This window comes from Pongo pygmaeus, chromosome 23 (assembly GCF_028885625.2).
Source record: "Pongo pygmaeus isolate AG05252 chromosome 23, NHGRI_mPonPyg2-v2.0_pri, whole genome shotgun sequence".
NCBI classification, from domain to species: domain Eukaryota; kingdom Metazoa; phylum Chordata; class Mammalia; order Primates; family Hominidae; genus Pongo; species Pongo pygmaeus.
Window position 1 is genome coordinate 28,213,478 of NC_085931.1, and position 570,585 is coordinate 28,784,062.

General features: G+C 49.3%; 13 protein-coding genes, 1 long non-coding RNA gene and 2 pseudogenes across 34 annotated transcripts; 10 read left to right on the forward strand and 6 right to left on the reverse strand.

The window, feature by feature from the left end:
* The first annotated feature begins 590 nt into the window (after window positions 1-590).
* LOC129023215 (putative uncharacterized protein encoded by LINC00528) lies at window positions 591-4,330 on the forward strand. The gene has a single exon (XM_054469768.2). It carries the CDS (start codon window positions 1,094-1,096, stop codon window positions 2,102-2,104), a length of 1,011 nt encoding a protein of 336 aa, XP_054325743.2. The 5' UTR covers window positions 591-1,093; the 3' UTR covers window positions 2,105-4,330.
* Window positions 4,331-11,053: 6,723 nt separating this feature from the next.
* LOC129023675 (uncharacterized) lies at window positions 11,054-13,665 on the reverse strand (annotated as a pseudogene).
* MICAL3 (microtubule associated monooxygenase, calponin and LIM domain containing 3) lies at window positions 11,054-245,623 on the reverse strand. Of its 13 annotated transcripts, XM_063662751.1 has the most exons (36): window positions 222,615-222,910; window positions 128,853-129,190; window positions 126,941-127,148; window positions 124,936-125,052; window positions 124,182-124,283; window positions 123,143-123,298; window positions 121,746-121,846; window positions 119,020-119,277; window positions 118,548-118,663; window positions 117,570-117,696; window positions 116,099-116,195; window positions 113,752-113,899; window positions 111,302-111,498; window positions 109,589-109,701; window positions 109,436-109,498; window positions 108,148-108,321; window positions 106,548-106,631; window positions 94,576-94,762; window positions 88,704-88,792; window positions 87,706-87,793; window positions 64,424-64,619; window positions 54,644-54,891; window positions 50,393-50,530; window positions 49,202-49,264; window positions 45,657-45,770; window positions 44,681-44,821; window positions 44,078-44,160; window positions 40,085-41,903; window positions 39,458-39,552; window positions 35,470-35,520; window positions 33,672-33,782; window positions 31,841-31,934; window positions 26,845-26,895; window positions 14,618-14,717; window positions 14,414-14,487; window positions 11,054-14,332 (listed from the first exon to the last, which is right to left on the reverse strand). In XM_063662751.1, the coding sequence occupies exons 2-36, from the start codon at window positions 129,114-129,116 to the stop codon at window positions 14,148-14,150; spliced, it is 6,252 nt and encodes a 2,083-aa protein (XP_063518821.1). In that variant the 5' UTR covers window positions 129,117-129,190; window positions 222,615-222,910; the 3' UTR covers window positions 11,054-14,147. The 13 variants fall into 13 exon arrangements, with proteins under 13 accessions (XP_063518821.1, XP_063518824.1, XP_063518826.1 ...); XM_063662754.1 differs by lacking the exon at window positions 35,470-35,520 and having other exon boundaries at window positions 222,615-222,911; XM_063662756.1 differs by lacking the exon at window positions 50,393-50,530.
* On the forward strand, window positions 242,097-247,577 carry LOC134739251 (uncharacterized). Its single transcript, XR_010125863.1, has 2 exons — window positions 242,097-242,348; window positions 245,619-247,577. It is a non-coding gene; the product is annotated as an uncharacterized LOC134739251 (long non-coding RNA).
* Window positions 247,578-295,445: 47,868 nt separating this feature from the next.
* PEX26 (peroxisomal biogenesis factor 26) lies at window positions 295,446-319,871 on the forward strand. 4 transcript variants are annotated; one of them, XM_054470173.2, is made up of 6 exons: window positions 295,446-295,591; window positions 295,840-296,150; window positions 297,413-297,553; window positions 301,536-301,831; window positions 303,205-303,351; window positions 305,642-317,315. In XM_054470173.2, exons 2-6 carry the CDS (start codon window positions 295,921-295,923, stop codon window positions 305,743-305,745), a joined length of 918 nt encoding a protein of 305 aa, XP_054326148.1. In that variant the 5' UTR covers window positions 295,446-295,591; window positions 295,840-295,920; the 3' UTR covers window positions 305,746-317,315. The 4 variants fall into 4 exon arrangements, with proteins under 4 accessions (XP_054326148.1, XP_063518832.1, XP_063518833.1 ...); XM_063662762.1 differs by having other exon boundaries at window positions 295,531-295,671; XM_063662763.1 differs by having other exon boundaries at window positions 295,531-296,795.
* Window positions 319,872-326,814: 6,943 nt separating this feature from the next.
* TUBA8 (tubulin alpha 8) lies at window positions 326,815-348,406 on the forward strand. 2 transcript variants are annotated; one of them, XM_054470175.2, is made up of 5 exons: window positions 326,815-328,067; window positions 338,750-338,972; window positions 341,413-341,561; window positions 343,607-344,287; window positions 346,703-348,406. In XM_054470175.2, the coding sequence occupies exons 1-5, from the start codon at window positions 328,065-328,067 to the stop codon at window positions 347,066-347,068; spliced, it is 1,422 nt and encodes a 473-aa protein (XP_054326150.1). In that variant the 5' UTR covers window positions 326,815-328,064; the 3' UTR covers window positions 347,069-348,406. The 2 variants fall into 2 exon arrangements, with proteins under 2 accessions (XP_054326150.1, XP_054326151.1); XM_054470176.2 differs by having other exon boundaries at window positions 348,094-348,406.
* Window positions 348,407-367,029: 18,623 nt separating this feature from the next.
* USP18 (ubiquitin specific peptidase 18) lies at window positions 367,030-393,875 on the forward strand. Of its 5 annotated transcripts, XM_063662764.1 has the most exons (12): window positions 367,141-367,423; window positions 369,469-369,729; window positions 374,757-375,019; window positions 377,394-377,490; window positions 378,338-378,483; window positions 383,812-383,891; window positions 384,438-384,584; window positions 386,363-386,458; window positions 387,261-387,428; window positions 389,668-389,799; window positions 390,316-390,365; window positions 393,250-393,875. In XM_063662764.1, the coding sequence occupies exons 3-12, from the start codon at window positions 374,863-374,865 to the stop codon at window positions 393,293-393,295; spliced, it is 1,119 nt and encodes a 372-aa protein (XP_063518834.1). In that variant the 5' UTR covers window positions 367,141-367,423; window positions 369,469-369,729; window positions 374,757-374,862; the 3' UTR covers window positions 393,296-393,875. The 5 variants fall into 5 exon arrangements, with proteins under 5 accessions (XP_054326153.1, XP_063518835.1, XP_063518834.1 ...); XM_054470178.2 differs by lacking the exon at window positions 369,469-369,729 and having other exon boundaries at window positions 367,030-367,423; XM_054470181.2 differs by lacking the exons at window positions 367,141-367,423; window positions 369,469-369,729 and adding an exon at window positions 368,617-368,866.
* A 600-nt stretch (window positions 393,876-394,475) lies between these two features.
* LOC134739253 (uncharacterized) lies at window positions 394,476-433,259 on the reverse strand. The gene is made up of 3 exons (XM_063662766.1): window positions 429,810-433,259; window positions 399,453-403,290; window positions 394,476-394,914 (listed from the first exon to the last, which is right to left on the reverse strand). The coding sequence occupies exons 1-3, from the start codon at window positions 433,121-433,123 to the stop codon at window positions 394,879-394,881; spliced, it is 7,188 nt and encodes a 2,395-aa protein (XP_063518836.1). The 5' UTR covers window positions 433,124-433,259; the 3' UTR covers window positions 394,476-394,878.
* On the forward strand, window positions 407,335-424,049 carry LOC129023462 (ubl carboxyl-terminal hydrolase 18-like; the record flags this gene model as incomplete). Its single annotated transcript, XM_054470192.1, has 10 exons — window positions 407,335-407,458; window positions 407,581-407,677; window positions 408,519-408,664; window positions 413,995-414,074; window positions 414,618-414,764; window positions 416,543-416,638; window positions 417,441-417,608; window positions 419,848-419,979; window positions 420,496-420,545; window positions 423,428-424,049. Coding segments are annotated over 10 exons (1,086 nt in total), but the record flags the coding sequence as incomplete, so codon positions are not given.
* Window positions 433,260-436,562: 3,303 nt separating the features above from the next.
* Window positions 436,563-453,287, forward strand: LOC129022805 (ubl carboxyl-terminal hydrolase 18-like; the record flags this gene model as incomplete). The annotated part of the gene is made up of 10 exons (XM_054469053.2): window positions 436,563-436,686; window positions 436,809-436,905; window positions 437,747-437,892; window positions 443,223-443,302; window positions 443,850-443,996; window positions 445,775-445,870; window positions 446,673-446,840; window positions 449,085-449,216; window positions 449,733-449,782; window positions 452,666-453,287. Coding segments are annotated over 10 exons (1,086 nt in total), but the record flags the coding sequence as incomplete, so codon positions are not given.
* Window positions 453,288-453,957: 670 nt separating this feature from the next.
* LOC134739254 (uncharacterized) lies at window positions 453,958-494,400 on the reverse strand. The gene is made up of 3 exons (XM_063662767.1): window positions 488,290-494,400; window positions 458,865-461,757; window positions 453,958-454,241 (listed from the first exon to the last, which is right to left on the reverse strand). The coding sequence occupies exons 1-3, from the start codon at window positions 493,491-493,493 to the stop codon at window positions 454,182-454,184; spliced, it is 8,157 nt and encodes a 2,718-aa protein (XP_063518837.1). The 5' UTR covers window positions 493,494-494,400; the 3' UTR covers window positions 453,958-454,181.
* On the forward strand, window positions 465,804-482,532 carry LOC129023463 (ubl carboxyl-terminal hydrolase 18-like; the record flags this gene model as incomplete). Its single annotated transcript, XM_054470193.2, has 10 exons — window positions 465,804-465,927; window positions 466,050-466,146; window positions 466,989-467,134; window positions 472,465-472,544; window positions 473,091-473,237; window positions 475,016-475,111; window positions 475,914-476,081; window positions 478,326-478,457; window positions 478,974-479,023; window positions 481,907-482,532. Coding segments are annotated over 10 exons (1,086 nt in total), but the record flags the coding sequence as incomplete, so codon positions are not given.
* Window positions 494,401-496,933: 2,533 nt separating the features above from the next.
* Window positions 496,934-513,653, forward strand: LOC129023421 (ubl carboxyl-terminal hydrolase 18-like; the record flags this gene model as incomplete). The annotated part of the gene is made up of 10 exons (XM_054470119.2): window positions 496,934-497,057; window positions 497,180-497,276; window positions 498,118-498,263; window positions 503,594-503,673; window positions 504,219-504,365; window positions 506,144-506,239; window positions 507,042-507,209; window positions 509,451-509,582; window positions 510,099-510,148; window positions 513,032-513,653. Coding segments are annotated over 10 exons (1,086 nt in total), but the record flags the coding sequence as incomplete, so codon positions are not given.
* A 2,399-nt stretch (window positions 513,654-516,052) lies between these two features.
* On the reverse strand, window positions 516,053-524,570 carry LOC129023419 (putative POM121-like protein 1-like). Its single transcript, XM_054470117.2, has 2 exons — window positions 519,233-524,570; window positions 516,053-517,586 (listed from the first exon to the last, which is right to left on the reverse strand). Exons 1-2 carry the CDS (start codon window positions 523,673-523,675, stop codon window positions 517,566-517,568), a joined length of 4,464 nt encoding a protein of 1,487 aa, XP_054326092.1. The 5' UTR covers window positions 523,676-524,570; the 3' UTR covers window positions 516,053-517,565.
* A 3,851-nt stretch (window positions 524,571-528,421) lies between these two features.
* LOC134739367 (uncharacterized) lies at window positions 528,422-550,203 on the forward strand. The gene is made up of 3 exons (XM_063663364.1): window positions 528,422-528,736; window positions 546,711-546,864; window positions 549,259-550,203. The coding sequence occupies exons 1-3, from the start codon at window positions 528,422-528,424 to the stop codon at window positions 549,492-549,494; spliced, it is 705 nt and encodes a 234-aa protein (XP_063519434.1). The 3' UTR covers window positions 549,495-550,203.
* Window positions 550,204-550,495: 292 nt separating this feature from the next.
* Window positions 550,496-565,147, reverse strand: LOC129023679 (putative POM121-like protein 1-like; annotated as a pseudogene).
* Window positions 565,148-570,585: the final 5,438 nt, after the last annotated feature.

The window sequence follows — 570,585 nt, forward strand, 5'->3', positions numbered from 1 at the left end:
CTGCACGAAGAATGGTGAGTTTTACTATATGTAAAATTATACCTTAATTAACAAATGAAACAATATACACATACATGAGAGAATGATGACTTTATTTTTTTTGAAACAGGATCTAGCTCTGTCACCCATGCTGGAGTGCAGTGGTGCGATCACAGCTCACTGCAGCCTTGACCTCCCAGGCTCGAGTGATCCTCCTGCCTCAGCCTCCCAAGTATCTGGGACTACAGGCCTGCACCACCACACCTGGCTAATATATATATATTTTTTTTAGACGGAGTCTGGCTGTGTCACCTATGCTGGAGTGCAATGGTGTGATTTCCGCTCACTGCAACCTCTGCCTCCTGGGTTCAAGTGATTCTCCAGCCTCAGCCTCCCAAGTAGCTGGGACTACAGGCACCCACCACCATGACTGGCTGGCTAATTTTTGTATTTTTAGTAGAGACGGGGTTTCACCATGTTGGCCAGGCTGCTGTCGAACTCCTGACCTCAGGTGATCTGGCTGCCTCGGACTCCCAGAGTGCTGGGATTACAGGCATGAGCCACCGCAGCCAGCCTCTTTTTTTTTTTTTTTTTTTTTTTTTTTTGAGACAGGGTCTTGCTCTGTTCCCCAGGCTGGTCTTGAACTCCTGGGCTCAAGTGATCCTCCCACCTCGGCCTCCCAAAGTGCTGGGGTTACAGGCATAAACCACTGCACCCGGCCTGAATGATGTTTTTGGCAATGAAAATGAAACACAAAATCCAGCAAGGTTTGACAGGGAAGGCGAGCTGGCGACCACATAGTCACAGCCAGCCTTTGGTTCCGCTTTATGCTGCAGTTTCTCACTGTCACTTCCTGCCACTGGGCTCCTCTTCCTGTGAAAACTCAGCCCCTCTTCCTCAGTTACCCCTTTGCAACAGAACGAGGCTGGCATTTTCTAAAGCGTCCTTTAGGAGTCCAGTTCCTAAAAGATTATTTCAAAGTCCACTGTTGTGGGCTGACTTGAGTGCTCTGAAAATTCGTAAGTTGAAGCCCTGACCCCCAGGACCTCAGAACGTGACTGTGCTTGGACACAGGGACTTTCCGGAGGTGATTAAGGTTAAGTGAGGTCACTGGATGGCCCTACTCCTATCTGACTGGTGTCCTGATGGGGGCGCGGACACCCGCACAGGAACGGACCCGGGGAGAACAACACAATGGCTCTGCGCCAAGGAGAAAGGCGTCCGGGGAACCCAGCCCTGCCCACACATTTATCTCCGCCTTCCGGCTCAGAATTGTGAGGAAACCCGCTTCTGTTGTGCAAGTGCCCGGTCTGTGGTGCTCGGCCATGGCGCCCCCAGAACTGCATCCCCACCTTCTGCTCTGAGCCACCCATCCCCTCTGGAAGGGCTGAGCTTCTCTCCCTTTCCACCTTCTGCTCTGAGCCACCCGTCCCCTCCGGAAGGGCTGAGCTTCTCTCCCTTTCACTGCCTGTGCCCTGGGAAACTTTCAGAATCCCCAGGCTGTTTCTGGAATAGTCTGGGATGGTCATTCTCGGTCCTCACGGAACCAGGGGTTTGGAAAGTGGGTGAAGCCACATGGGTTGCAGAGAATCTGGCCCAGCCCCTCACTAGTCCCTGTGCTTGTTATTTATTCTTTAATTACTTGGATATCAACTCTGATTTAAAACATCAATTTAACATACAGATAATGCTGGGACTGCAGCTTTGCCAGGTGGCCTTCCTCTCCCGGTCTCAGGAGGCCTCACACCCATCTTGTCCCCCCAACGTCAAGCGAAAAGGGCAAAATTATCTTTTTTTTTTTTCTTTTTCAAAATTCAAACCTTTCCCTCCTTCCCAGGTCTGGGTCACTTGCGACCCTCCTCGCAAGCTGCTTCTGACAGGCCCAAGTCACAGCCAACTTCAGGGGAGTTGGATCCCTCCAAACTCCTGGAATGATGTGTCTGGCTCTGGCCCTGGGCCTCCAGGTCAGACTCAGCCCAGACCCTGGCTCACAGGGAAGCAGAGCCCAGGGCTGGCCTCCACCCGCTCAGACGCACGCACACAGGCCAGGGGAGGGGCTTGGGGGCAGCTCTGGGAGGGTCCCTGTTTGCGCTGTGGGTGTCCAAGGCTGAGTGTGCAGAGCTGAGGTTGCCGCACACTTGAGGGACTCTCGCGTGAGGACGGCGCAGGTCTGGAAGCTGGACCGCGAAGGTGAACGAGACAGCGCTGCTGGCTCCCTCCGCGCCGCGGACTGGCTCCTGTGCAGTCTCACGAGCAAGTGTGCTGTTGCTTGTGCATGTGTGTTTTAACTGAGATGTGAGCTGGCACGTTTTCTCCACCCAGCTCCATCTGCTGGGTCCCTCCACATTGCTGCACGTGTGGCTCCAGTGCCATGGGGTCCCCCACTGTGGGCAGCCCTGCATTTCGCCCATCTGCTTCCCAAAACATGGAACCCCAGTGACCTCCAACTTGCCGCCATGATGAGCCGCTCTCATTCATATCCTCAAACACGGCACTCTGAGCCCAAATGAGGGTTTCTTTAGAGAGATATCTGGGGACCGAACTGTAGGGACAGAGCTCCTGTCTAAGGCGGGCCTGTGGTGAGGTCTCCCCGGTGGTACACTTTAATCCCACAGCAGGGATGGCAGGCCGCCCTGCTCCATCCCCACCAACATTGGGCAGGATCTAGCCTCCAAACCTTTGCCAGTCTAATAGTACAAAATGATAGCTCGGTGCTATTTTGGTTTTGCATTTCCATGGTGAACAATGAGTTTGAGAGTTTTTGTTCAAAAGTCCTTTGGGAGTTCGAAACCAGACTGGGCCACCAGGAGTTCAAGACCAGCCCGGGCAACTCAGTGAGATGTTCATCCCTACAAAAAATAAGAAAGATAAAAAATTAGCCAGGCATGGTGGTGTGTGCCTGTGGTCCCAGCTCCTCAGGAGGCTGAGGTGGGAGGATGGCTTGACCCCGGGAGGTGGAGGCTGCAGTGAGTTGTGATCGTGTCAGTGCACGCCAGCCTGGGCAACAGAGTGAGACCCTGTTTCTAAAATAAAAATAAAAACAAAAAAGAAAAGTCCTTTGGGTTTCCTCTTGGTATTACTCAGCACAGGACAGAGGTGTCAGTTTCCATCCTCCGGCAAGCAGATGCTGAGACAAAGCTTGGTGGGAGGTGACACCCAAGAGGAAGGGGCGGGATTGGACAGGGACAGCCTTCAGATCACAGTGGGGATCGGACCCCTGGGAGGGGAGAGAGGGAGGAAGAGAAGTGGTTGGCTGTGAAGCAGATCTGATAGGGCCCTGCTGCCACACCAACAGCAGCTCGGGGCCAAGGATGCTGTTGCAGGAGCAAGGGACAGAGCCCCATACCACTGGAGTGCCTGGAGCACGTGCCCTCTGTGGCTCCAACCTGAGGCTGTCGGCTGAGGCACTCCACGCACCTGGAGAGCACGTTCTCTGTGGAAGGAGACTGCAGCATTCCCACGGCTCCAAAGCAGTAGTAGCGGCACCTGGAGAAAGAAGACGTCCACCACCTTCTTGATGGCCGACTCTTTCTGCAGGCTCGCTGCGGTAACAGACTGGGAGCTCCGGACCTGGTGTATTGCTAGGTCAGTCTGACGGGGTCCCGGCTTTCCTCTGAGGTTCTCCTCCCAAGAGTGCCGAGATTGATGCTGTCCCATCCAGCGTCTCTGCGGTCATCAGCTCTTCACATCCCTTGGTGAAGATGGGGAGACAGTGCGCGCAGTTTACTCCCAAGTGACTTGGGACGGAAGCCAGGACAGAGAACTCTACAAGGGACACTGGTGCACTGAAGAGCAGGGCGTGGTTCTGACCAGAAGCATCTGTGCATCTGGAGGGCAGAGGGAGCGTGGGCACGGGGGTCTGGGCAGGCTTCCCAGGGCGGAGGTCAAGAGGAGGGTGAGAGGCCTCTAGCTTGGTGCTTAAGAGCTCAGCCTTCAGAGTTCGTTTTCTCAGCTCTGGCCTTGACGCGCTTCGTGAGCCGTAACTGGCCAGGGACTGCCCCCAGAAAAGCTGGCCTCCAGCTCCCCGCATCCTGAGGCCCCAGATCAAGTTTCTTGGGCCCCGATTTCCTGTCATTAAAGAGATGAGAGTACATTCCTCAGAGGCGGGCTGTGAATACATGAAACGCAAGGTCTTAGGCACCCAGCACGCGCTCAGGAAGCGTGGCTTGTGATTACCTGGCAGTGCGGTGGGAGGCTCCTAGCAGCTCTGTGTGCTGTGAGTGGGGTGGCTGGGGTCCCTGTGGGAGGTGCTTCAGAGTGGGGGCTGGATGGCGGCTCCCGAGGGGCATGCGGAGAAAGACAGGAGCGGAGGGGCTGCCACGCACTGCCCTTTTCCTCTTCCACCCCAGCCCCCTTCTCAGTGCACCCTTGGAACTTCACCCCCTCCCTGCCAGCTGCCCCCACCACCTTCCCCTGCCCTGAAGCCCCTGTCCCTACCATCCGCCCCAGACACTTCCATGCTCTTCTTGAGGGTGGGCTGTCTCCAGGTGCTGCTCATTCCCCGGCCGGGCCGCTGTGCTCTCACTGAAGCTCAGGCGCTCTCAGAAGCAGAAGGAATGAGGGGTGGAGGGGCCAGTGTCTTCCTGGCCTGAGGACAGGGCTGGGAAGGCAGGGGCAGAGGTGGCCTGTCCCCTGCTGGCCAGGGCTGACACGCAGTAATGTCTATTACCAAGTGGGCCATTTCTCCCTCCTGCCTGCCCCTCCAGGCATCTCATCCCCCCACACTGCAGGAGGCGAGGTCTGCACAAGGCCTCTGCTCCCCTGGGAACAAGCCCACGCGTTCCATGGTGCCTCCTAAGCCCCTGAACTGGAGCCCACCCCAGTACTGGCGGGGGCCTGATTGCTGGAGTGAAGGCTTCCTCCATTCCCCTCATCTCTGGGACAGAAACCGACAATAAACGCCTGCCCGAGACCTGGGGTGGAAAAACAGTGAACGCACACCATCACATGGCAGAGAGGCCAGGTGCCTAGAGCCCTCCCTGCAGTTAGTACCCCAGGAACTGGGGCTGCAGGGACGGCCCAGGGCTCTCAGCCAACATCAAAGGGCCACAGTGCTGGGGCTGGTGGCTCCTGGCCAAGTCAGCACCGACCACAGGGCTCCCCTCTCTGCCTAGACTCAGGGCTCTGCCCTGACAGCCTAGAGAAGGGCCTGGCTGGTGGTGCCTGGCTGCGTGGCTCCCTGCCTAGGAGGTGGTGCTTTCCCCAGGCGCTGGGCCTTGAAGGGCCGGTGGGTTGTGAGGGCAAGAGTCTTGCTGGAGGAGAGGGGAGAGATGGCAAGATGCAGGACCAGAGCCTGGGGGGGTGAAAATTATGTTCACCCCCATGGTGAAATCACGGCCATGGTGAAGACCAGTCCCACCCACCGAGCGGAGGCAAGTAGACCCCGGGAATTCCCCAGCCCCGCTGCTGGGTGGGTGTGGCCCTGCAGAAGCTCTGGGAGGCTGGCATGACTCAGCTGTTGCAGAAAGACCAGTCTGGGGTTTCCCATATTGCTTCAAGCAGCCTTTTCCCTGGGACTGCTCTATCTAATGCCAACAACCCTCAGCTGCTAGTGAGCCCTCGCCACCAACTTTCAGAGGGCTAACTCCTAAGGCCCAAGGGCTGGAAAACTCCAAGCACAGCCCTCCCAGAGTCTGGCTGTGCCTCAGAATGGGTGCTGGGGCAGGGCGAGCAGGATTTCCCAGAGGGAGCTGGGCCCTCCGGCATCCGCCCCAGGGCTGGCCCAGCCCAGGGACCCCCTTGCTATCCTTCCTCTCACCCTGCCCTTTCTGAAGTGAACTCTTTGGATAATTGGCCAAATCACACCCAGCAGAGGGAAGGGAGTGGAGATCCCAGTGTGGGGGTCCCGGCGTGGGGTGGCTGTGTCCAGCTGGAATGTTTTGCATAGTGATTTGTTAGAGGGATATTGAGCAGAGGGCAAACCACCACTGTGTCTAGCATTCTGCTCAAAGATGCAGAAACCAAGACTGCCACGTGCAGAGTGAACGGCACAGGCTGTGGGCCCCCCGGGAGGGGCTGAGTCTCAGCACTGCAGCCTCATGCTGTGCGCAGTTCAGACCTGCAATAGCCGAGAGGCCAGGAGACACACGCCTCACCTTACGTGACGTTTCTGCCATCTTCACTCCTGTGTTCGCTTCTGTACCAAATCTCCCCCACACACGATCTGACCCCGTGGCATCCTTCCTTTCCTACAAACTGCACTGAGACCCAGGTGTCATCGTGAAGTTCATGCCAGCCAGAGGAGCCACTGTGGCGTTTCTGGCCATAGGCCTGGGCAGGAGCTGCTCCCAGGCGTGCGGTGGGCAGGGCTGGGTCAGCCTTCAGGCAATGGATGCCTGTATGGGACCAACTCAGGCAGCCACAGAGGGATGGCCCAGCACCCCACAAAACCCAAAGTGCTCAGCGTCTAGGATCTGTTTACGGGGCAGAGAAGTGGATGTTCTTTTCCTGGTCCAAAGGTAGAAACAGGCTTGGAGAGCCGCGTCCGGCATCAGCCAGCCAGGCAGACGCCTGGTCTAGCGCTTGGTTCTCACAGGCTTGTGGCCTCCAGTAAAAGATCTTTCTGGAGAGAGGGATGAAGGCTCTTGGGATCATCTTCAGAGGTGCCGATGGAGAAGGGAGGGGCTTCAGGTGGGTGCGTATCCCTTTATCTATTATGCCTGGGACCAGAGGTATTTCAATTTTTCAGATTTTGGAATCTTTGCCGACATGATGCTCAAAGCAAATCCTGCATTAGGGATTCTTAGCCTGTATCTCCACTGGTGTGGAGGAAAAGGACGGGAAAGTTTTGAATGGTGGATCCACCCAGGGGACTTCCCTGGGTGGGGCGCTGCCACCCCTGGGCCCTGTGTGGGAAAGCTTCAATACTGCACTGTGCCACTGGCTCCCAGCCCCAGCTGAGCTCACCGTCCAGCTCTCAAAGCCAAGGGCAATTCTTTGGCACCTGAAAATGCATCTAAAACTATGACGTTTATAGCTGCCTTAGCCCTACTTAATCTCTATTTCTCTACACCAAATCTACTTTCTACCGCATGTGCTTACGCCTACGTGCTCTGCTGCCATGGTGCCTTGCCAAGAGCGTGGCTGTGCTTTAGGTCTCCCCGGGGCCTTGGAGGACTCTCCAGCGAGGAGGAAAGGATGGTGCTAGGGGGAGGAGGCTGGGGGTGGACCTTGTTCTGATGCTCCTTGTCTCATGCATGAAGTTCTTCACCCTCCTCCGAACCTTGACCTGGTGGGAGCACAGACTACACCCTCCCTGGGGCCAGGAATAGGATGCTCGTGCCTGGGAAGGCCAGCAAGCCTTCCCCGCTTACTCAAGGCTCTGCAGGGTTCTGGGGGCCGGTGCTGTCTTTGGTGCCATCTGATTGCTTCTGCTTGTGGGCCTTGCCCTAGGTCTGTTCACCAAAGTCCTTCTTATCACAATCCTGGCTTGAAATAAGTGGGTTTCTAATTTTTCATCCGTGATCCTGCCTGGATCTTGATTCTGAGACTCCTCCCATCCCACCCTCTCCAACAGCAGAGACCCCTCCCATTAGCCGCACACCATTGCTCCGAGATAACAAAGCATTGGCAGATGCTGGTGGAGCAGGTCTGCCCTTGACGTGGGCAAGAAGCTTGGGGAAAAAGACAATTTCCTGCTTGTCTTTTCTTGTCAAAATACATGGCCACACCAGGGGAAGGACAAGAAGAATTCTCTTACCAGCCTGCAGCGGCAACTTAGCAGCTACAGACACAGAGGGCAGGGGATGGGCAGGAATGACTGGCCGTGGAGGAGCCGAGGGAGTCGGAACCTGCCGGAGCTGCCTGCCGAGGCGGTCTGGCTGGGCAGGTGGTCCCTGTGCTGGGGCCTCTGGGTGGAAGGCATCCCAGCCCCCCGAGGGAACAAGTTTGGTCCGAGATACATTTTTGAAAGGTATTTAATTCTCTAAAAACATTTTTAAAAGAAGTAAGACCCACTGGGGAAAGGGAGCTGCTGGCTGCCAGGTGCCTCTCTCTCCTTTTCTCCCAAGAAAGACCTGGCAGCCACTCTGCCGGGGAGACAACCGGGGGCTAGAGAGGTAGGCCCTGGGCCGGGCGCAGTGGCTCACGCCTGTAATCCCAGCACTCTGGGAGGCCAAGGTGGGCGGATCACCTGAGGTCGGGAGTTCGAGATCAGCCTGACCAACATGGAGAAACCGCATCTCTACTAAAAATCACAGCTACTGAGGAGGCTGAGGCAGGAGAATCACTTGAACTTGGGAGGCGGAGGTTGTGGTGAGCGAAGATCGTGCCATTGCACTCCAGCCTGGGCAACAAGAGCAAAACTCTGTCTCAAAAAAAAAAAAAAGAAAAAGAAAAGGCAGGCCCTGGACACTCATGGGGGCTGGCCACTGAGAGGCTCCTCTCGCCTGCTGGGCCTCGTGCTTGTGGGTTGAGCAGCCCCTCAACGCTGACACTCCTGCACTCATCTGGACAAATTCCTCATTTTTGACAATGGCCTTGTGAAGACCCAGGGACCTATGGCCTGTCCCTGGAGCTGCTGCTGGGACAGCAGCTCTGACCTGCTGCCTGGGTGGAGGGGTGACTGGGGGCAATGGGGCCAACTGAACGCTCTGGGAACACTGACTCCACAGGGGCCCAGCAAGTTTGTGAAACAGGCTGGCCTCGAGCTGCAGGGGGCTGCCTCCCGAGTCCTCCTAGGGTTCTCCCATCAGGAGGCATCTGTGCATCGACACCGGCCCGGACTCCGGAACCTCCGGCCTTCCCACGTGCTTCCCCATCCTAAGTTGGTCAGCAGTCCCAAGTTGGTGGGCGGGACGCGAGGCACCGGCCAGGTGAGTGCTGTGATCAGGGTGACGTCGGGGGAAGAGACAGGAACACATCCCGCCAGGACACTGAGCTGGTGCTCACCTAACTTGTGCTCCCTGCCGCCCTCTTATGGGTGGGCAGACACCAGCAGCTGCAGTCAGTCTCACAGCTGCGCGAGGTAGCTCCACACGCACCTACCGCGTCTGGAGGATGCTGTCCCTGGCTACTTTGGGGACCACTCAATACTGGCAGCCTCACCACGGTTCAGGTGTTGACTGTCCAGGGAGGCCCTCAGCCCCATCCACCTAGTCCTGAGCCACCCCACCCTGGCCCCACCCCGGGCCCCATGGCTGGAAACAGCCTGCTCCATTACTGGATGTCCACTCTGCAGCTCCGAGGCCACGCGGGCATGAAAAGGGGCTGTGTGCGCAGCACAGGGACTGTCTCCCTCCTCCGTCCTGGCAGCAGGTGTCTTCTCCGGCAGTGGCTGTGGCACATGTAGCCTACCCACAGCAACTGGACTCTGCCTTCCCCGGCAAAGCACCCCCTGCGGGAAGACCCTGGGGCAGGGGGCACACGAAGAGGCTGCTGAAAGAGCTCCTGGTGAAGCTGAGCAGCCACAGGCTGTCGGGAGGGCCGCGGGCCTGGTCTCACAGGCTCCTGTGCTGCGTGCGGCAGGAGGCTCCGGCCCCTGGCCAGTGTTTGGGTGGTATAGCCTCTCACCCTCCTCACTGGGCATCACTGGGGAGGTCATCCGAGCAGGGGACACGAAGGGGGGAGGGTCTAGTACATGGACCAGTGTGGCCAGCTTATAAAAAATGGAATAAAATGGCATGTCTTGTCCCTTCATCATTTTTGGCTGATTCTTAAGATGGGACTATGTGAGGATTCAGGGTTCAGGAGGGACTTTGGAGCTGTTAGATGTGGTGGTTCATGAAAGAAGAGCTTCTTGTTTTTTGTTTTAAAATAGTTTTTAAAATTTAAAAACGATAAAGCCTATACATTTTAGTTTATTTTTTTGTGACAGTCTCACTGTCGCCCAGGGTGCAGTGGTACGATCTTGGCTCACTGCAACCTCCACCTCCCAGGTTCAAGCAATTCTCTTGCCTCAGGCTCCCCAGCAGCTGGGATGACAGGTGTGTGCCACCATACCCAGCTAATTTTTGTATTTTTAATAGAGACGGGGTTTAGCCATATTGGCCAGGCTGGTCTTGAACTCCTGACCTCAGGTGATCCTCCTGCCTCGGTCTCCCAAAGTGCTGGGATTACAGGCGTGCGCCACGGCGTGTGGCCTTTTTGTGTGCTTCTGACAGTGGCAGTGGCCTGGCCCAGCAGCCTTCCTTTCTGGTGTCCTCCCTAAAGCAATACTCATCATTTCCTGCCACCTGAGGTGGCCATGAACTGCAGCCCAAGCCTGCCTGGTGCAGCTCTGACAAGCAAGCCCCTCTGAGGAACAAGAGCCTGGGGGTCAGGTGACTACCAAGCTCCATTTCCTTTCCCAACAGGCAAGTGACTCAGCTCTCCTTGTACGGGATGTCCTCTAGGGCCACAGGGTATGCACTTTGAGCTGCTCATCCATTTTTGTTCTCTGTTCTACCTGACACGCCCACATTTGTCCCAGCCAGGCCTTTCTTTGTTCTGGGCCGGGGTGCTTTCCCTCCCTGCATGGCGCCCCTGGATGGTCACGGGGTCAGCCATGCTCCCAACAATGCAACACACCAAGGGAGGGGTTAGAGAGAGAGCTGGAGCGTGCCTCGGAGGCGTCTTAGAACAAAGGAAGAGGAGCTGGCCAGGTCTATACCCTGTAATCTCCTGGGGACAATTTTCAGGCTAACAAGAAGTGACCCTATGCACTGAATGACCTCGAGATCATTGAAACATCTGAAAGGTTTAGGCGTGGGTGCTGCAGACCCCATGCCATGGGCTCCTGGGTCAGCTGTGCTGCAGGACAGAGCAGGGCAGGGCTGGAAGGAGGGCTGCCAGGACCACAGCATTGCCCTGACTCGAAATATCTCCAATTCAAAGAGCACACTTCCCTTCCAGAGGCTACTGGAGCTTCGTCTGAAGAGTGGCTGCTTCTCAAACTTGGCTGCCTAAGACATTTACTCAAGTGACAGCAGTTGGTGGCTGAGCCAGGATACTATGGAGGACTAAAAAAAGCACAAACTTAAAAAAAACCATGTATTCTTTAAACCGTCTTGCACACACGCACAAGCTAGATGCATAATACCTTGCACCTACACCATCCACCTGAAAAATACAGTAAAATGACTTAAGAAACACACTATTTATTTGAAAAACCTTTATTTCGCATAAAACAGACCCATTCCCTTTGTGGGTCAGATGTTACCACCTTTAAAAAAATGTTTTTTAACTCTCCTTCCTGTCCCACTGAAAAATTTCTTTTGAAAGGGTTAAGAAGAGTCTATCATTGCTGGTCAAAATCGGCCTGAGGATGGCTGCCAGGGGCAAAGGCCTGAAGGCATCATCTGGGCAGGCCTGGAAGCCCACGGGGTGCGGAATCCTCAAGCCCAGGGGCGGCAGCGCCTCCGGCCTGCCCTCCAGGGAAGCTGCATGTGGACCTCCATAGTATTCAGCCTCCAGTTTAGTCAGCCTTGAGTCTGGGCTGCTCCCGCGCCTGGTGTTTTATGCGTGTGATATATGTGTATCCAACCTGCTTCCCTGCCTTCACGGGAAGACTTAACTCTCCGAGAGAAAACCTGCCTGGAGCTGCGCACATTCTCACAGCTTGAGAACGCTTCACGCAGCAAGTCACCAGAGTACTCAAGTCAACTGCAAACTAGTGGTTACAAAATGGGAGCTTTAAAAAAAAGTGCTCTACTAGAACTGGGTGTCCTCACAGTCAGGAGAAGGCTGGGGCTGCTGTGCAGGGCTGCGGCTCTGTGGCACCTCTCTGCAAAGGCTCGGGTCCGCCTTCCAGACTGCAGGCCACCGTGTGTGCTGTGGAGGATGCCACAGTGTTAAGGCTGACCAGGACCAGAAGGTGACACTGGGCTCTCCTGCTACGTCCGGCCACTTATAGCAGATCCCTGGGCCACACTCCTTCCGAGCCACTTCGCAAACTGCTTCCCCGTTGTGGGGCCAGCAGGAGCTACAAGGGCCAAAGGCGGCTCTGCCGGGGCTGGACCGGTTTTGTGGCATTCGAGAGGAGAGGTCTGGGAAAGGCCACACGGGCAGTGAAGGTCTTTTCCCACTTCCAATTTTATGGGACGACTGGGGTTTGAAGACGGAATCTAGAAACCCTCCTCTCCCCTTTTTTAAGTAAAGAGAAAAGAAAAGGAGACCTTTGCCTCACGTGAGAACAGGTGGAGAATCAGAGCTGTGGCGGCCACTAGCAGTGTTATCTCCCGGATGTGCACAGGAGAGAGATGGCAGCTTCTGGACAGACAGGGATGACACAGGTTCTTTGCTCCTTTGCAGTTGGGATGAATGTTCAAGTTGAGGCACAGTGTGGTTCCCATGGAAAGCCAAAGGTCAGCACGGCCACTCAGCCTGCTCCGCTGTGGGACGCCTTGGAGGGGCCAGGCCTCTGCTCCCAGCTGGCCCCAGCCCACGGAGGCGGCAGGCGGCTGGAGCGCCCCTGGCAGGCGGGTCTGGTCCGGATGGCTCCTCGCTGGGCTATGTGCTAACTGCTTTGATGGACAAGCACCCCACCCCCTATTAGCTCAGTGGCTTGATGAGCTGTACACAGCCAGGCTGGTGCGGAACTGTGAGAAACGAACGGTTTGGCTATAGGAGCTAGTGATTCGGGGCTCGCCACCCTTTATGGCCCCATGAAGATCCTGCACAAGGCAGGTGCCCGTCGCCTTCGGAAGGAAGGGCAGGAGTCGCTGATCTGCTTGAGAGAGGCCAGCTTGCATCCCAGCACCCACTGCAGCACTTGCGTTTCCGTCTGGGTGAATCTTAGGCTGGGAGGAGGGAATTCTCACCAGCCACATGATTCCAGGGTCCCACCTTGCACCCTCTTGGCCAGTGTGGACGAGGGCCTATCCTTAAACCTTCTTTAACATACGTGCGGAGGAAGGTGATGCCCTGGCCCCCAAACTGAGACAAGGGCGAGTTCTGCAGAGCCGGAATTCTCATCGGGAGGGTGAGAGTGGCAGCTCTGCTGTTGGCTTGGCCCAAAACAGAACGGAAATGCACCCTCATCACATGAGCGGTCCAGATGGTCTAGCGCCAGGGTGAGGCAGGCACCGGGTGGAGGAGGGGACAGAAAGGTGTGAGCAGGACCCACACGGGGGTTCTGGGCAGCTCCCTGATGCCAGCCAGGCCAGTGATACGAAGAGAAAAGCTAATAAATAGATGCACGTGACGAGCGCCGGGCAGCCCCCGACCAGGTCGTGTAGGACGCACCAGATGCCGCTGTGGCTCCCGCACCCGGGTGCAGGTGATCAGTGTCTCTAGTAAAGATATACAAACGAAGTTACTTCTTTTCAAGTATTAAAAAAATAAGTTAATTGACAAAAAGGGTTTGAAGCGGCTGAGCATCTTGCCAGGTTGTCAGCTTCATTTCAATGTGCAAACACAGGAAAAACACCGAGGAAAAGGTCATCTCCTGCCCCGACATAAATGTGGAACAGGGACAATGCCTGTCTGCCAACTGGGGGCTTAGAATGTAGGGCCTCATCCTGTCCCCCAAAGTCAGCATTTTCCAGTGTCAAAGTGGTTGTGAACTACAAGCAAAATGCAGCAACTCACAAGCCTCAGGCCACAGCCAGCAAGCGGCCCAGGCATTTGGCCACTTAGGGTCCAGTGTGTGGTGTTGGGCCGGAGGGCAGACCCCTCCTGCGTCCTCCTAATTTGCATAATAATTCAGGAGCCTGCCCGCACCTCCACGTCTCCTGTGATGCTGGGGTGGGCATGACTGGACGCCCCCATCTTGGGTCTCGATCACACCCTGAGCCCTGACCCTGCTTTCGTGGGGTATTGTTTACGTTTCTTTGGTGGTGCTCCAGGGAGCATGACGAAGACAGTGCCCCTCGCACGGCGCACTGTGGTTCTGACGAGGAGCAGCTTCCCTCTCTTACCAAATGTGCCAGTGGAAGAAAGGCGCACAGCCAGCACATCCTCAGGGAGCGCGCGGGGTGGTCCCCTGCGTCATGCCATACACGCCGTGCTCCTCCTCTGAGCGGGAGGTCCAGGTGGGCCTCCTCCCAGGAGGTGGAGCCGTCTCAGATAACCACTGTCACCTGGGGCTCCCCACTGCAGGTGGGACTCGACCACTTTCCAAGCAGCACACGGGCATCTGAGCGTAAACTCCAAGGAGGTGCCAGGCCTCCTCAGATCGCGGCTCCAGGTGGTTTGGAGGCCACTGCCCGGCCAGGCGGATGCCAACAGAAAATGGGGCGTTGGGTGGGAGCTCAGGACCAGTTAAGGCTGAAGCCCTTGGACAGCATGGCAGCCTCCAGGTCCTTGTCCTCCTCTGTCTCCCGGAGCCGCTGCTCCTCTAGCAGCGCCACCAGTGAGTCTCTCTGCTCCACCACCTCCAGCATCTCATTGAGAATCTGCTTCTCTTCTGACAGCTCCTCCTCAGTCTTAAGGTGATCTTGAAGAAGAAGAAGGCATGAGGTGAGGGGCCTGGAGGTGTCACCCACCCTGGCCTCCATGGGTGCCTCACCCCACTCACCTTCCACTGCCATGCGTTCCCGGAGCTCCTGCTGCAGTCGGCTCTGCCGGTCTTCCAGCTCCAGCTCCCGGGCACTGAGGAGGCAGGGCAGGAGGGAGACAAGCCACAGTGATTGGGGACCACCCCTCACCCCCAAATCCGGAAGGACCTCCATGCCTGCTGTGACAAGCATGGCGCCGACGCCCCCTACCCAAGGCCACTCACAAGATCATCAGCTCCGACTCGTAGCGCACCATGGCGTTCTTCTCCTGCACTAGCTTGAACCACTCCTGCATCAGCTTGGGGTCATCCTTCTTGCCCATACCTGCCGAGAGAACGCTTGTGTCGGGTGCAGGGAGTGCCGCGCCCACCCTGGCCCGCAGGAACCACACGGGGCAAATGTGCAAAGAGGGCCAAGCAAGATGCTGCCGGAACTTCCACTCCCAAGCCAGGCCCAAGGTTTGCCTGCAGCCATGGGGCCCTGGCGTCCCCCTTCCCGGAGCCTGCGCTTTCCCGTGTCCTGCCATCCCTGTTCACCCCGTCAGCGACCTCGCCAGCGGGGACCTTGCCCTCCCCGGGGCTGGTTTCTACCCCTCCTGCTCTGTGTGCTCTCTTAGGATGACTTACGTTGCTTTCCCTCTTTTTTGCCACTCAATGTTTATTTGGCACTTGCTATGTACTAGGTCTCCTTGGAGGAAACCGTCTCGTAAACGAGGCAAATGTGAATTTGTAAACTGCATCCTGCCCTCAGGTCATGCTCATTTAACTCAGCTCTTTCTTGGGCTACTGCCCCTCTCCAGGGGCCACCAGAACAGATGCCTTGTCATTTGTTTATCTCCTGACCAGGGAGAGAAGACACCACCCCTTAACTTGTGGCCTGTCAAGCTTCCGGATGCTCTCCCGCTGGATCCCGCATCTCAGGATGGCCGCAGGGTTTCTCACCAAGAGCAGAGAAACACTAGCAGCCCCTGGGGATGGAAGGAGGTGGCCACGCCCTGTCCTGGTCCAGTCCAACAGAATGCCTGTGGCTGGTGGCTGCCTGCACCAACAGGTGCCGATACCAAACCTCCCCCAGGGACGGCCTGACCGCTGGGCTTCACTGTGGCAGGACAGAAGGAAGAAGTCTCCAAGGGACCAAGCCACCCAAGGAGAGAACAAGGTCCTCTTCCTTGGAGCACAGAGGTTCATGGCAAAAGTGTGGTCCTGCCTAAAATACATGCCGTGTCAGTGGCTCTTCAATATTTTTGGATTACAAACCACTCTGAGAATCTCGTAAAAGCTAGGGACTCTCTTCCTAGAAAAATGCTTATGTGTGCAGAGCAAACCATTTGATGCAGAGTTCCAAGCTGCTCCTGGGCTTCCTGCGGTCCATCCATGGGCCTCAGGTTAAGGGGCACTAGACGGGGACATCTTTCAGAGGCCCTTGCACTCTCTGCGTCCCTTGGCAGGGGGCGTTCTAAGCCGGTTAAGACAAGCCCAGGAGTGTGAAGAACACAGCCTCGGAAGGGCCAGCCACAGCCAGAGTCCTCCCTCAACTAGCTGCCTTTCTGGCACACGGTACACAGACACATCTCTTATGTGCAGTGGTGTCTGCTAGACAGTTAGTCTCTACCCAGTGGCCACACCAAAGGAGGCAGAAATGCACCATGTTCAACAAGCAGGGGTTGGTGTCTGTACTGTGCCCTAGTGCACATGCGGTTCTGCTCCCAAGGGGGTTCCTGCCCCTGAGCCTCCTCTGAAGGACGGAAGCCCCCCGGCCTGTCCAGCCTGTGACTGTGGAGTGCGTGCCTGAGGGTCAGGGGACCAGCGCTCTCCTCACCCAATCCAATAGGCTTGGGTCTTGGCTTTTAAGCCAGCCCCCACTCAGTTCCATGCATTGCTTTCGGAGCGTCTCTGCACAGTGTGCCCACATGGCCGTGGAGGAGGGGCCCGAGGCATGCAAGCTGTCCAGTGCGCCCGGCCACGGCGGCACCAGGGAGTCTCTCCCGCTGCCCACCTCCCCGCGAAGATACAGAAAATGCCACCGGAGACGTGCGGACAGCGCTCACTAGCTATGGAGAGCTCGCCCACGGCCGCCGGGCAGGGGCCGTGGCGTGTGGGCGAGAGTCGGGTGAGCGCTGTGGACGGCAGGTAAGAGTTAGCAGGGTTAGTCACGGCCACACCCCCCACATGCCTTTCAACGACAATCTTATCACCACAACAGACTTCAAATCAGACAAACTTAAAAAACACACACTCAGCAAGACACGAGGTAAGAGAGGTTTGCTTTCAGTGGTTGTTTGGAAAGGGGCCCGAGGGCACTGGTGTAGATCAGTCTTTGTAAGGACAGTATTCCTTGACTCTCCCATCCAAATCGCTGCACGCAGGCGGGAGGCTCCCCACCTGCATCCCTGCCCCTCTATCTGATGGATCTGAGACTTAAAGCCCCAGCCACGAAGGGCCAGCCAATGCTGTAGCCCTGAAGGACCCAGACCTGGAGGCTCTCTGGCTTCACTGTGCACCCTGGTCCTCCCCATAGACAGTCAAAGGGATACTGTACCTTTAGAAACTGCCACAGACTCATGACATTTTGTAACAGGACTATTGAAGGTCAGAGAGAAAGAGGGAGAGAGAGGTAGGTGGGTTCTGGCTCTGTGTTTGACTAGTGTTGCTACACCCCCTCCGAGGCAGTGGGGATGGGGTTGGCGAGGTTACGTTACCTTCCTGGACACAGCAAGGGCAGAAGGAGAGAGGTCTACGTCGTGGAGTCCCGCCACTGGGCTCAACTTCAAAAGGGACCAAGCAAGGAAGAGGAGGAGACGGAGAAAGACAAAAAAGGAAGAGGAGGAGAGGAGCAGGAATTTGGAAGTGGAGAGGGACAGGGAGAAGGTGGAATAAAAACAAGCAGAGGACAAAAAGCATAAAAAGTGAGAAAGGAACAACAGGAGGAAAAGAAAATAATACAAGAAATGGAGAAGCAGAAACAAGGGAAACAAAGTCTACAAATGAATTAAGTCCTTTTTTCAGCATGGAACTGAACAAGAGCAGACCCGGCTCCGGGCAGCATCACAGAGGGGCGTGGGGCCAGAGCCGCAGTGTGGATTCCTCCAAGAGGGACGACGTGTTCCCTACACGATGACGGCAGCACTCGGGCCACAGGGCCCTCCTGCCTCTACTCCTTATCAGGAGGGCGGTGGCATCTGGGTTGTCATACAGGGGCCTTTGGGGCCTTGGGCCCGCTCCTCAAAGCCCCTGGATAGGTCTGCCTGGCTCTGAGACAGACTGCATTCAATAAGTGGCCAACATGGCTTCCAGGCTTGCAGGTGACAACCTGGGGTCACCTCCCAGACCCACGTGGAATCCTCTAAGATGTCACCACAGGTATGTGCCTGAGGCAGAGCTGGCCTTGACAAGTGCAGGGCAAGGAGGGGCCTCTGAGTCTGTGGGGGCAGCACCCCATCCTGTGACGGGCCTCCAGGACGCTCACACCTGCGCTGCTTCCAATTCTGAGCCAGGACAATTTTAGGGAAATGTACAAGCACAGAGGTGACTTCCACCCGTCCGTGTCACTGTCCCCTCTCTCCTCTAGGCACGGGTAGAGCCAACCACCCCCTTTCCTTCTGGCCCTTCTATGGCTGTGCAGGGACCCCGTGCTGCAGCTGGGGGCTGTCACACTCTGGATTGTGAGACCAAAGGGGTGAGCTGACAGGACACGCCAAAACTTACAGGAACGATGCTGGGAGGAGTGCTGACGGGGCATCGAGAGACAGTGTGCAGAGAGACATCTCTAGATCTGGGGTCTGATGGCTACTCAAGGACGAGGGAGAGGAGTTTGGCAAGGGACCATCACAGAACCACATCACAGAGCACACACAGGGACAACAGAGCCCAGGAAGACATGGGGCCTCGGCCCACGGGGAGGGCAGTGTGTGGTTTACAGAGAGAACAGGGTTGAAGAAATGGCCTCGTTTTACTCAACAGAAGGCCAACAAGACAAACGGCTGGCTGAGAGGCCTCTCGGCAGTGCAGCTGCATGAATACAGGTGTTTTCTGTCTTTGAACCCTTCCAGCACGGTGCATAGTACCCTGGGCACACTGAATCTGCTATTGGGTACAACTTCAAAACCAAAGCCAGGCACAGCGTGCATGTGTGTGAAATGCTGACTGTACCCAGTGTGCTAAGCACACACGGCACAGCCGGCCGAATGCATGGGTATGAGGGAGGATTTCTTTCCTCAACAATACACTCTGCCTTACAGCCGACCTACAGTCAACCTCGGCTTCACAGTGTAGTCTGTGTTGAGGCTTGGAACACCTGGATGAATCCCGTCAAATACGTCAGTGAACAGTCCCTGCCACCTCCTGGGGCTGGTGTCACAGGTAGAATAGGCCACGTCGTGGAGCGGAACAGCGCCCATGTGATACACAACCAAAACACATCCAAAAGGAAGAGGCAGGCGCCTGCCTGGGTAATAATTACAACACCTGTTTCTGCTTTCCGGACAGCACAAAGTACAGCTTTCAGCTGTTTTTATGTAGGCCACATCCTCATATGCCCTTCCCAATACAGAGGACAATATAACAGAATACTGGGAACAGAATTAGGAAATGAAATTAGAAAAAGGGGCATCAGGTAAAGCAAGCATTTAAAGAAACCAAAAAGGCTTTCTCCTAGCAAGAGGCAGAAGCGCGTGAGCGGCCGGCGAGTCCTCACTGCGCTGCGGGGCCGCTACCTTCGGACTTCCCTGTATGCTCCACACTTCCACAACGGGCGAGGCTACTTTTATAATCAGAAAAAATGCCCAATCAATACAATTTTCAAAAGAAGAAGTGGAAGGGAAAAACCAATCAAACAAGGGGAGTTCCACCCGACTGGAACCTGACTGAGCGTGCACGGGGCGGGGGTGGGGGGTTTATAGTAAATGCTTTGCCTTTTAGGGGGATGTAAGAAATCGAAGATTTGGTTCACTGGTTCTAAGAACAAAGATGCTGTCAAGCTTTTGGCAAATGGAAGTTTTTTGGTTTTTCTCAACGTCAGGGTAACGGGTTTCCATCTGTTGCTAACAGGTGCTATAATTTACCACTTCTCAAAGCACTCCTGCGTGACCTGGGCGCCGGCCACCCCTCCTGAGCTCCCGAGCAGTGAACGGGTCCTGGCCAGAGGACCCCTCCTCCCTGGAGCACTCTGCTGCGTCCCCAACACTCGGGAGCACATCTGCTCCATCTTTCCCTCTGAGGCAGCACTTTCTTTGGACGCGTGACCCAGGGGTGGCTCTTTAGTGCCACTCGCTTGACATCTGGCGGGCAGGCAGTGCCTGTCACAGAATTTCAAAAAGCAACAGTACACCACCAGGGAGTGAGGCCTGTCCAGAGCAATGCGTGAGATGGGCACGGACGGCACTCTCCAGCTTCAGGGCGCCCTCGCATGCACCACCCACGTGATCCTCACACCGGCCAGGTGTGGCTGCCAGGATGGGCAAATTCAAATGAGGGTTCTGAGGCTCAAAGGAGTTGTGTGGCAGAGTCTGGAAAAGAAGCCAAATCTTCTTGCCCACTCTGAACTCAGAGCTTGCCCTCTTCAACACAGGCACTAGGCAAATCTAACAAATGCTGGCGTCTCAGGCAGCTCAAGGAAGAGCAGTCCCACAGACCCTGATCAGAATGTCACACCTGGAAGGGAGGCCCGATGTCCCTTCCTGCCTCGTCTTCTGAAGAGGCCCTGAGAGGGTAGAGTCTGTTTTGTCTGTGCCTGGGGAGACAGTGAAGGCAGGACCTGAATCCAGGCCTGGCCTTCCTAAGTCGGGGTACCCCCTACACTACCACCTGGCCCTTAGCGCACCCGAGCACCTTACTCCAGGCCCTGCCTCTCACGGGCCCAGGACCCAGTGTGGGGTAGAACGGCTGACGGGGTGGGGGAAAGAGTGGCCAGCTGTAGGGCAGGTCCCCTTCTCTGTACTTGTCCTTCTATATTCCCACCTTCTCTCCAACCAAGACTCTTCACCTTGGCACACTGCATCAAGAAGACACCCGGGCAGCTGGAAAAACAAACAAGCAGACGAGCCCACACACTGAACCTAGATGGTCATCTGGGAGGCAGGCAGGGCCTACCTTAGTCCTTCTGGTACTCAAAATCCAAGAGCCATAGCCCTGAGACCGGGAGGCAGAGGCTTGAGTGCCTTGCTCACAAGGATTAGTGAGGATACGGTCAGAAAGCTTGGAGCTACGGGGGCTCACACCTGTGATCCCAGCACTTCGGGAGGCCAGGGTGAGAGGACTGCTGAGCCCAGGAGTTCGAGACCAGCCTGGGCAATGCAGTGAGACCCCGTCTCTACAAAAAGTAGCTGGGTGTGGTAGCGTGAGTATGTATAGTCCCAGCTACTCAGGAGGCTACGGTGGGAGGGCTGCTTGAGCCCGGGAGGTCAAGGCTGCAGAGAGCCGTGACTGCACCACTGCACCAGCCTGGGTGAGTGAGACCCTATCTCTAAAAAATAAATAAATAAGTAATAATAGCCCAGAGGGGCCAAGACAAAGGCCCAACTCTGTTCATAGCCCGACAACCACCAGTGACAATCTGTGTGGTGGTGGGTGCTGGCTTGATGCTCTGCATTTCCGACTCAATCATTCAATTCTCCCTGGTTATATTTAACCCACTGGCTTCTACAATGATGCTGATATCAAAAACAGCAATATCATACATGAATCATGGCCTGTGGTAAGGACAATGCGGGAGATTAATAATTTATGCCAGAAATGTTTACCGAGCACCCCAAACGCACCAGCCACCAATGCTAGCCACGTGGCAGCCAGAGCAGAGGAAGCAGAGGTGAGCACAGCCACAGCGGGCAGACAAGTCGGTGGGCCGTTCTCCAAGGCAGCTGAACAACTGGCCCCAGGGACCTGCCTCATCTCGGTATCCATCTCTGCCCACTAGACAGGCTCCCAGCTCCCCCTGGTTGGACAAAGACACCATCACCACAGAGCTGGGGAGGTCCCTAAAGCAGTGTCCAGCAGACCAAAAGACGGCCAACTAGGGAGACTTCTAGAGCCTAGAGGCCCCAGCCTGGAATGTTGCGTTTCCCCAGGGAACACGGGTTAGGTCCTGGAGTGTCACCAGACTAGTACCACACACAGAGGTGTAATGAGGAAAATGGGCTTTTTATGAGCTGAGCCACCATTTACAACTGTATTTCCACGTGAAAATACAGAATTCCAAATAATCAGCTTGCAAGCGTTTTAGAACACCAGCCTTTCAAGAGGTGGAGGCTGGCCCCACACCCTCCCTTCTGATACGCTGTTGTGTGTTTCACACACAGAAACTCTGTAGAGCCCCAAGGTTAGTGTCTTCCCCTTTCAGCCACACTTTTGGAACATCCTGCATAGACAGAGATCATTTTTGGTTTTCAGTTCCCTTTAGTCTCTGAGGATCACACTCCAAGGTGTTGGGGACAGGAAAGAGGCTCGCTTATTCTCAGGCATATTTTGAGGCTCCACTTTCCTGCCTCTCTGGGCAGCCAAGTGCAGCCCTTAGCTTACCAGGGTGGACTCTCTGGACTCTCATTTCTCACACTTGTTTTGGCGGCGATGCCACTATATTTACTGCTAAATACAGTACCATTATAAATAATAACATAAATATTATAATGATAAATAGTGTTGGAGCAATGCCTTTTTTTTTGAGACGGAGGCTCGCTCTGTCGCCCAGGCTGGAGTGCAGTGGTGCAATCTTGGCTCACTGCAAGCTCCACCTCCCGGGTTCACGTCATTCTCCTGCCTCAGCCTCCCGAGTAGCTGGGACTACAGGCGCCCACCACCATACCCGGCTAATTTTTTGTGTTTTTAGTAGAGATGGGGTTTCACCATGTTAGCCAGGATGGTCTCAATCTCCCGACCTTGTGATCCACCCGCCTTGGCCTCCCAAAGTGCTGGGATTACAGGTGTGAGCCACCGCGCCCGGCCAGAGCAATGCCTTTTTATCGAACTCCTGTCAGAGACACCAAAGAGCTTTTGTCACCTTTTCCTGGGAAACACCAGGGGCATTACCTGTCATGGCTATGCCCAACTGACTGGATTAAACTTTCAGAAAGGAGCCAAGTGTGGTGGCTCACACCTGTAATCCCAGCATTTGGGATGCCGAGACAGGTGGATGACTTGAGGTCTGGAGTTCAAGACCAGGCTGGCCAACATGGTGAAACTCCGTCTCTACTAAAAACACAAAATTAGCTGGGTGTGGTGACGCACGCCTGTAGTCCCAGCTACTCAGGAGGCTGAGGCAGGAGAATTGCTTGAACCTAGGAGGTGGGGGTTGCAGTCAGTGGAGATGGCGCCACTGGGTGGGTTCCAGCCTGGGTGACAGAGCCAGACCCTGTCTCAAAAACTTTCACAAAGCAAAGTGCTCAGGGCTGGAATTCCTTGGCGGCTCAGGTTTATGGAGTGGGGCCACTGTAGATTTTCCACTCTGCCTTGCTCAGGTTATGCAGCCTGGGAAGTGTGAGGGAAGACTGACCAAATGTGTTGCTGACTAAGAAGGCACTCGGCTATTCTGAGTCCCCAACCCAGGAAGCCTATTTGGTGGGCACCACCAATGCCATGCTCCTGGCCTGGGGCAGCCTTGGCACTGCAAAGGTGAGGTCCAGTCTAAAACCTCAGGTGATGACAAACACCATGGCCCTGACAGGGGTCCCAGCTGGCTGGTGTGCAATACTGCAGACATGCAAGCAGCTGTCATGACAGGGTGAGGCTGGTCCGGCAGGCCCAGTCTAGCATACACATAGTGGGGCTGGGAGACACCTGGTGCTACACAGACTTAGTGCAGAGATAAAGCTCCAGGTTGGGAGGAAAAGTGAAGGCAAAAAACCAAACAAATGCATGTAAGAATTACAATCTAAAACACACCCACAAACATGTGCGTGTGCGCGCGCGTGCTGGGAAACCCTCGCTTTAACACACACACGCGCGTTGGGAAACCTTGCTCTAAAACACACACACACACACACACACACGCGCGCGTTGGGAAACCTCGCAGGTTCCAAAGTTCCTAAGCAAAGCAGAACCGAGCTGACGGTGGATTGGTCAGGCAAACCAAGAATCTATCAACATGAAACTCAGAGAAGCAGAGAGAACAGGAAGACGGCTGCTCAGAAGGGCAAGGGCCGGCATCCCTGCACAACAGCAAGAGGCCACCCTCCAGTCCTTCATGTTACATTTCTAAACCTTTCGTGTTCTTTAGATTTCCTTTGAGACATATAAATCAAGAGATGAGGTCCCCGAGAACTAGAAATTATGTGTGTGTATTTTCAATCAGTTTTAGAAGAAATGTGGTTTTCTTCTAGATTTCCAGTCATCTGTCTGTTCTAGTGCAATAAAGCAGGCTGGGCCGGGCCTGTTCAGGGTCCCAGGGAAGAAGAGAGAAGGGGAGTGGCCACCTGGGGACCCTTCCTCTCTGGCCCAAGGATTGTTTTGAGTCTTTTTAATGATTTCTTTGGAAATCACAAGGTCCAGCTATGTGAGGAAGGGAAATCTTCATTCTTTATACTCTGTGGCTGAAAAAAGAGACTTTCAGAGCCTTTAGGTAGCTCACTGAGAGCCACTGAAAGAGCCTGGAGCGTGACACATAGAGCACAGGGCAGGGGTAGGAGTCAGCCCCTCTGGGCAGGAGGTAGCATTCTCAACGCTCCGAGGGCTGCTTGGAGCTTTGCTCTGCCCATGGGAGAAATGAGACGGGTGCTATGGCACAGAAATGGGGCTTCGAGGTGGCCTTCTGGGGATGCAGGCACAGAGGGGCAATCAGGTTTTACATATGAGGCTCCAGATCTCAAAAGGGTGATTTTCCCTCCAATTAATGAATATTACCAAGTGCTCTAAGAATGACACAACAGCAGAAACAGAAACGAAACCTAATTCTGGCATTGCCGTCATCCTCATGGGCGTGGCGAGAACAGGACCTTAAGTCCACAAGAGATTCCCTGCAGAGGGGAATGTCCCCTTCGAGCAGCAGCCCCCACGTGGTGAGCAGAACCCGAGAAGTCTTGAATTTACGCAGCGTTAACGGTCTGGGAAAGGGGAAGTGATGAGCTGATGAGCCCACCTTCAAAGGGTTATGAGTGTCAGTGGTGGGGCACTGTGTGATTCACAAGGCATCCTGAGTTTCCTTTTTCTATTTATTTCATTTCCCCCTGGAACTTGCTGGAATTCTAAATCCAAAAAGCTAGTAGCTGGAGTCCAGGAACCCAGAGGAGAAACCAGCTCACTACGTCTTCTCACTCGAGCAAGGAGGGTAAAGAAAGCAGGAGATGCAGGCCGGGCGCGGTGGCTCACGCCTGGAATCCCAGCACATTGGGAGGCCGAGGCAGGCGGATCACCTGAGGTCAGGAGTTGGAGACCAGCCTGGCCAACATGGGCAAACCCCGTCTCTACTAAAAATACAAAAATTAGCCGGGTGGGGTGGTGGGCGCCCATAATCCCAGCTACTCGGGAGGCTGAGGCAGGAGAATCGCTTGAACCCGGGAGGTGGAGCTTGCAGTAAACCAAGATCGCGCCACTGCATTCCAGCCTGGGCGACAGAGCGAGACTCCATCTCAAACAAACAAACAAACGACAACAACAACAAAAAACAAAGAAAGCAGGAGATGCGATGGGTGTGTTAATGGCATCTTGAACTGGGAGGGAAGGGTGGATACAATCCTAAAGAAACGCGTTCTGACAGCCCCTTCCAGGAGACTCTGAACGTAAACAATTTTTTTTTTTTTTTTTTTTTTTTTTTTTTTTTTAAGAGACAGGGCTTTGCTTTGTTGCCCAGACTGGAGTGCAGTGGTGCGATCACAGCTCATTGCAGCCTCAAACTCCTGGGCTCATGTGATCCTCCCACCTTAGCCTCCCTAGTAGCTGGAACTACAGGCACGTGCCACCATGCCCAGCTAATTTTTAAAATTTCTTTATAGAGACGGGGTTTCACCATCTTGCCCAGGCTAGTTTCAAACTCCTGGGCTCAAATGATACACCTGCCTTGGCCTCCCAAATTGCTGGGATAACAGGTGTGAATTTTTTCGCTTAGCATGGACATGAACACTCCCGAGGTGGTGTTAGGAGGAGGCAAGAGGCATTAGATGGGAAAAGGGTCTGTTAATTGGAATGTAAGCACCGGCCCTTCTGCAGCACCAGTGGCCATTGAGTGCGGAGGTCCCTGAACACACCAGAAGCCCTGGGACACTGAGGGAGTCTCCGAGGGGGTGGGTCCGTGGGCGCGCGGGATTGGAGAACACAGGAAGCACAGACAGCAACAGTCTCTCTTCCCAGGGAGGTGACAGCCCCACCTTGGATGTGGCACTGTCTGATAGGTGGAATCACAGAACTATGACATTGGTTTTTAAATGAATGGGCCAAGAAGTGACCCTCTTAAAGGAATGGGGTCAGGGTAAAACATGAGACAATTATCTTTGCCATTCTTCTGTTTGAAGACCACCTCTAGGCATGGAGCCTCCACGGGGAGATGAAGTGGGTAGACTGCCAGATCAAGGACACAGGGACAGGGAGGAGGAGCCAGAGTCCCCAGGATTCCCCTCGACAGAATGGCAGCTGCCCAGGAGAAAAGCTTAGAAATGAGACACAGGGGTCAGCCATTCCTCTGAACTAATACAAATGGCAAGATGCCAAACATACTGCAACCTCTAAGCTAGTGGTTCTCCTGCTCTAGAGGGCATCAGAACCCACTGGAAGGTCTGTTACACCAGATAACCAGGCCTCACCCCAGAGTTTCTGATTCTGCAGGTCTGGGGCAGGGCCTGAGGCTGTGCCTTCCTAACAGGCTCCTAGGTGATGTTGCTGCTGGTCCAGGGACCACACTTTGAGAACCATGGCCTTGAGCTTTTCCTGTCTTCACTGAAAAGAAGTATAAAGTGAGCCCCAGGACAGAGCAAGGAGGGAGGGACGTTGTTATGGGCACCCGTCAACCTGGCTTTGAGTTTGGTGACTCCGGGCAGAAATCACTACAGAGAAGCCTTTCCCTCGCACTCAGCTCTTCTGGGAGAAATGAGAGCACGCCCCAGTGAAAACGGTCGGGCTGAGATCTTGGCATGTTTGCTTCTTTGCGTAAGTGTGGCAGGCAGTGAGCCCCCTAGCAGATATGATTCCTACAAGCAGTGAGGGATGAGATTCAGGGCAAAAGCTGTGTCGGAGTGTGTGTATTTAGGGGACCAGGACGCAGATGCAAGGCTGGTGGGGTCGGGTGGGCAAAGTTTTATTATAAAAAATTAAAACGACCCCAGGCAGCAAAAGCAAGCTCAGATCTTCCTCTGGAGCACATGTGGGCAGCAGGGAGATCAGCACGCTGCTCTGTTTTGAGCTGGAAAAGGGTCTGTGCTTTTGCCATTTGGTTATTGGGTTGATTTCTCCTTGTTTTTGTGAGCAGGGATTGGGAAGCGTGGGTGGAGAAAGGGTGTCAGCAGGGTTAGTGTCAGCACAGGCGCTGCCATACATACCACCCAGATGCAAGTCGATGAGGCCACTGTAATAAGACTCTCCCCAATAGTCTACAACAAGGAATCGGTGAAGACAGAGTTATTCCATCAGGTAGCCCTCCTGTCCCCCCACACCCAACCAATGATATGCAGCGTAAGAAATACAGACACAGCGAGGCGGCAGAGGAACGGCTGGAAAGCATGCGTGCCTAAGTGCATCACATACCGCATATCCACACACGCCGTATCTGCATACTGCGTGGCTGTGGGAGGAGGGCAGTCACTAAAACCCACCGCGGGGAGTCAACAGTCACTATCAACACGATCCCGTGTACGCCAGGGATCAGCCGGGACAGAGGCTTTGGCTTTGCTGGGAACTCCTGCCCCTGGGACTGAACCTTCTCTAACTAAGAGTTAATAGAGCGGGGCTGCCTGCGTGTCAGTTGCTGATACTGGACGCCCCAGGCTGAGGGGCTGGAGGCAGGAGGCAAACGCCCTACAGAAGCTCTGAAATCCTTAGGTTTCACGCAGTCAGTGCTCTCCCAGGAATTCCCACGACCCCACTGCTGACTATTAGATGCCTTGCAGACCCACTTTTGCCGAATGGGTTTGAGAGGAAGGGGATCCTGTTTCGAGGCTGAGGCCTCCAAATTCAGTCGGCCTTCTTAAAAACAGGAAACGAGCAGAGACTTATGCAGAATTCTTCCCCCAGGCACTCGGCCGAAGGCTCCTGGAGGTCTGCCGGCCCAGGGCACTCCTAGCCTGGTAGTTCCACAGCTGTCTGGCCAAGAGCGCTATGTAATTTCCACGCCTGAGATGCAGACTGGGCACTGCCGAGAGGCTGGGCTTGAGCGGGCGGTCCTCATCTCCCCAGAATCATAAAGACACACAGAGCACAGCACTCGGCCGCTACGGTGTTGCCCTCTCTCCAAACCCCACATTCTGAATGCAGATGCTCACAGCCTCCGGTCCCACCTGAGGGCCTCCCCGTGAGAGTGGCACAGCAGAGAGTAGTAGAGATGCGGTCCTGCCCCAGCTCTTCAACGCATGGTCAAGGCTGAGCCAGCGGTTTTGTAACAAAAAGGCTTCCCAGGTGCCCCAGGACTGGAAATTACCTAAGTCGTGGCCCGGCCTTAGGATCAAAGGTGCTGAAGCTAATCCTTGCAGCCTGGCCATACGTTGTCATACCTTAGACAAACGGAGAACGGGATGGCAGGTCCACGCCAGAGCCCTTCTCTGGAAAGGCAGCTTGGCTAACAAAGTCTGTCTGATGCCCTCAGACAGTGATGGAAGCTGGAGACCACCAAGTGAGATGATGGCAGGTTCCAGCCAGTTTACTACAGTCCCCACGGAAGGGCGGACTGCCGTGATGAGAAGACTCCAGATTATTATCATGCCCAGCTGCCACTGCCTTCTTCAGGGCTCAGCCAGGTGCCACAAGACTAAGGACAGGAACAGGAGCAGAAGCAGGAGAGAAAGCAGCAGCAGCACACACACCTGGGCTTCAGAGACGGCATCGGCCAAGGAGGGGCAGGGCCACGGGGAACTGTGACGAGAGACCAGCCTTGGAAGGGATATATTCACGTAAGAGAAGGAACATATTTGGAAATTCTTATATTCTTATGGTAGGAACCATAATTCCTGAAAATTCCGGAGAGTTTCTCAAATGCATCACAACGAAATATCCCAACAGAGCTACTAAGGCCCATCTTGAAAAACAGAATAGAAACATCTTTGGATAGAGATACCTGCTGAAGACTCATCTAAAGGAAGGAGTTTGTACTAGGACAGTGGTTTTTAAGCTTCTGTGGAACCCTAAGGTTCTTCCAAAGGCATTCCAAGGGGTCTCCCAAATACCTGATGTACAAATACTTGTAGCTCTTTTAAGAGCCCTTATTAAAATAAGACACACCACCTTCAAATGTTTTTGTTTTTGAGACAGAGTTTCGCTCTTGTTGCCCAGGTTGGACTGCAATGGTGTGATCTCGGCTCACTGCAACCTCCGCCTCCCGTGTTCAAGTGATTCTCCTGCCTCAGCCTCCTGAGTAGCTGGGATTACAGACATGTACCACCACGCCAGGCTAATTTTTTGTATTTTTAGTAGAGACGGGGTTTCTCCATGTTGGTCAGGCTGGTCTCAAACTCCCGGCCTCAGGTGATCTGCCCGCCTCGGCCTCCCAAAGTGTTGGGATTACAGGTGTGAGCCACCACGCCCAGCCCAAATGTTTTATATGCCAACTTTTCACCCACTGGAGACCATCAACCCAACAATTTGTGCTGCCAGGTGAGCTTGATTTTGTGGAGCCCTCAGGATCAAGTTTCTGCCTCTCTCTGTGTGTTAAGTGGCTGAACTCCCTGTAAATGTGTTAGTGAAGAGGACATTTTATTCATTTATTTATTTAAATTCTGGCCTGCTCACCTGCCACCGTTCAGGGTCTGTCCAGGAGAGCTACAGCTCAGTGACAGCATGCGCGCCTGTCAGCGAGTCCCTTTCTGTAGGTGGGTAACACGTTTTGCTGTGGTATTACAGCATAGCTGGGTTTTTGTTTACTTTGTTTGGGAGCCTCTTGTTTGAGACTTGTTTGTCATGAGGAATAGGAACTGCTGTTAGATTTGCTATGATCCAACTGTGAAAAAAAAAAAAAAAAAGCTCTTGCCTCATTTTAAACTTCTAGTGTCTACATCATTTAAACTGCAGATATCCTGAGATTTCCAAGTAAGCTGTTAAAAAAACCAAAAACCAACCAAACAAGAAAAACCCTGTTGTCACTTATAGCAACTACAGTTCTTGTGTGTACTGGCTGGATGCTGGGGCTCGGTCATGTCCACGACTCTCTGCTATAACCTGTGTTTTCAAATCTGTGTTAATTATTAACATTTTAGAGTAATTCTTTTTGATTTTAAACTTGAACTTATAATCTTGTAAAAAGGGTTCTGCTGCTAAAAAAACAAGTTTGAAAACCACTGACTTAGATGGCATTTGGGTTGTATATGTTTGAGGAAATGTGATTATCTAACAACTAGAAGAAATAATTCTGGCAAAATCCTACGCCAATCTTCAATGGTATATTATTTTCCGGCCCTTTGGCAGAAGCTTGAATAACAGGGCCTGTGACAGGGGCATCGAAGCACTGTTTTACACTCAGACTTCACGGAGGCCACGGGCGCCCAAGTGCTTTACGGAAACCACCAACGTTGATGGCACCACCACCTCAACCTCGTGAGTCAGGAAGGCAGGGCGCTGTCTTCTTCCTGAAGGGCTTAAACCACGAAATGTGGTTATTCTGTCTGTGTGTTGAGATCTATCCACTGCTTTCCATCTTGGCAGAAGTGATTTGTGGAGAAGGGCAAGAAGGAATGAAGATGAGCCTAGGCTCTCTCCTGATATCTTCTGCAAGAAGAGAAACGGCACGAGGGCAGGGCCCCATAGGCCCGGACGCAGTCGGGCACAGGTGGGCTGGGGCCAACTCCATCTGGGCTCAGGCTTAACTGAGGAGGCCAAATCAGAGCGAGCAGAGCAGGGCAGGGGGGCAGGGGCACCGCAGGTTCGCTGGGAAACCTTGGACCTTCTGAGGTGAACCCAAATCTCCTTGCTGTGCTTGTCTCACAGTAACACATCTCAGTCGTCTCAGCCTATCGGATGCTAAGTGCTTCAAGTTTTTGTATTTCTTTTGGTAGTCTGGACTTCATGCATTAACAGCATCAGGTGAGCCCAAATCAAGAACATCCACATCCTCACCTTTCTCCCCATCCCATCTCTTTGCCTGAAAGTCATCACTGAGTAGACCGATAAGCTTTAAAGGCCTGGGAAAGGAGACCTACTTCCATTCTGGACTCCCTCATTCCCCACACACAAACTTCAGTCCTACAGGCCACAGAAATTCATCTTGACACCAGGCACTTCCCATGAGCCCATGGGTCAGTCTTTGAGCAAGATCAGATGGCAGCAGCTGGCCCTGCTCCTGGCTACCTCCTCCCAGTTCTTCCATTTCACAGACAGCCTGCCTGTCGTCAGCAGAGGCACCTTGCTCCCCTCTGCCACACTAGAGTGAGGAAGTAAGAGGACACTCCTTTTCTTCATCCCCAGCTCACAATTTGAACGCTGAACCTGCAGGCTATAAAGAGACGGAAGTTTCCCCATCCAGAGACTAGACGAAGATTTGCGGATGTTTGAGAAGGCAGAGTGGCCACTGCACCCCCGGGGCTGGTCCTGCAGCTTCAAGGTCCTGAACCAGCAGGACTTCCTGGGCCGTGGGGCCAGACACGCCTCAGGCACTCCCTTGCATTCTCTGTGCCCAACTATGTTGAGCGCAGCCGCGCAGGTTCCCTGGGTGGAATGGCAGGAATCAGCGCACCACACTCTCCAGGGCTTCCCTGCCAGGAGCAGCAGTCACGAGCACAGGGCCCTGCCAGCCACTCCCCGGAGTCTGCTCCACGTCGGCTAGTCACATGCCCTGAGCCTCTCCAGCCCTGCCCTAAGTGAGCAGCCTTCAGCGCACACAGGGCCTGGGTGCCCTCTGGGAAATGTGTGTGTGCCGAGGGTGGCCACGTGCTCCCCCACCAGCGGTGTTGAGGGCTCTGTGGGCAGGAGGGTCCCAGGGAACTAACGACAGGAGGGGGTCTGTGGGGTGCAGGCTGGGGACCTGCTCAGTGCAGTTCTGTGATGGTTCCTTGCGGTTCAATCTCCCTCACTCTCAGTTATTCCCTCCTAGAGTAAACGGTGGGGTGGGAAGGAGGGGGAAGAGCCAGCGCTCGCCATCAGCATGCCGGGGACTGAGTTTCACTCTATGGGAAACGGCAGCCCAGAGGGGCTGCGGAGCAGGATGGGCCTGGGGCTGTCTCAGACGGGGATTTTCTTTTGCTTAACAGGAAGCCCCAAATCTCAGTGATGAAGGGCCCCAGAAAATCCTGCTGGAAAAGGAGCTGAATTCCAGGTGAGGTGAAGCAAAACTAGCCTACCACGGCGGGAGGGAGGGCTTCCTCCAGGAGCAGAGCTTAGGAGGGAGCCCGGCAGTACCTGCTTCGCCCCGGAGCGCCTTCTCCACAGCCACGCCCCTTTCCTCCAGCCGCCGCTGCCTCTCCTCCACCTGCTGCAGCTGCCGCTGGATGATCTATGACAGACAGCACAACCTGAGCACCCGGCTCTCCAGCCCTGCTTCCGGAGGACACACAACTCCACACCCACATGAGGGGAAACAAAGCAGTTGCTGCTCTGGAAAGGGCTCTAGTCTGTGGGCGGTGTGCTCAGGGTGTGGCGTGGAGACCACCTGCACCAGAACCACCTAGCTTGTGTAGACGCCAGGCTCCGGGCCTTGCTAGTCAGCATCAAAGCATGTGGACGTGACTCAAGTAGTGACCACCCTCCCAGGAGTGTTGCAGAGACAGGAAGTGGATGTAAACTGTGGCAGGAGGGGCCTGAGTACCAGAACCTCAGACTGTTCTCCCGGCAAGACTGCTACAGTGCTGGAGGGGGTTCCTGAAGAGTGCAGTGGAAATCCCATCTTTACGATAAAATTTAAAAGAGAAGGCCGCCCGGGCGCGCGGTGGCTCATCCCTGTAATCCCAACACTTTGGGAGGCCGAGGTGGGCAGATCACAAGGTCAAGAGATCGAGACCATCCTGGCTAACATGGTGAAACCCCGTCTCTACTAAAAATACAAAAATTAGCTGGGCGTGGTGGCACAGGCCTGTAATCCCAGCTACTCGGGAGGCTGAGGCAGGAGAATTGCTTGAACCAGGGAGGAAGAGGTTGCAGTGAGCTCAGCGTCACTGCGCGTCCAGCCTGGCCACAGAGTGAGACTCTGTCTCAAAAAAAAAAAAAGATATCTACAATGGTCTAGATTCAGGGTCTGTAGAGCCTGAAGACAAGCTGGAGAATGGGAGGAGAGCTCTGACCTCTGACCTCTTCCCACAAAAATCCCAGGCCTATCAGAGGCTGAGGGGCCACATATGGACTCCTGGTGACAGTCCTCACAATTGAATAAGGCGACTTACAATGATTATTCTACAATAAGGGATTCGGGAAACTCAATGCAGGGTTTTCCCTTTTTTTTTTTTTTTTTGTGAGATGGAGGCTCACCCTCTCGCCTAGGCTGGAGTGCAATGGTGCAATCTAGGCTCACTGAAATCTCCACCTCCCGGGTTCAAGCGATTCTCGTGCCTCAGCCTCCCAAGTAGCTGGGATTACAGGGGCCCGCCACCATGCCTGGCTAATTTTTTTTTTTTTTGAGACGGAGTCTCTCTGTGTCACCCAGGCTGGAGTGCAGTGGCACAATCTCGGCTCACTGCAAGCTCCACTTGCCAGGTTCACACCATTCTCCTGCCTCAGCCTCCCGAGTAGCTGGGACTACAGGCGCCTGCCACCACGTCCGGCTAATTTTTTGTATTTTTAGTAGAGATGGGGTTTCACTGTGTAAGCCAGGATGGTCTCGATCTCCTGACCTTGTGATCCGCCCGCCTTGGCCTCTCAAAGTGCTGGGATTATAGGCATGAGCCACCGCACCCGGCCAATTTTTGTTTTTTTAGTAGAGACGGGGTTTTGCCATGTGGGCCAGGCTGGTCTCGAACTCCTGACCTCAAGTGACCCACCTGCCTCAGCCTCCCAAAGTGCTGGGATTACAGGCATTGAGCCACTGTGCCCGGCCTGCTCTTCCCTTTTGACTGACAGCTCCACCAACGCAGGGCCTCTGTGGCTGCACCAGCCAAAGGTGACCTGGATAGCAGGGAAGCCCGTCTACCTCTTCTCTGCTCTGCACTGTGCTTGTGTGGCAGGGAGCAGCTGGGTGGATGGGGAGATGCTGCCCAACCCTCCCACGCATGCGCCCTGGGTCCATCCTCCCTGGTTTTACCTGGGCTCGATGCAGCCGCTTAAGCTCCTCCTGCTTGGCCTGTCTCCGAGCTGCCTTTTGCACACGCCGGGTCAGCTTGGCATTCAGTTCCTCCTCTGTGTAGGTTCTTGGCTGGAGAGAACAAGAGAAATTTCCTCAGTCAGGTGCACGGAGGCCTGGGACCGGGGTGGGCAGCAGGTCAGCAGGGGCCTGGAGAGGTCTGTCCCCCATGTCAGAGCTGGTACCCAGGCAGACAGGACAAGCTGTCCTCTGTAGAGTAGAGTGCTAGCAGGACGGGGTTGCTGATAGGCAGAAGGCATGAGGTCTGTAGAGTCCCCAGCCTGCAGCAGCCCTCAGTGCCACGGGTACACCTAAGATCCACAGAGTGAGACATTTCCCCACCTCTGCACAGGGACAGGAGGCTGAGTGGGGACCGACTGTTAAGCAGTTAATACAATAAAGGGACACACGCTCCTTTACCACTGAGATCACCTGTTTCCCAAATAAGGATGTCTGGTCTTTTTAAAACTTTGTGGGAGTAAAAACATTGGTAGGCTGTTTCACCAAGCCTCCTGCTTCTAGGAGGCTTACAGGGGAAGCAAGAGAGAAATCGGGATCCTTTTATTTTCCTGTTTGGTACCAAAGGCCACTTTCTTCAGAAGAGCAGTATCCATGAGAGTCTTCCAAGAAATGACACCCAAGTAGAGAGAACAGGGATGTTTCTCTTTTAAGTCAAGTACAGTCTGAAGAAGGAATTGTGGAGTTGAACCTGGACCGACTCTGGGGTCTGCAGAGGCAGCCACTGGCTGCTAGGAAGAAGAGAGGTTGTGGCCTGGCCAGGGCTGTTGTGCCTAGTGCCATGGAGAACAGAGGAGGCAATGGCCCAATCCAGTGCAAGTCCACAGATGGACAGCCACAGCCCCCTGCCTACGTGGGTGCCAAGGGCTCAAGGGAGCATCGGATGCTTTGAACAAACTGTGGGCAACCAGAGGGGCAAAGGTTAGGGATTTGCCTTTATTCATAAGACCTTCTTTATTGCCTCTAAGAAAATGAAACAAGGAGACTATATAAAAGATTTTTTTTGAGAGAGGGTCTCATTGTCACCCAGGCTGGGGTGCAGTGATGCGATCATGGCTCACTGCAGCTTCAAACTCTTGGACTCAAGTGATCCTCCTGCCTCCCGAGTAGTCAGGACTATAGGCATGTGCCACCTCACCCGGACAATTAAAACAATTTTTTTTTGTAGAGACAGGATCTCGTTGTATTGCCCAAGCTGGTCTTAAACTCCTGGGTTTAAGTGATTCTCCCACTTCAGCCTCCCGAAATGCTGGGATTACAGGTGTGAGCCACCATACCGGGCCAACAAGAAAACTTTTATAGACTTCAAAGAAGACAAACATGACTTGGGGTCTATACTCATAATCTTCACTTGAAGAGCTCAAATGACAGAGGGTCCCCTGAGCAGGCAGTCCCTAAGGGTCATCAGTGGTGTTTCAGAGCTGCACCTTGCTGATCAGAGCTGAGGGCTGCTGCACTGCCCCTCTCTGGGGTGCCCAGCCCCACAGCGGCGGCTCTGTCCCGACCCAAGGAACCTGGAGCAAAATGACCACATGCACTGCAGCCGGTGAGGAGCAGGTGTCTCATCGTCCTTCCTGCGCATGATGCGGCTAACGGAAGTACTGCTGCCAGTGTGTGCCACAGCCCCATGCACGCACAAACACAGTTAGTGAGGATGTGGCTGGAGGGCCAGGGCCGGCGCTGGGTGGTTAATCACAGACATGCATGCAACGGTGACCAGCTGACGGGAACGAGACACTACCTTTGATGCACATGATCTCCCGAATGCCAAGGCGTGTGGTACATAAATCGACTTTTAAGCGGATGGCATCAGAAAATGAAACAGAATAGTAATAATAATAATGATTAACAAATTAAAAATTAAGAACACAGAAATGGAGCAAAATAAGTTAGAAGTTGAAAACAAACACACAAGACTTAAAACACGAGATTATTTTTCACAAAGTCACACAGGACTGCCTAGGTAGGAATCTGGGTGTGAAGATCCCAGCGGCGGCATCTGAGTGGACCCGGTTTTGAATATGGCCGGGGTTCACTCTTTTACTGGGAAGAAACAGCTTCTTCCTCACCACCCCCAAAACTCGCCTCATCTCAATGTCCCTTGTGTAAAGTTAAAGCCATTAAAATATGTGATTCTAGATGCTTTTCTCCTTGAGTGACCATGTGCTTGTGGAAATTCAGCCCACTTCTTCCTGCTGAGTGCTCCGGGCGAGTGGAAGTAGGGGGCGGGAGGAAAGGGGGTCCTGCTCTCAGAGACAGACAGACGCAGCAAAACTGGAAGGGAAACTGACCATCTCTCCTGAAATGCCCTCCCTCCGCTGGCAGTGTTCCTGTGTGCCACCCAGCTGCCATTTCTTGATTGTGCCCGGTAAAGGGAATTGAACTAGCATCAGTAACTGCTGTTTACCAAAAGCACGTCAGGCAGCAGCAGGCGCCTCTTCTCATTCCATCACACCTTGCGCAGAGCTGCTCTGAGGGTCAAGGTGAGTCACATCTGCTCTTGTGGTCTCACCAGCCATATTAAACGGCTGAAAGGCACTAAGGAAACCAGGGTGTGTGGTGGTGCACAAGACAGGGAAGCCCTGAGAGTTCCAGGCCAGCTGCAACCCCAGCCGCACTCCCTGTATCCCATCTGTGGGCCGGCCTTGTGCGGAGCTGTGCTTCCCAAGCCTGTAGGCGAGGGAAGAATAAATTTGCCTCCTTCGACTTTGAGCACCTGTGTCCTGCCTGCTTCAAGTGGACCCACATCTTCCACAAATCAGAGCAAGAGAATGTCATTATGAGAACAAGCCGGTTCAGAAAAAGAGAGAGACAGATGATTTCCCGAAGCAGCTTGCAAAAAGCCCACGGGAACTATGGGCTACACCCTAAGGAACAGCACTAACATCTTCACCTATGGCTGATGTCAACAGTAATGGGGGGGCAGTGGCTGCCTTCCCACAATCTACCCGTTTTCCGGGCTGGGAGGGGCGAAGTCACCACCCATCCCTGTGTGCCTGAGGTGGCGGCCAGCCACAGGAGCTGACGTTCTGCTGTGAATCTGGATGTGGGGTGGCAGGGTGCCCAGGCCACACCCTGGTGGGCCGCCGGGCTCAAGAGGCAGCTGCGTTGCTTGTATTTAAAGTCAAATGGAAGCAATTAGAAAAGAGGTAAACGCGAGTTCTCTCTTGTAGATCGGGGCTACAGGTGACTTTTTAAAAGTCTGAATTATCCTAAATTTTCTATGATAAACATTTTAAATAAAAAATAAGTATTTTGACTGGTTTAAAAGTTTCTAACAAAACAAAACCCAGGCTCTTGTTTCACAGATGCTGTGAGGCGGGAGGAGGCGTCTGTGCTGCTGGAGTGGCCCCGGGATCGTGGCCTGGCAGAAGTGGCTTCCTCCTTCCGAGGCAGGTCAAACCCCATCCTCACTTTAGAGCCCCTGTTCCCCACACTTATTTTGAAAGATTTAAGCCCACAGGAAAGTTAAAAGAGGAAGACAATGAACACCCATATGCCTCTCACCTGTGTCTGCCAAAGGTTCCCATTTTGCCACACGCTTCATCTATATGTCATCTTTTATATGACCTTTTGTAATGAATCATTGGTTAGATACCACGACCCTTCGTCCCTAAACATTTTAGGATGGACTTCCTAAGAACTCAGACATTTTCCTATATAAATTTCCTACATAAAAGTACATTAACAGTGCCTTTATCACTTGCAAGGAACTTAACAATTTGATAATATTACACATTTATACTATCATCCAGTCCTCAGTTGAATTTCTTTAATTGTTCCCAAAATGTCCTTTATGGCTATTTTTGTTCGGTTTATTTTCCTCTTTAGCACCCATGTCTTGAAAAGGCACAGCACCCAGCTCTTGCTCAGGCTGACTCCACACCATGCGGAAGTCAGGTCAGCTGCCCGTGGCTCAGCTGTCTCCCATGTCATCTGTCTCCTAGGTTGGCCGTCCCCTAGCCTGGCCGTCCTGTAGGTCATCCATCCCCTAGGCTCAACTGTCCCCTAGGTCATCCATCCCCCAGCTCAACCGTCTCCTCGGTCCTCAGCCGTCCTCTAGGTCGGCCATCGGCTAGCCTGTCTGTCCCCCAGGCTTGGCTTTGGCTTTAGTAATCCGTATGTGACCTCTAGCAAATGGTTTTGCCTCTGTGGGTGCCCCTGTAGCGTGAGGCCTTAGAGGTCACCCTCTGGCTCTAGGGTTCCATGATTGGTGTCCATGGCTTGTTCCTGGGGTCCTGTTCCTGTTCCTCCCTTGCTCCTCATATCTGCTGGGCCCTGGGGAGGCTCACCAAGTATCAGCCTTGGCACAGCCAACCCAGGCAGTAGGTGCTTCATGGATGGAGAAGCAGTGGGCACACTGCCCACCACAGCAATGTGAGGGAGGTGGGTGGCCAAGCTGACACAATAGGTTGAATGTCCACACTGTCACCACTGAGGCAGTGAGCTTGGGACCACATTCTCCATTCTTTGCTGACCCCCTAAAGCAGCACCAGTCACCAGTATTGGGATGTGTTTAGGGACCCACATAGAAACCCAGGGGAATTCTCAGCTCAGCCCCAGTGCAACTGGGAAAGCCCGACAGGGAGGCTTGACGAAGGCACACTCTCCTGGTCCCTGAGAAGGCACAGATCCTAACCCTAACTCAGTTGCTGGCCTGGCTGGGGCACAAGGAAGCCTGGCTCTGTAGAGGGTGGAGCAGGAGGAGAGGCCTGGCTCTCTAGAGTCTTCTAGGAGAGGGGCCAAAGAGCTGGAAAGGCCAAGGGAGATGAATGTACCAAGGAGGGGATGAGAAATAAAGCGTCCGGTTTGCTGAGTTATTTAAAGGGAACTGGATCAGGCTGTAGGAGCCATCTTCACCGAACAGGCACGTGACGGGCTCAGGCGCACCGTGGCCCACCCTGACTGGGCTATTGGACGGCAGGGGAGGGCAGACTCAAGTCCAAGCCCCAGAAGCCTTGCAACGAAGGCATGCTACATTCTGGGGAAGCTTTTCACGCAAAAGGGAGGCAGGAAGCAGGAGACAGCCGGGCTGCCCCCAGCCAGGAGGAGGAGCACAGGCCCCACGGCTGGACAGTGGAGGTGGGGTGACGTGACGCTCCGCAGAGCTCCGCCCACCCTGTATGCTGACAGGTGCCTGTTAGAGTGTGCTCTGATTCCTCTCCCTCCACCTTCACTGGATCCACCCAAAGTCCTGGACTCTGGAAAGTGAGGGGCTGAGTCAGACCTAGCAGCCCTGCAGGTCAGTTCCCGGACCAGTCCTTTAAGACGACAAACCCTCCCTAACTATCAAACCCACCAAACGAGCAGGACCAGGCACAATGCTCAGTGCCTGAGGTCCCAGCTCCTGCCAGCAGCCCTGGACTGCGCAGTGTTCTCCAGGCCCTGGGGCTGGCGGGCTGCTCCCCGCGGGATCACCCATGAAGAAAGAGACAATGCCAAGCTGCCTCCTCCAGGGAAGGGGAGTGTGACACAGGAATGGCTATAGTCTTTTCTTCACAAAAAATCAGGAGCCCTTGCTGTAGACGCCAACGGCCCCAGCTCCCATGTGGAAAGCCCGGGGTGACTGCCTCAGTGCATTGGGCTGCGTCAGCAGTCAGCTGGCTATGCGCCACTAGCTGTCCATCCCTGGCTTCAGGTTTGCTCTCCCTCTCCTCTACCCCACCAAAGCCCAGCAGTGGACAGACAGGGCCCCAAGCCCTGTGAAGCCCCGCTGCCTGACTACCCACCTCTCGCCGGGACTTCTGTGAGGACTTCTCAAGGACATCGTCGCTGGAGAGGTCTGAGTCTTCGGAGAAGCTCAGCTGGCGCCGGAGCTGCAGCTCTGTGGAGAGAGAGAGGCCACGTGAGGACGGTGCCAGACAGCCGGCGCAGCTCTCTCCCGTTCCTACGCTCCCATGTGCAGCCGAGGAGGCCGGGTGGGGGGCTGGATTCATTTTAGTGAATTTTAGGGATCCATCCCCCATCCTGGGGAGCCAGGAGCTGGGACACCAACCTTTGCCTGGGCAGGGCAGAGCTGACGCCAAGCGGGTGGCACCTGGGCCTGCCCAGCCCCTCCTGGTAGCACTGCCCTCTGCCCTGTGCACGAGTGGGCCCCTCTGGGGTCGTCTGACTTTAGGAAGGGCACAAACCTCCACAGTCTTCCTGGTCCGGTTTCAAGCTGGCTTTGATAATTCTGTTACTAAGCTGGCTATGCCCTGTGAACCCATGGTTCGGTCCCTTCTCCAGGTCAGCACGGCTCCTGAGAACCCTCGGGGGGGGCAGCGCGTGAGTGTGGATCCTGAGAGCCCCAGTGACCCGAGCCCCTCCCGCATCCCTCCCGCTCCGCCTGCACGCGGACCCGGCTGCTGACGCACCTGCCCTTACGACGGGAAGCGCCCTGTGCTTGCCGGAGTCCACCGTGGCCCCGCTGGAGGGGGTGCTGGGGCAGGACTTGTCGTCGGCCTTCTTCTTCTTGTCCTTCTTGTACCCGGAGAAGACGGACTTCCACAGGGACTTGGGTTTGGCGGCGGCTTCCTCCAGGAGGTTGGGGCTGGGTTTCTCCGGTGGCCGGCCCTCGCCTTTGGACTTCTTCTCCTTCTTGTTTCTGCGGGGGGAGAAGAGTGACGACCTTTTCTTGCTCTTCCCACTGGAGCCCTCGGATGAAGTGAAAGAGCCATCTGGGCCCCCCGAGTCCGACGGCGGGGAGAGGACCTCCTCGCTGGTGGCTTCATGCTTCAGGGTGGGCTCATCGGAGCCCTTGAGAGTGGGGCGTGTGGGGGAGTCAGGCCGGCGCTCCTTGCCCTGGGAGGGTGCTGAGGACGCCTTGCGGGGCCTGGGGGCGCCTGAGGCCAGCTCCATCTGCTGCATCCTGCTCAGCTGCCTGGCCATGGCGTCCCGCAGCGCCTGGCTCTTCACGGACTTCTCCCTGGCTCGCATGCGCTCCTCGGCCAACTCCTTGGCTTCCGCGGAGACCAAGGGCAGCCCCCTCTTCTGCGGCTGCAGCGTCCCCTCCAGAGCAGGCAGCCTCCCATTCTCCTTGGCCAGGGGCGGGTGGGGAGGCTTCTCAGGGCGCGGCCAGCAGGACGGGGGCGTGAAGAATTTCTCCTGCAGGCTTGAGTCCTCAGTCTTGTCGTCATAGGTGTCCTCCACGTCGTCAGCGAAGGGGATCTCCTCCACGCTCTCCACAAAAGACTTCCGCACGTCCTCTCTGAGGGGCTGAGCAGGCTCCCGGGGGGGCCGCATCCAGGTGGCAGGCAAGGGCGGCGGGACAACCGAGGCGTTGGGCTCCGCCTCCCTGAGCTTCCTCCGCAAGGTGGCGGGCTCCTCGCCCGGGGGCGGTGGCGGGGGCGGGCTGGAGGGGGGCGTGAGCATGGCGGAGTCCGAGGTGTTGAAGCTCTGGCTGCCCAGTGTCTTCATGTTGGAGGAGCTCCCGTGCAGGCCGAGGCCAGAGCTGCTGGACAGCTCCCTGCGCTCCTCCTGGGCGCTGCGTAGCTCTCTGTCGGACGGGGACCGGGGGGTTGGCAGGGACAATGGCTCGCCCTCCGGCTTTGGCAGGCCCAGCCTTTTGGGGACGGACAGAGGCTTGAGAAGGTGGAGTCCCTCATCCTGGGGGGACTTTTCAACGGAATAGGATTTGAGGGACACTGGCCTGAAGGCAGGCGTGGGGAAGCTGGGCTCCGGCCCCTTGCTGCGGTCCACAGGTGTGAGCCCGAGGCTGCGGCGGATCTCCGCACTCTTCATCCAGAACTCCTCCACCAGGTCGCTCCGTCTGAGGGCCTCGTCCACAGCAAGGGGGCTGCCCAGCCTGTCCTTGGTGTCGCTTTGGCTTTGGACAGGGAGAGGGGCCAGTGGGGTGGATGTTTTGGCCGGGGCAGGCTGGAAGCGTATGGGGGACTGGGTAGGGGACGGGACAGTGGCCTCGGTGGAAGGCTGGGGCTGGGAGCAGATGGGGAGTGGGCTGGGTGGGGGCGTGGAGGCTGCCACGGGTGGCCGGGGCTGCGGGCTCCCTGGTGAGACAGGAGTCCTGGCTTCTGGCAGGGCCACTGGCTGCGATCGGATGGGAGAGTGCACAGCCTTCAGATCCGAGGGGGCATCAGCTTTGGGCTTCTCTTTGGGGAGCAAAGGCTCAGGGAAATGGCGCTCCTCGGGTGATTTCTCCTGGGTGGCGGCAGGGACAGGTGGGAGTTGGGGCCCCTACAGGGAAGGAAGACAGAAGCCGCTGAGAAGGTGTGGGCTTTCACGGCCAGCAGCATCCTCGGGGAGCCTTCTCACTCAAAGGGCCTGCACCTGCGCCCACTGCAGGACTTCCCCGTCCTTCCAGCTGTTATTAGAACAGCTCCAGGAGAACCCGTTCCACTTTCTGCTCCAGGTGTTCAGTGTTTAGAACCTTAGAACCACTTTGCTTAGACAAACTGGGTTTTCAGGATTTGGTTAATCTCAAATACATCCTATATTCTTTGTCCACTCACAGGAACACTGGCCAAAAGGACATGGATGAATGCAGTTCTCACTCTCCAGGAGGCCCCAGAGCGCCAAGATCCCTGACGTACATACAGAGGGGCCAGGACTGTAAGAAGACTTACCATAGCTATTTATCACAGTGCATTATGATCAAATTGTCCTCCCCAGGAAGCTCAAAGATGTGCAGAGATTCCTGCACCAGCCCTTATATCACCCCATCCAAGAGCCTCAAACAAAGCCTCCCCATTTCACGGACGGCTGAGCGCAGTGGCTCACGCCTGTAATCCCAGCACTTTGGGAGGCCGAAGCGGGCAGATCACGAGGTCAGGAGATCGAGACCATCCTGGCTAACACGGTGAAACCCTGTCTCTACTAAAAATACAAAAACAAAATTAGCCGGGTGTGGTGGTGGGTGCCTATAGTCCCAGCTACTCGGGAGGCTGAGGCAGAAGAATGGCATGAACCCAGGAGGTGGAGCTTGCAGTGAGCCAAGATCGCGCCACTGCATCCTAGCCTGGGCGAGAGTGCGAGACTCCATCTCAAAAAAAAAAAAAAAAAAAAAAAAAAAAAAATCCAATCAGTGAACAGGCTAGGCGCAGTGGCTCATGCTGTAATCCCAGCACTTTGGGAGGCTGAGGCAGGAGGATCGCTTGAGCCCAGGAGTTGGAGGCTGCAGTGAGCCATGATCATGCCACTGCACTGTTGCCCATGTCAGTCTGGGCAACAGAGTGAGACCCTGTCTCAAAAAAAAAAAAAATCACTGAATAGTTCCATGCTTCCTAGAATCCCAAAGACTATATCAAGCAGATGCAGGCCTTATATTCCAGCTTTCTCCCTGATCTGGCCTGCAGACAGTACTTCCCAAACCATGTTCCACAGGACCTGCTGTCACAGTTGGCTTCGTAGCATTCTCCATGTGGTTCACACACCACAGGCTGTCTGCATGGATTTTGTAAATTTCTTTTTTTTTGAGACGGAGTCTTGCTCTGTCGCCCAGGCTGGAGTGCAGTGGTGCGATCTCGGCTCACTGCAAGCTCCGCCTCCCGGGTTCATGCCATTCTCCTGCCTCAGCCTCCTGAGTAGCTGGGACTACAGGCGCCCACCACCACGCCCGGCCAATTTTTTTGTATTGTTAGTAGAGACGGGGTATCACTGTGTTAACCAGGATGGTCTCAATCTCCTGACCTTGTGATCTGCCCGCCTCGGCCTCCCAAAGTGCTGGGATTACAGGCTTGAGCCACCGCGCCTGGCCAGATGTTGTAAATTTCAATGGTTATACATTTATTTTAACATAATGTTAAAAATGCATTTGTCATATCAAACCAACCATCCCATCAATATTATTGCTTTAATTTAAACAAATTTATTTTTAATAAAATATCAAATGTTTTATACAATTTATCATAAAAAATTATATTTTAAATATATTATAAATTTATAAAAAATAAATTTGTTCTAATAAATTTTAATTATTTATAATTTATAAACATAATTTTAATACACCTATGTTTATTATACATTTATTAAATATAATAAATTATTTATTTTTAATAAATTTGTGTTTAAATTAAACATACGGTGTGTGGTATGTGGACCTAACACAGTGACACGTGGTAGATGACTCAGGTTTGGGATCAGAGTGGGGCAGAGTTAGTAGGTGCCACCCAGACGGCCTCATCCCTAAGAGTACTGAGCTGGAAGTCCAAGGCCACTCCTGTCATCAACAGCTCCACTTAGTACAAGGAGGATGATAGTTTTCAGTCTTCCTCAGAATGAGGAGGCCAGCAGGCTATGTTAGCCCCAGTCTTGGTGGGACCCACACCATGGGCCCTGAAACAGAGAAGTTAATATGTGTCCTTGGGGTCCCATTAGTTCTCTGTACCCCACAGTGAGCCCCAAACCCTTACCTCTGTTGAGGGGCTGTGGACTGGAGTGAACAGAAGAGCTGATTCCCGGGGAGACCGGATGGGGCTGGTGGCTTGGGAAGGACCTGAAAAGAACCAACACAGGGACTTACAAGAGGAAGCCCCGCCATGTGCCAGGAGGGCACCCCTATCAGCCAGCCCCAGAAGGTGGAGGGGAGGGTGGAGGGCAAGTTGCTGAGTCTGCTCCCAGTTCTTCTGGAAAGCACAGGTTCTCTCAGAGGCCAGGGTCCTGGCACCGTCTTCCCGGGGCTGCCCGGCAGTCTCTGCAGGTGCTCCTGTCAACACCAGGTCAGAGTGTGGGCTTCCTCCATGTGCAGGCTCTGCACACAGAGCTTCAGGACAAACCTTCTACCTTCTCCCAGACCCAAACTACGCAAGGAAAGGGCCTTTGGCCAAAGCAACTGCAGCAGCCTGTGGCACAGGGAGGGTGGACAGAGGAGGAAAAGGCAAGGAGCTGCCCGCACCTCGGAAGCCAGTGTGCACCGTGGCTCTGCTCTGAAGCGCCTGGCCCCTGAGCCACTCTTGCGTGCACATGGCCCTCACAGGAATTCTGAAAGTTGTTTCTCCCATCAACGACAGGCTCACCTCTCTCTTGGTGCTTCGGTGAGGCGGGCAGCTTCTCTTCATCTTCCGACACCCTCAGCTCCGGCTCTGCTTCCCCCTCAGCTGGGCGCAACAAATGCAGCTCTCTGTCAGCATCCGACGGGCTGTCAGACCAGTGCTGATCTGGCAGAGGGAAGGGGCAGAAGCGGGTGCACACCCTAAGCGGGTGCACACCCTAACTCCTTTTCCACCTGAGAGCAGCCGCGCCACTTGCTCATTTGCAACACAACTGCTCAGGTGCAGGCCTGGAGGCCCTTCTTATGCAGGGACAGACCTGCCTACCAGACCACCCCCGCTCCTGAGGCCCTTCTTACGCAGGGACAGACCTGCCTACCAGACCACCCCCGCTCCTGAGGGGCCCGGCCAAGAGCACCCTCCTGCTTTTGCAACGCCGGGCCGCATCAAAGCCTGTGGGGCTCTGTTTCTTTTAAAATACAGCAACAGTCACACATGATGGGCTACGACAGAGAAAGACAGGGTGTGCCTGTGGAGGGCAGGCCTGGCCTCACAGGCCCCCTTCTATGCACCTCCTCCTCTCAGTAGCCCTGACTGCCACCCCAACTCCACAGCTGAGGCCTGCGCCCCCTCACAAGCTTGGGTTCTTCTCATTCTTCCCAGCCTCGTCCCTGACCCCCTCAGCCCCCCACAACCAGACTACGATGCAGAACACATCTCCAGGTATCTAGCTTTGGGAGCCAGTTAGCAGAATTAAAGGCCTTGTGTAAAGCCACAGGGTGGCTCAGGCACCCAGCTGCAGCTGGACGACTGCAGGCCAAGTCACCTGGTGCTCGTGGGTAGGTGGTGATTGGGTGGAACGAGATGCATTCCAGCCATGGTGGAGCCAAGAAGGAACCAGGAGGCCCAATGGCGGCCTCACTGAGCTTGATTTTGCTGGAAAGCATATTGCCTTCATCTTCCCTGAGCTCCCACCACAGGGGCGGGGAGGGCGGACCCCTACCATCATCCAGCTCAGCACCAGTGTCCCCTGGGTCCCCATCCTCTGCTGCCTCCCCTTCTATCTCGGCTGGTTCCGAGTCCACATCTTCCTCTAGGTCATTCTCATCCAATGGGGCTGCAAAGCAGAAAGGTTCAAAGGAAGGAAGAAAAGGAGGACAGACAGGCTGCATCTTCACGGGGGCGAGAGGTACTGCCTTTCTCAGGGCGGTGCCATGCAGGCCCCAGGAGAGGGGAGATGCTGCCAGGCCTAGGGGGCTCTCCACACGCAGCATGGGTGTTGGGGGGGCCCGGGGTCCCCAAACACAGGAGGTGGGCAGCTCTCCACACGCAGCATGGGTGCTGGGGGCGCATTTCTCAACGGTAGGGGCCAAGTGGGAAGAGAAGAGCGGCTGAAGGTGGGGGCATTGTTCCTCTTCCCCCAAAGGTCGCTGTAGGAACCTCAGTTGGAGGAGGGTGGAAGGGGAAATGCTGCTTCTCTGGGCCTCGGCCCAGCAGCATCTGCCAAAGCCTGGCCGTGCGCTGACCGCCTCACACACCGTGGGTCACTCACCCCTCATAATGCAGGCTGAGCATCCTGAATCTGAAAATCCAAGATCCAAAATGCTCGAAAATCTGAAATTTTCTGAGCACTGACAAGAGGCCAAGTGGAAAATTCCACAGCTGACCTCATGTGGTGACAGTCACACCCAAAATTTTGTTTCATGCATAAAATTATTAAAAATATTATATAAAATTATCTTAAGGCTACGTGTACAAGGTGTATATGACACATAAATACATTTCGTGTTTAGACTTGTGTCCCATCCCCAAGATCTCTCATTATGTATATGCAGAGATTACAACATCTGAAAAAAATTCGAACTCCAAAACACTTCTGGTCTCAAGACATTTCAGGTAAGAAACACTCAGCCTGCAATATAATTAGAGGGACCGTTTCTTTAGCGAGAAAGTTGAGGTCCAGTCAGCTGAGGGGATTGTCCACAGCGCCGCGTGCAGGGGCACCAGATGAGCTTCCCTTACGATAATTTAGAGAAATACTAATACTGTGGGAGAGCACTGGGGGCTGAAGGTATGTAAAGTTCATCCTCTGGACTCCAAGTGGCCCTTCAGGGCTGCAAAATGAGGCAAAGCCCTCGACAACTTCCCCTCCCCAGGAGCCGGCCCCTAAGCACGCACACACCCTGTCCCCACCTCCCACACTCCGAACTTGCACCAGCAGGAAGAGGGCGGCACGCTCTGCTCTGAGGACACTGTGAGACCCGCGCCACCTGAGACCCACAGGACCACTGGCCAGGGGTCTGCGGGCTCTCCTAGGGTTCAAGCCCAGCCACCCTCAAATTACCCCTAAGGGTTTTAATTTCAGGAGAAAGGAGTCATGCTCTGATGTCCATATACAAGAGTCTGCACGGATCAAAGCCCCAGGCTGGGGAGCAGGGAACTGACGGCGCCCGGTTAGGGGGATTTCTTAAAAAGCTGTGTGGAAATGCGAGGGCGCAGCCTCGGAAGTAACGTCTTCTCTCCACAGGCCAGGCACTTAGAAGATGCTGGTAACGTTTTATCCCTTGACCGGGGTGGCAGTTATATGACTTTTTGTTTCTTTAATAATTCCTTAAGCTTATGTTTATCTTTTATGCACAGTTTGTAAGATGACGGTTCAACTCTAGTGTCTGAAGAACTGTATGAAACAGGTTTGGAAGGGAACAGACGGCCCACGTCACAGGGAGATGGGCGGGTTCTCAAGACTAGCTGACAGTTAGGGCCACGCACCTCCCTGAGATATCAGAGTGGCCCACGTTGCTGGCTGTGCCAAATGCTATCCTACAGCAATGGCACCTGCTGGGGAAAGCAGAGGGGAAATGCCTCAAGTATTTCTATCGGTTAAAACCTCGGTGTGAGAACACTGCTTTTGGCCACTCCAGGAAGACAGTTCATCAAACACAAGGGAGTGGGACTTCTGAGACAAAGACAAAAGAATTCATGGCTGCACTATACCGATTCTGAAAAGGAGGAACAAAAGCCCCATTTGGAACAGAATCTGGCCCATCCCATGGAGAGGGCCACTGTGCCTGACAGATTTGTTGGGGTGAATCTGGGTGGCCAGGGATCAAGATGGCAACTCTACACTCTTGCTGGCGAGGGAACCGGAGGCCAGCACCAAGGAGACCCACACAGGCCTCCCAGCCGGGTACAGCCCAGGGCACCCTGGGTTAGCCTGATCCCGCCCTGGTGACTTGGTCCTTCACGCGGCCCTCCTGTAGACTTTCTACTAAGAAATGCCTGTGGTAGAGTCAGGCGGGTGAGAAGTCTACACTCCTTGGCAGTACCTTGAAAGGAACAATCATCACATAGATAAAAAAAAATAAACAGGTGAGAAATCAATGCAGCAGCAGCAGTGTTGAAAGAGACACAGCTTGAGGGGTGGATCTGGGGGTGAAATTCAGGTTAAGACGGAGTGCAGGGTGCTAGAAGCTGCCACGCAGGTTGATGAGCCACGCGCTATGAAAGCCAGGAGCCACTGACCCACTCAGCTCTTGGTTTCCTTCAGCCGCCAGCTGGGAGGCTCTTGCCCCACCGCCCTAGGGACCCACACTATCTAGAAGAGGAGCCGGCCGTCTCTGCGCAAAGATCAGTGGCCCTCCCCTACGGCTGTGTGTGCCTGTTTCTCCCACTACCGGGAGGACACAGGGACAGGCTGCTGAAGCCCCACGAGCTCCCATGTTCGCATCCCAGAAGTGACCGCTAGGACAGTGGTGCTGTTGGGGGTAACACTGCCCTTCCTCTGGCAGTGTCTCACAACTCGTGGAGGGATTTATGGTGTCTTCATGGGTGGTGGAGGCTGCACGGACATTCCAAGGGCGGAGGACAAGAATGTTAAACCTTCTGTGAGAGAAAGAGCTGTCCTGCCCCAAATGCCAGTAGACCCTCAGTGAGAAACACACACTTCCAGAAACATGTAGGAAGGACAACTCAGGCTGCTCAACGATCTCTTGTACTTGAAGAGATGCCCGCAGCTCGGGTTGGATTTGGCTGGTGTCACCCCTGGCCACACCCAGCCTGTCCCCCACCTTCTGCTGAATAGCACCCACCCATCCTCTGCTCTTCCCTCTCCACCGTCATCCTCCCATAAACCCTGGTTTTGACAGCCTCCTTCTCCTACCACAAGCTTGATAGGCTTGTGGAATATCTTCTGATTCCTTCCCTTTCACACTCAATCGGTACCCACCTCATTCTCAACACACTTTAAAACTCTCAGTGCCAAAAACGTTCCTTTGGCTTTGGCCTTTTTACCCGACTCTATCAATAAAAACCTGCCTGTGTCTGTCCTGCCTGCCCTCACGTTTCCCTCTGAGCTGCCCTGAAGGAGGGGGTGTGCATCTGATCCATGCAAGGGCGGGCTGTCTGGCAAGGCATGCAGGTGCCCCCACCCGCCTCCGCCGCCCTGGCATGCACTTGCAACAGGCCCAGGAGTCTAGTGTTAAGGTACCAGCAGAGCCGCCTAGAGAGAGGTTACGGTGAGTGGGGAGAGAGTGAACATCACCAGACTACCTCCGGAGACCGTCTCCAGCCAGGCCTGCACCGCCGCGCGGCGTATGGAGGGAAGGTCGGGCACTGAATTTAAAACAGACGACAAATACGAAGTTACACAGCAATATGCATTCCCAACGAGGAGAGCCAAGGTCATCCTTAAAATCCCAAACAGAAAGAAACTGAGAAGGCGTTCAGGACAGAGGCCTGTCTGGCACCAACGAGGGGTGCGAGCGCTGTTGTTAGCCTGTGTGATGGAGAATCAGGATGAGACGAGAAGAGGGAAAACCCAAGGTAGGGCCGCCGCTGGCCCAGGGCTGCAGAGCGCTCCCCAGCTCACAGGCCAGCCCAGCGCTGTGGGTGCTCATGGTGCCGCCACAAGCCGCAAACGGAGGTTGATCTTGCCTATAGGTGAAGATTTGGGGCCAGGGAGGAACAAACGTCTTATTAGATGCTGTTTCAGGATGGCAGGAAATGCCCCTTTTGTATGCTCAGAGCCTGGCAGAGGGTGTGGCCCGTGACCGGCGCTGAATGAAAATGTGCACACACAGGAGTGACAGCAGAGGTGACACTGAGGGTGGGTATTTGGAAGACAGCACGCTGGGGAAGATGGCACAGCGGCCACCACGTCCCTCAGCAGTCTTCACAGTTCTTCTCTTATTGCTATTCCTTTATTTAAAAAAGCCAGAATAAGGTGCGTCTTCATCCTCCTGTGTGACACAGACCGTCCCACCTAAAGCCTGGGGCTGGAGACGATGCTACTGTGGAGGCCTCCTGGGCAGAAATCTCTTCCCAAGACTTCATTTCACTTCCAAACATGCCTCTCCCGCCCCCTTCCCGCCAACACACATTCACGTCCAGACACACTCTGAGGAAAGTACCAGAACGTTTTACAAAGTGAGGAAAGAGCAGTGGTGACCAGAAACATGAGAGAAAGACAGAAAATTCTTGGTTTACCAAAGATCAGGTTCATTTTACCATTTTGCATCAATGGAGAAAGAGTCCACAACCTCTTAATCCACAGAGAACTTTACATATCTTCAGATGAAAAGTACAGGTGTCACAACTGACAGCAGCAAAGCAGGATGCGCCTGGCTCCCGTGTGTGACCTCACGGGTGGCTCTGCCCTGACAGAAAGGCCCCCTGTGGCGACAGAGGCAGCAGGCGGGCGGTGCTCGGAGCACGCTGTGGTCTGGGGCTGGGAGTGTTTACCTCTGGAAGCAGAGGACTCAGAGGCCGGTGCCATCCTCTCTTCCTCCTCTCTCTCACGGATATGAGTCCAGTGCACGTCAGCCTGGATCTCCAGAGGATCCACCGCGTGCATGACCTGCTGGAACCTCTGGTTCCCGGCTAGTGTCCCAGGGTCAAGGGGTGGAGAAATGAGGTGAGGAAGGAGGGGATGAAATAGCATGGGAAAGGAAACAGAAAGAGAAGTTACAGCATTGGCTAGGATCAGTATGAATCAGAAAGAAGTAAAAATTAAGAACATGTATGCACATGTATACACACACACACAGACGCACGGACACACAGACACACACGCACAGTCCTTCTGCTCATTCAGTGTGACCTGGTCATTTCCAGCCGTATGTGTACCATTAAATTCAGTGAAGAGAATCACACGTTCCTTTCTGAGGCTCCTTTCACCCTAAGCTGCATTCAGGGGGCCCATGCACCAAGATGGAAAAAGAGCAGATTCCAGCCTGCTTCTGCAGGCCCAGCCCCCGGGGGTCACAAGGACCTGCTTTGTCCCTAGCACAGTGTGAGACCCCAGGAATGCACCATCCTGCCCCTCTGCTGGTCACACAGCAAGGTGCCCACCACCACTCGCCCAGCTGATGGCCGGGTGACGAGAGAGGTGGGAAGAGATTGTGTCATTCTGCCGCCAGCCGGCTAGCTCACACAGGACAGAGATAGACTTTGCTGGCACTTTGGTTTGCATCTTCTGCAGCTGGAGCTGCTGCTGGAGAGAAAAAGTCCCCATCCCTTAGTGGGTCTCATGCTGCATGCTGGGTCTGAGGCAAGGACACGGATCCCAGCGGAGGGTAGAGTCAGGGGAGGCGATGGCTGGGAGGGAAGCAGAGCTCTTTCATGTACATTTCCAAACCCTTGGAAGTTCACAGGCGAGAATGAGACCAACAGCTCTCTGAGGTCAAAGCCATCACCTGAGAACTTCATGTGGTGCCCTGCTTATCACCTCTGGAAACAAGGCCTGGTTTCTCAGCTACAGGGAAACTCACCAGCAGCCCCTCCGGATCCCTGCCCTGTGGGATCCCTGCCCTGTGGGATCCCTGTACTTAGTGCTTGGATCATGCCACACAGTTGGGTTAAGATAAAGGGACAGCTAGCAACTGGGAAGGGAAGGTGGCTGTTCAGGCAGTGAGAGCAGGTGCCACCTGATCTGAAGGATTCGTGTTCCTGCCAGGAGCCAGCTTCCATCTGGGAATGGGTGACATGCCTCCTCTGAGTCTAACCAGACAATCTGGCCTTGGCTTCAGTCACTATGACAGCCTCTTCAAGCAACAGGGAATGTGAAATGGGCAGAAAGGACCAGCAAGACCACTCAGTGTGATGCTGGCTCTGTGCTCTGCCGTATGTGGGGTATCAGCCCGTTGTTGGAGCTGCTAGTCTCTATAGATTGGTTGCTGGCCCTGCAAGTCGTATGTGGTGTATTAGCCCCTTGTTGGAGTTGCTGGTCTCTATAGATGTTGCTGGTCTCTATAGATTTGTGAACTTTTTCTGAGGTGAATTTGCCTTTTTTTTTTTTTTTTTTGAGACGAAGTGTCGCTCTTGTTGCCCAGGCTAGAGTGCAATGGCACGATCTCAGCTCACCGCAACCTCCGCCTCCCAGGTTCAAGCAATTCTCCTGCCTCAGCCTCCCAAGTAGCTGGGATTACAGGCATGTGCCACCACGCCTGACTAATTTTTTGTATTTTTTAGTAGAGACAGGGTTTCTCCATGTTGGTCAGACTGGTCTCAAACTCCCAATCTCAGGTGATCCACACGCCTCGGCCTCCCAAAGTGCTGGGATTACAGGCATGAGCCACCGCACCCGGCCGACAATTTGCCTTTCTTTATGGTGCTGGGTGGGACTGAGTCACAGCAGAGTCACCTAACAGCTTGGATGTCACAGGACTGAGGAAGGTAAGTCAAAGAGTGCAGGGCCTCTCTCTACCTTCTCAGCAACAAAGAGAAGAGAGGCATTCTTCTCTCAGAGTCCTGCTGTGCTTCCTGCTAATACATGCAGCCTTGGGGACTTATCAACAGCACAAGCCAGCATTTCCTCCTTTCTCAGAGAAACATTAAAGGCACCTGCGCTGGTGATAGGTTTCCTGCATCAGAGAAGCAGCCAAGTCTTGGCTGGAGATGAGCTTGCAGCAAAACATATGGGGCACAGATGGGGCCGCATTCCATAAGGCCACTTCTGGAGCCTTCTCCAACTTCCTCCAGAACCTCTTCTGACTCACATGCTACTTTGCGCCTGACTGTCTGGATAGGCTGCGATCAGGGAGAGTAGCCCAGAGAGATGTGTGCAGAGCCCGTCAGCACAGTTCCATAAAACACAGACCTTTGTCTGTGAGACATGCTCTTGGAGGCAAATTTTGGATGGCTGCCAGGGAGCTGGGGTAGAAGGTGGGCACGGGGCAAAGTGGGTACCTTTAAATGTCCTCAAATCTTCTTCCTGTGGGAGGTACCTGGAGCCACTGGCCTTGCAGGAGTTCTGTGCCGCAGGGGCAGTACTCCCCTTCTACGGCAGGGGGAGCCAGAAACCCACACAGCATCAGGAATCCCACAGGAGGATCAAGCAGGGAGGGAAGAGAAGGGAGCAGTGGTGCCCAGCCACTGCCTGCACAGGCAATGAGGTCGGCTGCCCAACAGACACACACCTGGGCTAGGGACACAGGCTCCGGTCCGGGACTCTCGGAGTTTGGCTGAATTTGTCAGTATGTGTTTGTGTAGTTAAAGCTCATTTCCTACACATTTGGTCTTGACGTTAGGACTAAGTCCAGGAAATTAAGTCTGCGTGAAGGAAAGCTGGGCTCAATTCTCCTGAATAGGGAACACGCTTCAACCCTAAGCTGTGCTGGGGCTCAAAGCTGCCGAGTGATCATCATCAGATGGAGACGACGATGTCTGGAACAGTGCAAACAAAACACCGTGTCCTGGACCAGCTGTGCATGCTCACTCCGCTGGCTAGCAGAGGCCACACCAGCACCTGGCTCCGCAGACACAGCGGCATGGAGGGAGAGCCCAGATTCACAGACCCCATTTCTCCTACGGCGGACTGGGTGTGGAGCGCGGGTCACTAAGGGCTGCCTGCGGGTCCTGCCCAGCCTCTGCCTCTGGAGGGAAGAGTAGAGAACTGGGAGAGCAGCTCCTTAGGGAGCCCGAGGAAGTCCCTGACCCCGACTGCTCAGGCGGACGCCCAAGGGTGTAGTTCCTTCTGGCCCAACCCACCTCACTGGGGCCAACATCCTGGAGCTGCACACCTCCCGGGGGACTGGATCAGGAACATGAGCCCTGTCAGGGAAGGGCTCAGGCCTGTGTGCCAGAGAAAACAGACCCCCAGATGGGACTGAGCAGCAAGCACACAGGTGCCAGGAGAAGCAGAGATGAGCACAGTGCCAGCTCTGCGGGGCCTGGGGTCACTGAGAACTCAACCGCTCCTCTGACCGCTGCAGGGAGTCACTGGTGCTCAGAAATTAAAGGTCATGTCCTTCCTGCTCACTCCACATCTATCTTTTGGGGACTCAGATCTCCACCTGCCCTGGCTCCGTCTTCACCACCCCTCAGACTTCTGCGCTGCTGGAGCAGAGAAAGAACGGCCTTCTCTTCTGCACGGGCCCAGCAAGTCCCTCCTCATCACTTGAGGCCACACACACAGCCAGAGATAGAGGCGGAATTGAAAAATCTCAAGTCCAAGGCAAGAGACTATTTCAGAACCAGCCAGAGCGGCTGGCCCCTGAGCCTGAGTCTCCCTTCAGGACACTGTCCCCAAAACGCTGCCCTGCGTGCCATCAACTGAGCCCCGTCCAGTGGGCACTAAGCTCATAGCCACCTCCGAAACCCTAGACTAGGATCAGGGAATCCTCTAGAAAGCTAAATTCCCTTTCTTTATTAAAATAATTTTTTCAACTGAAACTACAGGGCAAAAAGAGAAAACGAGGAGGAGACAAGAAGGCGTGGCCTAACTTGGATGAGTCCTTGGACTGGCTCTCTGCCTTCCACTTCCAATTTCTAAACCAACGTGCACAAGGGACATTATTTCCACTGCCAAACTGCCTGCTCAACGCTGCGGTGTCCTCCCCTCTGCCCCTATGTCTAAGGTTAGGAGGGGTGGTCCCTGGGCTGTGCAGGAGGCACGTCCGTGTGACGTCAGCCCCAGAAACCTCTTACACTCACGCATGAAACAGATCCCTTTGAGGGACAGGGCAGAGTTCGGAGCAGAGATTTTGTTCTGACCTTCACTGGACTCTTCCTCCTCCTCGTCATAGTCCTCCTCCTCCTCCTCTTCATATTCTTCCTCCTCCTCCTCCTCTTCATTCCCAGGCCCAAAGCTCTTTGAGGCCTCTAGCTCCTCTTCACTTTTCCCTTTCAGAAGGGCATGGATCCGCACGGCCTCCTTCCATGGAACACCACCCAGGTCAGATGGGGGCAGGCGAGGCTCCTCCTCCTCCTCTTCCTCCTCCTCCATCTCAGACTCGGAACTACTGTGAGGAAATAACCACATAGCCAGAGTGAGGGAATGAAGAAAAACTGAGAAGGGGAAGGGGAAGGGCCACCATCAGAAGCAATGCGTGTCAGGCAAAGCAGCTGCTGAGCAGGTGGAGAGACACAGGAGGGAGGAGAGAATGGCATCAGCGGGACAGGGTACCCGGGCGTGAGGAGCCACCTATCCAAGCCCGACTAAGGGGACAAAGGGAAGAATGCCTCCTGCTCACAGACCTTGCGCGCTTCTCCTCAGGTTGATGGGGTGGGGAGGGGACCACCGAGGGCTGCCTGTGGGTCTGGCCCAGCCTCTGCCTGCAGAGGGGAGTGTGCAGAACTGGGAGAGCAGCTCCTCAGGGAGCCCATGGAAGTTCCTGACCGCAGCCACTCGAACTCAAGCCACAGCTCCATCCCTCAGGGTGCTTTAAGCAGCAAACACCGAGATCGCTGGTTTACGTTTCACAGACGGCCTTGAGGGCATAAGCAGGGCAGTGGACTCGTTCTGATATAAACCCATGACCCTGGGAATCGAGAATGGAAAGTCTTCTCTCGTCCTGGCCCACTGTCTAGAGGAACTCAATTCTGCGTGACCGCGGCCTGTCAGAAGCCTCTCAGGAGAGCTGTGGGCGTGGTGGGGGGAAGGGGGACCCAGAAAGGCCTGGACTGAACCGGCTGATGATCAAGGTCTGTGTGCTGGGGTGGGGCGACAGATTCCATTTCCCGGCACTCCTTAGAACCCTACCACGTGCCAATCCCTGAGCAGGACACTGTGGGGCCACACAGGGAAATGACGGCAAAGGCACCGCTCACTGCAAAGCCACAGGACAGAGATGACGGGGAAAGGGTGGAGACAAACCTCCAACCCCAGGGCCGTCGCTCCTGCCGGCTGCTGCACTGCCAAGCACTCCCCTCGCAGCTGCAGGCAAGCGCGGCTGACGTAGGAAGCTGCACGCCTGTGAGAAGGCACACGCCACAACGGACACTACCCAAACCGTAGCTCCTCGCTCTGGCCACCCTCCTGCAGCAGTGTACCCCACTCCTGCCCTGTGGAGGGAGGCAGGACAGGAACAAAACCGGGTTCCCTGCAATCTGTGGGGCTCCAATACACGCCAAAACCCCAACATTGCTGCACAAATGGAGATGTTTCTGAGTGTTTCGTGGTCTGATAATTCCCAAAGCATCTTTTTCAGGAGAGGCCTTGCCTGCAGTGAGAGGCCAGGGGAAATCAGCTTTCACGTTACAGCCATGGCCCGACCTCTGGCCCAACAAAATCCAAGAAGCATCAGGCACGAGGGGGCATCTGCCCTGACCTCCCGCGAGGGTGTGTCCTCTCTCTGCCTAGGCAGGCTCTCCCCCAGCCCGCTTGTGTGTGAGAAGGCGAACAAGTGAATACACCACGATGAGCACTGAGGGGCACTGCCAGGGCGATCGCTGCCAGGTGAAGAATCTCGCCTTGTCCAAAGAGAGGACCCCAGCCCTTGTCCTTGGCTTCACGAAAGCAACCTAGACATGCCTGGGATGCCCTGCCTATGGGGCTGCCACTGTTTGCCGGAGGGCTCGGGTCATGGGTCATGTTGCATAGTCTAGTAATGTGATCAGGGTGAGGCTTTGGGTCACATGGTATCCAGTGACCTGGAGACTGAGATCAACCATGTGGACAATCCATCAATCAATCATTGCCTCTGTAATAAAAACTCCAAACACAGAGTCTCACTATTGCTCAGATGAGCAATACCCCTGGCGTATTGTCACACATCGATACCAAGAGAGTACGGCCGTCCTGGCCCCACAGTGAGCACAACGGAAGCTGAGTCAGCTGAGTCTGGCTCCTTCCTGGACTCACCCTATGTACTTCTTCCCTTGGCTCACTGACATCTGTACCCTTTCCCTGTAACGAACCATAACTATGAGTACAACAGCTTTCAGTGAGTTCTGCGAGCTCTAGCAAACTATCAAACCCATGGGTGATTCTGGGAGACTCTGGAATTCGCCACGGGGGTCAGAAGTGGGGCAGTCTTGTGGGCTGTATTCCCTCTTTTCAGCTGGCCATTTCCTCACTGTGCCACACCAGCTCTGCTACTGGCTGGCTGTGTGACTGTGAGTTGATTATTTGTGCTCTCTGAGTTTGCTCAATGACACGTTCATTCATTCACTCGGCGAACATTTCTGAGCACCTACAGCTCGCTCATCCAGTGGACACAGGAATATACTGCAAGGAGCTCAGGGTCGTGAATTGGCTTCACTCGTTCATTTACCTGAATAAAACTTACTCAGTTATCTTCCCCTTACAACGCACTTGCTAGACACTGTAGGGAACACAAAGGTGACACAGAAAAGACTCTTATGCTCAGCTGGGCCCGGTAGCTCACACCTGTGATCCCAGCACTGTGGGAGGCTGAAGCGGGTGGATCATTTGAGCCCAGGAGTTTGAGACCATCCTGGGCAACCATGGGGAGACCCCGTCTCTACAAAAAATGAAGATAAAAATAAAATAAAAATAACAAAAGCTCCTTATTCTCAAGGGGAGGAAATGTGTACGCAAATCATGCTAAAGCGCAGCAGAACACAAGCACGGTGGGCAGAGGGCCGGGAGGAGAGGTCGAAAGTGGGCAAACCTAAGAATCTGGGCCACGGAAAACTTGGCATCTGGATTTTGATTATTTTTCAGCACTGCCTTTACTGGTATTCTTTTTGCCTTATGCTTGTGTTTTCATTAATTTACTTTCTTATTAATGAACAACAATACATAACCTAGTGCATGTCATTTAACACTGTTTGAACATAAAATAAGGCTAAGGATGCATCTGTGCTCATCTTAAATCTTCACTGGGCCAAGGGAAGGCCCCCTGGTTCCTCCTTCCCAGCTGAGCAGCCGGGGCCTGTGCAAGGCTGCCCAGCAGTTGGCAGCAGGGCAGGACTGCACTGCAGTTCACTGGGAGGGGGCCTCAGCACAGGCCTGTCCTCACCCTGCGCCATGTCGTGAGGACAGCTGCACAGGCACAATGTGGGCACTGAATAGATGCCCCGAGATGAGACCAGTGAGGCCAGCCCACAGCCGTGTCGCATCAGCTGGTTTCACAACAGCTCAAGGACCACGGGAGCACAGAAGACAGCAGAAAGCAACCCTCACCTCCGTGCATCAGCTGCAAACCCAGCCCACCTCCCAGAGACCTTGGCGCTTGCTTCTGCAGCTCCCAGACAGGCCACCTCTCTTCGTGAAGGACACAGAGGAACCCAGCAGGGGTTTCCAACTCCTTTCCAGTCCATCATTTTTCAAAGGACTGGGGCAGTCTCTGGGTTGGCCCAGGTCCTGTGTGTCACACACAAGATTCGCAGTGTGAATTCAGTACCTCGAGGCTCCGAGCACCTGCATCTCTGGAGGAAGGGTGCAGAGGAGGGAGGAACCTGCAGTGTGGCTGACCCTTTGGACCTTAGCCTGGAGACTTCTTAAGCACACAGGATCACTATACCAGAAACAGATGCAACACAGACAACTTCTCCCTCCCTCTGGGGAGGCTGACTTTTCAGAATTGCCTCCCAGGAAGGACGGGGCCAGAAGATCTAGTCATCAGGATCACCTTGCCCTCCTCACAGGATCTGTTTTGGCACTGGTGACAACGCACTGTCCTGTGAGATTGCTTCATTTGGGTCTGCCTCCCCCAGGGTCACACTCTCTCCAACGGCAGGTGCCGGGTCACCACTGTGCTCCTCACAGGGCCAAGCGTGGCCAGGACAGCAAGAATGTGCCAGGGGCTGAAGTGAAAGCCAGGGCAGGCTTACGCTACTTTCAGAGGTGTCAGAGGTTGCACCCCGACTGTCCCCCGGTAAAGCCTCCATCAGTTTTACCGTTCCAGTTAGAAGAGTGTCCAGCAAAATCCCTCCCTGCCTCAGTTTATACCCAGCTACTCAACTCAAAGCACCTGCTCTGAATTTCCCCCCAGCTGTCTTCTCACTGAGACACTGGCAGACCTAGCATGGGAAAGAAATCCAATGGGCACATGCACTTGATTCTAAACAGACAAGGTTTGCTCCACTTGATGTGCTCTGCAGTCCTCTGCTGTGTCAAGAAGGGCAGATCCAAGGATGACAGTGATTGACGGAGGGCAGCCCTGACCGCGTGCCCGCAGCACAAGGTACTTCCCGTGGGTAGCTCATTTAATCGCACAGATGCTGTAGGTCACGGGGCTGCCCTGCTTTTATAAATGAGAAGACCGAAGCCTAAGGAAGTTGGGTCATTTGCATAAGGAGAAGTCGGGATTCCCACCAGGGTCCACATGGAGTCATGCTGTGCGTTCCTGGGTGGTTCTCCCAGAACCCAAGAGTTCCCAGCCAGTAGCCTCTGTCAGGGTGGCAAGACCAGGAAGAAGGTCTTGATCAAACTCCTGGCTGCCTGGATGCAACCTGAGAAGTGCAGACCAGGAAATTCAAGCAGACCCTACCATGAAAGAGCAGGCTGCTGCCAGGAACCACTTGAAGTTCCTGGGTGGTTTTTTTTTTTTTTGAGATGGAGTCTTGCTCTGTCGCCCAGGCTGCAGTGCAGTGGCGCGATCTAGGCTCACTGCAAGCTCCGCCTCCCGGGTTCACGCCATTCTCCTGCCTCAGCCTTCCGAGTAGCTGGGACTACAGGCACCCGCCACCAAGCCCGGCTAATTTTTTGTATTTTTTTAGTAGAGACGGGGTTTCACTGCGTTAGCCAGGATGGTCTCGATCTCCTGACCTCGTGATCCGCCCGCCTCAGCCTCCAAAAGTGCTGGGATTACAGGCATGGGCCACTGCGCCCGGCCCCTGGGTGGCTTTTAAAGGGCAATGGGGAACCATGGTTTTCACTTTTAAATTAACCCACTTGTAATCGGAGGGACTCTGAAATCCTCTGTCCTGTTGGGCCGTGCCCCTAGGTTCCCTTCCCTGACAGCTGTGCAAACACTCTCCTGCTGAGGAGGCGGCTGGAGAAGATGCACATCATGCAGCAGGCCTTACATGGTGGGAATGTAACCCATGCTGAAACTAGCATCCTGCTCAGCAATGGCTCAGGAGCTGCCTATGCCGGAAAAGGGGGTGAGGTGGGAGGGAGAGAACAGGCAGAAATCCCCACTTATTCATGGCCAGCCCTGAGGGAGCGGCCTTCTCTCACTTGCGTGTTATTCTGACAGACAGCAACGCCTGCCATCCACTTTTCTGTGACCTCGCCTGTCCCATCAGAAAACATACCTGTGTGTGCTAGCCCTCCTGACTTCTCTCTAGAGCCAAGAATGTGGAAATGCTAAAGAACTTCAGCACGTGGGCACGGCACCAGCTGCCTTTGCTGCCTGGGGTACATTCTTCCAGAAAGGAAGGCAGTCAGGGAAAACAACACAAACATCACAAAGCCAGCCCTCCCTTTGCTTTGGCCAACTGGCCTTTCCAGTGAAAACAAAGCTGCTATTTCCAGGGTCTCCTCCAGGAGACAGGCTAAACCAGGAATTGATTATGAGACTCACCCGGAGGGGTCTGTTGGACACTGACATTCCTGGCCTCCACCCCAAACCCACTGAATTAGATACTCCAGGGAGGGCCTAGAAATTACTTTTTTTTTGTTTTGTTTTGTTTTTGAGCCAGGGTTTCACTCTGTCACCCAGGCAGTGAACTCCTGGGCACAAGCGATCCTCTTGCTTTAGCCTCCTGAGGAGTTTGGACCACAGGAGCCATACCACCACGCTGGCTAATTTGTAGAGACTGGATCTTGCTCTGTTGCAGAGTCTGATCTTTAACTCCTAGACACGAGCAATCCTCCTGCCTTGGCCTCCCAAAGTGCCGGGATTACGGGTGTGAGCCACCATGCCTGGCTGCAATTATATTTTTAACCAAGCATCCCAGGTGATGTTTATCATCAGAGAAATTTAGAAACATTAAAGTGGTGTTTCTCAAATTGTGGTCTTTGGACCACAGCATCACCTGGGAACTTTTGAGAACTAAAAATTCTGGGGCTTTGCCCCAGAGGCACTGAATCAAAAACTCAGCCCAACGTGTTGTGCTTTCATCACAAGCCCTGGGTGACTCTGGCATGGCAAAGCTTGGTTACCAACATTCTCGGACAGGGTGAGCTTGAGCCAAACCCAAGTCCCGGCATTAAACCCCTGTTTAAGGAAACCAATACAAGGCTGCCTGGCCCTGCCCCCGGCCCCGCCCCCGGCCCTGAGGTGAGGGAGACCTGTGCCGCACCAGAAGAGTTAACATGAGCAGTAACTCCGGGCATCAGGCTTTGTCTGTGCTTTACACGACTTAATCCTCAAGACAAACCTATGAAGTGCGGCACCTTTGTGGATGAGGAAACTGAGGCAGGGAGAGGTTAAGTAAATTGCCAACAGCTAGCAGGTGGCAGAACTGGGCTTCAAATCCAGGCTTTGTTTGACTCCAAAGTCAGGTTCGGAAACATCACGCTGCTGTCCCCTGCAGCAGAGGCCAAAGTTAAGAGTTCACTGAACTTGTGAAATGAGAGTTCCTTGGCTGGAATGGTTAATGCCTTAAAACAATGCCATTTCTCATCTTCCAGTCTAACATCTCAGCAAGGAAGGACCGGGGGCTGGAAAGGCACCCAACTCTGTGCTTGGTGCTGTAGGGAAGACAGAGAAAAACACCACGCACTTCCTGTCCTGTGTCCTACAGCCACCCAGGGAAGTAAGACAACATTTATAGCTCCTTCCCCTGGATGCTTTTTTTTTTTTGAGACAGGGTCTTGCTCTGTCTCACAGGCTGGACTGCAATAGCATGATCCTGGCTCACTGTAACTTCTGCCCCCCTGGTTCAAGTGATTCTCCCGCCTCAGCCTCCTGAGTAGTTGCCATTACAGGCAGGTCCGGATAATTTTCATATTTTTTGTAGAGACAGGGTTTCATCATGCTACGGCTGGTCTCAAACTTCTGGGCTCAGGTGATCTGCCTGCTTCGGCCTCCCAGAGTACTGGGATTACAGGCATGAGCCACCGCACCAGGCCGGGCTCTTCACTTTTTTTTTTTTTTTTTTTGAAACGGAGTCTCCTTCTGTTGCCCAGGCTGGAGTGCAGTGGCACAATCTTGGCTGACTGCAACCTCTGCCTCCTGGGTTCAAGCGATTCTCCTGCCTCATCCTCCCAAGTAGCTGGGATTACAGGTGCGTGCCACCACACCTGGCAAGTTTTTGTATTTTTAGTAGAGACAGGGTTTCACCATGTTGGCCAGGCTGGTCTTAAACTCCTGACTTCAAGTGATCTGCCTTCCCCAGCCTCCCAAAGTGCTGGGATTACAGGCGTGAGCCACCACACCTGGCTGGGCTCTTCACTTTTTTTTTTTTTTTTTTTTCAAGATGCAGTTTCGCTCTTGTTACCTAGGCTGGAGTTTGATGGCACAATCTCGGCTCACTGCAACCTCTGCCTTCTGGATTCCAGTGATTCTCCTGCCTCAGCCTCCTGAGTAACTGGGATTACAGGCGAGTGCCACCATGCCCGGCTAATTTTTGTATTTTTAGTAAAGACGGGGTTTCACCATGTTGGCCAGGCTGGTCTTGCACTTTTGGCCTCAAGTGATCCGCCCACCTCAGCCTCCCAAATTGCTGGGATTACAGGTGTGAGCCACTGCACCCGGTTCTTCACTTTTAGGAGACTGTTTTTCATTCTGTATAGCACTGAATGCTAATTTTAATTATCTTTTTTTTTTCTTTTTGAGACGGTGTCTCACCATCTCCCAGGCTGGAGTGCATTGGTGTGATCTCAGATCACTGCAACCTCCGCCTCCAGGGTTCAAGTGATTCTCTTGTGTGAGCCACCGTGCCTGGCCTTTACTTTATTTTTTAATTTTAATTTTTTGAGATGGAGTCTCACTCTGTCACACAGGCTGGAGTGCAGTGGTGCAGTGGCATGATCTCGGCTCACTGCAACCTCTGCCTCCCAGGTTCAAGCAATTTTCATGCCTTACCCTCCCAAGTATCTGGGATTACAGGTGTGCACCACCATGCCCAGCTGATTTTTGTATTTTTAGTAGAGACAGGGTTTCATTATGTTGGCCAGGCTGGTCTTGAACTCCTGGCCTCAAGTGATGTGCCCACCTTGGCCTCCCAAAGTGCTGGGATTACAGGCATGAGCCACTGCACCCAGCATGAATGCTAGTTTTAAAATCTTTTTTTAACTTCAATCTGAGTAAGATGAGGCATGTATTGCATTGCGTAGATGCTGACTGATTTCATGTTTTCTGTGCTGCCCTCCTGTCATACCTGCCATAAATGCCAGGGGTTAGCCTTCCTGGAATGTCCTTGCTACATTACATGAACTTGCTGCCCCCACTGCCTCTCACAATTTATAAATTACAGTGGAGAAAATGGTGCTGACCCACACTCCGCCCAAGGTCAAGCCAGTAGCTCTGCTCAAGGGTTTGTAAATGCGTTTTGACACACAGCATCTCTCACCCTCACTGCAGGGTCAGTGTAGAGAGAGAGTGGGCTCCCCCTCATCTGGGGACAGTGGGGAGAGTGGGGCCTCCATGGGTGCTCTGGATAGGGAAGCAGAGTTCTGGATGAGGATGCGCCACCAGTGACAGCTTTGGAACTGCAGACACCAAGGCAGAGGCTGCCCCTGGCACGCACAGAGGAGCGGTCTGTGAGGCAGCCCAAGAATGAATCTAGGCAGAGGGTGTCTGACACAAGGGCTGAGGTGGCGGGTGCAGCTGAAAGCAGCTCGGCCCAGCAAACACCTTCTGGAAAGCGTTCTTGGACCTTAAAAAAAACTGCTCTGCTTTCCTTATCCCCACATGTTCCCTTCATCATGGCTAAATCAAGGCGCCTGGTGTGTGATTCAAATGCTCTCCAAGGCCACTCGAGGCCTCTGCCCCTCGGGGTTGCAGCCTGTGTTCCTGTCCTGAAGCCCTGCAGGACACCGGCCACCCTTTTGATTCTTGGCTCTCTTGATCATCTGTAATCGGCTGAGCACTTTGAAGCCTCCGCTGATACTGGAAGCCCTGGGGTGCAGGGCAGCAGATATAGGGAGTCCTGGGATTATAGCATGCACATCCCCAAAGGTGTCACCCAGCTGGATGTGATTACAGCTCCGGAACTGCCTAAGCATGCTGCATGTGGCCCCTGGGGCACAGATTTTCAGTCCCTTTCTTTACCTACAGGAGAAAAAAAGATGCCTGGGGAGATGGACTGGGCCTCCCCCAAGATGGCCCGGTGCACTGGTGGCTGAATCACCCAGAGTCCCTCCCCGTGTGCCCGTCCTTCCCTCTGCTGAATCCATGAATAACCCGCGGGCAGAGCCTGCCACTTTCCTTCCCAATGACAAGCTTGGAGCTGGGGACATGTCAGGTCCTCAAGGAATAAATACTTCCTGAATCTCTGAATTGAGTCTGGTGGAGGAGTCCTCACTGACTAGAAGATGAGGCTAAGAACCTAAAAGGGACTGGGGAGAATGGACTGTGGGCAGCAGGAAGGACAGGAGGCCTCCCTTCACCGAGAAGAAACCGAGACACACAGAGGTGAGGAGGCTCTTAGGGCTGTGTGGCAGGTGGGTGCCCTGCAGCCCTGCGTGCTGACCTGCTGGCGACGTCCTCCTCGGCGCCTGTGTCCAGCACGCTGCTCAGGTTGTGCTCGGCCTGAGTCTCCTCCGGTACCTCCTGCAGCGCCTCAGCCTGCCTCAGGGACAGGCGGTAGTTCTCCAGCTCGATCCGCTCTGGGGTGCCCCTCAGCCGCTTGGCGATGCTGGGCTCCTCCAGGCCGTTCACGCCTGAACCTGCGGGACAAGCACAGAAGCACCGCACTGAGGTCCAACCACAGACGGGGTGTGGGGGTGGGGGCTGACACCCAGGCTGCAGGCCCTCCTGCCAGAACACGGGGCAGCACAAAGGTCAGAGCATTCGCAGAGTTGCCAGAGGCCAGAGAAGGACCCTGGCATGAGATTGGGAATTTCACTCTGCAGGAGAAAGGAAGGTGGCCCTGTCTGCCCTCCAGGTCAGAGCGTTCTCTCTCCTTCATCACCCTGAACCCGGCCCCCAGAGGGGAGACATAGTCTCCCTGCAAGAGTGACTGGTGGTGAGGGGTGTGGGCCATACCACAGGCAGCCAGGAGCCAGGTGCCCCTGAAGCAGCCTTGCCTGAGAAGGGCATCCCCGGTGCAGTCTGCCCCAGGGATCCAGGCCCCCACCAGGTGCATCCCCCACTGCCTGTCCTGGGATCCAAGTCCCCACCAGGCATGTGCCCCACCACTGAGAGGGCCTGGCCAGCTGCCTGAAGAACGTCTCATGCTGTGGATCTGTCTCCTCACAGTTAGATAAGGCACTTTCGGTTTCATAAGGCCACGTCACGTGGGCGATGCTGCCCCTACCACGGCACCACTCCTCAGAGGAAGGACACCAGGCCCGACCGCTCACAGAGGTGGCGCCCAGGCCTCTCCGCAATGCACAGGCACACTGCCCCATCAGTCCTCCGTGGGCTTCCGAAGCCACGGGGTGCCCTGCCTGCGTCCTTTCACCCTGTGGTTTCGGCATCATTGGCAACCTTGGCCTGAGTCCTTTGTGTGCACAGGGTGTCACACCAGGTGATTTTAAAATCCCATTACTCTGGCTGGGTGCAGTGGCTCACGCCTGTAATCCCAGCACTTTGGGAGGCCGAGGCAGGCGGATCACAAGGTCAGCAGATCAAGACCATCCTGGCTAACAACAGTGAGACCCCGTCTCTACTAAAAATACAAAAAATTAACCCGGTGTGGTGGCGGGCGCCTGTAGTCCCAGCTACTCGGGAGGCTGAAGCAGGAGAATAGCGTGAACCCGGGAGGTGGAGCTTGCAGTGAGCCGAGATCGCGCCACCGCACTCCAGCCTGGGTGACAGAGCGAGACTCCGTCTCAAAAAAAAATCCCATCACTCCTCCTCCACTACCATTCTTTGGTAAAGAAGCACTTTTCCCATTTTTAACTTTATACTTTCAAGTACTGCTATGGACTCGGATTTTTGAAAATGTGTTTCACAACTGTGCTTTGGTTTCCTTTAACGTGGAACAGTTCCACTGCCTCCCTTATCACCACCACTATTCTCTGTTGATGTCCCTTGTCCTCCTGATCCTGGTCAGAGGAGGCCGTCATGAGTCTTCTGGTGTGTCCCCTGTAATATGAGCAGCACCAGGTCCAGGTAGAGGCGGGCAACCCCAGGTCGGATTTCCTCATCTTCCAGATGCCTGGCTCCACCAGTAGTTGGCTGAAGGGTCTTAGAAAATTTACAGAACTCCTCAGAGCTCGTTTCCTGATAGATAAATGATGGCAACACCCACCTCCCAGAGCTGTCATGGACACCGAGTGACACAACCCACACATACACATGTGGGGGTGTGTGTTGACCCTGCACCCCACACACACGGTCACCTTCCTCTTCCACTTAACGCCTGCCACCTGGGGAGTGCCCAGGAAACATGAGTGAAGCAGCAGGTCTGGTGTCCAGTAATATTTCCCCACCACTGTGTGCATACTCCTGGAAAGCTGCATCCACAGGCTCTGGAGAGCGAACAGTCGTTACTGAGGAACAGGGCTGAGGCACAGTGCCACGTGGTAGCAGCCTGGTGTTACCAGATTTTTTTTTTTTTTTTTTTTGAGACGGAGTCTCGCTCTGTCGCCCAGGCTGGAGTGCAGTGGCACGATCTTGGCTCACTGCAAGCTCCGCCTCCCAGGTTCACGCCATTCTCCTGCCTCAGCCTCCCAAGTAGCTGGGACTACAGGCGCCCGCCACCACACCCGGCTAGATTTTTATATTTTTAGTAGAGACAGGGTTTCACCGTGTTAGCCAGGATGGTCTCGACCTCCTGACCTCGTGATCCGCCCACCTCAGCCTCCCAAAGTGCTGGGATTACAGGCGGGAGCCACCATGCCCGGCTGTGTTACCAGACCTTTAAGGAGGCAGAGAAGGGCAGAGGTGCTGGAGGGAGCAGGTCATGACTGGGCTGGCACCCTGGCTGGGCAGGTCACCGATTCCTGCAACATTCTAAGCTCTAGGAGCCAACGCTGGGCTTTGGTATGCCACATCATACAAGCCAGTGTTGAGAGACAGGCCGTCCATCAGGCAAAACCTGGCTAAAGGAAAGTGGCGTGTGATTTAGCAATTTTTGTGGCATGACAGGTTGTGCAAAAAGTGTTTTCTGAAGGCCTGCACTTCTGTTGTGTGCAGTGTTTGAACGTCTTTGTGGCGGCTTCAGAAAGAGCTTTTAATGAACCCTGGTAGTCACAGGTTAAGGTCTTGGCACATCTGTTGGAATTACTGACATCCTCCACCAAATAGCATCTTTCAAATTTACTAGAGAATCTTTACTAAAAAAGCAAGATCCAGCGGCGTATTCATATACAAATTCAGGTAATGGCGTGATGAAGGGGCAAAACACGAATACTTGGGTTCACTTGTGCCCTGTACACGTGCCCACCTGTTTTAGCCTTTGCATCCTTGGTGGGGACCTTTTTAAACATCACTGCTCCATTCTTCAACACCGAGCTCAGGGCACAAAAAGAATATGCTATGATGCTGCGCTAGGGCATCTGGAAGATGAGGAAATGTGGACTACAGGTAATGGCAGAAAAGAGGCAGAGAGCAATCCTGATAGATCCGGCCTCAAGTTTCTCCAGAACTGCCCTCCCAGGCCTGGGAGAGCAAAGGCCCTAACTGCACTAGCTCATCATTCCCAAATACCAGTCTTCCCATCACTTGCTTCTCCTCATCAAAATCCACGGCGGCCACCCCATAATGAACAGGGGAGGGCTGAGGATACCCTGTCTGCGGCGCCATTTGATTCTTTCCATCATTTATTTTTGACAACTGCCGTTCAATAGAAAGCAGATGAGAAAGGGAGATAAAGTCAAGCAACTACCCAAGAATCAGCTTTCTGGGAATTCCATAAATACGGAACAAAAAGGGGTATTTCTTTTAGATGGGAGAAGAAAAATAGGCTAAGAACTATCACTTCAGGGAAACGAACAACTAACAGCCATCAATTCAGATGGAAGCGATTTTACAGTAGAGTGAACAAACACTCGGGAAGGAAAACATCCAAGAGGTGTCTGTTTGACGTGGGTAATGTGGGGAACGCATACTGTCTGGCAAGAATTCTACTAGGACCATGGGAAACAAAGCAGATTAAAACACTCTCTACTCTAAAAGAGCTTCAGTAGCACCTGGGAGAGGGCCCTGCAGGAATCCTTTCAGTACGATGTGTCAAGTACCATGAGGCATGTATGCACTCATGGGAGAACATAGAGAGAGTCAGCACACCTGGCAGTCAAGAAAGGTGTTCTGGAGGCATATGGAGTTAGCCGGTTGCAAAAAAAAAAAAAAAAAACATTCTGTGAGGTAGGCACTATCATTTGCAAATGAAGTAACTGAAGTTCAGGTCACACAGCTAGAGAGCCCTGGAGCCAAGATCTGAACATGAGGAGGAAAGGCATCACTCAGGAGATCATTGTGCTGCCCCTAGACTTACAACGAGAAGAAAAACTAGGCACATGTTCGCAACAGCCCTCCCTATCTGCCTTCCCTTTTGGGCATCTTCACCATTGTCTCCTCCCCACTGTAATTTTCTATGTGAGGGACACAGCACTTCACGAAAGCTTCTTGGAGCAGAGAGTCTGGCATCTGGAATGATAGACACTCAGTCTTCCCACTGTTATTGCCCTGGAGATTCTGCAAATCCCGCAGACTAATGGGTTGTCAGGCAACAGAACTTGGCAGTCCAAGCCCAGGGCCCGAGCTCTGGAAGGGGAAATGCTGATTTAATTTTGGGCTTGGCTACAACCAACAAAAAAGAAACCAGAAGCACTGGGAACTGTTCAGATCCTTCACACGCCAGTCCCTGGAGAAAGCCTACAGAAATGCTGCGCTGGGGACGGTGGAAAAGGGGAGCTGGGAGGCAGCAGTTGCCTCTCCTGTGCCAGACCCACCAGGCCATTAAGCCAGGTCCACACAGAGCTCCAGCTCACCCTGTGGCGAGACAAGGACACGGAGGCACACTGGCAGGCCATTCCCAGGGGTTCAGTGTTTCCAAAGGGAAGGTGGTGCTCAGAGGACAATGGGCAAGGACCCCAAACTCACCAACTGCCAAAATATGCTCCACATTCCCAGCCCTTCACCTCAAAGTGCCATGGGAAATTAAAAAAAAAACCACACGCACAGACAAATCAAAACAATCAGCATCCTTCATTCTCTGTCCTGAGCAAGGGGCTTTCTGTCAGATGAATCAGACGGTGATGAGAAACCAAGATAGTGAGAGCGGTAACAGCGGGGACCTGGGCAGCGAAGACAGCCCTGTGACCTCCTCCCTCATCAACTAATGGCAGAACCCAGGAGGAGAGAGCAGGAGTGCAGATGTAAACAAGCGCTTTGCAAGGTGCTGGATTGCAAAGCCGAAGTGCACCCCGCCTGTCAGGCTAGCTGGCCCTACCCCCCGCCCTCTACTTCACATGCCTTAGTGCAACAACAGCCCAACAGGGACTTTCCAGCTCAAAGCGGGATGAAAGATCTGCAATAATTTCCAAGGCCAAGTCTTCAGTAAGTCAGGACAGGCAGCTCTCAGGTCACGGGGAGGCCAATTACAGCCCCACACATACCACAAGGAAACAGCTCCCAGGATCTGGGCCACATCCTAAATAGGAAAAAGGCTCTGGGCCTCACCTCAGGTTCTGTTTTGGAATAGTCACTGCCTGCATGAGCTCCATACATCATTCTGGAAGAAACGTTTCTCCTAACAGGACAACCTGCTCTCGGCTGATGGGCAAGAGCTGGCAGGGGGCTTTATTTGCTTCCACCTGACTCCTGGAGAGGCATCAGCGGGTGCGGAGGATACTAAGAGGCGGGGTCTTTCCAGGGCCTCGGCAGGCAGCTCCTCTTCCTCCTCCCTACAGTGGTGGCAAAGTCCCCCTGTACTCGGCACAGCAGCTGCCGAGGACACTTCAGGGCTCTGGGCCACTGAGAAGGGTGTCGCATAGGAAATCAGGATGTCGAGGGCCTCTTCTGCCTCTTTCTGGCCTGTCCTCCCACTCCTTTTTCCTTTCCTTCTTTATGAGCTTGGGCAAGTTTGAATGGAATCCAAGTCTGACAAGGACTGAAGAAAAGGTGCTGTGTACACAGACTGATTCCCATCCTGTTTCCCATGTCTCTAAGTAGGATGGCTGCAGGGGTTCATTCATCCAATCACCGATTCAACAAATGTTTCACCACCTGCTTCCAGCCAGACACCCTGCAGGTGCTCAGGCACACCAGTGACACAGCAGACAAGATCTGTGCCCTGGAGCAGCCCACATTCTGATAGCCTATGGGTGTCACCCATCTGCTAAGACAGGCTGATGACCTCAGGGAGATAAAAGGGGCCGACTGTGACCACCTTCCGGTGTCACCTTCCGGCAAGAATGGCGCTGTGATTGAAATGACTCGTCCATTTGAGAAGTGTGCTCCTGCCGTTTTGGAATTCACAGATTCTCCTTAAGCTAGTCCCTCTCATTCCTGCTGCTTTTACCAGGCGGTACTGGGTATTTTCACTGTGACTCTGAAGAAAGATCAACTAACATCATTTCAGCTTGGTTATTTCTCTTATTTATGTTTTTGTAGGAACAGGGTCTCACTATGTTGCCCAGGCTGGTCTTGAACTCCTGGGCTCAAACGATCCTCCCAGCTCAGCCTCCCAAGTAGCTGAGATTATAGGCGTGAGCCACCACACCCAGCCCAGCTAACGTCATTTCAGCTGCCTTCCCCATATGTCCTCCCAAAGCCTTCCCTGCCCCGATCTTCTTGAACTAAAAGAAGCACCAAGCCATGAACCCATTCTGAACCGCAACGTCTCAGGGGAGATGTAAGGAAGAGAAACGTGAAGAAATGGCCAGGTTGACAGCATGAGCCTAAGTTTCCAGATCCGCAGCAAAATCAGTCACAGTGACGTTCGTGCTGCCTGATCCACCGCTCTCAGAAACTCACAAAATCACCCTGGGAAACTGGGATGCCCTCTTCACACAGAGCCCAGATCATGGACAGGGCTGTAAGTGGGATCCATGCCTCCATCTGTTTGATCCCGTTCAAGCTGGAAACAGTACAGTCCCTAGGTTCTCCCACACGTCCTCACATACTGGGAAACGGGGATGAAACCACGTGAAGTGTGGCTGTTCTGAAATGTTCGGAACCATGTCTGGCCCAGACATTTTCCAGTTTAGGGCCAGGCCTATGGAATGTATGAAGCTGCAGAGGGACCCCATTGCCTTGATCTGGGCTGGTCAAAATACAGTGAAGAATCAACTTGGATACTGGTTCACTCCTATCTTGCTTTGAGCTAAAGTTCCCACAGGAGATCCCATTGGCAACATGGCTGCCATCCTGACTTAGAAACCTAAAGTAGTGGGATGGGTCACTACCGGCCTCGGGGACTTCACCACAACTCTGGTCAAGCTGCACATCATCTGGTATCTGCGGAAGAAGGCCTCTAGCCTATTTTTAGGAGAAGTCACCCCTGGGGAGGAAAGATTCAGAGGGCTTATTAAAGGGCCCTGCAGTGTACAAAAGGTCTTCCTGCACTTATTCTCAGGCACCTGGTGCCACCAACTTGGGCTTTTCTCCTCTGCTGCCCCATTCACTTGCCTTAGAGGCTGCTTGATGGTGCTCACATTTTTATACCATTGACAGCTATGTTCTCATTCCAGGAGGGCAAGCCCCAGAGCTGTGTGTGGAAAGGAAGTTTCTAAGCCACTGCTATGGCAGAGTGGTTTCTATCCCCACACGCTGCCCTCCAACAAACTTCTTCTGTGGTTTCCTACTGGCAGGGAGTGTGTGTTCACAAGAGTTTTCCAAGATCACATGATATGAGGTGTTTCTTGCTTGTGAAGCGGGCAATGAGGGATAAGCAGCAGTGTTTGTTGAGCGACTACCTGTGCCGGGCACTATGACAGGCAGGCTCCACACACGGCCTTAAACATCACAAATCCCACAAGTCCCTGTGATTACATTGAGGGCTCTGAGTCAGTGATGTTGAATAACATGTCCAAAGACTCACATGAGCCAGAGCCAAGGCTAACCCTAGTCTCTAAGAGTCCTTCCAATCAATCATGCAGGAAAGAATTTGTTTGTTTGTTTTTGACACAGGGTCTCACTCTATTGTCCCAGCTAGAGTGCACCAGTGCAATCATGGCTCATTGCTGCCTCAAAATCTTGGGCTTAAGTGGTCCTCCCGTCTCAGTCTCCTGAGTAGCTAAGACTACACGTGTGCGCCATCACGCCTGGTTAATTTTTGAATTTTTTTTTAGAAACAGGCTCTTGCTATGTTGCCCAGGCTGGTCTCAAACTCCTGGCCTCAAGTGATCCTCCTGCCCTGGCTTCCCAAAGTGTTGGGATTACAGGCATCAGCCACTGTGCCTGGCCCAGAATGGAGTGTGTGTGTGTGTGTGTGTGTGTGTGTGTGTGTGTGTGTGTGTGTGTGTGTGTGTGTGTGTGTGTGTGTGTGTGTGTGTGTGTGTGTGTGTGTGTGTGTGTGTGTGTGTGTGTGTGTGTGTGTGTGTGTGTGTATTTTTCAGATGGAGTCTCACCCTGTCACCCAGACTGGAGTGCAGTGGTGCAATCTCGGCTCACTGCAACCTCCATCTACCAGGTACAAGCAATTCTCCTTCCTCAGCCACCCAAGTAGCTGGGATTACAGGCGCGCGCCATCAGGCTGGATACTTTTTGTATTTTTAGTAGAGACGGGTTTCACCATGTTGGCCAGGCTGATCTCAAACTCCTGACCTTGTGATCCGCCCGCCTTAGCCTCCCAAAGTGCTGGGATTACAGGTGTGAGCCACCGCGCCCAGCCCCAGGATGGAATTTTTAACTGCCCGCTACACATGAACTATTCTTCATTTGGAGTAACTTTATTTGTATGTGGGGGCACTGAGAATAGTGGGAAAGCAGGTGACATGGGCTCATTGGGAAATTCAGTTGCTTTGAAGATACTTAATTATCAGAAGAGTTGGGAAATTCTGAGTTAAATACAATATGCTAGAGAGGCCAAAGAGGAAAAAACCCAATAGGGAACAAACCAGTTCTGTACCAGGGAAAACCACCCAAATGGGAGGGGGGCCACCCCTCAGACCCAAACGCTGTTTCCCAAGCATGCTGAGGACACCCCTGCAGTGAGGACACCGCTAGGGGGGACGAGAGCTCCTCATCACCGCAGTCCTGTGCTCTCACTCTGTGTGACCCTGTGGAACTTTTGCTTTTGAATTAGTTTTTTTTTTTTTTTTTTTGAGATGGAGTCTCACTCTGTTACCCAGGCTGGAGTGTAGTGGTGTGATCTTGGCTCACTGCAAACCTCCGCCTCCCGGGTTCAAGTGATTCTCCTGCCTCAGCCTCCTGAGTAGCTGGGATTACAGGCGCCTGCCATCATGCCCGGCTAATTTTTGTATTTTTAGTAGAGATGAGGTTTTACCATGTTGGTCAAGATGGTCTCGATCTCCTGACCTCAGGTGATCTATCCTCCTCGGCCTCTCAAAGTGCAGGGATTACAAGGTATGAGCCACCGTGCCTGGCCGAGTTAGTTTTTTACTGTCAGGTTATTTTTACTGTTATGATTACATCACCTCCCAAGGTGCCTTTTTGGCAAATGGAAATCCTGGTACACATCAATGTATCTGGTCAAGGCAAGGAGGTTTCTTTTAAGCTATACACCCGACTCTCCAGTAACATACAACTCACCAGTGTGTCATGCAGCTCTCCTGAAAACGTATTTTTCACGTGTTATACCATCTCACAGGTAAACCTTGACTTGATTCGTATCAACTGGCCAGGCCATCTTCCTGATGGCTGCTTCTTGGCGTTGGGAGGCTGTGGACATGTCTAAAGCACTGGAATTCAGCTGGGTCTCCTCTTAAACTGCACGAGTGCTGCGCTCTAGCTGTCTACCTTCATTACCTGCCCACCTGGATGTAGCTGGGTAAGATCTCAGAAAGGGTAGCGGTTATGCGCTGGGGTTTGAAATATTTTAACTCTTTGGTTCAAATACGTGGCTCGTGAACCGGGAGGTTCCCTACAGTTACATAACAAGTAATCTGTCAAGTCAATAGTTGCAGGGCTGATCTCTCCAATCCTAAGGGGTAGGTGAAGGCAGGAAGGATGGCGTCCCCCCTACTTCTGCCGTCGTTACCCGATCCTGCTTCTGGCTCCACTTCGCACCCTCGAAGGGCCTTTATACACATCTTTATTAGGGCATCTCTCCCCTTCTGTTTAGGTCTGAATGGACTCTAAAACCAGAGGCTCTGCTGGGGAGAGGGATTATTCTCATCATCTTTGTGTTCCTGAAGCTATCAGTGCATCAGGGTAGACAGCCAATAAAGTGTTTCGAATAAATGATCAGGATAAAGAATTCTAATCCTGTGTCTGAGCTTTGCTCCACTATAATATTGAGCATATTCTGGCCTTGGTTTCCTCATCTTAACACAGAGACTTTATGACCACCAAGCCTGTCAGGTAGCTTGGTGCTATGCAGGGCCCCAAGAACAAATGGGAACGGCCGCCTCATGAAAAGGGCAAGTCTACCAAGACAGCAACAGTTCTCATAGCACTCAGGAGAGAAATTCTGATGAAGACGCCAATGGCACAGCGGACATCAAAGTTCTGAAAAGAGACTACCTCGAATGGCTTGATGTCCTGATACAAGCACTTCACTTCGCGGTAGAGGGGAGTTTGGTTCTGGGAAGCAGCTTGCTCACCAGAAAGGGGCCCAGTGTTGACACGTGGCGAGGGAAGGGCAGAGGAGGATGTGGATCAGCACGAGCAAGTCCAGGCTGACGTGCTTTCCCCAAGACTCCAGGCTCTATTCCAACCCTCCTGTCCTCCAGAGCAGAGTGCCCCTGGCACTCCCAGTCCAGAATGCATCCAAAGCCAGCTCTGATGTGACCCTCCTGTGAGCAGCCACACAGCCTCAGGCAGGCTAGGTCTACATCGGAGGACCCACAGAGACAAACCCACGTTCCAACAAAAGGCTTCTTTTAAATAGGTTCAGATGCCTTTCTTTTAAAGACACAAAATCACATATACATACTCCCTTGGCTAGCTGCAGATGTGTTTTTGGAAAGAAACTAAAGTTGCCTGCCGCAGTGCCCATGACTACCCTGTAAAACGTCAATCACAGTCACACTTCTGTTTTCACCTGTCGGAGGGCCACTGAGGCTGGCCTGGAAAAGAATCATTAGTGTCTAGGGATGGAGAGGCTCTAAACAAGCAGGCAGACACTAAGAACAAAGGCTGATGGTGCAGGAGTGCCACAGCCCAGGCTCGGGGCACCCTTTCTGCAGCATCAGCAGCAGCTGAGCAGCTGTGGGTCTATCATAAAACACCCATTCGTGCACTGATTCCAAGAGGAAATCAGGTACCCTCCTCTCCTCCAAAGGGGCCACAGGGTAACACCGAGGCTCCTGGGTCTAACCAGCAACCCCAGACAGGCCCTGGGACCACACATAAACCCTTGCTCTGCCTAAGAGAAAGCTACCTGGCTCCTACTCACATTTCCGACTTTCAGGTTAGGAGTTGAAAATTTAGCTTAATGAAGGCCAGGCTTGGTGACTCATGCCTGTAATCCCAGCACTTTGGGAGGCTGAGGCAGGAGGATCACCTGAGGTAAGGAGTTCGAGACCAGCCTAGCCAACATGGTGAAACCCAGTTTCTACTAAAAATATAAAAATTAGCTGGGCGTGATGGTATGTGACTGCAATCCCAGCTACTCAGGAGACTGGGGCAGGAGAATCGCTTGAACCTGGGAGATGGAGGCTGCAGTGAGCCAAGATCGCACCACTGCACTCCAGCCTAGGTGACACAGTGAGACTCCATCTCAAAAAAAAAAGGAATATTTAGCTTAATGTAAATCCTGTGTAGGACTGTTTGTGCTTTTGTTACTATAGTGAAGAGCCCCTAGGGTGTCATGGAATCAGTAGGTGACTTCACATCCCATTCATGCAGGCTGAGGGAAAAAGCAATGCCAAATTTAGCCAAGCAGCCACGGAGATTTAACCGTGCTTCTAAACAGTTGGCACGCAACGCAGGTCCACTCCCCCAGCCCACTCTGCTGCAGCCTGGAGACAGCCAAGCTCTCACCTCTTCTGCTTCCCCCAGTCTCTGCTGGCTGAAGATACATCTCAACGGGCTACCTTGTCCTAACCCCACAGCAGGCACAGGCCAGAGAGGGAGGCCCATTCACAGCCAGTAGAAATGATTCTAATTCACCCTCACTCTAATTCTTCCAGAACTTCCTGGAATCCCTGCCAATGACAATCACATTTGATATTCTTGTAATGCTTTTAAATAAACAAGTTTCATACATCTTAACTTATGCGCTTTTCACAAAAACTTTAGCAGACAGAGGAGCAGGTAGCATTTTTCTTCATTTAAAAATTTTACACATGGTAAAACTGAGGCTCACAGAGGTTATGACGGCAAGCATGACAGGTGGCAGAACTGAAACTCAAATTAACATCTTCTGTTTCAAGATCTGTGCTGATTCCATTGAGACCCAGCTCCACTCTCTGAGGCTGCGGCCACCCCCAAAGGGTGTGCACATCCACTGGGGTACAGAAACAACACAGGATCTCTGCTTTTATTTTGCAGGTCTGCCTTCTAAAATGATCTGCACCCGTCCATCCTACAGCATGCAGTCTTCATATGGGGTCCCAACGTGTGAGGAAGCACAGCCACTAGGAAGTGTGTTCACGGTTTTATGGGGGCTGACAGGTCTGGAGGCCTGGGCTGGGAGCTGGCAACACTGTTCAGGATCACTTTTCTGATTCTCACCGTCCTCTATCCTGATAGCCTCCTCTACCCCACCCCCACTCCTCCCACAATATAACTGAGGCTGACAGTCTGTCAATGTCATGTCCTTTCTTCTAACTTTAGTCTAGTTCTGTGGTTCTCAACTGGGGTGATTTTTCCCCTGGGTCACTTGGCAATGTCTGGAGACATTTTCTGTTGATACAGTTTGGGGAGGGGGTGCTACTGATGTCTGATGGGGAGAGGCCAGGGACACACCCGACACACCACAAGGCACAGGACAGCCCTCACAGCAAAGCAGGATCCAGCCCAAAACGTCCACAGTGCTGGGCTGGAGAAGCCCTGGCTTAGAAGTTATATCAAGTTATTTCTAATCTCTTACCAAACAGGCTGACCAACCAACTCTCCACATGCTCTGACGTGGTGAGCTCACGACCCTTCACCGTGGCTGCCAGGGTGCAATGCCTGACCAGCAGGAGTGCAGTACATGGAGGACCAACCGAGGACTGCCTGGTGAACAGGTAGCTCTGGGCTTGCCATCCACAGACAGGAAATCCACGAGGGAGGTGCATGCTGTGACAAACCTGGTCACTGCCACTCGCTGAGCACCTGCACTTTCCCTTGTCTCATGACACGACTCCACTGACGGAAGGTGACTCTGCTCCTCCTGGCAATGCCCCTGCAGGGCACCTGCACATCCCCTACCTCTCCGTCCACGTTCGTCGTGTGCATGAGGCCGCAGGAATTAAAGGAGACCACCAGAGATGAATCTGATGGGCTTCTCGCCTTTCACTCACTTTCTCCTGGCTGGATGCTAGAAGCCTCTGACAAACAGAACGTTCCACTTGGACATTACAGCAGGACGTCTCACTAAACCCAGGAAGAAAACTGACGGGAGAACATGGCATGGAAAAACACACCTACCTTTGTGCTGTGTTCTCAACTCTTCTTTTTCCCCATTTTCCAGAAACCTCCAACCTGAGAGCTCTGAGGGCCCCTGCCACAGTGTGCCTTGCCAAGGTCAGGCCAGGCCGCGCCACGGGTGCCCAGGAGGCTTCCTGAAAAGCTCTCTATGCTGAACCACGTTGCAGCTGGCAGGCACAACCAGGACTTCCCATGCACACTTAGCCCGAAGACTTACGAGTCAGTCACTTTACATGTGAGTTCAGTACAGAGTGGCCCAAGCCTGAGTAGATCAGAATGTCCATATTCAGCACGAAAAGAGGTACAAAATCATCCCTTCCTTCCCCTATCCCAAACCCCACACAGGCCCACGGCAGGCAATATCTTAAGAGGACTGTGTAATGGCAGCTGTGAAGCTCTAACACAATGGAATTGTCAGCTCCACCTTCACTCAGGCCTTTGAAACGTATCAGAAAATGAGGTGGTAGAGGAAAAGCCAACAGATTTATAAGCTAGAAGCAGTTACACCAGAACTTGAAGAAAAATCATCCCCCAAGCATGTTCCCCAATCCTCCACATCACTGGCAGGGTGGACGGATGGAGGAATGGCTTATTCTTCATAACAAAACCTCAGGCTCGATTCGAGAGGACCAAAACGAAGGATATAGAGAAAATGAAGAGAAAGTTCATTTCATGTTATTTACAGTCAATTCGGATGGTTGTCATTCTCTTCCTCCACTTCTTTTATGACTTCCCCCCTTGCACCTCAGTGAGAAATCCTTTGCCTTTATTTAATGTGCTGTCTTTCCAGAGGCACATTCCCAACTCTGGGATGGTTGTCAAATTGGGAGACCTGTATTTTCCAGGAATAATGAAATGGAAACCCACTGGCTTCTCCAGGGCATCTACACATAGGGCTCTTGACTCTTGCCCACGCTGCCGAGCCCAGGCTGCAGGGAATGATGAAGGGCAGCTCCTGTGTCCTCTGCACAGCTTCTGCCCAACTCTGAGTTTATTGGTTATGTGGCCTTGGCCAAGCCTGCCTAACTCCTGTGTGCCTGTTTCCCCATGTGCAACATGGGGCCTGCCTCCCTTATGGCTGCTGTGAGGATCCAAGGTCAGCTACACAAAGCATCTGCTTAGGGCCTGTGCACAGTGCGTGCTACATGTTAGCAACCGCTGCTGCCGCTACTGTGTCTCCCAGCATCGTCTTCTGTGAGTGAGCATGGCAAGGGTCCCCAGGGCTAACTGATAAACATCAGTCACACGTGGGGACAGTAAAGCTTGATGGCACTGCAAGCTTTACTGTCGATTTTTATTTGGGGAAGGTATTTCAGCAAAGAGGGCTTTCTTGGTTGCAAACACAGACAAGCACTAAGCACGGTCTTTTGAGCAGCATGAAGGATGGCTGCTGGCTCTTGGCAACACAGCAAGCCAGTGCGGACTGACTCTTACCTCCCTGGCCCTTCATTCTCCTCACTAAGCACCTAGTGCTTCCTGTTTCTCTGAGATCGCAGAGCCCTCTTCCCTGCACCCTCCACTGCAGCGTTCCTGTGCCTCTACCAACGCCAATACCCCGAGAAGGCTGAACTGGCCTAAAGGAAGGCAGCAGCTGGTTCACAGTAATTCACATTAGATGAAACTCTAGAAGAAAATGTTTACTTTTAAAAGAACCTACTGACCTAGTCTCTTGGTAGTAAAATGGTAGGAAAGAAATTTTATAGCTGGTCTCACTGTAACCTGGTCTTTTTAGTCTTAGTTCTGGGGAACAGGGCAACAATAAATAAATATGCTGCCATAATCCTGTTAATCGATACCAGCTCTTCCTTGGTCACCAGGTTGTACTTTGTCCATGAAAACTACTCCGGCAGGAGTTCCCACCCGCTGCGCTGTGGCCGGGGCTGGGTCATAGACCCAGGCCTGTCAGGAACCAGGCCACATAGCTGGAGGGGAGTGGCTGGCTAGTGAGTGTCGCAGCCTGAGCTCCGCCTCCTGTCAGATCAGCGGCGGCAGCACGAGATTCTCCCAGGAGCGGGAACCTATTGTGAAGCGAGCATGTGAGGGACCCACGCCGCATGCTCCTTATGAGAATCCGACTAAGGCCTGATGATCTGAGGTGGAAGAGTTTCATCCCAAAACCACTGCCCACCCCAGTCTGTGAAAAAACTGTCTTCCATGAAACCAGACCCTGGTGCCAGCAAGGTTGGGGAACACGGCCTGCAGCGTGGCTCTTCTCCCGCAGGTGCAGGAGAGTTGGCTCCTCATGCTTCTCACTTTTCAGGTTTGAGCTCTGGGCAGCGATCAAGTGCCCGGGCTACGCCCCTCTCTGGAGCTCTCTTACACAGTACTCCTGGCTTCATTAGCCCAGAAGAACATGAGAACAGCATGAAAACATACTCATTTAGGCCTCTGCCAGGAAAATGGCTCTGGTTTTGCCAGGTTTTTGTTGAGGAAAACCCAGACCCACAAAAGCCCTGAGTTCCAGTGCCCTTGGGACCTTGCCTGGTGTCGGTCTTCAGGAATTAATTCTACCTTAAGGAGCACCTGTCACCAGAACAACTCAGGGCCCGTGCCCTTCCACTGGTTCTCCTTTCCTGGGGAATTGGCAATGGCTGAGGCAGGGTAACACTGAGATGCAGGTGCAGGGACAATCCAACCTTGCAGAAGGCTCTGGAATCCCAGCGAGGCAGGAGGCACTGGGCTGAAACGCTTTGGGTTCTTCTGGGAACAGGGACTACTCAATGTAAAACAATTACTGAAGACCAACAGTTCCAAGCATGGACCTAAAAGAAATCAGGCTGCACTGACTATGAAATGAGAGTGATCAAATGGCAGTAACTCTGATGTTTCACAGAACACAGAATAAGGAAATCAGTCACTTAACAGTCAGACCTGGGCAGTCTCATGTGATTAATGTAGAAGCACAAAGAGCTGGGTAAGTACAGAAAGAAATAGAGATAAAGAAAACACAAGAGGCCAAGAGAAGTTCTGTAAGGATTTTTCTAGTAGCTGTCCCAGCATGGCCCCAAGAGTCTGCAGCAAGGCGGAGCTGGGGCCCTAGACTCCCTGTCTGTGGAAGGGTGTTCCAAAACTTCCCTTTCATGCCAGCAAGGGCCTTCTGAGGGGCGTGTGCCTTCTTCCCGTTTTAGGCACATTCTGCCTGTGCACGGCATACTTCTTATTGCTGGGAGGAAAAGTACATCAGTGACAAGGTTGGGCTTAGCTAGCCTGAGTTAGGGTGAAGATGCTGGCAGTGATTCAACCTCTTGCCCACTGTCCTTCTTGGAGACCCATTAAAGGGCCCCCAAAATATTCAGAAAGTGTTCATAAACTGCTTTTGCAAAGTGATGTGGAAGTTGGCCTACAGGAAGTAAAAGGGACCTGGTGTTCACGTGGCTGGTAGAACCCGGAAGTAATTGATGGAGAGTCCCATCTGCCTGGAGGCCTGCGTCCCCTCCCGGGCAATGAAACGTGTTTCTGCGCACAAGCCTACCACCTCCTCCCGCCAAGGTAAGCGGTGAGGAGACAAGGAGCAATTATAAAGAAAGAGGTGTTGGCAGCCAACAGGGTGCTGAGAATTCCGGACGGCAGTGAGAGGAGCCCACAGTGCCATGACCTGACCTGGGCAGGAGTGCCAATGGGCCTCACCGCCCCTTGTTTCATTATGACTAATCTACTTGCTGGCACTTGTGAGGCACTTGGCTGGGTGAGCTGCAAGGTAAGGGCTGGTTTTTGAGTCTCAAGGAGGTTTCAGGGCTTCGTGAAAGGGGCTGGAATTCGGAGAGACTCCTCCTGAAACCTCTGCCTGGCTACTGCCGTTCAGAGCTCCACATGGGTGTTTTTATCTCGGGGGGCACCTGTGGGACCTGGGTCCTATACGGCATCATCCTGCCCTATTTTTTAGCATGAAAATAAGCGTGGCCCATTTTCACAGCCTGCTCTCCTTCCATGTCTGTACCACGGCCTCCCTCTTAGGCAGTGTGTTAATTAGGAAAACTGACAGGGAGTTTATGAGAAAAAAGAACAGATTTCCGGAAGTTTCAGAAGGAAACTGAGATCCAAAGGGGATTTTCTGGGGTGTTGCCAATGGGCAGCACAGAATCACGATGGGTGTCCCCACCTTCCTGCTGGAAGCCTCAGGCATCGCTCTGAACAGCAGTGGTCCCCTCCCCTTTATTGCTGGGAGATGGGCAGGCAACATCAGCCAGGGGCTGAGATTTGAAAATTATGCACATGTATGTATCCATCCTTATTACTGACTCTCAGTTAATTTATTGTCACTTATGGCGCCCCCCACATCCCAATTCCTTCTCTCCCTTCTGCAGGCACCAGGATACTGACTGACTTATTTCAGAGAAAGGGGAGCAAGAGGCTACAGACCTGGGGGGCTGAGGGGAGGAAGGACATGAGCAGGCCAGGAGACACCGCCCAGACTCTCGGAACCATCAAGGCTCTGAGGAAAATGACGGTGTCACAGCAGAGCTGTGAGCTACTGGGGGGTGAGGCCCTCCCTGACCTGGACTCTGGTTGTCGAGAATGCCAAGCAGACCCCAAGGCCCTGCTGCTCTGATCTATGGGGAAGCCAAGACCTCTTCACGTTCCAAGAGAGCTGCTTCAGGGGGATGGAGGCCAGAGAGGGCTCTTTCATGTGAGAACACCCAAGTGCCTAGGGCCCGGCAGGTGCAGACTCGGGGCTGAGTGCTTTGACCACCACAGCACAGTGCCCTCTCTTGGGCCAATTGAGCATGAGGCTAGGCCTGTGCCCACTGCAGCTGGCAAAATGTGGGAACAGTGCCACAGCTGCTAATGCCAGCAGCAGTGTGTGTGAGAAGGGAATAGTCTGTTTTCAATACAGGCTACTCCCTCCAGGCTGGAGATGGGCCAAAAAGAATCAGATATCCCAGCTCAGTGTCCAGGTCACACCAAAGATGGCATGAGAGAGAAATCAGCTCAGGAAGAAAGAGCAAGAACTTTCAACCTTACCAGGAGCAAGGCTGCTGTGCCTGCGGGCATGCCTGGCAGAGCCTCCAGGTGGAAGACAGACACGCCCCTGGCCCCAGCTCCCTGCCACAGTTGGAGGCAGGAAGAAGGTGCCTGGCTCTATGTCCCTATGGTTGACCAGGCTCTGTATGGCATTTCTACCCCTCCATCCGCCCAGACTGCGGGCCCTCCTGCTGGTGGACTGCACCTGAGGCCCATGGGCACAGGTGGCATCCTTCTTGCTTTTCTCCACTTGCAGCTGCTGCAAAGCAAAACTTCGCACCACTCCAGCCCCTACACAGGAGTCCTCTGTTAAAGGGAAGCTATGTCAGGTATAAAAACCTATTTCCCCACTTTGCACCTCTGCTGTCTTGCTGACCCCCCGGAGTGGGAGTCCTGAGCCACAGTGGCCTCAAGCTCACTCCCAAGACCTGCCTGAGCTTCCCCCTTTCCCACCCTGTGGTCAAGAGAAAGGGAAGGAAAAGAAAAACTCAGAAACCCGAAGATTGTTTGGAATTTATTCTCTTAAATAAGAATGTAACATTTGTTAAAAAAAAAAAAATTAAAAGCACGACACCTTGGTTTCACAGTAAACGGCAAAAACAAAGTTACACAATTAAATAAAAACTCACAAAGAAACACACCAAGAACTCACAAGAGCACAGGTTAAAAACAAGTGCAAAAATAAAAGTTGAGAGAAGGCGGGCAGTAGACAGGCAGCAGTGGCGTGTTCCTTGGCACAGCTAATCCTCTCCGGTTGGGCTCTCGTACCGCCGCCGGGAAGCCGGCTGGCTGTCCGCCCCTCCCGCGTGCACCCCAAGCTGAATGGCTCAGGAGAAAAGTGAACCCCTTGGTGCCCTGCTTGGACCTTCAAGGCTATGGTGGAACCCCTTTTGGGACAGCCTAAGAATGTTCCAGTGTCCTGCAGAGAAGAGTTGAAGATGCACTAACCACCAAAAGACAGGAGTGGGCTCAAACGGCTAACTCAGTGGAGCCAGACAGGAGACATGTGAGGCGGGTGCTCGGCTCTCCACGGTGCCCTGGCAGCAGCAGCCCCCTGCGTTCCTAGTCTGCTCTTGGGACCCTTTCTTGGGGGTGTGCTGCTCATTTTCTGAGACACCCACCCACTCATCTCCTTAGAGACATGCTGCTCTTACGCTGCTGTGCATCCTCAAAGCCCTGACCTGGAGTACAGCTCCCCAGTGTGAGGCTCCCGTGGTTCTCGGAACCAGGAATAAGAAGCTTTAGAAACAGCTTCACTATTATTATAATTACTATAATTTAGGATGCAATATATAAATAAATATCTACCCATATATATGCAATTAGATCTATATACATACAAACATGTACCTATATATAAACATTCACACATTACCATCAGCTATGGCTCTTGGGGTAAGGTGGGAGGTAAGCTGGATTGCAGAATTCTTTTGCTCTACTAAAAGGCTTTCCATAAATGCCTAGAAGGGAAGGGGACATGGGAAGCAGTAAGACTTCCTAACTTCCCTCTGTCAGGTGGGAACCCTAGGGTTGAATGAAATTCTACTGCCTGGCTACCCTTCTAGCTGGTGTGGGAAAGGCCTGCATTTCCTAACGGCCCATTCAGGATCCGAACTATGGAACCTCATGGTTATCGGGCACCGAGTGTCTGGGGACAGGGGTCAGGCAACTGCCACTTGTGACCTTCATTTTTTAACTTCAGATCATCTTTTCCATAAGATGACAGGAAACTAACGTGCTTCTCCCCATCCATCTCTGCCCGGCAATGAACCCGGTGATGAGCACTCGGGAAAAAAGCTCTTCTGTTCCTTTCCGGCTATGCCTTCGGCTTCCCTGCTTCATTTTTGGTCATTGACCGTATCAGATAAAAAGAGGATTCCTCTGGACAAAAACGAATTCAAGAAACCTGTAACTAAACTTCTCATGTCCAAGGGGAAAATAATCCCTTTTGGGGATTTCCTTGCTCTGCCTATTGTTCAAGCTTTCTCTAAAGTCATGGTGGACAGTACGAGGCCAGCGTAAGAAAATCTGTGCCAGGACCACTAACACGCAGTAGTAAGTATAAGCTTGGAAACACAGCATTTATAGATTTAAGAACAAAAAAGAGGATTTCTATATTAAAAGCACATTACAAACAGAAATACTGTAAACAATGTCCCCAAACACTAAATTAGGCAGCAGGTACAGATTTGGTTACCAGAGAAAGACAACACTTTAAAGCCGACCTAGAGTGGGTTCTTTGAACTGCGGGTTGTAATTGGGTACGGGCATGTTTTTTTGTTTTTGTTTTGGCAACAGCAAGAATTTTGGCATAAAAAGAAAAAGAACATAAAGGAGAAGAGAGAAATGCCACAATATAAAGAGGAGGCACAGAGTAAAAGCACAGCTGGGTCAAACACTGCCCAGTCATAGCTTTACCAGCCCTGCCTCCTGGGGACGTGGGTCTAGGGACGATGGCTGAGTTACACACAAGAGAATCAAGTGCCGTCATCATCGCCTCTACTGGTTGAGTGCACAGTGGAGGCGGCCACCATGGGCCTGAGCTAATGACTGTTCTCTACAACATACATTCTGGGACCCTGAAACACCTGAGCTTTCCCTTTTCTTCTTCTTTTTTTTTTTAGATGGAGTCTTGCTCTGTCATCAGGCTGGAGTGCAGTGGTGTGATCTCGGCTCACTGCAACCTCTGCCTCCTGGGTTCACGCCATTCTCCTGCCTCAGCCTCCCGAGTAGCTGGGACTACAGGTGCCCGCCACCACACCACACCTGGCTAATTTTTTTGTATTTTTAGTAGAGACGGGGTTTCACTGTTAGCCATGATGGTCTCGATCTCCTGACCTCATGATCTGCCCGCCTCGGCCTCCCAAAGTGCTGGGATTACAGGCATGAGCCACCGTGCCTGGTCACACCTGAGCTTTTCTGAAACTTTTCAAAAGGAAGTCTAGTTAAGTCATCAAAGCTTCAGTTTCATATTTAAAGAAGGAAATCTCTATCAAAGGAGAAAAAGGTACCTATTTCATGCCAGCCATAAAATACTGCCCATAATCCTGTTCCTTTTCTACCGAGGCTAACAACAGAGTGAGCTCACCGGGAAGCAAGGTGCCCTGGATTCTGAGCTGCCGGACTAAGATGTTCTGGACTCTGAGCTGCCGGAGGGTAAGCCCCTCAGCCCTGAGCTCACTGGCCTTTGCCACCCAAGCTGGGGGACAGTGCCTGTCATTAACTGTAAGGGTCCACACTGTGACTCCTTTGGGACACCACATTTTGAACTCCTGTGCTATACCAAGTCACTTTCTGGCTCAGAATCAAGAACCACGTGGACAGAGACGTCCTGAGCGCTCTGACTCTTTCTTGGTGGTTTTGCTCTTTAACCACACTGCCAACTCTCATCCTCTCTCCCCACTATGTAGAACATTCTTCCTCTTCTTCTCTATGGAACCTGTAATTCTTCAGAACTCCTAAAAACCTGAAACCCATTATACTTTCAATTAGATGGCAAGAATGGCAACTTCAACCAGATGGGAAAGTCAGCAAACCTGGCGTCATTCAGGAATAACCTAAACTTCATTGTGTTTAATTCTTTTTAAAAAATGTTCTGTACTCCAAACCCAAATGGAAAGTTTAGTTTCTTTTGAGTTGTTCTACTGAGTAGTCAGGTTCCTCAGAAAATCCATCTCTGCTGAAATAGGGCCCAGACTAATAAGGTGGTGCTCTCTCCAACTGAATGTACATTCTATAGCATAAAGCCAAAGTCTCTGCCTAGACCCCTTTGGTTATTTTTCTCTACCAGTGATTCTGCCTGGGCTCTGAGAGTGTCAGCTGCAAAGGCCTGTGGGTACTTCACGAGAAAGATGGATTATAAAGATCTTCAAGATTGTAGAAGGTTTAAAAGTCATTAATGGTTGAAACATGGCTATAAAATGTTGGTCCCACCTGCAGGGTACTTAAAAAACTTGCTCAGATTATAGTAAGGGCACGTGCAGTAGCAGAAGCTGAGTTCACCTGGCTTGGCTGGGTTCTCACGGCTCCCAGGGCACACCGCCTAGCCTCTGGGCCCATTTTCCCTCTCCCAGAATGAGCACCACAAGGCCTACATGAACCAGCTCTTAGGGAAGGGAAAGGAAGCAACTCTGGGAACCCTCACTGAAGGCCAAATGGGTAATTCTCTTGTCCCACCACGGAAATTCTATGACCATCTTTAATTTCTATGAGTTTTGTATACAGCTGCTTGAGATACATGTGTTTTGAACAAGAGGAAAGTGTGACAGACAGAAACACAGCCCTGCCGGCCCCCTCTTGCCACAGTGACCCTGGGCCATGAACCACCTGGAGCCGCATGTGGGACATTCAGAACACCCGGCAGTTTGTGGAGCTCTGGACGCATCTCACAGGCAAGTTTTACAAGTTGCTGAGAGAGGCCATTTTAAGGAAAAAACCTACAAAATTCTTCCCAACAGGCCTGGTACCCACAAACCCTGCAAGTCCTGCCATGCTATGACAAGAATAAATGTGTTTGTAGAGGTAGAGATGGTAGTGTTCACCTCCCAACACAAGGAAGTGGTCATGAAAGTGGGACAGGTGAGGGCTTGGACCTCATGAGAAGCCCAGTGGCCAAGGGGTCAGGACAGGGCATGTCCCATCATGCTGCAGGGCAGACAAGAGAGCAGCCACAGCTCATCCACACAGAGTGACAGGGAACAGGACGCAGAATCTTAAGTGAAGGTGAACGCAAAGCCAGACCACGGGCTTAATCAACACAGCTCCAGGCCGTCAGAGGAGCTTGGAAGCAAACTGCATGAAGGCCGAGTGGCCTTGGCCTCACCAGGGCGGGTGACAGGAGCGCCTGCGAGCTCCTGTCTACCTACACGGGACCCGGGCCGCCCTCAGGTGTGACGGTGCGGGATGGGGCTGAGGGACAGCACTTCACGGCTCTGCTGCCCACCGGACGGCCCCATCACTGGGCCACAGCCTGCCAGTGGAACTCCCCTCCGATTTGCACCAGCACCTCCGACAGGCCATAGAGAAAGGGGACTCCGAACGCAAGCAGCTGGCACATGAAAAAGGAGTCCAGAGGGTTTTGGGCCACTTGATGCCCGAATGAAGAAATGTTGCTTTGGAGGTGCTGGCTCATGCCCTTGGCCTTGTCACAGAGGCCGACGGAGTGACGCGCCACCCAGCCAAACAAGGAAGTGAGGCTACCTGGGGTTCTCTCAGTGGAGCCGGCCGCGGCGCTGGCCCGTCCGTTTGCGTCTGTGGTGACACCATCCTGCAGGGGTCCTTTGGTCTCCTATGAAAGTTCATGAGAAAAAGAAGAGCGACTCCGACTGATGCACTCAAATCCTCAAATCCCTAGAGGCACTGACAATCTGACAGGCTGGTTTTAAATTTTATTTATTTATTTATTTAAGAGACAGGGCCTTGCTGGCGCCCAGGCTGCAGTACAGTGGCATCATCATAGCTCACTGCAGCCCCGACCTCCTGGGCTCAAGCAATCCTCCCACCTCAGCCTCCTGAGTCACTGGGAGTCAAAGTCTAGATCCACCCAGGTGCACCTCTTCCTGCCAGTCCCTCTGCAGGCAACAGAAGCCTTCAAGGGGGACTGACAGGCAGGCGTGCTGACAAGGTGGCAGCCATGCTGAAGAGACTGCTGGGTTCACCTCGACAAAGACAGGTGGAGAAGCCACCCTCATTAAAAAGATAAGGAAAGAAAAAATTCGCAGACAAATAACTCACAGAACCAGTGAAAGGCCCCGCAGGCAGGGCGCCCTTTGGGTGTGGGGAGTGAGGGTGGGGCCACCAAGGGATCCTCCCGACAGTCTCCTCTCCTACTCTGCCCTTCTGGAGGAGGCTCTAATCATGTGGAACATGAGGCGGCATCACCCCTGTGGCAGGGTGTCCTCTCAGAAAGGTGTGTGTTGACGAAGGCAGATGTCTACGCAGCTGAGATGGAGAGCTGCATCATCTCCTGGGTCCGACTCAGGCGGCAGGTGGAGCCTTTACCTTAGCGAGGCAACCTCAGATCATCCATGAAAAGATGGTTCCCTCCCCAGCCAGGACTGCCACTGCATCTCGGGCCCTCCCCGTTCCCAGGAGAGGCAAGGCCGCAGGGGCGTTTGCAGGTTGGCCGCCCCCGGCCCATAGCCACACTGCTGCAACACCCACTGCTTCTCCCCCACTTACAGGATGGTCACCATTACCTTTCCAGACAGGGGAGCCACCGCTGGTCTCTTCCTTTGTGCGTACCCAGAGAGTCGATAGCAGTAGTGTGGCTTACAGTAGAATTTACCTGCAGACAGCAAGAGGCAGGGACAGAGGCGATGAGCCAGGCACGGATCCTGAACGTGCCTCCCTGGTCTCAGCCACTCCTTTCCATCTCCTCCAGCCTCACGAGGCCATCAAGCCACCCAGCCTTCCCTGGGCCCAGCTTTCTTGTCCAGAGAAGCCAGTTCCTCCAGGTAAACTTTGATTCTAGCCCTCCTCTCGCTTGGCCTGAAGGGGGTCTTTTCCTTTGGGAATGTGAAGGCCATTAAGCCATCACCCAATCAGTGCCCAGAGCAAAGATGTGAGGCCTGTGTGGCAGGGCCAGGAAACAAAGTGGCAGTGTGTGAGGAACAAAGATGTGGTCACATGAAACGCTGGGAGTAGCATTGCTGGGGAAACCAAGAATGAATACAAGTGCGGGGTGGAGGCGTGGAGGCTGCAGGGGTGTGGCATCGCCTGGCATTGGCTCTGACAGGCCCATCTCTGCTGCTCCCCCTCCCGCACCCTATCCCTAACCCCCTCCCAGTCCCCTCAGAGGGTCAGGATCAGCAGGAAAGGACATTAGAAAACAAAAAATACTGCAATGGACTATGAGTAAGATGGAACGGAACAGCATAGAACAGCATAGAACAGAACAGAACAGAACAGAATAGAACAGAACAGAACAGAATAGAATAGAAACCAGAGTGTACTGTGGCATGATGAGAATAAAACGTTATTTCTTGGAACTTGCACCTGTGTCTGGGTCTCAATGTAGCGTGCATCCCCATGGCGGGTGTGGTCAGAAAAACCTGCACACCACTGAACTTGGCTTTTCCCGTGACTCTGGAAAAGACTCTGGAAAGTCTCTTTCCCGTGACTTTTCCCGTGACACAGTCATTTTTTTCTGACTCTTTTTTACTCTCACTTAAAGAGCGACCGACGACTTTTGAATCTCAAGTGATAAACCCTACTACAGAAACTGTTGAAATAGAAGTAATCCCATTTCATTTTCCTCATTTGTAGAGAGTGCTTCTTAGACAAATGAGCTTTCCTGATCTCAAAGCTACAATAAGAGGACCTAAAAAGTCAAAGAAAATAAAGGTAAGATGGCATTCTTCCCTTTCCCTTTCCCTGATGATCTGATTATATCTTTCTTCTTTTCCTTCAGAGAAACTGACTTGTTTTACCTGCACTCCCTATCCAATGCTGAATAAATCTATTAGAAAGACACAGATTTTAAATAATTTTCATAATGCCTAGTATACTTTCTCAGATAGAATGTTTCACTGGCTACTGGCACTTGGCCAGGATGCAGAGACTCTACAGTGGCAACACCTGACAGCCAAAAGCCCGCCAGTCTTACCGCTTGTTCCTCCACCAGGGGAGTAGAGCCACGGGTTGTTGCCTGGAGCTTGGCCACGACTTCCTTTTCCCATCTGAATAAGCCACTCAGCTTTTGTAAATGTTGGCCACCAATAATTATGATAAGATAAGATGTATGAGTGCTTGGATCATGTGCTACTTGTTTTGGTCTGTTTTCTATCTCGTTCTTTAAGAAATACCCCTCCCTCCTCCATGAGACTGACAGGGGCTGGCAACCACGTGGCCTGACCTTCCACCACCAGTAACGCATGACCCAGGCCACTCGGCAACTCACTCCCTCCACCCCACCCAGGACAGGGTGCTCTGGGGACTGGCATGTGGCTAAAGGCAGGCTCGCTGGAGACGTTATGGGGATGGTGAGGGAGGTGAGGGAAGGGGCAGCTCTTCCCTGGGGACTGCTATCTGGATGGAAGCTGTAAAGTTAAGGCTTCAACTGTCATCTGCATTGGGTTTCTATTACTTGTAACCAAGAGCCTTGCTTATTACAGTATCAGAAAACTAAAATGTTATCATGGCTTTCATTTCTTCCTTCTATTTTTTTCCTACATTAATTTGCTTGTTTTTGCAAAAGTGGAATCCCAGATCTTAAACTATAACTCAATTGAACTCAACTGAATCCTCATTGAACTCTGCTCTGGTATCCTAAACTAATAAAGAAAAGAGGTTGACATTTCAGAAACAAGTCCTCCAAGCCTAATCAAAAAGTTCCAGCAAACTGTGTTCTCTAGGAAGGCAGTACAGATGACGCGAGCAATGTGAGCGCTAAGCGTGATCTCCGTTCCAACTCTGTCTCAACTGCTCAGTAGCCGTGTGAACTCATCTGTCTTTTGGAAAATGTCTCCTCCCATGGACAAGAACACAGTACCCACCTCATAGGTGGAGATATTAAATGAGGTGGCACAAGTCACGTGTACGCATCTCCCCATATCCCTTCCCAAACTCAACACGATGGCACTTTTTGCTTTTTAAATTAAAAAAAAAAAAAAAAAAAAGCTAATTTTAATGTTAACATTTGCCAAGTGCCAGGCACTATTTTAACTGCTTTCCATCTATCAACTCATTTAACCCCCAACAAGCTGGTGAGGCAGGTGCCATTAGTACCCACCTCTTTCTCAGCGAGGCACAGGAGGCCGAGCGACCTGCCCAGCGTGTCCCACAGTCAGTGAACTGCAGAGGTGGATGTGGTCCAGGATGCTGGTGCTAGAGCCTGCACTACCGAGACACTACTATGCTTGCCTCAGTGGTAAACCCAGCCTTGCTATGTTTTTAATTAGCTACGAATTGTGGGTGATTCAGTCAAGTGACTGATTCTCAATGGTCCAAATTAAGGAATCCTGATAACTGAATATGGGAGTGACTGGAAAAGGGAAATGGAGAAAACAGATGGCCACAGGGCAAACCCAGGGTCAAGTGGGCTGTTCATTCATTCATTCACCCAGGCCTGAGTGCCACTGTATGACAGCTACTGATCTGAACACCGAGAGCCCCCAGGCAAGCAGACAGACGGTTCTCCATAGACGCATGGATGAGACAGTGCGAGCCCTGCATGGAGAATCACACGGGTGCACTGGTGCCTGGGCAGCTGCCCTCTATCAAAAGAGCCAGACCCCTCTCTGAGGAGAGCCACATGGAGATGTGGAACACAGGCAGCTCACCCTGTGGAGACCAGGGGGTGTACCCCAGGAGAGGATACAGCAGAGCCACATCCTAAGGGAGCAGTGGCTTCATCATGCTTATGGGATGGAAAGACACAGGAGCAAAGAGTGCAACACACTGGGGGGCAGCCGACGGCAGAGGCTGGAGTGGACACGCAATGCCCTTTCCACCTGGGACAAGGTTGTGGGCTCTGTCTGCACGGCAGTGGCTAGGACATTGGTGAGATCCAAGTCACACCTTTTAAAATCCCTCCGGTTGCTCTGTGGAAACAGACTGGGGTGTAACAGAGGCAAGGAGACCAGTGGTCCAAGCGGAAGATGCATGGCTGGCTTGGAGGCTGCTGCAGGGATGGAGACAGTCTCAGGCTCGTCACTGACGAGGGCCACCCTGCACACACCACCTGTGGAGGTAGTGTGTGTCTCTTCTCAAGATGACAGGGAAGGGCCTGACACTAATTTTGAGTCCTTGTCTTAAGAGCTGGCAGCGATCACAAATGAGCTAGTGCTTTGCAAAAAAAGAAAGAGCAGCTCTGTGTTTGAGCAGACGGCATCCTCCAGAAAGAGCTGAAGACAGAACAAATAGCACCACAAGTAAAACACGGGGACATCTTCAAATATGATTCTGAATTTACTAGTATGGAGTTGGCAGCACGCCTGGAGTCACAATCCCTGAATATCTGACCTGGAATGAATCTCAGGTGTCATTTGGTGCAAGTGAGCTATTACTAGTTGTGTCAATTTGGACAAACAACATACAAGTTCTCTGAACTCAGCTTCCTGACTTCTAATTACAGTAATAAAAAGAGTTACCTAATGGGGTTGTTGTGAGGACAAAGGGCGTGATGTGTTGGGGCCCAGCACAAGGCCTCGGTTACTTCCTCCTGCCACAACCTCCCCAGCTTATTCTTTGTTCTCTGAGCCTCTTCAGTTAGATTTCTGAGACACCTGGCAACTTGGATAAAAAACAGGCTAAAACTTCAGTTCCTTCCTGGCTCTAGTCCATCTGTCCTCTGACAGATGAGGGGGAGGACTGTGGAGGGGCTAAGCTGATGAACATTTTATCTGGGTTAAAATTTGGGGAGCTGGTTTACAACGGCTGTCTTCTCTGCTCCAGTGTTAAGAATACTGCACTCAACCAGGCTGGCCTCATCCTCTCTCGGCCTCTCACTGCCACCCAAGCTCCCGCCAGGTGCGCACCTCTGCCCTCTACTCAGCCACCATACCCTTCTCTCTCAAAGTCTAGCCAAGGGTCAGGGAGGTCATTCCAATATGCTCTTGAACTTCACAGATTTCCTCCTCCCCTGCGCTGCTACAAAGCAACAACCTAGGCTGTGTAACCGAGCCTTTCGCTGCACACAATCGTGTCGCCTGCTACTCTTCATGGGTCTCATCCCCATAGGACAGGGAGCTCCTGGAGGCACACATTACACTTCTGCATCTTTCACAGAATGCAGCAAAGATGCGTGCACACCCATGGGCAAAAGTACCCATAGATCAATCAGCTGCACCTTGCGACATCTTTCCGGGCAGACTCCACAGTCAGAGGCTAACTAGAACACCCTGAGCATCAGGGACAGCTGAGCGAGGTTGGGTGGCTCCCCCTGTCAGGCTCCATCCTTGAGATCAAATGAGCTATCCAGAGAGCAGGTGTGTGGGAGAGGTGGCACAGAAGACTTGACAGCAAACAATCTGCCTGCCTTATCTAAACAGCGTCCTGATTCTTCCATCCTTCCCCGACTTGGGAGTGCTTTTCACCAACATAGTAGAAGGGCCAGGCACCATGACGGGAGTCAGCCTTTCTCGGCTCACCTCTCTGGGCTCCTTCCTTGCTCCTTCTAACAGAGGTGCCTGTTTGTTCACCCTCAGGACAGCTGAAGTGACTAGGTCCTAACTGCATGGTATCCCTCTGCTATATGACCTCACTTTATAATCTCACAGTCACGCAATCTTCTATCAATGTCAGGGTCTTTATGCCACCTTGCAAAGATTACTGCCTCTCCTATTAATCTAGGCCCCCTCATTACTCTGGAATCTATAAGACTGCCTCCCACGAAGTCCCTCCAGCATCCTATAGGAATGGGGCTGGGGGTCATCAATGCAGGGTCCTCAGATGGCGGCCAGCCTGCCTCTGCCCATCACGATGGCTGTATCGTCTGTGTGCGGAATTCTCTACTGTTACCTTATCGAGGTCTTTTCACTGTAAAAACTGGCAGCACATGTTGCCAAAGACCAGGCCTTGAACACCACAGTAAATCAGATTCAGGCCCTGTGCAATGGTTCACAATCCACCAGAGAGAGATCAGACAGATGCCAGAGAGGTGTTAACATGGGCCACCCTGCAGACATCTCCAAGAGCAAAGGTCTGAGAACCCAGGGGCCTGAGACCCAGCTTCAACTTGCTGTCATCATCAACCTTAGGCAAAATATGTGACTTCTATGGACGTGCAAGTCCCCTTCTGTAAAGACAAATAACCTGATTTTTATTGTGTTCCTTTTATCTCAAGTTCCCACCCTGAGGTCAGAAAGCAAGTAAGTGTTCCTGAAGTCAGGGAAATGACTTAGGTAAATGCATGCCATTCTCATCAGCCTGGTGACGCTGCGAAATATTGGTAAGTAAGAGTCTTAGAGAAAGAGCGATGGAGGGAGAGGGGCAAGAAAGGCTGGGAGAGGCATGATGGAAAAGACGCACATGGAATAAGGCAGGAAGGGGCCCGAAGGCGCCCAGCTCAGATGGAAACACTGTCCAAACACAGTTTCTCAGTGGGGCCGGAGGCGCGGCGTGTCTCACCATCCTCGATGTCGTAGGCGTAGGCTGAAAGGCGCAGGGTGGTGGCGCAGTACTCGCACTTGAAGCAGCTCCGGTGGAAGAACTTGCCCTCGGCACTCAGCCTCTCCATCACGTAGACCCGCTTCTGGCAGAAGTAGCACGTGTCGCTGCCTCCCAGGTTCTGTGGGAACTCCTTCTTCATGGAGCCCTGCAGGAGGTGGCGGGCGGGAGGAAGGGGAGCACCTCAGGGAGTGCCACACAGGCCCTCCTAGAGGCACAGCCTGGCGAGAGCAAAGCCAACCCTCACTAAGGGGTCTGCTTTGAGACAGATTACTAACTGGCTACGGTCAACTGTGCTCTTGGCTCTGCCACAGAGTGACGGCACCACCACAGTCACTGCCTCCAGGCGCTGACAGAGAACACTTGGCACAACCGCGAAAGCCCGGGCCAGCCTGCCGCTGACGAGGGAGCCAGCATCACAGTGTTTCACACCAGACTTGAGTAATGCTATGATACAGCCTGGCGACGCTGGGAAATATTGACAAGAAAGAGTCTTAGAGAAACAGCAATGGAGGGAGAGGGGCGAGAAGGGATGGGAGGGGCACGATGGAAAAGACGCACATGGAAGAAGGCAGGAAGGGGCCCGAGGGTCCCCAGCTCAAATGGAAGCGCTGGCAGAATTCTGTTCTGAGGGTAGCTGTATCTGTATCTATTCCGTGTTGACACAGTTCACATGAATATATGTGGGTCCCTGGACTCACACAACTGCTGCAGTCTTATGAATTTGGTTATCAAAACCCAGACAACCTCAAAAGCAATTACCGCATAGCATACACGGGCTACACAAGCTATAAGTGACTCAGCACACAGGTGTGTTTCCCATAGCTGTGCTGGGTCTAGCTACACAGTGCCTGGAGGCATCTCTTACCAGTTCCTTCTTGTCTAGAAGGGCTTTGGGTTGTTCTTTCCTTTGAAGCTGATTGGCTATCTGCTCAGCCAATGAGCTCACTCCGCCCGTGTACATCTTTATATACTTCTATCGGTTGAAGATTACAAAATGACCAGAATGAAGGGAAATGAGAAGGAAAAAAAGACATAAATTAAGAAGACACGGGAAAAAAAGAAATCTTTGGGAAGTGCAATTTGAATACAAGGTGCAGCAGCAAACCATGCCAACACAGTGCTCACAGGCAGGGAAACCGGGTGGAAGAAAAACATCGCGTCAGTGTCCACACAGGGGTACCGGCACAGGCAGGACGGCTGCAGGGAAAGTGTCTTCCTCGGGAAGAACTGGGTCTCCCCCATCTCTGTGGAATGCACAGTTCCAGGGAATGGTGGTAGAAGGCAGGGCGAACGCGCACAGAGACGGGCAGGCAGGGCCTGGGTCCTGCAGAGCTGGGCTGTGTTCACAGAACTCGAGGAGCACCCCCATGCACGCAGCGGTGCCCAGGCTGACCCCGCCTTTCATGGTCCAGGAGGCCATCTCCTCACTCAGAAGGAACCATGCTCACTCCTGCACAGGCCACCTCTGTGTGGGTAGCGCACATCGCCATCTCTTCCTGCTTCCTGATGCTTGACCCTACAATGCCTGCCACAGGCAGTGAACGCTCCCAGGCTGTTTTGGAAGAAGCCTCTCAGCCCTTTCTCCCTGTTGATGTTATTGGGGGTCTGAGGGCAGCATGATGAGGCCCGTGTGGCCCATCCAGGTGCTGAGGCCAAAGCCTTCTACACTGGGCTGGGCATGTTGGCCACGAGGTGTGGCCATGCAGCCAAGCTGCTCCACCAGCCCAGGGAGATGGGAATGTGTTCTAGGCCAGGAGGGATTATTTTAGAGGTAGAAGAAAGGTAAGAGAAAAAAACCCAACCAACTCAAGCCTCTTTCTGGCAACACTGAAGAAACCATAGGAGAAACTTCCACGTCTCCATCGTGAGCCGCCCTGCTCACACCTAAGCTGGGTGCCCAGGCAGCCCCGCCTTGACCTGTCCCAAGAGGAAATCCTCTAGAGACTCCCACGATCAAGTCACCCTTCCACGTGGAGATGGCCACGCCACCATGTGGGTGATGCTCCTCTCATGAACTTCATGGAGTAAGGGGGCTCCCTGCCCCCTGGGGGAACCTGACCCTAATTCTGACTCAGAAACTCACCATGAGCCATTATCCTGGGGATGCCAACAGCCCCCTTAGGACATGGCCTGAACGGACAGACGCATAAGGCCTCATGTGAGGAAGAATCACAGAAGCACCGGGCAGGGGGAAGCAGGTGCTCGAGGGGCTCACAGATACACACATGACGAAGCCGTTCTTGTGGCTCAGCTCAAGGCTCAGCTGAACTGAAGAAGCAACTACAGATTTTAATTCAAAAATAAGATTCCCAAGGATTGGTGCCATTTGCCCATTAACTTCACAGATTATACCTATTAGTGGTCAAGACAAACACATGGCTCTCAGATCTAAACCTTCTTTAGGGACACTAAAGAAACTGAGGCTTGGGACAGACAGACACCAGGCAGAGCTGAGCAGATAACTTAACAGCTGACACTGAGGGAGCAGAAAATGGCATTTCTCTCATTCTGCAGCAGACACAGGGGAGTGTGGACCAGATGCCAAGTATGAGGCCAGGACACCAAGCCAGCCCTGGACCCTCACTGCTCAGCCAGGACCCTTCTCTCCTGAACTAAACCATCTGCGTTTAGTTGAACTAAACCTGGGGCTGCCCACGCAAAGGCATCTGCCACATTCAGTTCTCAGCAAGTCGGCAACACTGACAAGCTTCCCTGCAAGAGAGGTGAAGACTCAAGTTCTATTTGTTTCTGGCATGAAAAGCGATGCTTTCCTTCTCATCACTCATAAAAAATAGCAGAAATGTGGCAATTGCGGGATTGATCCCACTGCCCACCATACGTGTGCATATGCTACCACGCACATAGGCATCAACCCAGGCACGGGAAATACCAGTAGGAGCGGCAAAGAGACCTTCCAATCTCTCTAGAAACTCGCTACAACTGGACCAGCACTACTTCAGGTGACAGCTGCGTTCATTCCTCAAATGATGACAACAGGCAGCCAGAATACCGCATCGTCACCCCTCCACTGAGGTGATTTAATTACACTGTGGTTCCTACTTTGTAACACATATTATTTTGGAAGACATGTGAAGTTAAAAAAGCCAATGGCTGAAAAACATTTATCATTATTTGATATAGTTGAAATAGGATCAAAGCGGGTTCACATGAACAGACCTGGATGTGTCAGATACAGATGGATGAAAGCCAGCAGCCACTTTAGCTGAGGAGTGTGCCACAGACCTCACACACGAGATCGACACAGGCAGACAGCAACACATGCAGCCGGCTCCCTACAGGAGACGGGCCCAAGTGAGGAACACTGCAGCCTCCTGGGGTACGTGACACTTGCGAAAGTGACATGAGTGGAGGCTGCGGAGGGCAGAGCTTTAGTGAGTCCTAGGCCATGCTACCTGTCGGAGGGAGTCGGAGGAGGGAGAGGCGGGGCGGGCAGAGGAGCGGAGACTAAGAGAAAGCTCCCACTGGTCGACAAAAAATCGACGAGGAGGTTCAGGCTCTGGCTATAAAATACAAGATGGAGAAAAACAAAAGTAAAGGAAAGGTTAAATTAAGTCACACACTGACCTCTGAACATAAGATGGTTGGCAGTTGTAGAGTCTTTTACTCTAGACCTTTATCTAAATACCATGTGTAGTAAAAAAAAAAAAAAAAAAAAAAGTAGCTCCAGAAGCATAAGTGGCCCATGCAAGGCTTCCGTTTTGCTTTTAACTGTCCTTCGCTCATGCTTGCAGCAGCGCACGCCCTGGAACGCGGTCCCGCAGCTGTGGGCCGCCCGGCACAGCCCCGGTCTCCCTCTGAGCGCGTAAGGCAGCCAGCAGGAGGGGCAGGGGGGTGGCTTGTCGACTCACATGCTCTGTGCTCTGCCGAGAGCAACCTCCAGCCTGAGCTGGGATTTCTCCAGGGCAAAAAGATTCTCCTGCCACCCTATCACTCCATTGGCCTTAGAAGTAGCAGGCAGCGGAGACAGCAAATCTAGAGTGAAGCTCACTCCTTCTACAGAAGGGCCAGGAATGCAGCATCTCTTCCTTCCGCTTAGTGCTCAGAGGCTCCGCTTGCCAAAGAGCCAGCTGAATCCCAAGCAAAGATGAGGAGAAAAGACTTGAGCCCAAGTCCTCTGCAGACTGCACATAGCACACGTAACAAAACTGGGCAAGGGTCTCCCTTAGCCGTGGGCCCATGCAGCTAGGAACTCAGTCCCCAGAGAGTGAGGCAGTGACTAAAAGCTTTGGCAACCAATAACTGCTTCGTTTCCCACCAGGTTCAGAATGAACTATTTACAGGTGGGAAGGACAGCATTAAGTCATGGTGCTAGGAAGCCCTCTGCTCCTCCAACTCCAAGCCAGATTGGTCACACTCCCTACCTCAGCCACGTGCACTTCATAGCTCCGTGGGGTGGCGACATAGAGTGGCAGTTACCTGGTACTTCAACAGCCTCTGCTTGAGACACTCAGCCAGCTCCTTGGCCCTGGGCTCAGCAACACAGGCCCCAGAGGGAGCTGGAGAAGATGGCTGTAAGCACCGCCCCCCAGAAGGAAGCAAGAGGGAGACTCAGTAGCCCCCTGGGGGGCAGAGCAGTCAGAGCCAAGGGGAGGAGTGGGGGACTGGGTAGAGGTGGGGCAGAGAGGGCGAGTACACGTGCAGGATTATGGAGGTTAGGGAGGTTATGGAGGTTAGGGAGGTTATGGAGGTTAGGGAGGTTATGGAGGTTAGGAAGGTTATGGAGGTTAGGGAGGTTATGGAAGTTATGGAGGTTAGGGAGGTTAGGGAGGTTATGGAGGTTAGGGAGGTTATGGAGGTTAGGAAGGTTATGGAGGTTAGGGAGGTTATGGAGGTTAGGGAGGTTATGGAAGTTATGGAGGTTATGGAGGTTAGGGAGGTTAGGGAGGCTAGGGAGGTTATGGAGGTTTTGGAGGTTATGGAGGTTAGGGAGGTTATGGAAGTTATGGAGGTTAGGGAGGTTAGGGAGGCTAGGGAGGTTATGGAGGTTTTGGAGGTTATGGAGGTTATGGAGGTTAGGGAGGTTATGGAAGTTATGGAGGTTAGGGAGGCTAGGGAGGTTATGGAGGTTTTGGAGGTTATGGAGGTTAGGGAGGTTATGGAGGTTAGGGAGGTTATGGAGGTTAGGGAGGTTATGGAAGTTATGGAGGTTATGGAGGTTAGGGAGGTTATGGAGGTTAGGGACGTTATGGAGGTTAGGGAGGTTATGGAGGTTAGGGAGAATGGCAGCAGAGTCCAAGAAAAGAACTTAAGTAGTATCCTCAAAAGTATCCAGCCTGGAGCCCTGCAGCGAGGAGTGCAGAAACCAGCTCAGAGGGAAAAAGAGAGAAACATCTCTGCAAGCCTTATTGCCTCCTGAGCTCAAAACCCTAACTCATCCTCTCTCTGCACCACAGCCCTAAACTTCAAATTGTTTCTCACTGCCAATCTCTCCTATTCAACATGCTCCCCTCCCTTCTTCTTTTTTTTGAGACGGAGTCTGATTCCGTCGCCCCGGCTCTGTCGCCCAGGCTGGCGTGCAGTGGTGCGATCTGGGCTCACTGCAAGCTCTGCCTCCTGGGTTGATGCCATTCTCCTGCCTCAGCCTCCCGAGTGGCTGGGACTACAGGCACCCGCCACCATGCCTGGCTAATTTTTTTGTATTAGTAGAGACGGGGTTTCACTGTGTTAGCCAGGATGGTCTCGATCTCCTGACCTCGTGATCCGCCTGCCTCGGCCTCCCAAAGTGCTAGGATTACAGGCCTGAGCCACCATGCCTGACCTTCCCCTCCTTTCTTCTTTTAAGCACTGTTTCATTAAACATTATCAGCATCTCATTAAATATGCAATCCCCAAAATGGAGGGCACTGCCCTGCTCAATGAAAAGGGCTGCTTTTCTTTTTGAGGGGACACAGCCTGGGAAGAAGGGAGAAAGAGGCTGGGCACACAGCGCTGTGGGAGAGCAGCCCCAGAAAGGGTGAGCACAGTGGGGTGAGGCCATGAAAGGGGGTGGGAAAGACCCCCACCTCCAGCCCAGTCTCCTCTCCCCGACCCAGCACCAGGTTCAGGCAGCACACACACTGCGCACTGCCAGCCTGGTGAGAGGGCGCAGGAAGATGGCACTATGATTAGCTCCTATCGGGTCCGAGGGGTAACCTAATTTACTGCTTGGCCATAACTGCATTTCTCAGAGAGCAAAGGCAGAAGGGAGTTAGAAACCAAAATGGCTTTTGTGAGATTAACAACTAGAGATGATTCTTCCCGCTAGCTGCAGAGCTATACCCACTTGGAGATCTTTAAGGGTAGGAATAACAAGAACAAAAGTTTCATAAAGTAAGCCAGCTTCTTTAACTGGGCATCTCAGCTATCCCTCACATTATACGATGGCCAGCTGCAATCAGTAATTTCTCCCCTCAGTTTTTCAGAAAAGACTAAAGCTTTCCACGGGTACAGCCCCATTTTGCCATCACCTACCTTTCTCCCCCTCATTCTCATCCCACTGGAAAAATCCTCACGCTGGTAAGAGCTTTGGCTCTCTTAGGATTTCCACTTCAAGATCCGTGACTGTTGAATGCCCCTTGAATACTGATCTAGACCTTCTCCCTAAGAAGTTGTATCCGACAGTCCAATGCTACACCACTCTACCACTGGCACATAGTTTGGGGGTGGAAATAGTATGGTCTTGGAAGGGGAACAGTGGGCAGAAATGGGAAGTCGTTAAGGCCCTTTACAAGAACACACACATTTAGGATCAGCATCCCATCTGAATGCCAGATGGGTGACTGCTTTACAGTGAATGCTATATGCATTGGTCAACACTGCTAGCAAAAAGAATTCTGGCTCTTGGCTGGGTGACAAGAGCGTGCAAAAAGCAAGGGGAGGGGGCTGTCCCCCACAACCCTTCCCGCTGCCCCACCACCACAGCGTGCCCCGTGTGCTTGGCTCTCAGCATCCCATGCCACGGGTTCATGCTCTTTTACCCTCTCATGGTGGGAGCTCTGCTTGCCACGGTTGTCAGCATCAAGATCCCTGTATGTCTGTTGGCAACAAAGTAGAAACTTAAGCTCCATGCATATCGCTCTATTTGGACCTACTAAACGACAGTGGGAAATTCAGGGGCAGAAATGCAGAGTTCAACACATATCCCCTTCCCCTACTAATCCCATCCCCAGGTAACCATAATCCCATCTGTATCAAATCCCATGACACAAGGCCGACTTTCTGCACAGCCATTCCGCCCCCCACCGGCCTCCGATGAGGCCAGCTACACGGATCAATAAAGAACTATGGTTAGTACAACGGTGGAACAAGCATATTTCTTTCACACAGTGGCATAAGATCAGAGGCATCAAATGGAAGGTTTAGAAGGAGAGGCAGGTTAAAAGGGTGACACATTCCACAATGAGACATTTTAGAAAGCAAAGGTGGGGAGGTGGAAATTGGCTAAAATAAATGACTAAGACAGCAGTCCAGAGGAAACTCCAGAGTGGGGAGTGGTTCCTGAATAGGAGCATCGGGCCAAAGCATAATTTATTAAAGGGAGAAGTGAATGTGTTTTTGGCGAATGGACGGGAAGGTATATGTGAAAGGGTAGAGACCTGCAGGTAGGGACACGGCCTTGCTCATCCGAGGAGCCAGAAGCAGCAATCACAGGACCAGGGAAGGCTGCTCGCATTACTCTTTGGCTGGCTAAGGGTTCACCTTACAGCCACGTGCGGGTGGAAAAACAGCCCCAAGGCCTCTGACGTGGCTGCTCCTATCTAGCACCCGTGAGCATAATGTCTCTGTGGGCAGAGGGAGGCCGGAGCGTAGCCCCGGTCCCACAAGCCAGATTCGAGTCTGGCTGCATTGCTTACTATGTGGCTCAGACACGTGACACGCCCTCTCCGCCCTATGCTTCAGTCTCCTCCCTGGTAAAACGGAGCCAGTAACAGCACCTGCCTCACAGCGTTATTGTGAGAACTGACGGAGACACAGCTTGAGAAGAACTGAGCACGCTTCCCAGGCGACAGCAGACGCTGAGGACGGCTAGCTCTCGTGTAGATGAAGGCACCCAGCTGCTGCAACGGCTCAGCTCTGGGAACCATGGACACAGGTGGGGCCTTTAAAATCAGTCACGTTACTACGGTCACACTTTAAATAGGCCACCTTAGGTGGGAAAATGCCTTTCCATAGATCCTGCTGTTGAAACTCACATTTTATAGAAACATATCATGAAGGTCAACAATGCCATCCTACAAACATGCTGCAGACACACGCCTGCTGTCCTCACTGGCCTGCTGTCCTCACTGGCCTGCTGTCCTCACTGGCCTGCTGTCCTCACTGGCCACAGCTGCGGCTGGCTATGGGGCCGCTCCCGAATGCTGTGCCTGGCGTGCGAGTGCAGGGGGGAGGAGTGTTTGTTGGAAGATGCCAAACGGGCAAGAGGCAGAGCTCCCAGAATCAGAAGGAACGAAACTCACGTGGAGAAGCCCTGCGGCAGCGCCCAAAGGCCTTACCCCACCTCACTGTGCAGCGAGAGAAAAGGGCTGCCTTCAGTGGGGTTTTAGAAAAACAGGCTGCTCTCAGGCTCCTGGGCCTCGGATGCGTGACAAACATCAATTACAGCTGAACTTCTAGTTCATGGTGGGACAGTCGTGTTTCCATGATGTGGGTGGGACTGACCAGGGTCAGGTATGAATGTAGGATGCACCATCCTGAGGGCCATAAAAGTTGCTTCCACCACAAACGGTTTCTACGCATGGTCTTTCTTCTTGACAGTTATTGCTGGTAAGAGGGAAAGTGACTTGGTCTCTGCACTAGTCACCTACACAGACAGGCAGGCAGACAGAGACAGGAACACGGAGCATGCAGAGAGGATCACCTGCTGGCCGCCATGTGCCCGACAGGGAGGTGGAGTAGGGGGAGGAGACAGGGTGATCACTTTTTTGGGGCAGGTCCGAGAATACTCCTTTTCCCGTTGCTTTTACACCAACAGACAACAAACAGAGAGAACATTATTCAAACAGTGGCCATGTGGAAGCTGGTTCTGGGAGGACTGAAGGGTGTTTGTCAGAAGCACCCCAGGAGGCCTTTCCTTGCCCCTCCATCCTCAGAGGGCAGCCCAGTGGTCTCCCGTGGGCCCCCACGTGGGACGTGCACCTTCTGATAGGCACAGCCACAGGGGTGATCTGCGGGACTGGGGAGAACCAGCGGTGCAGCACTTTCCAGGTGCCAGGGAGCAACAGTTTTCTCAGGGAAGTTGGGGATACAAGAAATAGGCTTGTTGATGAGTAGAGAGGGCAAACAGGCCAACCACTAAGAGGGGACACAGAGACCCCCTCTCAAGGGCTTGGTCACGTGCATCCAATGCAGCGAAGCAGCAGCCCCTTCAGGGAGCAGCTGTGATAGTGGCTGGCACTGCTGCCCTCCTCTCAGTCCCTGCACTCACGGAGGCTCAAAGGGCTCCAGGAAACTAACAAGGAAATGCAAGAAAGGCAGGAGCATGACGTCAAAATTAAACGTGTCTCACTAACATTTGAATGCCATATACACGTCCCTGGCTTTTCCCTCATTTCTGCCCCCTCCACCATATTCCCTTCGAGAGTCTGTCTACAATTTACAAAGCCGCTGGTATTTGAGAAACAATCACACATTCCCAGGCCTCTCTGATACCTGCCAGGGAAAGTCTCATCTCCCTGTGCCCAGGTGACCCACGGGGCAGCATGCAGGGAGCGGGGGAGCAGGGAAGCCACAAGGCCTGGGGAAACAGCCCCGTACTCGCTCAGAGCTCCCATGACAATCTACTTCCAAACTAGGGCTGGTTAACGCACAGAGCTTGCCTTCAGGATGTGTTTCTGAGATCAAAAGGCAAAAGGGTGGGGAAGGGAAGAGCCACAGTGTTTCCAAAGCAAGGAAATAAAGAGAAGCCACTGGCAGGCTGAGCTGCTATTATTTTCCCTCTTCCATACGATGACCTAGGCTGAAGCGGGCCCTTCTGTCAACTCAGCTATCACTGTCCCGCCAGGCAATGCCCTCCTGCCTCTGAACCACCTCCAGAGAAGCACCATGAGTCACAATGGCGTGCTGCCAGTCAGCCCTGCTTCCTGAAGGGAGATGCGGAGGGCCAGACATGGGAGGCATCAGACGCAGGGCCTGGGTACCACTGGAGTTCCTCTGTCCCAGGCTTCTGCAAGTATCTGGCACTGCAACTCCAACTCTCTTTCAGGAGATAAATTTAGAAGGCCCAAATGCATGATTTAGAGCTGAGAAAGTTCTATGTGAATACTATACATTTCACATGGACATAAGAACTGTGAGTTCTGGTTCACAGTGCTACCTCCCTGTCACCTGGTAAATTCGCAAATCCCTACTGGATATCCCCTGTACCAAAGAACCTAACGGGGTTCTCACCGCTAACGATTTCTCACCAATCAAGTCTCATTTACACATTTGCCCAGCTACTGTCTCCAACTGTAATCTCCGGTGCCCATCCCACAGAACCTGCGTTTGACTTTCATGGTTCTATTCTACTGCCCATACAGCCTGCCAGTCTCCTACCCCACCACGACCATACTGACTCAGGTGACAAGCTGCGCTGGCAGGGACTACCAACTTTCTCCAGGGAGAGTGCTTCCGGCGGCCCCTCAGTGCCATTCCAGCCACAGCCACCTGTTCCCCCACTCGCCTATGTCACTCCTGACCTCCCTCTCCCTCGGCTCCTCCCACTTCAGGCCCCCGTCCTGAATACTGTAAGAAGTTTTGGAATCCAATTTAGAGTTCACTTTCCCCTGCAACAGATCCTCAACTAAGCATCATCTTTCAAATCATATCTTCCACCTAGACATCAAGGCAAAGGTTAAGAAAATAAAATGCAAGTAAACTTCCAATTAGATTTTTCAGACCTCCCTCATGCACAGAGAAAGAGTGAATTCGCCTTCTGTTGTGAGTTTGGACACAGCTCCCAAAATTCCATCTCAGCCTTTTGGGCCCTGCCTTTAATGTGCTATGTTATCAAAGAATGGTTAGAAAAGAACATTTTTGCCCGAATGTAAGTAATTTAAATAAAACCCAACTCACCACTCCTCAGTATCTCCTAACAATAAACTCACTTTACAGCACAGGAGGCTGCGGAGACCAACTACGGAAGGCACTGACGGCATCCAGGGCCAGCTCATGGCCCTCTCGGCATCTCAGCAGACCTAAATGATATCGGACGATGAGGCAGCCAACCCTGGCTCCACTCGAGAGCAGGGACTTGCTCAGCTGTGACATGGAGGAAACGCAGCTGGGGTTCCCAATTCCTCTGCTGGGTTTTCTCTTAGAAAGCACATGCCATCACCTGCCCTATTCTGTACTACTGAGGATAAGCAGTTTTCCAGGAGATCCTGCCAAGGTTTTGGTGAAAATTTCCAAAAACATTAATTTAAATGTAGAGAAAACACCAAGAAAATGTCCAGGAATACCTTCATCCAGGATTTAAAACAAACACAAACTCATAGTTCCAGACTATTTTCCTGGATAACATTCTCCTATTTAATGTAAAAGGCTCTACACCCCAACTCTCAGGCCTGACATACTCAGAATTCCCTCTCCCAAGGTCACGAGGAAACATGCTAGAAAAAAGTCAACTTGAGACAAATGTGACAATAGCAAACCCAAGAGCGCGGGTACCCTTGGGTGAGCCACCTACCACACAGCTTCAGCGAGTTTCAAACCAAATCAACAGTCTCCCTTTTAACTCTTTCTCAAATCCCCAGGAGTTACATAAATCATGCAATCAATCAGCACTGCCTGTTCAATGTTTTCCCAGAGCTACTACTCGAATGAGCAGAGATTTCCTGCCCTCATGAGCTAGGATTCCAGAGCACAGGCCTGAACTCTGGCTGGCTCAGGAGGAGGGGGAGGAAGGCCTGGAGAGACAGCACCCATCCTGGCCCTGGCAGTTCCTTTACCTGTTTCCACGGGGGGGTGGGGGCAGGGCGAACCTGCCCAGGCAGGCAGCAGGACGGCTGGCTGGCCCCACGCTCTTGTGTCAGCTGGGACACACAGGTCAAGTGTGGGTGGGGACAGGACATGGAGACAAAACAAAATAAAAATACATTAAGGTGGGAAAAGAACAGAAAGAACTCACAGGCAACAGCCCCATATCCGTGAACTGTGGGGAAGAGGGGGATTCTTTCTTAGAAAGTTACACTTCTAAAGCAAAGCTAACAGCCTCCCCCAAACCAAAAGCAAATGTAAAAGAACAGAAAAAGGAAAACAGAAGCTGTAATACGCATCATCTCTTTTCCAAGCTACATGTTCTCTGAGTCTAAACCACTAATTCTGATTTGGAAAACTAATATTCCCATCCAAAATGAGGAAAGCAACCTTCTCTTAGAGGCAACCTTCCTCTAATGGACAGCATTCCAGCCTTCCCAAGGCAGGGGCACCTGGGGCTGCCAGAGCCTCCAGACAACCACAACTGTTTATCAATGAATATCATCACCTTTTCAGCCACAGCATGAAAAGACTGGCATGCAAAGACTAGATGTGGGAGGTAGTTAATTATGGCCAGACTCCAAGCAAAGCTGCTCCCACCCATCTGGTCCATAGGAAGAATGGCTGATGGGCATGGAAAAGATGGAGAGAGAGAAGGGACATTCAGAGAAGCAGCCCTGCCCTCCGGCTGCTCTCTCCAGTTATCATGGAGACTTATGAGACACTTTCAGTGCGAATCTCCAAAATCCCAGCCCCGCCTCTTGTAAGAAGTCAGAGCGACTTTTAGACAAGCAAGGGGAGAGACACACCCTAACCAAGACACCCCAAGCCACAAGCTGCTGCCATGCACTCGCATGCATGGCGTGTGGGAGTGCTGCTTAGCACTCAATGCTCATATTCCTAGGAAAATATCCCGAGAGACAGCTGCAACACACAAAAGAAGCTTTATCATAAGAACGTTTATCCAAAGATGAGAAACAACTTGAACATCCAACGCTAGAGCAACAGCTAAGAGAAGCCTGATGCCCACACATTCCAGAAGGTGCTTGTAAAGAGTCAGGAACAACATGGGAATGCCTATGGTTAAATGAAAAAAGGAGAATCGAAAAGTATATGTTAAGAATGACCTCATCTACAAAAACAAGAATACACTGAAAAAAACACCAGAAAGAAGGGCAGGAAAATATTAATTAATAGAATTACAGGTGGCTTAATTACCTTTACTGTACTTTTCAGCATTTTCCTCAGTAAGTGTGTACTTCTCTAGAATTTAAATATGTCTGCAAACGTGTACAGATGTACACAGGTATATGAATACAGATTTTTTTAGATCCCTCTGCTGATTCTTGTCAGTGGACACCTCAGGCCTGAACGCTGAGGACGGAGCAACCCTCAGAGCCTGAAGCAAGCATATACAGGGCTCTTCTTTGCCGCAGTCAGGCAAGGGAAAGCCAGATGCCAGCCCATGAACCCCGGGGTCTGTGACACAGCCCATCTCAATGGACGGAAAAGATCCTCCCTTCTTGTGTGACCTGACCAGATCGGTGTGGGCAGGGCACAGGTTGGGTTTACCTGTCTCCGTATGCCGATGGACTGTGCGGGCGCATTCTCTTCAAATTTGGCCAGCAGCTGGGTCGCCATGTACTTCACTTTGTTCTGGTTCCCAACGGCAACATCCATCCTCCTGTCTGTCAGAGTGCTCACCAGGGTCGCTCTTTCTCCTCTGTGGCCCCGAGGAGCTTCCTCCTGGTCAATGCCAACCCCAAAGAGCCCAGCGCTGTGACAGGAGGCTCTCCCCATGCCCCTCCCTCACAGAAGTGCACCCGGGACCTGGCATGGGGGCTGGTGGTCTGGCTCAGCTCTCAAGGTTCCCGTGTCCACATGGAGACAGCAAGCCTGGAGCTAGGGCCGTATAAAGAGTACTGGGACCTGTGCTGGTACTGCCACATTCCAGGAAGCCACTGCCCTCGAACACATGTGTGATCCAAAGAAACAAGGAGGCCCCGGTGCACATGTGTGCATCCCTGGTGTGCTCTGGAAAATTAAACAAAGGCAAACATCCACAGAAAAAACCAGAGAGGCCAGGCATGGTGGCTCACACCTGTAATCCCAGGACTTTGGGAGGCCAAGATGGGTGGATCGCTTGAAGCCAGGAGTTTGAAACCAGCCTGGACAACACGGTAAAACCCCATCTCTACTAAAAAATTAGAACAATTTGGCTGGGTGTGGTGGCTCATGCCTATAATCCCAGCACTTTGGGAGGCCAAGGTGGGCGGATCACTTGAGGTCAGGAGTTCGAGACCAGCCTGGCCAGCATGGTGAAACTCCGTCTCTACTAAAAATACAAAAATTAGCAGGACATGGTGATGCACACCTGTAATCCCAGCTACTTGGGAGGCTGAGGCATGAGAATCGCTTGAACCCTGGAGGTGGAGGTTGCAGTGAGCCGAGATTGCACTACTGCACTCAGGCTCAGCCTGGGTAACAGAGCCAGACTCTGTCTCAAAAAAAAAAAAAAAAAAAAAAATTACAAAAATTAGCTGGGTGTGGTGGCACATGCCTGTAATCCCAGCTACTTGGAAGGCCTAGGCAGGAGAATTGCTTGAACCCAAATCCAGGAAGCGGAGGTTGCAGTGAGCCCAGATCGCACCACTATACTCCAGCCTGGGCAATGGAGCAAGACTCTGTCTCAAAAAAAAAATAAAAAGAAAAGAAAAACAAGAAAAGAAAAAGCCCAACAGAAATCCTCATAAAGGATGAATATGAAAAGACCTAGCAATACCAATGTGGAAATGAAGAATTTTAACCAAAAAGGGCTATTCCACATGACCATTCTAGCAATTCCCCAAGTGAATCTCACCTCCTCTGATTGACTGGTCTTTCTCCTCTTCCCAGCACCATCCAGGTCCTTTTCCTTTTTATCCTGTACCAAGGGAGGAGGGAAACTGCATTATTCTAGCCACACATACCTTGCCATTAGCTTTGCAGCCAATCAAGAGACTCTTCCACATACCTTGGGAGAACGCTTCCGAGAGATGGTCTGGCCAAGTTTGCTTAGAAAGGAGATAGGGGATCTGGTGCTGGCTATCAGGACTGCTTTCTCCTCGGCATTTAGGTCCAAGGTGTCTGGGAACAGAAACCAGTGATGTTCAAGCACAGCCCTTGAGGGCGCCGCAAAATCCTGACCAAAACCACTCTCCCTCATGGATGGTTCGCAGAGCCTCAGAAGGCTCTAAAGGTTCACCAGCTTCATGACAAGCATGTGGTCTCAGTAGGAAACGCCACGGAGGAAATGCATACTTGGGTATGGACACTGAGCCTTCTTTTGTTCATCCACATAAACAAAAATGACTCTTCTTCCCAATCTACTTCAGTTACCAAAACCTGCACTTTTGCTTTTCAAAAGTTGGAAGCTGGCTGTGATTGTTAGTTACAGCAGAGTGCTGAAGGCTCGTTTTTGTGATAAAAATTTCAGGACAGAGACAGAGGGAGGGAGAGAGAAAAGCAGAGAGGCGATGAACTCAGGGTTCCTGGTTTTAGTGTATGCAGATGTCACGCTCTGAGCTGCACACAGATAGGGGTGGCACTGAATGGGTATGTCGGTGTTAGAGCTGTGGCTTTCTGTTGTAAGAATGGCATGGCTAACCAGGAAAAGCCACAGATCCTTACAAGAATATATGGGCTAGAAAGCACTGGAGAGTGGTAACACAAGCTTTTTGGATTTCAATGTTTCATTAGTAACAACAGCAATTTTTAAAATAGTCATTAATTCATAGTAAATCACTAACATTTATTAAGTACTTCCACTGGCCAAACATCCTTCTTGGCACATCACAATGTAATTATACATATTATCCCCATTTTACACCCGTTACCCCGTTTTACAAGATAGGTTGACGGAAAGTGAGACACAGGAAAATTCAGTAACTTGCCTAAGGCCAAGTGGAAGCCCGGGATACTGTAAATCCAGGTCAGACCCCACAGCCAACACTCTAGCCTCATACTACACTTACTCTAAGGGACAACTAATGACAACAGGAATATTTTTTGTAGCAGTATGAGAGCCTGAGGCAGCAAGCTGAGAGCCAAGCAAAGATTTTTGGGAAGTGCTAAGAAGTAGGAGTAGAAAGAAGCCAGAGAAGGTACAGTGACAGGAGAAAGAAGGGGGACAAGAGTGTTTCAGGATCACAGACATGGAGGAGACAAAAGAATTCCAAGAAAAGGGACATCGTTCTCTGGCGCTCAACAATGCAGAAAAGCAAGTGCATGAGAGATGGGAACTGAGAAAAGAGTATGAGGTGGGAATCCTCCTCACTGGGGAACAGCCGCAGTAGCGCGGTACGAACAGAAGCCGGATTATAACCTGCTACAAAGTTTGGGCCGTGCAGAAGCAGAGGCCACAAGCATAAACCACTTCTTCAAAAAGGCTGGCTCTGAGAGCACGAGCACCAGAAGGTGGTGGTCACGGAAAAAGACTTGGTACAGGAACGATTTCTGCATTTTTATAAATGCAGTGAGAAAGAAAGGAGGGGTTGAGAACATACTACTAGAGAAGGGAGAAATAATGAAGCAAAGCTCCAGAGATTTCCCTGACAGCTAACTGGTAAAAACACAGAGTAACTTTGTGTTTGGTGGCACTGCTGCGGGACAGTTGGGAGGAAGGAAGGAACAGCCGGGCCACAGCACAGCAGCAGGGGGCTGCAAAGCAGCTCCTCCCAGGCCTTACCGCTAGAGGGGAGGGAGTCCTTAAACATCTCGTAGAACTGAGTCAGGTACATCACCATGGACAGCTTATCAGGCTCCCCCACGGAGGCCATTTCTTTGCCTGTCATGATGGGGGAAATGCCCAATTCCTTCTCAGCAATGTCAAAGGCCAGCTGGTTATTCTTCTCCACATTTTGCTCATCCAAAGAATCAAAATCTCTGAGAAACAGGACAAGGAAAATGTATCAAGATAGGTTGACTGTCCTTAAACAGAAACACAGTATCCTGGAGTCATCGTCCTTTCTCCGTTTTCAACTAAAATCCAGGGTGCTGTGCATCGCTGACATCTGAGAGCAAACCTGTCTTATCTCATCTCTTGTTCTTTTTCTTTTTACTGAGCAAAGGCAAAGCAACCTCAGGAAGTGATTAAAGGTCTACCCACCAAAGAAAAAAAAAGAGGGAAAGTCAAAAAATTACTCTCATTTTTCTAGTAACACAAATGTACTACTAAAATGTGAGCTCGAGAATAGGGACTGGCTGGGCACAGTGGTTCACACCTGTGATCCCAACACTTTGGAAGGGTGAGGCAGGAGAATTGCTTGAGCCCATGAGTTCAATTTAAATTAAAAATTTAATTCAAATTAAAAATTAGCTAGGCATGGCGGCATATGCCTACAGTCCTAGCTACTTGGGAGGCTGAGGCAGGAGAATCAGTTGAGCCCACAAGTTCAAGGTTGCAATGAACTATGACTGTGCCACTGCCCTGTATCCTGGGAAATAGGGCAGGACCTGTCTCTAAAAATAAAAATAGAAAATAATAGGAACTGTCTTTAATATATCTTGATCCTTGTGTATGGCCCATCCACATTAAACTAATGTCAAAACATAATACATCTCCTATTTGGATCAGATTGCTCCTACAGGCCAGGGACTATCACGCACCATGGCCCTTAGACCTGACGAGCTGTTAAGGTACTAAATCAGCTCTGATCAACCTTAGCCTTCTCCTGGAGGGGAAATTCCAAAATCCTCCTCAAAAAATTTTTCCATTGCTAAGTTTCCTATTTAGATTAATGGTCATTTCCTACTGGGTTTAAGCCTCTTGCTTTTCAGAAGACCGACCGCATTCTTCTTTACATGACTTCAGGTTAACCCAGCAGCCCTTATTCTGCATTAACCTAGGACCCCACAGCATTTTCCATTTTCTCAAACTCCTCCTCACCGTAGGTTCAGCCTCTGAACTATGACCTCACTGCTGCTGAACGGTGCTGCACTATCCCTGTGCTGCTTTGCCTTCCTAGAAGACGGTCCCCTAACCTTCTCCAGGTGCCCCTCAACCCCCACCCGCTAGGCTCCCTCAACCACTTCTGCCTGTTCCCTCTGGAACAGAGCTGACTCACCCGCCCGTCCTCTGACACTGATCACTATCTTTCCCAAGCTGCTCTTCCTTGCCCCACCCACTTTCTTTGGCAGGAGTGAATAAGCCCTATTTTAACTTACTTGCTATCAACTTCTGGGTGAGCTAAGTGACAGGAGCACCAGAGGTCACTTACCTCCATCCAAGCACACCAGAAATCCCCATTTGTAATCCACACTGCACAAGGCTATTTTTACCAGCTCTTGCCTCGTCAGTTTATAACCATCATATAAATAGCAACTATATCTTGTAGGATTCCTTAAGCAATCATTAAACAAAACAAACAGAAATTGGCCCCTTAAGTGGACCTAATGATGAAAAGGACGGGAAACCAAAATAACGCAACATGCTCTGCTTCTGAATCCTTCTGTTTGGCTTCCGTGGTAACAAATGCCGATGGGGGAACCTGGGTGTGCTGGTCCCCGTAGCTGACCTGGGGTCACCCTAGAGCTCTGATTCTGTAGACAGGTGAGTGGAGAATGGCCAAAGGAGATGTCACTGGGATAGGTGGGTAGGACAACAGAGTATGTCTGTAAAAAATGCAGTCTTTAACACAGAGAAAATACCAATGAACCATCATAAATTGGTCAAGTGTTCATGATGTTTTGCTTTGTTAGTAGTGACACATTTGCCTTGAGCTGGCCAAATGTTCTAGCCAGGTTTCCCTTGTGACCCATAAAATTTGAGAGATAGCTGGCCGAAATGAAGAGTTCAATTGGCGCCAATAAACAGTTTTCCTTTGTGGGAAGCTAACAGGCCCAGGTGGGTGTCAAAACCAGTTTTTGACTTATGAGTGTTATGATTTTTAAAACTCAGCTATAGGAGCACAAAAAAAAATTGGAAAAAAATAAAAATAAAAATCATTCCTGGGTTGAACTATATAATACATGACATACAGAGTTTCAAATACAGTGAAATCAAAATCACTGCCTTTTAGAGAAAGTATCTTACTATGTACCTCATTCTTGGAAAAAGGACAAAATGTTACTTGATAGCAGAGTGGTCTGAGATCCTTGGGGAATATAAAAAAAACACAAAGTTTGATCACAACTTACATCAGGTCAGGGCGGTATCTATGGATAATTGCACAAAGGGCCAAGCCACTTTTCCAGGACATGGTGAGATCTGTCACGTTTACGCCTGCATAGCCATCTGTCTGCCTCTGGCACCAACCCAGCAGTTTGCTTGAACGAGCTACAGACTCTAAAACAACAAAACACATTATTATTGGAGGTGTGGTCACCTGGTAACGCTGACAGAGAATCCTCTTTGCAGGAGACATTTCCACTTTGAAAAATTACTGAGGGCAGGGACAAAACAGTCAACACTAGTTTCCATGCAAAGAAAACAGTGAGGAATAAGGTTATGCAAATGGTATCACGACAGTGAATTCTAAGAAAAGAAACTACTAGTTTATCCAGACTCTAAGGTCAACGTCCACCCCCCAGCACCCTGAGGGACCACAGCCTGACAGCCACAACCCGCTGTCCCCACGGCACTGAGGTGGAGGAGCGCCACCTACTGTGTGGCCAGCCTGGCTTACAGCAGCTCTGAGTTCCCAGACAGTAGCTGGCACCTGGCTGAGGAAGCTTTCCCCCTCCAAAGTAACACTGGGAAAAGGAGAGGAGAAAAGGCTCCATTCTATAGGGTGGCACGTTCAACCCAAAGCACCCAGGCCTTGCCCTTGCACTTCCAAGGCACTGCATAACTTGCCAAGAGAAGAAGCCCTGCAGGGCTCCGCTGACAATGCTGGGGCCCCAGACCAGACAGTCCCCGAACAGAGCTTGGAACCTTGTACTATGAATTCTCAACCCTGAAAAACTGAATAGGCAAACACATGTGCTGGGATGCTTTTTACAGTTCACTGAAACGTCTTCTAAAACCTGAACAGCCTCTTTAAAAATCCTATTATTAATCACATCAGAAGAGCTCTGATATAGGCCATTCAAGAGAATCTATGAACTATTTATATCCAAGAAAGTCTGTTCCCTTACCAAGGGCAACTGAAGTTTGTACTAAGTCATTTAGTAATTTGTGAACATAAGCTAAAAACCAAGCAAGTATCATGAAAATCCTGTTTCATTTAGGTTTTTCACTGTGAAAATGTATTCTGCGATAACACATAAAACCACTTTCTGATGCCATCTCTTGGCTCAGAAATGAGCTTTTACTCAGATCTGTCTCCTATGTGTATATCCAACCATCCAATATGTAATAGGCAACTTCAATATTCCATGCTCTAAAATAAAAACAGTGAATAAAGATACACTCTCTGCTTTCAAAGAGAAGATGCTCCAGTGGAGAAAAATGCAAATGTTTCCGACTGCCTGATGGTCCTCACATCCACCCTGGCATCCCAATGGCATGTCAAATTCACAATGTCCAAATGACTCAAACCTCTCAACCCTCTCAGCCCTCCCTCTGCCTTGCCTACACTGATGTAGCACCATCTACAAACACCTACCTCTTGCCCCACAAGGCGAACAACTGCCCCTGCCCATCGACTTCACCTCCTTACCATTCTCTCTCACATAACCAACAATGGCAATGACCATCCACTGCAGGCCCAGCACTCATGATCACAATATGAGGTAGACACTGCTGCCCCCACTTCACAGACAAGGAAACCGAAGTTCAGAGCTATTCAATCACCTCTTCGAGGCCGCACAATTCACCAGTGGCAAAGCTTGGCCTGGGACGCAGTTGCACCTGGCCCAAAGTCTGAGGTCTCCTCCACTGCCTCCTCCCTTCTTCATCCCCAGCATCAGGCCCAGATCTGGGCCTCCACCACCTTCAGCCTGACTATGGCGAGGTCTTTCTACCTGGTCTCCCTGCCTCTGGTACTTCCCTCCTCCATCCCCTCTCATGTGTGGCTGACCAGGTGTGCTCATGTCATTCTCTTTCAAAAAAGTCTTCAGGGCCTTCAATACATACAAAATCTGGAGTGGTCCTCACCTGTCACTGAATCCTGGCAACGTTGCAGGACCCAGCCAAAGACTTCTTCCACAAAGTCTTCTCCCAAAACTTTAGCTCTCACACTCTCTCCCTCTCTACCCTCTGCCCAGCGTCTGTATCTGGTTTCTCTCCGTGCTCTCATAACACCTCAGGCCAAGGTAATTCTGTGTGGTAGAGACCTGTCTTGTGCATTGCAGGATGTTTAGCAGCATCCCTGGCTCCTGCCCACTCAAGGCCAGGAGTACCCACTCCCAATCATGACAATCAAAAATGTCCCCAGAGAACTACCAAGTATCCCCTGGAGGGCAAAATCACCCCGGGTTGAGAGCCACAGTCTCAGACAGTACTTCAGCCACTGCCTCAGACCACACCTTATGGCTCGGTGAATGAGTACAGACTTCTCTGAAGGGGCTGCCTGCATTTTAAAAAGCCACCACCAGAACTCACCATTGCGAGTCAATTTGGGGGTGGTTCGGGAATTCACCAGGCTCTCCATTTCCAGGTGAATATCTTTTGTTTCGCCAGTATCATATAAATGGCGCACCTGGCAGAAATTTACAAAGTCAAACAGAAAGAAAATCAAATATCAAGTAACAAATTCCTACCTAAGAGTAGAATGGCTGAAAGGAAAGTCTGGGATAGAAGGCTGGGCAAAGTTCAGACAGAAGTTAGGATGATGACCTTTAAATCTTTTATGAAATAAGGTGGGGTTAGAGAAAAACAAACACATTTTAACTGTGGGACTTTGTGCTAGAAATTAGCTACACAGGGCCGGGTGCGGTGGCTCACACCTATAATCTCTATACTTCGGGAGGCCGAGGCCAGCAGATCGCTTAAGGCCAGGAGTTTGAGACCAGTCTGGGACACATAGGGAGGCCTCGTCTCTACAAAAAATTTAAAAATTAGCTGTAGTCCCAGCTACTTGGGAGGCTGAAGTGGGAGGATCCCTTGAGACCAGGAGTCAAAGCTTCAGTGAGCTGAGATAGTGCCACCACACCCCAGAGAGCCTGGGCAACAAAGCAAGACTCTGTCTCAAAAAAAAAAAAAAGAAAAAAGAGAAAAAATTAGTTACTCGGCCGTGGAGGTCCCTCTAAGAGTCTCGGTTGGACTACTAATAATGCTGCCTCTTAACAGAAGGCCTAAAGGTATAAACTTCAAGTAGAGGTGAACAGAAAATTACACTAGGGGCCGGGCACGGTGGGCAGATCACGAGGTCAGGAGTTCAAGACCAGCCTGACCAACACAGTGAAACCCCATCTCTACTAAAAATACAAAAATTAGCCAGGCATGGTGGTGGGTGCCTGTAATCCCAGCTACTTGGGAGGCTGAGGCAGGAGAATCGCTTGAACCCAGGAAGTGGAGGCTGCAGTGAGCCAAGATCGTGCCACTGCACTCCAGCCTGGGTGACAAGAGCGAGATTCCATCTCAAAAAAAAAAAAAAAAAAAAAAATTGCACTAGAACAAATTCTTTCAAGTGAACAATCTCTTTTGTCCTCACAATCATCCTGTGAGTAGTCAGGGATTATTACTCCCATTTTTCAGGTAAAGAAATTGAGGTTCAGACAATGTAAGTCATACATGACTGGCAGCGACAACACAGACGGAAGTTACCTCTCCTCACTAAGGGGCAAGTGCTCTTACCTACAATAAGAATTTGAATTAGGAGACGTGGCATAAAGGCCTGGATTCTTATCACGTTTGATTTTCTCTAAGTCATTTAACAACTCTATGCCTTAGCTCTCAATCTGTTGATGGAAAATAGTATCTACTTCTACCAATTCAGAGAGACATCTACCTGGATGACTAAAAAAGTATCCTTGTATGTGTGGTATTAATAGGTGCACGCATCTCAACAGATCAGAATTCTCATCAGTCCTGCAGATGGGCCCAGATGTAAATACTGACAAGAAGGTCTTACCTGGCTTGGCCGGAGGAAGTTGACATTGATATTGGGATACCGAGTGACGGGGTCGATACTGTACTGGCTGAAGTTCTTACTCACATTCTCAGGGGTGGTCTGAGGCAGCAACCTGTAAATACTTTCCCTGCAATAACACAACAATATACTCAAGAGTCAGGACCAGCACCGTGAATATTTCCCTCTCGTTTCATGATTGTTCTGACAGCCCAGCAAGTCACCTGACATGCCTGACAAATCCTCATCCTTGACCAGTCTTCTTGAGTCCTATATCAGCCCCTGCTCCCCACACCCACTCGCGGTGATCCCACGGGAACCGACTGGGTAAGAGCCGAAGACAGAGAGCAGGCACAAAACCATGAGCACCCACAGATGCTGCCTCCAACTCAAAAGGCCACACATTTACTCTTTTATTTTTTCAAGCAACCCAATATTTACTTCAATTTTAAAGAAAATTGAATAGTGAAATTGAATAGTGAAAAAGAATTATCACTATATTTAGTCAGAATACCTTAAATAAGAGACAAAATAAAATGATATCAACTCCCAATTTCATCTGGGAAATCTTGTCCCTCTAATTCTTCTGGTCAAGGCATTAGTTCTTTATCAGAAAGCAAATCACAGGATTTTTATTGCATTTGCAAAAATCTGCTTCAAAATATCCCATTTAGGGGTTTGAGAAACATTTATAAGCAGTTTGGCGTTTTCCTCTGAATTCAAAGCTACTTTTAATTTCTTCTCTGTCAGTAAGAAATTTATCTTGGAAAGGAGTAAGAGAAGACTTAGTCCAGGAGACTCATCTTTAGGTTTCTATGATTTTATGAAATCCTATCTTGCCTTTCCTCTTTTCCACATGAAAACATCTTTAATTAAGAAGGCAGAGAGAGAAGAAGGAAGAACTTGCACTCTGCCTGAAGAGTAAACCACTCCTTCTTCCCAGTTTTTTCATGAAAGGAACCCCGGGTTACTTCCCATTACCTTTCTGCCAGCACTTCCAAAGGGCTTGTTCCTAGAGACCAACTTCGGACCATCCAGGCAGAGTCCATAGCAGCTAGAAAGCCCCGGGCTATTCCTGTTCCCATTGGCCAGAAAGGCTGTAAATAAGATATAAAACAAATAATTAAAATACCTTTCAAAATGGGAAAAATAAACTAAGGAACAAAGAGTTTGCTGTTGACAGTAGTGTTTGGCAACTGTTTCAATAACAAACTGCTCTGCTTCCCAGATTGGCAAGGAGCAAGTCAAAAAAGGGGCAGAATTTCCATTCATACTTAATAGGCCTGGGCTCCCAGCAGCCTGTAGCCCTCCCCTACTTCCTGGTGTGACTCCTGCAGGGAGTTTACCTGTGCTGTACAACACTGCAGACGCTCATTCCAAGACCCAGGATGCCCAGATTCACTCCTAATTATTCCTGTCCCTACCACAGAGCGCTGCCATGCTTAGCACTCACCTCTAGGAGGCTGTCCCCGACCAGAGCCACTAGTAACTGGTGTCCGTTCTGCTCCCGCACCAAGGCGGCATTCTCGGAGGCATACATACAAGTGAAGTCAAACATGGCCACATCGGGCTGCCCATAGTGATTGATGGCAAAATCCAGAGATGGCAGCTGCTGCTGGGTAGAGAAGTCTGCCGCCTCCCTGGCATAGCTGAGCAGAGCCTCCTGGTCCACGTTTTCTCGGGAAAGCAGGAGCTCTGTGTCGGCATAGTCCTGTCTCCAGAGAAAGAGGAGGGTAGGGATGGAGAAGCCCTGGCACTCGGCCAGAACCATGTTACACAATCCAGGGCCACAGCTTCTCCTTCCCCCTAAAGTGACTCCACTTTCCAAAACCAAAACTATTATACCATTAAAATGGGCGGGGGGAAAGGCAGCCAGGCACAATGGCCCACACCTGTAATCCCAGCACTTTCGGAGGCTGAGGTGGGCAGATCACTTGAGGACATGACTTCGAGACCAGCCTGGTCAACATGGTGAAACCCCATCTCTACTAAAAATACAAAAATCAGCCAGCCATGGTGGCGTGTGCCAGTAACCCCAGCTACTCGGGAAGCTGAGGCAGGAGAATTGCTTGAGCCCAGGAGGCAGAGGTTGCAGTGAGCCGAGATAGCACCACTGCACTCCAGCCTAGGTGACAGAGTGAGACTCCGTCTCAAAAAAAAAAAAAAAAAAAGAGGGGTTTGGGGGGTGGATTATTCCCGAGAGAACACAGACCTTGCTGCCTAAACACACAGTCATGGCTTTTCCATTTGCTTGGAACAATGACTACTTCTTTGATCTTATCCAGTGTGCCTCAGGGTTGTTCTGAGTATCACATACATGACAGTACTTTGTGAACTGAAAGGGCATTTCATTATCTTCTGGGTAGTAAATGGCTTTTGTCAAATAGGACCACATGAAACACTCAGCCTCGCGTAACTCGTGACACCCAAAGGAAGAACCCAAAAAAGCCTGAGTGCCAAAAAGACATGGAGGTGGGAGCAACGGTAGTCCAGGAGGCTGGGAAGGAACATGTTGAAAATGGAGCAGAGGTTTTCAAAATAGTAAGTAAGACTCGAAAGCCTCCATAGAAACCCACAAAGAAGAACAAAGGACTGAAAAACTCCTTTTCTGTTTTGGAGATTCCTGGCACACTGAGCCAAGTCTTTATTCTCTGAAAGTGGGGCCTACGGTTTCTAAGTGGCCGTGATGGTCCTTTCAGCCACCACTACAAGATGTTAAAGCCAAAACACAAACACTCAGGTTGGTCCTAGAAAGACTGTTTGCTCAACACTGAGTAGCCACATGGGTTTACTATTTAACAGCATACACTGAAGGCATGGCCCCTGCCCTCTTAAAAAAAAAAAAAAAAAAAAAATGAAGGCAAAGTAAACCAGGTCTCTTGGCATTCTAGACTGCTCCTATCAAATTTTGACTGACAACCACAGTTCTGCCTGCGTGGCAGATTTAAATCTTCACCTTGTCCCAAGGCGTACGAACTGCTTCACTGGCTATTTCTTACTGACGGCAATGTAACCCTGATGTAGTCCCAGATAACTAGCAAGGCAATTTTAGAAAGCACCTAACCAGATACATCTTGCTTATGCTTTTGGGAAAGCAGGCTGTATAAACAGCTTTGTCCTGGTTCTCCCTGAAAGCACACAGGATGGCTGTGCTGAGAAACACACGCAAGGTTCCTGGGTAGAAAGAGGGGGCTCTCTGCTACCGGCACATGCTCGTCAGCTCACTCCCCTCTCTGCTGTCAGATAAGGTAGTACTGTAGCTCAGACTAAAGTGACTGCATTCACATCACCCTGCAAAGACAAAGGACTCCCTGAAATTCAGCTGTGAGTCTCTTGTGGGAACTGCACAGGCCTGAATCAGCACAACTGGTGTCTCTGCTTCTGTTTTTCTCATCGCATGGGGACAGTGATTCTCACGTTGAGAACAATGAGACCAGCCAAGACTTAAAAACCTCTCCCTCAGGGACCAGCCACGTGGTGGTCTTCTGACTTCATATTTCAGGCCATCATCTCAGGACACACCATGCAGTCACCTAGAAACAGGCTGAACTGGACCTGGCTAGGATGGAGCTCAGACCTGTTCTGTGGTCATATAGAGGCCTAAGTGTAGCCTGATCCTGTTAGTGCTGCCTGGACCTCTGAAAACCGTTATCTGCAGTGACACCAGAATCTTCATCAGGCTCCCATACACACTAATTATTGCTTCCTGGTCAAACTCCTTTCCCTCTATCACTCCCCCTCCCAAAAGATAACCTTCAACCAACCAATCATCAGTCAGATATGGAATTCACAATAACCACAAACCAAATCACCTAAAATTAAACTGAGTATTTATGCATGAAATGCTGTCTGAAACCTGCTTTGCAAGAATCCAGTGGTGAAAAAGGAGTGCACTGAAATAGTACTGACAGAACACTGGCCATGTGCTGAGAACTGTGAAAGCTAGACGGTAGGTATGTGAGGGTTCATTATACTATTCTCCCCCCATTTTTATTTACATTTGAAATTAGCCATAGTAAGAGTTGTTCACGCTAAACTGGAAAACATCAGGGGTTACCAGAAGATGCATCCAGTGCTCATTTTCATTCCCTTGCAGGAAAAACCCATCAGACAATTCTTTCTCTTGGTGATATTAACCACTTCAATAAGAAAGAGTTTTGAAGGAAATCCGTGGCTCACATGTAGTATCACTCCTTTGTCCAGCAAACTCTGCTTTTTGGCTGTCATAACGAAATAGTGTGTGTCATCTTTGTAGTAAACGATGTTCTCCAAGTCAATACCTGGGGCCAGAAGACAAACGTGTGCATGTAAGTTTGCTGAGATGAAGGTGCATCAGGGCAGGCTGAAAGGTTACACACGGGCCTACAGAGACAAGGGCCTGAGACTCCAGGCAGGGAAAGGTGTCTAAGCCCAGATTCTCACGTCCTGTATTATCAGTTCATGGAAATACAGGGAGCTTTGTTTCTCTGTATTCACTCACCCCAAACAATCCTAAAAACAATGACTGATAGTAAACACAACTGGAGGTACGGGAATAAAAACAAAACAAGCAAAAAAAAAAAAGAGGCTAACCTCTAAAGAGGGCTTGGATTAGTTATCGGGTTAAGCCTCTCGGGACAGTCATCAAGGAAGCTGGAGGAATCTCCTAGATTCTTAAGAACAGGATAGACAACTTGACGCCTGGAAGCAGAGAGTGAACTACTGACTTTTTAATTAATCTAAAAAATAGATGTAATGGAAAGAAATCAAGTTCTAGAAAACAAGAGAATGAAGGCACATTTAGCAAAATATCTAAGTTGATCTATTCAAAACCTACCATACAACAATCTCACTGCTATCTGACACATGGTTTGCCTTCAAGCCTGAGCTGGAACTCAGGAAGAAGACTACATACTTAAAAGGCCTAAAGTCAGCTTCCCAAGCAAACCAGGGAGCCACCGGCCAGCAGCTACACCATGCAGCATGCCTCAGCATCACAGCACAGGGCAGGCATTGGGAAGAACTAGTGGAGGCAGAATGAATGCTTTAAAACAAATAAACAAACAAACAAATAAAACCTCAGCCTGGGTGTGGTGGCTCACGCTTGTAATCCCAGCACTTTGGGAGGCTGAGGCAAGTGGAGCCCAGGAGTTTGGGAGCAGCCTGGGCAACATGGCAAAACTCCGTCTCTACAAATAATACGAAAAATTAGCCAGGCGTGGTGGTGCTTGCCTGTAGTCCCAGCTACTCAGGAGGCTGAGATGGGAGGATCACTTGAGCCCAGGAGTTCGAGGCTGCAGTGAGCCGAGATCACGCCACTGAACTCCAGCCTGGGCAACAGAGCGAGACCTTGTCTCAAACAAAAAACAAAACCCAGAGCGGCCCAGTCACTGTGAGGAGGTTAAGAATAAGAGAGGAGGCGACAAGTTCTGTAGGAAGCATTGCACTAGGAAGAAGGAACAGGAGTGAAAAGAGCAGGAGGGGCAGACAGTGCAGGAGGGACACCGACGGCCACTCACCCCACCAATCCCCCAAGAAAAAGCCACCAGGGACTATTTAAGTTTCTATCCTAGGGCTCCGGAGACATCAACACCAACCTGTGGCTTCCCTCAGTTCCTGGAAAAATTTTTGGTTGAATATAAAAGCCACACCACTGATCTCTTCCACTTTAGCTTCTGCTGTTGTATTTCGGTTGATAAAATTTGCTGTGATGGCGATGGCCAGTTTGCCACGGAATTCTTTCCGACGAAACCCTGGAGGGAAATAAATTTTCAGAGGTGATAATCATTGGCTAGAGAAGGAAGATCACTTCAAATGAAAGTGGGGGTGCTGATAAAGACATCAGGGAAAGTCGGGGATGAGAACTGATGGGAAAGTTAGGGCAGCTCTTCTGCAGATGAAAATAAGGCATTTACCTACCCAAGAATATGAAAATTCAGGAAAGAAGTCAAAGTCTCCATTAACAAACAATTTGAAATGTGACTGGTCAGAATATTACTCAGTACTAGAGATTCCTCTTTAAAAAAGGGATGCGTGGGGGGAGCACCTGCTTATTAATATGTAGATTAAGTCCTACAGGTGCCAGCCACTCAAGGTATGGCTGGTCTCCTAGTGCCCCAGCAAGAGTGCCCTGTAAGCAGCAGCCTGGGCCAGGTAAGGTGGTTCATGCCTGTAATCCCAACATCTTGGGAGGCCAAGGCAAGCGGAGTGCTTGAGCCAAGGAGTTCGAGACCAGCCTGTGCAACATGGTGAAAACCCAATCTACAAAAAATACAAAAACTAGCTGGGTATGGTGGCACACGCCTGTAGTACCAGCTACTCAGGAGGCTGAGATGGGAGGATCGCTTGAGACCAGGGAGATTGAGGCTGCAGTGAGTGTGATCATGATACTGCACTCCAGCCTGGGCAAAAGAACGAGACCCTGTCTCAAAAATAAAATAATTAAATAAAATAAAAGCAGCAGCCCAAGTGCTAGCTGGCTAGAGGACGGCGGGGCCTGCCATTCCATCAGGGCAGGAAGCATACATTCAGGCTCTCAAAAGGGTAGACGCTGGTCATGCACAGTCTCACCCCAGGGGTAGGATAGCATCAGCTTTCCCTCTGCTATGAGCCAGGCAGAGGAGCACAGACCAATACCTTCCAAGGTGTTCCTCCGACCATCCCCACCGATGATCACTTCAAATTCATACTCTGACACAGGATGAGTCTTGGGGTGCACCAGTGCCCGCCAGCCTATCCCTGTGGACCAAAACCAAATAAATGGGGGTCACCACCCAGACCACATTCACAGCCAGAACCATCTCTAGATACCCAGTCATGTGAACTGCACAAAACCCTAGGCCAAAAACACTATGTGCAGAAGCAGTGGAGACAGAGGCCGGGCACGGTGGCTCATGCCTCTAATCGCAGCACTATGGGAGGCAGAGGCTGGCAGACTACTTGAGGCCAGGAGTTCGAGACCACCCTGGCCAGCATGGTGAAACCCTGTCTCTACTAAAAATACAGAAATCAGCCAGGCATGGTGGCACATGCCTATAATCCCAGCTACTCTGGAGACCTAGGCAGGAGAATTGCTCAGAGGTCACAGTGAGCCAAGATTGAGCTACCGCACTCCAGGCTGGGCGACAGAGTGAGACTCTCGTCTAACAAAGAAAAAGCAGTGGGGACAAACCACAGAAGGAAAGAAGCCTTGCAGAGGGCTCACGAGGCTCTTCCCAACACATGTGCGCCTGCGACATCTAAGGCTGCATCCAGGCGAAGTCCCCAAAGGCACAGGCTTTGGCTAGCTCTGGAAGCAGCCCTCAGGGGCCTTTGGTTTGCTCCCTCAATCTCATCTTCCTCACCCATCAACAGCCTCTCACACCTTCTTCACTCCTCCAGTATAACTTACGTTCATTCTCTTGGTCCTCAGGAGGCTGTATAAGTCCTTGGAATTCCACATTGACATGGATCTCAATGCCTAGGATCAAGGCTACTTTCAAAAGTATTAGCTGGAGCTGACGGATACCTGGGAGAATACAGAGATGATGTTGGTGGGAACACATGGAGAAGGGGGTACCCATCCGTGCTGCAGCTCAGGCTCCCACCCCACCACCCACGCCCCCTTCATTCAGATTCCCAAAGCCTGCTGTAGGAGGAGACCTTCCAAAAGCCACGCTCTGTAACTTCTTCCTTTCTTAAAGGCAAATATAACCCAGTGGAAGAGTTGTTCTAGAGCAACACACACGACACTCCCACCTCTTGGGTTCAGTGTTTTAATCAATCAAAAGGTCGGAGACAACATGGGACTGTGGCCTACAGGAGATCCCTTTCCATCTTCCCAATTTGGGGCTGCCATATTGGCGGCATCTCCAATCCTGCTAAGAGGCAGATGTGCACCCACAGGGTGCAGCCCACGCTCAGATGCAGAGCTGCTGCATGACTTCCCCACCCACAGGCGTCTTTTTCAGCCCATTCCCTGGTTGATCATCACACATTCTTATAAGGCAAGGAAGGGAAATTGCAATCCAACCAGATCCTCCTACCATTCCCCCTCCCACTCCTGATCTATAGCTGTGGAAACTGAGGCCAGAATGACTGACAATCTTGCTTATTTTCATAGTGAGACTGATCGATTTATTGGACGTCCATGAGCACCTGCAGGCACCAGGCATGGTAGCGACTTAAGGTGCAGAGATAAAGATTTAGGCCCTGGTAGAAGACCCTCTCAACCCTAAGATGAATCTTGCCACAAATAAGGCAGACAAATCCACTGAGTTAATGACCCTTGGTCCTCTCTTAAGACCAAACTTAACTGGAGCCTGTGACTAATGTGCCAGGAGCAATGCAAATCCTCCTCACGTCCTCTTGGTAGTTCTCCCCAGTTTACCACAGCCACCACCCTTCTGAGTCCCATTCCCAAAGACTTGTTAAACTCTGCGCTAGCACAGTATTTTCGCAGAGAACTGTGGGTCCCAAGATGCTTTACAAACTATAGCCAGCAGATGGGCAGAGCGCTTCCTCTGCCAGTGGAATGTGGTCACTGCCAGCCAGCGTCTGATAAATTGGCACAGCCGCTGCAAACAGCAAAAGGTTCCATGACTGACTGTGTTTACAGGACACATCTGGAGAAGCTCAGAACAAAGGCTCTTTGATAAAGCTTTCCTGAAAGCATTAATGATAATCAATAAAAAGCTTTCAGTTTCATAACGCACACTGTCTGTTCTGAATTGCTTTTCTGGCCACTTACAGTCAAACACCGCTGATTGCATTAACTTGTATTCACACCCTGTAGGATCTCAGAAAAGCAAAGGCCCGGGCTGAGCTTAGAGGTGACAAAAGTATAGCAAGAGCTTGCAGACCGCACAAGAACCACCTAACCAGAGGAATGCCGTTATCCCCTTGCCATTAACGGCCAGGCCAGGGCTCTGCTCCTTCTGCAAGTGTGGCTTCCCCCAGGACTGTGTCCCCACAGCACTTTGTTCTTACATTAGTAGAGAATGTATCAGGTCACAGCACAGACAGCTGCATGCCTGTGTACTTCTGCCACTGCAAAAAGGACCACCAGAGGGTCTGGGCCCAAACTGGTCATCGTTTCCCCAGTGCCTGGCCCCAGTGCCCATCCCACAAACTGCAAGAGCTCAGTAAGAGTCCAAGACCTAACAGAAATCCTCAAGCCAAACCCCACATTTCACAGGTTATCGATACACTCACATTTAAGAGTTCTAAATTATAGAACCACCGCATAGCAGGTGTTTTTACTTCAAGATGAGCGCACTTACTACAAGAAAGACAGTAATGAGATAAGAAGAAATTGGGTGGCATATGAATTCCTCAGCTGATCTGCATGTCTGTTTCTATTGAACAAGCGTGCAAGGGGTAGGGTGGAATCTTACAGGAAAGCTAGTTTTACTTACTGATATGGTCGATGGCTCCGGCACAGAACTTGCCATAGAACTTCTTGGCACCCAGACCTCGTAGATCATGTATGGTGAATGGCCAGAGATGCAAGACGTTGTTGCGGGAGAAGGCATCTCGTTTCTCAATAACAACCACCTTGGCCCCCAGTAAGGATAAGTCGATGGCTGTACGGAGACCACAGGGGCCAGCCCCAATGATGAGACACTGAAAAACACAGCTGCTTTCAGGGCAGGTGGCACTTCCAACAAACAATTCTCAAGAAGTCTCATGATTGTATGATCATCACTCCCTAAAGCCCCGAAACAGGGCTATTCTCCCCACTGCCAAGAAACCTTCACAACTACGTGGGTCACAGCAGAGCACCTACCATGGCTTAAGAGAAGAGCTAGTGATCACCATGAATGGAGAAGACAGAACCATCAGTGCTAGACACAAGCTCGGCACCTGTTCACCTTGGACAGCCTGGAAGGCCCTTGATCTGCAGCATATTTAAGTGGCCATCATCTCAACAGACAATATGAAAATCAAATACAATCTTACATCAACAGCAGAGGACCATTTCGAACTTTTCTAGGTCAGGCAGATTTCTGTCCAAAGAGATACAGAGTACTACATACACACTCCAGGCAATCTCAAGCCTCCTGGAATGAGTCTACCACACACGATTCCCGGGAAGCAATTTTCAAGAGCCAAAGTTTTGTGTGCTGAAGAGAGTTCCAAAATTCCCATTTCTAGACTGAAAGTCCAGGAACATGATCTCGAAAATCCACATTCCAGAGAAGTACTGAGCAGGAGACTGGACACATATCTTAAGTAGTTTGCTCTGTGTGTGCAGAAGGAAAATGTGCAATGCTTTTGGCTTTGTTTTTGTTTTGTTCTTAGTAGAGGCCAGTACTCACTCATGAAAGTCATATCTTTACAGTTCTTGAATTTTGCTGATGAATATCTACCCAAATGCAAATCCACTGGGGGTGGGGCTCTAGGTATCCCCTATTGCACAAATTAAAGCTCATGAAAGAACATAACGTAGCCATGAAGTCATCTGCAAATTTGTGTCCCTGCTAGCTTGTTCCAAACTTCTCACATTAGGTGTTCTTCTAAGGAGGGAAGCAGGAAATGTACCCCTCCATATCCGCTTCCTTGCACCTACCCCGACAAAGGCAAGTGCATAACTCAGGTCTTTGCCTGGGCCTACCTGCTTCATGGAAACCCTATTTCTCCACATGGTGAAGAAAGCAATAGAAATACTTTGGTTCACAAAGTCCTTGCATATGAATCAAAACAGACCTTTGGAACATGGATGGGAAGAGGTTGGAAGCTTGTGGCAAATCCCAAGTTCACAAATAGTGTACCTTACCAGCTACTGAGTATGGAACTTTGGAAAGAGGACATGCCAAGAACCCCAAAGCCGTGTTCAGACAGGATACCAGCAGGGCTTGGCTACGTCCCTGCTAAGTGACCTGCCTCCTCCGAACCACATGAGGTTCAAAAGAGAGCTTCAGCAAAATAAAAAGTTCCCATGCCACTTGACTTTGGTTGTTCTTAAATACTTGAAACTTTGAATGTTCAACATGTAAATACATGAAATATGCTTAAAACAGGGTTTGGGTCATGCGAGTCAAACAAAAAGAGGTAAGACATCCACAAAATTTCAATGGGGTTGAAGCTTGATTTCCTATGCTAGGTTGCGGCTAGACTTTGCCTGGTTCTCACTCAGCCTACCTCTAACTCAATCCTCCTCTTTGGCACCTGGATATGGTTGATGGCTCCGGCACAGAACTTGCCATAGAACTTCTTGGCACCCAGACCTCGTAGATCATGTATGGTGAATGGCCAGAGATGCAAGACGTTGTTGCAGGAGAAGGCATCTCGTCAGTGACCCCAGGGCCCAAGAGGAGCAAAGCTTACCTTTGTGTTAGTGCACGCTTTTCCCTTTTTGTAGTCTTTGTGACTGCCCCGTTTGTCCAACTTTGCCCAGAGGGCTTTGGCTTTCCAGTAGTTAAGCTTGGACTTGAGCTTGTGATAGAAGGAGCGGTAGTCCTTTGGCTTTAGTTCCAGGTGGTCACAGAGCTCCTGGAAGGCCTTGAGGGTTCCCTTGCAGGTGGTGGCCTGGACAAACCGGTCAAAGAGGACATGAGCTGGGTTCATGGTCTCATGCTTCCTCTCCTCCATGCTACCTCACTCTCAGCACTCCCCAGAAGGGGAGGTGGGATGGCTGTGGGTCCACCTGACACTGTCACGTTAATCTGACAAAAAGAAAGAAAAAGATGGTCAGCATTTCTCTGTCTACAAACATTCTCCAGGAGACATACTCCTCTTCAAAGCAGAGTTCTCAAGTGTTGCAGTCATCCATCCACAAGCGTGGACTGCACACCTGCAACACTCCAGGCACTACAAGACACTGGGGCTGGAAAGGTGAGCAGGATGGTTCTTGCTCTCAAGGATCTGACAGTCTAGGAGACGAGGCACACACAGACACCGAATGAATGTCTCGATGGACCGTACCAAGTGCCACCAGAGAGGGAGACACAAGAGGATCTCGGAAACAGAGAAAGAAGATCTAAGTCACTATTGGTGGTGAAGGGGGGTGGTCCCCACTGAAGGCGAGCCTCTGAGAGGTGACAGCTGAGTCTCTCAGCATAAATGTTAGCCAGGCAGGGAAGAGGTGTAGGACATGGGAAAGTGACACAGGCAGGCCTGAGTGACTCGTACAGATCAAAGAGGCAAGGATAACTCCCAGGTTTCCAGCTTAGGCCTCGGATTAAACGGAGACATCAGGCCAGTGGATTAAAAATAGAAGCACTCCTTGGTGCCAGTGGAGCAGCGAGCCCCTTCCTCACCTGCACATGTGAGCTCCAAGTGGAGGTGCTCACTGGGCAGTCGGTATGAATGTGAAGTTCAGGGAGTGGCTGGGGATGCAGATCCAGATTTGGGAGTCGCTGGCACACGGGCAGTAGCTAAGCCTACAAAAGCAGGAAGATCACGAAAGGAGAGTGCACAGGGCAGAAGAGCCACAGGCTCTGGAAGAGATACAGGAGGCCCCACCTTCAAGAGGCTGGGAGAGAAAGATGAGCCCTCTTAAAAGATGAGGAACAGTAGGGAGAGGTCTGAAGAGAACCAACCAGCAGCGGCACAGAAGTCTAAGGAGCAGAAAGTTCGGGAGTGTCAAAGTTGGCAGGGATTAAAAGAACTGAAGAAGTCCTGCTACTGCGTAAGGTACAGGGTTGGGAGACTTCACAGTCATTCCATTTTCACCCCGAATCGAATTGAACAGCAGTAAATGATGATATCTATGCCTTCCACCTATGGAAATGTCCGCACACCTACATCCAGTGAGTCTGCTGGACACAGGCTGGGAGGTGGGAGATGGGAGATGGCACCGCGTGTACTCCTGCACCCACCGGCTCCTGTGAGTCTGCAGAATCGTTTTTGCGTCACAGCTGATGAATCCTCACCACTGGAACTGTATTGGAAGGTGGGAGGCAAAAGGACAAAGGACAAAACTAGAGAGTGGAGAGTGGGTCAGGGTGACGAGACGAGTGTGACCACAGGGCTGAGCCCACACAGCCAGACCCCGGCTGCACGACCCCGCTGCACAACTCTGGGTAAGCACTGTTGCACGAACCCTCAGTTTCCTTGTGTGTAAGACAAGGAGGTTAGACAACACCCCTAAGACTTTCTTTTTTTGAGACGGTGTCTTGCTCTGTCACCCAGGCTGGAATACAGTGGAGCGACCTCTGCTCACTGCAAGCTCTGCCTCCCGGGTTCACGCCATTCTCCTGCCTCAGCCTCCCGAGTAGCTGGGACTATAGGCACCCACCACCATGCCTGGCTAATTTTTTGTATTTTTAGTAGAGACGGGGTTTCATCGTGTTAGCCAGGATGGTCTCGATCTCCTGACCTCGTGATCTGCCCGCCTCGGCCTCCCAAAGTGCTGGGATTACAGGCATAAGCCTGGCCAAGACTTTCACTTCTGAAGTTCTCTGAGGCTACTGCTAAGAAATCCACATGCCCACAGCACTTGCTCCTGGTGCTCTCATCACAATGGCCCAGCACAGGCACATCACCAATTTACCACGAGGGTGACCAACACAACTGGACTGGACTTTGCTTTAAAGATGTACCCTTGGGGTTGGGTGCAGACAGAGGAAGGGAGTGGTTGATGCACTACGTTCAGCAGGCATGTAGAAGCAAGAAACTGCCCACTATTCAGCTGCAGGTGCTGCTGAAACCAACTCTTGGAAGACAGGCACCATGTTCCAGAATGATACAGAAGAGGCCCTGAAGCTCTTACTTTGGGTAAGCACACTGAGCAGCAGTGTGAAGTAGAAATGACATGCCACTTCTCTCTGCACCTCACCATGGTATCACAGGATTAAACCAAACCAAATGAGATGCATCTTAAGTTTCATGAGAGAAAGTTGTAACTAAATACAAGGAACCGCCCTCTCCGCCTTATGTTTTCTACGTCAACAGACACAACACTCGTCACATAATGTGGAGGATACATTGCAGATGGAACACATTGGCTGGGCTTTTCGCCTCAAATATATCACGTACTCAACAACCTCTCCTGGCTCTAGATATTAAAAACCACACTGCTGGCCCAGTGCGGTGGCTCATGCCTGTAATCCCAGCACTTTGGGAGGCCGAGGCGGGTGAATCACTTGACGTCAGGAGTTCAAGACCAGCCTGGCCAACATGATGAAACCCTATCTCTACCAAAAAATACAAAAATTAGCCAGGTGTGGTGGCACATGCCTGTAATCCCAGCCATTCAGGAGGCTGAGGCATGAGAATTGCTTGAATTCGGGAGGCGGAGGTTGCAGTGAACTGAGATTGTGCCACTGCACTCCAGCCTCGGCAACAGAGTGAGACCCTGTCTCAAAACAAAACAAAACAAAACAAAACAAAAACAATACACTGTTAACACACATAGCCTCTCCCAACAGCCACATGGCCAAGACACCAGCAAGAAATGGAGTTAACTGGAATTAACGTTCAGTTTCCCCAAAAAAGGAAGGTTTTACTCTAGGTAGCAGCAAGAGAAATACTTTACAGTTCCTAAAATACTTTACAGTTCTTACAAGCCAAGGCTTATCTTAGAAATGTTAGAAAGTCAAAAGATGGCTTGTAGGGCAGGAAAGAGCAGATGTGCTTATGTGAAGGCAGGAGAAACGGTGACAGCTGACAACCCATGACTAGAAACAAAGGTCCCACACCATTTTCTACATCAGGGACCCTCTTTGCCTCCTGACCTCTTTGTGGGACTTCTGAGGCTTCACGTGCTCTCTGACAAGCACACAGCATGGCACAATCCTGACCCTGTGTGCCCTGCCTGCATTCACAGTCAACCTCAACTCCACCAGAGTCACAGTGTTTGGTAAGCTTTGCATATACTGGGTCTGATCCACTGCTACCTCATGTCAAAGAAGAAAATGACTTTTGTTTGTTTCTAAACAGTAGCCACTTTCAACTCCTTGCCAGGATTCAGAGCACTCAGAACCATGACATTCTTGCTGAAGCCAATACATTACAGGTCCTGCAACCCATAACTCCAAAATCCTTCCCATCATAGCGCCTGCCTTGGCTTACACCTCCCCTGAAAGAGGGTCTTGGGCACTTATTTCCCAAGAAGAGTTCTTCCGTGTGAGCTAACAACCCCATGGCTGGTTGTAACCCACTCGGTTTGAAATTATTCACTTCCAAAGAGCTGCTAACCACCACAAAGAATTTCCAAATCAAACCCCACTACAGAGGAACGGCTTCACTAATAACTGTCCCCAATCCTTCTGCTAGTGAAAACACTTTTAAATTAACAGATGTCAGCCACAGCTCCCAGAGAGCTGCAGAGCCAACCAGCAGGCAAGTATTAATTCCCCGGCTGAAGAGATTTCGACCTGTAGGGCACTGGTGACAACGGATGAACAGAGGCAGGCTGGCTCCTGGAACAATGCGACCGGCACCCAAGGTAAGACGACACAAGATGAATTCCCTTGGGCTGCCTCACTTTTCCTGCTTTGCAGCTGAATGATGACTGCAGCGCAAAGACTCCTCCAGAGTGTGACAGCATTGCTCTGTGGCTCTGCTGGGCTGGGCCTGTCTCACTCTGCAAGGGGCTTACCCGGCATTCTCATTGGCTCTGACAACAGCCGGGAAGCACAGTAGAGCAGGGCTATTCCTGTTACCGCCCCCATTTCCCTCATTCCTTAAGGTCAAAGCCAGATCATGCTCCTCCTGGCCTGTCCTGCACCACCCTGTGTACAGTGCATAATCACAGGAACCTGGAGACCAGGAAACCTGGCAGGAAGGTGCCAGAAATCCCAGAAACTGAAAAGCCAAGGTGAGCAAGGAAGGGGTAGAGGAAGTGAGGAGCCGGGTTGGGGGGCTGGGGGGAGGAAGAGGAGGTGATGCCAGGTTTCCAGGCATCTGTGAGTCTCTGCCAGCTGACTCCAGCCCGCATGTTTTGTCCGCAGCAGCTGACTGCTGACTCAGAAGCCCCGCATGGGCCTTGGCTGTGGAGGACGGCACTGCAGAGACGGCCTCTGAAGCACACGCAGGACATGGTTATGTTTCTATTTACAACAATAGTTGAAGGTTGTCACTGACTTCTGGCTGGCTATGAGAATACTCAATCTCTAGCTCTTAGAAGAGGTAGCTGGATGTTTGTGGGGGAGTAGAAAGGAGAATCATGTTTAAAAATAGAAAAAAAGAAACAAAACAACAAAAAAGAATGACACTTCAAGAGCACGGCATCAGAGTGAAGCTTAGTTTTCTCCCTAGCCAATGCACCATGAACACACCAGCGAACTTGCAAATCTCTGAATCTTACACAGCAATCTATGAACTGCGCCTTCCCCTAGCCCATTCAGTCAGAGGTATGTCTCATCTAAATAGATCTTGAAAGTGGGTGGAAGGCCAGGTGAGGTGGCTCATGCCTGTAATCCCAGCACTTTAGGAGGCCAAGGTGGGAAGATCACTTGAGCCCAGGAGTTCAAGACCAGCCTGGGCAACACAGTGAGATCCTGTCTCTTCAAAAACAAAAAAATGAGCTGGGTGTGGTGGCATTCACCTGTGGTCCCACCTACATGGAAGGCTGAGGTGGGAGGACTGCTTGAGCCCAGGAGGTCGAGGCTGCAGTGAGCCATGATCACGCCACTGCACTCCAGCCTGGGAAACAGAGCAAGATCCTGTCTCAAAAACCAAAAAAAGAAAAAAGTAGGTGGAGAGGAACACTTGTTTTGGAATGCCATCAGGAGGAAGCTTAGATGAAAAATGCACTATGGATTACTGAGATTCCCTCATATTTTCCCTCAGAAACCAGGACCCAAATCGCCAACATGCCTCGGGCTCCTGATCTGTCTTCCTTCAACATATGCAACTTAGCATCATTATTTGAAAAGCCTGTCCTTTCCGTACTGAGTAGTCTTGGTATCCGTTTCAAAAATAATTTGACCATAAGTGAGGTGCATGAGGCTGAGGCAGGAGGATTATTTGATCCTCCCAGGAGCTTGACTCCAGCCTGAGCAACACAGCAAGACCCCATCTCTTAACAAAACATAGTTTGACCATATATGTTAGGGTATGTTTCTGGGCCCTTTATTGTATTCCATTGGTTTATATGTCTGTCTTTATGCCAGTACCACACTGTTTTGATTAGTATAGCTTTACAGTAAGTTTTGAAATCAGGAAGCGTGAGTCCTCCAGCTTTGGTCTCCTTTAGAAGGGCTGTTTTGGCTATTCAGGGTCCCTTGAGATTCCATGTAAATTTTAGGATGGGTTTTTCTATTTCTGTAAAAAAAAAAAAAAAAATCATTGGGATTTTGATAGGGATTACACTGAATGTGTATTGTTTGGGTAATTGCAACATCTTAACAATAGTAAGTCTTCCAACCCATAAGCATGAATTTGTTCTCATTATCTTTTAATTTACTCCAGTGATTTTTTTTTAGTTTTCACTGTACAAGGCTTTCACCTCCTTGCTAATTCCTAAGTGTTTCATTATTTTTGATACTACTGTAAACAGAATTATTTTCATCATTTCCTTTTCAGACTGTTCACTATTAGTATATAAAAATGTAACTGATTTTAACTTTGTATCCTGCTACTTTGTTGAATTTATGTACTAGCCTTGAACAGGTTTTTCTGGTGGAATCTGTAGGATTTTCTACACATAAGATCATATCATCTACAAATGGAGATAACGGTCTTCCTTTCCAATTTGGATGCCTTTTAATTTCTTTTTCTGGCCTAACTGCTCTGGATAGAACTTCAGTATTATGTTGGATAGAAGAGGCAAAAGTGGGCATCTTTGTCTTGTTCCTGATCATAAGAGGAAAAGCTTTCTGTCTCTCACTGTTGAATATAACACGTGCCGTGGTTTTTTGCATATGGCTTTTACTAGGTGAAGGTAATTTTCTTCTGTTCCTAGTCTGGTGAGTATTTCTATCATGAGAAGGTATTGAATCCACATGTATTGCATCCTGGGATCTATCCTGACTCTCCATCCTATTTATCATCAAGCTGACACTCAGCAGGATGGAGAGGAAACATGAAGCCAGCTCCTCCCCCCACCACTGTGCCCTTCCCCTCTCCTGCCTGTCACTCACCCGGCTGCACTCCTCATCTGCTCCTGCCACTCTGCAAGGAAATTATTTAAACGTCTCTCTCCTCCACTAACTGTGAACTTCCTTAGGGCAGGGTCTGGGTCTCTGTGCTATAACCCGACCTGGAGTAGAAACATGAAATAGGTCATGTTTCTGTGGAGGTGATGAGGCTGGGATGGAGCCCAGCAGCTCTGTACTTGAAGGATCGGTCCTGGGGAAAGCACTAGCCTGGCCTGCGTGGCTGCGGAAGGTGAAGGAGACCTGGACACATGTTAGAGAGAGACTTCCAATGTGCTACCAAAGCGTGGTATCCAGGAATGCAACAGTCAGCCTGGGTGGGCCGCGACAGTCTAACAGGAACCCTGCAAGAGTGTGGCACTTTTCTCATGACCCGCACTCTGCTTGGCTGGGTATGGATGACCTCTCTCTAGAGGCAGCTGAGAAGAGCCGGACCCAGATAGCCTCTGGGTTCTCTTCCAAGTCCCTAATCCTGCAGGACCGTAGTACGGTCCTAACCCTTATGTTGTATCTTTTCTAATTTTCATTTCTATTCTTTGCTAACAACCTATTTCTTCATGAAAACCAAGTTAAGAACATCCACGCAGCTGAGAAATGAAGTGAGTCAAAAGTGAGCTGACCTCTGCCTTGCAGCTCTGTCACCCCAAACACATTAAAATGTCTGAATCACAGCGAGGCACCCAATAACACAATCACCAATGATGATGTCAACTCACGTTCAAAGGAACCCCCAAAACAAGCAATCAAGAAGAATGCCTGAGGCTCACCATCCCACAGTCTCCTCATCTGTGAAACGAAAATCACAGGGTTTTGTAGGAAGTAAGGTAACGAATGTAAAATGTTTATCAGTGCCAGGAACAGAGCAAGGCCCAACCCACAGTAGCGCTGTTATCATCCAGCAGTTTATCAATAAACTCCAGCAATGAAAGCGCATACTCAGTCTAAATAAAAACGGAACAACAGGGTTCAGATGGTTTTGTTTTTTTGAAGGAAAGAAAAATGGTTTGGAACTTTCTCTGCTCCATTATCACTCTTCCCCTCTCCACTCCATCTGTTCTAGAAAGCGTGAGAATGGCATTGGGTGGAGGGGGGTGCTAAAGGAGTAAGATCTGTGTAAGTCCTGCCAAACTGTAGTGTTAAACAAGACAGATAGAAGATACTGAGTCGTTACTACTCGGTGCCACATCCACGCCTATGGCATCTTCACCACCGTCCCGTGAGGCAGGATGTATGACCTCCATTTTGCAGATGGGGACAGTGCAGCTTAAAAAAGTTTAAAGGTCACAAGGCAAGAAGGAGGCAGTGCAGGCATGTTTTGGGTCCAGACTTGTCCAACTGAGAGCCTAAGTCCTTAGCCATCATGAAAAACCACCTGAGAACACAGCTTGAGAAACGAAAGCTCATGAGAATGCATGCCCCTAGTCCCTAACCACCCGAGAGCAGGAACTTGCCTGCCAGGAAGATAGCTGCCCAGCTAGCAATGGATATGCAGTTTCAAGTAAATTTAGCAAGGACACACAATACAGGATTCTTTTTCTCCTCATGATTTATCACTGCATCTGCTCCTTTGAAATGGAGCCCTTTCCAAATGGCAGTGAGAGCAGTCTGGTTTCACAGTAATTCTTCTTACTGGCTGCCAGAAGGCTAAGCAACTGAAACAGTGCTAACACAGTACGTATCAGTCGGCATTCTGCGGCAGGCTCTGGCACCCCAGCCATCAGCAACGCCTATGAGGAGTCAATGACAAAACATTTTCCAATCACCTAATACTACTCCATCCATTGTAGGAGCTTGGGGAAGGACAGAAGGTGGACCTCAACCTGCCCACTGTCAACAGTACAGACCAAAAGACCCACACCTTCCTTACCCACTAATCCAAGAGCCCTGCCCTCGGTGGTGATGAAAGGCCTCTGGGTGGGGAGAAAGCCTCATTGAGGATGTGGGAAAACACAACCAAAGGAGAATCCCAAGAAAAAGCTGTTCTTCTCAAGGGCCGGAATCCAATCTATTAGGTCGGTGCAGAAGTCAGTGCGGTTACTTTTGCCATTACTTTTAATGGCAAAAACTGCACTGACTTTTGCACCAGCCCAATACTCTGCTTAGCACCATGTACCCAGTTTCAGGCATGCAGCAGGTGCTCAATAAGGTTCTGCTGATTAAAGGGCTACCCGGTCACCTACACATGTGCAGACCCAGGAAGCTGGCTGGTTGGTAGGCCGTACAGGGCAACCTCCAGGCCACTGCGCACAGGGGCTCAGAGAATGCCAAGGCTCCAGCAGTCCGAAGGGAGAGAAATACCTCACGAGATGACCGGAGAACTTGCGGAAAACATGCAAGGTCCTACCAAGGCACTCGGGTCAGGTCGCTTCCTACCTTTCGCAGGGGCAGAGCCTGCAGCTAAGGCTTTCTGACGCTGGCCCAAAACACAGCTGGCAGGAGACTAACCTGAACAGAATATGGGGTTTCTCAGGTGTCTCGCCTGCCTGTCATCACTGCCACAGAACCACAAAATACACTGCAGTCCAGGCTCAGCACCATCTGAAAGGTCATCTAGGCCCACCAGCCACCCCACACCTGCCTATCGATGACATGTCAAAGGCACCAAGCTCAGCAGCTTGCAATCAATGTTCCTTTCTCAAGGATTCGATTTTTGTGTAGAAGACCAAAATAGGCTGGGTGTGGCGGCTCATGACTGTAAACCCAGCCCTTTGGGAGGCTGAAGCAGGAGGACTGCTTCAGGAGGAGTTCAAAACCAGCCTGGGAAACACAGCAAGACCCTCATCTCTACAAAAAATTAAAAAATTAGCCGGGCATAGATGCACACCTGTCGTCCCAGCTGCCCAGGAGGTCGAGGCTGCAGTGAGCCATGGTTGCGCCACTGCATTCCAGCCTGGGGATGGAGCAAGATCCAGTCTCAAAACAAAACAAAACAAAACAAAAAATGAAAACACAATTTCTGTTCTGCCGTGGTTCTCAGTTTCTCCACCTTCTTGGCATTCTTCCACAAGTTTCTATTGGTAATCAACGTCTATGCCCATCTCATCTGCCTTTCCTCCAATGTCAGTGAGCAACATCTGCCACATGTCTCGCCGAAGTCAGCCCCTGCCTGTGCTTCTGATCCTGTCCCCGTTCTCACTCAAGCATGCTGCCTCCCACACCAGTCCCTTCCCTGCAGTGATCCTCCCTCACCCCACTAAACTGTCTTCAGCAAGCACACGTCTTTCAACACCCAGTCCTGGCCCCACCGGCTCCAACTAACTTACTCTGCTCCCCTTGACAGCAAAACTCGCTGAAAGAATTGTCAATGCTTTGTTCACAACTTTCTCTTCTCCCACTATCTTTAAACCTCCAACAAGTAGACCTTGTCCTCAGCCCTCCACAGAAACGCCTCATCAAGGTCATGAATGACTTCCATGCTGTCCAATCCAACGATCAGTTCTCAACCCTTGTTTTCCTCAACCTGTCTGCAGCACAAGTCACAGCTCACTACCGCCCGCCCCCCCACAACCCCACCGGCCTCCAGGACAAGGGGACACTACTCTCTGGGTTCTGCTGTGGCCTCATAGCCCCTCTCTGCGTCCTCTGCTGGTCCCAGACCCATCCCAAGCCTCTGCATGTTGAAATGGCCCCGGAATCAACTCAGTCTCTGATTTCTTTTGAAACTACATCTCCTTCTACATCAGTGCTTTTAAACTGTGATCTACAGTTAAAAAAAAAAAAAAAAAGTTTCTTACTGTGATCTAGGACACAGCGCTCTTTTTACATAAATTTAATTTTTTAAAAACGTTTCATAGGGCAAAATTCCCCATCAGTCGGTACAAAAGTAAACATTTTACAACAGCCCTTACTACTGAGATATTGTTTTCAATTCTATTTCGTTTTTTGAAAATTGCTGGTGCCCACTGTATGACTTCATGACGCACTGAGACACAAGCCACTGTGAAGGCTGCGCCCTGGAGGATCCTCCCTCCCGTAGCCTTATCTACACAGTATCAACAACCAATGGTGCTTTAATATTTATTTCCTCTCTCCTGAACTTGTGCGACCAATCGCTTGTATGACATTTCTATCTGGACGTTTGACAGACATCTCTAAATTAAAGCACTGGAGGTGACACTCTGATGCCGCTCACCAGAGCCTGTTCCTTCCCTAGTGTTCTGCATCTTGGTAAACAGCACCGCCAGCTACCTGGACACTCAACCCAAAACCTTGCCCCCGTTTGCATTTCTGTCACATCCCACAGTCCGTTCTTCAGAAAATTCTGTGTTCTACCTTCAAATACAGCCAAATCCAACCACTTCTCACCATGTCTTCTCTATCATCCTCATTGAGACACCACCAGCTCTCTCACTTGCTCATTCCATGAGCCTCCCCTACTTCCGCTCCTCCAAACCCACCCTCCAGAATATTCCACAAAGCAGCCAGAGCACCCACTTAAAACACCCATCAGACACGCTGACTGCCACATCCCAGCCCCAGGTCAGGTCCTGCCACTCTCCTCAACACCCTTAGGCCCAGCCAGACGGCCTCTCTCCTGCTCACCAAGGCCTCCCTGGGCGGGGCTGCCCTGGCCAGCCATGCAGAGTGCCCCTCGCTCTTCAGGTCTTGGCTCACCTTATCAGAGAGAGCTCTGCTGACCACACCCAGGGAAGAACGCCCTGCCCCTGCCCCTGGCCCGTCACTCTCGACCTGCCTCCTGTGGACACTGTGTACAAAGCATGCCCCTTCCCTCTATCTCCCCTGGCAGAGGTAAGCCCAGCTATGAGAAGGGAGTAGAGCATGAGCACACAGTGACTCCAGAGCCTTCTCCTGCTGAGGTGCCCGTCCACAGCATGCCGCCCGCCTGGATACACCTGCTTTGTCCTCAAGGACAATCAGGAATTGGTAAACTGTCTTCACTAAATTTCCTCAGCTGATTCAGCCATGACTTCCCATCTCAGCTAGCATAAAAGCAAATATAAAATAATGGCCTACAAGGCCCTATAAACGTGTCATAAACATTTAGGTCTCAGGACTCCTTTATACACTTCAAAGCTATGGAGGACCAGAGTTCGAGGCTGCAGTGAGCTATGATCATGCCACTGCACTCTAGCCTGGGAGACAGAACAAGACCGTCTCTTAAAAAAAAATATTGAGAACCCAAAGAGCTATCAATATTTACTATATGTAAAATTAAAACTAAGACAAAATTTCAACATTAATTCACTTTAAAATAACAATTAACATATCTTAAGAAAAAAAAATTACTGTCCAAGACAGAAATTTAGTGAGAAGAGTGACAGTGTTCTACATTTCTGCAAATCTCTTTAATGTGTGGCAGCCAGATTCTCCCGCCTGCTCTGTCTGCAGCAGCAGTACATATCACGTAGCCTCCAGAAAAGCCCACTGTACACACCTGGGCAAACGAGGGTGGGAAAAGCACATAATAGCACTCAGTATTATTACAAAACAGTTCTGACCTCATGGAGCCCCCACCAGACCTGCGCCCATACACACGCCTTCCCTCTGTTGCCTCCTTTCCTGCCGCCAGCCTCTCCATCCCCGCCGGCTGCAATGGCCTCCCCATGTTCCCCACCTACCAGACACCCTCTCACCTCAGCCTTCGCATCTGCAGCTTCTTTTGTCTAAAAATGCTCTTCCCTCCGATCCGTTCACTCAAGAAATATTACTGAGCATCTATTATGGGCCAAGCACTCCTCTACACTCCAGAAATAACGGCAGTGAACAGAGAAAACAAGCTCTGACTTCCAGGGCACGAGCCTTCTAATGCAGCTGACACACATATTCAAGTCCCAGCTTCTCAATGTGGACTTCCCTGGCCACACCGTTTAAACCTGCTCATCCTCTTTCCCTGGTTTTCTCCAAAGCACTTACCACAACTTGACATACTCCAAATGTTTTTGTTTTTTTGTGGGTTTTTTTTTTTTTTTTTTTTTTGAGACAGGCTCACTCTGTCACCCAGCCTGGAGTGCAGTGGCATAATCATAGCTCAGTGCAGCTTCCTGCCTCAGCCTCCTGAGTAGCTGGGACCACAGGCGCACACCACCAAGCACAGCTAATTGTTGTTTATTTGTAGAGATGGGGTCTATGTTGCCCAGGCTAGTCTCGAACTCCTGGGCTTCAAGCAATCCTCTTGCCTTGGCCTCCCACTGGGATTACAGGTGTGAGCCACCACACCCAGCCTCTAAATGTTATTTACTTACAATCCATCTTTCTGCTACAATGTAAGTTCCGGAAGGGTGAGGATTTTTGCCATTTCATCCACTGTTGCGTCCTTGCACCTGGAACAGTCCCTGGACCACAACAGGTGGTGCACAGTGAGGGCTACTTGATGAACAAATGGCTATGTATATGAACTTCTCCAGGCAGAACTGAGTTAGGATATGAGACAGAAGTAGTATCAAACGAAAATGAACTGTGTGCTTTCAGGCAGTGGCACCAGGCTGGGAGTCACAGAGACTGGGACCCCTACAAGGGGAGTCCAGATAGCTTCTGCCCAGCGGGGGAGGTGCTCCCCTGGAGACCTGCCCTTTTTCCATGACCACGACCGGCCCTGGACCTGGCTCACACAGGCTCTGCCCAGCAGGCCCCACACCCAGCTCAGGACCTATTCTTGCCAGCAGAAGAGAGCCTGTCAGGAGCCAGGACCTGGAGGCAGCTTTGTTTCCAATAGCCAAATAGTTTCAGTGTAACTGTCCCCTATAAAAAAAAACTGGTTTCTAGAAAAGAACTGCGGTATCAGTGTCAGCAAATGCTATGCAACAGCCCCAGCCCACTACCCCAGAGATGAGTGAAGGACCCATAACATTTCTGATTCCAAGTTACCTGTATGGCTAACATCTGCATGAGAAAGCCACGAAGCTGCCATAAGCCCAGTTGTCAGACAAGGCAACATTTCTTCATTTGAGGCAGGAGGACACAGGACTCAAAGGGTTACTGTGCATTTCATACTTGCTGGGCGGCGACGGAGGAGGCAAGTGAGAGGGAAAGCTGCACGCGTGAAACGCCAGCCTCGGGAGTGGAATGGGGGTAGGACAAAAGCATATTTTCTGCAAGTCCCCGCAGTGAGGACTGATGTGGCTGTACCTGCCCCGTCATCTCTACCCATAGGTGGGGCCCCAATACTGCCTTCTACAATACCCCCACTGGTTCCTCCAGCCTGGCGCCGTGTCTTGGGGCCCCCAGCCCGTCCTCATCCTCCTAATGACCCTCTTCCGGTCATCTTTTCACTCCCTCTCCAATCTGGCCTCTGTCTCCAACACTCCACTGAGGGTGACGGTGGCTTTCAAGTGAGACGGGCTCAGACGCGTTCCAGTCCTATCTGGCCAGCTCCCTGGCTGCAGCGCTTCCTGGAACCCGCCCTCCCCTGGCTGTGCTCTGTCTCCCGCTTCTGCCCACTCTCCACGCCGGCCTCCAGTCTCTCAGCTGCAATTCTTTCATCTGTCGCTCTTGAAAAATTGGATGGCCCTTGATTTTTATCACTCTGAACTTGCTCCGGAGATCCAAAGCTACTAAACGTCTCCATTTAGCCATCCACAGGTGCCTCCCACCAAGGAAGTCTACCCCACACGGAGTCAAACCTGCCACCCACCAAATGGAAATCTGGGGTCATCTCAGACCCTTCTCTGTTCTCCACTCCTCAACCCAATCTGCTGATTCTAACTTTAGAATGTTCATCTCCCTATCATGATCCTGGTGGAAGCCCGAGATTCCTAGTGTGAATGGAAAATAAATCTTGGGGCCCCAAACTCACTAAGCCAAAGGGAAAGGCCAAGCTGGGAAAGGGGTCATGCAAACCCACCTTCCATTCTGGTTCCTAAATAAGATGACTACAAAGATGACTCCCTCACATTTTGCCCACAAGGAAATTCCTTGTGGGCCCCAAGATCTTTACCCTAAAGCATTTCTGTTAAAATTCACCATGGCAATGTAAGTTGACAGCTTATCTTCACAGGTACGGGGACATAAGACAGAACTCAAAGTCATCTCTCTGCCCACCTGTGACAAAGGCATATCTGATTGTTTCCTCTGCTCTATTGTCTATGTTATCTCATGTAAAAAGGCAGATTCAGAGTCAAAGGCATGAATGACTATTTTTCCCTTCCCTCAACATGAAAACTGTGTATTTCGCAATATCCCACTCTTTCTCCCTTAAATACTGAAGCTCTCAAAATCATCTTCGGAGAAAGGCACAGACCTGTCTCCCGGGTATGCATCCTTAACTTTGGCAAACGAATCTCTTAAAATGACTAAGACTTGAGACTGGCCTTGGTCATTTTCCTTGATTGACACTAGCTTGGACTAGCACAGCTGCCTCTTAATCTTTTCTTTTGTGTGTGTGATGGAGTCTTGCTCTGTTGCCCAGGCTGGAGTGCAATGGTGCGATCTCAGCTCACTGCAACCTCCGCCTCCAGGGTTCAAGTGATTCTCCTGCCTCAGCCTCCCTAGTAGCTGGGATTACAGGCGTGTGCGACCACACCTGGATAATTTTCGTTTTTTTAGTAGGACGAGATTTCACCATGTTGGCCAGGCTGGTCTCAAACTCTTGGCCTCAAGTGATCCACCCACCTCGGCCTCCCAAAGTGCTAGGATTACAGGCATGAGCCACCGTGCCCGGCCAGCTGTCCCTTAATTGAAACTCGCTCCAATACATCCTCCACGAGTGCCAGAGGGGTCTTTTGTAAGAGCCAATGTGACCCGTTTCAGCCTCTGCTGACACTAGGAAACAATCCAAACCCTCAGCAAAGCCCAAAAAGCCGACTTCTCTCACTACTATTAATAGATGCAACCCATCCTCTCAGGTTCCCAGCATGCACGACACTCTTAGGTGTTCCTCACCTCCGCCGCCTCCTCACCTTTGCCTACAATGCCCCTCCTGCACTTGAGACTGCAGCTCAGCATTCCGGCCTCACAAAAGCGACCCCGCCCACCCCAGCCCCAGGCAGCCAATCACCTTTTCCCCTGTGTTCCCTCCCACCTGGGTGCGTGCCTCCCCTTCAACACTCCTCACTTGCTCTGGAATTAAGTCCAGGTCTGCCTACCCGTTTATGTTTGGGTCTGGCTAGGTAGAGGAATTCACGTTCATGCTTGCACGTAGTACAGATGCGGGCAGATGCCAAGAGAGAAGGAAAAAGATAAACAGAAGGCTCGCCTGGGCCATAACATCTAATGTCACAGAACTACACAAAAGGAGAAAGGGCATTTGCATGATGATTAACTTGTTACTAACTTGTTACAATTTAGGGGGGGTAAGAAGGACCAGGAAGCAGCCACAGTTGAGTTCCCTAAGGCATATTAGGAGTCTGAATGGCTCCTAATTATGAAAACAACAGGACCGTTGTTTTCCGTTCACATTCCAGGATGATCCTTACCTTTTTCAGACACTAAGTTACTGGTATTATGATGTTGAAGCTCCCAAGAGTTAGACTGGTTGAAGGGAAGACTCATGCCCACAGGCTTCTTAGAGATGCAAATGGCTCGGGAAGAAAGAAAACCAGGTTCAAGTGTACGCACCAGGGCGCAGGCATGGTACGCACCAGGGCGCAGGCATGGTACGCACCAGGGCGCAGGCATGGTGAGCACAGCCCTGTTCCAGGAGGGTCCTTATTCTCCAATAAGGTAGCTGTGCATGCTCAAACCCAAGCAGTGTGTCTTGGTTCCAAGCCACAGAAGGGAATGGGAAATGAGGGCTAGCTAGCTCCAGGGCCATGGTTTTCTTCAACTATTTTCATGGAGAAAATCTCAGTTGTTCTCTCCAAAGCAGAAATAAATCTAGACAACTGACCCTAAACCAGCTCAGTGGAATGTATTTTCCCTTGAAATTAGCTTAAAAGAGTATGGGACTTAAGCACAATTCATCAGTGGATCAAATGCTTCTCCAAGCCAAACCTCTCCCTCTGCTATTCCCGCTGACCTCTGAGATCACTCCCCCAGCTACACCCCTCACCACACCACCTCCATGGGAAGGAGATCCATTTGGCTGGAAACAAAACATTCAGAGAAAGTGAGTAACAAGCTTGCTTTCTTCTGCTCAAGGAATACTGCAAATTCCCCAAGCTACACTCAGGCAGGGTCTTCAAAGTCCACAGCCCATAACTTCTCCCCACTTATGCACCCCTTGCCCCAGGGGTGACCCTACCCTGTCCGGAGCATATTGAACTATAGCCAAAACTGTGGTTTCTTTTCTCCCAAAGACCAGTTACCAAAAACCAACTGCCATGACCTCTTTGGGCTCCAAAATTCCAACTGCTCTGGGCTCCAAGCCAGCAACCTACCACATTTTTTTTTTCTACAGAAGACTTATTAATCTTTACTCAATTCAGCACCAATAAGATTAGCCGGTGTAGAGCCAGAGGGGCTACCGGCTCCATTCCACATCTACCCTGGCCTAAGATGCCAGCACTTGATGGCCAAAAGGCCCAGGCCACCTTCTGGTACCTGCTGGGGCCCAGTGGGGCCCGGTGGCAGTCTCAGGTCCTGAGCCAGCTTTGCCCACCCCTTGGTTTTCTAAAGCACTTGTCTAGTTTGCTACAGGCACAGGACTACTGCTTATTGGCCTGCTGGCTCTGGGATACACATTCTTTGGCTTGCTCCAAGGACTGAAACCTAAAATCTGGGCAAACCCCAGTGTTCCCTAAGGGATATTAGAAAGTGTTACTGCTGTGACGCTCTCGCCAACTGTGGCTTACACGAGTCTAACTCCAGGAAGCTATCTGTATTAGTCCGTTCCCATGCTGCTGATAAAGACATATCTGAGACTGCGTAATTTATAAAGGAAAGAGGTTTAATTGACTCACAGTTCAGCATGGCTGGGGAGGACTCAAGGAACTTAGGATCATGGTGGAAGCGGAAGCAAACACATCCTTCTTCACATGGCAGCAACAAGGAGAAGTGCAGGGCGAAGAGGGAGAGAAGCCCCTTATAAAAGCATCAGATCTCATGAGAACTCACTATCAGAAGAAAAGCATGGAGGTAACCACCTCCATGATTCAATTACCTGCCACCAGGTCCCTCCCATGACATGTGGGGAATATGGGAGCTACAATTCAGTATGAGATTTGGGTGGGTACACAGCCAAACCATACCACCATCCTCATGGGAAGGCCACCAAAGGACACCGTCAGCCCTCTCACAAATCCTGGAGAGCTCTGTGTCTGCAGCCAAGCTCCACAGACTCCAACTCACCAGGGCACAGCCAGCAGATCAGGCACATCTCACCCCCTTGGACCAGTTCAAGTACAGACTAAATATACCACCTTGAGAAATACCACTCACTGGGGCAAGGAAAAGCCAATGTACTCTGTTCAACTTAAATAAATATTTTATATAGATAGAGGTTGGGCATCTCAAATCTGTAAATCCAAAATTGGAAATATTCCAAAATCTGAATGTTTTTGAGCATCAACAGGACACTCAAAGGAAACACTCAATGGGGCATTTCTGATGGCAGATTTTCCAATTAGGGATGCTCAATTGGTAGGTATAGTGTAAATATACTAAAACCTGAAAAAAATATGAAATCCAAAACACATCTGATCCCAAGCATTTCAGAAGAGATATTCAACCTGTGCTAAACACCATGGACATAAAGACTTTGTTAAAGGGCCTTAATTAAGCAACCCTGTATTTCAGAAGACCTCCAACCAGAAGCCCCAGAGCATCTCAAGCCACAGTGTGAGAACAGCAGGTATTTCATAAACATTGCTGCAGGATGACATAGTAACGTGCCCACAATAGCTCCAGTGCTCTGACCTTCCTTCCTCAGGGCAACTCAACCCACTGTTCACAGTAAGCTTCCATCCCTGCTGGCAACAGGTATTTCTTTATAACAACACAACAATGGGCTAACACACCCTGCAAACTGGGTGCCGACAGAGCAATGAAATTGACCAAACAGCAACGGGGGGAAAGAGTCATGGGATCCGAACAAGCCACAAACTGGATATTGGGCTCTGAATCCTGGAGAGCTACCCTCTGGCCAGAAACCAAAATGGGCTTGGCTCATTCCTGGCAAATATTCCAACCACGCTAGGTGCTGAGCACCTGAGAGAGCAAGGGGAGGGGAGCCAGGTGACAGCCACAAGCTGTACCGAGTTCCTGACGCCAGGACCTCTGGAGGCCTCGGCCAGGAAGCCAAAGGACTCAGAGCAGGGCTTCTGGCTCCCCAAAAAGCACCACCAGGCCGGAAAAACATACTGTTCTCAGGACTGGAGGGCATGTTTTTCTATACCACGTGATTGCGGTATAACTTACAGACAGTAAGAGTCACCCGTTTTCAGTGTACAATCGGTGATTTTTAGTAAATCTGCCAACTTGTGCGACCATCACCACAATCTAGTATCAGAACATCTCCATCACCCTGGAGGGGATATTTAATATCTCCCAAACCTGAAGACGATCATGGTTCAGTCAGTTTTACGAGGAATGTCAAAAAAGAAGTTGATATCTACTTGTTGCTGCCAATTCAGCAACACGAAGGGAGCTCAGAGCAGGCAGAAAGCTGAGGAGGTCACAGCTATCCTGCCTCTGCCTGAAAAGCATTCAACTGGGCTTGGCTGGAGGACCTGGAAACTTAAACAGTTTTTTTTTTTAAGTAACTCTTGTTGAGAATAGTGCTTCTCAAACTAAAATGAAGAACCCGTTCATCTGTCCATGTTTTCCTGGCACCCCTCCTTCCACAGTGTCGGAAGGGTACTACTGTACAAATCTCTCTTCACCATGACAGATCTCAGCACCACAGCCAACGAATCAAACACATTTCAGTTAAATCCTCAAACAGGCATTGTCCCTTCCTCCTGACAGCTGGGTGCTTTCAAAAATACTGTATAAAATGACAGGTTGTGAGTCCCAAATCCAAAAATTTTCTAAATCACTGATCAAAGAAATAAAATTTACGAAAAAAAAATGTTTTGACCTTGGAAAACATAAACGCACGGGCATTTTAATTGATGGTATCCATGGGACTGTAAGGTCTTACTGATGTCTTTCATCTTGACCTTGATGCTGGTCAAAGCTCTCAATTTTTCTTCATCAGTAGAACATGAGCAAAGATGCAATGAAAGGACAGTGGAATCAACAAAGCAGAAATGGTTAGAAGACTAAAGGTCTACAACTTCCCGATACACGATCCAACTTCCCTGAGTCCATTTCACCATCCTCAACCTTGGCATTCCAGGACGTCTGTGCCCTCCCAACAACAGCCTGGCTTGGAAAAGGAATATCCCAAGGGAGAAGCGTGAATCTGTAGAGTAACTAAAAAGCCAACCTGGCGGAGAACAAAGGATTCTACAGCTGAACTCTCCTGCCCCTCTGCCCATGCTCCTCCGGCTTTTTATGCCACTTTCTAAGTAGAGAGGGCACTCAGGGCTCTGTCCTTGGCCCTCTTTCTATTTCGTTCCAGCGCCATCTTTGTAACTGTCCCCTAGACATCTCCATCAGAATATGCCAGGGCGTATTCTGCTCCAACTCAGGTTACTCAAAACAGAACCCCATCTTCCTTCCCAACCTTATGTCTCTCCCTGAATAGCAATTCTAGTAAAACTGCCATCTACCTAAGTCAGAACTCCAGGTGTTGGCCTCCACACCGCTCCTACTTCCCACTGCAAAAGGCAGGGGCGTGGGCGTGCAGGCGGCTGCACCGTGCTAAGCATGGTGGGGAGGCAGCGCCGTGCAGGGTATATTCGCATTTGCTCTTCCCAAATTCCTGGCCCATTTATTCCTTCCTTTCTAACGTCACTGCATTGGACTTCATCATCTCTACCTGGACTCTTGCAATAGTCTCCTAAACGTAGACCCTTCTTCAAGGTAATTTTGGTTTATTTTCTTATTGTGTTAAGATGTATATAACATAAAAGTTGTTTTTAACCATTTTTAATTGTACAATTCGGTGGTATTAAAGCCATTCACAATGTTGCACAACCATCACCACTCTCTATCTCCAGAACTTTTTTGTCATCCCCAATAGAAACTCTGTACCCATTAAACACTGGCTCCCCATTTCCCCTTCCTCAGCCCATGGTTATCACCATTCTACTTGGGCTCTATGAATCTGTCTATTCCAGGTACCTCATATAAGTAGACATGTATTTGTCCCTCTGTGTCTGGCTTATTTCACTTAGTATAAGGGCTTCAAGGTTCATTCACATTGTAACATATACCATGACCTCATTCGTTTTTATGGCTGAATAACAATTCCATTGTAGTCCACACTGCATTTAGTTTCTCCATTCACACATCAATGGACAACTGGGCTGCTTCTACCTTCTGACTACTGTGCACAATGCTGCCATAAACATGGGGACACAAATACACCCTGCTCAAGTGTGCCATTCCCATACTATGTTTCTTCCAAAGTGATCTTTCTAAACAAATCTACTTAAGACGCCCCCTTGCTTACACTTTGAAAGACACCATTTCCCTGCCAGGCTAACCTTGGGGCTGCAGGTCCTGCTTCACCTCCACCCTCATCACCTTAACCTCCCAACACCCCTGTACTCAGCCCCCGACATCTATCTGCTGCTCCAGGAACACCCATGTTCTTTCCGGCACAGTTTGTTTTCACAGCCTAGAACACACTTTCCCCACCCGTGCACACACTTCTCTGAACCTCTGCTTGTCCTCTGAGCTGCTTCGGTCTTCTCTGAACTAAGGCAGATGACGAACATGAACCTACTCATCCATCAGGGCTTTAGGGCCACATCTCCAAGCCCCTCCCAGAAGAACTCTGCCCTTCCCTTCTTCCTACACACAGATCTTACCTCTGTTCTCCAAGCACCTCCCACCAGGTGCTGGGCTCCTAGAAGACAGCAAGTGGCTCTGCGTCTGGTTTCTATTCCCAGCATTTAGCAGCACTAGACCCACAACACACACTCAGATCTTTAGGGAGTGAATTAAAGGTTTGGCTTCTGACTGTATACTCTGAGCACTCGAGATAAATTGGGTTTTATTTACATGTGTCTTGCCATAGTTTACTATATGCAGCATAGCGTGGTGGACACATTCACCCACTGCAGGAACACTACCCGATGTGAGGAATAGTACTGTTAGAAACACCTGTCTGCGGGCCGGGTGCGGCAGCTCACGCCTGTAATCCCAGCACTGTGGGAGGCCGAGGCGGGTGGATCACAAGGTCAGGAGATCAAGACCATCCTGGCTAACACGGTGAAACCCCACCTCTACTAAAAATACAAAAAATTAGCCAGGTGTGGTGGCGGGCATCTGTAGTCCCAGCTACTCGGGAGGCTGAGGCAGGAGAATGGCGTGAACCCGGGAGGCGGAGCTTGCAGTGAGCCAAGATTGCACCACTGCACTCCAGCCTAGGCGAAACAGCGAGACTCTGTCTCAAAAAAAAAAAAAAAAAAAAGAAAAAAGAAAAGAGAGAAACACCTGTCTGCATGCGTCTTCGTGTAGTGTATGAGATATATCTAGTGTGGTGAACACATTCACTCACTGAAATAAGACTGTTGTGACTCACATGTGCAAGAACACTTAAGAAACATAAAGCCAACTTTACGTAATGCAGTACATGCACCACACTTTGGTGAACACATTCACTCCTTGAAATAACACTGCCCTGATACGATGAACAACCAGAACACTTCGACATTTTATACTGTGGCTTTATATATTGTGTTACATGTACCATAGGGGGGGTGACCACAATCACTGTAATGACACAACCCTGATGCGACAAATGACTGGCACCCTTAGAACTTTTTTTTTCTTAAGACGGGAGTCTCACTCTGTCACCCAGGCTGGAGTGCAGTGTCGCGATCTCTGCTCACTGCAAGCTCCACCTCCCGGGTTCACGCCTTTCTCCTGCCTCAGCCTCCCGAGTAGCTGGGACTACAGGCGCCCGCCACCACGCCTGGCTAATTTTTGTATTTTTAGTAGAGATGGGGTTTTACCGTGTTAGCCAGGATGGTCTCGAACTCCTGACCTTGTGATCCGCCTGCCTCGGCCTCCCAAAGTGCTGGGATTACAAGCATGAGCCACCGCACCCGGCCCTTTTTTTTTTTTTTTTTCTTTTTTAAAGAGAGTCTCCCTCTGTCTGCCAGGCTGGAGTGCAGCAATGCCATCATAGCTCACTGTAACCTCAAACAATCCCCCCTATCTCAGCCTCCCAAGTAGATGGAACTACAGATGTGCACCACCATGCCTGGCTAATTTTTTTTTTTTTTTTTTTTTTTTTTGTAGAGGGAAACTCTAGTTCTGTTGCACAGGCTGATCTCAAACTCCTGGCTTCAAGCAGTCCTCCTGTCCTGGTCTCTCCAAGTGCTGGGATTAACAGGCATGAGCCACCATGCCCCGCCTCCAATATTTTGTTTTTAAAACCATGTGTAAGTTGGGTTATTTAACTTCCAATTCCTGAAAAAAGACCGATAAGTAACAAGATTTTTTCCAAAGGCTTCCCTCTGTAAACAGGCCTGAAACCCATCTGTGCTCTATTTCATTTTTCTTTCTTTCTTTTCTTTTTTTTTTTTGACAGGGTCTTGCTCTGTTGCCCAGGCTGGAGTGCAATGGCGCTATCTCGGCTCACTGCTACCTCCGCCTCCCAGGTTCACGCCATTCTCCTGCCTCAGCCTCCTGAGTAGCTGGAACTACAGATGCCCGCCACCACGCCTGGCTAATTTTTTGTATTTTTAGTAGAGACAGGGTTTCACCTGATGCCCAGGCTGGTCTCGAACTCCTGACCTCAGGTGATCCACCCGCCTTGGCCTCCCAAAGTGCTGGGATTACAGGCGTGAGCCACTGCGTCCGGCCTCTATGCTGTATTTCAGAAGGAATACACCTCTTTAAACCAAAAGGGCTATGTGTAACCATGAAAACTCTCATATCTGGAATGTAGAAAAATTTTGTATAAACCAATACGGAAAAAAACAGACACCAAAGGAAAAACAGGCAGAAGATTTGATCAGGCATATCACAAAAGAGGACACTCAAATTACCAAGGCATGTGAACAGGTGTTCAACATATTAGTCACAGGAAGTCCATCAAAACCATAATGAGATCCTATTACCCATCAGAATAACTAAAATTAAAGACTGACAATGCCATGAGCAGGCAACGATAGGGAACAACTGGAACTCTCAGACAATGCACGTGTGAACTCGCACAACCACTATGGAAAATTGTTCAGCAGTGGTTCTTGAAGCTACATACACATCTACCCTAAAACTCAGCAATTCTGTTCTTGGGGATACATCCAACAGAGATGAATGTCTTATGTTAGCCAAAAGACAAGTAAGAGAATGTTCATTGCAGCTTTATTCATAATACTCAAAAATTGGAAACATTCAAATGACCAACAGCAGCAAAACGATAAGCTGCAGTTACAGTCACACAATGGAATACCACACAGCAGGAAAGAGGAATGAACTACTGCAACATCCAGCCACACCGACAAAACTCACAGATTAGTGCTAGGCAAAAGAGGGCAGACACAGGACAGAAAATACTGCACCACTCCATGCACACAAAGACAAGAACAAATAAAGTTTATGTCTATGGTGCAGAAGTCGGCTCAGACAGTGGCTACTTGGGCAGGGCTGGGACTTGGGACCCTGATCTGGACAGTGGTGCTGTGTCAACTTGGCTAGGCTGGGAACTGTTTCCCAGGGCCCCCAGTTAGAGTGTGCGCTATAATTGGTCACACCAGGAAGTTCCGTAAAGCTTGGAAGGTGAACTGAAGCAGCGGCCATGAGGTGAAGGACAGAGACATGGGCACCTGGAGGTTCCAGCCTGCCCCGCTCTCCACACTGCGGCCAGATCCTCTTCCTCACGCTGACCCTGCTGGCCAATCACAGGCCCCAGGCCTGCCACCGGTCACTGGGCCGGGGACCCAACTGGACAGCAGCTCCCCAGAGGCAGCGCCTCGCCACACACCCTCCTCCGGCAGCTCCACCTCCGCAATAGACCTGGTTCCAGGCAACCCTGTGAGCTCCGGCATGTCCAACCACACCAGTGCTTCAGGCGACCAGTGAGTGACTCCTCTCTGACCTCCCCACCATCTGGACCCCCACACCCCCTGGTCCCCCAACTTGTGGAGAGTCTAATTCCTGCAATAAGTCCCTTATCCCTAACTCCCCTGACTAAACCCTGCTGGGTACACACAGATGTTCACATATATAAAAATTCAAGTTGCACACTCAAGCTTTGTGCACTTTATAAAATGTATGTTATACCACCATTTGGAAAAACACTAAAAACAAAAGCCCCACAAGGGTATCGCATAAGTGGTCTGAGAAAACAGTGATGTAAGGGACCCAGCAGCCTGTGAATGGAATCTGCACCAGGCTTCACATACTAAGGAAGAACCACACACCACTGCTTGGCATCACATCTGGCAGACAGCTGGGAGCCCAACGGGGTGTGGCTTCTGACCAGGACCAGGGTTGTGTGCTATATAAATAGCCAACAAGACACATGCTCCCTGCCTGGCAAACTACCAGCAAGCTACTAACTCCATGGAACCAGGTCCAGAGTGATTTGTCCCTTCTGAAGGGACAGACTGACCCAATTCAATGTGCAACCTGAATGCAAGCTGAGTCTGGCATCCCCAAATGGGCAGAAAGGGACATGTGGAGGAAGGGCAGGGATGAGTCACAGATCCAGCCTGTGGCATTTAGAACCTGCACGAGCAGGGTTCTCAGATACCCTTCTCAGATGTGCATGCGGCTTTGCATGAGAAGATACCAATGAGGTGTGCACCTGAGCATCCCCACAGCAGCTGTGTGTCAGGCAGAGACCCACGTTTCTTGCCACCTTTCACCTCATTTGGCACATTATTTATTGAGTGCATAGTATATGTCAAGATCTATGCTTGCAACTAAACTTACAGTGGTGAATGGAAACACAGTGCCTGCCCTTGGGGAGCTTACCGTCTAGTGGAAAATACAGACAATAAACAAGTAAGCAAGGAAGCACATAATTACAACTTATGGGCGCTGGGAAGGACATGCACAGGTGATGGTGACTTAGAATAGTAGGAGAGGCTCAACATTCAAATTCAGGAAATACAGAGACCACCACAAAGATACTCCTCGAGAAGAGCAACCCCAAGACACACAATTACCAGATTCACCAAGGTTGAAATGAAGGAAAAAGTGTTAAGGGCAGCCAGAGAGAAAGGTCGAGTTACCCACAAAGGGAAGGCCATCAGACTAACAGCGGATCTCTGGGCAGAAACCCTACAAGCCAGAAGAGAGTAGGGGCCAATATTCAACATTCTTAAAGAAAAGAATTTTCAACCCAGAATTTCATATCTAGCCAAACTAAGCTTCATAAGTGAAGGAGAAATAAAATCCTTTACAGACAAGCAAATGCTCAGATTTTGTTACCACCAGGCCTGCCTTACAAGAGCTCCTGAAGGAAGCACTAAACATGGAAAAAAATAATCAGTACCAACCACTGCAAAAACATGCCAAATTGTAAAGCCCATTGATGCTATGAAGAAACTGCATCAATTAACGGGCAAAATAACCAGCAAACATCATAATGACAGGATCAAATTCACACATAACAATATTAACCTTAAATGTAAATGGGCTAAATGCTCCAATTAAAAGACACAGACTGGCAAATTGGATAAAGAGTCAAGACCCATCAGCGTGCTGTATTCAGGAGACTCATCTCATGTACAAAGATGCACATAGGCTGAAAATAAAGGGATGGAGGAAGATCTACCAAGCAAATGGAAAACAAAAAAAAGCAGGAGTTGCAATCCTAGTCTCTGATAAAACAGACTTTAAACCAACAAAGATCAAAAGAGACAAAGAAGGCCATTATATAATGGTAAAGGGATCAATTCAACAAGAAGAGTTAACTATCCTAAATACATATGCACCCAATACAGGAGCACCCAGATTCATAAAGCAAGTCCCTAGAGACCTACAAAGAGACTTAGACTCCCACACAATAATAATGGGAGACTTTAACACCCCACTGTCAATATTAGACAGATCAACGAGACAGAAGGTTAACAAAGATATCCAGGACTGGAACTCAGCTCTGCACCAAGCAGACCTAATAGACATCTACAGAACTCTCCACCCCAAATCAACAGAATATACATTCTTCTCAGCACCACATCACACTTATTCTAAAATTGACCACATAATTGGAAGTAAAGCACTCCTCAGCAAATGTAAAAGGACAGAAATCACAACAAACAGTCTCTCAGACCACAGTGCAATCAAATTAGAACTCAGGATTAAGAAACTCACTCAAAACCACACAACTACGTGGAAACTGAACAACCTGCTCCTGAATGACTACTGGCTACATAACAAAATGAAGGCAGAAATAAAGATGTTCTTTGAAATCAATGAGAACAAAGACACAATGTACCAGAATCTCTGGGACACATTTAAAGCAGTGCGTAGAGGGAAATTTATAGCACTAAATGCCCACAAGAGAAAGCAGGAAAGATCTAAAATCGACACCCTAACATCACAATTAAAAGAACTAGAGAAGCAAGAGCAAACACAGTCAAAAGCTAGCAGAAGGCAAGAAATAACTAAGATCAGGGCAGAACTGAAAGAGATACAGACACAAAGAAACCCTTCAAAAAAATCAATGAATCCAAGAACTGGTTTTTTGAAAAGATCAACAAAATTGACAGACTGCTAGCAAGACTAATAAAGAAGAAAAGAGAGAAGAATCAAGTAGACGCAATAAAAAATGATAAAGGGAATATCACCACCAATCCCACGGAAATACAAACTACCATCAGAGAATACTATAAACACTTCTACGCATAAATTCCTGGACACATACACTCTCTCAAGACTAAACCAGGAAGAAGTTGAATCTCTGAATAGACGAATAACAGTCTCTGAAATTCAGGCAGCAATTAATAGCCTAGCAACCAAAAACAGTCCAGGACCAGATGGATTCACAGCCAAATTCTACCAGAGGTACAAGGAGGAGCTGGTACCATTCCTTCTGAAACTATTCCCATCAATAGAAAAAGAGGGAATCCTCCCTAACTGATTTTATGAGGCCAGCATCATCCTGATACCAAAGCCTGGCAGAGACACAACAACAAAAAAAAGAATTTTAGACCAATATCCCTGATGAACATCAATGCAAAAATCCTCAATAAAATACTGGCCAACTGAATCCAGCAGCACATCAAAAAGCTTATCCACCACGATCAAGTCGGCTTCATCCCTAGGAGGCAAGGCTGGTTCAACATACGCAAATCAATAAGCATAATCCATCACATAAACAGAACCAAAGACAAAAACCACATGATTATCTCAATAGATGCAGGAAAGTCCTTTGACAAAATGCAACAGCCCTTCATGCTAAAAACTCTCAATAAACTAGGTATTGATGGAACGTATCTCAAAATAATAAGAGTTATTTATGACAAACCCACAGCCAATATCATACTAAATGGGCAAAAACTGAAAGCATTCACTTTGAAAACTGGCACAAGACAAGGATGCCCTCTCTCACCACTCCTATTCAACATAGTGTTGGAAGTTCTGGCCAGGGCAATCAGGCAAGAGAAAGAAATAAAGGGTATTCAATTAGGAAAAGAGGAAGTCAAATTGTCCCTGTTTGCAGATGACATGATTGTATATTTAGAAAACCCCATCATCTCAGCCCCACATCTCCTTAAGCTGACAAGCAACTTCAGCAAAGTCTCAGGATACAAAATCAATGTGCAAAAATCACAAGCATTCTTATACACCAATAACAGACAGACAGAGAGCCAAATCATGAGTGAATTCCCATTCACAATTGCTACCAAGAGAATAAAATACCTAGGAATCCAACTTACAAGGGACGTGAAGGACCTCTTCAAGGAGAACTACAAACCACTGCTCAACAAAATGAAAGAGGACACAAACAAATGGAAGAATATTCCATGTTCATGGATAGGAAGAATCAATATCGTGAAAATGGCCATACTGCCCAAAGCAATTTATAGATTCAATGCCATCCCCATCAAACTACCAATGACTTTCTTCACAGAATTGGAAAAAACTACTTTAAAGTTCATATGGAACCAAAAGAAAGCCCGCATTGCCAAGACAATCCTAAGGAAAAAGAACAAAGCTGGAGGGATCATGCTATCTGACTTCAAAGTATACTACAAGGCTACAGTAACCAACACAGCATGGTACTGGTACCAAAACAGAGATAGATATAGACCAATGGAACAGAAAAGAGGCCTCAGAAATAATGCCACACATCTACAACCATCTGATCTTTGACAAACCTGACAAAAACAAGAAATGGGGAAATGATTCCCTATTTAATAAATGGTGCTGGGAAAACTAGCTAGCCATATGTAGAAAGCTGAAACTAGATCCCTTCCTTACACCTTATACAAAAATTAATTCAAGATGGATTACAGACTTAAATGTTAGACCTAAAATCATAAAAACCCTAGAAGAAAACCTAGGCAATACCATTCAGGACATAGGCATGGGCAAGGACTTCATGAGTAAAACACCAAAAGCAATGGCAACAAAAGCCAAAATTGACAAATGGGATCTAATTAAACTAAAGAGCTTCTGCACAGGAAAAGAAACTACCATCAGAGTGAAAAGGCAACCTACAGAATGGGAGAAAATTTTTGCAGTCTACCCATCTGACAAAGGGCTAATATCCAGAATTTACAAAGAACTCAAACAAATTCACAAGAAAAAAATAACCCCATCAAAAAGTGGGCAAAGAATATGAACAGACACTTCTCAAAAGAAAACATCTATGCAGCCAACAGACACATGAAAAAATGCTCATCATCACTGGTTATCAGAGAAATGCAAATCAAAACCACAATAAGATACCATCTCATGCCAGTTAGAATGGCGATCATTAAAAAGTCAGGAAACAACAGATGCTGGAGAGGATGTGGAGAAATAGGAACACTTTTACACTGTTGGTGGGAGTGTAAATTGATTCAACCATTGTGGAAGACAGTGTGGCAATTCCTCAAGGATCTAGAGCTAGAATTACCATTTGACCCAGCAATCCCATTACTGGGTATATACCCAAAAGAGTATAAATCATGCTACTATAAAGACACATGCGCACATATGTTTATTGCGGCACTATTCACAATAGCAAAGACTTGGAACCAACCCAAATGTCCATCAATATAGACTGGATTAAGAAAACGTGGCACACATACACCATGGAATACTATGCAGCCATAAAAAAGGATGAATTCATGTCCTTTGCAGGGACATGGATGAAGCTGGAAACCATCATTCTCAGCAAACTATCACAAGGACAGAAAACCAAGCACTGCACATTCTCACTCATAGGTGGGAACTGAACAATGAAACCACTTGGACACAGGGCGGGGAACATCACACACCAGGGCCTGTCGTGGGGTAGGGGACTAGGGGAGGGATAGCATTAGAAGAAATACCTAATGTAAATGATGAGTTGACGGGTGCAGCAAACCAACATGGCACATGTATACCTATGTATCAAAACTGCACGTTGTGCACATGTACCCTAGAACTTAAAGTATAAAAAAAAACAAAAAAACTTTCTGAGATAACAGAAAGAGTTTATATCTTGATTATGGAGATTATGTGGATATATATTCATCTGTCAATGCCCACCTAAAGACTTAAAAAAATCTGTGGATTATTTTGCATGAAAATTATACCTCAATCAAAAAATTCTCTAGAATTGAAAGTCATTATTGTAAAAAGAAATTACCATTAAACCAATAAATTAACAATCAAAAACAAACAAACAAAAAATAGTAGGAGAGGCCGTAAGTCAGAGAAGCTTTTCTGAGTAACTTAAAGCAGAGGCGTGCAGGACAAGAGGGAACAGCACGTGCTCGGTCTTGACTCCTTTGGTAGGTCTCCTCTCTGATGCCACCTTCCTCTGCAAGAGCACAGTGGCGTCTACGCACGTGTCCCCAACCCCACCACGTATGTAGGTAGCACTTCATGCTTCTCCAAGTACTTCCATGCAGATTATCCCACTTACAACTCGTAGTTCCATGAGTCTGGAAGGCTGATGCTGATGTCTCTTCTTGACAGATGCAGAAACAGAAGTCAAGAGAGATGAAATAACATCCTGAGTCGCACAGCAAGCTACCAATGGCACTTGCTTAAATGGTAAATTACCTGCTTTATCTCTTTTTGCTTCTTTTCATCATTACTACTTTTAAGTATGCCAAAGAAATACTCCCTAACTGTTCTACCACAGGTCCTTCTGAGGACCCATCAATTCTCCAAGGACATTATTTCAAATTGGATAAGGCCAAAATCTAGCTTTTCCCCCAATCTACTTCAGTCCCATACTTATTTAACAAAAAAGATGGGCTGGGCGTGGTGGCTCATGCCTGTAATCCCGGCACTTTGGGAGGCCAAGGCGGGCAGATCACCTGAGGTCAGGAGTTTGAGACCAGCCTGAGCAACATGGAGAAACTCCATCTCTACTAAAAATACAAAATTAGCCAGGCATGGTGGCGCATCCCTGTAATCCCAGCTACTCAGGAGGCTGAGGCAGACAAATCGCTGGAATCCAGGAGGCAGAGGTTGTGGTGAGCCAAGATCACCCCATTGTACTCCAGCCTGGGAAAGAAGAGCGAAACTCCGTCTCAAAATAATAATTAATAACAATAAAAAAGATGGATTGCTATCAAAGACAGATTGCTAACTTCACCATACCTCAAACTAACCTCTATCATGACACCTGGAAAGTTTAATTATTCTCTCATAACCAGTTTATGAGATTGTCTCCCCAGATTCATGAGTTCCTGGGAGTGAGGACCATGTCTCATCTTATTTTCAGCATTAAAGCAGTCAACATATGAATAAAGCCAACAAATTACTTGCAAGAGTGCACATATTCTCTTCGCCTTCTGGCAAACAGTTATATTTCAAGGTCAGATGTCAAGCTCAGTATGAGACTTTACAAACATCCCTTTCTTGCAAGGAGGAGGCATGAGAGGTCTGTCAGCTGTGTCTTGCTGATTATAGTATCTATCTTCATTTATTAAATTTTTTAAAGTGTCAAGCATGGTATTGGGCACTTCACAGAAATATTTTCATTTCATCTTCACAACAATCCAGTAAGAACTCATGATTCTCACCGCACAGATGAGAAAACTCAGGATAACAGGGTAATTAAGTTGGCCAGCTAATAAGCAGAGGATGACAACATTCAAACTCAGGAGTGCCTCACTTTAAAGCCGTAATTATTCCACTTCCCCACAAAGAACTCACAGGTGTCAAGAATGAAATACAAACTAATACCTCCATGGGGGGACCAGAGCAACCAACCGGGAGGGAAGTAGGTTTGAACTCAGATCACTCAATAGCTGGACATACGGCCAAGCTCAGCAGGGTTCAGCCATGAACACAGCTCCACAGGTAATACGGATTTGGCAGGGGTGGGCTGCCTTTTCCCTATGCTGCTGTGTTACCAATGCTCCTCCTTACCAACGGAGGAGGCTGTATTAGGCCGCTGGGATTCCGTGCATTCCTGAGCTTAAACTTGGCAGACCACTCGCTGCACTCTGATACCAAGCACAATTCTGGACAACAGATTTGGGTGTTGAAATGAATGAGGAGTCCCTTGGTCTAAGCTGATGGCTTTGATACCCAGAGTCTAAAAGGACTAAATGGAAGCGTGGCAGAGGGTGAGGCCACTGCTTACTTGTGAAAGCAGCCCACCCTCCCAGTGCTCCTGGCTCAAGCTGACATCTCAAGGTCATTCAGCACGTGCAGCAAAAACCATCTGGGTAACACGTGGTGAAGGCGAAGCACACATCTACACAGGCATTAGAGCTCATGATCTGCGTGAGTCTCAGGCTCTTGCTCCCACCCCTGGCTACCATGTACAGTATACAAGCTCCCAGTAAAGCGGTGTTGTGGCTTGAATGTTTGTTCCTTTTGAAATTCATGTAGAAATTTCATCTCCAATGTGGCAGTACGGAGAGGTGGAGCCTTCAGGAAGTCATTGGGATTAATGACTAATCCATTCATGGATTAATGGGTTAGTGGATTAATGGGTTATCATGGGAGTGGGACTGGTGTCTTCAGAAGAGGAGAAAGTGACTTGAGTTGGCACATTCAGCTCCCTTGCCACGTGATCAGCCCTGCACTGCCTGCAGAGTCCCCACCAGCAAAAAGGCCCTCCCCTGACACCGCCCCTCAACCTTGGACTTCCCAGCCTCCATAACTGTTAAGAACAAATTTCACTTCTTTATAAATCACTCAGTTTCAGGCATTCTGTTACAAGCAACAGAAAACAGACTAAGACAAAGTGGGTCAGGGAACAGGGCCTGAGATTCAGCTGGTATCCAACTCAGCAAGTCACATACCAGCTGAGGACCAGTGCCACAAAGAAGGGCTGCACCTCCCGCCCTCTCACAAGGGTGCTACAGGGGCAAGTAGCAGCCACGTATCCCTGCCATCCCCCTAGGAGTTGCCAAACTCCAGAGGCAGGGCGGGAAGCCTGGGAGACTGGGCTGAATTCTGGATAGTGAATTTGGCCACATGAAGGGCTCTGACTCAACCCTCTATACCTTATGAAGAACAGACCTGCCTCTCTCTGCAGTTCTGTTAAGATGGCATCAATGATTTTCAAAGGAGCTAGACAAACACTTTTTTCCACATGTAGAAATGAAAAGCCCTCCCTAGCTGGAGAGATTGGAAAACCAGGCTCCTATCTTCCTATCTTTATATTAAATTACAGCAACTGCCCTCCTCTACAGCAAATAGTCTCAGTCACTTCTGCCTACCTAACGCCAGAAAGAGCTACTGTATGCAAGACACCATGAAAACTTGGATAACCAATTTAAAAGACTTCGGGACCAGCAACACTACTGCACACTAATGACCTAAGCCCTTTTCCGCAGGTATAGAAGTATGTACATACTGTATTTACTGAAGACACTAATAATCCCCTAGAGTCAAAGCACCACAGCCAGCAGTCCTGTACCACTCCTAGGCCAGAACATGCCTTCAGATCACCAGAGAAGGCCCCTGGACTTCATTCCTCTGAAGTTAAGGACAAAAGCGGAGGCAAGGAAATGCCACCATCTGATTATTTTCAATGTATCAATCGTCATTTTACTATCTGCCCTTTCAGAGCCAGCTGGATACAACTTCCAAAATAAGACTTCTTATGGTGAAAAGTATTTGTGAGTCAGCCTATAAAGAGGAGAACTGATCCTGCCAGGCGCAGTGGCATGCACCTGTAGCCCCAGCTATTCAGGGGGCTGAGGTGGGAGGATCACTTGAGCCCAGGGGATCAATGCTGCAGTGAGCTGTGATCGCACCATTGCACTCCAGCCTGGGTGACATAGTGTGACTCTGTCTGAAGAAGGAAGGAAGGAGGAGGAGGAAGAAGGAAAAAGAAGGAATAAGAAAACTGATTCTGATGAAGGCTGTTAAACCCATACATCACAACTTTACCAAACCAAACCCAAAGATGAAAGGGAACAGTGAAGGACTAGTTCCATGAAATAGTCAAGTCTAGTGGCAGAATACAGGGAAGAATATGACAACTTTGAGAGTAAAAGAATAAAACATAAGCTCATTACAAGGAAAGAGGCAAAGGTAGGGTAAATCCAAGAATATATCATAAAAACAAAAGCAATGGCAGCCAGAGAGAGGATCAGAAAGGGAAACCAGACAGAGGAGGCAGTCAAAATCAGGCAGAGAATACTCAAGCAGTTAAAGAACATTTTCCAGATCTGTGGACTAATTTCTCAAAGGAAAGGCTATAAGCCTTACCTCACAGGACAGGCCAGCATCAAATAGCTCAAGAGGCATTTAATCAGGGTACGATGACTTACACAAAACAAGCCAAATGCCGTGTAAACTCCTGTGATATCAGAGCCTTGGGCAGAATTATAAGCCCATTCACTCCTCCCCAACCTACCCACCAAAGAAAGCACGAGACGCCCAGTTATGCCTAGGCCATGGGATGAATGGGCCAAGCAGAGTACTGCTTCCACTCCGTATCAAACACAGCAGGTGCTTCATCCACACCAGCCGGACCCCACGGTTCACCTGCCCTCTTCGTCTCATAACAAGTCTTCACTCAGAACTGCTCCACGTCATTTTTCTCAGCCTGCATTTGCCCTAAGAGACTCAAAAGACTCCTGCCCAAAGAGATTCCATCATTAGAGAAGTGAACAATGTCAACACTGGCACCAATGTCAGCCAAGTTGAAAACTAGTCATTCTGGCATTCTGGGGTGGAGATGATGGCTGTCAATCAGTGGATAATGATGACGGCAGGTGTGGTCTTGAGCACATCCCCATTCTCAGCTTCTCTGGAAGAAAAGTGTCTGGGGCTTGGAGAGAGGCCAATGGATTATGAGGACCTGCAGGAGACCCTGCCACTGGGTTCTTCCCAGGAGACAAGGGGTCCCCTGCAAAGACGGAAGTCAAAAGACAGAAAGTAGAAACAGGTTGAGCTTCAAATGCTACACCAGAGCAAGAGCTGTCATTGTTCATAAAATTCAGGCAGTTCTCAATTTGAGAAGTAACTGCCACATGCTTTCCATATGTCACTCTTGGGATACAGGAACTGAGAAGCGAAGAAGAAAAATGTATTTTTACTATACTGTGAGGTTAGATGTTTGGTCGACCTTCACAGGGTATACATAAAGCTCATTAGAATCACCGACGAACTTTAAAACTACACCAATGTTCAGGCCCTGATCCAGACCCATCCAATCAGAATCTGTGACGGCCTGGGGCAGGCGTGGTCAATCGCTCCCTCCCATCCCCATTCTAAAGTGCCTCCAGGGCCCAGGAGGGGGAAAGCAGAAGGAAGGCCTGGGGCTGTAGCACAGGCAGCGGACAGGCAGAGGCAGCGGAACAGGCAGAGGTTCACCTACCTTCAAGCGGGCCTTCTCCCTTACCTGCACGTCAACCACCTGTGTGGCAAATTCCTCCGACCCCCAGCCTTAAGACAACAACAAGGAAAGGCGCCCAGCCACAGCACTCAAGGAAACGACTTGCCTAATCTCGGAGCGTGTCTGTTTTGTTCAGGAAAATGTGAACCAGCTGTAATGTTCTGTCTCTCCAGAGGTGCAGCCACACCGCAACATGGCTAAAGATAGCCCGGTGATTGTGTGCTTGCAGGGAGGCACACAATTAAGCACAGCCAAGCGGGCAAAGGAAGTCCATGCACCAAGTGACCGTGGCTGTCCAGCCAGCTGTAGAGTTTCCTCTCACCCAACAAATCAAAACCCAGGGTGCTCCAGAAGGTAAATGGAGCCCAGCCCCACCAAGAACAGCTCTGTGGGTTGGGAGGGAGGCTCATCCAGTCCTCTGCCCATACCGCCTCCTGTCAGACATGCCTCACCTCCTCCACTTAGCCGAGTGGTGTGGCTTTAACAGCCAAGCTTTCTAGAAACAGCTGTGAAGGTCTGTGCAGATCCATGGGCCCGAAGTGGCAATAATCATATGTAAAATCTAAGGAGAGTGGTTTTCAGATGCTCAGAGACCTCACCGAGTCTGAAGACAGTCGCCAGCAGATCCCTGATGAAAAGGGAGCTTCCTGTGGGGGACTGCTGTAGGGCCACTGCGGAAGCCCTCTGAGGGAACCTGGCCTCACACTAGGCTTCCAGAGTGTCTGAACAGCTATAGATGACAAGCACCTAGAGATGCCTGTGACGCTGCTGGGCAGCACTGGGTGAGCCAGGCCTGCAGTCTCAACCAGGGCAGTACCAGAGGGCTCCAGCTTGATGGGTGCTGCCCTAAGAGACTTGGGCCAGGCCTGCTCTGCCGAATTCCCAGCTGCACGACCGTCCTCTCTACAGCACAGCAGACCCAGCAAGGTCCAAGGTGAAAACAGATCTCATTGAGTAGCTTCTGCCTTCAGGCCCTTCAGAACACAGGCGATGCTGAACTCACACAACAGAGCCACTGCTACAGAACTACAGTTCACCTCTATGATGGACACATGCTGACGGCAGGAAGAATTCCCAAGCTCTGCAAGGAACCAAGTGACATTCTTCTGATTATTTTTTATTTCCCTGAAATCAACTCCTCTTCCTACTCTTTCTTGGGCCAGAAGAGATTTCTTTGAAATTGTATCTATCCTTCTTTTTTTTTTTTTTGGAATTGGAGTCTCGCTCCATCGCCCAGGCTTGAGTGCAATGGCGCGATCTCAGCTCACTGCAACCTCTGCCTCCAGGGTTCAAGCAATTCTCCTGACTCCGCCTCCCAAGTAGCTGGGATTACTGGCAACTGCCATCATGCCCCGGCTAATTTTTTGTATTTTTAGTAGAGACGGGGTTTCACCATGTTGGCCAGGCTGGCCTCAAACTCCTGACCTCAGGTGATCCACCCACCTCAGCCTCCCAAAGTGCTGGGATTACAGGCATGAGCCACCGCACCCTGAGCTGCATCTATCCTTCTCTTAACAGAGAAGATTAAAGCAGACAGGCAAAATATCTCCAGTGAAAAAAGTATTGTTGCTCTTGTGAAAAACAAAGGCTTTTTCCTGATGTGAGAAGCCCTCCTTACTCAAGGCGCCCGAGGCTGAGCTTTACGAACAGATCAGGCGATGTGCAGCCACGGCTCTGCTCCCACCTTTCCCATTTTGTTTGATAGCGTGAACTGGAGGAAACAAAAGAGCAATAACAGCTTTGCTGTCTGCTGTTTTGGGACCTGTCCCATGGAGAAAACAATCAGCTTGAGCTTTATGCCATGACATCATCAGCCACCAATCAGCACAGAGAAGGTGGAGCAGGTTTTGTCTGTGAAACCAACCACTGCAATTGTTAAATTGGAAAGGGCAGTGCAGGTGAGAGGTGGAGTTTTTCTTTTACCTTTTTCTACATCAAACTATAGAAGAGAGTGAGAAGCAGAGGACAAAAACCTTTCTATGGAAAAAAACAGGCACCCCAGGGATGCACCTGCACTCCTGCCCCTCTCCACCTCCCACCCCTGCCAACACTGACAGTGGAAGCCTCTGTCCCATCTGCCCAGTGCTCCCTGCCAAGGACAGAGTCAGGGCCTTAGGAAAGCTGTTTTTGTTACCTGAGTGCATGTGTGTGTGTGTTTTCAAACAGGGTTCCACTCCAGTGAAGAGAGAGGAAAAGACTTTGGTTGACATGGACATGAGTTAAAACCTCTATCCAGAAACTAACTAACCAGTGTTTACTTGCGCGTCATAGCTAGAGGTTCTTGGGACTTCATTATTTTCAGCCACTTTCCTCCCAGAAAACACTGGCCATCTCATGAATGAAGCTGTTTAGCCAAGGTTAGAATATGCAAGGAGAGAGGGGGTGGCAGTAGGAGAGGGCGCAGGGTTCCAGGAGAGCAGGGGGTGAAGGAGAACGCTCACAGAGAAAATATTGTTTACAACTGCAGAGCCAAGCTAATGTGATCTCCCGCCTGTTCAAGCATATGATTACATTAAGTCCCAAACAATGAAGTCGGAGGCAGGGAGAGCAGAGCCGACCCAGCCTCCGCTTTGCTAATGGCACAAGGGCAACATTCCATGCAAAGTTTCGGTGTGCAGGCCTCCTGAGAACCCAGCAGTGCCAGGCAGCAGGGAGCGCACGCACCCACCGACGACGGGACTGCAGGGACAGGCAGGTGTCAAGAGAAGGGCACTACACCCTTACACCTTTTCCAGGGGAAAAGAGGCGGGAGAAACTGCATTGTTAACTGAAAATAGGGTACAACTGAACATGTTAAGAGAAGCACAGGCTGCTGGGTCCTCCAACAGCCATCTGAAGTGGAGCAGGCCATGGCAGCAGATGGGAGAAGAGGCTGAGGCGGAGCAGGGTTCTCCCCACAGTTCCTGGGGACCGCTGTACTATTTACTTCCAGTAACATCACTGCATACCTCTGAGATCATCAAACTTACTAGAAATGATAAATATACTATCAAATGCCACTAAATATGAAGTTTGCACTCAGACACTGGGGGACCGTTTTTTTTTTTTTTTCAACAGTATGACCAGGTGTAAAATTAAGATTAAGCCAATAAATACAGGGTCTAATACCTCAGGCTGGACTCAGTCTATACCTATTAGGGCTGAGTGCTGTCAACTCCAACTCTCCCTGACTCCCAGGAAAAAAGCCTCAAGTCCTCTCTCACACGCCATTTCAGCCTTAATCTTTCCCCATAAGGAAGCGCCCAATCCCCATATTTCTTTCCCCATTTCAGCCTAGCCGGTGGTGGCGTAAGACGACTGCCAGCTGAGGGCCTGCATCTCCTTCACCCTCGCCCACTAATGCACATGAAAATCTAAATTAAGGGGGCACCTTGGGCGCTGGCCCAGACAGAAAGCAGGGTCCTTGGCCAGCTCCCCGCACACGCGCTGTCAACATCTGCTGTGGGCTCTGAGCACCCCTGCACAGGACCTGTGGGAGCAGGAGAGGCACCTCAAAGAAAAACAACCCAAAACAAAGGCACCAGCCAGGAAGACCTTCACGCATTCACACTCCCGGGTGTCCCCAAGTAAAACAGCAGGATTCACATGAGTTCCTCGGTTCTTCTCCCTGAGACGTAGAGAGCAAGGGGTAACACGCGCCCTACTGCCCAGGGAGAGGAGGGGCTCGGTAAAGGCAGCAGGCCCCTCTCCACACAGCCCCCGCACGCCCCAATTCCACCAGGCACCTCCCTCCCCCACCCAGGATGCCTTCCAGTCTAGCCTCCCACATCAAAGACCACAGCCAAAGCTCCTCTTCTGCCCAGAGAGCAGAGAAAGAAGGGATGAGGGAGAGAAGAGGCTGTATTTAGCAGGAAGACCGAGACAAAAGGGATGAGGTGGGTCACACAGGCCAAGCCCCACAGGAGCATGTTCACTCCGTGGCAGAAGGGCCACAGGAGCTGAAGGGCCCAGCTGCTCCCTCAGGTTACAGGGAGGGGCAGATACAGGCCCAGAGGGATCCGAAAGCAATCACCTTATCAAGTTATTCAAAATCCAGACTGAAAGTCAGGACAGGAAATCCTCGCTAGTAACAACAGGGTATTAAGTGGAGGAGAATGTGGCAAGCAGGTACAGATGACAAAGCAGGCGGCATCTCAAGTCCTTGGCTGGGTATTCCTGGGAGTCCCCTGTGGCTGTCCCAGTGAGCTGAGACAGGATGCTCTTGCCAGTTTTAACCGGAGCAGCTCTACCTGACCAGGAGGCCAGAGAAGACTGCACTTTCCCTGGCTTCGGGAGTGGCCAGGCACCCCTACTTCCTAAAAGAACAACAAGAGAACAAAAGCTGCCTCATAGCTTGTGGACCATATCAGAGCAGCCAGCACAGCTTGCATTGTCACACTCTGCCTGCAACCAGGACACCGCCCGTGTGAAACAACGACCCACATGTGTATTCACTGCACACACACGGCCCCGGAGAGTCCTTTCATTTGGTGTAGGGAACTAACTTATAAATGGGACACATCTTTGTATGTGCAAAAGATCCCTCAGGCGAGCCTCTGTGAGAACACCTACCTGCAGTCCCAGAATGTCTCAGCACATGCGACACCAAGTCATCTTAGCGCCACACACATGCAGACAGAGGCACTGCACACACATGTGGACACAACCCCAAAGTACCAGGGGACACAAATCCAAAACCACCAGGTGATTGGGGAAAGTTCCTCTTATGTGGAACATTGAGGAAAAGCCAATTGCTAGTGTGATGTTTAAGTGAGGGCTGATCTATTTTCCCCTTCTCTGCTCCAAAGCCATTCTACTCCAAGTGTGCGCATCACAGGAGGACCCCAGGGAGTGGTGGGCAGGTTCCTACAAGCTGCCTATTTTTAACCTCTGGTCTTTCCTGCCCTCTTCCCTGGGGAACACCCCTCCCTCTGTTCTCCAGCAAAGGGCCCAGCTGAACCACACGATACCCCTGCCAAGCCGGAAGATGGGTGGGGAGGGCCCTGGTATCGCCTCTCCATACTTCAGATTTCAAAGAGTGTGGACTGAGGAATTTGGACAAAAAGTGGGAGGGAAGAAATTGTTTAAATCACAAAGAAAGGAGGAGTGAGACTTCAGAAGAGAAACTCAGCACATCAAATGTCTGCTGTCCATCTAAGATCAGAGCCGGGCCGCAAGGCCGCACAGCTGGATTGGTCCCTTCTCCCCGCTTTGTTCTCCCAGGGCAGCCTACAGCCCCTGCACGCGTTCGTCTTGCAGCCTGGGCCCTGCCAGCAAGGCTGTGCCCGCCAAGACAGCCTCTACATACCCAGAGGACAGTGGGCCCCCCAGCATGGCCAAACTGCCAATGAGACAGTGTTTTCTCTTCATGAAGAGGTAACCGGGAGAAGGAAATCCCTTAAGGAAAGAGGCAAAGACCTGGGTGCCTGCTTTGCTCCAAACTCCAATTTGCAGTCCAGCTTTCTCTCACCTGCACAGTGTTCTGTGCACACTACTGAGATAGAATTACCAACATGAACTGAACAGTGAATTCTGCTCATTCTGGTTTTTCATCAACCTATCATTGTAAAATCAAAGTATGAAAAGATGCCTCAATCCCCTCAAGATCAAATTTTTATCTTATTTTTATTTGCTCTGTTGTCCAGGCTGGAGTGCAGTGGTGCCATCATAGCTCACTGTAACCTCCAACTTCTGAGCTCAAGCGATCCTCCCACGTCAGCCTCCCGAACAGCTGGGACCACAGGCGATGGTGTGCACCACCACACCCAGCTGATATTTTCTTAAATTTTTTATAGAGATGGAGTCTTGCTATGTCCCCCAGATGAAACTTCCTGGGCTCAAGTGATTCTCCCACTGTAGCCTCCCAATGTGCTGGGATTACAGGTAATGAGCTACTGTACCTGGCCTAACTTAATGATGCTCATCTTCAAACCACTTCAAATACAGTTATGAATTCATCCACACATACCATGTCTCCTACCAGACAGACATTATGTGTTTAATAGCAAAAGGTTAAAAAAAAAAAAAACCCCACAAAACTGCCAGTACAGATCCAGGACACCAACTCTAAGGTCCTGGGTTCTCAAGCCTCTGCTCCTGTAAAACAAGGCACGAGAGCTTGAAAGCTCCAGAGCTGATCTACCAGATGCCTGTGCCATCCACCTCCCTCCCATCCCTGCCACTGGAAAAGAAATCACACTGCAGTCTGGCAAGTCCCCACTCCCGCTGCCTGCCCTGCTCCGGCGTGGCCTTACTCCCTCCACAGTAATCTGCAAGTGCCCCCGCAGGAGGATGCGTAAGAGCTGGGGAGGATGTTTCCACAGTGCCGCCACAATCTTGCTGGCTCTCCAGCTGGAATCCCAAGAGCTCCCAGGATGGTTACTTTGGTGGACTCCACCTCTTGGTAGCTTGTTTTGTGCAGCATGGATACCCGGGGGCCATGATGGTGTCCCGAGGCGGGGTGTGCCAAGGTGGCAGTGCTCTCCCTGCCCAGCTCCTGCTCCTCCCCTCCCCCGTCCTCACATACCAGCCGCAGAGCATTTGACACCAGGCACCCACAAGACACAGACCCTGCTCCTCGGAATCTTGGGGCTCATCCTGGAAATTAAGGAACAATACAGGGGAAGACAGAATATGAGTCTCAGAAAGTTGTCTATTTTGTCCCTTTTAAAAACAAGATTTCTCATACCTGCAGTCCTAGCACTTTGGGAGGCTGAGGCTGGTGGATCTCAGAACCCAGGAGTTCCACATACCAGCCTGGGCAACATGGTGAGTAAGACCCCGTCTTCACAAAAAATACAAAAATGAGCTGTGCCCACATGGTGGCGTGTGCCTGTAGTCCCAGCTATTTGGGAGGCTTAGGTGGGAGGATAGCTTGAGCCCAGGAGGTGGCAGTTGTAGTGAGCCAAGATCGTGCCACTGCACTCCAGCCTGGGTGACAAAGTGAGATGCTGCCTCAAAAAAAAAAAAAAAAAAAAAAAAATTGGCCAGCACGGTGGATCATGCCTGTAATCACAGCCCTTTGTGAGGCCAAGGCGGATTGATCACTTGAGGTCTGAAGTTCGAGACCAACCTGCCCAACATGGTGAAACCCCATTTCTGCTAAAAATACAAAAATTAGTCATACATGGTGGCATGTGCCTATAGTCTCAGCTACTCAGGAGGCTGAGGTGGGAGGATGGCTTGAGTCCAGGAGGTGGCGGTTGTAGTGAGCCAAGATCGTGCCACTGCACTCAAGCCTGGGTGACAGAGTGAGAAATTATCTCAAAAATAAATAAATAAATAAATATAACAAGATTTCTCAAAGATTAACAAGAATCCAACTAACGTAACTGAACACTTAGCTCTGGGCTAAGTACATACACCCAGCTACCACTCACGGCCAAACACTGTGACATGATTCACCTGCATTATCTCATTTTATCTTCTGAGCAACATTATGAGTATAATGTTACCCCACTGTAGAAATCAGGCAACTAAATTAAGGTTCAGGAAGTTCACACACAGTGAGCGACGAAGCAGGGGGAACTGCTTTGCTAAGGGTGGGCTGCTTCCAACACCTATGCCCCCCCCGCCAAACAGTGCCTTACCCGGTGGATTCAAATGTATTAACTATGCCCTCTCTTACTTTTTCTTGCTCTCTCTGTCATAAACTTTTATAAGCGTGCATGCCACATCTCTCCTGCAATTCCCTATATGATCTGCCAAGTTTTCAAATAAATGGGGACTGTCAGTCAATCTAATACCGTAGTGCCTGCTCAATGCCAAGGATGCATCATGTGCTACAAAGGGGTCCAAACAAAAGATGGATCTGTAAAGCAGAGGACGAAACAGCCAGGCAGTGACCCCTAATAAAACGTGATAAGGACAACACACGATGCAGGGGCAGATACTCCCTGTGTGCACACAAAGCACCTGGGGAGCCTGGCACAATGTGAATCTGGGTCCAGCAGGCCTGGGTAGGGCCAGAGATGCTGTGCTTCTAACAAGTTCCTGGGCCAAGCCCATGCTGCTGACCAACAGCTAAAGTGCTTCCAGAGACTCCCTGGGGTGGTCTAGAAAGGGAGAGATGTGATCAGAAACAGCCTGGAGAGGACTAAGTAGAATCTGGAGAAGTGTGGGCATCAGGAAGAGAGGAAACAGTGTTTCAGAAGGAAGGAAAAACTCAGGCAAGGAAGAAGCACAAATGCACAGGTCATTCACAGGGTACAGCTGTCTTTTTTTTTTTTTTGGAGACAGAGTCTCACTCTGGGTAACTCTGTTACCCAGGCTGGAATGCAGTGGCGCTATCTTGGCTCACTGCAACCTCCACCTCCTAGGTTCAGGCGATTCTTGTACCTCGGCCTCTCAAGTAGCTGGGATTACAGGCACCTGCCACCACACCTGGCTTTTTTTTTTTTTTGAGACGAAGTTTCACTCTTGTTGCCCAGGCTGGAGTGCAATTGATCCTGGCTCACTGCAACCTCCGCCTCCTGGGTTCAAGCAATTCTCCAGCCTCAGCCTCCCAAGTAGCTGGGACTACAGGTGCCCACCACCACACCTGGCTAATTTTATTTTTAGTAGAGACAGGGTTTCACTATGTTGGCCAGGCTGGTGTTGAACTCCTGACCTCAAGTGATCCTCCCGCCTCGACCTCCCAAAGTGCTGGGATTATAGGCGTGAGCCACCACGCCCGGCCAGCTGTCCATTTTAAAACACATAACAGCATTCCTAAACTGCACCACTCGGTTGCCAGGACTTACAGGACAACTCCCTTTGAAGAGAGTCTTACTGACTGGCTTGAGAATGAGTTCGGGGGAGGGAACGACTGCTGTTGCTGATCTGAGGAAGAGTCACACTCACGACAGATGTCTTACGGAGGGCAGCCCCACCAACGCCGCTACTTGGAAAGGCTCAGAGGCCAAAGCCATGAACTCTGGCACACCACAGCCTCTCGCCAAAGAATGCTTCATAGACATTTTTAAATACCCACCATCCCATAAAGAACAGGAAAGGAAATCCCACTGTCAGCCCCACCCTGATCCCACTGTCAGCCCCACCCTGGGCCAGTCTCCTACCACGGGTCTTCTGGGAGAAGGGCCAAAGCACTGCTCTCTCCAAATGGGCATCTGGTGATGTGGCCCGGCTTCCTGGCTGGGCCACTTCCTCCACTGTCTCAAAGTGGCACTGCCCTTACTCAACAAGTTCCTCCACAGCCAGAAATGAATGCCCAGACTGTAAGGAAAGGTCACCCGCAACCCTGCAGTTGCCCACTGTGAATAGGCAGGGTGGTACAGCCAGCAGCACTGGATCAGGATCAGGAGACAGGGATCTGGACCTGAGGTCCGTCATTCAGTGAGCCACACAACCTCTCCACGGTACATCTTCATGCTTACAAAATGCAAACTATGACCCGAGCTCCATCTACCTTACTATTGTGGGTGAAATTCAGCAATGGAAAGTGCTTCACACACTGGCAAGTATCATAAAGGGTCTGAGAGATAAGAGCCCCTGTGTGACGCATGACACACTCTGCTGCTGTTCGGATCTAGTATTCATTATCCCTGCTTCGCCAAAGGAAAAACTCAGGGCACAGAGAACAAACATGACCTTGTTCAGGTCAAACACCAAATCCATGACTGCTGAGGAATAAAATGACTGCTCAGGGTTGCCATGAAATCAAACAGTCTTCCATTACGGAATAACTAGAGAATTATCTATTAACTACTTGCCTCTAGAAAACCAGTGTTTAAAATTTCTTTTTTTTTTTTTGAGACAGGGTCTTGCTCAGGCATCCAAGCTTGAGTGCAGTGGCGCGATCTTGGCTCACTGTAACTTCTGCCTCCCAGGCTCAAGCGATTCTCCTGCCTCGGCCTCCTGAGTAGCTGGGATTACAGGCGCCCGCCACCACACCCGGTTAATTTTTGTATTTTCAGTAGAGCGAGGGTTTCTCCGTGTTGGCCAGGCTGCTCTCGAACTCCTGGCCTCAAGTGATCCGCCCGCCTCGGCCTCCCAAAGTGCTGGGATTACAGGCGTGAGCCACCGTGCCCGGCGTAAAATTTCTTAAAAGTGCCCCACAAGAGCCAAATCACTTAGAACTCAAGGGCTGCTATGTGATGCATGAACACCCAGGGTGGAATGAACTGCAAGGATGGGAACGGGCCTGCAGCACTGGCTCCATGCTTACTGGACCACCCATCCTGGGAAAGGATTTGGTTTCCTTTTCTGTACAAAGACAGGACTGGACTAAGTGATTCAACCTTTTGTTAGCAGCCTATCCCTAACACCTAGAACAAGTAAGCACTGTTCTGAGTAGGGGCAGGTGCCCCCAACCTCCCCACCACCCCACTCTCCTCGCCAGACCCCTCCAACACAACTTTGTGTTTTCATTTCCTTGAGAAACCTCCAAGGAAATCCGCTGCATCCAGCCCACAGGCCGTGTGTGGCATCTCAGCAGCCTGGCTCCACCCCACCCCGCTCTCCCAGCCTCACCCTCCCTACAGGCCTGGAGTTGAGGAGGCCGAACTAAGTCAACCTGGGTCCACCGTGTGGGGAGAAGTGGAAACAGAAAGAGAGAAGAGGCTCCGGAAGCAGCCAATCACACACTATAAAACACAAAGCAGCCAACCAAAAGCTATACAACAAACACCAAGCAGCCAATCACACGCTATAAAATACCAAGCAGCCAATCACATGCCATAAAAGACCAAGCAGCCAATCACATGCCATAAAAGACCAAGCAGCCAATCACATGCCATCTGAGCTCCCATGGCCTGCTGCCAAGGCAGGGGGTAGGGAGGTCCACACAGGCGGGGCTTCAGAGAGGCCACTGAGTGCAGCCCAGGTGCCAGTTCTGCAGGATCTGCCTGATGAGGAAAAGACTGGTCTATGCATGAAGTACTGGAAAGAACACTGGGACTTGGAGCCTTGGTTCGATCCCAGCTCTGTCCATGTGGCTCTGGGGGAGTTCTTAACCTCTCTGTTTCCTTTTCGGGCAAAAGAAGACAACACCCACCTCAGAGCACGGTTGTAACATACGTAAAATGCCTTTTACCGTGCCTGACTCGAGCAGCTATCCAACAAAGGCTGGGGATGACCACAACAGCGACTCTGCCTCCCATCCCTGACATCGGGAAAGTGATGGCAACTTCAACCAAAATCCTCTCCCCAGCAGGGCTCAGGAGCATAAGGTGGGCACAGCCACTCCAGCCCTGCACACGCGGTTTGCAGCAGGAAGCACTCCCATATCCTTCCTCGATCAGAGTGAGGCATCTCTCTCCAGGTCCCTGAATCTGGTCTGAAAGCAGACAGTAACATTCAGCCAAGCTTCTCTTTACCTGTAGGGCCTGAGCCAGACTCCATAGGAAAAATAATAAATTACCCCACTAAAATAAATTGAACACAAGAACCTCTCTGAAACCAGTCCTAAGGTCAGCTCCCAGCTAAGGGATGATCGCACGCCCTTTACTCCTTCCCACCTCTGAAACAACTTCTGGGCAGTGGGGGTGGGCAATGCAATTTGATGTGAGCCAGGAGAACCCTTCCCTGGGAAGATGGGAGACGATCTGTCCAGAAAGGCCAGGTTAAGGCCTGGGGGAATGTCCAAGCCCCCTAGAAGGCACTCTACCTTGGCTGTCCTGCTGTCTGGACATGATCTCTCTGGGACATGGGGGCTATAGGGGACATCAGGGCGGGGGACATCAATACCCCAAAGTCCAACAGACAAGAAACTCCTTGCTCTAGTGTTTGAGAAAAGGAAGACTGGCCAGGTGTGGTGGCTCACGCCTGTAATCCCAGCACTTTGGGAGGCCTAGGTGGGCAGATCACCTGAGGTCAGGAGTTTGAGACCAGCCTGGCCAACAAGGTGAAACCCCGTCTTTACTAAAAATACAAAAATCAGCTGAACGCAGTGGTGCATACCTGTAATCCTAGCTACTTGAGAGGCTGAGGCAGGAGAACTGCCTGGACCTAGGAGGGGGAGGTTGCAGTGAGCCAAGATCACACCACTGCATTCCAGCCCAGGCGACAGAGTAAGACTCCATCTCAAAAAAAAAAAAAAAGAAAGAAAGAAAAAGAAAAAGGAAAGGAAGAGTTTATTTCAAGAAAAGAAACGGCATTCTGGGGAAGCAGTGTGACATTTATATGAAATATATGAGGTGAGAGAGATGTAATACGGGAAACTATGAAAGAAGGTGGGAAACTCCCCCTGCTAGAATAGAGGTTCCATGGGTATAGAAACTTTTATTGTCTGGCTTACTGTTATCATCCTTAGCACCTAGAACCTGTTAAAGAAAAAATTATTTGGTGCTACTTGTGAGAATACAGTCAGAAAGCACCACTATGATAGGTGCAGGGACCATCGCAATGGGGCCTTGCAGTGGGGGACAGAGATCAGATCAGGTTCAACTCCTAACACTGCATGGACAAGTGGGAATCCAGAGCCAAGGAGCAGGTGGGGTCGGTGCATGGAAAATCACCAAGAGGAACATCACGGGGAAAGAGATTCTGGCTCAGCCAACCTAACAGGATTCTTGCTGAAGACGGGCCAGGGTGATCAGACATCACCTGGGGCATGGGGAGGGGAGGGAATGGATCAGATATAGAAAATGAGGGTTTCTGGCTAAACCAACTCAGCAATGTTCTTTGCTAAAACTGGATTTTACAAGGAAGTACATAGATGGGCCTAGCAAAAGATCAAAAGGCTGGCTAATGTTTGGCCAAGCAAACGTTAAACCATGCCTGGAACACCATGGACACTCCAACACTTGATGAACAAATGAAACAGAGCAGCAGAATCTCAGTGTGGTTAAGGGCAGAGGCAAGTGAGTCAAACAAACTGGATTCAAGTCTTTTCCTTTTTTTTTTTTTTTTTGAGACGGAGTCTCACTCTGTTGCCCAGGCTGGAGTGTAGTGGCGCCATCTCAGCTCACAGCAACCTCTCCCTCCCGGGTTCAAGCAATTTCTGGGATTACAGGCGGACATCACCATGCCCAGCTAATTTTTGTATTTTTAGTAGAGACGGGGTTTCACCATGTTGGCTAGGCTGGTCTCAAACTCCTGACCTCAAGTGATCCTCCTGCCTCGGCCTCGCAAAATGCTGGGATTACAGACGTGAGCCACTGCACCCAGCTTCAAGTCTTTTTTTAACTACTTACTAGCTGTGTGACTTTAATCAAGTTATTCAGCCTCTCTGATACTTAATACCCACATAGTGGGATTCTTGTTAAGGGTTAAATGACAATGCATTTAGCCACTGAGAATGTCCAGCACACAGCAAGCTCTCAGTAAATGGTGGCTATTCACTGTGATCACCTCCTTTCTCCTGCTCCACTCCTTCAAAATCTCCCTGGTTTAGGGTAGAAGAGAAAAGCAGGCACCATAAAGAATCCAAGGATCTGTCCAGGAAAGACACTGCAGCCTGTTTCATCTTAACCCTCCACAACAGGTGTGTCTGCCCTGCCCCAACTCCCGCTCTTACCCATTTGTTCCAGTAAAATCCATGCTCCTCCATCCCACTCTCCACAGGGAACCTTCCTCATGTCCTCCCCCTCAGGAGGGGACGTAGCTATCAGTAGGCTGAGGAATGGGCCGTACTTAGCCAAGGCCTTGGAGGAAGCTGTATGTGGCAGGGGAAGCAGACTGCATCCGGAGAAGGCCCTGGCTGAGAACCACTGAAAAGCCAAGAGATGCCTACACTCACACACTTATTCCCACCTTCCAACATCCCATAATATCCTCATTTAATTCTTACAAATTAATACTTTCTCAAGCCGATCCTTAGAGCAGCATTTTCTAAGATGAACCCCACATTTCTTCTGACAGCTGCATTTGCTATGCACCTCAATATGTCAGTGACAATTTCCTGGACAACTTCCAGCCTAGAGTGGGAGGTGGAAATAGATCTCATGCCTGAAAAGCCTCAGCCAGCATCACAGAACTGCTGAGGATTGGACCGGGAAAAGATCTGAGAGATCTCTGACTCCTCACTCAGCTGCATGTTTGCTCCAGCTTTCCTAAGGACTTGAATCCACAGAGATTTTAGGAATTTCAGATTTTTATTCATAAACCAAAATCTTCGACCATTAAACGGTGTTTGTGAATGTTTATGAGCACAAGAGAAGAAAATGTTCAGGAAGAGGGGCTCCTGAGAGAGTGTCCTCTGAAATTCCTGGTCTTACAGGAGAGGCAGCTGCAGGAGGGAGCCGCAGAGGGCACACACATGCCTGTGTCAGCGTCTCATGCCGACATCCGCGCTGGCTGAATCCAACATGTTCAAGGGTGCCGCATGCTCATCCAGAGCCCACTCCTCCGGGGCCCCACAGTGCTAAGCCATGGGGTTAGGAGGGCCCCATGTCAAGATCACAACTTCCAAACAGAAACAGATTCAGAAAGGGGATGGGGAGAAGAACCCAGAAACACAGAGGCAGCAACCTCCCAGGTATGCCGAGCTTTGCACTGACACTGCTATGGTACCTACAGAAATCCACGCACTACTGGCCGGGCATGGTGGCTCACAGCTATAATCCCAGCACTTTGGGAGGCCGAGGCGGGCCTCCTGAGGTCAGGAGTTCGAGACCAGCCTGACAAACATGGAGAAACCCTGTCTCTACTAAAAATACAAAATTAGCCAGGTGTGGTGGTGCATGCCTGTAGTCCCAGCTACTTGGGAGGCTGAGGCAAGAGAATTGCTTGAACCTGGGAGGCAGAGGTTGCCGTGAGCCAAGACCGCGCCATTGCACTCCAGCCGGGGCACAACTGACTCCTGCACTGCGACTACGACTTAGCTCCGAGAAAAGAAGAGCAAAGGAGAGCCGCGAGGACAGCCAGCCTGTGTCTGGAGGGAGGACTGCTTACGTGCATACAATGCTCAGCCCCTCTTGATGTCCACAGGAGACAGGGCAGGAAGAAGTGGACTCACATGAAGCAGAAGGTGCTCAGAGACGAAGTCAGACACCAACTGGAGAAAGATTTCCTTCTTAGTAATAGTACCCCAATCTTACTAGAGCCAGTGATGCACTCACTTACAAAACCACATTTCTCAAACTTCCTTGAAGCTAGCTGTGACCACGTTTTCCAGGTTCTGGTTAATAAGATATAAGCAGAAGTGTGTGGGTCTTCCTGAAAGACTCCTTTAAAGGAGTCTCTCACATAGAAAAACATTTTGTCTTTCTTTACATTTCCTCCCTTTGGTGTTCTACCCAGAAAGAAAAGAAAGATGGCTGGAGCTCCAGCAGCCATGCTTTGTCATGAGGTAACCTTAAGGATGAGAAAGCTATGTGCCAGGGTAGTGGAGTTAGGTCAAATTCAACTCTTACCTGTCAATCCATAGAGTGGGCCACACAATCACCAGGCTTTAGCTGGCAAGTCCAGGTAGAAGGAACGAGACAAAATCCTGATGGCCATGCAGCTGGCTACACTGGCTCTGGGCTTCCCATCTCTAGGGTCCTTTTACATAAAAAGAAAATCTTCTTTCATGCTAAGCCACATTTTGCAATTTCCGACTGAAACTAATCTCAACTGATACAAAAATGTGAATAGAAAGCCTTCTTTACTGAGAGCCTGGGCTCGGTGGCTCACACCTATAATCCCAGCACTTTGGGAGGGAGGATCACTTGAGGCCAGGAATTCTAGACCAGTCTGGGCAACATGGCAAAATCCCGTCTCTACTAAAAATACAAAATATTAGCTGGGCATGGTGGCGTGCGCCTGTAATCCCAGCTACTCAGGAGGCTGAGGCAGGAGAATCGCTTGAACCAGGAAGCAGAGGTTGCAGTGAGCTCAGATCAAGCCACTGCACTCCAACCTGGGCGACAAGAGTGAAACTATGTCCAAAAAAAAAAGAGAGAAAGAAAACGAGAGAAAGAAAGAAAGAAACTAAGAAAGAAACTTTCTTTCTTTCTTTACTAAGAGAAGCTCTGAAGAAGATGAAATGGTACAGTCACAGGGAGCCTGGAGAGATCCCACCATGGCAGCCTGTCAAATGGTGCCTGCATATGGAAGACAGCTGTGGTGGCTGGAGTTTCTTAAGTGGTAAGCCCTGCTACTGAGAAAAGAGCAGAGCTTTCCTCGCGGAGTTAGACCAAGGAAGATTCATCCCAAAAAACCTAAAAATTCCACATTACCCATAACTGAAATCTTAGGAAAAACGGACCCAATGAGTTGGCATAACACGATCTCTTTAGTGGACCCCAGATGATATAAACCTGTAGATTTTCCTCAACAATTAAAATAACGTGGAACCCATTACAATTAACCTATGACACTTTTTGGATAGCTTATCTTCTACTACCTCCTGCAGAAAAACCCTCCCTATATAGAACTCAACAAATCTCCAATTCCTCTGTCCATTACCTCTTCGGCCAAGACTCACCCTTGCTGGGGTCACTTTGGGTCCTCAGGCCACGTTGTTAATTGTGTTCTGTTCCCTAAAAACCATCAGAGAGACTGAGTTGAAAGCACTGCACACACTGATGATGATGGCAGACGGCCAGAGGCAGTTACGGAACAAAGAAAAGACAGTGGGGTCACAGCTCAGCTCTGCCTTCCTGCTAAGGTGTCTCCTCCACCGGCCTTGGGCCTCAGCTGCACCCCATTCTCACCCTCATCCCCTGTTAAAGCTAGAAAACTGGCTCCCCTATCCCAAAAACCAGAGGGAGCCCTCAACAGGGCAAGCTGAATCATCCATCCATGGAGTGGACCATAGCACCACCGCACAGCAGCCAGCAGGGCCAGAACTGACCACAAGAAGTGGGCTAAAGCAGGGCAGCCTGGTCTCAGGGCCTGTTGTTTTTGAGTTTTTTGGGTTTTTTTCTTTTTTTTTTTGAGATGGAGTTTCGCTCTTGTTGCCCAGGCTGGAGTGCAATGGCGTGATCTCAGTTCACTGCAACCTCCACCTCCCGGGTTCAGGTGATTCACCTGCCTCAGCCTCCTGAGTAGCTGAGATTACAGGCGTCTGCCACCACACCCAGCTAATTTTTTTGTATTTTTAGTAAAGACAGGGTTTCACCATGTTGGCCAGGCTGGTCTTGAAGTCCTGACCTCAGGTGATCCGCTTGCCTCGGCCTCGCAAAGTGCTGGGATTACAGGCATAAGCCACTGAGCCCGGCCTGGGGTTTTTTTGAGACGGAGTCTCGCTCTGTTGCCCAGGCTGAAGTGCAGTGGCGCAATCTCGGCTCACTACAAGCTCCGCCTCCCGGGTTCACGCCATTCTCCTGCCTCAGCCTCCCAAGTAGCTGAGACTGCAGGCGCCTGCCACCACGCCTGGCTAATTTTTTTTGTATTTTTAGTAGAGACGGGTTTTCACCGTGTTAGCCAGGATGGTCTCGATCTCCTGACCTCGTGATCCACCCGCCTCGGCCTCCCGAAGTGCCGGGATTACAGGTGTGAGCCACTGCACCCGGCCATCGGCCTGGGTTTTTTTGAAACAGTCTCGCTCTGTCACCCAGGCTGGAGTACAGTGGCGCGATCTTGGTTCACTGCAACCTCTGCCCCACAGGTTCAAGCGATTCTCCTGCCTCAGCCTCCCGAGTAGCTGGGATTACAGGCACCTGCCACCAGGCCCGGCTAATTTTTGTATTTTTAGTAGAGACACGGTTTCACCATGTTGGTCAGGCTGGTCTCGAACTCCTGACCTCAGGTGATCTGCCTGCCTTAGCCTCCCAAAGTGCTGGGATTACAGGCATGAGCCACCACACCTCAGGGCCTGTTTTATATGGAGTATGTTCTAAACGCAGCCAGCACCAGTGGAGGTTTACAAAGATGACTGCCTACGTGTGGAAAACGGTGGGGTTGAGAGGGTCAGGACAGTTTTTGTTAGTAAAGAATTAAGTAGGTTAGGGAAACAGATAGCTCTCCCTGCCCATAAGAACAGAATCCTTCTGGGACAGAAAAATAAAGGTAAATAAAGGGGGGGAAAAACATGGAAAGGGTACAGAAAAAAAAAAATTAACTGGATGGAAGACAGACCTTATAAGGCAAGGCTGAAGGAACTGAACTCATTTGACATGAGACGAAAAGCTCATGATACCTTCCCTACCTTCAAGACTCAATGGTATCCCAATGCCTAGGAGTGGACTCTGTAAGCAAAGAGCACCTAACGTCTGTGGATAAACCGATGAGCAAAAGGAGGCTTCTCTCTCAGCCTCATGGGGACACAGGAGGAGAAGGTGTGCACAGAAAGCAGCACCACGGTTCCGGGAAGGCGTCCTCCCTCCAGGCTGAGCGCGGCTGTGGCTCCCTGCCCCAGCATGGCTAGCTCACTCCCATTCCCACAGTAGCTTCCGCGTCTCTTCACGGGTGCTGTTCTCACTACACTGTTGCTACGGGCTCCGCGCTAAGCAGTAAGCTCACTGGAGGTCAGCGATTCATGTCCTCTTCCCCTGTGTGTGTGTAGGCCTCTGTGTACATGCCTGTGCATGTGCCCTGAAGCCTGGTCCTAGGACATAATGGATGCAGAATAAATGAAGTCAGCAAATATTTACTGTTCACTCTATGTGCCAGGCACTGAAGGCAGAAGAGTGAACAAAACAAAAATTCCTGTCCTCATGGAGCTTCCTTATAGTGAGGGGATGGGTACCACACATGCGAACCCAGCATATGGGAAGGAAACACGCACCCTGGAACACCCTGCCCAGGAGTGTGTGTGGGAAGGAGACTCCAGGAGCTCTGCAAACTGTTCTGGACCTGGACCTGTTCAGGATTGGCGAGGGGCTCCGGGAGCAGATCCTGTGGGTGTGAGACTGTGTGCCCGTCCGCTTAGGGGAGGACCATGGGGGTGAGAGGGTGGGAGGAAGGAGGCAGATTTGGAAACAGACACCCGCCCCGGGGTCAGATTTGACCCAGGGGGGCCCGCAAAGTGGGGAAGGAGGAGAGGAAGTGCTAAGCTGTGCCAGGGAGATTCTGAGGCAAGCAGGAGCAGAGCAAGGACCGAAGGATCCAGCACGGGGTCACTGGGAGTCCTCCAGGCACGGAAAGAGCACGAGCTCAGCAGGAGGCGCTGGGTCACGAGGTGAGCAGGGCACCTAGACGGTGTGGGACCTGGTAGGCCAGGTGGCAGCTTTGGCTTTGACTGGGGTGCAAGGGGAACCACTGCAGGAGTCTGAGCAGGGAAGAATGACATCGCTACCGTGTTACCAGGGGCTCCTGGTTGCCAGCTGCCAGCACACCTAGGGACACCAGGATGGGCACAGGGAAGCCAATCTGGAAGTGCCTGCAAAACTCCAGAGGATGGCTGGCGGTGGCCTGGCCTAGGAGTCAGTGTAGGTTGTAATGAGAAGCCAAACATGAAGGCAGGGCTGACAGGACCTGCTAATGGATAAAACATGAGGTGTGAGAACCAGAAGGAAATGCAAAGATTTCTGGTCTGAGAACTGAAGAGATACTGAAAAACAAGCTAACAAAAGCACAAACATAAATCTCCTTCCCGCTGGGTCCTACTAGAGGCAGCAGAAAGGACTGAATAACCCGCGGCCATTCTCACTGGGGGAGCATCAGCCCCAGGCAACGGTCACCTAGTGGAGGCCCCCTTCCCCCTCAGATCTGACCAGGGGGGCATCAGTCTCCAAATCTGCCTCCTTCCCTAAGCAAAGGGGCACACAGTCTCACACCCATGGGATCTGCTCCGGGAGCCCCTTGCCAATCCTGAACAGGTCCAGAACAGCTCCGCAGAGCTCCTGGAGTCTGGGTGCCACTCCTGGGTGCCACTTCAGGAAGCAATCATATCTCCAACATGGCAGGAGGTGGCCCAGACTTGGGGTGTGGGTGGGAGAACAGGGCCTGCACCCCTAACCGACTCTGGGGCTGGGCCTGCCCTTAGCCATTCTAGAGTTAGCACCCCTCCCAAGGCAGGCCCACCCCACCCCAACCCTGCTGCTGCCACCAGCGCCACGGCCTGCCTGCCTCCAGTTGCTCCTCTTCACCACCACCTCACCTTCCAATGGGCAAGCGGCGGGGCTGTGCAGTACCACAAGATTAGCCTTTGAAAATATCTGTTTGGGGTTTCCTTTCCTAGGCAAATCCATACAACCTATTTCCTAAACATTCAAACTAAGACAGGCTATAGGACCCACAGAAAAATGGGTTCAACATGAGGCAAAGATAGGAAAGTGCTTCTTACAGATAATTTTCAAGGCCAGTGACTGGAGAGAGGGGTAGGTCTGTCAATCAAGCGCTTGCTGACCGCACATATCACATGGCGTGTGACGACTGCTGGGAGAGGAAAGCGAGACATCATTCCAACCCTCCAGAAGCTAAAGATCCTGGAACTCAAGGGGAAAACTAACGTAAGTGCGAAAGCGAACAAGCAAACATGTCCTCAACTGGGCAGCCAGGCTGTCGCGGTACAGGGTTGGGATCTGGGAAGGAACAGAGAGGGCCACTCAGGGAGAGGAAGCACAGTGCCACCGGAGGCGCGCACTCAGCAGGCACTCGCGGGCTGGGCAGAGGTAGAGAAGCAGCGCTGCACAGGCAGGCAGCTGACTCAGGGCTCTTCGAGCCGGGCAGGAGAGCTGGTGTGGGACCCGGGAGGAGGACAGGAGCCTTCAAAGCAGCACCGCCTGATTGCAGCCAGGAGGGTGGCATCAAGGAAGATGGAACTGTGGCCAGTCCACATCCAGGGGTGCTCGAGCACAAGAAAAAAGGGGACGGGTTAGAACTGTGGCAGTGGGAACCAGAATTTAAAAAGGGAAAATCATTCGACAAATTTGGAGCACTAACTATGGCAGGTGTAGTTTTAGGTGCTGGGAATAAGCAATTTCCAAAGACCCTTTGAACAGAAATGAAGCAAATGAGCTACACAGGGCGGCATAAAAACCAGCTGCTGGTGTTACTCACTTCTTATCTGTATCCTGTGAAGGGACAGGAAGGTGACAAACACTTGTTTTTCTGTAGGTGCCCAGGTTGGTTTTGAACTCCTGGCCTCAAGGGATCGCTCCTCCTGCCTTAGCCTCATGAGCACACCACCATGCCCAGCTAAATTAAAAAAAAAAAAATTTTAGAGACTGGGTCTCACTATGTTGCCCAGGCAGTCACGAACTCCTACCTTCAAGCAATCTTCCTGCCTCAGCCTCCCAAAGTGCTGGGATTAGAGGTGTGAGCCACCACACCTAGCCAGTGAGAAACACTTCTATTCCAATCAATAATTTAACTTCAGCTACAACCTTCCTAGACACAGATTTATTTATTTATTTTTGAAACAGGTCTCACTCTGTCGCCCAGACTGTAGTGCAGTGGGGTGATCTCAGCTCACTGCAGCCGCCGCCTCCCAGGCTCAAGTGGTCCTCCCACCTCAGCCTCCCAAGTAGCTGGGACTACACGCGTGTGTCATCAAGCCTGGCTAATTTTTGTATTTTTGTAGGGACAGGGTTTCAACATGTTGCCCAAGCTGGACACAGGATGTTTAAAGGAAGACTGTTAGGGACACCCATGGAGTGAGATGAAATGACAGCCATCTCCATTCTTTAATGACAATGATTTTGTTCCCCTTGCCTTCACATAAATGCGGGCGAAGGACCTGACAGTCCCTATCTCCCAAGCACTGACGCAGGAGAGCTGTGAACACGTGATGGGCCTCCATCACCGGTTCCTTACCCTGCCATGGCCAAGCGCCATCCTGCCTCCATGCAACCCCAAGGAGAGGAGGACAGTGACCATCTTTGACACCCCTTGGCACTGAGGTGAGACCCTTCCTGTGAGCCCGCACCCCCATCAACCTGCTCCATAAGCCATAGGAGTCACCACAAACTTCGAAAGTGGATAATAAAGTCAGGCTTCACTGAAGACATAGTCACCGGTGCTGATCCAGCCAGGACGGTTGCTTCTGCGTCTCCTCCTACTCCACACCCACATGAATCCCACAGGCCGATCATCGTGTTTCAAGGTAAGATGCCCTGGTGCAGACAAGGAGCCGCTTTACCCATCAGGCTACCAGCTGAGGGTCAAATAGGCACAAGGTCGTGGGGACATATTTTAAGGACGTGGTCCCTACTCTTGCTGCATTTATAATACACAGTACAATCTGAGACCCTCACAACTTTTGTAACACAATGGCAATAACAACCATTACTGGTTACCAACTAATTGGTACCATTAAGGTAATAACAGAGAGACTTCCTTCTGGGCCTTCCCCAAAGGCAGACAAAGGTTGGTTTGCTTCCTAATCCCAGTCTCCAGGACATTACAAACAAAGGATTCAAAATGGTGTTACTACTTGAGCTGGAATTCCGTGTTCTAACAAGAATGAAGAAAAGAGCCAATCAAGACCCAAAAAATCTGCCTCTCCTCAGCTCAAGGGGAAGAAGGCCAGCCTGCTGTTGCCCTCTGTCCCTGCATTCCACAGCACCAGGCTCTTCCCTCACATCCCTCTCCTCATATTCTTATCTTATATGGTTGAGGCCAAATACGCAAAGCCCAGTCTCCCAGCCATGTACACGGTAGCTGCTGGCTGAGGACGCTGCTGCCAAAGCCACAGGCCTCAGCGAAGAGCCCTGACTCTTATGTGATGATCTGCTTTTGGGTCCTGTCACTATGTCCACACACAGCACACATCCACACGTGTCACCGACCAACCCTAACCGGGCGAGGATGGGGATGTCAAGAGATTAGCTCCACAGGACTTTGACCCTATGCGAGATTAAACATTTAAAATCAAACTCGGGCATTTCTGCCATCTGCAACCCACCTCCACACTAGAACCCTCTGACAGAAAGTTTCTGTGGGTAGGGAAATCTGGTCCACAAATAAGCTGTCCCTTTAAAGATCTGCAGCAACTTAAAACCAGCTGGTTTCTGGTATGAGCCAGTCCTCAGAAAGTAACTCTCACTTCATCTACAAAGGATACGGTCCAATGATTTTGAGTTTTGTTTTAAAAAACAAAGCAAAACAAAAACCCTGAATTGCTCTACACAGACAAATGCTGGGACACTGGCTGGTTCAGGAGGGCTGGGGGTTTTCAGAAGCAGCAGCCGCACGGCACTGCCGACCGTAAGTGCACTGCTAAAGCGAAGCGTGGTGGAGGTCTGGGAAAAGGGGAAAGCAAACACTCTAAAACAGAAACGCCATCGCTGAAAGGGCACACAGCAGGTGCAGGCCTGCCCCCAGGTGTCTCCCACTCCCTGCGGTAGGAAGTCCTCTGACAGAGGGAGGAAACTGGGCCAAAGGAAATCCATGCATCCTCTGCTCTCCTTTCCCTCCTTCCCCTTCTATTTAAAAAGAAGGGAGTCTGAGACCAGCCTGGGCAACAGAGTGAGACCCTGTCTCTACAAAAAAAAAAAAAAAAAAAAAAAGAAGGGAATTATTTCTGTGCCTGAGAAAGGCTGTGCTTGCGACAGTCCTTCTGTATCAGAAAGCAATGACTGACTTTTTACAGGATTGCAATAATACCTGGAACCCCTAAAAGACCCTGGAACTGGCACAAGGGTGCCTATAATTTCAATGCTTAAGAGAGGCCCTGAAGGCATGTCACTAATACAATGATTAGAGACCATTTCTTACCACACATCAGAGAGTCTCCATGCTTTGGTCTCCCACCTTAGAGAAAGCACTGACTCCATTCATCCCAAGGACTGCGATAATGGTGCTGATAAAGATGAGGCTCCCAGGAATAACTGCAGCTATAATGTATTCATCACTTACTACTGAGATACTGATTCTCACTGTGAGTTGAGTATTTAATACAGTGATCAGCCTGATGTGATAGACAAGAAAAAGGAGACACAGAAAGGCTATGTAACTTGCCCCAAGTCACACAGTAAGAGCTGACACCTGCTCCCAGGAAGCCTGGAACCGTGAACACTAAGTAGCCTCTCTACTGATATCTGCTATCATCTTAATCCAGAAACCACCCTGTAAGTAGTTATAATTATCTGCAAGTTACAGATAAGGGGGAAAATAGAATTAAGAAAGGTCAGATCACTTGTCCAACTAGTAAGCTATAAAGCCAGGAGTCAAAAATCCAGGTCTCCAACCTCCACATTCTATGCCTTTTCACTACACCGCACTCCAGGGTGGTCTGACTAACCACCGTGGGACCAACCACCATGGGACTTCCATGTAGACAGCTGTTCCCAGGACCAGAAGAAATAATACTGGGCCACAGGGCACACAGGCAATGAAGAGTCAACACACATGAACTAGAGAGGGGTCGGAGGCAACTCCATGCCATGCAGGATCTGCCATCTGCTGCCAGCTTCATCATTCTCAGACAGAAACCTCATCCTGCCACATCCTGCTTGACAACGACACACGTTTCCTTATCATCCACTGCTGCATGCCTCCCATCGAATTTCCAGTCCCTGACTCTGGTCACCCAGCTTCATCCCACTTTCCCTGAGATAACTGCCCTCCAAGGAGGCCCCACGGCCTGTGGGCACATTCCACTCCCTCGGGCCTGGGTGTGGTTCCCCACACCTGAGCGCTCCTCCTCCCCTCTCCAGCCTTATTCCAGAACCCCGCAGAAGACTGCCTTCTTCACGAAATCTTCATCTCTTCTCGTCATTTCTGAGCCCCTCCACCTCCTCACTCCTCTGCAGTTCCAAACAATTCAATCCTTATTCATATCCAGACAGTATTGTTTGCGTTGTTTCTGTTTCTCCAATGGAAAATTCCTCAGGGGAAGAACCATGTCCAACCCTCAGGAGACGAGGGTAGCAGAGGGCTTCAGAGCACAGGCTTGGGAGTTGGACTGAGATTAATCCTGACTCTGCCACACACTTGGCTGTCCAATTCCTAGTTAACTCCCCTGCCAATGGTGATAAAGACAGCACCAACTGCCTAGGGTATTTCTAGGAAGTAAATGACAGAATGCATTTCTAAAGCACCTTCCATGATACCTGGCAAAAATGGTCCATGAGTAATTATTTCAATGATTACGTATCTGCCCCCAGTGTAGCCTGAGGCTTGCTAAATGTGCAGCTGGAGCTCAGGAAGCAGCTGCAATTAATTGACAGAAAATTATTGGAGATTAGGGGTTATCTGTAAAAACTAGACAAAGGAAGAAAAGTAAGGGAATTCAAGAAAGCGAAATAGCAGATGGGAATGGGTAGTGGAACAGGGGAAATAGGATCCAAGGACTAAGTCAAATCTGTAAGTACTTCCTGGCCACCCATGTGTGCATGCACTCCAAGGGACATCAAGGGTAGGTGAGACAGAGGTTCCATGGACAAGGGCCACCATCCAGCTAAGCAGTCAACCAACACGCGCTGAAAGAACAGAACACCTGTGGCACAGATGCAAATAAACAGGATGGCCAGCGTCCCTGGTCTATCTTGGCATAACGACTCCTTTTCACCATCAGTGATTTTGTTATCTTTATGTGATAGAGGCTATTCCACACAACCTATTGGCTGAAAATAATGCCTAACAATCAAAAAGCTACTAAGAATTCAACATTTTCCCATGCATTTGTATTCTGTTCATCACAACGGCATCTACATACCCTTCAAAAAAAGTAGAACACATATATTTGAGGCATTTACTCAAGCGACAATATTTGATGAATCTACCCTATGGATTCACAGTCTTGGCCACTGGGCAGTGTAGGTGCAAACACACACACACAGACACACACATTCATGCCTACAGCATGGGGATCCCACTGACAACAGCTCAGAAGAGAGGTAAAGGTTAAGGACAGGCTTCTAACAAATTCAGTTCAATAAACATTTAAGTACATATTATAATAAAAATCAGGACCAGGTGTGGTGGCTCACGCCTGTAATCCCAGCACTTTGGGAGGCCAAGATGGGAAGATCACTTGAGACCAGGAATTTGAGACCAGCCTGGGCAACACAGCAAAACCTCTTCTCTATTGTAAAAATGAGTAAAAACTGGCTGGGCGTGGTGGCTCACACCTGTAATCCCAGCACTTTGGGAGGCCGAGGTGGGCAGATCACAAGATCAGGAGTTCGAGACCAGCCTGACCAACATGGTGAAACCCTGTCTCTACTAAAAATACAAAATTAGCCAGGCGTGGTCACGCACACCTGTAATCCCAGCTACTCAGAAACCTGAGGCAGGAGAATTGCTTGAACCTGGGAGGCGGAGGTTGCAGTGAGCCAAGATTGCATCCTGTACTTCAGCCTGGACGACAGAGCAAGACTCTGTCTCAAAAAAAAAAAAAAAAAAAAAAAAAAAGTAAAAATTTAAAAATTAAATAAAAATAATTTTTAAATGATGCTTATAAAAGTAGGTAAATAGATCCTAGTTTCACAGAAGAAAGGGTGGATCTGAGGAGATCCTGAAGGATGAGACCAAGTTCAGCAGAGTGAAGAGGAAAGAAAGGAAACGGAGAGAATTCACATGAGCAAAGGGGGAATCAGATAGCATGCCCAGTGCCGAGTCCTGCCTCTGTGGAAGCATTGGGGGAGGGAGAAAAGGCTAGCAACCTTGCCAGAGCTCAGACCTGCCCTACTGAGGGGACACTCACAGGTGAGCAGGTGTTCACAGGTGAGGACACTCCACGGGGGAGCAGCACAGGAGCCGGGAGCTGCTCTGGGAAGAGCTGAGGCGCCAGAGCTCCACAGTCGCAGACTCAAACCCGAGACCTCACCAGACCCTGGCTCGGGCAAGCTTCCTCAGGCTACATTTCCCCACCACAAAACAAAGATATACTAGTAGGTGTCTCTTATAGATGTAATGATTTTGAGGTGAGGTTCAAATAAACAACCAACCTGAAATGCCTGGGAGAGTGTCCAAGTGAGAGCTGATACTCAAAGAGTAATATTATAATTACCACAACCACTGATGCCCCACTGAGCAGCTGAAAGAAAGGCCGGTTCCACCTTTAGCTCACCTTCCTCAAACAGATGTGACCACCAAACAGTTTGACATAAGATATATGGAAAGCATACTGCATACTAAAGGAGCTCGAGGGGAGTTAGGCGCTTTTAGATTAGCATGGGGCGACAAACTTTAAACATGCCTTGTGACCAAAAACTATGAATTCAACATTTTAAATAGATTTATATTTTATTAACTACAAATAAATGGTCTCATGGGTAAATTAACCAATGCAAAAAATGGTCAGTTTTTAAAGACTTTATAAACAAAATTATCCCCCAACACGCAAAGTCAAAAATATGTAAAATTCAATGACTTATTAAGAACATTCTTTAACTTTCTCCAGAAGACTTTTTTTTTCTTTTTGACATGGAGTCTCGCTCTGTCACCCAGGCTGGAGTGCAGTAGCGTGATCTCAGCTCACTGCAACCTCCGCCTTCCGGGTTCAAGCAATTCTTCTGCCTCAGCCTCCCGAGTAGCTGGGATTACAGGTGTCCGCCACCACACCCTTAGTAGAGACAGGGTTTCACTATATTGGCCAGGCTGGTCTCGAACTCCTGACCTCGTGATCCACCTGCCTTGGCCTCCCAAAGTGCTGGGATTACAGGCATGAGCCACTGCACCCGGCCAAATGAGGACTCTTGTAGAAATACATGTACTTTTCTCTAAGGGACGAGAAAGAAATGTAAAATGAGCAGTTTGTCCTGCAGATCAGGCTTCTTGGGTTGGTCTGGAGCCGACAGGTGTTGTGGCATGACAGTGTCCGTCTTGAGAATAAAATGAGAACTCCTTTGATCTAGGCAAGACACACGCTTTTTTTTTTCCTTCTTTCTTCCTTCTTCCCTGCTACCTTTATTCCTTTTTTGGTTTATCTTAGAAATGATTTAAGGCAACATGGGCCCTTGATCTGTGAGGAGGGTGAGGCAGGACTGTTATTCTGTTCTGTGGAATTCTAGAAACTTATTTTGGGACTTTGGAGGTATTCACTTTTTCCTAAGCTCTCAGAATCATTTTTGAGAAGCAGCCGATGCTCCTAGCCAGAACAGCTGTGAGAAGCGCAGCGTCTAGGATGGCCTCTTTGCCGACACCCTGGGATGGGTGCATGCTTCCTCATGTTTTAAAGAGGACTGAGGCTCTCAGCTCTCCCTGTCTGCTGGGATGCCGTCTGTGACTTGCCTGAGAAAATGCCTATGGAACGAGTGTGTGGGCCTCATGAGGTCACGTCCACAAAAGCACTGGGAGCTCGTCAGAGGAGAAGGGCGCTCTGAGGTCATATAGTCGGTAATCAGACTTCCCTTTGGTCCACATCTCTGCCCTGGCTGCCAGGATTCACAGTGTGCAGAGGGACTGGGCCATTGCTCCAGCCCCTCCAGCAGGTTAGCAGCCTCTGTGCCACTGTCCCCAGAGAAGTCTCCCTGAGTGGGGTCTGTGGGCTCTTCTCTCGGTCCCGCCTTCAACACCCACTTTTCTCAGCCCGGTGAGAAGGGAGGACAGATGACTTCTCCTCCACTGTCCCCCGCCCATGTTGTTGAATGGGATTTGAGAATGGACGCCAGGTTCTAAATCTGCCATTCTGTCTGTCCTTGAGTGAGCGGCTCACCAGCTGTAGGCCCATGCTTAGAGGATCTTCGTGGTCTGCCCCAGGGCCCACTGGTCCTTGAGTGAGCGGCTGACCAAGTGCAGGGCCATGATCAGAGGATCCTCGTAATCTGCCGCAGGGCCCACTGGTCGGAGGCCCCTCTGGGAGTCAGATAACAGAACTCTGCAGTCACGGCTGTGACCGACTCACTATGTGGCAGATGGGCTTCTGTGCTTTTTAGTTCTCACTTCCTGAGAAGTGTCAGGTTTCAGCATTAATATCATGTATACATTTAAAAAAATCCAAAATCAGAAGCAGAATTAATTCCCCACCACTTCCTGTCTGTGTTCCCTAACACCTGTAATATTCCTGGCACACAGTAGGTGCCTTAAATAGGTCCTTGAATTGGGGTTGGTGGGAAAAGGTGCTAAGTCTGTCTTTCCAAGCCATTTAATTGAGCAGGATTTTTTTTTAATGTGGAAATTTTTTTTATTTGTTATGTCTTTCCTATTCTATTTATCTCGTCCTTGATTTCAGCACCCCACCCGATTTGCAGGCAGTGCTTTCTAAACTGTGTCCTGTGAGCTGTTAAAAAGTCTTCTGGAGGCCGGGCACAGTGGCACACACCTGTGATCCCAGCATTTTGGGAGGTCTAAGTGGGCAGATTGCTTGAGCTCAGGAGTTCGAGACCAGCCTGGGCAACATGGCAAAACCCCGCCTCTGCCAAAAAAATTAGCTGGGCACAGTGGCATATGCCTGTAAGTCCCAGCTACTCAGGTGGCTGAGGTGAGAAGACCACTTGAGCCCCAGAGGCGGAGGTCGCAGTGAGCCGAGATTGCGCCACTGCACTCCAGCTTGGGCAACAGAGCGAGACCCCTTGTCAGAAAAAAGGGGGGGCTGGGCGCTCATGCCTTCAATCCTAGCACTTTGGGAGACTGAGGCAGGCAGATCACTTGAGGTCAGGAGTTTGAGACCGGCCTGGCCAACATGGTGAAACCCCATCTCTACTAAAATACAAAAAATTAGCTGGGCATGGTGTTGTGTGTCTGTAATCCCAGCTACTTGGGAGGCCTCAGCCTCCTCGGCCTCAGCAGGAGAATCGCTTGAACCCGGGAGGTGGAGGTTGCAGTGAGCTGAGATCGCGCCATTGCACTCCCGCCTGGGTGACAGTGCAAGACTCCATGTCAAAACAAACAAACAAAAAACCTCATCATTCATCTAGCATTGACTGAGTCGACCAGGCACCAGGCACTGTGTCGGGGCTAAGCACAGAATGTGAACAGAACTCCTATGTCTCCTGTGCCCCAGAGATGGAAGCACAGTGGTGGACACAGCCATCTGTGTAAAAACGTCAATACGTACATACATCCATACTTACACACTGTGAGAAAAAGAACAGCAGAATGTAAGAGAGAACATCGGAAGGGGCCCCCTGGCCCTTCAGGTGGTAATGAAGAGGTATCCAGCCCGACCTGGGAGGGAGGATTCCCAGGGAAAGGAGGAGCTTGCTCCAGGGGCAGAAGCAGCACACGTGCACAGGCAGGCGACAACGGACATGGCCTTCCAGGACCACCGGCCAGCGGGCTCAGGGCTCAGTGAGAGAGGAAGAGGAGGATGGCAAGGCAGGCAGGCCACTCCACACAAGGCCAGGCAAGGCCTCTTAACGAATCTGGATGCAAGGACCTCACTTTTTCCTACATCCTTCATTGTTCCCAAGCCCAGTGTGCTCCTCAAGGCAAACACTAAGAACACATGCTCAATTCAGCAAATCAGTTACAAACCAGTGGCTATTTAATAAGCAGGTACTGTTAAAATCTTGGCCCTCAAATTTTATAATTTGGTTTGTAGAAAAAAGGAACCAGACCATCTCATCTCAAACAAAAGAAAAAATCATGAGACAAGAAAATATATATCCTGAGGCAGTATCTGATTAAACACCAGATGAAATGTTCAAGTCACATGGTCCACTGGAAGGGGAAATAATTTCCCGGTAAGGTGGTGACAACGGGTTTCCCAAAGAGGGTGGGACTCCAAGTAGAAACTGAAATCTGGGGCGAACCAGGCTAAGCCACCTGGGAGGGTGGGCCAGACACACGGAACAGGTGAACGGATGTACGGGAGTAGGGACAGCAAGGCACATCGGGGAGGGGGAAGCACACAGAAAGGTTGAGCCTGCCTACAACACACAACAGCCCATCCCGGGCAGCTCACCCCCATCCTCAGGGCCTTGGAGGCAGAAGGAAGATTCCCACAGGTCAGGGCCCGGGGCTGGTCTCCTGGCAGGCACACTTTGGGGCAGCAGGAGAAGGAAGGTGAGTAAGACTGTCTGCCCCAGGAAAAAGGGCAAGGGCAGAAAGCTATGGATCTTATTCACTGGGATAAAAAATCAAGTGCCAAGGAGGGAGAGGAAAGGGAGGAAAAAGAATCCAAATTGTTGTAGTATTGTGCAACTGAAATTCCATGCAGAAGCCAGGAAATTCAAAGGTCACAGTTCCCACAGCAACTGTAACCTGACCCGTCAGCTTAAGTAGCCTTTGGCACTGCCAGCCCCCAAGCGCCTGCAGCCCCTACAATGCCCACACAGACCTGCCCTCAGGCCCCTGCACGTCAGGCATGTTGCGCCTTGCCCAGCCGGGCCCACAAGGGCTGCCCACCTCTGGCTACAGGGGGCCCTCAGCCATGCCCAATAGTTCTCAGTTCTTTAAGGAATGTCCTGTGACTCCAAGCCTACTTGCTGTGGGTCTTCTGACTCTTCTGTGGGGTGAGTAAGCCTCCTTCGCCACCCAGATGGGGAGAAAAGGGAGAAGAGAGGTGTGTGCATGCAGACAGAGGCACTGCTACCACCCTCTTCACTCAAGCCCTGTGGCATCAACACTTGCCAAGCCTCTCCATGGGGAAAACAAGGGTTGGGGGAGGCCTGGGGAGGGAATGTTGTAATTCAAAGGACATCAGAAAAGATGGCTTACCAAATGGGAGAAACTTTCTACCAGTCTGAAATCTGATAAGAGACTTATTTCTGTAGGGTATGTTACTGAGCATATGATCCTTCCCAAGAGGGCCTGGGACACAGGCTTGATCATCATGAGGCCCAGGACGGAACCACACACAGGTCATGACAGTGGAGGCAGCACAGGGCGTGAAGCTGATGGCCACAACCGACTCCTTCCAGCCCCACTGTGGAACTGGGGTGGCAGTTCAGAGTTTGGGTGTCTGCTGTGTGCAGAAGGGAGACCAATCAGAGCCAGGCTTAGACGCAGGCAAATCATGGGCTCTTTAGAAAAGACAGGCCGGCCAAGTGCAGTGGCTCACACCTGAAATCCCTGCATGGAAGGTCGAGGCAGGAAGATGAGTTGAGCCCGGGAGTTTGACACCAGCCTGGACAACACGGTGAGACGCCATCTCTACAAAAAATTAGCCAGGCATGGTGGCACGCACTTGTGGTCCCAGCTACTGGGGAGGCTGAGGTGGGAGGATCATTTGCACCTGGGAAGTCGAGGCTGCAGTGAGCTGTGGTCGCACCACTGCACTCCAGCAAGAGTGAGATGCTGTCTCAAAAAAAATTAAATTAAAAAATGTTTAAGATAAATAAATAAAAGACAAGTCCCCTGAGCTCCTCCTCCTATTTAATTATCACAACAGAAAAGACTGAAGACTCACCCAAAAATGGTTTATATCCTGGAAATCATACCTCCCTCTGGGCCATGGTTTACGTGAGCTGCCAAAATTACAGGCTCAGGGCAAAGAATGACTTTCCTGTTACTCTGGCTCCCAGGGTGAACACAGGTAAGGAAAATGACGAGAGTCAAGAGGAAAGCCCAGCTCCCTAGGGCCTTGTGAGGAAGACCAGCTCTACCACCTTGCTGTCTGCCCTGGGCCTGGCCCTCAACAGTGCTGATAAAACAGGCTTCAGGGGACTGCTGTGAGAAGTAAGTGACGGTATGTACAGCAGAGCCTATGCTGCATGGCCTGGCACACAGAAGTTGCTCAATAAATGGGAATTACTAGTACTGCTCCTATTTCCACATTTCATGTTTTACCCAAACCTGATACATTTATAAGAGCTGTGTGAGGCCAGCTGTGGTGGCTCACGCCTGTAATCCCAACACTTTGGGAGGCCGAGGGAGGAGAATTGCTTGAACCTGGGAGGTGGAGGTTGGCGTTCCAGACCAGCCTGGCCAACATGGCAAAACCTTGTGTCTACTAAAAATAAAAAATTAGGTGGGCGTGGTGGCACGTGCCTGTAATCCCAGCTACTCGGGAGGCTGAGGCAGGAGAATTGCTTGAACCTGGGAGACAGAGGTTGTAGTGAGCCGAGACGGCACCACTGCACTCCAGCCTGGGTAACAGAGCAAGACTCCATCTTAGAAAAAAAAAAAAGCTGTGTGCCACTGAGTCCTGGTTATTTCATAGCACAGTGGTAGCACGTAATACGTGCTTACTGTGTGATGAGCACTACCGTGCATGCTGTTCTCTTGAACTTTACACACTAGAGTTCTTCAGTCCTCACAATAACCTCATGAGGTAGATTCTGTGGATGAAGAAACAGAAATTGAGTCATTTATCAAGGTTGTATGGTTTCTATGTGGTAGAAGACAGAGCTGGGCCCAGGCAGCTGGACTCTGGAGCCCCAGCATGGACCATATCACACCCATCCTCAAAGCATGGAAACATTCCCAGGAATAAAGCAGGCAAAGGCCAGCGTGGCACAGATTCCAAAAACAGCTCAAGACTGACTTCTTTGAAAGAACTGTCAGTCTCAGGTCAGCCTTGTGATCACAAACCCACAAGAAAATGGTTCTAAGTTCTGCAGAAGGGAAAGGCCAGAACAACGCAAGAAGCTGCAGTCACCACAATCGTCGTGTGATGGGAGGCGGCTCTACTCAGAATGGGAACGGGACCACGCTTCAGTTCAAAATTACACTTGCTAGAAAGTCACCCAAGGATCTTGGTGGCTCACGGCTGACAGTGAATGAACAAGCCTGCAAATTTTTAAAAAATCTCTTATACCTTACTTGACTGACTTCCTAACAAATTCCCACAACTTTCTGGTATTTCTGAGAACTTCTTATACTCTGCACTCTTCCTCACCCAGCTTTCCCTTGCCTTCCATATTTTTCCACTGCCATGCCTCACACCCGGCCCCCCAGCTACAGGACTTATACTCACTTGTTCAGATCATGCACAAACAAAAAAATTCAACGAATTCATTTACCCCAATTTAGAAATGGAAATACCTGATAAACAGAGCTAAAAGGGATACAGAACAAACAAGGTATAAAATAGCACATTTTCAAGTCACCCCAAGTGTGTCCCCAAAAAACAGAACCCAGCACTGTCCCAAGAGTGAGTTACACAGACTCTCCTGAACACCCTCCTGGCATATGTCCTCATGTTTGGGACACAGGATTTACTATTAAAGAGTGCTGCACTTTGGGAGGCTGAGGCGGGCGGATCATGAGGTCAGGAGTTCGAGGCCAGCCTGACCGACATGGTGAAACCCCGTCTCTACTAAAAATACAAAAATTAGCCGGGCGTGGTGGTACATATCTGTAATCCCACTACTCAGGAGGCTGAGGCAGGAGAATCGCTAGAACCGGGGAGGCAGAGGTTGCAGTGAGCCGAGATAATACCATTGCACTCCAGCCTGGGCGACAGAGCCAGACTCGGTCTCAAAAAAAAAAAAAGAGTGCTACATGGCTCAAAGCCGGAGCAAATAAGACGGCCAACAGAACATTAGTATGTAAGTTAAATGTTTTATTTCTAATCTTATCTGAACAATATAGGCAGAAGTGGACTGCCAAAATATGTTGTGGGGATCAGGGTAGAAGACAGTTTAAGTTTTTCATTCTGGTAACTTGTCCACATAACCCAAATTCACTTCTTGCTGTTAAATTCCGTGTCTTATACTAGAGTAAATAAAGCTGAAAATCTCATTAGATAACACGAGGGAGTTAAGGTTACACTGGGAAACAGCACTGCCCCATTTTCTTGGCTTTTGCTTAAATATAACCTCAGTACACTTGTATCCAACCTCCAGCTATTCCCAGAAGCCTGGAACCAATCACTGTGTTCAGCAGTCATCAGTTTATGGCTGGTTTTTTATTTTAAACCAGTGGCATGGTGAATAAAATATATATGTATATATGTGTATATATATGTATATATGTGTGTATATATATGTATATATGTGTATATATGTATATATGTGTATATATATGTATATATACGTATATGTGTGTGTGTGTGTGTGTGTGTGTGTATATATATATATATTTTTTTTTTTTTTTTTGAGACGGAGTCTCACTCTGTCGCCCAGGCTGGAGTGCAGTGGCACGATCTCGGCTCACTACAAGCTTTAAAGAGCTTTTGTGACTTAGTCTCTGCTTTCAAAGGATTTTAAGTTTGCAAAAGCTAGAACAGTCACCAAACATAAGTTCTGAGTATTAAAGGTTATGGGACTGTTACAGACTACTTAGCTCTAGAGACTTCTTTTTTTTTTTAGACGGAGTTTCGCTCTGTCGCCCAGGCAGGAGTGCAGCGGCATGATCTCGGCTCACTGCAAGCTCCGCCTCCCGGGTTCACGCCATTCTCCTGCCTCAGCCTCCCAAGAAGCTGGGACTACAGGCGCCCACCACCATGCCCGGCTAATTTTTTGTATTTTTAGTAGAGATGGGGTTTCACCGTGTTAGCCAGGATGATCTCGATCGCCTGACCTTGTGATCCGCCCACCTCAGCCTCCCAAAGTGCTGGGATTACAGGCGTGAGCCACCACGCCCGGCAGAGACTTAACTACAATAGAAACATCTGAAAGCACAGAAAACTAATGTGCAAATCCAGGTTTACTCAAGAATTGAGAGTAAATTTGACATCACCAAAATTAAAAACGTGTATGCTTCAAAGCATAAAGGACACCATCCAGAAAGTGAAAAGACACCTACAGAATAGGGAAAAATATCTGCAAATCGGGTAACTGATAAGGAACTTGTATCCAGAATACATAAAGAACTCTTACAACTCAATAATAAAAAGGTAACCCAACTTTTTAAACACCCAAAGGATTTGGACAGATATTTCTCTAAGGAAGACCCAGAAGCACAAGAAAAGAAAGACGCCAATAAGCACATGAAAGGATGCTCAACATCAGCAACCTTTAGGGAAATGCAAATCAAACCCTCAAATGAGGTATCACTTCATACCCACTAGGAAGACAATAATAATAATAATAAAAAAAAGACAGACAATAACAAGTGTTGACAAGGATGTGGGGAAATTGGAACCCTCCTATGTTGCTGGTGGGAATGTAAAATAGTGCTGCAACTTTGGAAAAGTTTGACAGCTCCTCAAAAAGTTAAACATAGAGTTACCATATGACCCAGCAATTTCACTCTTAGGTATATACTCAAGAGAAATAAAAATATACACCTGGCCAGGCACAGTGGCTCACGCCTGTAATCCCAGCAATTTGGGAGGCCGAGGCGGGCGGATCACCTGAGGTCAAGAGTTCAAGACCAGCCTGGCCAACATGGTGAAACCCCGTCTCTACTAAAAATACAAAAATTAGCTGGGCATGGTGGTGGGCGCCTGTAATCCCAGCTACTCGGGAGTGTGAGGCAGCAGAATCGCTTGAACCCAGGAGGTGAGGGTTGCATTGAGCCAAGATCGAGCCACTGTACTCCAGCCTGGGCAACAAGGTGAAACTCCATCTCAAAAAAAGTATGTAAACGTTGGTAAAAAGAATAGAGATGTTGAGTCTTTTTATCAAAGATTTCATTAGAGGAATTCCCCACGGCATCCAGTGCCTTCTACAACAGTCCCAGCCTAGAGGAAACAGATCCCTCCAGCACCTTCTCCCAGCCCAGCACACCACCAATCAGGCTGATCTCTGTCTAAAGTCTCTTCCCAACTGGAGTGCTATGAGGCTTTACTGGTGGATTTAAAAAAACAAAAAACAAAAAACAAATACAGGTTTTTTTGTTGTTGTTTTTGTTTTTTTATAATTTTTGACACAGGGTCTCACTTTGTCACCAAGGCCGGAGTACAGCACAATCATGGTTCACTACAGCCTTGACCTCCTGGGCTCAAGCAATCCTCCTGGCCTCAGCCTCCTGAGGAGCTGGGACTGTTGGCACATGCCACCACACCTAACTAATATTTTAATTTTGTATAGAGAAGGGGTCTCATTATATTGCCCAGACTGGTCTGGAACTGCTGGGCTCAAGTGATCCTCCCACCTTGGCCTCCCAAAGTGCTGGGATTACAGGGGTGAACCATCGCACCTGGCCCCCAGCAAGTCTTTCTGAAAGTGGGTAATATGAGCTCTTGAGGAACAGGAGGAAGCATGGGATGTAGTCCTCTCTAGCAGTCTGGCTAGAGGCTGAATTAGCATTCATGAAACAGCAGCAGCTCAGGGCAGGGGAATGGAGATAAACTGGGAAATAAAGACGGTAAGGGCCTTTGGTGGAAGGAGGGATATTCTTCTGGGCTTCCAAAAGGAAATTGCTGCAAACTACTTTCCTGCCTTCCCCATTCCGCAGTCAGAATTAATGGCCTCCCCTACAGCATTTTGTTCAAATCCGCCTGCTATCACAGCCGACTACACACACGTCCGGCTCCCTACCATGGAATACATTCCTAGTGGGCAAGGACAACTTTCGGCTCCTGGAAAACCATCAGCAGAGTCTTGAACACAGGAATTGGACAGTCTGTATTTGCTGAACTTAAGTATTCACTTCACAACAATTACTACTTTAACACCTCTTTTCTGAAGCCTATAAGTATCTGTGGCAACGGAGAAACGGAGGCAGAATCCTCAGGCTGTCAACATGCCCTTCATGCAACCTACAACGAGCAGCTGTGCACTCCAGCCACACCCACTTTCTCCAGGGTGCCACGGTTTCCGTCTTATCATTCCGCCCGTCTTATCATTCCGCGGCAGCAAACCAGCTGCCCGTCTGCTCCTCCGCCTCAGCCTCGCCCAGATGTGGCTGTGCTGGCCCATCACCCTCGGTTCCTGCTCAACTCCACCCTCACTTACGACTAAGTGCCAGGTCCTGCACTTTCGCTGGGCCTGCCCTGGCCCCCACCAGTGCCCTGCACACTTGGAGGTGTCTGTGATCATCTGTCTATTGGTCCCCCCCAGACACTGTGGACGGCAGGAGGGCAGTATTTACTTCACCCACTGCAGTACTGTGCTGGCAAATGCTTAACAGACTGGTGTCCAAAAACATGTGCATGTATTTATATGGACACACATTTATTTTCAATTTTACTGATATAAAAGGTATGCAGCACACAATGGTAATAAAATATACAATATAGTAATAAATATATATCATAAAATACACAATTATACACTGTAATAAAACACATAGGAATAAAATCTGTAATACTCTTCATTGTAAATTCCACTGAGCCACCTGATTCTCCCAGAATGCTTTCCTAGATTTTTTTTTTTAATTTGGTCCAACTCTTCCATCTGTGGCCGTTGACTCTAAGGAATAAAACAAAAGTGAAAGAAAGAAGATAAAGATCAATCATGATATAAGCAACTTCTCTGCTGAACTGGACACTAGTTTCAAATACCAGAAGAATATTTACTCAATTTTCTTGTACTATTCACAATATAATGGTTACAGACACAAAACACTAAGTTTAAACTGCAATGTTAATATTTTTTTCATCACTTTCTTAGACAATGACAAAACAATAAACCCAGCCCTAACGTGTTGTTTGCGAGTTGTCCATGGTGTAAACGCTCCCACCAAGGCTAACGTCCAGCCCCCAACATGACATATGTGAGCGCAGACATAGTTGGGAAGAGATGCGCATGCACAACACTACATGGTGTCTCCGCCACAGACACAGCAGGTGTGATGGCACAGGCGATGCTAAGGTCACCAGGAAGTGATGAGTTTTGAGTATTTATTACCTTTGCCTTTATTATAATTCATTTAATTATAATGGCGGCAGTTAACAACCAACTTGCAAAATTCCTTAAGAGACGGATGAGGTAGCCCACACCTGCAGAGGTACAAGGATCGCTTGAGCCCAGGAGTTGGAGACCAGCCTTGGTAACACAGCGAGACCTTACCTCTACAAAAAAATTAACAAAATTAGCAGGGAGTAGTGGTGCTTGCCTGTAGCCCCAGCTACTTAGGAGGCGGAGGTGAGAGAATTGCCTGAGCCTGGGAGGTTGAGGTTACAGTGAGCCGAGACTGCACCACTGCACTCCAGCCTGGGCAACAGAGCAAGACCTTGTCTCAAAAAAAAAAAAAAAAAATTAACAAGAGGGTATGAGCTGGCTCTGGTAGGCCACGGCTCACTACTGAATTCCCAGCATTCAGCATACGAAAGGTGGTGACGGCACTTATGGAAACACAGCACAGTCCCGCAGTGGCTTCACTCCTGAAGTCTGTGCTCCAAAGGGAACGCAGGCTTTCCCACAGCCGGGCACTGGAGGAACTGCATGTGCAACACGTTATCTTTTCAAAAACGGGGGAAAATGCCATTTTAAAAACTCAGCATAAGCTGAAATATAAAATGTTTTCTTGGCCAGGCACGGTGGCTCATGCCTGTAATCCCAGCACTTTGGGAGAGGTGGGTGGATCACGAGGAAAGGAGTTCAAGACCAGCCTGGCCAAGATGGTGAAAACGCCATCTCTACTAAAAATACAAAAATTAGGCAGGTGCGGTGTCAGGCACCTGTAATCCCAGCTACTTGGGAAGCTGAGGCAGGAGAACTGCTTGAACCCAGGAGGCAGAAATTGCAGTGAGCCAAGATTGTACCATTGCACTCCAGCCTGGGCGATAGAGTAAGACTTCGTCTCAAAAAAATAAAATAAAATAAAAAAGTTTTAATATAGTCTCCCTGAGGTACTTCTTCCACAAAAACACTTAGGCAGCAGGGAAGTGCATTTTAAATCCTTCAACAATCTGACTGGGTTTAGCACCCTGGGTGGCGTTAGTCACAGGTATTCCTGAAAGCTTGTGAGCTCGGCTCCTGATCTGGAAAGGACAGGGTCCAAAAAGTACCTCAGACCCGAAGGGCCCTGGGCTGAGCCCACAGCCTGGGAATGCCTCTGGGCCCCATGGGTCTCTTCTAGCTCAGCAGGTCTCTCTCATTCTGTCTATTGTTTTTTCTTTTTTTAGAGAAGGGGTCTCACTTTGTTGCCCAGGTTGGTCTCTCCTGCCTCGGCCTCCCGAAGCGCTGGAATTACAGCTGTGAGCCACGGCGCATGGCCAAATCTGTCTCTTCTCACATTGCTGCACCACCTTCCCTTCAACCTCCTTGGGTCTTCACCCCTCCCCATTTCCCTGGGACCCTCCCTGCACCCCCCTAGGCTGGCTTTGGCCCTTGGCTTCCCACCATCCTTCCCACTCTTTTAACAACCAAGGGTCTTAATTCCACCTGCTGCTGTCACTACTAACTCCTAAGTCCACACGGGACTATGGGCACACTCGTCTCTACCTATTATCCTCATGACAGAACACTGTGCGCCCCAAGGATGGAGACCGGCAGTGTCCTTCAGACTCAGCTGCACCTCCAAACTCTGACTCTGTACTCCCAAGCACAAGGCTGAAGCTAAACCTGCCTCCTCAGAGTCTCCACACGGCTTGCCTCCCTAGAAGGCAGTGCTGCTTGTCCCACACGAGGTCTTCTGGTCCACGCCTCTTCTCCATCCCCAGTCACTACCCTGTCCTCACCATCCCACCCTCCAGTGGACACCGTTCCACACTGCCTGCCACACCTTCATCCCCTCTGGACACCTTCACACCACGCCACTTCCTATGGAAGAACCCTATGCTAAAGGTGCCCTATCAGACTCCGAGAGAATATTCTTGTTCCCAGGAAACAGACACTGAAGGATTCAGGAGTCAAGGGGGATGATTTCACTAATTTACAAATTGTTCTGGGAAAAAAAATTCAAGAAGAAAAAAATATGAAAAAGTAAATGGGGCAAAACGCAAACCATTGGTGACTCTAGGTGAAGGGTAAATAGGAACTCGTGTACTATTCTCAAACTTTTCTGAAATTATACCAAAACAAAGCTATCCCCAAAAAATCCAAACCCTCACCTTAGCGTCAAAGTTCAACAGTCAACAGCTCTTCTTAGAAGCCACTCCTGCCAGGCAAGTTCCATCTATCAGACATCTTGTTTCTGCCCCACTCTCAACACCTAGACTCAGGATTTCCCTGGTCCCTCCCTGCCAACCCACTTCCTCCACTGCCCCGAGAGCCAGTTCCTGACTCACTTCTTCTAGGGGTCTGAGGAAGGAAAGGAACTAACATTCCCCAACCATCTGCTGCCAGCCAGGCCAACACTGCACTCGGCGCATACCATACAGTGTTTCACCTAATCCGGCGAACGCCTCTGCGAGGAGGGCCTCCTCGGAGACTCGGAGAGATGAAGACACTGGTCCAAGATTATGCAGATACTGATGCAGAGCTGGAACAGGGACCCAGTGGCCTGTGCCACCCACAGCATTGACCCACACCTCACTGCTCCCTGACCCCAGACCACCCCCCCCACCCCCCAAGCCCCACGCCCCACCCAGTCACTTGCTCAGTGAACACAGATGGGCTGCTTTGCCCCAGGTCCTGCTCTAAATGCTTAGGGATCTGTCAGAGACAAAACAAACAGGGTTTCTGACTTCATGAAGCTTCCATTTTTGTGGAAGGAGACGGACAATAAGAGCTGTATTTATTAAACACTTACAGCACTGACTCCATGGCAGGTGTTATGCTATGCATTTTATAAATATAAATTCATTTGATCCTCACAAAAATTCTGAGTTAGGTATTGTTCATACAAATGAGGAAACCAAGGCTAAAGGGGTTAAATAATCCACCCAAAGCCACACGAGTAGCAAGCGGTGAAGCCACAACTCAACCCCAGGCAGCCTGGCTCCAGAGCCCAGGCCCTGCCACCCCTCAGTAAGCATGAGTGAGCAACACAGCATGCTAGAGGGTGAGTGCCCTGGAAAAATGGAGAGTAAAGCAGAGTAAAGGGAATCCGGAGCACGGAGGGAAGGAGACACACTGACATTTTAAACTGGGAGGCATGAGGATTCCCGGAGGAGGTGACATCTGAGCAAAGCCATGCAAGGGTCGAGGGAGTTCGCATGCAATATTGCAGGAAAGAGTGTTTCAGGGAGGGGGAGTCTGTCCCACAGTCCTGACACAGGGCGTGCCTGGAGCATGGGAGGAAGGTCCGGCCAGGGAGGGGATAGCCCCTGCCTTTTGTGCAGCAGAATGCCCGTGCGTGCTGCATGCCAGATTCCCTGCCTCCCTGGTGCCCGTGCTGCTCTTTTAGTATTCACCTTAACTTCCAAAGTGAACCGTGAACTCTGAGAACAGAGCCCGTAATCTCTACTCCCTCTGCTTGTCTCTGGTGCTTTCAAGCTGATGTTTGCTGGATCTGTCTGCCTTGCCTTGTGGATTCCACAAAACTACAAGGTCCAGGAGGACGAGCAGGTCCTGCCGGGGAAGCTTCTGACACCTCTGTCACTGGTCCTCCTACACTAGTGGTGAGCAGTAGCCTCTGCCTGGGGAGGGGAAGCAGCAGTAAGTAAAGGGCACTTGTATTCTGAATTTTCAAAGCCTGCCTGCCCAATTCTATATTCAAATTGTATTCCCAGTAGGCCCCTTTAAACGGGTAGGCAGCCAATTCCACCCTACTTGACAAAGGCAAAACCATCAGGTAACTCACCTGAGCTCACTGTGCAGCAGCAGAATCGAGGCTCTCTCATGTAGACTGGGAGATCAGAGTCTGCAGAGGCCACTCGCATCTGCACCCTCCTTTAGGACCCACCCACCTTCTCTCAGGCCCAGCCCCAGGCCCTGCAGAACTCATGACTCTTGAACTTCAGATGTGCTGGGACACAAGAATCACTCTTGTTTTTTTTGTTTTTTGTTTTGTGTGTGGTTTTTTTTTGTTTTTTTTTTTTGAGACAGTCTCGCTCTGTCGCCCAGGCTGGAGTGCAGTGGCGGCAATCTCGGCTCACTGCAACCTCCGCCTCCTGGGTTCAAGCAATTCTCTGCCTCAGCCTCCCAGGTAGCTAGGATTACAGGCATCCGCCACCACGCCCAGCTAATTTTTGTATTTTTAGTAGAGACAGCGTTTCACCATCTTGGCCAGTCTGATCTTGAACTCTTGACCTTGTGATCCACACACCTCGGCCTCCCAAAGTGCTGGGATTACAGGCATGAGCCACCTCGCCCAGCCAGAAGAATGACTCTTGAGAGGTCAGTAATGACTGGCCCGGGCACACTGGCTCATGCTTGTAATCCCAGCACTCTGGGAGGCCAAGACAGGCGGATCACCTGAGGTCAGGAGTTCGAGACCAGCCTGCCAACATGGTGAAACCCTGTCTCTATTAAAAATACAAAAATTAGCCGGGCGTGGTAACATACGCCTGTAGTCCCAGCTACTCGGGAGGCTAAGGCAGGAGAATCGCTTGAACCCGGGAGGCAGAGGCTGCAGTGAGCCAAGACGGTGCCACTGCACTCCAGCCTGGGCAACAGAGCGAGACTCTGTCTCAAAAAAAAAAAAAAAAGGTAAGTAATGACCAAACACTACAGGGTCCCGATCCCATCTAAGTAGGCTTAAGGCAAAGACTGAGCATTTAGTTAAGTCACAGAGAATTTAGCTAAACGCAGTGAGTCACCCACTTCACACAGAGAAAAATGCATCCCTCTACTCCTGTCTCATCACACGCAGAATGCCCAGATTTCTTTCCCATAGTTCCCCTTGAACTATGCAGGCTACTCATAAGGAATTAAGGAATATGCATCAGACACTTCCCTATTTCTAGTTTCAGTCTTCAAAGTAGCCAAAAGAAAATACCTTTCTGTCCTACATCAGAAATGGTAGGATACCTCTTTTCTCCCATTTATTTCCAAAGTAGATTACACCAATTTAATTCCATTTTATTTTCTAGAGTAAGCATACAAAAAGTCCATCCTAGAAGAATCATTTTCAACTGGGCGTGGTGGCTCACATCTGTAATTCCAATGCTTTGGGAGGCTGAGGCAGGAGAATCATTGAGACTAGGAGTTCAAGAACAGCAACACAGCGAGACCCCATCTCCACTAAAAATAAAAGAAAAATTGTCCAGGCATAGGGGTGCACGCCTGTAGTCCCAGCTACTCAGGAGACTGAGGAAGGAGGATTGCTTGGCCCCAGGAGTTCCAGGCTGCAGTGAGCCATGATCATGCCACTGCACTCCAGCCTGGGTGACAGAGCAAGACCCTGTCTCGAAAAAAGAAAAAGAAACAAGAAGAATCATTTTCCATAGACTGACAGGCAGTAGAGGAGAGGAAAGCTGAAAGAGAAGGTGTTTGAAACTGTAACTGAGTGGCTGTTCCATTCAGGAGATGGCCTTCCTCCTGGAGGCAGCAGGGACTGGCAGGAGCTATGTGAAGGAAAGTACGGTCCCCGCCCTCTGCAGCTTAGATGCTCAAGACAAGTGATCCATGAGCCCTAGGCCTGCTCTCCCTCTAGGCCACTGGGCAGCCTAGCATGGGTGCTGGGGAACCGCTACAGGTGTGTGGGTGCAGAGATAGGCAGGTACCTACCCACCTGTATGAAACAGCTGCCATGTCACTATTTACCTACGGCAGATACTCTGAGCAAGAGCAATTGGAGGGATGCTAGCTTCAAAGACAGAAACAGCACTGTCACTGGGAACTTTCCTGATCCCTGTACTGTGGTGGGGACAAGAACATCCTTATTCTTGATAAACCCACACTGAATTATTTGGGGTAAAGGGGCACAATGTCTTCAACTTTCAAATTGGTCTAAAAAAATGCATCTACACATGGGGAGAACGATAAAGCAAATGAGGTCAAACGATTCAATCTAATAAATCCAGGTAATAGACGGGGAGTGCCTGTACTCCTCCTGCAACTTCTCTGTAAACAGGAAATTATATCAAAATAGAGTTGCCCTAAAGGTGACTACCTGTGGCTCAAGAAACAGACGGGCATGCTGCCCCAGTCACAGCGGGGGGCACCTGCTGCTCAGCACACCCGAGGCCAGGGCAGCAGAGAAACCGGTACAGCACCGCCCCCAGGGAGACATGGGGACAGCTAACAATGCTGATGGAAGTCTGCGAGCATCCGACATCTCTGGATTTTTCTTCAGAACCAAGTCATACTCCTGGCGCTTGGAAAACGAGGCCAGATTTACCAACAGGGGGCTGGAAAGGCACCTACCCAGCATTATCCGGGGCGCTGCCCTCTGCTTATCCTTTCTATCTTATCAGTGTCCTCTTCTCAAACTGTATCTGGCATCAGGTCCCTTCCACTCCACATCCACTGCCAACATCCTGTTCCAGTTCCTTGTCGTGTCACACCTGAATCATCCCCACCTGCCGGGGGTGGGCACACCACCACCCACACGCCAGATCCAGGGGTGGGCACAGCACCACCCACGTGCCAAATCCAGCTTGCAGGCAAAGAATGGTGTTTACATTTCTGGGTTTTTTGTTTTGTTTTGTTTCCTGAGACAGAGTCTCACTCTGTCACCCAGGCTGGAGTGCAGTGACGCGATCTCGGCTCACTGCAACCTCCACCCTCCGAGTTCAAGTGGTTCTCCTGCCTCAGCCTCCCAAATAGCTGGGACTACAGGCACCCGCCACCACACCCGGCTAATTTTTCGTATTTTTAGTAGAGACGGGGGTTTCACCATCTTGGCTAGGCTGGTCTTGAACTCCTGACCTCGTAATCCACCCGCCTCAGCCTCCCAAAGTGCTGGGATTACAGGCATGAGCCACTGCATCTGGCCTGGTGCTTACATTTCTAAAGGGCTGGGGAAAAAAATTAAAAGGAGGCTATTTTGTGACATGTAAAAATGACATAAAATTTAAATTTCAGAGGCCACAAATAAAAGCATTACTGGAATCCAGCCACAGCCATCCACTTCTGTGTTCTCTGTGGCTGCCTTCACACAACAGCAGAGGGGGGCAGCTGCGGAGTCCAACCAGCTCATGGAACCTAAAACATTTACCTTCTGGCCTTTTACAGAAAAAAGTTGGCTGACTCCTCCCCGGCTGATCATGCTTGACTCAGTTCTCCCACCTCCACAAGATTAACTGACCTAAAACTCGACTTCCGCCGTCGCTCTGTGTTCAAACCCCCGACAGGTTCCCCGATGCCCATAAAGCCCACACTGACCCTGACATCCATTCGACCAGGAGAATAAACAAGAAAAGCCCTCAAGGCCATGCCTTTGCTCATGCTGTTCTCTGCCTTTCAGGAAGCCCTTCCTGCCTTCCACCACTAAGCCTGCCGCTACCTTACCTTGCCCTTGCAGTGAGGGCAAGGCTCTGGGAACACTCCTGGCTCCCTGTGCTCTGCTCCCACCTCCCTGTGCTCTGCTCCCACAGCTCCCTATACTTACCCTCATCATAGCTCTTACCACACAGCGCTGAAATCATCTATTTGTGTGTCTGTCTCGCCAGCTGCAGCAAGATCCCAGAGGGCAAGGAACACATCTTACTCATCTCCCATCACCCATATAGAACCCAGTACAACAGCTCATCAACGCTGAATGTAACCCCAGCCTGGCCAGGCTGGCCTCCTCGCTGCCCCTGAATGCATGCTGCTCACTCTCAACCCTGGGCCTGTGCTCACCCCAGCACCCCCATATCTCACTCAGACAATCCGACCACGGCCTGGGCACAGTTCAAACTGCATTTCCTCCGTAGGCCCACGGAAGTCAACATGGTCACAGGTTCAAACCCCCCCACTCCTCTCACCCATGTGCCGAGTGCCCTTGCACAAGATGCTTCTGTCTCTGGGTCCTCATCTGTAAAGAGGGAATGACTCAGTATCCCCTAACTTGCAGGGCTGACAATGCATATAAAGCTTCTGAACCGACACTTGGCATATAACAGATTTTCAAGAAGTAATAGTTAGCACGCTTGTCTTCCCGAATCACACTGTCTATGCCATCTGGGTATTTTGTCCCTTTTCTTCTCCATAACTGTTGTGTATATTACTCCTGGCTCTCCTGAGGCAGGTTTGTCATGAGCAGAGACAAGGTCGTTGTACACTTCCATAAAGCCGCCCCTGCCCTAAAACCCAGGACAACACAACATGTGGAGGAAGGGACCAACAGATACGACCTTAATAAATAAGTTATTTCAGGAGGTTTAAAGAAGTGCTAATAAAAAAAAATGCAAAGCCCCAGGGGATCAGGAGTGAGCTAGAGAGCAGGCTTTTGCAGATGCTTTCATATTGATGAGAAAGGCAGTTAGAGAGCGGGAGCAAGTGGGATGAGGAGGGGACCAGCAAGATAGGAAAGAACTCCCCCTTGGAGGTGGTTCTGTTCATTCTCACCCATCCAAACACTGCAAAGAAACCTGTGCTGACTCACTGGACAGTCTGGACCCAGCATGCTCCCCTGAAGACTGTCTCTGGATGAGAGGAAACCCCAAGCCTCAGAATTCCATTCCAAGTTTCATGAGCACCAGTCAGTGACAGTACCAGCTGATATGTGAGGTGCTCACTGGGTGCTTACCACATGCTGGGAGGATTCTAAATGCTTCTGACCACACGAGGTGAGTAGGACTGTTACGCCCTTCACTGCACGGATGAGGAAACTGAGTCTCGGGAGGATAAGGAACACACTCCAGGTCACACACTCTAGTAACCGGTATAGTACAGCACAGTCTGGTTCCAGAGTCCAAGCTCTTAGCCACAACGCAGTTTGAGTGTCTTACTCTGATTTAGCTCCACCATTTACCAGGTGAGAGATCTCAGGCAAGTCATCTAATCTCACTGCACCTCATCTTTCAAGTGGGCCTCATATGGGTAACTTTGTAAGACTGTCATGAGGATTGAAGGCGATCATGCCATGACACATATTATGAAGTGGGACTCCTGAGAAATCAGTTCCCTCCCACTTTTCCCATATCCCGATACAGGTGAGGTTTTTAGCCAAATCCCTTGACCTCTTTTACTACTGGGAATGATCTATATGCCCTGCTGGATTTTCCTGCCTACTGCCTATGCCTAAGCATTTGGACGTCATAAAAGCTTACAAAAATAGCCTGGAGACAAGCATTAAAGGAAAGCAACTGCACACAGAGCTGAGTGGGGCAGCGCAGCAGAGATAGTCCACACGGCTCCTGGCGTGCAGATGAATACTGCATGAGCAGAGGCTGGGCCAGCCAGGCCCTGCCAGGACACGCCACAACTGACAGCCCGTGATAGCACCTAGATCCATGTGCTGCACCAACAGGCCCAGATGACAGGCCTGGGAGGCTGCAGGCAGAGCCAGGAGCACCTGTGCCTCTGAGCCCGCATGTGTGTAAGTGCTGTAGGGGGACAAAGAGGGACAGGCAGGTGAAAGTGACAGGCAGTCATTCCCACCAATAGTGGGATATCAGACTGCCTAAAATATTGACTATAGCAAGGTAAATTTTTAAATTCCTACAGAAGGAATTGTTGCAAAATTCTTTTACTGTGAAGAATTTAATTTCAAGTCAAGAAGTACAGATACACACTAGTTTATTTTGAAGATAAATCCACGTTTCCATACATCAATTTTGCCTGAAGGGTAAGAGACACCTTTAAGCCATGAACCCTTCCCCTGGGCTGGTGGTCACGCACAGAGGGAACTTGTCATTAGCAGCATGTAAAAGTGTCCTTCATGTTAGCCAGTCAGCTATATTAATACAGCAGGAAGCAGAGATCAGGTGTTTAACTCATTTCTAGAAGATATAAGTAATTTCTATTTGAATGGATCTGATCAAACGGAACCAAAGGTCCTAGAAAATAAAAGGTTAAAACTCAAGCAAAACGGTATCTCACTCATCATATCCAGTAGTAAGAAGTCCTATTAGGCCTTTTCCCACAACACATCAGCTCCCAAATACAGCACATGACAAAGAAATACTTCAGGAAGGTGGAGGAATGGGGGGCTTGTTACCGTGCTGGCTGATGACATTATTACAAGGCTCCAACCAGCTCCGAGGCTGTGGTAGACACAGCACTGTGGTCCTAGGGTTAGAAAGGAGCTCTAGAAGCAGCATGGACAATCTAATGCCCAAAGCATGGATGAGGCGCCTCCATGCCCAGGAATGCTCCCATCCACCATTGCTAGAGCACCTAGGAAAGGGCACAGACTGCAAAACCCTCCTCTAGGAAGGGCTGCCCAGTCCACTTGGGGCAGCTATATCTCTCGATGAGTAGCTGGGCAAGGACAAGCACATTGAGAGCACCAGATCCAAAGTGGTGACGGGCCCAAGGGCAGCCTGCAGGCAAGGGAAATGGTCCCAGCCTTTCCCGCAGCCGAAGTGCAGGGCTGGTCCTCAGGAAGGAGTTGCAAAATGATCCTGTTTGCAAAACACAAACATTCCACAAACAGCAGCCACAGGGGGTAGGTAAATTCTAAAAATTCTCAATCTTATATACAAGAAATAAACAAAACCAAGTCAAGAAGAATATTTTACTAGTTAGCATAAACTTGCTTAGCACTCTATGTCCAGGGCTTCCTGGCCAGTTAAATCCAGGTTACTGCACTTGCATGGCTGACAATGCATCTAACCCCTTAGAAATATCAACCTCTTGCAGACACAGGCTGTCTTACCACGTGGCACTTACATACAACAGGTGATCAATAAATGTGCTGAAAAAAGTCAGTGTGTAAAGGATTCCTAAAGTAGGAATCCCCCCTGCTCCCTGGCTCCCTGAGGGTGGTTGAGGCCCAGGGGCTTGTTTGTGACCCCACCCTCCGCTAGGGCCTAGCACGGTGCTCACTACACCCGGAGGGCGGATTCAAGCTGCCACCTGTGAATTTTTTCCCTGCCTCATACTGTCTTTTCCCGCCCCATTCCTCTTCCTTTTGCTCCCTGAACATTTATCTCATGGGATTTGGAGTCATTAGCTATGCAAATTACTGGGTTTATGGCCCTTTACCTCACTGGAACAGCTTCCCTGCTGTAAAATGGGGTGAAACGACCCTACCTGAAGACTAGAAATGATGTGTGTGCAGTCTGGCCACGGTAAGGCGAAGCAATCACTGTCATGACTTTCTTATATAATTGTCCACAGGCCCCACTGTCTAAAGGAACTTAGAATACCAAAAGCAGAAAGTTTATTTGTTTTTCTTACCCCTGGCAAGGGTGGTTTTGAGAAAGCCTATCTGTTTTGGAAAGAAACTGACCCAAGCCCATGTCACTAGTTAAAATATTTCCTTTTTCCTTTTTCACAGGGAAATGAATGACTCTGACTAGTCATGGCCAAACTGGGTAAAAGGTTCTGTTCCATAAGTTCATGTGCCAATTATACACAGTGATTAGGATTCCCAAATGGCTCTTTTTTTTTTTTTAATTTTACTTTAAGTCCGGGATACATGTGCAGAACGTGCAGGTTTGTTACATAGGTATACGTGTGCCATGGTGGTTTGCTGCACCTGTCAACCTGTCATCTAGGTTTGAAGCCCCACATGCATTAGGTATTTGTCCTAATGCTGTCCCTCCCCTTGCCTTCCTCCACCCCCGGCCCAGCTCATTCTCTTAAAAGAATCATCATAAAGGAGTTCAGCTGGGGCAATAATGGATCTGCTTGGGTTCCACAACTTGGGAATCAGAAGGAAGGGAAGGGCTTCCTCACCTTTTCCAGGAGCAGGGCTGCCCTCAGCACTCTCTGGATCCCAAGGCACAGTCCCCAGGTCCCTGAACACACAGTGTCCTAAGTTCCCCACTGGGAAGCCCCCCTGTGCCCCCGCTCTCCTCCCAGTGCTTTAGAATTACCTCCTGACTCTGCCCCCTGAGAAACAGGCCAGGAATATTTCAAGGAATATGCCAACTAACCTCAATGCACCTCTCCCAGCACTTCAGAGAGATAACTCAAGAGTGAAGAGAGGGAAATATGGAGGAGGGGTCTGAAGACAGGAAGGGGTGACCCCCCAGGACGGAGGTAACCCCGTGGAATATGTCCAAGTCAGTTGCCCTCAACTGGTCTGTGACAGCACAAGTCCAAAACCCAATGCTTTCATCTAAATCCTGATGCCACCACTTTTTTTAGTCCTCTGTGCCCCATTTCCTAGTGTGAAAAGCAGGAATCATAACAGCACCCAGTCTGTCTGCTGTGGTGAGGACTGAGTGCGTTAAGACATGTGGGCACTCAGGACACAGCGTGGCATGGCCAACGGTCTCTAAGCGTCTCTGATGCTGCCATCGCTGCTGTGCTCATCAGCGCCAGGTGTTCTCCCACCCCTGTCCCTGTCCCATCACAGCCTGACAATTCTTAGCCACAACAAGGAGCTTTGTTGGTGGAGGAGGGAGGAATATGGCTAGAACCTTTGTAAGCTGACTTTCTATAGGCTGGGGACAGTCCACGCTAAAGGGCAGCTGCCATTCCCCTGGGGGCTCCAGGTGCCAGGAGTGAGCACTCGGCATCTTCCCCCTGACCAAGCTGCTCCTCCTCTTTTGGCTTCCAACACTGGCACTGGCCTCCCGGGACCCATACCACCTCCAGACTTCAACTGGCAACAGAAAACAGACAGGGGGCTGGGTGCAATGGGGTGCCTGTAATCCCAGCACTTTGGGGGATCACTTGAGCCCAGCAGTTCAAGACCAGACTGGGCAACACAGAGAGAGCTTGTCTCTCCACAAAATTTAAAAATTAGTCGGGTGTGGTGGTGTGGGCCTGTAGTCCCAGCTACTCAGGAGGCTGAGGCTGGGGGATGGCCTGGGCCCGGGAGGTCAAGGCTGCAGTGAGCCGAGATCACGCCACTCTAGCCGGGGCCACAGAGCAAGACCCTGTCTCAAAAAAAGAAAAAAAAGAAGCATGGGCAGGAGAGAAGCCTGGGACCCACTAAGGTTTCATTTCGCCTTTACACAGGAAAAGTCAATAAAAGCTACTAGTTAACCACGTGGCTGTGCTGTCCATCCCTCTCCTGCCAGAGTTAACCAGACCGAATCTCCTGCCAGAGTTCACCAGACCGAATCTCCTGCCAGAGTTAACCAGACCGAATCTCCTGCCAGAGTTCACCAGACCGAATCTCCTGCCAGAGTTCACCAGACCGAATCTCCCGCCAGAGTTCACCAGACCGAATCTCCCGCCAGAGTTCACCAGACCGAATCTCCCGCCAGAGTTCACCAGACCGAATCTCCCGCCAGAGTTCACCAGACCGAATCTCCCGCCAGAGTTCACCAGACCGAATCTCCCGCCAGAGTTCACCAGACCGAATCTCCCGCCAGAGTTCACCAGACCGAATCTCCTGCCAGAGTTCACCAGACCGAATCTCCTGCCAGAGTTCACCAGACCGAATCTCCTGCCAGAGTTAACCAGACCGAATCTCCTGCCAGAGTTAACCAGACCGAATCTCCTGCCAGAGTTAACCAGACCGAATCTCCCGCCAGAGTTCACCAGACCGAATCTCCCGCCAGAGTTCACCAGACCGAATCTCCCGCCAGAGTTCACCAGACCGAATCTCCTGCCAGAGTTAACCAGACTGAATCCTTCAGCAGATATACAATTCAACAGACACCTGCAGATGTGCCTAATGCAGGAAGACTCCTCACTAGATTCCCTCACACATAACACACGTGCACTCTGAGCTGGGCGCTACAGAGACAGGGCCTAACAGAACACGAAAAAGATACTGTTGTCCTTGCCAAGGTACTCACTACTTAGCAGAAGCTCTTGCCCTTCCGCTTCCACCTTTCATCAAGGTATAAGCCAACAGTCTCGCTTCCTCTCTCTTCTTTAATCTGATTTCTGTCTTCCCTTTCTTTTTTAAGAGACAGGTTCTCACTCTGTCACCCAGGCTGGAATGCAGTGGCGTGATTATAGGTCACTGCAGCCTCAAACTCCTGGCTTCAAGTGATCCTCCCACCTCAGCCTTCTGAGCAGCTGTGACTATAGGTGTATGCCACCGTGCCCGGCTAATTATTTTTGTAGAGGCAGGGTCTCACTATGTTGCGAAGGCTGGTCTCAAACTCCTGGCCTCAAGCAACACTCCTACCTCGGCCCAGCCTCTCAAAGTGCTGGGATTACAGACGTGAGCCATTGCACCCAGCCTTCTCTTTCTTTTAATTTTTTTTTTTTTTTTTTTTTTTTGAGACTGTACGGTCTTGCTCTGTCACCAAGGCTGGAATGCAGTGGTGCGATCTCCGCTCACTGCAGCCTTGGCCTCCCAGGCTCAAATGATCCACCTGCCTCATCCTCCTGAGTAGCTGGGAATACAAGTGTGCAACACCCACACCTGGCTATTTTTTGTAGAGACAGAGTTTCACCATGTTGGCCAAGCTGGTCTGGCACTCCTGACCTCAGGTGATCTGCCCACCTCGGCCTCTCAAAGGGCTGGGATTACAGGCGTGAGCCACCACACCTGGCCTCTTTTCTTTTTTAAAACTGCGGCAATCATCTCTCCTCTGTTGAACTCACCAATGAGAAAAAGTCAATGGGGCCAGGCATGGTGGCTCACACCTGTAATCCCAGCACTTTGAGAGGCTGAGGCGGGCAAATTGTTCGAGCCCAGGAGCTCTAGACCAGCCTGGGCAATGTGGCAAAACCCCATCTCTACAAAAAATTTTAAAAATTAGCCAGGCTTGGTGGTGCACGACTGTAGTCTCAGCTACTCAGGCGGTCAAGGTTGCAGTGAACCATGATCGCGCCACTGCACTCCAGCCTAGGTGGCAGAGTGAGATGCCGTCTCGATTTAAAAAAAAAAAAAAGGCTGGGCGTGGTGGCTCACACCTGTAATCCCAACACTTTGGGAGGCCGAGGCCAGTGGATCACAAGGTCAGGAGATCAAGACCATCCTGGCTAACACGGTGAAACCCCGTCTCTACTAAAAAAAAATACAGAAAATTAGCCGGGCGTGGTGGCAGGTGCCTTAGTCCCAGCTACTCGGGAGGCTGAGGCAGGAGAATGGCGTGAACCCGGGAGGCGGAGCTTGCAGTGAGCTGAGGTCGCGTCACTGCACTCTAGCCTGGGCCACAGAGCGAGACTCCGTCTCAGAAAAAAAAAAAAAAATGCAATCAACTGCAAGGCTTGGGGTGACAGTTTCCTGGTCATTCCTCCCAGTTTTTTCGTGTCTTTATAGCTAGAGATGACTAAAGCCCACCTCTAAGAAAACAGCAAGTCACGTACAACCGAAGCCCATGGGGGCAGGATGCTGTTCTCTCCACTGGGGCAACCCAAGCACCTGAGTGTCTGACACCACCCATCACCCAGGGGATCCGAGCTGAATTCTGAAGACTGGAACCAAAGATGACAGAGTGCATGGCTGGAGAGAGGGGGAAGTCCACAGAGTTTAGGTAAATTTCTCAACCACATTTCCACCATGCCCACAATGTACTGCATTAAAGTACACTGGAAGCTAAAGACCAAAAAGGAATCAGATTTTCAATTTTGCCACCTAAAGTAGAAACTGAGAGCCTTATTTACCACACAGATTTTAGCCCAAGTGCCATGCCTCCAGTTTCACAATTTCACCAGCAGCTTAAGCAAGATGGCCTGGACACTCAAGATGGCCTCTGGGTCAGAGTATCACTAATTTCCTCTGTTCACAAACCACTTTGATTCTCTTTGTCCCTAATCTCCCCATCTAGTTTTTTTTTTTTTTTTTTTTTTGAGACAGAGTCTTGCTCTGTTACCCAGGCTGGAGTGCAGTGGTGAGATCTCAGCTCACTGCAACCTTGGCCTCCTGAGCTCAGGCAATCCTCCCACCTCAGCCTCCAGAGTAGCTGGGACCACAGGTGCACACCACCACACCCGGCTAATTTTTGTACTTTTTGTAGAGATGAGGTTTAGCTATGTTTCCCAGGCTGCTCTCAAACTACTGGGCTCAAGCAACCTGCCCACCTCAACCTCCCAAAGTGCTGAGATTACAGGCGTGAGCCACTGTGCCCAGCCCATCTGATCTTAAATACTTCATTCTCTGCAAATGCAGATGTTTTCTCAGCTCTGATTATTTTTTCTAAAGTAATGACCCTCCACCTGGCTAGATGAATGCCTCTAGCAGAGGAAAAGGCCAGGGTGTGCAAACTGTACTGCAACAGAACATAAAGCCCGTCCAGCCCCACCTCCCATCAGACCTGGGGTGGTGGCAGTAGCAGGCGTTGGGGCTCTCAGGCCTGCCCATTAGTCATCCCTAAGGCCCGTTAGGAGAAGCACACATTCTGGAATCAGAAAGCCCAGGATTGAGCCCAGCCCTGCTTTTGGACAAGGCTTTGTCACTCACTGTCACTCCCTCGACCTAGGACCTCACAAAACCTTGTCATCTGTAAAACTGGGGATAATAAGTTCTACCTTGAATGTTTTTGAGTCTATGCAGCACCTCGCACAGATTCCTGCAGATAAACACTCAATAAATGTTAACTATCATCCACTATCTAGTCATCAGAAAAGCACAATGATCTGGTATCTTTAAGTCCTTCCGCTTCCAAAAAAAAAAGAAAAGAAAAGAAAAAAGAAAAAGATGTGTGGATTTTTCCCCCTAAAGGTCTCAGTGAAGTGAAACTTAAGAAGGAAAATCTAGGCCGGGTGTGGTGGCTCATGCCTGTAATCTCAGCACTTTGGAAGGCCAAGGAGGGTGAATCACCTGAGGTCAGGAGTTCGAGACCAGCCTGACCAACATGGTGAAACCCTCTCTCTACTAAAAAATACAAAAAATTAGCCGGGTGTGGTGGCAGGTGCCTGTAGTCCCAGCTAACTGAGAGGCTGAGGCAGAAGAATCGCTCGAACCCAGGAGGCAGAGTGCATGAGCCAAGACTGCGCCATTGCACTCCAGACTGGGCGTGACAGAGCGAGAGACTCCGTCTCAAAAAAAAAAAAAAAAGAAAAACCCAACTCAAATCCCAGTTCAGGGACCAACTCACTTGCAACTTAAAGCAAATCATGTCATCTCCATCTCTTTGCCTATAAAATGGGAATAATAGACCCTATTAAACTTTAACGACTTCAGAGACGAGTAAGAATCAATGAAATAACAGGTCATGAAAAAGTTTTCACTTCCTCAAGTAAAAAGCAACAAGTAGTAAATCCAGAGCATAATAATAATAATAATAATAACAACAATTTTTTTTTTTTTTTTTGAGATGAAGTCTTGCTCTGTAGCCCAGGCTGAAGAGCAGTGGCGTGATCTCAGCTCACTGCAACCTCCACCTCCTGATTCCTGGTTAAGCAGGTTAAGCAATTCTCCTGCCTCAGCCTCCCCAGTAGCTGGGATTACAGGCACGCACCACCACGCCCAGCTGGTATTTTTAGTACAAACGGGGTTTCACCACGTTGGCCAGGCTGGTCTTGAACTCCTGACCTCGTGATCCGCCCGCCTGGCCTCCCAAAGTGCTGGGATTACAGGTGTGAGCCATCGTGCAGGGCTCAGAGCATAATTATTATTAAAATGCCAGACCCCATAATATTATGGAATATAAATAAGCCAATGATGGCCCTTACTTTTTCTAGAACATTAGGTTTGATGGCCTTTTCGTCTGTTCACATGGAACCTGCTACAAGACAGAGGAGGCAAATGGCTGCTCCTAGCAGATCCCAGTTCAGAGGCACGGCCCAGCAAAGCTAGCACTCTGCCAATGGTCAGGCTTCGACCATCCTGGGCCACTTCTCAGATGCCAGGGCCAGGAGAAATTAGGTAATTCATCTGGTTCCACCTGGACATGTGAAACCAACGACAACCAGAATCCTCACCTGCAGGACTACTCGACAGACGCAGGAAAGGGTCCACTTTGACCCTCTGCTCTTCTGTACTGAATGGTGTACCACTCTTCCAGGGCATGCGCCATCCTTCCTTTAAAGTGCAACACATGATTCAGGAGGAAGAGCTCAATTTTTCTTATTTTTATTTCTAGGTCCAAGACGTGAGTTTCATTTTTAATCTACCACGGAAATGTCTGGAGAGCTGGAAGTTTGAGTGGGAGGAGGAATGGGGGGGACCTCATCTCCCTAATTTAAACACGGAGCATGCAACCAAAACTGCATCCAATATCATCATCTCCAGGTCTCTCAAACCCAAGGAAGAGAGGAAAGATTTACTTTTATGTTTATTGAACATCTGCTATGTGCCAACGACTGTGCTAAGTTCTTCACACACATTATTTCCGAAGCCCATTTCCTCTTCCACGCCTAGTAACACCATGGAATAACCACCACAACAGGAGCATCTCAGGTGGGGGTTTGGGGGGAAGAATTACAATATGCAGTCAAGTTTAAGACGTTTCAAATGTGAGCGTTGTAAACACAAATAAACAGCCTTGACTAAGGAACCAGGTCTAAGTTCTGAAGCATCCTTTACAGGAGGAACACACAAACCATGTCCTTCCTATAATAATGAAGTTAAGTCATGCTGTTGAATACACTATAAAAAAGATTTAAAACTTCTAAACCTGGAGCACAAGAAAAACTCACTATAGGACTCGAACAATCTGGGGCTGGATTTCTGACCTGAGAAGTACATCTGGCAATCAAATATGGAATGAACGGCACCCCCTGAGAGGGCTGCAGAGATGTGCTCACAGGAGAAGGTAACCACAACGAACTGGCCTGTGTGCGCCCAGGTAAACAGAAGGCGGAGCTTTCCCGCAGGCGGCAGCGACTGTAGGAAGATGTCTTTCTCAGCTTAAAACCTAGTTCATCCTCATCCCTGGGGTACGACGACTGTCTATGGAGCAAAGTGTCAGATGGGACCAAATACACATTAGTGGCCTGATATTCAAATGTCATCCTCTCCATGCACATCCCACTAAAAAGAAGCTTAGGGGGGAAAAAAAAAAAGCTGTCCACCTGTCCACAGTTGACCTTCATTCCTCTGCATCAACCCGTTTCACATATATCACAATTAACATCTGCATTAAACACCATTAAAAGAACACAAATGTGGTTTGAACTCTTGGACATACTTTCTCTGCATTCAGAGTCAGAAAACCAGCCAAGATATGGGGCTGGTCCCCGCCCCTTAACGGGATGCGGCACAGAGGCCTTGCCTGAGGGGCCTGCCAGACCCCTTCTTCCCCGCAAACCACTGAGCAAGTGGGGTGGCGGCTCACCAGTGCCCCATGCCAGGCGGAGGATCTCGCTGCGGCTGGCTTTCTGCTAGGCCAAGCAAGCCCGGCTCCGTGTAGGGCTCCTCAAGGTGGTTTCTAAGCCGGGAATTTCCAATGTGCCCCGGAGACCACAAAAAGCGCGGTCCCCTCGGAAGGCAGCTAGGGAAGGGGCGTCACTGAGACCAGAGGCGAAGGCGGCTGCGATCGCCCGGCCGCGCCCACAGCCACCACGAACGGAAAGGCGCGCCGGGGTCCTCTCGGCCACCTACCTGCCAGGGTCGCAGGAGCCCACGCTTGGCGCATGCCAGCTCCAGGCCGGGGCAGCGGGACGGGGAGGCCCCGAGGGCCAGGCCGCGGAGGCAGGACCCGGCGGAGCCTCGGCCCGGAGCCTGCGGACTCCGGTAAAGACAGAGACCTCCCCCGCCCCAAAAAGCACCCCCCGCACCCAGAGCCGGGCTAAGCCCCCTCCCTCCGCCTCCCGCCTGAAGCGGGCAGCCTCCCCGCGCTTCCCCGCGCCAGCTGCCCCGGAACTCGGGACCAGCTGGCGCACCTGGCCGCGCATCCTCCGGCGGGAGGTGACCACACGGGAACGCGGGGCGGGGGCTTCCTCGCGGCCCGCCGGCCGGGCGCAGGGCTATAAGCGCAGCCGGAAGGAGGCGCCCGCGCCGCGGCGGGTCCCGGCTTCGGCGCTGCCCGGGCGGGAGGCTCGGCGCGCGTCCGCTCGCGGGGCCACCCGCTCCAGAGCCGCCCGCCGGGACCAGCCCGGGGCCCGAGACCCCGAGCTCGGGCGCGAGCAGGATGCGGCTCCCCGGGGGCGGTTGGCGCGGATCGGAGTCCCGAAGCCCCGTCCTTACCTCTGCCTCATGCTGCGGTGTCCCTCGGCGCCGGCGTCGCTGTGGCCGGCCGGTGCCGCCCTGTCCCGCAGCCCGAGCGTCCGGCGCGGTAAGCAGCAGCCGGAGAAGCGGCGCAGCCGGGGGATGGGCGGGCACATGGAAGGGCGGGGGTTGTGGCCCTCGGGCCGGACCACAGGACCCCAGCCTCGGGGGCGAGATATCTCAGTGCACCTCGAAAACTGGCACGCGGCCCCCGTCCTCAGGGACTCCATTGCTACCTGCACGCTCAGTCTTGCCAGAATCTCACGGGATATGTGCAAAAGGCAAAGAAATAAGCTGTCGCCACGCCCTTCGTTCTCTCCGTCCCCCCGCAGGGTCCATATGGTACATTCCTCAAAGCCCAACGGGAGACGGGAAAGAGCTGATTGGTTGGGAATCTTGGAAGGGGCGAGAAGCCACATGAAGTGGCCAATGGAGAAACCCGGTGGGCATATCAAAGCCTGCCAGCGGAGAGAAGAGAGGACGTATTTAAAGGGGACTTGTTGGCCGGGCGCGGTGGCTAACGCCTGTAATCCCAACACTTTGGGGAGCCGAGGCATGCAGATCACTTGAGGTCAAGAGTTCAAGACCAGCTGGGCCAACATGATGAAACCCTGTCTCTACTGAAAATACAAAAATTAGCCGGGCGTGGTTGCACGGGCCTGTAGTCCCAGCTACTCTGGAGGCTGAGGCAGGAGAATCACTTGAACCCGGGAGGCGGAAGTTGCAGTGAGCCGAGATGGTGCCACTGCACTCCAGCTTGGGCAACAGAGCGAGACTCCATCTAAAGAAAGAAAAAATAATAATAAAGGAGACTTGTTTGTTGCTCTTAGTTGCCGCAAAATGAAACTAGGATTTTCATTCTAGTTGGGAAGCAAAGAGGTTAGGGGGAATTTCAAATTTTTGGAGGAGGGCGCTAAGAGAAAATATAGAGCAGAGGCCGGGCGCGGTGGCACACGCCTGTAATCCCAGCACTTTGGGAGGGAGGCCGAGGCGAGCAGATCACAAGGTCAGGAGCTCGAGGCCAGCCTGACCAACATGGTGAAACCCCGTCTCTACTAAAAATACAAAAAATAGCCAGGCATGGTGGTGCGCGTCTGTAATCTCAGCTACTTAGGAGGCTGAGGCAGGAGAATCGCTTGAACCCAGGAGGCGGAGGTTGAACTGAGCCCAGATCGTGCCATTGCATTCCAGCCTGGACAACAGAGTGAGCCTCTGTCTAAAAAAAAGAAAACGAAAATATAGAGCGAATTGAACCAAATATATCTTGTATGACCTTGAGCAGGTAAGTACAACCCTCGGCCTCAGTTTCATCATCTGGTCCACTGAGGATACTGGACTGCACTTGGTGTCTGATGGCCTTCACACACTTTGTGTGTGATCCTATCATCCTTTGCACAGGAATAGCAATACCTGCAAATATTCTTCAACTTTGGGCATTATCCACCATCTTAAAGAACTTTAGGCTGGGCGCGGTGGCTCACGCCTGGAATCCCAGCACTTTGGGAGGCCAAGGCAGGCAGATCACGAGGTCAGGAGATCGAGACCATCCTGGCTAACACGGTGAAACCCCATCTCTACTAAAAATACAAAAACAAAATTAGCTGGGTGTGGTGGTGGGCGCCTGTAGTCCCAGCTACGCGGGAGGCTGAGGCAGGAGAATGGTGTGCACTCAGGAAGCGGAGCTTTCAGTGAGCCAAGATCGCACCACTGCACTCCAGCCTGGGCAACAGAGCAAGACTCCGTCTCAAAAAAAAAAAAAAAAAATTTAGTTGAAAGTCGATAGACTTTCTGACACCTACTTTCAGCAACAGTATCAAACCCACCTTTGGTAAAGACGAATCCCGTCTTCTTTCTGGGTCCCTCATCTCTTAGAGAAGAATATTCTTCTTATGTGTGGGGCCCTCCACCTCCAAGTAGCTCCTAATTTCTACTTCTCCAAGAAGCACCCCTTTCTCTTCCTTCTCCCTTCCTTCTCATAATCAGACAAAGCTTCGATTAATAATTCATTCACCCAATGAGCTGTCCACAATTCCTGCCTTCAGCAACAAACCCCACTGCTCACCCCTCCCTAGAGCTGTGAAAGTGCTCATCCCTAACTCAGTCTGTGACAACCATTCAACCACACATGGCCAATTGTGCTTTCATCCACACTACAAGCCAAATTTCAGACTTTCTAACCACTCCTTGGGGTCTGCTTTGTTTTAGAGTTTTACACCAGCCTGCTAGGCTTACAATTTGGCTACCAAGCTTCAGCTCCATCTTCTTTATTTCAGAACTTTTCAACCTCCCAACAGCTGGTCACCCCCACCGCCACTCAACCAGCTTCCAGTCGTGTAGGGAGTCTGGGATACCCTTTCTTTTTTTTTTTTTGAAATGGAGTCTCGCTCTGTTGCAAGTCTGAAGTGCAGTGGTGCGATCTCAGCTCACTGCAACCTCCGCCTCCCGGGTTCAAGTGATTCTCCTGCCTCAGCCTCCCAAGTAGCTGGGACCACAGATGCCTGCCACCACACCCGGCTAATTTTTGTATTTTTAGTAGAGACAGGGTTTCACCATGTTGGCCAGGATGGTCTTGATCTCCTGACCTCGTGATGTGCCTGCCTTGGCCTCCCAAAGTGCTGGGATTACAGGCATGAGCCACTGCGCCTGGTCCCTGGGATAGCCTTTCTAATAGCTTCAGATAACTCATCTTCCAACTATAATCCAAACAGCTCTGGAAAGTGCATCCCTCCATGAAGCCTTCCAGATTGATTGCCAGAAGCTGCTAGCTTACAGAGCTCTCATTTCTACTCTGTGCCTTGCCATAACCCAACTGTCCATGCTCTCTACCCCAATACACATTTCTTTTTTTTTTTTCTTTTGAGACTGAGTTTCGCTCTTGTTGCCCAGGCTGGAGTGCGTGATCTCGGCTCGCCGCAACCTCCGCCTCCTGGGTTCAAGCGATTCTCCTGCCTCAGCCTCCGGAGTAACTGGGATTACAGGCATGCGCCAACACGCCCAGCTAATTTTGTATTTTTACTAGAGATGGGGTTTCTCCATGTTGGTCAGGCTGGTCTCGAAATCCCAACCTCAGGTGATCCACCCGCCTCGGCCTCCCAAAGTGCTGGGATTATAGGCATGAGCCACTGTGCCCGGCCAATATACATTTCTTATTGACATATTTCCCCGTCTCCCTGCTCGCCACAGCAGCAGCAGCCACAGCTTACATTTATTAAGTGCTCACTATGTGCTAGGTACTGTTGGGAAGTGCTTTGCCCGCATTATTTCATTTCACTCTCATATCAACTCTGTGATGTTCCATTATTATTCCCATTAGTACCGTTTTGCCCTCCTGAGGAAAACACAAGAGCTTAGTGAAACTGATCTGCCCGAGTGCACACAGAGGTCTGACATCTAGTGCCCCCACCGTAACTCCACAACGCAATACTGTCTTGAGTTTCTTAAGAATCTGCTGCATGCCAGATGAAAGATAGTCTCATACATTTACTTATTTATTTATTTATTTATTTATTTTTTGAGACAGAGTCACAGTCTATCACCCAGGCTGGAATACAGTGGTGCAATCTCGGCTCACTGCAACCTCTGTCTCCTGATTTCAAGCAATTCTCATGCCTCAGCCTCCCAGGTAGCTGAGATTACGGGCTCATGCCACCACGCCTGGCTAATTTTTGTATTTTTAGTAGAGATGGGGGTTTCACTATCTTGGCCAGGCTGGTCTCGAACTCCTGACCTCAGGTGATCCACCTGCCTCGGCCTCCTAAAGTGCTGGGATTACAGGCGTGAGCCACCGTGCCAGGCCTCATACATTTATATTATGTTTACATTTATTTCTGTACCTATAATATCATTTCAGCCTCAAAACAGTCATGTGAGGAGAGTTGGTAGAAGTCTATTCACAGATGAGGAAGGAAACTACAGCTCAGAGAGCATGACCGTTTGGCTAAGGTAGCAAGGCTGGTAAGTAACTGAGCCTGGCTTTCCACACTGCATTCTTTCCACTGCAATTCCTGCCCCCTGCGTGAACACAACCTTTTTACATGTAACAACCAGAGAAGGAGGAAACAAATACAAAATAGCAAAACCTAACCCATGGGGTTTAGGGAGTGTGGTACAAGGAGTGCTTACAGGGGGCCAGAAAACACGTCAAAGAAGACTTCTATGAAGGGCGAGAATCACTGTGGACTTCTTTATACTGGTTTGTTGTTTATATTCTGCCCATGAGAGTGTGTCTTGGACACATCTGGCAATTTCAATAGCAAAAGGCCACAAAACTGCCCCGTACCACTGGAGTGCTGGTGGCTAGAATTAGCTCCATGTCAACGAAGAAGGGACTTCTGTGTGCAATGCTGCTGCCTACCAGTTTGGGAAAGTTCTCAACTGGCTGTTTAGCAAACTATCCTGCTCCGCCGGCAGTTTTAACACTCCCCTGCAAATACAGGCTGGGCCCATTATTTCTTCTTTTTCAACTGTTGACATCCTCACAGGGTTAGAGAGCCTAGCAAAATTGTGTGGGAGCCGCAAACTTTTAATATTGATTAAGCAGCCTGAACAAGATAATTGTGAGGCCAATACTTCTGAGTTGTTCTTTGGCAGGTCCAGCCATAGTCAATCAAGTTAATTCTCACTCCCATAGCTCTATCTTTCCTCATCCCCAGAGAGCTCTAAAATGTCTCTGCCTAACTGAGTTCTTGCTTTATGCATTCAGACATTTATTGGGCACCCACTACAAGCAAAGAACTGGCAGGTTGTGTGGGGTTATCCTGATGGATCACACATGAAGTGTGTACTTAGTGCATGGGGTGATTAAATATCAGCCCTCCTTCCGTAAGGAAGGAACCTGCCTGAGCACCTCAGAGAGTGCAAGTGGATCCCATCTACGGCAAAATGTAGGTGCTCATGTTGGGAAGTCTGCCCACCTAGTAGGAGAAGGAGCACTAGGTTAAGAAATGGCCCTGGGGTGGGGAGATGGGCAGTGTCCTGGGGAGGTGGAGAGTGCCCAGAAATAACTGGACACATAGTAAACAATAGGGAGAATCATCTAATTCAATCCACAATGGAGCCAGTAGAAGATTTGTGGAATATGCTGTCTTATTTTCAATTTAAAAAATATTTTCTGGGCTGGTGACAGTGGCTCATGCCTTTAATCCCAGCAGTTTGGGAGGTCGAGAAGGGTGGATCACCTGAGGTCAGGAGTTCGAGACCAGCCTGACCAACATGGAGAAACCCCGTCTCTACTAAAAATACAAAATTAGCCAGGCGTGGCGGCGTATGCCTATAATCTCAGCTACTGGGGAGGCTGAGGCAGGAGAATCGCTTGAACCTGGGAGGTGGAAGTTGTAGTGAGCCGTGGTCGTTCCATTGCACTCCAGCCTGGGCAACAAGAGCGAAACTCTGTCACACACACACACACACACACACACACACACACACAAATTCTGATCTCTTTTTTTTGTTTTGAGATGGAGTCCCTCTCAGCCACCCAGGCTGGAGTGCAGTGGTGCAATCTCGGCTCACCGCAACCATCATCTTCTGGGTTCAAGCGATTCTCTCATCTCAGCCACCCGAGTAGCTGAGATTACAGGCACCCGCCATCATGCCCGGCTAATTTTTGTATTTTAGTAAAGACAGGGTTTCACCATGTTGGCCAGACTGGTCTTGAACTCCTGACCTCAGGTGATCTGCCCTCCTCAGCCTCCCAAAGTGCTAGGATTACAGGCGTGAGCCACCGCGCCCAGCCAATTTTCTGATTTCGAAAGTAATACATGTTCATTGTAAAATAATTTTTTAAATAGAGAAAAGTACAAAAAATAAAAATACCCATTACCTTCACCAGCATATCGTTGTTACCATTTTGACATATGTGTTTTCTTGTATTTTTCTGTGTACATGTGTCATATATCTTCTTTTTCTTTTTAACAAAATTTGATCAAACTGCTTTGCAATCTACTTTTCTACTTAATAGGCTAGGAATTTTCCTATACCATTATATATTACTTAAAATATGATGGTTTTTTTTTCTTTTTTAGAGTTAGGGTCTTGCTCCATTTTCCAGGCTGGAGTGCAGTGGCACAATCATAGTTCACTGCAGCCTTGCACTCCTGGGCTCAAGTGATCCTCCCACTTCAGCCTCCCTAAGTGCTAGGATTCCAGGCCTCAGCCACTATGCTCAGTTTTGTTTTTGTTTTTGACTTAAACCAGTTTTGATCAGCTATCTGCCACTGGCTAGCAAAGTAAAAAATGCATGATGGGGCCAGGTGCTGTGGTTCACGCCTGTAATCCCAGCACTTTGGGAGGCCGAGGCGGGTGGATCATGAGGTCGGGTGACTGAGACCATCCTGGCTAACAAAAAATTAGCCGGGCATGGTGGCGGGTGCCTGTAGTCACAGCTACTCGGGAGGCTGAGGCAGAAGAATGGCGTGAACCCAGGGGGCGGAGCTTGCAGTGAGCCGAGATCGCGCCACTGCACTCCAGCCTGGGCGACAGAGCGAGACTCCGTCTCAAAAAAAAAAAAAAAAAATGCCTGATGGGCTGGGTACGGTGGTTCCCGCCTGTAATCTCAGCACTTTGGGAGGCTGAAGCAGGTGGATCACTTGAGGTCAGGAGTTTGAGACCAGCCTGGCCAACATGGTGAAACCCCATCTCTACTAAAAATACAAAATTAGCCTGGCATGGTGGCAGCCTGCCTGTAATCCCAGATACTCAGGAGGCTGGGGCAGGAGAATCGCTTGAACCCACGAGGTGGAGACTGCAGTAGCAGAGATCGTGCCATTGCACTCCAGCCTGGGTAAAAAGAGCGAAAATCTACCTCAGAAAAAAAAAGCATGGTGCAATAGGAGCTCAGTCCATCCCTTCCAAGCATTCCAAATAGCACACCCGTGACTGCCACCAGTTCAGTTTATCATGAACCCCAAGGGCATTCAGCTTTAAGCAATCTCCAGGGAAATCCCAAGCCATGTGTAGCCTAATGGCTTCCAGGATGCCTGGACTGGCTCAAAAGCCCATCCCATCCTATCCATTGGATAAGAGAGTCAAGAAGAAGAACAGAGTAGTTTAGAACAAATTGATTCCTGGGCTGCATTCATAGTCCTGTGGACCTACTGAAGACATGAAAAGCTCCATGTTCTCGCCCCTCTTCTACACGAAGGGACTGGTTTGGAACCAACCCAGTGTTCTGGAGAAAAGCTAAGGAGGTCCATGGATTGGGATGTCCTAGAGCTCGAAGACATCATTCTAGGTTCTGGGGTTTATTTCTAGGCTAATATCTCATAGTGAGGTTTAAGAAAATTATATATCTTTTACTTTTTAACTAATTCCAGGCTGATTTGCATGTTTTCACCCTGCCAGGAAGAAGGAAATTAAGATTGGGTGTGGTGGCTCCACCTGTAGTCCCAGCACTTTGGGAGGACTAGGTGGGAGGATCACTTGAGCTGAGGAGTTTGAGGCTGAGCACCACTACACTCCAGCCTGGGCGACACAGGGAGAGGCTGTCTCTACAAAAAAGGGAAATTAAAACGCAACTTGACAAAGTTGCAAATCTACTTCTGCGTCAGTTTCTCACAATACAATGGCTCAAAATTGGGTGGTTTTTCCCCTAACTGATTGGCATGTGTATGTTCAGCAGTAGCCAGAAATTCTATGTAGTGAAAACAGACAAAACCAAGATAGGAATATGCAGAAGAAATCTCTAGTTACCAAGGCACTGCAAAATAAAGTCTACAATTGCACATCATAATCATCACCAAAACAGAGATTTCTAGAGTCCTTCTGTAACTCGCAGGAAGACTCCTTCCCTAAGCCAATTCGGCCTGGATTCTTGAAAATCTGTGGGAAACACAGCAAATTTTATAAACAGGGTTTTTCTGCACTTACATTCTCATATTCACTACATCTAAGAAAAATTTATAAAATATATATATTATATATATAAAGATATATTAAAATACACACATACACATTCTGTAGGACTTGATTCTTTGAACACAGACCTTAGGGCTCTGTGCTCTGCACTAGACAGGAGTAAATGCTATACCTCTGCAGAACTAAAACAAGTAAACTTGCCCTTGTCATTGGTTCCTTTTGCAGTGAGGAGGGGAAGTTTTTCTAGTCCTACCTTCCTCCACTGCTCAGACATGTGGCTCTTCAAGATAAAAACAGTAGGCTAGGCATAGCGGCTCACGCCTGTAATCCCAGAATTTTGGGAGGCCGAGGCAGGAGGATCAGCTAAAGCCAGGAGTTTCAGACCAGCCTGGGCAACAAAGCAAGACCCTGTTTCTATAAAAAACACAAAACTTAGCTGGGCCTGGTGGTGCATGCCTGTAGTCCCAGATACTCAGGAGGCTGAGGCAGGAGGATTGCCAGAGCCCAGGAGGTGGAGGCTGCAGTGAGCTATGATGATGCCACTGCAATCTAGTCTGGGTAACAGAGTGGGACCCTGTCTTTAAAAATAAAAATAAAAAAATCAAATTAAAACATTGGCTTCAAAATTACATGTGGTCAAATTCAGCCCAGTTGGGTTCTATCTGAATATGACTTATTTTACACAGCTCTGTTTTCAATCGTGAAAAAGAAAATGACAGAAGGAAAGGACGGAGGGAAGCAGGGAGAAAGCATATGATACTTCCCATTTAGGAAGTGGAATAGTGGTAGAAGATGCCCTGATAAAGCCTCAGAATGGAACTAATGAGCTTGAAACCGCCAGCATGCACATCGGCATTTTCAGATTTCAGAGAAGACGCACCTGAGGGGAGGAGCCTCTTGTAGGGAAGGGAAAGATGTCAAGCCTTCCTTTGTCCTGTGCACAGGACAGACTCCAAATCCTTCTCTTCGCTCCCATTTGAGATCATGTGAACTTCCATTTGATTTAAGCATCTGATTCTTTTTCTTTCATTCATCCCTTGGTGTCTGTGATGGGCAAGGCACTTGTCTGGTTGCTGAGAGCTGTGCAAAGGACAATTAGACACAGGGCCTGACCTTAAGGAGCTAACAATAGTGCAGGGAAAGTGAGACTTGGATAGAGAGAGTCTTTGTCAGGTGGAAAGTGCTGTCTCAGACTGAGAAGGCTTCCATCTAAGAGAGCAGGGAACGTTCTATGGAGGAGGGGGTATTTGAGAGGTCCCTCAAAAGAATGGTAGGATTTCATGGGGAGATGAAAAAGGTATTCTGAGAAGTGAGCTTCCCCTTTTCTTATCTTAGCTCCCACTGGCAAAAAGGAGCAGAGTTCCTTCCACCTTGAGCCAGAGTTTTTCAGGCAAAGCACCTCACTGCCGGGAAGTGGAGGCTTGGAGGGTTAGAAAGAAGGAGAATTGAGAAGGATAAATACTAACATGTTCACAGCCAGGTGAATAGAGGGATGGGTGGGGAGTTGGGTGTTTTGAAATTATATTCATTTTGCTTATTTGTGCTTTTTCATTTGGGAAGAGAATGAAGAATGGAACATACTTTTGTAATGGGGAAAAAATAAACACAATTGTAAAATAGCAGCCCTTCCCTGGCAACAAAAAGAAAAAACAAACAGGAAGAAAAGAAAAGCGATTGAGAAGAACCTGCATATCTCTTTGAGACTGAATGTCTCCTCTGTGCTCTGGCAGCCTCAGCGATCACAGGCCTGCAGTGCTGCTTTTGGCCCTGCTTGGAAACCCGCATGTGAGCACCAGCAATTGCAGCTTGGCTTCCAAGGACTGTATCACAGCACAATCATTGATTTCATAATCAATGCTGTCATTGACAAGTAGGCAGAGAGATAAATGCTCTAAAATCGTCTAGGCCCCTGGGGCCAGATGTTCCCAGCCTTATCAAGAAGAGAAGCTGGCTGGGCGCAGTGGCTCACGCCTGTAATCTCAGCACTTTGGGAGGCCTAGGCAGGCGGATCACCTGAGGTCAGGAGTTTGAGACCAGCCTGACCAATATGGTGAAACCCAGTCTCTACTAAAAAATATAAAACTAGCCAGGCATGGTGGCTCATGCCTGTAATCCCAGCTACTCGGGAGGCTGAGGCAGGAGAATGGCTTGAACCCAGGAGGCGGAGGTTGTGGTGAGCCGAGATCACTTGCAGTGAGCCGAGATCGCGCCATTGCACTCCAGCCTGGGCAACAAGAGTGAGACTCCATCTAAAAAAAATATATAAATAAAGGCCAGGCACGGTGGCTCATGCCTGTAATCCCAGCACTTTGGGAGGCTGAGGCGGGCAGATCACGAGGTCAGGAGATCGAGACCATCCTGGCTAACACGGTAAAAATATTACTATATTATAGTAAATATACTACTAAATATACAAAAAAAAAAAAATTAGCTGGGTGTGGTGGCAGGTGCCTGTAGTCCCAGCTACTTGAGAGGCTGAGGCAGGAGAATGGTGTGAACCCGGGAGGCAGAGCTTGCAGTTAGCCGAGATCGCGCCACTGCACTCCAGCCTGGGCGACGGAGCGAGACTCTGTCTCAAAAAATAAAAATAATGATAAAATAAATAAATAATAAAAAATTTTAAAAAAAGAACTTAGATCAGGGTCTGGTGGCTCACACCTGTAATCCTAGCACTTTGAAAGGCCAAGGTGGGCGGATCACCTGAGGTCAGGAGTTCAAGACCAGCCTGGGCAACAGGGCGAAACCCCGTCTCTACTAAAAATACAACAATTAGCTGGGTATGTTGGCGGGAGCCTATAATCCCAGCTTCTCAGGAGGCTGAGGCAGAAGAATCACTTGAACCCGGGAGACAGAGGTTGCAGTGAGCAGAGATTATGCCACTGCACTCAATCCTGGGCAACAAAGCAAGGCTCTGTCTCAAAAAAATAAATAAGAAGAGAAGTTACTTTTTGTTTCCTGAAAAGCTTGACTTCCTGACAATGAAGGCCCTAAGGAGCTAGTGGACAGCTGGCAGCTGGCAGTCATCAGTGGGGAAAGGCAGAGGTACCACTGCTGACTCTACTGGGCCTCAGGCCTCGGCCCTCATGGGGACCCTCTTTCAAACTTTTGGAGGGGTAGGGGAGGGCCAGGCAGTGCTGAGACCAAGGCGATGGTGGTGGGCGGGGGGCCCAAAGTTCTATCATCTAATTGGGCTTCTTCACCGGTGCATCATCCATAAGTGCCGTATTGATTCCCTCAGCTCCCAGGGCTGCCAGATAGGGCCGGGGTGGCCAGAGCCTCCCAGCCAGTCTCCTCCTGCAGGAGCACCTTGTCAGTTTACCTCAGATATTTGCTGCTCAAATACCATCTTCTGTGTGTATCACAACATGACACACCCATGAAGAACGCTGAGCTAGGATTTCTAGATGTACTGTTACACGGTGATTTACTGGTCTGGAACTGCTGCCTCGCAGGTGGTCATGTGAAAACACCACCAGCAAAACCAAGCATTTATGGAGCCACTCCCTTGTGCCAGGTCCTGGGCTGGGACGTCTGACTGCCCAGCTCCACCGTAGATAACTGTGGCTTTAGCCTGCCCAGCATTCAGACCCACTTGCTTGGTAACAGTGCCTACATCTTAGCTTCTATTGTGGAAACTACCTTTCCCCCACTGCATGCAGGCCTGGTGGGCATGGGGATGGAGGCACCTTGCTCTCCATCCATGAGGAAGGCAGCACATGGCCCAGCCTCGTCCAGTCTGACCTGTCTTCCTGGAAGTTGAGTGTCAAGCAGAGAGCTGCAGAACTGAAGACAACCGGAGCTGCTTCATGCAGTCAGGAATCCCCTGAAGAAGGAAGGCAGTTACCTCCCTATTCTCGAGATCTCTTCAGCTGGCCTGGCTCTCATCCTTTCCAAGACCTGGCTGTTTGCTTTGCATTCAGTTATATGAGCTAATTCATATCCTTCTAATAAATGTCTTCCATCCTTCTCCAAAGTTAGCCCTAGAGTATACTGCTGTTGTTTACAATCAAAAAGCCCTAGAGGTGTACTCTCCAATTCTCTTAATAACCTCATTTTCTGTCATTACCCCTATTTTAGTACAAGTAGCTGAGCTTCAGAGAAGTTAAAAGATGTGCCCAAGGTCGCACAGCTAATGAGTGCCACAGTCAGAATCTGAACGCAAGTCTGTCTGATGTGGGGTCATGACAAGAGCATGGGTTTTTTTGGGAGAGCAAAATGACTTCAAATCCCCACTTCCCACATAAAAATGCACAATGGGTATAGCAATGCCGAAGCCACAGAGCTGTAGAGGATGGATGGAGGTGATGCATAGGAAAACACACGGCCTAGGGTATGTGCTTAGTAAACAGAAATGCCTGTCCCTAAGAATGAAAATTATTTTATCTGCCTAGTAAATTAAAGCAATTGGCACTTTTAGTCCAAAGATTACTGCTTCTGAGTTGATCCAAATACAATCTCTCTATCTCTCTCCCCCTCTATTTTTTTAAAAAGAGAAACAAGGTCTTGCTATGTTGCCCAGGCTGGCATGCAGTGGTACAATAACAGCTCACTGTACCATTGAACTCCTGGGCTCAAACAATCTTCTCACCTCAGCCTCCCCAGTAGCTGGAACTATAGGTGTGTGCCACCACACCTAATTTTTAAAGTTTTTGTAGAAACGGGGTCTTACCATGTTGCCCAGGCTGGTATCAAACTCCTGGGCTCAAGCAGTCCACCCACCTCAGCCTCCCAAAGTGCTGGGATTATAGGCATGAGCCATCATGCCCGGCCTCTCTCTCTCCCTCTCTTAGACACACACACACACGCACACGCACACGCACACACACACACAGACATTTCTTGGTTTCCTGTCTGTGGAAGTCCTACTAGAAAATTCAGATGCCCTTAGGAAAAAGAGCACAGCGTACGCATAATACAATCGAATTCTCCCATCCAATATGCCTTGGGAGAAGGAATAGAGTAAGAATTTTCATTCCTGTGAAGGATGATGGAAATGAGGCACTAAGACACTAAATGTTTATCTCGAGGTTATGTAGCAAACCAAAGGTTCAGGAGAACCCAGGAACTGTATATTAGGCCATTCGATCTGAAAATACCAGAGCCTGGCAGGAAGAGAACAGCTTTTCCAAGTTGTGTTGGCTTTGTTCCTGCTCTTACCTTCTTCCCCTTCCCTCTTTCCCACTTCAAAAGAAAAAGCTCCATCACTTAAACATCCACATTAGGCACATTTCTAAAAAAGCTTCCCCAGAGCTCTGTTCATTACACACCCTTCTTTCCCCTAGGAGTTGTGACCTACTTAAAATATTCTTACAATTCTCTTAATGGGGGAAAAAGTCCCCAAAGATATGTTCCCTATGCTGGAAAAATTAAAGTCCTAAAAATAAGCAGTTAAAGAAAAAGTGTTAGGCCGGGTGCAGTGGCTCATGCCTGTAATCCCAGCAATTTGGGAGGCTGAGGCAGGTGGATCATGAGGTCAGGAGATCGAGACCATCCTAACTAACACGGTGAAATCCCGTCTCTACTAAAAATACAAAAAATTAGCCAGGCATGCTGGCGGGTGCCTGTAGCCCCAGCTACTCGGGAGGCTGAGGCAGGAGAATGGTGTGAACCCAGGAGGTGGAGCTTGCAGTGAGCCGAGATTGCGCTATTGCACTCCAGCCTGAGTGACAGAGCGAGACTCCATCTCAAAAAAAAAAAAAAAAAAAGAGAAAGTGTTGCTTGTACTAAGATTTCTGATGCTTTTTCAGAGATAAATTCAAGTTTTCCCAGGCCTGTGATTGTGAAAAGTACAACTAAAAGATGGCCTTGGCATTTATTCAGCAGTCAGTAGATATTCACAAACTACCTGCCGTAAGCAAGGACTTCACCAAAGTTAAATGACAGCAAGAGAGAAAGAAAACCCACACAGCTTGGATTTATTCAACATAATTGTGACTCTTGGGATTCTTCTGGTTTCTGGGGCTAAGAAAAAACATTCTACATTGTAATATATCATAATTTCTGAGATTTCTCTTTTCTTCTACATTCATTTCTTCCAATCTCGAAGGTTTTATTTGAGGGTTCTTTGTTATTGAAAAGGCAGTATAACAACAGCAAGAGAATTTTGCAAATTTAAGATTTAAGACTCACCTTTTTTTTTTTTTTTTTTTTTTTAGGTGGAGTCTCGCTCTGTCACCCAGGCTGGAGTGCAGTGGTGCGATGTTGGCTCACTGCAACCTCCGCCTCGTGGGTTCAAGTGATTCTCCTGCCTCTGCCTCCCAAGTAGCTGGGATTACAGGTGACCGCCAGCACACTCGGCTAATTTTTGTATTTTTAGTAGAGACGGGGTTTCACCATGTTGGCCAGGCTGATCTTGAACTCCTGACCTCAGGTGATCTGCCTGTCATGGCCTCTGACCACACGCGACCCTAAGACTCATCTCTAATCCATCACTTCAGCACAGCTATGGCACAGGCACACAGATTATTACAGTTATGAACATGATGTGCTTGCTATGTTCTATTCGCTATTGTTCCTTTTATCAAAAGTATTTTCCATGTTTCTTTCTACATGCCTCTTGATTTAGGCTTCGGTTGTGAATGCAAGATATTCCATTGTATCAATGTACCAACAAAATTTTAAACTGTCCTTATAATATTATACGTTTCAGTGATTTCTACTTATTTCTATTATAACCAACACAACGGAGGGTATTTTTTATGCATCTGAAATTTAAAAAACCTTTGTTAACTAACTTTATTGGGATAAATTCCTGGGTCTGGTAATTTTATGGCTTTTCCTATATAGTGGTAGTAATTTTATGGCTTTTCCCATATATTATCATGTTGCATTCCCCACAAATGTTACCAATTTATAACGCAACCCACAATGAATATGGAATTTTACTGCAACCTCAATAGCATTATGTTGCGGTTTTGAAAAATTATTAACCATTAGCAAGAAGCATAACAGTATAATGGTGTTATAATTTGCACTTTTGATTGCTATCAACAGTGAACACATATCAATGTTTTGTTCATCGCATTGCCTCATGTAGATGAATTTCTTTTTATGAACTGTGAATTTATCCCTGGAGAGTTGTTTTTTGTCCTCCAGTCAGGTTTATTCAGGTATAATTCACATATCAAAAAGTTATTCTTTTTCGTGTGTAGTTCTATGACTTTTAACAACTATAGACAGGTCACTGAATGGTTCTATGATCCTGAAAAGTCTCCCGCTGTGCCTTTGTAGTCACATTCTCCCTCCAAACAGCCCTTGGCAATCGCTCTTCTATTTTCTTTCCCTATAGTTTCAACTTTTCCAGAGTGTTATATAAATGGAATCATACAGTAGACAGTTATGCACAGAATTGTAATGCTTTAAAACTCTTTAAATTGTTTCTAGGCCGGGCGCGGTGGCTCACGCCTGTAATCCCAGCACTTTGGGAGGCCGAGGCGGGCGGATCGCAAGGTCAGGAGATCAAGACCATCCTGGCTAACACGGTGAAACCCCGTCTCTACTAAAAATACAAAAAATTAGCTGGGGGTGGTGGCAGGCGCCTGTAGCCCCAGCTACTCGGGAGGCTGAGGCGGGAGAATGGCGTGAACCCAGGAGGCGGAGCTCGCAGTGAGCCGAGATTGCGCCATTGCACTCCAGCCTGGGTGACAGAGCGAGACTCTGTCTCAAAAAAAAATAAAAATAAAAAAGTTTCTTTTCTTTCTGCAGTATTCAAAATGCTTTATTAAAGAATTGGTTCAACATCAAAAGAGCAGTATGTAGTGGGGGGAACAGAAATTGTAACTAGTTTACCACTAACTTTCTTGCACCACCACACTCAGGAAAAAAGCCTTATAGAACCCGGCCTTCCAAAGGCCCAAGTCAGTCCTTGAGTCTCTGCCTCTCCCCTTGTCCACGCTCCCACGCCCATTCTCCTTTTTTGAAATGGATTATTGGTTTAACAGAGGTTAACTTTTTTTTTTTTTTTGAGACGGAGTCTCGCTCATCTTGCCTAGGCTGGCCTGCAATGGTACAATCTCAGCTCACTGCAACCTCTACTTCCCAGGTTCAAGTGATTCTCCTGCCTCAGTCTCCCGAGTAGCTGGGATTACAGGTGCCTGCCACCATGCCTGGCTAATTTTTTGAATTTTTTTAGTAGAGATGGGGTTTCACAATGTTGGCCAGGCTGGTCTTGAACTCATGACCTTGTGATCCACCCACCCCCGCCTCCCCAAGTGCTGGGATTACAGGCGTGGGCCACCATGCCTGGCTTAACAGAGGTTAACTTTTAATTTGTAATATATAATGCAAATATTTCCCCCACTCTGTTCCTTTTTCATTTGATAGAATTTTTTTTTTCTTGAGACAGAGTGTCACTCTGTCACCTGGGCTGGAGTACAGTGGTGTGATCTCAGCTCACTGCAACCTCTGCCTCCCGGGTTCAAGGGATTCTCCTGCCTCAGCCTCCCGAGTAGCTGGGATTACAGGCACCCGCCACCACACCCGGCTAATTTTTTTTTTTTTTTTTTTTGTGATGGAGTCTCACTCTGTCGCCCAGGCTGGAGTGCAGTGGCTTGATCTCCGCTCACTACAAGCTCCGCCTCCCAGGTTCACGGCATTCTCCTGCCTCAGCCTCCTGAGTAGCTGGTACTACAGGCGCCCGCCACCATGCCTGGCTCATTTTTCATATTTTTAGTAGACACGAGGTTTCACCATGTTAGCCAGGATGGTCTCGATCTCCTGACCTCGTGATCCACCTGCCTCGGCCTCCCAAAGTGCTGGGATTACAGGCATGCCACCGTGCCCGGCTGTATTTTTAATAGAGACGGGGTTTCACCATGTTGGCCAGGCTGGTCTTGAACTCCTGACCTCGTGATCCACCTGCGTCGGCCTCCCAAAGTGCTGGGATTACAAGCGTAAGCCACTGCGCCCGGCCGATAGAAATTTTAAATTTAAATGAACACAGTTTTCCCCCATGGGTTCTTCTAACTTGAAAATTATCCATAGATCTAAAATATATTGAATTCTATTTTTTTGCTAGCTCTTGAAGAATTTGACCTTTTAATATTTCATTTTAATTCAACTCCAGTTTCTGTCGGTATTTGCTCAAGGTAACGACTTTAAAAGTTTCTTGACCGTGATTCATAATAAGAAATATATTTTGCATCACGATTCAGTGGACACAACACAAATATACATATACAGGCTGGACATGGTGGCTCACGCCTGTAATCCCAGCACTTTGGGAGGCCAAAGCATGTGGATCACCCGAGGTGAGGAGTTCGAGACCAGCCTGGCCAACATGGTAACCCCATCTCTACTAAAAATACAAAAATTAGCAGGGTATGGTGGTGGGCACCTGTGGTCCCAGCTACTTGGGAGGCTGAGGCAAGAGAATCACTTGAACCTGGGAGGCGGAGGTTGTAGTGAGTCAAGATTGTACCACTGCACTCCAGCCTGGGCGACAAAGACTCTGTCTCAAGAAAAAAAAAAAATCTATCTATCTATCTATCTATCTATCTATGTATCTATCTATCTATACACACACACACATACACACATACACACACACACACACACACAGTATACAAAACTGAAACACAAATCTCAGGACACAAATCTTCCCTTCACTACACGTATACGCTCTGGTATTTTCTATTCTTTCTTTTTAAAATGGCCCACCTGGCCGGGCACAGTGGCTCATGCCTATAATACCAGTACTTTGGGAGGCCGAGGAGGGTGGATCACTTGAGCCCAGGAGTTGGAGGCCAGCCTGGAGAACATGGCGAAACCCTGTCTGTACAAAAAATACAAAAATTAGCTAGGCATGGTGATGCATGCCTGTAGTTCCAGCTACTCAGGAGGATGAGGTGGGAGCATCGCTTGAGTTGGGAGTTCAAGGCTGCAGTGAGCTGAGATCACAACACTACTGCACTCCAGCTTGGGTGACAGAGGGAGACCTTGTCTCAAAAAAAAAGGACCCACCCAAGATGAATATTCCATTTTTCCCCAGACAAACTCCATAGACATTAATGGTTGTATTATTGTGTATTCTGTCACATCAATGAAAAGTTCTGAAGTGATTACACTTATCCACGGCAAATCATTGGATATGGTGGGGAAAGTGGAAATATCTATTATGTCGGTTGGAAATAAGAAAGACCTGCATATGAAAAGGGTGATCAGACAAAGCGCAGTGGCTCATGCTGGTAATCCCAGCACTTTGGGAGGCCAAGGCAGGCAGATCACCTGAGGTCAGGAGTTCGAGACCAGCCTGGCCAACATGGCGAAACCCTGTCTCTACTAAAAATACAAAAATTAGCTGGGCATGGTGGCACGTGCCTGTAATCCCAGCTACTCAGGAGGTTGAGGCGGGAGACTTGCTTGAGCCTGGGAGGCAGAGGTTGCAGTGAGCTGAGATCGCGCCATTGCACTCCAGCCTGGATGACAGAGTAAGACTCTGTCTCAAAAATTAAAAAAAAAAAAGAAAAAAAAGGGTGATCAGGGAAGCTTTGGCAGAATCTTGGAATGCAGCTCTTTTGGAATTTTCTGCTAGAGAAAATGAGACTGCTGCTGATGTTTTTAAGAGAACAATTTTGGAAGCAGATAAAATTGACAGGGCAGCTTCACAAGGAAAATCTTCGTGCTCAGTGATATGATTCTACTGCAAAACCTGAGGACACTGGGAATATCTTCCACCTGAAGAAACAAACTCCCATCATCCTTTAAGATAAACTACACTTCTTTTTCCTTCTCTTAACCTGAAAGATATATTTTGGGTCAGAGATCCTCTCCCTTCAGATTATGTTAAACTCTGACTGTCCAAACGAGTGCACTTCCATTTTCAAATTTTAAGCAATCATATTTTCCATTTATATACGGTATTTCTTAATATTATGACCAAGAGTTTTATCAGCATTAATTGTTCAATGTAGTTTGTTGTTTAAAATAATGTAATCATCAAAATATATTGTTATACTACTATTAACCAGGCTTCAATATATCAGTGTTTATTTCATTGTGTTAAATGTATACTTTTAAATAAAATGGCTGTAAACCTTTAAAAAGTAAAAAAAAAAAAAAAAAAAAAAATTGGCTGGGTGCGGTGGCTCACACCTGTAATCCCAGCACTTTGGGAGGCTGAGGTGGGCAGATCACTTGAGGCAGGAGTTCGACACCAGCCTGGCCAACATGGTAACCCCATCTCTATTAAAAATACAAAAATTAGCTGGGTGTGGTGGTGGGCACCTGTAGTCCCGGCTACTTGGAAGGCTGAGGCACAAGAATCACTTGAACCTGGGAAGTGGAGGCTGCAATGAGCCAAGATCATCTCGTCACTGAACTCCAGCCTGGGTGACAGGGTGAGGCCCTGTCTCAAATAAATAAATAAAATAAAATGGCCCACCAAGTTGATTTCATGACTCACTGATGAGTCACAATCCACAGTTTAAAAAAGTGTGAAAAGGGAATTTATTAAAGCTACACAATGTCTCCAGTAGTCCCACTCTGAGTTTAGGTAGCGCCCTAAAGATGAACTGATATACACGGGTTAAGCTAGATCAACTGGACATTTTCCCCCAGTGGCCTGTGCAGTAAATTGCCCTTTTCAGAGAATAGATATTGGTGGTTGTGGCAGGGAGGGGTAATAGAAACGAGACATGGTTTTGCTATTCCTAGATTAGCCATCTACTGGGCTGGCAGCCCTCACATGGCTGGCCTGCCCTGTCTCGTGAGATGGATCAGCCCTGAGGTAACATGTCAGGAAAGGACATTTGTGCTAGAAGTAGCAGAAGCCTCTGTGAGCCATCCTTCACGCAGAACTAGTCAGGAGCAGCTCCCGCTCAGCCAAGAGAGTGAAGCATGCCCATCACCCAGCTCAGCCAGGTGAGTACTAGGGAAACTTGCGGGAGGCCCAGGTGAAATGAAGGCATGGTCTCAAGAGGTCAGGTTGACTCCAGGAGGGAACAAAATGATGTGTGCATGGCTATGCACAGACTAGAAAAGCAAAGACTAAAGGGAAGGATGGAAGTTGTTCTAGTTGTTTTGGGTTGCTTGGAGGGAGTGGAGCATGGGAGAGGGAGGGAGTGTGTAGTCAGTGTGTGGGAACACAGAAAGGAGCATGCAGGGACAAGCAATCTGGTAGGCCACGTGGGAGACTGTGGCCATTCTATGGTAGGGAGACCCTTCCCGGCCACTCCCTCAGTGGCCCTGGCACATTAAGCTTTGTTGTCCACATCGGGTGGGTTGTGTGTGCTTTAAACAGCATCTTAATCCTCTTGCCTATTTATGAGGTGTATGATTGAGCCGTGCCCAAGGGTTTCAGAAGATATGGTACCCTCATTTATACCTATCTCGCAGGAGATCTTAACCCCTTCTCTACTTAACCCAAATGAAAGTGAGGTCATTGGGAAGCTGTGCCTGGTGAAGTTCCGGCACCAGGTGGGTAGATCACATTTTCTAGTGTATGTAAAATTTTAACATTTCAGACCCCGAGTTTTAAGACCTTATCTAATTTCCTTGAGCCCCTTAGTCATTGTGAACTCGCTGTGGAGTGTCTGCCTCCACCTGCCTTGGTGTTTATGAACATTCATGGTAACTTTAGAAGGCAAGGGTTAGAGGAAACTTTTTGCCGCCCACCCCCAGTCTGCAACAGTACCTGTGGGGAAGATTTTACCTGGGGCTCCAATTTTCAGAGAGAGGAAGTTTCTAGGATTTCCCATGGGCTTAGGAGGGACTCGCCATGTGGAAGGATTTTAGGCCTGAGAAGGATAACACTTAATAATTTCTAGGTGATCTTATTTGCCGCCTCTTCCTTCTCCAGAGTGACTACTGCATTCTCAAAAGAATTTTCTTTTGAGACAGAGTCTTACTCTGTCACCTAGGCTGGAGTGCAGTGGGTGATCTTGGCTCACTGCAACCTCCACTTCCCTGGCTCAAGCTATTCTCATGCCTCAGCTTCCCGAGTAGCTGGGACTACAGGCATACACCACCACACCTGGTTAATTTTTGTATTTTTAGTAGAGACTGAGTTTCACTACGTTGGCCAGGCTGGTCTTCAACTCCTGGCCCCAAGTGATCTGTCTACCTCGGGCTCCCAAAGTGCTGGGATTACAGGCTTGAACCACCGTGCCGAGCCCTCTCTTCTGCTTTCTAAGTGTCCATTCTCCTTGAAGTGGGTGGGTGGTGGGGGGACATACACATGTAACTCTGGTTAGTACACAGGCGGCCATGAAGTCCACAAATGTGCAGGGGGCCACAGCTTTCACGCTACAGACTTGCAAAGGTATGCATCTGCTTTCCCCTTGCCCTGGAATATAGATCAGAACCCTTCATTTAGTGAAGGGACCTATTCCCAGAGTGATGATCCCTCCCTCGTTTGAGACCCTGCCTTCATCCTGAGCTTCTTGGAGCAGCCCAAGGCCCTGCCAGCTCTCTTTGCCTGTAGCTTGTAGGCATTTATGACAGTTGCATACCCTGCCCTCCAACAGCAGCCTGAGAGACTAAACTATTACCAAGTTCACCTGGAAAAATGTCACCCTGATTGATTAGAATGGTGGGTAGCCACCTTAGCTCATTAGAATCACCTGGGAAGTTAAAAAAAAAAAAATCCAGCATGCACTCCAAATTTTCCCACCACCACTCCTCCCCACAAAAAGAAAATTTTAAAAATCCCAGTGTTTGGGCCATATCCCAGACCAATTAAGTCAGAATCTCCGGGGATGGGACCCAGGTAGCAGGATTTTAAAAAATCTCCCCAGCAGCCAGGCCTGAGAGCTAATGAATAGCACCACAGGGCCCAGCGTTTCAGCCTACAGCTTGTCTCGGTTTCACCCTTTTTTGATTTCTTTACAACAATGAAAATTCTAAATAGTTGATCACAGTGCCAGACCAATAAGAAAGCATTTTAGGGAGGAGAGAGGAGGGAAGGGGTTGGTAGGCACGGAGAGGACTTGACATACAGAAAGCATTTTGCTATGGAGTCATAACCATTTGATTCTAAGACACATGCAGCCTGCAGAAGTCATGCGGCCCCTCCCTCTGCTTCCAGGAGGGAAGGAACTTGGCCGTCCTTTTGTTGCACACGCCCGGGAGCTGCGCCGGCGCAGCGCGCCCTGCAGCCTGGGAGAGCAGGCGTGTGCGCCACTGGTCCTGGGCCACCACCGCGCGCCGCGGGCGGGTGCAGGGCCCCTCTGCCGTAGGGAAACCGGCGTTCCCCGCGAGAAGCAGCCGCAGCTCCTAATGAGCTCATGGGTTCACCGCGCTGAGCTCGCCAGAGCTGACCCGGCTTCGCCAGGGGCCTGCTGGCTGTCCTGACACCTGGCCTACCTCGGGGGTGCCTGGGGACGCTCTTCCTTTGACTGCGGGACAGGAGCACAGTGAAAATGGGGTGGACGTGGCTGGGAGACAGCCCTGCTCTCCGGCAGGCTCTGGGGAGTGTGTGGTACGTGGCATCCACACTGGTGGGTGTCGTGCGATGATCGAGACACGGATACTGGGTGTCGTTCCCACTAGGGAAGAGAGGGCTGCGTTTAGAGGGAAACGAAATAGATCCGAGAAACACAAAGATGTCACAAAGGAAACGCTTCCCCATCATAAGCAATCTAAATAAGTGATTCTTAAAAGACTTCCAGCAAAACACATAACCTTGTCATTTAGATTCGCTCGCCCACAGGGGGACTGGAGGGTACTCACCGACTAGAGCTTCACACCCGCATCACCGCCGGCGGTGGGCGCCTGCCTCGGCAGGGGCAGGGTGGGTGCCCGCAGGGCACAGGTGCCGCCGTGGCTGCTCGCACAACCCCTGCAGCTGCGATCCCGCCCAGTTAGCCTCGGGGACTGCACAGCCCAGCCCGCTCGCCCAGGACCCGGGGGTTCTCAGGCTGCTCGGCGAGGACCGAGGGCTGCCCCGGGCGCCTGCCTACGCGGGCGCTCGCCGCTGGGACTCGGCCGGGGCTGCAGGAGCGCGCGCTGCTAGCTGGGCTGGCTGCGGCTCCTCGCGAGCGCCATGGCAACGCGAGCGGGCGCCCCCAGGAGGCAGCCGAGCTGCGGCGTGGGACGCTCGGGTGAGGCTCAAGCCAAAACCAAAACCAAAACCAAACCATTTCTCCTCCTCCCCATCTTTTCATTTTCTCCTTTTCTCCAACCCCTTCCTAGACACACGTTACTAGCACCTCGAAGGTTGGAAATTCCAGTACTCTCCTGAGGCCACTTCCCCAGCGAATCCTGCTAACCACACAGTCAGTGTTTGCTGCGCTCACCATCGAGCACACACCTCCTTGCAGTGGCTTCGGCACCCAGATCTCCGGGAGCCAGTGAAGGAACCAAGTGTTGGATACTGAGCAAGTCGCGTAACATCTGAGTAGTCGTGAAATTTCAACGGTATAAAGGACACGACGTTGTCTTATAGATTGAAAAATGCTATAAAATGAAGTTCTTACTATTATTTTGATGATGACCCTGGAGATCAGCGCAGAGCCCTGGGGGAGGGCTACAGTTGCAAGTGCTCCAAGGATCAGATCGCGCACCCCTCCCCACCGGAGAAAACCTCTTGATGCCGGAGCTCGGGCAGCCTCTTCCACACTTCCAGGCAGCCCCGGCATTGCCACAGCCCGTGGAGCTGGACAGAAATCCACCAGGCACTAAAATAAGTTAGATGGAAGACGGGATGGATTTGACCAAATTCCTGTCAGCATCTGCTCATTATAATTGCAACATAATCAGAGCAGAAAGAAGCCCAGAGATTATTTTGTCTTCAAGGATCGTTGGCCTCAGTATTTTCTCCATCTGAAGCTGTGTTGTCCAAAGCAGATTTACTCCAGCTGGCCAGCTCAGAAAAGGGCCGACTCTGGGCTGGCGACTCCTTGAGAAGGGCTCTCTCTGGTCCCAGGTGGTATTTCCTTAACCGTATCATCATCTGCTTCATTCGTGTTCCCTTCATGTCCATTATGTGAGGAGGGGAACTGACAGGGCCAGGGTGCCGGCTCAGAGGCAATCCCTGCTCATCCTCTGGAGCCACTTCATCACCCAGCCACTCTGTCCACTAATGTCTCCCGGCCTACAAACCTGCAGGTGTTCTGCCCCCGTACTAGAATAAGGGAACACATTTTTACTGAGCTCTGACAATGTGCCTGGGCTTTTCAGGAGCTATTTCATTTAATTTTTAATGTAAAACATTGTTTTACATATTAAGAACCTAAAAGCACAAAGAGTAAGTAACTTGCTTGTGGAAGCTTATACAGCGAGATAAGTGGTAAAGCTGCAATTCCCAGTTTTGTTTGATGCCAGGCTGACGGTGCAAGGCCATCTGGGCATGGCCTGAGTGGATATTAGGGAAAAATGTCCTAAAAGGTCCAGAATCTCTAATAATTTCTCCTACCTCTCATTTTATTTTATTTTTGACGATGGAGTTTTTTTGTTTTGTTTTGTTTTGTTTTTGAGTCAGGGTCTTGCTCTATTGCCCAGGCTGGAGTGCAGTGGTGCAATTTCACCTCACTGCAACCTCTGCCTCCCAAGTTCAAGCAATTCTCCTGCCTCAGCCTCCTGCATAGCTGGGACTACAGGCATGTACCACCACACCCAGCTAATTTTTGTGGAGATGGGGTTTTGTCACATGGCCCAGGCTGGTCTCAAACTCCTGAGCTCAAGCAATCTGCCCTCATCAGCCTCCCAAAGTGCTGGGATAACAGGCATGAACCACTGCACTCGGCCAAAATATTTATTTTAGAAAAACTGAAAAATATAGAAACTTAAAGGAAGAAAAGCATCCATAATCTCATAACCTAGAGAAAGCCATGAGTAATATTCATATTTCTTTCCAGTCTTTTTTGTAGCTTTCTAGCTTTAAACTAAGTTGAGATAAAACCGTACACACACACACACACACACACACACACACACACACACACACACAGACACAGACACACAAGTGCATCCTGCTTTTTGTTAAAAATAACTTTGTGGGAAATTCCTCTTCCTTTGGGGATTTTTAAAAAACATTAATTTAAATGTCATACAATATTTTTATCATATGAGTATCTCATAATTTCCCTTTTATCGAATATTTCCAACTTTTATTGATTGTAAATAATGGCAATAAAATTTTTTCTTCATAAATCTTGCCCCTATGTGTGAATAATTTTCTTCCAGGTGAGTCCCAGAAGTGGAATATTGGGTCCAAGGGTGTTAACATTTTAAAGACTTTCCAATCCTCTCCAATGGGGATATCCAACTCACCCAGCCCCGCTCCCCACAGGGCCTGCACTGTCCCCCTCCATTGCCCTCTACACATCTGTTGTGCCATCATCTGGTATATGGCATTTAAATTATCTAGCTCACAAACCCTTTGGGAAACTAGGGTTAGTTCTTTGTAGCTTTTTGGTTATTTTGATTTACTCAGAAAAACGCAGTATCTCCTTTACTATTTTAAAATCCTCAATAAGTAAGAATAGGGAGAGAAAATAAGAGAAAGGGGTGAGCTTTCCAAGGCCCTGGGTTAAGCCAGGGATGCTGGAGCTTGGAGCTCACTTGATACTGACCCTGCTGATGGCCTCAGCCTCAGTCCTGCTATAGAAAAGCTGCCCTGTCCCTCTGATCCTCACGTTTTAATCTCAGCATTTACTGCTGATGGGATGATCGGGTAAATTGAAAAACTTGTCAGAGAGGGTTAGGCTTGGATGGGTGGGGTGGGGGAGACCTCTCAGGAAAAGCAGCTAGAGTAATAGAACTGTCAAAGGTTGGCAATAAGGCTGTGTGATCTTGCTGATGGTTCTCCAAGATGAAACGAAACCTAATGCTGCTTTCTTCTTCCTTGAGAGAAGACAGCAAAGAGGGCGGAAGGTGGGGGCTGGGGGCGCAACGTCAACTCTAGAATCTCTTTAAACCGTTTCAGTATTTGTTTTTTTCCCCACTGAGAAAGTTAAGTGTGATGGGAGGGAATCTAGTCCTTTTGACTATTTTAAAATGTACCTTCTGAAACCAGATCAGGCCAAAAGGTTTTTTACTCTTGACTAAATTTAGGGCTAAAGGCTGTTGGAAAATTAATAGGAGTGGATTCAACGTGGCAATAGATCTTTTATAAATTCTCTTATTGAGTGAATTTCTGAATATTGAAAACAGTGTTTAGCACCTATTGCATTAAAGTGAGTATAAGACTAATACTTTGGCTGGGTGCAGTGGCTCATGCCTGTAATCCTAGCACTTTGGGAGGCCGAGGCGGGCGGATCATGAGGTCAAGAGATCAAGACCATCCTGGCCAACATGGTGAAACCCCGTCTATACTAAAAATACAAAAATTAGCCAGGCGTGGTGGCGCGTGCCCGTAGTTCCAGCTACCCGGGAGGCTGAGGCAGGAGAATTGCTTGAACCTGGGAGGCGGAGGCTGCAGTGAGCTGAGATCACACCAACTGCATCCCAGCCTGGGTGACACAGCGAGACTCTGTCTCAGAAAAGAAAAAAAGACTAATATTTCATCAAGCAGTTTTAGGTAACGTACTGAATTTAGGAACAACTTTACTGCAATTAAATTGACAAAATACCTGTAAATTTTGCAGCTTTTCTCCCCCACAGACTAGCATTATGCAAAAATTGAATGTTTAATTATGAATGAAGGTATCTACCATGTTGTTCTCAGAGTTTAATTACCTGAAGACAATGCCTGAAGTTTAAAGTTAAAATACATATATTTGAACATAGAACACTTACTTGACCACTTTATGCCATGAGTGAAAGGGGTCAGTCTATGCTTTTTTCCCCTTCCCTGTCTTTTACCAGCTGGCCATTTTATTTGCATAGGGTACACTCAAATTCCTAGAGACCTACAAGGTCATTCTCTGCTCCCTTGCTTTCCTCAGATGAGGAAACTGAGCTCTACAGAGGTTAACTGACTAGTTCAAGGTCACTCTGCATCTCATTAGTAATCTTGAAGTCTGAAGGTAGGCAGCCTACATTTGTAAATGACAGAAAGCTACCATAGATAGCTAATCAAAAATAGATGAAAATTGCCGGGCACGGTGGCTCACACCTGTAATCCCAGCACTTTGGGAGGCTGAGGCAGGCAGATCATGAGGTCAAGAGATCAAGACCATCCTGGCTAACACGGTGAAACCCCGTCTCTACTAAAAATACAAAAAAAAAATTAGCCGGGCGTGGTCCCAGCTACTTGGGAGGCTGAGGCAAGATAACGGCATGAACCCGGGAGGCGGAGCTTGCAGTGAGCCGAGATCGCACCACTGCACTCCAGTCTGGGAGACAGAGCCAGACTCTGTCTCGAAAACAAACAAACAAACAAACAAAAAAGCAAAGCAAAACAAAAATAGATGAAAATTTAGTTATAATCTATAGTTGACAGGATAAACATTAAGAATGAGCCTGTAATCCCAGCTACTCCGGAGGCTGAGGCAGAAGGATCCCTTAAGATTAGGAGTTTGATCAGCCTGGGTGACATAGCGAGAACCTGTTATTTTATTTTATTTTTTTTTTAAGAGTCAGGGTCTCATTCTGTCATCCAGGCTGGAGTGGAGTGCGGTGGTGCAATCATAGCTCTGCAGCCTTGAACTCCTGGCTCAAGGGATCCTCTCACCTCAGCCTCCCGAGTAGCTAGGATTACAGGTATGCACTAGGACTCCCAGCTCAAGACCTTATCTCTAGGGAAAAAAAAAATAGAAATTAGCCAGGTGTGGTGGTGCACAAGAGTGGATCCCTTAAGCCTAGGAGTTTGAGGCTACATTGAGCTGTGATTGCATCACTGCACTCCAGCCTGGGCAATGGAGTGGGAGCCTGTCTCTAAAAGAGAAAGAAAGGTCTTCCTGGACTTTTTGATAGACTAAAACCACTAAGTTCAGCTTTAGCATGAATATAATGGCCTGCACTTTTGGTTGAAAATATATATTGCACAGTAGAGGCCTGACTTGTGCATGTGAAACAGAAGATAGGGAGTTAAATCAACCAACAGGTTCAGTAAGAGCCCCACGTGGGAAGCAGCTGGTGAAACAGCTAATGCAACCTCAGAGCTATGTTAGTAGACAGAGAGTAACCTGATGTTTCAGGGAGTAACTTGCCCAGGAATCTTGGTGCTGGCCAGGTCATATTTATACCACTCTGTAGCACAAGGTTCCAGGAGGACCTTGATAAACTAGAGTTCATCCACCAGAGGAGGAGGCTGCAGGCCTTGGGCACTGCTCAGCAGGATGAGGGGCCCCTGCAGTTGAGCATGTCTAGCCTGGAGTCTTCTGAAGAACATGATTACTGACTTTATGTATGGGAATGGCTGCCAAGAAGAAGAGGTATGTGGCTTGTTCTATGTCACTCCGCAGGGCAGAAGGAGGATCATAAGGGATGAGGAGGAATGGGAGATGGATTTCTGTTCAAAGAATTTTCCAAAATTGCTGACTCGCCACAGAATGGTCTGGAAGTGTGCTCAGGGAAATGCTGGGATCCAAGCATCTGAGAGCTTATAGGATACCTACTTTGGGACAGGAGTTGACTCCATGACTTCCAAGTTCCCTTTAACTCAAAGATTCTGTGAGTCTTCATCATGGATCTTTCCTTCTTTATTCCTTCCTTCCTTTCTTTTTCTTTTCTTTCTTTCTCTCTTCCTTTCTTTTTCTTCTTTCTTCTTTCTTTCTCTCTTTTCTTTCTTCTTTCTTTTTTCTTCTTTCTTTCTCATTTTTCTTCTTTCTTTCTCTTTTCTTTCTTTTTTCTTTCTCTCTTCTTTCTCTCTTTCTTTCTTTCACAAAGTCTCACTCTGTTGCCCAGGCTGGAGTGCAGTGGTATAATCACAGCTTATTGCAGCCTAGAGCTCTCACCTCAGCTCCCAGGGTAGCTGGGACTACAGGCACATGACACCACACCTGTCTAATTTTTTTTTTTTTTTTTTTTTGTGTGTGTGTGTATATATATATATTTTGTAGAGACAGGCTCTCACAATATTGCCCAGGCTGCTCTCGAACTCATGAGCTCAAGCAAACCACCCACCTTGGCCTCCCAAAGTGCTGGGATTCCAGGCGTGAGCCACCATGCCCAGTCAGGTTATTTTTCTTGTACTGCTATTTCATGCCAGTAAATAAGGTTTTAGTGCTTCTGACCTTCTGATTCCCAAAACGATTCAAATGATTTGTCATTAGAATATGTATCTTAAAAAAAAAACAAATAAAACTCTTGATAAAAAATTGAATCCAGGCCAGGCACAGTGGCTCACACCTGTAATCTCAGCACTTTGTGAGGCTAAGGCGGATGGACTGCTTGAGCCCAGGAGTTCAAGACCAATCTGGCAACATGGCAAAACCCCGTCTCTACCAAAAATTAGCCAGTCTCATAACCAGATCTCAAAAATAAATAAATAATTGAATCCAGAAGGACCCCTGAGGAAAAGTGAGTTGCTTCAGAATTTGGGCACTGAATTTAAATCTAAGCTTTGCTCAAAGTCTGGGCAAAGAGAGAAATGTGTGAAGTTATAGATTCTTACAGTTCAAGAAGAAGAAGATTACATTTTCATCTGTATTAGTATTGACCTTGTCTTCCCAAAGGGATTATAAGATCCTTAACAGCAGGGAACAAATCTTTTACTTCATTTTAACTCCTGTAATCATTAGACTATTTTATGCAGATAGGTGCTCAGTGTATCTTGAATAATTTGACTTTCTTAAAGACGAAATAGGAAAATATTTTTGCTTTTTTTTTTCCTGGAGTCTGATAGAAAGATTAATGGGAGATGGATTTCTTCCAGCCTGCTGAAGCTGGAAGTCACAGTTCTGAAACAACATTATATTGTTCCAATGAGGTAGCCTAAGTTTGGCCTACAGAAAGCCCCAGGCTGCCATAATTGCATCTACTGGTACCTCTTCCTCTTTGCAGAACAGGTTTCTGTCTTAAATGCATTTGTGTTGCTTTTTTTTTTTTTTTTTTGAGATGGAGTTTTGCTCTTGTGGCTAGGCTAGAGTGCAATGGCGCCATCTTGGCTCACTGCAACCTCTGCCTCCCAGGTTCAATTGATTCTCCTGCCTCAGCCTCCCAAGCAGCTGGAACTAGAGGTGGGCACCACCACGCTCGGCTAATTTTTTGTATTTTTAGTAGAGATGGGGTTTCACCTTGTTGGCCAGGCTGGTCTTGAACTCCCGACCTCAGGTGATCCGCCCACCTCGGCCTCTCAAAGTGCTGGAATTACAGGCATGAGCCACGGCACCCAGCTGTGTTGCATATTATTGCCACTCTAGGACCCTGACTTTCCACTGCAGCTCTTCATTGTACTCAGTAGTAGCAATGACCAACATTAGTATTTTACTTTACAACATTAAGCACTGTTCTAGGTGATTTATATATATTTACTCATTTCATCCTGCCAACTCCAGAGTTTATGGTCCTCACCCACTACCCCCTCTGTCTCTCAGTAAGCTGTCTACCTTCAATGTGTAGTTGATCAAGTCACCAAGGGACCAAAATCTGAAGTGAATTCCATCTCCCTACTAGCAAGACACCAGGTGGTAATGGGTTTCCTCTGCCTCTCCTCTTTCCATCACCCCCTCTGTTCCCTGGATACCAGCTAAAAACTACTCTTCTGTATTTCCTGCCCCCAGCCTGGCTTCCTGGGCTTGGCCACCCTCCAGCTCTGCTACCAGGTCTGCTTGGCTCAGGGGTTTGGAATGAAAGACACAAGACTGAGCTCCTCCGAGTGACTCACATCTGTTTGGAGTGGTTATAGCCTGTTTTTGTGCCACTTAGCAATTCATCCTCCCCAAACCCATCCCTTCTTCATTTTCCTAAAAATGCCAGATGGTATATGTTTATTTTTAAATCAGTGTGAATTTGGATACATTTAGCATTGAGAATGTATCAACAACACTTCCTGTCCCTTTACCCCACCCTAGGGATACTTAGAACTACCACCACGATATTGCAAAATCAGGCGGCCTGAGTTGCTGCTGGAGGGCATGGTGTTGCAGAAATCACTGCTGTCCTGCGAGCTGCAGGTAGACGCCCAATAGGAGTTTTCTGATGATGACATCTCACCTTGGGTGGAGATAGGGCTAAGACCAAACCCTGCCTATGGCTTTGTCCAGGCCGTAGAACAGGGGCAGGTCTGTGCTTGGCATCCCTTGCTGCTGTTTCTGTTAGACACAGCTAAGCCCAAGGGTAGGAAGAAGCAGAGGATGTGCCCACGGGAACCTCGTCCTCTTTTCTGTGGTTTCCACACAGCCAGGAGTCAGTCCGTTTCCTTCATTCTAACCAGCAGAGTCACTGGCACCAAACACATTGTCTCAGTGGCATAAATCCCTATACCAGTGAGGGTTCTTTATCGTAGGAGGCCCCTTGGGGCTGAAGAATTGGGAGAGGCTCCTTGGCTTGAAGCTGAGTAAGTAACTGAGTAAGTGAGTAAGAAAGTGAGTAAGTCATTACTCTCCTCCACCTGGACATAATGAGCCCGCATGCCTGGAAACAGCCAGCACTCCTCCCTGGACTTAGCCCAATCTGCCGAGACAAAAGCCAGACGGAGGCCGTGCTTAGATCACACAGAGAGCATTCAGATCATTCACTTCTGATCTGGCCCTGGTACAGGATGGCAGGAAGAGTAAGGATAAGTCAACACCAGAGGTATTTCAAAAATGTCTTTAGACCTAGAAGAAGAAGGCCTGCATTTCAGTTCCAGCAGTATCACTTATTAATTGCAGGACGTTGAGCAAATTAATAGACTTCTCTAAAGCACATAGTTCCTCACCTGTCAAATGGGAATAGTAATATCAGTTTTCCCCCATTTTATGGGGACATGTGTGAGGATTACATGGCAATGCATATGACAACACTCTGTAAACTCTTGATCATACTATGAGAATGTAAAGGATTATTAGAAATTTCTATTTATTTTAGTAAAAAAAAAAGAATAGTTTCATCAGTTTGTTCCTCTACTCAAGTTTTGACCAGAACAGTTTGTAAATAGGGAGAGCTTTGATTGTTTTTTCTCACCTCCCATCTCACGTTCTGCCCCAGGCAGGCAGGGGGCTGTGTGGTTGGGTGGTGCAGTGCAAATTTGCAGGTAACGTGTGTGAGGTATGGAAGAGGCAAGCGCCTGCACGCTCATCACAATCAAGGAACAGAAGCAGACAGAATTTAAGGCTGGCTGGAGGAGACAACTGTGCTCACAATAGTGGGTGGCCCCAGGCAGAGCTGACCAGCAGGCAATCGAGTGAGCTTGAAGCAAAAGGTGATCTCAAGCAAAGCTGGAGGCCGAGACAGATCTAACAGATGCCAAGGATGCTAGCCTTTGACAGGGTCTCCCTAGAGACTGGGCTTCCTATCCTGGGCTGCTCAGAAATTTCTAGTGACCCCTAATCTAGCCTCGGACTGGCTGGAGGAAATGAAAGTTTCCAGGAGGGAGGATTCCTGCTTGTCTACCCCACAGCCTTCAGTATCACTGTCCACATGGAAAGCTATGTCCCGTGGCAGACTTGGGAATCGCTCCAGTCTCCACATCCCCCAAGGAGTTTCTGATTCAGATTCCCAAGCGGACAATTTTGGCTTACAGAGGGAAAGACTACATTTGGGTATCAGAAACTTCATACTTGGTGAATGCTGGCTGCTTACTGAGTCTGGGACAAGAGTTCTAGCAGTGAGCATGCTGCTGTTACCCAAGCCAACCTCTAGAGAGATGTTTCAGGGAAAAAAACAACAACAACAGGGAGCTCAACAGAGAACAGTGCAGACAGTCCAAATCATTCCCAAACTGGCCAGTCAATCCTTGTAGTTCAGCATAACGGTTAGCTAAGATCAGAGCTTAGGGTCTTGGGTCCTAGATTAATATTCACCCACTCCTAGAGGTAATTTTGTAGGCCAAGAAAAGCAAAAACCAAACCAAACCAGCAAAAATGGGCCCCTGAAATGATTTTCCAGAGTGGATTATCAAGAAGGCTTAGTGCTTGGAGTAAAGAACTCAATAAATGAAGACTTCCAGTCGTCCTGAGATACCCAAATAAGAACATAAACTTTTAGTTGGTTACTATTTGGTTTAAGGCAGGGGTTGCACATTGACCATGTGCTGTGTGCGGCTAGTAAGGGTGTTTTGTTTGATCGTCTTGTTACGTCTGTGCCACGTTTGAAGGGCAATGTCACAGAAACTGGGGGTGACTGGTTAAAACACTCTGGACACTTAAAAGGCCTTAGAAGTAGGCTGGAGAGGGGCCTCTGGTCAGGCACACCAGAGTGTCTGATGAGAACACCACGTCTGTAATCTCATGCCCACAGAGAGCTAACCCTAAATGCCAGTACCAGATGGCCAACCTAGGAGAGGATTCTGCGCAGGGAGAGCACACTCAGCTGGGTGGTCGGGGAAGTCTTCTTGTAGGTAGTGTTTGGAAGCGGCGGGAGGCGGGTGGAGGCGGGGCGGGGAGGGCGTTGTTGGGGCGGGTGGTGGAGCACCTGGTGGAGAGGCACATTCCAGGGTAGGAGATGGAGCAGGCAAAGCCCCAGGGGGGCAGGAAATCTCCAGCTATATTCAGGAAACCATGAGCAGCCTAATTTGGCTGAAGCAGAGAATTTGAGTTAGACAGAATAGAAGAGGGCAAAGAATGTGTGGAGTGAAGAAGAGCAGGAATCATGTCTCAAATCGATTGAGTCAAATATCTACTGATGGAAAGGAGAAGCTTGTGGGGTGAGAGTGAAGGGTGCCCCCACGGCTAGGCTCCCCTGGTAGCCCTTTCTCCTGTGGAGCCACCTGTGGGGTACCCCCACCCTGGCTCCCTCTTAGGGAGGCAGACACCTGCTCAGCCTTGCTAATCAGGCAGCAGTTAATGGGGTTCACTTCCTGCATCAGCAGTTGAGGGCCTTGGGGAAGGCCGAGGAATGGCAAGGTTACAGCTGGCGTCCTCAGGCAGTTGGAGGCCTCGCAGCAGGAGATCATGTTCATGGCTGGGCGCGGTGGCTCACACCTGTAATCCCAGCACTTTGGGAGGCCGAGGAGGGTGGATCACGAGGCCAGGAGATCGAGACCATCCTGGATAACACGGTGAAACCCCGTCTCTACTAAAAATACAAAAAAAAAAAAATTATCCGGGCATGGTGGCGGGCACCTGTAGTCCCAGCTACTTGGGAGGCTGAGGCAGGAGAATGGCATGAACCTGGGAGGCGGAGCTTGCAGTGAGCCGAGATCGCACCACTGCATTCCAGCCTGGGCGACAGAGTGAAACTCCATCTCAAAATAAATAAATAAATAAATAAATAAATAAATAAATAAATAAGAGAGCGTGTTCACTGCACTCAGCTCGCTCCTTGCCCAGAAACACAAGCAAGGGGCACCTGGGACCAGGCTCAGCTCAAAGCCCCTCCCTCTATATATCTGGGCACATGCACGCAGCCTCCTCAGGTGGATATTCCTGTGTGTGTATCAATCACAACATACACATCCATGGGTACATTTCCTGAGCAAGCAGATCTCTGCTATACATATACATACGTAAAAGCATATAGATGTACAGGCTTTCCTGTATATGTGTATACACATATGTTTACTGGGTTGTTTTTCAGAATATTGAAAGTCAGAAGCATGCTATCACATAACTCTGCATTTCATCGGGCCGAGAAAGCACAGGTTTTCAGGACCACAGTTCCCATTTCTCCTGTTCTGCAGTCCTCGTCTGATTGGCCAACACTATGGGCACTCCCTGCTCTGGTGGCCGCTGCAACATGGAAGGAGTCGAGCTAGCGCAGCAGCAGTGGGCCAGGGTGAGGGCAGCTCACAGCCTCTCTGTTGCCTTGGGACATCATTCAGCAGCTGCACCGCTGGCCGCTCTCTCCCTCTGAAACACGAAGCCCTTCCTTTCTTATTCCACCTTAGGGAAGCCTGGGCCTGCGACAGACAGGAAGACCTCACATTCCACAGAGAAGACCTCGGATTCCCCCCAAGCTCTGTCCAGTATGGAGTGACAAATCATTGTACTTATGATACAAAGGCATGAAGTCCAGGTCAGGGCATGACTTTTCTGCAGCAACTTTTCTAGATGTGAGGTATCGATAAACATTTATGGTGCTTCTTTTATGGATACAATATAAGGATGTAAAAGAAAACAAGTATGAGGTTCATCCTCCTGGGAACTCACATTTTCCCCGGGGCTACAAGACCCCTGGAGCAAATGCCAGGCACAAGATCGGGGATAAAAGCCTAACTTTGGGAAGCTTGCTTTGGCTAAAACCGAAATCAATTATGAAGCAAAGGAAGTGGATTAGAGGGAGATCTTATGAAATCTCATCAGATTTGGATCATGCTACTGAGTTTTTTTCTTCCTGGCTGTATTTTAGGTTTTCTCTCCCACTGAAACTGATTAATCGTTGTCAAAATTCCTCCCTTGTACCCTTCTCTCTATGGGAGGGCTGTCCCTTGGCTGGCCTGGGATGCAGGAATAGCTTTTGTGCACCCTTTGGTGTCCACTTCTGTGCGTCTCTCTTGGTGGCACTGCTTCCCTATCTCCAGCTTGCTCTGGCCACCTTCAGGCTCCTAGGACCCCACCCTCTCAAATTTCCTTCTCCCCTGTATCCCTCTTTCCCATTCAAAGCCCACAGCACATCTCAGTTAGTGCTGTGGAAAAAACTAACCTCAGAAACGAATATTCACTAAGACGTCAAGGTCTAGTAGTTTGATTGTAGAGCCATTTATTGGAAGGGACTTCTGGAAGGAATTAGTTTACCTACTCATAGGTGAGGAGACCTACAGAGGGGAAGTCACCTGCCTGACTCCCAGAGACAGAAACAGTGCTGGGACTAAAACCCAAGGGTCCTGACTCCCAAGTCCCAGGAACTTAATTTTCCCCCAGGGAATGGCCCACCACCCACCCAAATGTAAAAACTAGAGACTCTGGGCAGCATTCTCTCTCCAGGCCAGCCTCCAACCTCCTGTCTATTTTGCCTCCAAAATCTATCTCCAGTTTGCCCACTTTTGTTTGACTTCACATCACCTATCTGGTACAAGCCATCATCATCTCCTTGCTTGGACCTATCAAGACACTAATCACTGTTCTTTTTGTTTTGTTTTGTTTTGTTTGTTTGTTTTTGAGACAGAGTCTCATTCTTATCGTCCAGGCTGGAGTGCAGTGGCGTGATCTCAGCTCACTGCAACCTCTGCCTCCCGGGTTCAAGCGATTCTCCTGCCTCAGCCTCCCAAGAAGCTGGGATTATTGGCATGCGCCACCACACCAGGCTAACTTTGTATTTTTAGTAGAGATGGGGTTTCACCCTGTTGGCCAGGCTGGTCTCGAACTCCTGACCTCAGGTGATCCACTCACCTCAGCCTCCCAAAGTGCTGGGATTATAGGCCTGAACCACCGTGGCAGGCCGAATTTCATTCTTTTTCTAATATTATTAGAATATTCCCAAATAATATTCCATTGTGTGTATATTCCACATTTTGCTCATTGGTTTGTCATGGTCAGATCCGAGCTTTGGGTAGATCTGGCTATAGGCGGATAATCCCTAAGACATACTGCTAAATGAGAACAGCAGATGCAGAACAGTGTGTATGATACGCTACCACTTCTGCTGGAAAACGTCAAACAGGCACATGTGTGCGTACATATGTACGTGGACTTGGAAAGGCATAGACCGTCTTTGAGAATACTCAAGAAGTGGTTATCTTGGGTAGGAGAGCTGGTGGCGGGGGACAGAAATGGAAAGGAGACTTATTTTTCACTGGATATACTTTTGTACATTTTATGGCTTATTAATAATGATTTTATAATTATATTACCATGATCAAATAAAACTCTTGGTGAATCTTCAATATTCAATAAAAGGCTTGGTTCTTTTAAGCACATATAAACTTTTATTTTATTTTTTTGAGACAGGGTCTTGCTCTGTCACCCAGGCTGGGGTGCAGTAGTACAATCTCTGGCTCACTGCAACCTCTACTTCCCAGGCTCAAGTGATCCTCCTGCTTCAGCCTCCTGAGTAGCTGGGACCTAGTAGGCTGAGGTAGCAGGTGCGTGCCACCACAGGATAATTTTTAAATTTTTTATAGAGACGAGGTCTTGCTATGTTGACCAGGCTGGTCTCAAATTCCTAGGCTCAAGTGATCCTCACACCCTGGCCTCCCAGAGTGCTGGGATTACAGGCGTGAGCCACTGTGCCTGGCCTAGCACGTGTAAACTTAGTAAGAGTTAAGAAAAGTGGGCTGGGTGAGGTGGCTCATGCCTGTAATCCCAGCACTTTGGGAGGCTGAGGCAGGCGGATCACGAGGTCAAGAGATTGAGACCATCCTGGCCAACATGGTGAAACCCCGTCTCTATTAAAAATACAAAAATTAGCTGGGTGTGGAGGTGCGTGCTTGTAGTCCCAGCTACACAGGAGACTGAGGCAGGAGAATCGCTTGAAATGGGGAGGTGAAGGTTGCAGTCAGCTGAGATTACACCACTGCATTCCAGCCTGGTGACAGAGCAAGACTCCATCTCAAAAAAAAAAAAAAAAAAAAAAATGACAGACTAAGGCCAGGCCACACATTTTCTCTGTGTGTGTGTGTGTGTGTGTGTGTAAGGCCAGGCCACACATTTTCTCTGTGTGTGTGTGTGTGTGTGTGTGTGTGTGTTGTAGACAGGGTCTCGCTCTGTCGCCCAGGCTGGAGTGCAGTGGCGTGATCTCGGCTCACTGCAAGCTCCGCCTCCTGGGTTCACATCATTCTCCTGCCTCAGCCTCCCAAGTAGCTGGGACTACAGGCGCCCACCACCATGCCCGGCTAATTTTTTGTATTTTTAGTAGAGATGGGGTTTCACTGTGTTAACCAGGATGTTCTTGATCTCCTGACCTCGTGATCCACCCACCTCGGCCTCCCAAAGCGCTGGGATTACAGGCGTGAGCCACCGTGCCCAGCTTAGCTAGATAATTTTTTATGTTTTTTATAGAGATGAGGTCTGGCTATGTTGCCCAGGCTGGTCTTGGACTCCTGGGCTCAGGCAATTCTCCTGACTTGGCCTCCCAAAGTGTTGGAATTACAGGCATGAGCCAGTGCACCCAGCCCACACGTTTGTTTGATGTTCTTGTTAACAGCTTTGTGTTTTTTTGGTACCTGGTCCCTGGAACATTAATATGTACTGTTGAATAGAATTATGTCACTGTTCATGTAATTACATAATTATTGGCACAAAGAAACTAAAGAAAAAATGGCCCAAGCACAAAAGCTAATAAAACAAAAAGAGCACAGGATTAGAGGCAAGACAACTAGGAAAGAGGTTGCTGTGACTCTGCAGTCTTGATGATGCCAAGGTATTAGGGAAGAGGAGACGTGGGAAAGAAGGAAACCTGTTGAAAGAGGGAGCAAGAGGCTGGGCATGGTGGCCCACGCCTTTAATCCCAGTACTTTGGGAGGCTGAGACAGGCGGATCACCTGAGGTCAGGAGTTCCAGACCAGCCTGACCAACACGGCGAAACGCCGTCTCTACTAAAAATACAAAAATTAGCCAGGTGTGGTGGCGGGCACCTGTAATCCCAGCTACTTGGGAGGCTGAGGCAGGAGAATCTCTTGAACCTGGGAGGTGGAGGTTGCAGTGAATTGAGATCGTGCCACTGCACTCCAGCCTGGGCAACAGAGCAAGACTCCATCTCAAACAACAACAACAAAATAGTGGCCGGGCGCGGTGGCTCACACCTGTAATCCCAGCACTTTAGGAGGCCGAGGTGGGCAGATCACCTGAAGTCAGGAGTTTGAGATCAGCCTGGCCAACATGGTGAAACCCCGTCTCTACTAAAAATACAAAAATTAGCCAGGCGTGGTGGCTACCAGCCTGGGAGTTCCAGCTACCTGGGAGGCTGAGGCAGGAGAATTGCTTGAACCTGGGAGGTGGAGGTTGCAGTGAGCCGAGATCATGCCACTGCACTCCAGCCTGGGTGACAGAGCGAGACCCTGTCCCCACCAAAAAACAAACAAGAAAAATGGTGCTTGAAAAAATAACTCTTACATTTATGAGAAACTAGTACGCAGCGTATATTGAAAAGGATACGGAAAGGCCACTTGTTCCTAGGGCAGAGATTGCCAGTTGCCTAACCTTTATCTACTTTCTCCTCTTGCCTCACTAACAGAACCCTGGCATTATCTGGGTGGCAATGTTCTCAGCCATAAAACTACATATCTCAGCCTCTTTTGCAAATGAAGGTGGCCAATTAGATGTAAGAAGAAATATTTGGGTAGAACTTCCAGGGAAGCTGTTTAATGGGAGTTAGTTAAGCTGGCACCCTTTTATCCTAACCTCTTCTACTTTCTTTTTTCTTTCTCTTTTTTTTTTTTTTTTTTTTTTTTTTGAGTCGGAGTCTCGCTCTGTTGCCCGGACTGGAGTGCAGTGGTGCGGTCTCGGCTCACTGCAAGCTCCGCCTCCCGGCTTCACGCCATCCTCCTGCCTCAGCCTCCCATGTAGCTGGGACTACAGGTGCCCGCCACCACACCCGAATAATTTTTTGTATTTTTAGTAGAGACCGGGTTTCACTGTGTTAGCCAGGATGGTCTCGATCTCCTGACCTCGTGATCCGCCCACCTCGGCCTCCCAAAGTGCTGGGATTACAGGTGTGAGCCACTGCGCCCGGCCACCTCTTCTACTTTCTATTACTGGGAACACCATGTGATGACTAGGGTGCCAGCACCGATTATGTGACTGTGAGGCGATCTTAAAGATGGAAGCCATGCAGTAAGTATGGCAGAGAAGAAAGGCAGAAGAAGCTTCAGCCCCGATGATCACAGGGTTACTGTATCAGCTCCATCTGCTTATCTCCAGACTTCTTTTATGTAAAATAAAAATTATTCTCTACCTTGTTTAAGCCATTGTTATTTAAGGGTTCCGTTTCTAGTAAACCACACTTCTTCCTAAAAGATTCATATCTTTTCCCAAAGATATCCAAGGATTGAAAAGTAACACCTAGAGCAAGGGTCAGTAAATGTTTCTGGTAACAGACGAGACAGCACGTTTCCAGCTTTTCAAGCCACATAGTGTCTGTTGCAATGACCTGACCTTTTGTTGCAGTGTGTGAGGAGCCACAGAGAATGTCACCAAATATGCGTGGCTGTGCTCCAATAAAACTATTTATAAGCACTGCAATTTGGATTCCATGTAATTTTCATGTATCATGAAATCTTATTCTGCTTTAGATTTTTTGACTCATCTAAAAAATATCAAAACCATTCTTAACTTGCATTGCAGGTCACACAAAAACAGGATTTGGCCCCAGGCTGCAGTTTGCCAACCCCTACTCTACAGGATGCAATTCCTACAAACAAACCAAGGTATAAGCAATGTAGGCTTTTATAATATATTTGTTTGTTATCTTTATGTTTCAAAACTTCTTAGATGTAGCAGAACTGGGCCTATAAAATGATATATGCCTGTAATCCCAGCACTTTGGGAGGCCAAGGCGGGCAGATCACCTGAGGTCAGGAGTTTGAGACCAGCCTGACCAACATGGAGAAACCCCGTCTCTACTAAAAATACAAAAATATAGCTGGGCATGGTGATGTACAGCTGTAATCCCAGCTACTTGGGAGGCTGAGGCAGAAGAACCGCTTGAACCTGGAGGCGGAGGTTGCAGTGAGCCAAGATTGCACCATTGCACTTTAGCCTGGGCGAGAGAGTGAGACTTTGTCTCGAAAAAAAAAAGATACTAGCTTGGGAACAATATATCAAAAATTTCACATGTAGGTCAGGCATGTTGACTCATGCATGTAATCCCAGCACTTTGGGAGGCTGAGGCAGGCAGCTCACTTGAGCCCAGGAGTATGAGACCAGCCTGGGCAACATGGTGAAACCCCATCTCTACAAAACAATTTTAAAAAATAACCTGGTCATGATGGCACACACCTGTACTCCCAGCTACTTGGGAGGCTGAGGCAGGAAGATAGCTTGAGCCCAGGAGGTTGAGGCTGCAGTGATCCATGTTGGCACCCCAGCCTGGGCAACAGAGCAAGACTCTGTTGCCAAAAAAAACCAAAAATTCTCATCTAAGTGAACACTGCCTTCCCACTGATGACCTTGAGAGGTTAGAGACCAATGGCAGTGACGGTGATCACATTGCTATTTGAAGCCTTATTTGAATATTTAAGACTTCATATGTTTGTTTAAAAAAAAATTATGTTGCATCACAACCACACTTTGTAAGACCATATTACCGACGGCCACTCATGATGTTAAGCAAGTAAAGACAATGCAAGGTGGCCTGAAGCAGCATGAGGCAGACCATGGTCCCCACCTGCATTGGCTAGTGCTGGCTGCAGCTGCTGATGGAGGCTACAAACAGTGGTAGAAGCATGCAGAAGCTACACAGCACAGGCCAACGTGCTGTGGGAGAGGCGGAGGAGGAACACTGACCACTGACAGGCTGGGGACACGGGAGGGCTGGCTTCTGAAACTCCATGGTGTGAGAATTCTGATCGCAGTAGGTAACTTTTCTGATGGGAAAGGTGCAGCATTGGTGGAAAAACAGGAGATGGTACTCAAGAATTTACACTGGAGAGAGACCAACGACAGAGATTCTAAAACCTTAAAGAAGCGTAGAAAACACCCGTGGCATGGGCAGTCGCGTGTGTGTGTGTGTGTGTGTGTTTGTGTGTGAATTGCCAGAGCAAACTCTTACCCACCATGATGTGCAAAAGTTATTAGGTTGATTAAGTTGTTGGCTTTTCTTTCCAAGGGTTTGATAGAAAGTACGCACACACGTCTTTTGTGTGGTGTGACAGTGTGTGTGTACTCGGGAGGGTGCACGGGAGGTCAGTGGAAGCTTGTGTGTGGAGCGCAGGGGAGGATTTGGGTGTGAAAAGTCCAGAAATAGGGTGAGAGGCAATGTGTTCCATAGCGAGGGGTGAGAGTCAGGCAGAGATTTGCTTTCTTGGGCTTTGAGTCATGCCGATACTCATCGCTTAGCCTCATATATGGTAAGAATGGAGCGGGTGCTCTCTGTCTCAGTCTCTCCCTCACTCTCTCTTTTTCCCCCGGCAGCTGTGCAAAGCTTAAACCATGTGACCCTGAAAGCACAACACTGAAAGCCTCTGGCTGTGCCAAGAGGAGAGTGTAGGGAGACAAAGGCCAAGGCCAGGGCCAGGGCCAGCTGCCAGGAACTCCCATCCCCAGCAGGGATACAGAGAAATAACAGCAAGACGCCATTCGCCGACGCTCTCCTCATCAGGCCAACTCTCTGACTTGGAGACGAGGCCCTCCCGACTTTCTTTCCCAGCTCCCACCCTCCTGTCCACCCACCTCCTCAGAGTGAAACACCAGGGCCCAGGAGCCACATGCTGTCTTCTCTCTCTCTGGAGGGCCTGGGGAGCACCTGTACAGGCCAGATGGAATCCTGAAGAGCTCAGGGTTTTGGGGTATAGGAGACTGAAGGAGACCCTCTGGAGGGTGGAGTCTGGAAGTTCAATAAGGTCTGTAGGATTTGAATAGCAGGACCAGCTCAGTACAACTGAGATGCAGTCTTTGCACAAAGCTAAGACATCTCTTCCAGTCGCATTCTGGTTTATGCAATGCACCTGCTGTTGGCTGATGGCTTCTGCTAGGAGGCCTTCAGCAGGAAGTAGAACCAATTTGGTGCCCTCATCCTTCCTCTCTCTTTCTTTACTTTTCCAGGAGTACTTTTACTTTACCCCAACCTCATCAATCCTTACCTGAAGTCTTAGTTCTACCACAGGCCTGAGACCTAGATATTCTGGTTGGACTTCTTACCAGATCCACAAGGTGCTGCCTATATCCTCTTAAAATAGCCATTTGTACTTCCCTGGGTCTTGCTGTTACCCATGCTGGAGTGTAGTGGTGTGATCACAGCTCACTGCAGCCTTGACTTCCGGGGCTTATGTGATCCTCCCACCTCCCACCTCTGCTTCGTGAGTAGCTGGGACCATTGGCGTGCAACACCACACCCTGCTAATTCTTATAGAGACACGGTTTCACTATATTGTCCAGACCGGTCTCAAACTCCTGGGCTCAAGTGAGCCACCTGCTTCAACCTCCCAAAGAGCTGGGATTACAGGCATGAGCCACTACACCTGGCCCTGATTTTTAAATACTCACTTCTACATACCCTTTCTCTCAAAAAATAAAATGAGATTAATTAGTAATTAAAATATACTCAGAAAAAGCATAATAATATGAAAGTATTATTACATAATTATTACATAAATAAAGTGACACATCACACATCCTGCTGATGTGTGTGAAAAGGACAATTCTTAACTATGAAAACATTGGCAGTATTTTAATGGGTACATTTAGTACACTCAGTGGGTTATTTTTTGAGGTGTCAGATTCAGATTTTGTCTCCTCACAAGGCATCCATTCGACAAGTAGCCTCTGCCTAATGTTTTTATTGGGTAACAGTGATATCAATACCCTTTGCTACTTGTCAAATGTCACTGACACCCAATGAAAACATCAGACTCTTAACATTGGCTGCCATTTTCGTTCAAGACAATGAATGAAACCCTCATCAAAATTATTATTATTATTATTATTATTATTTTTGAGATGGAGTTTCACTCTTGTTGCTCAGGCTGGAGTGCAATGGCACAATCTCGGCTCACCGCAACCTCCGCCTCCCAGGTTCATGTGATTCTCCTGCCTCAGCCTCCTGAGTAGCTGGGATTACAGGCATGCACCACCACGCCCAGCTATATTTTTGTATTTTTAGTAGAGACAGGGTTTCTCCATGTTGGTCAGGCTGGTCTTGAACTCCCGACCTCAGGTGACCCACCCACCCGGGCCTCCCAAAGTGCTGGGGTTACAGGCGTGAGCCACCGCACCCAGCCTATTATTATTTTTTTGAGATGGAGTTTTGCTCTTGTTGCCCAGGCTGGCGTGCAATGGTGTGGTCTCAACTCACTGCAACCTCTGTCTCCTAGGTTCAAGCGATTCTCCTGCCTCAGCCTCCCGAGTAGCTGGGATTACAGGCACCCACCACCACGTCTGGCTAATTTTTGTATTGTTAGTAGAGATGGAGTTTCACCTTGTTGGCCAGGCTGGTCTTGAACTCCTGACCTCAGGTGATCTGCCTGCCATGGCCTCCCAGAGTGCTGGAATTACAGGTGTGAGCCACTGAGTCCGGCCATCAAAATTATTTTATGTGCTTTTCTACTATGTGAAATTTGGTTACAATCATTCAATTTTATTCTTTATCATTTTTATTGTTTGGAGACAGGGTCTCACTTTGTCTTCCAGGCTGGAGTGCGATCTCAGCTCACTACAACCTCAATATCCTGGGCTTCAGCAATCCTCCCACCTCAGCTCCCTGAGTAGCTGAGACTACAGCCACATGCCACCATGCCCAGCTGAATTTTTTTTTTTTTTGAGACAGAGTCTTGCTCTGTAGCCCAGGCTGGAGTACAGCGGCGCCATCTCGGCTCATTGCAAACTCCGCCTCCAGGGTTCACGCCATTCTCCTGCCTCAGCCTCCCGAGTAGCTGGGACTACAGGCATCCACCACCACACCCAGCTAGTTTTTGTATTTTTAGTAGAGACAGGGTTTCACCGTGTTAGTTAGGATGGTCTCGATCTCCTGACCTTGTGATTCGCCCGCCTCGACCTCCCAAAGTGCTGGGATTACAGGCATGAGCCACTGCGCACACCCTACTACTGACTGGGTCTTTCTGAAGATGAATACAGAACCCCACCATTGAAAACGGCGCTGACTGCAGTTTGGCTTCAAGACAGGAACTTGAACAAACTGAACTTCAGATGTATCTAAATAGCATTTGGGAGGGCATCCAATTGGGTCAAAACCAGATCATCATTCATAGAAGGAAAAAGAAGCAGACAGGTCAACCCAAAGGGCCACATGACTGAGTTAAAACAGAGAACTTTCTTCAGAAGTTTAGTTATTATGCAGATCTCACCACACATAACGATGATGCTTAGAAGAACCTAGGGCCCCTCGGGGGGAACAACATGTCTTTATTAGCCTTGATAATACTTTCCAACAAACTACACTGATTTTTTAAATATCGATTTTATTTCTTAGAGACAGGGTCTTGCTACTGTTGGCTGGGCACAGTGGCTCATGCCTGTAATCTCAACACTTTGAGAAGCCAAGGAGGGGAGACTGCTTGGAGCCAAGAGTCCAAGGCTAGCCTGGGCAACATGGCCAGACCCTATCTCTACAAAAAAAAAAAAAAAAATTAGCCGGGCATGTTGGTACGCCCTTGTAGTCCCAGCTACTCAGGAGGCTGAGGTGGGAGGATCCCTTGAGCCTGTGAGTTGGAGGCTGTAGATGAGCCTGATTGTGCCACTGTACTCCAGCCCGGGTGACAGAACCAGACCCTGTCTTAAACAAAAACAGAAGGAAAGCAGTGCTAATGGCACGTACATGATCCCAAATGGCCTCCTGGAATCTCACCCCATATCGTCCGGTGCTCCCGACGTGCTCTGTGTATGGAGTCACACCTCACGTTTTGTTAGGGACAAGGTGCGGGTGTTATGACACATAAGTAAGCTAATGAGATAAACAAGAATCTTTTTCTCTAGGGCCTGAGAATATTTAAGGAACATAGCTCTAAAGTCCCCACCATCTGCCAGTGCATTTAAGATTCCAGAAAGCAGAAGACCGATTCAGGACCACACAGGAAGCCCGACGCCCGGCTAGAACAGGCACGGAGGCGCTGCCTGCGCGCAGCTGGTTTACATTCCCTTGCTGCCGCAGAATCACGCGGTGCCTCGAGCAACTCCTTTGACCCTCTTAGAACCCATTCCTCTTCCAAGGGGATTAGTTCCTTCCGTGCAAAGGCAGACAGAAACGCGTTCTGCCCCTGTCCATTTAGGGAGCTCGGCAAACCCCACGTGCCGCCCTCTGCTGTGATGAGCTCCTTCCACCCAGTTATCTCTCCGGACTCCTCCCACTCACCCCGTTCTCAGCCCTCTGCGTTTCATCTGCCTCGCAGTGCCTTTAACGGATTTCCTTTCCTGTTCCCCTCCTATTCCAAGTGCTTCAGGTATTCAAGTAATCGTAGGGATTTTAAAAGCCTCTCCTGTTTCTTGCCTGGGAAGTCAGATGGACCCACAGGAAGAATTCACCTCAAGGCTCAGATGAAGACCGCGAGAAAGGTGGCACCTAGAGCAGAGAAGGATGGCAAATTGTGGTTTTGACACGTGGCCTGAGCCACAGTTCTTATTCCTGGGGTGAAAACCCAAGGAGGCCTGAGGGGGCCTCAGCACTAGCTGTGCTTCCCTCATCTCTCCTTCTGTTTAATGAATCTACTTTGCAGAGGGCAGAACAAAGGAGACCCATGGTCCTCGATGAGCCCATCTTTTTATTTATTTATTTATTTATTTATTTACTTATTTATTTATTTTCTGAGACTGAGTCTCGCTCTGTTGCCCAGGCTGGAGTGCAGTGGCATGGTCTCAGCTCACTGCAACCTCCACTTCCCAGGTTCAAGCAATTCTCCTGCCTCAGCCTCCTGAGTAGCTGGGATTACAGGTGCCCGCCACCACATCCAGCTAATTTTTGTATTTTTAGTAGACACAGGGTTTCACCATGTTGTCCAGGCTGGTCTTGAACTCCTGACCTCAGGTGATCCGCCCACCTCAGCCTCCCAAAGTGCTGGGATTACAGGCGTGAGCCACTCCTCCCGGCTGAACCCATCTTTTTATTTTTTGAAACAGGGTCTCGCTCTGTCGCCTAGGCTGGAGTGCCATGGCGCAATCATAGCTCACTGCAGTCTCGATCTCCTGGGCTCAAGCAATCCTCCCACCTGTCCCCTGAATATCTGGGACTATAGGTGAGCGCAACCTTGCCTGGCTAATTTTTTTTTTTTTTTTTTTTTTGTATTTTTAGTAGAGACGGGGTTTCACCGTGTTAGCCAGGATGGTCTCGATCTCCTGACCTCATGATCTGCCCACCTCGGCCTCCCAAAGTGCTGGGATTACAGGAGTGAGCCACCAGGCCTGGCTTTTTTTTTTTTTTTTTTTTTTTTTTTTTTTTAAGACAGAATCTCCCTCTGTCGCCCAGGCTGGAGTGCTGTGGCACGATCTCGGCTCACTGCAACCTCCACCTCCCGGGTTCAAGCGATTCTCCTGCCTCAGCTTCCCAAGTAGCTGGGACTACAGGCATCTGCCACCACGCCTGGCTAATTTTTTTTTTTTTTTTTTTTTTTTGTATTTTTAGTAGAGAGGGTTTCACCATGTTGGTCAGGCTGGTCTTGAACTCCCGACCTCAAGTAATCCACCTACCTCAGCCTCCCAAAGTGCTGGGATTACAAGCGTGAGCCACCGCGCCGTTTTTGCTTTTCTAGAGCATTATTAGAGAAGTTTTCCAAGTGTTCATTGTTATCCTGAGTGGGCTGAGGGTAGCTGAGAGGGGAGTTAAGGGGTTGAGACAGGGGAGAATGGACTAGAAGAACCCTGTGCCCTAGAGAGCCTAGAGAATTCTCCTGGCTGCACAATGGCAGGGAGCCATGGCTGCACAGAAAGGCAGGCCGAGGACAGGACTTGAGTTGCCTTTTAGGGAAGCAGCCTTACCAGCAATTCCAGTTTGAAAAATTACTTTGCCAGCACAGACCAAGACTTGGCTCCTTCTGTCTGGAACAGTACGAGGAGGACATCTTTGGGGTTCTACCCTGCGTCTCCCCAGTCACTCCCTAGCCCATCATTTAAGGGAGGCAGTGGAGATTCTAGGACCCATTTGCTGGGGTAGGTCCCAGAGGCCTCAGAGGAAGCCTGGTCTCACAGTTGGATAAGGCTGGTAAATATTAGCAACAAAACCGACTACTATACTGTGCAAGGAACAGGAAGTCTATGCACCCAATTTTTAGGGGAGAGAGAGGTCAGGCTGGGTTTTGGTGCAAACTTTCTGGTTATCTTTCTGCCAGAATCTTCCCCAATGAGCTCTTCTCCACATGCACTGCATGTGGGGATCCTGGGCAGAGGTAAAGCGATAAAGATGGTGGGAAAACTGCTGCTGCTTCAGGGGATCGGGCCCCCAGAGAAACAAGCCGACAGGAGGCTTCTGTGCTAAAGCAGGTGAGGCTGCCCTGCTTGAGCACTGGGGTGGTCCTGGGCAGGAGTCATGGTGGAGATGGACAGGACACCCTGGGGACTGTAGGCTGCCTTGTTTCAGCAGCAGAAGGGTCTCTGTCCCTCTCTGAGGCCAAGTTTCTATGAGGACTCTTGGAACCATCTCTTCTCTGCTTACGTGGCTTCTCCCTTTTCTCTCCCAAAGTTTTGAACCCCCATCCTCTCTCTCTTATCATTTGTAATTAAAAAGAAAAGATTGGCTGGGTGCGGTGGCTCACACCTGTAATCCCAGCACTTTGGGAGGCCGAGCTGGGTGGATCACCTGAGGTCAGGAGTTCGAGACCAGCCTGGCCAACATGGCGAAACCCCTGTCTCTACTAAAAATACAAAAAAATTAGCTGGGTGTGGTGGCGGGTGCCTGTAATCCCACCTACCCGGGAGGTTGAGCCAGGAGAATCGCTTGAACCTGGGAGGTGGAGGTTGCAGTGAGCCGAGATCGCACCACTGCACCCCAGCCTGGGTGACAGAGATACTCTGTCTCAACAAAGAAAAAAAGGCTGGGCGCAGTGGCTCACGCCTGTAATCCCAGCACTTTGGGAGGCTGAGGCAGGTGGATCATGAGGTGAGGAGATCAAGACCATCCTGGCTAACACGGTGAAAACCCAGCTCTACTAAAAATACAAAAAATTAGCTGGACGTGGTGGCGGGCACCTGTAGTCCCAGCCATTCGGGAGGCTGAGGCAGGAGAATGGCGTGAACCCAGGAGGCAGAGCTTGCTGTGAGCTCAGATCGCACCACTGCATTCCACCCTGAGCAACAGAGCGAGACTCCGTCTCAAAAAAAAAAAAAAAAAAGCAGCAGCAGCAGAGTCACGGGGGTTTCAATGAGTTGCCCCAGGTCATGTGGCTGATAAGTGGTAGACTTGGGTGGGGTAGGGGCAGCCCAACAACCTGTTCAAAGAGCCTGAGGCACGTTCCTCTTCTGCTGTCACCGCTTTTCCTTCTCCCTGGTGCTGCGGAGCATCCTACAGTTTGTGTGCACTGCCTCCCCACACTCCCTCCTCATCTCACTCTGCCTGGCTCACGTCTCCACCATCCCCTCTTGTGGCTCCTCACGAGGCTGCCCCTGAACTCCGTCTTCCCCGGGGCAGTAGGGAATCACCCCATGTCGCCTCCCTGGCCTCTGTCATGGCTTGACACAGAGCAGCACCCTCTCTCAAAGCGCTTCTTCTCCAGGCCTTCCAGGCCCACAGCCGGCCCATAAGCTCCTCTCGCAATGGCTACAGCCTCCGCCTCCTGTACTGCCTCCTCCTCCCGTTCTCTAATTGTCCTGGGTCTTTCCACCACTTCTGTCTCCACACTGTGGTCCTAGGCTCCTCCACCCCAGGGCTTTAAGAACCACACACATGCTAATGACTCTCACCTTTGACCTTCTGCTGATCTTCCAGACAAGCTTCAGACTCATATGCACTCCTAGGCTATGTGCTCTGTTGGTGCCCAACAGGTCTCAAACTTGACATGTCTAAAACAGAAGATTTACCTGTAGTTCCAGCTACTCGGGAGGCTGGGGCAGGAGACTCGCTTGAACCTAGGAGGTGGAAGTTGCAGTGAGCCGAGATCATGCCGCTGTACTGCACCCTGGGTGACAGAGTGAGACTCGGTCTCAAAATAAATAAATAAATACATAAATAAATAAAACAGAAGACTTGCTTCCCTACCACTCCAAACCCATTTATTCCCTAGTCTCCTCCGTCTTACTAAGTGAAACCACTCTACCCTGTTGCTCAGGACGAAAACCTCACCCTGAACTCTTTGCTTTTCTCTAACATCTCACAATGAATCCATTAGTATGTCCTCTTTTTTTTTTTTTTTTTTTTTTTTTTGCGAGACAGAGTCTTGCTCTGTCACCCAGGCTGGAGTGCAGTGGCGGGATCTTGGCTCACTGCAAGCTCCGCCTTCCGGGTTCAGGCCATTCTCCTGCCTCAGCCTCCCGAGTAGCTGGGACTACAGGCGGCTGCCACCATGCCCGGCTAATTTTTTGTATTTTTAGTAGAGACAGGGTTTCACCGTATTAGCCAGGATGGTCTCGATCTCGTGACCTCGTGATCCTCCCACCTCGGCCTCCCAAAGTGCTGGGATTACAGGAGTGAGCCACCGCGTCCGGCCAGTGCTCTCCATTTTTTTTACATTCAAAATGCATTTCCCAGTGGACCACTACTAACTACCTCCACTTCCTCCACCCAGATCTAGGCCACCCTCCTCTCTTCCATGGACCAAAACCCCTACCTAGTCTTCCTATCGCCGTTCTTGGCCCCCTCTAGCCCATCCTGTACAAAGCAGCCCAAGAATGGCCTTTCTAAAGTAGATGCCGCATCACAGGACTCTTCCCCTTAAAAAACCCAACAGAATCCAAACTCTTTCTGGTGGCCTGCAGCAACAGAGCTGACCCGGCCGGCATTTGCGGCTCTTTTACCTCCTCTTCCTTGGTCGCTGTGGCACTGTCCTATGGGCCTTCTTTTTGTCCTCTGAACACACCAAGCTCTTTTCTGACTCTGAGCCCTTCCACTCAATGTTCTCTCTTCTGGGAACACTCTTCCCTGCTACGTAGCAGCCCCCTCACCTTTCAGGCTGCAACTTTGACACCTGCTCAGACAGGCCTGCCCTAACCTTGTGAGCTAAAGGAGCCCCACATCACTCTCTAGCTGCAGTTTTGTTGTGTTTTGTTTTTGAGACAGGGTCTCACTCTGTCACCCAGGCTAGAGTGCAGTGGTGTGATCATAGCTCACTGCAAGCTCCGCCTCCTTCCACGATAGCCTCAAACTCCAGGCCTCAAGTGATCCTCCCTCCTCGGCCTCTCAAAGCTCTGGGATTACAGGTGTGAGCCGCTATGCCCGGCCTCTATCTGCATTTTGTGTTCAATGTACACTTATCAGTACATAAATTATCTTGGCTAGTCGTCATTTCTGTTGTCTATCTCCAACCACCCCCGAAGCCTTTCATCTCTAGCTCCCAGAGCTGGGGACTTGTCTTGTTTACTGCCATATTCCCAATGCCTAGAGCTCGTGTGGCATGCAGCAGGCACTGGCTATGGGTGGAGGTCTCCAGCTCTGCTCCAGCTCCTGTCCCACACAGTGAGTAGCCTTCAGAAAAGGAAGTCCTTGAAAAGTGGAGGCTGGGGCTTTGTTTGGCCTTTCCCTGCCTCTAGGCTTGCGTTCAGCTCGTGGCTGTATGTCCCTTCCTGGCTTTGCCCCTGATTTACTCAGTGTGGGTGAGCCATAGCCAGTCTGGTGCTGAGGAAGGGGGTGGGTGGGAAGGGCGGGGCCCACATGTCAGTGAGACACAGGCCATAGTTCAGATGGATGGCATCAAGTCTTCATGACTTCAGCTGCACTTAGTTAAGCATGGACCAGCCCATTGGAACCTTGTGGGCAGTAGTCTGATTTCTGCTCTCATTTCTGCTCTCTTCCAAGCTTCAATTAAGGGAGCAACAAAAGATCTCTATCATGAGCCATGTGTGGTGATCTCATCTGCTGAGACAAATATTTTTTTTTCTGGTTATATTTATAGAACACTCTCTTGTTTCCTTGAACAACCCTAGCTGGCATTATCTTGTTTACCTTCTCTTCATCTAGATTTGCATTTGCAGGGGGGCAGCTTTTATCTGTTGCTCTTAGCTATGTGGGATTTCCAATTCCTCTGTTTTTCTTCTTTTAGCTTTCATCTGTGAGCTCTTTTAAAATCAAGCAGTTTGTAACTTATAGTTACCAAGGCAGTAATTAATATTATAAGAAAATAGACAACACTGGCTCCAGCTAAGCACTCTGATAATTTTTCTTAGCAGTGTCTTGTGGCCTTGCAGAGGAGGATGGAACTTGGTATTCCTTTCCCCTTTGTGCCAGTCATGTGCTTCCTGATGCCAGGCCTCCCTCCAGCCCTCCCATCACAGGGAAACTGTGTACAGACCATCCCCACAGACCTCTGGACTGACACCTGACTACCTTTGGGGGCATCTGATCCTGCCTACAGTCCCACAGTGACTCACAGTGAAACTAAGACGCACAGCTGGGGAAGGAACCTGCTGGCCCAGCAAGAGAATCTCTTCTTCGGGGACCCATTAAGCTAGGCTCTGTCAGGTGAGGAGAATGGGGAACCTGCAGGCGAGGGGAGACTGCGGGTGGGCTGAAATCTATTCCTGCAGTCACGGAAAGGCTGTGGGCTCAAGGAGGCATAAAGAGGCGGCACCCAAGCAAGGCAGCGCCGTGCCGGCTGTGTCTTTGGTGCCCCTCAACTTCTTCTTTTTTTTTTTTGAGACTGGGTCTCACTCTGTCACCCAGGCTAGAGTGCAGTGTCATGATAATAGCTCACTGTGGCCCTGAATTCCCAGGCTCAAGTGATTCTCCCACCTCAGCCTCCTGAGGAGCTGGGGCTACAGGTGTGGGTCATTATGCCTGGTTACTTAAAAAAATTTTTTTGTAGAGACAGGGTCTTGCTTTGTTGCCCAGGCTGGTCTTGAACTCCTGGCCTCAAGTGATCCTCCTGCCTTGGCCTTTCAAAATGCTGGGATTACAAGCACGAACCACCTCTCCCAGCCTAGGTTCACTTTTGCAAAAGGTGGTTATGGGTGCTTAACGGATCCAGACAGAGACGAAAGTGACTATGGGTTGCATATGTGGAGAAAGAGGAAGAGCTTTTTGTAGTCTAGATGCTCTTTCTGTACTTCCCCCTGGGCAGAAGCAGCCGCCCTGAGCCCCACAGTGCTGGCCTTGTTCTGGGGACACACAGTGTAGTTGCATGTGCCTGAGACACACTCAAATGAGCATCACGAGCAAGGCTCAAGGCCCATGACATCATCCTCCCTCTGTTCTTGGCTTTAACTAGAAACTTACTGGTGACTCATGTCCAGTTTTGGCTTTAAAGGTAAAAGAGACTGGGAACAATTGGATACAGTCCATATAAGAACAAATAAAATGAATACTTGGAAAATAGGTCCTATGCGAATGCAATTAGGACTACTTAAATTAGACTACAGCAGGCAGATGGAAGAGGTTATTTATATGAGGAATAGTGATAAACTCTTCTCTTTTATGCCTTTTTGGATGTAGATGGGATAGAAATGATATTCATGCTTTATTTATTTCTCTCTACTGAGAACCAAATAAAAGAAATTGGGCTTGATTTGCAACTGCAGAGATGTAGGGTGGATATAAGGCATTATTTCCATATGTTGTTAGACACTGGTCTTTCGGGGTACTTGTTTTTGTTTCTTTTTCTAAAAAATGTGAAAAAGCAAGGCACATCAACGATAGCTTTGCTGCAGTGGAGCTAGTTAATATTTTCTAAGTACCTGAGAACTAGGACCTTGGTAGAACCCCACAGAAGCCAGAAAATATATATTCCCTGTTTTCTGAAAGGTTCTGATATTAGGATTAGCTATTCTGATTCTTTTTATTCCTAAAGGTTAAATGCAGTGGGGTAGAGGGTAGAGCAAGCGGAAGGAAGATGTTGAGCACGTGTCCTGGCTCTGACATTCACTAACTCTCCGACCTTGGGTGAACATAGGTGCCTCATTTACAATGTGGTAATGATGATAGCTTTCCTTCTTAACTCACAGATCATTAAGTGTGTTAAACAGCATCACAAATATGACAGCGGGCCATAAACTATTGAGTGCTATACAAAGACAGAAACTATTCTTAATTTGGATAAACCATCCTTGATCAAATGTGTTTCCAGCTAAAAATTCTTGATGGAACTTGATTCCCAGGTTTGAATTTCAAAACCTGTGCAGGCCACCCATTTCAACAACCTCCTGTCCACCCACCCACTTGCCTGTCAGAGAATGTCTACTCTGGGGTAGGCACTGTAACAGGCATGGCGATGCCACGATGAATCTCACACAGTGCCTGGCTGTAACAGGCATGGCGATGCCACGATGAATCTCACACAGTGCCTGGCTGTGTGGGAAGGCAGACGACAGTCTGCTCAGGGTGGAGAGAGAAGGAAACAGGTCATTACAGCGCAGAGTGGTGAGCCCTCTGATCTGGCCAGGCATAGGTGCTGCGGGACCTCACCTGAGGGCCCCAGATCCAGCCTGGTGAGGACAGAGGGAAACTTCCTAGAAGTGCTCGCCAACCCAGTCTTGAGTGATAGAAGTTAGCCAAGTGAAGAAGGAATGTGTTGGGGAGGACCCTAGCACCCAGAAGCAAAGTGAAAGCTCAGTGCACTGCAAGACCTGCTGGTAAAGTTAAAGGTTACACGTTGCCCATGCAGGAGGACAGGGGAGAAGGGAGGCATGTCAACCAGAAGCCGCCCCACACCCAGCTTGTCTGCCTTGTTAGGGAGTTTGGACTTTATCTTGAGGTCAATAGAGAGCCTCTGAGAGGTTTTAAATAGGGAGTGTTAAGATCGGATTGAAACGCTGGAGATGTCACTCCTAATGCGATGTTGAGGATGAACTGGAGTGGGCAGGACGCTGGTCAGGAAGACCAGCGAGATGACTGTTGCAGCAATTTTGGGAGGAATGGAGGTGGCCTGACTAGGAGACGGTAGATTGGTCAAGAGTTTCAATGATGCAACCAGATAGAACCATTGTTACAGAAGGAATACAAGGAGTGAGAAAGTTGGAAAGACAGGACGTTGAGGTCAGAGAGTGGAAGATAAAATAGTTTCTGATGATGGCTGGGACCAGGGTGTAGCCTTCAGAATGGAGCTGAAAAATGAGTGGAGATGAAGGTCACGTGACATGAGGTCAAGGATGTGGAGGTTTCTCCTAGGGCTTTACAAAATGTGGTAAAATATATGTAACACAAAATTAACCATCTTAACTTTTTTTTTTTTTTTTTTTTGGTGATAGAGTCTCTCTCTGTCACCTAGGCTGGAGCGCAGTGGTGCAATGTTGGCTCACTGCAAGCTCCGTCTCCCAGGTTCACACCATTCTCCTGCCTCAGCCTCCCGAGTAGCTGGGACTACAGGCGCCCGCCACTAAGCCTGGCTAATTTTTTGTATTTTTAGGAGAGACAGGGTTTCACCCTGTTAGCCAGGATGGTCTCGATCTCCTGACCTCGTGATCCACCCGCCTCAGCCTCCCAAAGTGCTGGGATTACAGGCATGAGCCACCACGCCCGGCCCCCCCACCTTAACTCTTTTTAAGTGTATTAAGTACATTGTATGAAGAACATTAAGTGTGTTAAGTGGTATTAAGTACATTCACATGGTTGTACCACCATCACCACCACCCAGCCACAGAACTCTTTCTATCTCGCAAAACGGAAACTCTGTACTCATTAAACAACTCCCCATCCCTCACCCTCTACCTTGGCCAGCCCATGGTAACCACCATTCTCCGGATTTCTGGCAACCACCATTCTCCGGATTTCTGGCAACCACCATTCTCCGGATTTCTGGCAACCACCATTCTCCGGATTTCTGGCAACCACCATTCTCCGCATTTCTGGCAACCACCATTCTCCGGATTTCTTAAATTTGACCATTCTAAGTACCTCATAAATGTAGAACCATACAATATTCATCCTTTTGTGACTTGCTTATTTCACTTAGCACAAATGTCCCCAAGGTTCAACTGTTTTATAGCATGTATCAGAATTTCCTTCCTTTGTAAGGCTGAATAACATTCCATTGTATATACTCCCTTCTCTTTAGACTTTTGATTATGGCCCACAACAAGAAAAGTAGTTTACACATGAAGGTATTATGTCACGGAAATAACCTATTATTAGCATATGTTTTATATTATACATATAATTAAAATAAATATTTTACCCCCAAACCACCTTTCTTACATGTGAAATACTCTAATATTTTCTTTCTACTCTGTTTCTTTAAAAAAAGATTGCTGGTCACAATCCTCAAAATCGATTTCATGATACATTAATGGGTTGTGATTCTGAGTTTGTAAATAATTGGTCTGTTTGGACATTGAAGTTACCCAGGATGATGGCAAGACTTGGAATGAAGTGGTGCCAAAGTCTTCAATGAATATGCAGGGGCAGAGACACAGCTCCATGCATTTGTCCTCATGAATGGCTTGTGATTTCAGCACAATCTATTAGGTAAAGGTCCAAACTATCAGTTTACTTCTGGTGTAAACAGGATAATTCACGGATTTGCTGTTTTTCCCCAATGGTCTCCAGCTGGCATGGGTCTTTAATTTATTCACTGCCAGTGACCATTCCCCTCCCTTTTTCTGTCCTAGGGAAGAACTAAGTAAACTGCCCTTCTTCACGTGCCCCAGCTCCGCAGTCTGATCTGGAAAAGGGGCAGGGGCACGGGAACCTCAACAGCAGGTGACTGTGGCCTCCAGACTCTGCCATGCTTCCAAAAGCTCCAGCCATCTCACGGTTGCAAGAATCTCCCAGAGGGAGAGGCCATGTCCAAGGCGACGGTGGGTGGGGTTCAGCCTCCCAGGCTAAGGCTGGGAACATGCCTTGCCCAGAGGAGAAAGCAGGGTGGGAGGCACTGAGGGCAAGGGTCAGGGCTCCCACAGAGCTAGTGTGTGTGGGAGGAGAACGGGGGTAACTGGTTGTCCTGCCCATCTAAGAAAGTCAAAGCGTTTCTCGTTGTCTCCCTGAGTCATTACACCCCCAGCTATTTTTGTTAAACATTAACACAGAGTGTCAGGAGAGCTTCACCATTTTTAATGAGCTAATCTCTGTGGCATCCCCATAGAATGAGGTCAGAACAATCACCATCTCTGTAGCAAGGAAAAAATAGGCAGAGGTGGGAAGGGAAATCGAAGGGAAATTCACATTTCATCAGGCAATTACTGACACCCATTCTGCACTGCACTGATGTTGCAATATATGATGCAAACAGGACAGTCTCTGCTTTTTTTTGTTTTTTTTTTTTTGAGACAGGGTCTCACTCTGTTGCCCAGGCTGGAGTAGTGTGCAGTAGTTCAATAATAGGTACAGCCTCCATCTCCTGGGCTCAAGTGATCCTCCCACCTCAGTCTCTTGAGTAGCTGGGACTACAGGTGCCCGCTACCAGGCCCAGCTAATTTTTGTATTCTTTTTGGTAGAGACAGAGTTCTGCCATGTTTCCCAGGCTGGTCTTGAACTCATGGGCTCAAGTGTCCCACCTGCCTTGGCCTCTGAAAGTGCTGGGATTACAGGCATGAGCCACCATGCCGGCTGGTCTCTGCTTTTTGAATGTTGACCTTAGATGTGGGGTAGGGATGATCAGACCAAGTATTCTGAATTATAGACTTGGAATTTGCAAAGTCCAGTGATGAGAAAGAATTTGACTTGTTTTATTTATTTATTTAGAGACAGAGTTTCACTCTTGTCGCCCAGGCTGGAGTGCAATGACGTGATCTCGGCTGACTGCAACCTCTACCTCCCAGGTTCAAGCGATTCTCCTGCCTCAGCCTCCCAAGTAGCTGGAATTACAGACGTCTACCACCACATCCGGCTAATTGTTGCATTTTCAGTAGAGATGGGTTTCACCATATTGGCCAGTCTGTTCTCAAACTCGTGACCTCAGGTGATCCACCCGCCTCGGCCTCCCAAAGTGTTGAGATTACGGGCGTGAGCCACCGTGCCTGGCCGACTTGTTTAGAAAAGTGGGACTGAGGTTAATATTAGGAGTCTAGAGTTCAAGAGTGGACAGCCAGGCAGGACTGATCTTGTCAAGATTTTGATGTGGTTGGATGATATGATCAACAGATCACAGAGAACCCTAGGGCATTGCAGTGCTTAGGCTGGGCCATTTGAGTGCCAATACCTCGCTATAAAACACACTGAGCTAGAGAGTCAATGACATAAGAGCTTAAGGATTTTATAAAACATGACTACATACGGCACTTCATATTAGTCAATGTTCTTTCACGGCAATGATTGCATTTTATCCTTATAACCCAGCAAGGTCAGTATAGTGGGCATTTCCTTATGCTAATACCTCTGTTCTACACCACTCCACACCCTTTTCCTTGATAAAGATTCTGGGGATTGGAGAGGAAGTAACTTGTTCTGCACTAACCGGAAAAAGAACCTAGACATTCTGACCCAGCCTAGGGCTCTCTCCGCTACTTCAGACGCCTCTTTAGCTCGACTCTCCCCTCCAACCCTGCTTTTTCTGCACAGCCCAGTGAGTTCTTGCTTGCTAAAAGAACCTGGCCCAGCCAGGAAAAAGGACACCAGGGGCTTCACATATGTCGGTCTTCAGAGGCAGCGCTCGTGTGCCAGCAACATAAATCTGATAGGCACTGAGATCTTGGTCTTCCCTTTTATTCTGGGGAGGGAAGAGTGGAGCTTAGGCTAGACCGTCCCTGCCACCGGCCAACTCACTGAATCCGTTCCTCTGGGAGGAGCACTGGGAGATGGGGTGATGTGGTATAGCCAAATTGATGTCACATTTCTGGGTTAGGATCTGGCCCTGCCATTTACTAGCTGGTAGTGTCAGGCAAATTTCTTAACTTTTCTGAGCTTCAGTCTAATGGCAATAGCCAGGATTATTGTTAAGATTAAGCCTGGACCATAAGCTTCATTCCTTGAATAGCTAGTGTTACAAATGGTGAGCTGTTAGCCCCAGGGAGTTCGGAAGTCTCTGCGGTTTTATCCGGGGGTCCTGGTACTGCCCGCTCTGCGGATGGGTCAGGCTCTGTGGAGATTCCCCACTTAACCCACCGCATCCTGAACATATGGAGGCTGTTGTTCTGGGATCCAAAGCTGCTCCACTGTTGCCTCAGGGCATCCTGACCTAGTGAATTGCCTCCTTTAGAAGCACTACTTTCCCATCCTCTTAGACTAGCTAATTTATTGCTGATGAAAATAGCTTTAACGGAACTCGGGTCCCAGGAAGGCCACAGCTGGCCTAAAGCATAGAATTCCAGGGCAGAAAGGGCTTCCAGGGGTCTCACACTCACTCCCAACTCTGACTCCAAGGAGACAATCCCCACAGTGGAAATCTGTTAAAACACTGAGTAAATCAAGATGGTTCCTGCTAATATCTGACTAAAGTTTTCTTCCAGCTGTATGTTCCCAACCTGCCTGAACGAGGCCTCTAGGATGGCAGCGTCCAAGCACGTCTCCCCTCTGCTTTCCTAACTGAATGTTGATATTCTCAGCCTCTCTATTTTGCTTGCACAAGTCCTGTCTGTCTTCCTTCCTTCCCTCCTTTCCTTCCTTCCTTCCTTCCTTTCTTCCTTCCTTCCTTCCTTCCTTCCTTCCTTCCTTCCCTCCCTCCCTCCCTCTCTCTTTCTTTCTTTCGACAGAGTCTCGCTCTGTTGCCCAGGCTGGAGTGCAGTGGTGCGATCTCGGCTCACTGCAAGCTCTGCCTCCTGGTTCACGCCATTCTCCTGCCTCAGCCTCCCGAGTAGCTGGGACTACAGGTGCCTGCCACCACGCCCCGCTAATTTTTTGTATTTTTAGTAGAGACAGCGTTTCACCATGTTAGCCAGGATGGTCTCGATCTCCTGACCTAACGATCCGCCTGCCTCAGCCTCCTACAGTGCTGGGATTACAGTCCTGAGCCACCGTGCCCAGCCAAGTCCCGTTTTTCAAACTCAATTTTCTTCTTGCCTCCAGACCCTCTCTGAGGTTTTGTGTTCCCTCCCCAATTCAGGTGGGGGCTGGGGTGGGAGGCGGGCAGAGGCTGATCCAGCAGTTGGAAAGGGTGCAGTCAAGGTTCTCCTGACTCAGGAAGAGAAGGGGGGAAAAGGAAGGCCTTAGCCAAGGACACAGCACGTTCTCTTTGGCAAACCAGAGAAACACTTTTGTTTTCTTAGCCACAGAGTGCCCAAGGGGAGCCTCGGGGTAGAGGGTGGCAGAGGTGGGAATAAGGACTGGGTAGGGGAGGCCGAGGGAGGGCTTAGAGTGTGGGTGCAGGAGTCAATACTCCAGGACGCGGATGTGCTTCATAAGACAGGTGACCGGCCTGGAAGGTTGAGATCACGGCCTTACTTCTTTATTTTACCTCACTAGTGGAGACCTGGTTACTCACGAGGCCAAGGGATCCTGATCATTCATTCAAGAAATATTCACTGCCTAGCTAGGTAAGGAGTTAGAAATAAAATGCGTAGCAAAGCCCTGCAGGAGTTAATAGTTTGGTGTGGGATTTGCTTCCGTAAGCAGACGGTGAGCAGGCTGCAATGCAGGTAAGTACAGGGTGCCGCAGGAAGACAGACGAGGCCACCTCGTCACCCACCCGACAGAGGCAAGGAGAGATTCAGGAAAATCTTCCCAGAAGGGGTGATAATTGAGCTAAACTCTGGAGGGTTAAAAGGGGTCAGTCAGCCTGTCCAGGAAGCAGGGAGGGGCTTCCAAGAAGAAGGAGTCATTTGCTTAAAGTCCCAGGTTGACAGAGGGCAGAGTGGGCCAGGACAGTGGCAGGGTGGGCTTTATGACTGCAGCTGTGGGTATGAGGAGGAGACTAGGAGTGAGAAATGAGGCCAGCAAGGCAGGCAGGGGCTGGGTCCTGAGGGACATGGGCAAGCTGCATCCAGGATGAAATGAGCCTGTGCTCCTTAAAGGAGTCTTCCTAGCTGTGCCCACCAACAGGCAGGCAGTGGCAGCCCCCGTGGGTCAAAGCTGTGTCATCCCTCAGAGCCGAGGCTTGCTAAGCTGCAAGTCATGCTGGTGCAGGCAGAGGCAGGGGCAGGAGGGCAGAGGTTCTTAGCCAGCATGATGGGGCACAGCTATGTCATTCTTCGGTGGTTTGGGAGTAGGAGGATTCTTTCCACACACTCTGACGCTATCACACCAAAGTCAGGCATTTCTTCACTTGACAATGGGCACCTGTAGGATGGATGGGGCATGGCACCGTGTCTGCAGCTGAATGCCAGTTGCATTTGGTGCAGAGAGCAGAGGGCAACACTGCTCGAAATGCAATGGCTCTGGAAAGGAGGCAGGGTAAGAGACAGGAGAGGTGATGACATTGGCATGTGGGTCCTGGCTCCTAAATACTGTGGCTTGCTTTACAATCTGCTGGGTCTTGCGTGTCCAAGGAAGTATGCAACCTTGATGTGATGGTCTAAGAGAATCTTTTATTGCTACTTGCTATTATTGAGAATTGAAGATGGATCTGACTGGGCAGAGAACACACCAATCCCATCACATCATCCCTGCCACCCATACAACAGTCTGCTGCTCCCTCTTCATACAAAGTCCTTTATCTGTTTGGCTGCTGGGGGTTAAGAGAAGCAGCAGCATGGCAGGGATTGTCATTTGCTTTGAATTTATTCAGCTCTGATCTATTGGGGTGGTACCATGGTCTCCCCAAATTCAGACAGAAAGGGAGCAGTGAGGATAAGACCCCTTGGTGGGGAACTTAATGTGGGCTAGTGGCCGATCCTGCATGTCCAGGAACTGGATGGCTCCGAGCCAACTGTCTTCCTCAGGGGCAGGGTCTTCTTTAGATCCCCAACACTGCAGTCTCGGCACCTTGCTACTGTCCTGATTTCCACAGACTGGCAGGACCGTGATGCATGCCACATTGCACCAGAGTGATCACAGCTGTGGACAATTCTACTAAAACTAATTGCAACTCAGCCACCTGCACAATCATTTTCTCCCTTTTTGCTACCCTTCTTCCCAATCTTTCACTTCCCTCTCACATTTTGCTAGACAAGAGGATGACCTAAATTAAGTGCTTCTTCCCTTACCTACTCCTTTAACCCCTCTTTTCCGTTCTCCCTTTCAGCTCTCACCCAGTTCTTCTCATCCCCATTCCTCTTCCTGTTCTGCAGCCAGCTGTGCTGGGTCGAGGGGTCAAGGGAGTGACTAAAGTGCCGTGTGTCCTTGTTGGTGGGTTTGACACTTTATCCCCCAAATGCTAAACGGTGCCTCTGCCATCGCACAGTGCCACCAGGTGCCTTGCCCTGTGGTTTACATTATGCACTGGGGGCACCTTTCACATACGATACAAAGTCCACAGGGCCACTGGAGTTGTGCAGCTCAGCCACCTTGGTTTCAATGTGGCACTCAAAAGCCTCCAAAGCAACAAATCTCTTAGGGGAAAATGGTGGCCTCTTGGTGGAGACCAGGTTCTCAGATGGACAAAGGCAAAATGCCTCTATGTACCCAAGTCTCCCTGTTACTGTTAACCTGAGGCTCAGAGCCTTCTGACTCAAAAATCTTCCTACTTAGGCTGGGTGCAGTGGCTCACACCTGTAATCCCAGAACTTAGGGAGGCCGAGGCAGGCGGATCACTTGAGCCCAGGAGTTTGAGACCAGCCTGGCCACCATGGTGAAACTCTATCTCTACTAAAAATACAAAACTTAGCTGGGTGTGGTGGTGTGTGCCTGTAATCCCAATTGCTTCGGAGGCTGAGGCACAAGAATCACTTGAACCTGGGAGGTGGAGGTTCCAGTGAGCCAAGGTGGTGCCACTGCACTCCAGCCTGGGTAATAGAGTGAGACCTTGTCTCAAAAAACAAACAAACAAACACCTTCCTGATCCTCCCTCTCCAGCCTCGCCATCCACTGCTCCCCATGTGACCACGTCTCTGGACAGATGGATGGTCTGGACAGGCCATGTGCTGGCCTGGCTCCACACCCAGCTTCTGAAGGTCTTCTTGACGGCAGCACCTTCTCTCTAGATCAGAATCCATCCTCCTGTCCATCCCTGCTCAGCAACACCCTCACACCATTCTCCAGACTCTTTTAGAGTCTGCTCCCCTCGCTGGGGACAGTTCACTGGTTTCCACTACATTTAGAAAGAAATCCCTCCTCCTGATCCTTATGAGGCCCTGTGTGCTTTCACCTCAGCCTGGCTCTCCCACCTCCTGCTCCTGCCCTTGTCCACTCTTCTTCCACCACACTGGCCTTCTGCTCGCACGCTCACCACCCTCACACCCCTCTCAAGGCCCCGCACACGCTGCTGTGACTTCCGCTTGAAGAACTCTTCCCCCAGACATCAGGGGCTGCCAGGAAGTGAGATCTATAAGGGCAGAAGCCTTTTCTTTCGGCAGAGTCACAATTACATTCCAGGTGGCTTAGAACAGTGCCTGCCTGGCACATGGTGGGCGACAGGTAAATAAACACTGAATGAAAGGTGTAAGAACACGCTGCCCTATGTTGTCTGTCTCTTTCTTCCTTGCTCCATCTTTCCTTTTCCATCCTCCCCTGAGGGGAAGCCTCCTGAGGGCAGAGATCTGCTCTGTGTCAGACATCCCCCTCAGCATCCAGCCTAGTGCCTCCAGCAAAGGTGCTTCTCTCAATGTTTGTTGACAGAATGGAGACGGAGCTGGTGGGAATAGTTCTTTCACGCCTTTCCCACCAGGCGGGCTCAGCAGCTTCCCAGGAAGACAAAGAGTAACCCTTGTCCTCCCAGGCCACTGGTCCTTTGGTTCGGCAAGCCTGCCAGCAGCTCCAGCCTCGGGGACGTCCGCTCCTTTTGCCACAGAGCAGATCTTCACCTGGGTTTCCTTCCCAGCACTTTCTGAGCTGCTCAGCGTCAGAAAAAGGCTATCTGGCCTCCTGGAACTACGACTGTCCCATCAACACACACCTAATCCTAAGAGAAAGCAGTGTTCTGCTGAAGTAACTGCTGGATTTAAAAAGTGAGATCTTCTAGAAAGATGTATTAAAAGATCATGACTTTGGCTGCTATACTTCAAAGACCAGGCAGGCTTTTAGGTGACAGAGTCAAATATTCCAAACTTACCTCATTCTCCCTCTCTCTGTCTCTCAAGGGTAAACATTCCGTTCCTCTTCCAAAACCCAGTGCTTCTCCATATTTGGGAATCTGGAATGGGCACTAGGGGCACAGCCCTGTCTCCTCTCGGTGTCTGCTGGGAGCTGTAGTTCCCAGTGAATGTCGCCTGCTTTTCTCTGGCCAGCAAGCAGGCTCTCTTTTCTCAAGAGAACATCTGAAAGCAGGAAAGCTGTACACAGTGAGATGCGAGGGTGCTATTAGGAGGCTTGCTTTCTATTTTCAGCTCTCCATGAGCTGGTTTTGAGCAAGGCCTCACTCTTCATGGCTCAGTCTCCCAACCTGTAAAATGGGCATAATTATCTCTCTCTTTTCCTGGCTGCCCGATTGTTTGTTGGGCGGAGTAATTAGGCAGCACCCATTCAGTGCTTTGAGTTCATTCCAGAAAGGAGTGCTTTATAAATAACACTTGTTATCTCTAAAGGGGAAAATATTAATGGCCTAGATGCCTCCATAAACCAACACTTTGCCTATACATCAAAAAGATGCCATGGAATTCCTTGTATGTACCTTCCACTCACCCTAGGTTTAAATGGTTTCCCTGCATCTCATTCTATTTTGTATCATCTCTAGTTTCATATCCTCAAGAATAAACAGTCTCCCTCCTTCCTCTCTGAAAAAATAAAAAAAGAATAAGACAGAGCAACTCTGCCCTATGCCAAACGCACAAGAACATTGTGAAGAAGAAACCATCTAGAGCAGACTGGAGCTCCGTGAACTTTATCTCCTTCTTCCCAACTAGTGCATGAGAGCTCAGTCTCTATGCAAGAGGCTGACCTTTGTTCCCATAGAAAAAGGAACACAGATTTCATTGCAGCAGGAAGGATCTTTGGAAGATTTTAATAAGAACTCCCCTTTCTGGGGACTTGAGAGAAGAGTTTTGACACCCAGCACCTTCTCTTTGAGGAGAGAGTCTGGTACAGTGCAGTGGAAACAGCAGCCGAGGTGGAATCAAACTGGTTAGGATCCCAGCTCTGAGACTCAGGCAAACACGTAACCTCTCCGGCCTTAGTTTCTTCAGCTATAAAATTGAGATAATAATATATGTTAGAGTTTTTTTATAAAGTACTGCACAAAGATCAGTCGTTATAAGATAGGTAGTATGATGCAGTGGTTAATAACAAGGAATTTTAAAGTCAGAGACACCTGGATTAGAATTCCACCTGGATTAGCTGTAGAAATGTGATCAAACTACTCAGCCTCTCTAAGCCATAGTTCTATGATGTTTAACATCATAGTAATGTAGGGATAATGGGGATAATGAGCATTAAATGAAGCAATGCATCAATGCATGTAATGGACCTAGCATGGAGCCTGGCACACACTAATTTCTCGATAAATATCGTTATGATTATTATCATTGTCATTGCAATCATTTTTACGTATCTTATGCTTGATCATATCACTTCATGATAATCAAATCAAATAACGTGAAAGTGCTTTTTAAGTTGTAAAGTACCACATAAATGTGAAGGATGATGAGAATGAAGCATACAAAGAAGGGAGCTGGGCACCCCAGAGTTCTCCTTGCAGCTTCAGGACTATATGGGATCAAGGATGTACACTTGCTTTTTAGCTACAGAGAACTGTAAACAGCTAAGTCATTATTAGTAACAGCAGGATTATTTGATTTCTTGTTTTAGGTAGTAATTCCAATATCCAATTGAAGAATAGAAAGGACTCCCCTGAAGCACCATGAGTAAGTCAGGGTGCAGAGTGGCATAACTCTGTGTAACTACACATACTCATTGTGTGTGCTTGTGGAGGGATGTGCAGCAAAGTGTTAAAAGTTGTTATTAGGAATGGTGGGATTTCAGATGATTCTCATTCTCTTTGTACTTTTGTGTCTTTGAATTATTTTTACTTTAGGTATGTATCATTTAAGCAAAAACAAAAGACAAAAGACAGTGGATACTGAACAACCAGATTCCCGTTTGTAAAACCTTGGATCCATAGTCTCCTCTAATCCCACAGAAGGTTTTCTCAGGTATGGAAAATGGAGTTTCTGAAAACCAGGAGCAGCTGGTGAAAATCATAATGACAAATGCCTGTGACAGGAAGTCAGAGGGGAAGGAGTCCCTTCAAGATGGCCCTGGGAAGGGAGGAAGAGATGCCTTTTCATCTCTGTTTATTTCATAGGCTGTAATAACACGGTGGTTTCAATCATAGGCTGTGTACACACGAGTTTCCTTGTTTGCTATGGTAACATGTGATTCCTGTTTTTCCACCTCTGTTTTTCTGATCCCTTAGACTCTGGCTGTCAGAAAGGAGAACTATGAACTCACCTACTCATTCATGCTGCCCAGGTAATCACCTCTGTCATGAGCAATTAGGGGAAGGGTGTGTGGAGTCTACCTGTAATATATTTCCACTGTTCCGCTACATTTCAGAACCAGACTCACAAAGAACAAACAAGCTTCCCAGCAGGACTCAAAATAGAAGGGATGGTGACTGCCTGCCTTACCATTCGGGATCCTCTTCTTCCCAGAGAACTCCGTGCAGGCAGGTCTGTACCTGCTTAGAGGCAGCCTGTCTGTTGAGCAGCCCATCCTCAGTGAGGGAGGATAAGAGACTGGGGCTGGGGGGATGGGCAGAATCTTTACTGTTGCCACAAACAACTGAGAGTGTCCCCAGAAGACTGAATGTATCTGGACTTCGCCATCAAAGCCCACGTTAGTGTGCAGGAACAAGGTAGGCTGCCACATCCGGCCTGGCATGCCGTAAAACTGCACAGCTCCAGGGGGCATCAACCCCACACACGATGTGCGATATGATTGACACCTCCAAGAGTTATGCCCTGTGAATCCCAGGAAGGGTCATTTTTTTTTCTTTCTTTCTTTCTTTCTTTTTTTTTTTTTGAAACAGAGTCTCGCTCTGCTGTGCAGCCTGGAGTGCAATGGTGCGATCTCAGCTCACTGCAACCTCCGCCTCCTGGGTTCAAGTGATTTTCCTGCCTCAGTCTCCCGAGTAGCTGGAATTATAGGCACCCATCACCATGCCCAGCTAAGTTTTATATTTTTAGTAGAGACAGGGTTTCACCAGGTTGGCCAGGCTTTTCTCGAACTCCTGACCTCAGGTGATCCACCCACCTCAGCCTCTCAAAGTGCTGGGATTATAGGGATGAGCCACCACACCCAGCTGGAAGGGTCATTTTTCCTGAACATATTAACTTGCAGAGAAAGGTCTTTACAAAACCAAGTAGACTGGAGCTTGGCTGAGTAGCCCTTAACTTTTGAAGTGAACTGAAATGTCATTGATTAAAAATACACACAGACACCTGTTTTCCTCACTTCACCAACTTTTAAGTGTTGCATCTGGTGTCCTTCTTACTCTACTCCGGAAACAGATGCCCAGTGGGGCCTCAGTTTCTCCTTGACTGTAGTATAAAGCTCCTTCCAACTCAAATTCTGTGGCTCAGAGTGACTGAGTTTATTATATTATTTCCTAGGAAATAAGGAAAAGAACTCTGGTTGCAAATTGCTCATAGACAAGAAGTCAGGCTGGGCAGATCAATATCTGGAAACACCTGCCAGTGTCTCTCTTTTTGCAGGCCTGGGCCAGGGCACGGACCTTCTCAGCTTCCAACCTTTTCACACAGTGCTCACCAGCAAGGGTGCCTGAAAGTCAAGGCCATATGACACTGAAGAGCACAAGGGAGGTGGGGTCCCTCTGCAGCATTACATGCTATTATTTCACACCAAGCTAGATGGAACCGGGATCCCAGAATGAGTGGGACCCTGTCCCTGCCCACAGGAGAACACAGTACAGTAGGGGAATGACACAAATAACTATAAGGAACTGTGGAAACTTGGAAGGACCCACAGGTGAGGCATCAAAAAAGCAAAGCACGATTGGGAAAGAGTGATTCGCCTGAATCAGGTAGGATCAGGAAAGACTCTGGGAGGAGAGAGCATCTTTATACCCTTCCACAATAGAGCCAGGGCTGAATTATCCCCAGTGCACACCCATTACTGGTTTCGTTTCTCAGGCTTGGAGAGGGAATGAATTGATCTGGCATCGTGAAGATTTGTTCAGCCTTCTCTGAGTGCATCTTCTGACACCTGGGGTAGGTAAGAAATGGAGGGGCTCCTGGAGTCACCTTCAAGGCAGATGAAGAGGAGCTATGGAGGCCCTTTGAAGCATGGCCCCTGGGCATGGGATCTGGTGAGAAACCTCCTTCCCAGCTTTGCCACTGAAACCATGGATTTTAAACTTCGGCAGAGTTTCCAAGCTTTCATTTCCCATCTATCAATAGGGATAATAATAATAATAATATACCCGTATGACCTTGTTCACAGGTTTGCTGTCAAGGTCAAATAATACAAACTAAAGTACCTTGTAGATCCAGTATTATACTAGTTAAGAAGAAAGACTGGAGCCCAGTGGTCCGGATTAAGTCCCCGCACCTCCCCCAGCTCCACTATGCACTTGTTGGGTGACTTGGAGAAGTTATTTAACCTCCCCATAACTCAGTTTCTTGCTTTACAAAATAAGAATGAGACTAGGACTTTCATCATATGGTTATGAGGATTCAAATGAGTTAAATGTAAAGCACTCAGGCCAGGCATAGTGGCTCACACCTGTAATCCCAGCACTTTGGGAGGCGGAGGCAGCAAGATTGCTTGAGCCCAGGAGTTCAAGACAAGCTGGTCAACATAGTCAGACCCCATCTCTACAAAAAATTAAAAAATTATCCAGGCATGGTGGCATGTGCCTGTAGTCCCAGCTACTCAGAGGCTGAGTTATAAGGATTGCTTGAGCCCGGGAGGTTGAGGCTGCATGGCACCAGTGCACTCCAGCCTGAGCAACACAGAGAGACCCTATCTCAAATAAATAAATAATAAACAAATAAATAAGGCACTCAGAAAAGCACCTAGTGCATAGTTAATATCATACTATATAAATTCAGCCATCACTATTATTGTTGTAAAGTACTATACAGGATGATTATGATGGTCACTTCTTAGATACAGAAGCAGAGTTCTGCTGTGTCTACATGGAGAGGAACGCTATAGGAAGCATTGAGTTCTGCCCTGAACTCCTAGTTCAGGCTTTAAAAAAGAGCCATAAAAATGCCATCCCACTGATAAGCGTCTGGAGCAAGGGAGGCGTGCCTTGACCATCCTGGAAAAACATCATCTCCACCCTACCTATACTTATCTCCTTGGCTCACTTCTGGCCAAAGGTCCACACTTGGTCTGAACCTATTGCATGCAGAGCTTTGCCACAGATGTCCCTGTACTTAGGGGCTCTGGCTGGTTGGGATGTTCCAAGGGACAGCTGTGGATGCTGTTTATTGGCCTGAAATGTGGAACCAGTGTGGAGAGGGCAAGACAGGCTAGGTTGACCTCAGATGTAGCCTTTTATTTTTTTATTTTTATTTTTTTTTGAGAAAGGGTCTTGCTCTGTCACCCAGACTTGAAGGCTCAAGTGCAGTGGCACATCATAGCTTACTGCAGGCTTGAACTCCTGGGCTCAAGCGATCCTCCTGCCTCAGCCTCTCAAGTAGCTGGGACTATAGGCACGTGCCACCATGACCAGCTAATTAGAAAACATTTTTCAATAGAGATGGGGTCTCGCTATGCTGCCCAGGCTGGTCTCAAAGTCCTGGGCTCAAGTGATCCTCCTGCCTTGGCCTCCCAAAGTGCTAGGATTACAGGCATGAGTCACTGTGCCCAGCCAGATGTGGGCATTTTTGATTTTTGCATGGAAGAGTCAATAATTGGATTCCAGGGCTGGGCACGGTGGCTCACACCTGTAGTCCCAGCACTTTGGGAGGCTGAGGCAGGTGGACGCCTTGAGGTCAGGAGTTTGAGACCAGCCTGGCCAACATGGAGAAACCCCATCTCTACTAAGAATACAAAAATGAGCCGGGCATGGTGGTGTACAACTGTAATCCTAGCTACTCGGGTGGCTGAGGCAGGAGAATCACTTGAGCCCGGGAGGCAGAGGCTGTGAGTGAGCCGAGATCGCACCACTGCACTCTAGCCTGGGTGACAAAGCTAGACCCTGTCTCAAAAAAAAAAAAAAAAAAGAATTGGATTCTAGGCCAGAAAGTAATATTACAGAACTTTGGAGTGCTATGAGATTCTTTCTTCTTCTTTTTTTTAAATTGAGGCAGAGTCTTGGTCTGTTGCCCAGGGTGGCGTGCAATGGCCCAATCTTGGCTCACTGCAACCGCGGAGGCCTCCCAGATTCAAGCCATTCTCATGCCTCAGCCTCCTGAACAGTTGGGACTACAGGCGCGCACCACCATGCCTGCCTAACTTTTGTACTTTTAGTATAGATGGTTTTTCACCATGTTGGCCAAGCTAGTCTTGAACTCCTGGCCTCCAGTGATCTGCCCACCTTGGCCTCCCAAAGTGCTGGAATTACAGGCATGAGCCACTGTGCTGGGCCGAGATTCTTTCTTCTTTCTTGCCTTACATCAGCCTGAACGAGTCCAGTGATTGACAAGTGTTCAATGGGCTGTCACGTGGTTTCTTCTGCTCTTCACAGCCACCCTATGCAGCAGGTGTTAGTGTTAGTGTCCTCAGATGAGACGACTGAGGCACAAAGAAGTCTGGTGACTTTCTAGAGGTCACCTGGCTTTGTCACTGAAGGAACTAGGATTCTTTTTTATTTTAAAAAAATTTTATTTATTTTATTTGAGGCAAGGTCTCACTCTGTCGCCCAGGCTGGAGTGCAGTGGTGTGATCTCAGCTTACTGCAGCCTTGACCTCCTGGGCTCAAGCCATCCTCTCACCTCAGCCTTCCGCGCAGCTGAGACTATAGGCATGCGCCACCACGCCTGGCTAATTTTTGTAGAGACAGGGTTTCACCATGTTGCCCAGGCTGGTCTTGAACTCCTGAGCTCAAGCAATCCTCCCTCCTCGGCCTCCCAAAGTGCTGGGATTACAGACATGAACTACTGTGCCCCACCTGAAGGAACCAGGATTCTAGCCGTGCCTCTCATCTCCAGTCCAGTGTGCTTTCTACTACAAAAACAACTCATCCCCTACTGCAGCAGGCTGAGCAAATCTGCCTCCTCAGATAAGGAGCCACACTGAGCCCTCTGCCAAATGGAAGGAACAACCCCAAGTTCCAGAGCCTAAGTAGGGCTAGGAAAGGGGTCGTAACGAGGATACTGGCATCTCAGGTGCTCTGCTAGCTTTCCCAAAATAAATCAATTCAAACAATACAAATATTAATATGGACCTGGCCTTATACCTCTGAAAGGACTGTCCTTATTTCCACTGTGTTTTTTGTCTCAAGGATGAGGAAATGACAGGAGAAGAGGTGATTTCAAAGGCTGTCCCATGAGCCCCAACTTAGAGAGAGAAGGTTAGCTAAGTAAAGATAATACCCATTTATGTTCCCCCAGAGGGAACGAATTCGCTTCTGTTTAGGATTTCTGTGTCTTCACTTGAGAAAGTCTAGGTACTTGTAGACATAGAGGAGATGATATGTCCCACTGGATGTGTGTTGAGGAATCCATTTGGGGGCATAATAGTGCTAAACAGTGGTTACATACGGACTGATATGAAGCCCGGGAATAGTTGAAAATTGGGTGAATCAGAAATGGAAACAATCATATTTTTATATGGTTTCTAGCTCTCCTCTCTCCTGCCTTAAATATCTTGACCTCATTCTGGCTGTCTCACTACTAAATAGGCAAATTTACTTTTAGCAAGGCTGCTGCTTTTAAGACTGTGCGTCCATCTCCTGGAGAAATTTGGAATAGCAAGAAATTTGTTAGGCATTAAGGAAAGGGACTTTTCCAGGCAGCAGCCGCTTACAGCTGGCTGCTTCTGAGCATGTTTGGTCTTCCCAGGCCTGGCTCACATTTTCAGTGCTTAACGTGCATGGCGCTTTATGCGCAATATTACTTAATTCTTCCCTCAGCCATTGGGAGCTAAGGACAAACTGTTATCCCAATTTTACAGGTGAGGAAATCGGAGCTTATTTAAATAAATTGCCGAGGTCACACAACTAGTAAGTGACAAAATCTCAGTCAAACCGAGGCTCTTTTGGCTCAAAGATGTGTATTGAGCCCTACTCTGCCCTGCAGGGACAGAACTAAGTATGTTTTCTATTCAGGGGATGCACAGTCATTCCATGAGCAAGTTACACAATGTAAGATAAGGACATTGTGAAAAACAAAACCATACCGTACATAATGCACTTTATAGTAAAGTACTGGGAACAGAGTATTTGGTAAATTGTAACTATAATAATAATTTTAAACAGATCCACAAATCACACTTATTTTCTGTTTCATCCGGGCTTTGCCAAGCTTCCCACATTTGTACTAGATCCTCTTGGCTTTAGTTTCTCCCCAGTTCTCTACCCTTTGAACTCACTCCAAAGCTTCCCTAGAATCTTTGCTCTCCTAGAAATTAAACAGGCACCTGCCCACATCATACATCCCCTGCCCTTGTCACCAGACATACACACATCCATCTTCTGGGCTTTCCGTTCTCTTGCAGAAAAGTCTGCAAGGGAAGCTGAGGCAGAACCAAGTCCACCAGACTCTGAGGAAAGAGAAGTATGGACCCTGTAACCAGATAAAAGTGAAGCCAGGATTTCATTTATTTCACAAATACTTTTTGACTACCTATAGATGACAGGCACTGTTCAAGGCATTGAGGTTCCCACAGTGAACAAAAGAGACAAAAACGTCTGCCTTTGTAAGTTTATATCATAGTGGAAGGAAATAGACAATAAAAAAAAGTAAAATATAGACATTGGTATGTAGATGGTGATAAATGATAAGGAGAAATATAAAATAAAGACAGATTGGAAGTGACAACAGTGGGGAGGTGGAATTGGTATCTGCATTTAACGTTGTTTTCTAAGAGCAAATTCAGGGTGGGGCAGAGAACAGTGAGAAAATGAGGCCCTTATGCTCAGCGCCCCCATCCTCGCCTCGGTGGGGTCACTATTCATTTTGGAACATTGCCCTTGGGACCAACATATTCTCAGTGGTCCTTGTGAAGGTTTCCACCCTAAGTCCCTCATCCTCACCAGGCAATATTCATTCCCCTACAGCAAACTCCGGAGGCAACGCGGAGAAAGTGTGAATCAATTCAAGACTAAGGTTGCCAAAATGTTTGATCAGCTCTGCGTCAGCCTTGACATTACATTACAGATCCCCTGATCGCCACCGTCGCAGAAGCTCTGAATTAAAAGCGTGCATGTAGCTGCACATCCATTGCTGGCACTTCTTCCGTTAGCCTCCGCTGGAACTGGTTAGTGAGGACCCCTCCATTTCACGAGACAGCTTCGGTTTTGTTTTGTTTTGACTTCCGCACCCCGAAGCTGTAGCACCAGTTTGTTTTCTCACGGGATAGGGGCGGCTTCCGGGCCGCGGCGTGCTGGGGGTTGTAGTCCGCACGCTCCCGCCTGCTTCCATTACAGAAGGCGATGGGCCAAGAGCTGAGGAACTACAACTCCTAGAGGACCCCGCGCCGCCGGGACGCCGCGCGGCGGCGGGGCTGGGCGAGCGCAAAGATGTCCGCGCCCGCTGCCGGGAGGCGAGGTGAGTCTTTGATCGTAACCAGGAGCCCGGAGCTGAGGCAGTTCCTGCACGTGTCGCGGGGCCGGAGAAGCTAGGGCCAGGTATTCCAGGGATGCAAGAATCCTGCAAATCCGGCGTGTAAACTGCTTCCCCAGCCTCCAGGCGAGCCCAGCTTTTGCCTCAGATAGGTCCCTTCCTTTTCCTTCTCGGGGAATCGACCTCGGGAAGGGGTGTGGGCAAAGAGATGAGGACTCTCCCTCTTCGCCCAGGCCAACTCGGGATATCCCGGAGCCTCTGGGGAGGCGGTCACTCCGACGTCTGAGGACCTGGGCCTTGGACCCGGACTCGTTATGAAGAGCGATTCCTCGACCTCTGCAGCTCCCCTCAGGGGACTCGGGGGACCCCTGCGCAGCAGCGAGCCGGTGCGCGCCGTCCCGGCCCGGGCGCCGGCCGTGGACCTTCTGGAGGAGGCGGCCGACCTCCTGGTCGTGCACCTGGACTTCCGGGCGGCGCTGGAGACCTGCGAGCGGGCCTGGCAGAGTCTGGCCAACCACGCCGTGGCAGAGGAACCCGCGGGCACGTACGTGCTGGGCTCGGAAATGAACCGATTTCCGGGTGCTGTTGTGATGGGGCTCAAGGTCTCAGGAGTTCTGTCCTTCCCAGATTGCCCACAAGGAGCTTTACACCTCGCTTTCATCAGTGGTTTGTCTCCGAGAGGGTGGTCGCTCATGGTGTGCCCATTCTACAGAGGAGGAAAGTCGTGTAACAAGCTTAGTGGAGAACCCACAGCCAATTATTTGCTCCTTGTTCCAGGGTAGAATGGCATGATGGGAAGCTGAATGTGTATTAAGTGCTAAGTTCTGTCAGTAAGCAGGTGGTAAAAGTCCTCTCCCAGATACCTCCGCCCCCCCCCGCCCCGCCCAAGGTTGGTTATTCCTGAACTTGGCTGATGATGGGGAATGGGGGTCATGGCAGGAGCAGTGTTCTGGTCCAATTAGAGGACTGGATTAAAGAATTAATGCAGGGCCAGGAGCTGGGGCTTACGCCTGTAATCCCAGCACTTTGGGAGGCTGAAGCAGGATTGCTTGAGCCCAGGAGTTCGAGACCAGCCTGGGTAACATAATGAGCCCTCTTCTCTACCAAAAAGAAGAAAAAGAAAAGAATCCGGAGGAAAAAACCTTGGGCTTGCATTGCTCTTTCTAATGCCACCAGCCTTGTCTGGCAGGTGAGGGCGTCATTTCTTTGCGTTGTAAAGTTGGGTTAGGCCACGCCAGGGAGGCGGTAGGTAGAATAGCTAAAGTTGACCACAAAGGAGGATGATCTGGAGAGCCCTGACTGTGTTTTAGGGGACTGGGTGGGAGCTCATTTCAGTGAATGCAGAAGGCTTTGCTTCTGGGTGTCTGGAGGAACCTTACTAGGTGGTGCCTTTTAGCCAGCTGTGGAGTCTACACCTCCACTCAGCCAGAAACCTTGCTCCAAGCCCATTTGTTCACAGAGCAAACTCTTAGTTCCAGCTCTCTTTTCACCCACACACCGGTGCTGTGTGTTATTTCCCCCTCAGGATTACCCTTACTCTTCATTTAAATCTGATTTCACCTGGATACAAAGATGAACGTTGAGCAACAGCTGACTTGCCTCTTGAAAGAGGGTTACAGGAACTTTTAGTTCCTGGGGGAAAGGGCAGCCCATGAGACCAATTGTGAAGCCCATCTAAATACTAACAGGGATGAGAGAGATGATGGCTGCTGAGTTGGGAGCTGGAGAGGAACAGTCCCAAGGTGGAGGTGGGAATGGAAATGGAGGGGAACCACTTCTAACTGAAATTGGTTTTTCTGCTGACAGCTCCTTGGAGGTGAAGTGCTCCCTGTGTGTTGTGGGGATCCAGGCCCTGGCAGAAATGGATCGGTGGCAAGAAGTCCTCTCCTGGGTCCTTCAGTATTACCAGGTCCCTGAAAAGCTACCCCCCAAAGTCCTGGAGCTGTGGTAAGTCTTCTTTGCTGACTCATCAGATCGGTTCAGAAACGAGAGGATTTTCATCTCCTCTCCTAAATACCTACTCTTTTCCCCTTCCCTACTATTGCCCTCCAGATCTGATTCTTTCCCTTCACTTTTTTTTTTCCCAGACTTCCATACATAGCAATAAAGAATAAGGGAGGAGGAATTTAGGAGTAGAAAGATATAAAGAAGGGAGGGAACAGGGAATAGGAGCGACGTGGGATGACAGAGTGGACAGAGCTGAAAGAGCAGCTTGCTACATCCTAGGAATTCCTAATTCTTAAAAAAAAAAATTGTTTTGTTTTGTTTTGTTTTTTTGAGACGGAGTCTTGCCCTGTCGCCCAGGTTGGAGTGCAGTGGCACGATCTCTGCTCACTGCAAGCTCCACCTCCTGGGTTCATGCCATTCTCCTGCCTCAGCCTCCCGAGTAGCTGGGACTACAGGCGCCCGCCACCATGCCTGGCTAATTTTTTTGTATTTTAAGTAGAGACGGGGTTTCACTGTGTTAGCCAGGATGGTCTCCATCTCCTGACATCATGATCCACCCGCCTTGGCCTCCCAAAGTGCTGGGATTACAGGCGTGAGCAACTGCCCCCGGCCAAAAAAAAAAAAACAAAGTTTTTAAAATTGACACTTGTAATTGTACATATTTATGGGGTAAATTAGATATTTCAGTATATGCTGTGTATATGTTGTATAGTGATCAAATCAGAGTAGTTAGCATATCCATCATCTCATGCATTTATCATTTGTTTGTGACAAGAACATTCAAAAGCCTCTCTTCCAGCTATTTTATAATATACAATACCTTACTGTTAACCATAAGCACCCTACCGTGCAATAGAACACCACAACTTATTCCTCCTATCCCATCGTAACTTTGTACCCATTGACGAACCTCTTTCCGTCTTCCTTTTCTTCCTTCCTTTCCCAGTATCTGGTAACCACTGTTCTACTGTCTGCTTCTATGACATCAATGTTTTTTTTTTTTCCAAAGATTCACATGAGTGAAATCATGTAGTATTTATCTTTCTCTGCCTGGCTTATTTCATTTAACATCATGTCCCCCAGGTCCACCTGTGTTGTCATGAATGATGAGATTTCATCCTTTTTTATGGCTGTATAGTATTCCATTTTATACGTGTGCGTGTGTGTGTGTGTGTGTGTGTGTGTGTGTCTATATATATATACACACATATACACACACATATACACATATATATACACACACACACACACATACACACTTTATCCATTCATCTGTTGTTGGACACTTAGGTTGATTCCATATCTTGGCTGTTGTGAATAGTGCTGCATTAAACAGAGGAGATAATGGATTTCTAGATCATGTGGTAGTTCTATTTTTATTTTTCTCACCTGGCCATTCTTGAGTTTATTTTGATGACACCCAGTGAGAGTTCCCTGTACCTAGAAGAAGGCGTTGGGACTCTTGATGTTGGAGTGTGGCTTGTGCTGAAGACACAGGACCTGGTAGGGCAGCAGGAACTTGATCTTGGAATTGTGGAACTGCTTGACTGTCGGCCGGTGGCACTTGCTGGCTGCAGTCTCCTCCACCTTCATGATCTGGATGGTGTAGGCCCCGGTCACAGTGCTGGGTGCTCATCTTGGTAGCACTGGGTGACAGCACCCACAGTGGTCAGGTCCCGCTATTCTGCGTTCATATTGTAGATGCTGCAGTAGGCATTGTAGTGTAGCCAAATGCCAAAGTTCTTCACTTGCAGGGGGTTTATGGAACACCTGCCCAGTAGACACTTGCTCCTGAAGACTTCATCTTCTTTTTCTTTTTTTTTGAGACGGATTCTTGCACTGTTGCCCAGGCTGGAGTGCAGTGGCGTGATCACGGCTCACCACAACCTCTGCCTCCCGGGTTTAAGCGATTATCCTGCCTCAGCCTCCCTAGTAGCTGGGATTACAGGTGCCTGCCATCATGCCCGGCTGATTTTTTGTATTTTTAGTAGAGACGGGGTTTCACTATGTTGGTCAGGCTGGTCTCGAACTCCCGACCTCATGATCGGCCCGCCTTGGCCTCCCAAAGTGCTGGGACTACAGGCGTGAGCCACCGCACCTGGCCAGGACTTCATCTTCTTTAGTTGAGATACAAATACCAGAAGCGGGACTTGGCAACAACTTGCTTAGGTGCAGAGATTCGCTGGCAGTAGAGGGGCAGCATGTGGCATTTGGGGGTGGGCAGGCAGCAAATAGTCTCTCAGTGTGCCCAAGGCCTTCATGGCATTCTCTCAGCACTTGCCACCACTTACAAAAGGAAGTGCCGTCTTTTCCTATTTTGAATTTTTTAAAGGAAACTGCATTCTGTTTTCCATAATGGCTGTACTAATTTACAGTCCCACCAACAGTGTGTAAGTGCTGCCTTTCTCCACATCCTCACCCTCACCAACACTCGTTTCTTTTGTCTTTTTGATAAGAGCTGTTCTAACTGGAGCAAGGTAGTGTCTCATTGTGGTTTTGATTGGCATTGCCCTGATAATTAGTAGTGTTGAGCATTTTTTCATATACCTGTTGGCCATGGTACGTCTTCTTCTGAGGAATATCTATTGAGGTCTTTTTCCCTTTTGAATCAGGTTTTTTTTTTTCTGCTGTTAAGTTCCTGATATATTCTGGATATTCACTTTTTGTCAGATGGATAGTTTGCAAATATTTTCTCCCATTCTGTAGGTTGTTTCTTCACTCTTAATTGCTTCCTTTGCTGTGCAGAAGTTTTTAGTTTGATGTAATTCCATTTGTCCATTTTTGCTTTTGTTACCAGTGCTTTTAAGGTCTTATTGAAAGAAACGCTTGCTCAGCCCAGTGTTGTGAGGCATTTCTCCTATGCTTTCTTCTAGTAGTTTCATAGTTTTGGATTTTACATTTAAGTCTTGAATCCATTTTGAGTTAATTTTTGTATGTGGGGAAAGGTAAGGGTCTGGTCTCCTGCATATGGATATCCGATTTTCCCAGCACCGTTTATTAAAGAGACTGTCTTTTCCCCTGTGTGTGTTCTTGGTACCTTTGTTGAAAATCAGTTGGCTGTAGGTGCATGAATTTATTTCTGGGCTCTCTGTTCTGTTCTATTTTGTCTGTTTTTATGCCATACCATGCTGTTGTGGTTACTATTATAGCTTTGTGTAGTATAGTTTGAAGTCAGGTAATATGATACCTCCAGCTTTGTTCTTTTTGCTCACAACTGCTTTAGCCATTTGGGGTCTTTTGTGGTTCCATACGAATTTCAGGATTGTTTTTTCTGTTTCTGTGAAGAATGCCATTGGTGTTTTGATAGAGATTGCATTAAATCTGTAAATTGCTTTGGGTATTTTAATAATATTCTTCCAATTGTGAATGAACACGGGATATCTTTCCATTTTTTGTGTGTCCCCTTCAACTTCTTTCATCAGTGTTTTATAGTTTTCAGTGTAGAGATCTTTTACCAGCTTGGTTTAATTTATTCCTAGGTATCTTATTTTTTTGGTAGCTATTGTAAATGGAATTGTTTTCTTGATCTCTTTTCCAATGGTTCACTGTCGCATATAGAAACGCTGTTTTTTGTACATTGATTTTTGTATCCCACAACTTTACTGAATCCGTTTATTAGTTCTGTCTGCAAACAGGGATAACTTGACTTCCTCCTTTCCAACTTGGATACCTTTTATTTCTTTCTGTTGCCTGATTGCTCTGGCTATGACCTCCAGTACTATGTTGAATAAAAACGGTCAAAGTAGGCATCTTTGTCTTGCTCCTGGTCTTAGAGGAAAGGCTTTCAGCTTTCCCATTGAGTATGCTGTTAGTGATGGGTGTGTCGTGGGGGAATTCCCATGAGCATCATCATTTCGTCGGAAAGGGCTCGAGGACACAGTGAGGAGGGGCTGGATAGGAGAAGCATAGTGGTCATGGAAATGAACCAATCATTGAGCACTGACTCTTCTTTTGTTGGGATTGGGTTTTTTGGGGACTGCAGCATTCTTTTATACAGCAAAATGCAAGAGCCTGGAGCTGTGCTGGATGTGGTGGGTGCCTGGCTCCAAGACCCAGCCAACCAAAACCTTCCAGAATATGGAGCCTTGGCAGAATTTCACGTGCAGCGGGTGCTGCTGCCTCTGGGCTGCTTATCGGAGGCTGAGGAGCTAGTGGTGGGCTCTGCAGCCTTTGGTGAGGAGCGGCGACTGGATGTACTTCAGGCCATTCACACAGCGAGGCAGCAGCAGAAACGGGAACACTCAGGCTCTGAGGAGGCCCAGAAGCCAAACCAGGAAGGTAGGACATTATCCCTCTGTGACCTCTGTAAAGTGGACTTGTGGGCTTGCGCTGTACCTCGGGGTCTGCCGTGAAACTCCTGGGAGCTTAGGAGGAGTTCTTTGTATGAACTCTTGGGTCACAGAATAGGAGGCCTGTTGAGTTGCTTAACAAAGTGAAGGCCAGATCCTCCAAAGTTGGCAGTGGAAGGAGAATCTCCACATGGGAAGGTGTTGCTGGGTCTTGGGACCTTGACTTGTCTTTTGAAAGTCATTTTCCCATTGGAGTCCTCTGATGAGGTCTCTTGCTTCCAGCATACTGGTCTGGGTGGGATGTCCTTCCTCCTTTAAATGCTGGCCCCAGTACAGACACAGCTGAGATCTGCTGGGATAGCCAAAGGAATATAAGAAACTAATTTGTAGACCCTTTCCCTGGTCCCTGAATCTTTTCCGCCTTTTTCCTTGAGTGATGATCTAGTCTGGTTGTGAATACTTCCAAGGACAGAAAGTCACCATCTCTCTTTTTTTTTTTTTTTTTTTTTTGAGACGGAGTCTTGCTCTGTCGCCCAAGCGGGAGTGCAGTGACGCGATCTCTGCTCACTGCAAGCTCCACCTCCCAGGTTCACGCCATTCTCCTGCCTCAGCCTCCCGAGTAGCTAGGACTACAGGTGCCCGCCACCACGCCTGGCTAATTTTTGTATTTTTAGTAGAGACGGGGTTTCACCGTGTTAGCCAGGATGGTCTCTCGATCCCCTGACCTCGTGATCTGGCTGCCTTGGCCTCCCAAAGTGCTGGGATTACTGGCATGAGCCGCCGTGCCTGGCCTGAAAGGTTCTGAGAGGTTTTAAAAAACTTTTACAAAGATGCATTCAATATAGTAAATAATATACAGTCAAAATAAGTAATAAACACGAGGAAAACAATTTATATTCATGAGTTTTGCAAGAGTATCTGCAGTTAAGGTATGAAGGCTTTAGCCAATACTTAGTACACTTTTACTCAGCTCTTTTTTTTTTTTTTGAGATGGAGTTTTGCTCTTGTTGTCCAAGCTGGAGTACAATGGCACGGTCTTGGCTCACTGTAGCCTCCACCTCCCAGATTCAAGTGATTCTCGTGCCTCAGCCTCCCAAGTAGCTGGGAGTACAGGCGTACACCACCATGCCTGGCTAATTTTTTGTATTTTTAGTAGAAACGGGGTTTCACCATGTTAGCTAGGCTGGTCTTGAACTCCTGACCTCTGTTGATCCGCCGTCCTCGGCCTCCTAGAGTGCTGGGATTACAGGCATGAGCCACCGTGCCTGGCCTGCTCAGCTCTTAGAAGCAAGCACAGAGGTCGGGGTCAGGGAAGCTGATTCCCATGACATCCCTGAAGCTGTGCTCTGTCTCCCTGGCCAGGCTCTGTCTCCCACAAGTTCCTGTCACTACCGATGTTGGTTCGCCAGCTTTGGGACTCTGCAGTGAGCCACTTCTTTTCTCTGCCCTTCAAAAAGAGCCTCCTGGCTGCCTTGATCCTCTGTCTCCTGGTGGTGAGGTTTGATCCAGGTAGGTGGTGGAGACTCTCCCCCATCCTTCCTGGGAAGGGGTTGTTGCCAGGGCTGAGCCTGTGGGAGTGGGTGTTTGTCAGAGTCCTACTGGGGAGGGGAGTCTCTCCTATGACATTTCCCCTGAGTCTGTTCCACAAGGAGGAATTGCTAGACTGGGTGTGAGCCAGCCCCACCCAGAAGGAGAGGCCAGTCCTGGAGTCTATGAGAGCAGCCGGGAGAAAGTCCACTTGGCCCTGCTAACTCCTGAACATGGACTGAGTCATAGCCCTCCACTTTTTCTAGGGCTGAACTCTGACTAGAACCTCGGAATTTAAAAAAACTTCCTTTTGGCCAGGCGCAGTGGCTCACGCCTGTAATCCCAGCACTTTGGGAGGCCGAGGCAGGCAGATCACCTGAGGTCAGGAGTTCAAGACCAGCCTGGCCAACATGGTGAAACCCTATCTCTACTAAAAATACAAAAATTAGCTGGGTGTGGTGGTGCGTGCCTGTAATCCCAGCAACTGGGGAGGCTGAGGCAGGGAGCATTGCTTGAATCCAGGAGGCGGAGGTTGCGGTGAGCCAAGATTGCGCCGTTGCCCTCCGGCCTGGGCGACAAGAGCGAAACTCTGTCTCAAAAGAGAAAAAAAATGTGGAAAATAGAGAAAAGTATAAAGAAGGGCATAGAAATCTGCTACTTTGCTGTGCTTTCAGTCTTTTTCTGTGGATATAGAGATTGTAGGCAGTTACATGTCACACATATGCTTTTAAGCATGGCCTTAAATCGCTAACTATTCCAGTTCACAGGAATGCCCCTAAGTAATTTAACAACCCCTGTTATTGAACATTTGGGTGATTATTCTGTTTTCTGCCTCGCTGTGAAGAAGGAATGAGCTCCCTAAGTGATATTTGGGAACAACCCTGGTTATTTCCTGAGGATTGACCCCTCAGGTGCATGAAGCCAAACTTGGGCACTCGCTCTTTTAGATTTTTTTGTGTTACTCAGTGTGAGTTATGTTCTAATCTGTACTCTTCTCATGAATTTAGACTTAGAATATGATTAAATAAGTTTCAAAATTTAAGAGGAAATCAGAAACCCTTATACTGGTCCCTTCAAATGGTTTGTCTGTTTTGAGAAGTGCCATTTGTTAACTTAGTCTTTAGATTCTCCCTGTTTCCCCGTTTCTCTTTCTCTTATTCAGTGAGCTTTTTTTAAATATTTATTTATTTATTTTTATTTTATTTTATTTTATTTTATTTATTTAGTTTTTGAGACAGGGTCTTTCTCTGTTGCCCAGGCTGCAGTGTACCGGCGTGATCTTGGCTCACTGCAACCTCTGCCTCCTAGGCTCAAGCGATCTTCTCTCCTCAGCCTCCCAAGTAACTGGGACTACAGGCATGTGCCTCCATGCCTGGCTAATTTTTTATTTTTATTTTTGAGACAGAGTCTTGCTCTGTTGCCCAGGTTGCAGTGGCGTGATCTTGGCTTACTGCAACCTCTGCCTCCTGGGTTCAAGCGATTCTCCTGCCTCAGTCTCCCAAGTAGCTGGGATTACAGGCACACACCACCATGCCCGGCTACATTTTGTATTTTTAGTAGAGACGGGGTTTCGCCATGTTTGCTAGGCTGGTCTCCAACTTCTGGCCTTAAGTGATCCTCTCACCTCAGCCTCCCACAGTGCTGGGATTATAGGCACGAGCCACCATGCCCGGCCAGCGAGGTTTCCTTCACATAGCTCAGAGTTGTCCTTCTAACCCGTCTGCTGAACGCTGAGCAGGGATCCCCTGTGGACAGCTCTGTTTGCTTTACAAAGAAGTCACGAGTTAGCTCTCAGAATGCTCAGTATCATCAGTGTTCATCCCTGGCCACCTCCTGACTGATACAGATTTAGAAATTCTTTATGATTCTTTATGGTTCCTGTAAGCCCTTTAGTCTCGTAAACACTGGTCTCCTAGTGGGGATAGCATGAGGACATTTGAGCCTGCTCTTTCCAAGGCTGCTTCAGAAGGGCCTGGCACAGTGGCCCTGACCCTCAGCAGCAGGCCCGACCCATTAGAACGATGATGCTGAGGGGAGGAGAACCTGCACCTGCAGGCTGAGGACCGCATGAGCCCCGGAGATTGAGGCTGCAGTGAGCCGAACACAGACTGTACTGTACTCTAGCCTAGGCGACAGAGCGAGACCCTGTCTCTAAAAAAACAAAACAAAACCAACTATGTATAATTGGTAGTAGAGTCTCCCAGGGTGGGAGATGGCAGAGTGACAGGTGAGAGGGGTGGGACGTTCACTGTAGTCTCCCTCTGCCCTGCAGCTTCCCCTTCCTCCCTGCGCTTCCTCTACAAGCTGGCCCAGCTCTTCCGCTGGATCCGGAAGGCTGCATTTTCTCGCCTCTACCAGCTCCGCATCCGTGACTGAGGGTCCCTGCGCACCACAACCTCTCTGCTCCTCACGTCTGTGGCCGCAGAAGCAGAGCGACAGAGCGACACATCCACAGGCGCCCCTGGGGAAATGGGACCAGCCTAATCTTGCGGAGTGCACTGTGTCTTGCTGCCTGGGTGCCCTCTCCTTTGCACCCTACTTCGGCTGGTGGTGGTAGATGATGTGGAAACAAAGCGGGACCAGCAGGCACAGCACCTCCAGAACAGTGCCCTGGACGACAAGAGGCCCCTTGAAAAGGAGGGGTTTGGGGACAGGGACTGTGTCCATGAAACATTCCATCTTCTTGGTGAAGGCAAGGGGTTGGTTCTTCAGGTCAGGATGTTAATGGAGCTGGAAGTTCAGACAAAGCCTGGTGAAGTGACCCTTGGCCTTTCACTTCTTGAGAAACATACTTCTTTGCTGGGCATGGTGACTCACGCCTGTAATCCCAGCACTTTGGGAGGGTGAGGTGGGTGGATCACTTGAGGCCAGGAGTTCAAAACCTGCCTGGCCAACATGGTGAAACCCCGTCTCTACTAAAAATACAAAAATTAGCCAGATGTGGTACACGCCTGTAGTCCTACCTACTCGGGAGGCTGAGGCACGAGAATCACTTGAGCCAGGGAGGCAAAGATTGCAGTGAGCCGAGATTGTGCCACCGCACTCTCTCAAAACAAACAAACATGCCCCACAGGACAGTACCTTAATTAGCTAGAGTAGATCTGAGAGGGCCTCTTCTTGCCTGCACTGTGCTCCCCAGAGCTGATCTAATTCTGTATCAATACGCTGTTCCCATGGTCTTGCCATGCGCTTGAAGCTGCGAGAGCCTTCTCACTGTTCAGTCTGGGGTGTGGTTTTCAGAACCACCGGGTTGACTACTGAAAACCAAGTGAGCCTTACAGCTCTTATCGCTGGGTAAAGTGATCTTGCCTGGTGCCTCTTGGTCTTCAGCTCAATTTTCCAGGTGGTCCTGGCCAAGCCTTGCTCTGTTACACTCTGTGCCTCTGCCCACTCTTTCCCCGCCAGCCCCTCCCTCCCACCCTGCAAACTCGTCCATTGGCTGTTTCACCAGGTTCTGCCGTATCCTTGCCTCCTTAGTACACACCATTGCAGGTTCTTCTCTTTCTGTGTCCCATTGTCCTAGTTATGTTCTGTTGTTTGTGTAATGCCCAAATTTTTCTGCTCGTGTGGCCTTGAAAAGTAGGCCAGCCTCAGAGGCTGCTGAGCTGAAAATGGAACTGAGTAATCAGGTGAGCTGGAAGGGATGTGGGGGGCGGGGCAGAGGGGAGACATGGGTTTTGAAGGCAGTGAACAATAAAACCTTAGGGAGGTGGCACCGAGGCCGTAGCGTTTGAGGAGCTGAAATGTTTCAGTGTTGTTTTCTCACCAGCCACAAGCATCTTACGAGTTTCTGTGCAAGGAAGCGTAGAGCACTGCTGTGCTGTCAGGATGAAGAAGGGCTTTCTGCAGGGGCTGGCCTTTCTCTACCCAGAGGCCAAGCAGGCTGCCCTGCACTGTGTCCTTGGTTGGTGTTGATGCCAAAAATAGAGAAGGTGCTTGCTAGCTTTTCCTTGGTACATTTTCAGGGGTTGCAAGTCAACAACTTTTCTTTTTTTTTTTTTTTTGAGATGGAGTCTCGCTCTGTCACCCAGGCTGGCGTGCAGTGGCGTGATCTCAGCTCACTGCAAGCTCCGCCTCCCGGGTTCACGCCATTCTCCTGCCTCAGCTTCCCGAGTAGCTGGGACTACAGGTGCCCGCCACCACACCCGGCTAATTTTTTTGTATTTTTAGTAGAGACGGGGTTTCACCGTGTTAGCCGGGATGGTCTCGATCTCCTGAACTTGTGATCCACCCGCCTCAGCCTCCCAAAGTGCTGGGATTACAGGCGTGAGCCACTGCGCCCGGCCAACTTTTCTTTAGAAAAATGAGTAAAGTAGGTAAACTTCACAGGCCCCTTAGAATTAAATCCTTAGGGCATGGTTCAAGTTTGTAGGAAGCAAATCTATGCTTTTTTATATGGGCTTTTAAGTAGAGCTTAGAACCCTGGGGGGAGAAAGGCAGTCAGGTGAGGTTTGAGATTCCTTCTGTAGAATGATTTCTTAAAATGAAAATCTGGGCCCACTTAGTACCCTAGATGAAACGCTTCAATGGCTTCCCGTGGCTCACTGGATAACATCTAAATTCTTCATGGAATTGAATGTGCTGATTTTGGCTAACACCTCCCCTTTGATGTGGGGCCCCTGTTGATTATACGTGCGGCCTTCCAGCTGCCCACCGTCACAGCTACAGCCCGCTCCCCTTGGCCTCTGTGCCTTGGCTCACACTGTTCCTACTGAAGGCCTAGCACCTGCTCTTGGCCTGGTGAGCACCTCCACCTTCCAGGCTTACTCAAAGAATTCTTTCTGCCCCTCCCTGCGTCCCGGGACCTGTTTCATATCTCTTCTGTTGTCGTGACCCCATGTTCTTGTAATTGTGAACTTCTTTGCTGCCCCTTCAAAGCTGGGGAGTGCTTGTTGCAGATGCATCCAAGAGGGGTAATTGCGTATCAACAGTGGATTTGTTGGTTGTTTCTACAGGATTCTGAAGCATGCAACATAGAACAGATACCTTTAAATTTAGGGGCGCTAAGGAAAGCGGGAACCAGTAATCCTCTTCTGTGGTCGGATGGGAGGATTGGGGAGGGGGGTGGAATGGAGAGGAAACAGGCTATTGTTGGCCAGCCCTGGGTGGAGGTGGGTGCAAGCAGGACAGGTAGTGCCTAGGGGCGGGGGCGGAGGGTTTGCCTCTAGAAAGGGGCTAGAAGGGATGAGGAAATAGTTCATAGCTTCGTGCAGGTGATCCCTGTTCTGCATGTATGTGTTTGCACATGAGTGTATGTAGACCATAGACCATTAAAAAATACGGAATTCAAAAGTTACAAAAAGGGTATTCATGGAAAAGAAAGGTTTTTTTTTTAGTCTTGCTATGTTGCCCAGGCTGGACCTGAACTCCTGGGCTTGAGCAAGTCTCCCCCTCAGCCTCTGGAGTAGCTGGGCCTACAGTGTGTGCTGCCACACCCAGCTAATAAAATCTTTCTACTCCCACTCTCTATTCCCCAGTTTCTTGCAACCCTTGCCAGTCTGTTTATCCCTCCAGATACAGTCTCCGATAGTAAACTTTTCTTTCTCATACATAAATGATAGTAGTCACATACACTACACACACTGTGCCACATATTTAAAAAACAAAACAAAACTCTTGGCTGGGCGCAGTGGCTCATGCCTGTAATCCCAGCACTTTGGGAGGCCGAGGCGGGTGAATCACCTGAGGTCAGGAGTTCGAGATCAGCATGGCCAACATGGTGAAACCCAATCTCTACTAAAAATACAAAAAAAAAAAAGAGCCAGGCATGGTGGTGGGCACCTGTAATCCCAGCTACTCAGGAGGCTGAGGCAGGAGAATCGCTTGAACCCGGGAGGCAAGGGTTGCAGTGAGCTAAGATCGCGCCATTGCACTCCCACCGGGGCAACAAAGAGTGAAACTTGGTCTCAGAAACGAAACAAAACACAAAAACCTTTCTCAGTCCCAGCATATGTGGAGCAGCCTCATTCTTCATAGCTGTGTGTCATTCCGTTGCGTGATGGGGTCACAGAGCACAGACCTGGTGCCCTTTTCCTTTTTAATATGTGGAAACCCCTCCACTCTTTCCAAAGCCTAGAAGTACAGCAGCCCCAAGTTTAGGGTGAACAGCAGTGGTCAGAGCTCTTTACTATTACTTTTGGGCAAACGCAAGCCAGGCTGGCAACCACCACTGCCGCCGAGGGGAGATAGGAGCAGGCCAGTTCACACTCTGGACGTTCAGTTTCTTTCTAAATCTAGAAGGTGGCCCTTGCCATCCACTTAAAGCAGCCCAAGGAAATGTCAGAAAGAGAAAGTGATGACATGAACCACGAGTAGGGCACCTCCCTGTGCCGTCGTCTGCTTTCCTCCCTCCCAGCCTCCCTGTGCCGTCGTCTGCTCTCCTCCCTCCCAGCCTCCCTGTGCCATCGTCTGCTTTCCTGCCTCCCAGCCTCCCTGTGCCGTCGTCTGCTTTCCTCCCTCCCAGCCTCCCTGTGCCGTCGTCTGCTCTCCTCCCTCCCAGCCTCCCTGTGCCATCGTCTGCTTTCCTGCCTCCCAGCCTCCCTGTGCCATCGTCTGCTTTCCTCCCTCCTAGCACGGAAAAGCCGTGGGGCTGATGGACTTTGGCCTCACACGCACCGATGGGGCCTGTGGGAATTCTACTGATTTACTCTCTGGCCTAGTCAAGCAACCCACCCACGGCCTGGCCAAGGTCGGCCTCACTGCCCTGGCCTTTGGAAACTGAATACATGGAGTGTTAACCAGAAAAATGTCTGGCCCTTTTGCCTCGCTGCCTCTGGAAACCTCAGTGTTTCGGGCTGGTAGGAAGCTACAGGACAGACAGTGGGCACAGTGCCTAGCAGCCTGTCGCGCCCCCGCCCGCCTCTGCATTCCTCCAGCGGTGGTGTACGGATCCAGACATTGTTTGCCACCTCTAGGCCTCTTGATAAAACAGCAAATATTTTTCTTGTCTTAAAGCAATGCATTTTAGAAAATATTAATTGCATAGAAGGAAATACAGGACTTGTGTTCCCCCCACTCAGAAATAATTACTATTAATACCGGTTGATTTTCTTTCAGCTTTTTTCCCTCTAATTAATTAATTCTTTTTTTCCTGCAACTCCTGCTTCAGACTTTTTTTTTTAACACCCAGCTTGGCATGGTGGCTCACGCCTATAATCCTAGCGCTTTGGGAGGCCAGAATGGGAGGATTGCTTGAGCCTAGGAGTTCAAAGCTAGCCTGGGCAACCTAGTGGGACCCCATTTCTTTTTTTGGGGGGAGGGTGTTATAAAAGCCCTTTTATAAAGCCATTTTTAAACAAAAAAACCCAAAAAGTTTACAAAAGAAAAAAAGATACAGAAAAAGAATAACTTGCTTCATATGTCCCAAAAAGAGAAAAAAATAAACAGGACAATGCCAACATGCTCAACAATAAAGGGTTCTTTTTCTTACCTTTTTAATACAAAATACAAGCAAAGGATACACATACTTAAAACAGAGCTCAGGAGCAGACACTCAGTCCTGGGTACCCTTCAATAAGAGCAAAGCAGGAGTTTGTTTTTTGTCTGTGCAGATACATACAGACTGGGATATGTAAAAATTAAGTATCACAAAAGACCATCACACGATTCCGCCAATGCATGTTGCATCTGTAATTCACGAACATGGTCAACAAAATCATGTTCACTTCAACCCCATTTCATTTAAATTAAAAAAACCTGGCCGGGCGCAGTGGCTCACGCCTGTAATCCCAGCACCTTGGGAGGCCAAGGCGGGTGGATCTCAAGGTCAGGAGATCGAGACCATCCTGGCTAACATGGTGAAACCCCATCTCTACTAAAAAAATACAAAAAATTAGCCGGGCGTGGTGGCGGGCGCCTGTAGTCCCAGCTACTCAGGAGGCTGAGGCAGGAGAATGGCCTGAACCCGGGAGGTGGAGCTTGCAGTGAGCCTAGATTGCGCCACTGCACTCCAGCCTGGGGGACAGAGCAAGACTCCGTCTCCAAAAAAAAAAAAAAAGTAAAAAACCTTTTAAATAAAGTGATTACATTCTAACTTTAACTTCCTTAGTACCATGCTGCAGATTTCAGCACTGTTAAGGTATTGCAAGAATGCCCAACCCTCTGGTGTCTGATCGTGTATCTAGCAACATTACAGTATGAAGAAAAGAGATGCCCCGGGTGCGACCCCATTTCTATTAAAAATAAATGTAAACACCCAACCCTCTTGGCAGCCCAGGCACTTGAGAACCTGTGGAAAATGGCAGTGTGCAGCCAGCATGGCTGCCAGCTTGGCGTCTTTGTTAGAGAGAGTGGAGGTGGTTAGGAAAGGGCAGGCAGGAAGGGGCCATGTTGGCGGGACAACTGCAAGTGAAGATGGGATTGTGAAGTACAGTCGAAGGCCCACTCACCAAGGGCTGGATCCAAATATGTGGGGTTGGGATTCTGTGACCTACTTCCAATTTTAATATTGACCTGAGCTCATATTTAGCTCTACATGTTTCCCAGCTCATATTTTCCAACAGCCCCTTTGAAACTTTTAGCATCCTCTTGTCACGTTTGTACTATCCAAGGTGGGACGGACAAGTGTCAGATAATAGCAGAGACTTGGTGAAGAAATGAAATCGCTTTTGTAGAAATGTGTCAGCTCAGAAAAAAGCTTTTTTTTTTTTTTTTTTTTTTTGAGATGGAGTCTAGCTCTGTCACCCAGGCTGGAATGCAGTGGCGTGATCTCCGCTCACTGCAAGCTCTGCCTCCTGGGTTCACGCCATTCTGCCTCAGCCTCCCGAGTAGCTGGGGCTACAGGCGCCTGCCACCATGCCTGGCTAATTTTTTTGTATTTTTAGTAGAGATGGGGTTTCACGGCGTTAGCCAGGATGGTCTCGATCTGCTGACCTCATGATCCGCCCGCCTTGGCCTCCCACAGCGCTGGGATTACAAGCGTGAGCCACCGTGCCCAGAGAGAAAAAAGCCTCTTTGACGACGACCTCAACATAATTTACATGGAGAAGTTTCCTAGGTGGAGAACCGATTTGTATGGTCCTTAGAATGTAACCTACAGGTTCTTGCCCTCAGAAAAATGCATGCCTACTTTTACATCACAGGCTTATTTTCCAAATGCAGTAGAGGGCCATCCCTTCTTTGGCTTCTTGCCTTGTCTCTGACCCCACTGACTGCCCCTTTTCTGCCTCCATAGCTAGTTTCTCTTTTTCCTTTGGCTTTTTTTTTTCTCTTTTTTTTTTTTTTGAGACGGAATCTTGCTCTTGTCACCTAGGCTGGAGTGCAGTGGTGCGATCTTGGCTCACTGCACCCTCCTCCTCCTGGGTTCAAGCCAGTGAGGTAGATATTATCATTTTAGAGATAGCAAAGCAGACTCAGAGGGGCTAATGTGCCCAGTGCCCCACCGCTTTTAAATGGTAGAGCTGGGATTTGAACCTAGGCATACGGGTACCAGGATTTCTGTTCTTATCTCCCCCATATAGCACCTGGAATGAGGCCATCCATGTAAGAGGCCAAGTAATAAAGATTTGTTGAATGAACTTGGATTTGGCCTTAGGAATTAGGGAAGGAAGAAATAGAAGCAGCAAGAGTTGGTGAGCAATAACACCCGCCCCAAGGCTGAAGGGTGGAGGTGGGGCAGGGGACGGCTCTGTGCTTTGGCATCTGTTTAGTAGTATCGTTGCCCAGCTCCCTCCAGAGAAAGAGCAGGAGGTGTTCCTTCTCAGATGTACCAGCAATGACAAAACCTGGCGGGTGTCCTCCTGGGTAGGTATAAATACAAGCTGGTAGTTTCATTGGATGACTCACACAGATAAGCCATGCTCTTGGTTACCAGTGGACTTAGCTGGGTCCCAAAGAATGGGCTGCTTTCTCTGGAAAGCTGGGGAGCTGGTAAAATTTTTTGGTCACCCCACCAGAGACATCCTACCCATTCCCAGTCCCTCTGTGGGCTCTGACATCTCCGTCCAGCAGGTACCCCCCTGCTCTGGAACATTCTGGGAATGCTTCCCACTCCCCTTTTAGTACTTGTTTGTGTTCTGTCCTGTTCCTGGATTTCATGGTCTCCATAGTGACAAGTGCCTGTTTTCGGAGGTGCTAAAGACAATGGCTAAAAGATGTGCTCTATTAATCCTCCCAGGAAACATATCATTTTGCAAAAGGCTTTTTTTTTTTTTTTTGAGAAACAAGGCCTAACCCCAATGGAGTAATTTACTGCGTAAATGAGAGACATTGCAGGATTGTGGTTAAGAGTGTGGGTCCCGGATCCATAATGCCTAAGTTTGTATCTCTTTTTTTTTTGAGACAGAGTCTCACTCTGTCGTCCAGGCTGGAGTGCAGTGGTGCAATCTCGACACACTGCAACATCTACTTCCTAGGTTCAAGCGATTCTCTTGCCTCAGCCTTCTGAGTAGCTGGAACTACAGGCATACACCACCACGCCTGGCTAATTTTTGAATTTTTAGTAGAGACGGGGTTTTACCGTGTTGGCCAGGCTGGTCTCGAACTCTTGACCTCAAGTGATCTGCATGCCTCAGCCTCCCAAAGTGTTGGGAATACAGGCATGCGCCACCACACCCGGCCTGAGTTTGTATCTTGACTTACCTGCTTTGACCTTCAAATAGTCTTTCCTGTGCCTCAGTTACTTCATAGGTTTGTTGTGAGGATTAAATGGTGCTAATCCATGTAAAACACTGAAAAGGTGCATAGCATGTAGTGAGTAGGTGCTAGTTATTATTACTGTTGCTCTTAATTAAGTGAGATAAGGAGGGGAGAGTTGGAGTGGTAGAACCCAGCATCTTGTGAACATCGCACCACAGAAAAGGCAGCGCTTCTGATTCCTGTTCTCAGCCTAGGAACTAGGCTTTGCAAATGGCTCTGAATTTTTTTTTTTTTTTTTTTTTTTTTTTTTTTGAGATGGAGTCTCGCTCTGTTGCCTAGGCTGGAGTGCAGTGGCGCAATCTCAGCTCACTGCAAGCTCCCACCTCCCAGGTTCACGCCATTCTTCTGCCTCAGCCTCCCAAGTAGCTGGGACTACAGGTGCCCACCACCACACCTGGCTAATTTTTTGTATTTTTAGTAGAGATGGGGTTTCACCGTGTTAGTCAGGATGGTCTCGATCTCCTGACCTCGTGATCCACCCACCTCGGCCTCCCAAAGTGCTGGGATTACAGGCGTGAGCCATCGCGCCAAGCCGGCTCTGATTTCTTAAAGAAGTGCTAAGCCTTTTTATATGTTCATTTAAGACAATGTTCAATTTTCTAAGTATGCACTACATTCATAGGGTTTTTAAAAAGGCTTGAAAAAGTCTAGTGTGAAAGCCGTCTGTATTAGTCCATTTTCACACTGCTTTAGAGAAGTACCAGAGACTGGGTAATTGTTGAAGAAAAGAGGTTTAACTGACTCACAGTTCTGCATGGCTGCAAGGCCTCAGGAAACAAGCAGTCATAGTGGAAGGCAAAGGGGAAGCAAGGCACATCTTACATGGCGGCAGCAGAGAGAGTGAGGGGGGATGCCACACTTTAAAACCATCAGAACTCGTGAGAACGACTCACTATCACAAGAACAACGTGGGAGAAACTGTTCCGTGATCCAGTCACCTCCCACCAGGTCCCGCCTCCAGCGTGGAGATTACAATTCGAGATGAGATTTGAGTGGGGACACAGAGCCAAACCATATCACCTCCCATCTCTTCATTTAGCAAGTTCACCTACCCCAGTGGCAGCCATGGCTGTTAGTTTTTTTTTTTTTTTTTTTTTTTGAGACAGAGTCTCATTTGTAGCCCAGGCTGGAGTGCAGTGGTGTGATCTCGGCTCACTGCAAGCTCCGCCTCCCAGGTTCACGCCATTTTCCTGCCTCAGCCTCCCAAGTGGCTGGGACTACAGGCTCCCACCACCACGCCCGGCTAATTTTTAGTATTTTTAGTAGAGATGGGGTTTCACTGTGTTAGCCAGGATGGTCTCGATCTCCTGACCTCATGATCCACCTGCCTCGGCCTCCCAAAGTGCTGGGATTACAGGCGTGAGCCACCGCGCCCAGCCATGGCCATTAGTTTTAAATTTACTCTTCCAGAGGTTTTTTCCACCAGTAGAAAACCAATATGGATATAGATCCTAGTTTCTTCTCTTTTTTATAAAAAAAACTGTAGTATATTATGTACTCTGTTTTATTCCTTCCTTTTTTTTTTTTTCTTATAAAAAATACAGAGATGGGGTCTTACTACAGTGACCAGGCTGGTGTTGAACTTGCCTCAAGTGATCCTCCCATCTTGACCTCCCAAAGTGCTGGGATTATAGGCATAAGCCACCACACCCAGATGATTTTTTTATTTTTCAAAGAAGTGGCATGATTTTGATGACAATAAAGGACAATATGTAATTAATGTAATTATAATACAGCCTTCTAGAGGCCAGGTGCAGTGGCCCATGCCCGTAATCCCACCACTTTGGGTGGCCGAGGCAGGTGGATCATGAGGCCAGGAGTTTTGAGACCAGCTGGGCCAACATGATGAAACCCCATCTCTATTCAAAAAATCTAAAATTAGCTGGGTGTGGTGGCGTGCACCTGTAATCCCAGCTACTTGGGAGGCTGAGGCACAAGAATCGCTTGAACCCAGGAGGCGGAGGTTGCACTGAGCCGAGATCGAGCCACTGCACTCCAGTCTGGGCGACAGAGTGAGACTCTGTCTCACACATACACACACACACAAAAGTATAAATATATAGCTTTCTAGATATAGGATTGGACTTGGTTCTGGCTCTGTTACTAATTTGTCCTATAACTTTGCATAAGTCATTTAATCTTGGGTCCAATTTTTCTCACCTTCAAGATGGGGACAAAAATTACCTTCCTTGGCTGGGTGCGGTGGCTCATGCCTGCAATCCCAGCACTTTGCGAGGCCAAGACCAGCCTGGCCAACATGATGAAACCCCACCTCTACTAAAAATACAAAAATTAGCTGGGTGTGGTGGTGCACACCTTTAATCCCAGCTACTCAGGAGGAGGCTGAGGCAGGAGAATCTCTGGAACCCGGGAGGCAGAGGTTGCAGTGAGCTGAGATCCTGCCACTGCACTCCAGTCTGGGCGACAGAGTGAGACTCTGTCTCAAAAAAAAAAAAAAAGAAAAAAAAACTTACGTCCCTCATTTTCTTTATAATAGTGTTGTGTAAAATGAGTAAAAGTCTATAAGAAAAACTTTGAAAAGTATTAAGTGATACACATGTGTATGTGTGTGTGTGTATACATATACACATATATATATAATATATATACACATATGCAATGGAGTAATGAAAATACTACATAATAAATATAAAATGGATTAAAACTATTTAAAATAGATGCATGAAATGGCTGAATAGATATTGATGTTTGCATATAGGCACATTTAGTTGGATTAAGTTAGATTTAAATGGTCCAATAGAGGACTGTGCATACAATTACATAGGCAACCGCAAATCAACCCTTTCTCTGGGTTATCTAAAATAATCAGGTACTAGACCAAAAAATGACATGCTGTCTGCCTTACGTTTTAGTGATGATTTGTAGGAAGAGGAAGGTAGGGGCTGGTGGTGGAAAGGTAGTACAGTTTGTGAGGGAATGTTCTGTATGACTGAAGACAAAGTCTGGAGATTGGTGGGCCAGAAGGTGTGAATCTACTCTGAAGGACAGGTAAGAGTCCAGCCCAGGGAAAAAGGTGCAGATGGGTAGGATTTGGGTGGGTACCTGAATTAAAAAAATGGATTTGTGAGGCAATATTGCTGGAGTCAAAACCAAAAAATCAAATTGACCAGGGTGAAAAACAGCCTGGGGCCTAGCATGGCTCTGCTGCCACGTGGGATGACTGGACCTCTTTCCAGGTTCATGTTAACAGTCCATACTACTTATGGTATATGTGAAATGCTTTCTATTCATTCAAGCAACCTTACTAAAAACACCCCATGAAAATAAAAGTCTATATCTTCCCTTCAATATACATTCATATGTGCTTATTATAAGCATATATCTACCACTTTGAGTTTGGCATTATTCTTCATTTAATGTTATTACCTATTCAGCTTCCAACATTATCACTTCCTTACTACACACATTTGTTTCCTAGGACTGCTGTTAACAAATTGCCACAAATGTATGGCTTAAAACAACAGAAATTTATTATCTCACAGCTCTGAAGGCCGGAAGTCAGCCAAAGCCTCTGCCTCTGAAGGCTGTAGGCAAGATTCCTTCCTTGTTTCTTCCAGCTTCTGCTGGCTCTAAGTGTTCCCTGGCCTGCGACAGCACCACTCCAATCCCTGCCTCAATCTTCGCTTCACCTTCTTCTGTACTTCTGTGTCTTCTCTGCCAAGGATGCATGTCATTGAATTTAAGAGCCACCCTAATCCAGGATGATCTCATCTTGAGGTCTTCAATTACATCAAGATCCTTATTCCAAATAATGTCACATTCCAAGATTTTAGGCAAACATATCTTTGGGGGGCCAAAATTCAATCCCCTAATCCACGTTAGTAACCATGCAGCGTTCCTTCTTATTTCTAAGTTGACCTTTTCAGCTCTTTCTATTTATTGTTATTATTATTATTTTGGGGATGGAGTTTCAATCTTGTTGCCCAGGCTGGAGTGCAATGGTGCAATCTTGGCTCACGGCAACCTCCGCCTCCCAGGTTCAAGCAGTTCTCCTGTCTCAGCCTCCCGAGTGGGCGGTATGACAGGCATGCGCCACCACGCCCAGCTAATTTTATATTTTTTAGTAGAGGCAGAGTTTCACTATGTTGGCCAGGCTGGTCTCAAACTCCTGATCTCAGGTGATCTGCCTTTCTCAGCCTCCCAAAGTGCTGGGATTACAGGCGTGAGCCACCATGCCTGGCCAGCTCTTTCTAACTTAAAAAAAAAAAAAAAAAAAAAAAAAAGATGATACTTGCAAAATACCTCAAGTGTACCTCATTTACCTCAAATATACCTCATGGTCCAAAAGTATTTAGTAAGCAACATGCCATTATAGAAAAACACATAGCTTGTGGCTCCAACTTTAAAACCAGAATAACCAAGTGAAAAGTCAGTACAGATTCTTACTTTTACTTAAAAAATCAAAGGTACACATTGGGAATTGAACTGCTATGTTTTTTCTTCTTTCTAGAGATGTGACGTACATATTTTCTGGTCAGTAATATTCTACCAATGGCACTAAACCAAAGCAGGTAGATGACCAGCGATGCTGTTTACTACTTCCTACGCATGCTGAGATAGATGAGTGGAACACCATCTCGGTAGGAAAGAGTTTGACAGGAAGAAGAAATTGCAGAGTCCCTACCTGTCCCAGAGAACCTAACAAACTGATCTATATGGAAAGGATTTTCAGCAAACATTCACAAACACAGCTAATATGCTGGAAAAAGAGGATAGCTTTTAGTCTATTTCCAGCACACGGCCTACACTCACTGGTACCCCATACAACAGGAATGAACGCCGACTTAGCATTTTTGCGTTCACAGCACTAACAACTAAAAGGCACACAGATACTCTGATCTTTAAGCAGATAATCATGGAATTCTCAACATCATATCCACTAGGTTAGGCGGAGGGTTCATCTATAAAAGTATTTTTCCAAAAATAATGCTTAAAAGAGACTTCCAGAAACAGTGGGACTGTATCAGGATCAACAGAAGACCTCTTGACCCAAAGATTCAAATATAGAACTAGGAATTGATTTTCACATGTAGTTTTTAGGTAAAGGACATCTCTTTCAGTTGATTCCTACAGCCAAGACTAGCTTTGATCCTGGGAGATTCAGAAACCTCAAGACAGGTAGCTGGCTTGAGTAATATCCTAGATAACAGTCCCAGTCAAAAACCCCATTGAGGTTGAAGGACTGGCAGCTGACCTATGTGAAAAAGAGCTATCAGTGCATGAAAAGACTCATGCTGATTTTGACCTTCCTCTGGCCCTTTGCCCTCAACTGCTTGGTGGGGAGTAGTGAGGAGGAGGAGCATGTAGCCCCCTCATTGGAGGCTGGAGCACTGCTGCAGAAAGTGATCTCTTACTCATACTTCAAGACACTGCCTAAGTATGACCACCTGTATGGACCCTTCCCTAATGCCCAGGATCAAGAAAAGAATGTGTCCACCTTCCAAGGCTCAGAGTAGCTGCACAATGACCTAAGTCAAAACCCGATCCAGAGCAGCAGTGATGAAATCACCCTCTCCCTTAAGGCCTGGCATTACAATGGCCTCATCCTGCATGTGGGTAAGTCAGCTCTCCCATGGATGGTACAATCTCCTTGGTCATTAACCTGAGTTCTGGGGCCTTTGAAGCTATTGAGGAGCCAATGAATGGAGAATTCGACAATGCCTGGCATGATTGAGGGTGACACATCATGGCAGGTGATGGCTGAGGAGACAGAATGCCCAGAAGACTCATCTTAGGTGGTTGAGTAGGAAGTTTGTGAAGCAGGCGGTGGGTGAGATGGAGTGGGTAGAGATTCAGGTATGGAGATGTCAGTGTCTAACTTTCTTCTAGTCTTTGCAATTTCACAAGGAAAATCACTAAAATGTGCGTCTCCTCATTAAAAAAAAAAAAGTTCATGCCAAAGCTGCTGGGACAGAGGACTCATGATAGTGGGTTATTCCACACTGTTGACACACCAAATGTATGCTGGCAGAAGGGCCTCAGGTGGAATGCTGGGCATGGGTTTGCCCCACAGCAGTCTGATTCAAAAGCACCTGAAAGATGGGAGGACTACCAGGGTTACTAAACACAAGAAGGTGTTTCAGGAGAAACACGTCAAGCCATTTGTTTTTGACCTTAATACTTAACATGAATGGTGAGTTGCGGAACAGTCAGTCTTTCCAAGATGTATTGTTCTGTCCTCAATAGCTGCAGCCTCTCCAAGTCAGTGGGCTGGTGACATCCAGGATGATCCTATTCCTTGCCTGGAGGTGGGATCTACTGCCACAGCTTGTTCAGGGAAGCTGGCATAGAAAATGATTTGCTCAACAAAGTCACCGCTAAACTATCGCTTAGGTCTAGTCCCCGGCCTATGGCACCAAGTACTCCTGGTAGTACTTGTCCGCAAAATTTCTCTATAATAACCAGAACATGTCATCCATGGTAATGTCTACTAAATATCCAACCACAGCATCAAATTCTGTCTGATGAAGGGCACCAGCCCCTTCATCTTTATCATGCCTAATATTGTGAAGGCCACGTGCTAAATCCAGCAATCTGCTCCAGTAGCTGTCCTTCAGGATACTTTTCTGTCAAAAAGTATTTTATTAAAAATAGGCATGTAGCCGGGCACAGTGGCTCACACCTGTAATCGCAGTACTTTAGGAGGATGAGGCGGGCGAATCACGAGGTCAGGAGTTCAAGACCAGCCTGGCCAGCATGGTGAAACCCCATCTCTACTAAAAATACAAAAAATTAGCTGGGCTTGGTAGCGTGTGCCTGTAATCCCAGCTACTCAGGAGGCTGAGGCAGGAGAATTGCTTGAACCCAGGAGGCAGATGTGGCAGTGAGCCGAGATCGTGCAATCGTGCCACTGCACTCCAGCCTGGGCAACAGCGTGAGACTGCATCTCAAAAAAAAAAAAAAAAAAAAAAAAAAAAAAGGCATGTAAAAGTTGATCTCATGGAGGTAGAGAGTAGAATGACAATTACTAGAGGCTGGGCAGGGTGTGTATGTGGGATGAAGAGGTGGCTTGATGGACACAAACATAGAAGGAGTGAGTTCTAATGCTTGACAGCAGAATAGGGTGACCATTGTTAACACTGTATTGTATGTTTCAAAATAGACAGAAGAAAGGATTTGAAATGTTCTCAACACATAGAAATGAGAAATACTCAAGGTCATGGATATCCTGGATACCCTGAGTTGATCACTACACATTCTATGCATGTAACGAAATGTCACATCTACTTCAATAATAGGTACAAATATTATTTATCAAAAAGCAGGCATGTAGGTGAGTTGATTTTCTTCCATGTCTTCAAACTCCTGGTAATACTTGTCCACAAAATTTCTCTATGATAACCAGAACATGTCATCCATGATAATGTGTACTAAATATCCAATCACAACATCAAATTCTGTATCAGAGGCAGAAGAGAAGGACAGCATGAAGCTGGATTCCTCCAAGTGTCCTTTGGCTGGTGGCCCTCCACCCCGCCCACAGCCCGGCCAGCTCAGCCCCGTCTCTGTCCCATACAGAGCCACAGCCACAGTGAGAGCCTGGCAGCCCGCCCAGAGGAGGCTTCTTGGCCCAGCCCGGTCAACACCCACTTGCACCACCACCAACTTTTTGCTATTGTGAATAACATAGCTCTAAACAGATTGCATATGAAAGTGCTGTGAAATCACCAAGGGCTGAGTAAAACAGTTAAGACGATAGTAGTGTTGTTTTCTTTCTGAGTTTTTCTCTTGGGCTAGTTTTTGAAAGTGGATCTACAACATTGATAGAGATCAGTTTTCTGCTCTTGCAACATACTGCCAGGACGTGGTCCAGAAAGATTGGGTACTTTGCAATACTCATAGCAATATGTGAAGTGATTGGAAAAAAACGAGAAAAAACGAGACTATTCAACTAGTTGTTTCAGTGTTGGATAGGAGGGAAATGCCCAGAAAGGGGAACAGTTAATCATCTACACAATACCAAGAGCAGGAGGGGATGACTGACGGCTTCATCTTTCCTAGTCTATCCCACACAGACCTTTAGGTGCTCTTTTTCTTTTTTCTTTTTTTTTGGAGACGGAGTTTCACTCTGTCGCCCAGGCTGGAGTGCAATGGCGCGATCTCGGCTCACCACAACTTCCACCTCCCAGGTTCAAGCGATTCTCCTGCCTTAGCCTCCTGAGTAGCTGGGATTACAGGCATGCGCCACCACGCCTGGCTAATTTTTGTATTTTTAGTAGAGACGGGGTTTCTCCATGTTGGTCTGGCTGGTCTCGAACTCCCAACCTCAGGTGGTCCACCTGCCTCGGCCTTCCAAAGTGTTGGGATTACAGGCGTGAGCCATCACACCTGGCACTTTAGGTGCTCTTTTAGGAGCTGGTAGCGGAAGAAGGTGGTTACCCATCTGTGACAGAGCCTTGGATGTCACGAGGCCACAGGCTGGCCTTTCCTCCTGTTTAACAGGAGGTGAGTTTTCCTGAGTTCCCAGCCTCAGTGTTCTCTGCACAGTCTGTCACTGACTCCCGCTCCCGGTGCTCACTGCCTCTTGTTCTCACTGCCTCCTGTTTCTGCTGAGTTCTTTGCATCTGCCTGATGTTGGTTTAAAGCTCCACCCCTCCCAGGGGAATTTGTCCCACGATTCACCTCCTCTTTGGTGATCTCTTGATTACGGCGGCTGCAGCCATGGAAACCTTAAAGGGTAGCCAATTTGTTTGTGATCCAGTGGCCAAAATGGTTCACCCTCAACTTCCCTTAATCCCCTGCAGCATCTGAGACACATGGGTGAATGTATGTAAGGTGCTTGGGGCTAACCAAAGTTAAATACATATGACAAGTACCTGAATCTAGATAATCTAATGGTAAGATATCGTTTGCTCTCTGGACTTCATGGGCTCACCCCAGCAATGGGGTGCCTGGAAATGAACAGATCTTTCTTGTGTCTCATCCTCTGGGCTCCCAGCCTCCCTCAACATCATGACCTCCATCTGTAACACCCACCACCCCGGAGCAGCATCCTGGGTATTGGAACTCTCAAGTCTAACCTAAGAGAATAAGGACAAGCCTCTCTATGAAAGATTTGCCCTTCCAGATCTAGTTGAGCTCTGCTCTGGAGCCAGACTCTCTGAAGGCATAGCCCAGCTCTAGCTCTTACCAGTTATGTGATCAGGAATGAGAGTTAATGTTTCTATGTTTCTGATTCTTCATTTGTAAAATGAGGATAATAAAAATTTAACTTCAGAGGTTTGTTGTGAGGAGTAAAAGCCATTAGCACAGTGTTTGACATATAGAAAGTGCTCAGTGTTGGGGAATATTGAACAGATAATGAATATCACCAAGAGTCTTTTCCTGGGTGATTGATAGAAATTATCTTACCTCCTGCTCTAATGAATGTGGCTCAACTATTTAGGCCATAACTGTAATTATATTTGGTTATATGGCCCCACAGCATTAAAATTCACACAAGAAGAACTTCACTCACACATAGTAACTGGAATGCAGTAGATGCAGATAATTTCTTTAAAAAGCCTAAATCATATGGGTGGTTGTTTTCTCATAAACAGCCTAGGCTTAACTTCAATTTCTCATCTACAAAAAGGGGACTGTACTAGGGTTCTCCAGAGAAACAGAACCAATAGGTGATGTCTTGAGAGTTATAAGGAATTGGCTCATGCAATTATAGGGGCTGGGAAACCCAGGACCTGCAGTGGGCATGCTGGAGACCCAGGAGAGCTGAAGACGTGGTTCCAGTCTGAGTCTGAAGCCTGAGACCCAGGAGAGCTGAAGACATAGTTCCAGTCTGAGTCTGAAGCCTGAGACCCAGGAGAGCTGATGGTGTGGTTCCAGTCTGAGTCTGAAGCCTGAGACCCAGGAGAGCTGATGGTATGTTTCCAGTCTGAGTCTGAAGCCTGAGACCCAGGAGAGCTGATGGTGTGGTTCCAGTCTGAGTCCGAAGCCTGAGACCCAGGAGAGCTGAAGACGTGGTCCCAGTCTGAGTCTGAAGCCTGAGACCCAGGAGAGATGAAGACATGGTTCCAGTCTGAGTCTGAAGCCTGAGACCCAGGAGAGCTGAAGATGTGGTTTCAGTCTGTCTGAAGCCTGAGACCCAGGAGAGCTGAAGACGTGGTTCCAGTCTGAGTCTGAAGCCTGAGACCCAGGAGAGTTGATGGTGTGGTTCCAGTCTGAGTCTGAAGCCTGAGACCCAGGAGAGCTGAAGATGTGGTTTCAGTCTGTCTGAAGCCTGAGACCCAGGAGAGCTGAAGACGTAGTTCCAGTCTGAGTCTGAAGCCTGAGACCCAGGAGAGCTGAAGACGTGGTTTCAGTCTGAGTCAAGGCCTGAGAACCAGGAGAGCTGCTGGTGAAAGTCCTAGTGCAAGGGCAGAAGACCAATGTCCTAGCTCAACAGTCAGGCAGGCAGAAGTTCCCTGTTTCTCAGCCTTTTTGTTTTATTCTGTTCTTCAGTTGGTTAGATGAGGCCCCTGCACATTAAGGAGGGGCATCTGCTTTTCATGGTCTACTGATTCATGTGTTTATCTCCCAGAAACACCCTCACAAACACACCCAGAATAATATTCGACCAATGAATGTTGGGTACTTTGTGGCCAAGTCAAATTGACACACAAAATTAAACATCACAGGGACTTAAAAACATGTCCTTTCCCCTTTCCAAACTTCTATCCAGGGAGGAAAGCATCCAGTGGGGTGAGATGGGGGATCCAGGATGCCACAAATCAAATAATTTTAAGAGAGAGGACAAAAACCAAAAAGAAGTAGATTTTTTTTTGAGACAGTTTCACTCTTGTTGTCCAGGCTGGAGTGCAGTGGTGCTATCTCGGCTCACTGCAACCTCCACCTCCTGGGTTCAAGCGATTCTCCAGCCTCAGCCTCTCAAGTAGCTGGGATTACAGGTATGCGCCAGCACGCTCAGCTAATTTTGTATTTTTAGTCGAGATAGGGTTTCACCATGTTAGTCAGGCTGGTCTCAAACTCCCAACCTCAGGTGATCCGCCCACCTCGGCATCCCAAAGTGTGGGGATTATAGGCGTGAGCCACTGCGCCCAGCCAATTGTTTTTTCTCTAAAGACTCCAAGACCACTGTTTTAGTCTGCTTACAACTGCCATCACCAAATACCACAGACTGGGTGGCTTAAACAGCAGAAATAAATTTTTTCACAATTCTGGAGGCTGGAAGTCCAATGTCAAGATGTTGGCAGAGTTGGTTTCTCCTGATGCCTCTCTCCTTGGCATGCAGATGGCCGCCTTCTCAGTGTGTCCTCACGTGGCCTTTTCTCCGTGTCTGCACCCTCCTCGTGTCTCTTCCTCTTCAACACCAGTCTTTCTGGATTAGGGTCATATCCTTAGGACCTCATTTAATCATAATCACTTCCTTAAAGACCCTATCTCTGACTACAGTCACATTGGGGATTAGGCTTTAACACATGAATTTTGGGGAAACACAGTTCAGTCCATAACAGCCAACCTTTTTTTATCTCCCTGGAACCCAGAGATGCTATATTTAGCATTTGTGGTGTAGTCATGGCTCCCTTCAGCCCAAATTTTCATAAAGGGGAAAGACGAGGTGGTTCAAGAGCCTTGTCATAATGAAAGGCAATTCAGGGCCACCGTCATTACTAGTATCATCATCATCATCACCATCATCATCATCATCTTTATCCCAACACCTTAAGAACCCGTTTATGATCTATGTGGCGGTTCACAAAGAGAACTCGAAAAGTGAATTTATTCAGCTATGTTTATTGAGCTCGCCTGATGCACTCAACTAGCTGTTTCTGGTGGGGAGGGCACTAAGATGAATAACACAACCCCTTCCTTTAAGGTGTTGCTGTTTTGTAGAGTGTTTAGACACACACACACCCCTATACTCCAAACTAGAAAGTGATAAATACGGCCGGGCACGGTGGCTCATGCCTGTAATCTCAGCACTTTGGGAGGCTGAGGCAGGTGGATCACGAGGTCAGGAATTCGAGACCAGCCTGACCAACATGGTGAAACCCCGTCTCTACTAAAGATACATATTAGCTGGGCGTGGTGGTGTCTGCCTGTAATCGCAGCTACTCAGGAGGCTGAGGCAGGAGAATCGCTTGAACCCAGGAGGCGAGGTTGCAGTGAGCTGAGACTGCACCACTGCACCCCGGCCTGGGCAACAGAGCGAGACTTTGTCCCAAAAAAAAAAAGTAAAAGAAAGTGATAAATACTATGGGGCTGGGCGCGATGGCTCACGCCTGTAATCCCAGCACTTTGGGAGGCCGAGATGGGCGGATCACAAGGTCAGGAGATTGAGACCATCCTGGGTAACACAGTGAAACCCTGTCTCTACTAAAAATACAAAAAATTAGCCGGGTGTGGTGGCATGCGCCTATAGTCCCAGCTACTCGGGAGGCTGAGGCAGGAGAATCGCTTGAACCCGGGAGGCGGAGGTTGCAGTGAGCCTAGATCACACCACTGCACTCTAGCCTGGGCGACAGAGGGAGACGCCATCAAAAAAATTAAAAAATAAAAAATAAAAGAAATACTATGGAAGAAGTAATAGAATATGCTATGTGAGAGTTTGGAAGAGAAATACATATAGAGTTATAATAATAACCAAAATCCTTTATTGACCATTTATCATGTTCTTGGCACAATTAGCTTAATCCCGAGTCTTAATTGTCAGGATCTTACATTATAAGATAGACAAAAATTCAACGCATGCTTTACTGAGTACCGTTTGTATCAGTGGGTAAAGCACTGTGTTTGGTACTCTCTCAAATGCAAAGATGATTAAGACACATGTACTATCCTTTATGAATGGGTGGCCAACAACAAATTGCCGCATAGGTAAGCAGAAATCTGCTCTCATTCTCTATTGGCCACAAACAGGCATGTCTTAGGAGCGGAAGAGTAGGAAGATCTCTAACTGTGCTTGGAAACTTGGGGAGTTACCATGTCTGGCTAAAGTGTATTGTCTTAAGGAAAACCTATGAATTTGCCTGCGTTGGCTTGGTGCTGAGGAAAGTGGAAGAGAGGCTGGGGTACGCCTTTCAACATGAATGGAACTGACCACTGGAGGGAAAGAACAAGAAACAGCAGTGAGAACAAGGAACAAAGACTATCCAGCCCATCGCCCACCTGGGGGGAAGTGAGGGGAGATGGGCAGGGTGACAACATGGCCAACATCTAAAGTGTGAAGAGGGGCTTTTACCAAGTGCCCACCCCTTCCCAAGTAGGGGGCAACCAACATCAGCATCTGTGGCGGGTCCTACTACTGGGCAGAGGCAGGGGAACCCTGGCATGAGTTCTGGATTACATAGGAGATGTGACTTGGGCACTTTTGGGGCTTAAAAGGATCAAGGGGGGAGATTTGAAAATCCCAGTGGAGGTGCGAGGTATCCGGGGACAGGGTAAAAACGGGAACAGTCTTCAGCACCTGCCTGTACCAGGAGCTCTGTGTATGCCATCTCATTTCCGTCTCCAGCAGCCAGGCGGGCCTTGGCGGCAAGAGGCACAGGCTTTGGGAGCAGAGGCCCTGCAGCTTGCCAAGCACACACGGCCCTAGGGCGCCCGGCTGAGACGGCACCTTGGCACCCGGGCCCGCTGCAGCCCACTCCGGTCAGCTACACCCTAGTCAGGAGCCTTTCCAGCGGGTCGGAGGAGAACGGAAGTTTGGGGAGACCCGCGCGATTCGCCTGGCTGCATTTTACATTTCTTTCTCCAGCAGCTGGGGTCACAAAGGCTGCTCTCGCCGGCTGTGTTGGAACGTGGACACGTGCGCTTTGGTAATAGGGCAGCCTCTCCCGCGGGCGCAGTCCCCTCTGCGAGCGCCCCCGGCTGCTGAGGCGGGACCAAGGACCCGGAGATTTGAGCCGCGGGTGGGCGGGGAGGGGCCTTTGTGACCTGCCCGCCCCTCCCCGGCACTGTGATGCCGGGGGGCAGCTGCGGGCCCGGCGCGCCTGTCCCCGGCGCCCCCCCTCCCAGTGTGTCACAACGGCGGAGGCGGCTGTATCTGGAGCAGTCGGGGCGGGCAGGCCCAGCTGGGAGGTGCGCGGGCGAGGACAGCGGCAGCGATGGTGAGGCTTCCCGGGGCCGGGCGGGCTGCGGGCGTGCGGCAGGCGTAGGACCGAGAGCCGAGTCTACGGGGAGGCGCACGGACCCGTCCACCTGGAGCCGCAGGGCTCAAGGCCTTCTAGGGGTGGCAGTTCAGGGTCGAGGAGTCCGCACCCTCAGGCGGGAACACCTGGTGCCCTTTATCGTACGGGGGAAATAGAGACCAGGGGCCAGTTGTTCCTTAAAGGGACCTAAGGGAGCTTTGCGCGCAGACGAGGGGGAGGGAGGCCCTGGGGAGCCCGACGGAGAAGCGGGCGAGATTCTGGGGTCCCCAGGTGGGCAGCCTGTGGACAGAGTGGAGAGAAGGGCGAGTCCGGGGATTCTGGATGGGTGGTCTGGGCCGGGGCGACCGGGGGACCAGATGCAGTCACGTCTCCAAACCCAGCCTAATGTGACAGGGCCCGGAATGTGACAGAGGACCTAGGGCGCCACGGTCCCCCCACGCGTGGAGGTCTTTCTCGCACCCCCTGGCCAGCGGCTCGGGTTTGCTGCACGCACAGCCCCAGCGCGGCGGGGTCCTCCGGGCGCACTCAGCGCCCAAGTCTTTCCAGCGGTCAGAGTCGAAGGACTTCGGGAGTAAGAAGTCTGTGCTTCCAAAGGCCAGGGGACCTTCGACCTGTTTCCTACCCTGTCTTAGGGGGATCGCGGCTGCTCCCTTCCCTGCCCCCGCCCCTGGATCTCACCGAGGGGCGGCTGCAAACACTCAGTTCCTCTCTCTAGGGTCCCCCTCTCCGCCCCCAGTGCCCCTCGTGGCTAACTAACATTTGCCCCCAATCCACTTTCCTAAAGCCCGGAATCCCAGGAATCCCTCCCGGACCCCTGATCTTTCAGCAGTAGGGAGATGAGCTGGAAAGATTGGGGGCAGAGTGAGGGCAGAATAAACCTATGCATGGCTAAGGTCGGGTTCCCTGGGCAGGCTTGCTCCAGGTGTCAGTGATCCAGAAAGCAGGCGAGAACCCCCTCCGCCCCGCCCTGTTACGTTTGGCCCGTGCCCAGGGCCTCCTGGCTCCCCCGGAGCTCTAGCCTTCCAGCTTCAGTTTTGTCAGCACCCTCCCTCCTCCTAGCGGGCTCCCAGACACCCCTGGGAGCTGAAAGAACTTGGGAATATTAGGGAGGGTGGCCGCAGGAACCTATTTCTGCCTGAGGCCCCTGGTATGAGGCCACACAAGGGGCCCAGAGCTGCGAGTTCAGAATTTTGACTCCTGGCTCTGAAGCTAGCTGTGTGACTTCAAGAAGGTCACTTAACCTCTCTGGATGGGTTTGTTTTACCTGCAAAATGAAGAGGGTTACAATTCAAATTTCCAAGGCTCCACTTAGATTTCGTTATTTTTAAACTTTTTATGGTAGGGAATTTCAAACATATGCAAACGGAGAGCAAATGGCATAATGAGCCATTATATACAGCATCTAAGTTCAATAATTACCAACTTCTGACCTGTCTCACTTCATTTATTCCCTCCCTCCATAATTTTGAAGCAAATGCTAGGCTGCATACTTTAGAATTGATATTTAATATTTATAATATCTAGCAGGTAGCTAGTGCTTTAGGATTTTTCAAGTGCTTCCCTTGCATACTTTAATTTGGATCTGACTGCCATTGTGGTACAGAGTGGAGCCCAGAGGATGTTTACAGGGGCATGTCGAGGATCTTAACCCAGCCCTGTGCACAAGCTTCAATGTGTGATCCACAGACAAGTTTCTGACAATGCCTGGTAAATCAACAATTCAAACAGCAAAACCTTATTTTGGATGTGCTTAAGAATTTGGGTGTTTAGCTGAAAACCTATGGTTAAATATTTTGAAACGGGAATACCGTTCATTTATTTTGAAACACTCAATTTTGTACAGTAGGTTCTATCTAGAACATTTAACTTGTGTGCGTTGCACTGTCTTGATGGCAAATATTTTTTGTTGAACATTTTACACTCACAGAAACTTTTAAAATATCATTTGGCTCATTTGTAAAAGGCTAAAATGACACATCTATAAACCTAGACCCCTAGAATCTCACTCTTACAAAAACGACTTTATTTCTTCTAAGGATTAAGTTTCAGGCTGCTGTCCTGTCCCCTTCACTTCCCTCCCTGGTGGGGGTTTGGGGGAGGTGTCCTTGGTGTTAAGGGGAATTCGATTTGGCATTTCTGTAGGTTCTGGGCAAGAAAAGTGTAACTAATCCTTATGTGTATTTTAAAATGCATTTCTCTAGCTACTAGGCAGATGAGCATTTTTCCTCTGTGAACTTACCCCCAACCCCTTCTCCCCAGCTACCCACTGCACGGTACCACCAATACCCTTTAGCATTTCTGTCCTGGAGCCTAAAGTTACACAGCTGGTAAGAAGCTGCGTAGAGGCTGGAGTTTACATCTGCTGGGCACCAGAGCCTCTGTCCTGAGCCACCGGCCCGTGCTGGGACCAGCAGGCTACTCCCACAGCAGACCATTCCCATCCGCTCCCAGTGTCCTTCTAGCACGCAGCTCTCTGGGAACTCAGACTATGACACCTTATTTGGGAAGCGGTATGGAGAATCCTGGCCAGGTGCCCTAAGCCAAGCCCATGCCAATGATACCAGGGCACAGAGAAATTTTCTGTGGTTTATGGGGAGGTGGGAATATCTGCAACACGGCTTCCTTAACTCCATTCCGTTAGGACTGGAGAGCATGAAGGAGCCCATCTCCCTGCAAAAATGGGCAGTTAGAGGGTTCTGGGGGCCAAATGGACATCCTTCTGCCTGCAGCCTTCTGCAGTCTCCCCATGTAGACAGGCATGGCCGAGCTCTGTGGAGCTGATAGGTGTATTCTGACCTCAGAGCACTGTGTGGGCTCCCAGGGGCTGCAGGTCACGGCTGCCTCCTCCTCCCCTCCCATCACAAAAGGCAGGTTTCCCCAGAGGCACTGGGCACATGCCTCCAAGTGAGGGGCCTTGGTTCACAGGGCAGCGGCTGGGGCAGAGCTGCTGGATTGGTGAGTCCAGTGGGAGCCCCCAGCCTTGGGCCAGGCCCATACAGAGCTTGGGGTGGGGGTTAATGCCATTGTTGAATGTGCTCTCTCCTAGTGACCTTCAAAGGGAGATGAAAGTTAAAAATAATTTTGGAGGGGGAAATAGCTGGTGGATAGCGGGCCAGTGATGGGGGTGGACAGGAGGATGTGGCACTCTCGGGGGGAGGAAGAAGACCAAATGCTCCTTTTCCCTCAGGCCGCAAGGGACGGACAGCACTATCTGTGGCCCTTGTGGTTGGCATTTCCCCTGCAGTGTCTTCCTGTTAGGAGTTCTCTCAGATAATAAGCTGCAGAAAAGAGCAGGAGATGGAGCAGGCACTGTGTGCATCGGGTTGAAACTCCTAAGTGTCTCTTGCACCTGCCCCGGTGCCAGCCACAGCCCAGGCCTTCAACGCCCTCCAGCCTCTTATGCTGGGAGTCTCCTTAGCAGATGGCCTCATGGCCAGAGCTGGCCTCCTGTGAGCTCTGTTGCTGCCCTAACTGCAGTGCCTATCATCTGAGCCCCTCTCGCGAGCCACCTTCACTCACTAAAGTGAATTTAGGCCGACTCTGTTTTTGCTGTGTCTGGCTTGCTATCTATTCTTTGTTATGAGTGATTTCAAATATGCCCTATGATCGAAGAGTTCTGAGCAGAGAGAATTCAGCAGCCCTTTAGGAGCCACATCTGTCCTTACTCTAATTACCCCTCTGTGACACTGTGGGCCTGCTTTTCACTTGCCATCCCTGACCTAGGTCCTAAAATATATGTGATCTATTATCCCAGCCTGACAACTAGAGATAATTCGGTGTAATCACATGCTTCCTGACAGCAACTGGGGCATGAGAGCACAGGTGGTCAGGGAGTGTGGGCGGTGCCAGGCTTTCACAGGGCACACACTGTGGCCCACGTCGGCCCCTCTCCCAGATGATATGCCACTTTTACTGTCTTGTGATACTTGGAAATAGTATCAAAAGACAGCCTTTTTAAGGCTTCAAAGTCTCCTTTTGCTAAGGATGGTGATTAGCTTATCTTAGTCCTCTGAGAACAAAGCAAAAGGAAATGACTACTATTAAAATAGAATATAAGATTGATGTAAAAAAAAAAGGGCTTCTTGCGGCAAAATTATAAAAGGGCTGCAAAGTTCTAGAATTTCTTTTATTGATGCTCTGCAAAACACAGGCACTGGGTGCATGCCTCCCAGCGAGGGGCCTTGGCTCACAGGGCGGTGGCTCCCCAGGCGGAGTGGTCACAGGTGGCCCAGATGTCTCATTGGCCCTGCCTTTCCTCAGCCTGCGCTCTGGACAGACTGGGCAGTGTGCGGGAACCACCCTGCGTTTTACTGCCTCTTGTTCACACTGCTCCTGCATCCACCTGAACTGCCCCAGATCATCTTGGCCGGCTGCCTTCTTCAGGGTCCCTGTGAGTATTCCTCCTTTAGGAAACCAAGCTAGAAGATGTCTCCTTCTCCTTGGAACCCCCTCTGCACTTGACCCATACACTTCTTAGGCCCTGGCCACTGTCCTTGTTGGATGGACTGCAGCTCCTCAGGGCAGGTTTTCATTCCAGTCCTCCTTGTGTTAATTGAGCACCTGCTACATTCAAGCACTGGGCTCGGTACTGGGGATTCCGTGAGTGAAACAAAGGTTCCTTGCCCTCACAGAGCTTATGTTCTCTACTAGAAAGGTGCGAAAATGAACAGGCAGCTATAATACAGTGTGATGATTACAATGACAGGAATGAAGGGGATGGGGGAGCACATGGCAGGGCCCTATGCTGGCTTGGGGTTTTACAGACTTTCCTTAGGAAGTGATAATTAACTGGATACCTGAAGGATGAATGAGAGTTAGCCCAGTACCTCACGATGCTGTCTTGAATGCGGCCACACAAAAAGATTTGCTGTAGAAATGAGTAGGTGCCTTTTGTAGCTATCCCAGTGTGAGGTCTGTGTGAGAAGTGGCATGCTTTTCATGAGGAAGGGACCTCCTTGGTCCCTCCACCTCCCTCCTCTTCACCCCCCAGAAGAAGTTGGGTGGGACAGGCTTCTGCAGCAAACAGGGGACCCCCTCCCCTCACAGGGACCAAGGAGGACAGAACTTGTCTGAGCTCCACAAGCCCAGATTGAAAATAGAACTGAGAGAGAGAGGAGCAGTGTGAGTGAGAGGCGTGTGCTCTGATTGGCTAGACAGGGGAATCTGAAATATGAGTTTGGAGCGGGCTCATGACTTAAATATCCTCTGCTGGGTCAGCTTCCCCTTGCCCCCAACCCCAGCAGCACACGTGAGCCCTGAGAAGCAGACTCCTGGTTCTGTCAGAGAAAGATGACCCATTTTCAAAGAGGCTGCCCCATGAGCCATTCTCCATTTCGCTCTGCACAAGAGACATTTCCTGTTTGGAGTTCTGCTATCCGAACTTGGTCTTGCATTGGTGCAGACGTGGGCATACCCCAGGGCCCTGGGAGTTCAGAGCTGCAAGAGAGGCAGGAGGCCGTGTGGCCTAAAGGAAAGAAGTCAGGCCCAGGTCGGAAGCCCTGGATTCTGGTCCAGGCTCTTTTGCTGCTGCAGTGCTGTGACATGTTGAATTTGTCCCTTTTCCTCCCTGAGCTCAGCTGTTTCATCTGTAAAATAATGGAGAGGGAATCATATTAGGTGATCCATGAGGCTGACCCAGCTCTGGTATCCTAAATGTTCAGAGCCGATATAACATCCCTGGTTATGATAGAAGGATGCCCTTGACTGGCCCAGCTCTGGTATCCTAAATGTTCGGAGCCAATATAACATCCCTGGTTATGATAGAAGGATGCCTTTTCTTGGACGTGAGGATGCGTCCCATGGGCTTCAGCACTGGGTCTGGTCTACGGAACTTCCAGGCCGAAGGCTGGGGAGGGTGATGGGGCAGCATGGCTGCAGGAGTCGAGCTCAGTGCCTGAGCCGGGAGCTCGATGCAGGAGCTGTGGCTGCTTCTCCTCCCTGCTAGGAGCAGGTGCAAGAGGCCTGCAGAGTGCTGGGGCTGGGCACGGACCTCACAGTGCCATGAAGCCTCATGCAGCTTTGAATTTCACTTGTGATTTCTTCATGGAACTTCAAAGCCCTAACACAGTAGGCACGTAGTCAATTATTATTTGAGTAAGTGACTGCGTGCAATGTCCCAGGATAAGGGGGTTCTGGAGAGGGCAGTCCCTGCTCCTATTCTTTCTCTGTCTCCTTTATTATGATTTTTGCTTTTTGCTATGAAAAATTTCAAACCTTCAGAAAAGTAGAGTGATATGCCACCCATACACCTATTATCTAGATTTAAGAAGAAGAATGATTTTTCCATCTGTTATCTGCTGTGTTTGGGGAGAATTTTAAAGTACAGACGTCATGACATTTTACCTCTAAATGCTTCGGATGCAACTCTAAAAAATAAGGATGTTTTCATACTTAACCACATTTTTATAATACGCTGAACAAAGCAAATCAGTTTATTTGTCCCCCAAATATTTTGATTTGTTCAAACGAGAATTCAGTCAGAGTCCCCATGATGCGTGTGGTGGTGCTTGGTGGTGCCTTAGTTCCTTTGACATGGGACAGCCCCTCCCAGCTCTTCATTTCTCATGAGTTGAAAAGGCTGGGCCGGGCGCGGTGGCTGACGCCTGTAATCCCAGCATTTTGGGAGGCTGAGGCGGGCGGATCACGAGGTCAGGAGATCGAGACCATCCTGGTTAACATGGTGAAACCATGTCTGTACTAAAAGAATACAAAAAATTAGCCGGGCATGGTGGCGGGCGCCTGTAGTCCCAGCTACCTGGGAGGCTGAGGCAGGAGAATGGTGTGAACTCAGGAGGCAGAGCTTGCAGTGAGCCGAGATCGCGCCACTGCACTCCAGTCTGGGCAACAGAGCGAGACTCCGTCTCAAAAAAAAAAAAAAAAAAAAAGTAAATAAAAAAATTAAAAAAAAATAAAAAGGCTGGACCAGCTGCCCTGTAGGGTGTCTCACCTTCTGGATTGATTTTGTTTTCTCTGATGTCACTGAACTTAATTAACCCTCTGATCCCTGTGTTTCCTGTGAAGTGGAAGCTGAATCTCCCGGGCTCAGTGATGAAGGCTGAGATTTTTGAGAAGAAGTCCTCACAGGTCGTGTGTGTGTCACATTGCGTCCCATCAGGAGGTCCTCGATGTCGGGTCGGCCCACAATTAGCGATGCTGAGATTGATCGCAGCCTTAGGCTGGCGACCCTGGTAGTTACGTCCCCCCTTGTGACTATAACAGTGATTCTTTGGCTCTCGGTGAAGATCCAGTTCCCCATCAGTCTTTCACCTAATGGTGTTGGCGCTCTTGTCCAAATCAATCACGTAATTAGAAGATGGAATAGGGCAATATTTCATAATCTATTATTCGGTCCACATTGCTTAGCAGACATTCTTCGATTAAAGAAAAAGAGCCTTCTCTAACTAACGGGGCTGTCTGGATAGGGACAAATGAGTTCTTCTCTGGGAGTTTTCTTTGAGGACTTGTGGCTTTTCTTCTCTGCATCCTGCTTCACTCCAATGCTGCCATCAGTCCTCATGAGGCTCAGGTTGTCTCATCTTAGGCAGTGGGAGCCTCTTCAGGTGCTTGGGTAGCCCCTTGGTTAGCCTCCGTGCCTCCAGCCGCTATGCAACGTTCCAGGCTTGTCTAGCACACTCCCCACCCTGGACCTGGATGCCTCCATCTCTCCAAGGAGCCTGGTTCCTGTTAGCAGGGACCTTCCTTCTCTCTTGATTGGTGTAGCTACTTTTCACTTTTGGGAGCACCTATGAATCTGTCAGTCATTTCTGAGTCTATTTTATGCCTCTAATTATTCTTACGAGCTAGTTCAATAGGGAAAATAGCTCTTCCTAAGGTGTGTGTGTGTGTGTGTGTGTGTGTTTGCACTATGGGGGCAGGGGAGAGAGAAAGAGACAGACATTTTGTAAAAGACTGGCATATGTATTAGTGTGAGATTAAAGAGGGCATTAAAAGAGGCTAAAAACGTTGTCACCATGCTAGTGGTTTTCAGGTCCCCCAAATCCTTGACTCTTCCTCCCATGATCTTTGATTTTCCTAAAATATCCCTGCGTCCTCCCTGGAAAGCCCCAGAATGTTGCAGAAGTGAGAGCAGGCTGGGGGCTGGGCAGCACTGTAGGCAGGACTAGAGGGTGGTCGGGATGCGGTGGTGGTTAGGGGGCGACCGACCCAGCAGGCTGAGGGTTAGGACCACAGAGGATACTGTCACTTAGAAGGATAATATATAGGATCAGGCCCCCCTCGGGCCTCTCCAGTGTCCCCTCAGCTTCCACACCTCCCTGAGAAGTCATAGCCACATGCTGAATGTGACGCCGTGGTCTGGGTGGATAACTCGCTGGTTGTGGGTGGTTTCTGGATGCAGATGCTGCTTTCCTTAGGCCTGAATTGAGCCCTCAGATGGAGGCAGAGAATAGACCCCACAATAAAGGAGAGAGGAGCAGGGACCTGAGAGCTCCTTCTACATGTGCTACTTCTCGGTGCAGAAAAATGCTACCAGGTAGTGCCGTAATGAAAATGATAATGGCAAGACAGCATCAACAACTGTGGCTAACTCACACTTTTCAGATGAGGAGAGGTTCAGTAACTCAGCCCAGGCCACGCAGCACAGCAAGTAAATTGAGAAGGCAACATGTGAACCTGGGGGCGTGGGCAGCCCTGTGGGTGAAGCCCCTCCCTAGCCACCAGGCTCACGGAAATCCAGCGGGTTGCGACCCCCGTCGGGCTGCCCCACGCTCATCCCTGTGCTCATCCTCCCTCAAGGCAAGGACCAGGTGTCGCTCAGCTCTAGCACAGAGACAGGACTAGAGTAGGGGCACAGTTGTAAAACTGAACTAGGGGGCAATGGTCCTGACGCTCTGACCCCTCAAGATGCTACTCAGGGCAGCTGCCCTGCTCTCCATGCCCAGAAATCCTTCCATGTCTCCAGGAGCCCCACACTTTGACGTGGACTCTACTGGCTTCTGTGCCCAGCCGTGCCCTCTGGAGGCTCTGCCCCTGGCTTGGGTTACCCGGAGCTGGAAAATGCCAGGGCAGGTCATGGATAAAAATAGAAATCCACAGACCTGGCACATGCTTCCTGCTGGGCTCAGGCAGCTGCCCCAGGCACAGTGCCGCCTTGTGTGGGCCACTGCTTCCCCACGGCAGGGTGTGAGTGAGAGGATGAGTCTATCATCCCTACGCACGCGTGCGCGCGCGCGCACACACACACACACACACACACACACACACACTCCCCACCCCCCTTTTTCTTTAATAATTTCAACTTTTATTTTAGATTCAGGGAGTACATATGCAGATTTGTTACATGGGTATATATCGTGATGCTAAGGTTTGGGTTACGATTACTCCTGTCACCCAGGTAATGAGCGTAGTACCCAATAGTTAGTTTTCCAATCCTTGCCCCCTTCTTCCCTCCCCACTCCAGTAGTCCCCAATGTCTACTGTTGCCATTTTTCTGTCCGTGAGTACCCCATGTTTAGCTCTCACTTATAAGAACATGTGGTATTTGTTTTTCTATTCCTGCATTAATTTGCTTAGGATAATGACCTCCAGCTGCATCCATGTTGCTGCAAAGGATATGATTTCATTCTTTTTTGGGGGCTGCATAGTATTCCATGGTGCATATGAATCACATTTTCTGTATCCAGCCTACCATTGCTGGGCACCTGGTTGATTCCGTGTCTTTGCTGTTGTGAATAGTGCTGTAATGAACGTGTGAGTGCAGGTGTCTTTTTGGTAGGATGATTTTCTTTTGGATATATACCCAGTAACAGGATTGCTGAGTGAAATGGTAGTTCTAAGTTCTTTGAGAAATCTTCAAACTGCTTTCCACAGTGGCTGAACCAATGTACATTCCCATCAGTGCACTCCCCATCTTAAGCTGTTAGTACGAATACCAATCAGGCAATTGTGGCTTCACATCAGAGTAATGCAGAGCTAAGGACACTCCAGGGTCAGCTTTACTTAACACTTGGCCTGGCTTAGGCAAGGGGCAATGTATGGGGCTGCAAAGATTTTCCAATTGTTCAGTGTGCAGGAAGAGCCTAATTTATACCCTCTCCATCCTCTCTTGGGATAATAAACAATCCTTTATTTCTACAGTGGTAACCGTGATACTACTGACAGCCATGGCGTATACTTCCAGAGCATGTTCCTTTCATGAGTGCTCATTCGCTCTGTGATATCCTGAGACTGTGTGTGTGCATGTGTGTGTGCATGTGTGCGCAATGTCAGAAAGTCAAGGTCAGGAGCGGCTGTGAATGCTGCCTTGTGTGGGCATAGGCTGAAGGAGAGTTTCTGCCATGATCGCCAGTTCTTCCTTGGGCCTTCTTCACCAGTGCAGGAATCATGTGGTTTGGAATTAGCCCCTTGCTTCATCTTTGCAACCACCCTCTTTTTTTCTTCCCTGGTATAAAAGGTTAACCCTGGGAAGCGACCTCTAGAGCAAAGCACAAAACAGCTGTGTCTTCTTTGGATCTAAGTCCTGGTCCAGCTGCTATAGAGCTGGGGCACCTGCAGCCTCAACGCCAACTGGCAATGGGGGGCTGGGACCTGGCTGGCCTGCAAGGTGAATGTTATGGGGATGTAGGGCAAAGGCATGCTGGGGGCCTGGACTCTCTGACCTCGATGCTTCCCTCTCCCCACAGCGGGAATGCATATCAGTCCACGTGGGCCAAGCAGGAGTTCAGATTGGCAATGCCTGCTGGGAGCTCTTCTGCCTGGAACACGGCATCCAAGCAGATGGCACCTTCGATGCTCAAGCCAGCAAGATCAATGATGATGACTCCTTCACCACCTTTTTCAGCGAGACTGGCAATGGGAAGCATGTGCCCCGGGCCGTCATGATAGATCTGGAGCCGACTGTAGTAGGTGAGTGGGGGCGGAGTTCCTCTCCACAGAGAACATCACGAAACTGCAGAGGCATTGGCCCACAGTAGTGAAGGAAGCAGCATCTCTAGCTGGAAGGTGGGGATGGTGCAACCGCAACCTCCCACCCCACGTGACATCTGTCAGCTCCTTGGGGTCCCCACAGTCTCGGGGAATCTCATAACAGTGATCAAGACTCTATGCAGAACAAAACGCCTCCCACTTCAACCCCCAAAACCTGCGGCACCAGGTCAAAATGGTCACATCGCTACTAAATACTAAGGATAAGAAAATCCAAATAATTTTAGAAATTATAAGACACCCCTAAGTGAGCAATTTCCCTAAGTATAGGTTTCTGAGTCTGCCCTCGGGGGTGGGTATAACCTCACAGCATCTTACACACAAAGGGGCCTATCACAGCAGGCACGTTGCTTCACAGCCAGGGGCCGCTGGAGTTCCGGAATGAGGTTCATTCAGGTTTAGGAAACACAGAGGAATTCTGCCTTGTGTCTAGGCAGATCTGCCCCTCCCACACTATCCCCCAGTAGTGCCACTTCCCCTGTTTCTGACCCCTGGGTCAACTCTCAGTTGAACATCAGGATTTCCCCAGCTCCAAGCCTGGCTCCTCAAGCCAGAGATGGACAGTTCCCCCAAAGAGGACTGGCATGAACTACATGCCTGAACACCAATGTGTAGGGGCAACAGAGGGCAGATGCTCCACCCCCTGGATGCTTTGCACCAATGCACAAACTGGAGGTTACCTCCCGGGACACTGCACAGATGATTTTTCTGCAGGGAGTAGAGGAACCCCGAAGAGAAGAGGTGACATAGTTGGGGCCTGATGTGTCTTGATCTGCTCTGTATCCACTTTGTGTGGACCCTTGGAAGTGAGCAGAGACCCCTTAAAGGCCTCTCTAGGGCTCTTGCTCCTCTACGACCTGGAACGTAGCTTTGCTTCCCATTATTCTAAAATATGTCGAATGCCTGACATATATTATTGCCACCATGAGGTGGAGTTGAGGGGTGGGACAACCCTTGGGGGTCTAGGTTCTGGGCAGATCATCCTGAATCTTTCTCCATGTCCCTAGAATATTTTAATGCAAAAGGACTTAAGTTAAATTGTTGGTACACCTTGGCCGGGCGCAGTGGCTCACACCTGTAATCCCAGCACTTTGGGAGGCCAAGGTGGGCGGATCACGAGGTCAGGAAATCGAGACCATCCTGGTTAATACAGTGAAACCCTGTCTCTACTAAAATTACAAAAAATTAGCCAGGCGTGGTGGCGGGCGCCTGTAGTCCCAGCTACTCGGGAGGCTGAGGCAGGAGAATGGCGTGAACCCGGGAGGCGGAGCTTGCAGTGAGCCGAGATCGCGCCACTGCATTCCAGCCTGGGCGACAGAACAAGACCCCATCTCCAAAAAAAAATTGTTGGTACACCTTGCAGCATGAAAGAAAAAACAAAAGGGAAACCTGGAGGAGTCAAGGTGGAATAGGAAGAGAGGCAATTGGCGTTGGTGTTCAATGAGCTTTTTTCTGTTTTTTTTTTTTTTTTTTTTTTTTGAGATAGAGTCTCGCTCTGTCGCCCAGGCTGGAGTGCAGTGGCGCTATCTCGGCTCACTGCAAGCTCCGCCTGCCGGGTTCACGCCATTCTCCTGCCTCAGCCTCCCGAGTAGCTGGGACTACAGGCGCCCGCCACCACGCCTGGCTAATTTTTTTGTATTTTAAGTAGAGACATGGTTTCACCATGTTAGCCAAGATGGTCTCAATCTCCTGACCTCGTGATCTGCCCGCCTTGGCCTCCCAAAATCCTGGGATTATAGGCGTGAGTCACTGCACCCAGCCGGCCCAAGTTTTGTTGCTGTTGTTTTTTTTTGGAGATGGAGCCTCACTCTGTCTTGTTGCCCAGGCTGGAGTGTAGTGGCAAGATCTGGGCTCATGTCAGCCTCTGCCTCCCAGGTTCAAGAGATTCTCCTGCCTCAGCCTTCCTAGTAGCTGGGACTACAGGCGCATGCTGCCACACCTGGCTAACTTTTTGTATTTTAGTAGAGATGGGGTTTCACCGTGTTGCCCAGGCTGGTCTCGAACTCCTAAGCTCAGGCAATCAGCCCGCCTCGGCCTCCCAAAGTGTTAGGATTACAGGCGTGAGCCACTGCGCCCGGCGGTGTTCGACGAGCTTTGTAAAGCTAAGGCTTTTTAGGGTTCTAGCCAGCAGGGCAGCCTGCTTCTCACTGCCCACATGAGCCAGAGGCCTTGGCTCTGTTAGTCTCTGAGCTACCCGGGAATTCTCTTAGCCTTTTGCAGATTCATTATGAGGTGGTCTGGCTTAAAACCTCCGTGGAGTTTTATAGGTAGGGGAGAACGGAAGGGGGTCCTGTGGTAGTGTGGTAGGGAGGGAGGCTTCTCCCCTGGGCAGTAGGACCTAACGGTCTTCCTCTCTTGGAAGATGAGGTTCGGGCAGGAACCTACCGCCAGCTCTTCCATCCAGAGCAACTGATCACAGGAAAGGAGGATGCAGCCAACAACTATGCCCGGGGCCACTACACGGTGGGCAAGGAGAGTATTGACCTGGTGCTGGACCGCATACGGAAGCTGGTAAGATCAGGAGGGCAGGGGAAGGGTGGGTCAGGCTGGAGTGGACAGGCTTGGCCCCATGCCTCTTTGATCAGGCTGGGGAGAGGCATCTGACCCCTGGCTACAGGATGGAGCTCCTAAGGTTTGGGAATTTCTGCTTAAATTCTGTAAGAAGCATGCACAGGGGTGATGCCCCTTCCTCTGTGTTGGCATCATAGACTGTGTTCCAGGCTGAGGCCCTACTCATACTCATTGATACTCTCTGGTAGTATCTGGGGAAGGTTCTGGGTATAAGGCAGGATGAGGTCTCTGCTGGTTGGAAACACAGGTTAACAAAGCATTTAACTTGGAAGAGGAGAGGAAGAGATTGTTGATACATTTGGGCACTTACAAGTGCCATTACAAATGTCAAGCCCATTCCTTCATTTAATCCTTAATAATTATACTTAGGAGGTGTCCTTCCTGTACTTTACAGATAAAGAAATTGAGGGCCAGAGTGGTTCAATATCTTAGCCTGGGTCACACAGCTAAAAAGTGGCAGGGTTGGGGTTTGAACTCGGTTGGACTACGAAGCTCTTGAGTTGTAGGTTGTGTCACTTTATTTATTTAAGCTTCCATTTGCTTATCTGTATAATGGAAAAGCTTGGACCTGATCACATGTTCTTTACCTGGGAGGCAAGGGTGCCAAATTTTTGCATATGTTCACTTTTTCTGTTTAGAGGAGGGCTTGTCAGGGTCATTGGCCTCAAAGCTGTCTGTGGTCCCCAAAAGTTCAAATCACACCCAGTGGGAAAATCCTGTGATTCTGTGAATTCTCTGATAAGAGCTGACATCTGTGCTTACAATGTATCAGACCCTTGCTTCAGCATGTTATGCTATTTTATTTAATTGTCACAATAACCTTATGAGGATTTTCTATTGTCCCCATTTTCACTAAGAAGGAACAGAAGCGGCCAGGCACGGTGGTGCATGCCTGTAATCCCAGCACTTTGGGAGGCTGAGGTGGGTGGATCATGGGCTCAAGAGATGGAGATCATCCTGGCCAACATGGTAAAACCCCATCTCTACTACAAATACAAAAAATTAGCTGGGTATGGTGGCATGTGCCTGTAGTCCCAGCTACTCAGCAGGCTGTGGCAGGAGAATTGCTTGAACCCAGAAGGCGGAGGTTGCAGTGAACCAAGATTGCACCACTGCACTGCACTCCAGCCTGGCGACAGAGCGAGACTCTGTCTCAAAAAAAAAAGGGAACAGAAGTTTGGAGAGGTTCAGTAACTTGCTCAAGTTCTTGCAACCAAGAAATGGCAAAGTTGATATTAGAACTCAGGCTTTCCGGCTCCATGTACCTTTCTGAAATTGGTGCCCTGAGTCACCTTCCAAGGTTGGGTTGAAGTGTGTAGGAAGCAGTTCCCACAAAATCAAATGACAAGAGCAGGGAAAGTGGGCAAGGAGTTGGGGCCCTCAAAGGGCAAAGTCACCATCCACTGTGGTTCTGAAACTCTCATTCCCTATTCAACCAAGTTACTGGGCTGAAACCTTCATGTACCTAGAGGCGTGTGCCCCTGCAGCTTGCCATCCTATTAAAAAAAATAGAGACAGAGTCTTGCTCTGTCATCCAAGCCAGAGTGCAGTGGTGTGATCATAGATTTCTGCAGCTGTGAGCTCCTGGGCTCAAGTGATCCTCCCACCTCAGCATCCCAAGTAACTGGGACTACAGGTGTGCATCACCACCCCCAGTTAACTTTTAAAATTTTTTGTAGATGTGAGGTCTCACCATATTGCCCATGCTGGTTGTGAACTCCTGGCCTCAATGGATCCTCCTTTCTCAGCTTCCCAAACTGCTGGGATTACAGGCATTGAGTCACTGTGCCTGGCCCCATCCCATACTTTCGCCACTCCTCCAAAGATCAATACAACTCCTTTTGTTTCCTTACTTCTTCAAAGCTGTTTTGATTTCATTCACAAAAAAACATGGGGCAGACACAGTGGGTGGCCTGGCTTTTTTACTGTGGGGTGTTCTTGGAAACCTGTCTTCATGATTTCTTCTCATGTCCTGCTCTCCCCAGACAGATGCTTGCTCTGGCCTGCAGGGCTTCCTGATTTTCCACAGTTTTGGTGGGGGCACTGGCTCCGGCTTCACTTCTCTGCTGATGGAACGCCTCTCCCTGGATTATGGCAAGAAATCCAAGCTGGAGTTTGCCATCTACCCAGCCCCCCAGGTCTCTACTGCAGTGGTGGAGCCCTACAACTCCATCCTGACGACCCACACCACACTGGAACATTCAGATTGTGCTTTCATGGTGGACAACGAAGCCATCTATGACATCTGCCGTAGGAACCTTGACATTGAGCGCCCTACCTACACCAACCTCAACCGCCTCATCAGTCAGATTGTGTCCTCAATCACTGCTTCTCTCCGCTTTGACGGGGCCCTCAACGTGGACCTCACTGAGTTCCAGACCAACCTGGTACCCTACCCCCGCATCCACTTCCCGCTGGTCACCTACGCGCCCATCATCTCTGCCGAGAAAGCCTATCACGAACAGCTCTCTGTGGCCGAGATCACCAGCTCCTGCTTTGAGCCCAACAGCCAGATGGTGAAGTGCGACCCGAGACATGGCAAGTACATGGCCTGCTGCATGCTGTACCGGGGCGACGTGGTGCCTAAGGATGTGAATGTTGCTATTGCCGCCATCAAGACCAAGAGGACCATCCAGTTTGTAGACTGGTGTCCCACAGGCTTCAAGGTGAGAGGTGATGACTTAGGAAGGGGAGAGAGGACTAGAGAAGCAGAGGGAGATGACCAAGGATATGCAATTCCAGGAGCGCTTCAGGCTTTATGTGATGATAAGGGGAGGGGGACTTCAACCAAATGTAACATGAATGGAATTCAGCTTTGGTTGAGACACAAATGCTGTTAAAAGTTTTGTCTGTTTAGGCCATTTTAGAAAAGTTTGGTGTTATTTTAAATTGATTAATTGGTTAATCACCTTTGGTTTTGTTTACTGAGCAACAAGTAATGATTTGGTATTGGCCCGAATCTACTCACCTGAAGTGCAGTGCTTTTGGTATTCATGATTTGGTTCAATTTGCCTAATGTTAGTTTTTTTTTTTTTTTTTTTTTTTTTTTTTTTGAGACGGAGTCTCACTCTGTCGCCCAGGCCGGAGTGCAGTGGCGCCATCTGGGCTCACTGCAAGCTCCGCCTCCTAGGTTCACGCCATTCTCCTGCCTCAGCCTCCCCAGTAGCTGGGACTACAGGCGCCCACCACCACACCCAGCTAATTTTTTGTATTTAGTAGAGATGGGGTTTCACCATGTTAACCAGTATGGTCTTGATCTCCTGACCTCGTGATCCGCCCGCCTTGGCCTCCCAAAGTTCTGGGATTACAGGCGTGAGCCACTGTACCCGGCCTTTTTTTTATTTTTATTTTTTGTGAAATGGAGTCTCATTCTGTCACCAAGGCTAGAGTGCAGTGGCACGATCTCGGCTCACTGCAAGCTCCACTTCCTGGGTTCACGCCATTCTCCTGCCTCAGCCTCCCGAGTAGCTGGGACTACAGGCGCTGACCACCACACTCGGCTAATTTTTTGTATTTTTAGTAGAGACAGGGTTTCACCGTGTTAGCCAGGATGGTCTTGATCTCCTAACCTTGTGATCCACCCGTCTCGGCTGGGATTACAGGCATGAGCCACCGCGCCTGGCCTCCAACCTAACATTAGTTTTAATGGATATTTTACACTTCTTTGTCAGCATGATTTTGTGGCCATTTTAATTTTAGAGTTAACCAATTATTCCATTTGCCAGAGGAGTATGATGCCTCTCTCTAACAAAAAGGTGTGTTCTCCCAATTTATTTTGAAAACTTAAATATCTATCCTGCACATCTTAATCAATTTGGAATAATAAGATACTTTTATAGTTATTCTATGATTGCTATTTTCCATTGCCATTAACCAGGAGTAAGCAAAAACCAGCAAGCCATGTGGCTGGTGGTAGACCAAGTGCCCGCAGTCTGGAAAATGCCAGGCTCAGAGAGTCAGTGGGGAGATACAAAATAGCAAGGGTAGACCCTGGGGTCCCAGGACCAGGAATGCTGAATGGTAGAAGTCACCCCTCTGAGCTGGACCAGCAGGCATACAGCCTGGCTGTGCACGTGAACAGCTCAGCCACTCCGCCCATGGTCTTTGTCAGATTCTGCCATCATAACAGCTACTACATTCACATTAACTACTGCCCTGTAGTCAGGATTTCTTTTTTTATTTTTAATTTTTAAATTTTTTTTCCCCTGAGATGGAGTCTTGCTCTGTTGCCCAGGCTGGAGTGCAGTGGTGCGATCTCGGCTCACTGCAACCTTTGCCTCCCGGGTTCAAGTGATTCTCCTGCCTCAGCCTCCCAGGTAGCTGGGATTACAGGCACGTACACCATGCTTGGCTAATTTTTGTATTTTTAGTAGAGATGGGGTTTCGCCATGTTGGCCAGGCTGGTCTCAAACTCCTGACCTCAAGTGATCCACCTGCCTCGGCCTCTCAAAGCACTGGGATTACAGGCGTGAGCCACCAAGCCTGGCCCCTAGTCATGCTTTCAATCATTCAGAGGTTTTACTGGTACCTATTGTGTGTCAGGGTTTGTCTCAGTTGCTGGAGGTGAAGAGATGAGCATCCCTCAGTTTTCTTGGCGGGAGTTACAAGTGTGAGGCACCAGCTGCATGCTGGCCTCATGGCTGCCCTGCGTGGGTCTGAGGCTTTGACCTGGCTGTTCTGCTGCGTGAGGAGTGTAGCATTCCTTTTCACTGCTATCCTTCTAGCTACATATATAATTTCCCCCCAAGACTATGCCTATTTTCCATGTGACAGTTCTAATCATCCTGGCAAAACCAGTCAAGGTCTTCCAAAAAATGAAATTCTTTTTTCTTTTTCAAATGGAAACAGACAACAAGCTAGTAGGAGAATGAATGGGAAAAAAAGAGAATGAATGAGAGAGACATGGTGGGTGATGGGGAAATTAACAAAGCGGAAATGTCTCCTCATTCTCTCTCCTTTAAGCAGAAGCTCTGGGGTTATGTCCTGAAGGATCATTATGGTAGCATTAGCATAAGCTAAGAAAAGTATGTTCCCTGGAGTGGATGCTGCTAAACTTCATCTTCTTGCATTCTCTCCAACAGTACTTGTCCCCACTTGACTCAGGTCAAGAGATGTTAGCACTTAGAGGAGAGCAGGTTGGCCCAGGCACAAGGTTTATGGCAGTCAGGTCAGTTCTAGCAATGTATGTGATGTGGCCAAGTTCATATTCATTGCCTTTCCCTTCCCCACTTTGCCCCTCTCCCAGTATTACCTCCACCTCCAAGATGCCACCTGTGCCTAAGAGGAATGACAGCTGCTGTGGGCCCAGTGGCTGGCTGGCTACCCACGTTGCCACACAGCTCGCTGCCATTCCCACCCCAGCCCCTCAGGAGGATGTGCATTTTAAAGCTATGGATTTAAGAGACTGGCAATTAAAATGTGGTGGTCTCAGTGGGAGAGGTGGCTGAGGACATCACTGTGGTTCTCATAAGTAATGTCACGGTTTGCCACGTTAGACTTGTCCCAGTTTCCCATGGTTCCTGGGGTTGGCTTTGGTTTGGGACATGTGTTGGGAAGAAGAGAGATTTCCAGGATAGCAGCACCACTGTAAGACGCGTCTGGGCTGAGCCTGGGAGACCTGCCATGCTGCCAAAACTTGGCAAGACCTTCAACAGCCTTCTTGGATTGGAGTCCCTGCTTTTCTTCTAAGAAGCCCCGATTCCCAAAAATATAGAGCCTGGTTAACGCCAACACCACCCCGGGGCCTTTCGGCTCTCTTTATTTATTGCTCTGGAATATCCCTGTGACCTCTTCCAACAGTTTTCACTCTTGCCAGGGAAACTTCCCTAAATTTATTTGCAACACAACTAAGAGGAACTTCAGATGACCACTTGGGAGAGAGTACACTTTTGAACAGCTTCGAATCTAGAATGCATTTCCCTCTTACACATACACATGTACCAGACACCTCCCACCCGCTCCTAATGTCGCTCGTGACTCTCATTTGCCTACTTGCTGAGCCCCCATACCAGCCCTGTCCTCCTTCTCTAGCCTTTGATTGCCCAGTCCTTCCCCATCTACTTTTGTTTGTTTTGTTTTTAAGAGAAAGGGTCTTGCTGTGTCCCTGCCACTGGAATGCAGTGGAACCATTGTAGCCCACTGCAGCCTCGACCTCATCGGCTCAAGTGATCCTTCCACCTCAGCCTCCCTGAGTAGCTGGGACTAGTAGGCATAGCCACCGTGCCTGGCTAATTTTTTTTTTTTTTTGGTAGAGATGGGTTTTTGCTCTGTTGCCCTCCTGCTTTCACTTTCTCTTCAGCTTCTCCCTCGCCACCTGCTGGCTTCCCCAGTCCCATCCTACCTGTTGCATCCCATAGCCCCACTCCCATGCCCCTGACACCCAGCCATGCCAGGTGACCAAGATGTACCATCCTGAGTTATCCTCTGGCTGACTTGGATCTTCTGTGGCTCCTCCTCTTTCTCTGTCCCTCAGGTGGGCATCAACTACCAGCCCCCGACCGTGGTCCCCGGGGGAGACCTGGCCAAGGTGCAGCGGGCCGTCTGCATGCTCAGCAACACCACGGCCATCGCGGAGGCCTGGGCCCGCCTCGACCACAAGTTCGACCTCATGTATGCCAAGCGGGCCTTTGTACATTGGTATGTCGGAGAGGGGATGGAAGAAGGAGAATTTTCTGAGGCCAGGGAAGACTTAGCTGCCCTGGAGAAGGATTATGAAGAAGTGGGGACTGATTCGTTTGAAGAAGAAAATGAAGGGGAGGAATTTTAAATATACACCTTTCCCTTGGCGCCTTCTCTTTATTTATGCTGCTCCATTCAAAGCACATGTTCAAGAGAACAGAACACTCTCCCCGCCCCAGCCTGATTCCTGCCTTACCCAGGAGGAGGGTGCCTGGCCCCAGTACCCAGGGTGGCACGACTGGGCTAAGTGGACACTGAGCTCCATCAGGCCCTCCCTGGGTAGGAGCAGCTTTGTGTCCCTAAAGAAAGTGAGGGCCACTGTCTCCGGGGGGTGAGGCTGCAGCCCAGTTTCACATGAGAGGAGGCCTAATCAGGAGTTTCAATTCCAGATCGGGCTGGGTCCAGCCCCAAAACATGGCCTGCTGGCTGGGGAGTGGCAACACTCAGAGAAAGGGGGAAGATTCCGGGGCAGGGGTGAGCGGACATTCACATGAGTGGGTCTATAGCCCGCTCTGGGCATCATCTAGACTTAGCATGCATTCACTCCCCCACCACATATTCCAATACACACCCTGTCCTAGGCACTGAGAGCTGGAGAGTTGGTGATAAGCGAGACGGACACATTTCCTGCCCTCATACACACATAAATAAAGTGAATGAGATCATGTCAGCTGGTGTCAAGTGACAGAAAGTAAAAAGCAGTGGAGGGAGAGTGTCTGGGCGTGCTCCTGTGGACTGCGTGGTCAAGACAGCCTCATGGAGGCCTGCGCCATGCGAAAGGATGCTGGGTGCAGGGAGAAGCAAGTGCAAAAACTAGGAACAAGCTTGGAGCGTCTGCAGAGCAGAAAGGAGATTGTTTCCTGGAGGATGGTGAGAGGGGAATTTTCAGGGAGACAAGAGCCAGGAGCCAGGCAGGGCCAGAGTGCGTCCAGCCTTATAGGCCATGGAGAGGAGTTTAGAATTTTTTCTAAGTGAATCAGAAGGATTTGGAAGGTTTCAAGCAGGATATATATACCTTATTTCTATATTCATACTGATCTTATCTCCAATCCTCCCAACAGTCTCAAAATGGATATTCTGCTCATTGTATAGATGAACAGACTGGGATGTTTTAGGTGTTGGAGACAGTAGAAGGTAGAGCTGAGATGCAGGGCCTGCCTTTCCTCCTGTCCTGTCCACCCTACACTACAATGTTTCCGTTTTTTTTTTGAGATGGAGTCTCACTCTGTTGCCCAGGCTGGAGTGCAGTGGCGCGATCTCGGCTCACTGCAAGCTCTGCCTCCTGGGTTCACGCCATTCTCCTGCCTCAGCCTCCCGAGTAGCTGGGACTACAGGCTCCTGCCACCAAGCCTGGCTAATTTTTGTATTTTTAGTAGAGACGGGGTTTCACCGTGTCAGCCAGGATGGTCTTGATCTCTTGACCTGGTGATCAGCCTGCCTCAGCCTCCCAAAGTGCTGGGATTACAGGCGTGAGCCACTGTGCCTGGCCTACCCTACACCGTTTCTAACCCTGTGTGTTCGTGCCAGGTTCCAGCTGCTGCCTGATAAAGTGCTGGATGGAGAGAGACATAATCTGTATCATTTACAAAGGAGGGGGTGGCTACCTGCTCCTCTTCCCTGAAGTGGGCAACTCTGGCGGAATCTAAGGAGTAATCAAAAGGCCATGAACCAGCTAGGAAGATACCCGGGGCTGGGCCCATGGTAGGTCCCTGGGCATTAAGTGCACACGTCTTTATGTGTGGACGTTTCTGTCCTGTATTCCTTGGAAGCTCTAAGAGAAACAGAGTAAAATGTCCCAAGGAAAGGAAGATTAGACATGAGGTGATGCCAGTTACTTCTAGAGGCCCAGATCTGTTGTCCACTGTGACCGCTCTTGCCAGAGGTCGTGCCTGCACCAGGTTCCATGGGAACTGGCCTGGACACACTTAGCCGTGGTAGAGAATCAGGGTCAGGAGCTGTCAGTTCCCCTTCAATTGCACTGGAAATATGCATCCTTCTGTCTCCATAAAGATGAGACCTACTCAGATAACCTTGAAAGGACTTTCTGCGTATGTGAGTATGTCCTGTTAGGGGGAATATAGCACACCTGCTAGGCAGGGCTTAAGGAAGGGGCAAAGCGTGTGTGATATGTTCCTCTCCTCTAGATTAATGCAAATTAGGTTAAAATAAACATGAATGGCAAAGTCACAAAAGTGCTAAGAGGCATGAATACAGGGAGATGGGTCAGCAGGAAAGTTTGGGATGACACACAAGGACCTTGGATGTATCCCTGCTCCTCCCAGCTGCTTCTCCTCTCCCACTTCTCCTCCTTTGCTTCAGTCCCTGTCTAACCATGGGGACTGCCAGCCCTGTCAGCTTCAATGGTTCTGCTCATGAAGCAGGAGACTGAGTTTTAGAACTGGGGACAAGGGATCCTAGAAAGAGGGTGAGAATGAAAGCAGGTGGCTGTCTACGATTCCCCAAGATAGGTAGTTTTGTAAGTCTTTCCCTAGCATTGGATTGCCTAGAGACTTAAAATCGTAAAGCAAATTTGGTGAACACTAGGGAAAAGATGGGAATCAGAAAAGAGAATTGCACAATGGCCTTTGGCAGGGAGCTTGGTTTGCCTACTGGGCTGAACAACCAGATAACCCGGTCCTGGAATCCCAATGCAGCTCTCTTGGGACACTTTAAGTCATATTTACTTACCATGAAAAATTAATTTCATTGTTAAATATTTTACCCGAGGCATAGACGAATCCATAGTTAACATAACGTCTAGTGAATTCTCTTTCACTCTCCACCCCCAATTTCTCAAATGCGTTTCTTGGCTCTCTCTCATTTGAGAGCGTGGGTATCCACATGCACCCCCTGCTCCAGTTCCAAATTCTCAGCAAAAGTGACACACCTCCAGTCTTCTGACAGAAATCAGCTTAGGTTCCAGAAATGAACCTACTGAGGAAGAAGACAGTATGTTTATTTTCTGTAAACTTGCAGACTCTATCAGCAATTTGATCTGGCTCCACTACTCTGAGTTTTTAAGGATCACCTGGCTGGGGCTGGGCGCAGTGGCTCACGCCTGTAATCCCAGGACTTTGGGAGGCCGAGGCCAACGGATCACTTTAGCTCAGGAGTTTGAGATCAGCCTGGGCAACATGGTGAAACCTTGTCTCTATTTAAAGAAAAATAAAATAAAGTAAAAGCAGACCCCAGGGGCACTGCCTTTTCTATTAGAATGCAAATATGCTAAGGGGATTGAAAACTTCCCTTTTTGTGAGTCCAAACTACCCACAATTTTTTTTTTTTTTTTTTTTTTGGAGATGGAGTGTCGCTCTGTCACCCAGGCTGGAGTGCAGTGGCGTGATCTCGGCTCACTGTAACCTCTGCCTCCCAGGTTCAAGTGAGTCTCCTGCCTCAGCCTCCCAAGTAGCTGTGATTACAGGTGCACACCACCACAACCGGCTAATTTTTGTATTTTTAGTAGAGACAGGGTTTCACCATGTTGGCCAGGCTTGTCTCGAACCTGGCCAGACTTCAGGTGATCTGCCCACCTTGGCCTCCCAAAGAGCTGGGATTACAGGCGTGAGCCACTGTTCCCGGCCCACAATTTTTTTAAAGTACCGTAATTAACTTTTTAAAAGGTTTTGTGGCAAATTTATGTTGTCTACTTTAGGGATGAGGAGAGTGAGAGGGTGAGTGGGGCAAAAGGAGAGGATATTGATACTGAGAGAAATTAAATTTCGTAGTGTGTAGGGCAGCCTTCTTCCCTCATGTATTGGAATCCTCAAGAGTAAAGGTGAGTCCTCACATAGCCATATCTTTTTTCATGAATATGCAGTATGGAACCTTTCATGGGACCTTCTATACACTGCATTTGGAACTTAGAAATTAAAGCCTCAAGTGTGAGACTGCTTGTTAAGCTCGTGGTCAATGAGTCAGAACACGGTGTTACCAAGCATGCTCCATGGTCTTGCAGTGGGGGGAAATAAAACTACGGAAAATGATTTTCCTTATAAATTGCAACACAAAAATCACTGGTAAAATGTTAATAAACAGAATCCGTACCACATTGAAAAAATATAGCACAAGCCTGGGTGACATAATGAGATCCTGTCTCTAAAAATACCAAAACCAATCAACCTAGCTGGGCATGGTGGCATGCACCTGTGGTCCCAGCTGCTTGTGAAGCTGAGGCAGGTGGATTGCTTGAGCCTAGGAGTTTGAGGCCAGCCAGGGCAACATAGTGAGACCACAAGTCTAAAAGAAAATACTACGGCACAACTAAGAAGGGTTTATTCTAGGAATTCAACCATGGTTCAATATTAGAAACTTCATCTTTTTCTCCAGATGTCTTAGCATCTTGGAGAAACACTAGAGACACTGAATAAGGTCAAGAATGAGGTGAGGATGAAGGATGCATAGTACTGCTACTACTGTTTCAATTGCACTGGAAATATGAGCTAACACAATTAAAGAAGGAAAAATAATTAAAAATAATAATTAGAAAGGGAGATGAAAAATTATCTCTATATGTAGATGATATGATGGAACATGGAAAATCCTGCAGAATTAATGGTAAGACTAATTTAAACAAAATGTAGCTTTCAGGCCGGGTACAGTGGCTCATGCCTGTAATCCCAGCACTTTGGGAGGCTGAGGCAGGTGGATCACTTGAGGTCAGGAGTTTGACACCAGCCAGGCCAACATGGTGAAACCCCGTCTCTATCAAAAAGATAAAAAATTAGTTGGGCGTGGTGGCATGTACCTGTAATCCCAACTACTCCGGAGGCTGAGGCAGCAGAATCACTTGAACCCCGGAGGCAGAGGTTGCAGTGAGCTGAGATTGCACCACTGCACTCCAGCCTGGGCGACAGAGCAAGATTCCATATCAAAAAAAAAAAAAAAAAAAAAAAAAAAAGTAGCCTTCATCTTATAAACATATAACCAGTCAGGATAGGATATAGTGGAAGAGAAAAAGAGAAAACCTCTATTAACAATAACAATGAAATAGTTAGATAACAATAACAATTTAGGAAATGTTAGAAGCCTTTATGAGAAAAATTTTAAACTCAAAGTAGATGAGCAAATTTAATGACATTCCTTATATCTCTCAACAAAATAAACATGTTATTTTCCCTTAATTTATAAATGTAATGCAACCTAATATAAATGACCACAACCCTTTCTTAAAACCTTTCATTGCAGAATAGTGATAGATCCATAGGAAGTTGCAAAAATAGTAGAGAGAGGTTGAGAGTACTATTAACCCAGTTTTCTCTAATGACTACATTTTTACAGACTATCAAAACCAGGAAAGTAACATTGACACAAAGTGTGTGTGTACCTCTATGAAGTTTTATGAAGTACAGAGAGGTCGAGAGTACCCTTAACCCAGTTTTAATGTTTGTATGGAATATCTTTTTTTCAGTTTTATTATCAACCTTTTTATATCATTATATTCAAAATTTCTTAGGAAATACTTTTGAAAGTATTTCTTAGGAAATTCTTTTTTTTTTTTTTTTTTTTTTTGTCAAGGTCTCACTCTCTTGCCCAGCCTGGGGTGCAGTGGCACAATCAGATCACTGAAGCCTTGAGCTCCTGGCCTCAAGCAATCCTCCTGCCTCACTCTCCTAAGTAGCTGGGGCTGCAGGTGTCTGCCACCACACCCGGCTAAATTAAAAAAAAAATTGGCCAGGCGCGTTGGCTCACCCCTGTAATCCCAGCACTTTGGGAGGCTGAGGCGGGCAGATCACGAGGTCAGGAGATCGAGACCATCCTGGCTAACACGGTGAAACCCCGTCTCTACTAAAAAATACAAAAAATTAGCCGGGCATGGTGGCGGGCGCCTGTAGTCCCAGCTACTTGGGAGGCTGAGACAGGAGAATGGCGTGAACCCGGCAGGCAGAGCTTGCAGTGAGCCGAGATCGCGCCACTGCACTCCAGCCTGGGCGACAGAGCGAGACTCGTCTCAAAAAAAAACAAAAAAACCAAAAAGAGTCACACGAACACATGTTCCGATCCACCTGAGGCAAAAGGAGCCCCTGTGGAGCCCAGCACGTCTGTGTGGGAGGAGCCGCCTGGAGGAGCAGAGAGCAAAGCAAAGGGGCTTGGGGCAGAACACGACGGGAGTGGCAGGAGCAGCCAGCGGGAAGCCAGGGAGAGTGTTTGCAGATCAGCCAGTCGCGGGCAGGGGCAGGCAAAACCTGTAGGTTCCTGTGGATGCCCTGGAATTGTGCAGTTACTTCTGAGTGAGGCATGAAACCAGTGACTTCTGAGGAGACAACTAATGCTGCAATTTAATTTCCAGTTAGGCTATGGAGTTTCAGAAGCTCTCACTCACAACTGGGATATTAACAAGGTCGGATCCGGAGGGAAGTCCCTCAGCACATAGAACATGAAGTGTGCACCCTCCGTGCAGCAAGTCCACGCTCGCTCAGAAATGGAGGGAAATAGGTAGGAGGAAGTCCTCACTGGGAACATTGTATGGGCTGCAACCTGGCTGCTCAAAACAAGAGTTTATAACTGAAGTGTAGTTTACACAATGCTGACCTGTGGAAGTAATGGAAGAGGTTCATATGCACACATGGATAAAATTAAATGTTTAAGTCTGAGTTTAAATCTTAGAAAAAATAAAAAATAAACCAGATGAGGCCTAAAGAGGAAAAATTATTTACTTAAAAAATGCAGGCCGGGCACGGTGGCTCAAGCCTGTAATCCCAGCACTTTGGGAGGCCGAGACAGGTGGATCACGAGGTCAGGAGATCGAGACCATCCTGGCCAACACGGTGAAACCCCATCTCTACTAAAAATACAAAAAATTAGCCAAGCATGGTGGCAGGTGCCTGTAGTCCCAGCTACTCGGGAGGCTGAGGCAGGAGAATGGTGTGAACCCAGGAGGCGGAGCTTGCAGTGAGCCGAGATCGCACCACTGCACTCCAGCCTGGGTGACAGAGCAAGACTCAGTCTCAAAAAAAAAAAAAAAAATTTGTAGGGACACAGTCTTGCTAAGGGAGGAGACCACCCCTCATATTGTCTTATGCCCAATTTCTGCCTCCAAAGAAAGAAAAAGTAAAAACTAAAAGGCAGAAATGAAATCCACAAGCAGACAGCCTGGCGTCACACCCTGGGCCTGGTAGTTAAAGATCAACCCCTGACCTAATCGGTTATATTATCTATAGATTACAGACATTGTATAGAAAAGCAGTGTGGAAATTCCCATCCTGTTTTGTTCCCATCTAATTACCAGTGCATGCAGCCCCCAGTCACGTACCCCCTGCTTGCTCAATCGATCAAGACCCCTCACGCGCACCCCCTTAGAGTTGTGAGCCCTTAAAAGGGACAGGAATTGCTCACTCGGAGAGCTCGGCTCTTGAGACAGGAGTCTTGCCAATGCAGTGCTCCCCGCCAAGTAAACCCCTTCCTTCTTTAACTCGGTGTCTGAGTTTTGTCTGCGGCTCATCCTGCTACATTGCTATGCTTGCCCAGGTTGGTCTCCAACTCCTGGGCTCCCTCCTACCTCAGCGTCCAGTGTGAGCCACTATGCTTGGCTGTTAAAAAAAAACAAACAAAAACAAACAAACACAAAAAAGCTTCTCTGCCAATCTGTCTTTTTATTATTTTATTTCTATTTGATTTCAAAATTTTTATGGATGTGGCAAATATGTTTGCCTCAGTATCATTAAATTGTAAAAACTAGATTTACAAAAAGATATATATATTAAAAACAACCAGTATAGTGGTTATTTTAGACTGTGGAATTATAAGTAATTTCCCCCTTTACATGTTTTATATTTTTCAGTTTTTCTACTGCGAATATATACTGCTTTATATTAAGGAAATGTTTATGTTAAGAATACTCAGTAGGCTACAGTTTCAAGATGAATTTTGTGGCCTGAAAGCTGGGGCTGTTGCCAATATTGTAAGGCCTTTGGCTTCCATTTGCTGTGAGATGTGGTACCAGTGGAAGGTTGTGAGCAGAGAAGTGACATTATCTGGCCTATGTTTATAAATACCTGCTTATTTATTTATTTAGAGATGGAGTCTCACTCTGTCACCCAGGCTGGAGTGCAGTGGAGCAATCTCAGCTCACTGCAACCTTCACCTCCCGGGTTCAAGTGATTCTCCTGCCTCAGCCTCCCAAGTAGCTGGGATTACAGCCACCTGCCACCATGCCCAGCTAATTTTTGTATTTTTAGTAGAGATGGGGTTTCACCATGTTGGCCCACCTGGTCTTGAACTCTGGACCTCAAGTGATCTACACACGTCAGCCTCCCAAAGTGCTGGGATTACAGGCGTGAGCCACTGAGCCCGGCCGTATGCGGTTTTGTTATATGCATAGATTACATAGTGGTCAAGTCAGGGCTTTTAGGGTATCCATTACCCAAATAACGTGCATTGTACCCAATTAGTAATTACCTACCATATGACCCCCTCATACTCCTTCACCCTTCCAAGTCTTCATTGTCTGTCACCCCACTCTCTGTCTTCACGTGTACACATTTTTTAGCACCCACTTACGAGTGAGAACAGGTGATATTTGACTGTGTGCCTGGCTTGTTTCACTCACCAATCTCTTTTTATTAGTGTATTTAGACTGTTCATATTTAATGTAATTACCTGTATATTAAGTCTTAGGTCTTCCATAGGATTTTTTTGTTATCTTTGTTTCCTCTGTTCTTTGTTTCTCTGTTTTCTTTTTCCTACTTTCCTTCGGGTTACTAGCACCTTTTTAGAATTCCATTTTGATATGTCTATAGTGATTTAGTGTGTATCTCTTTGTGTAAATTATTTAATAGCTGCTCTACATATTACATTATATTGATATCTCAGTCTACTAGTGTTGACATTTTACCAGTTTGACTGAAGCGTAGAAACCTTACAATTCTTTTAAGTCGTTTTACCCTCTCTCACTTACAATTATCTTAATAATTCTTCTACATACTTCAATAGCCATGTTAGACAATATTAAAATTTTTGCTTGGACAAAGATACTCTCGAAAACTCAACAGAAGAAATGTCTAGTGTATTTATCTATATTTTTACTCTTTCTGTTGTTCTGTGTTCCTCCCTGATGTTCTAACTTATCATTTCCTTTCTATTTCAAGAATTTCCTTTAGCCATTTTTTTAATGGTAGGTCTGCTGGTGACAAATTCTTAGTAGTTCTTCATCTGAGATTGCCCTGATATCACTTCTGTTTTGAAGGCTGTTTTCACTGGATAACAGAATTCTCGATTGACAGTGCTTTTCTTTCAGCACTTGGAAAATACTGTGTCACTTCCTTCTGGTCTCTGTGATTTCGGAGGAGAAATATGCCGTCATTTAAAAATTGCTCTTCCCGGGAGGGCGCGGTGGCTCATGCCTGTAATCCCAGCACTTTGGGAGGCCAAGGTGGGTGGATCATGAGACCAAGAAATTGAGACCAGCCTGGTCAACACGGTGAAACCCCGTCTGTACTAAAAATACAAAAATTAGTTGGGCATGGTGGTGCCCGCCTGTAGTCCCAGCTACTCTGGAGGCTGAGGGAGGAGAATCGCTTGAACCCGGGAGGCAGAGGTGGCAGTGAGCCGAGATTGCACCACTGCACTCCAGCCTGGCAACAGAGCGAGACTCCATCTAAAAAAAAAAAAAAAAAAAAAAATTGCTTTTCTGTTATAAATATGGTATAATATGGTATAATTTCTGTCTTGCTGTTTTTAATACTTTTTTCTTTGCCTTTAGTTTTCAGACGTTTGATTATGATATATATTGATATAGATTGCCTCAGAGTTGTTAAGAGTTTATTCGGTTTAGGCTATGTTTTTTGCAATTTTTGGAAAATCTTGAGCCATCATATCTTTGAATATTTTTCAGCTTCATGCTTTTTTCTCTTTTTTGGGGGGGACTTTGATGACATGATGTTAAATCTTTCATCACAGTCCCACAGGTTACTGAGGCTCTGCTAATTTTTTCAGTCTATTTTTTCTCTGCAGTTAATATTGAGTAATTTCTGTTATTCAATTTCAAGTTTCCTGACTTTCTTCTCTGTTATCGCCACTCTTTGACCCTACCCTGTGATTTTTTTCCTCTTTAACCTTTAGCCTGACCTGACAATGTTTTCTCTTTTAATAAGTTTTTTTAGTGCTAATTTTTTTTTTTTTTTTTTGAGATGGAGTCTTGCTCTGTCGCCCAGGCTGGAGAGCAGTGGTACTGAGAGCGGAAGCCGGCTGGGCTTCTGGGTCAGGTGGGGACTTGGAGAACCTTTCTGTCTAGCTAAAGGATCGTAAATGCACCAATCAGCTCTCTCTGTCTAGCTAAAGGTTTGTATACACACCAATCAGCACTCTGTAAAAACACATCAATCAGCACTCTGTAAAAACACATCAATCAGCACTCTGTGTCTAGCTAAAGGTTTGTAAACGCACCAATCAGCATTCTGTAAAAATGAACCAATCAGCACTCTGTAAAATGGACCAATCAGCGCTCTGTAAAATGGACCAATCAGCAGGATGTGGGTGGGGCCAAATAAGGGAATAAAAGCTGGCCACCTGCACCAGGAGGGGCAACCTTCTGGCTTTCCCTTCCATGCTGTGGAGGCTTTGTTCTTTTTCTCTTCCCCGTAAATCTTGCTGTTGCTCGTTTTTTGGGTCTGTACTACCTTTATGAGCTGTAACACTCAGCGTGAAGGTCTGCAGCTTCACTCCTCAAGCCAGCAATACCATGAACCCCCCTGGAGGAACAAACAACTCCCAACGTGCCACCTTTAAGAGCTGTAACACTCACTGCGAAGGTCTGTGGCTTCACTCCTGAAGTCAGTGAGACCACGAACCCACCAGAAGGAAGAAACTCCAGGTACGTCTGAACATCTGAAGGAACAAACTCCGGAGACACCATCTTTAAGAACTTTAACACTCATTGCGAGGGTCCTGGCTTCATTCTTGAAGTCAGCGAGACCAAGAACCCACCAGAAGGAACCAATTCCAGACACGGTATAATCTCAGCTTACTGCAGCCTCTGCCTCCTGGGTTCAAGTGATTCTCTTGTCTCAGCTTTCCAAGTAGCTAGGATTACAGGCATGCACCACTATGCCCAGCTAATTTTTTTTTTTTTTTTTTTGTATTTTTAGTAGAGACGGGATTTCACCATGTTGGCCAGGTTGATCTAGAACTCCTGACCTCAGGTGATGCACCCACCTTGGCCTCCCAAAGTACTGGGATTACAGGCATGAGCCATTGTGCCTGCCTTGGAATCTGATTCTTGCAGAGCAGTTGTTGATTTCACTACATTTGTCAGAGATCTTCTAAGCTGGGGAGGGGGAAAAAAAAAGAATCGTCTAAGCTTCTTTACAGCAAAGGAAATAACAGGGAAGGGGCAACCTACAGAATGGGAAAATATTTGCAAACTATGCATCTGACAAAGGATTAGTTACCTATATATAAACTATATAAGAACCTCAAATAACTCAATAGCAAGGAAACAATCTAATTAAAAATGGGCAAATGGGCTGGGTGCTGTGGCTCATGCCTGTAATCCCAGCACTCTGGGAGGCTGAGGCGGGTGGATCACGAGGTCAGGAGATCAAGACCATCCTGGCTAACACGCTGAAACCCCATCCGTACTAAAAATACAAAAAATTAGCCAGGTGTGGTGGTGGTCGCCTGTGGTTCCAGCTACTTGGGAGGCTGGCGTGAACCAGCAGGCAGAGGTTGCAGTGAGCCAAGATGTGCCACTGTGCTCCAGCCTGGGTGACAGAGTGAGACTCCATCTCAAAAAAAAAAAAAAAAAAGAAAACAAAAATAGGGCAAATGATCTGAAAAAGATTTTCATTTTCTCAAAAGAAGACATACTAATGGCCATCAGGTATATAAGTAAAATGCAACTGAAACCACAATAAAATAGGTATCATCTCACCTCAGTTAAAATGGCTATTATCAAAAAGACAGAAAATAACAAATTTTGGGGAGGATGTGGAGAAAAGGGAACCCTTGTACACTGTTGGTGGAAATGTAAATTCGTACAACCATTGTGGAAAACAGTATGGAGGTTCCTCAAAAAATTGAAACTAGAACTACCATATGATCTAGCAATCCCACTGCTGGGTATACACCCAAAAGAAAGCAAATCAGTATATTGAAGAGATATCTGCACTCCCCTGTTTACTGTAGGACTAGTCACAATAGCCAAGATATGGAATCAATCCAAGTGTCCATCAACAGATGAATGGATAAAAAACGTGCTAGATAAGGCTAGGCACGGTGGCTCATGCCTGTAATCCCACCACTTTGGGAGGCCCGGGTGGGCGGATCATGAGGTCAGGAGATCGAGACCATCCTGGCTAACATGGTGAAACCCTGTCTCTACTAAAAATACAAAAAATTAGCCGAGCGTGGTGGCGGGTGCCTGTAGTCCCAGTTACTCTGGAGGCTGAGGCAGGAGAATGGCGTGAACCCGGGAGGTGGAGCTTGCAGTGAGCCGAGATCATGCCACTGCACTACAGCCTGGGCGACAGAGCGAGACTCTGTCTCAAAAAAAAAAAAAAATGTGCTAGATATACACAGTGGAATACTATTCAGTCATAAAAAGAATGAAATCCTGTCCGTTGTAGCAACATGGATGAAACCAGAGGACATTACGTTAAGTGAAATAAGGTAGGCACAGAAAGATACATATCCCACCTTCTCACTCCTATGTGGGAGCTAAAAACCTTGATTTCAGGGAGGTGGAGAGTAGAAAGATGACTACCAGAGGCTGGCAAGCAATAGGAGAGAGGGAAGGATGAAAAGAGGTTGGTTATGGGTACAAAGATAGTTAGATAGAGGGAATGATAGCACTGTACAGTGATAATAGTTAACAATAATTTATTGTATATTTCAAAATAGCTAGAAGAGAAGATTTGGAATATTCCCAGTACAAAGAAATAATAAATGTTTGAGGTGATGAATACCTTCATCACCCTGATTTGATCATTGCACATTGTATGCATGTATGCATGTATCAAAGTATCACATGTAACACATAAATATATACAATTACTATGTATCTATAAAAATAAAGGAAAAAAGTTGCTGTAAAACCAATATTGGAATAACTGTCAAAATTTAAATATTGAATATATTATATATGGGAAAATTGTATGAATATGAATTATCTGAAGTTGGTAATAATTGCATGGGCTTATGTATGAAAACATCTTTGATCCTATGAGGTTCATATTGAATTATTTAGAGCTAAAGAATGTCGATCTCTTCAATTTACTCTCAAGTAGTCCAGCAAAAGAAAACAAGTGATTGTGTAAATATATACACATATATACTGTGTACACACACATACACATAGATGTGTGTGTATGAGAGAGAAAATTAGTGAAGGAAGGCTCACTGGGTTGTTATAATATTTGTATAACTTTTCTTTATGTTTAACATTTATTTTCTAATATAAAATATTTAATTTTGAATGGTTCTCCATTAAGGCAACAAATTGCCAGAGGATAGGGAGTGCCTGGGAAAGGTGACAGATGCCAAGTCATATTCTGTTTGAGTTGCACCCTGAAACCCACGCCAGGAAAATGAAATGTGGAGTTCTGTTTGACTGCTTCCACTCAACAGCTCCCTCTCCTCAGGAGAATGCATGTTCCCAAAACAATACTGAGAGACAGGTTCAATGTTTAATTCATCTTAAAAATTATTTTTTATATTTGGAAGCATGCAAAATACAGTAAAATTTAAGATAACAAACATCCTGAAAAAATGCAGAGAAGAAAATAGGCAGGAGAAAGTTGTGGAAAGGGACTGAGCAGAGGTCACGCGTTTGTAGAGAATGTGTTTTGTAAAGGAGTACTACTTTTTCAGACATCAGTTCTGTTTTTCTTTTTTTAAAAAAAATCACTTGCTTTTTTTTTTTTTTTGAGACAGACTCGCTCTGTCACCAGGCTGGAGAGCAGTGGAGCGATCTCGGTTCACTGCAACCTCCGCCTCCCAGGTTCAAGCGATTCTCCTGTCTCAGCCTCCCGAGTAGCTGGGACTACAGGTGCACACGCCACCATATCCAGCTAATTTTTGTATTTTTAGTAGAGACGAGGTTTCACCATGTTGGCCAGGATGGTCTTGTTCTCTTGACCTCACGATCCACCTGCCTCGGCCTCCCAAAGTGCTGGGATTACAGGCGTGAGCCATCGTGCTCGGCCACATCACTTGCCCTTATCCCATGCAACAAACCCTGTCCTTTCCCCAGGCCAAAAATTCTTCTCAGTTTCTATAAATTGTTCCTCATGTTGGGCAAATAGCTTTTTACTAAATAGCTTTCCATTTTGAGGAGAACTAGATTATCCCATTAAAGTTAGCCAACATCTTCCTCTGTGACCAGGTTTTTAGACAGAATTTTAAAGTGAGGTAGGTAGGTGTGGCCTTTTCCCTCATACTTCTTTATTCTATTTTTTTTTTAAAGGGAAAACGAGTAAGAAATTCAGATGCTGAGAATTCCAGGGACACTGAAAGTATCCCAAATTGGCAGAAATACTGTGTAAACCACAGAAAATGCTTCTCAGGGCCCACACTTTCTTTTGAAACAAATATTATACAGTTTCATTATAAACTCTTTCGTGCATGATTTTGAGAAATCTTTCCACCAATGCTTTCAAAAAGCACAATCTATCTTAATAAAAAACTACTACCTGGTTCACATTTTAAAATTGAGAAACAATATTAAGCCTACAGAAAAGTTGCAAGTAGAGTCCAAAGAACTTCCTTCTTGAACTATTTGAGAGTCAGTTTTCCATGTGACATTGCATTTCTCCCAAATCCCCTCCTGTGAAGTTACTACCACCTAATCCTCAGACCCCATTCAAACTTCACCCATTGTGCCAATATTGTCCTTTACAGCCAAAGGATCCAGTTTGGGATCTCCTGTTCATCTATGACCTCTTTGGTCTTTGCCAGTCTGGAACCGTTCCTCAAACTGTCTTTGATTTTCATGAATCATTTGAAGGTGGCAGGCCAGCTGCTCTGCAGAATGCCCCTCAATTTGGGTTGGCCAGGACCCGCGTCCTGGTGAAGGGGTTCCAGTTACTGACCTTCGACGGGAACAGCACGGAAGTGATGCCGAGCTGGCTCCACTCTGTCCTCTGGTGGCACACAATTCCAGTGTTCCCCGCACTGATGACTTTCTTGTACTGAATATGTACATTAATTACATTCTTTATAGTTATAATGTAATATTACATATGAGACCATGGGGTTCATCTGATTATTCCGCCCAGTTTAGCCTGCTCTGCTTGCTTTGGGTCACCTGCTTTGTTATTTTTTTTCTGTGAAGCTGAAGGCCGCGCCACTGAGCGCTGTAACTTAACCTTGCCGGCTTCCTTACAGATAACATGTATGTCACTACTGTCATGATTGCTCAAATTGTTTTTCAGGAACTTGGGGCAGCTCCTGCCTAGTTCAAACCAGTTGAGACCATGAGCTTTCAAGTAGGCTTGTGCAAGAAAAAGTGGCCTTTTGATATCAGAGGCCCCAAACGACACCCTCAGATCATGCTAAGGCTGTCATTTTTTGAACACGTGTCTTGTGAAGTGCCACGAACCCTGACTGTGCTTGCACTGGTCACCGACTGCTTCATTTTCCCCCACTGCCAATCACCTTTGCCCATACCTTACACCACCTTGCTTCTCTGACCGGTAAATATCCCTGAGACTTATCTTTGGGGAGGCAGATTTGAGAGCTGTTCTCCTGCCTCCTTACTGGGCTGCCTTGCGAATAAATCGTTTCTCTTTTGCAAAACCTGTCACAGTGATGGATTTATGGCATGCGGGCAGAATGAACCTGGTCAGTATCACATGTATATAATAATATTGGTAATTAATAATATGTATTTTGTGGGAAAGTACTTTGAAACTGTGTAAATGTCCTATTCCTCATCAAACTTTTAATTTATTCAGTATCTACTTTTATTGGTATGAAGTGTAGCTTCCCATTTTATTTAACAGGTCGAAGTGTTACTGTCATCATTTCTTTTAATGCTCAAGTTGTTCCAAATTTGGCCAGTGGGAGCATGGTCTTGGAGCTGGCTTCTGCATCGTTTTGAAACATCCCCATCATTCTTGCAGCATTTCCTTACTTGCTGGCAGAACAAGATGTCCTAGGCTCACCTTGTACTTTCTCTGCCTTAACCCTGGAAATAGCCATTTCTCCAAGCAACATTGGTTCCTTTTACTAGAGAATGGGAATTAGAAACCAAGATCTGGGTGCAAGATGTGCTATTGGGGTGTCACTGTTCCCAGGCCCCCTACAGACCAAGTCAGGGCATGTATGCATGTATACACATGTTTACCTCCACATGTACTTCTTTTTTTTTTTTTTTTTTTTTTTTTTTTTGAGAGGGGATCTCACTCTGTCGCCAGGCTGGAGTGCAATGATGCGATCTTGGCTCACTGCAACCTCTGCCTCCTGGGTTCAAGTGATTATCCTGCCTCAGCCTTCCGAGTAGCTGAGACTACAGGTGCGTGCCACCACACCCGGCTAATTTTTTGTATTTTTAGTAAAGACGGGGTTTCACCGTGTTAGCCAGGGTGGTCTCAATCTCCTGACCTTGTGATCCACCCACTTCGTACTTCTTTATCTATCTGTGCATACATACTGAAAATCGTGGATCCACACTGCTAAGTCCAATTCCAGTTCAACCCTAGTGGGCTCATTCTCCCTTTCCTTATTTGTAACTCCTATCTCTGACAGTTCAACTCTGGCTCCAATTATCCTTAATACATTCAGTTACCTGGTCATCCCCCTGTACGTAACTAATCCGTCATCTCCACCAGCACCTTGCCCTCCCTGGACACCACACACTGGGCCACTCCAATACCAGGATGTGCCACATCCTCAAATTGCTTGGGCTCTGACACCTGGGCCAGGCTGCACCAGCACCCATTTGTGTCTGACACTGTGCTGGGCAGCCCCACTGTGCTGCCACCCTCCTCAACCTGCTCCGGTCCAGCACCCTGCTTGGGCCACTGTGGAGCATACCACACAAACGCCCACTTTGCTTGACACACCTGATGGCCTTAGCACAGAATTGTTCAGGAGGGTACCATGAAGGATGGAAGGAAGAGCCCCACAGAAGTGTAATGGATCCTTACATTATATAGTCCAGCCTCCACCCCAAGGTTCACCCTTGTCCATTCTGTACTGGGGCAGCAACACCAATTACTTTGCTCCACTGACCTACCAAGATTCAGATAGAATAATTGGATTGACTATTAATAGTTTTCTGCTGATAGTTGCTGCAGGCAACTACAGTTTGCTTGTTAGCCTTCTACCGACTTGCTATATTTAGCACATTTTATCAAATTTTGCAACCTCCTCTCCTCATTGCCCTCACTTGAGTTTTTGAGGTTCCTGTTTGTGGACAAGACTTACCAGATGTATGAAGCTGGTTATATAACTGATTGGTCAGCAAATATAATGAGGACGGACCCTGCGCTCAGCACCGTGTACCTGTGTAAACACCATACTGCGCACAGTCCACCAGCCTCCCAGGGAGAACATGCTGCACTGAGCACGACACTGCCTCCATTCCAGCAGCAATCTAAGCGGAGTCTGGGCTGACAATGGATGTGTGGATAGCCTGTATGTATATGTCTGTGCTCATGCTTCTAACACACATCCACCCTATTATGGACACGTTTATACATCTTCATGCCATGGTATTTTGTACCTTACTGCAGACCCTACCAACGCTTCAGTGAGGTCCTGGCAGCTTTGGGTTTTTGGAGGCTCTCTATTTGTCCATTGCTGCGGGGACGGCTTTCAGAAAGAATGATTGCTTTGGAGGAATTGTACCCTGCTTTCCTGCGCAAATTCCAGCGGCTGGAGTTTGAGGCCCCTAGCAGATAACCCTTCTGCCCCTACCCCCATGAGTCTACATACAAGAAATACATCTCTAAAGAGGTAATAAGCCTTTCCGGTGTGCATGTTATAGATCTCTTAACCTTATATATACACAGATGGTCCATCACTTACCGTGGTTTCACTTACGATGTTTTGACTTCATGATGGAGTCACTGGGACTTAACCCCATCTTCCTTTTTTTTTTTTTTTTTTTTTTTGAGACGGAGTCTTGCTCTTGTCGATCTCTGCTCGCTGCAACCTCCGCTTCCTGGGTTCAAGTTATTCTCCTGCCTCAGCCTCCTGAGTAGCTGGGATTAAGCGCCACCACGCCCAGCTAATTTTTGTACTTTTAGTAGAGATGGGGTTTCACTATGTTGATCAGGCTGGTCTCAAACTCCTGACCTCAGGTGATCCGCCTGCCTCAGCATCCTGAAGTGCTGGGATTACAGGTGTGAGCTACCACGCCCGACCTACAGGCGCCTTTTTATTTGCGATTTTAAGGTCCTTGCAATTAGCCTACGTGTTAGAGTCATTTGGCGTTTGGTAGTATCCATGGCAGCATTTTTTCTTTCTTAATACTATTGTATTTCTTGGATCGGGTGTCTTCACATCACCGGCCTGTGGCTTGGATGCGGCACGTGGTGTAATTAGGAGCTCCCCTGTGGGCATGCAGATACAGATATTTCTCCACTTAAGAAGGGGTCAGGCCGGGCGAGGTGGCTCACACCTGTAATCCCAGCACTTTAGGAGGATGAGGCGGGCGGATCACCTGAGACCTGCCTGGCCAGCATGGCGGAACCCCATCGCTACTAAAATACAAAAATTAGCCAGGAGCGGTGGCGCATGACTGTAATCCCAGCTACTCCGGAGGCTGAGGCAGGAGAATCGCTTGAACCCAGGAGGCGGAGTTTGCAGTGAACCGAGACAGCGCAACCGCACTCCAACCTGGAAGACAGAATGAGACTCCGTCTCTTAAAAAAAAAAAAAAAAAAAAAAAAAAGCGAGCGCTGGAAGTCTGGAGCAGGTGCGCGGCTGCAACGGCAGCCGCGGGAAGCTCGGGCGGGCAGGGTTTCCCGGCACGCTGGCGCCCGGCTCCGGCTCCGGCTCCGGGCGCAGAGGCCGCTGTAAGTTTCGCTTTCCATTCAGTGGAAAACGAAAGCTGGGCGGGGTGCCGCGAGCGTGTGGCTAGACCAAGGCGGGCCCGGAGCGGAACTTCGGCCCCAGCTCGGTCCGGGGCTCAGTCCTGGCGTGGAACTCAGCAGCGGAGGCTGGACGCTTGCGTGGCGCTTGAGGTAAGTTTGAGGCTCATTTTGGAAGTTTTCTTTCTAGCACAGACATCCAACTCTGCTCCTATGCCAGTCAGATAATTAAGGAATTATATTATCTGACTATAATATAATTATAGTCAGATAATTATTAATTATTTATATTAAGGAATATAAATAATTCCTTAATATCATAATTGTGCTCTGCAAATTATGATAGTGATCTGTATTTACTACGTGCATATATTGGGCCAGTGAATTTTTTTCTAAGCTAATATAGTTCTTTGGACTTTTGACATGACTTTGTGTTTAATTGAAACAAAAAAAGAAATTGCAGAAGTGTTGTAAGCTTGTAAAAAAAATTCAAACAATGCAGACAAATGTGTCAGTATCATTTTTGTTTGTACCTTATAAGAAATGTTTCTATGTACAAGTCTTTAAAATCGTTTCGAACTTGCTTTGTCCACTGAGTATATTATGTGTTAGTGGCATTAAAAATAAAACAAAAAACTGATTCTGCCTGGCACCGTGGCTCACGCCTGTAATCCCAGCACTTTGGGAGATAGAGGAGGGTGGATCACCTGAGGTCCGGAGTTCCAGACCAACATGGAGAAACCCCGTCTCTACTAAAAATACAAAATCAGCCGGGCGTGGTGGCGCATGCCTGTAATCCCAGCTACTTGGGAGGCTGAGGCAGGAGAATCGCCTGAGCCCGGGAGGGGAGGTTGCGGTGAGCTGAGATCGCACCATTGACTCCAGCCTGGGCGACAGAGCGAAACTGTCTCAAACAAACAAAAAAACCTGATACATAGTATGGGAAGTACATTGTTTAAACAATGCATGGAGATTTAAGTTGTTTCCAGTTTTTACTGGCACAGATACGGCAATGAATATCATTTTATGTATACACTCGTACAAATATATCGGTGGAAAATTCCTAGAAGTGGAATGGCTGGGTCAGTGGGCATTCATATTGAGAAATTGGAAGGATGTTGTCAAACTCTGCAAATCAGAGTATTTTAGTCTTAACCTCTCTTCTTCCCCCACCCCCCCTTTTCCTTGGAAGAAAGCTAAATTTAGACTTTTAAACACAAAACTCCATTTTGAGACCCCTGAAAATCTGGGTTCAAAGTGTTTGAAAATTAAAGCAGAGGCTTTAATTTGTACTTATTTAGGTATAATTTGTACTTTAAAGTTGTTCCAGAAAACAAGGCAAATACCGAAAAGCATTTCATCTGAAGTTTCTTTCTGGTATTGTACAGAGTTGGATGGAGAGTGAATGCAGGTTACTGATGTGTTTGCAGGAACAACACGGGAGGGAGAGTAACACAGGTGCACGGCTTCATCTTGATTTATCAAAGAACTTGCTTTTGGACTGTTAAAAAATGTGTTGCACAGTTCTGACACTTTTACACAATGATGAGCTTACAAAGGGGAAAATGCTTTAACATAAACATAGTTTCAAAGAAGGTAAGTCCTAGTTCTTCCACATGAGCTGGTGTTTTTTTTTTTTTTTTTGAGAGAGAGTAGTCCCAAAATTTCCCTATTATGTGGTTTTTCATCCAAAGTGTTGTAATCCGAGTGTTCTAACCCGCATATTACGATTACTCAAGAAATGCAAAATAGGCCGGGCGCGGTGGCTCACGCCTGTAATCCCAGCACTTTGGGAGGCCGAGGCGGGCGGATCACAAAGTCAGGAGATCAAGACCATCCTGGCTAACACAGTGCAAACCCGTCTACTAAAAATAAAAAATATTAGCTGGGCGTGGTGGCAGGTGCCTGTAGTCCCAGCTACTCAGGAGGCTGAGGCAGGAGAATGGCCTGAACCTGGGAGGCGGAGCTTGCAGTGAGCCAAGATCGGGCCACTGCACTCCAGCCTGGGCAACAGAGGGAGACTCCGTCTCAAAAAAATAAAAATAAAAATAAAAATAAAAGAAAGAAAAAAATGCAAAATAATGTGAACACGTCATTGAGACTGCAGTCTACAACTGTGGTTGCCATAATGGGGTGGGTCGGAAGACACCGAGGCTGCTTGAATCATGTTCCCAGCAGGTTAATTTTGTTCCTTTTAGGGCATCTAAATGTTGGAGTTGGCTTTCCTGGCAGAGAGTCCAGTTGTGAGTGGAGTATTGGGTGGAGGCCCCACCCTCCCCAGGTTTTCTGCAGCGTGTTCCTGGCTCTTCTGGGGCTTCTCTGAGGACCCCGATTTGTCCTGGGGCTACTTTAGAGGTGGGCCTGGGCCAGTTCCTTCCGACGCTCACCTCTCCCTGAAGCTTAAGGATAACATTTCGGGAAGATCATGAGAGAACGTGAACCAGAAAAAAAAAATTCAGGTAGGGTGGGAGCTAAGTTAGTTTAGTATTTGGGTTTTTTCGTTTTGTTTTGTTTGAGACGGAGTCTCAAACAAAGACCTGGCGCCTGGCCTGGAGGTCTTTTTTTGAGTCAGTGGTTTAGCTTGAAAATCCCCTTCCTTGGAATCAGCCCACGCTGTTTTCTCTGGTGGATGCTTATTGCCCCTGCTAACTTCGGCCGCGGTCTCTCTGCTCGCCTTGCCCTCCCCATCCTCCTTAGACCTTTTAAGCTTCACTTTCCTTTCCTTGCTGCCCCACCTCCCTGTCTCACCAGTGTGATCTGCCCTGAAAGGCTGCTGTATTTTCTGTTTCCCTTTGGGACCGAGCCTGCTCAAATGATCTGCTCCATGAGGTTTTACTGCTATATCCTACTGAAGTATCCGGGAGGTCTTGGCGGAGTAGAGGACAACATCTTGGAAAATGCAGGCTGGAACCTTTCTGCTCTCTTTCATCAGCTTTCTCTCAATGATGAGCTCGAAATCCTCTTTCTTGCTGATGGAATTGTCTGCTGTCATCATTTCAGTTGAGTCCTCCTAGGCTGGGCCTTGTAAGAGGAATAACTGTTTATAACTATTGAAAGTCAATATTTACTAAGAAAAAGAGGTTGTTGTTATCTGAGCCATTCAACACGAATTTAAGAATATATTCCAGGCGTGAGCCACCGCGCCCAGGCTGGGCGCGGTGGCTCACGCCTGTAATCCCAGCACTTTGGGAGGCCGAGATGGGTGGATCACCTGAGGTCAGGAGTTCAAGACCAGCCTAGCCAACATGGTGAAACCCTGTCTCTACTAAAAATACAAAAATTAGCCATGCGTGGTGGCACACACCTGTAGTTCCAGCTATTTGGGACACTAAGGCAGGGGAATTGCTTGAACCCGGGAGGCAGAGGTTGCAGTGAGCTGAGATTGTAGCACTGCACTCCAGCCTGGGTAAAAAGAGTGAAATTCCATCTCAAAAAAAAAAAGGAGACAGGGTCTTGCCCTGTTGCCCAGGCTGGAGTGCCATGGCACGATCATAACTCACTGTGGCCTCAAACTCCTGGGCTCAACTGATTCTCCTGCCTCAGTCTCTCAAGTAGCTGGGACTACAGGAACATGCCACCATGCCAGGCTAGTTTTATTTTTATTTTTAGAAACAGGGTCTTGCTATGTTACCTAGACTGGTCTTGAACTCCTGGCTTCAAGCTATCCTCTTGCCTCAGCCAACCAAAGTGCTGGGATTGCAGGTGTGAGCTGCCATGCCGGGCTTTCTATTCTCTATTTCTAGGAGATAAGCTTTTTGAGTTTTCACATGTGAGTGTGAACATGTGGTATTTATCTTTCTGTGCCTAGGTTATTCCACTTAACATAATGTACACCAGACTCATCCGTGTTGATGGGAATTACAGGATTTCATTCTCTTGTAATGGCTGAATAACATCCCATCGTGTGTATATAGTCCACATGTTCTTTATCCATTCCTCTTTTGATAGACACTTAGGTTGATTCCGTATCTCAGGTATTATGAGTAGTGCTGCAATAAACATGAGAGTGCAGATATCTCTTCAACATACTGATTTCCTTTCCTTTGGATATATATTCAACAGTGGCATTACTAGATCATGTGGTTTATCTATTTTTAGGTTTTTAAGGAATCTCCATACTGTTTTCCATAATGGCTCTACTAATTTACACTCCCACCAATGATTTGGTTGAGTTTATTCCTCACTCTGAGCAGCATGTTAGCTGGACTTAAACCCCGTCCAGCTTGTCTACATCTGGCCCATCACTTGCCAGTGGGAAAGGCACTTACTTCTTTGTTTCTCAGTTTTCTTATGTGTCAAATGGAAATAAAACAGTAATTAATTCACATGGCTGTGTAAGGATAAATAAGACAGTACATATAAAAGGCTTTCACCTTTTATAAGAAATAGTGCTTAGATGTTACCCATCATTATTATATTTCATCTTATTTATTTATTTAGATACAAGGTCTCATTTGTTGCCCAGGCTGGAGTGCAGTGGCACAATCATAGTTCACTGCAGCCTCAAACTCCTGGCCTCAAGTGATCCTCCTCCTTCACCCTTCTCAGTATTTGGGGCCACAGGCGTGCACCACTATGCCCATCTAAATTTTTTTGGTATTTTTTTTGTAGAGATGGAGGTCTCAGTATGTTACCCGGGCTGGTCTTGAACTCCTGAGCCCAAGTGATCCTCCCACTTCAGCCTCCGAAACTGCTGGGATTACAGGCCTGACCCACCATGCCAGGCCTCATCTCTATATCTTTAGGGTTAGTCACTGGCACCTTAATTTGTTCATTTGGTGATGTCATGTTTCTCTGATTGATCTTGATCCTAATGGCTGTGTGTCAATGTCTGTGCATTGACATAGGTACCTAAGCCAGTCTTCATTGCCTGGCTTTGTTTGGGCTCATCTTTCATCAGGAAACCCATACGATATTAAGGAGAGGTTGATTGGTCAGGACCCTAAGCCCATGACTGCTTCAGCTGTTGTAGTGCTAGGGGGTGCTCTAAGCCCAGGATCACTGTGGTTGGAATTTTTTGGCCACTGAGGCTGACACAGCCCTGGGTTACGCCTGAAGGCCATGGCTGCCAAGACTGGCACAGCACTGGGGCAGGACCCACAGCTGTGATGGCGTGCCTGCTGTTGCTGAGGTTATTCAGTGGCCCAGGGCCACTGTAGTTGTCAGGTGGTGATGTGGGCCAGATCCCCAGTCCCTGTTACTGGGGCTGTGGGTTCTCATCTGGCACTAGGGTGGGGTGAGATCTGCCTGTGGGTACTGGTCTAGTATCAGGGTAATGAGGCTCTGCCCAGTACTGGGTTTTACTGTAGTGAGCCTAGTCCTGGTGACAGGTGACAGCGTGCTGGCAGCCCTCACAGCCCTCGCTTGCTCTCAGCGCCTCCTCGGCCTTGGCACTTACTCTGGCCACACTAGAGGAGCCCTTCAGCCAGCTGCTGCACTGTGGGAGCCCCTTCCTGGGCTGGCCGAGGCTGGAGTGGGCTCCCTCACCTTGCGGGGAGGTGTGGAGGGAGAAGCAGGGGCGGGAACCGGGGCTGCAGGCGGCGCTTGTGGGCCAGCGCCAGTTCCGGGTGGGCGTGGGCTCAGCGGCCCGCACTCCGAGCGGCCTGCCGGCCTGCAAGCCCAGTGCAGTGAGGGGCTTAGCACCTGGGCCAGCAGCTGCTGTGCTCGATTTCTCGCCGGGCCTTAGCTGCCTCCTCGCAGGGCAGGGCTCCGGACCTGCAGCCCGCCATGCCTGAGCCTCCCCTGCCCCTGCACTGCCATGGGCTCCTGCGGCCGAAGCCTCCCCGACAAGCGCCGCTCCCTGCTCTATGGCGCCCAGTCCCATCGACCGCCCAAGGGCTGAGGAGTGCGGGTGCACGGTGCAGGACTGGCAGGCAGCTCCACCTGCGGCCTGGTGCGGGATCCACTGGGTGAAGCCAGCTGGGCTCCTGAGTCTGGTGGGGACTTGGAGAATCTTTATGTCTAGCTAAGGGATTGTAAATACACCAATGGGCAGTCTGTATCTAGCTCAAGGTTTGTAAACACACCAATCAGCACCCTATGTCTAGCTCAGGGTTTGTGAATGCACCAATCAACACTCTGTATCTAGCTACTCTGGTGGGGACTTGGAGAACGTTTATGTCTAGCTAAGGGATTGTAAATACACCAATTGGCAGTCTGTATCTAGCTCAAGGTTTGTAAACATACCAATCAGCACCCTGTGTCTAGCTCAGGGTTTGTGAATGCACCAATCGACCCTCTGTATCTAGCTACTCTGGTGGAGACTTGGAGAACCTTTGTGTCCACACTCTGTATCTAGCTAATCTAGTGGGGACTTAGAGAAGTTTTGTGTCTAGCTCAGGGATTGTAAATGCACCCATCAGCACCCTGTCAAAAGAGACCAATCAGCTCTCTGTAAAACAGACCAATTGGCTCTCTGTAAAATGGACCAATCAGCAGGATGTGGGTGGGGCCAGATAAGAGAATAAAAGCAGGCTGCCTGCGCTAGCAGTGGCCATCCGCTCAGGTTCTCTTCCATGATGTGGAAGCTTTGTTCTTTCATTCTTTGCAATAAATCCTGTTACTGCTCGCTCTTTGGGTCCGCACTGCCTTTATGAGCTGTAACACTCACCGTGAAGATCCGCAGCTTCACTCCTGAGCCAGCAAGACCACAAACCCACCAGAAGGAAGAAACTCCAAACACATCGGAACATCAGAAGGAACAAACTCCGGATACACGGCCTTTAAGAACTGTAACACTCACCGCGAGGGTCCGCGGCTTCATTCTTGAAGTCAGTGAGACCAAGAATGCACCAATTCCAGACACACTGGGTTCCAAGGCAAAGTCCTCCGCTTACCTCTTCTTCCCCCCAAGCAAATGCTGTCTCTTTTCACGCGGCTGTGCTGGGTTGGGGGAGGGTACATGGGTACCCCTATGGCTACTGAGGCTGACCCAATATTGGGTCACACCCAGAATCCATGCCATGAGACCAGCCCAGCACCAGGATGTGCCTAAGGCCTGCAGGTGCTACAACCTGCCTGCAGGTAAGGTTTATCTGACTGCTGCAGCCGGCTGGCAGTGATGTGGGCCAGAACACCAGGCTGTCCTGCCAGGGCCGCAGGTCCCCTTGGGTGTTGGGCGGGTTGAGAGGCTTCCCCTGTGTGCCAGCCTGGCATCGGGGGCTGAGGGTTCCTGCTTAGTGCTGGCTTTTACTGGTGGGCCTGGTCCTGGGTTGTAAAGCAAAGTCCTATGCGTGCTTCCCTGTCTTTTCCCAAGAGGGTGCTCCCGGTTAGGATTTGGCAGTCTGCTTTGAGGACGAATGGAAACGCCTGGGACCCAGGGTAGGAGATGTGTAGCTTAGCTGTCATTTCCAGCCTAGAGCTCTATGAGTCAGTCTCCCCAAACATTTATCTCCCTCTAAGACCTGCTCTTTGGCATCAGAACAGATTACATGAATACACATTCCTCCTCCTCTAATCCTTACCTACCCGCATTGTATTTTCACAGAGATTCCATCGTGCCTGGCTCCCATAAGCGCTTGCTGGAAGTGAAGTCGTGCTGTCCTGAACGCGGGCCAGGCAGCTTTGGCCTGGGGGTTTTGGAGTGATCACGAATGAGCAAGGCGTTTGGGCTCCTGAGACAAACCTGTCAGTCCATCCTGGCTGAGTCTCCGCAGTCCCCGGCAGATCTTGAAGAAAAGAAGGAAGAAGACAGCAACATGAAGAGAGAGCAGCCCAGAGAGCGTCCCAGGGCCTGGGACTACCCTCATGGTCATTAGACCCCTCCCGTTTTCCTCCTCTTGACTGCATGTCACCCCCTCCGCTCTGAAGTAGCAGAGCTTTGCGTTTGATGGCTCATGGTTTCCGGTGCCTGAGTTTCTGCATCTTTTAGATGGGGATACAGCCTGGGCCATAGTGAACCCCTATATGTAAAAAAACAAAAACAAGGTCGGGCGCGGTGGCTCACGCCTGTAATCCCAGCAGTTTGGGAGGCCGAGGCAAGTGGATCATGAGGTCAGGAGTTTAAGACCAGCCTGGCCAAAATGGTGAAACCCCGTCTCTACTAAAAATACAAAAATTAGCCGGGCGCAGTGGCAGGTGCCTGTAATCCCAGCTACTTAGGAGGCTGAGGCAGGAGAATTGCTTGAACCTGGGCGGCAGAGGTTGCAGTGAGTTGAGATCACGCCACTGCACTCCAGCCTGGGTGACAGAGTGAGACTCTGTCTCAAACAAAAAAATAAACAAAAAAAATGGGGGTAATAATAGTACCAAGCACATAGGGTTGTTGGGAGGATTAAATGGGGTCATCTGTGGGAACTGCTTTAAGCCAGTGCTGGGCATCTAGAGGCACTTAGCATTAGTTCCCGTCTTTACTGCTACCTTATTCGGGTCTGTCTGGAAGCAGTGTGCTCCTGATAGTCTGGGAGCAGAAATCTGTGCTCACCTGCGACCCCAGATTGTTATTTTCTTACTGTCGTGTCTCATAAGCCAAAGCCCTTTCCCCAAGAATCCTGAGATTAGTGGTACTTCCTCCCTCTTAAATTGCTTACCTTGTGGGGTCTGCTGAGCCTAAGGTTGGGTTGGAAAAGAGGAGGTTGGTTGGTAGGGGTCAGACAAATGTTATCTTTTGTTTTTCTCGTATTCTTGTAAGTTCCTTCTGCCTTTCAGCCTCTCAGGGTGACACTGGATTAGGCGAATCTTCCCCAAAGTTACCTTCTGATTTATTTCCTGCCTCCCTGTAGTGGGGACTGGGCAGAGTCCTCTCCACTGGAGTCCGATATAGACAAACTGGGGAGTCCCTCTTATCCCTGAGCCCCACAGATGCACATTTGGACTTAGCTCCGTGGAGAACGATTTGAATGAGAGGAAGCCATATTCTCAGTTATGCTTTCTCTAATGTTTCTTTTTCTCTCCCAACAATTGCTCATACTACTCATTTGGCAGTAAGTAATATATACTTTTGGTGACATCTCACTTTTCCTAATGGACTATATTAAAACTTTTCTTGTTATCGAACTCTTTTTTTTTGTTGTTGTTGTTGTGAGATGGAGTTTTGCTGTGTCACCTAGGCTGGAGTGCAGTGGCACGATCTTGGCTCACTGCAACCTCTGCCTGCCAGGTTCAAGCAGTTCTCCTTCAGCCTCCCGAGTAGCTGGGATTACAGGCGTGCACCACCACACCTGGCTAATTTTTGTATTTTTAGTAAATATGAGGTTTCACCATGTAGGCCAGGCTGGTATTGAACTCCTGACCTCAGGTGGTCTTCCCGTCTCGGCCTCCCAAAGTGCTGGGATTACAGGTGTGAGCCACTGTGCTTGGCCCTTGTGATAGAGCTTTTTAAAGGTTCATGTTTGATATCTTCTCTCTGATTTGTTTGCAAGCTGAGTGAACACATCGTAGTTGAGAGACTTTACAGGACTTCATGTCCTTAGTAGCTTTAAGAAAAACGTTAGATTTTTGTCAACTTTTTTTTTTTTTTTTTTTTTTTGAGACAGAATTCCACTCTTGTTGCCCAGGCTGGAGTGCAGTGGCGCGATCTTGGCTCACTGCAACCTCTGCCTTCTGGGTTCAAGCAATTCTTCTGCCTCAGCCTCCCAAGGAGCTGGGATTACAGGCACCTGTCATGACACCCGGCTGATTTTTGGATTTTTTTTTTTTTTTTTTTTTTTTTTTGAGACGGAGGCTCGCTCTGTCGCCCAGGCTGGAGTGCAGTGGTGAGATCTTGGCTCACTACAAGCTCCACCTCCCAAGTTCACACCATTCTCCTGCCTCCTGAGTAGCTGAGACTACAGGCGCCCACCACCACGCCCAGCTAATTTTTTTTGCATTTTTAGTAGAGACGGGCTTTCACTGTGTTAGCCAGGATGGTCTCGATCTCCTGACCTCATGATCTGCCCACCTTGGCCTCCCAAAGTGCTGGGATTACAGGCGCGAGCCACCGCGCCTGGCTGATTTTTGGATTTTTTTTGTAGAGACACGGTTTTACCATGTTGGCCAGGCTGGTCTTGAACTCTCGACCTCAGGTGATCCGCCCACCTCAGCCTCCCAAAGTACTGGAATTACAGGCGTGAGCCACCATGCCCAGCCTTGTCAACTTCTTTACCTAGGCCTTGCCTTCAGCTTTTTTTTTCTCTTCCCCTTATAGGCCTGGTTGGTTTACACAACATTGGACAGACCTGCTGCCTTAACTCCTTGATTCAGGTATTTGTAATGAATGTGGACTTCGCCAGGATATTGAAGAGGTAAGACTGTTCTTCAGGCTGATAAGCGTTTGTATTATTTCTTTTTTCTTTTTTTTGAGATGGAGTCTCGCTCTTTTGCCCAGGCTGGAGTGCAGTGGTGCGATCTTGGCTCACTGCAAGCTCTGCCTCCCGGGTTCAAGCGATTCTCCTGCTTCAGCCTCCCGAGTAGCTGGGACTAGCCCGCCACCATGCCTGGCTAATTTTTTTTGTATTTTTAATAGAGACGGGGTTTCACCATGTTAGCCAGGATGGTCTCGATCTCCTGACCTCGTGATCCACCCACCTCAGCCTCCCAAAGTGCTGGGATTACAGGCGTGAGCCACTGCACCCAGCCTGTATTATTTCATTTTTAATATATTCCGTTATTCACAGTGACTTGGACTTTTTGAGACCTTCTCTCAAAAGCTGGCAGAGGAAAGACTGGCTTCTGCATATTCTGGCCTACACATTATTTCTAAAACTTCTTAGGTTGGTCTGGGGTGCGGCCCAGGTATCGGTACTTTTTTTTTTTTTTTTTTTTTTTAAGATGAAGCCTCGCATGATTGCTGGGCAGGGTGCAGAGGGGCCAAGGCAGCAGTCGTGCTGATCCCCCTCTCTAGAGGGTCCCCTGTAGAGTAGATTCACTCATATGGTGCTGCTCAACCTTGACAACACATTGAAATAATCTGAGGAACTGAAAAATTCTGGTAACTGCCCGTGCCCCGCACCCCCTGACCCAGAATTCTGGTTTAATTTGTATGGGAGTGGCCTGGATATGAAGATTTGCAATTTCTCCCAAGTGATTCCAGTGTGCACCTAGCTTTGAGAACTACATGTAAGGAGGTTTCTGGCTGTTCTTGTGTGGCAGGATCACGGTGCCCAGGGGAGCTGATGAGCAGAGGAGAAGCGTCCCTTTCCAGATGCTTCTGCTGCTGGAGAAGATGCAGGACAGCCGGCAGAAAGCAGTGCGGCCCCTGGAGCTGGCCTACTGCCTGCAGAAGTACAATGTGCCCCGTAAGATACCCTCCCACTGGGCTCCTGGCTGCTGATCCAAAGGGGGTGGGAAGCTTAGAGAGAGAGTGAAGAGAGGAACTAATGGGCAGTGAAGCAACAAGAAGGAAGTTAGGTAGCCTGGACCCCTCAGATAATAGAGACATTTGCGTAAGAGGCACACATCTTTGGAGGTGCAGAATTGATATTATTTATGGACATTTACTTCCGTACCTACCCTTTTTCTGCCTCTCAGTAGAGTAAGTGAAGGCATCTCCTCCAAGCTTATTCCACCACGGTTAGGGAACTGCAGGAAAACAGAATAAAGGAATAAAAAAGAGAAAACGTGTTCTACAAAATAATTCACAAATAGGTTAGGTGTTTTTTTTTTTTAGATAGCTATATTGAGATGTGCATCACATACTGTAAAATTCATCCATTTAAAAACATACAATTCAAAGGTTTGTAGTGTATTCACAGAGTTATGCCTCCATCATCACAATCTAATTTCATAACATTTTCATCACCCCCAAAAGAAATCCCACACTTACAGGTTTTCCCTTGTGTCTAATACATTGCTTTTCTCTTGCTGCTTTGAGAATTGTCTTTAACTTTTGAAATTGATGACGATGTGTCTTGATGTGGGTTGCTTTAGATCAGTCTTATTGGTGTCCTTTGGGCTTCCTGGATGTGGATTTCTATTTCCTTCCCTGGGTTGGGAAGTTTTCAGTCATTATAGGTATGTGTTGCTTACCAACAGAGATATGTTCTGAAAATGCATCAGAAGGTGAATTTGTCATTGTGTGGACATCATGGAGTGGACTTACACAAACTTAAATGGGACAGCCTACTACACAGCTAGGCTGCATGCTATGGCCACTATGGTAATGTGGTCTGCCATTGACTGAAATGTTGATCTCCAACTCGTGACTGTTATTTCTTTGGATAAGCTTTCTGTCTCTCCTCACTCTCCTCCTTCTGGGACTCTGATAATGCCTATTTTGGTCTGCTTGATGTCCCCTAACTCTCTTAAGATATCTTCACTCTTTTTCATTCTTTTTCATTTTTGCTCCTCTGAATGATTTCCAGTGACCTATCTTCTAGTTTGCTAATCCTTTCTTCTGCTTGATTTAGTCTGTTGAGCTTCTCTTTTGAGCTCTTATTTCAGTTATTGTATTCTTCAGCTCTATTATTTCTTTTGAACTTTTTTCTGTCTCTTTGCTGAAATTCTTACTTTGTTCATGCATTGCTGTCCTAGACATGGTAAGCATCTTCATGATCATTATTTTGAATTGTCTGTAAGGTAAGTCACTTATCTTCATTTCACTGGGGGCATTTTCTGGAGATTTATCTTGTTCTTTTGCTTGGAACATATTTCTCTGTTCTTCATTGTTCTTGATTCTCTGTTATTTTCTGTACTTTAGTTAAGAAAAATACCTCTCCCAGGCCGGGCGCGGTGGCTCACGCCTGTAATCCCAGCACTTTGGGAGGCCGAGGCGGGCAGATCACGAGGTCAGGAGATGGAGACCATCCTGGCTAACATGGTGAAACCCCGTCTCTACTAAAAATACAAAAAATTAGCCGGGCGTGGTGGCGGGCGCCTGTAGTCCCAGCTACTCGGGAGGCTGAGGCGGGAGAATGGCGTGAACCCAGGAGGCAGAGCTTGCAGTGAGCCAAGATCGCACCACTGCACTCCAGCCTGGGTGACAGAGTGAGACTCCGTCTCAAAAAAAAAAAAAAAAAGAAAAATACCTCTCCTAGTCTTGTCCCACTGGCCTTGTATAAGAGACGAACTTACCAATTAGCCCTGCCAGACACTTGGAGCGCCTCTTGACCCTTTGTGTTGTCCAAACTGTCATCTATGTTCTTAGCGGCCCTCAGGAGATTAGAGTGTGTCAAGTCCTGTCAGTGGCCCAGACAGGGGAAATAGAAACCAGCCACTTGAGGTGCAGCTGGAGACGTTGGGGCATTAAATGTGTGTTCCAGTTTATTCTATCCTCAGGGAAAAGCTGGGAGTGTGAGTTTATCCGCCACTTGCTCTGCAAAATGCTGGACAGAGGATCTGTGGCAAGTGCCTGACTTGTGTTTAAACTGCACACTCTTTCATGCATTGTTTTACTCTTTGTCACCCCCAGGGGCCTAGCGAATGCTGGCTGCTCTCTGCTTAGAGACGGACAGGTTAGTTGGAAGCTTGACGCTATCTGTCGAGCAAACCAATGGGAGCAGCTGTGGAGGTGCTCACCTGCCTGTTCAGGGTCTCAGATGAGCAGTGGTTTCCTGGTCTGTCAGCTCCTAGATGCATGGAAACCCCAGGGCAGCAGCTGCACTGTGCAGACAAACTCCTTCTAGGGAGAAAGTGGGAGCCGGGCCTTTTTGCCTGTTCACGCTGCACTGGGCCTGGGGGGGATGTTCTTTGGTGTCTGTGCCCCTGTGGGACTCACAAATACAGAGCCTTGTCAGCTCCCAAAGCTCGGTGACTGAGGAGCTAGACCTTCATTTGAGAGGGGTAAATGTTGTGTACTCAATGTGTGAAGTTAGAGACCTGATTTATCGTAGAGCAGGGGGTGGGAGAAGGCATGGGACTTGCCCACAGGCCTGTCCTGACTCCTGGAAATCTATTGTTTACCTGCCTCATTGGCTCCAAGTGCAGACCAGTTATTAATAGAAGCCCATCCCTCGGGCAACAGCTAGGAGAGCCCACAGACATATCCTTCCAGGGAGAAACTAGGAGCCTGGCATTTCTGCCTGTTTGCTCTGTGCTGAGCACAGGAGCACAGCTGCTGGAAGTGATCACGTGCCCATTTAAAACTGCCTCTTTGCCCTCTGTGGTCGCAGAGGATTCATAACTGCTGACCCATGTCTGCTCCCAGAGCTAGGTGACCTAGCAGCCACTAGGGTTAGTGGGAACTGCAAAAGCTGGGGCTGCCTATGTGTGGTCCAAACCCTCCCCTCTCCAGGAGAAAGCTGGCAGTAGGGATTCCTTCCTCACAGTAAGGTACTGTGTCTAGGGTGGGGCTTGTAGAGCGAGTGTGTCTCAGCTTTTCCAACCCATTGCGATGTGGGTATTCTCCCCATTGCCCCCTGTGCAGGCCTCTCTCAGCTAGTTTCTGGGTTTCTTTTTCAGAGGGAGTTGATCTGTGTGTAGATGAGAGTTTTACCGTGTGTCCATGGGAGAAGGGAGCACCAGGAGCCTCCTCCTCTACCATCTCGCTTATGTCACCCTCTGTGATTCTTTTTATACATAGTTGAATTTGATTCACTAATATTTTGTTGAGGAATTTTGCATTTATGTTCACAGGAGATACTGGTTTTTAGGTTTTTTTCTTACAATGTTTGTCTGGTTTTGGTGTTAGGATAATGCTGGCGTCAGAGAATGAGTTAGGAAGTGTTCTCTCTGCTTTTGTCTTCTGGAAGAGGTTGTAGGGAATTGGTATAATTTTTCCCATAAATGTTTGGTAGAACCCATCGTTCACTAGTGAACCCACCTGGGTGTAACTGAGTACTCCCATTTTCTAAGAGATCGTTTCATTAGTTTTCTTATTATTTTCTTTTCACTTTTCCTCTTCCCATCCCTCACCCCTCACTGCGGCTGGCCTTGTTTCCTGTTTCCTGTTAGCCCTTTAGAAATGCAAATATCACCTTTCGCCTACCCCTCTCCAGACATTCCCTGCTGGGCAAAAGGAAGAATCCGTAAATGGAGGTAGGCTGATGGAGGTTTGATTGAGAACAGGGCAAGTTCTTCCAGCTGATCTTTCCTGAGACTTGGCAGTAGATTTGCAGCCCAAAGCATACCCACCAGGGAACTCTCCCTGCCAGGGGGTGGCTTCGAAACTTCCACCCTCTAGGGGTTTGTCTTTCACCCACTAGGAAGGCATGGAGAAAGCATGCCCACTTGGCCACTTTTATAATTTACTTCTGCCCAGAAAGGCGCCAACTCAGCTGCTGGGAACTTGATAACTGCCCGGTAGAAAACCGCCATTGCTCACTCCCCCCACCCCCACAACACACCTTATGAAAATGCCCCTCTCTCCTCCAAAGGAGAAATGGCACATTAAAAGGCAGGATGTGTCTTGCTCCTTCCCCCAGGCTGGCTTCAGAATAAATTCACGTTTGTATATAAAACCTTTTGTATCACATTTTTTTTTTTGTATCAGAGTTAGTTGAACTCTACATGCGGTGAGCAGCTCATCAGCTTTTCGGCTGCATGGGTACTGTGTTCAGCTTTCCTTCCGTCCTCAGTCTGGAGAACCTCAATCAACCTAGCTCCAGATTTATGGATTCTTTCTTTTGCCAGCTCTAATCTGCTATTGACCTCCTCTAGTACATTTTTCATTTCAGTTACTGTTCTCCTCAACTCAAGAATTTCTGCTTGGTTCTTTTTTTATAGTTTTTTCTTTATTGATACTTTTTATTTGGTGAGGCAGCATTTTTATAGTTTCTTTTACTTCCTTGACATGGTTTTCTTTATTTCTTTGAACATATTATAACAGCTAAAGTCTTTGTTTAGTAAGGCCAACATCTAGGGCTTCTCAGTGAAAGGTTCTACTGATTGCTGTTTTCCTGTGTGTGGCCATGCTTTTCTGTTTCATCGTATGTCTTGTCTCTTTTGTTGGAAAATGAACATTTTAGATAATGTAAGGTGGCAACACTGGACATCAGAGGTCCCCACAGCAGGGTTTGTTGTTGTTGCTGTTTTATTGTTACTGGGCAGTTCGTGATTCTGTATTCGCCTTCATTGCTTTCTTGCATGTGGCCTTGTGGTCAGCCAGAGGGGAGGGATCGGAGCCCTCTCAGGTCTTACTTGGGCATGCGCCTGGCCTTCTAGATCATCAGGAATGTATCAGTGCTTTTCAAAGTCCCTGTGGACATCTCATTCCCCAGGCTGAGTGCAGTGGTGACATCACAGCTCACCGTAGCCTCAACATCCTGGGCTCAAGTGATCCTCCTGCTTCAGCCTCCCGAGTAGCTCTGACTACAGGCATGCACCACTACTCTCAACTAATTTTTTAAATTTTTTATAGAGATAGAGTCTTGCTATGTTGCCCAGGCTGGTCTCAAACTCCTGAGTTCAAGCGATCCTCTCACCTTGGCCTCCCGAAGTGTTAAGATTATAGGCATGAGCCACTACACCTGGCACTGGAGCTTAAGTTTTAAGAGGCGTTCTCAAAAATCAATACCAAACTTACCGTTCGTTTATTGATCACTTCTTCTGTAGTGCCAACTTAGCCTTGCAGTGGGGTGGAGGGCTAGGAAGAGACAAAGTGATGAGTGTTCATGTGTGTCTAAGTACCAGGGCATGAGAAACAACTCTGAAGACCTCACTAATTGGCTGTTCCTTTTCTCTGTGGCCAGTGTTTGTCCAACATGATGCTGCTCAACTGTACCTCAAACTCTGGAACCTGATGAAGGACCAGATCACTGATGTGCACTTGGTAAGAACCTAGAACAAGAGCACTCGGAAGCTTAAGATGCTGCTCATTTCCCTCATTCAGCTGTTGTTCCTGTAGTGTGCAGAGAAATAAAAGAGTTAATCCCCTGTGATCCCAGCACTTTGGGAGGCCGAGGCGGGCAGATCACGAGGTCAGGAGATCGAGACCATCCTGGCTAACACGGTGAAACCCCGTCTCTACTAAAAATACAAAAAAATTAGCTGGGCGTGGTGGTGGGCGCCTGTAGTCCCAGCTACTCGGGAGGCTGAGGCAGGAGAATGGCGTGAAGCCGGGAGGCGGAGCTTGCAGTGAGCTGAGATCTTGCCACTGCACTCCAGCCTGGGCGACAGAGCAAGACTCCATCTCAAAAAAAAAAAAAAAAAAAAAAGAATCCACATAAAACACTTATCACAGTCTCATAATATTGTTACTGGTATTATTTTGCACCTTTGTGAGGAGCTTCTGTCTCTTGGCTTCACCTTCTGGCAGTTGGCCTGACCTGGCTTATGGTGGTGTTCCCATCTCACCTCTCTGCTCCCCCTCTTGCAGGTGGAGAGGCTGCAGGCCCTGTATATGATCCGGATGAAGGACTCCTTGATTTGCCTTGACTGTGCCATGGAGAGTAGCAGAAACAGCAGCATGCTCACCCTCCCACTTTCTCTTTTTGATGTGGACTCAAAGCCCCTGAAGACACTGGTAAGGGGATTCTCTTGGTATTTGCTGCCCCTGTATGTGTTAGTCCATTTTCTGTTGTTATAACTCAATATCTGAGACCAGGTAATTTATTTCTTACAGTTCTGGAGGCTGGGAAGTCAAGGTTGAGGGGCTGCTCCTGGTGAGGGCCTGCTTGCTGGTGGGGACTCTCAGAGTCCTGAGGCGAGGCAGTGCAGGGCATCACATGGCGAGGGGGCTGACCGTGCTAATGTGCCAGCTCAATTCTCTTTTCCTCTTCGTATGAAGCCACCAGTCCCACTCCCAGGATAACCCATTAACCCATTAACCCATTAATCTATGAGTGGATTAATTCATTTATGAGGGCTGTGCCCTCATGATGCAATAACTCCCCCCACCCCCACCACACCTTTTTTTTTTGGAGACAGAGTCTTCCTCTGTCGCTCAGGCTGAAGTGCAGTGGCGCAAACTCAGCTCACTGCAACCTCCGCCTCTGGTGTTAAGCGATTCTCCTGCCTCAGCCTCCCAAGTAGCTGGGATTACAGGTGCCCACCACCATGCCCAGCTAATTTCTGTATTTTTAGTAGAGATGGGGTTTCACAACGTTGGCCAGGCTGGTCTGAAACTCCTGACTTCAAGTGATCCACCTGCCTCAGCCTCCCTGGGATTACAGGCATGAGCCACCTTGCCCTCCTCAATTATCTCTCAAAGTCCCTGCCTTTCCATACAGCCACATTGGGAATTCAGTTTTAACCCGGGTTTTGGGGAGGACAAACCCTCAAAGCATCGCACCACACAGCACAGTGTGGCCAATTCCCCCTCCCCTCTTTGATCTATCTCTGGCTTCGGAAAAGTCACTTATTTTCATGGCTCTGGCCAATTTCTCCTTTGTTTCGGCAAAAATGTTTTCCCTCCTACCTCCCTTCCCTCATCCTGCTCCCTTAATAGGAGCCCCCTCCTGTTTTGTTCCTCCCGTCAGTAGGTGCCCTTTGAGATCCTGCCAGGTGGACCACACCAGGCCAGGCATTAAGGGGGATATGAGGAGAACCAGGAGAAAAGCTGAAACCCTCAGCTGCAAAGTGTGGGGAGGCTGTACCTGATACAGTTCGGGTCTGTGTCCCTGCCCGAAAATCTCCTGTTGAGTTGTAATCCCCAGTGTTGGAGGTAAAGCCTGGTAGAAGGAGATTGGATCATGCGGGAGGGTTTCTCGTGAATGGTTTGGCACCATCCCCCGTGGTACTGTCTTTGTGACAGTGAGTTCTCATGAGATCTGGTTGTTTAAAAGTGTGGAGCCGGGCTGGGTGTGGTGACTCACGCCCATAATCCCAGCACTTTGGGAGGCTGAGGTGGGCGGATCACCTGAGGTCAGGAGTTTGAGACCAGCCTGGCCAACATGGTAAAACCCTGTCTCTACTAAAAACATAAAAAATTAGCTGGGTGTGGTGGCACAGCCTATAGTCCCAGCTACTTAGGAGGCTGAGGCAGGAGAATCGCTTGACCCCGGGAGGCGGAGGTTGCGGTGAGCCGAGGTCGCGCCCCTGCACTCCAGCTCCCAACTTGGTCTCTCGCACCTACTCCTCCCAGGTAAGACACCTGCTCCTGCTTGGCCTTCCGCCATGATTGGGAGCTTCCTGCTGCCATGCTTCCGGTCAGCCTGCAGAACCATGAGCCAATCAAATTTCTTTTCTTATAAATTACCCAGTCTCAGCTATTGTCTCACAGCAGTGTGAGAACAGATGAATATAGTACTCAAGGTGGGAAATACCAACGCTGCTTTTTCCCTGTTCTCTTGGGTGGGACAGGAGGACGCCCTGCATTGCTTCTTCCAGCCCAGGGAGTTATCAAGAAAAAGCAAGTGCTTCTGTGAGAACTGTGGGAAGAAGACCCATAGGAAACAGGTACTCATTCCCTAAATCCCTCGGTGCATATGGGGGATTTGTTCCAGGACCCCTGCTTTTACCAAAATACACACACACTCAAGTCACACCCAGTCGGCCCTGTGGAACCCACGTATAGGAAAAGTCAGTCCCTCATGTATGCGATTGTGCATCTGGGATACTGTATTTTTGATGAGCATTTGGTTGCAGATGTGGAACTCGTGCCTATGGGGGAGGGCAGACTGTATTTATTTACAACAATTTGTGTATAAGTGGACCCACACAGTCCAAACCCGTGCTGTTCAGGGGTCATCTGTCCTTCACTAGTCTGGGGTTGCCCCCTGTGGATTTCCTGATAGAATCATCAGAGGCCCCCGAGGACACCCGGCAGTGGGTGAGAAAGGGAATCTGGGTCTGGCTAGTATCTGGGACGCTGGGGTTCTGATATCCAGAGCCATGGATGTGGCTTCTCATGGTCGCATCACTGAGAGGGCCTGCAGGAGGGGGCCTGAGAGCAGCCAGCAGGGCGTTTCCCTCGGGGCAAGACCAGCTCCCTGGAGCAGACGCGGTGGCTCCCTGGGTCCTGGTACCTGTGCAGAGCCCCGTGCCCTTGTGCCTGTTGTGGGGGGCCACACGGTGGTCGAATAGCCAAGTTTTGCATTATTCTCAGAGGAGCTCAGCAGATTCAGTGAACAGGTGCCTTGAACTCCGTGATGTCACCCTGCTCCCCTCTTTTTGGGAAGAACACGTTGCTAGCCCTGACATTTCTCTGACTCTCTCATTCCAAGTGGACTTTATCTCCAGAGCGATTTTGTTTTTTCAGGTCTTGAAGCTGACCCATTTTCCCCAGACCCTGACAATCCACCTCATGCGATTCTCCATCAGGAATTCACAGACGAGAAAGATCTGCCACTCCCTGTACTTCCCCCAGAGCTTGGATTTCAGTCAGGTCCTTCCAACGAAGCAAGAGTCTTGTGATGCTGAGGAGCAGGTGGGATGATCCCGACCTCCTTGCCATCCTGCTTCTCCCCAGATGCCACGTCCTTTCCGTTTTCCCTTCCTTCACTCCCAGTCTGCTAGGAGCCACCTGTTCCTCAGAGACTGTCCCCAGCCTCAAAAGACTTTCTTCTTTCTGAATATTGGATTTGTGTTCATATGCCTCACAGCACTGAGGGACAGAATCCAGAATTCAGTAGGCTCCTTTGGAAGTAACGTGGAATACATAGAAATGCATAGGCAAACATGTCATTGTGGGTTCTTAGTACCAACCAAACTTTCTTCTTCAGATGGCGTGTGCCCACTTTGAGAATAATCATAAAGTAGCCAGTTGACTGGACCACATTTAATCAGAGTAAAGTTTAATTTACTTGTCCTGAGATAATAACTCATTGAGAGATTCTGAGAAAAAAAGAGACACAAGGCCAGGTGATGTGGCTCATGCCTGTGATCCCATACCTCGAAAGGCTGAGGCAGGAGGATTGCTTGAGCCCAGGAGTTCGAGACCAGCTTCGGCAACATAATGAGACCCCCGTCTCTCAAAAAAAAAAAAAAAAAAAAGAAAAGAAAAAAATTGGCTGGGTGTGGTAGCACAAACCTTTATTCCCAGCTACTTGGGAGGCTGAGTGGGAGGATCACTTGAGCCCAGGAGTTTGAGGCTGCAGTGAGCTATGATCTATCATTGTACTCCAGCCTGGGTGACAGCGCAAGACACTGTCTCTAAAAACAAAACAAGAAAAACTAAAAAAAAAAAAAAAAAAAAAAAAAAGACAAATATCTTTTTTCCATAGATTTGAAATGCTACATAGCAAATTTTGTATTCCCATATGTACAGGTCTATTTTTGGAGTGTCTCTTCTGTTTTATTGGTCTGTTTGGCTATTTATGCCAAATAATAATTAGAAAATTAAGGCCTGATAATACGTTACAATAGCTCCTATTATATGATTTCTTTAGCTACTTAGGCCGTATACATTTCATAGGATTCTCTTTTTCTTTCCTTCTAGTTCTTTTTATTTCTACCTGCAGATTCTGCCCGATGAAGTATATTTAAAATTGTTTTTCACTTAAAAAAGACTTTTTTGGCTGGATGCAGTGGGTCACGCCTGTAATCCCAGCTCTTTGGGAGGCCAAGAGGATTGCTGGAGTCCAGGAGTCGAGCCCAGCTGGACCACAAAGCAAGACTCAACCTTTGCAACAACAACAACAAAGACTTTGTTATGGAACATTACAAATAGATACCAAAGTGTGTAGTGAAGGAAGAGTTAGACAGTGAATCCTCGGCTATAACAGTTACCAAAACTCATGGCAGGTCTTGCTTTTCCTATAACCCACCCTCTTGTTTCACCCAACCCTGTACTGGATTTTTTTGAAGCAAATCATACTATTTCATTTATAAACACTTCATTATGTATCCCTAAAGAATAAAAGCACTCAAAAGATAATCATCTCCATCTTGCAATTCCTTAATAGCATCAAATATCTGGTCAACGTTCAGACTTCCTGACTGTTGTATAATCTATGTGTTTTGTTTGACGCTAGATCCAAACAACGCCTACACTTGCATTTGGTTAAGTTTCTTTCTTAAGTTCCTTTTAGATTTCCGCTCATTTTCTTTTCCTTGCAGTTGATTTGGTTGAATATTTTTTTCAAATGCCAGCACTGGCTGGTTGGTATCATTTAACATGTTCCTGTAACCTTTTTATTTCTTGTAAACTAATATTTAGATACAGATATTGCCCTGCATTTTGTAAAGTTCTGCACAAAGTCTGCAAATGGAAATAGGGATAATTTCAGCCTCCACTGGGGGTGACTCAGCTTTACGTGTGCCGCCCTTGCCCTCTGTCTCCCCTCCCTCTACAAAAGACTTTTTTGGCTGGGTATAGTGGCTCAGGTTAGGGTCATTCCTGAGCTTGTGGAGAAACAGAACTGTGTTCTGATGATCCCCACCCCTCCCAGGGGGAAGTTCCAATCTTGCCTTGGCTTTAGGGGCCTCTCTCGTGACCTCCTGCCTTCCATCTCTTGTGTGCTCTGCCTGTCAAGCTGCTGAGCCTTCGCAGTACAGGATCCACACTCAGGAAAGCCCCTCCTGGAGGGTGCCCACTGGCCGTGGGTCGGGACTGTTTTCTAATATTCTAAAGTCCCAGAGTCGGACCTAGGGTGGGCAGGTATAAGTGTGTGAGGCAGTCGTGTTTGTGGTGGTGGGTGAACTGTCTCGTGCCTGTTTCTTTCCAGCCTGGAGGGCAGTTTGAGCTTTTTGCTGTGATTGCGCACGTGGGAATGGCAGACTCCGGTCATTACTGTGTCTACATCCGGAATGCTGTGGATGGAAAATGGTTCTGCTTCAATGACTCCAATATTTGCTTGGTAAGAAACATCGTCCACAATTGCCTCCTGCCCTGGATTGGCCACCTCTAGCAAATGCTGGGCTCAGGGCTGCATGGGTCTCCGAGATCAAGACACACTGTGGTCCTGCTGTCTGGGTGTGAGGCCTTTGATGAGGGTTCAAGCCTTTTTCGGTCTGAAGTCCCCATGTGGTTTGCACCTCTGTAAGGGTTCAATTCACTTCCCTCCACTTCTAAGTTTTTGGTGCTCTAGGCTCATGCTCTGCAGCTTTCTGCTTTGTGGGAAATGTCTAGAGAGCAAGGAGAGTTAGAAATATGTAAGTTAGGCCTCTGGGATAAGCATGACCAAGTTTAAACACAGGGACAAGGGCGCTAAAAATACTTCATTGCACAAGACATCCTCCTGCTGTTGCTCCAGGCTCTTGGGAGTTGCTAGGGGTGGGCTTGTCTGGAGGATGAGGGGCACACCATAGCATCCTGTCCTCTGTGGGTGCTTGTGTCAGCTGGCTGCTTGACCTCATTTGTTTCTGGCTTCCAGGTGTCCTGGGAAGACATCCAGTGTACCTATGGAAATCCTAACTACCACTGGTAAGAAACGGATTTGGGTAATGGGAGTCTGATGAGCTCACATAGGGTCCTTGGAGCTGCAGGAAATGCCCGTGGATTCCCCTGTTACTAACATGCTGATGGCTGGCTCACTGTCCGCCTCATCTCCAGCACTCACCCCACCACCCCATGCTTGCCTCACACGTCACACTCCAGGAATATTAAAGTACAGGTAGCTGCCAATCAGCCGTGCCCTCCATCTCCCGTTTGCTGTGCACATGCAGTTCCCGGCCGTATTGTCCTCCTCGTTTACCATCTAGGCCAACTCCCCACTCATGTTTTCATACTCATGGCCTTTTCCTATCCTGTGAAGCCTTTGCTGATTCACCCAGATTCGTAGGGGCTTCTTGTATGGTTTTCTTTCTTTTTTTTTTTTTTTTTTTTTTTGACGGAGTCTCGCTCTGTTGCCGGGCTGGAGTGCAGTGGCACAATCTTCGCTCACTGCAACCTCCGCCTCCCAGGTTCAAGCGATTCTCCTGACTCAGCCTCCTGAGTAGCTGGGACTACAGGTGTGTGCCATCAGGCCCAGCTAATTGTTTTTTGTATTTTTAGTAGAGACAGTGTTTCGCCACGTTGGCCAGGATGGTCTCAGTCTCTTGACCTCATGATCTGCCTGCCTCAGCCTCCCAAAGTGCTGGGATTACAGGCATGAGCCACCACACCCGGCCTTCTTATATGCTTTTATTGCATTTGAGCATACCTCTTTTACAGCAAAGATCTTTTTTTTTTAATTTTATTTTTAGAGATGGAGTCTTGCTTTGTTGTCCAGGCTGGAGCACTGTGGTGTGATCATAGCTCACTGCAGCCTTGAACTCCTGGGCACAGGTGATCCTCCCACCTCAGCCTCCTGAATAGCTGGGACTACAGGCATGCACCACCATCCCTGGCATATTTTAAAAAAATGTTTGTAGAGATGAGGTCTCGCTGTGTTGCCAGGCTTGTCTCAAACTACTAGGCTCAAGCCATCCATCCATTTCAGCCTCCCAAAGTGCTTGGATTATAGGCATGAACACCGCGCCTGGCCATCACACTGTTTTTTTTTTTTTTTTTTTGAGATGGATTCTTGCTCTGTCACCCAGGCTGGAGTGCAGTAGTGGGATCCCAGCTCATTGCAAGCTCCGCCTCGTGGGTTCACGCCATTCTCCTGCCTCAGCCTCCCGAGTAGCTGGGACTACAAGCGCCTGCCACCACTCCTGGCTAATTTTTTTATATTTTTAGTAGAGACGGGGTTTCACCGTGTTAACCAGGATGGTCTCGATCTCCTGACCTCGTAATCCGCCCACCTCGGCCTCCCAAAGTGCTGGGATTACAGGTGTGAGCCAATAAATATTTTTATAATCATTAACTACCGAGGAGAAGCTGGAGAGAAAAAAGGTGGATGAAGTTAAAGCAGAGAGACTTTGTAAATTTCTTGGCTGAGCTTTGAGACTGTATATCAGAGATGCTATTTGAGGTGATTTTCAGCTACAGAGATAGGCCTGGTCATTTGACAAATAACGGATTAGGTGAAGCTTGCGTTTGAAATCCTCCTCCTACTTTGCATCTTTCTCTCTCGTTTATTCTGAGCATCCATCTTAGACACCCAATCTTTGTCACTTTGTGGTTGTCATTGATTTCCCTGTTATTGAGATTAGAGATTGGCAGACTTTCTCTGTAAAGGGCTGGAGAGAAAGTACTTCAGACTTTGTGGTCTGTACAGTGTCTGTTATAACCACTTAACTCTGCCCTATAGAGCAAAAGCAGCCGTAGACAGTACATGAGCAGATGAGCATGGCTGGGGTCCAATTACATTTACTTGCAAAAAGAGGCTTGGAGACTGGGTGTGATCTCACACCTTTAATCCCAGCACTTTGGGAGGCCGAGGCAGGAGGATCACTTTAAGCCAGGAGTTCAAGACCAGCCTGGGCAACAAAGCAAGACTCCATCTCTACAAAAAATTAAAAATTATTATAGCTAGGCATGGTGGTACACACCCGTAGTCCTAGCTACTCAGGAAGCTAAAACTGAGGCAGGAGGGTCAGTTGAGCCCAGGAGCACGAGGCTGTGGTGAGCTATTATTGTGCCACTGCGCTCCAGCCTGGTGACAGAGCAAGAACCGGTCTCATCAAAAAATAAACAAAAGGCTGGGCATGGTGGCTCACGCCTGTAATCCCTGCACTTTGGGAGACTGAGGCGGGCAGATCGTGAGGTCAGGAGATTGAGACCATCCTGGCTAACACGGTGAAACCCTGTCTCTACTAAAAATACAAAAAGCTGGGCGTGGTGGTGGGCACCTGTAGTCCTAGCTACTTGGGAGGCTGAGGAGGGAGAATCGTTTGAACCTGGGAGGCAGAGGTTGCAGTGAGCCAAGATTGTGCCACTGCACTCTAGCCTGGGCTACAGGGCAAGACTCCATTTAAAACAAACAAACAAAACATAATGCATATTCTCTCTTATAAATGGGAGCTAAACATGGGGACTCATTGACTTAAAGATGGCAACAACTGGGAACTGCTGGATGGGGAGGGAGAGGAGGGGTGAAAGACTAACTGTTGGGGAGTATGCTCATATCCACATGACAAACCTGCACATGTGCTCAGCTGAATCTAAAAAGTTGAAAGTAGATTTAAAAAACCCCAAGAGGGCTGGATTTGGCTTGTGTGCCCATAGCTTGTTAACCTCCGCTTTAGATATTAACTAATAGAAACGTAGTGCTTATCTTCCCAGGCCACACCTATTTTGTTCCTCTCCGAGGTGATGGATAGATGAAGGCTTAATCCAGCTACCTGGAAGTTTGCTGACGCTTGTCCTGTCATGGATTAATGAAGCATTGTTTTCTGATGAAGATTTCATGCCGCTGTGCTGATGTGTCTTTTCTTCTCTCTAGGCAGGAAACTGCATATCTTCTGGTTTACATGAAGATGGAGTGCTAATGGGTATGCCCAAAACCTTCAGAGATTGACATGCTGTCATTTTCCATTTCCGTTCCTGGATCTACAGAGTCTTCTAAGAGATTTTGCAATGAGGAGAAGCATTGTTTTCAAACTATATAACTGAGCCTTATTTATAATTAGGGATATTATCAAAATATTTAACAATGAGGCCCCTCAGATCCTGATCAGTCAGAATGGATGCTTTCACCAGCGGACCCGGCCATGTGGCTGCTCGGTCCTGGGTGCTCGCTGCTGTGCAAGACATTAGCCCTTTAGTTATGAGCCTGTGCGAACTTCAGGGGTTCCCAGTGGGGAGAGCAGTGGCAGTGGGAGGCATCTGGGGGCCAAAGGTCAGTGGCAGGGGGTATTTCAGTATTTTACAACTGCTGTGACCAGACTTGTATACTGGCTGAATATCAGTGCTGTTTGTAATTTTTCACTTTGAGAACCAACATTAATTCCATATAAATCAAGTGTTTTGTAACTGCTATTCATTTATTCGGCAAATATTTATTGATCATCTCTTCTCCATAAGATACTGTGATAAACACAATCATGAATAAAGTTATTTTCCACAAAAGGACTTTGCCGTTTTAATGGGGGGCAGTAGGGCTTGTGCTACAGGAATTCAAGGGCAAGGGAAGTCACTTCTGTTGTGGGGACCTGGGAGGAGCCTCCAGGCTGGAAAGGGTTAAGGTGGAGGTCTCCGATAGGGGCAGCGTATGCAGTGGACTGGCCGCAAAAGGCCGTGCTCAGCATTCAGACAGCATCACACACTCAGCTTTTCTCTACCAGGGAGGCGGGTGGGGAAGGATAGCGATGGGAAGTCAGGTGGAGCTCAGAATGTGGAGGGGATCCAGTGAGGCTTGGAAGTTTGCACCTGATCTGGTGGGTGGTGAGGAGCACTCAGCTGTGTTCTGCTTACACTGATCTGCTGCTGGGGTTAGAGACAAACGTGGTGGGAATGGAAAGTCACGCACAGTCACTAGCGCCTCTGGGGGGAGAATGGATGTGGCTGGTAAGAGAACAGGGGTCCAGGGAGAGTCTGGCACCAACATGGGAGGGGAGCCGGTGGGTGTGAGCACCCCCGCTTTACAGATGAAGTGATGGAGACATTCAGATGTTCAACCCCTTGTTCAAGATTCCATACTTGATAAATGGCAGATCAAACTCCCAACATAAAATGTGGGTCATTTCTTTATTATTTTATTTATATTGGCTAACAATGATCAGCCACGCAAGAATAAATGATTATCGTAAAATCTGCAAACAATGTAGATATGCAGAGAATCCCTTCCTTGGAGCTTGACCTTGTCAGACAGGTGTAGATGAGCATCCAGGGGCAGCCGTAAAAACTGCCAGAGACTGGGCTGCTTATAACAGAAACACATGGTCTCCCAGAAGCCCACATTCGAGGTATTCAAAGGCCTGGCTCCTGGAGGCTCTGGAGAAGAGCCCGTTCCCTGTCTCTCAGCTTCTGCCGGTTGCCAGCAATTGTTGCCGTTCATTCATTCCGGCCACTGCCTCCATCTGCATACAGCAAAACAGCATATCCTGATGTGCTCAAGCTTATAGCCAATATTTTAAAATATCCAGAACACACAGGACCGTGGAAGTGGCTGTTGGAGAAATTTTCATGAAGGAAGAAAGATTACAACTAAGTTTTAAAATGCTAGTTTTGTTTGTTTGTTTTGTCTTGGAGAGGAGGTAAAAGTGGGAGTAAAAATAGGGAGTTTGGTGTAAGGTGGGAAAAGCAAAGGAACCCCGCATGGATGGGCTGAAGGGTGTGATGGGAGAACAGTGAGAAGTACGTTTGGGGAAGCAATTGGAAATAGCAGCTAAGCTTAGTCACAATCTATCAAAAGGAACTTGTTGAAGAATTAATGTGTGACTAGGAACAGGGAGGTTATGGGCTTGTCAGCTCGACAGTGGGCACTCAGTTCCACGAATGAATGATGCCCGTGTGGACAGACAGAATGAAGGACAGGCAGATGAATGCGTGGGCTTTACGTGAAACAGGTCCACTTGGTTGCTGACAAGATACTGTTTTAAAGTTCCATTTTGCCATACTTCGAATAGCTTGTCATTAGCTAAATTTAGCCACATAAAAAATCACTAAGGCAGACTTCCAGAGTTCCCACATGAAAATCAAATGTAAACCAGCAGTGACCTGCTTCAACACCATCATCGGAAGTCAGAAGTTGAACTCTTTTTTGATGTTTAAAGCCTGCATAATATTCGCTGTATTATTATTCAGCGTATTACTATTTCCTTCGTGATGGAAATTTGGTTTATCCCAGTTTTCTATTCTATCAAAACACCGCTACATAGCAAATCCCCATACACATATTTCTCCTAATTGTGGAAATATTTTACATGAAAGAGTCTAGACATAAAAGACTCTAGATGAAATTCCCAGGTTATTGGAATTTTAAAGTAGATAGGTACTTCCAAATTGCCCTCTTACAAATTATATGAATTCGTAAGCTTCCAACTGTTATGGAGTTGCCCATTTTGAGAAATCTGTGCTAAAAGGACCCAAACAATGCTGATGACAATGATCAGGATAATAAGTACGCTGGGAAGACAACAAAATGATTTAGATCTTAGACAAGTCATTCTAAGTGTCTCCACTGTTTCAGTTCTTGCGTTCATTCTTGTGCTTTTTCGTTTTTTTTACCAATAAAATAGCTGCTTGACGTCACATGAATCCACGCTATGCTTAATGAGTATTGGTTAGTAAAATGCCTATGACTAGTAATCTTCATCTATGCAATCAAATATTAATTCACAAAACACTTCAAATGTAAACAATAATTAGTAAATGAAAAGTACATAATACCTCAATTAGAAAAAAATCACTCCATTAAAAAGACATTATTTGTGTGATAAAAGAGATTGCCATTTTTGTATTTTTCTACAAGGTTAAAGAAAACTAAGTCAACTCATACAAGTGAATTTTAAAAGACTTTAGGGCGGGCGTGGTGGCTCACACCTGTAATCCCAGCACTTTCGGAGGCCGAGGAGGGCAGATCACCTGAGGTCAGGAGTTCGAAACCAGCCTGACCAACATGGTGAAATCTCATTTCTACCAAAAATACAGAAAAATTAGCCCAGTGTGGTGGCACGTGCCTATAATCTCAGCTACTTGGGAGGCTGAGACAGAATAGTTTGAACCTGGGAGGCAGAGGTGGCAGTGAACCAAGATTGCGCCGTTGCACTCCAGCTTGGGCAACAAGAGTGAAACTCCATCTCAAAAATAAATAAATAAATAAATAAATAAAAGCCTTTAACCCAGAATGCTGAGTAAATTGGCCAAAAATGCTAACCTATGCATTTCAATACTATAAGAGTCACACAGGTGGAAATAACCAGATGAAATATCCTTCCCAACCCACACGAGCCAGTGTTTTTTCTGTGAATAACAAAAACAGCAGAATTTACTCGCCTCTCCATAAGAGGTTACCACTTCTGTGTGTTCCCCTGAAACAGGTGGTGGCTGGGTGAGAAGGAGGACAGCACTAGGGCAGGAGATGGGGGCTCCAGTATCGTGGGCAAGCTTCCTAAACCTCTGCAACTTTCAGCCCCTAAATGGGATGAGCCATCAGAATTTTTAGCACAATGCCCAGAACAAAGTAAGGATTTGACAAATGACGCCTCTCTCCACATTGTTCTGTCATCAGCCACCGCATCCTGTACCTCCAAGCCCACTGGGCTCCGGCTGTTTCCATCACATGGAGAATGACTCAGAGCCTGGCCTCCAGCCACCCTCCTGGCCTTTCTGCTTCTCACTCTGCCACTGGCTCCTCATGGACCAGCCTGGGTGTCCTCAGACATACCACACACTTCACTGTGGGAGTCACGCAGCCCTCACTGCTCCTTCCTCAGGGAGCCACGGGGCTTTCCTCCTCAGGAGGACTCTGCAAGCAGCTGGATGAAGGGCCCTCTCATCCCTCACCCTTCCTCAATTTTTGTCGCAGTTCTCCTTCCATCCGCTCAGTGCAGCACACACTGATTCGATCTTCCATCTTCCCCAAAAGACAGGAACAGCATGAGCAGTAGAGAGTAGATTCCAATGATAGAAAAAATAGTCAGTGATTTATCATTTCCATTGATCATCAATGAAGAAAATGTATCCTGAAGGTCATGTACCTCCTATGGGACTGCTGCATCCTCAGCCTCCTGAATTTCAGCCTAGCACCTTCCTCCCCAGCACAGCAACAGGTCAGCCCTTACCAGCATCCCTCTCTTATTGCCTTTGTGCAGAGCCAGGACCAGGGACAGGGGAGCCCTTGGGATTGTCCCTCCCCAACAATCTGTGAAACAATCCTTTATGTCGCCAACAAAGTACAGCCTTATAAATTGGTGGTCAGTCCCTCCCAACACCTCTACCACTGTAAAGCTGGCAGCGCCTCTCCAAGGTTGGCCTTCCCAGGCACTGCAACTCTAGGTGACGGAGTGTGTCCTTACCTTGAGGCCTGGATGCCCAGTCTATCCTGTCCAATGAGCGAGCTGTGGAGAAGGGGAAATTCCAGGTTAAGGGGAGACTAGCGGGGTTCCTGCTTTTATGTTGCCCTGTTGGGAAGGCTGTTAAAGAAACACAAAGTGCTAAGCAGTGAAGATAGAACATGTTTTCATTATTTAAACCAATACATTCCACAGATGGAATAATAAGAAATGCTACAACCAACCTAACCGAATCCATCAGCATATCAAAAAGAGAATCCACCATGATCAAGTGGGTTTCATACCAGGGATGCAGGGATGGTTTAACATATGCAAGTCAATAAATGTGATACATCACATAAATAAAACTAAAAACAAAAATCACATGATAATCTGAATAGATGCAGAAAAAGCATTTGACAAAATCCAGCATTCTTTATGATTAAAACCATTCATCAAAATCAGCATAGAACGGACATATCTTAAGGTAATAAAAGCTATCTATGACAAACCCACAGCCAACATTTTCCTGAAAGGGGGAAAGTTGAAAGCATTCCCCCTGAGGACGCGAACAAGACAAAGATGCCCATGGTCACCACTTCTACTCAACATAGTGCTGTTCACTACAGCATTGGTTATAAGAGCAAGACTGGAAACAGAAGAAATGTGTACCCATAATGGGGTGCTTAAGTAATTTTGGGAATAGTCATAGGGTGCAGTACTTTATAGCTCTGAAACAATACAATGGATTTACATTTGAAATGTGGAATGATAACTAAGGTGCATTGCCCAGTGATATATGCAGAGGTGCAGAGGACTTTGTGTAAACACGATCACACATCAGCATGCATTCCAGGTGCATGTTTCTATTTGCACATAGATTGCAGGGATGATATGCAAACAAAAATGTTGACTTGGTGTTTGGAAGTTCAGAGTGGAAGGGAAACTTCCTTGCTAACCTTTTATGATATTTAGAGTTTCTAAATGTGAATATGTAATACATTTAGAAATCTTAGTTAATAAGAAAAGCGCGGGGACAAAGACAGGCACGCACTGAAATGGTTTCCTGGAAGACAGGGCCCAGTTGCATCTCTCAAATGGGACCAGATTGGAAGGGAAACCAGCTGCTTTGAGCAAATGAGGCCATTTCTGAATGAGCTCCCAGACTAGATGGTGCCGAGGGCCCTGGACCTGGCAGCTGGGCTGGACATCGCACGGCCCTGTATTCCAGGAAACGGCATCTCAGTGCTTGTCTGGCCATTTCTCCAAAAGAACCATCCACAGGCCATTTTTCCATTCCCCTGCTATGCACAGACGGGCCCGGGCCTGACCAGAAACTCTTCCTTAGGGTTTTCAGTCACTGCCAAAACTTGAGCGCAGCAGTGAGGATGTGATGTTAAAATGTGACTCTGGGCCAGGCAGTGGCTCGTGCTCATCAACCCAGTGCTTTTGGGAGGCTGAGTTGGGAGGATCAGTTGAGATCAACAGTTCAAGGCCAACCTGAGGAACATAGATCTCTACAAAAAAATAAAAACTAGCCAACTCTGGTGACATGCACTGGTAGTCTCAGCTACTCAGAAGGCTGAAGTGGCTTCAGCCCAGGAGTTCAAAGCTGCAGCTATGACTGTGCCACTGTATTCCAACACGAAATACAGAGTGAGACCATGTCTTGAAAAAAGGAACAAATAAACTAGGTATAGAAGAAACATACCTGAAAATGGCAGGGCTGTGTGCAGTCCGAGATGGCCTTGGCCTCAGCCTGCAGTTCACTGTTGATGCGCTGGAATGCCGCCTCCTTCTCCAGGTCCAGGTCTTCAGCAGTGACCCGGAACCCCAGCTCTAAGGGAGGTGGCAGCATCAAAGGCTCCCCTCGCCTGCGTGGCAGCAGGGGAAACTTGCGTCTACGGGGCCTAGAGGCCTGGGATCTGGGGGAGCCATTCCTGGGGGCGAGTGTCTGCCCTGGTGCTATATCTGCCGCCTTTTCACACCGGGTGTGACCCGAAGAGACAGCCTGAGGTCCGTCCTCACTCACTGTCTTTGAGGAACTGAGGGTTAGCTGGCAGTGGGATGAAGCTGGCCCCCTCTTCTGCTTTAGCCCCGGGAGACCTCCCGTAGAGCTGTAGGAACTCGAGATGGCATTTCGTGTGGTGCACGAGCTCGTCCAGGAGGTCTGGGATCTCTTGTTATATCTGACTTCTGACCTCTGGGCACCTGCTTCAGCTGCGGCTGAGGCCCAGAAATGTGAAGGGCCTCCATCCACTCCATTCAGTAGTGACCCCGACGTGGGGTTCAATGTGGAGGGGGGAGGGGCTGCTGTGGCAGCTGCAGGAGCAGAAGTGCCAGGCCTTGTTCTTCTGATGCCCGCATCCATGCTTGCAGCTGGGAAGGGGGCAGGAATCAGCGAGGTCACCTGGGCTGAGTCCCGGGAGTGGGAAGAGGTGGCAGGACAGGTATCTGAGGAGGAGAAAAGGGGGCCTGGTGGTCTGTGCTTCTTCCCAGACACAGGAGCTGTAGAGAGGACCTCTGCAGCAGAAGCTAGGGGGGCCACTGGGCCCAGGCAGTCTTGGGACTTGTGTCTCTCCTGCTGTGCATCCATACTGGGTGCTTTAGAGATGGCAGGCAGACCAGAAGCCCCTGTTGCAAGTGAGGACAAAGTGTGGGAAGGCCGTGAGGGTCTACAGTCCAAGATGGCCCTGGTCTCAGCCCGCAGTTCACTGTTGATGCGCTGGAATGCCGCCTCCTTCTCCAGGTCCAGGTCTTCGGCAGTGACCCGGAACCCCAGCTCTAAGGGAGGTGGCAGCATCAGAGGATCCCCTTGCCTGCGTGACGGCAGGGGAAGCTTGCGTTTACGGGGCCTAGAGGCCTGGGATCTGGGGGAGCCATTCCTGAGGGCCAGTGTCTGCCCTGGTGCTATATCTGCCGTCTTTTCACACTGGGTGTGACCCGAAGAGACAGCCTGAGGTCCGTCCTCACTCACTGTCTTTGAGGAACTGCAGGTCAGCTGGCAGTGGGATGAGGCTGGCCCCCACCTCCGCTTTAGCCCAGGGAGGCCTCCCGTAGAGCTGTAGGAGCTCGAGGTGGCAATTTGTTTGGGGCACGAGCTCGTCCAGGAGGTCTGGGATCTCTTGTTATATCTGACTTCTGACCTCTGGGCACCTGCTTCAGCTGTGACTGTGGCCCAGAAATGTGAAGGGCCTCCATCCACTCCATTCAGTAGTGACCCCGACGTGGGGTTCAATGTGGAGGGGGGAGGGGCTTCTGCGGCAGCTGCAGGAGCAGAAGTGCCAGGCGTTGTTCTTCTGATGTCCGCATCCATGCTTGCAGCTGGGAAGGGGGCAGGAATCAGCGAGGTGACCTGGGCTGAGTCCCGGGAGTGGGAAGAGGTGGCAGGAAGGGGATCTGAGGAGGAGAACAGGGGGCCTGGTGGTCTGTGCTTCTTCCCAGACACAGGAGCTGTAGAGGGGACCTCTGCAGCAGAAGCTAGGGGGGCCACTGGGCCCAGGCAGTCTTGGGACTTGTGTCTCTCCTGCTGTGCATCCATACTGGGTGCTTTAGAGATGGTAGGCACACCAGAAGTCCCTGTTGCAAGTGAGGACAAAGCGTGGGAAGGCCGTGAGGGTCTACAGTCCGAGATGGCTTTGGCCTCAGCCCGCAGTTCACTGTTGATGCGCTGGAATGCCGCCTCCTTCTCCAGGTCCAGGTCTTCAGCAGTGACCTGGAACCCCAGCACTAAGGGAGGTGGCAGCATCAGAGGATCCCCTTGCCTGCGTGACGGCAGGGGAAGCTTGCGTTTACGGGGCCTAGAGGCCTGGGATCTGGGGGAGCCATTCCTGAGGGCCAGTGTCTGCCCTGGTGCTATATCTGCCGTCTTTTCACACTGGGTGTGACCCGAAGAGACAGCCTGAGGTCCGTCCTCACTCACTGTCTTTGAGGAACTGCAGGTCAGCTGGCAGTGGGATGAGGCTGGCCCCCACCTCCGCTTTAGCCCAGGGAGGCCTCCCGTAGAGCTGTAGGAGCTCGAGGTGGCAATTTGTTTGGGGCACGAGCTCGTCCAGGAGGTCTGGGATCTCTTGTTATATCTGACTTCTGACCTCTGGGCACCTGCTTCAGCTGTGACTGTGGCCCAGAAATGTGAAGGGCCTCCATCCACTCCATTCAGTAGTGACCCCGACGTGGGGTTCAATGTGGAGGGGGGAGGGGCTTCTGCGGCAGCTGCAGGAGCAGAAGTGCCAGGCGTTGTTCTTCTGATGTCCGCATCCATGCTTGCAGCTGGGAAGGGGGCAGGAATCAGCGAGGTGACCTGGGCTGAGTCCCGGGAGTGGGAAGAGGTGGCAGGAAGGGGATCTGAGGAGGAGAACAGGGGGCCTGGTGGTCTGTGCTTCTTCCCAGACACAGGAGCTGTAGAGGGGACCTCTGCAGCAGAAGCTAGGGGGGCCACTGGGCCCAGGCAGTCTTGGGACTTGTGTCTCTCCTGCTGTGCATCCATACTGGGTGCTTTAGAGATGGTAGGCACACCAGAAGTCCCTGTTGCAAGTGAGGACAAAGCGTGGGAAGGCCGTGAGGGTCTACAGTCCGAGATGGCTTTGGCCTCAGCCCGCAGTTCACTGTTGATGCGCTGGAATGCCGCCTCCTTCTCCAGGTCCAGGTCTTCAGCAGTGACCTGGAACCCCAGCACTAAGGGAGGTGGCAGCATCAGAGGATCCCCTTGCCTGCGTGACGGCAGGGGAAGCTTGCGTTTACGGGGCCTAGAGGCCTGGGATCTGGGGGAGCCATTCCTGAGGGCCAGTGTCTGCCCTGGTGCTATATCTGCCGTCTTTTCACACTGGGTGTGACCCGAAGAGACAGCCTGAGGTCCGTCCTCACTCACTGTCTTTGAGGAACTGCAGGTCAGCTGGCAGTGGGATGAGGCTGGCCCCCACCTCCGCTTTAGCCCAGGGAGGCCTCCCGTAGAGCTGTAGGAGCTCGAGGTGGCAATTTGTTTGGGGCACGAGCTCGTCCAGGAGGTCTGGGATCTCTTGTTATATCTGACTTCTGACCTCTGGGCACCTGCTTCAGCTGTGACTGTGGCCCAGAAATGTGAAGGGCCTCCATCCACTCCATTCAGTAGTGACCCCGACGTGGGGTTCAATGTGGAGGGGGGAGGGGCTTCTGCGGCAGCTGCAGGAGCAGAAGTGCCAGGCGTTGTTCTTCTGATGTCCGCATCCATGCTTGCAGCTGGGAAGGGGGCAGGAATCAGCGAGGTGACCTGGGCTGAGTCCCGGGAGTGGGAAGAGGTGGCAGGAAGGGGATCTGAGGAGGAGAACAGGGGGCCTGGTGGTCTGTGCTTCTTCCCAGACACAGGAGCTGTAGAGGGGACCTCTGCAGCAGAAGCTAGGGGGGCCACTGGGCCCAGGCAGTCTTGGGACTTGTGTCTCTCCTGCTGTGCATCCATACTGGGTGCTTTAGAGATGGTAGGCACACCAGAAGTCCCTGTTGCAAGTGAGGACAAAGCGTGGGAAGGCCGTGAGGGTCTACAGTCCGAGATGGCTTTGGCCTCAGCCCGCAGTTCACTGTTGATGCGCTGGAATGCCGCCTCCTTCTCCAGGTCCAGGTCTTCAGCAGTGACCTGGAACCCCAGCACTAAGGGAGGTGGCAGCATCAGAGGATCCCCTTGCCTGCGTGACGGCAGGGGAAGCTTGCGTTTACGGGGCCTAGAGGCCTGGGATCTGGGGGAGCCATTCCTGAGGGCCAGTGTCTGCCCTGGTGCTATATCTGCCGTCTTTTCACACTGGGTGTGACCAGAAGAGACAGCCTGAGGTCCGTCCTCACTCACTGTCTTTGAGGAACTGCGGGTCAGCTGGCAGTGGGATGAGGCTGGCCCCCACCTCCGCTTTAGCCCCAGGAGGCCTCCTGTAGAGCTGTAGGAGCTCGAGATGGAATTTAGTTCGGGGCACGAGCTCGTCCAGGAGGTCTGGGATCTCTGGTTATATCTGAATTCTGACCTCTGGGCATGGCGGTCTCTCTGCAGAGGCCCGGGCCTGGGCACAAAGGGAGAGAGGCCTCCGTTGTCCGACAGGGGCCGAAATGCAGACCGTGCATCCCTGGTGACCTCGGGGACCCTTCTCTGATCATCAGGATTCTCTTGGACTCTAGGGTCCTTGTCCTGCTCAGCCATCCCTGTCCCGCTCTCCTTGAGGGCCCTCAATACTATCTTCCCTGGCCACAAGTCTGGGGACAGCCGGGTGTTGTGGGCCCCAAAGGGGTGACTACCTGTTCCTGGGTCCCACAGAGATTCCTTGTGCTCAGTGTAGTGGCTGAGCTGGAGGATGCCCTGGAATTCGGCGCACACAGCACTGGCTTGCTGTGGTACCTGTGCAATCAAATTGAAGGCAGAATCACCGGGAAGGAACACAGGTCTTGCAGGATCACAGAAAACCTTCTTAGAGTTGTCTTGACACCACTGATGCCAAGTGTCCGGGTGCTTGTGGGATGGCCTGCCACTCAGTCCAGGGGCAGGAGAAACGGGGAGATCCCACAAGCAAAGTGAACTGGGGGATGGGCTGAACGGACTCCAGGCAACTGAGCCCTACTAGCAGGTCCTCAGCCTGGGCCCTGACAGGAATGAGGGGCACAGAGTGCCCAGGTAACCGCTCCTGGGAGGACTCGGAACCGTCGGATGCTTGAACGCTGGAGAGCTGGACTCTGAGGGTCCTCGTGGAGCTGCCAACTCGGCCAAAGGCTAAGCCAGCAGTTCCTTCTGTTGCCGGGCAACGCGCCTTTTAAACCTGAGGGAGTGGGTGTGTGTGCTCATAATGGCCCCAGTGAGAGAACGACCTTAAGGGTTCCGTTGAGATGGAGTTTCGCTCTTGTCCCCCAGGCTGGAGTGCAATGGCGCGATCTCAGCACGTGCTGCGACCCGGGCACAAAGGTCACGGGAAGAACAGGTGCCCACAATGGCTACAGATCTGCCCGTGGATCACTGAAGATTCCTGCTCTCCTGCAGAGGTGGAGATTGCAGTGAGCTGAGATCGCACCATTGCACTCCTGCCGGGGCAACAAGAGCAAAACTCTGCCTCAAAATAAAAAAAAAAAAGAAAAAAAAGAGGCTGGGCGTGGCGTCTTATGCCTATAATCCTAGCACTTTGGGAGGTCAGGGCAGACGGATCAGGAGATCAGGAGCTGGAGACCAGCCTGGCCAACATAGTGAAACCCTGTCTCTAGTAAAAATAGAAATTTAGTCAGACATGGTGGCACGCACCTGTAGTCCCACCTACTCGGGTGGCTGAGACAGGAGAATCACTTGAACCCAGTGGCGGGGCAGGGATTGTGACGCCACTGCACTCCAGCCTGGGCAACAGAGCCAGCCTCTGTCTTTTTTTTTTTTTTTTTTGAGACGGAGTCTCCCTCTGTCCCCAGGCTGGATTCCAGTGGCCTGATCTCGGCTCACCGCAAGCTCCGCCTACCGGGTTCATGCCATTCTCCTGCCTCAGCCTCTGGAGTAGCTGGGACTACAGGCGCCCACCACCACACCCGGCTAATTCTTTGTATTTTTAGTAGAGATGGGGTTTCACCGTGTTAACCAGGATGGTCTCGATCTCCTGACCTCGTGATCAGCCCGCCTCGGCCTCCCAAAGTGCTGGGATTAAAGGCGTGAGCCACCGCGCCCCGTCGAGACTCTGTCTTAAAAAGAAAGGCCGGGTGCGGTGGCACTTTGGGAGGCCGAGGCAAGTGGATCATGAGGTCAGGAGTTTAAGACCAGCCTGGCCAAAATGGTGAAACCCCGTCTCTACTAAAAATACAAAAATTAGCCGGGCGCAGTGGCAGGTGCCTGTAATCCCAGCTACTTAGGAGGCTGAGGCAGGAGAATTGCTTGAACCTGGGCGGCAGAGGTTGCAGTGAGTTGAGATCATGCCACTGCACTCCAGCCTGGGTGACAGAGTGAGACTCTGTCTCAAACAAAAAAATAAACAAAAAAAATGGGGGTAATAATAGTACCAAGCACATAGGGTTGTTGGGAGGATTAAATGGGGTCATCTGTGGGAACTGCTTTAAACCAGTGCTGGGCGTCTAGAGGCACTTAGCATTAGTTCCTGTCTTTACTGCTACCTTATTCGGGTCTGTCTGGAAGCAGTGTGCTCCTGATAGTCTGGGAGCAGAAATCTGTGCTCACCTGCAACCCCAGATTGTTATTTTCTTACTGTCGTGTCTCATAAGCCAAAGCCCTTTCCCCAAGAATCCTGAGATTAGTGGTACTTCCTCCCTCTTAAATTGCTTACCTTGTGGGGTCTGCTGAGCCTAAGGTTGGGTTGGAAAAGAGGAGGTTGGTTGGTAGGGGTCAGACAAATGTTATCTTTTGTTTTTCTCGTATTCTTGTAAGTTCCTTCTGCCTTTCAGCCTCTCAGGGTGACACTGGATTAGGCGATTCTTCCCCAAAGTTACCTTCTGATTTATTTCCCGCCTCCCTGTAGTGGGGACTGGGCAGAGTCCTCTCCACTGGAGTCCGATATAGACAAACTGGGGAGTCCCTCTTATCCCTGAGCCCCACAGATGCACATTTGGACTTAGCTCCGTGGAGAACGATTTGAATGAGAGGAAGCCATATTCTCAGTTATGCTTTCTCTAATGTTTCTTTTTCTCTCCCAACAATTGCTCATACTACTCATTTGGCAGTAAGTAATATATACTTTTGGTGACATCTCACTTTTCCTAATGGACTATATTAAAACTTTTCTTGTTATCGAACTCTTTTTTGTTGTTGTTGTTGTGAGATGGAGTTTTGCTGTGTCACCTAGGCTGGAGTGCAGTGGCACGATCTTGGCTCACTGCAACCTCTGCCTGCCAGGTTCAAGCAGTTCTCCTTCAGCCTCCCGAGTAGCTGGGATTACAGGCGTGCACCACCACACCTGGCTAATTTTTGTATTTTTAGTAAATATGAGGTTTCACCATGTAGGCCAGGCTGGTATTGAACTCCTGACCTCAGGTGGTCTTCCCGTCTCGGCCTCCCAAAATGCTGGGATTACAGGTGTGAGCCACTGTGCTTGGCCCTTGTGATAGAGCTTTTTAAAGGTTCATGTTTGATATCTTCTCTCTGATTTGTTTGCAAGCTGAGTGAACACATCGTAGTTGAGAGACTTTACAGGACTTCATGTCCTTAGTAGCTTTAAGAAAAACGTTAGATTTTTGTCAACTTTTTTTTTTTTTTTTTTTGAGACAGAATTCCACTCTTGTTGCCCAGGCTGGAGTGCAGTGGCGCGATCTTGGCTCACTGCAACCTCTGCCTTCTGGGTTCAAGCAATTCTTCTGCCTCAGCCTCCCAAGGAGCTGGGATTACAGGCACCTGTCATGACACCCGGCTGATTTTTGGATTTTTTTTTTTTTTTTTTTTTTTGAGATGGAGGCTCGCTCTGTCGCCCAGGCTGGAGTGCAGTGGTGAGATCTTGGCTCACTACAAGCTCCACTTCCCAAGTTCACACCATTCTCCTGCCTCCTGAGTAGCTGAGACTACAGGCGCCCACCACCACGCCCAGCTAATTTTTTTTGCATTTTTAGTAGAGACGGGCTTTCACTGTGTTAGCCAGGATGGTCTCGATCTCCTGACCTCGTGATCTGCCCACCTTGGCCTCCCAAAGTGCTGGGATTACAGGCGCGAGCCACCGCGCCTGGCTGATTTTTGGATTTTTTTTGTAGAGACACGGTTTTACCATGTTGGCCAGGCTGGTCTTGAACTCTCGACCTCAGGTGATCCGCCCACCTCAGCCTCCCAAAGTACTGGAATTACAGGCGTGAGCCACCATGCCCAGCCTTGTCAACTTCTTTACCTAGGCCTTGCCTTCAGCTTTTTTTTTCTCTTCCCCTTATAGGCCTGGTTGGTTTACACAACATTGGACAGACCTGCTGCCTTAACTCCTTGATTCAGGTATTTGTAATGAATGTGGACTTCGCCAGGATATTGAAGAGGTAAGACTGTTCTTCAGGCTGATAAGCGTTTGTATTATTTCTTTTTTCTTTTTTTTGAGATGGAGTCTCGCTCTGTTGCCCAGGCTGGAGTGCAGTGGTGCGATCTTGGCTCACTGCAAGCTCTGCCTCCCGGGTTCAAGCGATTCTCCTGCTTCAGCCTCCCGAGTAGCTGGGACTAGCCCGCCACCATGCCTGGCTAATTTTTTTTGTATTTTTAATAGAGACGGGGTTTCACCATGTTAGCCAGGATGGTCTCGATCTCCTGACCTCGTGATCCGCCCACCTCAGCCTCCCAAAGTGCTGGGATTACAGGCGTGAGCCACTGCACCCAGCCTGTATTATTTCATTTTTAATATATTCCGTTATTCACAGTGACTTGGACTTTTTGAGACCTTCTCTCAAAAGCTGGCAGAGGAAAGACTGGCTTCTGCATATTCTGGCCTACACATTATTTCTAAAACTTCTTAGGTTGGTCTGGGGTGCGGCCCAGGTATCGGTACTTTTTTTTTTTTTTTTTAAGATGAAGCCTCGCATGATTGCTGGGCAGGGTGCAGAGGGGCCAAGGCAGCAGTCGTGCTGATCCCCCTCTCTAGAGGGTCCCCTGTAGAGCAGATTCACTCATATGGTGCTGCTCAACCTTGACCACACATTGAAATAATCTGAGGAACTGAAAAATTCTGGTAACTGCCCGTGCCCCGCACCCCCTGACCCAGAATTCTGGTTTAATTTGTATGGGAGTGGCCTGGATATGAAGATTTGCAATTTCTCCCAAGTGATTCCAGTGTGCACCTAGCTTTGAGAACTACATGTAAGGAGGTTTCTGGCTGTTCTTGTGTGGCAGGATCACGGTGCCCAGGGGAGCTGATGAGCAGAGGAGAAGCGTCCCTTTCCAGATGCTTCTGCTGCTGGAGAAGATGCAGGACAGCCGGCAGAAAGCAGTGCGGCCCCTGGAGCTGGCCTACTGCCTGCAGAAGTACAATGTGCCCCGTAAGATACCCTCCCACTGGGCTCCTGGCTGCTGATCCAAAGGGGGTGGGAAGCTTAGAGAGAGAGTGAAGAGAGGAACTAATGGGCAGTGAAGCAACAAGAAGGAAGTTAGGTAGCCTGGACCCCTCAGATAATAGAGACATTTGCGTAAGAGGCACACATCTTTGGAGGTGCAGAATTGATATTATTTATGGACATTTACTTCCGTACCTACCCTTTTTCTGCCTCTCAGTAGAGTAAGTGAAGGCATCTCCTCCAAGCTTATTCCACCACAGTTAGGGAACTGCAGGAAAACAGAATAAAGGAATAAAAAAGAGAAAACGTGTTCTACAAAATAATTCACAAATAGGTTAGGTGTTGTTTTTTTTTAGATAGCTATATTGAGATGTGCATCACATACTGTAAAATTCATCCATTTAAAAACATACAATTCAAAGGTTTGTAGTGTATTCACAGAGTTATGCCTCCATCATCACAATCTAATTTCATAACATTTTCATCACCCCCAAAAGAAATCCCACACTTGCAGGTTTTCCCTTGTGTCTAATATATTGCTTTTCTCTTGCTGCTTTGAGAATTGTCTTTAACTTTTGAAATTGATGACGATGTGTCTTGATGTGGGTTGCTTTAGATCAGTCTTATTGGTGTCCTTTGGGCTTCCTGGATGTGGATTTCTATTTCCTTCCCTGGGTTGGGAAGTTTTCAGTCATTATAGGTATGTGTTGCTTACCAACAGAGATATGTTCTGAAAATGCATCAGAAGGTGAATTTGTCATTGTGTGGACATCATGGAGTGGACTTACACAAACTTAAATGGGACAGCCTACTACACAGCTAGGCTGCATGCTATGGCCACTATGGTAATGTGGTCTGCCATTGACTGAAATGTTGATCTCCAACTCGTGACTGTTATTTCTTTGGATAAGCTTTCTGTCTCTTCTCACTCTCCTCCTTCTGGGACTCTGATAATGCCTATTTTGGTCTGCTTGATGTCCCCTAACTCTCTTAAGATATCTTCACTCTTTTTCATTCTTTTTCATTTTTGCTCCTCTGAATGATTTCCAGTGACCTATCTTCTAGTTTGTTAATCCTTTCTTCTGCTTGATTTAGTCTGTTGAGCTTCCCTTTTGAGCTCTTATTTCAGTTATTGTATTCTTCAGCTCTATTATTTCTTTTGAACTTTTTCTGTCTCTTTGCTGAAATTCTTACTTTGTTCATGCATTGCTGTCCTAGACATGGTAAGCATCTTCATGATCATTATTTTGAATTGTCTGTAAGGTAAGTCACTTATCTTCATTTCACTGGGGGCATTTTCTGGAGATTTATCTTGTTCTTTTGCTTGGAACATATTTCTCTGTTCTTCATTGTTCTTGATTCTCTGTTATTTTCTGTACTTTAGTTAAGAAAAATACCTCTCCCAGGCCGGGCGCGGTGGCTCACGCCTGTAATCCCAGCACTTTGGGAGGCCGAGGCGGGCAGATCACGAGGTCAGGAGATGGAGACCATCCTGGCTAACATGGTGAAACCCCGTCTCTACTAAAAATACAAAAAATTAGCCGGGTGTGGTGGCGGGCGCCTGTAGTCCCAGCTACTCGGGAGGCTGAGGCGGGAGAATGGCGTGAACCCAGGAGGCGGAGCTTGCAGTGAGCCGAGATCGCACCACTGCACTCCAGCCTGGGCGACAGAGTGAGACTCCGTCTCAAAAAAAAAAAAAAAAGAAAAAAAGAAAAATACCTCTCCTAGTCTTGTCCCACTGGCCTTGTATAAGAGACGAACTTACCAATTAGCCCTGCCAGACACTTGGAGCGCCTCTTGACCCTTTGTGTTGTCCAAACTGTCATCTATGTTCTTAGCGGCCCTCAGGAGATTAGAGTGTGTCAAGTCCTGTCAGTGGCCCAGACAGGGGAAATAGAAACCAGCCCCTTGAGGTGCAGCTGGAGACGTTGGGGCATTAAATGTGTGTTCCAGTTTATTCTATCCTCAGGGAAAAGCTGGGAGCGTGAGTTTATCCGCCACTTGCTCTGCAAAATGCTGGACAGAGGATCTGTGGCAAGTGCCTGCACTTGTGTTTAAACTGCACACTCTTTCATGCATTGTTTTACTCTTTGTCACCCCCAGGGGCCTAGTGAATGCTGGCTGCTCTCTGCTTAGAGACAGACAGGTTAGTTGGAAGCTTGACGCTATCTGTCGAGCAAACCAATGGGAGAAGCTGTGGAGGTGCTCACTTGCCTGTTCAGGGTCTCAGAGGAGCAGTGGTTTCCTGGTCTGTCAGCTCCTAGATGCATGGAAACCCCAGGGCAGCAGCTGCACTGTGCAGACAAACTCCTTCTAGGGAGAAAGTGGGAGCCGGGCCTTTTTGCCTGTTCACGCTGCACTGGGCCTGGGGGGGATGTTCTTTGGTGTCTGTGCCCCTGTGGGACTCACAAATACAGAGCCTTGTCAGCTCCCAAAGCTCGGTGACTGAGGAGCTAGACCTTCATTTGAGAGGGGTAAATGTTGTGTACTCAATGTGTGAAGTTAGAGACCTGATTTATCGTAGAGCAGGGGGTGGGAGAAGGCATGGGAATTGCCCACAGGCCTGTCCTGACTCCTGGAAATCTATTGTTTACCTGCCTCATTGGCTCCAGGTGCAGGCCAGTTATTAATAGAAGCCCATCCCTCGGGCAACAGCTAGGAGAGCCCACAGACATATCCTTCCAGGGAGAAACTAGGAGCCTGGCATTTCTGCCGGTTTGCTCTGTGCTGAGCACAGGAGCACAGCTACTGGAAGTGATCACGTGCCCATTTAAAACTGCCTCTTTGCCCTCTGTGGTCGCAGAGGATTCATAACTGCTGACCCATGTCTGCTCCCAGAGCTAGGTGACCTAGCAGCCACTAGGGTTAGTGGGAACTGCAAAAGCTGGGGCTGCCTATGTGTGGTCCAAACCCTCCCCTCTCCAGGAGACAGCTGGGAGTAGGGATTCCTTCCTCACAGTAAGGTACTGTGTCTAGGGTGGGGCTTGTGGAGCGAGTGTGTCTCAGCTTTTCCAACCCATTGCGATGTGGGTATTCTCCCCATTGCCCCCAGTGCAGGCCTCTCTCAGCTAGTTTCTGGGTTTCTTTTTCAGAGGGAGTTGATCTGTGTGTAGATGAGAGTTTTACCGTGTGTCCATGGGAGAAGGGAGCACCAGGAGCCTCCTCCTCTACCATCTCGCTTATGTCACCCTCTGTGATTCTTTTTATACATAGTTGAATTTGATTCACTAATATTTTGTTGAGGAATTTTGCATTTATGTTCACAGGAGATACTGGTTTTTAGGTTTTTTTCTTACAATGTTTGTCTGGTTTTGGTGTTAGGATAATGCGTCAGAGAATGAGTTAGGAAGTGTTCTCTCTGCTTTTGTCTTCTGGAAGAGGTTGTAGGGAATTGGTATAATTTTTCCCATAAATGTTTGGTAGAACCCATCGTTCACTAGTGAACCCACCTGGGTGTAACTGAGTACTCCCATTTTCTAAGAGATCGTTTCATTAGTTTTCTTATTATTTTCTTTTCACTTTTCCTCTTCCCATCCCTCACCCCTCACTGCGGCTGGCCTTGTTTCCTGTTTCCTGTTAGCCCTTTAGAAATGCAAATATCACCTTTCGCCTACCCCTCTCCAGACATTCCCTGCTGGGCAAAAGGAAGAATCCGTAAATGGAGGTAGGCTGATGGAGGTTTGATTGAGAACAGGGCAAGTTCTTCCAGCTGATCTTTCCTGAGACTTGGCAGTAGATTTGCAGCCCAAAGCATACCCACCAGGGAACTCTCCCTGCCAGGGGGTGGCTTCGAAACTTCCACCCTCTAGGGGTTTGTCTTTCACCCACTAGGAAGGCATGGAGAAAGCATGCCCACTTGGCCACTTTTATAATTTACTTCTGCCCAGAAAGGCGCCAACTCAGCTGCTGGGAACTTGATAACTGCCCGGTAGAAAACCGCCATTGCTCACTCCCCCCACCCCCACAACACACCTTATGAAAATGCCCCTCTCTCCTCCAAAGGAGAAATGGCACATTAAAAGGCAGGATGTGTCCTGCTCCTTCCCCCAGGCTGGCTTCAGAATAAATTCACGTTTGTATATAAAACCTTTTGTATCACATTTTTTTTTTGTATCAGAGTTAGTTGAACTCTACATGCGGTGAGCAGCTCATCAGCTTTTCGGCTGCATGGGTACTGTGTTCAGCTTTCCTTCCATCCTCAGTCTGGAGAACCTCAATCAACCTAGCTCCAGATTTATGGATTCTTTCTTTTGCCAGCTCTAATCTGCTATTGACCTCCTCTAGTACATTTTTCATTTCAGTTACTGTTCTCCTCAACTCAAGAGTTTCTGCTTGGTTCTTTTTTTATAGTTTTTTCTTTATTGATACTTTTTATTTGGTGAGGCAGCATTTTTATAGTTTCTTTTACTTCCTTGACATGGTTTTCTTTATTTCTTTGAACATATTATAACAGCTAAAGTCTTTGTTTAGTAAGGCCAACATCTAGGGCTTCTCAGTGAAAGGTTCTACTGATTGCTGTTTTCCTGTGTGTGGCCATGCTTTTCTGTTTCATCGTATGTCTTGTCTCTTTTGTTGGAAAATGAACATTTTAGATAATGTAAGGTGGCAACACTGGACATCAGAGGTCCCCACAGCAGGGTTTGTTGTTGTTGCTGTTTTATTGTTACTGGGCAGTTCGTGATTCTGTATTCGCCTTCATTGCTTTCTTGCATGTGGCCTTGTGGTCAGCCAGAGGGGAGGGATCGGAGCCCTCTCAGGTCTTACTTGGGCATGCGCCTGGCCTTCTAGATCATCAGGAATGTATCAGTGCTTTTCAAAGTCCCTGTGGACATCTCATTCCCCAGGCTGAGTGCAGTGGTGACATCACAGCTCACCGTAGCCTCAACATCCTGGGCTCAAGTGATCCTCCTGCTTCAGCCTCCCGAGTAGCTCTGACTACAGGCATGCACCACTACCCTCAACTAATTTTTTAAATTTCTTATAGAGATAGAGTCTTGCTATGTTGCCCAGGCTGGTCTCAAACTCCTGAGTTCAAGCGATCCTCTCACCTTGGCCTCCCGAAGTGTTAAGATTATAGGCATGAGCCACTACACCTGGCACTGGAGCTTAAGTTTTAAGAGGCGTTCTCAAAAATCAATAGCAAACTTACCGTTCATTTATTGATCACTTCTTCTGTAGTGCCAACTTAGCCTTGCAGTGGGGTGGAGGGCTAGGAAGAGACAAAGTGATGAGTGTTCATGTGTGTCTAAGTACCAGGGCATGAGAAACAACTCTGAAGACCTCACTAATTGGCTGTTCCTTTTCTCTGTGGCCAGTGTTTGTCCAACATGATGCTGCTCAACTGTACCTCAAACTCTGGAACCTGATGAAGGACCAGATCACTGATGTGCACTTGGTAAGAACCTAGAACAAGAGCACTCGGAAGCTTAAGATGCTGCTCATTTCCCTCATTCAGCTGTTGTTCCTGTAGTGTGCAGAGAAATAAAAGAGTTAATCCCCTGTGATCCCAGCACTTTGGGAGGCCGAGGCGGGCAGATCACGAGGTCAGGAGATCGAGACCATCCTGGCTAACACGGTGAAACCCCGTCTCTACTAAAAATACAAAAAAATTAGCTGGGCGTGGTGGTGGGCGCCTGTAGTCCCAGCTACTCGGGAGGCTGAGGCAGGAGAATGGCGTGAAGCCGGGAGGCGGAGCTTGCAGTGAGCTGAGATCTTGCCACTGCACTCCAGCCTGGGCGACAGAGCAAGACTCCATCTCAAAAAAAAAAAAAAAAAAAGAATCCACATAAAACACTTATCACAGTCTCATAATATTGTTACTGGTATTATTTTGCACCTTTGTGAGGAGCTTCTGTCTCTTGGCTTCACCTTCTGGCAGTTGGCCTGACCTGGCTTATGGTGGTGTTCCCATCTCACCTCTCTGCTCCCCCTCTTGCAGGTGGAGAGGCTGCAGGCCCTGTATATGATCCGGATGAAGGACTCCTTGATTTGCCTTGACTGTGCCATGGAGAGTAGCAGAAACAGCAGCATGCTCACCCTCCCACTTTCTCTTTTTGATGTGGACTCAAAGCCCCTGAAGACACTGGTAAGGGGATTCTCTTGGTATTTGCTGCCCCTGTATGTGTTAGTCCATTTTCTGTTGTTATAACTCAATATCTGAGACCAGGTAATTTATTTCTTACAGTTCTGGAGGCTGGGAAGTCAAGGTTGAGGGGCTGCTCCTGGTGAGGGCCTGCTTGCTGGTGGGGACTCTCAGAGTCCTGAGGCGAGGCAGTGCAGGGCATCACATGGCGAGGGGGCTGACCGTGCTAATGTGCCAGCTCAATTCTCTTTTCCTCTTCGTATGAAGCCACCAGTCCCACTCCCAGGATAACCCATTAACCCATTAACCCATTAATCTATGAGTGGATTAATTCATTTATGAGGGCTGTGCCCTCATGATGCAATAACTCCCCCCACCCCCACCACACCTTTTTTTTTTGGAGACAGAGTCTTCCTCTGTCGCTCAGGCTGAAGTGCAGTGGCGCAAACTCAGCTCACTGCAACCTCCGCCTCTGGTGTTAAGCGATTCTCCTGCCTCAGCCTCCCAAGTAGCTGGGATTACAGGTGCCCACCACCATGCCCAGCTAATTTCTGTATTTTTAGTAGAGATGGGGTTTCACAACGTTGGCCAGGCTGGTCTGAAACTCCTGACTTCAAGTGATCCACCTGCCTCAGCCTCCCTGGGATTACAGGCATGAGCCACCTTGCCCTCCTCAATTATCTCTCAAAGTCCCTGCCTTTCCATACAGCCACATTGGGAATTCAGTTTTAACCCGGGTTTTGGGGAGGACAAACCCTCAAAGCATCGCACCACACAGCACAGTGTGGCCAATTCCCCCTCCCCTCTTTGATCTATCTCTGGCTTCGGAAAAGTCACTTATTTTCATGGCTCTGGCCAATTTCTCCTTTGTTTCGGCAAAAATGTTTTCCCTCCTACCTCCCTTCCCTCATCCTGCTCCCTTAATAGGAGCCCCCTCCTGTTTTGTTCCTCCCGTCAGTAGGTGCCCTTTGAGATCCTGCCAGGTGGACCACACCAGGCCAGGCATTAAGGGGGATATGAGGAGAACCAGGAGAAAAGCTGAAACCCTCAGCTGCAAAGTGTGGGGAGGCTGTACCTGATACAGTTCGGGTCTGTGTCCCTGCCCGAAAATCTCCTGTTGAGTTGTAATCCCCAGTGTTGGAGGTAAAGCCTGGTAGAAGGAGATTGGATCATGCGGGAGGGTTTCTCGTGAATGGTTTGGCACCATCCCCCGTGGTACTGTCTTTGTGACAGTGAGTTCTCATGAGATCTGGTTGTTTAAAAGTGTGGAGCCGGGCTGGGTGTGGTGACTCACGCCCATAATCCCAGCACTTTGGGAGGCTGAGGTGGGCGGATCACCTGAGGTCAGGAGTTTGAGACCAGCCTGGCCAACATGGTAAAACCCTGTCTCTACTAAAAACATAAAAAATTAGCTGGGTGTGGTGGCACAGCCTATAGTCCCAGCTACTTAGGAGGCTGAGGCAGGAGAATCGCTTGACCCCGGGAGGCGGAGGTTGCGGTGAGCCGAGATCGCGCCCCTGCACTCCAGCTCCCAACTTGGTCTCTCGCACCTACTCCTCCCAGGTAAGACACCTGCTCCTGCTTGGCCTTCCGCCATGATTGGGAGCTTCCTGCTGCCATGCTTCCGGTCAGCCTGCAGAACCATGAGCCAATCAAATTTCTTTTCTTATAAATTACCCAGTCTCAGCTATTGTCTCACAGCAGTGTGAGAACAGATGAATATAGTACTCAAGGTGGGAAATACCAACGCTGCTTTTTCCCTGTTCTCTTGGGTGGGACAGGAGGACGCCCTGCATTGCTTCTTCCAGCCCAGGGAGTTATCAAGAAAAAGCAAGTGCTTCTGTGAGAACTGTGGGAAGAAGACCCATAGGAAACAGGTACTCATTCCCTAAATCCCTCGGTGCATATGGGGGATTTGTTCCAGGACCCCTGCTTTTACCAAAATACACACACACTCAAGTCACACCCAGTCGGCCCTGTGGAACCCACGTATAGGAAAAGTCAGTCCCTCATGTATGCGATTGTGCATCTGGGATACTGTATTTTTGATGAGCATTTGGTTGCAGATGTGGAACTCGTGCCTATGGGGGAGGGCAGACTGTATTTATTTACAACAATTTGTGTATAAGTGGACCCACACAGTCCAAACCCGTGCTGTTCAGGGGTCATCTGTCCTTCACTAGTCTGGGGTTGCCCCCTGTGGATTTCCTGATAGAATCATCAGAGGCCCCCGAGGACACCCGGCAGTGGGTGAGAAAGGGAATCTGGGTCTGGCTAGTATCTGGGACGCTGGGGTTCTGATATCCAGAGCCATGGATGTGGCTTCTCATGGTCGCATCACTGAGAGGGCCTGCAGGAGGGGGCCTGAGAGCAGCCAGCAGGGCGTTTCCCTCGGGGCAAGACCAGCTCCCTGGAGCAGACGCGGTGGCTCCCTGGGTCCTGGTACCTGTGCAGAGCCCCGTGCCCTTGTGCCTGTTGTGGGGGGCCACACGGTGGTCGAATAGCCAAGTTTTGCATTATTCTCAGAGGAGCTCAGCAGATTCAGTGAACAGGTGCCTTGAACTCCGTGATGTCACCCTGCTCCCCTCTTTTTGGGAAGAACACGTTGCTAGCCCTGACATTTCTCTGACTCTCTCATTCCAAGTGGACTTTATCTCCAGAGCGATTTTGTTTTTTCAGGTCTTGAAGCTGACCCATTTTCCCCAGACCCTGACAATCCACCTCATGCGATTCTCCATCAGGAATTCACAGACGAGAAAGATCTGCCACTCCCTGTACTTCCCCCAGAGCTTGGATTTCAGTCAGGTCCTTCCAACGAAGCAAGAGTCTTGTGATGCTGAGGAGCAGGTGGGATGATCCCGACCTCCTTGCCATCCTGCTTCTCCCCAGATGCCACGTCCTTTCCGTTTTCCCTTCCTTCACTCCCAGTCTGCTAGGAGCCACCTGTTCCTCAGAGACTGTCCCCAGCCTCAAAAGACTTTCTTCTTTCTGAATATTGGATTTGTGTTCATATGCCTCACAGCACTGAGGGACAGAATCCAGAATTCAGTAGGCTCCTTTGGAAGTAACGTGGAATACATAGAAATGCATAGGCAAACATGTCATTGTGGGTTCTTAGTACCAACCAAACTTTCTTCTTCAGATGGCGTGTGCCCACTTTGAGAATAATCATAAAGTAGCCAGTTGACTGGACCACATTTAATCAGAGTAAAGTTTAATTTACTTGTCCTGAGATAATAACTCATTGAGAGATTCTGAGAAAAAAAGAGACACAAGGCCAGGTGATGTGGCTCATGCCTGTGATCCCATACCTCGAAAGGCTGAGGCAGGAGGATTGCTTGAGCCCAGGAGTTCGAGACCAGCTTCGGCAACATAATGAGACCCCCGTCTCTCAAAAAAAAAAAAAAAAAAAAGAAAAGAAAAAAATTGGCTGGGTGTGGTAGCACAAACCTTTATTCCCAGCTACTTGGGAGGCTGAGTGGGAGGATCACTTGAGCCCAGGAGTTTGAGGCTGCAGTGAGCTATGATCTATCATTGTACTCCAGCCTGGGTGACAGCGCAAGACACTGTCTCTAAAAACAAAACAAGAAAAACTAAAAAAAAAAAAAAAAAAAAAAAAAAGACAAATATCTTTTTTCCATAGATTTGAAATGCTACATAGCAAATTTTGTATTCCCATATGTACAGGTCTATTTTTGGAGTGTCTCTTCTGTTTTATTGGTCTGTTTGGCTATTTATGCCAAATAATAATTAGAAAATTAAGGCCTGATAATACGTTACAATAGCTCCTATTATATGATTTCTTTAGCTACTTAGGCCGTATACATTTCATAGGATTCTCTTTTTCTTTCCTTCTAGTTCTTTTTATTTCTACCTGCAGATTCTGCCCGATGAAGTATATTTAAAATTGTTTTTCACTTAAAAAAGACTTTTTTGGCTGGATGCAGTGGGTCACGCCTGTAATCCCAGCTCTTTGGGAGGCCAAGAGGATTGCTGGAGTCCAGGAGTCGAGCCCAGCTGGACCACAAAGCAAGACTCAACCTTTGCAACAACAACAACAAAGACTTTGTTATGGAACATTACAAATAGATACCAAAGTGTGTAGTGAAGGAAGAGTTAGACAGTGAATCCTCGGCTATAACAGTTACCAAAACTCATGGCAGGTCTTGCTTTTCCTATAACCCACCCTCTTGTTTCACCCAACCCTGTACTGGATTTTTTTGAAGCAAATCATACTATTTCATTTATAAACACTTCATTATGTATCCCTAAAGAATAAAAGCACTCAAAAGATAATCATCTCCATCTTGCAATTCCTTAATAGCATCAAATATCTGGTCAACGTTCAGACTTCCTGACTGTTGTATAATCTATGTGTTTTGTTTGACGCTAGATCCAAACAACGCCTACACTTGCATTTGGTTAAGTTTCTTTCTTAAGTTCCTTTTAGATTTCCGCTCATTTTCTTTTCCTTGCAGTTGATTTGGTTGAATATTTTTTTCAAATGCCAGCACTGGCTGGTTGGTATCATTTAACATGTTCCTGTAACCTTTTTATTTCTTGTAAACTAATATTTAGATACAGATATTGCCCTGCATTTTGTAAAGTTCTGCACAAAGTCTGCAAATGGAAATAGGGATAATTTCAGCCTCCACTGGGGGTGACTCAGCTTTACGTGTGCCGCCCTTGCCCTCTGTCTCCCCTCCCTCTACAAAAGACTTTTTTGGCTGGGTATAGTGGCTCAGGTTAGGGTCATTCCTGAGCTTGTGGAGAAACAGAACTGTGTTCTGATGATCCCCACCCCTCCCAGGGGGAAGTTCCAATCTTGCCTTGGCTTTAGGGGCCTCTCTCGTGACCTCCTGCCTTCCATCTCTTGTGTGCTCTGCCTGTCAAGCTGCTGAGCCTTCGCAGTACAGGATCCACACTCAGGAAAGCCCCTCCTGGAGGGTGCCCACTGGCCGTGGGTCGGGACTGTTTTCTAATATTCTAAAGTCCCAGAGTCGGACCTAGGGTGGGCAGGTATAAGTGTGTGAGGCAGTCGTGTTTGTGGTGGTGGGTGAACTGTCTCGTGCCTGTTTCTTTCCAGCCTGGAGGGCAGTTTGAGCTTTTTGCTGTGATTGCGCACGTGGGAATGGCAGACTCCGGTCATTACTGTGTCTACATCCGGAATGCTGTGGATGGAAAATGGTTCTGCTTCAATGACTCCAATATTTGCTTGGTAAGAAACATCGTCCACAATTGCCTCCTGCCCTGGATTGGCCACCTCTAGCAAATGCTGGGCTCAGGGCTGCATGGGTCTCCGAGATCAAGACACACTGTGGTCCTGCTGTCTGGGTGTGAGGCCTTTGATGAGGGTTCAAGCCTTTTTCGGTCTGAAGTCCCCATGTGGTTTGCACCTCTGTAAGGGTTCAATTCACTTCCCTCCACTTCTAAGTTTTTGGTGCTCTAGGCTCATGCTCTGCAGCTTTCTGCTTTGTGGGAAATGTCTAGAGAGCAAGGAGAGTTAGAAATATGTAAGTTAGGCCTCTGGGATAAGCATGACCAAGTTTAAACACAGGGACAAGGGCGCTAAAAATACTTCATTGCACAAGACATCCTCCTGCTGTTGCTCCAGGCTCTTGGGAGTTGCTAGGGGTGGGCTTGTCTGGAGGATGAGGGGCACACCATAGCATCCTGTCCTCTGTGGGTGCTTGTGTCAGCTGGCTGCTTGACCTCATTTGTTTCTGGCTTCCAGGTGTCCTGGGAAGACATCCAGTGTACCTATGGAAATCCTAACTACCACTGGTAAGAAACGGATTTGGGTAATGGGAGTCTGATGAGCTCACATAGGGTCCTTGGAGCTGCAGGAAATGCCCGTGGATTCCCCTGTTACTAACATGCTGATGGCTGGCTCACTGTCCGCCTCATCTCCAGCACTCACCCCACCACCCCATGCTTGCCTCACACGTCACACTCCAGGAATATTAAAGTACAGGTAGCTGCCAATCAGCCGTGCCCTCCATCTCCCGTTTGCTGTGCACATGCAGTTCCCGGCCGTATTGTCCTCCTCGTTTACCATCTAGGCCAACTCCCCACTCATGTTTTCATACTCATGGCCTTTTCCTATCCTGTGAAGCCTTTGCTGATTCACCCAGATTCGTAGGGGCTTCTTGTATGGTTTTCTTTCTTTTTTTTTTTTTTTTTTTTTTGACGGAGTCTCGCTCTGTTGCCGGGCTGGAGTGCAGTGGCACAATCTTCGCTCACTGCAACCTCCGCCTCCCAGGTTCAAGCGATTCTCCTGACTCAGCCTCCTGAGTAGCTGGGACTACAGGTGTGTGCCATCAGGCCCAGCTAATTGTTTTTTGTATTTTTAGTAGAGACAGTGTTTCGCCACGTTGGCCAGGATGGTCTCAGTCTCTTGACCTCATGATCTGCCTGCCTCAGCCTCCCAAAGTGCTGGGATTACAGGCATGAGCCACCACACCCGGCCTTCTTATATGCTTTTATTGCATTTGAGCATACCTCTTTTACAGCAAAGATCTTTTTTTTTTAATTTTATTTTTAGAGATGGAGTCTTGCTTTGTTGTCCAGGCTGGAGCACTGTGGTGTGATCATAGCTCACTGCAGCCTTGAACTCCTGGGCACAGGTGATCCTCCCACCTCAGCCTCCTGAATAGCTGGGACTACAGGCATGCACCACCATCCCTGGCATATTTTAAAAAAATGTTTGTAGAGATGAGGTCTCGCTGTGTTGCCAGGCTTGTCTCAAACTACTAGGCTCAAGCCATCCATCCATTTCAGCCTCCCAAAGTGCTTGGATTATAGGCATGAACACCGCGCCTGGCCATCACACTGTTTTTTTTTTTTTTTTTTGAGATGGATTCTTGCTCTGTCACCCAGGCTGGAGTGCAGTAGTGGGATCCCAGCTCATTGCAAGCTCCGCCTCGTGGGTTCACGCCATTCTCCTGCCTCAGCCTCCCGAGTAGCTGGGACTACAAGCGCCTGCCACCACTCCTGGCTAATTTTTTTATATTTTTAGTAGAGACGGGGTTTCACCGTGTTAACCAGGATGGTCTCGATCTCCTGACCTCGTAATCCGCCCACCTCGGCCTCCCAAAGTGCTGGGATTACAGGTGTGAGCCAATAAATATTTTTATAATCATTAACTACCGAGGAGAAGCTGGAGAGAAAAAAGGTGGATGAAGTTAAAGCAGAGAGACTTTGTAAATTTCTTGGCTGAGCTTTGAGACTGTATATCAGAGATGCTATTTGAGGTGATTTTCAGCTACAGAGATAGGCCTGGTCATTTGACAAATAACGGATTAGGTGAAGCTTGCGTTTGAAATCCTCCTCCTACTTTGCATCTTTCTCTCTCGTTTATTCTGAGCATCCATCTTAGACACCCAATCTTTGTCACTTTGTGGTTGTCATTGATTTCCCTGTTATTGAGATTAGAGATTGGCAGACTTTCTCTGTAAAGGGCTGGAGAGAAAGTACTTCAGACTTTGTGGTCTGTACAGTGTCTGTTATAACCACTTAACTCTGCCCTATAGAGCAAAAGCAGCCGTAGACAGTACATGAGCAGATGAGCATGGCTGGGGTCCAATTACATTTACTTGCAAAAAGAGGCTTGGAGACTGGGTGTGATCTCACACCTTTAATCCCAGCACTTTGGGAGGCCGAGGCAGGAGGATCACTTTAAGCCAGGAGTTCAAGACCAGCCTGGGCAACAAAGCAAGACTCCATCTCTACAAAAAATTAAAAATTATTATAGCTAGGCATGGTGGTACACACCCGTAGTCCTAGCTACTCAGGAAGCTAAAACTGAGGCAGGAGGGTCAGTTGAGCCCAGGAGCACGAGGCTGTGGTGAGCTATTATTGTGCCACTGCGCTCCAGCCTGGTGACAGAGCAAGAACCGGTCTCATCAAAAAATAAACAAAAGGCTGGGCATGGTGGCTCACGCCTGTAATCCCTGCACTTTGGGAGACTGAGGCGGGCAGATCGTGAGGTCAGGAGATTGAGACCATCCTGGCTAACACGGTGAAACCCTGTCTCTACTAAAAATACAAAAAGCTGGGCGTGGTGGTGGGCACCTGTAGTCCTAGCTACTTGGGAGGCTGAGGAGGGAGAATCGTTTGAACCTGGGAGGCAGAGGTTGCAGTGAGCCAAGATTGTGCCACTGCACTCTAGCCTGGGCTACAGGGCAAGACTCCATTTAAAACAAACAAACAAAACATAATGCATATTCTCTCTTATAAATGGGAGCTAAACATGGGGACTCATTGACTTAAAGATGGCAACAACTGGGAACTGCTGGATGGGGAGGGAGAGGAGGGGTGAAAGACTAACTGTTGGGGAGTATGCTCATATCCACATGACAAACCTGCACATGTGCTCAGCTGAATCTAAAAAGTTGAAAGTAGATTTAAAAAACCCCAAGAGGGCTGGATTTGGCTTGTGTGCCCATAGCTTGTTAACCTCCGCTTTAGATATTAACTAATAGAAACGTAGTGCTTATCTTCCCAGGCCACACCTATTTTGTTCCTCTCCGAGGTGATGGATAGATGAAGGCTTAATCCAGCTACCTGGAAGTTTGCTGACGCTTGTCCTGTCATGGATTAATGAAGCATTGTTTTCTGATGAAGATTTCATGCCGCTGTGCTGATGTGTCTTTTCTTCTCTCTAGGCAGGAAACTGCATATCTTCTGGTTTACATGAAGATGGAGTGCTAATGGGTATGCCCAAAACCTTCAGAGATTGACATGCTGTCATTTTCCATTTCCGTTCCTGGATCTACAGAGTCTTCTAAGAGATTTTGCAATGAGGAGAAGCATTGTTTTCAAACTATATAACTGAGCCTTATTTATAATTAGGGATATTATCAAAATATTTAACAATGAGGCCCCTCAGATCCTGATCAGTCAGAATGGATGCTTTCACCAGCGGACCCGGCCATGTGGCTGCTCGGTCCTGGGTGCTCGCTGCTGTGCAAGACATTAGCCCTTTAGTTATGAGCCTGTGCGAACTTCAGGGGTTCCCAGTGGGGAGAGCAGTGGCAGTGGGAGGCATCTGGGGGCCAAAGGTCAGTGGCAGGGGGTATTTCAGTATTTTACAACTGCTGTGACCAGACTTGTATACTGGCTGAATATCAGTGCTGTTTGTAATTTTTCACTTTGAGAACCAACATTAATTCCATATAAATCAAGTGTTTTGTAACTGCTATTCATTTATTCGGCAAATATTTATTGATCATCTCTTCTCCATAAGATACTGTGATAAACACAATCATGAATAAAGTTATTTTCCACAAAAGGACTTTGCCGTTTTAATGGGGGGCAGTAGGGCTTGTGCTACAGGAATTCAAGGGCAAGGGAAGTCACTTCTGTTGTGGGGACCTGGGAGGAGCCTCCAGGCTGGAAAGGGTTAAGGTGGAGGTCTCCGATAGGGGCAGCGTATGCAGTGGACTGGCCGCAAAAGGCCGTGCTCAGCATTCAGACAGCATCACACACTCAGCTTTTCTCTACCAGGGAGGCGGGTGGGGAAGGATAGCGATGGGAAGTCAGGTGGAGCTCAGAATGTGGAGGGGATCCAGTGAGGCTTGGAAGTTTGCACCTGATCTGGTGGGTGGTGAGGAGCACTCAGCTGTGTTCTGCTTACACTGATCTGCTGCTGGGGTTAGAGACAAACGTGGTGGGAATGGAAAGTCACGCACAGTCACTAGCGCCTCTGGGGGGAGAATGGATGTGGCTGGTAAGAGAACAGGGGTCCAGGGAGAGTCTGGCACCAACATGGGAGGGGAGCCGGTGGGTGTGAGCACCCCCGCTTTACAGATGAAGTGATGGAGACATTCAGATGTTCAACCCCTTGTTCAAGATTCCATACTTGATAAATGGCAGATCAAACTCCCAACATAAAATGTGGGTCATTTCTTTATTATTTTATTTATATTGGCTAACAATGATCAGCCACGCAAGAATAAATGATTATCGTAAAATCTGCAAACAATGTAGATATGCAGAGAATCCCTTCCTTGGAGCTTGACCTTGTCAGACAGGTGTAGATGAGCATCCAGGGGCAGCCGTAAAAACTGCCAGAGACTGGGCTGCTTATAACAGAAACACATGGTCTCCCAGAAGCCCACATTCGAGGTATTCAAAGGCCTGGCTCCTGGAGGCTCTGGAGAAGAGCCCGTTCCCTGTCTCTCAGCTTCTGCCGGTTGCCAGCAATTGTTGCCGTTCATTCATTCCGGCCACTGCCTCCATCTGCATACAGCAAAACAGCATATCCTGATGTGCTCAAGCTTATAGCCAATATTTTAAAATATCCAGAACACACAGGACCGTGGAAGTGGCTGTTGGAGAAATTTTCATGAAGGAAGAAAGATTACAACTAAGTTTTAAAATGCTAGTTTTGTTTGTTTGTTTTGTCTTGGAGAGGAGGTAAAAGTGGGAGTAAAAATAGGGAGTTTGGTGTAAGGTGGGAAAAGCAAAGGAACCCCGCATGGATGGGCTGAAGGGTGTGATGGGAGAACAGTGAGAAGTACGTTTGGGGAAGCAATTGGAAATAGCAGCTAAGCTTAGTCACAATCTATCAAAAGGAACTTGTTGAAGAATTAATGTGTGACTAGGAACAGGGAGGTTATGGGCTTGTCAGCTCGACAGTGGGCACTCAGTTCCACGAATGAATGATGCCCGTGTGGACAGACAGAATGAAGGACAGGCAGATGAATGCGTGGGCTTTACGTGAAACAGGTCCACTTGGTTGCTGACAAGATACTGTTTTAAAGTTCCATTTTGCCATACTTCGAATAGCTTGTCATTAGCTAAATTTAGCCACATAAAAATCACTAAGGCAGACTTCCAGAGTTCCCACATGAAAATCAAATGTAAACCAGCAGTGACCTGCTTCAACACCATCATCGGAAGTCAGAAGTTGAACTCTTTTTTGATGTTTAAAGCCTGCATAATATTCGCTGTATTATTATTCAGCGTATTACTATTTCCTTCGTGATGGAAATTTGGTTTATCCCAGTTTTCTATTCTATCAAAACACCGCTACATAGCAAATCCCCATACACATATTTCTCCTAATTGTGGAAATATTTTACATGAAAGAGTCTAGACATAAAAGACTCTAGATGAAATTCCCAGGTTATTGGAATTTTAAAGTAGATAGGTACTTCCAAATTGCCCTCTTACAAATTATATGAATTCGTAAGCTTCCAACTGTTATGGAGTTGCCCATTTTGAGAAATCTGTGCTAAAAGGACCCAAACAATGCTGATGACAATGATCAGGATAATAAGTACGCTGGGAAGACAACAAAATGATTTAGATCTTAGACAAGTCATTCTAAGTGTCTCCACTGTTTCAGTTCTTGCGTTCATTCTTGTGCTTTTTCGTTTTACCAATAAAATAGCTGCTTGACGTCACATGAATCCACGCTATGCTTAATGAGTATTGGTTAGTAAAATGCCTATGACTAGTAATCTTCATCTATGCAATTAAATATTAATTCACAAAACACTTCAAATGTAAACAATAATTAGTAAATGAAAAGTACATAATACCTCAATTAGAAAAAAATCACTCCATTAAAAAGACATTATTTGTGTGATAAAAGAGATTGCCATTTTTGTATTTTTCTACAAGGTTAAAGAAAACTAAGTCAACTCATACAAGTGAATTTTAAAAGACTTTAGGGCGGGCGTGGTGGCTCACACCTGTAATCCCAGCACTTTCGGAGGCCGAGGAGGGCAGATCACCTGAGGTCAGGAGTTCGAAACCAGCCTGACCAACATGGTGAAATCTCATTTCTACCAAAAATACAGAAAAATTAGCCCAGTGTGGTGGCACGTGCCTATAATCTCAGCTACTTGGGAGGCTGAGACAGAATAGTTTGAACCTGGGAGGCAGAGGTGGCAGTGAACCAAGATTGCGCCGTTGCACTCCAGCTTGGGCAACAAGAGTGAAACTCCATCTCAAAAATAAATAAATAAATAAATAAATAAAAGCCTTTAACCCAGAATGCTGAGTAAATTGGCCAAAAATGCTAACCTATGCATTTCAATACTATAAGAGTCACACAGGTGGAAATAACCAGATGAAATATCCTTCCCAACCCACACGAGCCAGTGTTTTTTCTGTGAATAACAAAAACAGCAGAATTTACTCGCCTCTCCATAAGAGGTTACCACTTCTGTGTGTTCCCCTGAAACAGGTGGTGGCTGGGTGAGAAGGAGGACAGCACTAGGGCAGGAGATGGGGGCTCCAGTATCGTGGGCAAGCTTCCTAAACCTCTGCAACTTTCAGCCCCTAAATGGGATGAGCCATCAGAATTTTTAGCACAATGCCCAGAACAAAGTAAGGATTTGACAAATGACGCCTCTCTCCACATTGTTCTGTCATCAGCCACCGCATCCTGTACCTCCAAGCCCACTGGGTTCCGGCTGTTTCCATCACATGGAGAATGACTCAGAGCCTGGCCTCCAGCCACCCTCCTGGCCTTTCTGCTTCTCACTCTGCCACTGGCTCCTCATGGACCAGCCTGGGTGTCCTCAGACATACCACACACTTCACTGTGGGAGTCACGCAGCCCTCACTGCTCCTTCCTCAGGGAGCCACGGGGCTTTCCTCCTCAGGAGGACTCTGCAAGCAGCTGGATGAAGGGCCCTCTCATCCCTCACCCTTCCTCAATTTTTGTCGCAGTTCTCCTTCCATCCGCTCAGTGCAGCACACACTGATTCGATCTTCCATCTTCCCCAAAAGACAGGAACAGCATGAGCAGTAGAGAGTAGATTCCAATGATAGAAAAAATAGTCAGTGATTTATCATTTCCATTGATCATCAATGAAGAAAATGTATCCTGAAGGTCATGTACCTCCTATGGGACTGCTGCATCCTCAGCCTCCTGAATTTCAGCCTAGCACCTTCCTCCCCAGCACAGCAACAGGTCAGCCCTTACCAGCATCCCTCTCTTATTGCCTTTGTGCAGAGCCAGGACCAGGGACAGGGGAGCCCTTGGGATTGTCCCTCCCCAACAATCTGTGAAACAATCCTTTATGTCGCCAACAAAGTACAGCCTTATAAATTGGTGGTCAGTCCCTCCCAACACCTCTACCGCTGTAAAGCTGGCAGCGCCTCTCCAAGGTTGGCCTTCCCAGGCACTGCAACTCTAGGTGACGGAGTGTGTCCTTACCTTGAGGCCTGGATGCCCAGTCTATCCTGTCCAATGAGCGAGCTGTGGAGAAGGGGAAATTCCAGGTTAAGGGGAGACTAGCGGGGTTCCTGCTTTTATGTTGCCCTGTTGGGAAGGCTGTTAAAGAAACACAAAGTGCTAAGCAGTGAAGATAGAACATGTTTTCATTATTTAAACCAATACATTCCACAGATGGAATAATAAGAAATGCTACAACCAACCTAACCGAATCCATCAGCATATCAAAAAGAGAATCCACCATGATCAAGTGGGTTTCATACCAGGGATGCAGGGATGGTTTAACATATGCAAGTCAATAAATGTGATACATCACATAAATAAAACTAAAAACAAAAATCACATGATAATCTGAATAGATGCAGAAAAAGCATTTGACAAAATCCAGCATTCTTTATGATTAAAACCATTCATCAAAATCAGCATAGAACGGACATATCTTAAGGTAATAAAAGCTATCTATGACAAACCCACAGCCAACATTTTCCTGAAAGGGGGAAAGTTGAAAGCATTCCCCCTGAGGACGCGAACAAGACAAAGATGCCCATGGTCACCACTTCTACTCAACATAGTGCTGTTCACTACAGCATTGGTTATAAGAGCAAGACTGGAAACAGAAGAAATGTGTACCCATAATGGGGTGCTTAAGTAATTTTGGGAATAGTCATAGGGTGCAGTACTTTATAGCTCTGAAACAATACAATGGATTTACATTTGAAATGTGGAATGATAACTAAGGTGCATTGCCCAGTGATATATGCAGAGGTGCAGAGGACTTTGTGTAAACACGATCACACATCAGCATGCATTCCAGGTGCATGTTTCTATTTGCACATAGATTGCAGGGATGATATGCAAACAAAAATGTTGACTTGGTGTTTGGAAGTTCAGAGTGGAAGGGAAACTTCCTTGCTAACCTTTTATGATATTTAGAGTTTCTAAATGTGAATATGTAATACATTTAGAAATCTTAGTTAATAAGAAAAGCGCGGGGACAAAGACAGGCACGCACTGAAATGGTTTCCTGGAAGACAGGGCCCAGTTGCATCTCTCAAATGGGACCAGATTGGAAGGGAAACCAGCTGCTTTGAGCAAATGAGGCCATTTCTGAATGAGCTCCCAGACTAGATGGTGCCGAGGGCCCTGGACCTGGCAGCTGGGCTGGACATCGCACGGCCCTGTATTCCAGGAAACGGCATCTCAGTGCTTGTCTGGCCATTTCTCCAAAAGAACCATCCACAGGCCATTTTTCCATTCCCCTGCTATGCACAGACGGGCCCGGGCCTGACCAGAAACTCTTCCTTAGGGTTTTCAGTCACTGCCAAAACTTGAGCGCAGCAGTGAGGATGTGATGTTAAAATGTGACTCTGGGCCAGGCAGTGGCTCGTGCTCATCAACCCAGTGCTTTTGGGAGGCTGAGTTGGGAGGATCAGTTGAGATCAACAGTTCAAGGCCAACCTGAGGAACATAGATCTCTACAAAAAAATAAAAACTAGCCAACTCTGGTGACATGCACTGGTAGTCTCAGCTACTCAGAAGGCTGAAGTGGCTTCAGCCCAGGAGTTCAAAGCTGCAGCTATGACTGTGCCACTGTATTCCAACACGAAATACAGAGTGAGACCATGTCTTGAAAAAAGGAACAAATAAACTAGGTATAGAAGAAACATACCTGAAAATGGCAGGGCTGTGTGCAGTCCGAGATGGCCTTGGCCTCAGCCTGCAGTTCACTGTTGATGCGCTGGAATGCCGCCTCCTTCTCCAGGTCCAGGTCTTCAGCAGTGACCCGGAACCCCAGCTCTAAGGGAGGTGGCAGCATCAAAGGCTCCCCTCGCCTGCGTGGCAGCAGGGGAAACTTGCGTCTACGGGGCCTAGAGGCCTGGGATCTGGGGGAGCCATTCCTGGGGGCGAGTGTCTGCCCTGGTGCTATATCTGCCGCCTTTTCACACCGGGTGTGACCCGAAGAGACAGCCTGAGGTCCGTCCTCACTCACTGTCTTTGAGGAACTGAGGGTTAGCTGGCAGTGGGATGAAGCTGGCCCCCTCTTCTGCTTTAGCCCCGGGAGACCTCCCGTAGAGCTGTAGGAACTCGAGATGGCATTTCGTGTGGTGCACGAGCTCGTCCAGGAGGTCTGGGATCTCTTGTTATATCTGACTTCTGACCTCTGGGCACCTGCTTCAGCTGCGGCTGAGGCCCAGAAATGTGAAGGGCCTCCATCCACTCCATTCAGTAGTGACCCCGACGTGGGGTTCAATGTGGAGGGGGGAGGGGCTGCTGTGGCAGCTGCAGGAGCAGAAGTGCCAGGCCTTGTTCTTCTGATGCCCGCATCCATGCTTGCAGCTGGGAAGGGGGCAGGAATCAGCGAGGTCACCTGGGCTGAGTCCCGGGAGTGGGAAGAGGTGGCAGGACAGGTATCTGAGGAGGAGAAAAGGGGGCCTGGTGGTCTGTGCTTCTTCCCAGACACAGGAGCTGTAGAGAGGACCTCTGCAGCAGAAGCTAGGGGGGCCACTGGGCCCAGGCAGTCTTGGGACTTGTGTCTCTCCTGCTGTGCATCCATACTGGGTGCTTTAGAGATGGCAGGCAGACCAGAAGCCCCTGTTGCAAGTGAGGACAAAGTGTGGGAAGGCCGTGAGGGTCTACAGTCCAAGATGGCCCTGGTCTCAGCCCGCAGTTCACTGTTGATGCGCTGGAATGCCGCCTCCTTCTCCAGGTCCAGGTCTTCGGCAGTGACCCGGAACCCCAGCTCTAAGGGAGGTGGCAGCATCAGAGGATCCCCTTGCCTGCGTGACGGCAGGGGAAGCTTGCGTTTACGGGGCCTAGAGGCCTGGGATCTGGGGGAGCCATTCCTGAGGGCCAGTGTCTGCCCTGGTGCTATATCTGCCGTCTTTTCACACTGGGTGTGACCCGAAGAGACAGCCTGAGGTCCGTCCTCACTCACTGTCTTTGAGGAACTGCAGGTCAGCTGGCAGTGGGATGAGGCTGGCCCCCACCTCCGCTTTAGCCCAGGGAGGCCTCCCGTAGAGCTGTAGGAGCTCGAGGTGGCAATTTGTTTGGGGCACGAGCTCGTCCAGGAGGTCTGGGATCTCTTGTTATATCTGACTTCTGACCTCTGGGCACCTGCTTCAGCTGTGACTGTGGCCCAGAAATGTGAAGGGCCTCCATCCACTCCATTCAGTAGTGACCCCGACGTGGGGTTCAATGTGGAGGGGGGAGGGGCTTCTGCGGCAGCTGCAGGAGCAGAAGTGCCAGGCGTTGTTCTTCTGATGTCCGCATCCATGCTTGCAGCTGGGAAGGGGGCAGGAATCAGCGAGGTGACCTGGGCTGAGTCCCGGGAGTGGGAAGAGGTGGCAGGAAGGGGATCTGAGGAGGAGAACAGGGGGCCTGGTGGTCTGTGCTTCTTCCCAGACACAGGAGCTGTAGAGGGGACCTCTGCAGCAGAAGCTAGGGGGGCCACTGGGCCCAGGCAGTCTTGGGACTTGTGTCTCTCCTGCTGTGCATCCATACTGGGTGCTTTAGAGATGGTAGGCACACCAGAAGTCCCTGTTGCAAGTGAGGACAAAGCGTGGGAAGGCCGTGAGGGTCTACAGTCCGAGATGGCTTTGGCCTCAGCCCGCAGTTCACTGTTGATGCGCTGGAATGCCGCCTCCTTCTCCAGGTCCAGGTCTTCAGCAGTGACCTGGAACCCCAGCACTAAGGGAGGTGGCAGCATCAGAGGATCCCCTTGCCTGCGTGACGGCAGGGGAAGCTTGCGTTTACGGGGCCTAGAGGCCTGGGATCTGGGGGAGCCATTCCTGAGGGCCAGTGTCTGCCCTGGTGCTATATCTGCCGTCTTTTCACACTGGGTGTGACCCGAAGAGACAGCCTGAGGTCCGTCCTCACTCACTGTCTTTGAGGAACTGCAGGTCAGCTGGCAGTGGGATGAGGCTGGCCCCCACCTCCGCTTTAGCCCAGGGAGGCCTCCCGTAGAGCTGTAGGAGCTCGAGGTGGCAATTTGTTTGGGGCACGAGCTCGTCCAGGAGGTCTGGGATCTCTTGTTATATCTGACTTCTGACCTCTGGGCACCTGCTTCAGCTGTGACTGTGGCCCAGAAATGTGAAGGGCCTCCATCCACTCCATTCAGTAGTGACCCCGACGTGGGGTTCAATGTGGAGGGGGGAGGGGCTTCTGCGGCAGCTGCAGGAGCAGAAGTGCCAGGCGTTGTTCTTCTGATGTCCGCATCCATGCTTGCAGCTGGGAAGGGGGCAGGAATCAGCGAGGTGACCTGGGCTGAGTCCCGGGAGTGGGAAGAGGTGGCAGGAAGGGGATCTGAGGAGGAGAACAGGGGGCCTGGTGGTCTGTGCTTCTTCCCAGACACAGGAGCTGTAGAGGGGACCTCTGCAGCAGAAGCTAGGGGGGCCACTGGGCCCAGGCAGTCTTGGGACTTGTGTCTCTCCTGCTGTGCATCCATACTGGGTGCTTTAGAGATGGTAGGCACACCAGAAGTCCCTGTTGCAAGTGAGGACAAAGCGTGGGAAGGCCGTGAGGGTCTACAGTCCGAGATGGCTTTGGCCTCAGCCCGCAGTTCACTGTTGATGCGCTGGAATGCCGCCTCCTTCTCCAGGTCCAGGTCTTCAGCAGTGACCTGGAACCCCAGCACTAAGGGAGGTGGCAGCATCAGAGGATCCCCTTGCCTGCGTGACGGCAGGGGAAGCTTGCGTTTACGGGGCCTAGAGGCCTGGGATCTGGGGGAGCCATTCCTGAGGGCCAGTGTCTGCCCTGGTGCTATATCTGCCGTCTTTTCACACTGGGTGTGACCAGAAGAGACAGCCTGAGGTCCGTCCTCACTCACTGTCTTTGAGGAACTGCGGGTCAGCTGGCAGTGGGATGAGGCTGGCCCCCACCTCCGCTTTAGCCCCAGGAGGCCTCCTGTAGAGCTGTAGGAGCTCGAGATGGAATTTAGTTCGGGGCACGAGCTCGTCCAGGAGGTCTGGGATCTCTGGTTATATCTGAATTCTGACCTCTGGGCATGGCGGTCTCTCTGCAGAGGCCCGGGCCTGGGCACAAAGGGAGAGAGGCCTCCGTTGTCCGACAGGGGCCGAAATGCAGACCGTGCATCCCTGGTGACCTCGGGGACCCTTCTCTGATCATCAGGATTCTCTTGGACTCTAGGGTCCTTGTCCTGCTCAGCCATCCCTGTCCCGCTCTCCTTGAGGGCCCTCAATACTATCTTCCCTGGCCACAAGTCTGGGGACAGCCGGGTGTTGTGGGCCCCAAAGGGGTGACTACCTGTTCCTGGGTCCCACAGAGATTCCTTGTGCTCAGTGTAGTGGCTGAGCTGGAGGATGCCCTGGAATTCGGCGCACACAGCACTGGCTTGCTGTGGTACCTGTGCAATCAAATTGAAGGCAGAATCACCGGGAAGGAACACAGGTCTTGCAGGATCACAGAAAACCTTCTTAGAGTTGTCTTGACACCACTGATGCCAAGTGTCCGGGTGCTTGTGGGATGGCCTGCCACTCAGTCCAGGGGCAGGAGAAACGGGGAGATCCCACAAGCAAAGTGAACTGGGGGATGGGCTGAACGGACTCCAGGCAACTGAGCCCTACTAGCAGGTCCTCAGCCTGGGCCCTGACAGGAATGAGGGGCACAGAGTGCCCAGGTAACCGCTCCTGGGAGGACTCGGAACCGTCGGATGCTTGAACGCTGGAGAGCTGGACTCTGAGGGTCCTCGTGGAGCTGCCAACTCGGCCAAAGGCTAAGCCAGCAGTTCCTTCTGTTGCCGGGCAACGCGCCTTTTAAACCTGAGGGAGTGGGTGTGTGTGCTCATAATGGCCCCAGTGAGAGAACGACCTTAAGGGTTCCGTTGAGATGGAGTTTCGCTCTTGTCCCCCAGGCTGGAGTGCAATGGCGCGATCTCAGCACGTGCTGCGACCCGGGCACAAAGGTCACGGGAAGAACAGGTGCCCACAATGGCTACAGATCTGCCCGTGGATCACTGAAGATTCCTGCTCTCCTGCAGAGGTGGAGATTGCAGTGAGCTGAGATCGCACCATTGCACTCCTGCCGGGGCAACAAGAGCAAAACTCTGCCTCAAAATAAAAAAAAAAAAGAAAAAAAAGAGGCTGGGCGTGGCGTCTTATGCCTATAATCCTAGCACTTTGGGAGGTCAGGGCAGACGGATCAGGAGATCAGGAGCTGGAGACCAGCCTGGCCAACATAGTGAAACCCTGTCTCTAGTAAAAATAGAAATTTAGTCAGACATGGTGGCACGCACCTGTAGTCCCACCTACTCGGGTGGCTGAGACAGGAGAATCACTTGAACCCAGTGGCGGGGCAGGGATTGTGACGCCACTGCACTCCAGCCTGGGCAACAGAGCCAGCCTCTGTCTTTTTTTTTTTTTTTTTTGAGACGGAGTCTCCCTCTGTCCCCAGGCTGGATTCCAGTGGCCTGATCTCGGCTCACCGCAAGCTCCGCCTACCGGGTTCATGCCATTCTCCTGCCTCAGCCTCTGGAGTAGCTGGGACTACAGGCGCCCACCACCACACCCGGCTAATTCTTTGTATTTTTAGTAGAGATGGGGTTTCACCGTGTTAACCAGGATGGTCTCGATCTCCTGACCTCGTGATCAGCCCGCCTCGGCCTCCCAAAGTGCTGGGATTAAAGGCGTGAGCCACCGCGCCCCGTCGAGACTCTGTCTTAAAAAGAAAGGCCGGGTGCGGTGGCACTTTGGGAGGCCGAGGCAAGTGGATCATGAGGTCAGGAGTTTAAGACCAGCCTGGCCAAAATGGTGAAACCCCGTCTCTACTAAAAATACAAAAATTAGCCGGGCGCAGTGGCAGGTGCCTGTAATCCCAGCTACTTAGGAGGCTGAGGCAGGAGAATTGCTTGAACCTGGGCGGCAGAGGTTGCAGTGAGTTGAGATCATGCCACTGCACTCCAGCCTGGGTGACAGAGTGAGACTCTGTCTCAAACAAAAAAATAAACAAAAAAAATGGGGGTAATAATAGTACCAAGCACATAGGGTTGTTGGGAGGATTAAATGGGGTCATCTGTGGGAACTGCTTTAAACCAGTGCTGGGCGTCTAGAGGCACTTAGCATTAGTTCCCGTCTTTACTGCTACCTTATTCGGGTCTGTCTGGAAGCAGTGTGCTCCTGATAGTCTGGGAGCAGAAATCTGTGCTCACCTGCAACCCCAGATTGTTATTTTCTTACTGTCGTGTCTCATAAGCCAAAGCCCTTTCCCCAAGAATCCTGAGATTAGTGGTACTTCCTCCCTCTTAAATTGCTTACCTTGTGGGGTCTGCTGAGCCTAAGGTTGGGTTGGAAAAGAGGAGGTTGGTTGGTAGGGGTCAGACAAATGTTATCTTTTGTTTTTCTCGTATTCTTGTAAGTTCCTTCTGCCTTTCAGCCTCTCAGGGTGACACTGGATTAGGCGATTCTTCCCCAAAGTTACCTTCTGATTTATTTCCCGCCTCCCTGTAGTGGGGACTGGGCAGAGTCCTCTCCACTGGAGTCCGATATAGACAAACTGGGGAGTCCCTCTTATCCCTGAGCCCCACAGATGCACATTTGGACTTAGCTCCGTGGAGAACGATTTGAATGAGAGGAAGCCATATTCTCAGTTATGCTTTCTCTAATGTTTCTTTTTCTCTCCCAACAATTGCTCATACTACTCATTTGGCAGTAAGTAATATATACTTTTGGTGACATCTCACTTTTCCTAATGGACTATATTAAAACTTTTCTTGTTATCGAACTCTTTTTTGTTGTTGTTGTTGTGAGATGGAGTTTTGCTGTGTCACCTAGGCTGGAGTGCAGTGGCACGATCTTGGCTCACTGCAACCTCTGCCTGCCAGGTTCAAGCAGTTCTCCTTCAGCCTCCCGAGTAGCTGGGATTACAGGCGTGCACCACCACACCTGGCTAATTTTTGTATTTTTAGTAAATATGAGGTTTCACCATGTAGGCCAGGCTGGTATTGAACTCCTGACCTCAGGTGGTCTTCCCGTCTCGGCCTCCCAAAATGCTGGGATTACAGGTGTGAGCCACTGTGCTTGGCCCTTGTGATAGAGCTTTTTAAAGGTTCATGTTTGATATCTTCTCTCTGATTTGTTTGCAAGCTGAGTGAACACATCGTAGTTGAGAGACTTTACAGGACTTCATGTCCTTAGTAGCTTTAAGAAAAACGTTAGATTTTTGTCAACTTTTTTTTTTTTTTTTTTTGAGACAGAATTCCACTCTTGTTGCCCAGGCTGGAGTGCAGTGGCGCGATCTTGGCTCACTGCAACCTCTGCCTTCTGGGTTCAAGCAATTCTTCTGCCTCAGCCTCCCAAGGAGCTGGGATTACAGGCACCTGTCATGACACCCGGCTGATTTTTGGATTTTTTTTTTTTTTTTTTTTTTTGAGATGGAGGCTCGCTCTGTCGCCCAGGCTGGAGTGCAGTGGTGAGATCTTGGCTCACTACAAGCTCCACCTCCCAAGTTCACACCATTCTCCTGCCTCCTGAGTAGCTGAGACTACAGGCGCCCACCACCACGCCCAGCTAATTTTTTTTGCATTTTTAGTAGAGACGGGCTTTCACTGTGTTAGCCAGGATGGTCTCGATCTCCTGACCTCGTGATCTGCCCACCTTGGCCTCCCAAAGTGCTGGGATTACAGGCGCGAGCCACCGCGCCTGGCTGATTTTTGGATTTTTTTTGTAGAGACACGGTTTTACCATGTTGGCCAGGCTGGTCTTGAACTCTCGACCTCAGGTGATCCGCCCACCTCAGCCTCCCAAAGTACTGGAATTACAGGCGTGAGCCACCATGCCCAGCCTTGTCAACTTCTTTACCTAGGCCTTGCCTTCAGCTTTTTTTTTCTCTTCCCCTTATAGGCCTGGTTGGTTTACACAACATTGGACAGACCTGCTGCCTTAACTCCTTGATTCAGGTATTTGTAATGAATGTGGACTTCGCCAGGATATTGAAGAGGTAAGACTGTTCTTCAGGCTGATAAGCGTTTGTATTATTTCTTTTTTCTTTTTTTTGAGATGGAGTCTCGCTCTGTTGCCCAGGCTGGAGTGCAGTGGTGCGATCTTGGCTCACTGCAAGCTCTGCCTCCCGGGTTCAAGCGATTCTCCTGCTTCAGCCTCCCGAGTAGCTGGGACTAGCCCGCCACCATGCCTGGCTAATTTTTTTTGTATTTTTAATAGAGACGGGGTTTCACCATGTTAGCCAGGATGGTCTCGATCTCCTGACCTCGTGATCCGCCCACCTCAGCCTCCCAAAGTGCTGGGATTACAGGCGTGAGCCACTGCACCCAGCCTGTATTATTTCATTTTTAATATATTCCGTTATTCACAGTGACTTGGACTTTTTGAGACCTTCTCTCAAAAGCTGGCAGAGGAAAGACTGGCTTCTGCATATTCTGGCCTACACATTATTTCTAAAACTTCTTAGGTTGGTCTGGGGTGCGGCCCAGGTATCGGTACTTTTTTTTTTTTTTTTTAAGATGAAGCCTCGCATGATTGCTGGGCAGGGTGCAGAGGGGCCAAGGCAGCAGTCGTGCTGATCCCCCTCTCTAGAGGGTCCCCTGTAGAGCAGATTCACTCATATGGTGCTGCTCAACCTTGACCACACATTGAAATAATCTGAGGAACTGAAAAATTCTGGTAACTGCCCGTGCCCCGCACCCCCTGACCCAGAATTCTGGTTTAATTTGTATGGGAGTGGCCTGGATATGAAGATTTGCAATTTCTCCCAAGTGATTCCAGTGTGCACCTAGCTTTGAGAACTACATGTAAGGAGGTTTCTGGCTGTTCTTGTGTGGCAGGATCACGGTGCCCAGGGGAGCTGATGAGCAGAGGAGAAGCGTCCCTTTCCAGATGCTTCTGCTGCTGGAGAAGATGCAGGACAGCCGGCAGAAAGCAGTGCGGCCCCTGGAGCTGGCCTACTGCCTGCAGAAGTACAATGTGCCCCGTAAGATACCCTCCCACTGGGCTCCTGGCTGCTGATCCAAAGGGGGTGGGAAGCTTAGAGAGAGAGTGAAGAGAGGAACTAATGGGCAGTGAAGCAACAAGAAGGAAGTTAGGTAGCCTGGACCCCTCAGATAATAGAGACATTTGCGTAAGAGGCACACATCTTTGGAGGTGCAGAATTGATATTATTTATGGACATTTACTTCCGTACCTACCCTTTTTCTGCCTCTCAGTAGAGTAAGTGAAGGCATCTCCTCCAAGCTTATTCCACCACGGTTAGGGAACTGCAGGAAAACAGAATAAAGGAATAAAAAAGAGAAAACGTGTTCTACAAAATAATTCACAAATAGGTTAGGTGTTGTTTTTTTTTAGATAGCTATATTGAGATGTGCATCACATACTGTAAAATTCATCCATTTAAAAACATACAATTCAAAGGTTTGTAGTGTATTCACAGAGTTATGCCTCCATCATCACAATCTAATTTCATAACATTTTCATCACCCCCAAAAGAAATCCCACACTTGCAGGTTTTCCCTTGTGTCTAATATATTGCTTTTCTCTTGCTGCTTTGAGAATTGTCTTTAACTTTTGAAATTGATGACGATGTGTCTTGATGTGGGTTGCTTTAGATCAGTCTTATTGGTGTCCTTTGGGCTTCCTGGATGTGGATTTCTATTTCCTTCCCTGGGTTGGGAAGTTTTCAGTCATTATAGGTATGTGTTGCTTACCAACAGAGATATGTTCTGAAAATGCATCAGAAGGTGAATTTGTCATTGTGTGGACATCATGGAGTGGACTTACACAAACTTAAATGGGACAGCCTACTACACAGCTAGGCTGCATGCTATGGCCACTATGGTAATGTGGTCTGCCATTGACTGAAATGTTGATCTCCAACTCGTGACTGTTATTTCTTTGGATAAGCTTTCTGTCTCTTCTCACTCTCCTCCTTCTGGGACTCTGATAATGCCTATTTTGGTCTGCTTGATGTCCCCTAACTCTCTTAAGATATCTTCACTCTTTTTCATTCTTTTTCATTTTTGCTCCTCTGAATGATTTCCAGTGACCTATCTTCTAGTTTGTTAATCCTTTCTTCTGCTTGATTTAGTCTGTTGAGCTTCCCTTTTGAGCTCTTATTTCAGTTATTGTATTCTTCAGCTCTATTATTTCTTTTGAACTTTTTCTGTCTCTTTGCTGAAATTCTTACTTTGTTCATGCATTGCTGTCCTAGACATGGTAAGCATCTTCATGATCATTATTTTGAATTGTCTGTAAGGTAAGTCACTTATCTTCATTTCACTGGGGGCATTTTCTGGAGATTTATCTTGTTCTTTTGCTTGGAACATATTTCTCTGTTCTTCATTGTTCTTGATTCTCTGTTATTTTCTGTACTTTAGTTAAGAAAAATACCTCTCCCAGGCCGGGCGCGGTGGCTCACGCCTGTAATCCCAGCACTTTGGGAGGCCGAGGCGGGCAGATCACGAGGTCAGGAGATGGAGACCATCCTGGCTAACATGGTGAAACCCCGTCTCTACTAAAAATACAAAAAATTAGCCGGGTGTGGTGGCGGGCGCCTGTAGTCCCAGCTACTCGGGAGGCTGAGGCGGGAGAATGGCGTGAACCCAGGAGGCGGAGCTTGCAGTGAGCCGAGATCGCACCACTGCACTCCAGCCTGGGCGACAGAGTGAGACTCCGTCTCAAAAAAAAAAAAAAAAGAAAAAAAGAAAAATACCTCTCCTAGTCTTGTCCCACTGGCCTTGTATAAGAGACGAACTTACCAATTAGCCCTGCCAGACACTTGGAGCGCCTCTTGACCCTTTGTGTTGTCCAAACTGTCATCTATGTTCTTAGCGGCCCTCAGGAGATTAGAGTGTGTCAAGTCCTGTCAGTGGCCCAGACAGGGGAAATAGAAACCAGCCCCTTGAGGTGCAGCTGGAGACGTTGGGGCATTAAATGTGTGTTCCAGTTTATTCTATCCTCAGGGAAAAGCTGGGAGCGTGAGTTTATCCGCCACTTGCTCTGCAAAATGCTGGACAGAGGATCTGTGGCAAGTGCCTGCACTTGTGTTTAAACTGCACACTCTTTCATGCATTGTTTTACTCTTTGTCACCCCCAGGGGCCTAGTGAATGCTGGCTGCTCTCTGCTTAGAGACAGACAGGTTAGTTGGAAGCTTGACGCTATCTGTCGAGCAAACCAATGGGAGAAGCTGTGGAGGTGCTCACTTGCCTGTTCAGGGTCTCAGAGGAGCAGTGGTTTCCTGGTCTGTCAGCTCCTAGATGCATGGAAACCCCAGGGCAGCAGCTGCACTGTGCAGACAAACTCCTTCTAGGGAGAAAGTGGGAGCCGGGCCTTTTTGCCTGTTCACGCTGCACTGGGCCTGGGGGGGATGTTCTTTGGTGTCTGTGCCCCTGTGGGACTCACAAATACAGAGCCTTGTCAGCTCCCAAAGCTCGGTGACTGAGGAGCTAGACCTTCATTTGAGAGGGGTAAATGTTGTGTACTCAATGTGTGAAGTTAGAGACCTGATTTATCGTAGAGCAGGGGGTGGGAGAAGGCATGGGAATTGCCCACAGGCCTGTCCTGACTCCTGGAAATCTATTGTTTACCTGCCTCATTGGCTCCAGGTGCAGGCCAGTTATTAATAGAAGCCCATCCCTCGGGCAACAGCTAGGAGAGCCCACAGACATATCCTTCCAGGGAGAAACTAGGAGCCTGGCATTTCTGCCGGTTTGCTCTGTGCTGAGCACAGGAGCACAGCTACTGGAAGTGATCACGTGCCCATTTAAAACTGCCTCTTTGCCCTCTGTGGTCGCAGAGGATTCATAACTGCTGACCCATGTCTGCTCCCAGAGCTAGGTGACCTAGCAGCCACTAGGGTTAGTGGGAACTGCAAAAGCTGGGGCTGCCTATGTGTGGTCCAAACCCTCCCCTCTCCAGGAGACAGCTGGGAGTAGGGATTCCTTCCTCACAGTAAGGTACTGTGTCTAGGGTGGGGCTTGTGGAGCGAGTGTGTCTCAGCTTTTCCAACCCATTGCGATGTGGGTATTCTCCCCATTGCCCCCAGTGCAGGCCTCTCTCAGCTAGTTTCTGGGTTTCTTTTTCAGAGGGAGTTGATCTGTGTGTAGATGAGAGTTTTACCGTGTGTCCATGGGAGAAGGGAGCACCAGGAGCCTCCTCCTCTACCATCTCGCTTATGTCACCCTCTGTGATTCTTTTTATACATAGTTGAATTTGATTCACTAATATTTTGTTGAGGAATTTTGCATTTATGTTCACAGGAGATACTGGTTTTTAGGTTTTTTTCTTACAATGTTTGTCTGGTTTTGGTGTTAGGATAATGCGTCAGAGAATGAGTTAGGAAGTGTTCTCTCTGCTTTTGTCTTCTGGAAGAGGTTGTAGGGAATTGGTATAATTTTTCCCATAAATGTTTGGTAGAACCCATCGTTCACTAGTGAACCCACCTGGGTGTAACTGAGTACTCCCATTTTCTAAGAGATCGTTTCATTAGTTTTCTTATTATTTTCTTTTCACTTTTCCTCTTCCCATCCCTCACCCCTCACTGCGGCTGGCCTTGTTTCCTGTTTCCTGTTAGCCCTTTAGAAATGCAAATATCACCTTTCGCCTACCCCTCTCCAGACATTCCCTGCTGGGCAAAAGGAAGAATCCGTAAATGGAGGTAGGCTGATGGAGGTTTGATTGAGAACAGGGCAAGTTCTTCCAGCTGATCTTTCCTGAGACTTGGCAGTAGATTTGCAGCCCAAAGCATACCCACCAGGGAACTCTCCCTGCCAGGGGGTGGCTTCGAAACTTCCACCCTCTAGGGGTTTGTCTTTCACCCACTAGGAAGGCATGGAGAAAGCATGCCCACTTGGCCACTTTTATAATTTACTTCTGCCCAGAAAGGCGCCAACTCAGCTGCTGGGAACTTGATAACTGCCCGGTAGAAAACCGCCATTGCTCACTCCCCCCACCCCCACAACACACCTTATGAAAATGCCCCTCTCTCCTCCAAAGGAGAAATGGCACATTAAAAGGCAGGATGTGTCTTGCTCCTTCCCCCAGGCTGGCTTCAGAATAAATTCACGTTTGTATATAAAACCTTTTGTATCACATTTTTTTTTTGTATCAGAGTTAGTTGAACTCTACATGCGGTGAGCAGCTCATCAGCTTTTCGGCTGCATGGGTACTGTGTTCAGCTTTCCTTCCGTCCTCAGTCTGGAGAACCTCAATCAACCTAGCTCCAGATTTATGGATTCTTTCTTTTGCCAGCTCTAATCTGCTATTGACCTCCTCTAGTACATTTTTCATTTCAGTTACTGTTCTCCTCAACTCAAGAGTTTCTGCTTGGTTCTTTTTTTATAGTTTTTTCTTTATTGATACTTTTTATTTGGTGAGGCAGCATTTTTATAGTTTCTTTTACTTCCTTGACATGGTTTTCTTTATTTCTTTGAACATATTATAACAGCTAAAGTCTTTGTTTAGTAAGGCCAACATCTAGGGCTTCTCAGTGAAAGGTTCTACTGATTGCTGTTTTCCTGTGTGTGGCCATGCTTTTCTGTTTCATCGTATGTCTTGTCTCTTTTGTTGGAAAATGAACATTTTAGATAATGTAAGGTGGCAACACTGGACATCAGAGGTCCCCACAGCAGGGTTTGTTGTTGTTGCTGTTTTATTGTTACTGGGCAGTTCGTGATTCTGTATTCGCCTTCATTGCTTTCTTGCATGTGGCCTTGTGGTCAGCCAGAGGGGAGGGATCGGAGCCCTCTCAGGTCTTACTTGGGCATGCGCCTGGCCTTCTAGATCATCAGGAATGTATCAGTGCTTTTCAAAGTCCCTGTGGACATCTCATTCCCCAGGCTGAGTGCAGTGGTGACATCACAGCTCACCGTAGCCTCAACATCCTGGGCTCAAGTGATCCTCCTGCTTCAGCCTCCCGAGTAGCTCTGACTACAGGCATGCACCACTACCCTCAACTAATTTTTTAAATTTTTTATAGAGATAGAGTCTTGCTATGTTGCCCAGGCTGGTCTCAAACTCCTGAGTTCAAGCGATCCTCTCACCTTGGCCTCCCGAAGTGTTAAGATTATAGGCATGAGCCACTACACCTGGCACTGGAGCTTAAGTTTTAAGAGGCGTTCTCAAAAATCAATAGCAAACTTACCGTTCATTTATTGATCACTTCTTCTGTAGTGCCAACTTAGCCTTGCAGTGGGGTGGAGGGCTAGGAAGAGACAAAGTGATGAGTGTTCATGTGTGTCTAAGTACCAGGGCATGAGAAACAACTCTGAAGACCTCACTAATTGGCTGTTCCTTTTCTCTGTGGCCAGTGTTTGTCCAACATGATGCTGCTCAACTGTACCTCAAACTCTGGAACCTGATGAAGGACCAGATCACTGATGTGCACTTGGTAAGAACCTAGAACAAGAGCACTCGGAAGCTTAAGATGCTGCTCATTTCCCTCATTCAGCTGTTGTTCCTGTAGTGTGCAGAGAAATAAAAGAGTTAATCCCCTGTGATCCCAGCACTTTGGGAGGCCGAGGCGGGCAGATCACGAGGTCAGGAGATCGAGACCATCCTGGCTAACACGGTGAAACCCCGTCTCTACTAAAAATACAAAAAAATTAGCTGGGTGTGGTGGTGGGCGCCTGTAGTCCCAGCTACTCGGGAGGCTGAGGCAGGAGAATGGCGTGAAGCCGGGAGGCGGAGCTTGCAGTGAGCTGAGATCTTGCCACTGCACTCCAGCCTGGGCGACAGAGCAAGACTCCATCTCAAAAAAAAAAAAAAAAAAAAAAAGAATCCACATAAAACACTTATCACAGTCTCATAATATTGTTACTGGTATTATTTTGCACCTTTGTGAGGAGCTTCTGTCTCTTGGCTTCACCTTCTGGCAGTTGGCCTGACCTGGCTTATGGTGGTGTTCCCATCTCACCTCTCTGCTCCCCCTCTTGCAGGTGGAGAGGCTGCAGGCCCTGTATATGATCCGGATGAAGGACTCCTTGATTTGCCTTGACTGTGCCATGGAGAGTAGCAGAAACAGCAGCATGCTCACCCTCCCACTTTCTCTTTTTGATGTGGACTCAAAGCCCCTGAAGACACTGGTAAGGGGATTCTCTTGGTATTTGCTGCCCCTGTATGTGTTAGTCCATTTTCTGTTGTTATAACTCAATATCTGAGACCAGGTAATTTATTTCTTACAGTTCTGGAGGCTGGGAAGTCAAGGTTGAGGGGCTGCTCCTGGTGAGGGCCTGCTTGCTGGTGGGGACTCTCAGAGTCCTGAGGCGAGGCAGTGCAGGGCATCACATGGCGAGGGGGCTGACCGTGCTAATGTGCCAGCTCAATTCTCTTTTCCTCTTCGTATGAAGCCACCAGTCCCACTCCCAGGATAACCCATTAACCCATTAACCCATTAATCTATGAGTGGATTAATTCATTTATGAGGGCTGTGCCCTCATGATGCAATAACTCCCCCCACCCCCACCACACCTTTTTTTTTTGGAGACAGAGTCTTCCTCTGTCGCTCAGGCTGAAGTGCAGTGGCGCAAACTCAGCTCACTGCAACCTCCGCCTCTGGTGTTAAGCGATTCTCCTGCCTCAGCCTCCCAAGTAGCTGGGATTACAGGTGCCCACCACCATGCCCAGCTAATTTCTGTATTTTTAGTAGAGATGGGGTTTCACAACGTTGGCCAGGCTGGTCTGAAACTCCTGACTTCAAGTGATCCACCTGCCTCAGCCTCCCTGGGATTACAGGCATGAGCCACCTTGCCCTCCTCAATTATCTCTCAAAGTCCCTGCCTTTCCATACAGCCACATTGGGAATTCAGTTTTAACCCGGGTTTTGGGGAGGACAAACCCTCAAAGCATCGCACCACACAGCACAGTGTGGCCAATTCCCCCTCCCCTCTTTGATCTATCTCTGGCTTCGGAAAAGTCACTTATTTTCATGGCTCTGGCCAATTTCTCCTTTGTTTCGGCAAAAATGTTTTCCCTCCTACCTCCCTTCCCTCATCCTGCTCCCTTAATAGGAGCCCCCTCCTGTTTTGTTCCTCCTGTCAGTAGGTGCCCTTTGAGATCCTGCCAGGTGGACCACACCAGGCCAGGCATTAAGGGGGATATGAGGAGAACCAGGAGAAAAGCTGAAACCCTCAGCTGCAAAGTGTGGGGAGGCTGTACCTGATACAGTTCGGGTCTGTGTCCCTGCCCGAAAATCTCCTGTTGAGTTGTAATCCCCAGTGTTGGAGGTAAAGCCTGGTAGAAGGAGATTGGATCATGCGGGAGGGTTTCTCGTGAATGGTTTGGCACCATCCCCCGTGGTACTGTCTTTGTGACAGTGAGTTCTCATGAGATCTGGTTGTTTAAAAGTGTGGAGCCGGGCTGGGTGTGGTGACTCACGCCCATAATCCCAGCACTTTGGGAGGCTGAGGTGGGCGGATCACCTGAGGTCAGGAGTTTGAGACCAGCCTGGCCAACATGGTAAAACCCTGTCTCTACTAAAAACATAAAAAATTAGCTGGGTGTGGTGGCACAGCCTATAGTCCCAGCTACTTAGGAGGCTGAGGCAGGAGAATCGCTTGACCCCGGGAGGCGGAGGTTGCGGTGAGCCGAGATCGCGCCCCTGCACTCCAGCTCCCAACTTGGTCTCTCGCACCTACTCCTCCCAGGTAAGACACCTGCTCCTGCTTGGCCTTCCGCCATGATTGGGAGCTTCCTGCTGCCATGCTTCCGGTCAGCCTGCAGAACCATGAGCCAATCAAATTTCTTTTCTTATAAATTACCCAGTCTCAGCTATTGTCTCACAGCAGTGTGAGAACAGATGAATATAGTACTCAAGGTGGGAAATACCAACGCTGCTTTTTCCCTGTTCTCTTGGGTGGGACAGGAGGACGCCCTGCATTGCTTCTTCCAGCCCAGGGAGTTATCAAGAAAAAGCAAGTGCTTCTGTGAGAACTGTGGGAAGAAGACCCATAGGAAACAGGTACTCATTCCCTAAATCCCTCGGTGCATATGGGGGATTTGTTCCAGGACCCCTGCTTTTACCAAAATACACACACACTCAAGTCACACCCAGTCGGCCCTGTGGAACCCACGTATAGGAAAAGTCAGTCCCTCATGTATGCGATTGTGCATCTGGGATACTGTATTTTTGATGAGCATTTGGTTGCAGATGTGGAACTCGTGCCTATGGGGGAGGGCAGACTGTATTTATTTACAACAATTTGTGTATAAGTGGACCCACACAGTCCAAACCCGTGCTGTTCAGGGGTCATCTGTCCTTCACTAGTCTGGGGTTGCCCCCTGTGGATTTCCTGATAGAATCATCAGAGGCCCCCGAGGACACCCGGCAGTGGGTGAGAAAGGGAATCTGGGTCTGGCTAGTATCTGGGACGCTGGGGTTCTGATATCCAGAGCCATGGATGTGGCTTCTCATGGTCGCATCACTGAGAGGGCCTGCAGGAGGGGGCCTGAGAGCAGCCAGCAGGGCGTTTCCCTCGGGGCAAGACCAGCTCCCTGGAGCAGACGCGGTGGCTCCCTGGGTCCTGGTACCTGTGCAGAGCCCCGTGCCCTTGTGCCTGTTGTGGGGGGCCACACGGTGGTCGAATAGCCAAGTTTTGCATTATTCTCAGAGGAGCTCAGCAGATTCAGTGAACAGGTGCCTTGAACTCCGTGATGTCACCCTGCTCCCCTCTTTTTGGGAAGAACACGTTGCTAGCCCTGACATTTCTCTGACTCTCTCATTCCAAGTGGACTTTATCTCCAGAGCGATTTTGTTTTTTCAGGTCTTGAAGCTGACCCATTTTCCCCAGACCCTGACAATCCACCTCATGCGATTCTCCATCAGGAATTCACAGACGAGAAAGATCTGCCACTCCCTGTACTTCCCCCAGAGCTTGGATTTCAGTCAGGTCCTTCCAACGAAGCAAGAGTCTTGTGATGCTGAGGAGCAGGTGGGATGATCCCGACCTCCTTGCCATCCTGCTTCTCCCCAGATGCCACGTCCTTTCCGTTTTCCCTTCCTTCACTCCCAGTCTGCTAGGAGCCACCTGTTCCTCAGAGACTGTCCCCAGCCTCAAAAGACTTTCTTCTTTCTGAATATTGGATTTGTGTTCATATGCCTCACAGCACTGAGGGACAGAATCCAGAATTCAGTAGGCTCCTTTGGAAGTAACGTGGAATACATAGAAATGCATAGGCAAACATGTCATTGTGGGTTCTTAGTACCAACCAAACTTTCTTCTTCAGATGGCGTGTGCCCACTTTGAGAATAATCATAAAGTAGCCAGTTGACTGGACCACATTTAATCAGAGTAAAGTTTAATTTACTTGTCCTGAGATAATAACTCATTGAGAGATTCTGAGAAAAAAAGAGACACAAGGCCAGGTGATGTGGCTCATGCCTGTGATCCCATACCTCGAAAGGCTGAGGCAGGAGGATTGCTTGAGCCCAGGAGTTCGAGACCAGCTTCGGCAACATAATGAGACCCCCGTCTCTCAAAAAAAAAAAAAAAAAAAAGAAAAGAAAAAAATTGGCTGGGTGTGGTAGCACAAACCTTTATTCCCAGCTACTTGGGAGGCTGAGTGGGAGGATCACTTGAGCCCAGGAGTTTGAGGCTGCAGTGAGCTATGATCTATCATTGTACTCCAGCCTGGGTGACAGCGCAAGACACTGTCTCTAAAAACAAAACAAGAAAAACTAAAAAAAAAAAAAAAAAAAAAAAAAAAAAAAGACAAATATCTTTTTTCCATAGATTTGAAATGCTACATAGCAAATTTTGTATTCCCATATGTACAGGTCTATTTTTGGAGTGTCTCTTCTGTTTTATTGGTCTGTTTGGCTATTTATGCCAAATAATAATTAGAAAATTAAGGCCTGATAATACGTTACAATAGCTCCTATTATATGATTTCTTTAGCTACTTAGGCCGTATACATTTCATAGGATTCTCTTTTTCTTTCCTTCTAGTTCTTTTTATTTCTACCTGCAGATTCTGCCCGATGAAGTATATTTAAAATTGTTTTTCACTTAAAAAAGACTTTTTTGGCTGGATGCAGTGGGTCACGCCTGTAATCCCAGCTCTTTGGGAGGCCAAGAGGATTGCTGGAGTCCAGGAGTCGAGCCCAGCTGGACCACAAAGCAAGACTCAACCTTTGCAACAACAACAACAAAGACTTTGTTATGGAACATTACAAATAGATACCAAAGTGTGTAGTGAAGGAAGAGTTAGACAGTGAATCCTCGGCTATAACAGTTACCAAAACTCATGGCAGGTCTTGCTTTTCCTATAACCCACCCTCTTGTTTCACCCAACCCTGTACTGGATTTTTTTGAAGCAAATCATACTATTTCATTTATAAACACTTCATTATGTATCCCTAAAGAATAAAGGCACTCAAAAGATAATCATCTCCATCTTGCAATTCCTTAATAGCATCAAATATCTGGTCAACGTTCAGACTTCCTGACTGTTGTATAATCTATGTGTTTTGTTTGACGCTAGATCCAAACAACGCCTACACTTGCATTTGGTTAAGTTTCTTTCTTAAGTTCCTTTTAGATTTCCGCTCATTTTCTTTTCCTTGCAGTTGATTTGGTTGAATATTTTTTTCAAATGCCAGCACTGGCTGGTTGGTATCATTTAACATGTTCCTGTAACCTTTTTATTTCTTGTAAACTAATATTTAGATACAGATATTGCCCTGCATTTTGTAAAGTTCTGCACAAAGTCTGCAAATGGAAATAGGGATAATTTCAGCCTCCACTGGGGGTGACTCAGCTTTACGTGTGCCGCCCTTGCCCTCTGTCTCCCCTCCCTCTACAAAAGACTTTTTTGGCTGGGTATAGTGGCTCAGGTTAGGGTCATTCCTGAGCTTGTGGAGAAACAGAACTGTGTTCTGATGATCCCCACCCCTCCCAGGGGGAAGTTCCAATCTTGCCTTGGCTTTAGGGGCCTCTCTCGTGACCTCCTGCCTTCCATCTCTTGTGTGCTCTGCCTGTCAAGCTGCTGAGCCTTCGCAGTACAGGATCCACACTCAGGAAAGCCCCTCCTGGAGGGTGCCCACTGGCCGTGGGTCGGGACTGTTTTCTAATATTCTAAAGTCCCAGAGTCGGACCTAGGGTGGGCAGGTATAAGTGTGTGAGGCAGTCGTGTTTGTGGTGGTGGGTGAACTGTCTCGTGCCTGTTTCTTTCCAGCCTGGAGGGCAGTTTGAGCTTTTTGCTGTGATTGCGCACGTGGGAATGGCAGACTCCGGTCATTACTGTGTCTACATCCGGAATGCTGTGGATGGAAAATGGTTCTGCTTCAATGACTCCAATATTTGCTTGGTAAGAAACATCGTCCACAATTGCCTCCTGCCCTGGATTGGCCACCTCTAGCAAATGCTGGGCTCAGGGCTGCATGGGTCTCCGAGATCAAGACACACTGTGGTCCTGCTGTCTGGGTGTGAGGCCTTTGATGAGGGTTCAAGCCTTTTTCGGTCTGAAGTCCCCATGTGGTTTGCACCTCTGTAAGGGTTCAATTCACTTCCCTCCACTTCTAAGTTTTTGGTGCTCTAGGCTCATGCTCTGCAGCTTTCTGCTTTGTGGGAAATGTCTAGAGAGCAAGGAGAGTTAGAAATATGTAAGTTAGGCCTCTGGGATAAGCATGACCAAGTTTAAACACAGGGACAAGGGCGCTAAAAATACTTCATTGCACAAGACATCCTCCTGCTGTTGCTCCAGGCTCTTGGGAGTTGCTAGGGGTGGGCTTGTCTGGAGGATGAGGGGCACACCATAGCATCCTGTCCTCTGTGGGTGCTTGTGTCAGCTGGCTGCTTGACCTCATTTGTTTCTGGCTTCCAGGTGTCCTGGGAAGACATCCAGTGTACCTATGGAAATCCTAACTACCACTGGTAAGAAACGGATTTGGGTAATGGGAGTCTGATGAGCTCACATAGGGTCCTTGGAGCTGCAGGAAATGCCCGTGGATTCCCCTGTTACTAACATGCTGATGGCTGGCTCACTGTCCGCCTCATCTCCAGCACTCACCCCACCACCCCATGCTTGCCTCACACGTCACACTCCAGGAATATTAAAGTACAGGTAGCTGCCAATCAGCCGTGCCCTCCATCTCCCGTTTGCTGTGCACATGCAGTTCCCGGCCGTATTGTCCTCCTCGTTTACCATCTAGGCCAACTCCCCACTCATGTTTTCATACTCATGGCCTTTTCCTATCCTGTGAAGCCTTTGCTGATTCACCCAGATTCGTAGGGGCTTCTTGTATGGTTTTCTTTCTTTTTTTTTTTTTTTTTTTTTTGACGGAGTCTCGCTCTGTTGCCGGGCTGGAGTGCAGTGGCACAATCTTCGCTCACTGCAACCTCCGCCTCCCAGGTTCAAGCGATTCTCCTGACTCAGCCTCCTGAGTAGCTGGGACTACAGGTGTGTGCCATCAGGCCCAGCTAATTGTTTTTTGTATTTTTAGTAGAGACAGTGTTTCGCCACGTTGGCCAGGATGGTCTCAGTCTCTTGACCTCATGATCTGCCTGCCTCAGCCTCCCAAAGTGCTGGGATTACAGGCATGAGCCACCACACCCGGCCTTCTTATATGCTTTTATTGCATTTGAGCATACCTCTTTTACAGCAAAGATCTTTTTTTTTTAATTTTATTTTTAGAGATGGAGTCTTGCTTTGTTGTCCAGGCTGGAGCACTGTGGTGTGATCATAGCTCACTGCAGCCTTGAACTCCTGGGCACAGGTGATCCTCCCACCTCAGCCTCCTGAATAGCTGGGACTACAGGCATGCACCACCATCCCTGGCATATTTTAAAAAAATGTTTGTAGAGATGAGGTCTCGCTGTGTTGCCAGGCTTGTCTCAAACTACTAGGCTCAAGCCATCCATCCATTTCAGCCTCCCAAAGTGCTTGGATTATAGGCATGAACACCGCGCCTGGCCATCACACTGTTTTTTTTTTTTTTTTTTTGAGATGGATTCTTGCTCTGTCACCCAGGCTGGAGTGCAGTAGTGGGATCCCAGCTCATTGCAAGCTCCGCCTCGTGGGTTCACGCCATTCTCCTGCCTCAGCCTCCCGAGTAGCTGGGACTACAAGCGCCTGCCACCACTCCTGGCTAATTTTTTTATATTTTTAGTAGAGACGGGGTTTCACCGTGTTAACCAGGATGGTCTCGATCTCCTGACCTCGTAATCCGCCCACCTCGGCCTCCCAAAGTGCTGGGATTACAGGTGTGAGCCAATAAATATTTTTATAATCATTAACTACCGAGGAGAAGCTGGAGAGAAAAAAGGTGGATGAAGTTAAAGCAGAGAGACTTTGTAAATTTCTTGGCTGAGCTTTGAGACTGTATATCAGAGATGCTATTTGAGGTGATTTTCAGCTACAGAGATAGGCCTGGTCATTTGACAAATAACGGATTAGGTGAAGCTTGCGTTTGAAATCCTCCTCCTACTTTGCATCTTTCTCTCTCGTTTATTCTGAGCATCCATCTTAGACACCCAATCTTTGTCACTTTGTGGTTGTCATTGATTTCCCTGTTATTGAGATTAGAGATTGGCAGACTTTCTCTGTAAAGGGCTGGAGAGAAAGTACTTCAGACTTTGTGGTCTGTACAGTGTCTGTTATAACCACTTAACTCTGCCCTATAGAGCAAAAGCAGCCGTAGACAGTACATGAGCAGATGAGCATGGCTGGGGTCCAATTACATTTACTTGCAAAAAGAGGCTTGGAGACTGGGTGTGATCTCACACCTTTAATCCCAGCACTTTGGGAGGCCGAGGCAGGAGGATCACTTTAAGCCAGGAGTTCAAGACCAGCCTGGGCAACAAAGCAAGACTCCATCTCTACAAAAAATTAAAAATTATTATAGCTAGGCATGGTGGTACACACCCGTAGTCCTAGCTACTCAGGAAGCTAAAACTGAGGCAGGAGGGTCAGTTGAGCCCAGGAGCACGAGGCTGTGGTGAGCTATTATTGTGCCACTGCGCTCCAGCCTGGTGACAGAGCAAGAACCGGTCTCATCAAAAAATAAACAAAAGGCTGGGCATGGTGGCTCACGCCTGTAATCCCTGCACTTTGGGAGACTGAGGCGGGCAGATCGTGAGGTCAGGAGATTGAGACCATCCTGGCTAACACGGTGAAACCCTGTCTCTACTAAAAATACAAAAAGCTGGGCGTGGTGGTGGGCACCTGTAGTCCTAGCTACTTGGGAGGCTGAGGAGGGAGAATCGTTTGAACCTGGGAGGCAGAGGTTGCAGTGAGCCAAGATTGTGCCACTGCACTCTAGCCTGGGCTACAGGGCAAGACTCCATTTAAAACAAACAAACAAAACATAATGCATATTCTCTCTTATAAATGGGAGCTAAACATGGGGACTCATTGACTTAAAGATGGCAACAACTGGGAACTGCTGGATGGGGAGGGAGAGGAGGGGTGAAAGACTAACTGTTGGGGAGTATGCTCATATCCACATGACAAACCTGCACATGTGCTCAGCTGAATCTAAAAAGTTGAAAGTAGATTTAAAAAACCCCAAGAGGGCTGGATTTGGCTTGTGTGCCCATAGCTTGTTAACCTCCGCTTTAGATATTAACTAATAGAAACGTAGTGCTTATCTTCCCAGGCCACACCTATTTTGTTCCTCTCCGAGGTGATGGATAGATGAAGGCTTAATCCAGCTACCTGGAAGTTTGCTGACGCTTGTCCTGTCATGGATTAATGAAGCATTGTTTTCTGATGAAGATTTCATGCCGCTGTGCTGATGTGTCTTTTCTTCTCTCTAGGCAGGAAACTGCATATCTTCTGGTTTACATGAAGATGGAGTGCTAATGGGTATGCCCAAAACCTTCAGAGATTGACATGCTGTCATTTTCCATTTCCGTTCCTGGATCTACAGAGTCTTCTAAGAGATTTTGCAATGAGGAGAAGCATTGTTTTCAAACTATATAACTGAGCCTTATTTATAATTAGGGATATTATCAAAATATTTAACAATGAGGCCCCTCAGATCCTGATCAGTCAGAATGGATGCTTTCACCAGCGGACCCGGCCATGTGGCTGCTCGGTCCTGGGTGCTCGCTGCTGTGCAAGACATTAGCCCTTTAGTTATGAGCCTGTGCGAACTTCAGGGGTTCCCAGTGGGGAGAGCAGTGGCAGTGGGAGGCATCTGGGGGCCAAAGGTCAGTGGCAGGGGGTATTTCAGTATTTTACAACTGCTGTGACCAGACTTGTATACTGGCTGAATATCAGTGCTGTTTGTAATTTTTCACTTTGAGAACCAACATTAATTCCATATAAATCAAGTGTTTTGTAACTGCTATTCATTTATTCGGCAAATATTTATTGATCATCTCTTCTCCATAAGATACTGTGATAAACACAATCATGAATAAAGTTATTTTCCACAAAAGGACTTTGCCGTTTTAATGGGGGGCAGTAGGGCTTGTGCTACAGGAATTCAAGGGCAAGGGAAGTCACTTCTGTTGTGGGGACCTGGGAGGAGCCTCCAGGCTGGAAAGGGTTAAGGTGGAGGTCTCCGATAGGGGCAGCGTATGCAGTGGACTGGCCGCAAAAGGCCGTGCTCAGCATTCAGACAGCATCACACACTCAGCTTTTCTCTACCAGGGAGGCGGGTGGGGAAGGATAGCGATGGGAAGTCAGGTGGAGCTCAGAATGTGGAGGAGATCCAGTGAGGCTTGGAAGTTTGCACCTGATCTGGTGGGTGGTGAGGAGCACTCAGCTGTGTTCTGCTTACACTGATCTGCTGCTGGGGTTAGAGACAAACGTGGTGGGAATGGAAAGTCACGCACAGTCACTAGCGCCTCTGGGGGGAGAATGGATGTGGCTGGTAAGAGAACAGGGGTCCAGGGAGAGTCTGGCACCAACATGGGAGGGGAGCCGGTGGGTGTGAGCACCCCCGCTTTACAGATGAAGTGATGGAGACATTCAGATGTTCAACCCCTTGTTCAAGATTCCATACTTGATAAATGGCAGATCAAACTCCCAACATAAAATGTGGGTCATTTCTTTATTATTTTATTTATATTGGCTAACAATGATCAGCCACGCAAGAATAAATGATTATCGTAAAATCTGCAAACAATGTAGATATGCAGAGAATCCCTTCCTTGGAGCTTGACCTTGTCAGACAGGTGTAGATGAGCATCCAGGGGCAGCCGTAAAAACTGCCAGAGACTGGGCTGCTTATAACAGAAACACATGGTCTCCCAGAAGCCCACATTCGAGGTATTCAAAGGCCTGGCTCCTGGAGGCTCTGGAGAAGAGCCCGTTCCCTGTCTCTCAGCTTCTGCCGGTTGCCAGCAATTGTTGCCGTTCATTCATTCCGGCCACTGCCTCCATCTGCATACAGCAAAACAGCATATCCTGATGTGCTCAAGCTTATAGCCAATATTTTAAAATATCCAGAACACACAGGACCGTGGAAGTGGCTGTTGGAGAAATTTTCATGAAGGAAGAAAGATTACAACTAAGTTTTAAAATGCTAGTTTTGTTTGTTTGTTTTGTCTTGGAGAGGAGGTAAAAGTGGGAGTAAAAATAGGGAGTTTGGTGTAAGGTGGGAAAAGCAAAGGAACCCCGCATGGATGGGCTGAAGGGTGTGATGGGAGAACAGTGAGAAGTACGTTTGGGGAAGCAATTGGAAATAGCAGCTAAGCTTAGTCACAATCTATCAAAAGGAACTTGTTGAAGAATTAATGTGTGACTAGGAACAGGGAGGTTATGGGCTTGTCAGCTCGACAGTGGGCACTCAGTTCCACGAATGAATGATGCCCGTGTGGACAGACAGAATGAAGGACAGGCAGATGAATGCGTGGGCTTTACGTGAAACAGGTCCACTTGGTTGCTGACAAGATACTGTTTTAAAGTTCCATTTTGCCATACTTCGAATAGCTTGTCATTAGCTAAATTTAGCCACATAAAAAATCACTAAGGCAGACTTCCAGAGTTCCCACATGAAAATCAAATGTAAACCAGCAGTGACCTGCTTCAACACCATCATCGGAAGTCAGAAGTTGAACTCTTTTTTGATGTTTAAAGCCTGCATAATATTCGCTGTATTATTATTCAGCGTATTACTATTTCCTTCGTGATGGAAATTTGGTTTATCCCAGTTTTCTATTCTATCAAAACACCGCTACATAGCAAATCCCCATACACATATTTCTCCTAATTGTGGAAATATTTTACATGAAAGAGTCTAGACATAAAAGACTCTAGATGAAATTCCCAGGTTATTGGAATTTTAAAGTAGATAGGTACTTCCAAATTGCCCTCTTACAAATTATATGAATTCGTAAGCTTCCAACTGTTATGGAGTTGCCCATTTTGAGAAATCTGTGCTAAAAGGACCCAAACAATGCTGATGACAATGATCAGGATAATAAGTACGCTGGGAAGACAACAAAATGATTTAGATCTTAGACAAGTCATTCTAAGTGTCTCCACTGTTTCAGTTCTTGCGTTCATTCTTGTGCTTTTTCGTTTTACCAATAAAATAGCTGCTTGACGTCACATGAATCCACGCTATGCTTAATGAGTATTGGTTAGTAAAATGCCTATGACTAGTAATCTTCATCTATGCAATTAAATATTAATTCACAAGACACTTCAAATGTAAACAATAATTAGTAAATGAAAAGTACATAATACCTCAATTAGAAAAAAATCACTCCATTAAAAAGACATTATTTGTGTGATAAAAGAGATTGCCATTTTTGTATTTTTCTACAAGGTTAAAGAAAACTAAGTCAACTCATACAAGTGAATTTTAAAAGACTTTAGGGCGGGCGTGGTGGCTCACACCTGTAATCCCAGCACTTTCGGAGGCCGAGGAGGGCAGATCACCTGAGGTCAGGAGTTCGAAACCAGCCTGACCAACATGGTGAAATCTCGTTTCTACCAAAAATACAGAAAAATTAGCCCAGTGTGGTGGCACGTGCCTATAATCTCAGCTACTTGGGAGGCTGAGACAGAATAGTTTGAACCTGGGAGGCAGAGGTGGCAGTGAACCAAGATTGCGCCGTTGCACTCCAGCTTGGGCAACAAGAGTGAAACTCCATCTCAAAAATAAATAAATAAATAAATAAATAAAAGCCTTTAACCCAGAATGCTGAGTAAATTGGCCAAAAATGCTAACCTATGCATTTCAATACTATAAGAGTCACACAGGTGGAAATAACCAGATGAAATATCCTTCCCAACCCACACGAGCCAGTGTTTTTTCTGTGAATAACAAAAACAGCAGAATTTACTCGCCTCTCCATAAGAGGTTACCACTTCTGTGTGTTCCCCTGAAACAGGTGGTGGCTGGGTGAGAAGGAGGACAGCACTAGGGCAGGAGATGGGGGCTCCAGTATCGTGGGCAAGCTTCCTAAACCTCTGCAACTTTCAGCCCCTAAATGGGATGAGCCATCAGAATTTTTAGCACAATGCCCAGAACAAAGTAAGGATTTGACAAATGACGCCTCTCTCCACATTGTTCTGTCATCAGCCACCGCATCCTGTACCTCCAAGCCCACTGGGCTCCGGCTGTTTCCATCACATGGAGAATGACTCAGAGCCTGGCCTCCAGCCACCCTCCTGGCCTTTCTGCTTCTCACTCTGCCACTGGCTCCTCATGGACCAGCCTGGGTGTCCTCAGACATACCACACACTTCACTGTGGGAGTCACGCAGCCCTCACTGCTCCTTCCTCAGGGAGCCACGGGGCTTTCCTCCTCAGGAGGACTCTGCAAGCAGCTGGATGAAGGGCCCTCTCATCCCTCACCCTTCCTCAATTTTTGTCGCAGTTCTCCTTCCATCCGCTCAGTGCAGCACACACTGATTCGATCTTCCATCTTCCCCAAAAGACAGGAACAGCATGAGCAGTAGAGAGTAGATTCCAATGATAGAAAAAATAGTCAGTGATTTATCATTTCCATTGATCATCAATGAAGAAAATGTATCCTGAAGGTCATGTACCTCCTATGGGACTGCTGCATCCTCAGCCTCCTGAATTTCAGCCTAGCACCTTCCTCCCCAGCACAGCAACAGGTCAGCCCTTACCAGCATCCCTCTCTTATTGCCTTTGTGCAGAGCCAGGACCAGGGACAGGGGAGGCCTTGGGATTGTCCCTCCCCAACAATCTGTGAAACAATCCTTTATGTCGCCAACAAAGTACAGCCTTATAAATTGGTGGTCAGTCCCTCCCAACACCTCTACCACTGTAAAGCTGGCAGCGCCTCTCCAAGGTTGGCCTTCCCAGGCACTGCAACTCTAGGTGACGGAGTGTGTCCTTACCTTGAGGCCTGGATGCCCAGTCTATCCTGTCCAATGAGCGAGCTGTGGAGAAGGGGAAATTCCAGGTTAAGGGGAGACTAGCGGGGTTCCTGCTTTTATGTTGCCCTGTTGGGAAGGCTGTTAAAGAAACACAAAGTGCTAAGCAGTGAAGATAGAACATGTTTTCATTATTTAAACCAATACATTCCACAGATGGAATAATAAGAAATGCTACAACCAACCTAACCGAATCCATCAGCATATCAAAAAGAGAATCCACCATGATCAAGTGGGTTTCATACCAGGGATGCAGGGATGGTTTAACATATGCAAGTCAATAAATGTGATACATCACATAAATAAAACTAAAAACAAAAATCACATGATAATCTGAATAGATGCAGAAAAAGCATTTGACAAAATCCAGCATTCTTTATGATTAAAACCATTCATCAAAATCAGCATAGAACGGACATATCTTAAGGTAATAAAAGCTATCTATGACAAACCCACAGCCAACATTTTCCTGAAAGGGGGAAAGTTGAAAGCATTCCCCCTGAGGACGCGAACAAGACAAAGATGCCCATGGTCACCACTTCTACTCAACATAGTGCTGTTCACTACAGCATTGGTTATAAGAGCAAGACTGGAAACAGAAGAAATGTGTACCCATAATGGGGTGCTTAAGTAATTTTGGGAATAGTCATAGGGTGCAGTACTTTATAGCTCTGAAACAATACAATGGATTTACATTTGAAATGTGGAATGATAACTAAGGTGCATTGCCCAGTGATATATGCAGAGGTGCAGAGGACTTTGTGTAAACACGATCACACATCAGCATGCATTCCAGGTGCATGTTTCTATTTGCACATAGATTGCAGGGATGATATGCAAACAAAAATGTTGACTTGGTGTTTGGAAGTTCAGAGTGGAAGGGAAACTTCCTTGCTAACCTTTTATGATATTTAGAGTTTCTAAATGTGAATATGTAATACATTTAGAAATCTTAGTTAATAAGAAAAGCGCGGGGACAAAGACAGGCACGCACTGAAATGGTTTCCTGGAAGACAGGGCCCAGTTGCATCTCTCAAATGGGACCAGATTGGAAGGGAAACCAGCTGCTTTGAGCAAATGAGGCCATTTCTGAATGAGCTCCCAGACTAGATGGTGCCGAGGGCCCTGGACCTGGCAGCTGGGCTGGACATCGCACGGCCCTGTATTCCAGGAAACGGCATCTCAGTGCTTGTCTGGCCATTTCTCCAAAAGAACCATCCACAGGCCATTTTTCCATTCCCCTGCTATGCACAGACGGGCCCGGGCCTGACCAGAAACTCTTCCTTAGGGTTTTCAGTCACTGCCAAAACGTGAGCGCAGCAGTGAGGATGTGATGTTAAAATGTGACTCTGGGCCAGGCAGTGGCTCGTGCTCATCAACCCAGTGCTTTTGGGAGGCTGAGTTGGGAGGATCAGTTGAGATCAACAGTTCAAGGCCAACCTGAGGAACATAGATCTCTACAAAAAAATAAAAACTAGCCAACTCTGGTGACATGCACTGGTAGTCTCAGCTACTCAGAAGGCTGAAGTGGCTTCAGCCCAGGAGTTCAAAGCTGCAGCTATGACTGTGCCACTGTATTCCAACACGAAATACAGAGTGAGACCATGTCTTGAAAAAAGGAACAAATAAACTAGGTATAGAAGAAACATACCTGAAAATGGCAGGGCTGTGTGCAGTCCGAGATGGCCTTGGCCTCAGCCTGCAGTTCACTGTTGATGCGCTGGAATGCCGCCTCCTTCTCCAGGTCCAGGTCTTCAGCAGTGACCCGGAACCCCAGCTCTAAGGGAGGTGGCAGCATCAAAGGCTCCCCTCGCCTGCGTGGCAGCAGGGGAAACTTGCGTCTACGGGGCCTAGAGGCCTGGGATCTGGGGGAGCCATTCCTGGGGGCGAGTGTCTGCCCTGGTGCTATATCTGCCGCCTTTTCACACCGGGTGTGACCCGAAGAGACAGCCTGAGGTCCGTCCTCACTCACTGTCTTTGAGGAACTGAGGGTTAGCTGGCAGTGGGATGAAGCTGGCCCCCTCTTCTGCTTTAGCCCCGGGAGACCTCCCGTAGAGCTGTAGGAACTCGAGATGGCATTTCGTGTGGTGCACGAGCTCGTCCAGGAGGTCTGGGATCTCTTGTTATATCTGACTTCTGACCTCTGGGCACCTGCTTCAGCTGCGGCTGAGGCCCAGAAATGTGAAGGGCCTCCATCCACTCCATTCAGTAGTGACCCCGACGTGGGGTTCAATGTGGAGGGGGGAGGGGCTGCTGTGGCAGCTGCAGGAGCAGAAGTGCCAGGCCTTGTTCTTCTGATGCCCGCATCCATGCTTGCAGCTGGGAAGGGGGCAGGAATCAGCGAGGTCACCTGGGCTGAGTCCCGGGAGTGGGAAGAGGTGGCAGGACAGGTATCTGAGGAGGAGAAAAGGGGGCCTGGTGGTCTGTGCTTCTTCCCAGACACAGGAGCTGTAGAGAGGACCTCTGCAGCAGAAGCTAGGGGGGCCACTGGGCCCAGGCAGTCTTGGGACTTGTGTCTCTCCTGCTGTGCATCCATACTGGGTGCTTTAGAGATGGCAGGCAGACCAGAAGCCCCTGTTGCAAGTGAGGACAAAGTGTGGGAAGGCCGTGAGGGTCTACAGTCCGAGATGGCCCTGGTCTCAGCCCGCAGTTCACTGTTGATGCGCTGGAATGCCGCCTCCTTCTCCAGGTCCAGGTCTTCGGCAGTGACCCGGAACCCCAGCTCTAAGGGAGGTGGCAGCATCAGAGGATCCCCTTGCCTGCGTGACGGCAGGGGAAGCTTGCGTTTACGGGGCCTAGAGGCCTGGGATCTGGGGGAGCCATTCCTGAGGGCCAGTGTCTGCCCTGGTGCTATATCTGCCGTCTTTTCACACTGGGTGTGACCCGAAGAGACAGCCTGAGGTCCGTCCTCACTCACTGTCTTTGAGGAACTGCAGGTCAGCTGGCAGTGGGATGAGGCTGGCCCCCACCTCCGCTTTAGCCCAGGGAGGCCTCCCGTAGAGCTGTAGGAGCTCGAGGTGGCAATTTGTTTGGGGCACGAGCTCGTCCAGGAGGTCTGGGATCTCTTGTTATATCTGACTTCTGACCTCTGGGCACCTGCTTCAGCTGTGACTGTGGCCCAGAAATGTGAAGGGCCTCCATCCACTCCATTCAGTAGTGACCCCGACGTGGGGTTCAATGTGGAGGGGGGAGGGGCTTCTGCGGCAGCTGCAGGAGCAGAAGTGCCAGGCGTTGTTCTTCTGATGTCCGCATCCATGCTTGCAGCTGGGAAGGGGGCAGGAATCAGCGAGGTGACCTGGGCTGAGTCCCGGGAGTGGGAAGAGGTGGCAGGAAGGGGATCTGAGGAGGAGAACAGGGGGCCTGGTGGTCTGTGCTTCTTCCCAGACACAGGAGCTGTAGAGGGGACCTCTGCAGCAGAAGCTAGGGGGGCCACTGGGCCCAGGCAGTCTTGGGACTTGTGTCTCTCCTGCTGTGCATCCATACTGGGTGCTTTAGAGATGGTAGGCACACCAGAAGTCCCTGTTGCAAGTGAGGACAAAGCGTGGGAAGGCCGTGAGGGTCTACAGTCCGAGATGGCTTTGGCCTCAGCCCGCAGTTCACTGTTGATGCGCTGGAATGCCGCCTCCTTCTCCAGGTCCAGGTCTTCAGCAGTGACCTGGAACCCCAGCACTAAGGGAGGTGGCAGCATCAGAGGATCCCCTTGCCTGCGTGACGGCAGGGGAAGCTTGCGTTTACGGGGCCTAGAGGCCTGGGATCTGGGGGAGCCATTCCTGAGGGCCAGTGTCTGCCCTGGTGCTATATCTGCCGTCTTTTCACACTGGGTGTGACCCGAAGAGACAGCCTGAGGTCCGTCCTCACTCACTGTCTTTGAGGAACTGCAGGTCAGCTGGCAGTGGGATGAGGCTGGCCCCCACCTCCGCTTTAGCCCAGGGAGGCCTCCCGTAGAGCTGTAGGAGCTCGAGGTGGCAATTTGTTTGGGGCACGAGCTCGTCCAGGAGGTCTGGGATCTCTTGTTATATCTGACTTCTGACCTCTGGGCACCTGCTTCAGCTGTGACTGTGGCCCAGAAATGTGAAGGGCCTCCATCCACTCCATTCAGTAGTGACCCCGACGTGGGGTTCAATGTGGAGGGGGGAGGGGCTTCTGCGGCAGCTGCAGGAGCAGAAGTGCCAGGCGTTGTTCTTCTGATGTCCGCATCCATGCTTGCAGCTGGGAAGGGGGCAGGAATCAGCGAGGTGACCTGGGCTGAGTCCCGGGAGTGGGAAGAGGTGGCAGGAAGGGGATCTGAGGAGGAGAACAGGGGGCCTGGTGGTCTGTGCTTCTTCCCAGACACAGGAGCTGTAGAGGGGACCTCTGCAGCAGAAGCTAGGGGGGCCACTGGGCCCAGGCAGTCTTGGGACTTGTGTCTCTCCTGCTGTGCATCCATACTGGGTGCTTTAGAGATGGTAGGCACACCAGAAGTCCCTGTTGCAAGTGAGGACAAAGCGTGGGAAGGCCGTGAGGGTCTACAGTCCGAGATGGCTTTGGCCTCAGCCCGCAGTTCACTGTTGATGCGCTGGAATGCCGCCTCCTTCTCCAGGTCCAGGTCTTCAGCAGTGACCTGGAACCCCAGCACTAAGGGAGGTGGCAGCATCAGAGGATCCCCTTGCCTGCGTGACGGCAGGGGAAGCTTGCGTTTACGGGGCCTAGAGGCCTGGGATCTGGGGGAGCCATTCCTGAGGGCCAGTGTCTGCCCTGGTGCTATATCTGCCGTCTTTTCACACTGGGTGTGACCAGAAGAGACAGCCTGAGGTCCGTCCTCACTCACTGTCTTTGAGGAACTGCGGGTCAGCTGGCAGTGGGATGAGGCTGGCCCCCACCTCCGCTTTAGCCCCAGGAGGCCTCCTGTAGAGCTGTAGGAGCTCGAGATGGAATTTAGTTCGGGGCACGAGCTCGTCCAGGAGGTCTGGGATCTCTGGTTATATCTGAATTCTGACCTCTGGGCATGGCGGTCTCTCTGCAGAGGCCCGGGCCTGGGCACAAAGGGAGAGAGGCCTCCGTTGTCCGACAGGGGCCGAAATGCAGACCGTGCATCCCTGGTGACCTCGGGGACCCTTCTCTGATCATCAGGATTCTCTTGGACTCTAGGGTCCTTGTCCTGCTCAGCCATCCCTGTCCCGCTCTCCTTGAGGGCCCTCAATACTATCTTCCCTGGCCACAAGTCTGGGGACAGCCGGGTGTTGTGGGCCCCAAAGGGGTGACTACCTGTTCCTGGGTCCCACAGAGATTCCTTGTGCTCAGTGTAGTGGCTGAGCTGGAGGATGCCCTGGAATTCGGCGCACACAGCACTGGCTTGCTGTGGTACCTGTGCAATCAAATTGAAGGCAGAATCACCGGGAAGGAACACAGGTCTTGCAGGATCACAGAAAACCTTCTTAGAGTTGTCTTGACACCACTGATGCCAAGTGTCCGGGTGCTTGTGGGATGGCCTGCCACTCAGTCCAGGGGCAGGAGAAACGGGGAGATCCCACAAGCAAAGTGAACTGGGGGATGGGCTGAACGGACTCCAGGCAACTGAGCCCTACTAGCAGGTCCTCAGCCTGGGCCCTGACAGGAATGAGGGGCACAGAGTGCCCAGGTAACCGCTCCTGGGAGGACTCGGAACCGTCGGATGCTTGAACGCTGGAGAGCTGGACTCTGAGGGTCCTCGTGGAGCTGCCAACTCGGCCAAAGGCTAAGCCAGCAGTTCCTTCTGTTGCCGGGCAACGCGCCTTTTAAACCTGAGGGAGTGGGTGTGTGTGCTCATAATGGCCCCAGTGACAGAACGACCTTAAGGGTTCCGTTGAGATGGAGTTTCGCTCTTGTCCCCCAGGCTGGAGTGCAATGGCGCGATCTCAGCACGTGCTGCGACCCGGGCACAAAGGTCACGGGAAGAACAGGTGCCCACAATGGCTACAGATCTGCCCGTGGATCACTGAAGATTCCTGCTCTCCTGCAGAGGTGGAGATTGCAGTGAGCTGAGATCGCACCATTGCACTCCTGCCGGGGCAACAAGAGCAAAACTCTGCCTCAAAATAAAAAAAAAAAAGAAAAAAAAGAGGCTGGGCGTGGCGTCTTATGCCTATAATCCTAGCACTTTGGGAGGTCAGGGCAGACGGATCAGGAGATCAGGAGCTGGAGACCAGCCTGGCCAACATAGTGAAACCCTGTCTCTAGTAAAAATAGAAATTTAGTCAGACATGGTGGCACGCACCTGTAGTCCCACCTACTCGGGTGGCTGAGACAGGAGAATCACTTGAACCCAGTGGCGGGGCAGGGATTGTGACGCCACTGCACTCCAGCCTGGGCAACAGAGCCAGCCTCTGTCTTTTTTTTTTTTTTTTTTTTGAGACGGAGTCTCCCTCTGTCCCCAGGCTGGATTCCAGTGGCCTGATCTCGGCTCACCGCAAGCTCCGCCTACCGGGTTCATGCCATTCTCCTGCCTCAGCCTCTGGAGTAGCTGGGACTACAGGCGCCCACCACCACACCCGGCTAATTCTTTGTATTTTTAGTAGAGATGGGGTTTCACCGTGTTAACCAGGATGGTCTCGATCTCCTGACCTCGTGATCAGCCCGCCTCGGCCTCCCAAAGTGCTGGGATTAAAGGCGTGAGCCACCGCGCCCCGTCGAGACTCTGTCTTAAAAAGAAAGGCCGGGTGCGGTGGCACTTTGGGAGGCCGAGGCAAGTGGATCATGAGGTCAGGAGTTTAAGACCAGCCTGGCCAAAATGGTGAAACCCCGTCTCTACTAAAAATACAAAAATTAGCCGGGCGCAGTGGCAGGTGCCTGTAATCCCAGCTACTTAGGAGGCTGAGGCAGGAGAATTGCTTGAACCTGGGCGGCAGAGGTTGCAGTGAGTTGAGATCATGCCACTGCACTCCAGCCTGGGTGACAGAGTGAGACTCTGTCTCAAACAAAAAAATAAACAAAAAAAATGGGGGTAATAATAGTACCAAGCACATAGGGTTGTTGGGAGGATTAAATGGGGTCATCTGTGGGAACTGCTTTAAACCAGTGCTGGGCGTCTAGAGGCACTTAGCATTAGTTCCCGTCTTTACTGCTACCTTATTCGGGTCTGTCTGGAAGCAGTGTGCTCCTGATAGTCTGGGAGCAGAAATCTGTGCTCACCTGCAACCCCAGATTGTTATTTTCTTACTGTCGTGTCTCATAAGCCAAAGCCCTTTCCCCAAGAATCCTGAGATTAGTGGTACTTCCTCCCTCTTAAATTGCTTACCTTGTGGGGTCTGCTGAGCCTAAGGTTGGGTTGGAAAAGAGGAGGTTGGTTGGTAGGGGTCAGACAAATGTTATCTTTTGTTTTTCTCGTATTCTTGTAAGTTCCTTCTGCCTTTCAGCCTCTCAGGGTGACACTGGATTAGGCGATTCTTCCCCAAAGTTACCTTCTGATTTATTTCCTGCCTCCCTGTAGTGGGGACTGGGCAGAGTCCTCTCCACTGGAGTCCGATATAGACAAACTGGGGAGTCCCTCTTATCCCTGAGCCCCACAGATGCACATTTGGACTTAGCTCCGTGGAGAACGATTTGAATGAGAGGAAGCCATATTCTCAGTTATGCTTTCTCTAATGTTTCTTTTTCTCTCCCAACAATTGCTCATACTACTCATTTGGCAGTAAGTAATATATACTTTTGGTGACATCTCACTTTTCCTAATGGACTATATTAAAACTTTTCTTGTTATCGAACTCTTTTTTGTTGTTGTTGTTGTGAGATGGAGTTTTGCTGTGTCACCTAGGCTGGAGTGCAGTGGCACGATCTTGGCTCACTGCAACCTCTGCCTGCCAGGTTCAAGCAGTTCTCCTTCAGCCTCCCGAGTAGCTGGGATTACAGGCGTGCACCACCACACCTGGCTAATTTTTGTATTTTTAGTAAATATGAGGTTTCACCATGTAGGCCAGGCTGGTATTGAACTCCTGACCTCAGGTGGTCTTCCCGTCTCGGCCTCCCAAAATGCTGGGATTACAGGTGTGAGCCACTGTGCTTGGCCCTTGTGATAGAGCTTTTTAAAGGTTCATGTTTGATATCTTCTCTCTGATTTGTTTGCAAGCTGAGTGAACACATCGTAGTTGAGAGACTTTACAGGACTTCATGTCCTTAGTAGCTTTAAGAAAAACGTTAGATTTTTGTCAACTTTTTTTTTTTTTTTTTTGAGACAGAATTCCACTCTTGTTGCCCAGGCTGGAGTGCAGTGGCGCGATCTTGGCTCACTGCAACCTCTGCCTTCTGGGTTCAAGCAATTCTTCTGCCTCAGCCTCCCAAGGAGCTGGGATTACAGGCACCTGTCATGACACCCGGCTGATTTTTGGATTTTTTTTTTTTTTTTTTTTTTTTGAGATGGAGGCTCGCTCTGTCGCCCAGGCTGGAGTGCAGTGGTGAGATCTTGGCTCACTACAAGCTCCACCTCCCAAGTTCACACCATTCTCCTGCCTCCTGAGTAGCTGAGACTACAGGCGCCCACCACCACGCCCAGCTAATTTTTTTTGCATTTTTAGTAGAGACGGGCTTTCACTGTGTTAGCCAGGATGGTCTCGATCTCCTGACCTCGTGATCTGCCCACCTTGGCCTCCCAAAGTGCTGGGATTACAGGCGCGAGCCACCGCGCCTGGCTGATTTTTGGATTTTTTTTGTAGAGACACGGTTTTACCATGTTGGCCAGGCTGGTCTTGAACTCTCGACCTCAGGTGATCCGCCCACCTCAGCCTCCCAAAGTACTGGAATTACAGGCGTGAGCCACCATGCCCAGCCTTGTCAACTTCTTTACCTAGGCCTTGCCTTCAGCTTTTTTTTTCTCTTCCCCTTATAGGCCTGGTTGGTTTACACAACATTGGACAGACCTGCTGCCTTAACTCCTTGATTCAGGTATTTGTAATGAATGTGGACTTCGCCAGGATATTGAAGAGGTAAGACTGTTCTTCAGGCTGATAAGCGTTTGTATTATTTCTTTTTTCTTTTTTTTGAGATGGAGTCTCGCTCTGTTGCCCAGGCTGGAGTGCAGTGGTGCGATCTTGGCTCACTGCAAGCTCTGCCTCCCGGGTTCAAGCGATTCTCCTGCTTCAGCCTCCCGAGTAGCTGGGACTAGCCCGCCACCATGCCTGGCTAATTTTTTTTGTATTTTTAATAGAGACGGGGTTTCACCATGTTAGCCAGGATGGTCTCGATCTCCTGACCTCGTGATCCGCCCACCTCAGCCTCCCAAAGTGCTGGGATTACAGGCGTGAGCCACTGCACCCAGCCTGTATTATTTCATTTTTAATATATTCCGTTATTCACAGTGACTTGGACTTTTTGAGACCTTCTCTCAAAAGCTGGCAGAGGAAAGACTGGCTTCTGCATATTCTGGCCTACACATTATTTCAAAAACTTCTTAGGTTGGTCTGGGGTGCGGCCCAGGTATCGGTACTTTTTTTTTTTTTTTTTTAAGATGAAGCCTCGCATGATTGCTGGGCAGGGTGCAGAGGGGCCAAGGCAGCAGTCGTGCTGATCCCCCTCTCTAGAGGGTCCCCTGTAGAGCAGATTCACTCATATGGTGCTGCTCAACCTTGACCACACATTGAAATAATCTGAGGAACTGAAAAATTCTGGTAACTGCCCGTGCCCCGCACCCCCTGACCCAGAATTCTGGTTTAATTTGTATGGGAGTGGCCTGGATATGAAGATTTGCAATTTCTCCCAAGTGATTCCAGTGTGCACCTAGCTTTGAGAACTACATGTAAGGAGGTTTCTGGCTGTTCTTGTGTGGCAGGATCACGGTGCCCAGGGGAGCTGATGAGCAGAGGAGAAGCGTCCCTTTCCAGATGCTTCTGCTGCTGGAGAAGATGCAGGACAGCCGGCAGAAAGCAGTGCGGCCCCTGGAGCTGGCCTACTGCCTGCAGAAGTACAATGTGCCCCGTAAGATACCCTCCCACTGGGCTCCTGGCTGCTGATCCAAAGGGGGTGGGAAGCTTAGAGAGAGAGTGAAGAGAGGAACTAATGGGCAGTGAAGCAACAAGAAGGAAGTTAGGTAGCCTGGACCCCTCAGATAATAGAGACATTTGCGTAAGAGGCACACATCTTTGGAGGTGCAGAATTGATATTATTTATGGACATTTACTTCCGTACCTACCCTTTTTCTGCCTCTCAGTAGAGTAAGTGAAGGCATCTCCTCCAAGCTTATTCCACCACAGTTAGGGAACTGCAGGAAAACAGAATAAAGGAATAAAAAAGAGAAAACGTGTTCTACAAAATAATTCACAAATAGGTTAGGTGTTGTTTTTTTTTAGATAGCTATATTGAGATGTGCATCACATACTGTAAAATTCATCCATTTAAAAACATACAATTCAAAGGTTTGTAGTGTATTCACAGAGTTATGCCTCCATCATCACAATCTAATTTCATAACATTTTCATCACCCCCAAAAGAAATCCCACACTTGCAGGTTTTCCCTTGTGTCTAATATATTGCTTTTCTCTTGCTGCTTTGAGAATTGTCTTTAACTTTTGAAATTGATGACGATGTGTCTTGATGTGGGTTGCTTTAGATCAGTCTTATTGGTGTCCTTTGGGCTTCCTGGATGTGGATTTCTATTTCCTTCCCTGGGTTGGGAAGTTTTCAGTCATTATAGGTATGTGTTGCTTACCAACAGAGATATGTTCTGAAAATGCATCAGAAGGTGAATTTGTCATTGTGTGGACATCATGGAGTGGACTTACACAAACTTAAATGGGACAGCCTACTACACAGCTAGGCTGCATGCTATGGCCACTATGGTAATGTGGTCTGCCATTGACTGAAATGTTGATCTCCAACTCGTGACTGTTATTTCTTTGGATAAGCTTTCTGTCTCTTCTCACTCTCCTCCTTCTGGGACTCTGATAATGCCTATTTTGGTCTGCTTGATGTCCCCTAACTCTCTTAAGATATCTTCACTCTTTTTCATTCTTTTTCATTTTTGCTCCTCTGAATGATTTCCAGTGACCTATCTTCTAGTTTGTTAATCCTTTCTTCTGCTTGATTTAGTCTGTTGAGCTTCCCTTTTGAGCTCTTATTTCAGTTATTGTATTCTTCAGCTCTATTATTTCTTTTGAACTTTTTCTGTCTCTTTGCTGAAATTCTTACTTTGTTCATGCATTGCTGTCCTAGACATGGTAAGCATCTTCATGATCATTATTTTGAATTGTCTGTAAGGTAAGTCACTTATCTTCATTTCACTGGGGGCATTTTCTGGAGATTTATCTTGTTCTTTTGCTTGGAACATATTTCTCTGTTCTTCATTGTTCTTGATTCTCTGTTATTTTCTGTACTTTAGTTAAGAAAAATACCTCTCCCAGGCCGGGCGCGGTGGCTCACGCCTGTAATCCCAGCACTTTGGGAGGCCGAGGCGGGCAGATCACGAGGTCAGGAGATGGAGACCATCCTGGCTAACATGGTGAAACCCCGTCTCTACTAAAAATACAAAAAATTAGCCGGGTGTGGTGGCGGGCGCCTGTAGTCCCAGCTACTCGGGAGGCTGAGGCGGGAGAATGGCGTGAACCCAGGAGGCGGAGCTTGCAGTGAGCCGAGATCGCACCACTGCACTCCAGCCTGGGCGACAGAGTGAGACTCCGTCTCAAAAAAAAAAAAAAAAGAAAAAAAGAAAAATACCTCTCCTAGTCTTGTCCCACTGGCCTTGTATAAGAGACGAACTTACCAATTAGCCCTGCCAGACACTTGGAGCGCCTCTTGACCCTTTGTGTTGTCCAAACTGTCATCTATGTTCTTAGCGGCCCTCAGGAGATTAGAGTGTGTCAAGTCCTGTCAGTGGCCCAGACAGGGGAAATAGAAACCAGCCCCTTGAGGTGCAGCTGGAGACGTTGGGGCATTAAATGTGTGTTCCAGTTTATTCTATCCTCAGGGAAAAGCTGGGAGCGTGAGTTTATCCGCCACTTGCTCTGCAAAATGCTGGACAGAGGATCTGTGGCAAGTGCCTGCACTTGTGTTTAAACTGCACACTCTTTCATGCATTGTTTTACTCTTTGTCACCCCCAGGGGCCTAGTGAATGCTGGCTGCTCTCTGCTTAGAGACAGACAGGTTAGTTGGAAGCTTGACGCTATCTGTCGAGCAAACCAATGGGAGCAGCTGTGGAGGTGCTCACTTGCCTGTTCAGGGTCTCAGAGGAGCAGTGGTTTCCTGGTCTGTCAGCTCCTAGATGCATGGAAACCCCAGGGCAGCAGCTGCACTGTGCAGACAAACTCCTTCTAGGGAGAAAGTGGGAGCCGGGCCTTTTTGCCTGTTCACGCTGCACTGGGCCTGGGGGGGATGTTCTTTGGTGTCTGTGCCCCTGTGGGACTCACAAATACAGAGCCTTGTCAGCTCCCAAAGCTCGGTGACTGAGGAGCTAGACCTTCATTTGAGAGGGGTAAATGTTGTGTACTCAATGTGTGAAGTTAGAGACCTGATTTATCGTAGAGCAGGGGGTGGGAGAAGGCATGGGAATTGCCCACAGGCCTGTCCTGACTCCTGGAAATCTATTGTTTACCTGCCTCATTGGCTCCAGGTGCAGGCCAGTTATTAATAGAAGCCCATCCCTCGGGCAACAGCTAGGAGAGCCCACAGACATATCCTTCCAGGGAGAAACTAGGAGCCTGGCATTTCTGCCGGTTTGCTCTGTGCTGAGCACAGGAGCACAGCTACTGGAAGTGATCACGTGCCCATTTAAAACTGCCTCTTTGCCCTCTGTGGTCGCAGAGGATTCATAACTGCTGACCCATGTCTGCTCCCAGAGCTAGGTGACCTAGCAGCCACTAGGGTTAGTGGGAACTGCAAAAGCTGGGGCTGCCTATGTGTGGTCCAAACCCTCCCCTCTCCAGGAGACAGCTGGGAGTAGGGATTCCTTCCTCACAGTAAGGTACTGTGTCTAGGGTGGGGCTTGTGGAGCGAGTGTGTCTCAGCTTTTCCAACCCATTGCGATGTGGGTATTCTCCCCATTGCCCCCAGTGCAGGCCTCTCTCAGCTAGTTTCTGGGTTTCTTTTTCAGAGGGAGTTGATCTGTGTGTAGATGAGAGTTTTACCGTGTGTCCATGGGAGAAGGGAGCACCAGGAGCCTCCTCCTCTACCATCTCGCTTATGTCACCCTCTGTGATTCTTTTTATACATAGTTGAATTTGATTCACTAATATTTTGTTGAGGAATTTTGCATTTATGTTCACAGGAGATACTGGTTTTTAGGTTTTTTTCTTACAATGTTTGTCTGGTTTTGGTGTTAGGATAATGCGTCAGAGAATGAGTTAGGAAGTGTTCTCTCTGCTTTTGTCTTCTGGAAGAGGTTGTAGGGAATTGGTATAATTTTTCCCATAAATGTTTGGTAGAACCCATCGTTCACTAGTGAACCCACCTGGGTGTAACTGAGTACTCCCATTTTCTAAGAGATCGTTTCATTAGTTTTCTTATTATTTTCTTTTCACTTTTCCTCTTCCCATCCCTCACCCCTCACTGCGGCTGGCCTTGTTTCCTGTTTCCTGTTAGCCCTTTAGAAATGCAAATATCACCTTTCGCCTACCCCTCTCCAGACATTCCCTGCTGGGCAAAAGGAAGAATCCGTAAATGGAGGTAGGCTGATGGAGGTTTGATTGAGAACAGGGCAAGTTCTTCCAGCTGATCTTTCCTGAGACTTGGCAGTAGATTTGCAGCCCAAAGCATACCCACCAGGGAACTCTCCCTGCCAGGGGGTGGCTTCGAAACTTCCACCCTCTAGGGGTTTGTCTTTCACCCACTAGGAAGGCATGGAGAAAGCATGCCCACTTGGCCACTTTTATAATTTACTTCTGCCCAGAAAGGCGCCAACTCAGCTGCTGGGAACTTGATAACTGCCCGGTAGAAAACCGCCATTGCTCACTCCCCCCACCCCCACAACACACCTTATGAAAATGCCCCTCTCTCCTCCAAAGGAGAAATGGCACATTAAAAGGCAGGATGTGTCTTGCTCCTTCCCCCAGGCTGGCTTCAGAATAAATTCACGTTTGTATATAAAACCTTTTGTATCACATTTTTTTTTTGTATCAGAGTTAGTTGAACTCTACATGCGGTGAGCAGCTCATCAGCTTTTCGGCTGCATGGGTACTGTGTTCAGCTTTCCTTCCGTCCTCAGTCTGGAGAACCTCAATCAACCTAGCTCCAGATTTATGGATTCTTTCTTTTGCCAGCTCTAATCTGCTATTGACCTCCTCTAGTACATTTTTCATTTCAGTTACTGTTCTCCTCAACTCAAGAGTTTCTGCTTGGTTCTTTTTTTATAGTTTTTTCTTTATTGATACTTTTTATTTGGTGAGGCAGCATTTTTATAGTTTCTTTTACTTCCTTGACATGGTTTTCTTTATTTCTTTGAACATATTATAACAGCTAAAGTCTTTGTTTAGTAAGGCCAACATCTAGGGCTTCTCAGTGAAAGGTTCTACTGATTGCTGTTTTCCTGTGTGTGGCCATGCTTTTCTGTTTCATCGTATGTCTTGTCTCTTTTGTTGGAAAATGAACATTTTAGATAATGTAAGGTGGCAACACTGGACATCAGAGGTCCCCACAGCAGGGTTTGTTGTTGTTGCTGTTTTATTGTTACTGGGCAGTTCGTGATTCTGTATTCGCCTTCATTGCTTTCTTGCATGTGGCCTTGTGGTCAGCCAGAGGGGAGGGATCGGAGCCCTCTCAGGTCTTACTTGGGCATGCGCCTGGCCTTCTAGATCATCAGGAATGTATCAGTGCTTTTCAAAGTCCCTGTGGACATCTCATTCCCCAGGCTGAGTGCAGTGGTGACATCACAGCTCACCGTAGCCTCAACATCCTGGGCTCAAGTGATCCTCCTGCTTCAGCCTCCCGAGTAGCTCTGACTACAGGCATGCACCACTACCCTCAACTAATTTTTTAAATTTTTTATAGAGATAGAGTCTTGCTATGTTGCCCAGGCTGGTCTCAAACTCCTGAGTTCAAGCGATCCTCTCACCTTGGCCTCCCGAAGTGTTAAGATTATAGGCATGAGCCACTACACCTGGCACTGGAGCTTAAGTTTTAAGAGGCGTTCTCAAAAATCAATAGCAAACTTACCGTTCATTTATTGATCACTTCTTCTGTAGTGCCAACTTAGCCTTGCAGTGGGGTGGAGGGCTAGGAAGAGACAAAGTGATGAGTGTTCATGTGTGTCTAAGTACCAGGGCATGAGAAACAACTCTGAAGACCTCACTAATTGGCTGTTCCTTTTCTCTGTGGCCAGTGTTTGTCCAACATGATGCTGCTCAACTGTACCTCAAACTCTGGAACCTGATGAAGGACCAGATCACTGATGTGCACTTGGTAAGAACCTAGAACAAGAGCACTCGGAAGCTTAAGATGCTGCTCATTTCCCTCATTCAGCTGTTGTTCCTGTAGTGTGCAGAGAAATAAAAGAGTTAATCCCCTGTGATCCCAGCACTTTGGGAGGCCGAGGCGGGCAGATCACGAGGTCAGGAGATCGAGACCATCCTGGCTAACACGGTGAAACCCCGTCTCTACTAAAAATACAAAAAAATTAGCTGGGCGTGGTGGTGGGCGCCTGTAGTCCCAGCTACTCGGGAGGCTGAGGCAGGAGAATGGCGTGAAGCCGGGAGGCGGAGCTTGCAGTGAGCTGAGATCTTGCCACTGCACTCCAGCCTGGGCGACAGAGCAAGACTCCATCTCAAAAAAAAAAAAAAAAAAAAAAGAATCCACATAAAACACTTATCACAGTCTCATAATATTGTTACTGGTATTATTTTGCACCTTTGTGAGGAGCTTCTGTCTCTTGGCTTCACCTTCTGGCAGTTGGCCTGACCTGGCTTATGGTGGTGTTCCCATCTCACCTCTCTGCTCCCCCTCTTGCAGGTGGAGAGGCTGCAGGCCCTGTATATGATCCGGATGAAGGACTCCTTGATTTGCCTTGACTGTGCCATGGAGAGTAGCAGAAACAGCAGCATGCTCACCCTCCCACTTTCTCTTTTTGATGTGGACTCAAAGCCCCTGAAGACACTGGTAAGGGGATTCTCTTGGTATTTGCTGCCCCTGTATGTGTTAGTCCATTTTCTGTTGTTATAACTCAATATCTGAGACCAGGTAATTTATTTCTTACAGTTCTGGAGGCTGGGAAGTCAAGGTTGAGGGGCTGCTCCTGGTGAGGGCCTGCTTGCTGGTGGGGACTCTCAGAGTCCTGAGGCGAGGCAGTGCAGGGCATCACATGGCGAGGGGGCTGACCGTGCTAATGTGCCAGCTCAATTCTCTTTTCCTCTTCGTATGAAGCCACCAGTCCCACTCCCAGGATAACCCATTAACCCATTAACCCATTAATCTATGAGTGGATTAATTCATTTATGAGGGCTGTGCCCTCATGATGCAATAACTCCCCCCACCCCCACCACACCTTTTTTTTTTGGAGACAGAGTCTTCCTCTGTCGCTCAGGCTGAAGTGCAGTGGCGCAAACTCAGCTCACTGCAACCTCCGCCTCTGGTGTTAAGCGATTCTCCTGCCTCAGCCTCCCAAGTAGCTGGGATTACAGGTGCCCACCACCATGCCCAGCTAATTTCTGTATTTTTAGTAGAGATGGGGTTTCACAACGTTGGCCAGGCTGGTCTGAAACTCCTGACTTCAAGTGATCCACCTGCCTCAGCCTCCCTGGGATTACAGGCATGAGCCACCTTGCCCTCCTCAATTATCTCTCAAAGTCCCTGCCTTTCCATACAGCCACATTGGGAATTCAGTTTTAACCCGGGTTTTGGGGAGGACAAACCCTCAAAGCATCGCACCACACAGCACAGTGTGGCCAATTCCCCCTCCCCTCTTTGATCTATCTCTGGCTTCGGAAAAGTCACTTATTTTCATGGCTCTGGCCAATTTCTCCTTTGTTTCGGCAAAAATGTTTTCCCTCCTACCTCCCTTCCCTCATCCTGCTCCCTTAATAGGAGCCCCCTCCTGTTTTGTTCCTCCCGTCAGTAGGTGCCCTTTGAGATCCTGCCAGGTGGACCACACCAGGCCAGGCATTAAGGGGGATATGAGGAGAACCAGGAGAAAAGCTGAAACCCTCAGCTGCAAAGTGTGGGGAGGCTGTACCTGATACAGTTCGGGTCTGTGTCCCTGCCCGAAAATCTCCTGTTGAGTTGTAATCCCCAGTGTTGGAGGTAAAGCCTGGTAGAAGGAGATTGGATCATGCGGGAGGGTTTCTCGTGAATGGTTTGGCACCATCCCCCGTGGTACTGTCTTTGTGACAGTGAGTTCTCATGAGATCTGGTTGTTTAAAAGTGTGGAGCCGGGCTGGGTGTGGTGACTCACGCCCATAATCCCAGCACTTTGGGAGGCTGAGGTGGGCGGATCACCTGAGGTCAGGAGTTTGAGACCAGCCTGGCCAACATGGTAAAACCCTGTCTCTACTAAAAACATAAAAAATTAGCTGGGTGTGGTGGCACAGCCTATAGTCCCAGCTACTTAGGAGGCTGAGGCAGGAGAATCGCTTGACCCCGGGAGGCGGAGGTTGCGGTGAGCCGAGATCGCGCCCCTGCACTCCAGCTCCCAACTTGGTCTCTCGCACCTACTCCTCCCAGGTAAGACACCTGCTCCTGCTTGGCCTTCCGCCATGATTGGGAGCTTCCTGCTGCCATGCTTCCGGTCAGCCTGCAGAACCATGAGCCAATCAAATTTCTTTTCTTATAAATTACCCAGTCTCAGCTATTGTCTCACAGCAGTGTGAGAACAGATGAATATAGTACTCAAGGTGGGAAATACCAACGCTGCTTTTTCCCTGTTCTCTTGGGTGGGACAGGAGGACGCCCTGCATTGCTTCTTCCAGCCCAGGGAGTTATCAAGAAAAAGCAAGTGCTTCTGTGAGAACTGTGGGAAGAAGACCCATAGGAAACAGGTACTCATTCCCTAAATCCCTCGGTGCATATGGGGGATTTGTTCCAGGACCCCTGCTTTTACCAAAATACACACACACTCAAGTCACACCCAGTCGGCCCTGTGGAACCCACGTATAGGAAAAGTCAGTCCCTCATGTATGCGATTGTGCATCTGGGATACTGTATTTTTGATGAGCATTTGGTTGCAGATGTGGAACTCGTGCCTATGGGGGAGGGCAGACTGTATTTATTTACAACAATTTGTGTATAAGTGGACCCACACAGTCCAAACCCGTGCTGTTCAGGGGTCATCTGTCCTTCACTAGTCTGGGGTTGCCCCCTGTGGATTTCCTGATAGAATCATCAGAGGCCCCCGAGGACACCCGGCAGTGGGTGAGAAAGGGAATCTGGGTCTGGCTAGTATCTGGGACGCTGGGGTTCTGATATCCAGAGCCATGGATGTGGCTTCTCATGGTCGCATCACTGAGAGGGCCTGCAGGAGGGGGCCTGAGAGCAGCCAGCAGGGCGTTTCCCTCGGGGCAAGACCAGCTCCCTGGAGCAGACGCGGTGGCTCCCTGGGTCCTGGTACCTGTGCAGAGCCCCGTGCCCTTGTGCCTGTTGTGGGGGGCCACACGGTGGTCGAATAGCCAAGTTTTGCATTATTCTCAGAGGAGCTCAGCAGATTCAGTGAACAGGTGCCTTGAACTCCGTGATGTCACCCTGCTCCCCTCTTTTTGGGAAGAACACGTTGCTAGCCCTGACATTTCTCTGACTCTCTCATTCCAAGTGGACTTTATCTCCAGAGCGATTTTGTTTTTTCAGGTCTTGAAGCTGACCCATTTTCCCCAGACCCTGACAATCCACCTCATGCGATTCTCCATCAGGAATTCACAGACGAGAAAGATCTGCCACTCCCTGTACTTCCCCCAGAGCTTGGATTTCAGTCAGGTCCTTCCAACGAAGCAAGAGTCTTGTGATGCTGAGGAGCAGGTGGGATGATCCCGACCTCCTTGCCATCCTGCTTCTCCCCAGATGCCACGTCCTTTCCGTTTTCCCTTCCTTCACTCCCAGTCTGCTAGGAGCCACCTGTTCCTCAGAGACTGTCCCCAGCCTCAAAAGACTTTCTTCTTTCTGAATATTGGATTTGTGTTCATATGCCTCACAGCACTGAGGGACAGAATCCAGAATTCAGTAGGCTCCTTTGGAAGTAACGTGGAATACATAGAAATGCATAGGCAAACATGTCATTGTGGGTTCTTAGTACCAACCAAACTTTCTTCTTCAGATGGCGTGTGCCCACTTTGAGAATAATCATAAAGTAGCCAGTTGACTGGACCACATTTAATCAGAGTAAAGTTTAATTTACTTGTCCTGAGATAATAACTCATTGAGAGATTCTGAGAAAAAAAGAGACACAAGGCCAGGTGATGTGGCTCATGCCTGTGATCCCATACCTCGAAAGGCTGAGGCAGGAGGATTGCTTGAGCCCAGGAGTTCGAGACCAGCTTCGGCAACATAATGAGACCCCCGTCTCTCAAAAAAAAAAAAAAAAAAAAAGAAAAGAAAAAAATTGGCTGGGTGTGGTAGCACAAACCTTTATTCCCAGCTACTTGGGAGGCTGAGTGGGAGGATCACTTGAGCCCAGGAGTTTGAGGCTGCAGTGAGCTATGATCTATCATTGTACTCCAGCCTGGGTGACAGCGCAAGACACTGTCTCTAAAAACAAAACAAGAAAAACTAAAAAAAAAAAAAAAAAAAAAAAAAAAAAAGACAAATATCTTTTTTCCATAGATTTGAAATGCTACATAGCAAATTTTGTATTCCCATATGTACAGGTCTATTTTTGGAGTGTCTCTTCTGTTTTATTGGTCTGTTTGGCTATTTATGCCAAATAATAATTAGAAAATTAAGGCCTGATAATACGTTACAATAGCTCCTATTATATGATTTCTTTAGCTACTTAGGCCGTATACATTTCATAGGATTCTCTTTTTCTTTCCTTCTAGTTCTTTTTATTTCTACCTGCAGATTCTGCCCGATGAAGTATATTTAAAATTGTTTTTCACTTAAAAAAGACTTTTTTGGCTGGATGCAGTGGGTCACGCCTGTAATCCCAGCTCTTTGGGAGGCCAAGAGGATTGCTGGAGTCCAGGAGTCGAGCCCAGCTGGACCACAAAGCAAGACTCAACCTTTGCAACAACAACAACAAAGACTTTGTTATGGAACATTACAAATAGATACCAAAGTGTGTAGTGAAGGAAGAGTTAGACAGTGAATCCTCGGCTATAACAGTTACCAAAACTCATGGCAGGTCTTGCTTTTCCTATAACCCACCCTCTTGTTTCACCCAACCCTGTACTGGATTTTTTTGAAGCAAATCATACTATTTCATTTATAAACACTTCATTATGTATCCCTAAAGAATAAAGGCACTCAAAAGATAATCATCTCCATCTTGCAATTCCTTAATAGCATCAAATATCTGGTCAACGTTCAGACTTCCTGACTGTTGTATAATCTATGTGTTTTGTTTGACGCTAGATCCAAACAACGCCTACACTTGCATTTGGTTAAGTTTCTTTCTTAAGTTCCTTTTAGATTTCCGCTCATTTTCTTTTCCTTGCAGTTGATTTGGTTGAATATTTTTTTCAAATGCCAGCACTGGCTGGTTGGTATCATTTAACATGTTCCTGTAACCTTTTTATTTCTTGTAAACTAATATTTAGATACAGATATTGCCCTGCATTTTGTAAAGTTCTGCACAAAGTCTGCAAATGGAAATAGGGATAATTTCAGCCTCCACTGGGGGTGACTCAGCTTTACGTGTGCCGCCCTTGCCCTCTGTCTCCCCTCCCTCTACAAAAGACTTTTTTGGCTGGGTATAGTGGCTCAGGTTAGGGTCATTCCTGAGCTTGTGGAGAAACAGAACTGTGTTCTGATGATCCCCACCCCTCCCAGGGGGAAGTTCCAATCTTGCCTTGGCTTTAGGGGCCTCTCTCGTGACCTCCTGCCTTCCATCTCTTGTGTGCTCTGCCTGTCAAGCTGCTGAGCCTTCGCAGTACAGGATCCACACTCAGGAAAGCCCCTCCTGGAGGGTGCCCACTGGCCGTGGGTCGGGACTGTTTTCTAATATTCTAAAGTCCCAGAGTCGGACCTAGGGTGGGCAGGTATAAGTGTGTGAGGCAGTCGTGTTTGTGGTGGTGGGTGAACTGTCTCGTGCCTGTTTCTTTCCAGCCTGGAGGGCAGTTTGAGCTTTTTGCTGTGATTGCGCACGTGGGAATGGCAGACTCCGGTCATTACTGTGTCTACATCCGGAATGCTGTGGATGGAAAATGGTTCTGCTTCAATGACTCCAATATTTGCTTGGTAAGAAACATCGTCCACAATTGCCTCCTGCCCTGGATTGGCCACCTCTAGCAAATGCTGGGCTCAGGGCTGCATGGGTCTCCGAGATCAAGACACACTGTGGTCCTGCTGTCTGGGTGTGAGGCCTTTGATGAGGGTTCAAGCCTTTTTCGGTCTGAAGTCCCCATGTGGTTTGCACCTCTGTAAGGGTTCAATTCACTTCCCTCCACTTCTAAGTTTTTGGTGCTCTAGGCTCATGCTCTGCAGCTTTCTGCTTTGTGGGAAATGTCTAGAGAGCAAGGAGAGTTAGAAATATGTAAGTTAGGCCTCTGGGATAAGCATGACCAAGTTTAAACACAGGGACAAGGGCGCTAAAAATACTTCATTGCACAAGACATCCTCCTGCTGTTGCTCCAGGCTCTTGGGAGTTGCTAGGGGTGGGCTTGTCTGGAGGATGAGGGGCACACCATAGCATCCTGTCCTCTGTGGGTGCTTGTGTCAGCTGGCTGCTTGACCTCATTTGTTTCTGGCTTCCAGGTGTCCTGGGAAGACATCCAGTGTACCTATGGAAATCCTAACTACCACTGGTAAGAAACGGATTTGGGTAATGGGAGTCTGATGAGCTCACATAGGGTCCTTGGAGCTGCAGGAAATGCCCGTGGATTCCCCTGTTACTAACATGCTGATGGCTGGCTCACTGTCCGCCTCATCTCCAGCACTCACCCCACCACCCCATGCTTGCCTCACACGTCACACTCCAGGAATATTAAAGTACAGGTAGCTGCCAATCAGCCGTGCCCTCCATCTCCCGTTTGCTGTGCACATGCAGTTCCCGGCCGTATTGTCCTCCTCGTTTACCATCTAGGCCAACTCCCCACTCATGTTTTCATACTCATGGCCTTTTCCTATCCTGTGAAGCCTTTGCTGATTCACCCAGATTCGTAGGGGCTTCTTGTATGGTTTTCTTTCTTTTTTTTTTTTTTTTTTTTTTGACGGAGTCTCGCTCTGTTGCCGGGCTGGAGTGCAGTGGCACAATCTTCGCTCACTGCAACCTCCGCCTCCCAGGTTCAAGCGATTCTCCTGACTCAGCCTCCTGAGTAGCTGGGACTACAGGTGTGTGCCATCAGGCCCAGCTAATTGTTTTTTGTATTTTTAGTAGAGACAGTGTTTCGCCACGTTGGCCAGGATGGTCTCAGTCTCTTGACCTCATGATCTGCCTGCCTCAGCCTCCCAAAGTGCTGGGATTACAGGCATGAGCCACCACACCCGGCCTTCTTATATGCTTTTATTGCATTTGAGCATACCTCTTTTACAGCAAAGATCTTTTTTTTTTAATTTTATTTTTAGAGATGGAGTCTTGCTTTGTTGTCCAGGCTGGAGCACTGTGGTGTGATCATAGCTCACTGCAGCCTTGAACTCCTGGGCACAGGTGATCCTCCCACCTCAGCCTCCTGAATAGCTGGGACTACAGGCATGCACCACCATCCCTGGCATATTTTAAAAAAATGTTTGTAGAGATGAGGTCTCGCTGTGTTGCCAGGCTTGTCTCAAACTACTAGGCTCAAGCCATCCATCCATTTCAGCCTCCCAAAGTGCTTGGATTATAGGCATGAACACCGCGCCTGGCCATCACACTGTTTTTTTTTTTTTTTTTTTGAGATGGATTCTTGCTCTGTCACCCAGGCTGGAGTGCAGTAGTGGGATCCCAGCTCATTGCAAGCTCCGCCTCGTGGGTTCACGCCATTCTCCTGCCTCAGCCTCCCGAGTAGCTGGGACTACAAGCGCCTGCCACCACTCCTGGCTAATTTTTTTATATTTTTAGTAGAGACGGGGTTTCACCGTGTTAACCAGGATGGTCTCGATCTCCTGACCTCGTAATCCGCCCACCTCGGCCTCCCAAAGTGCTGGGATTACAGGTGTGAGCCAATAAATATTTTTATAATCATTAACTACCGAGGAGAAGCTGGAGAGAAAAAAGGTGGATGAAGTTAAAGCAGAGAGACTTTGTAAATTTCTTGGCTGAGCTTTGAGACTGTATATCAGAGATGCTATTTGAGGTGATTTTCAGCTACAGAGATAGGCCTGGTCATTTGACAAATAACGGATTAGGTGAAGCTTGCGTTTGAAATCCTCCTCCTACTTTGCATCTTTCTCTCTCGTTTATTCTGAGCATCCATCTTAGACACCCAATCTTTGTCACTTTGTGGTTGTCATTGATTTCCCTGTTATTGAGATTAGAGATTGGCAGACTTTCTCTGTAAAGGGCTGGAGAGAAAGTACTTCAGACTTTGTGGTCTGTACAGTGTCTGTTATAACCACTTAACTCTGCCCTATAGAGCAAAAGCAGCCGTAGACAGTACATGAGCAGATGAGCATGGCTGGGGTCCAATTACATTTACTTGCAAAAAGAGGCTTGGAGACTGGGTGTGATCTCACACCTTTAATCCCAGCACTTTGGGAGGCCGAGGCAGGAGGATCACTTTAAGCCAGGAGTTCAAGACCAGCCTGGGCAACAAAGCAAGACTCCATCTCTACAAAAAATTAAAAATTATTATAGCTAGGCATGGTGGTACACACCCGTAGTCCTAGCTACTCAGGAAGCTAAAACTGAGGCAGGAGGGTCAGTTGAGCCCAGGAGCACGAGGCTGTGGTGAGCTATTATTGTGCCACTGCGCTCCAGCCTGGTGACAGAGCAAGAACCGGTCTCATCAAAAAATAAACAAAAGGCTGGGCATGGTGGCTCACGCCTGTAATCCCTGCACTTTGGGAGACTGAGGCGGGCAGATCGTGAGGTCAGGAGATTGAGACCATCCTGGCTAACACGGTGAAACCCTGTCTCTACTAAAAATACAAAAAGCTGGGCGTGGTGGTGGGCACCTGTAGTCCTAGCTACTTGGGAGGCTGAGGAGGGAGAATCGTTTGAACCTGGGAGGCAGAGGTTGCAGTGAGCCAAGATTGTGCCACTGCACTCTAGCCTGGGCTACAGGGCAAGACTCCATTTAAAACAAACAAACAAAACATAATGCATATTCTCTCTTATAAATGGGAGCTAAACATGGGGACTCATTGACTTAAAGATGGCAACAACTGGGAACTGCTGGATGGGGAGGGAGAGGAGGGGTGAAAGACTAACTGTTGGGGAGTATGCTCATATCCACATGACAAACCTGCACATGTGCTCAGCTGAATCTAAAAAGTTGAAAGTAGATTTAAAAAACCCCAAGAGGGCTGGATTTGGCTTGTGTGCCCATAGCTTGTTAACCTCCGCTTTAGATATTAACTAATAGAAACGTAGTGCTTATCTTCCCAGGCCACACCTATTTTGTTCCTCTCCGAGGTGATGGATAGATGAAGGCTTAATCCAGCTACCTGGAAGTTTGCTGACGCTTGTCCTGTCATGGATTAATGAAGCATTGTTTTCTGATGAAGATTTCATGCCGCTGTGCTGATGTGTCTTTTCTTCTCTCTAGGCAGGAAACTGCATATCTTCTGGTTTACATGAAGATGGAGTGCTAATGGGTATGCCCAAAACCTTCAGAGATTGACATGCTGTCATTTTCCATTTCCGTTCCTGGATCTACAGAGTCTTCTAAGAGATTTTGCAATGAGGAGAAGCATTGTTTTCAAACTATATAACTGAGCCTTATTTATAATTAGGGATATTATCAAAATATTTAACAATGAGGCCCCTCAGATCCTGATCAGTCAGAATGGATGCTTTCACCAGCGGACCCGGCCATGTGGCTGCTCGGTCCTGGGTGCTCGCTGCTGTGCAAGACATTAGCCCTTTAGTTATGAGCCTGTGCGAACTTCAGGGGTTCCCAGTGGGGAGAGCAGTGGCAGTGGGAGGCATCTGGGGGCCAAAGGTCAGTGGCAGGGGGTATTTCAGTATTTTACAACTGCTGTGACCAGACTTGTATACTGGCTGAATATCAGTGCTGTTTGTAATTTTTCACTTTGAGAACCAACATTAATTCCATATAAATCAAGTGTTTTGTAACTGCTATTCATTTATTCGGCAAATATTTATTGATCATCTCTTCTCCATAAGATACTGTGATAAACACAATCATGAATAAAGTTATTTTCCACAAAAGGACTTTGCCGTTTTAATGGGGGGCAGTAGGGCTTGTGCTACAGGAATTCAAGGGCAAGGGAAGTCACTTCTGTTGTGGGGACCTGGGAGGAGCCTCCAGGCTGGAAAGGGTTAAGGTGGAGGTCTCCGATAGGGGCAGCGTATGCAGTGGACTGGCCGCAAAAGGCCGTGCTCAGCATTCAGACAGCATCACACACTCAGCTTTTCTCTACCAGGGAGGCGGGTGGGGAAGGATAGCGATGGGAAGTCAGGTGGAGCTCAGAATGTGGAGGAGATCCAGTGAGGCTTGGAAGTTTGCACCTGATCTGGTGGGTGGTGAGGAGCACTCAGCTGTGTTCTGCTTACACTGATCTGCTGCTGGGGTTAGAGACAAACGTGGTGGGAATGGAAAGTCACGCACAGTCACTAGCGCCTCTGGGGGGAGAATGGATGTGGCTGGTAAGAGAACAGGGGTCCAGGGAGAGTCTGGCACCAACATGGGAGGGGAGCCGGTGGGTGTGAGCACCCCCGCTTTACAGATGAAGTGATGGAGACATTCAGATGTTCAACCCCTTGTTCAAGATTCCATACTTGATAAATGGCAGATCAAACTCCCAACATAAAATGTGGGTCATTTCTTTATTATTTTATTTATATTGGCTAACAATGATCAGCCACGCAAGAATAAATGATTATCGTAAAATCTGCAAACAATGTAGATATGCAGAGAATCCCTTCCTTGGAGCTTGACCTTGTCAGACAGGTGTAGATGAGCATCCAGGGGCAGCCGTAAAAACTGCCAGAGACTGGGCTGCTTATAACAGAAACACATGGTCTCCCAGAAGCCCACATTCGAGGTATTCAAAGGCCTGGCTCCTGGAGGCTCTGGAGAAGAGCCCGTTCCCTGTCTCTCAGCTTCTGCCGGTTGCCAGCAATTGTTGCCGTTCATTCATTCCGGCCACTGCCTCCATCTGCATACAGCAAAACAGCATATCCTGATGTGCTCAAGCTTATAGCCAATATTTTAAAATATCCAGAACACACAGGACCGTGGAAGTGGCTGTTGGAGAAATTTTCATGAAGGAAGAAAGATTACAACTAAGTTTTAAAATGCTAGTTTTGTTTGTTTGTTTTGTCTTGGAGAGGAGGTAAAAGTGGGAGTAAAAATAGGGAGTTTGGTGTAAGGTGGGAAAAGCAAAGGAACCCCGCATGGATGGGCTGAAGGGTGTGATGGGAGAACAGTGAGAAGTACGTTTGGGGAAGCAATTGGAAATAGCAGCTAAGCTTAGTCACAATCTATCAAAAGGAACTTGTTGAAGAATTAATGTGTGACTAGGAACAGGGAGGTTATGGGCTTGTCAGCTCGACAGTGGGCACTCAGTTCCACGAATGAATGATGCCCGTGTGGACAGACAGAATGAAGGACAGGCAGATGAATGCGTGGGCTTTACGTGAAACAGGTCCACTTGGTTGCTGACAAGATACTGTTTTAAAGTTCCATTTTGCCATACTTCGAATAGCTTGTCATTAGCTAAATTTAGCCACATAAAAAATCACTAAGGCAGACTTCCAGAGTTCCCACATGAAAATCAAATGTAAACCAGCAGTGACCTGCTTCAACACCATCATCGGAAGTCAGAAGTTGAACTCTTTTTTGATGTTTAAAGCCTGCATAATATTCGCTGTATTATTATTCAGCGTATTACTATTTCCTTCGTGATGGAAATTTGGTTTATCCCAGTTTTCTATTCTATCAAAACACCGCTACATAGCAAATCCCCATACACATATTTCTCCTAATTGTGGAAATATTTTACATGAAAGAGTCTAGACATAAAAGACTCTAGATGAAATTCCCAGGTTATTGGAATTTTAAAGTAGATAGGTACTTCCAAATTGCCCTCTTACAAATTATATGAATTCGTAAGCTTCCAACTGTTATGGAGTTGCCCATTTTGAGAAATCTGTGCTAAAAGGACCCAAACAATGCTGATGACAATGATCAGGATAATAAGTACGCTGGGAAGACAACAAAATGATTTAGATCTTAGACAAGTCATTCTAAGTGTCTCCACTGTTTCAGTTCTTGCGTTCATTCTTGTGCTTTTTCGTTTTACCAATAAAATAGCTGCTTGACGTCACATGAATCCACGCTATGCTTAATGAGTATTGGTTAGTAAAATGCCTATGACTAGTAATCTTCATCTATGCAATTAAATATTAATTCACAAGACACTTCAAATGTAAACAATAATTAGTAAATGAAAAGTACATAATACCTCAATTAGAAAAAAATCACTCCATTAAAAAGACATTATTTGTGTGATAAAAGAGATTGCCATTTTTGTATTTTTCTACAAGGTTAAAGAAAACTAAGTCAACTCATACAAGTGAATTTTAAAAGACTTTAGGGCGGGCGTGGTGGCTCACACCTGTAATCCCAGCACTTTCGGAGGCCGAGGAGGGCAGATCACCTGAGGTCAGGAGTTCGAAACCAGCCTGACCAACATGGTGAAATCTCATTTCTACCAAAAATACAGAAAAATTAGCCCAGTGTGGTGGCACGTGCCTATAATCTCAGCTACTTGGGAGGCTGAGACAGAATAGTTTGAACCTGGGAGGCAGAGGTGGCAGTGAACCAAGATTGCGCCGTTGCACTCCAGCTTGGGCAACAAGAGTGAAACTCCATCTCAAAAATAAATAAATAAATAAATAAATAAAAGCCTTTAACCCAGAATGCTGAGTAAATTGGCCAAAAATGCTAACCTATGCATTTCAATACTATAAGAGTCACACAGGTGGAAATAACCAGATGAAATATCCTTCCCAACCCACACGAGCCAGTGTTTTTTCTGTGAATAACAAAAACAGCAGAATTTACTCGCCTCTCCATAAGAGGTTACCACTTCTGTGTGTTCCCCTGAAACAGGTGGTGGCTGGGTGAGAAGGAGGACAGCACTAGGGCAGGAGATGGGGGCTCCAGTATCGTGGGCAAGCTTCCTAAACCTCTGCAACTTTCAGCCCCTAAATGGGATGAGCCATCAGAATTTTTAGCACAATGCCCAGAACAAAGTAAGGATTTGACAAATGACGCCTCTCTCCACATTGTTCTGTCATCAGCCACCGCATCCTGTACCTCCAAGCCCACTGGGCTCCGGCTGTTTCCATCACATGGAGAATGACTCAGAGCCTGGCCTCCAGCCACCCTCCTGGCCTTTCTGCTTCTCACTCTGCCACTGGCTCCTCATGGACCAGCCTGGGTGTCCTCAGACATACCACACACTTCACTGTGGGAGTCACGCAGCCCTCACTGCTCCTTCCTCAGGGAGCCACGGGGCTTTCCTCCTCAGGAGGACTCTGCAAGCAGCTGGATGAAGGGCCCTCTCATCCCTCACCCTTCCTCAATTTTTGTCGCAGTTCTCCTTCCATCCGCTCAGTGCAGCACACACTGATTCGATCTTCCATCTTCCCCAAAAGACAGGAACAGCATGAGCAGTAGAGAGTAGATTCCAATGATAGAAAAAATAGTCAGTGATTTATCATTTCCATTGATCATCAATGAAGAAAATGTATCCTGAAGGTCATGTACCTCCTATGGGACTGCTGCATCCTCAGCCTCCTGAATTTCAGCCTAGCACCTTCCTCCCCAGCACAGCAACAGGTCAGCCCTTACCAGCATCCCTCTCTTATTGCCTTTGTGCAGAGCCAGGACCAGGGACAGGGGAGGCCTTGGGATTGTCCCTCCCCAACAATCTGTGAAACAATCCTTTATGTCGCCAACAAAGTACAGCCTTATAAATTGGTGGTCAGTCCCTCCCAACACCTCTACCACTGTAAAGCTGGCAGCGCCTCTCCAAGGTTGGCCTTCCCAGGCACTGCAACTCTAGGTGACGGAGTGTGTCCTTACCTTGAGGCCTGGATGCCCAGTCTATCCTGTCCAATGAGCGAGCTGTGGAGAAGGGGAAATTCCAGGTTAAGGGGAGACTAGCGGGGTTCCTGCTTTTATGTTGCCCTGTTGGGAAGGCTGTTAAAGAAACACAAAGTGCTAAGCAGTGAAGATAGAACATGTTTTCATTATTTAAACCAATACATTCCACAGATGGAATAATAAGAAATGCTACAACCAACCTAACCGAATCCATCAGCATATCAAAAAGAGAATCCACCATGATCAAGTGGGTTTCATACCAGGGATGCAGGGATGGTTTAACATATGCAAGTCAATAAATGTGATACATCACATAAATAAAACTAAAAACAAAAATCACATGATAATCTGAATAGATGCAGAAAAAGCATTTGACAAAATCCAGCATTCTTTATGATTAAAACCATTCATCAAAATCAGCATAGAACGGACATATCTTAAGGTAATAAAAGCTATCTATGACAAACCCACAGCCAACATTTTCCTGAAAGGGGGAAAGTTGAAAGCATTCCCCCTGAGGACGCGAACAAGACAAAGATGCCCATGGTCACCACTTCTACTCAACATAGTGCTGTTCACTACAGCATTGGTTATAAGAGCAAGACTGGAAACAGAAGAAATGTGTACCCATAATGGGGTGCTTAAGTAATTTTGGGAATAGTCATAGGGTGCAGTACTTTATAGCTCTGAAACAATACAATGGATTTACATTTGAAATGTGGAATGATAACTAAGGTGCATTGCCCAGTGATATATGCAGAGGTGCAGAGGACTTTGTGTAAACACGATCACACATCAGCATGCATTCCAGGTGCATGTTTCTATTTGCACATAGATTGCAGGGATGATATGCAAACAAAAATGTTGACTTGGTGTTTGGAAGTTCAGAGTGGAAGGGAAACTTCCTTGCTAACCTTTTATGATATTTAGAGTTTCTAAATGTGAATATGTAATACATTTAGAAATCTTAGTTAATAAGAAAAGCGCGGGGACAAAGACAGGCACGCACTGAAATGGTTTCCTGGAAGACAGGGCCCAGTTGCATCTCTCAAATGGGACCAGATTGGAAGGGAAACCAGCTGCTTTGAGCAAATGAGGCCATTTCTGAATGAGCTCCCAGACTAGATGGTGCCGAGGGCCCTGGACCTGGCAGCTGGGCTGGACATCGCACGGCCCTGTATTCCAGGAAACGGCATCTCAGTGCTTGTCTGGCCATTTCTCCAAAAGAACCATCCACAGGCCATTTTTCCATTCCCCTGCTATGCACAGACGGGCCCGGGCCTGACCAGAAACTCTTCCTTAGGGTTTTCAGTCACTGCCAAAACGTGAGCGCAGCAGTGAGGATGTGATGTTAAAATGTGACTCTGGGCCAGGCAGTGGCTCGTGCTCATCAACCCAGTGCTTTTGGGAGGCTGAGTTGGGAGGATCAGTTGAGATCAACAGTTCAAGGCCAACCTGAGGAACATAGATCTCTACAAAAAAATAAAAACTAGCCAACTCTGGTGACATGCACTGGTAGTCTCAGCTACTCAGAAGGCTGAAGTGGCTTCAGCCCAGGAGTTCAAAGCTGCAGCTATGACTGTGCCACTGTATTCCAACACGAAATACAGAGTGAGACCATGTCTTGAAAAAAGGAACAAATAAACTAGGTATAGAAGAAACATACCTGAAAATGGCAGGGCTGTGTGCAGTCCGAGATGGCCTTGGCCTCAGCCTGCAGTTCACTGTTGATGCGCTGGAATGCCGCCTCCTTCTCCAGGTCCAGGTCTTCAGCAGTGACCCGGAACCCCAGCTCTAAGGGAGGTGGCAGCATCAAAGGCTCCCCTCGCCTGCGTGGCAGCAGGGGAAACTTGCGTCTACGGGGCCTAGAGGCCTGGGATCTGGGGGAGCCATTCCTGGGGGCGAGTGTCTGCCCTGGTGCTATATCTGCCGCCTTTTCACACCGGGTGTGACCCGAAGAGACAGCCTGAGGTCCGTCCTCACTCACTGTCTTTGAGGAACTGAGGGTTAGCTGGCAGTGGGATGAAGCTGGCCCCCTCTTCTGCTTTAGCCCCGGGAGACCTCCCGTAGAGCTGTAGGAACTCGAGATGGCATTTCGTGTGGTGCACGAGCTCGTCCAGGAGGTCTGGGATCTCTTGTTATATCTGACTTCTGACCTCTGGGCACCTGCTTCAGCTGCGGCTGAGGCCCAGAAATGTGAAGGGCCTCCATCCACTCCATTCAGTAGTGACCCCGACGTGGGGTTCAATGTGGAGGGGGGAGGGGCTGCTGTGGCAGCTGCAGGAGCAGAAGTGCCAGGCCTTGTTCTTCTGATGCCCGCATCCATGCTTGCAGCTGGGAAGGGGGCAGGAATCAGCGAGGTGACCTGGGCTGAGTCCCGGGAGTGGGAAGAGGTGGCAGGACAGGTATCTGAGGAGGAGAAAAGGGGGCCTGGTGGTCTGTGCTTCTTCCCAGACACAGGAGCTGTAGAGAGGACCTCTGCAGCAGAAGCTAGGGGGGCCACTGGGCCCAGGCAGTCTTGGGACTTGTGTCTCTCCTGCTGTGCATCCATACTGGGTGCTTTAGAGATGGCAGGCAGACCAGAAGCCCCTGTTGCAAGTGAGGACAAAGTGTGGGAAGGCCGTGAGGGTCTACAGTCCGAGATGGCCCTGGTCTCAGCCCGCAGTTCACTGTTGATGCGCTGGAATGCCGCCTCCTTCTCCAGGTCCAGGTCTTCGGCAGTGACCCGGAACCCCAGCTCTAAGGGAGGTGGCAGCATCAGAGGATCCCCTTGCCTGCGTGACGGCAGGGGAAGCTTGCGTTTACGGGGCCTAGAGGCCTGGGATCTGGGGGAGCCATTCCTGAGGGCCAGTGTCTGCCCTGGTGCTATATCTGCCGTCTTTTCACACTGGGTGTGACCCGAAGAGACAGCCTGAGGTCCGTCCTCACTCACTGTCTTTGAGGAACTGCAGGTCAGCTGGCAGTGGGATGAGGCTGGCCCCCACCTCCGCTTTAGCCCAGGGAGGCCTCCCGTAGAGCTGTAGGAGCTCGAGGTGGCAATTTGTTTGGGGCACGAGCTCGTCCAGGAGGTCTGGGATCTCTTGTTATATCTGACTTCTGACCTCTGGGCACCTGCTTCAGCTGTGACTGTGGCCCAGAAATGTGAAGGGCCTCCATCCACTCCATTCAGTAGTGACCCCGACGTGGGGTTCAATGTGGAGGGGGGAGGGGCTTCTGCGGCAGCTGCAGGAGCAGAAGTGCCAGGCGTTGTTCTTCTGATGTCCGCATCCATGCTTGCAGCTGGGAAGGGGGCAGGAATCAGCGAGGTGACCTGGGCTGAGTCCCGGGAGTGGGAAGAGGTGGCAGGAAGGGGATCTGAGGAGGAGAACAGGGGGCCTGGTGGTCTGTGCTTCTTCCCAGACACAGGAGCTGTAGAGGGGACCTCTGCAGCAGAAGCTAGGGGGGCCACTGGGCCCAGGCAGTCTTGGGACTTGTGTCTCTCCTGCTGTGCATCCATACTGGGTGCTTTAGAGATGGTAGGCACACCAGAAGTCCCTGTTGCAAGTGAGGACAAAGCGTGGGAAGGCCGTGAGGGTCTACAGTCCGAGATGGCTTTGGCCTCAGCCCGCAGTTCACTGTTGATGCGCTGGAATGCCGCCTCCTTCTCCAGGTCCAGGTCTTCAGCAGTGACCTGGAACCCCAGCACTAAGGGAGGTGGCAGCATCAGAGGATCCCCTTGCCTGCGTGACGGCAGGGGAAGCTTGCGTTTACGGGGCCTAGAGGCCTGGGATCTGGGGGAGCCATTCCTGAGGGCCAGTGTCTGCCCTGGTGCTATATCTGCCGTCTTTTCACACTGGGTGTGACCCGAAGAGACAGCCTGAGGTCCGTCCTCACTCACTGTCTTTGAGGAACTGCAGGTCAGCTGGCAGTGGGATGAGGCTGGCCCCCACCTCCGCTTTAGCCCAGGGAGGCCTCCCGTAGAGCTGTAGGAGCTCGAGGTGGCAATTTGTTTGGGGCACGAGCTCGTCCAGGAGGTCTGGGATCTCTTGTTATATCTGACTTCTGACCTCTGGGCACCTGCTTCAGCTGTGACTGTGGCCCAGAAATGTGAAGGGCCTCCATCCACTCCATTCAGTAGTGACCCCGACGTGGGGTTCAATGTGGAGGGGGGAGGGGCTTCTGCGGCAGCTGCAGGAGCAGAAGTGCCAGGCGTTGTTCTTCTGATGTCCGCATCCATGCTTGCAGCTGGGAAGGGGGCAGGAATCAGCGAGGTGACCTGGGCTGAGTCCCGGGAGTGGGAAGAGGTGGCAGGAAGGGGATCTGAGGAGGAGAACAGGGGGCCTGGTGGTCTGTGCTTCTTCCCAGACACAGGAGCTGTAGAGGGGACCTCTGCAGCAGAAGCTAGGGGGGCCACTGGGCCCAGGCAGTCTTGGGACTTGTGTCTCTCCTGCTGTGCATCCATACTGGGTGCTTTAGAGATGGTAGGCACACCAGAAGTCCCTGTTGCAAGTGAGGACAAAGCGTGGGAAGGCCGTGAGGGTCTACAGTCCGAGATGGCTTTGGCCTCAGCCCGCAGTTCACTGTTGATGCGCTGGAATGCCGCCTCCTTCTCCAGGTCCAGGTCTTCAGCAGTGACCTGGAACCCCAGCACTAAGGGAGGTGGCAGCATCAGAGGATCCCCTTGCCTGCGTGACGGCAGGGGAAGCTTGCGTTTACGGGGCCTAGAGGCCTGGGATCTGGGGGAGCCATTCCTGAGGGCCAGTGTCTGCCCTGGTGCTATATCTGCCGTCTTTTCACACTGGGTGTGACCCGAAGAGACAGCCTGAGGTCCGTCCTCACTCACTGTCTTTGAGGAACTGCAGGTCAGCTGGCAGTGGGATGAGGCTGGCCCCCACCTCCGCTTTAGCCCAGGGAGGCCTCCCGTAGAGCTGTAGGAGCTCGAGGTGGCAATTTGTTTGGGGCACGAGCTCGTCCAGGAGGTCTGGGATCTCTTGTTATATCTGACTTCTGACCTCTGGGCACCTGCTTCAGCTGTGACTGTGGCCCAGAAATGTGAAGGGCCTCCATCCACTCCATTCAGTAGTGACCCCGACGTGGGGTTCAATGTGGAGGGGGGAGGGGCTTCTGCGGCAGCTGCAGGAGCAGAAGTGCCAGGCGTTGTTCTTCTGATGTCCGCATCCATGCTTGCAGCTGGGAAGGGGGCAGGAATCAGCGAGGTGACCTGGGCTGAGTCCCGGGAGTGGGAAGAGGTGGCAGGAAGGGGATCTGAGGAGGAGAACAGGGGGCCTGGTGGTCTGTGCTTCTTCCCAGACACAGGAGCTGTAGAGGGGACCTCTGCAGCAGAAGCTAGGGGGGCCACTGGGCCCAGGCAGTCTTGGGACTTGTGTCTCTCCTGCTGTGCATCCATACTGGGTGCTTTAGAGATGGTAGGCACACCAGAAGTCCCTGTTGCAAGTGAGGACAAAGCGTGGGAAGGCCGTGAGGGTCTACAGTCCGAGATGGCTTTGGCCTCAGCCCGCAGTTCACTGTTGATGCGCTGGAATGCCGCCTCCTTCTCCAGGTCCAGGTCTTCAGCAGTGACCTGGAACCCCAGCACTAAGGGAGGTGGCAGCATCAGAGGATCCCCTTGCCTGCGTGACGGCAGGGGAAGCTTGCGTTTACGGGGCCTAGAGGCCTGGGATCTGGGGGAGCCATTCCTGAGGGCCAGTGTCTGCCCTGGTGCTATATCTGCCGTCTTTTCACACTGGGTGTGACCCGAAGAGACAGCCTGAGGTCCGTCCTCACTCACTGTCTTTGAGGAACTGCAGGTCAGCTGGCAGTGGGATGAGGCTGGCCCCCACCTCCGCTTTAGCCCAGGGAGGCCTCCCGTAGAGCTGTAGGAGCTCGAGGTGGCAATTTGTTTGGGGCACGAGCTCGTCCAGGAGGTCTGGGATCTCTTGTTATATCTGACTTCTGACCTCTGGGCACCTGCTTCAGCTGTGACTGTGGCCCAGAAATGTGAAGGGCCTCCATCCACTCCATTCAGTAGTGACCCCGATGTGGGGTTCAATGTGGAGGGGGGAGGGGCTTCTGCGGCAGCTGCAGGAGCAGAAGTGCCAGGCGTTGTTCTTCTGATGTCCGCATCCATGCTTGCAGCTGGGAAGGGGGCAGGAATCAGCGAGGTGACCTGGGCTGAGTCCCGGGAGTGGGAAGAGGTGGCAGGAAGGGGATCTGAGGAGGAGAACAGGGGGCCTGGTGGTCTGTGCTTCTTCCCAGACACAGGAGCTGTAGAGGGGACCTCTGCAGCAGAAGCTAGGGGGGCCACTGGGCCCAGGCAGTCTTGGGACTTGTGTCTCTCCTGCTGTGCATCCATACTGGGTGCTTTAGAGATGGTAGGCACACCAGAAGTCCCTGTTGCAAGTGAGGACAAAGCGTGGGAAGGCCGTGAGGGTCTACAGTCCGAGATGGCTTTGGCCTCAGCCCGCAGTTCACTGTTGATGCGCTGGAATGCCGCCTCCTTCTCCAGGTCCAGGTCTTCAGCAGTGACCTGGAACCCCAGCACTAAGGGAGGTGGCAGCATCAGAGGATCCCCTTGCCTGCGTGACGGCAGGGGAAGCTTGCGTTTACGGGGCCTAGAGGCCTGGGATCTGGGGGAGCCATTCCTGAGGGCCAGTGTCTGCCCTGGTGCTATATCTGCCGTCTTTTCACACTGGGTGTGACCAGAAGAGACAGCCTGAGGTCCGTCCTCACTCACTGTCTTTGAGGAACTGCGGGTCAGCTGGCAGTGGGATGAGGCTGGCCCCCACCTCCGCTTTAGCCCCAGGAGGCCTCCTGTAGAGCTGTAGGAGCTCGAGATGGAATTTAGTTCGGGGCACGAGCTCGTCCAGGAGGTCTGGGATCTCTGGTTATATCTGAATTCTGACCTCTGGGCATGGCGGTCTCTCTGCAGAGGCCCGGGCCTGGGCACAAAGGGAGAGAGGCCTCCGTTGTCCGACAGGGGCCGAAATGCAGACCGTGCATCCCTGGTGACCTCGGGGACCCTTCTCTGATCATCAGGATTCTCTTGGACTCTAGGGTCCTTGTCCTGCTCAGCCATCCCTGTCCCGCTCTCCTTGAGGGCCCTCAATACTATCTTCCCTGGCCACAAGTCTGGGGACAGCCGGGTGTTGTGGGCCCCAAAGGGGTGACTACCTGTTCCTGGGTCCCACAGAGATTCCTTGTGCTCAGTGTAGTGGCTGAGCTGGAGGATGCCCTGGAATTCGGCGCACACAGCACTGGCTTGCTGTGGTACCTGTGCAATCAAATTGAAGGCAGAATCACCGGGAAGGAACACAGGTCTTGCAGGATCACAGAAAACCTTCTTAGAGTTGTCTTGACACCACTGATGCCAAGTGTCCGGGTGCTTGTGGGATGGCCTGCCACTCAGTCCAGGGGCAGGAGAAACGGGGAGATCCCACAAGCAAAGTGAACTGGGGGATGGGCTGAACGGACTCCAGGCAACTGAGCCCTACTAGCAGGTCCTCAGCCTGGGCCCTGACAGGAATGAGGGGCACAGAGTGCCCAGGTAACCGCTCCTGGGAGGACTCGGAACCGTCGGATGCTTGAACGCTGGAGAGCTGGACTCTGAGGGTCCTCGTGGAGCTGCCAACTCGGCCAAAGGCTAAGCCAGCAGTTCCTTCTGTTGCCGGGCAACGCGCCTTTTAAACCTGAGGGAGTGGGTGTGTGTGCTCATAATGGCCCCAGTGACAGAACGACCTTAAGGGTTCCGTTGAGATGGAGTTTCGCTCTTGTCCCCCAGGCTGGAGTGCAATGGCGCGATCTCAGCACGTGCTGCGACCCGGGCACAAAGGTCACGGGAAGAACAGGTGCCCACAATGGCTACAGATCTGCCCGTGGATCACTGAAGATTCCTGCTCTCCTGCAGAGGTGGAGATTGCAGTGAGCTGAGATCGCACCATTGCACTCCTGCCGGGGCAACAAGAGCAAAACTCTGCCTCAAAATAAAAAAAAAAAGAAAAAAAAGAGGCTGGGCGTGGCGTCTTATGCCTATAATCCTAGCACTTTGGGAGGTCAGGGCAGACGGATCAGGAGATCAGGAGCTGGAGACCAGCCTGGCCAACATAGTGAAACCCTGTCTCTAGTAAAAATAGAAATTTAGTCAGACATGGTGGCACGCACCTGTAGTCCCACCTACTCGGGTGGCTGAGACAGGAGAATCACTTGAACCCAGTGGCGGGGCAGGGATTGTGACGCCACTGCACTCCAGCCTGGGCAACAGAGCCAGCCTCTGTCTTTTTTTTTTTTTTTTTTTTGAGACGGAGTCTCCCTCTGTCCCCAGGCTGGATTCCAGTGGCCTGATCTCGGCTCACCGCAAGCTCCGCCTACCGGGTTCATGCCATTCTCCTGCCTCAGCCTCTGGAGTAGCTGGGACTACAGGCGCCCACCACCACACCCGGCTAATTCTTTGTATTTTTAGTAGAGATGGGGTTTCACCGTGTTAACCAGGATGGTCTCGATCTCCTGACCTCGTGATCAGCCCGCCTCGGCCTCCCAAAGTGCTGGGATTAAAGGCGTGAGCCACCGCGCCCCGTCGAGACTCTGTCTTAAAAAGAAAGGCCGGGTGCGGTGGCACTTTGGGAGGCCGAGGCAAGTGGATCATGAGGTCAGGAGTTTAAGACCAGCCTGGCCAAAATGGTGAAACCCCGTCTCTACTAAAAATACAAAAATTAGCCGGGCGCAGTGGCAGGTGCCTGTAATCCCAGCTACTTAGGAGGCTGAGGCAGGAGAATTGCTTGAACCTGGGCGGCAGAGGTTGCAGTGAGTTGAGATCATGCCACTGCACTCCAGCCTGGGTGACAGAGTGAGACTCTGTCTCAAACAAAAAAATAAACAAAAAAAATGGGGGTAATAATAGTACCAAGCACATAGGGTTGTTGGGAGGATTAAATGGGGTCATCTGTGGGAACTGCTTTAAACCAGTGCTGGGCGTCTAGAGGCACTTAGCATTAGTTCCCGTCTTTACTGCTACCTTATTCGGGTCTGTCTGGAAGCAGTGTGCTCCTGATAGTCTGGGAGCAGAAATCTGTGCTCACCTGCAACCCCAGATTGTTATTTTCTTACTGTCGTGTCTCATAAGCCAAAGCCCTTTCCCCAAGAATCCTGAGATTAGTGGTACTTCCTCCCTCTTAAATTGCTTACCTTGTGGGGTCTGCTGAGCCTAAGGTTGGGTTGGAAAAGAGGAGGTTGGTTGGTAGGGGTCAGACAAATGTTATCTTTTGTTTTTCTCGTATTCTTGTAAGTTCCTTCTGCCTTTCAGCCTCTCAGGGTGACACTGGATTAGGCGATTCTTCCCCAAAGTTACCTTCTGATTTATTTCCTGCCTCCCTGTAGTGGGGACTGGGCAGAGTCCTCTCCACTGGAGTCCGATATAGACAAACTGGGGAGTCCCTCTTATCCCTGAGCCCCACAGATGCACATTTGGACTTAGCTCCGTGGAGAACGATTTGAATGAGAGGAAGCCATATTCTCAGTTATGCTTTCTCTAATGTTTCTTTTTCTCTCCCAACAATTGCTCATACTACTCATTTGGCAGTAAGTAATATATACTTTTGGTGACATCTCACTTTTCCTAATGGACTATATTAAAACTTTTCTTGTTATCGAACTCTTTTTTGTTGTTGTTGTTGTGAGATGGAGTTTTGCTGTGTCACCTAGGCTGGAGTGCAGTGGCACGATCTTGGCTCACTGCAACCTCTGCCTGCCAGGTTCAAGCAGTTCTCCTTCAGCCTCCCGAGTAGCTGGGATTACAGGCGTGCACCACCACACCTGGCTAATTTTTGTATTTTTAGTAAATATGAGGTTTCACCATGTAGGCCAGGCTGGTATTGAACTCCTGACCTCAGGTGGTCTTCCCGTCTCGGCCTCCCAAAATGCTGGGATTACAGGTGTGAGCCACTGTGCTTGGCCCTTGTGATAGAGCTTTTTAAAGGTTCATGTTTGATATCTTCTCTCTGATTTGTTTGCAAGCTGAGTGAACACATCGTAGTTGAGAGACTTTACAGGACTTCATGTCCTTAGTAGCTTTAAGAAAAACGTTAGATTTTTGTCAACTTTTTTTTTTTTTTTTTTGAGACAGAATTCCACTCTTGTTGCCCAGGCTGGAGTGCAGTGGCGCGATCTTGGCTCACTGCAACCTCTGCCTTCTGGGTTCAAGCAATTCTTCTGCCTCAGCCTCCCAAGGAGCTGGGATTACAGGCACCTGTCATGACACCCGGCTGATTTTTGGATTTTTTTTTTTTTTTTTTTTTTTTGAGATGGAGGCTCGCTCTGTCGCCCAGGCTGGAGTGCAGTGGTGAGATCTTGGCTCACTACAAGCTCCACCTCCCAAGTTCACACCATTCTCCTGCCTCCTGAGTAGCTGAGACTACAGGCGCCCACCACCACGCCCAGCTAATTTTTTTTGCATTTTTAGTAGAGACGGGCTTTCACTGTGTTAGCCAGGATGGTCTCGATCTCCTGACCTCGTGATCTGCCCACCTTGGCCTCCCAAAGTGCTGGGATTACAGGCGCGAGCCACCGCGCCTGGCTGATTTTTGGATTTTTTTTGTAGAGACACGGTTTTACCATGTTGGCCAGGCTGGTCTTGAACTCTCGACCTCAGGTGATCCGCCCACCTCAGCCTCCCAAAGTACTGGAATTACAGGCGTGAGCCACCATGCCCAGCCTTGTCAACTTCTTTACCTAGGCCTTGCCTTCAGCTTTTTTTTTCTCTTCCCCTTATAGGCCTGGTTGGTTTACACAACATTGGACAGACCTGCTGCCTTAACTCCTTGATTCAGGTATTTGTAATGAATGTGGACTTCGCCAGGATATTGAAGAGGTAAGACTGTTCTTCAGGCTGATAAGCGTTTGTATTATTTCTTTTTTCTTTTTTTTGAGATGGAGTCTCGCTCTGTTGCCCAGGCTGGAGTGCAGTGGTGCGATCTTGGCTCACTGCAAGCTCTGCCTTCCGGGTTCAAGCGATTCTCCTGCTTCAGCCTCCCGAGTAGCTGGGACTAGCCCGCCACCATGCCTGGCTAATTTTTTTGTATTTTTAATAGAGACGGGGTTTCACCATGTTAGCCAGGATGGTCTCGATCTCCTGACCTCGTGATCCGCCCACCTCAGCCTCCCAAAGTGCTGGGATTACAGGCGTGAGCCACTGCACCCAGCCTGTATTATTTCATTTTTAATATATTCCGTTATTCACAGTGACTTGGACTTTTTGAGACCTTCTCTCAAAAGCTGGCAGAGGAAAGACTGGCTTCTGCATATTCTGGCCTACACATTATTTCAAAAACTTCTTAGGTTGGTCTGGGGTGCGGCCCAGGTATCGGTACTTTTTTTTTTTTTTTTTTAAGATGAAGCCTCGCATGATTGCTGGGCAGGGTGCAGAGGGGCCAAGGCAGCAGTCGTGCTGATCCCCCTCTCTAGAGGGTCCCCTGTAGAGCAGATTCACTCATATGGTGCTGCTCAACCTTGACCACACATTGAAATAATCTGAGGAACTGAAAAATTCTGGTAACTGCCCGTGCCCCGCACCCCCTGACCCAGAATTCTGGTTTAATTTGTATGGGAGTGGCCTGGATATGAAGATTTGCAATTTCTCCCAAGTGATTCCAGTGTGCACCTAGCTTTGAGAACTACATGTAAGGAGGTTTCTGGCTGTTCTTGTGTGGCAGGATCACGGTGCCCAGGGGAGCTGATGAGCAGAGGAGAAGCGTCCCTTTCCAGATGCTTCTGCTGCTGGAGAAGATGCAGGACAGCCGGCAGAAAGCAGTGCGGCCCCTGGAGCTGGCCTACTGCCTGCAGAAGTACAATGTGCCCCGTAAGATACCCTCCCACTGGGCTCCTGGCTGCTGATCCAAAGGGGGTGGGAAGCTTAGAGAGAGAGTGAAGAGAGGAACTAATGGGCAGTGAAGCAACAAGAAGGAAGTTAGGTAGCCTGGACCCCTCAGATAATAGAGACATTTGCGTAAGAGGCACACATCTTTGGAGGTGCAGAATTGATATTATTTATGGACATTTACTTCCGTACCTACCCTTTTTCTGCCTCTCAGTAGAGTAAGTGAAGGCATCTCCTCCAAGCTTATTCCACCACAGTTAGGGAACTGCAGGAAAACAGAATAAAGGAATAAAAAAGAGAAAACGTGTTCTACAAAATAATTCACAAATAGGTTAGGTGTTGTTTTTTTTTAGATAGCTATATTGAGATGTGCATCACATACTGTAAAATTCATCCATTTAAAAACATACAATTCAAAGGTTTGTAGTGTATTCACAGAGTTATGCCTCCATCATCACAATCTAATTTCATAACATTTTCATCACCCCCAAAAGAAATCCCACACTTGCAGGTTTTCCCTTGTGTCTAATATATTGCTTTTCTCTTGCTGCTTTGAGAATTGTCTTTAACTTTTGAAATTGATGACGATGTGTCTTGATGTGGGTTGCTTTAGATCAGTCTTATTGGTGTCCTTTGGGCTTCCTGGATGTGGATTTCTATTTCCTTCCCTGGGTTGGGAAGTTTTCAGTCATTATAGGTATGTGTTGCTTACCAACAGAGATATGTTCTGAAAATGCATCAGAAGGTGAATTTGTCATTGTGTGGACATCATGGAGTGGACTTACACAAACTTAAATGGGACAGCCTACTACACAGCTAGGCTGCATGCTATGGCCACTATGGTAATGTGGTCTGCCATTGACTGAAATGTTGATCTCCAACTCGTGACTGTTATTTCTTTGGATAAGCTTTCTGTCTCTTCTCACTCTCCTCCTTCTGGGACTCTGATAATGCCTATTTTGGTCTGCTTGATGTCCCCTAACTCTCTTAAGATATCTTCACTCTTTTTCATTCTTTTTCATTTTTGCTCCTCTGAATGATTTCCAGTGACCTATCTTCTAGTTTGTTAATCCTTTCTTCTGCTTGATTTAGTCTGTTGAGCTTCCCTTTTGAGCTCTTATTTCAGTTATTGTATTCTTCAGCTCTATTATTTCTTTTGAACTTTTTCTGTCTCTTTGCTGAAATTCTTACTTTGTTCATGCATTGCTGTCCTAGACATGGTAAGCATCTTCATGATCATTATTTTGAATTGTCTGTAAGGTAAGTCACTTATCTTCATTTCACTGGGGGCATTTTCTGGAGATTTATCTTGTTCTTTTGCTTGGAACATATTTCTCTGTTCTTCATTGTTCTTGATTCTCTGTTATTTTCTGTACTTTAGTTAAGAAAAATACCTCTCCCAGGCCGGGCGCGGTGGCTCACGCCTGTAATCCCAGCACTTTGGGAGGCCGAGGCGGGCAGATCACGAGGTCAGGAGATGGAGACCATCCTGGCTAACATGGTGAAACCCCGTCTCTACTAAAAATACAAAAAATTAGCCGGGTGTGGTGGCGGGCGCCTGTAGTCCCAGCTACTCGGGAGGCTGAGGCGGGAGAATGGCGTGAACCCAGGAGGCGGAGCTTGCAGTGAGCCGAGATCGCACCACTGCACTCCAGCCTGGGCGACAGAGTGAGACTCCGTCTCAAAAAAAAAAAAAAAAGAAAAAAAGAAAAATACCTCTCCTAGTCTTGTCCCACTGGCCTTGTATAAGAGACGAACTTACCAATTAGCCCTGCCAGACACTTGGAGCGCCTCTTGACCCTTTGTGTTGTCCAAACTGTCATCTATGTTCTTAGCGGCCCTCAGGAGATTAGAGTGTGTCAAGTCCTGTCAGTGGCCCAGACAGGGGAAATAGAAACCAGCCCCTTGAGGTGCAGCTGGAGACGTTGGGGCATTAAATGTGTGTTCCAGTTTATTCTATCCTCAGGGAAAAGCTGGGAGCGTGAGTTTATCCGCCACTTGCTCTGCAAAATGCTGGACAGAGGATCTGTGGCAAGTGCCTGCACTTGTGTTTAAACTGCACACTCTTTCATGCATTGTTTTACTCTTTGTCACCCCCAGGGGCCTAGTGAATGCTGGCTGCTCTCTGCTTAGAGACAGACAGGTTAGTTGGAAGCTTGACGCTATCTGTCGAGCAAACCAATGGGAGCAGCTGTGGAGGTGCTCACTTGCCTGTTCAGGGTCTCAGAGGAGCAGTGGTTTCCTGGTCTGTCAGCTCCTAGATGCATGGAAACCCCAGGGCAGCAGCTGCACTGTGCAGACAAACTCCTTCTAGGGAGAAAGTGGGAGCCGGGCCTTTTTGCCTGTTCACGCTGCACTGGGCCTGGGGGGGATGTTCTTTGGTGTCTGTGCCCCTGTGGGACTCACAAATACAGAGCCTTGTCAGCTCCCAAAGCTCGGTGACTGAGGAGCTAGACCTTCATTTGAGAGGGGTAAATGTTGTGTACTCAATGTGTGAAGTTAGAGACCTGATTTATCGTAGAGCAGGGGGTGGGAGAAGGCATGGGAATTGCCCACAGGCCTGTCCTGACTCCTGGAAATCTATTGTTTACCTGCCTCATTGGCTCCAGGTGCAGGCCAGTTATTAATAGAAGCCCATCCCTCGGGCAACAGCTAGGAGAGCCCACAGACATATCCTTCCAGGGAGAAACTAGGAGCCTGGCATTTCTGCCGGTTTGCTCTGTGCTGAGCACAGGAGCACAGCTACTGGAAGTGATCACGTGCCCATTTAAAACTGCCTCTTTGCCCTCTGTGGTCGCAGAGGATTCATAACTGCTGACCCATGTCTGCTCCCAGAGCTAGGTGACCTAGCAGCCACTAGGGTTAGTGGGAACTGCAAAAGCTGGGGCTGCCTATGTGTGGTCCAAACCCTCCCCTCTCCAGGAGACAGCTGGGAGTAGGGATTCCTTCCTCACAGTAAGGTACTGTGTCTAGGGTGGGGCTTGTGGAGCGAGTGTGTCTCAGCTTTTCCAACCCATTGCGATGTGGGTATTCTCCCCATTGCCCCCAGTGCAGGCCTCTCTCAGCTAGTTTCTGGGTTTCTTTTTCAGAGGGAGTTGATCTGTGTGTAGATGAGAGTTTTACCGTGTGTCCATGGGAGAAGGGAGCACCAGGAGCCTCCTCCTCTACCATCTCGCTTATGTCACCCTCTGTGATTCTTTTTATACATAGTTGAATTTGATTCACTAATATTTTGTTGAGGAATTTTGCATTTATGTTCACAGGAGATACTGGTTTTTAGGTTTTTTTCTTACAATGTTTGTCTGGTTTTGGTGTTAGGATAATGCGTCAGAGAATGAGTTAGGAAGTGTTCTCTCTGCTTTTGTCTTCTGGAAGAGGTTGTAGGGAATTGGTATAATTTTTCCCATAAATGTTTGGTAGAACCCATCGTTCACTAGTGAACCCACCTGGGTGTAACTGAGTACTCCCATTTTCTAAGAGATCGTTTCATTAGTTTTCTTATTATTTTCTTTTCACTTTTCCTCTTCCCATCCCTCACCCCTCACTGCGGCTGGCCTTGTTTCCTGTTTCCTGTTAGCCCTTTAGAAATGCAAATATCACCTTTCGCCTACCCCTCTCCAGACATTCCCTGCTGGGCAAAAGGAAGAATCCGTAAATGGAGGTAGGCTGATGGAGGTTTGATTGAGAACAGGGCAAGTTCTTCCAGCTGATCTTTCCTGAGACTTGGCAGTAGATTTGCAGCCCAAAGCATACCCACCAGGGAACTCTCCCTGCCAGGGGGTGGCTTCGAAACTTCCACCCTCTAGGGGTTTGTCTTTCACCCACTAGGAAGGCATGGAGAAAGCATGCCCACTTGGCCACTTTTATAATTTACTTCTGCCCAGAAAGGCGCCAACTCAGCTGCTGGGAACTTGATAACTGCCCGGTAGAAAACCGCCATTGCTCACTCCCCCCACCCCCACAACACACCTTATGAAAATGCCCCTCTCTCCTCCAAAGGAGAAATGGCACATTAAAAGGCAGGATGTGTCTTGCTCCTTCCCCCAGGCTGGCTTCAGAATAAATTCACGTTTGTATATAAAACCTTTTGTATCACATTTTTTTTTTGTATCAGAGTTAGTTGAACTCTACATGCGGTGAGCAGCTCATCAGCTTTTCGGCTGCATGGGTACTGTGTTCAGCTTTCCTTCCGTCCTCAGTCTGGAGAACCTCAATCAACCTAGCTCCAGATTTATGGATTCTTTCTTTTGCCAGCTCTAATCTGCTATTGACCTCCTCTAGTACATTTTTCATTTCAGTTACTGTTCTCCTCAACTCAAGAGTTTCTGCTTGGTTCTTTTTTTATAGTTTTTTCTTTATTGATACTTTTTATTTGGTGAGGCAGCATTTTTATAGTTTCTTTTACTTCCTTGACATGGTTTTCTTTATTTCTTTGAACATATTATAACAGCTAAAGTCTTTGTTTAGTAAGGCCAACATCTAGGGCTTCTCAGTGAAAGGTTCTACTGATTGCTGTTTTCCTGTGTGTGGCCATGCTTTTCTGTTTCATCGTATGTCTTGTCTCTTTTGTTGGAAAATGAACATTTTAGATAATGTAAGGTGGCAACACTGGACATCAGAGGTCCCCACAGCAGGGTTTGTTGTTGTTGCTGTTTTATTGTTACTGGGCAGTTCGTGATTCTGTATTCGCCTTCATTGCTTTCTTGCATGTGGCCTTGTGGTCAGCCAGAGGGGAGGGATCGGAGCCCTCTCAGGTCTTACTTGGGCATGCGCCTGGCCTTCTAGATCATCAGGAATGTATCAGTGCTTTTCAAAGTCCCTGTGGACATCTCATTCCCCAGGCTGAGTGCAGTGGTGACATCACAGCTCACCGTAGCCTCAACATCCTGGGCTCAAGTGATCCTCCTGCTTCAGCCTCCCGAGTAGCTCTGACTACAGGCATGCACCACTACCCTCAACTAATTTTTTAAATTTTTTATAGAGATAGAGTCTTGCTATGTTGCCCAGGCTGGTCTCAAACTCCTGAGTTCAAGCGATCCTCTCACCTTGGCCTCCCGAAGTGTTAAGATTATAGGCATGAGCCACTACACCTGGCACTGGAGCTTAAGTTTTAAGAGGCGTTCTCAAAAATCAATAGCAAACTTACCGTTCATTTATTGATCACTTCTTCTGTAGTGCCAACTTAGCCTTGCAGTGGGGTGGAGGGCTAGGAAGAGACAAAGTGATGAGTGTTCATGTGTGTCTAAGTACCAGGGCATGAGAAACAACTCTGAAGACCTCACTAATTGGCTGTTCCTTTTCTCTGTGGCCAGTGTTTGTCCAACATGATGCTGCTCAACTGTACCTCAAACTCTGGAACCTGATGAAGGACCAGATCACTGATGTGCACTTGGTAAGAACCTAGAACAAGAGCACTCGGAAGCTTAAGATGCTGCTCATTTCCCTCATTCAGCTGTTGTTCCTGTAGTGTGCAGAGAAATAAAAGAGTTAATCCCCTGTGATCCCAGCACTTTGGGAGGCCGAGGCGGGCAGATCACGAGGTCAGGAGATCGAGACCATCCTGGCTAACACGGTGAAACCCCGTCTCTACTAAAAATACAAAAAAATTAGCTGGGCGTGGTGGTGGGCGCCTGTAGTCCCAGCTACTCGGGAGGCTGAGGCAGGAGAATGGCGTGAAGCCGGGAGGCGGAGCTTGCAGTGAGCTGAGATCTTGCCACTGCACTCCAGCCTGGGCGACAGAGCAAGACTCCATCTCAAAAAAAAAAAAAAAAAAAAAGAATCCACATAAAACACTTATCACAGTCTCATAATATTGTTACTGGTATTATTTTGCACCTTTGTGAGGAGCTTCTGTCTCTTGGCTTCACCTTCTGGCAGTTGGCCTGACCTGGCTTATGGTGGTGTTCCCATCTCACCTCTCTGCTCCCCCTCTTGCAGGTGGAGAGGCTGCAGGCCCTGTATATGATCCGGATGAAGGACTCCTTGATTTGCCTTGACTGTGCCATGGAGAGTAGCAGAAACAGCAGCATGCTCACCCTCCCACTTTCTCTTTTTGATGTGGACTCAAAGCCCCTGAAGACACTGGTAAGGGGATTCTCTTGGTATTTGCTGCCCCTGTATGTGTTAGTCCATTTTCTGTTGTTATAACTCAATATCTGAGACCAGGTAATTTATTTCTTACAGTTCTGGAGGCTGGGAAGTCAAGGTTGAGGGGCTGCTCCTGGTGAGGGCCTGCTTGCTGGTGGGGACTCTCAGAGTCCTGAGGCGAGGCAGTGCAGGGCATCACATGGCGAGGGGGCTGACCGTGCTAATGTGCCAGCTCAATTCTCTTTTCCTCTTCGTATGAAGCCACCAGTCCCACTCCCAGGATAACCCATTAACCCATTAACCCATTAATCTATGAGTGGATTAATTCATTTATGAGGGCTGTGCCCTCATGATGCAATAACTCCCCCCACCCCCACCACACCTTTTTTTTTTGGAGACAGAGTCTTCCTCTGTCGCTCAGGCTGAAGTGCAGTGGCGCAAACTCAGCTCACTGCAACCTCCGCCTCTGGTGTTAAGCGATTCTCCTGCCTCAGCCTCCCAAGTAGCTGGGATTACAGGTGCCCACCACCATGCCCAGCTAATTTCTGTATTTTTAGTAGAGATGGGGTTTCACAACGTTGGCCAGGCTGGTCTGAAACTCCTGACTTCAAGTGATCCACCTGCCTCAGCCTCCCTGGGATTACAGGCATGAGCCACCTTGCCCTCCTCAATTATCTCTCAAAGTCCCTGCCTTTCCATACAGCCACATTGGGAATTCAGTTTTAACCCGGGTTTTGGGGAGGACAAACCCTCAAAGCATCGCACCACACAGCACAGTGTGGCCAATTCCCCCTCCCCTCTTTGATCTATCTCTGGCTTCGGAAAAGTCACTTATTTTCATGGCTCTGGCCAATTTCTCCTTTGTTTCGGCAAAAATGTTTTCCCTCCTACCTCCCTTCCCTCATCCTGCTCCCTTAATAGGAGCCCCCTCCTGTTTTGTTCCTCCCGTCAGTAGGTGCCCTTTGAGATCCTGCCAGGTGGACCACACCAGGCCAGGCATTAAGGGGGATATGAGGAGAACCAGGAGAAAAGCTGAAACCCTCAGCTGCAAAGTGTGGGGAGGCTGTACCTGATACAGTTCGGGTCTGTGTCCCTGCCCGAAAATCTCCTGTTGAGTTGTAATCCCCAGTGTTGGAGGTAAAGCCTGGTAGAAGGAGATTGGATCATGCGGGAGGGTTTCTCGTGAATGGTTTGGCACCATCCCCCGTGGTACTGTCTTTGTGACAGTGAGTTCTCATGAGATCTGGTTGTTTAAAAGTGTGGAGCCGGGCTGGGTGTGGTGACTCACGCCCATAATCCCAGCACTTTGGGAGGCTGAGGTGGGCGGATCACCTGAGGTCAGGAGTTTGAGACCAGCCTGGCCAACATGGTAAAACCCTGTCTCTACTAAAAACATAAAAAATTAGCTGGGTGTGGTGGCACAGCCTATAGTCCCAGCTACTTAGGAGGCTGAGGCAGGAGAATCGCTTGACCCCGGGAGGCGGAGGTTGCGGTGAGCCGAGATCGCGCCCCTGCACTCCAGCTCCCAACTTGGTCTCTCGCACCTACTCCTCCCAGGTAAGACACCTGCTCCTGCTTGGCCTTCCGCCATGATTGGGAGCTTCCTGCTGCCATGCTTCCGGTCAGCCTGCAGAACCATGAGCCAATCAAATTTCTTTTCTTATAAATTACCCAGTCTCAGCTATTGTCTCACAGCAGTGTGAGAACAGATGAATATAGTACTCAAGGTGGGAAATACCAACGCTGCTTTTTCGCTGTTCTCTTGGGTGGGACAGGAGGACGCCCTGCATTGCTTCTTCCAGCCCAGGGAGTTATCAAGAAAAAGCAAGTGCTTCTGTGAGAACTGTGGGAAGAAGACCCATAGGAAACAGGTACTCATTCCCTAAATCCCTCGGTGCATATGGGGGATTTGTTCCAGGACCCCTGCTTTTACCAAAATACACACACACTCAAGTCACACCCAGTCGGCCCTGTGGAACCCACGTATAGGAAAAGTCAGTCCCTCATGTATGCGATTGTGCATCTGGGATACTGTATTTTTGATGAGCATTTGGTTGCAGATGTGGAACTCGTGCCTATGGGGGAGGGCAGACTGTATTTATTTACAACAATTTGTGTATAAGTGGACCCACACAGTCCAAACCCGTGCTGTTCAGGGGTCATCTGTCCTTCACTAGTCTGGGGTTGCCCCCTGTGGATTTCCTGATAGAATCATCAGAGGCCCCCGAGGACACCCGGCAGTGGGTGAGAAAGGGAATCTGGGTCTGGCTAGTATCTGGGACGCTGGGGTTCTGATATCCAGAGCCATGGATGTGGCTTCTCATGGTCGCATCACTGAGAGGGCCTGCAGGAGGGGGCCTGAGAGCAGCCAGCAGGGCGTTTCCCTCGGGGCAAGACCAGCTCCCTGGAGCAGACGCGGTGGCTCCCTGGGTCCTGGTACCTGTGCAGAGCCCCGTGCCCTTGTGCCTGTTGTGGGGGGCCACACGGTGGTCGAATAGCCAAGTTTTGCATTATTCTCAGAGGAGCTCAGCAGATTCAGTGAACAGGTGCCTTGAACTCCGTGATGTCACCCTGCTCCCCTCTTTTTGGGAAGAACACGTTGCTAGCCCTGACATTTCTCTGACTCTCTCATTCCAAGTGGACTTTATCTCCAGAGCGATTTTGTTTTTTCAGGTCTTGAAGCTGACCCATTTTCCCCAGACCCTGACAATCCACCTCATGCGATTCTCCATCAGGAATTCACAGACGAGAAAGATCTGCCACTCCCTGTACTTCCCCCAGAGCTTGGATTTCAGTCAGGTCCTTCCAACGAAGCAAGAGTCTTGTGATGCTGAGGAGCAGGTGGGATGATCCCGACCTCCTTGCCATCCTGCTTCTCCCCAGATGCCACGTCCTTTCCGTTTTCCCTTCCTTCACTCCCAGTCTGCTAGGAGCCACCTGTTCCTCAGAGACTGTCCCCAGCCTCAAAAGACTTTCTTCTTTCTGAATATTGGATTTGTGTTCATATGCCTCACAGCACTGAGGGACAGAATCCAGAATTCAGTAGGCTCCTTTGGAAGTAACGTGGAATACATAGAAATGCATAGGCAAACATGTCATTGTGGGTTCTTAGTACCAACCAAACTTTCTTCTTCAGATGGCGTGTGCCCACTTTGAGAATAATCATAAAGTAGCCAGTTGACTGGACCACATTTAATCAGAGTAAAGTTTAATTTACTTGTCCTGAGATAATAACTCATTGAGAGATTCTGAGAAAAAAAGAGACACAAGGCCAGGTGATGTGGCTCATGCCTGTGATCCCATACCTCGAAAGGCTGAGGCAGGAGGATTGCTTGAGCCCAGGAGTTCGAGACCAGCTTCGGCAACATAATGAGACCCCCGTCTCTCAAAAAAAAAAAAAAAAAAAAAGAAAAGAAAAAAATTGGCTGGGTGTGGTAGCACAAACCTTTATTCCCAGCTACTTGGGAGGCTGAGTGGGAGGATCACTTGAGCCCAGGAGTTTGAGGCTGCAGTGAGCTATGATCTATCATTGTACTCCAGCCTGGGTGACAGCGCAAGACACTGTCTCTAAAAACAAAACAAGAAAAACTAAAAAAAAAAAAAAAAAAAAAAAAAAAGACAAATATCTTTTTTCCATAGATTTGAAATGCTACATAGCAAATTTTGTATTCCCATATGTACAGGTCTATTTTTGGAGTGTCTCTTCTGTTTTATTGGTCTGTTTGGCTATTTATGCCAAATAATAATTAGAAAATTAAGGCCTGATAATACGTTACAATAGCTCCTATTATATGATTTCTTTAGCTACTTAGGCCGTATACATTTCATAGGATTCTCTTTTTCTTTCCTTCTAGTTCTTTTTATTTCTACCTGCAGATTCTGCCCGATGAAGTATATTTAAAATTGTTTTTCACTTAAAAAAGACTTTTTTGGCTGGATGCAGTGGGTCACGCCTGTAATCCCAGCTCTTTGGGGGGCCAAGAGGATTGCTGGAGTCCAGGAGTCGAGCCCAGCTGGACCACAAAGCAAGACTCAACCTTTGCAACAACAACAACAAAGACTTTGTTATGGAACATTACAAATAGATACCAAAGTGTGTAGTGAAGGAAGAGTTAGACAGTGAATCCTCGGCTATAACAGTTACCAAAACTCATGGCAGGTCTTGCTTTTCCTATAACCCACCCTCTTGTTTCACCCAACCCTGTACTGGATTTTTTTGAAGCAAATCATACTATTTCATTTATAAACACTTCATTATGTATCCCTAAAGAATAAAAGCACTCAAAAGATAATCATCTCCATCTTGCAATTCCTTAATAGCATCAAATATCTGGTCAACGTTCAGACTTCCTGACTGTTGTATAATCTATGTGTTTTGTTTGACGCTAGATCCAAACAACGCCTACACTTGCATTTGGTTAAGTTTCTTTCTTAAGTTCCTTTTAGATTTCCGCTCATTTTCTTTTCCTTGCAGTTGATTTGGTTGAATATTTTTTTCAAATGCCAGCACTGGCTGGTTGGTATCATTTAACATGTTCCTGTAACCTTTTTATTTCTTGTAAACTAATATTTAGATACAGATATTGCCCTGCATTTTGTAAAGTTCTGCACAAAGTCTGCAAATGGAAATAGGGATAATTTCAGCCTCCACTGGGGGTGACTCAGCTTTACGTGTGCCGCCCTTGCCCTCTGTCTCCCCTCCCTCTACAAAAGACTTTTTTGGCTGGGTATAGTGGCTCAGGTTAGGGTCATTCCTGAGCTTGTGGAGAAACAGAACTGTGTTCTGATGATCCCCACCCCTCCCAGGGGGAAGTTCCAATCTTGCCTTGGCTTTAGGGGCCTCTCTCGTGACCTCCTGCCTTCCATCTCTTGTGTGCTCTGCCTGTCAAGCTGCTGAGCCTTCGCAGTACAGGATCCACACTCAGGAAAGCCCCTCCTGGAGGGTGCCCACTGGCCGTGGGTCGGGACTGTTTTCTAATATTCTAAAGTCCCAGAGTCGGACCTAGGGTGGGCAGGTATAAGTGTGTGAGGCAGTCGTGTTTGTGGTGGTGGGTGAACTGTCTCGTGCCTGTTTCTTTCCAGCCTGGAGGGCAGTTTGAGCTTTTTGCTGTGATTGCGCACGTGGGAATGGCAGACTCCGGTCATTACTGTGTCTACATCCGGAATGCTGTGGATGGAAAATGGTTCTGCTTCAATGACTCCAATATTTGCTTGGTAAGAAACATCGTCCACAATTGCCTCCTGCCCTGGATTGGCCACCTCTAGCAAATGCTGGGCTCAGGGCTGCATGGGTCTCCGAGATCAAGACACACTGTGGTCCTGCTGTCTGGGTGTGAGGCCTTTGATGAGGGTTCAAGCCTTTTTCGGTCTGAAGTCCCCATGTGGTTTGCACCTCTGTAAGGGTTCAATTCACTTCCCTCCACTTCTAAGTTTTTGGTGCTCTAGGCTCATGCTCTGCAGCTTTCTGCTTTGTGGGAAATGTCTAGAGAGCAAGGAGAGTTAGAAATATGTAAGTTAGGCCTCTGGGATAAGCATGACCAAGTTTAAACACAGGGACAAGGGCGCTAAAAATACTTCATTGCACAAGACATCCTCCTGCTGTTGCTCCAGGCTCTTGGGAGTTGCTAGGGGTGGGCTTGTCTGGAGGATGAGGGGCACACCATAGCATCCTGTCCTCTGTGGGTGCTTGTGTCAGCTGGCTGCTTGACCTCATTTGTTTCTGGCTTCCAGGTGTCCTGGGAAGACATCCAGTGTACCTATGGAAATCCTAACTACCACTGGTAAGAAACGGATTTGGGTAATGGGAGTCTGATGAGCTCACATAGGGTCCTTGGAGCTGCAGGAAATGCCCGTGGATTCCCCTGTTACTAACATGCTGATGGCTGGCTCACTGTCCGCCTCATCTCCAGCACTCACCCCACCACCCCATGCTTGCCTCACACGTCACACTCCAGGAATATTAAAGTACAGGTAGCTGCCAATCAGCCGTGCCCTCCATCTCCCGTTTGCTGTGCACATGCAGTTCCCGGCCGTATTGTCCTCCTCGTTTACCATCTAGGCCAACTCCCCACTCATGTTTTCATACTCATGGCCTTTTCCTATCCTGTGAAGCCTTTGCTGATTCACCCAGATTCGTAGGGGCTTCTTGTATGGTTTTCTTTCTTTTTTTTTTTTTTTTTTTTTTTGACGGAGTCTCGCTCTGTTGCCGGGCTGGAGTGCAGTGGCACAATCTTCGCTCACTGCAACCTCCGCCTCCCAGGTTCAAGCGATTCTCCTGACTCAGCCTCCTGAGTAGCTGGGACTACAGGTGTGTGCCATCAGGCCCAGCTAATTGTTTTTTGTATTTTTAGTAGAGACAGTGTTTCGCCACGTTGGCCAGGATGGTCTCAGTCTCTTGACCTCATGATCTGCCTGCCTCAGCCTCCCAAAGTGCTGGGATTACAGGCATGAGCCACCACACCCGGCCTTCTTATATGCTTTTATTGCATTTGAGCATACCTCTTTTACAGCAAAGATCTTTTTTTTTTAATTTTATTTTTAGAGATGGAGTCTTGCTTTGTTGTCCAGGCTGGAGCACTGTGGTGTGATCATAGCTCACTGCAGCCTTGAACTCCTGGGCACAGGTGATCCTCCCACCTCAGCCTCCTGAATAGCTGGGACTACAGGCATGCACCACCATCCCTGGCATATTTTAAAAAAATGTTTGTAGAGATGAGGTCTCGCTGTGTTGCCAGGCTTGTCTCAAACTACTAGGCTCAAGCCATCCATCCATTTCAGCCTCCCAAAGTGCTTGGATTATAGGCATGAACACCGCGCCTGGCCATCACACTGTTTTTTTTTTTTTTTTTTGAGATGGATTCTTGCTCTGTCACCCAGGCTGGAGTGCAGTAGTGGGATCCCAGCTCATTGCAAGCTCCGCCTCGTGGGTTCACGCCATTCTCCTGCCTCAGCCTCCCGAGTAGCTGGGACTACAAGCGCCTGCCACCACTCCTGGCTAATTTTTTTATATTTTTAGTAGAGACGGGGTTTCACCGTGTTAACCAGGATGGTCTCGATCTCCTGACCTCGTAATCCGCCCACCTCGGCCTCCCAAAGTGCTGGGATTACAGGTGTGAGCCAATAAATATTTTTATAATCATTAACTACCGAGGAGAAGCTGGAGAGAAAAAAGGTGGATGAAGTTAAAGCAGAGAGACTTTGTAAATTTCTTGGCTGAGCTTTGAGACTGTATATCAGAGATGCTATTTGAGGTGATTTTCAGCTACAGAGATAGGCCTGGTCATTTGACAAATAACGGATTAGGTGAAGCTTGCGTTTGAAATCCTCCTCCTACTTTGCATCTTTCTCTCTCGTTTATTCTGAGCATCCATCTTAGACACCCAATCTTTGTCACTTTGTGGTTGTCATTGATTTCCCTGTTATTGAGATTAGAGATTGGCAGACTTTCTCTGTAAAGGGCTGGAGAGAAAGTACTTCAGACTTTGTGGTCTGTACAGTGTCTGTTATAACCACTTAACTCTGCCCTATAGAGCAAAAGCAGCCGTAGACAGTACATGAGCAGATGAGCATGGCTGGGGTCCAATTACATTTACTTGCAAAAAGAGGCTTGGAGACTGGGTGTGATCTCACACCTTTAATCCCAGCACTTTGGGAGGCCGAGGCAGGAGGATCACTTTAAGCCAGGAGTTCAAGACCAGCCTGGGCAACAAAGCAAGACTCCATCTCTACAAAAAATTAAAAATTATTATAGCTAGGCATGGTGGTACACACCCGTAGTCCTAGCTACTCAGGAAGCTAAAACTGAGGCAGGAGGGTCAGTTGAGCCCAGGAGCACGAGGCTGTGGTGAGCTATTATTGTGCCACTGCGCTCCAGCCTGGTGACAGAGCAAGAACCGGTCTCATCAAAAAATAAACAAAAGGCTGGGCATGGTGGCTCACGCCTGTAATCCCTGCACTTTGGGAGACTGAGGCGGGCAGATCGTGAGGTCAGGAGATTGAGACCATCCTGGCTAACACGGTGAAACCCTGTCTCTACTAAAAATACAAAAAGCTGGGCGTGGTGGTGGGCACCTGTAGTCCTAGCTACTTGGGAGGCTGAGGAGGGAGAATCGTTTGAACCTGGGAGGCAGAGGTTGCAGTGAGCCAAGATTGTGCCACTGCACTCTAGCCTGGGCTACAGGGCAAGACTCCATTTAAAACAAACAAACAAAACATAATGCATATTCTCTCTTATAAATGGGAGCTAAACATGGGGACTCATTGACTTAAAGATGGCAACAACTGGGAACTGCTGGATGGGGAGGGAGAGGAGGGGTGAAAGACTAACTGTTGGGGAGTATGCTCATATCCACATGACAAACCTGCACATGTGCTCAGCTGAATCTAAAAAGTTGAAAGTAGATTTAAAAAACCCCAAGAGGGCTGGATTTGGCTTGTGTGCCCATAGCTTGTTAACCTCCGCTTTAGATATTAACTAATAGAAACGTAGTGCTTATCTTCCCAGGCCACACCTATTTTGTTCCTCTCCGAGGTGATGGATAGATGAAGGCTTAATCCAGCTACCTGGAAGTTTGCTGACGCTTGTCCTGTCATGGATTAATGAAGCATTGTTTTCTGATGAAGATTTCATGCCGCTGTGCTGATGTGTCTTTTCTTCTCTCTAGGCAGGAAACTGCATATCTTCTGGTTTACATGAAGATGGAGTGCTAATGGGTATGCCCAAAACCTTCAGAGATTGACATGCTGTCATTTTCCATTTCCGTTCCTGGATCTACAGAGTCTTCTAAGAGATTTTGCAATGAGGAGAAGCATTGTTTTCAAACTATATAACTGAGCCTTATTTATAATTAGGGATATTATCAAAATATTTAACAATGAGGCCCCTCAGATCCTGATCAGTCAGAATGGATGCTTTCACCAGCGGACCCGGCCATGTGGCTGCTCGGTCCTGGGTGCTCGCTGCTGTGCAAGACATTAGCCCTTTAGTTATGAGCCTGTGCGAACTTCAGGGGTTCCCAGTGGGGAGAGCAGTGGCAGTGGGAGGCATCTGGGGGCCAAAGGTCAGTGGCAGGGGGTATTTCAGTATTTTACAACTGCTGTGACCAGACTTGTATACTGGCTGAATATCAGTGCTGTTTGTAATTTTTCACTTTGAGAACCAACATTAATTCCATATAAATCAAGTGTTTTGTAACTGCTATTCATTTATTCGGCAAATATTTATTGATCATCTCTTCTCCATAAGATACTGTGATAAACACAATCATGAATAAAGTTATTTTCCACAAAAGGACTTTGCCGTTTTAATGGGGGGCAGTAGGGCTTGTGCTACAGGAATTCAAGGGCAAGGGAAGTCACTTCTGTTGTGGGGACCTGGGAGGAGCCTCCAGGCTGGAAAGGGTTAAGGTGGAGGTCTCCGATAGGGGCAGCGTATGCAGTGGACTGGCCGCAAAAGGCCATGCTCAGCATTCAGACAGCATCACACACTCAGCTTTTCTCTACCAGGGAGGCGGGTGGGGAAGGATAGCGATGGGAAGTCAGGTGGAGCTCAGAATGTGGAGGGGATCCAGTGAGGCTTGGAAGTTTGCACCTGATCTGGTGGGTGGTGAGGAGCACTCAGCTGTGTTCTGCTTACACTGATCTGCTGCTGGGGTTAGAGACAAACGTGGTGGGAATGGAAAGTCACGCACAGTCACTAGCGCCTCTGGGGGGAGAATGGATGTGGCTGGTAAGAGAACAGGGGTCCAGGGAGAGTCTGGCACCAACATGGGAGGGGAGCCGGTGGGTGTGAGCACCCCCGCTTTACAGATGAAGTGATGGAGACATTCAGATGTTCAACCCCTTGTTCAAGATTCCATACTTGATAAATGGCAGATCAAACTCCCAACATAAAATGTGGGTCATTTCTTTATTATTTTATTTATATTGGCTAACAATGATCAGCCACGCAAGAATAAATGATTATCGTAAAATCTGCAAACAATGTAGATATGCAGAGAATCCCTTCCTTGGAGCTTGACCTTGTCAGACAGGTGTAGATGAGCATCCAGGGGCAGCCGTAAAAACTGCCAGAGACTGGGCTGCTTATAACAGAAACACATGGTCTCCCAGAAGCCCACATTCGAGGTATTCAAAGGCCTGGCTCCTGGAGGCTCTGGAGAAGAGCCCGTTCCCTGTCTCTCAGCTTCTGCCGGTTGCCAGCAATTGCTGCCGTTCATTCATTCCGGCCACTGCCTCCATCTGCATACAGCAAAACAGCATATCCTGATGTGCTCAAGCTTATAGCCAATATTTTAAAATACCCGGAACACACAGGACCGTGGAAGTGGCTGTTGGAGAAATTTTCATGAAGGAAGAAAGATTACAACTAAGTTTTAAAATGCTAGTTTTGTTTGTTTGTTTTGTCTTGGAGAGGAGGTAAAAGTGGGAGTAAAAATAGGGAGTTTGGTGTAAGGTGGGAAAAGCAAAGGAACCCCGCATGGATGGGCTGAAGGGTGTGATGGGAGAACAGTGAGAAGTACGTTTGGGGAAGCAATTGGAAATAGCAGCTAAGCTTAGTCACAATCTATCAAAAGGAACTTGTTGAAGAATTAATGTGTGACTAGGAACAGGGAGGTTATGGGCTTGTCAGCTCGACAGTGGGCACTCAGTTCCACGAATGAATGATGCCCGTGTGGACAGACAGAATGAAGGACAGGCAGATGAATGCGTGGGCTTTACGTGAAACAGGTCCACTTGGTTGCTGACAAGATACTGTTTTAAAGTTCCATTTTGCCATACTTCGAATAGCTTGTCATTAGCTAAATTTAGCCACATAAAAAAATCACTAAGGCAGACTTCCAGAGTTCCCACATGAAAATCAAATGTAAACCAGCAGTGACCTGCTTCAACACCATCATCGGAAGTCAGAAGTTGAACTCTTTTTTGATGTTTAAAGCCTGCATAATATTCGCTGTATTATTATTCAGCGTATTACTATTTCCTTCGTGATGGAAATTTGGTTTATCCCAGTTTTCTATTCTATCAAAACACCGCTACATAGCAAATCCCCATACACATATTTCTCCTAATTGTGGAAATATTTTACATAAAAGAGTCTAGACATAAAAGACTCTAGATGAAATTCCCAGGTTATTGGAATTTTAAAGTAGATAGGTACTTCCAAATTGCCCTCTTACAAATTATATGAATTCGTAAGCTTCCAACTGTTATGGAGTTGCCCATTTTGAGAAATCTGTGCTAAAAGGACCCAAACAATGCTGATGACAATGATCAGGATAATAAGTACGCTGGGAAGACAACAAAATGATTTAGATCTTAGACAAGTCATTCTAAGTGTCTCCACTGTTTCAGTTCTTGCGTTCATTCTTGTGCTTTTTCGTTTTACCAATAAAATAGCTGCTTGACGTCACATGAATCCACGCTATGCTTAATGAGTATTGGTTAGTAAAATGCCTATGACTAGTAATCTTCATCTATGCAATTAAATATTAATTCACAAAACACTTCAAATGTAAACAATAATTAGTAAATGAAAAGTACATAATACCTCAATTAGAAAAAAATCACTCAATTAAAAAGACATTATTTGTGTGATAAAAGAGATTGCCATTTTTGTATTTTTCTACAAGGTTAAAGAAAACTAAGTCAACTTATACAAGTGAATTTTAAAAGACTTTAGGGCGGGCGTGGTGGCTCACACCTGTAATCCCAGCACTTTCGGAGGCCGAGGAGGGCAGATCACCTGAGGTCAGGAGTTCGAAACCAGCCTGACCAACATGGTGAAATCTCATTTCTACCAAAAATACAGAAAAATTAGCCCAGTGTGGTGGCACGTGCCTATAATCTCAGCTACTTGGGAGGCTGAGACAGAATAGTTTGAACCTGGGAGGCAGAGGTGGCAGTGAACCAAGATTGCGCCGTTGCACTCCAGCTTGGGCAACAAGAGTGAAACTCCATCTCAAAAATAAATAAATAAATAAATAAATAAAAGCCTTTAACCCAGAATGCTGAGTAAATCGGCCAAAAATGCTAACCTATGCATTTCAATACTATGAGAGTCACACAGGTGGAAATAACCAGATGAAATATCCTTCCCAACCCACACGAGCCAGTGTTTTTTCTGTGAATAACAAAAACAGCAGAATTTACTCGCCTCTCCATAAGAGGTTACCACTTCTGTGTGTTCCCCTGAAACAGGTGGTGGCTGGGTGAGAAGGGGGACAGCACTAGGGCAGGAGATGGGGGCTCCAGTATCGTGGGCGAGCTTCCTAAACCTCTGCAACTTTCAGCCCCTAAATGGGATGAGCCATCAGAATTTTTAGCACAATGCCCAGAACAAAGTAAGGATTTGACACATGACGCCTCTCTCCACATTGTTCTGTCATCAGCCACCGCATCCTGTACCTCCAAGCCCACTGGGCTCCGGCTGTTTCCATCACATGGAGAATGACTCAGAGCCTGGCCTCCAGCCACCCTCCTGGCCTTTCTGCTTCTCACTCTGCCACTGGCTCCTCATGGACCAGCCTGGGTGTCCTCAGACATACCACACACTTCACTGTGGGAGTCACGCAGCCCTCACTGCTCCTTCCTCAGGGAGCCACGGGGCTTTCCTCCTCAGGAGGACTCTGCAAGCAGCTGGATGAAGGGCCCTCTCATCCCTCACCCTTCTTCAATTTTTGTCGCAGTTCTCCTTCCATCCGCTCAGTGCAGCACACACTGATTCGATCTTCCATCTTCCCCAAAAGACAGGAACAGCATGAGCAGTAGAGAGTAGATTCCAATGATAGAAAAAATAGTCAGTGATTTATCATTTCCATTGATCATCAATGAAGAAAATGTATCCTGAAGGTCATGTAACTCCTATGGGACTGCTGCATCCTCAGCCTCCTGAATTTCAGCCTAGCACCTTCCTCCCCAGCACAGCAACAGGTCAGCCCTTACCAGCATCCCTCTCTTATTGCCTTTGTGCAGAGCCAGGACCAGGGACAGGGGAGGCCTTGGGATTGTCCCTCCCCAACAATCTGTGAAACAATCCTTTATGTCGCCAACAAAGTACAGCCTTATAAATTGGTGGTCAGTCCCTCCCAACACCTCTACCACTGTAAAGCTGGCAGCGCCTCTCCAAGGTTGGCCTTCCCAGGCACTGCAACTCTAGGTGACGGAGTGTGTCCTTACCTTGAGGCCTGGATGCCCAGTCTATCCTGTCCAATGAGCGAGCTGTGGAGAAGGGGAAATTCCAGGTTAAGGGGAGACTAGCGGGGTTCCTGCTTTTATGTTGCCCTGTTGGGAAGGCTGTTAAAGAAACACAAAGTGCTAAGCAGTGAAGATAGAACATGTTTTCATTATTTAAACCAATACATTCCACAGATGGAATAATAAGAAATGCTACAACCAACCTAACCGAATCCATCAGCATATCAAAAAGAGAATCCACCATGATCAAGTGGGTTTCATACCAGGGATGCAGGGATGGTTTAACATATGCAAGTCAATAAATGTGATACATCACATAAATAAAACTAAAAACAAAAATCACATGATAATCTGAATAGATGCAGAAAAAGCATTTGACAAAATCCAGCATTTCTTTGTGATTAAAACCATTCATCAAAATCAGCATAGAACGGACATATCTTAAGGTAATAAAAGCTATCTATGACAAACCCACAGCCAACATTTTCCTGAAAGGGGGAAAGTTGAAAGCATTCCCCCTGAGGACGCGAACAAGACAAAGATGCCCATGGTCACCACTTCTACTCAACATAGTGCTGTTCACTACAGCATTGGTTATAAGAGCAAGACTGGAAACAGAAGAAATGTGTACCCATAATGGGGTGCTTAAGTAATTTTGGGAATAGTCATAGGGTGCAGTACTTTATAGCTCTGAAACAATACAATGGATTTACATTTGAAATGTGGAATGATAACTAAGGTGCATTGCCCAGTGATATATGCAGAGGTGCAGAGGACTTTGTGTAAACACGATCACACATCAGCATGCATTCCAGGTGCATGTTTCTATTTGCACATAGATTGCAGGGATGATATGCAAACAAAAATGTTGACTTGGCGTTTGGAAGTTCAGAGTGGAAGGGAAACTTCCTTGCTAACCTTTTATGATATTTAGAGTTTCTAAATGTGAATATGTAATACATTTAGAAATCTTAGTTAATAAGAAAAGCACGGGGACAAAGACAGGCACGCACTGAAATGGTTTCCTGGAAGACAGGGCCCAGTTGCATCTCTCAAATGGGACCAGATTGGAAGGGAAACCAGCTGCTTTGAGCAAATGAGGCCACTTCTGAATGAGCTCCCAGACTAGATGGTGCCGAGGGCCCTGGACCTGGCAGCTGGGCTGGACATCGCACGGCCCTGTGTTCCAGGAAACGGCATCTCAGTGCTTGTCTGGCCATTTCTCCAAAAGAACCATCCACAGGCCATTTTTCCATTCCCCTGCTATGCACAGACGGGCCCGGGCCTGACCAGAAACTCTTCCTTAGGGTTTTCAGTCACTGCCAAAACTTGAGCGCAGCAGTGAGGATGTGATGTTAAAATGTGACTCTGGGCCAGGCAGTGGCTCGTGCTCATCAACCCAGTGCTTTTGGGAGGCTGAGTTGGGAGGATCAGTTGAGATCAACAGTTCAAGGCCAACCTGAGGAACATAGATCTCTACAAAAAAATAAAAACTAGCCAACTCTGGTGACATGCACTGGTAGTCTCAGCTACTCAGAAGGCTGAAGTGGCTTCAGCCCAGGAGTTCAAAGCTGCAGCTATGACTGTGCCACTGTATTCCAACACGAAATACAGAGTGAGACCATGTCTTGAAAAAAGGAACAAATAAACTAGGTATAGAAGAAACATACCTGAAAATGGCAGGGCTGTGTGCAGTCCGAGATGGCCTTGGACTCAGCCTGCAGTTCACTGTTGATGCGCTGGAATGCCGCCTCCTTCTCCAGGTCCAGGTCTTCAGCAGTGACCCGGAACCCCAGCTCTAAGGGAGGTGGCAGCATCAAAGGCTCCCCTCGCCTGCGTGGCAGCAGGGGAAACTTGCGTCTACGGGGCCTAGAGGCCTGGGATCTGGGGGAGCCATTCCTGGGGGCGAGTGTCTGCCCTGGTGCTATATCTGCCGCCTTTTCACACCGGGTGTGACCCGAAGAGACAGCCTGAGGTCCGTCCTCACTCACTGTCTTTGAGGAACTGAGGGTTAGCTGGCAGTGGGATGAAGCTGGCCCCCTCTTCTGCTTTAGCCCCGGGAGACCTCCCGTAGAGCTGTAGGAACTCGAGATGGCATTTCGTGTGGTGCACGAGCTCGTCCAGGAGGTCTGGGATCTCTTGTTATATCTGACTTCTGACCTCTGGGCACCTGCTTCAGCTGCGGCTGAGGCCCAGAAATGTGAAGGGCCTCCATCCACTCCATTCAGTAGTGACCCCGACGTGGGGTTCAATGTGGAGGGGGGAGGGGCTGCTGTGGCAGCTGCAGGGGCAGAAGTGCCAGGCCTTGTTCTTCTGATGCCCGCATCCATGCTTGCAGCTGGGAAGGGGGCAGGAATCAGCGAGGTGACCTGGGCTGAGTCCCGGGAGTGGGAAGAGGTGGCAGGACAGGTATCTGAGGAGGAGAAAAGGGGGCCTGGTGGTCTGTGCTTCTTCCCAGACACAGGAGCTGTAGAGAGGACCTCTGCAGCAGAAGCTAGGGGGGCCACTGGGCCCAGGCAGTCTTGGGACTTGTGTCTCTCCTGCTGTGCATCCATACTGGGTGCTTTAGAGATGGCAGGCAGACCAGAAGCCCCTGTTGCAAGTGAGGACAAAGTGTGGGAAGGCCGTGAGGGTCTACAGTCCAAGATGGCCCTGGTCTCAGCCCGCAGTTCACTGTTGATGCGCTGGAATGCCGCCTCCTTCTCCAGGTCCAGGTCTTCGGCAGTGACCCGGAACCCCAGCTCTAAGGGAGGTGGCAGCATCAGAGGATCCCCTTGCCTGCGTGACGGCAGGGGAAGCTTGCGTTTACGGGGCCTAGAGGCCTGGGATCTGGGGGAGCCATTCCTGAGGGCCAGTGTCTGCCCTGGTGCTATATCTGCCGTCTTTTCACACTGGGTGTGACCCGAAGAGACAGCCTGAGGTCCGTCCTCACTCACTGTCTTTGAGGAACTGCAGGTCAGCTGGCAGTGGGATGAGGCTGGCCCCCACCTCCGATTTAGCCCAGGGAGGCCTCCCGTAGAGCTGTAGGAGCTCGAGGTGGCAATTTGTTTGGGGCACGAGCTCGTCCAGGAGGTCTGGGATCTCTTGTTATATCTGACTTCTGACCTCTGGGCACCTGCTTCAGCTGTGACTGTGGCCCAGAAATGTGAAGGGCCTCCATCCACTCCATTCAGTAGTGACCCCGACGTGGGGTTCAATGTGGAGGGGGGAGGGGCTTCTGCGGCAGCTGCAGGAGCAGAAGTGCCAGGCGTTGTTCTTCTGATGTCCGCATCCATGCTTGCAGCTGGGAAGGGGGCAGGAATCAGCGAGGTGACCTGGGCTGAGTCCCGGGAGTGGGAAGAGGTGGCAGGAAGGGGATCTGAGGAGGAGAACAGGGGGCCTGGTGGTCTGTGCTTCTTCCCAGACACAGGAGCTGTAGAGGGGACCTCTGCAGCAGAAGCTAGGGGGGCCACTGGGCCCAGGCAGTCTTGGGACTTGTGTCTCTCCTGCTGTGCATCCATACTGGGTGCTTTAGAGATGGTAGGCACACCAGAAGTCCCTGTTGCAAGTGAGGACAAAGCGTGGGAAGGCCGTGAGGGTCTACAGTCCGAGATGGCTTTGGCCTCAGCCCGCAGTTCACTGTTGATGCGCTGGAATGCCGCCTCCTTCTCCAGGTCCAGGTCTTCAGCAGTGACCTGGAACCCCAGCACTAAGGGAGGTGGCAGCATCAGAGGATCCCCTTGCCTGCGTGACGGCAGGGGAAGCTTGCGTTTACGGGGCCTAGAGGCCTGGGATCTGGGGGAGCCATTCCTGAGGGCCAGTGTCTGCCCTGGTGCTATATCTGCCGTCTTTTCACACTGGGTGTGACCCGAAGAGACAGCCTGAGGTCCGTCCTCACTCACTGTCTTTGAGGAACTGCAGGTCAGCTGGCAGTGGGATGAGGCTGGCCCCCACCTCCGCTTTAGCCCAGGGAGGCCTCCCGTAGAGCTGTAGGAGCTCGAGGTGGCAATTTGTTTGGGGCACGAGCTCGTCCAGGAGGTCTGGGATCTCTTGTTATATCTGACTTCTGACCTCTGGGCACCTGCTTCAGCTGTGACTGTGGCCCAGAAATGTGAAGGGCCTCCATCCACTCCATTCAGTAGTGACCCCGACGTGGGGTTCAATGTGGAGGGGGGAGGGGCTTCTGCGGCAGCTGCAGGAGCAGAAGTGCCAGGCGTTGTTCTTCTGATGTCCGCATCCATGCTTGCAGCTGGGAAGGGGGCAGGAATCAGCGAGGTGACCTGGGCTGAGTCCCGGGAGTGGGAAGAGGTGGCAGGAAGGGGATCTGAGGAGGAGAACAGGGGGCCTGGTGGTCTGTGCTTCTTCCCAGACACAGGAGCTGTAGAGGGGACCTCTGCAGCAGAAGCTAGGGGGGCCACTGGGCCCAGGCAGTCTTGGGACTTGTGTCTCTCCTGCTGTGCATCCATACTGGGTGCTTTAGAGATGGTAGGCACACCAGAAGTCCCTGTTGCAAGTGAGGACAAAGCGTGGGAAGGCCGTGAGGGTCTACAGTCCGAGATGGCTTTGGCCTCAGCCCGCAGTTCACTGTTGATGCGCTGGAATGCCGCCTCCTTCTCCAGGTCCAGGTCTTCAGCAGTGACCTGGAACCCCAGCACTAAGGGAGGTGGCAGCATCAGAGGATCCCCTTGCCTGCGTGACGGCAGGGGAAGCTTGCGTTTACGGGGCCTAGAGGCCTGGGATCTGGGGGAGCCATTCCTGAGGGCCAGTGTCTGCCCTGGTGCTATATCTGCCGTCTTTTCACACTGGGTGTGACCCGAAGAGACAGCCTGAGGTCCGTCCTCACTCACTGTCTTTGAGGAACTGCAGGTCAGCTGGCAGTGGGATGAGGCTGGCCCCCACCTCCGCTTTAGCCCAGGGAGGCCTCCCGTAGAGCTGTAGGAGCTCGAGGTGGCAATTTGTTTGGGGCACGAGCTCGTCCAGGAGGTCTGGGATCTCTTGTTATATCTGACTTCTGACCTCTGGGCACCTGCTTCAGCTGTGACTGTGGCCCAGAAATGTGAAGGGCCTCCATCCACTCCATTCAGTAGTGACCCCGACGTGGGGTTCAATGTGGAGGGGGGAGGGGCTTCTGCGGCAGCTGCAGGAGCAGAAGTGCCAGGCGTTGTTCTTCTGATGTCCGCATCCATGCTTGCAGCTGGGAAGGGGGCAGGAATCAGCGAGGTGACCTGGGCTGAGTCCCGGGAGTGGGAAGAGGTGGCAGGAAGGGGATCTGAGGAGGAGAACAGGGGGCCTGGTGGTCTGTGCTTCTTCCCAGACACAGGAGCTGTAGAGGGGACCTCTGCAGCAGAAGCTAGGGGGGCCACTGGGCCCAGGCAGTCTTGGGACTTGTGTCTCTCCTGCTGTGCATCCATACTGGGTGCTTTAGAGATGGTAGGCACACCAGAAGTCCCTGTTGCAAGTGAGGACAAAGCGTGGGAAGGCCGTGAGGGTCTACAGTCCGAGATGGCTTTGGCCTCAGCCCGCAGTTCACTGTTGATGCGCTGGAATGCCGCCTCCTTCTCCAGGTCCAGGTCTTCAGCAGTGACCTGGAACCCCAGCACTAAGGGAGGTGGCAGCATCAGAGGATCCCCTTGCCTGCGTGACGGCAGGGGAAGCTTGCGTTTACGGGGCCTAGAGGCCTGGGATCTGGGGGAGCCATTCCTGAGGGCCAGTGTCTGCCCTGGTGCTATATCTGCCGTCTTTTCACACTGGGTGTGACCAGAAGAGACAGCCTGAGGTCCGTCCTCACTCACTGTCTTTGAGGAACTGCGGGTCAGCTGGCAGTGGGATGAGGCTGGCCCCCACCTCCGCTTTAGCCCCAGGAGGCCTCCTGTAGAGCTGTAGGAGCTCGAGATGGCATTTAGTTCGGGGCACGAGCTCGTCCAGGAGGTCTGGGATCTCTGGTTATATCTGAATTCTGACCTCTGGGCATGGCGGTCTCTCTGCAGAGGCCCGGGCCTGGGCACAAAGGGAGAGAGGCCTCCGTTGTCCGACAGGGGCCGAAATGCAGACCGTGCATCCCTGGTGACCTCGGGGACCCTTCTCTGATCATCAGGATTCTCTTGGACTCTAGGGTCCTTGTCCTGCTCAGCCATCCCTGTCCCGCTCTCCTTGAGGGCCCTCAATACTATCTTCCCTGGCCACAAGTCTGGGGACAGCCGGGTGTTGTGGGCCCCAAAGGGGTGACTACCTGTTCCTGGGTCCCACAGAGATTCCTTGTGCTCAGTGTAGTGGCTGAGCTGGAGGATGCCCTGGAATTCGGCGCACACAGCACTGGCTTGCTGTGGTACCTGTGCAATCAAATTGAAGGCAGAATCACCGGGAAGGAACACAGGTCTTGCAGGATCACAGAAAACCTTCTTAGAGTTGTCTTGACACCACTGATGCCAAGTGTCCGGGTGCTTGTGGGATGGCCTGCCACTCAGTCCAGGGGCAGGAGAAACGGGGAGATCCCACAAGCAAAGTGAACTGGGGGATGGGCTGAACGGACTCCAGGCAACTGAGCCCTACTAGCAGGTCCTCAGCCTGGGCCCTGACAGGAATGAGGGGCACAGAGTGCCCAGGTAACCGCTCCTGGGAGGACTCGGAACCGTCGGATGCTTGAACGCTGGAGAGCTGGACTCTGAGGGTCCTCGTGGAGCTGCCAACTCGGCCAAAGGCTAAGCCAGCAGTTCCTTCTGTTGCCGGGCAACGCGCCTTTTAAACCTGAGGGAGTGGGTGCGTGAGCTCATAATGGCCCCAGTGACAGAACGACCTTAAGGGTTCCGTTGAGATGGAGTTTCGCTCTTGTCCCCCAGGCTGGAGTGCAATGGCGCGATCTCAGCACGTGCTGCGACCCGGGCACAAAGGTCACGGGAAGAACAGGTGCCCACAATGGCTGCAGATCTGCCCGTGGATCACTGAAGATTCCTGCTCTCCTGCAGAGGTGGAGATTGCAGTGAGCTGAGATCGCACCATTGCACTCCTGCCGGGGCAACAAGAGCAAAACTCTGCCTCAAAATAAAAAAAAAAAGAAAAAAAAGAGGCCGGGCGTGGCGTCTTATGCCTATAATCCTAGCACTTTGGGAGGTCAGGGCAGACGGATCAGGAGATCAGGAGCTGGAGACCAGCCTGGCCAACATAGTGAAACCCTGTCTCTAGTAAAAATAGAAATTTAGTCAGACATGGTGGCACCCACCTGTAGTCCCACCTACTCGGGTGGCTGAGACAGGAGAATCACTTGAACCCAGTGGCGGGGCAGGGATTGTGACGCCACTGCACTCCAGCCTGGGCAACAGAGCCAGCCTCTGTCTTTTTTTTTTTTTTTTTTTTGAGACGGAGTCTCCCTCTGTCCCCAGGCTGGATTCCAGTGGCCTGATCTCGGCTCACCGCAAGCTCCGCCTACCGGGTTCATGCCATTCTCCTGCCTCAGCCTCTGGAGTAGCTGGGACTACAGGCGCCCGCCACCACACCCGGCTAATTCTTTGTATTTTTAGTAGAGACGGGGTTTCACCGTGTTAACCCGGATGGTCTCGATCTCCTGACCTCGTGATCAGCCCGCCTCGGCCTCCCAAAGTGCTGGGATTAAAGGCGTGAGCCACCGCGCCCCGTCGAGACTCTGTCTTAAAAAGAAAGGCCGGGTGCGGTGGCACTTTGGGAGGCGGAGGCGGGCGGATCACGAGGTCAGGAGTTGGAGACCAGCCTGGCCAACATAGCGAAACCCCGTCTCTACTAAAACTACAAAAAATTAGCCGGGCGTGGTGGCGGGCGCCTGTAGTCCCAGCTACTCTGGAGGCTGAGGCAAGAGAATGGCGTGAACTCAGGAGGCGAAGCTTGCAGTGACCCGAGATCTCGCCACTGCACTCCAGCCTGGGTGACAGTGAGAATCTCCATCTCAAAAAAAAAAAAAAAAAAAAAAAAGAGAGAAAAAGATTTATTAATTTAATGCACTTGTATACTTGTATGCCTGTTTTCTTCATTTTGCTTAGGAAACACCCACAAGAGAGCTGGGACTGTGGCCCTGATTGTGGACATGAAATATATGGTTTCTTGCAAAAAATAGACACTGAATAATTACGATTTAGTTGAGCTAGAAATCCATTTGGTTTCTTCCATATGTTTCCAAAATTTTCATCCGGCCTTTTTTCATCCTGAGATCACATGACCTCAGGAGTTCGAGACCAGCCTGGCCAACATAGTAAAACCCCAACTCTACTAAAAATACAAAAATTACCTGGGTGTGGTGGCACAGGCTTGTAACCCTGCCTACTTGGGAGGCTGAGGCAGGAGAATCACTTGAACCTGGGAGGCGGAGGTTGCAGTGAGCCAAGATCGCGTGACTGCAACAGAGAAATTCTGTCTCAAAAGAAAAATATAACTTCATAAAAAGGAAGTAGGGTGAAACAGAAAAGTTTGTCTAGATCTAGAACCATTAAAGGAATTGAATGTTTATTTTAAAATCTGTATCCCGGCCGGGTGCGGTGGCTCACGCCTGTAATCCCAGCACTTTGGGAGGCCGAGGTGGGCAGATCACAAGGTCAGGAGATCGAGACCATCCTGGCTAACACAGTGAAACCCCATCTCTACTAAAAATACAAAAAATTAGCCGGGCCTGGTGGCGGGTGCCTGTAATCCCAGCTACTCAGGAGGCTGAGGCAGGATAATGGCGTGAACCTGGGAGGCGGAGCTGACAGTGAGCCGAGATGGTGCCACTGCACACCAGCCTGGGCGACAGAGCAAGACTTCGTCTCAAAAAAAAAAAAAAAACTGTATCCCATCCCCTCAAAAATCTCACAAAAAAACAAAACCAAAGAAAAGCACCTGGCCCAGATGATTTTATGGACAGCAAACATTAAAAAGAACATAAAGTTTTTATCTTCTACATAATTTTTAAAAATTATTTATTTATTTTTGACAGGAAGTCTCGCTTTGTAGCCCAGACTGGAGTGCAGTGGCATGACCTCCACTCACTGCAACCTCCGCCTCCCAGGTTCAAGCGATTCTCCTGCCTCAGCCTCCAGAGTAGCTGGGATTACAGGTGCACCCGGCTAATTTTTTTGTATTTTTAGTAGAGATGGGGTTTCACTGTGTTGTCCTGGCTGTTCTTGAACTCCCGACCTCAGGTAATCCACCTGCCTCGGCCTCCCAAAGTGCTAGTTTTACAAGCGTAAGCCACAGTGCCCAGCCTACATAATCTTTCAGAAAAAGAAGCAAATGGAATTCTCCCCAACTCACTGTGAATTTAGTATAGGCTTAAAACCAAACCAGACATAAATAGTACAAGGAGACAAAAGTATAGACTAACTTCTTATGGACATATATGCAAAAATGCTAAATAAAATATTAGCAAATAATTCAGCAATGGATTAAACATGTATCACGACCAAGTTGGGGTTTTCCTAGGAGACTAAGATGATATAATAAAATAAAAAACTATTAAAGTAGTACAAACTATCAAAGGAAAAAACCTGTATGATCATTGCAACGGGTTCATTTGCGACATAATACAATTTTTTTCTTTTTTTTTTTAAGTCTTTTTGGCTGTAAGTTTATTCAATGCAAAATAATCCTCTCCAATTTTACTGAGGTGGCTGATGGCGTCCACGACCACATCTGCCTCTAAACTGGAATTCGGTTGCTGACCCAGCCCCAGCCTCAGCTTTCTTGTCGGCACCAGGGGGCACAGCACGCCCTCTGTAGGTATCTGTCGGCTTCCCCTTTTGTGAGTCTTGCAGGTCGCTCACCCTCCAGACCTTTAGACCGAGGCCTGCCAGTCCCTGGACGGCTGCGGCGTAGGGTGGCAGGCACAATCTCCAGGGGCAGATGAAGGTAATCACGGAGATACTGGATACCCTCATTGGTAAGGTACCAGTAGAAAAGTCTCCAGGCAAACTGTTCCTTCACGTAGTAGCCTCGGGACTATACGACATGAAGGCTGGGCACATTCTTTTTTTTTTTTTTTTTGAGATGAGTCTCACTCTGTCGCCCAGGCTGGAGTGCAGGGGCGCGATCTCGTCTCACTGCAACCTCCACCCCCTGGGTTCAAGCAATTCTCCTGCTTCGGCCTCCCGACTAGCTGGGATTACAGGTGTCTGCCACCGTGCCCGGCTAATATTTTTGTATTTTTAGTAGACACGAGGTTTCACCATCTTGGCCAGGCTGGTCTTGAACTCCTGACCTCGTGATCCGCCTGCCTCGGCCTCCCAAAGTGGTGGGATTACAGGTGTAAGCCACCGCGCCTGGCCAGGCACATTCTTGTCTGCCAGCTCCAGGTGCTTAGGCACGTGGACATCCTTCTTGACCACTGTGACTTCCTCTTTAAAAAGGAGTTCATAAATGGCAATCCGGTTTTTCTTAGGCATCAGCATTCTGGGGAGGAGCAGCCACTAAGGCGGCAGGGTGGCCCGGATGGGGGCCGATGGAACTCGAACTCCACCAGAATTTCTTTAATATTTTATATATATACATATATACACACACACATATCTATATACACACATATATATGTATATATGTGTGTATATACATATACATATATATATGTTGCTCGCCTATTTTTTTGTCTGTTCCCTTATGTACCGGGAGTGCCACGAGGACAGGGATTTGTGTTTTCCTCACCACTGTCTGGCTCATGCAGAGCACAGTCCTTGGCACACGGTAAACACGCTGAGGAGAACCTTTGGGACTAGCGGACTCTGAGCATCATTCCGCTGGGCCCAGAGGGGCCTCTGAAGGGACCCGCCTTGCCAGGCTCCAGCCCAAGGCCTAACGCATGCGCACCAGCTGGCCGGCTACTTTTTTCTTGACCGGCCAAGTGGCAGGGCGGCTGCGCGACCCAGTGCTCAGACTGACAGGAGCTGGAGATGGGGGAAGGGGAGGGGGTGGGGGGGGGGGTGGGAGGGGACAGCGGCGCCTGCGCAGTGAAGGAATGTAGGCGGGGCCTCCATGGCGCCTGCGCAGACGGCCACGGCGCCTGCGCAGACAGCCGCAGCCCTGCTGGGCGCGAAGGGGCTGGCCAAGGGCGGGGGCAGCGATGGAGGCTGGGCGGGTCGGGCAAGCGGCACCGCGGGGTTGGCTGCTTCCCTGAGGCCGGACTCAACGGGTCTCGGCTGAGCCACCTGGTGAGCTCACCGCCCAGCTCAAACGAGGAGCCTGCGAGGGAGCGATGCGGTGCCGCGGTAAGAGCCGCCGCCGGGTTCCCGCAGTGTTCGTTGGTGGGTTGGTTTATCGCTTCAGCGCAGCCCGCACGGCCGCGCCCGGGCGTCCCAGCAGGCCTCGCGCCTGCATCGTCCCTGCTCCTGGGCCCCTCCGGTGTGTCCCGCACCTGCGCCTTTCCCTTCCCGCGCCGTCCTCGTTCTGGGCTTCGGGGCTCCTGGGACAACCCGCAGGCTTCACCGCCGAGACCCACGGGCCTTCGTCCGTTGATGTTGGGGTTCAGCTGGTTTTGGGATCCCGCTTGCGGCTTGTCTGTGTGCAGACAGACCGGGTGCGACCCTCGTGCTTGCCTTTCCGGTGCTCCGGTAGAGGCTGGGGCTACCGCCCCATCGCCCGGGTCCCTTGCCTGGGGCGGGGACAGCGTTGTTTGGTGGCCCCGAGGGCGCAGCGCGGAGGAGCAGGGGCCACAGGCGGCGGACCCTGGGCCTGCTGCGGGTGCTGCTTCTGCTGTGGCCGGCACCCCAGGCGGACGGAACCTCCTTTCTTTTTGAGACGTGGTTAATTGCATCAGGTTGGATGTGAATAATCCGGTACCTGTCTGAGGACGTTTTGCGTTTCCAGGAATTTGGTAATTGTATTACCTTAAGTAGTTAAGTCTAAGACATCATAGTCATGGCACGTTGGGCAAGCTGCCCTGGAGATGACGAAAAGAAATCAGTTTCCAGTAGTTTTAGCCCATTTACAGAACACGCAAAAATTCTGTGATCATTCAAATGCAGGGAACCGTGATTTGTTGATGTCCTTGATCATTTGTTCGAAGTACCCGAAGGGCGAGGGAAAGATTCCCATGAATACAGCCCAGGTGATTTCAGGGAACAGTGTTTTCTTTTGTCAAAAGAGCCTCTTAAGCCACTGATAATATTTCCCAAGCTTATAACAGATACAAGCCTTTAAAAAATGACATTTGCTGTCACCCAGTAGGACACATCTTGAGATGAAATCAGAGCTGTAGGCTTTGTAGACAACAGCAGTCATTTCTGGTGGCTTCGGGGAGTGAAGGGGGACTGCAATTTTGCCAATGTGGGTGATACCAAAGGGACTATAGTAATTTTTTCTTCGTAATTAAAAACCAGGCCAGGCGCGGTGTCTCATGCCTGTAATCCTGGCACTTTGGGAGGCCGGGGCGGGCAGATCACCTGAAGTCAGGAATTCAAGACCAGCCTGACCAACATGGTGACACCCTGTCTCTACTAAAAATACAAAAATTGCGCTCCTGTAATCCCAGCTACTCAGGAGGGTGAGGCAGGAGGATCGCTTGAACCCAGGAGGCGGAGGTTGCAGTGAGCTGAGTTCGCGCCACTGTACTCCAGCCTGGGCGACAGAGCGAGGCTCCATCTCAAAAAAACAAAAACCAGACATAACAAGGCCGAGCACCCTGGCTCACGCCTGTAATCTCAGTAATTTGGGAGGCCGAGGTGGGCAGATCACCTGAGGTCAGGAGTTCGATACCAGCCTGGCCAACATGGTGAAACCAGGTCTCTACAAAAAATATAAAAATTAGCCGGGCGTGGTGGCACACGCTTGTGATCCCAGCGGCTCGGGAGGCCGAGGCAGGAGAATTGCTTAGGAGGCGGAGGGTGTGAACCGAGGTCTCGCCACTGCGCCGCACTCCAGCCTGGGCGACAGAGTGAGACTCTGTCTCAAAAATAAACAAACAAAAAAAGAGCTATTACAATATACATGTATGTTGTAAAATAACCAAATCAATATAGAAGGGTGTATAGTGAAAGGAGAAGTATTGTTGTGGGTAAAATTGTTTCTATGAATAAATGGCTGATCCAGTATTTTTTTCCTCCATAAAAACACCTTTTCCCCTTTGATTTAGTGTACACCACACAGAGTCGCTTAGCCGACTCAGTGACTTTTTTGATAGCTGGAGAATGCTTCCTAAGGGTTGCAGGTGTGTAGGGGTTTTCTTGACATTTTCAGTAAGAAAGTGAATGTTGTGCCATAGGAAAGCTTTATCACTGGTGCACGTTGGTAGCCAACCAAATAACGTTGAGTGTCAAGTACAGTATCTAGTGAGTGGAGAATAACTGTAATAATTACAATTACAGTTGTAGTTAAAGTGAAGTTTGTATCAAAATTTCTGTTTCAAAGGTGAACTTTTAGGGTGTGTATCTGCGGTGTTTCCTCCTCAGATGTGATTTCTCTGAAGCAGTGGTTCTCTATAATTGACTTGACACGCAGTGCATCTGATATTTCAAATGACTTAAGTGATAGTATCAAAATTACTATCATATACATATTTAAATCACATGACTAACCTGTGTGTGGTATTACACAAACTGCTCAGCTCAGTAAGGGAACAGAAATACGAAAAAAAGGACAATATTGGGAGTCTTTTATACAATTCAATTTATTCAATTGAAGGACTATCCTTTCTTTAAAAATGTTCTGCTTTCTTGGTGTTAAAATAAAGCATCTCTTATGAAATGATGGTGATAGTAAATGGTGATATATGGTAAATGTAAATAGTAAATTCAAGGGTAGTTACTGTGATTTGTAAAAATAAAGAGAACCGAGAATCTCTTGTTTTGCTGCTGTTGTTAGGGAGTTCAGGAAAAAGTTCCTGGGGCTTTTGCTGTTAAGAAGATTCAAATATAGAATATTTCTTAAGAGTAAATATGAGTTTATTTTGAGGTCATTTGTCACAGTCTACTGAGAAATCCACTGAGAAAGCTGTTAAATTTGCGTGGCATTAAAGATGTTCCTATTCTGATCATTGTTAAATAGATCTTTTCTTATTAGATATAAAATATCAGGAGATATTTTGTTTTGAGACAGAGTTTTGCTCTTGTTGCCCAGGCTGGAGTCTAATGGCATGATCTTGGCTCACTGCAACCTCCGCCTCCCAGGTTCAAGTGATTCTCCTGCCTCAGCCTCCCAGGTAGCTGGGATTACAGGCATGTGCCACCACCCCTGGCTGATTTTGTATTTTTAGTAGAGACAGGGTCTCTCCATGTTGGTCAGGCTGGTCTGGAACTCCCGACCTCAGGTGATCCGCCTGCCTTGGCCTCCCAAAGTGCTGGGATTACAGATACTAGCCACCTCACCGGGCCCCAGGAGATTTTTTTTGTATTGTGCCAACAAATAAGCCTAGGCAGGGAAATTCCTTCTGGTGGTTGGAATTGTTAGTATTGAATAGACTAGCTGCGAGGTAAAGAACCCCCATGGGGTTTTCCTTCAGCTCAGAAATCATTGTGACCTCAGTCTTTTACTGTGAAATAACATGACCCTTAAGAAAGTAGCCTTAAACAATGTATTTGGGGTATGTTGAGGGGGAGGGACAGTTATGATCTGTTCCAAAGTGAACATAACAGATGATCCCTGTGTCTGTGAAGCCTTTAAAATTTATAGTGCTCTTCTTCTGTTAATTTCAAGTAAGATTTAGAGTTATTGTGACATACTCTTAAAAATCCTGCAGTGTATCAAAAGGCACATTTTTAAAGCATCTTGAAATGAAATTAATAATGTAATATCTACTTCTTCAGAATAGTAGTTTTTACATTCTGAAGACTGACTGACTGACTGCTCTCAGCCACTTCTGAGTTCTCTATTTTCAAAGAATAATTTGGTAATTCCATAAAGGAAATCTGTAAATAAGAGAAGAGAGTGAATATCTTTTAACAGTGTTTTTCCTGATTTTTTCCAACATCTTCATTGTGGTTCTGTCCTTTATTTTTTGGTTAAATCCAGAGGTTTACTTCTGCCTGTATCTTTCCAAACTATTAATCTGTTCAAAATCACTCTCCCATTTAAACCCTTCAACAGCCCCACTACCTTCCTAATAAGGTTTCCTTAGCTTGGTATCCAGAACACTTCAATACTGGGCTTTGACCCCTGTTCTCCTTCCCTCACCTCTGTTTAGGTGCTTCACTGAGCTGCACCGAACAGCTCTTGGCCCCTTAAAATCTCTGCAGTCTCCTTGTCTCCCTCTGCTGGAATATTCTTCTCTCACTTCATCTGATGATTGCCTTCAAAACTCAGCTCATTTTCTTATTTCCTTGCCCTTTTCATGTCCCTTGTTTTCCTCTGATTAAATTAATGTTCCAAACTCAAAAGAAAAACAACTCAGCTCAGGCATCACCTTGCCTGGAAGGCTTCCCTAGTCCTCCTGCCTCCTGCAAACTTGTCTGGCACCCTGTGCGTTTGGGATTTGGCACACTATGTCTCGTCTGCGGCCTCCACTGGATGATGAGACCGTAAGTGTGTGGCTTGATGGAAAGTTGTTGACTCTGCTGGGGTGCTGGTACAGTGCTGGGCACGGCAGTGTTACAGAGGAAGTGAGCCACTTAGTTTCTGCCCTTAGGAGCTTTTATTCTAGTTGCAATTGACCCTGCCAGCTGTGAGACACCTCCCAGTAGTGCATACCAACTTTCAAAGTCTGTTTAATTGTATCTTAGTAGTCTGATTCCAATTTTATTTCTTGAAGGAGGGGAGTGTCTCTGATGTCTTATTTTGGCACCCAGAGACCAGGTAGGCATCATTTTTGTCCCAAATTGTGGAAGGAATGTACATTTGGCACAGATTACTTCCCTTTTTTCTCTTGTACACCTTTCACCTTTTTTGGTTTTTTTTTTTTGTTTTTTTTTTTTGAGTTTGATGTGTTTGGACAGTAAGGGTTTAAGAGATTAAGATTAAATTTCAACTTTGTCTATTGTGCATATAGCCTAAGGAAAACAAAAAGTTAAAGAGGAAAAATGCATTGCCTCTAAAAAGAAGACTCATTATTCAACTTTTTAAATTTTTAATTGTTTTCAGAGACTGGGTCTCACCCTATCACCCAGGCTGGAGAGGTGATCACAGCTCACCGCAGCCTTGAACTCCTGGGTTCAAGCGTTCCTCTTGCCTTAGTCTTCTCACTACCTGAGACTGCAGGCCCGCACCAGCACACCTGGCTAATTTTACAAAAATTGTTTTGGAGAGATGTGGTCTTGCCATCTTGCCTAGGCTGGTGTGGAACTCCTGGGTTCAAGCAAACCTCCCGCCTTGGCCACCCTAAGTGTTGGGATTACAGGCGTGACCCATTGTGCCCAGCCTAAACTTTTTTTTTTTTTTTTTTAATGCTGAGCTGTACACAGAAGAAAGTAAAGGTCTTGGTCAAGCCTAGGAAAGAAGTATGCAAAGAAACTGGTGGCAGGCTGGATGTGGGCATATTTCAGGGCTTTGGGAGGTGAAGAGGAGAGGATTGCTTGAGGCCGAGAGTTCGAGACCAGCCTGGGCAACATAACGAGACCCTGTCTGTACAAATAAACATTTTATAATTAGCCAGGTGTATGTACCCTAGAACTTAAAGTATAATAAAAAAATAAAATAAAATTAGCCAGGTGTGGTGGTGTGCACCTGTAGTCTCAGCTACTTGAGAGGCTGAGGCAGGGGGATCTCCTGAGTCCAGGTGTTTGAGGCTGCAGTGAGCTAGGATCACACCACTGTTCTCCAGCCTGGGCTACAAAGAGAGACTCTGTCTCTAAAGAAAAACATACTGGTGGCATTGTCAAGATTTGTCAAGAAATTGCCATTATACTGGGCCCAGTGGTGCACACCTGTAGTGCCAGCTTTTCAGGAGGCTGAAGTGGGAGAATCTCTTGAGCCTAGGAGTTTGAGTTCAGCTTGGGCAGCATTGCAAGAGCCCAGTCTCAAAAATATTAGGTCAATAACGTTTATTTTAAGTAAGAAAAAGAGCTCTCCCTCTCCCTCTCCCTCTCCCTCTCCCTCTCCCTCTCCCTCTCCCTCTCCCTCTCCCTCTCCCTCTCCCTCTCCCTCTCCCTCTCCCTCTCCCTCTCCCTCTCCCCAGTCTCCCTCTCCCACTTTTTTCGGTCTCCCTCTGTTGCCCAAGCTGGACTGTACTGCCATGATCTCGGCTCGCTGCAACCTCCCTGCCTCGGGCTCCTGTGATTCTCCTGCCTCGGCCTGCCGAGTGCCTGGGATTGCAGGCGCGCGCCGCCACGCCTGAATGCTTTTTGTATTTTTGGTGGAGACGGGGTTTCGCCGTGTTGACCGGGCTGGTCTCCAGCTCCTGGCCTCTAGTGATCTGCCTGCCTCGGCCTCCCGAGGTGCTGGGATTGCAGACGGAGTCTCGCTAACTCAACGCTCAATGGTGCTCAGGCTGGAGTGAAGTGGTGTGATCTCGGCTCGCTGCAACCTCCACCTACCAGCCTCCTGCCTTGGCCTCTTAAAGTGCTAAGATTACAGCCTCTGCCCCGCCGCCACCCCGTCTAGGAAGTGAGGAGCGTCTCTGCCTGGCCGCCCATCGTCTGGGATGTGAGGAGCCCGTCTGCCCGGCCGCCCCATCTGGGAAGTGAGGAGCGCCTCTGCCCGGCCGCCCATCGTCTGGGATGTGAGGAGCACCTCTGCCCGGCTGCCACCCCGCCTGGGAGGAAGTGAGGAGCGCGTCTGCCCGGCTGCCCCGTCTGGGAGATGAGGAGCACCTCTGCCCGGCCGCCCCGTCTGGGAGGTGAGGAGCGCCTCTGCCTGGCCGCCACCCCGTCTGGGAGGAAGTGAGGAGCGCCTCTGCCCGGTTGCCCCATCTGGGAAGTAAGGAGCGCCTCTGCCTGGCCGCCACCCCGTCTGGGAAGTGAGGAGCGCCTCTGCCCGGCTACCACCCCATGTGGGAAGTGAGGAGCTCCTCTGCCCAGCCACCCCTTCTGGGAGGTGAGGAGCGCCTCTGCCCAGCCGCCCCGTCTGGGAGGTGAGGAGCGCCTCTGCCCGGCCGCCCCGCCTGGGAGGTGAGGAGCACCTCTGCCTGGCCGCCACCCGGTCTGGGAGGAAGTGAGGAGCACCTCTGCCCAGCTGCCCCATCTGGGAATTGAGGAGCGCCTCTGCCCGGCTGCCACCCCCTATGGGAAGTGAGGAGCGCCTCTGCCCGGCCGCCCACTCTGGGAAGTGAGGAGCGCCTCTGCCCGGCCGCCCACTCTGGGAAGTGAGGAGCGCCTCTGCCCGGCCGCCCACTCTGGAAGGTGAGGAGTGCCTCTGCCCGGCCGCCCCGTCAGGGAGGTGAGGAGCGCCTCTGCCTGGCCGCCACCCCATCTGGGAGGAAGTGAGGAGCATCTCTGCCCAGCTGCCCCATCTGGGAAGTGAGGAGCGCCTCTGCCGGCTGCCACCCCCTATGGGAAGTGAGGAGCGCCTCTGCCCGGCCGCCCACTCTGGGAGGTGAGGAGTGCCTCTGCCCGGCCGCCCCGTCTGGGAGGTGAGGAGCGCCTCTGCCTGGCCGCCACCCCGTCTGGGAGGAAGTGAGGAGCGCCTCTGCCCGGCCACCCACTCTGGGAAGTGAGGAGCGCCTCTGCCCGGCCGCCCACTCTGGGAGGTGAGGAGCGCCTCTGCCTGGCCACTCCGTCTGGGAAGGGAGGAGCGCCTCTGCCCGGCCGCCCCGTCTGGGAGGTGAGGAGCACCTCTGCCCGGCCGCCACCCCGTCTGGGAGGAAGTGAGGAGCACCTCTGCCCGGCCGCCACCCCGTCTGGGAGGAAGTGAGGAGCGCCTCTGCCCGGCTGCCCCATCTGGGAAGTGAGGAGCGCCTCTGCCCGGCTGCCACCCTGTATGGGAAGCGAGGAGCGCCTCTGCCCGGCCGCCCCGTCTGGGAGGTGAGGAGTCCTCTGCCTGGCCACCCCGTCTGGGTAGTGAGGAGCGCCTCTGCCCGGCCACCCCGTCTGGGAAGTGAGGAGCGCCTCTGCCTGGCTGCCACCCCGTCTGGGAGGAAGTGAGGAGCGCCTCTGCCCGGCTGCCACCCCGTATGGGAAGTGAGGAGCGCCTCTGCCCGGCCGCCCCGTCTGGGAGGTGAGGAGTGCCTCTGTCCGGCTGCCACCCCGTCTGGGAGGAAGTGAGGAGCACCTCTGCCCGGCTGCCCCGTCTGGGAGATGAGGAGCACCTCTGCCCGGCCGCCCCGTCTGGGAGGTGAGGAGTGCCTCTGCCTGGCCGCCACCCCATCTGGGAGGAAGTGAGGAGCGCCTCTGCCCGGCTGCCCCATCTGGGAAGTGAGGAGCGCCTCTGCCCGGCCGTCACCCCATATGGGAAGTGAGGAGCGCCTCTTCCTGACCACTCCGTCTGGGAGGTGAGGAGCGCCTCTGCCCGGCCGCCCCGTCTGGGAGGTGAGGAGTGCCTCTGCCCGGCCGTCACCCCGTCTGGGAGGAAGTGTGGAGCACCTCTGCCCGGCTGCCCCGTCTGGGAGATGAGGAGCACCTCTGCCCGGCCGCCCCCTCTGGGAAGTGAGGAGCGCCTCTGCCTGGCCGCCACCCCGTCTGGGAGGAAGTGGGGAGCGCCTCTGCCTGGCTGCCCCATCTGGGAAGGGAGGAGCGCCTCTGCCCAGCCGCCACACCGTCTGGGAAGTGAGGAGCGCCTCTGCCCGGCCGCCCCCTCTGGGAGGTGAGGAGCGCCTCTGCCCGGCCGCCCCCTCTGGGAGGTGAGGAGCGCCTCTGCCCGGCCTCCCCGTCTGGGAGGTGAGGAGCACCTCTGCCCGGCTGCCACCCGGTCTGGGAGGAAGTGAGGAGCGCCTCTGCCCGGGCGGCCCTGTCTGGGAAGTGAGGAGCACCTCTGCCCGGGCAGCCCCGTCTGGGAAGTGAGGAGCACCTCTGCCCGGGCAGCCCCGTCTGGGAAGCGAGGAGCGCCTCTGCCCGGGCGGCCCCTTCTGGGAAACGAGGAGCGCCTCTGCCCGGGCGGCCCCATCGGGGAAGTGAGGAGCGCCTCTGCCCGGCCGCCCCGTCTGGGAGGAGAGGAGCGCCTCTGCCCGGGCGGCCCCGTCTGGGAAGCGAGGAGCGCCTCTGCCCGGCCGCCCTGTCTGGGACGTGAGGAGCGCCTCTGCCCGGCTGCCCTGTCTGGGAGGTGTACCCAACAGCTCCAAAGAGACAGCGACCATCGGGAGCGGGCCATGAGGACGATGGCGGTTTTGTTGAAGAGAAGGGGAGGAAGTGTGGGGAAAGGAAGGAGAGATCAGATTGTTGCTGTGTCTGTGTAGAATGGGGTGGGCATAGGAGACTCCATTTTGTTCTGACTAGGAGAAATTCTTCTGCCTTGGGGTGCTGTTGATCTATGGCCTTTCCCCCAGCCCCATGCTCTCTGAAACATATGCTGTGTCAACTTAGGGTTAAATGGATTAAGGGTGGTGCAAGATGTGCTTTGTTAAACAGATGCTTGAAGGCAGCATGCCCTTTAAGAGTCATCACCACTCCCTAATCTGAAGTACCCAGGGGCACAAACACTGCAGAAGGCCGCAGGGACCTCTGCCTAGGAAAACCAGAGACCTTTGTTCATGTTTATCTCCTGACCTTCTCTCCACTATTATCCTATGACCCTCCCATATCCCCCTCTCCGAGAAACACCCAAGAACGATCAATAAATACTTCATAAATTTAAAAAAAAAAAAAGAAAAAGAAATATCTGCTAAAATTTAAAGCTGTTCTATTCTTCCTCTCTCTCTTCTAGTGTTCTTGGGGAAGATCCCGACTAAGCCATTTTCCAGTGGCACCTCTTCCACCATGAGTTCCTGAGGCAGTCTGATGGGGCTACTTTATTCCAGAACAATCACAGTGAGACCTTTTCTCCCAATAAATGCCCCTTTTCTCTCTTTAATATATTCTCTTGCTTACAAAACACTGGTGTCTCCTTATCATGGTTTGGTTCTACCCCACTGGGCCCAAGAATTCTTGCCCAGGAGCAACTGAATTTTCTTCTTGCTTGCTTTTTAAAACTTTGGTGGGGTAGAGCCAATTTTAAATCTTCTGATCCATCTTTTCATTGTTTTTCTCGCCCTTCTGCATTTTCTGCAAATTCCGTTGAATCACTACAGTTACTTAGGTTTGCTTCGTCTCCCCCATTACAAACTACTTGCTGGATTTTTCAACCCTAGTTCCCTCCTTTTTATGATTTATGCTCGTTTCTTTGTACAATTCGTCTTGCTCCATCTCCCAACTCATGGCCTCTGGCCCTGGATTATTGTTTTAGTCTTTTATTTTTTGTCATCTTCTACCTCAACACATCTTCCTCTCCCAGTCTCCTGTACCCTATCACCAAGGTTGTCATTAACCTTTCATATTATTCCTCATTATCCATGTATTCATTTGCAAATAAGCGTATATTAACAAAATCGTAGGTTTATGGAGATATAATTCACATACCTTAAAATTCAGGCTTTTAAAGTGTACCTTTCATGTGGTTTTTGGTATATTCACAAAGTTATGCATTGATCACCACCATCTGATTCCATAACATGTTCAATACCTCAAAAAGAAGTCTGTACTCATTAGTAGTCATTTCACATTCACCACTCCCTCTGGCTCTGGGCAGTCACTGATCTTTGTGTCTCTATGGATTTGCCTAGTCTAGGTATTTTTATATAAATGGAATCATACAACATGTGACCTTTTGTTTGGCTTTTTTCATTTAGCAAAATGTTATCAAGGTCTATCCCTGTTGTAGCATGTATTAGCACTTCATTTCTTATATGGCTGAATGATAGTTCATACTTTATTTGTCCATCAGTTGATGAATATTAGCATTTTTGCCACTTTGGGCTATTATGAATAATGCTACTGTGAACAAGTGTGTACAAGTTCCTCTGCAAATTTTTGTGTGGACATATCCTTTCAGTTCTCTTAGGTGTATATCTGGGAGTTGAATTGCTGGGTCGTGTAGTAGCTATGTTAAACATTTTGAGAAACTGCTAAAATGTTTTCCAGAGCTGTACCATTTTACATTCTGTGTATGAGGATTCCACGTTCTCCACTTCCTCACCAGTGTATGGATTTGGGGGTATACTTTTTAAAAAGTGGGATTAGGCTGGGCACAGTGGCTCACACCTGTAATCCCAACACTTTGGGAAGTTGAGGTGGGAGGATCTCTTGAGCCTAGTAGTTTGAGACCAGCCTGGGCAACATAGGGAGACCCTGTCTCTACAAAAAATAATTTAAAGTAAATTAGCTGGGCGTTGTGGCACACACCTGTAGTCCCAGCTACTTGGGAGGCTGAGGTGGAAGGATTCCCTGAGCCCAGAAGTCTGAGGTTGCAGTGAGTCATGATGGCAGCACTATACTGTAGCCTGGGTGTCAGAGGAAGACTCCATTTCAAGGGAAAAAAAAGCGGGATGATATTTTTGACAGTTTTCTTCTTGTTTTCTTGACTTCATACTTCTGGAAATTCCATTAAATTAGCTGGTAACCCTCTAACTCGTTGTGTTTCATGGCTGCATAGTAATATTGCATAATATAAATATACCATTCATTCATCAAAGTTAGCAGATATTGACTGTTAGATACCAGGCACTGCTCTAAGTATTGAACAAAAACACACGAAAGCTTTTGCATTCTTAAGAGTTTATTTTCCAATGGAGGGGGTGGAGGAAGGTAAGAATTGAGGAAATAAATTAATTACATATATAGCATAGGGTTTCACCAGTGAGTGCAGCTTGAATCGTTGGCAGCTTTCTTAGTGTAAATAAAGTACTAAAGACAAAATTACTCTAAATGGTTTACTTAAATTACTGTAGTCGGTATTACTATTACTCACTTTGCCGGTGAAAGTGGAAACACCATCGTAAAATGAAAAATAGGAAACAGCTGGTCAATGTGGATCTGGAGTTTTTCTAGGACATAAACTGATGAGCTAGAAAAGTAAATGTGTCAGTCCTTGGTAGCAAAGTTTGTCCGTTTATAAATTTTCTCTAAATCCTCTTAATTAGTGATTAATAGACACTCTTCACAAAAGGATGAGGGAGGTATATGTGTATGTGTTGAAAGGTTCTGAAGGATGCAACTGAGCGTACTTTGGGGGACATGGCAAAACTTCCAGGCCCATTCAAGAGTCTTGTTTTCTCCCTGAGCTTTTATGTGTTTATTATATTGCCCTATTGATTATTGAGATTGTGCCTTACAGTAAAACCTGCTTTAAATTGTTGACACTATAATTTAAAATAATCTGGGTCACCTAGAGTGGTTAAGCCTGGAAGAAAAGGATGTCCTTCCTGCCAGGGCAGATTGTATATAGATATGCAACCTGGTTGCGCCTGTGCTAACCCCTACTCTGTTAGGCCTAGAGGTATGCAGTTAAACGTTTCTGTTCTGTTTTTTTTTTTTTTTTGAGACGGAGTCTCACTCTGTTGCCCAGGCTGGAGTGCAGTGGCATGATCTCGGCTCACTGCAACCTCTGCCCCTCCAGGTTTAAGCTATTCTCTGCCTCAGCCTCTGCAGTAGCTGGGATTATAGGCACGTGCCATCACGTCTGGCTAATTTTTTGTATTTTTAGTAGAGACGGGGTTTCACCATCTTGGCCAGGCTGGTCTTGCACTCCTGACCTCATGATCCACCAGCCTCAGCCTCCCAAAGTGCTAGGATTATAGGCATGAGCCACTGTGCCCGGCCTTTGTTCCCATTTTTTAAAAAAATTTGACTTTGTTTACTTTTTATTTTATTTTTATTTAGAGACAGGGTCTCACTATTTTGCACAGGCTGGTCTCAAATTCCCGGGCTCAAGTGATCCTCTTGCCTCGGCCTCCCAAATGCTGGGATTACAGGCATGAGCCACTGCACCTGGCCTTAACTTTGAAATGAAGTTAGAAATGCCCATTTTATTATATTATTATTATTATTATTATTATTATTATTATTATTATTTTAGAAACACATCTTGCTCTGTTGCCCAGGCTGGAGGGCAACAATGGTGCAATCACAGCTCACTGCAGCCTCCACCTCCTGAGCTCAAGTGATTTTCCTGCCTCAGCATCCTGAGTAGTTGGGACTACAGGTACTCATCACCACAGCTAATTTTTATTTTTGTAGAGACAGGGTCTCACTATGTTGCCCAAGCTGATCTCACACTCCTGGGCTCAAGTGATTCTCCTGCCTCGGTCTCCTAAAGTGCTAGGATTATATGTGTAAGCCACTGTGCCCAGCCTAGAAATGCACGTTTTAGACACACATTTACTCAACTTTCCTCTTGCCTGCCCAGGACCATCCAACTGTATTTTTGTGCCTCAGAGTCCTTTCACATGTTTTGCTTTTACTGGGAACTCATAGGCAGTAAGATCAAATGCTGACCTTTGAGGCATCTACGCACTTCCAAAACCTGCTTCCTCTCTCATTTGCCACTTTATTTATTTATTTTCTGAGATGGAATCTCACTCTGTTGCCCAGGCTGGAGTTCAGTGGCACAATCTCGGCTCACTGCAGCCTCTGCCTCCTAGGTTCAAGTGATTCACCTGCCTCAGCCTCCTGAGTAGCTGGGATCACAGGCAAGCGCCACCACACCCAGCTAATTTTTAAATTTTTTGGTAGAGATGGGGGTTTCACCATGTTGACCAGGCTGGTTTCGAACTCCTGACCTTGGCCTCCCAAAGTGCTGGGATTACAGGCCAGAGCCACCATGACCATCCTCATTTGCCACTTTAAATTGGAGGAGATGAAAAAATTATGTATCCTCAAAAGCTCAGGGTTTCCTATTTGGGATTTCAGTTACAGAGATTCATTTTTTTACTTCCAGGCTGGGTGTAGTGGCTCACACCTGTAATCCCAGCACTTTGGGAGGCCAAGGAGGGAGGACTGCTTGAGTTCAAGACCAGGAGTTCAAGACCATCCTGGGCAACATAGTGAGACCTCATCTCTACTAAAAATTAAAAAAAAAAAAAAAATTAGGCATGGTGGCACTCGCCTGTGATCCCAGCTACTCAGGAGGCTGAGGTGGGAGGATCCCTTGAGTCTAGCAGATTGAGGCTGCAGTGAGTTGTGATTGCACCACTGTGCTCCAACCTGGGTGACAGAGTGAGACCCCATTTCAAAACAAACAAACAAACAAACAAAAATATCTGTTTCCAAATGGCACGCAAGGAAGGTAGTAATCCCTGAGTGTTAAGCCAGCAGATGTTGCCACTTCATTTTGTGTGCTAACTCAACAGATCAAGACACCTGATGAGTTGAGGTGTTCAAGGTAAAGCTCTGCTGTGCCCCCTCCTTCATAGGCTGTTCTGCTTGGGCCTCCCAGTGATGGAGGACTACCTCTTTGCTTGCTAGAGTCTCTATAGTTTTCTTTTCTTTTGTTTTTTGGGTTTTTTTAATTTTAATTTTTATTTTTTTGGAGACGGAGTCTCGCCCTGTCGCCCAAGCTGTGGCACCATGTCGGCTCAGTGCAACCTCTGCCTCCTGGGTTCAAGCGATTTTCATGCCTCAGCCTTCCAAGTAGCTGGGATTACAGGCATGTGCCACCATGCCCGGCTAATTTTTTGTATTTTTAGTAGAGATGGGGTTTCACTGTGTTGGCCAGGCTGGTCTTGAACTCCTGACCTCATGATCTACCCACCTCGTCCTCCCAAAGTGCTGGGATTACAGGCGTGAGCCACTGGGACCGGCCTGAAGTTCAATATTTGCATACTTTTGTCTTTGGCTTGAGAGTTTGAGGATTTATGGTCAAAATACTACCGTGTTGAAAAAATACTTGGGTCGTGTTGTTCATTTGAAATACGGTTAGTCTGTTTGTTCCTATCCTATTCCATTTTAGGTTTCTCCTATCTTTATTTAAATTTTATTTATTTGTTTATTTTCAGCATATGAAACACTAACATGGCTCCACGAGTCAGAACTATATGAGAAGATATGTTCAGAAAAGTGCCCCTCCCCTCCCCTGTTCCCTCTTACGCAGTTCCCACCCATCCCAGAGGTTAACAGGCAATTTAGTTTTTGTTTATTCTTCTCATGTTTCTTTTTGCATAAATGAGCAAATACACATTTTTTACTTCCTTTTTTACACAAGGTGGCAAAATATATTCTTTTGCACTCTGTTAATCTTTTCACTTAATGTACTCTAGAAATCTCTCTCCATACCAATTGGTAGCAGTCTTTCTTATTTTTTGTGGCTGTTTAATACCTCATTGTATTCACTAAAGTGTACTTCATATGCTTTCCTGCGTATATATAGGCATTTAAGGCGTACCAGTATTTTGCAATAAAAAACAATGCTGCAGTGAATAATTAGCCATGTGCATATGTATTTTTGTATTATTGGAGGTGTATCTTCAGGTTAAATTCCTAGAAGTGAAGTTGCTGGGGAGAAGGTAAATACATGTGTAACTTTGTTAGATATTGCATGATTCCTTTCATAAGGCTTATGTCAAGGTGCATCCCGTCAGCAACTAAGGAGAGTGCCTGTTTCCCCATATTCCTCCCAAAAGAGCATGTGTACCAATCTGTCAAGTGACAAGTGCTGCTTAATTTGCATTTCTCTCATTATGAGTTAGGTTGATCATCATTCTCTCTCTCTCTCTCTCTCTCTCTGTGTGTGTGTGTGTGTAAACTGATGGTGTGATTCATTCATTTTGTTCATTTTTCTGTCTTTTTTTCGTCTTTTCCCCCTCAATTTTAAAGCATTCTGTGTTAGGGACCTTAACCATTTGTTTGTGAGATATTGCAAATAGACTTTCCCAGTTTTTTATGTTTTAAAATTCTATTTATGATGGTTTTTTGGTCGTACAAAACATTTTAACGTTTTTTTAATTAAAAGGATTTTTTATTTTTAAGATTTTAATTTTTATGTAGTCACATCGATCAAATCTTTGTTTTACAATTTTAGATTTAAAATCATAGTTAGAAAACCTTGGACTTTATGTTTGATATGGTGTGAAATAGGTCTCAGCATTTATTTTTGCCCCCTTGGTGTATGCACTTGACCTAGCACCATTTTCTGCAAAACTCTTGTTTTCTCCCTTGCTGCCTTGGTTATAAATCAAGTGTCTATAAATATGCAGTTTCCTTATGGACTCTGTTTCACTAGTTTATTCTTGTTCCAGCGCTGTACTGTCTTAATTATTATAAGTGCAAAGTTTATGATTTGGTGCCCTTATGTATATTTAACTTTGTCATTAGCCAAAGGCAACTTGTAACCAGAGAAGTGTGATGAGTAGTCCACTTTGACATGACAATGTAGGGTGGTTTTCAATGTAATTATTATCAAATGGAAGAATTTAACTTATGGAGGAAGAAAGATGAGTTCAAAGATAATTTTACTTTTATTAGCAGGATACAAAAGAAGACTGAAAATATAAGAATGTGTTGAGTTTATTTACTGGCTAATAGAGGAGGGACAAATTGGCAGGAAAGTGGCATGACTTTCATTGTGTGACTTCGGCATCATAGTTGATGGCCAGTTTTTGTGAACAGAAACAAGTCTTAAAAGTATGAACAGGCCCAGGCATGGTGGCTCACACTTGTAATCCCAGCAGTTTGGGAGGCCGAGGTGGGCAGATCACTTGAAGGCCAGGAGTTCGAGACCAGCTTGGCCAACGTGGCAATACCCCATCTCTACTAAGAATATAAAAATTAGCTGAGCGTGGTGGCGCATGCCTGTAGTCCTAGCAACTCAGGAGGCTGAAGTGGGAGAATCACTTGTACCCGGGAGGTGGAGATTGCAGTGAGCCGAGATCATGCCAGTGCACTCCAGCCTCAGTGACAGAGTGAGACTTTGTCTCAAAAAAAAAAAAAAAAAGAATATGAACAGTCCTTGAAATTAATGCAGTATTTCCCTCTCTTTTTATGTATTCTAGATTTCATAATGTAACAGCCCTTAATTACCAGAGTTGAATTCTGTTTAATTCATTGAAAATATTTATTCCTTTTTCTGCCTCTTTTTTTGGGCGGCGGGTGGGGACAGGGTCTCACTCTGTTGCCTAGGCTGGAGTACAGTGGCGTGATCACAGCTCAGTGCAGCTTTGACCTCCTGGGCTCAAGCAATCCTCTCACTTCAACCTTCCCAATAACTGGGACTACAGGCATGTGCCACTTTGCCCAGGTAATTAGTTTTTAAATTTTTTGTAGAAATGGAATCTCCCTATGTTGCCCAGGCTGGTGTTGAACTCCTGGGCTCAAGTGATCCACCTCGGCCTCCCAGAATGCTAAGATTACAAGCATGAGACACTGTGCCCAGCCTTTTCTGCCTCTTTTTAACCTAATGGTACTGTATTAGAACTTTGATAATTGAATAACAGAAATATGCTCCATATGGAGTCACTGACATTTAGAACTGGAAGACACTTTAGAGATTAGTTACTTATGAAGTATCTTAACTAGTAGAAATGAATTCAGTTTGATTATCCGAGAGAGGGCATGGTTCCAGATAGAAGATAGTGTAAATCAGTTGGCTAACTCATGCCAAAGAGAGAAAACTTTTGGGTTCTTTTGTTAAAAAGTAGTTTTTCTCTTTTTTTCCCCCACATATCTTTAACTGCTCTGTGTTCCCTTCATTTCTAGGAGAAGTAAAAACGTTTCTTCACTACTTTTTAGAATAATAAATTTACAGCCGATTTATTATCCATAGTGTTTTTTTAAGGCTCATGGTTTTTAAATTGCCTTTATAAAATATAAATAGTGCAGATGGTCTTTCTCACGTAATAACGATCATTTAGACAGCAGAACCCTTTCTCAAACTGTAAAGTCTCTAGTTTTTTATTAATATATTATGCATGTTTTAGAAAATACCTCCTTTCAATTGTGACTAAAATTTGATTACTACAGAATTATAAGGTAAAAAAGATAAATTTCAGAATAAATTCTTTTAGATACTGGCCTCATCATGGAATCACTTTAGAGCAGTGAAGATTATTTGACTCTCAATGATATTTCTTTCTAGAAATTGCAAGATGACACTTCCTGTGGCATTATAGGACTTTCCCAAGATATCATGTGCTATCCCCCATCATCTGAATCTGGCATATGTGGACACATAGCAGGCTTCCATAAAGTCTTTGATTACATGTACGATTTTATTATTTTAAAAAGAAGTAAGTGATTGTTTATAAACCTATAAAGAAGTTCTGTTTCTGTAGCACAGTATGGTGTGCTGCTTACTACCTGTCAGATAGTTTTGGTAATAGGGCTCTTGAACTTAGTATAAAAGTCATGAGCTTTGTTGAGTCCCAAAATATCTAATCTTGCTTGATCTAGTAAATTTGTTTTTATTTTCTGTTGCTTCTAGACCAAGAGCAGTGATGACCTTTTAGCTGGAATGGCCGGAGGGGTAACGGTGACTAATGGTGTTAAAGGAAAGAAAAGCACCTGCCCATCTGCAGCACCTTCAGCATCTGCCCCTGCCATGACCACCGTGGAGAACAAATCCAAGATTAGCACAGGTATTGGTGACATTCAGTCTGAGACTTCAACTGCTTTTTTGTTTGAATAGGCAGGATGCATTGGTGTTTACAGTGTTCCATCTAATTATAGGAAATTTTAGACATACAAAAGTAGATGGATTGATATTTCAACCCAATACGCTCATCACCGTTATCAACTCACAGCCAGTTGTAACTCCTGATACCCACTGTTCCCTCATTATTTTGAAGCAGATTCTGCACATCATATCATTTCATCCATAAATACTTTATTATCTTGGAAAGAGAAAGATTATTATTTTTTTTTTTTTTTTTTGAGACGGAGTCTTAGTCACACAGGCTGAAGTGCAATGGCCCGATCTTGGCTCACCACAACCTTCGCCTCCCAGGTTCAAGTGATTCTCCTGCCTCAGCCTCCTGAGTAGCTGGGATTACAGGCATGCGCCACCATGCCTGGCTAATTTTTGTATTTTTAGTAAAGATGGGGTTTCACCATGTTGGTCAGGCTGGTCTCGAACTCCTGACCTCATGATCTGCGTGCCTCGGCCTCCCAAAGTGTTGGGGTTACAGGCATGAGCCACCACACCGGGCCTAGGAGAAGGATTTTTTTTTTTTTTGAGATGGAGTCTTGCTCTGTCACCCAGACTGGAGTGCAATGGCACGATCTCGGCTAACTGCAAGCTTCGCCTCCTGGGTTGATGCCATTCTCCTGCCTCAGCCTCCCAAGTAGCTAGGACTACAGGTGCCCATCACCAAGCCCACCTAGTTTTTTTGTATTTTTAGTAGAGACAGAGTTTCACCGTGTTAGCAAGGATGGTCTCGATCTCCTGACCTCGTGATCCGCCCGCCTCAGCCTCCCAAAGTGCTGGTATTACAGGCATGAGCCACCGCACCCGGCCAGAGAAGGATTGTTTTAAAAATATAATCATAATACCATTATCAGTCCTTGAAATAACTGATAATCATTCCTTAAATCATAACTTATTCAATAAGTATTTAAATTTCTAACAGTCTTATAAATATTTTTGTTTTATTTACTGTCTATTTTTATATTTGGACCAGGACTCATGTAGGTCCATATATAATTGGCTGATGTCTCTCTTAAATCTTCTTTTTTAAAATCTATGGGTTTATCCTGATTCTTGTAGTTTAATTTTTGTGGAAGCTGGTCATATGAGCTGTAGAGTTCTGAGTATGTGGATTTTTTATATCGCAATATCTCCATGATGTTTTTGCCCATCACCCTTTATTCTCTGTATTTATTGTAAATGGCATTGGAGCCTTATGGGACAGATTCAGGTCCCCTGTCCCCCTATTTTGAAAACAAAACAACCAAAATACAAGACTCCTTCATAGGTGGTGGTGTGTCCACCCATCAGGAAACACATAGTTTCTGATTGTCCCTCTTCAAATGATGTTAGAAGCCTCTGATGATCAGTGCCTAGATCCATTCATTCTAATTCTGCCATCTTTCTTCATTCAGTAACAGGTATTTGTTTCTAGATTCGATGGAGTTGATAAATTAATTTATCCTACAGTCCAAGGAGTAATGCTCTCATATTTTACTTCTTACATTTATAGAAAAAGAACTTTAAAACTTCTAGTAAACATAAGATCAAGTGTTTGTAATAAAGCTTATGAAGGCAAATTGTAAAAATTACATCAGATCCTTTTCTGTCATCGTAATTTAGGCTCTTAGCCCCTCTTGTGTGTATTAGACTTTTCTAGGCCAGGATTACCTACTGTCTTCATTTTTGCTTTGGCTTTATGCAGATTCTTCCTTCCATTTCAGATTGGGCCCCCCTGTTAATGATAATAGGTGTGATTAACAAGAAGGAATATTGAAGTCTTTGCTTTGTGATTTACAGGCATGATTTCATTTTATCCTCACTGTAGCCCTGTGAGAACTAGTATCTTCATTTTAGAGATGAGAAAGCTTAAGTGTCTTGGCCAAGGCCATGCATTCATTTGCTCAGTAAATATTTATTGGGGATCTATTTTGACAAGGCCACAAGGCCGGTGGTGAGGCAAGGTCTTTACTCCCAAGCCTGGGGTCATCACCACATTTAACATTGTAGCTTATGTGGTAGGAAGGAAATTAAATACTCTTGCCATTTGCATGTCTTCCTGTTTCCTGCCTTTAGAATTGTACTGGGAGAGATTCCATGTGTTTGTATACTTAGTTTCTTGCTGACTGATGCTACCTGACCTCAGGATTCAGTTATCACCTCTCTGGATTAGCTGCCCCAGTATGGCTTTGTACGTTTATTTTATTTTGCTGGGGATGTCATAACAAAATACCACAGACTGGATGGCTTAAACCACAGAAATTTATTTTCTCAAATCTGGAGGCCAGACTGAGATGGGGGTGTTAGCAGATTTACTTTCTCCTGAGATATCTTTTTTGTCTTGCAGATGGCTGCCTTCTCTGTGTCTTCACTGGTTCGTCCCTCTGTGTGTGTGTCCTCATCTCCTCTTACAAGAACACCAGTCGCGTTGGATTAGGGCCCACCCTAATGACTTCATCTTACCTTAATTACCTCTTTAACTTCATTATCCTGTCTCCAGGTGCAGTCACATTTGAGGTTTTGGGGTTAGGGCTTCAACATATTAATTTTGTGTGTTTTGCGGGGGCACAGTTCAGCCTATAACAACATCCTTATTCTTCAGTTCATCTGCTCTACCTTTACCTCCTCTAGTTACTTTCCTAAGACTGTTTGATTTCCGTGTATCAATTCACTTGTCTATACCTCAGATTATTCTGTCTACTCATTACAGTAATCCAGAGAGGAATTTTTCTTCTTTTATCTTTCAAACATGAACAGACTTTCTCTTTTGTAAGGATTCCTGATTTAGATAAGGATGCGGTACCACTTACAGAACTAGGGAAAGGAATTAATGTTGGGGAAAAAAGTTACCCCAGCCAGGTGCGATGGTGCACGCCTGTAATCCCAGCACTTTGGGAGGCCAAGGTGGGCAGATCACTGGAGCCTAGGAGTTCAAGACCAGCTTGGGCAACATGCCCAATGTGGTGAAACCCCGTCTCTACAAAAAATACAAAAATTAGCTGGGTATGGTGGCGTGTGCTTGTAGTCCTAGCTACTGGGGAGGCTGAGGTGGGAGGATCACCTGAGCCTGGGAGGTAGAGTTGCCGTGATCTGTGATGGCACAACTGCACTCTAGCCTGGGTGACAGAGCCTCAAAAAAAAAAAAAAAAAAAAAAAAGAGTTATGCCATCTTTTTCCATTTTTGGCCTCCGTATACAGTTATTTCTCCCAGTCTGATTACTTTTGCCTTTCATATCTGTCACAGATTTCTTGCCTCTTCTGTGTTCTTAATTATTAATAAATACAGAGCAATACTCCGTCTCAAATAAATAAATAAATGTACACCTGTAATCCTAGCACTTTGGGAGGCTAAGACAGGTCAATCACCTGAGGTCAGGAGTTTGAGACCAGCCTGACCAATATGGCAAAACTCCATCTCTACTAAAAATACAAAAATTAGCCGGGCGTTTTGACATGTGCCTGTAGTCCCAGCTACTTGGGAGGCTGAGACAGGAGAATTGCTTGAACCCAGGAGGTGGAGGTTGCAGTGAGCCAAGATCTCGCCACTGCACTTCAGCCTGGGTGACAGAGTGAGACTCTGTCTCAGAAGGAATAAATAAAATACAAAATAAAAAAAAAATGTAGTAAGATTGCAGAGTCGTGCTGCAGAAGCATGCTGGTCCTATCCATGTAGTGAAGGCTGATTTCATACACAAATGTCAAAAGAACTTTTTTTTCTTTCTCATTTTTTTTTTTTTTTTTTTTTTGAGACGGAGTCTCTCTCTGTCACCCAGGCTGGAGTGCAGTGGCGCGATCTCGGCTCACTGCAAGCTCTGCCTCCTGGGTTTATGCCGTTCTCCTGCCTCAGCCTCCTGAGTAGCTGGGACTACAGGCACCTGCCACCATGCCCAGCTAATTTTTTTGTATTTTTAGTGGAGATGGGGTTTCACCGCATTAGCCAGGATAGTCTCGATCTCCTGGCCTCATGATCCGACCGTCTTGGCCTCCCAAAGTGCTGGGATTACAGGCATGAGCCACTGCACCCGGCCACAAGAACTTTTATACCCACCCCTGAAAGAAAGCCCCAACTGCCTTCCAAAGAAGCAGTACATGGACTAACGCGTGGGCTGTCCCAAATAGCTCTGGAAAGACAAACAGAAAATGACATGCTAAGCCCTTGGGGCCAAAATGCCCTTCCCCAGAGCAGCTGCCAGAAGACAGGGCACAGCATCGGGTTGGAGGTCACTTCTGGGTGAAGGGGAGAATGGTCAGACCCAGGGCAGGGGTGTTGGAGTCTGGTCGGCCTCACTGGAACAGAAGAGAGCTGCTTCATGATGCTCAGTTGACAGGCAGAGCCTTGCATAACCCAAGTTCTCACAGTTCAGAGAGGCCAGCCAGTGCAGGAAGAAAGACAGGCACTGAAATGGTTTCCTGGAAGACAGGGCCCAGTTGCATCTCTCAAATGGGACCAGATTGGAAGGGAGACCAGCTGCTTTGGGTAAATGAGGCCACTTCTGGATGAGCTCCCAAACTAGATGGTGCCAAGGGCCCTGGACCTGACAGCTGGGCGGGACATCACACGGCCCTGTATTCCAGGAAATGGCATCTCAGTGCTTGTCTGGCCAGTTCTCCAAAAGAACCATCCACAGGCCATTTTTCCATTCCCTTCTTATGCACAGACTGGGCTAAGCCTGACCAGAAACTTTCCCTTAGGGTTCTCAGTCACTGCCAAAACTTGAGCCCGGCAGTGAGGATGTGATGTTAAAATGTGACTCTGGGCCAGGCGGTGGCTCATGCTTGTCAACCCAGTGCTTTTGGGAGGCTGAGCTGGGAGGGTCAATTGAGGTCAACAGTTCAAGGCCAACCTGAGGAACATAGATCTCTACAAAAAAATAAAAACTAGCCAGCTCTGGTGACATGCACTGGTAGTCTCAGCTACTCAGAAGGCTGAAGTGGCTTCAGCCCAGGAGTTCAAAGCTGCAGCTATGATCGTGCCACTGTATTCCAACACGAAATACAGAGTGAGACCATGTCTTGAAAAAAGTAACAAACTAGGTAGAGAAGAAACATACCTTAAAATGGCAGGGCTACACGCAGTGGCTCATGCGTGTAATCCCAGCACTTTGGGAGGCTGAGGTGCGTGGATCACCTGAGGTCAGGAGTTCGAGACCAGCCTGGCCAACATGGTGAAACCCTATCTCTACTAAAAGTACAAAAATTAGCCGGGCGTGGTGGTGGGCACCTGTAATCCCAGCTACTTGGGAGGCTGAGGCAGGAGAATCGCTTGAACCCAGGAGGCGGAGGTAGCAGTGAGCCAAGATCACAACATTGCACTCCACCCTGGGTGGCAAGAGTGAGACTCTGTCTCAAAAAACACAAACAAACAAAACAACATAACTGAAAATAATAAAAGCTGATACGACAAAGCCATAGCTAACCTATTATAGAATGGGGGAAAGTTGAAAGCATTTCCTCTGTAAACAGGAACAAGACGAGGATGCCCGTTCTCACCACTCCTATTCGACATCACACAATCAGGCAAGAGAAAACAATAAAAGGCATCCACACTGGAAAAGAGGACATCGAATTATCCTTGTCTGATGAAGATGTGATCTTCGATCTAGAAACATGTCAAGGCTCCACCAGAAAACCCCTAGACTTGATAAATAATACAGTAATTTGCAGGATACAGAATCAACAACAACAACAACAAAAATCAGCAGCATTTCTATACACCAATAATGGTCTGGTTGGGAAAGAAATTAAGAAGGCAATCCCATTTACAATAGCAACAACATGGAAAGATGTATACCACAGAAGAAACTTTACCAAGGAGGTGAAAGATTTCTACAAGGAAAACTACAAAACGCTGATGAAAATGTTTAAGAGGACAGAAAGAAATGGACAATCATTTCATGCTCACGGAAGGAATTCATAGCATTAAAATGACCATACTGCCCGAAGCAGTCTAGAGATTCAATACAACCCCTACCAAAATATCAATGTCATCACTCACGGAACTGGAAAGTCCTAAAATTCATAAAAAAGAACCAAAAAAGAGCTCAAAGACCCAAAGTCATGCTCAGCAAAAACAACAAAACTAGAGGCATCCCATTTCACTGCAAATTAGACTACAAAATTTTTGACAAGTGCATAGTAACCAAAATAGTATAAAACTAGACACTTAGATCAATGGGACAGATGAGAGAACCCAGAAAGACAGACACATATTCACAGCCAATTGATCTTTGACAGAGCCGACAGAAACACACACTGGGGAAAGGACACCCTCTTCAATGAATGGTACTGGGAGTGTTGGATAGCCACATGCAGAAGAATGAACCCGGACCCTTATCTCTCAGCATATAGAAAAATCACCTCGAGATAGATTCAAGACTTAAATGTGAATGTCAAGATACGAAACTACAAAAATATTGGAAGGAAACCTAGACACAACTCTTCTGGACCTCACTCTAGGAATTTATGACGGGCTCAAAAGCCCAACGTGGAGAAGGATGAGCTGGAGGATGGTGCATTGGACCTGTGTCCAGCAGAACTCCTGACAGCACATGAGGGAGCCTTAGAAGCCAGGTTCCTCCTTGCTGTGCCCACGCGGGAAGTGGAGTTGCTAGGGTCAGAGGCCGGCCCAGACTTGCACGTGAAGCGTGCCTTGTTTGCAGTGGCACTGGATCCCCGACTTGCAATTGCAGACATCAGCTTAAATGGTCCCCCAGGGATGTGATGGAAAGTAAAGACAGAAGTGCCACCCAACAGAGTTGCTCCCCGTGCCAGGTCCCGTGGTCAACATGGAAGTGCTCTGCCTGGGGGGCCCCCTGGGTGTTCAGGCCCCCTCATGCCCTATTTCTTTTGGGCCTTTCTCTTAAAAGGTTTTCTTCTGATGGAATGCAGACGTGGATCCCACTCTCTACTCCGAATTTCCGTGGGTGCAGCTGGAGGGCTGGAATTGGCTGCAGAAGTGCCAGGCCTTGGGCTTCTCATGCTTCCGTCCATGCTTGCAGCTGGGAAGGGGGCAGGAATCGGCCAGATGACCTGGGCTGAGTACCAGAAGTACCAGAAGTAGAAAAAGGTGGTAGGAGGGGGATCTGAGGAGGAGAACGGGAGGGGGCCTGGTAGTCTGTGCTCCGTCCCAAACACGGGAGCTGTAGAGGGGGCCTCTGCAGCAGAAGCTAGGGTGGCCACTGGGCCCAGGCAGTCTTGGGACTTGTGTCTCTCCTGCTGTGCATCCATACTGGGTGCTTTAGAGACAGCAGGCAGACCAGAAGCCCCTGTTGCAAGTAAGGACAAAGTGTGGGAAGGCCGTGAGGGTCTGCAGTCCGAGATGGCCTTGGCCTCAACCCGCAGTTCACTGTTGATGCGCTGGAATGCCGCCTCCTTCTCCAGGTCCAGGTCTTCAGCAGTGACCCGGAACCCCAGCTCTAAGGGAGGTGGCAGCATCAAAGGCTCCCCTCGCCTGCGTGGCAGCAGGGGAAACTTGCGTCTACGGGGCCTAGAGGCCTGGGATCTGGGGGAGCCATTCCTGGGGACGAGTGTCTGCCCTGGTGCTATATCTGCCTTCTTTTCACACTGGGTGTGACCCGAAGAGACAGCCTGAGGTCCGTCCTCACTCACTGTCTTTGAGGAACTGAGGGTCAGCTGGCAGTGGGATGAAGCTGGCCCCCTCCTCCACTTTAGCCCCAGGAGGCCTCCCGTAGAGCTGTAGGAGCTGAAGATGGCATTTCGTTAGGGGCACGAGCTCATCCAGGAGGTCTGGGATCTCTGGTTTTATGTGACTTATGACCTCTAGGCACCTGCTGCAGCTGTGGCTGAGGCCCAGAAATGTGAAGGGCCTCCATCCACTCCATTCAGTAGTGACCCCGACGTGGGGTTCAATGTGGAGGGGGGAGGGGCTGCTGCGGCAGCTGCAGCAGCAGAAGTGCCAGGCCTTGTTCTGATGCCCGCATCCATGCTTGCAGCTGGGAAGGGGGCAGGAATCAGCGAGGTGACCCGGGCTGAGTCCCGGGAGTGGGAAGAGGTGGCAGGAAGGGGATCTGAGGAGGAGAACAGGGGGCCTGGTGGTCTCTCCTTCTTCCCAGACACAGGAGCTGTAGAGGGGACCTCTGCAGCAGAAGCTGGGGGGGGCCACTGGGCCCAGGCAGTCTTGGGACCTGTGTCTCTCCTGCTGTGCATCCATACTGTGTGCTTTAGAGACAGCAGGCAGACCAGAAGCCCCTGTTGCAAGTGAGGACAAAGTGTGGGAAGGCCGTGAGGGTCTACAGTCCGAGATGGCCTTGGTCTCAACCTGCAGTGCACTGTTGATGCGCTGGAATGCCGCCTCCTTCTCCAGGTCCAGGTCTTCGGCAGTGACCCGGAACCCCAGCTCTAAGGGAGGTGGCAGCATCAGAGGATCCCCTCACCTGTGTGGCGACAGGGGAAGCTTGTGTTTACAGGGCCTAGAGGCCTGGGATCTGGGGGAGCCATTCCTGAGGGCCAGTGTCTGCCCTGGTGCTATATCTGCCGTCTTTTCACACTGGGTGTGACCCGAAGAGACAGCCTGAGGTCCGTCCTCACTCACTGTCTTTGAGGAACTGAGGGTCAGCTGGCAGTGTGATGAGGCTGGCCCCCTTCTCTGCTTTAGCCCTGGGAGGCCTCCCGTAGAGCTGTAGGAGCTCGAGATGGCATTTCGTTTCGGGCACGAGCTCATCCAGGAGGTCTGGGATCTCTGGTTATATCTGACTTCTGACCTCTGGGCATGGAGGTCTCTCTGCAGAGGCCCAGGCCTGGGCACAAAGGGAGAGAGGCCTCCATTGTCCCGCAGGGGCCGAAATGCAGACCGTGCATCCCCGGTGACCTCGGGGACCCTTCTCTGATCATCAGGATTCTCTTGGACTCTAGGGTCCTTGTCCTGCTCAGCCATCCCTGTCCCGCTCTCCTTGAGGGCCCTCAACACTATCTTCCCTGGCCACAAGTCTGGGGACAGCCGGGTGTTGTGGGCCCCAAAGGGGTGACTATCTGCTCCTGGGCCCCACAAAGAGTCCTTGTGCTCAGTGCAGTGGCTGAGCTGGAGGACACCCTGGAATTCGGCGCACACAGCACTGGCTTGCTGTGGTACCTGTGCAATCAAATTGAAGGCAGGATCACCAGGAAGGAACACAGGTCTTGCAGGATCACAGAAAACCTTCTTAGAGTTGTCTTGACACCACTGATGCCAAGTATCCGGGTGCTTGTAGGATGGCCTGCCACTCAGTCCAGGGGCAGGAGCAACGGGGAGATCCCACAAGCAAAGTGAACTGGGGGATGGGCTGAACAGACTCCAGGCAACTGAGCCCTACTAGCAGGTCCTCAGCCTGGGCCCCGACAGGAATGAGGGGCACAGAGTGCCCAGGTAACCGCTCCTGGGAGCAGGGGGGGACCGTCAGATGCTTGAACTGTGGAGAGCTGGACTCTGAGCGTCCTCGTCGAGCTGCCAACTCGGCCAAAGGCTAAGCCAGCAGTTTCTTCTGTTGCCGGGCAACGTGCCTTATGCATGTGCGCATAATGGCGTCAGTGACGAGTGACCTTAACGGATTAATAAGCGCAGCAAGGTATCCGCACAAGGCACTTCCTGCCAATGGCGGGAGGCGGATGTGGGGGGGGCATGCAATAAGTACTGGAAGGGGAGACGTGGGCACAAAGGTCACGGGAAGAACAGGTGCCCACAATGGCTGCAGATCTGCCCGTGGATCACTGAAGATTCCTGCTCTCCTGCAGAGGTGGAGATTGCAGTGAGCTGAGATCGCACCATTGCACTCCAGCCGGGGCAACAAGAGCAAAACTCCGCCTCAAAATAAAAGAAAAAGAAAAAGAAAAAAAAGGCCGGGCGTGGTGGCTTATGCCTATAATCCTAGCACTTTGGGAGGTCGGGGTGGACGGATCAGGAGATCAGGAGTTGGAGACCAGCCTGACCAACATAGTGTAATCCCGTCTCTAGTAAAAATACAAATTTAGTCAGACATGGCATCACCCAGGCCTCAGCTGTGTGCTGTGAGGATGGGCTAGAGAGAGACTGGGATGTTTATCCCACCACCCCCTGCTCCCTCTCTGCTGGGAAGTGTTTGGGCAGAGGCTGCTTTTCTCCACAGCAGCAGTTCATGCCAACTCCCTTCCACTAAACCTGTGAGCATGCTGTCAGGAGACGAATGGATACATAAACTTTAATTCAGGCACTAAGAGGTTAAACCCCCTTGCCCAAGAGCTAGAAAGCTGCAGATTTGGGATCCGACGCCCCCATGCTGCTGCTCCTGCACAATTGCATGTTTCCTGGGATGGAATTAATGGGAGAACAAATGAAACAAGTGGAAATCCCAGGGAACCAAAGAAATGTCTAGACCGAAAGCATGCATGCAGTGCACACCATCAATGCAAGTCATCCCAGGGCACATTCTACTCCATTCCCCAGACTGCTCCTTCCCCTGGGTTCCCTCCTCTGTCCATGACCACTGAGCTGGCTCTGCCTCCACCTTCTCTCTCCCAGTCCCCTGCCTCTGATTAAGAGTCAGGCCCCGCCAATTTTACCTCCATTTTACTGTGGCGCCCACCCTGGTCCCCGTTTCTCCATCTCTTTATCCTGAGAAGCATTATACCTTAGTGGTTACTATCTCAGCCTCGAGCACAGGATTCACAGCCTGGCCACTTAGCATCTGGGTGACCTTGGGCAAGTCACTTAACCTGCTGTGCCTCAATGGTTCTCACGTCTAAAATGGGGATAGTGCCCACTCCACATGGTTGTGAAGATGGACAGTGCCAGGCAGACAATAAGCATGTCATATACACCTGTTATATACATGTTAGCTATTGCTTTTGTGGTTCAACCGCCCCGTGGCCCGCATCAAGACGGTGCCTCCCATTGGGGCTCCCTATCTGCAGCTGGACACCCCTGGCTCAGCCTCTGTTCTTCTCTGGAGTGAGGTTCCTGGTACACTACTCTGAGAAAGGTACTCCTGGTCCCTCAATCTGTATTGGATAAAGCCCAAACTCCATTTACGACCTGGCATTCAAGGTCTTTCCCTGTCAGGCCTGTCCTTGCCTTTCTACATCCATCTCCTGCTGCAGCTTCATCTACCTATGCTCAAACCAGATATGATAAACAATTGTTGAAAACGTTCTTACCAAAGGAATCTTATGCAGAATCCTAATGTATAGAGCAGCTAGAAGTGTAATTGCTCTGGTCAGGGCACCCCGTCAGCCTGTCCTGCTGCACAGCACTCCCAGAGCCACCCTCCAGGGCTACAGGCCCAGTGCAGTTTGCAGAAGTATTGCTTCATCCCCATGTGTTGCTACCTCCCTTCCAACTTCCTAGCCTTTGCACAGGTAGCAACCTTTGCCGAGCACACATTCTCTCAACCCCTTCTCCTCAAACCCAACCACACCCTTCAGGTGCAACTCCAATGCCACCCTTCTGAAGCCTCCCCGATCCCTTGCAACTCATTCCTCTGTTTCTGCAGCCCCATGGCCTCTCATTCTTGGAGAATTAACCATGTCCTTGGTAATGTGGATATTTTTGTCCCTGCATTATGTCCCCCATAGTCAGGAGCCTCTGCAGGGCAGGATGCATATTTGAATCATTGCTGACTTTCCCATAGTATGTGACAGTGACCCTCAAGCATAATCCTGGCCCCACCTCTCACTTCTCTTTGCTTACATTGGTCCCTGGTCAGGACTTCTCCTGCCATGTTTTAGGCAGGATAATAGAAGTGGTCAAGAGACCTAGCTCTGTTTTGTGACCCCTGGGAAGTTGCTTGGCTTCTCTGGGCCTCTATTTTCCAGCTGTGAAATGAAAATAACAACAGAGAACCTTCCTTGAAGGATTATTTTGAGGATGAGTTGAAATAATGCATGCCTGGTTCATTGATAACCCAATACATGTTAGGCATGATTGGAGGAGGGAAGCCACTGTGATGGAGTGATGATTCTCAGGTGAGCATTTGAGAAGCCTTGGGGTGAGGCTCAGGTAGACACTACCAACTGCTCACACAAACAGTGTCCTGTCTTCCAGGGCACGCAGCGGGGCTACATTGCCCCAGCTCGCTTGCAACTGGATGTGGCCATGTGACTGAGTTAGAGAATCCACATCAGAGCTCAAGATGTAAAGAGCCAGATCCCTGGCTGACCATGGGGAAGAATGTCTGCTGATCAGGGATGCTCAATTAAACTTTACTCAAGTGAGAAAGAGATTTTTATTGTGTTAAGCCACCAAAATTTGGGGATTTAGCTGCTACAGCAGCAAAAATTACCTAAGGAACTAGGGCCAGTTTTGTTCAATGTCCCAGAAGGCTCACTCCTTCTTAGGTTGCTGGGCACTGTCTATGGCTACTGCACTGCTGCCCCTTGGGGATCTGGGATGTCGATCATTTGGAGAGACTCACGTGAAGAAGCCAAATATTCCCAGCCAGTACCGGACGATCACAACCAGCACGTCCTCATAGGCAGCCAGGGAGGACCCATCGAAGATGGAGGCTGAGGCAGTCTTGAAGGCACCCCCTGGGAACCACACCAAAACCTGAGGAGGAGACAGGAATGTCCCATCAGCCCACCAGGCACCACCTCCCCTCCCCATGCCGTTTGGGGCACACGTTCTTCAGGTGAAATGAAATATAAATGTCCCACTTGCTAAGCAGGGTGTGAGGTTTCATCTTTTGAAGGCCCAGGGTGAAGCCTGTAGGCTCTGGCACCTGAGTGCCTGGCTTTGATTCCCAGCTCTGCCACTAACTAGCTGTGTGACCTTGGGCAGTTTACTTAACCTAAGGCTCATTTTTCTCATCTGTAAAATGTGAAGAGGGAAAGTATCTCACTTGCGAAGTTTTATGAGGTTTAAACAAAATTCTGCATCTAAAGCTCACAGAACAGTGAGCATTAGCATATTTCAAATTTCAAAGTGCTCAGAACTTGTTCACTAAATACCAGTGAACCTGTGACCCACGGGAAGATGGAAACCGTTGTAAGCCATGTATAAGAGCAAAAACAGCTCAAGGTGTTTCAGAGGAAAGCTCTCTACCTTCAGAGGGAGGGGAGAAAACGGGAATGGATGGGGTGAGGGGAGGGGAGGTGGAGAAAAAGAGGAGGAGGAGAAGAAAGAGGAGGAGGAAGGGAGAAGGGGAAGGATGAAAGATGAAGAAAGAAGGGAGAGAAAGAAGGGTCAGGAGTGGTGGCTCATGCCTGTAATCCCAGCACTTTGGGAGTCTGAGGTGGGTGAATTGCCTGAGCTCAGGAGTTCGAGACCACCCTGGGCAATATGGTGAAACCCTGTCTCTACTAAAAAAAAAAATTAGCCGGGCATGGTGGCAGGCACCTGTTATCCCAGCTACTCGGGAAGCTGAGGCATAAGAATCACTTGAGCCCGGGTGGCGAAGGTTGCAGTGAGCTGAGGTTGCACCACTGCACTCCAGCCTGGGTGACAGGCTGAGACTCTGCCTCAAAAAAAAAAAAAAAAAAAAAAAAAAGAAATGAGGGAAGAGTAAAAACTTTATTGGTTAGAAAAACTGGGACCAGGGAACATAAAACGTTATTCAAATGGCATTATCTCTCTTTATACATTTAATAAGAAATCCTTTCCATTCTCTTTCTTACGGTCATGTTAGAGATTACAGTCTTTGGGGCAGGTAAAGAGAGGAAAGCAACTGAGGAAAGGGGAGGAGGACAAAGCACTGGCTTTGGTGCCAGAATCTAGCACCTACTGCATGTACAACACAGAGGAAGTCATTTACGCCATTCCTGTGCCTCATCTTCTCCATCTGTGGAATGGGTCCAAATGCATGATTATGTTTTACAAATGTCTGTAATTAGCCAGTTCTTGTTTTTCTTTCAATGCAGCTACAAGGCCACCGGCTATGCAAGGCCACAAGTTATGCTGTGCTATAGATTATGCGACCTATCACATGATTAATTTATTGTAAGTTCTTTTATTTATTGTAAGTCCACTCATAAAAACCCCCAATCTGTCTTTGTTTAATGCTCAGCTTCTTGGATATGAATCCACTGAGCCGGTCCGTACCTAAAACAAACAATCCTCCTGTTTCTCTCATATTGGTCTCTCCGTTCCTCAGTTTACCGCAACAGTCCTGCTCAATGAGGTGAGGGAGCCACATGGTGGTGTCAGTTGGAAGGCAGGCCAGACAGGGCAAGGAACCAGGATCAGAGAAACCGGCTTATGTGAGGGGGAGTAGGTCCCCAGGTCCTGCTCCTACCTGGGCTCCTGGCAGCTCCCAGCCACTGTCCAGAGCTGCAGAGTCAGTAGCCTGAGGGTGGAGGGAGCAGGCCTGCTCTGCCTGGGATAGTCCTCTTCATCCCGCTGCAGCTGAAGGCTTCACACCAATAAACACGTGAGGCGGCAAAGATTACGGTAGTGCCAAGCAGCCACTCACACTTTAGTGAGAATTGGTGGATGAAGTAGCCCTGGGCTAGATCCTGGGAACATGGCAGGTCAAGTTGGATGGTGGAGGGGGTTCACCCAAGGCCTGGAGGGTCTGCGGCAATAGAAGAACCAGAGACTGGCTCATGGGGCAGACAATAACCCCACCCACTAGCCCAGATATCCAGGACACCTGCAGGCACAGGGCAGACTCCTGAGCCAACCCCACGGCCATCCACTATCCCAGTGAGGCAGGAAGAGAGAGAGTCTCTGCCCACCTGGCCCAGTACTAAGAGAGACCCCCGCCTTTACATGTGCGTGAAGGGTCCTCACCCCGTGTGTGTTGTGGGGGGGTTCTCACACTCCAAGTATGGGTAACAACCCCTAATACGTGGCACCAGGACACAGTGGGCCTTGGGGGCCAGTCTCGGCCCAGTCGATGTGGCCACCCCCAGCACCAAGGTGCCCTCACTGTGCAGGGCCTCAGCAATTTTGATGAGTTTTCATTTAACATTCTCTTTATCACAATTACTTTGAAAACTATTCAGTGCAGTTATTAATAATTAATTATTTTCTGCTCTTATATTAATTATCTGGGCATTGGGAATGTCACCAAGATTTAAAATTTTTAATTGTTAATAATATTTCCTGGACATGGGAGAGGTTTCCTGCATCTCCACACATGCCCTCCCTGCTCTGGGTGAGGCTGGCTAGGGCCCCCCTGTTGTGGGGAGCCCCCACTCTCGCTGGCACCACCTGCAGACTGCCCCCATCAGTTCATCCTGGGCCCTGAGCAGAGCTCTGGGCAGGCCTGGGTGACTGAACCCTCCCTCCAGATGCTCCCACCGGGCCCTGGGGTGCCGATGCTTGCGAGCCCTGTGGCCGATGCAGGTCCTCAATGGCCCCCAGGATGGGGCCGCCCTGGCACCGAGACCTGCCGAGATTGCAGTGGGAGGCTGTGAAGCATCTGCCACGTGAGAGGTGGCACCAGTGGCCTGCTGTGCTAGGTCAGCCCCAGCTGCAGATCCCAGGCTGCTGCACTCCCACAGGGCCCCCGCCCAGCCGCGCAGCGGTCTCCAGTGTCCTCATCAGCTCTGTGACCAGCAGCCTCAGGGAGCCACAGCAGACAGGAGACCCTCCATTGGGTGCACACCCAGGGGCCCGGAGAGGACAGGATGGGCCACACGGATGGCTGGCTGGGGCTGTGGAGCCCAGGGGTGATGCCGCAGGCGCTGGGAGGTGGCATTATGTGACCACGGCAGCCTAAGACCACTACTGCGGGCCCAAGCTCGCAGCTCGCTTCCCACTATTCTCAGCGAGAGGACACAGGCTACCCTTTGAGGCCAGCCCACAGCTCTCTTACCAGGCAGCACTTTACCGCCCCTCACTATGTCCTGTCGCTCTGCCCCTGTGGCCTGTTGTGCAGCAGGCACCATGTCACCCGTTCATAGATGAGCAAGCCAAGGCTCGGGGCAGGAGACCAGTGCAGCAGGCTCACCACCTCATGGGAGCACGCTCTACACACGGCATGCCCTCAGGCCCCTTTGGCTGAGTGCCCAGCCCCATCCCCAAGCTGCCCCGCTGGCTATCCAAGCACTGGATGGAGTCTGGAGGGGAGAATGGTTAGGTGCCTCCTCTGGGTGGCCCCTCACTTTAGGGAGGCTCGGAGACTGTGCTCCAGCCTAGGTGGAGGTGGTTGTGGCTGCCCCTGCCCCTCCGCCCACCCCTGCCTGCTTCCTCTGCTCCAGCTCAGTCAAGGAGAAGCGAAGGGTGCTGCTGAGACAGAAGGCGGCCGGGGAGAATGCCCATGGCATGAAGTCCTGGAGACCCGCCCTAGCCTCCCCCTCCCCACTCCACAATGCGCACCCCATAAAGAGCCTTGTCAGGCATCCCCTCCAATGCAATCAGACCAGCGTGGAGCCTCCTGTACCTGAGGAACTAGTCCCAAGCAATGGCAGCCCTCAAACCCACTGTGGGCTTGTCAGCATGGTGCTATGACAGTGCTGATGACAGTAGTGAGGATGGGCTCAGTCACAGTGACCATAGTGATGGTGGTGTGGTGATAGTGATGGTGATGGTGGTGGCGATAGAGGTAGTGATGGAGGTGGTGATGGTGGAGGTGATGGAGGCTGTGGTGGTGATGGTGGTAGTCGTGGTGGTGATGCTGGTGATCATGGTGATGGTGGTGGTGATCATGGTGGTGGTGATGGTGGTGGTGATGCTGGTGATCATGGTGGTGGTGGTGGTGATCATGGTGGTGGTGATGCTGGTGATCATGGTGGTGGTGGTGGTGTGATGGTGATGGTGGTGGTGATGCTGGTGATCATGGTGATGGTGGTGATGGTGGTGGTGATGCTGGTGATCATGGTGATGGTGGTGGTGATCATGGTGGTGGTGATGGTGGTGGTGGTGATGCTGGTGATCATGGTGATGGTGGTGGTGATCATGGTGGTGGTGATGGTGGTGGTGATGCTGGTGATCATGGTGGTGGTGGTGGTGATCATGGTGGTGGTGATGCTGGTGATCATGGTGGTGGTGGTGGTGTGATGGTGATGGTGGTGGTGATGCTGGTGATCATGGTGGTGGTGATGGTGGTGGTGATGCTGGTGATCATGGTGATGGTGATGGTGGTGATCATGGTGATGGTGGTGATGGTGGTGGTGATGCTGGTGATCATGGTGGTGGTGGTGGTGATCATGGTGGTGGTGATGGTGGTGGTGGTGATGCTGGTGATCATGGTGGTGGTGGTGGTGATCATGGTGGTGGTGATGGTGGTGGTGGTGATGCTGGTGATCATGGTGGTGGTGGTGGTGTGATGGTGATGGTGGTGGTGATGCTGGTGATCATGGTGATGGTGGTGATGGTGGTGGTGATGCTGGTGATCATGGTGATGGTGATGGTGATGGTGGTGATCATGGTGATGGTGGTAGTGCTGGTGGTGATGTGGTGCTGGTGGAGCTGGCCATGATGGTGGTTATGGCCATGCTCATGGTGACAGTGGTGATGATGTAAATGGATTCTCCTCCTAGAGTTTCCTGGAGAAACAACTTATCTGCTTCCCCAGGGCTGCCTGGTCCCTCCCTGCCTGGGGGTGGTCCCCGGAGGCAGGAAAAGCAGAGCGTGGACTGAGCCTGACAGGCCAGTCAGTATCTTGAACTCACAGAGAACATTTAATCTTAGTTAAAAGTAAATAAATTCATTTACTGGGAGGGGAAGAAGGGCCCAGTATTTACCGCGAGCATGTGGAGTGATTACTCCAGGAGGTTCCCTCGGGATGCCAGGCTCCATCCCCATTCCTGTCAGGCTCACCGTGGCAGGTGGGAGGGAACGGCATGGGCCCACCCTGCCCTCGGGCCCCCGGAGGGGCATCTCCCTCCTACCCCCCAGGGCAGGGGCTGCAGGGTTGGCAATGTCCCCTTCCCTCCCCCAGCCCCCAACTCTTGGCAGGGCCCTGGCCCACGGACCCCTGGATTCCTGAATGTGGGCACACCTCAGCCCCTGGCAGGACACCTCCAGGCCCTCACTGGCTCTGTTGCTCACCTGCTGTGTGACCTCAGGAACCCTGCCCCTCTTTTAGCCCCTGTCCTCACCTGGGAAATGGGTGATAAAGGCACGTGCCCCCGGCGGGGGATGGAGGTTGGTACTGGTAGTCAGTGTCCCCGTGACAACGACCTACTGGCTGTGCAGAAGGTGGGCCTAATCTTCCGAACTCAAGGAGTCCTCCATGAGCACGGCCCTCAGCCACCGAGATCCCCAAACTCCCATAGTCCCCGAATCTCCACGGCCCAGTGCTGAAACAAGAGCCCTGGGGCTCGAGGCCCCTCAGACAGGGCGTGGTGAGGGCCCATCGGAGGAAGGGCTTCCTCCTGCCCATCCTGGCTGGGCACTGTGCTGGGCTGCAGGAGCCTGAGTTGGGGTAAAAGGAATTTCAGGGGCGACAGAGTCAGATCCAAGGTCAACTGCCCATCTCAGCCCAGGACTCCAGCCTCTTGCAACAAGATGGGCCAGGCCCCTCGCCGGAGTCTGCTCAGCAAGGGGCCTGTGGGTCCCTGGGCAAACACTAGCTGGGTCCTACCCTCAGCCTGAGGCCTCCTTCCAGCCTCCTCCCTGGTGCAGCCCAGCTAGAGCGCGTTCATTCCCTGGGGCCTCCCGCCTCCCCCTTCCCTTGCCCTGCACTGGGTGAGGGCGCATCTCCTAGAAGCAGCCACTCAGGGTCTGCTGAGATTAGGGGGCTTGGAGGTGACCCCAGGGACACCCTGCCCCTGTGCCCCAGACAGGTGTCCCCCTCACTATGGGTGATGAATGTCGAGGAACTGCCATTATAATTAGCGTGGAATGTGCCGCCTCTCCCAGGGAAGAAAATCCCATCTTGGAAATACACCTCGGATGCAAGTTCAGTTTCACCCACGGGGCCATAAAACCCTTTTCCCAATCACCTGGTGCTGTTGGGGACCGGCACCATTCATCCTGGAGATGTTATTTAGAGCCAAGACATCACTTGGGGAAAAAAATCAGGTCCGCACTCCACGAGGAACCCCTCTCTATGCCCTGCAGAGCCCTCAGGAGATGGACGAGACTGCTCGGGCACCAGGCAGGGAGGGGCAGGGATGCTGCTACCCTCACAGCCACCCTCACGTCCCAGGAGCCATGCCTCACTACATCAGCCCCTGCCAGACCCTCCCTACCAGAGATGGCCCCATCGGCAGATGGGAAGACTGAGGCCAGAGAGGACTGGAGGAGCTGGAGGGCTGGGACAGCTGGTGGGCTGGACTGCTCAGCTCCACTTGCCCTGCCTGCCCCCAGCAGACACTGCCCTCCTCTTCATCCCCAAAGCCCCCACCTGGCCCAGATCCTCTCCTGAGATCAGTATCATCCAACAGCCTTTTAGAAAAAATCGTTTCCTTGATTACTGAGGGTAACAATGAAAACACGTAATTGAATCTCCAAGAAATTACCATTTTTATAACTTGCGCCCAGTTCCTGAGATAAATTAAACGTCTCCCCAGTATGGTGAGCCGCTCACTGCGCATCAGCGAGGGGCTGATACTGCCCTTTATCATTGATGCGGGACTTATTAAGAAGAATGCCTCACACTGCCTCCCGGGAGGCTCCTGGCACCTCCAGCTCACGGCCCTGAGCGGGCAGAGTTGGCCAACTGGAGGCGCCGGGTGGGTGATCAGGTGGGCCCCCTCCTGACCACTCCTGGCCCTGTTGCTGGCTAGCTGGGTGGTGGTGTGGGTGATTGGTGGGAGGGCCAGTCAGAATCTCAGCCTAGACTCCCAAGAAAATCAGGCTTGTGCGCAGCCGGGCAGCGACAGCTTTCTGAGCAGTGCAACCCTGGAGCCAGAGTGGGGAAAAGGCAGGGAAGTCAGGCAGGAGGAAGGAAGCGGAGATGGTAGAGAGGGAGGATTTACCCACCTGCCCCCCACCTGCTGGCCAAAGCTGACCCCACCCGATTGAGCCAGTGCCCAGAGGACCCAAGACATCACAAGGTCAGGCAGCAGAGCAGCTCTGGGGGAGGCGAGGCCCCGCTGAGGCAAGGTACCGCCTGGCACAGGGTCTGGGAGCAGGTGGGGGCAGCAGGCTGGCCACACCCACCCAAGGAGCTGCTGGGTTGGTCAGCAGAGGGGCGGGGAGGTGGGGCCAGCTGCCAGGATGGGCTGTCCATCTGTGAGCGGCTGATAGTGGGTTTCCTGCTGGCAGTTGCTAGCGGCTGGGTTCTCGTGGCTCTCTGGCTGGCTGGGGGCTCTTTGGGTTGTGGGGAAGCAGAAGCCTCCAGCCTCTGGACTGAGTTTCCTGAAAATGTCTGCAGGCTGCACTCAGCAGAGCCAACTTCAAGCAAAGGACCCGAGTGACACTATTCACGTGCAAACCACTGCCCCTCCCAGCGTGGCCGGTTGCCTGAGGGCCCAGAGCCACCCCCTGGGGAACATCCGCCTGGTCAGAACCCTGGCAGTGGTGGCTGCACAGCGAGGAAGGGTGCTGTCAGGGGACAGAGGACCTGCTCCCTGGGAATGGGAGAACTGAGGCCCAAAGAGTGGCCTCCCACTTGATCTAGGAGAACTCAGGGTCAAGGGCAACAGGCTGAGGTCACCCAGGACCCTCAAAGGCTGGCTCTGAAGGTGAGACCTTCTTCTGAGGAGACAGGTGGCCTCAAGCAGCACCCCTTGGCAGCCGGCCCAGAGGGCTGGAGTGGGGTGGGCTGGGAGGAACACAGTTCGGGACGGGGTGGGTGCCTACACCCACAACTGTGCTCCTGCCTTCTCTCCCTCCCTGGCCTGGTTGCCAACTTCCCAGGGTCCCCTCCTGCCCCCAAGAGGCCCTGCCGCCCAAGGGCCTGCCTGGATGCTCCAGTGGGGCTTGAAACCCCCACAGTCAGGCAGCAGACCGTGACTTCTCAGCTGTGTGTCCTGGACAGAAGCAAAGGAGGCCCCAGAACCTCTCATCGAAACTCCAACCAACATGGGAATCCAGGGCAGCCAGGGGGCAGCCTGCCTGGGGACAGGGCTGGGCTCAGACCCCAAAGCCCAGGGTCTGCAGCCATCCCAGTCCCATTCCACAGAGCCTGAGGCATCAACCTCAACCTGCTCCCAGCCCCACTCCCACCCCACATCCCAGATCTCCCATCCCACCAGGATACACCCAGCCCACAGCCTGGCTCCAAGGAACAGGCTTGTTGGGCCTGAGGGCCCTCAAAAGGGCTCTGTCTCCAGGCCTGGGGGAGGGCAGAGGCCCCAGCCCAAGTCCAGAACAGAAAAGGGCAGAGTGGACACAGGGCCCCAGAAGGCCAGCGCTGAGATCCCTCCCCTGCCCTGTCCCCAGTAAACCTCTGGTGTGTCCCCTTGAGGCCCCCATGAGAAGAATGAGGCAAGCAGGGTGGAAATGGTGTGGTCACTCCAGAGCAGTGGCCATATCCAGCCTCCCGGCCGCCCTCCGCCCCAGACCAAGGCCCAGGTGGCATCTCCCAGGGCAGAGCCAGGACCAGCCTCCCGCCCTCCCCTGCTGTGGGCCGAGACATCAGTTGGAGGTGGGGGCTCCACCTCCCCAGGCTCCATCATTCCCTCTCAGGTGACTCTTCATGTGGTTTGGTTTGCCTCTTGGAGTACCTGCAGGGGGCCCCTGCTGACCCTAAGCTGGCCTCCTGCATGCTGGGAACCCGGCCATCCCTCTGGCTCCTGGTTCTTCCTCCAGATGGGCTGTCTCTTAGCTGAGAGCAGTGCCTACACCCGGGCCACTCTCTGTCCACGGCCTCACTGACCCAGGCCACAGCGGCTGCCACACCCTGGCCAGGGGCAATTGTGACCTTGGACAGGAGCTGGGACCCCTCCCCCAGCCCCAGCTGCCCACTGACAAGTGGGACAACCTGGGGCCAGGCCAGTGCTGCCCGAAGGCTACTACGCTTGGGAAGGCCCCAAGACAGGAGCCCTGCCCCTTGGGAGGGGTGGCAAACCGCCCTGGGACAGTGCTGGGGTGGCTGGGATGATTTGTCTCCATGTGAAATGTGGGATAGACACCCTAGACTCAGCAAGGGAACTTCTGGCTACCCGGCAAGCCCCTGCCCTAGACCCCATGGGAACTTCGGATCCAAGTGGGGAGGGGGCTCCCCCCAGCACTGCCCCTGCCCTCCCAGAGCTTCCCCTGCTGGATGCTCCAGCTGCAGCTCCCGAACCACTTGGCCTGCTCTGGGCACTGCGTCTGCAGGGGCGCAGTGCCATCTGGTGGTGAAACTGGGAACTGCACCACAGCTCCAGCGCGTACCTGCCGCACACAAGTCCCAGAGACCAAGGGGCGGCCATGGAGGGATTCCAGGGGGACTGCTGCTCCTCACCTGCTCCCCACCCACCCCCCCGTCTCTCTCTCAACTCAGGAGCCTGATATTGGGGCACAGAGACAGGCCCTGGAGCTCACAGCCCAGCACTGTGTTTCCTGCTCCTATAGGCAGCCTAGTCCCCAGCAGGTGCTGGGCGGGCACGGGGCAGCGAAGGGGACAGGTAAGGAGTCCTGGCTCTTGGCTCCAGCAAGGACCTGGGAGATGACCTTGGCACCAACCATCAGGCGCTCGCCACGCTGTCTCCCCAGGCTCCACTGTCAGACTAGAAGGGACAGGTGGGCAGGGAGTGCCAAGAAGGTGGACTGGCCAAGCCGGTGGGCTCCTCACAGGGAGGAGACTGGGCCTGGGCGGGGGTAAGCATGTTCAGTTCAGCCCCGGCAACCCTGGAGCCAGGAGCCTGACACCCCAGCATGGCCACCTCCTGGGGCCTTGGAGCCCTGGACACCCCGGCTGACAGTCATTTACTGGGGCCACATTGTCCATGAGAGGTGGCATTCTTATCTCTCTCTGATTCCTAAATAAAAAATGTGAAAAGCCGTGTCCAGAGACTCACCCAGGAGGGAGACAAATGGCCTGCCATTACCCACACCCTGGGAGCGGCTTAGCCATGCTAGGGATGGGACAGACAAAGGGTGAGCCCTTCCCTCTCTGAGCCTCACCTCTGACATGGGAAGGCCCCAGGGACAGGGAGGTCATGGGCTCAGCATCCCCAGCACTCTGCCCTTCCCCCACACCCTGTTCCCAGGACCCAGCCCTCATCTGTTCTCTGTCCCCTCGGGGGTGCCCCACAGGGTGGGAAGGCAGGGGAGGCTGCCTGGCACTCGGGGCATGTGTCCACTTGCCACCCTGGCCCTGGACAGGGTGGGGCACTCTGCAGGCCACCGCATCCCTCACACAGCCCCCCGCAGACCCGTCCTCTTGGCTGTGAGTCTAGGGGAACCTGGGAGGCCCAAGACCACCTTGGAGCCCCATGGGCCCTGACCGAAGGCCACCATGCACCTCTTCCCCTCCTGAGGCAAAGGAGCACTCACACCTCAGGCCACAGCCCAGGCCCTGGGAGGACATGAAGGGTAGTGCCCATGCCAGGGCCCACGGCCCTTTCTGCCAGGTTTTCTGGAACCCCCAACCCTCCACATAGGGCAGCTCTGAGGGCTGGAGAGGGAGCAGACCCTGACAGGCAGCCTGGGTGGGTGTGGACCAAGAGCCCATGTTAGGGGGCACACAGATAGGGTCCTCTGAGGGCTGTGGCTAGCCCAGTGACCCCGAGTTCCATCCACTCAGGGCCTGTTTCCTGGCTTTTGAGATATGCTTGGGAAGAGCCAAGCACAGGCAAGGTGGCTCACACCTGTAATCCTAACATTTTGAGAGGCTGAGGTGGGCAGATCACTTGAGCCAGGAGTTCAAGACCAGCCTGGGCAACATAGCAAGACCCAGTCTCTACAAAAATAAAATAATAAAGAATTAGCTGGGCATGGTGGCGC

Coding starts and splice junctions, on each gene's coding strand:
- LOC129023215 (XM_054469768.2), top strand. CDS start 1,094: ATGGCCCTACTCCTATCTGACTGGTGTCCTGATGGGGGCGCGGACACC.
- MICAL3 (XM_063662751.1), bottom strand. CDS start 129,116: ATGGAGGAGAGGAAGCATGAGACCATGAACCCAGCTCATGTCCTCTTT. Junction 123,299..124,181: donor TCGGAGGAACACCTTGGAAG/GTATTGGTCTGT, acceptor ATTTCCCTCCAG/GGTTTCGTCGGAAAGAATTC. Junction 121,847..123,142: donor GGAACTGAGGGAAGCCACAG/GTTGGTGTTGAT, acceptor TTCTGGCCCCAG/GTATTGACTTGGAGAACATC.
- PEX26 (XM_054470173.2), top strand. CDS start 295,921: ATGAAGAGCGATTCCTCGACCTCTGCAGCTCCCCTCAGGGGACTCGGG. Junction 297,554..301,535: donor CCCAAAGTCCTGGAGCTGTG/GTAAGTCTTCTT, acceptor TGGGGACTGCAG/CATTCTTTTATACAGCAAAA. Junction 303,352..305,641: donor GGTGGTGAGGTTTGATCCAG/GTAGGTGGTGGA, acceptor TCTGCCCTGCAG/CTTCCCCTTCCTCCCTGCGC.
- TUBA8 (XM_054470175.2), top strand. Junction 341,562..343,606: donor TGGACCGCATACGGAAGCTG/GTAAGATCAGGA, acceptor TGCTCTCCCCAG/ACAGATGCTTGCTCTGGCCT. Junction 344,288..346,702: donor GGTGTCCCACAGGCTTCAAG/GTGAGAGGTGAT, acceptor TCTCTCCAACAG/TACTTGTCCCCACTTGACTC.
- USP18 (XM_054470178.2), top strand. CDS start 374,863: ATGAGCAAGGCGTTTGGGCTCCTGAGACAAACCTGTCAGTCCATCCTG. Junction 377,491..378,337: donor TTCGCCAGGATATTGAAGAG/GTAAGACTGTTC, acceptor CTTGTGTGGCAG/GATCACGGTGCCCAGGGGAG. Junction 384,585..386,362: donor CAAAGCCCCTGAAGACACTG/GTAAGGGGATTC, acceptor TGGGTGGGACAG/GAGGACGCCCTGCATTGCTT.
- LOC134739253 (XM_063662766.1), bottom strand. CDS start 433,123: ATGGCTGAGCAGGACAAGGACCCTAGAGTCCAAGAGAATCCTGATGAT. Junction 403,291..429,809: donor TCTAGGCCCCGTAGACGCAA/GTTTCCCCTGCT, acceptor GCGCATCAACAG/TGAACTGCGGGCTGAGGCCA. Junction 394,915..399,452: donor CACAGCCCTGCCATTTTCAG/GTATGTTTCTTC, acceptor TTTCTCCAACAG/CCACTTCCACGGTCCTGTGT.
- LOC134739254 (XM_063662767.1), bottom strand. CDS start 493,493: ATGGCTGAGCAGGACAAGGACCCTAGAGTCCAAGAGAATCCTGATGAT. Junction 461,758..488,289: donor TCTAGGCCCCGTAGACGCAA/GTTTCCCCTGCT, acceptor GCGCATCAACAG/TGAACTGCGGGCTGAGGCCA. Junction 454,242..458,864: donor CACAGCCCTGCCATTTTCAG/GTATGTTTCTTC, acceptor TGCTGTATGCAG/ATGGAGGCAGTGGCCGGAAT.
- LOC129023419 (XM_054470117.2), bottom strand. CDS start 523,675: ATGGCTGAGCAGGACAAGGACCCTAGAGTCCAAGAGAATCCTGATGAT. Junction 517,587..519,232: donor CACAGCCCTGCCATTTTCAG/GTATGTTTCTTC, acceptor CCTTCTCCACAG/CTCGCTCATTGGACAGGATA.
- LOC134739367 (XM_063663364.1), top strand. CDS start 528,422: ATGGGGGAAGGGGAGGGGGTGGGGGGGGGGGTGGGAGGGGACAGCGGC. Junction 528,737..546,710: donor GGGAGCGATGCGGTGCCGCG/GTAAGAGCCGCC, acceptor TGTTGCTTCTAG/ACCAAGAGCAGTGATGACCT. Junction 546,865..549,258: donor CAAATCCAAGATTAGCACAG/GTATTGGTGACA, acceptor TTTGTCTTGCAG/ATGGCTGCCTTCTCTGTGTC.